This window comes from Temnothorax americanus, unplaced genomic scaffold, assembly GCF_048541705.1.
Source record: "Temnothorax americanus isolate GAGA-0224 unplaced genomic scaffold, ASM4854170v1 Scaffold62, whole genome shotgun sequence".
Lineage (NCBI taxonomy): Eukaryota > Metazoa > Arthropoda > Insecta > Hymenoptera > Formicidae > Temnothorax > Temnothorax americanus.
In genome coordinates, this window is record NW_027509769.1 from 400,001 (window position 1) to 884,406 (window position 484,406).

General features: G+C 35.6%; 6 protein-coding genes, 3 long non-coding RNA genes and 1 pseudogene across 19 annotated transcripts in view; 3 read left to right on the top strand and 7 right to left on the bottom strand.

Annotated features, from left to right (window-relative positions):
* The window catches only part of LOC143905497 (protein amalgam), a 91,472-nt gene extending 47,931 nt beyond the window's left edge, over positions 1-43,541 (top strand). The window contains exons 3-8 of the mRNA XM_077420943.1: positions 12,694-12,901; positions 27,118-27,273; positions 31,618-31,746; positions 33,107-33,244; positions 35,458-35,610; positions 40,207-43,541. Coding sequence (XP_077277069.1) covers positions 12,694-12,901; positions 27,118-27,273; positions 31,618-31,746; positions 33,107-33,244; positions 35,458-35,610; positions 40,207-40,460 — 1,038 coding nt within the window. The 3' untranslated portion in view covers positions 40,461-43,541. The remainder of the gene's footprint in view (positions 1-12,693; positions 12,902-27,117; positions 27,274-31,617; positions 31,747-33,106; positions 33,245-35,457; positions 35,611-40,206) is intronic.
* A 53,348-nt stretch (positions 43,542-96,889) lies between these two features.
* On the bottom strand, positions 96,890-99,152 carry LOC143905494 (uncharacterized). Its single transcript, XM_077420936.1, has 2 exons — positions 98,876-99,152; positions 96,890-97,778 (listed from the first exon to the last, which is right to left on the bottom strand). The coding sequence occupies exons 1-2, from the start codon at positions 99,057-99,059 to the stop codon at positions 97,651-97,653; spliced, it is 312 nt and encodes a 103-aa protein (XP_077277062.1). The 5' UTR covers positions 99,060-99,152; the 3' UTR covers positions 96,890-97,650.
* Positions 99,153-129,360: 30,208 nt separating this feature from the next.
* On the bottom strand, positions 129,361-304,586 carry LOC143905472 (neurotrimin). Of its 7 annotated transcripts, none has more exons than XM_077420913.1 (11): positions 304,409-304,586; positions 168,558-168,608; positions 157,833-157,936; positions 154,230-154,437; positions 153,830-153,985; positions 144,148-144,276; positions 139,301-139,438; positions 138,611-138,775; positions 137,724-137,792; positions 137,310-137,378; positions 129,361-131,802 (listed from the first exon to the last, which is right to left on the bottom strand). In XM_077420913.1, exons 1-11 carry the CDS (start codon positions 304,479-304,481, stop codon positions 131,654-131,656), a joined length of 1,311 nt encoding a protein of 436 aa, XP_077277039.1. In that variant the 5' UTR covers positions 304,482-304,586; the 3' UTR covers positions 129,361-131,653. The 7 variants fall into 7 exon arrangements, with proteins under 7 accessions (XP_077277039.1, XP_077277036.1, XP_077277038.1 ...); XM_077420910.1 differs by having other exon boundaries at positions 168,519-168,608; XM_077420912.1 differs by lacking the exon at positions 304,409-304,586 and adding an exon at positions 204,714-204,853.
* LOC143905474 (uncharacterized) lies at positions 257,147-377,485 on the top strand. Its single transcript, XR_013259205.1, has 3 exons — positions 257,147-257,187; positions 306,157-306,252; positions 377,362-377,485. It is a non-coding gene; the product is annotated as an uncharacterized LOC143905474 (long non-coding RNA).
* On the bottom strand, positions 324,768-331,450 carry LOC143905484 (uncharacterized). Its single transcript, XR_013259210.1, has 2 exons — positions 331,205-331,450; positions 324,768-325,452 (listed from the first exon to the last, which is right to left on the bottom strand). It is a non-coding gene; the product is annotated as an uncharacterized LOC143905484 (long non-coding RNA).
* A 31,141-nt stretch (positions 377,486-408,626) lies between the features above and the next one.
* LOC143905491 (uncharacterized) lies at positions 408,627-424,573 on the bottom strand. The gene is made up of 27 exons (XM_077420932.1): positions 423,739-424,573; positions 423,103-423,323; positions 421,572-421,867; positions 420,989-421,098; positions 420,600-420,693; positions 419,570-419,755; positions 419,175-419,268; positions 418,537-418,639; positions 418,249-418,354; positions 418,033-418,139; positions 417,433-417,501; positions 416,973-417,141; positions 416,331-416,510; positions 416,102-416,260; positions 414,950-415,059; positions 414,391-414,547; positions 413,926-414,035; positions 413,632-413,722; positions 412,823-413,008; positions 412,530-412,623; positions 411,014-411,116; positions 410,710-410,815; positions 410,435-410,541; positions 410,296-410,364; positions 409,830-409,998; positions 409,296-409,475; positions 408,627-409,194 (listed from the first exon to the last, which is right to left on the bottom strand). The coding sequence occupies exons 3-27, from the start codon at positions 421,723-421,725 to the stop codon at positions 409,031-409,033; spliced, it is 3,177 nt and encodes a 1,058-aa protein (XP_077277058.1). The 5' UTR covers positions 421,726-421,867; positions 423,103-423,323; positions 423,739-424,573; the 3' UTR covers positions 408,627-409,030.
* On the bottom strand, positions 424,569-425,592 carry LOC143905492 (cytochrome P450 4C1-like). The gene is made up of 3 exons (XM_077420933.1): positions 425,481-425,592; positions 424,809-424,988; positions 424,569-424,738 (listed from the first exon to the last, which is right to left on the bottom strand). Exons 1-3 carry the CDS (start codon positions 425,590-425,592, stop codon positions 424,569-424,571), a joined length of 462 nt encoding a protein of 153 aa, XP_077277059.1.
* A 255-nt stretch (positions 425,593-425,847) lies between these two features.
* Positions 425,848-431,028, bottom strand: LOC143905493 (cytochrome P450 4C1-like). The gene is made up of 10 exons (XM_077420935.1): positions 430,753-431,028; positions 429,704-429,941; positions 429,067-429,176; positions 428,690-428,783; positions 428,014-428,199; positions 427,070-427,163; positions 426,760-426,862; positions 426,426-426,525; positions 426,249-426,355; positions 425,848-425,961 (listed from the first exon to the last, which is right to left on the bottom strand). Exons 2-10 carry the CDS (start codon positions 429,855-429,857, stop codon positions 425,848-425,850), a joined length of 1,062 nt encoding a protein of 353 aa, XP_077277061.1. The 5' UTR covers positions 429,858-429,941; positions 430,753-431,028.
* A 2,444-nt stretch (positions 431,029-433,472) lies between these two features.
* On the bottom strand, positions 433,473-438,876 carry LOC143905488 (cytochrome P450 4C1-like; annotated as a pseudogene). The gene is made up of 3 exons (XR_013259215.1): positions 435,920-438,876; positions 435,311-435,490; positions 433,473-435,250 (listed from the first exon to the last, which is right to left on the bottom strand). The product of XR_013259215.1 is annotated as a cytochrome P450 4C1-like (transcript).
* An 11,959-nt stretch (positions 438,877-450,835) lies between these two features.
* Positions 450,836-462,215, top strand: LOC143905487 (uncharacterized). 4 transcript variants are annotated; one of them, XR_013259212.1, is made up of 6 exons: positions 450,836-450,976; positions 454,402-454,560; positions 455,189-457,203; positions 458,131-458,342; positions 460,028-460,600; positions 460,660-462,215. It is a non-coding gene; the product is annotated as an uncharacterized LOC143905487 (long non-coding RNA). The 4 variants fall into 4 exon arrangements; XR_013259214.1 differs by having other exon boundaries at positions 455,189-456,795; positions 457,015-457,203; positions 460,028-462,215; XR_013259211.1 differs by having other exon boundaries at positions 460,028-462,215.
* Positions 462,216-484,406: the final 22,191 nt, after the last annotated feature.

Below are 484,406 nucleotides of genomic sequence, written 5' to 3' on the forward strand. Positions count from 1 at the left end.
TTGCATACTTACCTTTTATACTTACTTTGCATACTTACCTTTCATATTTACCTTACCTTACATAATTACTTTTTATACTTACCTTGCATACTTACCTTTTATACTTACCTTGCATATTTACCTTTCATACTTATCTTACATACTTACCTTTTATAATTACCTTACCTTACGTACTTACTTTTCATACTTACGATATTTTATGAATTTTAGAGTAACATTCATGAAATAATCGTATGCAATATTTTTCTAGATTCGGGCTTTTGAACCTATATTTATATGATCTTTTTTCATTCTTACGATGAATAGAACGTGCTCTTAGAGTTTGACCACCTATTTCTAAAATACACCCTGTATACATGCTTATTACTGTGTGTACATAAAAATATTTAAACTTATATTATTTATTTACAGACAAAACTTCAGAATACCAACATACTCCGATCTTCTGAAATGTAATGAAAGAAAAGAAAAAGAATCTCGTGAAACAAGTAAAAGAGAAGAAGAAGAAGAAAGAGAAGAAGAAGAAGTAGTTAGTCCAACATGTATTCCAAATGAAATAGAAGTACAAGAGACTTTTGAAAGAAATAAAACAGAAGAAAAAGGAAAAAGGGAAGAGAAAGCTTGTAAAATAAATGTGCAAGACAAAAAGAAAGGCCACAATTATGCAATAAAACGAAACATGTATGTATGCGTTTAAGTTATGCTTATTTAGTATCAATATTTGTGTACTATTGTAATGACAATATAATATACTAAATAATATACTATTTTGTTTTTTAGAAACCAAGAAGTTGGTAATGACGAAACTGTTGTCACAAATACGTTATTGGAACTTCTAATGGATTCCGAAAAAAGAAATAAGGAACTTCTTAACGAAAATAAAGAATTAACGAAAATAAATCAACAGCTAAACATACAAGTAAAAGAATTACAAACAAATACAACGCAAAATGATCCTATCATTACAAAAATGGAAAAAAATATACAAGAGAAAGCTGAAGATATTGCTGTCAATGCTTTGCGAAAAATATTTACGCCAGGACAAATAAAAAGTTTAATGTCATCGCATAACGTCCGTGTTAAATGGTCATCGGAAGATATAATATCAGCTATTGGTTTGCGATCATTGAGCCCGAAAGCTTACACATATCTCAGAAATGTAAAACAGGTTCCATTACCTTGTGTATCAACATTGCGCAATTGGGTTGCATCTTTCAACATAGCACCTGGAATTTTAACAGATGTCCTCAAAATAATGATTGATAAAGGAAATAGTCTTTCCACAGCGGAAAAGTTAACAGTCATAACTTTTGATGAAATATACATATCTAATAAGTTGGACTTAGAAAGAAAAGAACAACGAATTTATGGTCCACACAAGACATGCCAATTTGTAATGGCCCGAGGATTGTTCAAAAAGTGGAAGCAACCAGTGTATTACATGTACGATCAGCCAATGTCACGCGAAATTCTATTTACTGTACTGCAACATCTGTATCAAGCTGGTTACATTGTCGTGGCCATTACATGTGATATGGGCCCGACAAATATGAAGTTATGGAGAGATTTAAACATTGGTATCAATACTAATAGTCATTGCAATAAAAGCAACGTAATAATTACAGAGAAGCAGTGTTTTATAACACATCCAGTCGACAAGTCTTTGAAAATATACTTTTATGCAGACGTACCTCATCTATTAAAGTTAGCGAGAAACAATTTATTTGATTCTGGTTTTTGCGTTGAAGGCAATATTGTGGATAAAAGATGCTTGGAAGAATTAGTAAAACTGAATGCAAATGATTTAAAAATTGCTCATAAATTGAGTAGAACACACCTCGATGCAAAAGGGACGAAACGTCAAAATGTGAAATTGGCAGCTCAAACATTATCTAATACAAATGCATTGGCTGTTCGATGGTGTGGGAGTAATAATCTTATACACTCCGTCAACTGGAAACATACCGCAGATGTTCTGAAATTGTTTAATGATTGGTTCGACGTATTCAATAGCTCATTGAAATATGGCCATCACCGTGGGTTACACGCTTACGGAATAAATTTAGAGGAGCAAAATCAAACAATTACTAAAATGAATACATTTATCGAAGAAATGCGAGTTGGACAAAAGACAACTCTGTTGCAATTTCAGAAAGGAATCTTAGTATGCAATAAATCCTTACAAGAAATGTTTACATACATTAAAAATAAGTATTCGACCGAAGCGTTCCAGATAGAATACATACTTACCAGGCGATTAAATCAAGATATAATAGAAAATTTTTTCTCATATTTGAGGTCCATGGGCGCAGGATATGATCATCCGACGCCCGTGGAGATACGAAATCGTTTAAAATGGTACATATTAGGGAAGCACTCAGGGCATGTACTTTCGTCAGGAGTTCATAACGAAGAGGATTGCAGCTCTTCAATGCTTGTCGACGTTGAAGACGTACGTTCCAATAACACTGCTGAATCTTCTTTAAATTGTCTGTGGGAAGATGAAAATATTTTCGAAGACGAAATATTCATGGATACATCAATAGTAAAAGATAATTCGATGACTCAAAGAAGGGAAGAAACAGAAGAACATGATATACAAGAAGAAAGTGGAGAAGGTATTAATACTTTTTTTACCAAAGCAATAATGTAATTACTCATAATAAACATTTTTGTTTTTCTTAGTGAGGAATCAACGAGCAGTATACTGTTTTTAATATTACATAAAGAGTATACTGTTGTTAATATTACATAACGATTATTTGTTACTTCACATACATTTTTCATCTTTCTAGTGTTAAATTTAAGTACTTATGAGCCTAGTCCTCAAGAAATGAAGTTGGTCGACGATTTTGAGCGAATAATAGCTACTGATATTATTGAAAGAAATGCACTATTGTACATTGCTGGATATGTTGCACATAGATATAGAAACGACTTTAGTGAATTAGGAATCCCTACCAAAGACCTTCCGAATCCACAACCTAATGATTGGCTTTGCATGTTTTCACGAGGAAATTGCATATATCCCTCTACAAGCTTCCAAGAAGCAGCTAATATAATGGAGCACGAATTTCATAAATTTCATGGCAATTTCTTTAATAAGCAGCCAAAAATTTTTGACACATTAACAGATATCATATGTACAAAAACTAATAATAAGTTTCCCAAACAAGTTATTGCCTGTCTAGTGCGTACTAGAACATACATCAGGTTAAGAAAAGTGAATAAAGATATAACACAAAACAATTTGATGAAGAAAAGAAACAGAAAGTTATATAAATTATGTAATAAAGAAAATCAAGACATTAATAAATATTGATAATAAATAAACAGAAACCATACATGCTGTAATTTGTCTTAGTTTATACACCTTATCTATACTTACCTTTCATACTTACCTTGCATACTTATCTTACATACTTACCTTTCATACTTACCTTATCTTACGTACTTATTTTTCATACTTACCTTTCATACTTATCTTACATACCTTTCATACTTACTTTACCTTTTTTTTTTAACGTGAGGAAATCTTCTACTACTGGGATCCCAGGCTTAGAGCCCAATTTACCCAGTAGCCCCAAAGGGGAAGACCCCCTCCCGCCCTCCGGCCAGAGGAACGGGGGGGAGTGTCGGATTCCATGCATGCACATCGCCCACGATACTGCATGCATGGCCTACCGACTAAAACCTCACGGTGTCTTTCGCTGCACTGTTATGGGGGGCGCCCGGGAACAGTTATTATGCATCCGGAACATATATATACTTACCTTACCTTTCGTACTTGCTTTTTATACTTACCTTGCAATTTATTGCATACTTACCTTTCATACTTATTTTACCTTATATACTTACTTTTCATACTTACCTTTCATACTTTTTTTTCTTACATGGGGAAATCTTCCAAAGACACCCTCATCCCTTGGGCGAGGGACGAGGGTAGTGTGGGAATCATTACCATGTGCATCCCAGGCTAAGGTACTGGTAGTGTATATTGGAACGCAATTTATGAAAGACATAATATAGTATTATAGTGTAATAAGATAGTGCATAAAATAGTACATAAATAATATAATATGTAATAGAATAATATTAATTAACGTAGATAATCATTTATAATTATCATTTTTTACTTATAACACAAGTTTTTATTAGTTTCCAAGTTTCTTGTATTTTACTCTTCCACATATTAATTTATTTGTATTTGTATTAACTGTATTACATATTTTCATTAATATCGTGTTTGAATTTCACGCCAATTTCGGGGCTAATTTCTTATTGGCTCTTCTTGTATTCAGCCGCCATTATGCGCAATGTTACACCTAGTATTCTTCCATCATGTTTATGTGTAGAATGTTTTTTGTCCGTCCATGGCTGACCAGTTAGCTTTTAATCGATAAATACGAGCAGATTGTTTTTTTTAATACAAGAAAAATAAAGCACACAAAAAACTGACAGCTTTAGATATAGCATGTCCAACAGTATCCGCGATATAATGACATTCTTAATTGTTTCTGCTTTGATAGCACAGGCTATTTTTTAATCATGTGCCATACGATCCTTTCTTTCTTATAAATGATGCAATCAAATAGACGAGTAGAAAATGTGCTGTCAATGTCTCTTTGCGATAACTTATAACTTATCAGCTTCGGAAGTAACAAGAATACGCCGTAGGCTATTGCTGACCTACTTAACTTAACGGCCAACAATATCGGAAGTACGTTTATTTTCGAAGCTGATAAGTTTCGATCGCTTTAGCGCAAAGTAATGCAATCTTCGATGAAAGGATTGTTTGTTTTGAATAATGAAGCAGTTTAGAATTTAGTACAGAACTACAAATTTGTTGCGAACAAGCGGAGGCTTTCGAGTTATAGGAGGATAACTTAAGTACTCAACTTATGATTACTTGGTTCAAGGTATCAAGCACTTTTAATAGATTGCGGTAAGTTAAACTAAATAGCATTCACAAAACGGGACATATGTATGTATATAAAATCCATTTAAACATAGAAAATCCTTGATATATTTTATATTTTTTATTTATCTTTAATACGTTAATATTTTTTGTATGTATCTACTTTTTTTACTATTAAATTTATCAAACAAATTCAGCAAAAAAAACTGTCGAAGCTGTTGTAACATGAAATCGTGGATGTTTTATTCATATTTATAAATATGATATGCCTAGTGACTCTTCTTCGTTATATACGTTATATGTTATATGCTTGATATTTAATACAATCAGATTAAAACACGCATTTCAATAATTTATTATCATTTTAAAAACATGCGTCCAATTTTTATGTCCTGCTTAATTCTATGAAGGCGCTCAACGATATATGTGCCATTTATTACACCGATTAATGTTTTGGTAATCAGCACGGCCGTTGACAGGAGGTGCACATTACAGCTTACACGTAAGTGGGAGGCACTTCTTATTGCACATAACTAGGTTAATGGTAATGCGCTAGACAAATAAGTCGTAGAACGCGGGTTTTAGGAATTACGTATCTCTCCGTCCACGGGAACACAAACGACCGGGGATAGCGTTATCTGTATTTGACATTCGTTACGATGATTGCCTTTGTAATTAGCGCGTCCGTGGTTGACGAGCGATTACAATTAACAAGGCATTCCTTGTTTAGGCAAAACAGGTTCAATCGGCTCTTGTTGGGCTCATTAATGCGATCGTGTGTTTTGTCAGTGGTTGGTGCGTTTGATGGTAGTTGTAAAACGTCGAACCAAAAAGAGTACGATGGGGGTAGAGTGATAGAGAGGTAGAGAAAGGTAGAAAGAGAGAAAGAGAGTGGGAGCGGAGCACTCCCGGAGGAAAGTGTGGGAGGGTAAGCCGCAGTGAACAATAATTATGCCGATTGTACCACTAGGGGCTAATTATCCGTCTGTACAACTTGCATCGAATTCACCGACTATTTCGTCGCTCTGTCCACGCAAACTTTGATGCTGCGGACAGATGCTTATCTTTGCGTTCTCTGATAACGTGCGATAGTACCATCTTGTAACCCGATCCCTTATTAGGTAGTCTTCCTGTTGTTCGAACGCTATGGCAACAAATCTGTTTAACAATCATGCGCAAAATATATTCTGCAAAGGTAAAATACTCTGTAACTTGGTGCATGGCGAGTTACGTTTAAAGTCGTTACACCTGGATGAGTTTACTGCGTGCATGTCATAAACATTGTTTCTGAAACAAAAGCAATTTAATGAATGACATTTTAATTAAATTAGTATAATTCCTTTTTCCATCAAGCCATATACATTATGCAACAAAACTAAATTTTTTTACAGCAAAAACTTAATAGTAAGTAGTCTGTCATTATTTTTCAGTTTTCAATTTTAAGTAATTGATTAATAATAAAATTAATATTCCAACTTTTTAAAATTAAATAAAAAAACAAAAATTTTTTACGTTAATTTACGTTAATTTTTGTCGTTAAAACTTTATTTGCTAAAATTTATTTTTTAATTGCTTATAGTTTCTGAGCTGTAATAGGGCAATTTGAAAACAATTGTAATTCAATATTATGCATATTTTCAGTCATTTTTAAATTAAAATACAAGTTATTTTAGGGCAATTCACATACAAGCCATATAATTTTAAATGCAGTTGAATATCAATACTTACATGATATATTTACGGAAAAATAAATTTTTAATTGTAACAGGCGAAACAAATTAAACGCTAATCGAATTTGGTTTTCGCGAATACGGTAATTATTAGCGGAAATATTAACGCAATCCTTTTTAACAGAACAAAGCTTATTCAGCGTAATAAAACATACTGAATATAACATGAATAAGCAGGTTTTATGTATTAAAATCTAAAAAGTATATAACACAATTCTGAAATTTATTAAACAACTAGAGCTCAGAAACTAGAAATTAGAACTAGAATAGGAATTTAAGTGTGCAAAAAAATCAACTATTTAATATATTGAAATAATGTGTGTATTATTGGAAATATTAAAATAACATATGTATATACCTGAATTTATTCTTAAATGTAATAAAAGCAACTGTGAGAGTATTTTTATTAAAACGTAAGAAAAAAATTGATACTGTCGCTATGAATTATGCACGCTTTAACGCATATTTTCTTTATCACGTATGTCATATTTTTAAATTTTTCAATGCGTCGACGTCATTACACAATGATCGAAGTGTGAATGACGTGCGTTAGACGTTTCAACCGCGAGCGCTATGCCGGCGTGATTATTACCATATCATGGCCGTTTAACCAGTATAACCGCTCTGCCACGGTTAGAATTTTCCAATATTTACACACCAGAATATTCAACGTTTTTCAGCATGCTGCTAGAAAACTTGAATAACCGATAGAACTTGTTTTGTTGCTGAGATAAGTTTAATATATTTGCCTTTAATAAACGCGAGCACGCGCGCAAGCTGGCCGATTTCCTTTTAATAACGCTTTGTTTTGCGAATTAGCAACACGACATACATTGTCGTGATATTACAAACAGCAGTAAATCACCCTCTCACGTTACGTACACGATAGTATATCACTTGCTTCAAAAAGGAAGCAAATGAGATTTTTTATTTTATTTGTTTTATGCGTTTTATATTGGGGGGAAAAAATGCTTTAATTACATTATTCGCAAATAATTGAAATTTGTTTATGGGAGTGCGTGAATAACATCTATAATCCACATTCAAATGTAAATATTTCATTTTAATACGTTGATTATATAATTTAAATTCATTTACCAAATTATATATATATATATATATTTCTCTCCTGATATTACTATCAATCGGCAAAATATTTCGAAGATGCAAATGAAGTATGTACAACAAAATCTTCATATCTTATTTAAATTGCAACAAATTTCATTTTAATTGATGTATCAGATGAAAGTAGATATTGCATTATCGTTAATCGATTAGCGCCATTAAATTAGATGAAAGCACAACGCTCGCCTATTAAGCCGCATCGAAAATTTCACGCGATATTCCTTCGAGGTCATAGTCGAAGCGGCGCGTCGAACACAGTTCCCTCTTCTGGATAAGTTATTATGTCGGAAAATCGCTTGGCCGCGCTCGTATCTTGTTAAAATATTTGAGCACCTTCGAGCTGCACTGGCGGGTAAATACGAATCACTGTCTTTTCGTTTTTCTTCGTAAGCCATCGGTCGTGAGCTACGAGTAATTACGCGCCGCTGTTGTAGGTACGGTAGTACACATTGCGCGTCGGCGGGGGAAAAAAACACTATTTTTTATTCATATCGCGCACGACGTTGCGCGCGTCTAAAGACCATCTCTTTAGGCGTAACGATATTCAGGCGATGTAATGTATCATATATAAGAGGCGCTCGTATATAACTCGTAATGCAGTTTTAATTTCTCACTGTGTGTCGTATTGCAGGTATATGTGTGTACGTGTGTAGCGTTACGCGCCACACGTTCATGGCGCTACTTCCCATCCACATTTTACCTTTTCTAAACGTTTTACGAACTCTAATCGCAAAAACAATGCCAGCAAGTAAAATTAACTCGTATATTTGGAAAGTCATAGCGTAATTTTAAATAATGCCCGCGTAAAGCGCGCACGAAACATTTTTGAGATACTATTTGTAGCTTTATGCGCTGTAGGATATTAACGCATGTGGATTTGTGTGTTACATACGTGTGTAATCTAATTATTTAAAAGCACTCGCGGTAACGCGCGCGCGTGCGCGGACACGATTCGCTGTACCATCCAATTAGTCAAATAAATTTACGTCAACTAGTGCTGTCACTGGAAGCGGTATACTTGACAATAATTAAGAGTACCGCTAAATCTTGTTAACCCGATATAGAATCCCAAGGAAATCATATAAATAATTATTCTCTCTAAAAATATCGCATATATCGAGATCTCGCCTTACTTGCCGACGTTGCTTCGATGTATTCATTGCGCAGCGTTCTCCACCGTTGCTTACATATCCGGCGACGATTGCACGAGCACACGCGAACGGAAGAGAAATCGAAGGAGAAAGGATGAGCGATCGTCCGAGGGCCACGACACGGTACACCCTCGAGGCGAACTTGCACCGAGTCATTTTTCACCGCGAGTCCGAGTCGCGAAAGCGGCCGTGCCTCTCGGGAAGATATTTCGCGAAATTAAAGAACTACTCGCGTATATAACTTCCATGCCTTGCCGCAACTAAAAGAGATGAGGCGGAGGGGGGGTGGTGTAACGGCCGCATCGAGCGCTTGACAAGGGGAGAGGAAGAGGCGGGGAACGCTGAGGAAAGAGTGTTAGTAAAAACAAGATAAAAATAGTGCAAATTAGAAATTTGCACTTGGCTTCCTCATAGAGGAAGTGATGTCTTAAAATCACCGTCTTACATACAGGTCTCTCAACTCTGATGTGTGTATGTGCCAAATTTACCGAAATTTCTATAACTCTAGAACTAATTAACCAAATCTTAACGAATTGTATATGAAATAGGGGTAGAATTTTCCGGGGAGTACTATTGAGTGTATAGTTTTTTGTTGCCGATTTTCTGGAAACCGTGTTTTTTTTATTTTTCTAATTCTTGAGTAAAAAGAACCCCTTGATTATTAGCAATTTTTATTAATTCTATATATTCTTCAGTTTTTTCTACCCCTATTTCATATATAATTCGTTAAGATTTGGTTGATTAGTTCTGGAGTTATAAAAATTTCGGTAAATTTGGCACATACATACACACATACCGACATTTTTTAAAATAGCGATTTTTCAACGTTTTAGAACATTCTGAACACATTGGCAAAAGCAACTAAAAAAAAATTTTTTTTACGAAAACAAAGCTTCCTCTATGAGGAAGCAAAAAAGGGTAGGTAGATAGGTATACACCAGGTATCGTCTCGTGCAATCGACTGACGTAAATGAAAATAAAGAGTTGCCGCCGAGTTCTGATTCCTCTCGCCCGCTTTGAACTGGCGAACCGGCTGGTCATGGCACGTCCAAGACAGGAAACACAACAGTGGCCGAAACGAAAAAAAAAACAACAACAAAAAACAAAAGTATAGATACGGATACGGAAGGGTTCCCGTCGTTGGCGGTTGTAGCGGTGGGATGGATGCGAGGAAAAGAAGAATAGAAGAAACGAGAGAATTCCCCGGCGTTTATTCAGACACGGGCCCGGTGAACGCGTACTGAGACGCGCGCGGCGAGATTACGCTGCGACAGGCGCAATTATATCATTACCGCAGAAACGGATCGTTCGTAAAAGCGAAACCTGCCGTTCCGCGACGCCTGTGCGCCGCTATACGCGCGTTCGCGGCACTTGCATTTCGGCCATATACCCGAGCTTGAGTAATTGCAGCCGACGGCTGCTCACGGGCGGGGTGAAGAAGAACGATGCGCTTCCATTACGCGCGCTCATAGAGCTCGTCATGCGTACGTAATAGGCGCGTATATGCACCGATACCACCCAGATACTCTCTCGGAGAGAGAAGGAAAAAGAGAAAACGGAATGTATATGCATATATGTGTATATAGGCACTCGCGCGCGCGCCCGCGCCCGCGCTGCACCACGTCTCTTCTATCAACCCCGAGAGCTCTTGCATCTTCCCCCCCTTCTTGAGCACACAATTTACAACCGTTCTGCCCTCTCTCCCTTCATCGTTCGCGCTTCACCGCTCGCTACACCCCGGCACCTTCTTTTCTCAGGTTTCTTTCTCGATGGACATAACCACCGCTTTTCTACTCTCGTCCTCGTCCTCGAATCGCGCTCTCTGGAAAACGTTCTTCTTTTTACTCGTTTTCGTCATTCTTCGTGACTAGAGCACCTATTACGCCTGTCCGGCACACACGGGGCACGTGGCGGATACGCGTTGTAGCGCGGCACACCTTGCCTACAGGCCGAGTGGATGTAGAAGAGCATATAGAGACGAATGTTGCGTGTTCTAAAACGGCGCCGAGGGTATTACGACTTTGGCGTTAACAATGAATTTTTTTTTTCGTTTTTCTCTTTCTGACACTCTTTTGCTGTATCTCTTTCTTTCTCTTTCTTTTTTTCTTCTCTTCTCTTCCTCTCTCTTTCTCCATCCCCATTTTCTTTACGTTACGAGCGTAGTTGGTAAGCTTCGAGTACATTGTCGGTAGCACTTGGGCGATGAGACGCGTTGACAGCTTCCGCAATGAGGACGGGAAAGACGATGGTTGAGGCGATGATGGTCGGGGACAGGGAAGGAGGAATGTGGCGCACGGAAAGCGGAAGACTTGCAACGGACATCCATAAGTAAAACCGTGTACGACATCATCCTAGAGAGATCATTGTTTCTCTCTTTTTTTCTACAAAGAATAAATACGAAGAATAAGAATACTATTTTTAACGAGATATCCTGGCTAGGTCGCGATGCGATCTGCAAAGCCATGCACAGATGCGTTTCATGGTGCTGTATTTCGCGAATATTGGATCAAATAAAAGAATTATGTGTGCTTTTGTCGGAAAATGCAAAAGACAGGTAAAGCGGTAACTAAGATCTCACACATTATTATTCCCGTTGATTTGGTTTCTCAACATGATAGTTAGCTTGACACTTGTAACTTTGACGTATTCTTGAATATTAAGCGGGAAATTTAACACATTGTTTCAATTGTAAAACCCAAATTTGGAAATATATGGCTATAGTTCTGTTTGAAATGCTCAGACATTCTCTTATTATTGCTTAATATATTGAAGTTTGAGTTATATTATTATAAAATAATATTGTAGAAATGTAAAAACTATCACAGTTATAAAACCATGACTGATATAAAATTATAGTAAAAATATATTTTGTGTTATCTTTTTTTAACAATCGCTAATTACTGCGTTTAACAAAATTAATTGAAGACTTTTCTCCAAACGCAATTTTCTTTTCTTGTCGGACGAAATTTGTAATGTAAATCTGTTTTACAACAATATGATAAAATATTAATTCCGCTAACGCAGCTTGCAACAGGCTAAAGTACCTACCTATATAGCGCGCGAAGCGTCTGTTATCACTCTGAATATGATAGTGCAGCGGGAAAGCTGGATATGGAATGTGCATCTCGACAATTTAATTTCGCCCATATGCTGAAGTGCGTGTCTCAAAATGCTTAGCGCAAATGTATATCATTATTTTTATTTCTAATTGAAGAAGTCGCGTCGTTAAATTTTAACCGACATTTTCTTATTTCAATATTATTTCTGTAATTTTAATTCCAGATAGGAATTAACAAAGCGTAATTCGAAATATCATTATTAATTAAGGTTATTATATTAAAAACGTGGAAGATGTATTTTGAGAATAAAAATATATCTATAGACATTTAAAAATAATTTCAAAAATATTGGTGTACGCATTGCTGGTAGAAGCCAATTAAAATGGAAACTCTATTATTGTAAAATAACATTCCTACTTTTGTATTTTTTTTTTCGATATTTTCCTTGTTTCATCTTTTGCAATCGTTCGTCTGTCAACACAAATTAATTTATCTACTACATGTATGTATATAATACATAACTTCCATTACGTAGCATTTTTAACATGGATTATAATTAAATTGAAATTCTCTCTCTGATGTATTATACATTTCCAAAAAACTCGATATATAAACAAGGCATTTGGACCGGCATAACGCGTACGGCGCTGTTTGCGAAATTTTATTTAAATGGATTATTTACTTGACCCATTATGTGATTTGTGTTGCAGGTAGCGTGGCTACGAGTCGATACGCAGACGATTCTGACGATAGCAGGTCACGTTATTACGAAGAATCATCGGATCTCTGTGACACATATTGGCCATCGTTTGTGGTCTTTGCACATAAAAGACACGCGCAAGACCGACAGCGGTTGGTACATGTGCCAGGTTAATACTGACCCGATGTCCAGCATCACTGGATTTCTCGAAGTCGTTGGTAAAGATCAAAATCTGATTCTCCTAATTCTAATTCTCCTTAAAAGAATTGCCTCTATTTACCCTATTATGTTTACATTTAAAAAATAAGCGTTACATCTATTAATTTAAGTAGAGGAATAATTAATATTATGAGCAACAAATAATAAACACAATGTATAAAATTTGCATAACGCAATACAAAGAGAAGCAATAGATTTGTAAAAATGTCTTAAATATATTTAGTATAATGTTATGTATTATAAATAGATACTGTGTAAATGTTGCTATAAAATATCCAAACAATTTATTTTTAATCAATTTATTGATAAATATAAATGCATATCTTCTTTTAAGTCAGATAAAATAATATACTGATTAAAAAATTATTAACTATTTAAATAATATTATACACGAGACACACATTACTGAATCAACTATTAATAAAGTATTATAAAAAGAAAAAAAAGAGCAAGAGTGAGAAAAAAAGAGATTTTCTGTAAAAAAAAACGTATATAATGCTTATCAGAGCAGACATATAGCTGCGTGCGCAAAAATTACATAAATTAAATTGAATTACATAACATTAATTTTTATTTGCATCGCCAAACCCAAACATTTTATTGTCACATTAAACAAATGACAAATCATAATTATTGCAAGTTTTGTTGAGCAGAACATTTCTATATCCGTCGCCGAAAATATCGTGTGTCACATACACTGAATGAATATTATACCACGCGCAACTTTATTATGGCCTGTTCGAAAAATTACAAATAATTTCCACTCTACAATCAATATAGATTAACATGTCACCCCTGACACATCCATCGTATCTCATTGCAGCTCGTTCAATCTCAGTGATGAGTGGCAATGAGATGCGAGGCTTTTTGAATGTACGAACTTTGTACAGTATATTTTATCTCAGTTTATTTTACCTGATAAAATTTCATTGCTAAAATTTTGATCACTTATTTGTAATTATTTAAACGTATTATTCTGATGTATGAAAAAGCATTATTCAAGTTTTTATTTACTTATTTATATTTGAAAATATTTATGAAATTTTAATTTCAATTATTAATTTTATAGATTGATTACAAAAAAATATCGGTGTGAAAGATTGAGTGTTAATTAAAGAAGATGCGATCTCAAATTAGTTTTGAAATACATATATTAACTTTTTTATTTTATAATGACGAGTATCTGTTTTTATGTAATTATAGGAATGCATAGTTTAAAATGACTTATTAGAACAATTACACTTGTCGCATTTAAATTTGCATAATCAACGTTTGATACATTTTCCATTATCTAATAATGGTATAAATATGTGAAAATATTTTTTAAATAATCATTAACACTTTTCGTGTATATGTATATGTATAAAAATTGAAATAAAACTGCCATATATATTGCGTATACATAATTAAAAACCGGCATTAAACTTATTACGAGCAATTTCCAGTTTTCATAACGCCTAAGAGGCGGAAAATTGAGTGGGGAATGAGAATCTCGGAATGATTTAAGGACCGTTGCCGACAAATATTTGCGAGCAAATCGTACGTTCGAGATTGCTCGTGAATTTGTAACCCGCGCCATCCAGAAAGTCCGGGATCCTTGACTAGTCCTTGCGAAACTCGACTAAGCACAAGCGGATTCAGCGTTTTCCATGTATACGTAACTCGCGATTGTCCCGCGGAACACGTCCTTTGCTGGCAGGGCGCATCCTTCTTCCCGTGACTATGCATCAACTGATCCTTCCTCGAAACTTTCTTGGCACTTGGTACCACCGTCCCTGTTACCGCCAACTTGTCAAACTTCGCCAACTACGGTCGTCTTAGCGGACACCCTAGTACCTCTAGAGAAAGCCGTGATTGCTACTACAAGACACCGATATTCAATTCTTGATTATTTTTGTTTCGCGGCTTCCCGGGGAACAACATAATACACTTAATGTCCGCAAGGTCGATCATCATTTTAATTAACCAATTTTTCATATGGAAATGCATTATCTTTTCTCAATTATTTTGCAAAAAGAACGTCGAAATTACGACTTAGCAATTAAATAATATGAATATTTTAATTATATTATTCTTATAGCAATTTCTTATTTTTACTTACATAGATAATAATTATACTATTTTTTTCATGAAATGCTTTTTAATAAAATATTAATTAATAACTGAATAATCGCTAAATAAAAAAAATGTTTCCTAATAAAATAGCAAAATTATTATTGTTTTATTTAATACGTTAAGATTTTTGTGTGAAATAATTGCACTTTTAAAGCTTCCGAAATTTTTTCATTCTTTCGCTTAATAGTTGGCCTTATTTTTATTAGATCGGGTGCTCGGGGCTTATCTTATTTTTGTTAAATTAATGAAAGTATCTTTTCCACCCTGCTATTAATTATCGGTTAACTTGACGAAGGTCTGACACAATTCTTGACTTTTAGAGATCATTGGTCGACTCTATCGCTCTCTGGCGCAATAGCATTTGAGAGATGAATATCGGACTGCCGGAAATTACCAAATAAATGCTGGCATTTTATACTCTTGCGGAAAGCTAATGCATCTCCATAAATACCTCAGCTAAGCTTACTGATTTATATCTCTTAACAAGCTCGCAGATAGTATCCCATTGATACATTGCAAAGCTCACGTTAAGTAAGACGAGCGAACATTCATGAACGGATGTACCAGCTAAGTACTCATTTTAAAGAGAAATCCTTTAATTCGTCTAGATAAATAAAAATTCCATGATAAAAAAATAATATATAATAGAAATTCTTGTATTAAGAAATTAATGTTTTTTTTTGGTAGATGTTACTAAAATCAATTTTAAATCACAGTTTATCTCGGACATCTCCCTATTATACACACGGAAAGAACGATTTTGCTGAAGTAGCTAAAAATTTAGCTAGATACAGATCTGAAAATAATTTTGTTGTGCACCATCAAAATAATTATAGTAGGTTGCTGAAGTATGATAATAATGGTGTAAAAAATTTTGACATTTTAGCACTCAGTTTGAGTGTTGTACATAATTATTTTGATGGTGCAATAAAATTATGTTCAAATCTGTATCCTAGCTAAATTTTTAGATACTTCAGCAAAATCGTTCTTTCTGTGTACGCATCCACGTACAAGCACGTTTGATATTTTTGTGTACTAGTAAATATAAAACAACATTGTATTTAAATAAAGATTTGATGGTTTAAAATAGTTTTGAATAATAAAAATATTTTATTTAAAAGATTAATTTAAGCTATAGTGGACAATATTTAAACATTGCAATTATACTTTTTTTAAATTGATGCACTATTTTATATATAGATGCCGTATTTTATAGAGATGTATCGATTGCGGTTTATCTTGATTGTTCTTCTACACACATAAATACACATACGCGCGCGTTTGCTATTTTTCTAGGAATAAAAATTTAAAACAACGTTGCGCGTTGAACTTTGCTGTGAAATTTGGAATAACGTTTTGTTGGACGAGAAAGCAGCTGAAGAGATTAAAGATTTCACACCTCAGCGAGCTCTTTCGGGTGGCTTGCCAAGATAGAGACGCCTCCCCGCGCAACCCGTCTCGCCCCTTCGCGATCGGCCGGATTTGTGGCGGCGGGATGCAAATGTATGTAAAGTACGTACCCCCGTGTGCCGAAACCTTCGAGGGCGATTGTACTCTTGGCGGGCTATTAGACACCTTCCCGGCAACTCGTGCTTCTCGTTCTAATAACCGGTCGGCCTCCTCACGCCGCAAACCGCCCACCCGCCGTGTCGTAGAACCCCGTATAAGCGTATAGTTTAACTTCACCGCAACCCCTCGTTAAGATTCTTCTTTATCGGCCTGTCCTATCGTTGACTATATTGCCAAGACTATAGGAGAGAAAAGAAAGGAGTCGACTATTTTGCTTTATCTCGCTTTATCGGATGACATGCGGACATTGCATTTCTCGGTAGTTTGCATCGCTCGAGCAGGAAGGAATGAAAAAAATGGCACAAATGACGCAAAATTATTATGATACAAGCGAGTTTTAGAGAACGTAATTACAATGTATTAATTAATTTTGCATCTTTTGTGTTTATTAATTTGTGAAACAATATGCCTTTGACATAGTTTTGAAGCATGTTTTGTAGTGATTGGAATATAATAGTGAATTATTGGCTCTCGTCTAATAATAATCGTTGCTGTTTTGGTCCAATGTAAAATAAATGTGCGAGAGAAGAAAAGCCAATTGTTTATCTTGCATTATCCAGCCGTCAATCGTGATTTATTCTAATTTGCATTTAAGAAAGGATAAAGTGGAAACAAAAAAATTATATTTGCCCGCGTTTATTACGATTCCTATTATGTATTCTTGAAACTCTTACAACTACGTTATTTGCTGAAACCGCGATATTGCTTCTTTGATGACGTGTGAGTGAGAAAAGTTTGTTATAATTATGCAAAAATTGTTTTCGATAAATAACTATGAGTGGGAAGTAAAAACTCGTAAAATTTATATACTAAGAAAAAGTAGCTCTACTCTATAACAGTAATAACCATAATTCTCTCTATATACGCGCACAAGCATGCAAATTGTAGTAAATATTGCTTCGTTTGTTATACACTTTTACGGTAATCAGCTTTGGGTAATCAAACTTGTTGATGAGAGAGTTCAATTTCCGAGTTTTTTTTAAAATATATAAAAATAGCGAAATGCTGAAATATGGAAATAGCAAATATTGCATATAGATTCGTTGCGCCGTTCAAAATATTGACTTGCAGAAATTTTATCATTCGGTTTGTTTTTTTTTTGTATTTTGCGCGAATTCGATTATTGAATGCGTATTGCAGTTGGCATGCGGGTCTTCGCTATATAGCAATGATGGCATGCGGGTCTTCGCTATATAGCAATGATATTTTTCTTATTATATTAATCGCAAACTCTCTTTCAAATTTATAATAGTTTGTGAATATTAATATGTCATACGTCGTAACCCCTCTTTTGCTTTTTCGATGTACGTAGGATGCATATATGCATATATACAAACCTAAAGCTCGAGCTTATCGTAACCAACCCTCACTAAATTTCCCGATGTTTATCATAATTAAATTACTGGCTTGGTCAACTTGCTTTGGTGTGATGTTACATGTTCCCCAACTTACGTGATCAATTGGTTGATTGTTCATTTTCCCCAATGTGAGCATACGCGATTGCGTAAGCGTAAAGCATTCGTAAGTGCAACACAAATATAACTGTTTGATTCGTATCAGAAGAATGATTGAATTGAAATAGAAATGAAGTAGAAATGGCATATAATAGTCAACTTTATTTTATATAGTAAATAAAATCTACTCTTTCTCTCTCTCTCTTTCCTGTCCAAATTTAAATAATATGTATGAATCGAAAAAATTTCTTTACGTACGATTTTTAAATAAGTATTAAAATTGTCAGGATGGATTCTTCACAGTGTGGAATTAATTCCACCCTATGACTTACGCGACCTGTATATTTTTATAATATATTTTTCTAAATAAATCATTATAATTTAGAAGAAAGATTTTTCGAACTTTGCGTAAAATATTGTACAGAAAAGATATCGATTGTGCTATTACGTAGTGTTGAGACGATTGCGATAGAAAGAGAAGATTTAATATCGCATTACTCGAAATTATCTCAGATGGCAAAGGGTTGGATAGTTTTTGCCGCACCTTTGCGTAACTCGACTATCGAAGATCGGCCCGTATGCATCAATTTAGTATCACGTTGGTTTAAACGTCGGCTCGCTCTCCGACCGATCGAACTTTTCAAACGTTATCGGAACGTCGCAAAATATAGCGGCCATTCAAAAAGACACTCGAAGATATCGGCGGTATGAAACGCGGTTGTGTGTATAGTCCACGCGAATAAAACGCGATCCGTAAAAGCAAACAAAAACAACTCGGGCGCGCGTCGGTCCGCGGGCACGCGTGAAATAATAAATTCGACCCAATTGTTTTCCCGTATCAATAAATATACTATCTGCGGATACGGCGCTTTTTTTCGCCCCGTTTGCGCCCGATGCAGTCGGGGCAAAGCGCGAAATGAATTGCGCACCGGACCCGGTGATATCTCTGTGACCTGTGACGGCGCGGGCGTACCGATGCCGGCGTGGAATTGCTTTTTGCTCGATGGCCGATGCCCGCTTAATTCTTTGGAAGAATTCGCTGCCGTACGGTTGCCCTCAGTATTTGACTGCTCTGCCGTGATCCTACTGTGTCGTCAGAGAACATCCTCATTTCAACCTCCTCTTTGTTGGACGGCACAAACATTATCAAGAGACACGGTAGTGTCTCGCGCCAAGTACACGCGGAGCGAGACCGACCGTGACTCTTTTACGCGACGCGACGGGTTGCGAGTACCCGAGATGTTGAGATCTCGATAACGAGTGAACGGATCAAGTTCTAAGTAGGCTTGATCGATAGCTTGGGGTCCAATTAGGGGGGGGTTTCTCTCATAATATTCCGCTACGTGCCTTACGAGCGGAGATATTGCGACGCAAAGTCCAAATGTGAAAATTTATTTTTAAGATACTCCTCCTCCTCCTCCTCCTCCTCCTCCTCCTCCTAACGCCGCGATCTATCAGAGAAACGTCACTTTCACTTTTTCGACGCTGGCGGCGCAGGTATCGCCAGCTTCGATATCGCGCGCGTATTTCGAAATTAGGTCGATAGACTTATCGGTCAGGAGGAAGATTTCTATATTTAGGTAAATTAGGTATATATATAATAAATATTGAGTCAACGGAAAAGAAGGTTCTCTATGCTTGGCAGAAAATGCCGCTAGGGAATTTTTAAGTCGATTCTTATGAATCAAGCTTGAATTTGATGTCTATGTATCCCAGGTTGCCGATGACGAGGTCCAGATAGTGCGCTTTATAGTTTTCGGTGTCCAGGTGTAATAATACGATGAATTCGATGTCTACGTGTCCCAGGTTGCCGATGACGAGGTCCACATAGTGCGCTCCGTAGTTTTCGGTGTCTACGTGTATTAATACCTTGAATTCGATGTCCACGTGTCCCAGGTTGCCGATGACGAGGTCCACATAGTGCGCTCCGTAGTTTTTGGTGTCTACGTGTATTAATATCTTAAATTCGATGTCCACGTGTCCCAGGTTGCCGATGACGGGATCCAGATAATGCGCTTCATAGATTTCGGTGTCCAGGTGTAATAATACGTTGAATTCGATGTCTACGTGTCCCAGGTTGCCGATGACGAGGTCCACATAGTGCGCTCCGTAGTTTTTGGTGTCTACGTGTATTAATATCTTGAATTCGATGTCCACGTGTCCCAGGTTGCCGATGACGGGATCCAGATAATGCGCTTCATAGTTTTCGGTGTCCAGGTATAATCGTACGTTGAATGCGATGTCTAGGTGTCCCAGGTTGCAGATGACAAGGTCCACATAGTGCGCTCCGTAGTTTTCGGTGTCTACGTGTATTAATACCTTGAATTCGATGTTCACGTGTCCCAGGTTGCCGATGACGGGATCCAGATAGTGCGCTTCATAGTTTTCGGTGTCCAGGTGTAATAATACGTTGAATGCGATGTCTACGTGTCCCAGGTTGCCGATGACGAGGTCCAAATAGTGCGCTCCGTAGTTTTCGGTGTCTACGTGTATTAATACCTTGAATTCGATGTTCACGTGTCCCAGGTTGCCGATGACGGGATCCAGATAGTGCGCTTCATAGTTTTCGGTGTCCAGGTGTAAACGTACGTTGAATTCGATGTCTAGGTGTCCCAGGTTGCCGATGACGAGGTCCACATAGTGCGCTTCGTAGTTTTCGGTGTCCAGGTGTAATAATACGTTGAATGCGATGTCTACGTGTCCCAGGTTGCCGATGACGAGATCCACACAGTGCGCTCCGTAGTTTTCGGTGTCTACGTGTATTAATACCTTGAATTCGATGTTCACGTATCCCAGGTTGCCGATGACAAGATCCAGATAATGCGCTTCATAGTTTTCAGTGTCCAGGTGTAATCGTACGTTGAATTCGATGTCTAGGTGTCCCAGGTTGCCGATGACAAGGTCCACATAGTGCGCTTCGTAGTTTTCGGTGTTCACGTATCCCAGGTTGCCGATGACGAGGTCCAGATACCGCGCTCCGTAGTTTTCGGTGTCTAGGTGTAATAATACCTCGAATTTGATGTTCACGTGTCCCAGGGTTGCCGATGACGAGATCCAGATAGTGCGCTTCATAGTTTTCGGTGTCCAGGTGTAATTGTACGTTGAATTTGATGTCTAGGTGTCCCAGGTTGCCGATGACAAGGTCCACATAGTGCGCTCCGTAGTTTTCGGTGTCTACGTGTATTAATACTTTGAAATTGATGTTTAGGTGTCCCAGGTTGCTGATGACGAGGTCCACATAGTGCGCTTCATAGTTTTTGGTGTCTAGGTGTATTAATAACTTTAAATCTGAATGGGTGCATTCAGCCGATACTCCGCTAGCTTAGCAATCGTGAGCAGTTGCTCGTTTTTGCTCGTTTCTTCTCTCTTTAATCCAGTAAGTCAAAAAAGAGGAAACGAGCGAAAACGAGCGACTGCTCACGATTGCTAGGCTAGCAAAGTATCGGCTGAACGCACCCAATGTAGGACACGTAGATATCGAATTCGAGGTATTAATACATGTAGACACCGAAAACTACGAAGCGCACTATGTGGACCTCGTCATCGGCAACTTGGAACACGTGGCCATCAAATTCAAGGTATTAATACACCTGGACACCAAAAACTATAGAGCGCACTATGTGGACCTTGTCATCGGCATCCTGGGACACCTAGACATTGAATTCAAGCTTGATTCATAAGAATCGACTTAAAATTTCCCTAGCGGCAGAATTAGAATTATGTCATGACATAATAAAAATCGCTAAATTAAAATTATGTCTAGACATAATAAAAATTGGACAAAAATTATGTCTAGGCATAATAAAAATTGGATGAATTAAAATTATGTCTGACGTAAAAATAATTATCAAAAATATCGATACCTGAAGATATCGGTACATATACAGTTGCGAACAACATTCAGTAAGACACGCAAATAAAAATAAATAAAGAATTTTACAGTTAACGACTTATTAACATTAATCATGCTTTATTGCGATTATGTTTTATGTTGAAATTGAAAAATATATACAAGGTGTACAACTAAAAGGGTTACAGATTATTATTTTTAAAAAACTGAGCAAAATATTAAATTGTTGTTTTCTTTAGAAATAATAGTCCGTAACACTTTTAGCTTCATACCTTGTATTATATACGGTTTATGAGATTATAAGATATATTGTTTATAAGATTAAGATGCGTAACACTACAAAAAGGCGTGATATCCGTACAAAATTACCTTTTTTAAAAAAAAGTAAAATGAGCGCCAAGTACACGCATAATAGTGTATATGTATTATGTTGTTACCCTGTTATGTTGTTACCTCGAAAAAAACAAAGTGGTAGTATTATACCTCCAAATAGCTTTATTCTGTACATACTGTTTATAAAATGCGTAATATACTACAAAAAGGCGTGATATCCGCACAAAATTACCTTTTTTAAAAAAAGGTAAAAAAGGGCGCCAAGTACACGTATAGTAGTGTATATGTTGTTACCAAAAAAAAAGTGGTAGTATTATACCTCGAAAAAACCTAAGTAACAAGTGGTAGATCTTTATATCTCGAAAAATCTCGAAAAAATCTAAGCAGTAGTATCTTTATTTCCGAAAAATTATAACCCAAGTGATACACGTCACAAAATTATGTTACCTTATCAAAAAGAAGAGTCGCGCTTCAAGTGATCTATTACAATTACAAAAAAGAAATGATATCTCTTTAAGTTAGAGCGCCAATTACAGAGAGAACATGCCTCAAAAAATAATTGTTGCACTACATTGAAAAATCTTTACATTGTGTCAATTAGAAAAGAATGTATAATAACAATTTTATAAGATTAAAAAATTTTATTTAAATTTAACAAGAGAATACAAGATATTTAAATACAAAGCTATTTACATGTGTATTTTTTAATGGCCACAAAGAATTACAGAAGTAACAGTACAAAATGAAAATATTTTATTAAAATACATAAATTTTTCTTGTAAAAAAACTTGGCGCTGCTAGACCTCAAAATTTTAAATAAATAAATAAACTTATTCTATACTTAATTATAAGCCGCATTATCCGCCGTCCGCGTAGTCACGCACACCCATATCATTCACTCCCACATCCACGCTGATAATCATTTAATATTACTCCCATTGTATTCTTCTCTGAATTATTTTTATTTATTGTTGTCCTTATTTATTTAAAAGGTCTAGCAGCGCCAAGTTTTTTTACAAGAAAAATTTATGTATTTTAATAAAATATTTTCATTTTGTACTGTTACTTCTGTAATTCTTTGTGGCCATTAAAAAATACACATGTAAATAGCTTTGTATTTAAATATCTTGTATTCTCTTGTTAAATTTAAATAAAATTTTTTAATCTTATAAAATTGTTATTATACATTCTTTTCTAATTGACACAATGTAAAGATTTTTCAATGTAGTGCAACAATTATTTTTTGAGGCATGTTCTCTCTGTAATTGGCGCTCTAACTTAAAGAGATATCATTTCTTTTTTGTAATTGTAATAGATCACTTGAAGCGCGACTCTTCTTTTTGATAAGGTAACATAATTTTGTGACGTGTATCACTTGGGTTATAATTTTTCGGAAATAAAGATACTACTGCTTAGATTTTTTCGAGATTTTTCGAGATATAAAGATCTACCACTTGTTACTTAGGTTTTTTCGAGGTATAATACTACCACTTTTTTTTTTGGTAACAACATATACACTACTATACGTGTACTTGGCGCCCTTTTTTACCTTTTTTTAAAAAAGGTAATTTTGTGCGGATATCACGCCTTTTTGTAGTATATTACGCATTTTATAAACAGTATGTACAGAATAAAGCTATTTGGAGGTATAATATTGTGAAAATACTTTGCACCGCAGACGATAACCTAACTATACAATCTTGCACATTGCCGATCTTTCTTTTATACTTTGAAATCGAAAATTATTGAATAATTCAAAATATAAAATTAATTTGATGAATTTATTTAACGATGAACTGAAACGTATATCAAAATATATATATTGTCCTTAAAAATGATGGGACATTATTCTGATTCACGTAATTGTCAAGAAAGCAACTGCTGTAGTTGGATAGTTAATTAAAGGCTCATTTATCGTAATTCAAAAAGATTATTTATCGATTATCAATTATCAATTACAGTAAAGAAAAGCTTTGTATTATTCCTAATGTGCTTCTCGGATTTGCACTGTTATGCAATCGCAGCTCTCAGTCCATCCTCGTCGTCTCGTTAGCACACGAAAGCACCATTCGCGCCGGTAGCTTTTTCGCATCCGCGAAAACTTCGTCCTGGAACCTCTTTGCCTTCCGAACACGTCTTTCGTAACTCACCAGGGGGACGCGACGTCGGTCTCTGAGAGAGGACTATTCACGAAGGTAGCCTTTTTCGTGACCGGGAAAGAACTTAGTCCGCGTAAGCCGTGGGAAACCAGCCGTCTTTCCGGTGTACAAGCTGCATGTGCGCCAGCCATATTCGGCTCTATTCCGTTTCGAAAGCAACTCGATAACGAAATTCTTCGCATTGTTGCCGCAAATAATGTATCGCGTCGATGGTCTCGCTCCATCCCGACACGCGCGGTAAAGATTATTTTCGCGAAGAGTATGCGGGTCGATTAACGTGAAATGCTGGCGGTATCTTGTAATAAACGTTGTTCTATACCCTACACTATTGAAAAGGCTGGTTCGGAGTGCACGCGCGAATAATCTTTGTGTTGCTGACGCCAGCGTAAAAAATTTTCGCAAGCTGTCAATCTACCTGAATAGGTCAGTGTAAAACAGATATGTTGATATAAAAGAATATAAAGGACTTCTTAGGTTTTTTGAAATTTTTTATAGTTTATAGTGTATGATGATAACAAAAGTTATCAAACATACATTTTATTTACATTTATATAAATTTAAAAAATCTTATTGCCAGTAACATCTTTAATTCATCTCGTTAGATAAATTAAAAACGACTAAAAGTTGCGCGTCCTAGTTTAAATAAATTGAGAAACTAAATAAACCAAGAAAAGTACATTTTTTGTTAAACTAAATTCAGTTTGTGCGATAACTGAACGAAAGACAATTTTATTAATTGCCTTTTATGTCAAGTAAATTTCAAGATTAAAGATAATTGTAGAATTTATATGCTTAAGATACTTGAGATAATTAATAGATATGCATTACTATAGATTGTAGATTTTACATTTACATGATTTACACTATAAAATTTGATTACGAAAAGACAGGACATAACTATTTTAATTAAAAGTTTGCTCTTAATTTATAATAATCTTCTATTCTTAAACTAGATGTATAATTCTGACAATTATATCTCTTCAATAATAACATCCTTTTCTAAAAGAGAGGAAGAGAAAATGTATGAGGAGATATATACTTAAATCATTGAATAAAAATTCAATTAATTATTCAAATCAATGCAGTCCGAGAATACAGTTTTCGCGTTACTAATTGTGTGATACGATAATCTCCACAGCAGATTAAGATATAATTAAAATCACATCCTTTCACGAAGCTCTCTTTGCTAAAGCGCACATTTTGAATACGCGATAATACAATGCTTCTATATTTCAACTCGTTTGACGCATTGGTTCCAAGACAGATGGATAAATAACGTTCGTTCAATCGTTTTACAAATACAAAACGTTCAACCGCAAGAGGAATGAGATTCCTACAAATTTTTGTCCTTATCGAGGTGAGCAGTTTCCCTCTGAAATATTTTGCCGCATCAAAGAAAGAGAGAAAATTTTACGGCCCCAGTCAGCTGCTTTATTTTTCAAATATATATTTTTCTACGTTTTATATCATCGTACGTATTTAAAAAAAAACATTTCAGTATAAAGTGATCAATATATTAAATTCAAATTGTTTGAAATAAAAACTGATCGACATAAAAATATTGGTAATGCAAGCGAGATAAAAGATAGATTAGATTAGCATTTAGTTTTGGTATTTTAGTTGATTTATTTACTCAGATTAGAAGGATAGACGGTGACTCTAAACTATGTCTAGTGTATCGCCTAAGCACAAAACAATCCGCCATGCCGCCACATGCAACTGTCATTTACTAAACTCGGATAAAGCGAGGTGATGGATTTACTTTGCATGATATATTGATTGCTTACGCAGTTCCTTTCGAGTAATCCACTTGCATCGTTCTCTTAGTCAGTTCAGATCCTCTTTGTATTATTCGCGTACATTAATTTATAGAACTGATAAATTGTATAACTTCTATACATTTCGTAAAATTTATAGAGGCAACATGTACATATAGCTGATTTATGTAAATGTGTTAAACACATGTGTGCGTAAATGAAAAAAAATCGTGCTTTAGAGCGTTCATAGCCTTTTGAGTTATGCTCTATAAATAATTATACATAAAGTTATTCCGTATGGTAATCTAGCTCGTGACAATTTTACATCTGCTTGGTAGGTAAGCTTTATCCAAATTTCATCTAGCAGCTTGCGTTCTCGCGTTCGAAGGCGTATATGTGCCGTAAAAAAAAAAAACAGATTCGCTCTAATGCCACGCGCCGTTGTACAACACCCCCGTCAAGCTTCCGGCTGTGATCTACGACAAAACCAACGTGGGTTACGAACCGTTAAAAATCACGCACCGTAACCGACGAGCCGAAGATCGCCTTAGCAAAAAAAAAAGCAGAAAGAAATCACTCCTTCAACGAAACAAAAAATATCTCCCGTACGGAAAAGCGGAAACGGGGGGGTGAACGCGAACCGGACGTGGTTTGGGACGCTGCGAAAATTTGAGCGAGATCGGCGGGGCGAATCGAGAATTTTACGAGCGAATCCACCATCCGCGAACGAATGGGGCGCGAACCCCAGGATGCATGTCGCGCGTGCTCTCCCCGCGGTATGTGCGGTGTGTGCACGCGGGATGTTGCACGACGGGCGGCGGTGGCGGAGCATGATCGGCCGCGTTGCGAGATAACCATCTATCTGGTCCGCGCGAATGGTCATCGCGCATAGTCGCCCACCGTTGATACGCGCGCGTGCTCGCGCGCTCACGCAAGCCTCTCTGGGACGTTCTCGTCGCAATGTGGTCATTGTTTCAGTGCCGCCGGATATCCTGGACTATCCCACCAGCACGGACATGGTGGTGCGGGAGGGTAGCAACGTGACGCTACGGTGCGCGGCGACAGGAACACCAGAGCCAACGGTCACGTGGCGTCGTGAAGAGGGCGGCACGATCAGCTTGTCGAACTGGCAGGGTACGTATCTTTGTATTGCTACTACTACTACTACTATATTCCTATACCACTACTACTACTACTACTACTTATCACGCTATGCAGCGCTTCGTTGGGCGCCGATTGTCGCGTATTCCATCGCGCAACGAATGCCGGTCGCTACTCCAGATATAGAGTCGCGTTTTTCTCACCCGATCTCCACGCCTCCTTTCAACCCCCCTCGCCGTCGTTGTCTCGCGTTGTTTCGCGTATATTGAACGTAACCCGCCGCTCGTAGAACAGCTCTGCTACGAGGCTTTTTCCCTTGCTCTCGCTCTAAAACAGAGTGACAGAATAAAGCTCGCCGTCTCGTTTCGCGCTGATTGAGCGAGACGTTTATTGTGCGCTCGGATCGTATCATTGAATGAGTTTTGATGGACGGCGACTGAACCGATACAGATGCGCCTTTTGTTGAATTCATTGTAAATTGAACACGTTTGATAATCGGATGAAAGGTCGCAAATGAAGCAGAAACAAAGCAAATTTCCTTCTTGAAACTCTAATGTACTATCTACTATCAAGTGCATTGATTTGATTCGGTTAAAGAACAAATTTTTCTTGTTTTTTATAAATCTATTTGTTCAATATACATTTTCATTTTTTATCATAAAACTTTTGCTTTTCAATTGATTTTATTCTTTTATTGACGATACAATACTTTCAACAGTAATTTTTACTTCCTTATTATCTTACCGCTTGCTACAGTCTCTTGCAATTGACGAGAAAATTTAACGATTCGTTACACAAAATGGTTTCTTTCCTGATGTAATTATCAGTAAAGTGCCGTCGGCGTAATGTCCATCGAAATAAAATTGCTGTGAATTTATAATATAAACTCATTTACTTAACCCATTCGGTGAGAAATTAATTTTGTTTACAATTCCGAACAAATTTCTGTCTTATACCGTCTTGAATAAAGTCTAGCAGGAACTAGTAATCAACATGTAATTTAATTTCTTAATTGTTGTAGAAGGAATGTTATACAAGTGTTCGCGAGAATATTTTAACGAGAACTTTTTATTAATACGTGATAATTCTTCGACGAAGATAGAGTTTGATTACTAATATTTGAAGAAATTATTATTACTAAAAAGACGTAAATAGATTCTACTTTTATAATTACAAGCATAAGCGAGTACATTTATATTTATATTTTTTTTTCTAATTTATATGCGCTGAACGGTTTTCCTGTACTTTCGACACATGTAAAACACATTCAAAAAAATTTCAATTAATTATTTAATTTTGTATAAAATTAAAGTGAAAGACGTTTAATATCCCGTAATTTAAATGAAATGTTTTTATATTCTCTATATAGAATCATATTTTGCAAGATTCGCCGTTCTCACAATCCAATCACTCACGTGCTGTTGGGTGTCGGCTTCATTCAATAGCATCCTCGTTTTACTCGTCGCTCGCATCAGGATTGTTTAGATCTTTTGCTGACTAATTACGCAAGCAAGTGTCGGGGACATTCTCAATTGTACATCAGACAGGTAGCTAAAGTGCCGCTTTAGTCTCTTCCTCTTATACGTTATAAGGCTTTAGAATCTTCCCTTCTTCTACAGGTTCGTCCCTTTCCCTTTCACCCTATTTCTGTTTGTCTAGTCCGTACTGAGTGCTTCAGAAAGACCAATGAGCCAATGTACAACACACTCGTAATGTATTTTCGTCCTTTCGTGCGAGATTATGTGCTCAGGGTCAGAAATGTGAAGAAATGAGAGGACATCTCGCTGTGATAAAATATCGATTGATGGGACCGACTTCCGATGATTTATTCACTGGACGAAACTTTCATCTTTCGGCGACGATTTTAGAGAATTACTTTAAGTATTTGTCGCATTTCGCTGTTCCCCTATTCGTTCCTTCGTCTCTCGTCGGTCTTGCGGAAAGATTCAGTCGCGATTCCATTAGACGATAAAGTACCGGAAAATAGAGTATTCGGCCGCGCGCTAATCGCTCTTACGATTTTTACAATCGAGATCCGCGCACTCCGTTTGACTTCCGATAATAGCATGGGCAAAGTATTTTGCGTTCTTTTATTTTTGTATGATAATTCATACTGAGAGAGATATTGCTTTTTGCAGATGGTAAAAGTTTGAAGTATGAATTTACTTAAAAAAATCACAACAAGGGCATGAATTGAAAACGCTTTTTAAGTTGTCGTTGAAATGTGCAGACAAGAGTTACGCACAAGTTTCGCACTATATATATAAATATACTAAATAAAATCAGTCAATAAAAATGGATCGAGCGAATCGAATAATTTATAGTCAATTATCAAATAGAGAGAGTAATTTATACTCTTAAATAAATATAATTGATAATAAACTAATGATTTTTATAAAATTATTAAAAAACGACAAATATATTTTACACATGCATAAATGTTTTATAGACCTTGTATAGTAATTAAAGATAATGTGTAATAATATTATTGGGAATTAGATTGTCTTATTTCGTCAAAAAGAGATTTTGACCGCATCTGATATTAAAACATTTTTATTACTATGTATATACTAGCATGCCCGCGTGCTTCCCTACGGTAACACACTTTTTACCCCTTTTCACCCCGTTAGGAGTCGAATTTCTAAAAATCTCTTCTTGGGTGCTTACGTCATGGAAGGAATATACCCTTCAAATTTTATGTTTCTAGGTTCAGAGGTTTGGGCTGGGCGTTGATGAGTCAGCCGTAACAAAGAATTTTATATATATATAGATTAGCTATGGAACAATTGTTCTGATAATAGTATAGTATACACTATACACAACGATAGGCCGTTGATCTGTAAAGAAACTATGTAAATTATATGTTAATCAATCTCGAAATGAATGTGCTAGATTGTCAATTTAACTTCGTTGCACACTCGCGACGCAAAACTAATTGTAATTTCAATGTACAAATCGATTAGCACGATTAATTATATAATATCGAAATTAAGGAAATACACATTTTAATTAAACTTGAAATCAATTGTTTCGCGATATTAAGCTAGTCGACCGTATTGCAACATGCGAATCAAGAATTATTGTTGGAAAATATCAGAGAGCAAATATTAATTTACAACATATGAAATTACAGTTGACATAATGAGTGCTACTTTATCCACTCTTGCGTATTAATATTTATGTTACGTTCCATTTAATGCAATGTGTAGTCTAACAAAATTATGTCATTTAATAATGAATCAATGTTCCATTTTTCTCGCTGTTGATATGTGTGTATTGCAAAATCTTTTAATTGCTTTTTCACACATGGAAGAGCACATTCAGTGTGCGCTATCTATGTTATAATTTACGCGTTTGAATATTTTACAAATGCAGGACATAAGATTACATATGTTTTACAATATTAAGCCACTTGCTTGTCATTTAATTATCGTACGTACGCTTGTTGATTACTCGATTCATGAAATGTGTACGTTATGAGAAGGTATATTAAGAAAATGAGAATTAAATACAAAATTAAACGTTATTAATTATTTGTAATAATTAGCAAAAATTGCAAATTGCATATTGTTTTATTTTGATATAACATAGCATGTTTTATATAACAAAGCTACATTTAATATTATTACTTATTAGTTTTATGTTTGCATTTATTAATAGCAGTACTTTTAAGCGTCAAATATGTACATGTAATCAAAAATAATAAATTCAAAGAGACTTTCTGGTTTTGGAAAAAGATTTTTGTCAAAAAATTTAAGTCAGCATGCATAAAAAAGCATTTTTTATGCATTCCCTATGCAACAAACAAATGCATTATGCATTTCGTTGCTTGATATAACGCTAACAAAAACTTGAAAATTTTTATTTTTCCATATATCCCACATAGATATAACCGTAATCCATTTATATTTTATATAATCTAAAATTTTTTAAACTTTATGTAATGTGTTTGAATATGCATACGTATTTTCCAAAGCTCAAATAAATATATATTTTTCCTCTCTTTTACATAATTTAAAAAAATGAGAAAAAATTAATATGCTTTTTCTACAATTCGTATTTTTCATCATTTCCTTGTCTATTATTTTATCTTAAAAATCATATTAAGGAAATTGAACGATTTATATTATTTTACCACCTTTTTCATGAAAGATGTTTACAAACTCGAATAAATAAATTTTTGATTTATAATCACAAAAATATGCTCGTAATTCGAGATGCTTAAAAATTAACGATGCGGCATCAACGTGTGCAATTGGTCAGATCGTGTCATAGATGCGTTTCACTGAACGATGAGCGAAGCGTACGTAATAATGCGTCATAATCCACGTCCATATGAATTTGTATGCCTGCATCTACATGTGTAAACTGTTGCAGCGGGGAGTATCGTGGGTCCGGAGTTGGAAATAATACGAATCACGCGTCTCCATATGGGACCATATCTCTGCATAGCGTACAACGGGGTGCCACCAACAGTCAGCAAGCGGATCCTGCTCACTGTTCACTGTATGTAATTTTGCTGCATGATCCTAGATTCCATTTTATAGAACAATGTTAAAAAACACTTTCATCCAAGCGATAGCGTATGACGAAATACGTAAAACGTTGCGTTAAATGGCTTTTTCATTGCAATTGAGAGAAATATTATATAATTAAATGCGTTTCCGTTTTGCGCAAGACGAGAAAAAATATTACGTAAAATTATTTAATCTTCCTGGAAATACGAGGATTAATCGAAATTTATTCATAATTGTGAATTAATCTTTCAGATTAAAAATGCTAGAGAATATAACGTGCACGACGTAATGCTGTTATTATAGAATTTTGGTTAAAAAATTTCAATTCAATCGAAACTCTGACTATTCCGGCGTTTTCGTCCTTTGCTTTTTACGCATGCATAATTGCGGAAATGCATGTGAATGATATTTTATGCAGTTCTGTCTGTTCTGGTAGCAGAAATTCTTTCTTATATATGCGCGCGCCGCGCGCTTGTCGCAAAATATAATTTAGATTGTCGTACTCGCGTGTGGTGTGAGCGATCTCGCGTAATGACGCCTCTCGGGGTAGGCATGGTGAATAGCTGATCCCGAGGGCCATTGTTCCTGAAAACGGAGTTAAATCTTTCCCGCCGCTGCAGGCTACGTAATTTTGCTACGCTATATAACAAGTCGCTTGCTACGCGGACAAGTGACGTTTCTAGATTGATTAAAAAATAAGAGAGCCCTATTTCAAGGGAACATGTTTTAAAAATGAGCGTTGAAGCTCTTTAGTAAGACTTTTATGTCAAACGCTAGATATTGTACCTTATGATGAGTTTGTAAAATTGGATTTGTTAAATTCTCTGCCGTGTTTCCACAGCTTTATAATTTTTAATATCAAATATATTGCCAACTAAACTTTGTTAAATTAATTAAAAATAATCAGTATAAAATTAATATGGTTGATCAGCGCCATATTGCATGACTTTTTGTCTCAAGGTAATAAAAAAATGCTATGATAATAGAGATGAGCCGTCTTTTATAAAATAAAAATAAGAGATGCTTTCTTTTATGTGATTAATACTACACTCAGAGAAATAAATAATCGGAAAATTCGTTCGAAAATTAACAAACGGGTAATCCGATGCTTTCAATCGGAATTATAAGAATTCGATCAAGATCAGAATAATGACCGATTAATGATATCCGGATATCATTGATAATTGGATATCATTGATTGGACATTTTTATAATTCTGATTGAAAGTATCGGATTAGCCGTTTGTTAATTTTCGAACGAATTGTTCGATTATTTAGACTTGGATTTTTCTCTTAATGTAATATTTATGTTTTAATGCATATTTTATTAAGATGTGTCATCTTGCACAGTTCAGCCAATGGTTTGGATCGAAAATCAGCTAGTGGGTGCTTACGAAGGGCAAACTCTTACGCTGGAATGCCGTAGCGAAGCCCATCCTAGTCCTATCACTTACTGGACGAGGCCATCGAATGAAACCATTGCCAATGGTGAGCAGATATTTCTGTTTGTCCAAATATGATATGCTTTTCATTCTCATCAACAATAATAAGAAATAATGCATAGAAAAAGATAATTACATTACATTGGCTTTTTGAAAAGACAATATTTCACATTATCTATTTTCTCCACATTATCTATTCTTATCAAAAGCTGACAAATATAACTCTTTATCATGATAAACAACTAATTTATGTATAAGTTTATTTGGAACGTATCGAATAAGACACATATGAAACACGACGACAATATACGAAACGATATCGTTATTTTTATATATGGATATTAAGACCACAATATATATTAATAATTCAATTCTTAAATATTTTACATTTATTGTGTGAGAAAAGATTATTTCTTTTTGTGTGTGTATGTGCGAAGTTATAATTACACAAACATTGACGTCTCATAAATTTGCTTCTTAAGATAATATTTATTATTGAAAAATCCGTGGACAATACTCATTGTCTGAAAAGAAGGAAAAATGAGAGAATTTTAATGAAACCGAGAGCGCGCTTTATTCCAATTTGTGAAATAATTGTTACAAGTCCTTTTCTTTTTCTTCTTTTTTTGCATGCGCACGCCGGGAGGTGCACGCACGAGCAGCTATAATGCAATTCGCCTTAATTACATCGCGCTAACGCGGTCGTTTCACTCTAATTGCTACCATGCACCTTTGCGATATGCAAGGGGTTAAGGGCAAGGGCAGCGGCATTAAAACTTAAGACGTGTGCGTGCTATCTCATGTCGGGTCGTTAATCCGTGACAGCACCCTCTGTACGGGCTAAAATTTTTCCATAATGTGTTATAATGAAAGATCTGCAAATCAATTAAGAGCGCGCGAAGTTGCTCTTATAGATAAAATTAATTTGAAATGTTTGCCGATCAGTTACGGAGAGGAAGCTATTATTAGTGTATATGGCTATAGCCAATATTTTTCAATTAAATATTTTATTTTGTATACGCGTTTTTATATTATATTTCTTTATTTCGTATTTTTTTAATTTTTGTATGTAATAGAAACGTTTTTTGCGAGTATCGTTACAACATCAATAAATGTTCTTCACTTCGTACATATGCGTACGCACGTTGATATAAATAATCTTATTTATTATTAGGTTATTAATTGCTACTTTTTGTTTTAGATTTTAGAATAATAGATCAGAGGAAGACATTAAATGTAATAAACATATATAAGATAATAAACGTAAAAAGAAAAGTAAATTATCTAAAATGACAATAAAAATTGATTTTCTTCTAAGTAAATTAATAATATCATAAATAGACAATCAATATATCATATTAAACTTTTCAATTTTATTACATTAATGCAATTTTTTGCATAAATTTTATTACATCCATTTTTGTTATCAGAAATATTCCGAAGAGATTTTCTTATGGTAAAAATATCAAATATGTCATATCTCACAGATTTTTTAATACATATTCATAAAATCGCGTATACAATCGGCGCGAATGCAGCGAGCAAGCTCTTGCAAAAGAGTACGATTTTTTATTGTTACGGATAACGCGACGTATACCGATATGAGCGCCGACAAACTTTCCTCTGAAATAACGTTTCTGCATCGACAGTGTCGTAGCCTGGAACTAATAACATGAAAATCGACATTCGCGTCGTCTTCCACGTGCCAGAACAAAAACGACATTTGCACGAATAACACGGCCCATTCCGTGCGTACTTTGCACGGTTCCATAATGTTTAAGCGGCTTGGAACGTAAATACGAAGTTTACTGCCGCATCGATCCGGAATTTTCTGTTATTCTCGGCTGCCATGGAAGCCTGTCTAGTTAGTGCTCCTCTATTCGCGGCAATGAACCGAATTAGCTTTTTAACGAGAGACAAATGCAATTGCATCAACGCGAAAAAGCTGGTTTTGTGCGTCATGCGTTTCCCGTTAACAACCTTCTGAATCATTGACTTTGATTAGGGGAATAAACGACCATATTTTTTTATTTAGGCGCCGAGTTACACAAACTCTTGTTTTGTTAATTGTTGTTAATTTTGTAAACATTTTGATATAACGAGTTGTTTCTTTATACATTATATGTAATGTTATATGCGTGCTATGATTGATCGCGTAAAATCTCCACGAAAATTAGCGTTTGCAATTCCGTTGTGTGTTTCGGCGTATATTTATCGCATTTATAATCTCTATACCGATATATTTTCAACACTTTTCAGACGAGAACTATAAGGTCGAAACAATTCCTAAAGGATTATACGAAATGACGATGAAGCTCGTCATAAAATCTGTACGAGCACAGGATTTCGGATCCTTTCGATGTGTGGCGACAAACTCCCTCGGAGAGACCGATGGGAAAATAAAAATTTACAGTGAGTAACATTTATGAACTTGTTAATCCGTATAAGTTGTACGTAATGTACTTTTGTTTCGATATACTATATAAGTACTACTTACTTTTGCATAAAGAATGTATGTTTAATCAGTTGTTATTTCAATCCGATTCCCAATTTCTTTATTTATTTTGCGCGCTACGTTCCATACGAAAAACTATACACGCACTAAATATCTCGTTTAATTTTCAAATGTATATTGTTACGCGCTCGGTTACGCGTATATTATCTGCATGTATGTTTTAATATTCATGTTGTAGTGATTATCTGACGTAATTACATATGATACAGATAATTTACTGATAATTTAATTTAATTTTGTAAATGTTGCACACACTCCTTTTGCTTCTCCGCTTCCTGTTTTTCATGCGTTGCACGTATCATGCGTGAAAAAAGGATTAGTTATTTGCATGCCCTACATTTCATGTATATAAATAATAGAAAATAATAAATATTATTAAATTACGCAAACTTGAAGCTTGCGTTTTTATTATTATCGTCAGTTTTGTATTATTTTTGATCGCGTCAACCGCAGGTACATAAATGGGATTTAAATCAGTTTCGCTTATTACTGGAAAACACGATACGGAGTATTTTGTAATCAAACATGTTTCATGAAAACGTATGGCTTAAACTCATTGTGGCGTAATGGCTTATGCAGCGAAACTAATGAAAAATCTGCGTGTATCCTGATACACATATAGTTATTTCGGGGGCAACGAAACATCTCCCGTCCCGGAATTAAACCAGCGGCGGGGCGATTCTTAAGCGGATAACTTATCGGTTTATCGCCGATCGATATTGCCGCCACTATTTTTTTGCGTACAAGAAGAAGAAAAGTCAAATGAAGGTGCAGCGAACAAAAACCCCCCGTAGGTTCCTAGGAGACATCGTTGCTGCGAATCAAACCGCATAAGGGATAAGGGATCGAGTCACGTAGTGTCACGTCGCATCGCATCGCATCGCATCGCGTCGCGTCATGTCATGTCAGCTCATCTTCGCGTCACTACGTCACGCGTCCATTCCGTTTGCCGTCATTATATTTCATTGGATCTCACGCGTGAGATTCAAGTGGCAAGCACACCAAATGCGTAAAGCACGACCCGTCCGTTCCGTTTGACCTCGCTGATGTTAATTGATCGTCTCTCCAATTAGAGTGTCAACGGGGGTGGGGAGGTGAGGAAAGGGAGACGGGCAGCGAGAAAGGACGGAAGCGTCCCGCTCAAAGGGAGAGGAAGAAAGCGACGGCTTTAACAAAAATCGTCGTTCATGATGATTGCACGGATAACGGAAAGGGAGAGAGAGTAACCGTAGGCCGCGCGCGGCACTTAATTACCGACAATTGCAAATAAAACGCTGCGGTCGAAGCGACGACGGGAAAGCCCGGGGACACGCCCGCACGCCCGCACGCCCCTGCACCGACCATCACGAATTTCCATTCTCGCGCGAATCACTTCTCCAATAATTAGCCCAGTAGTTTAATCCAGCGTCCCATTGAAATGTCGGTCGACTTGCATGCTATTATCGGGAGCTTTTTCCGGTGGCGGCGCAACGCGACATGCCGCACACATTTAACGATATTAGCAATAATTACCGAGAGGAGGGCACGCAGACTGTGCGGATTATACATGCTTCGCTGAAGTCGGTTAACTTCGATAGGTATCTCACTTAAGCTCGACTAAGAGGGTAGAGAAGTGAGAAAGGACGAATTTTATCGACGGACGCAGCATGGTTTGTGTGCGAAAAGGGGACGAGTCGCGAGGGGGATGCTTTAAGAGTGGCTAAGACTGCGAGGGAAACTTTGCGCTCGAGTCGCGCCACCGCGTCGCGTCGGCCGTTCCGAGTCTGTACAATGACGTGCACGCATGGCATGCAAAGTCTGTGCATGATGGCCTATATTCAAATTGCATTATATCGCTGGATGAGGGGAACGTGCGCGCGCGTATAGATGTGACCGATAAATGCGCCGTGGTAGCATTTGGTTGTGGTCGTTAGTTCACTTTTACTTCGCTCGCTGACAGAAGCGGATGTTCTTTGAGAAAGAATTAAGTCGCAACTGGCCCGGTAAATCTGATTTCGCAATACTAGCACACTAAGTAAAATAACTTCTACAAATTATTAACAATTATTGATTATTCTATCGTTATTTAGGTACTTAAAACATTATAACGCTTAAAGTAATTAAGTTGTGTATTTGACAAATTACCTAAATAATATTATAGAGACGCTAATGCCACGCATGGAATTATTAAATTACTTTCAATTTTCATGATTGTACAGAGTTCTACGAATAAAATAATTGCTCCTTCACCCTTTAACACTTTTACCTCTTCGAGACTGATGGCGCGGATGAAACTTCTAAGGTATATCCATAATTCTTCGCGTTATTCGTAATTCTTTGCGAAAAACGGATGAAAAGATAAATGGAAAGAAGACAAGTTGAATTATTTCACCTTCCACGGTTGATCATTGCTCACCTTCACGCGCTATAAAGCGCGTTATCGTGAACTGGCAGGCATCACTGGTAGTGAAGTGAACAGAATTACGAGTCTTACGGTAGAACACATTACTGGCTAATTGCAGTGAGGTGGAAAAGCTCTGAGCATCTTAAACCACAGTCGCAATATTCATTACCGCAGACACAGCCGGCATCAAAGACGATGATATAACATCATCAGCACGGGCTAATAAATGTAAATTCGCAATTTAAGGCATTCGAGACGAATAGCCGTTTCAACGGCTTTTCGGTATAACAGCGCGGTAACACGGGTCCGACCGCAATTCCGATATTCATTACTGGAACGTAGTGTCTGAGCGTATTAATTAATGTATTTATTAAATTGCGCTGTTACAGCGCAACTGTCAGAATCGCCGTGAGCACACATTCCGCATCTGTACTTCCGAATACGCCCGCGCCAGCCATACGCTTTCCGAGATTTGTAAACAGCTACTACGAGTAAACATAAACGCATTGACCTTGCAGAAGTGTAAACACAATTGTCGTTCGCGAATTGAAATCAACGTTGCATAAGCTTCTGCACATCGAACGAAAGTTGATTACTATTTCAACAATGTTTGACTCACGTCTGTTCGCAAAGGTAACTTTCAGAACTGAAATATGCAAGGAGATTTTAAAGGGTAACACATTGAAGTAAAAGTACATTTTGAAATTCGTTGTAAAAGTATACTTCTCTTTTCTCACAAAAATGACTCAATTTAAATTCAAGTGTATTTAAATATTAGATATATCAGCAAAAATATAATAGAGCTGGCAAATATATATTCTTTTGTTTCTTTCTTGAGCTCGCAATTCACCTACGCAAATCTTTGTTCGATATATATAAATTGAAAGAGAACTACATTTATACTTTCACGTTTATATCTGCAACATCATTCTTGGTTCGACATTAACTTTTGTCTCTCAATTGTTAGCGATTGTCACCTCAGTTATGTTATGCGGCCTGCGCGCTGTCATCCTGCGGATTAATTAGAAAAAGTCTACTTTCGTTTCGTGCGGGAATGTCGATGCACGCGCGAGAGAATTAATATCGCTTCCAAACTCTCGACATTTCGACGGAGTGTGCAAGTGACAAGAGCTCTCCGGGTTTGCGGGAATACCGTACGAACGACATTCCAATACGTCAAACCGGGGAGCATCGCGCGGAAAGTCCGACCGCCTGGCCGATTATTTTTCCGGTTATTACTCGCGGACAGGCTTTACCGATATCTCGATTCGCCATTTACGCCCGTTCGTTTCAAACGCGATTCGACGGTAAAACGGCTTTCTGCGTTGCATACTGCGACGGACGTTCAATCTCTATTCAGACAATCGGACCGATTTTGAAGCACCAACGTTTATCAATGATCCAGCAATTAGCTAATGTACTTTTTATTCGTTATCATTGACTTTTATCGACACCATGATTGTGAAAATCGCGATCATTTATATGTCGTTTCACAAATATTTCTATTTAAATGAAAGGTTTGTTTCATGGACGGACATCCGCGTAGGAAATGATTTTACGTTGAAACTGATTGGTAAAACCAATGCTAGTAAACAACGATAAGCACGGCTTAAACTAATGCACAGAAACACGAGCTTTTTTAGCTTTCATAATTAATTATATGAAATTGTGCTGTTTCTATTTTGTAGTAATGGATTGCACGTACATATTTAAATTCACGTGTTTAATCTCATTTGCTTCAATTAAGGAATTTGCTATTTTAATTCGCTTTCAAGCAATAATAGTGACCCATTTCTTATATAACTAGAAGAAAGAAATTCTTAAAATAGAAGTGAACGAATTAATAGTACTATATTCTTCAGTTAGTTTTAACATGACGCTGAGAAACGTTATAAAAGAGAATATTATGGAAAAAGATCGGTAAAGAAAGAACCTAACTCTCAGAAAAATCTGTATGAAAGAAAGTAGCAAGATACATATTAGTTTCCCAAATATCCTCAAAAAAAAAGACCCGTACTAGAAGCACGCTATGAAATATTTCGCTTCCTATCAAAAGCACACCATTACACTAATTTTGGTTATCGAATTTATTGTATCGCCATATTTTCAGGGATCGATAAGCCGCCAACAACGCGCAGACCAGGCATGAGGCGGGAGTCAAAGAAGACGTGGAAGATCGATCACAACCATGAGAAGAAGGCCGTCGGTATGAAAGACGACCCGATGCTAAAGAACGACGATGTTGGTGACGAGCAGATTGATTTTCAATCGTCGACGGCCTCATCGTCGTTTCATCGTCATTTATTTACGAATTTCGGGATAACTGCCATGACTGTGATACTGGCCGGTGGTTTATCCACGTAGGCCATCGTTGTGCATCTAGAAACTATTACCGAAGGAGATTAATGCAAAACGTTGTCCAGACACGAGACTAGGCATCGTATGCTGGCAAACGTTACAACGAAGGAATGTTGATAAGAATGATGCTGCGTAGAGATTGCTGCTCTCCGTAAAAGATATCTTCCTATTGTACATGAAATTTGCGTAAAGCGAAGCGCAAAGCGAAGAGTCATTATTACATGGAGTTTCGAAGTACCTGTGGCTGATCAGGCCAGAGTGACCAGGGTACTTCGTGAGAAGCGTATAATTAACACATTGCAAGCCGAACGTGTACTAATAGACTTTCCGCTCTAAAGACGTAGAAAGCCACCAATCTATTAAACCCCTTTGCGCTGAAGGTGCCAGAGTAGCTGGCTTTTACCGTTTCCATTCCAAGCGGTAACTCTGTTGACCTCGCCATCACTTGAAAAAAAGAAAGTCTGTAGGTCCAGTAACGACGAACATATATTATTTGCAATTGCATTTTCTGATTTGTAAAACAAATACTAATAACGACATGAAAATTATATTTCAATTTACTCACAAATTATACTTTATGCGAATACATTTTCTAACTTTACATTTAATATAATATAACAAAGCGTCTATTTATATTTGTTGAAAATTTAATTTAACAGTATATTATTCGTTTTACAAATACATGTAAATAATGACGTTGCTGCGAATATATGTTGTCATTATTTCAGTATTTCAAAATGTTAACTAAGCGTGCATATAGTTTGCAATTTGCTAATAGTATTTAAATGTACAAGGGCGCAAAGAATGAGAGTGATTGTATTATTATATGTAGCTGAATTTTAAATAATTTTAAATGTAAAAAAGTTATCTATTGTTTATTAGAATTTGTAGTCATTATTTTTGCCTGATTTCAAAATATATATATACACACAGACTTTAATAATCTTCAGCTCTTATTATAAGAAATGTAAATGTTAGAAAATGCTAAATTTAGTTACGTTTTATGTAGAAAGTATCAGTTAAGAATAAATAAATCCTCTTGTATATACTATACTATGTAGCAAGGATACTAAGAAATCTGAAATAATAAATTGAAATTTATTTATTAAGAAATTAAAATAAATAAAAGGGATAATTTAAATAATAAGTGCTTCATAATAATGCCATTTATATATTAAATTGCCATTGCTTCATGAATCATGTTTGCAACATGTTATTACGATTCGCTGATTTACTCTGCCTATTGTTTTTCGGATACTTAAATTATGTCGCTGAAACAAAAGAATGTGCCTCACAGGAAATATCCATCGAGAAAAAATTTTAACTTTTAGACAGAGAGAATTGCAAAACGGATTTACCGTATTACATTATAAAAGTTGCTATTCTAATGATCTCTATATAGTAGTATAAAGAGGACTACTCCATTTTATTCAAACTGGTAGTAGATGTGTTCTTTATTCTAGTCGCGGGTACGGATAATGTAATAATACTTTATAAAACCTGCCTATATTGCCTCGTAAGGGAGCCGATCGAATATCCCTTATTGATGGCGCATTAATTATTATAGCATCGAAGAGAAATAATAATTATGTAGTTAATTTTGCAGTTAATCCATCAAGTGGTTTAAATAATACAAGAGATTGTTAATAACAGCAAATAAAAATTTATAGCTCTATATAAAACATTATGTTGCGATATAAAATCGCATATAATTTTGCTTACTATAATCACGTTTTTATTTCTTGCAATTTGTTTTCAATTTTTGTAAAAATTTTTATAAGTTTATGTAAAAGTGTTAGTCTAATATAATCATTGCTTATGTTACAGGATGACAATAATTTTCTGAAGATTTCCATTATTCAACGGAATGATCAATAAAGTATTTTCAATTCAAAAACCTCGAGATCATACAAATATAATAATGTACAATAGATTTATTATACATAAACTGACTATATAGAAAGCATTATCAGTTTTCCATCCGTACGTTATAATTTAGTGATTAGTGTGTTCTAGATTAATAATGATTATACAGAGTACATACGTCAACGAATAGTGTTATCTTATATCTTAACATAGTGCTTTCTGAACTATAAATTATAAGCTATTAAAAAATCTACAAATTTCTTTTACTAATATCAAAGATTTTGTTAAGCGTTAATAAACATTTTTCAAGTTATTTTAGCAGTTTATAAAGTGTTATTTTAAATAATTAATATATATCTTTAGGTTTTAATATGTGTATGTGAAATGAACATATATGAAATATGGAAATGCTAAATTAAAAAAAAAATTAAGGTTAAAATTCAAAGCTTTTTTAATTTCCGGATATCTATATTTTCATTTTTTATCTGGGATCTTTAATTTCTTTTCAGGGTGTATTCAATGTAGGAAAAAAATAAATGTATAAATTTCTATATATTACAATTTTATTAATATTGCTCTTGCACAAAACATCGAGTGTGCAATATTTTCAGTCGTCAAAGTAAAATCTACTAGCGATTCATCAGTCGAGCTTTCAGTTTATTTTGCTAACAAATTTGTTATCAATTAATCACGTTTCGCTAGTCGATTGCAAATTGCAAGTTTGGCTTGAATTTTCCAAATAGACCCATCAATTTCGCGATATGCCGTTTGCGTATGTTTGTGATGACCCCAAATATGCTATGTACATATACGTAGGTGTGTGATACTCGGTAAATTATAATATACAAACGCCGCGTTTGTTGCAGTGCATAGAGATATTGGTATTGTATGATAATAGTGTGTGTACGATAATGTAGAATAAGCCTCAGGGACATGTATATATGCTAAGCTGTAAGTTATATTAGTTTTTGCATTTGTGGTCAATAACTCTTCCCTCCCGTGTAAATATAATGTATAACTTACTCGTGTACTTGGGCAATAAATGTTAGACAATCGTGATAATTCTTTGTGCGAATTGTTACGTTTGTGTTGTAGGTTACTCCATTTTTTTTTCATCGAGGACTTCTGATTTATGATGGAGCAAAATTTGTTAAATTATAGACCGAATGAAAGAAGACTGTATTTCAATAAAAAAGATATTATGCAGGTTGTTCCTGTTCATCAGATCTCTCATTTATGATATATTCAAGTTTAAGTCTTTAATTTCGAATAAGACTTTACTCAATGCTATATTGTTTTACAGCTTTCTGATATTATTTGTTATTAAATAGCTTCGTTGCTTTCTTCATTAAGTCAAAGATTCTTTGGAGTCACTTGTACTTAAATGTTCATAAAGATTAAAGTTTTACCATATTATACTAACACTAAAACTTATTTAACAAAGTATTTTATTTTATATTATATGTTATCTAAAGAATTTTATCAATAGTAGATAAAAAGAGGTATGATAAACTTTTATTTTTATTGAAGTTAGGTAAGTGGAATATGTATTAAAGGAGAATATCAAAAGCGTGAATAAATTATTTCATACTGTATTAAATCTAGTGAGTAAAAGAAGCTTTTAAATTTTATACATGTAGTAAATCTGATAGTTAATAAAAATTATAAGCAAGACTTTTTCTGTTTTCTCTTACGTATTACGTAGTAATTAAAAATGTAAAGTACCATTGAATATAAATTTCAAATAACAGGTACAAACATTTACATGTAATTCCTACTGTAACAATAACTGATATCTTTATAAACCAACAAGTGATAGCTTTGATAAAGTAAATTTCCTAGGGGTAAATGCGAAAATGTCGCTTGCGTATACTATCAGGTATACCGGTGGTAGCTGGAGCTTATAAACTTCCCTTACAGAGGGCAGATACAGTTTACTCCTCCAATCGATCGATTCCGAATTGGCTATATTCTTCCCAACAAAATATTTAAGAGATCAATAGACTATTTTAAGAGCTGACTAGACAGACAGGTATTCTTTGAGAGGAAATTTCTGACAAAAGCTTATTTAAACTACCAGCTTTTTGTTAAACTAATTTTCCTTTTCACCAACTAAATAATTTATTTATTAATGCACGCGTATTATTTCTTATAATATTTTGTCCACGATTAACTGATACTCTGTAAGCATAATATAAAATCGATATATGTCAGATTTTTAACTTAAATTTGATAAACTTGGACGAGTCAGATTCATCGAAGCAAAATTTAGTACAAAAATTTTATTTGTCAGAAAATTGATTTCTCACTGAAACATCGTTGTATCCAGTTTTCATATCTAGACCATTTAACTTTAAAGTATCAGATAATAAATGTGCAAGCTTTTGAGACATAATACAACTGACAATACTTAACATTGTTAAAAGTATATATATTTTATCAATGAATTCACAATCTTTCTTTTTCCTTCTACCTCACCATTTCATATAAAATATAAGTATCAACGAGTTATAATGGTAGAGAGAAACTATTTCTGTATGTGCGCGCGTAGTGCGCACTGGCACTTCAGCTCTCATTCCGCTTTGTTACGTTCTTCGGTTCATTCCGAAGCCACGTAAAATTCGGGAGATCGACTGTAACGAAGACCCGACGGTATAATAATGATATTCGGGAAAGAATTATTATGGAACTTGGCAGCGCACTTTGGAGTAACGAGGGGAAAAAAGGGCTTTTCTCCATAAGCCAGCTCGTACATCATCGGCACGAATCTCTTCGGACGGTTATAGAACGAAAGAGGCGGCGAGATAACAAAGGCGCCAACGTCGAGCGATACTATAGATGCTTTGTAAACAAACGAGTCTTCTAATATATTAGACCGTATAATAAAATATATATCTGAGTATCTATGACCTCACTTGCTATTTTATCGCAAGCCTATTATATATTTTAACGACCGGAGGATATCGGTTCTCGGGCTATATAACTTCTGTATATTTATAACTGTTATGGCTAATTTTATATAAATCATTATTTCAATCTAGTCTACCTAATCAAGTGTATCTCTTTTATTTCGTCGTTTTATTAACGGTGTCATTTGTATATGTGCTGAGAAAGAAATTAGTAACTTTTTCAATCCGTATGTTTCTTGTAGCAATTTTATGAAAATGCTCATTAAGTATTTTTCTGTATCCGTAAACAAAATCAATACCGTGTCGGCGATGATTATAATAAAGAAAAATTATGTGACTTCCTGGACAAGTGAAGCACAGATTTTAAAAGCAGATATGGAGAAATAGCGTTTTTAAATGTACATTTGAGTCTCTTTCATTAATTCTTTAAGTAGATAGTTAATCAAATTACTTTACAATACTATTAACGTTTTGTTTATTTTTGTACTTTGTTTATTTTGTACCTTTACTGTAATAAACAAGCTATATGTACAATAATATTTAAACAATCTTTGAATAATTAGAAAACGTAGAACATTATCGTATACCATTCTGTTCGTTCGTACTCTCTATTGCGATGTTATTGTAAGCAGTACCGTTTTATTCGGATTCGGATTGCCGTTAGTCTCGGTATCTAGCTTAACGCAGACATTTCAGTTATTCGCTGTTGCTTCAGGAAACATAGTCTAAATGCAAATGATAACAGGAAATGATAAGAATCTGTATCGCTCATCCACTGTTCCATCTAGTACATAGCAATTTCTCCACCCGCACAATTGTAAAGGGATATCCCTTAAACACGTTCGACGTGTTATTCTTCGATAGTATTATCGCAAAACTCGCACGCGCCCATCGTGTCCATATCGTCGTAAGTACACAGAACTATGGTATAAAGCGTTCGCGAAGGAGTAGACCCCTAACACAAATTGTTATTTTTATCGCCTATGGTGTGTTTTCATATTTCTCCCAAGGTTCACTAATTTCACCTCATACTCGCGTATTTTCTTCGACGCTCCCTTCTACCCTCCCCTCACCGCAACCACTTTTCAAAGAAGTTTTCTACGACTCTCTTTAAGATCAGTTAATTAGACGGTCCTCCTTTTTTTTGGTCTCTTGCGGAAAGAAAAATCATCAAAGTAGTTGGATTATGACAAACAGCTTCCAGAAACTTGTAACATTTCCTTTCTGTCCATAAGATAAAGGGATGTAAAAAGTTTTTAATTAAATGAAAGCAAATCTTTTATTATCATAACGAATACCAAGTAGTATTGGACTGTTTGTGAAATGGTGCATTTATACGGTGTTCTACTTGCATCAATTTAATGAAATATCTGAAAGAATAAGTATAAACATAATAATTAGATATAAACTTTATTCTTAAAAACTTATCTTTTTAATTTTCTTATATTAACTTGTCTCTTTTTGAAATATTTATACTTTATTTTCTGCCTTAACACTAATAGCCAATGTACAACTAATTGTAAGTCGCGATATGGGGAATAGCGATGTAAGTCAATAATGATAAAGGATATCGAGTTTTGGCACATAATTATTTTGGAACAAAATTTAAATTTTAATTATCCTCTCTACGTCAAATCTCAAATGTTAAAGTAGACTATAATTTTCCATTACAGATTTTCAATTATTTATTTAAATTAATGGATCAGATAAATTCTCTTCTATATCTGAAAGTGGAAAAAAATAATAATTTATGTACTTTTTATTCAACGCGATTGCTTTTACATTAAAACATCTATATAATTTACTTTTACAGATAATTAAATGCTGGGCATAAGATCATTAAAATTTTACTAAATTTAAATCAACACGTTTTTCAGCTTACGCTATTTTTCGTCGCTTTTACTTTCGTTAAGATAATCAATTACGAATATCGTAATAGCAAACACTATTGGCACGAGAATATGACATTGTGCACTATGTACATAGCGCTTCACAGAACAACCTTTTTGTCGTAACTGTTCCTCGCGGTACCCGAGGGATAAATTGCCCAGTTTTGTTCTTTTTCTCGTTGAAAACTGACCATGTTGTTAAACGTGAAATTGGTTCTCTTCCGCTCTCTTCCGATTCAGAATATACATTTACTCTCTCTTTGCTGAGGATAAAAACGTTCTTCTAATAAAGTCAATGAGTAGACATTAAAAATAACGAAAATAGTGACAGCCGTGTGAAATCTCTCGGAACATTATAATAGAATAAAAAAGAATAAATCACTATTATTTAGCATTATTTATTGTGATCTTAACGATTCAAACTTTCAGATATAATAATCTCTGGAAAACATAAAATGTTTCAACGAGACACATAAATTTAATCACTTGACATACTTGAATAATTAAAATGGTGTGTCCTTCTTCCTCTTCTATGCATAAGTTGGTTGAAAAATTAAAATAATCTCTCACATTTATACATTTACGCAAAAGTGCAGAAAAGTGATTAAAATTAAAAATTGCGCTGCAGCTTTATCACAGGCATTGCCTAACGGGCTTAGATACGAAGTCATTAAAAATATAAACGAGAAGGATGGTTTTAACGGTGGATCTGATGGAAGAGCGATATAGACCATGCAAAACTAAATTATTTCGTCGGTTAGCGGCCTCTGCTTACGAATAACAGTTTGTCAAAGTGCAATTTTGCAAAAGAAAAACTTTGATGTGATTATACGTTGTCATAGATGAGACACAGTAAACGCACAAAAAATTGAAGTAGATAAATAAAATGTCAATAATTGTTGTTGTTAACTTTTTAAAGTAAATAAAGAAGTATGACTTATTAAATATTATGACATAATTTAGAGATTTGTTTTCCGAAGATATTGTAAATTAGAAACGTTATAAAAATATATAAATATAAATATTTATTATAAATAATTAATTTAATAATGATATATATATATATGTATTATATTAAATATAGTAAAATAAAATTTACAATTAAGTTGATTAATAATGTAGGATATCATTAATTTTGTTATATTATAATTTAGTTTTGAGGATGTGAAATTTATCGTATAACTATTATACGAGTTTCGTAAGTTAAATTTGCAAATTGTTTATTGCATTGTATTATAAATCTAATTCAGTGGTTCCTTATTGTCGGACGTAAAATACGTGGATAATGACATCTAAAAAGCGAGGACACTATATATCTACATTCTATAATCCTTTTATATCCGCTTTTGATATAACTGCAACGGGTGTGTTAATTAACCGCTTATACTTTACACAAACTCATGCTTTCAGGTTTTTTTTTGCTGGACGAAAGGCTAGGTAAAGAGGGTTCTTAAACCGCTTTTCTTTTAAGAGGAGCGTAATGAAGCACACGCTGCGGAACGAAGAAAATAGCAAGTATTCTCTATATAAATCGAAAGCGGTAATTTTCGCCATTAAGCCAAGGCAACGGCATTCTCCTATACAGAAACGGTCAAGTAAGTGAAACTCATTCGATTTCCGTTATTCGTTCACTGATTAAAGTAAAATTTACCGTCTTTATAGAAAAATCACGCAGAATATATTATAATATCATAATAGATACGATGGAGAATTTCTTTGAAAAATAAAAAAATATTCTGATTCAATATTAGTTATTAAAATATAACAAATTTTGATGAAAAATTAATTCAATTCATAAACTTTTTCCATTAGCCAATTTGATTGCAAGCGGATTTATCATTGTTGCGAATAAATTGCTACATGAAAGAGAAAAATAATTCTTTTTTAATTTATCTGAAATGGTAATTTTAGCCTTTGTTTACGATAATATTATTCAATTGAAACATTTTTCATTATGAGTAATTGAAGTGAGCGATTCAAGACGATAAAAGTTCATGTCATTGCTATTTTTCTTTTATTAAGAATAAGCGTGAATAAAAAGTAATACACCTTATGTGTGTTGTACGATATATATAAAAATGATAAGATACAATATTTGTCTCTGTTTCGTTACGTTATCACTAATACGCTGAAGTGCATTTTCGAAAACCAATCCGAGGACGTAGCGCAAGCGATGTTTAGGTTACAAGGTGCTCGTAAACGGCGTAACAACAGCTACGGAAATGCACCCGCTCGCCTCTTAGTAGCATCTCTTCCCGTTTTACACGGGACAAGCGAGAAAGGGAAGAAAAGCGGGAATGCAGGTGGCAGAGCCGGACGGGAATTGCAGAAGACAAAGACGAGGGGAAACGAACGGAGACACGGGGAGAGCGAACTATGGCGTCTTAGATGGCAGATATAGCGGTTTTATGGAAATTCTTCGCGGTCGAGAGCATGCCTAATGCTCTGAATAATATTCCGCAACCTAGCTCGCGAGGTCGTATAAAATAGGCGGCTCCAGGACCCCACGTGGTAATTGATGATCTTTTTATTCTGCCTGCACGATGCACCTTATTACACCGGTGCGCCTCCTTCCGCCCCCTCCACCTCTACAGCCGCCTCCCGGCCTCGCTGCCTCCTCCAGCTCTCGTACCTTTCGGCTGGATTGCAGCAGCCTCAGCTTTATTTCTTCGTTGCTTATTTATCTCCCGCCCACCATTATTTTTCGCAGACCATCTTCGCTTGTATATTAGTAACGACAGTAGACGCTAGAGTAGGTCGTATCTTAAATTTTCTCGACGTCATATCTCCAGGATTTATATCTCAGTGTAAGTGGATTATTAAACACATCCCTTATTTTGTGGCATGATTAATACGCTCTGCAATGCTGCATAGTCAAACGAAAGTTATCATGCGAACCCAATAAAAAGTTCAAGGAATCAGAAAAGTTAGTAACAGTTAGTAATTTATTTTAATGTTAAGTATTAGCGCGATCTTAGAAATTATAAATAAATTATATATAAATTTAACGAGATTCTAAATATTTCACTGATTTATTATAGATAATTATTATAAAAATAAATCTATCAATATAAATTATCTAATAAAATAGCGATAGATTATATACTAATCGTATTAGAGTAATTCGATATCTCTCGTGAGACTCATTCCATATACATATATGAAGATACATAAAATCGTACGTACGTTGCGTTGATATCTTTAGACGCGTCAAATTCTTGTGCTCACTTTTACAAGATATCGCGATAATATCGCCAAATGTGCAGGCAGCAGTCAGATCGCAATTACAATTTATCGCGGATTGGATTTATTGCGAGCTCGAAGCGAATGTCATTTGATTTTAACTCGCCTTTTCTGGCGAACCGCCGCACTGCGCTTCGCGAAACAAGCGTCTCGAATCGTAGTACCCCCTCGCCGCGGGCATTCCTACCACTGTCGAGATCCGACGATTTTCCCCTCGTATTTGCTTGAACGTGTGTCTCCCTTGCTCTTGGCGTGCGCGAACGGTCCTCGAGAAAAGTTTTATTATTGCCCGGAGGGTATCACCGCCAGGCAGTAGACATAAAGGATCCTTTCTACATATCCGCGGTCGCGGTGAAAAGAGGGGGGGGGGATAAGATTTTGCTAATGCGCTTACTCGTCTGCGTTCAAGCTATCCGGAATGCGTTCCACGTATGCTCTAATCTGAAATTCTGTCGCTCTCAGCGAAGAGCACCCCGCTAAAAGCGTAATGAGACATGAAAGTAGAGGGAAACGTCGCTTCGATTTGCCTCGCATTTACGTTCGGGCTTTTATTGCTTAGACATATAAAAGACGTATGTCTTAGAGTTCAAGAAATATGAAAGTACAGTGCAGGAGATGAAGTATCCCAACTTCATCAATAATATAAACAATTTTAACAATATCGACTAGACTTCGCCCTTATTTTAAACGAGATGTTGACATAATGAAGTACATTTTATTCGATGGTAAATATCGATGCAATTTCGATGCTCCCTTTAGTCCCTTTGATAAGTATTATTATATTGGTAGCGCGATGCTCTGGATCGATACGATAACACTGCATCGAGATGATGTTACAGAGATTGGAAGACTCGACCGAATGTATATTGAACTGGAATTTTAGTTGTCAGTGAAATCGATGAAAGATAAAATTGTTACGTAGATTTATGCAGAACTGTGTATGAAATGTATCTTCAAACAATTGCTATATATATAATTTAATTTAACAATGTTTCCGCATATTCGTCACACATTTGAGTTTTTAATTCTTTGTCACATAGAACATCAAAATCGTAATAATCTCAATTTCCTATATAAATGGTAGCAATATGTATGCAATAGCATCATACACGTTATACAATCTTCACATGCATTTCTAAATAACGGGTTGAGTCAATTCACGTAATTGCAATTAACAGACTATATTTGCGCGATGCAGATGCGCGCATTTGCCATGCACTCCAAACCTACATCTTTTGCTGAAGAGCGAATAATCTTTGATATACTGACGTGAGAGGCTTATTTGCGTTCCTCAAATCAAATACGAGATAATTATTTTTTATCGATCTGACTCACGTCGAATGTTCCAGACTGCCGAAGAAAATGGAGGCGCAGTAGTTCCTGCTTGAAAATTTATGGGATACTACCTGATGGAGACTCATGTTTTATGAATGATCGGAACTTCGATGCAGCAGCGTCCGACATCATTGCTGATCGATAGAGAAAATTCGAGTCCTCGCGGGGACTCCCACAACATTGGCCCGCAAAGAAGATTGTTTGGCTATTTAAGATAATTTAATCAAAAACAAAAGGCAATGGCTTGGCTTTGAAGCGGTTGCCTTCCGTGGTTACCGTAATTTTCTTCCACGTACTGTATCGCTGATAGCTTGATCGTTGAAAGAAAAGCTCGAGTTAAATTTATGCGTTACCAGTAATATGCTCGTGTATGCAGCAGTGTACGTTTAAAATTAATTTCTGTTAGGTTTGATATTAATTTTCGGCATATTTTGCCTGCTCGTGCAACGAATTTGATGACATAGTATTTTAAGTTTTTGCCATATTTAGAACCGTTATTTAGAACCATAATATTTATGACATAAATATGCACATATTCCCGTGAACATAACAGATATAATGTATTTCTGCATATTATGTAACGTCTTGCAATATTATATGATCATGCGATACATCATGTTCTCTTTGAAATTTATTCGTAACATTGAGTAAATTTTCCTTATCTAAAAATGTTCTCAAAAACAATTAATTTCTCGTCGAAAGCCATACTTCAAAAACTTGGGTAAAACAAAAATCTATTATTTCTAATAGAGTATATTTTTTTAACGACCAATCGTTTCCAATGCTACAGTATATATGTAGCAATGCTCACATGCTTGTATTCTCATAAATAGGTATTCTCTGAGAGTGCCGTGCCCAATTTTCCGAAAAATCTGATATGGACGCGTATAATTTCGACGAAGGGAGACGAGTGCTTCACATGCGCGGTCTTTTGTGCTCTCCACGAGACACTGGGCGGTAAAAAGGTAGTTTCGCCCTAATCATATTCCGTCTTCCCCGCCGGTCGCCTTCTTCAGCCATTCAAATGTATTCTTCAGAGAAAATCGTTCTATTAAGCGAACGCCAGACTACCCGAAAGTATAGCAAGGGACATTCCTACCGAATTTGCTGCATTCACCCGTTATTCCAATACGTGATACAGAGGAAGGATTTTAATAAGATTCGTCGAGAACGACGACGATGCAAATATATATTCCGACATTCTCGTAGCTCTGGAAGACCGCGCTAACGTGCCCGAAAATACGCACGGCAGTCACCCGATTATCAAACGATGACACGAATGCAGCCTAGCTATTCTTGATATGCTGCCTCCTCGTGGCACGCGAGCGTTCTCGCATGTCACTGCGCGATGACGGAAGGAAATTCGCGAGAGTTGTAGATGCCTTACGTCAATTCGCACAAAGAGATCTGTATTAAAGTGAGGAATTATTTTTATCCCGTTCTATGGAATAAACGTCCTCGGTTATTTTTATTCTAATACTCTCGTAAGAAGTATTTGTAAAGATTTCCAATCCAAAAGTATCTATTTATAAAACGTGAATGAATGCAATGCAAGATCTTTTCTTTTTCTTCATTTCCTGCTACATAGCTTTGTTACCATGTGCTTGAATTCTTCATTTGAAATAAAATTAGGCAATACTGGAATAGTACAATCGGAGCACATCGCGATATTTCGATAATGCAAACATTCGGGTGAAAAGATACACAATTGTATATATATGTTTGTGATTATATCGTCAAGTTTAGACGCCAAATTGTATTTCATTCGCGTGTCACGTACAAAGATATCCTACGGGTGAACAGAGTGGATTTACAAAATTGAATATGCATTTGGCATATCGTATAGAGTGAGTTTGGGAACGAGAGATTTGTGACAAGCGGAGGACTGTCTTGGAACGAATCGTCTCTTCAAGAAAAATCTCAAGTGCGAAGGAAAGGGGTGCATCCCGTGCTGCCGCAAGTCGTCAGGAAAGAATATAAATTTTCATTAATGCAAAGCGATGAGAGAAGCTTAAAAAGGAAAATTGCTTATAGCAAATCACTTAATTTTGCGTAGGAAGTTTGGAATGTGAGTAACTCGTTTAAACCTGTGACATCGCTTAATTAGAAAAATGGTATATGCGAATTTTCAAAATTATATACGATATAATATTAAATAACATAGATTATACAGAGAAATAATGTTTATTTTAACATTGGAAATAAAAAATATTTTAAACTAAATATTTAATTACGAACCACGCATTCGCTAGCGTTCACCTGACGTGAGAGACAGCAATAAGGTTCTATCGCCGAGGCAGCGATCGCGATTAGGAACGTAGTAAGCGATATTCGCAATAGCCTTTCACAAATATTTATCAAAAGAAATTTAGGAAGTTAATTTAAAATTGAACTTAATTCGATCACTAGCATGAAATTTTTGGATTTTTGTTAAAAAAATATTATTAAACGTTATAAAAAATTGGCAATAATGTCAAAAGTAAATTAAAAAAAAAATTCCCGAATTTATTAATAATTTTTTGGTGTTAAAAGTTAAAGTCTCGAGTAGAAAATAAAAGAATATAAAATAAGAAAATTTAAATTAAAGCGTTTTAATTTAAGAAATTTTACTTTATACGCGCGCGATTCGATTTCGTGTAATTCAGTTTACACAAATTAGATTTATACATATACAAATTATATTTAATTAGATAATACAGTTACAATTTTTTATACAATTAAAAATTTTTGCGATAAAATATATTATTCATACATAATTCTTAACTTTATAAGTATTACTATATTTTTATACAATTAAATATCTTAAAATTATAAAGAAAATTAATTTCTTTTTCATTGTTAAATTACACCACCACTGTATTCTTATCCATATGCTTACATTGCTTATTTATTCGTTCCCTCTCTAAATTTTTTAAAATTATTAATTAAGTTTCCTTCTATTGTCGAAACTCACACCGCTATATCCCTAGCCGTACTTTTGCTTATTCGTCTTATTACCTAACCGATTTTTATCAAATTTTTACCCGTATTCCTATCTACCCGTATTTTTATCTAGTATACCTATCGATACAACCGCGATTACACGAAATCAGAAAAGCGTGCGTATATTTAGTTTTAAATCGGAACCGTTTAGAAGTTATATTGGGAGTTTAATTTAATTTACGCGAGATAGAGATTTCCAATTCGAGACGGCATCTTTTCCGTCTCTGATTATGTGTAGTAGACAAGATAACCTTACATACGAAAAAAAAGGAGTCGTAAAATGTGGACAACTAATATTTTTTTAGCTGCAAAAGGTATATTTTTAGCAATAGTAGCAAAACTTGTTACTATTGCTAAAAATATAGCTCTCGCAGCAAAAAAATGTTAGTTGTGCATATTTTACGACTAGATTGGCCACGGCAGCTAATTTTTTTCCGTGCAGGTTTACTTTTACCTGTTTTTTTTTAACTTTTATTGGTGTAGTACACCAACCTACCTTGATCTTCTTCGTCTTCTTTCTCCAGGCCGTATATATATTCTGGCTTTATATAACCAGAGACTGGCAGCAAAGAGAAATACTCCTGCTGCCGGCTAAGCATCGCTATAGCAATAAGCGATAAGATTTTACGCTTTTGCGTGATACGCGAAACACGAACGCGTCGCGAAAAAGCCATCACATTAATTAAATTAATTAAATACAAAATTAACAACAAACAATAACAATAATAATTTTATTAGTACGCGAATTAATTGCGCATTTATTCTTTATACGCGTTTATTCATAGCAAATAAAATATATTTCCAGTAATTAAAATACATAATCGAATTGGAAACAAACCGAATTTGAAAAAAATCTCTATGTCAACTTGTGTTTTGATTCGAAGAGATTTGATCACGGTTATGAAATTTATTATTATATATAAACTTTATAATATATAAATACAATAAAACTTTAATTTGAAAATAAGTGAAAATTGCTAGACGCGTTATCCAATAGAATCTAGAAGGCTTATATGCGTATCGATTCGAACGGTTTGTTGCTGAAGCTCATCTCAAAAGCATGCAGAGATGAGACATTCAGATGAATGACGTAAGATCATAAAGAGATAATAAATTTCACACACAATTAAAATTGATAAAAATTTTTCTTTGTAAATTTTGCAAATTATTAAAATTGTTTTTCATACAATATATCAATATAAAATTATTTTTAAATGATGTGAAATTGATTGATTCTAAAATGATTACTACAAGAAAATTACCTATTTTATAACAAAATATATATTGGATCTTACGTCATATTACTACTCTTTAACTGGGATAAAATCCAGTTATCAATTACTCTACGCATGAATAAGCTATAACAGTTTAGACTAAAGTCAATGCGTTAAAATAAATAATAATAATTAAAAATTGTAAGCTTGTTTTTATGAAAACAATCTATAAATTATATAAAATATGAAATATATACGCATGTTACCTAATACTAAAATATTTCTTATCATTTTATTATTATAATATGTATGTATACATATATGTATATAATCGTGATGCAAATATAAAACATGATGCAAATTAAAAGAATGTCTTACAATTAGAAAACAACATATATTATATATTTATATTATTTTTTTGCACTGACTTATATAAAGTTTGATCCTGGATACATTCTCGTTTGACTAAGTATATTCTTGTATGCACATTAAATTAATCAATAAATACACATTAAATGATATATTAAAGAGACGTCCAGGATTAAATTTATCCTGTTCTGTTATAACTGATCCATTTTAAGGCAACGGATGTATAGAATGCTACTTATGTGTAGACCTTTGTATTGTTATCAAATTATGTATATTTAATAAGTTGCCACACATCCGTTACTTCAATAAATATATTAATTCATCACTCACCGACACCGATGCGCAATAGCGGAATTATATCTGCCACGTAGCTACGTTGATTCTGTAACATACAAATATAAAATTTATATTAAAATGGTGTTTAAAAAACTCAATGTTTTAAAACATAATTCCTATGGCATCAAACCTTTTATTTATCAATCAGTTAGATATTTATTTAAATAATTATTTTCCTAAAATGATCTTTACAATAATGAGTTTTTATACAACTTCACCACTTTCTTTCTAATTATTATTTCTAAATTATTGTGAAATAAAGCGATTCAAGATTAAATAGAAAAAAAGTTGCTTTTACACAAATAAATAATATTTACCGCAAAGTTGTTCCGCTAGCGCCCGATGCCTCTCCCAGGCCTCCTCCTCCTTTCAGGCTGTCCTCTCGGGTTGTTAGCTCCCTCGATGCTCGACACAACTCCACCGGCATCACACGTATACGCGGATAACTATAATCGCGCAATATTTAATACGTCACTCCCGAAAACGTTACGTAACGACCGAGTTTGTTCGTGGAAAAATCGCCCGCGATAACCGCGTTATCTCGACGCGTTCAGAGCCGGACAACTGACTCGATTTGCCCGATTAAGGACTTAGCCCCGCGTGGCCAGTTGAATAGTGTTCGACAGAGAGAAGAGAGATCCTCGAAAAGTAGAAAGCGAGCTTTCTACAATGAGGATCATCTCCCCTCGCCACCGACACGTCATGGTAGCACCCTTCCACGCACAGTTAAGTCAAATTATCTGGGCAGTCCTTGTTATGCGATCCCGACACCTTTCCGCCAAGGACCACGCACGAGACAGCCGTCACGTCTGAGAACGTGGAAATTAACGCAGTTATATGCTAATTATTAAAAAAGAACGATGTTTTACGCGACGATCCCGAAACGCGAATTAACACCCGATTATTTCCGCGATAACCGTGTTATCTCGACGCGTTCAGAGCCGGACAACTGACTCGATTTGCCCGATTAAGGACTTAGCCCCGCGTGGCCAGTTGAATAGTGTTCGACAGAGAGAAAAGAGATCCTCGAAAAGTAGAAAGCGAGCTTTCTACAATGAGGATCATCTCCCCTCGCCACCGACACGTCATGGTAGCACCCTTCCACGCACAGTTAAGTCAAATTATCTGGGCAGTCCTTGTTATGCAATCCCGACACCTTTCCGCCAAGGACCACGCACGAGACAGCCGTCACGTCTGAGAACGTGGAAATTAACGCAGTTATATGCTAATTATTAAAAAAGAACGATGTTTTACGCGACGATCCCGAAACGCGAATTAACGCCCGATTATTTCCGCGATAACCGCGTTATCTCGACGCGTTCAGAGCCGGACAACTGACTCGATTTGCCCGATTAAGGACTTAGCCCCGCGTGGCCAGTTGAATAGTGTTCGACAGAGAGAAAAGAGATCCTCGAAAAGTAGAAAGCGAGCTTTCTACAATGAGGATCATCTCCCCTCGCCACCGACACGTCATGGTAGCACCCTTCCACGCACAGTTAAGTCAAATTATCTGGGCAGTCCTTGTTATGCAATCCCGACACCTTTCCGCCAAGGACCACGCACGAGACAGCCGTCACGTCTGAGAACGTGGAAATTAACGCAGTTATATGCTAATTATTAAAAAAGAACGATGTTTTACGCGACGATCCCGAAACGCGAATTAACACCCGATTATTTCCGCGATAACCGCGTTATCTCGACGCGTTCAGAGCCGGACAACTGACTCGATTTGCCCGATTAAGGACTTAGCCCCGCGTGGCCAGTTGAATAGTGTTCGACAGAGAGAAAAGAGATCCTCGAAAAGTAGAAAGCGAGCTTTCTACAATGAGGATCATCTCCCCTCGCCACCGACACGTCATGGTAGCACCCTTCCACGCACAGTTAAGTCAAATTATCTGGGCAGTCCTTGTTATGCAATCCCGACACCTTTCCGCCAAGGACCACGCACGAGACAGCCGTCACGTCTGAGAACGTGGAAATTAACGCAGTTATATGCTAATTATTAAAAAAGAACGATGTTTTACGCGACGATCCCGAAACGCGAATGTCGCGAATTAACGTTCGATTATTTCCGGTGAACTCGGACGGCAGAGAAACGACGGAATTCCGAATAATCCGACGACTTCGAACGACACTCGCGAAAGTGAAACGCAACGAACCGTTTATACAATCGGCGACGATTGAATTCAGTTTCCCCGTTGTTCGGTAAAAGCCTGTAAAAGATAAGATTACGCGTACGTTTAGGTCGGTGCACTTGGTTGAGATATATAAGAATACAAGTACGCGAGAATAGAAATATACGAGAATAATATATATATATATATATATATATATATATATATATATATATATATATATATATAATTAAAAAAAATGTATATAAAAATATATATATTATATATATATACATGAAATAATTATTATTTTTAGTATGTGCGCCGTAAAATTATTTTAAAAAAACAAATTGAAAAAACAAATTAGAGTAGAATATTACATGTTTTGTTTACATAATTTTAAGTGATTATTAACAAATTTTAAAATTTGTTCAAAACTATTCCTAAAGAAACTATTTCTTTAGGCGCTCATATTAGTGAGTACGGGAGTTAGTCTTTTCGAGATACCTAAACCAATGTCTAAAAATTAAATATTCTCTCATATCACACTAATTAATTTTATTACTCAATTTTTGAATCGAAGAAATAGCATGGGCGTTGTCGCCAACTTATGCCGAAATCATTGTTTTCGGAAATCCGAGTTTAATACATTAATTCTGGTTCTGCAATAGAGACCATTAATTTTTAAAGAGGCGGTAAGAATGACCCGTGTATGTACAAAGATCGTTACGATTCGTCGCCCAGCTATCGCTTCCAAAAACAAAAATAACATGGTATTCATTAAATATTGCACAAAAAAATTCAGCATTTAACAAATATCTAATAACATAGACGCAGAGAAAATTAGCGCAAGTTAGAAAATTATCCTTTAAATAATTTACTACCGTCGAACCAATTTATCAATGTGTATTTAAGTATAAGCGTATGTTTTTTTATTTATACTTTCAACCCAACATATTCTAATAGGCTGGAAATATAGATAAGTAAAGATAAATAGTTCCATAGATATCACAAAAAATTATAGAAACAGTTAATTCTTGGTTACATTGCTGAAATGATGAAAAAAGTATAAGAAAAATTAAAATCGTATTGAGAACAAAATATTGGCATGTTAAAAATATAAAGTTTTTCTACAGATTTCTTTTTCACAAAAAGAAAAACTAATACAGGATATTTATACATATATGCAAAATAGAAATAAAGAATTGTCTTAGGTAGGGAATAAGTTATTGAATGAATTAGGCATGTGTTTTCTTTAATCCTTGCTCCAAATATTCGTTCGAGATGAGATATTTTATACATTAGTGTAATCAAGCTACATGTATATCTATATGTATATAAAATAGAAGTATTATAATACTTTTATTTTATATACACATATTTAAAAATATATTTATATATATACGTGTAGCTTGATTGAACTAATTTACAAAATATTTAATCTCGGACAAATATATTTGGGGAAAGGATTAAAGGAAACACATGCCGAACTTATTTAATAACTTATTCCCTATCTAAAAACGATTCTTTATTTCTATTTTGCATGTATAAAAATGACCCCTGTATTAGTTTTTTTTCCAAGAAATCTGTAAAAAAGCTTTATATTTTTAAAATGCCATTATTTTGTTCTCAATACGATTTTAATTTTCCTCTACCTTCTTTACCATTTTAGCAATGTAACTAAGAATTAACTGTTTCTATAATTTTTTCTGATGTCTATGGAACTATATTTATCTTTAGTAAGATACAACTCTACATATAGATATAAATATTTCATTTTTGTTGTCTGAATTCTATTGTACAGGAAAAAAAACTTTACATTCTTTTAAGTTAAAAAACATTTAATATATTATTTTTAATAATATTTAAAATAAGTATAGTTTAATAACTTTAAAACGGGTCTTTATTTCAATTCTATTAATAAAAATATTAATAGAATTAGATTATCAGAAAAAATTATGGAAACGGTTAATTCTTGATTACATTGCTGAAATGATAAAAAAAGTATAAGAAAAATTAAAATCGTATTGAGAACAACATATTAATCAAATATGTCATTAGACTCGTAAAAATGTCAACAAATTAATAAACGACGATACGAGTCAGGCACGGTACGTGGTGCGTAAGTACAGAAATTAATAGTTACAGAAGTAACGAATTACAATGTATATAACATAATACATATATATTCCAACTTAATAAACTGCGCGCCGATTATTTGTCGGACTTGAAACACCGCTATTGTAACAGTAGACTACTGTTAGGTAAATCGCGCAGTTTATTAAGATGGAATATATATGTATATTATGTACATTGTAATTCGTTACTTCCGTAACTATTAATTTCTTTACTTACGCACCACGTACCGCGCCTGACTCGCGTATCGTCGTTTATTAATTTTTGACATTTTTACGGTAGCATATACATAAAATAAATCAGATGCAATATACTGCGTTACTGAAATATGTATTTCTTGTTTTCATAAGAAAGATAATGCTTCTATTTATATACACATGTTTGAAAAGTATTTATAAACATATACATATACATATATTGCTTGCATCAATTTATAAGATATTTATCTCGAACGAATATATATATTTGGGGAAGGGATTAAATAAAATACATGTCTAACTCATTTAATAACTTTTCTTTGTAAGACTATTCTTTATTTTTATTTCACACATACAACATGCTGTATTAATTCTTTTTGTAAAAAAAATGTATAGAAAAGCTTAATATTTTTTTAATGCCAACATTTTATTTTTAATACAACTTTATTTCTTTCTTATTCTTTTTTCATTTATTTCAGCAACTTTAACGTAACCAAGACCTATCTATTTTCATAATCTCTTTCTGATATCTATATAACTATTTATCTTTATGAATTGTAAGATACAACTCTAGATATTAGTATCTTCTTCTGATTTCTATTGTATGAGTTTTATATGGTCTAGGAAAGAAAAATTTCACTTTTACATTTTTTTAAGTCAACAGATTCAATTATTATCTTTAATGTATTTTAAACGAGTATAGTTTAATAATTTTTACACGTATTTGGTCCTCTCATTTCGATTCTATTTTTATAGTTAAATAAATAATTATTACTCTCTATTTATTTTTTTTCTGTATACCTGGGCGAGTGCAGCCTCAAGCACATCAGCACACCAAATTAATAAGTAACGCAAAACGAGTCCGAGATAAAATATCTGTCATAAACATTTATAGTTCATCCATTTTAAGATAATGAATCCATGAAGTTCTATATTTATTTTTAGTGTGCAATTATAATTATACGTAAATATAATCTCATACAATTTTCACAGATCCATTACCTCATTAATAATGTTTTTTATCACTCACCGATTGACAGTGGAGTTGTCAGCCACGTAGCTACGATGATTCTGTAATACAAATATGATTCAAATTAAAACGGCGCCGGCGCTCAAAATAATCAATGATTCAAAAAATAATTGTTACATGCATAGAATTTTGTAACGGCTTTTTTATTAAATATCTATATCGAAATAATTATAAACTTTTCAAAGGGATCTGTGTAAGAATAAATTTTTATAAAATTTCAGATTTCTTTTTTCTCTTAATTATCTTTAAATTATTATCTTTAAATCATTACAAAATAAAACTAATTTTACGCAAGTAAGCGATAATGCTTACCGCAAAGGTTGCTCCGCCGGCACATCGATAGTTCTCATAGGCCTTCTCATCCTCCTCTCGAGTTCTATCATCTAGACCTTCTTTTTTATTTGCATTACACAATAGACGAGATACAAGACTAATCTGTAACATACAAAAAAATTCAAATAAAAATAATGTCTAAAAAATATATGGAAGAATAACTTTACACTCAACTTTACACTATTACTTTATTCGTGTGTAATTTAAATAAATATTTAATAAAAGAATAAGATCTTGATAAAAATGTTTTTTAGATATCAATTACTTGTGTTTTTTTTTATATAATTTAAACTATTATAAATTTAAATTATTTAAAAATATTTTTTATATATTAACAATTAATATTTTATACATATTTATTAATATTAATTTTGTCCATAAGTAATTTATTAAACATTACAAAAAACTATGATCCAAGATATTTTATTTATTAAACAATGTATTAAACATACGATACACTATTATATTATACAGTAATCTAAAAACAATAGATACTGCGCAAATAAATATTTTTTTCTATCAGTAACAATTAATAGAAGATTATAGATTATGAAATGCTCACCTCGCTATTTGTTACATCTGGTCCTCGCTTTCTCGGCTCCGGGCTCTTCCCTTCTTTTCGCATTGTTATTTCTTCGGCACTCACATCTGTTTCCTGAAACAAACAAAGTATTTATTGCAATTAAACGCGATTAAAGTAATCACTGGAATACAATCATCGCGCAGGGCTTTGCCACACTTTGTGCGATACTCTCGACATTAATCAGACGCGACGCGTACTTAATTATATTGCGACAGCGGAGAAAAATAAAAGTAGAAGATCTCACTTTCGACATCAGCAATATTTATTCAAATAAAAATGCAACGAAACGTATTTTAGATGGCGGTAAATGCGGCAAATGGTTTCTCGCGCGATCGAATTCGCACACCCCAAGGCTACGTCCGGGTACACACGGGTGTATATACTCCCTTCTCCTTCTAACTCGCTAAGATAGAAAGAGAAGGGAGTATACTCGGGTGCACTCGGGTGACGTTTCCGAACGCAGCCCAAAAGCGACGGCGGCGTCGCTAGATTGATCAGCGCGATAGATCTTCGGCCAAATAACAAGGCTTTCGAAATACGCGTTCGAACGGATTATCATCAGTATCCGAGCGTCGAATCTATATACTTCGCGATAGACACTGCAATAAATGTTAAATGCATGTTACACTTACCAATTAAACGAGTCACGACGCCACTCGTCACGGAGTCTCGTTCAAGAGCCGATCCGTCTCGTGCCCGTTGCGTTCTGGAAATGGGAAGGGGAGCGGGGAGCAGGGGACGTAATACGTCATCAACATGGCGGAGGCGCTTCTCGCGCGGACAACTTCTCGCGCCAAAGAGTGTCATAGCGCGGCGCGAGCGTCGCTACGCGTCCGGGCCTGTCGTACCTGTCGTAAAAACGGTTTATGACAATCCTTGTGCTCTGGTCCGGCGCGGCGGCGTTCTAAACTTCGCGAGCATGTAATTTCCGTACTTCGAGTAGCAAGTACTGTATGCTCGCGCCTTAGTATGATTATCATTAGGTTCTAGCAAATAGGTATATTAATATTCTTGGTAGAGATATTCGCGATTGTCTGCGCGATGCACTTTCGAACGAGCAAGTAGGTACCGCGCGCGAAATACGTATTTTCAGGAATCATCGATATTCGAGCGCTGAATCTGTATTACGCGATAGATACTGCAGTAGGTATATAACAAGCGCGCAAGGTTAATGTATGTTATTATTACCAATTGAATGAGTCACTCGTTCCGCAGCCGATCCGTCCCGCATCCGCCGCGCTCTGGAAACGAAGGGTGGCCGCAATCAACATGGTGGAGGCGCTGCGCGCGTTCAGGGCTGTAATGCCAATTTCGAGATGCTGCCCGCTGCCAGGCGCGTGTAAAGGGAAGCGCACACGCCTCGCAGTTAGAGATGTGGAATTTTGCGATACATCGCACCGCGATTTTTTGAATTGCATTGCGATGTGCAATTGGATTTTTAATTACAAAATTGCAAACGATATAAAATTGCGCCTGCGCAAAAATTTTGTATTATGGAATGTGATATTTAATGTGGGATTTAATGTGGTAATTAATACACAATTTTTACGAACTAATTAAGAGAAACAAATTTCAAGTTAATACCATGTCTAGTATAGTGTTAAGTAGTGTTAAAAATAAGCATTTAATAATCGGAAACAAATGTGCATTCGTAACATTTATATCATTTTGTTTTACCATTTTCTTATACAAATATTTAATGAATAAATACTTCATTACAAGTGCAATTTTGAGCTGCGATTTAAAATCGCAGATCGAATACACAATTTTATATTGCATGCAATTTTGCGAATAAAAGTCCAATTGCATTTCGCATTGCGATTCAAGGAAAAGATCGTGGTGCTAGCGATATCGCCAAATCACGCATCTCTATTCGAAACTGGCCATCACGCAGCATCACTGGCTTTATAGCCATTCCTGCATTTATAACGCGGAACTAATAAAAAACGAAAAATGCAGCTGCATTTAATTACGATAAATTAATCCGCAATTGAAAATGTAAATTAAACGTGCGCACGCATACTCTCTGTGTTACGCTCAAAATTCCGTTCATTGTTATATCATAATAAAATATTCAGCGTGCTTATCCGATAGCTGTCTAAACTATTGTTAAACTCCCGGCGACATGGAGCGTGGTAAATTCACCAGGCAGACAAATAAGATCGTTTTAACGATCTACTATTAACGCAGTTTTAGCGCGACGGTATATATTTGTCTTTTTCATTATTGTCACGAAAGTGTGCGTCTCACGTCGTCAATCTAAGGTTCCTCGGCAACGGTAATAAATTATACATCTCTCTGACCTACAAGCTACGCGATCATTATCTAGTACTTTCTCTCTCTCTCATTCTCCGAACTGTCATCTGTATCCAGTGCAAAATGCTCTCCTTGTTGATTTCGGCCTTCATCGAGTAAGTGCCCGCAGCCGGCGCGTGGGTCCTGGCAACTACGACGATATATCAAATTTCTTTCTAATAACGGCATGGTGGCCCGCGCGCGCCACACCGGGCGCCCCGAAAGTATCCAATATGGTGACACCCCAAGAACGACACCTGAGAAACGAGGGGCGTCGCTAAGTTAAAGCGGCTGGTAATCCATGGGTTTACTGGGAGAAAACTCAGATTCAAGTTATCCCTCTTTCTTTTCCTCGTCTACCGCAGGCCTGAAGTAGTGGCACCGCCGCTACCGCCCCCCTTCCTTCGCCCTCCTCCGTCATCGTCGCTACCGCTACTACCACCAACACGCAGCCTCCGCATCAGCACTAGGATCGCCTTCAGTCTCCGTCAGCGAGCCTCGTTCTACTCTCCATTCTCTCCGACACCTTTTCCAACTATATTCTTGGCTCGCCGAGGTCAGCTTATGAGAAATCCCTCCTGCCGCGTGCTAACATTACGGTTCAGTTCTCGCTCGCCCGAGCAACTCCCTAGAGCTGTCTATTAAATACCTAATATCAACTCACGCTCGCTTCTCCCATCTTCCATCATTCCCGCCATATATCCGTTTTTCTCTTTCTCTTTTTACCCCCTCTCCCCCTTCCCTATCTTTTTTACCCACACACGCACTTGGCGCGTCACCTCCTCGCCATCCCTTCGCCCTCCTGGCTCTCTCTCTCTTTTCCACTATCACTCTCTCGTTTTCGCACGCGCGGCATCCCTCTTTCGCACGTGCATTTCACACCTACACAGTGTCAAAACGTTTCTTCGCTCATCCCCCACTCAATTGCCTCGCTTCCATCTTCTCCTTTCTCCCTCCCCCGCGGCGAATATCTCCTCTCGCTTTCTCTATCCCTCGCAGTCCCGCACTCGAAACCTAATCCAAAATGTGCCAAACGCTATCCACATTATCATTCTTGTAGCAGACAACGGAAAGTTTGTTTAGACCCGTTCATCCTCTTTCCCTCTCTTCGCTGCCGTCTCACTTCAATACGCGTCCTGGCAGCTCGCAACGAAGCGAGAGAAATCGAGGCGCGTCTCATCCAGCAGTGGTATTATACGAGTTTCGAGCACTTTACACGCTAATCTCTAGCATAGGGGCTGCGCTTGCCGCGTATGTGGGACAGAAACGTTGCGTACTATCTCCTTTATACGCGACGCGATCCAAGAACATTGGGGATCGATCTCGCATCTGCGAGCCTCTGGAAAGGCGTTGTCATTAAGCCGTCATCTATCGTGATAAGTTGTCGTGCCGTACAGTAATAAATCGCTTCGACCATCTAGCAGAATGTTTTTGCCGCCTTATAGATTATGCCTGAATTAAGCCACTACCGTCGGAGGACTGAATCCGATTAACTTTGTTTTATAAAATCGCTCGGCTGATGTATCGATAAGGTATAAGATTTATGTAAACACGGGATGTAATACAGCAACGCGGGAAAGGCTGCACGTACGAAGAAATTGACTCGAACTACTTATTTTTACGCGCTTGGCTAATTTACTTAATAACTTTGGGTGTGTACGCTCATAAATTACGACGGATGACTTAAATTCTGAGTTACAAAATTCACTTTCCAATTTTGTTCATCCACTCCCTCCCGCTATGTGCACATTATAACGTTATACCATCGTGTTTACGGTGTACCTTGCAACTTTTTAATCCGACATCTTTTCCATACACCTATCCATCATTCTATTCCAGCATGCTAATTCCCGTGAGCGCTGGTATACCGCAGGTATTAAATGAGAGAGAATAATAATTCCTAATTCTCTCTACCACCATACGGAAGCAAGCCTAGTCATCAATGCTCGACTGGGGATTTGTGGATGGAGATTGGCAAACGTATTACGTGTCGGCTGCGCGTGTAATAGTCCAGGATTATGGACATTGGAATAAGGAATTGGGAATCAATATTGCGGGTATTTACGAAAGGGCTCACCCGAGCATTGCTGTCTCACCTCTTCCACTGTCCGTGGCATTAATTGCGCATTTCTCTCCCTGTCCGTCTCTTTCCTCTCTCTCTCTCTCTCTCTCTCTTTCTCTCTCTCTCTCTCTCTCTCTCTCTCTCTCTCTCTCTCTCACACACTCCTGTGCACTCTCGCGATACGCTGCTCCTTTAATTAAATCGGTTTATTAAGCCTTCGAGTGGATGCGCCGCATCGTGAGTCCTCCGTTTTTCTCCCCTCTGATCGTTCCCCTTTTGTTTCCCCTGCGGCCGTTTCTTTTCTCTTCTCTTCTTCTTTTCGCTCGTTTCTGCGGGAAACGTATCGCGGTTATATCGCCGACGAGCACGTTCGGCTTTACGATTCGTGTTAATACCTCGTGGATAACCGCGTCAGGAAGAAAGCGATTCAACTTTGCTAAAAGTTTTTTCGGGGATTCACGTAGAGGCGAGGTTAAGCCAGGCTCGCTCTCATAAAGTAAAGACTGGCGTTTGAATTAAACATTAGTCTATGGTACATCGGCCGTCGTATACCACGCGCGCATCAAACTGTAACAATCACTTCACACGGTAATTAAGCGATGCGGCTGCCTCCATTGATGACCGGTATTTTAAATTGTAGCTGAAAATCCGGAAAAATTGATTTATTACTTTTTAAATAAATCCTTATCTATTCTGGGAATGTTGCAGAAGAGGTAAAAAAAATGAAGCTGGGATTTGATATATCGAATCTTTTGCGAATCAGTCAATAAAATCATTTTGCGTTAAGCATCTATGAATAGTGTACGTATAAAAATTGTTAAATACATTTATATCAGGTTTATACAATTCAATATAATGAGACTTTCATTGTGTGATCTATAAGCGACTGTATACATACAACAAATACATTTAAATATCATTTGTAACATTGTTCCGACATTGTTCCGAACAGCTGCATCTAATGCGGCATTAATTACCTTTATTTAACAAGTTACACGAATCTGCTCACGAACACAACTGCATGCGCTTAAGCCAGAGCTTAACTAAACTCGCTATAGACACACTACTCGCTATTGTTCAATCGTCAATTACACTTCAAGAAGTGTACATACAATAGCAATCCAAAGTTCCTGATGATTTAAGAAATAGAATTATTGCTTATGCAATATTTTTTTATAAATTGCATATGTTTTCAAGATTAAATAACTCAAGTTTATAAGTTACATTAATTTTATATCACTTCAAGACGGTACTTCAAGATCGGATAGTTATACTTTGACATAATTCAGATCTTTAATCTTAAGAGTCTGAAATATATCTTAATCTTGGATAGTGTGCAAGCACAGAAATATACAAGTGTAGAAATCATTTTTAAATATTTGTCGTATTTTATACTTATCAGATATTTGGTAAGTGAAATTACTTCCTAAGACCGAATATAACACACGTCGCGTCTGAATTCGACATGAGATTTGGCAGTGTAATTTAATGAAGCCCAGACATGGGTCTAACGAATCGCGATCTATAATTCATGTCTTTTTCCAATTTCATCGCATTTCATCCGTGACTGCGCGGGCGTCGTGAACCATAATCGATATACATACTTGGGAAATCTTCGTGATCTGACATCGCGATTGGATTCTTTCGATAGTTTCGATTTGTTTAACTGCAACCGGGCGCCGTTTAACTTCGCCGACAGATGCACCTTCGGAAGTACCATAAACAGCAGCCCGTCGTTCTTTTTAAACGAGCCGGAGAAATGAGAAAAGCTTCTTCTTCCACCTTCTTTCGCCTTATATTGCATTACGCGGGCATACATATTCTTATTCAGCGTACATAGACTTTCCATCGTAAAACGGTGCGCGACTATCGACGTATCTTCGCATCCGACGTGATACCTGGGACGTTTACGAAATCCGGGGATGGCATGCCCAAACGTTCCGCATATTTGACGCGTGGGCGACCGTCGTTTCCATCGCAGAAAACGCGAAAACGCTCCGGAATTGATTTATCGTAATTTTATGCTCATAAATTCATACGTAATATATTGTTCGGCGTAACTTTGTGTATGTGTGTGTGCGGACGCGCTTGCTGCAGGATTGACATTTTGCATGGATGCTTGCGATGAAAGAAATGCTTTTCAATTTTTCTAAATAAATCAACCGCGATCAACAATCCTTATATTAATACTCGTATGCATTTTGAAAGTTTTGTATTATAGAAATTTTGCTAAAAAGTTCGCACGTTTCTTTGATCATTTCAATCTTTAATTAATTTTTTTTATTTAATTTCGTCACAATTTTATTTCTACATTTTTGAGATATTTAACAAAAGTTTACGTAATCTATACATATGTTACATGTGATATGGAATCTTGATCGTATTTAGGTATAGATTTGCTTTATTGATATCAAGATTCTAATGGAATACCTCCAAACTAACTATGAGAGATCACGACTAAACGAGAGAAATTCGCTATTTTTAGTAAATCTCTAAGTATACTCGCGCGACGTTCTCTCGCATGAATCCGTCATTTGATTTATAAATATTTATCACGCAGCGTTTTTAGCTCCAAGGAAAATCTCGTGCACGTTAAAGCAGAGCGGATGCTTATAACGCTCGTGCCGAAAGAAAGAAGGGAGGAAAAAAGGGAGAGGCGGAAGAAGAATTTGGAAGAATCGACTGCGTAATGGTTGAGCGCGGTTCGGCGGATGCGATACGAGTTTCCGCGTGCGCGCGAGGCGAATCTGCGTCGCTCCAACGACGACGACGACTATTTATTTGCCGGAGCGCCGAACGCGGATGACTCGTTCGTCAAAGCGCGCGGCATCGCGACACAAAGGACAGCGACGTTGCTTGCGATAAGAAGGAGAAGACGGTGCCATGGAGCGCGTTGGCTCGTGGAAACGGTGGAAGCCGCCGGGAAGAGAGAAAAAAAAGGAAGGAACGAAAACTGTGAGAAAAAGACAGAGTGGAGGATGCCGGTGGAGCGACGGCGATAGCGAAAACGCACGAGCGAAAGGCTACGAGATGAAATTCTCAAGTCATCCATTCTGCGTGTCAGAGGGGATTCCCGTGCGGCAAGAGGTACCGTCGCGAAACCGAAGAAAAAGAAAAAAACTCGACTGGAGGAAGAGAAAGGGGGAAAGGACGAGATCGGCGAAGAAGGTGAGAGGAAGAGGGACGCTGGTGGAAATAGCGATATGGAGCGAGGCCGTACGGGGGTTGCGGGATATCGGACGCGGGAAGGTTTTCACGGCGGGGTGGTCGGTAGCAAGGAAAACTGTCAGCAGAGCTCAGATTGTATCGTCGTTCCCAAAGGAAAGGTACACCGTCCACTCGAAAACCTTTTGACAACATGGTAACCGCACACATTTGCCATTCACGCTTCTGTTTGCGCAATGAACCGTCCCTCATGCGGCAGAACAAAGAGGTGCATTTTCTAGCAATATGGAAAATTTCGAAGTAGAGAAAAAATATCTTTCTTTTGGGAATCGAGTTTAAAATAAAAATAAATTTGTTTTTTAATAGAATATTATGTAATAGTTTCACTGTCAAAGTTATGGCCAAAGTCGTCTGCATAATACACTTATACATATATGTTTTATCTAATAATACTCTAAAATCTATAAATTATGTGAAATTTTCGCGTTTACAGTGGAAATTAGAAGATTAGGACAATTTTGTATATACTATTATATATTTTTTATTTGTTAGAACAATAGTTATTTATTTGTTTGATTGTACGTTAATTTGTTTACTTAAATATTAATTTAGATGTTGACTAATTTATTCATTTATTTATAAGGTACTAATTAATTCATTTAGCACAATATTGATTTATTAACTACACATTAATTTATTGAATTTACTGAACTAACTGTAGAACAATACTTATGCTACAAATTAATTGCATCGAAAGAAAGCAGCTTTGATCTTATTTTAAAAGAATTTATACATATACAAGTTATATCATAAATTACTCATTTTCTTTTAGTAAAATAATGCGTTTAATTTGTTAATTAAATATCATCTTGAGTCGTATTTCTTCTAGAGTCAAGACTTCTTACTTCATCTCTTTTCAAATGTTATCCATTATTATTTGTTTCTGTTTAAATTATGGAATATGATTACTTTGTTGAAAAATCTAGCGTTCTATATTAATATTTTATGATCTAATTGAGATAAGTGCATCTTGAGAGAACAAAATGCACGTAGCAAAACATTAAAAAAACAAAGCACTTTATACAAAAATGCTGTTTTTGAATATGTAACTAGAAAATTTGTAATAATAATATATTGTAATAATAATATTATACCACTCATAAAAATTGTAAATTTATTTAAAAAATATGCTATCGTGTCGACTTGTCCAAGTTATCTCGAAATGATGTTACATTTTCTTTAATATAATTATGTAATAACATATAAAGAGTAAAATATACATAAATTTTGAATATTGTGTGTAACGCATGTAAAAACAAAGTCTGGAATAGAAGCTAACTACTAACTCAATTAAGAGAATTAATAAGCTGGAGAGAGATGCGCTTCTAGATTAGTCGGTTATTTTTCAGGAAAAGAAAAGACGTTGAACTAAATCTGCAAGTCGTTTCGAGGGAGAGTTAAAAACATTTGAGGGGGAAAGAATCTGTCCCCTCGCAAAATGTGATAAATGTGTTGTGAAGCGAAGAAGAGAGTGATTAATTTACGCGTTGAGATCCGCGGTTCGAGACGCGGTTGAAGAATTTCAGATAAGAGATTTTATTTAACGATGATGTTAATGAGAACCACGAGCTTTTCTTATGCATAATACAATACTGAACATTTACATCTAACAAGTAAAGGAATGTTTTTAAATAGACAACTTTTAATATAAAATCTATTTTACACACGAAAATTTTGATCTTTTTATATATTTCATTCCTTCAATTCTTTCAAACTTAACTGTGATAAAACAATGAAAAGACGGCAAACAAAATTAATAAATATAATCAAATTTTCTCTACGACAAACAGTCTGATGGAAATACGACGTTTAAAAATAGCTAGAAATTTTAATCGAACTACCGCTGCAATTTTTAACGCGCATAAAAAAATCATGCAACCTCCATTCCTTTCTTCGCCGCATAAGAATTGCTTATGAATTTATTATGGCAATTCGCGGCGAAAAGCACGGAGTGTTGAGCCGAGACTTCCGCGAATGTCTGGATCCACGATACGGAATCCTACAAGTTGCCCGACATCTCGGCACTCCTGAGAATTGCGGTGGAATCTTCCGTGGTCACCTCGGAAAGTTCGGTGTAAGTGACATTTTGTTGCCAGCTTCCGCTGCATCAACGGTTACGCAGGCTAACTGCAATCCCAAATGCACGACTGACAGTAAACTGACAGCACTCGTTTCGAGTATACATGTCAATAATAAATAACGCGGTTGGACTTTCGTGAATGATTAAACGCAAACGTTAAACTATTATAGCGCTGCGCTGAGAGAGAGAGAGAGAGAGAGAGAGAGAGAGAGAGAGAGAGAGAGAGAGCGCTACATTAGTTTGGCGCTATTAAGTAATGTCACACGTGCAATAAAGATATCCAAATATTTTGTAATATCATAATTTTTGTTGTAATAGCATGTAAAATTTATTTTTATATAAAAATACTTTGTAACTTTTAATGTATCAGTTGTTTATATCAGAATTTTTAGAACTTTATGAATTATATCGAGGTTCTAATAATCAAAATGTTAATTTCACAGAAAGCAATATACAGCAATAAATAATAATCATAATAACTCGGAATGTTTAAAAATCAATATTCTACAAGACATATTGCTTATAAATGTAAATTTACAATCTTCTAAGACATAGACATGTCATATGATTAAATATCTTTAAAAACATTTCTTATATTATTGAATAGTTAATATCTTCTCATTTCATTCATTTTTATACGAGAGCAAGGAGTTTCTTATATATTTTAGATGTCGCAAAATTATTAGATATCAATGAACTGTACGCTGAGACTAAATATACTTTGCAATAATCATAAATTATATATCGAGCGTGCAGTAGCAAATTATTGTGTGATTCCTGTCGTTATCAAAATTAGATGTATCAAGCGAATATATGTCATAATGATTTATATCGTTGATTTCATATTTTACACAATTAGACAGATTGGTCACGTTTCGCGCAGTTTGCAGAATATGCATTCGCATTCAACATTAATGTATTATTGGGCTTTATCAGTTATACATATGTGTATATATTTTCGTGCACTTTATATTTTATCACATACTTCACTTGCACGTGCACGCGCGATGAATCTATATTATATCTATAACAATAATGTCAACGATCGCCTGTCTAACCTCGTTTTTACTTCTATTTTATTTATGATAGCTTATTTTAATTATTCCTTTTCTTTTCAAGCTGCTCGTCATTATGTTTTTATAAAGCTTAACGAAAAAAAGTCAGCGTATTATATGAATGATTTATATGTCAGTGTCAGTGCAGCTAGAAGAAAGGATTGGAGCTTCGCTTATACTAAAATCAAGATATGCATCATCTATTTAGATTCGCTTATGACAGAGTCGTTAATGAGGTGGAATCACACGAGTGTATTCTCAGTATTCTATATATGACGTAGGAATATATGTAAATGTGTCACATAATTTTACGTTGGAAATATTACAGTGGTATTCGCTCGAGATACGTTGCATCGTTATATCGCAGCATGATTATTAGTCTCATTGGTACGATCGCAAATATGATGTGCACTGTAAACAAATGTCAGAATCAAATATTCTCGCTGTTAATTAAACGAGGAAACTGCGTATAGACCGGCTTATTTATCAATACGATGTTTACCCGAGGTTCGTGTGATTTGCACACATACTTTCTGAGATTAACTATACCGGCGCTGCTTCGTATTCTTCTGCAGGGTTTAATTTAGTGCTTTCTATATGGTGTGATTCTATAGATCCGTCACTGGCAAAACGAAATGCTAATAATGTTGCTAAAGAAGTATTGATATACGGCAAAGTTTAAGAATAGTAAAATGGATTAAGGGGGAGAAAATGAAAGAGATAACGGAGTGAGAGAAAGAGTCAGTTAGGAGCCGAGTATTCATTAAGACTGTAATGGGAAACGTTAAACAGGGAACATTAACGTCAGTGCTAAGCTTATAGCATCTTAAAAAGGAAGCGGCCATGGAGATACTCGAAGAAGTAAATGTTTACTATTAAGATTTAGAATAAATCACTGAAGTTTAAAAGAAGAATGATTTTGTTAGACAATATATCTATAACTTTATCACGCCACTTTTAAAGAATTTTTGTATAAGTGTAATACAACGATACATTGACTTGTGGCATAACATTCAGAAAAAGTTACAAACTTTTAGAATTTGAATCAGTGCAGTATTTATAATATTTATTTACTTTATGGATGTACCTCTTTTATAATAATAGGATCGTATGCAAGAAAAGCAATGTAAACGACATAGCTGTGAAAAGTAGACCTCTTATTGAACATCTCTGTCTGGTAATTCAGTAAGTCTTTTAGCGCCTATTTTAACCGTTGGATATCCCATAATTCACGACTGTAAGTTTAGCTGCAACTGGTACGAAATAATGTGCACATAAGGTTATTTATGTACACGACAGAGAACGTGATTTCGTAGCTTCGCTCAATCTCTCTGAGAACATAAAACGCATTCCGTATCGATATTCGCGTTATATTTCGGCAATGTATTCCGTGCCTGCTGAATATGTCTTTCGATCCTGCGATCGAAAGTGTCTCGGAGAATTTTGTTAAGAAACAGTGCGTTCAAAAATTCAGAATGGTCATCTTTTGTGAACCTCGAGTATTTTCCACTACTTGCAGATGAATTTTCAAGATATACGTATATTGAGCAAGATAGAATAATATTGTACTTCCAATATGAGAGTAATATTATCCATATTAAATAGATAAATTAATTTTTGAGGCAAAAAAGATAGTGCAAAAAATTTAATTAATGTGGCTTAGCTTTACTCGTTGATTACTTTCTTAATTAATGGATGGCTCTAAAACTTTCTTTACTGTACTGCAAATTTAATTCTACCGGTGTAACATTTTGCATCTCGTGATACATATTATACCTGCTCTATGTAATAAACTTTATACATAAGGTAATTTGAAACACAATCGCTAGCAGTCAGCAAGTAAGATAGTTTGATCGTGATGATTTGATCGCTCGAGACGGTTTGATTGCATTCGAGGGAAGAAAAAGAACGCCGTTATTATCGGTAGAAATAATGAAACGGTCCGATTAATCCTTCAAATATCACGGATATCGAAGAGGAATGTCGAAGTAATGGATTTTCATTCAGCTTTTTATGATCGCGTTCCAGACCTCGGAGATGGCTTGACATTCTCTCCAACACGCATCGCGGTGGAACTTTGTTATAGCGGGCAATCGCCGTAAAATCTGTGTGATGTGATCGCTGGATGCGTACACTTTATCAAGTTCTCTAAAGGTTAGGAAGACCTGAGACTCCTCATAATGTCAGTTCTTGTTTTACGGTAATCTTGGGTTCTCTTTATCGTTTGTCTTCCTCTCTCTCTCTTTCTCTCTTTCTCCCTTTCTTTCTCTCTTTTTCTCTTTTTGCTGTTCTCAAGCTTATATATATATATATATATATATATATATATATATATATATATATATATATATATATATATAAGCTTGAGAACATATATATATATATGTCTCCATTATTCTTTAATTTCCATTACTTTATTTCCAAATTAATTTTTATTGATACTAAGATTAACCCCAATAAACCTTTTAATAGAAAGATATACTATATAAATATAATTTTATTGAAAAAATTTACATTAAATTTATTAAATTTATCATATGATGGGGATGTTCTATAAACGATATCACAGATTTATAGATAGTACTAGCAGGACGACATTTCTATTAAAAATTAGGTTTAATTTCGACAAAATTGAATATCGTGTTCATCCATCTGCTAAAAATTTTACATTTTTGCAATAATTTCAGCTACAGGATAATTACATTTATAAACAGATCGTAGACACTAACAATATAACTTCAGTCATATGCATTCAAGATGAAGGAAATATTCTTGCAGTCCTGCGTCTATGCCGAAAGTATCAATGAATTATTCTTTTCGATTAAGCAGACAAATTATATTATAAACGTATTCTATGATTCATATAAATCTATCTCTTTAAAAATTCTGTTAAAATTTATATTCTGTAGACATAAAGTACGGTACGGATTATCCATTTTAATAATTTGCCTGTATGTGTGCATTTGAGCAACGGCACTGCCATTTTGTGTCTGTTGCGTAGTATTATACGTACGTCTCGCTTGCGTTTTACTCGGATCGTCGTCTCTGAAAGCTTTCGACCGAATTCGTGCGATTCGAGATTAAAGCGATTTGTTGAATGAGAACAAACTGGTTCTATGACGAGGGAAGCGCGCATTTTCCAGGAAATCTACAGAGGTTCGTATTATTTTGTAACCGGTTGGTTCGGTCGGCCATTGTATGGCATTATACGGATAAAAGCTTCGACCGTACCGGTATAACGGAGAGATTTATTACGGATCGATAACTTCAGTCCTTGTCACTACTCCGATGAAATGTTTGTTCCGCAACGCCAAAAATAAATCCCCTCTTACGCGGTGCGTGCAAAACTTGTGCTTCGATGCAGCGATATCTGCGATTTTTATATCTCGAATTGATTATTCGCGTCTATTCATGATGTTTAATAAACTTGCATTTCTTAATATAAAATAAAAACAATGCGGATTTTATATTTTATATATTTATCGCACATTCTCTGTGTACATTATCATCCTGTTATATGTTATCACGTATAACAGGCGCATCGATTTCTCGTAGATATTGTGCAAAACTGAAACTTATACGGAGAGATGTTCTTTAGTTCTTAAATTTTACGGCAATATAATTTCAGCGCAACGGGCGTGATTTATTGAGCCGTCTTTAAGTTCTATAGAAAGATCAATATTACATCCAAATTTATGACGGCGCACTTGAGCTTGCAAATTAATATCGCGTAAAAGCTTCAAGATTATAATCTCTAAGATATACTTGGAAGGAAATGTTTTCAAGTACATAACAATTGCGACGTCCAACTGCTTCATTTCTCAGCACAATTTTATGGAGCAATATCATAGCTTCATAACTATATACTTGAATGGAAAGGAGTAACAATCATAACGAAGCAGTTACATCTCATTTGTTATATAGTATACTTTAATAATTTAAATAATACATATTTGAATGAATACGTAAGATACATTCAGATATAATTAACGAAATTATTATAACACATATACATCCTGCGGTATTAACACGATTATACAACACATCTGTAAAATTCTCAAGAAATTATGAGAAAAAATAGAAATAAGATAATAAGAGATGAATGTCTCAACAAATTATTGAACATTCGATTATTCTGTTCTCTTTTCGCACTTTACCTATATATATACGATCAACCGACTGTAACAAAATTAGTAAAAAAGAAATTGATTTATTCGATGATGAATTGCCGTACCTCATCATGGGCTTAGCACATCCGCGAATACGCATATCGCAACAGTGGTCGGTTGGTGGCTGGGGGGTTTTGGGGAGAGGGGTCACGGATCGACCTTATCTACCCTACCTATTGTGCGCGTAGTTAAGGTAGTTAATCATTCCGAAGTTTACAAGGTGTTAGGTGGTTAGCATCGCGGGAATTAATTTGTCGTGCGCGACGTCGCGGTAAATTGTCGGCGCGGAGTTGTGCCACCACCGCACCGTAGAGAACTGCTATAGCATCGGATAGTCCTAGCCGGTTGGTAGCGGTGGCCCTTTAGAGTGTCCGAACGCGCATAAACTGGGGTGCACAATAGTTCGCCGTTATTTCGCGCAACGCATATATATACTATATATCTTTCACCTACGTGTCTTACGTGCCGCATTCTGCGGCGGCAGACTCCGCGCCGCAGGATCATCCCATCTCGACGGTAATCAGACGTGAGAATTTGCCCCACGTATATCGTGCAACGGAATATCAACGGTTTAAATTCCATTTTTGCGAATCGGTTTCCTTCTTACATATAATTGCGACTATTAATTTGATTCAACAGAACAGTGCTTTGTGCTACGTTATCGCGGCGCGATAGCGTTATGATGTTGCAACAGCAGTCAGTCTATTGGATATAATAACGCATTTGTCGTAGCAAAATCGCGTTGAAATTATTATCTCCCAGCCATCACGCATTCCCGCGTAATTTCCTTTTCATCGAGCCACCGTCCGTCATGTGGAAGATCGCCGACCGCATTCGAATATATATACGGACGAGCGCGCGGCTCTCTCGATAGGGAACGAATCGCTAACCGTCGGTCTTGCAAATATATCGCGGAATATCGTTTCTCTCGAATCTCTACTTGCCTCCTTTTTCCGGTCCTGCTTTTTTTTTACCTTCATTTCGCGATTGCGGGACTTGGACGCATCCAGACTGCGCCCGCGAACTTCTTGGCAATTCCGCTCGGCTAGGTGGACCGGCATAGAAAAGATGGAAAATGGGCACGGGGAGGAGGGAGGTGGATAAACGAGGACGCGTCTCGCTTTCGTGTAACTTTCCTGCAAAGCGTTACGTGATATGTATGTACGACGGATTTCGAGTGTGGAATTTTCGTCTCGGTTCCCTCTTTCGCGCGCGCGGAAAATCGCCGCAACGTGCGCAACACGCGCGCCATACATCGCGCGCTCATGTATAGGACCGCAGTTACTCCCCGACGGCGGCGAGTGCGGAGAGTAACGCCGGGGGGTGGGTCGGGTTAATCGCAGGTGCAGCATCTCTCTACGGAGTTTCCACGCTCGAATGAAAACTGGTTGCGGCGGTTTGCACGTGTTGTTAAGAGCGCCTGCGAGCAGTTGTAAAAGGCACGGTCGATGATTATAACGCCGCAGATATTGTCGTTCATTGCGATTTAATGCGGTACATTGCTAAGCTGCGTCTACCGGCGAAAGCCAATTAACATTGAAACATTTACAGAGTGATTTACGTCCCACTTTATCTTTCATTTATCATCTCTTAATTACAATCTCCATAAAAAAAATCTCCTTATTGTTATGAATAAATTAATTAAAATCAACAATTCGGTTTCTCTCTTTGTCAATGTTTGTACATATATATATATATATTTTTTTTTTTTTAATACTATATTATATATTTACACATTTTTATCCTATAGATACGTGGCATTTTGAAATATCTGCGAAAGAAACCACGTAGATTGCTGTGATGAATGTTTCGTTAAATCAGATTTCATGCGAATGAGTCGTGGAGTCACGTGCTATCAACTTTGCACCTGGCCGATGCGTTTCGCGGAGTGTTACCCTCCCCAGAGATTTAAAATCGATCGATAAATTATCGTTTAACGCGGCGTAAAAAGCATCACGTTTCGCGGAGCAGGCAAAAGTTGGAGAATTCCGGATGCGGAATGGTCGACTCGTTTCGTACACGGCAGCAATTAGGTTTCATCAAACTGAAATGTGTCGCTCACATCTGCGTGAGTTAACGCCACGTGCGACCCGTATACGTATTCACACTCGCTCACACTAACGGCGATTTTATCCACTAATAAATCATTTGGGGGGGGGGGAAGGCCGGGCTCGATTAACCGGCAATCTGCGTCCTGTATTCCTTCGATATTCGATATATTACCCGGGGATCAGCAGCGCGGATCATTTTACAGTGATCACTTCGGTTAACCGTGTATAGCGTCCATTCATCGATCGATGCATTGATTCCTATCTAACGAGAAGTAAACGTCCGGAGGATGTTATGTTTAAAGTCGCGCGCGGGACTTGCGGAATAATCTAGCAGTTCGCGCGACAGTGACACGACGAAATTGGTCGAGCGAACACGTGAACTTTCTGACAGTAATCAGCGTTCTCAAAATCGATTAACTCCCACGTGTTTATTATTCCGCACTGCGGCATTAAGTTTCGCCGTCCCTAAATGAGTTTGCGTGTCGACAGATTTATTATACGGTATCTAACGGCGGAGAGAGAGTTATGGTTTAACGTAAACACATGCGAAACGCTGATCCGCCACCATGGACAAGCGTTATTGCTCCTCGATCTTCAATAAGATGAACAATACCCTCATCTTACGGGAAAACCGAATCAAATTCGCGAGACGCGAGAGTCCGATGTAATAAATGTTTTGAAAGTTTCTTTCGGAATCTTTTTACGCTCGAGAGAGTCAAGTTGTAAGGGACTCCGGCACATGAGAAGTATATAGCGTGCTTTGTAGCGCACGATAAGGTTTATGTTCCAGCGATCTCTTTGCAGCGTGTAATGGGCGAAATATTACGTCCACTGGTTTTGAAGTTAATAATATACTCGCGGGTACACGTCATCGTTTCCTTTGTGCGAGTCGCATATGTACTCCCACACACGGGCGTGGACGTGATACACTTAGGTCGGACCAGGTCGGCGTGTAAGAGGGTTTCCGTGTATATCCACTTGTGCGCAGTGTGTAAACTTTTTGCCAATAGCGCGCGAAATCTATGCTTCTTCGAACGCGCGAGAACCGGGAATCTCGTGTTTGATACGTGTCGATAGCCGATAATCGATCGCGCCATTGTGATCTGAATTTATAAATCTGCTCAATATTTGCTTTAGTTGTTATAAATTACCCTAGCTTGCAAATGCATATAATTATACTTAATTTTGAATACGGTTATTATTAATGTATTATTTATAATTGAAAAGACGAAACACAGTGTTAAAGTTATTAAAATTTCTCGTTTTGTTTAATTTAAAATTTAATTTAAAATTATGTTATAAATTATGATTTATGTCGGACATAATGTTCTCTTTAATCTACGTTGGTACATTTATTTGATAGATATTTATTTGTAATATCCCAGATAAACTATATGACTATACTAAATTATATTAATTTTGTCTTTCAATAATCTCGAAGAAAATACTGAATTTTTCTAAAATTAAGTATAATCTTTTCTAAATATTTTAGAGATTTAGAAAGTTAAATATACTAATTAATTAACTAGTTGTAAATTACATTTAGCACTTGAGAGTCGTTTTTATCTATACCCTTAAAACTGTGAAATTAATGTTACAAAGATTGCGGTACTACCAAGTGCGAGAGAGAGTTTTATCTCCATAAAGAATACACGGCCGAAAACTGTAAAATTATCGAGAGTACAAAATATCGCCTTGCTATATAACTTATCGCACATAAGCCCGCGATATATGTTCCGTTGCAGTTCGAATCGATTTATTTCATTCCCGCAACGAATTTTAGGCGGGATCGATGCCAGACGGGATACACTCGTAAATGGCCTAGTCTGGACGTGACGAATTGTATGGGCCGCGTGTATCTATATGTCTCAGAAAGAGAGAATGTTCATTAAAATATAGATACGTTACACACATATACGCGCTCCGTTCAAATGTGCGTACGTCTGTACATGTTTGAAAATAGTGGATCACAAAAAAGAAGAGGAGACAGAGGGGAAGAAGAATCGTACGCCCCTTTCTACTGTTAGCACAGCATACCTATTTGCGACCAGTTGGGACGCTGCCAAAATTACTGATTCCCCGCGGCTATCGTAGTACCACTGTTCTACCTCTTTTACCCGAATACGTAAATCTATTGTGTCGCCGAGGACGGAGTGCATATACGCGTGCCAAATATCTCGGCCCTGTTCGCCGTTAGTCTGAGTTGTCGACGGGCTCGGCCTGGCATATGTGAAATATTTCAATTTTCCAAAAATTTCAACCTCCACCGCCATCCGCCGCTGGTCGACCAATCTGCCCCTGTTCGAGGAGCCGTACAAAATGAGCTGCGGAGCGGAGACGACGACGGCAACTAATGAGCTATGGTAGTAAAAAGCGAAGGGAGAACGTCGTAGCTGAGTCCGAGGCGGTTTGCCGCTCAATTCCAGACTCAGGTTGGAGATTATTATATATAGAGATAGCTAGTTCCTGATAAATACTACCGACAATAATACCGTGATTAGTAATTGTTTAGTAAACTAAAAAAAATATTTGATTTTGCGATAGTCATATCTTTATAATATGTAGTCTATACATTTTTTACGTAGATTTCTCCTGTAGATACTTTATGGCATGTAACCACTTTATGTGCTATAAACTGATATATGTAACTGCGAATCTAGAATTTATAGTTTATGTTCCAGTATATTGCTCCGTTACATAAATCATTTATTGTTGTAACAATAAATAATTAGAATTTACTATCTACTTTTATTAAATGTAAATCTGTAAATCCAAATTTAATTTTTAATTTACAAATGTTTAATATATATAAATGTCTTAAATTCTTCTTTAAAAATATTTAACCACATTAAATATAAAAATAATTCAAAATTTTATAATACCGAATAATGTTTTCAATATTATATGACTCAATATATGCATTTGTCTTTATCTCGTTTATTTCGGATTTTTTTTATTTTCTACATTTTTGAGTTATTTATTATTACTACTATTAAAATATAATTTTAATTATTTTAGTTGTATGCATGTTCATAACTATTACAAGAAATAAAAATGTATTTTAGTGTTTTGAATTATAATAAATATCTTGTTTATTTTTATTATTACATCTGTATTAGTTACATTTCAACCATAACTTAATTTTAAAAATATTAGATGTGTTTAGAGACATTTAATAACTTATTATTTAATTTTCGTTATTTGATTTTCTACGTTTTCAATCGTATGACATCTCTATTTCGAGATACTTAATTTCACTAGTATATATAATAAGTAGTAATTTGTTATTTTGAGACATATATTATACTGAGAATTTTTAATACAAAAGATGCCGAGTCAAATCTGTTTCGTGAACACTTGCAAATAAAGTTATTTTATTATAAAAAAAATACTAAGTTCTATAAAAAAATAGATCTATAAATATCTCTTATTATAACTCTTACTTCTAGAAATTCAACCATTTAAAAATGTATCAAACATATCACATTGTCTATGTTTTTCACATATATTTTTAATGTTTTATACAATGCATGATTTCTTATTATCAAATATAATAAATTATTAATTTATTTATTCTTTGTATATATATATATATATATATATATATAACAGAAGAGATTAATTATATACATTAAATTATACAAAAAATATTATTTGCCTATTTCATGTTCTCCATGTAGTATACGAATTAACTGAAAAGCAATACAAATTAATTGCGACTTATCTCTGAGCGAAACTCGATCCTAAAGATTCTCTCGGGGTGAAATCGTATCTTAATAACTCTCTGCTTCAAGGGTTAAACGTTGAGCTTGGATAATCCCGATTCAATTAATTTAGCTATTATCAGTAGGTTTAGGTATAATAACTAACTTCTCGCGCAGATGGTTTTCTGAATCTTATATCTTTCTTCTTTCTTACTTTTCGAAATTATTATGTGCGCTCTTTCTCTCTCTCTCTCTCTCTCTCTATCTCTTTCTTTCGTCGCAATTTTATGTATTCTGTTAAAAAATATAACGAATAAAAAATATGGTAATTATAACTTTAGATCTCAACTGAGGCATAATTTTGTGCATTCATTTTTTTCTCTATTCGTTCGTAACGTTGTTCTGCAGACCGTCTGTTGAACGCCAAGTTATGAATTGTTATGATTATAATTCTCATAATAATAATTATTATTATTATTATTATCCCCTTTTCTTTTTCTACATAGCGGACGAAAACTTTAAAAGTCGATGTCTGCACTGATTAGCATCCGCGGTAGAAATTTATCGGTTTCAGAGAACTGGAACACGTGAAATGAGTTTTCCTCCACTTACTTTTATTTTTTTTTTTACAGCTTTGAATTTGTACTTTTACGCAGGTAGTCACGAAAAGCATGTTCACACAGGCATTTGAAAAGTTAATTATACCTTTTGTAACTAACATACGAAGTACGGTCCATGTTTCTGTTTCAAAATGTAAACTACTCTTTTGCATATGTACATACATTAAAAATTACATTAGTCATTTTACAGACTGATCTAAGCAAAGAAGTTATTTAAAATGGTACACACTTTCTATTCTTATTAATGCAATGTAACAAAATGCTAATATTATACCATTATGTTTCATATATTCTTTCCAAAAGAAAAGAAAAATTGTTTTATCAAATATGTAATTTTGAATAAAACAATTTATTAATATTGTATAAGTTCATTATATTCAAACTATAATAAAATAGCTGTAAAATAGATAGAGTTCTATGTAGTTAGATTATTGCAACAAATTTGCGCATCAAAATAATATAATTATAATTATTTTTAATTAAAATTGTAAAAATTGAAATTAAAGAAAACATTATTTTATTATTATTATTACTTGCAAATAATAGTTTAAAGAAATACATATTGCACTAAACATAATTTTCTTTTGCCGATCTGTTTGTTACAGGGCCAGCAATGTTGTTAGTGAGATAAACTTCAATAAAGCGAGGTACTCATTGAAGGCAGGTATATCTAAATCTGCGCCGTGTATCGAGTATCGATTGCCGTACAAAGGTACTAAAATCCACGAGGAATTTCCTTTTTCGTGCAATGTCGTTTTCTGCACGTCTCCGACTTTGCACCCTCCTCGCATAAAATGGCAATGAAAATGACGGTAGCTACGCGATCGAAAGCGCAAAGGCTTCTTGATACGAGGGCGTCGCAAAAGCCACTCGATAAAAGGTCGTTCCGAAGATCTGGAGTGGGTACGTCCATTTTTATGAAGGCCAAGGACGAATAGCGCAGATAAGAGCAGGCTCGGCTCTATCAAACATTTCCCTTCCAAAGGAAAATTTTGAAACGTAAGATACGTTTTTAGTGCAGGGAAAAAAAGCGTGAAAAATGCGTGGCCGATTAATGACATAAAGGAGGACGCTTAATTAATAAATTTACTGTTGGAAAGTAGGGTGGACGGTGGCGGTATAAGGGGTGGCCCTCGTTTTTCGCGAAAATGCCGCGCAACAAGGCAGTCTCCTCCAGATGAATAGCCATCTCCGTTACGTTAGGAAAGTGGGGTAACTGAAGTAGCATGATTAATTAACGTATAATTAATGAATGGCTGAATATAATAAGAAGCTTGCGGTGTAATCACCTGGAAATTTATCATGCACGAAAATAAGCGGCCCCGTCTCGCCGTCACGGAAGGAAAAATTCCGCCAATTCTTCGTACTTTGCACTTTGCTACATTGTTTAATTCTCGCAAAGAATAAAGACTTCGGCTTCTGGCATCATGACCGTATAATCAAGATACGATGCTTTGTTCTCTCGTTTTATCTTGTTTCACGAAAAATGGTTTTAATATTATTTCATAATATTTGTACGCAGTACCCCTTAATGGAAATATATCGTTATATCCAAGTCTTTGTAATATTAACTCTATTGCAGTCTTCGAAAGATATAATATTATTTTAACTTTATCTAAAACGTTATAATAGATGTTCAGAAGAGCATGTTCGCACACTAATATATTTGTATATGATTGTAAAATTACAAAATTTACGCAAACATGAATATCTTCACAGCGAACATTATTTTGGATCTATTTTGCGTTACTACCAAGTGCGTTTCTTTTGCAGAAAATACTAAAAGCTTTATAAGGATGAATTAAATTAACCTGGTAGCCTTGTACGAAGATTTTTGAAACTCTCCACAGAAACTGCAATGTCAAGACACCATTCATTTAAGTAAATGTCATATAACTCATATATATACGTCTGAAGTTGCTAGTAGATGTTCTTTAAGATCTAACACGCCACGAGGTTACATGTATCCTCATCTACTAGCTTGATAAATGGGTCTCATTGGAAGATCTCGAATTCTCTTGTATAAATAGAATTTGCATTCTATCATGTTAGCATCAAATCGTTAACAACTTAACCAGTTCCAAAAATACATCGAGTGTCGTTGTCTTAAACAACATATGCGAGCAAAATCGGGATATATTATATTCTAAAATAAGAAATAAAATTGTTTATGACTTACAAATATTTCGTACAGATAAAAATAGAAAGTTTATTTGACCTTTTTTGTTTCCCTTTTATTATCTTTTTTGGAAATATCGCGTATACCATACAGCAACGCTATGCTGAAATGTGTTAAATTTTACACATATACCCAAACATTGCGGCATTGTTCACGTGTGCAACCTGTGTATTTTGATTGCAAATAGTTGCGATACATTCCAGATTTCAGGTACGCTTGGTCAGGAGTGTCTCCACATTTTACATTTATATCTACATTCAGATTAGTTTCAAACTTGTTGACCTGTACTATTGAAATTTATGATTTTTTTTGTTAAAAAGATATATCTACAGTGAAAAATATATTTGTAATGGAAAATAAGTTGTTTTCATATAAACTATGATATAAAAATAATATTTCTGCGTATCGTTTCTTCTACAAATATTAATTAAATGCAGATTAACCGGCAAACTTGTCGAATTTATGTTTTATTATTTATACATATTTTTTCATGTTATATTTTTGTTTCTTTCTCATTCACAATACAAAGTACATTTACTTGTCAATTCTCAGATTATAATCTTCGTTAATATGTAATAATTCGTGTGCATTAAGAAAAATAATTGACAATAAATCAAATCTCGTCGATGAAATGTACTTATAACGTTTCTATATAAAACAAAATGCAGAACATTCATTAAGATAATTATTTTATTATACGATAGTTATTTTATTACGCAAATCGATCCTCGGCTAATCCATTTCAAATATCTAAATAATCACGCAAGATCTTTTGCTTCGTGTACTGACTGCAGAAATCGTTTATCAACGAGCAATCTATCTCTATTCACCGTTCGAAGCTAAGTGAATATTTCTTTTTGATCTAAGAGTATTTCTTATCCGATCGCTCTCAATCGCTATTTCGTTCCTCCTTTGACAGTAACTACTTAATTGATTGCTCAGTGGTGAATACCAAATGTTCGGTATCACTGCACTTTACGCGATTAAGGCGCAACAAACGGAATCTATTTATTTATTATGGCGACGACGAATATGAAATATTAGACAAGGTGAAACGAATGGGCAGCCTACCCTAGAATTCATGTCCTTCCTGCATTTCTTTCCTGCCTGATTTTCCTTCGGCTAGTTGTAACGCACGGGGCGTTTCACATAGAGGTGAGTGCTCTCACCCTGGACCTTGAGAAGTGGTCTCGTGGAAAAGGGAGAGGAAGGGTAGAAGCAACATGAAACAGGAGAGGAGAGTCGACGGGGAAGGGAGGGAAGGGTGAATACAAGGAGATCCGCCATGGTTATCATGAAAGCTTCAACGAAACTCGAAACTCCTTCGCTTCTTATTTCTTCTCGCCCTCACGTACGTGGACTGCATCCTCACGTTGAAGATATCCTTAACTTAGAAACCTAGGACTCTGTCATATTTACCTCGTTAGGAATGCCCTATGTGCAAGTGCGAGAACGAGGGATGATGATAGGTTTCCGCAGAAATCCCGAATATCGATTCGATCTGATTGCCATAATTCTCGACGTCTACAGTCTACATCACGGTTGGGGCAAGTTTATTTATTAATCAATAAATGTTTTGGATGTTTTAATAAATATATGAAAGCTAAAAGAATACCTAAATACTATATATCAAGAAAAAAATAACAAAGATGTTTAGTTAAGTACACAGTTTATATTAAAAGTTGCGGATATAGATAATTAGATGTTAAAGAAAGATTCAATTGCGTTCATTTATATTTATTATTTTTAGCGTAAGTAAACGAAATAATTATCGCAAGAAAAGCAATATCTTCGGAAGTAACAACCATAACCGGAAGTTATTGTGATTGCATGAAGTATCGTGCGTATATATTACAGGAATATTGCAAAGTAATTTTTTAAAACGTATGGAAAACATACCGAATTGCTTATATTTGTAGAGATATCACAACTTCGCATTACTTTGCCACAAAAATATTACTTTACCGTATCTTCAATTATGTTACGTAAATTTGTTTGTAGATTTCAAAAGCGCAACGTGTTTAAATATTAAAAACTCGATCGCACGAAATAAAATATTGCGGCGCGTAAAGCCGAGGGGTCAGTCTTCGCATCGAATTTGTTTGCTGTCGAACGACGAAATGCCGGATGCCGGTGGAAATATGCAAATGCTTCTGCATAAACCCTGGACGAAAAATAAATGTCTCGTGGATACGCGCACGTTGAAATATCCGCTCCCGCCACCAGTGCCATTCGCCTTCCATAGGTAGGATAATGCCTTCCACAGATTTCCTTACGATGTCGTATCTCGCGGAACCCCGTCTCTCCCGATATAGACGTCGTCCTACGTCGTGGGTGGGTACACGATAACAATGCAAGCGGAGAAACCGATATCGACTCCCCCGGCCGAAGCAGGTTCGGATTGATGAGCTTCGCGGTCTACGTTGTAAACGTAGTCATCGAGAAGCTCACCGCGGTATTGGAGATTTGATTGATCCCGATGTATATGGGAATAGGGAGGACAGTATTGTGCCACTGGTGCTAATTCCCATTAGTGGGTGTACCTCGTATGCGACCGGTTCGGCATGGCAACGACGCCTATCTATGACCGTACACGGGCACGGGTACCTTGTCCATACATTCGTTATCACTAGGCTCGCCTTACATGGTAATGTAATATAATCAAGATATGTTCTCCCGGACATGAATCTTCCTTACGTTATGGCCATAAACCTTGTTAAAGCTTCGAACCCACCGGTCATTCTCGCATCGCACTTGTGCATGACGTATGTACGGTGTTATATGATTTTCATCATTGTTATTTATTATATAAATATGAGATACTAAATAAATCTGAGTAAACACACTGATATCGTTAGGTAATTATCATATTATAAGTAAGTGCTTGTTTCGCGCTTGCACTTTTTATGCTTTCGTTAATGCAATACAGAAAATATATTAATTAATATCAATATTTCTTGCGTTATGCGTGAATGGACATGATTAATTGTTTGTGATACAAATAAGTGTGTTCGGGGCACTCTATGAAATATTTTTAATATAAAAATTGCTTATTTAATAAATAATGCTCTCATTAAGAATTGGCATACGTAAATACACGCAAAATTCGATTATACATGTATTAAAATAATGCGAATTTTTAATGCTATTACTTAATTATCAAGATTATGCAACGTTGATTAATTTTGTTCCGGATTTCCTAGTTCATCGACCTGCGCTCCAATTTTTTCCCGAAGACGTTTCCATATCAACCGCGCGCTTTCACAGGACGCATGACGTATCACGTGATTTTTTTTATCGCTGTTTGTTTGTTGTACAAATATGAAATGCGAGAACATACTGACGGATATACCGTCATATTATTCTTATGTCCACGTTCAATATTTGCGCGGTGCGATTTCAATATTTTTGTTTTCCGTAGTTATCAATAGGCGAGATGCATTCCTGCAGATTTACACATTTTTCGCAACGCATGATGCGAAGAGTATGACAAAAGCTACTTTACATAATTCGGATTGGTTCAATTAAATATCTTCATAAGATACCCGATTGAGATCATTATTCAGCCATTCTCAGACGCGTTATCGAAATCGTCGATAAAATTGCTCGCCATTTCATGAAAAAATTTCGACTTAAATATTACATTCGGCCCGCTATTCCAGGATAGCGTGACTTATGACGACCTATCGATTTTTTTTCTAATATATAAATGCAGTGACGGGTGAACGAACTCGTATTAGCGCGTCATCCCCGTCATCGCTCGAATTAGACGCCGCAGGGACATTGATTGCAGCGTGTGCTCCGGTACACGCATGATTAGGACTGCATCGGTGTAATTGAGTGGGCGGATTTCCGATTTGCATTACCGTCGAAGATGTTGCTGCGCTGTAGGTTACTAATGGCACGGACACACATAAATGGCCGAGACTGCCTACCGATCCGTACGGCTAGGTCGGTATGTGTTCCGCGCCGGGCTAGTATCTACTACTCACGTGCAGGTATGTACCTGGATGGCGTTTCTCGGCGGAAACCTACAGGGGAGGATCGACGGCGAGAGGGAAAACTGGTGGGTCGCAACCGCAGCCTGTGAGTGATATACCCTCAATATCCACACTTTACTCTAAGATCTCACTAAATCTCCTTCTAGCTTGCCTACCCATCTCTCCAGCGCGTCCATAAGCCTGCATACACAGTGTTTCAGTTTATGAGCCGGTATACTTTCAGTAGTGCAGTATAAGGCGGGCGCGAAAGCACGCCGGGGATATGTCGGGCCTATAATGCCATATGACGACGCATGCCCCGCACATTACCGTTTTTGGCGTTTTTAATGTTGCGCGATAATTACCTAATTATCACGTTAATACGAAAGATATTTTAGTAGTAGTTTTTTTAGTAAAAAAAATTTTATATATATTTTTGTATTTTAAAACAATATCAAATAAGAATGAGCGCATAAAAGATAATAAATCTTGAAATAAAATTGATCGTTCCAAATCTTGAACTTTATTCTATCAAAAAATTCGGTATTAAGATAAAAATATCATTATAATTTTAATCTACTTAGTTTTTATAAATACTCATTTTAATATTAACATAATGCATATTGTATAAGAAAATGTTTATAATTTCTAATTTTGATGAATTGACAGTCGCTTTCGTACATATATATAGAAAATGTTTATTAAACAATAATAGTATAGAATCGAGTTATTTTAATTATAACTCTTTTGCTCTAGACAATTTATTTTCTACTAGAAAAAAAGACAGGGGAAAAGAGATGGGACGGCGATAGCGGAAAATTGATATGCCTTGTTTTTCTCAGACTGAAAAAGAAAAATAAACTCTCGCAACGGTCTCGTATTTCGTTGAAGAACTATGTCTTCGTTTTGGGCAGCTTTTCACAACAGCTGTTGCCAGCTGTCGAAGGACGTGAAAAAAGGTGTCGGAAGCACCGGCGTAAACGTGAACAGAATTTCATATCGGAAGAATCTCCACGCATTGGATATGTGTGATTTCTTCACAATGGAATTAAAAAATTATATAAGCGGCACTACATTCACCGAGCAACAGGCTATTTAAATAGCCCCAAATCGATGAGAAGTATTTTAAACTTATTGGACCTACGGATAAAGATTAGCGATTTTTTATAAACTTACAGTATAATTTTATTGCTACAAGATATATTTATGATTGTAGATACTTATTTTTCCTAAATATGACCAATTAAAAGTAATTATATTAATTTAATTAAAGAAATTTAACATAACTTTCATATAATTTCATTTATTATAATACATATAATTTTATCAAGTTTAAAAATAAATGTTTAATACAGAAGTTTGAATAATAAAAAATAGAAACTTATTTTTACATAAATTTATTATTAAATTCAATGTTATTAGAGAAAGAGAGAAATACCTTTGAAATGTAAATATTAAAGTATTTTTATGTTTGTGATTGAACAAGTGAATTAATTGAGTCGTCGGCGATTATAAAAACATTTAGAATCATTGTATAACTATTATGTCGCAATGCCGATGAGTTCACATACGATCCTTAAAGCAACAGGCGTTTTAACTGCCTATCAGGTAAGTGGATTCATTTACGAGTCGACAGAGGTGAATCAAGAGTGCTCAAGCTGTGGCTATACAGACTAGCTTTTCATATGCCAGCGACGTAAATGGCCACGGTACCTCGACACGTTAAATTAAGTTGCTGCATCCGCCAATCCCTCGCGATACGTTCCATGATTTCGCCGCATATGGTTCGATCCGTTCGCTGATTTTACATCATTGATGACGAGAACGTATCGAAGCACCGTCGTTAATGGATGTACATTTTACACTTTTATTTGCATTAATTATTGAAGTTTCAATTATTTTAAAGCACGCGCGATGCACGTAACCGTATTGCGTTAAGCTTTTCATTCGGCGGCTGCATGTTTTAGCATAAACATTTTACGCGGACGTTCCGATTCAACGGCTTATGCTATTCGAAGCTGTTTTGCAATTGTATTTTATATTATTTTGGTTAACAACAGCGGCGTTATACAATTTGTGGATGTCATACGTTAGTTAAGTGGTAATACATTGTTAATCGTATTGTAAACAATTTGATGTACACATTTTAATTTAATCAAGGATAAATAAATTGTTTGTACATCTTAAAACAGTTATTCTTGCACCATATCTTTTAATTTGTTTTCTAAATTGCAATATTTTATTTCAAATAATTACTTTTATGAAGATTTCTATATGAACAATAATTTAGTGATTTTCATCACAGATATAATTGAACAATTTTTCTAAAATTTTCTCTTTTCATCTCTCTGCATCTCTTTAAATATTTTTTTTATAAATGTATCTTATTGCTAAATTAAATATATATAATTTTAAAAGCTAATGTCTTAAATTTTATAAAATTTTAGGACTGCTCTGTCTTGTATTTAATAAATAAAAAAGTTTTCTCTTTCAATAACAAAAAGATATTCTGAATTATCTTAAGCATTTATATAAACTCTGACTGTTGTCGAATCGATTCTAGATTGTTTGAATTTTTGAAAAGTTGACACGATTCCAATTTGAAAACGGAAATGATAACCATCTCCAATTGTTGGCAGCGCAACTCGATCTGATACCAGATGTTTTAACGTAGAGATTGTTTTGACCGATTGACTGTTAGATAGATACCGAAGAAAAATATACTCACACACAGAGATATACACTTTCCGATTTTTGCACGACACATAAAAAGAGAGAAAAATATAGGAGGATTTTTTTATATCTCCAATCGATTTGTAGGATTTTTTTTTTTAATATTAATAAATATTTTTTAATTTTTAACTATTAACATTTTTATTATTTCTCTGTATATGAGTTAGTATACATATAATAGTACTTATTATAATCTTGTCACTTGTCATTATGCAACGCACATACAAAATTTCATTCAGAATAAGGAGAGAGCATTCCGATCGCGTTTTTATCATTTTAGAAAGAAAATTTTATAAAAACAATAAAATTTTCAAACACAATATGGACTCATATACCATAGTACGTTTAATAGGAAGGTAGCGTGAAAAGCAGAACGAATTATTACGGCGGGGCACGTTTTCAGCAATAGCCTCGGGCGATTTGCGGCGACTTCCTCGCTCCCGCGCCTGGCCAGCGTCCGATCCCCTGGCAGAACTTTCAGAAACATTTCAGAATGACTCGGCGTAATCGCTTAGGAGAAGCAATACGACACAAGGCGTGGCGCAGTTGTAGAAAGTTTTAACGCGCTCGGCGTGATCTTGCAAATAGCCGTCGTAAATCAATAGCAAAGGACGTCTGGCTTCGGTAGAGGGGGGACGTAAGCCGAAGAAGGGAGTACGGCGCTGGCACGACGGGGGTGTAGGGCGCACGGGTGGGCTCGCGGGTTGGGGTAACGAGAAATTGAAGGAGCCCGTCGTAAATGGATGTTCGCGATTACGAGAAAAATCGTATATAAATGGCTTGGTATGGGCGACGGTGTGAGAAACGGAGCGGAGGATGAAGTTTTATCTGTCGGGTGGCTGGGACGCTCGCGGAAAGAAGAAAGGGATGAAGGAAATGAAACGCGAGAGAGAGAGAAAGACGGACGGTGCGAAGAAACGAGTGCGGAAGGAACCGAACGGAGGCTGAAGAACGGAAGAATTTGTCCGTAAGTATGACGGTGCACGTTTCGCAACGAGGAAAGATTTTGAATCAAAGATCGATTACTACGAAGTTATGTGATTGAGGGAGCACCGACCTCGTGCATTTTTAACTTGACCCAATACATACTTGGCATCATGAATGCTTTAGGATATGAAGTTACAGCAATTTTTAATGTAGGGTAAATTCGGGTAAGATAGCCATACAGGAAAGATGGCCAACCCAAGTTTATTTGATGTTTCATGGCGAGCTAGATTGAAAAAACGTAGGTTGGCCATCTTTCCTGTATGACCATTTTACCCGAGTTTACTCTATTCACTGTATATGCATGTAGATATTCATATATCACGCACTGTTAAAAGTTAGAGGATGCAATTTAAACCAATACCACATGAGTTAGATTTATTTTGTTATTTTTAACTACCATATGCGTCAAAATTTATTAGTTTGAAACAAAATTGGATTATTTTAACTCCATTGGTTTAGTGAAATTAACTACATATTGAGTAGAAGCAGTGACGACCTATGGAATAGTTAAAAATTACTCAAAATTGAGTTTAATTTAACACCATGAATTTAGCATGACTGATGATTATCCGAGAAAATGAGAACGTTACAAAAAATGGTTTTAATAGCTTGACGGTTTTACGTTTGACATACATATATACACGTGTATGCGTGTATGCCGATAGAATTAAGGAAGTAGATAATGCAGTTAATAAAAAAGTTATCACATATTTTAAGATCAAATTCAATTTAATACTTATTTAGTTTAATGCTAATTTTGGATTTAAATTAAATTTTATTTAATGCTTATATTTATGCATTGCGCAAATCGCATAATTATAAGATAATATTAGTTAAACTAATATTTAATTATTAATGATCTTTCTAATGATTTCTCTTTATATATGTAAAAAGTACACAAGTTTTTTATATCTCAAATAGTTTTGTGGATATTTTTAATTTAGAATAAAGGAAATGCCTCGAAATTATTCAAGATATAAAAACTCTTTCATACCTCTTTTATTCAATTTTCTGTACAATCAAAAAATGTAATATCTGTGTGTGGATATATTTGTCCATATCTGTTTCATAGAATGTATCGATGGATAAAATCTGATTAAATAAAGAATTAGCTTTAAATAAAAAAAGGATTCGAATTTAATAAAAAAATTTAATTTAAATTTAAGATTAATTTTTGTTAATTGTATATATAATTTTTTTAACTATGAGTATATATTAAACGTAAAGCTGTTAATTTGACAGATCAGTTGCTTCATATTATTACCTCAAATTGTCAATAGCAAGTGCTTTCCATTTGCAGTAACACATATACGTTTCTTCAAATAAAAATATAACGTTCTTGTTCCCTCTCTCTCTCTCTCCCTCTCGTAGTTCCATTTATCATATGACTTAATCATGCGACGTGTGTATGCTTTCCGTCTATCGAATATGGTAACTTTATTGCGATGTTTAAATTTGCTGAGTTGGATTATATTTAGATTACAATACAGTGGAAGGTATTGGCAACAGAAGATCGGTAAAAACTGGAAAGGTGCACACACACACACACACACACACACATACACATATATCTAAATATAATCCAACACATATATAATATTGTGTAAATATTTTATATATGTATATAAATGTATATATTTATGTACATATATCCAACATTTACACAATTTACTTATACATAACATGTGTATTATATTGCTTACATTGTATAGTATTACTATATAATCGTATTACATACGAAACATTTCCTGCAACATCTGCAGCCATGGCTTACCTGATCTCATCGAATGACGCTATTCAAGCGGGATACACGTCGGTAATCGCCGCGTGCGAGGCAACACGGCACACGCTTGTTCGACACGATCAGAATCAATTAGGTTTCGGCGTACATAACAATTCATTGAATTGAACTTGTCAGCCTATATAGCGCACAAATGTGACTTTGTTCTAATATCATACATTTTCCTATTTTCTGCGTTAATTATTCTTATTCTGTGTTTAACGTTTTTGTATTGTAGCTCAATTATTAATTAAAATAGTAATACATTTTACTTAGTATTCTGTTGTGCTTAAGGCAGAAAAATATATAATATGAAAAAGTATATTATTATTATGATAATACATTATTTTCATACAAACTATATAAAGAATTTATGTAATCTTTTTTACAAAAATCATAGAAATTCCTAACACTTATATGTGTTAAATATGTATACGTACTATTATAAAACTTATCATGCAACGAAAAATGTAATTAAAATATACTGAAAATAAATATATTGGATTATAGACGATATCGGAAATATCGCTTTAATCCTCGGATAGTGCTCATATGTAAAAGGACAGCCTTTTAGGCTTTCGGACTTTTCTCTTTTATACTTTGAGAAATTATCTTAACATAATAGAACTCATTTTATTTTATCAGGCATTTACCTTAATTATTCCACGCGATATTAAAATTTGACATTAATAAAAATTCTAATAATGTAAAAGATAATATCTATCTTTACATTAAGAAAAATAATACGTACACAAGATTTTACGTAAAAAAAGATTGTTTACATTGCTTTTTAATGGCTTGCATAAGATTTAGAATATGTGCCTCAAAGAGTTAGTTAGTTTTTTCTCTTTTATCGAGGTTTTACACAGATAAGCAAAATCATAAATAATCTAAGAATCCCCAATAGATTTTGCCTATCTTCTTCCGTCCCTTTGGTATTTCCGGGAAATATACATTATAAAAAGGAAGTAGCGGTGTGTATTTCACAACTTTGCTGTTTACCGCCAAAGAGGTGAGCTGATTGGCTGTTCATATACAGACCGCGTATCTTTATCAGTACGATAGCAAATTCGATCACGGTAATCATAGGGATTACTTCGCGAGCGGTGGCGCGGGGCGGGAAGGTCGAGCATATCCTCGTCCCATAGACGCGGAAACGTAAAAACACCCGTCACCCGTCCGGCCTCATGACGGATCAGGCCGGCAAATAACCTTTTTGCGATCCTCTTTGGTAACCAAGCTTGTCTGTCTCAGTCGCCGAACGTGGCGAGAAGAGAAAGAGAATGATGCAACCGTTATGGCGTTGGCGATAAAAACTGGTATATAGCCGACGGCGTCCGCGAATGTAAGGATTTTGCAGTAAGCTGAGCAAAGAGTGAAAAAAGCGATTTCAAGACCGGTCCGGAAAAAGCGTTTTCCCGCGGCGGAATTAGTAGCTTCACCAATTAAATCAATTCTAGAATAAAAAAAGAACTACTAAGTCCAAATCGCTCCTCTTGCTCGACGATAAAACTCAATCTCGGCTGAAAATTTGTTTTTATATATGTTTGTTAATAAAACAAGTAAGCCAAGCCTGCTTATAAAATGATAAATTACGCTTTGCGATAGTCGTGGTGTTATGTAAGGGGCAATATTGCAAAATTTTTGATATATATAATCTTATTCTAGCTACCCCGTATGTACATAACTTATCCGTATTTCTTACTATCATCCATATTCTGGAAAAACTGGCACCATATGTCATTCATAAAATGCGATATAGCCATGCCACCGACACGAAGATGAGTGTTCAAAGTAAGCTTCTGTCGTTCCAAAAAAGACTATTTCACAGCACAATGAAGGAGAAGATGCTTTCGGATTTTGAGTACCTGAAAAATGGATAATAAAATCAGTTTTTAAGTAAAGAAGCGCTTTAATACTGAGTAAAATACTTTTCTAGATTTCGACTTATTATCTTTTATTTGTTTTATTTTGATCTAATGTAATTTGATTCTTAATACTCGCATTACATCTTGCAATTAAACTATGTGAACTGATGTTTGCACTTTTGTTCATGTTTTAAATTGGCAATTTTAATTAATTAGCCATACATTCTCTGTATTTTTTTATCTTCATTTAAATGTTTATCCTTATCGCAGAGGTCACTTATCGGCAGACGGAAACGTCAGTGTGAAATAATATCGAATAATAAATAATTTGCAAATCCGCCACAAGACAATGCAAATAATCTTCTCGATAAATGGCGCGTGCGCCTGCGGCGCGCTAAGCCTGGTCGGGACGGTGGACGGAAAAGGCTGCTTCGCTTAATAGAAATTTAATTGATCCTTCGGCTATGCGCGGTCGAGCGTAATGCAAATTGAAGTGCTCCAGTGAACGACCCCGCATATCAGAGAAAGAGGATCAGACCAAGAGCGGCTAGACTAACGGCGACGAGGAAGAAAGAGATGGAAACAGAGGGTGGGCCAGTGTCGGAGGAAAGTGGAATGCCACCAGGGTGAGCAAGAGAGAAAGAAAGAGAGAGAGAGAGAGAGAGAGAGAGAGAGAGAGAGAGAGAGAGAAAGAGGGAGGAAGAGAGAAGGAGAAAAGCGTGCGACAAGGAGAGATAACCCAGGCGAGAAGAGGAGATAGCATAGAGGATCCAACGCAGAGTCTATGATGGCTAGAGTTTCAGTGCACGAGTGTGGACAAGAGAACAACAGCGAACAGCACTCTTGTCCCACGCGGCTCAATTCTCTGCTACAACTGCATTCTCCCTATACGGTTGCCTCCGCTGATTTATTCCTTTCTGGCCTCACCCTGCATTCTCCTTCGCTGCCGGACACGGGACGGGAGTCGGCCGTATCTTTCAGTTTCAACACGACCGGCAGCGACGGCACGGCAGTTTCATCAAACCGGTTGCGTTATGCCTTCCATCTCCTTATCGCGCGTCCACCGTTCACTTATGCAACCCTTCTTAACCCCTTACCGCGCATAGTGGTACCGCAGTTAATCCTCTCCGTGCTCATGGAACTACACGCCGCATGCCGATGACCAGAGGCTACATTGCCGTCCCCACCGTGACCGTCACCCTCTGCCGCCATCCAGAGCGGCAACGACGCGAACGGCGATGAGGGCGAGCGAAGCTTTATAGGTGCATAAACCGAGAACATCCACGTTGATCTGTTAACAGGAAGGTGGATGCTTTACGCTTATTTGTCAGCTCGATGTTGGCGTTTATAAGTCGACGCGATAGTGGCTAGCGGTAGTGCCATGCTTTATGGTCATTCTCTCGTCCTCTCTTGGAAAGAATTCTCGGAATTGTCAGGAAATCAAAACCATTTATGTGAATTTATACCACAGGTATATATATTGGATCATTCCATAAATAGTGCGATATTTTAGAAATATTTTTGAAATAATACAAAAAATCTGACATTTTTATTTTAATCCAAATTATATTTTATATTATTGTTTACAACTTATTTCCACCTTAAAATTTTAATTCCCTGACGACAAAAGTCTTTCAGTTTTGAGCTAAAGAATAAATCAAGCTTACTTTTATACCGCATTATTTATGTGTGTGATGACTTAATATATACATGTACACATGTATATATATATATATATATATATATATATATATATATATATTAGGCCATCACATATATAAAATTGATGGTTGATATCGAGCGATTAAGTATCAAAAGAATTTATCACTTTGTTACCTGTTTCAGTCGATGCGGCGAGATAATTTCTCGAATTCTATAGGTATGCTGTAGTTATATGTATATAGAGAGAGCGAAAATTGCACGCTTTTCTCGATATCTCGATGTATATGTACGTACTATAAATGCCAGAGATTTTGCATTAATTCAGTTCTACAATGCGAAAACAACAGGTAAGCGTCCGTAATGAATCGCGAATTATTCTATTTATTTTTATATTTATTTAATTATATTATATTTATTCTTTATATTTATTTTTTGTGTCAAATAACGTTAGTTCAGACTGTGCAATTTTAAATATTCAATGCATATTACGCTTGTACGTAGTATAACTGATTAAACAATACATTTATAGTTAAAAAAAAATATAGATTTAGTTGCAACGAAAAAATTACACAATTACATAATTCATAATTAGTTTTTCTCTTGTTTCTATGAAAATGCCTCAAGCAATTTCTTTATTTTTTATACATGATAAAAATTACAGACATTTCTGACACATATGTATGCATTTTTTGGATGGCTGTAATATTACGTACTTAAACGGCTTATCACACAAGATTATATAATAAATAAAAATTTTTTATTGCTAAAATATACATGTATATACATATAATATAGTGAAGAAAATTTAAAGCACAAAAACTAAATTATCAATAAAAGTTAAACAATAAATTTTGTATGCTGTTTAGTGCTCGGTAGCGTGATGTTTGCAAAAGTTTATTTTTTACGCACAAGTGTGAAAAAATGTTTACTAATTCACACCCGCTCATTTATGTTAAACTTAACCGGGCGAGCTAACCCTTCTTTTATTGTCTCACATATATGCATGACGAAAAACATATTTCATTCATGAACATAAATTACACGACAATGAAAGCTCGTAACAAACAAGAAAGCAAAACGTTTCGTGTTCTTTTGAAAAGAGCATCATTTTGAAACATTAATGGTGACATATAAAAGCAAAAGTTATACTGTAAAATGTAAAGAATATATTATAAGAATACATATTAGTTATAAAATTTAAACAGGTAATTTTAAATTACATATTTTAAATATATTTTTAACTACAAAATTGAACATCTAATTGTGTAAATATATGAAGCAAACTTGCTTTAAAATCTTTAAATACTTCAAAGATATCTCAATTAGTATATCTAATAAGATATTTTAAAATATTTTATTGTATTAAATATCTTGATTTGTTTCTCGCAAAATTTTTTTTTCATAAAACATAAAAAGATAATATTTTTATATCTATACTAATATTATTTATTTATATGAAGCAGAATTTTTTTTTGCAATAAAAATTAAAGTTTTTTTTCTTTTCTTTTTTTTTTTAATTTAAGTAATTGTTATATTATATTAACTCGCTTTAATAGAATATTTGTACATATCTAGTAATGTGAATAAGTAAATTTCGATTTTGCAAATCTAATCGTGCAGTAAATCGCACACGGTACTTTCTCCCTAAAATGTATATCTCTCAAACTCAGTCGTTTTGACGCAAGAGAACACCTTGAGAAACGGTGAACCATTCTAATAACGAAACTAATTTTCATATTCCATTTTCATGTATCATGTCAAAGACATATTGCATAGCCTCGTGTGTCAGTGCTCAGGCTGAAGCACGCTTGCAAATCTGATACAAAATAGGTAAATTAGTAAAAGTATTTTAATAACACAAATGGACGGAGTCTTTCATCAGTAAATTATATGACTGTATCAGTAATATATTACAAGTTAAGTTACAAAAGCTTTTCTTCCTGAAAATTTTTGTGAAATTATTCTTGCGAAAAAGGAAAAGGGATAATGTGTAATATGGCTCTCTTCTATTGTCAAAATAGTGTAATAGTTATTCATATTTCATATTTCATGAAACTTTTTTTTGCTTAAACAATGAAAAACTTCTTAAACAGAATACTGACGTTTATAAAAGAATGATTCTCCAGATAGTTTAGATAAGTCGTTCTCTTACTTGACAGCTTAGATGTTTCTATTACCACATTACACTTTGTCAAATTACTTGGGTGAATAATATGTATTGCATAGTTTACATGGAAATTCACGCGAAAATTCATTCGTTATAATATTAATATTAATGAAACAAACGAGCTTTCAAATTTATCACGCATTTGCGAAATATATTTTATTTTTGTTTTGTCGGCCAATAGAACGGGTATGCATTCGTAGATAAACGATCCTTCTCCACGCTACTTCGCGTGAAGGATTAGTGAGAAGTACGTCATATATTTCATCCTGGATCCGCCCTCCACAGGTAATGAAAATCCAGATACTAGCTATAGAGAAACGCAGAAAAGATAAAACGGAAAACATGGATAAGAGTGCAACAAAGGAAACTAGGAAACTGAAATGTATCCGTAAAAAAAGCGCACACAGCGTACGCACTTGTATGCATTTTTGTATGCTTTATATACTTTTTACAAGAGGTAATCTAAAAACGAAATAACGCATATTATGGTTTTATACGTACTAGACATCACAGACGCGCGCTTCGCGCGCGCTATTTAGCTTTAACATTACACACAACTGTCAAAATATACGATGACAGCTACTCATGAAATAAGCGCAGCGAGAGAACCAATCAACATCGCTGAAAAGCGAAAAATAAACTTCTATAGATTCAAGAGTATCGACTTTACATATTATACCTTTTTTAGATATGATGAGATAATGATGATGATAATATTTATATACAACTCTCAAAAAAAGAAATATGTAAAAAATAAATTAACGTGTAAAAATGATATTATATAGGTCTGCAGTAGCAAAAGAGAGACGTAAATTTATAATATATAAAAACTTTTCTCATTAGATTTTCCAGTTTTTATTCAATCACTAAGTTTAATGAAAATGAACGACATAAAATAAAATACATGCTTTACCTTTAATTATATAGAATGGAAGACAGATATACTTTCATGTCGATAAATAACGGGCAACTAAATGAATGGCTTTTCGCAGAAATTCAAATGTTTAATTCTGAAAGCTAAAAGCAATTAACAAATTTCAGTGATATTATTTAAATATCATACAAATAAAAATAATATTTATTATAGTTATAATTAAATTATTTAAAAATATTATACAATTACTAAGAGTACTTGCGAGATTAAATGTTATACGCTGTTTTTAAGAATTCTCATTACTAGATAAAGTTTGACATTACATTATCAAATTTTTAAGAAATTCAGACAATTAGTGCTCATTTTTATAAAAAATTGTATAATTCTTTCTTTAATATTAAGGGTCAACATATGTACAATTATTACAAAGTAAATAATATGTCCTGGATGATATATAACGCAGGTGACAGCAGCATACATTGCATGATGAAGCATATATTGTTTAATGTCGCAACTGAGATAAATTTATTGCTATCGAAATAATTTGTAAACTATTTGTTATGTGAACAGAATCGCAGCGTGCAGTTGCATAATTCGTCAAATCATTGGTTATCTTGATCCAAATGCACGTGCGGTCGTTTTGGCCCCCGTGCAGCCACGTATGGAAGCGTATCGTGCTACCTAACTCGTAAAATAACTCTGAACAAGTTTTGATAAATTGTAGACGTCACAGCACGTGCAAAGCGTTCGCCATTAGTTACGGGCGTTTCCCACCCACAGAATGTGCCGCTGTCTTTTCTTGAAACACGTGCTGAGCGCGTTACTATCAGCTGTCAAAATTTCTGACGTATGTGTTAGAACTTATTACCTCAAAAATACGTTCAATACGAATATATTATCATACGCGTGCTGATCCTACACTTGTACATAACACATTTAATTAATGCATATAGAAATTAAACGATCTGTTTCTAAAATATTTTTCATACATGTATCTGTGGGGTAACGTATACGTATTTTTAACGCAATTAATACTGCACGAATTTCAATTAACTTCATGAGGATTTTACTATATTGCTTCATTTTACATTAAATAAATAAAATTTTGTAAATATTCCTATATTCCTCATCTCATCCAGCTTACTCCTTACTGATATCATACACAGTTCTTTTAAATACAGTCAATCGCATCTAATATGTGTATTAAATATCACAGCGCCCGTCATTTATGACCGATAAATATAATCGACGTGATAATGAATATCCTTCAATACTGAAATAATTGTTATGTCATAGAATAATAAATTATCTCTATTTATGTATATATTGTCGATTCTATCTCTCGTGTGTGGCGAGTTTACCTTCATACAATTTATTGTGATTTCCGCTGCTTTTGCAATATATCGTAATTTTAGTCGCTTGGCCCGAAAAGTTGGATGCATCGTATTTTCATCAATATAATCTGCTTAAAAATGATAACCGCCTTTGTACAGATTATATATATATATCCATTTCACACACACACAATATCGGATTGGATCGTAAATTTCGTTGGTCTTTTGCTTAAAAGCCGAAAACTGAATCATGCCCCGCTACGCAACTACAAAAAATTTAATTCAAGCTTCGATATTTCGACGAATATTTTATTTAGTGTACTTTTTACACTGATATTTCATGCGTACGTCCAAGCAAATATAAAAATAGTTTACTATGGTTAACAAAACATTCACCAATCAAAAAAATGTGGAGTTTAGTTCTTCCAAAGAATTTTTCTCGTCGAACATGTTATGGAATACCGTAAATGTTTATGTTACTGACAATGTTGTCATTTATGTTTTGCGAATTAAAAACTGCATGTTTTAAAAATTCAAGTTTATATTATTACGTTAACAATTTACCAAAAAAATTAGAACAATTGGAAGCTTAATATGTTATCAAACGCAGCTGACAAATTACTATCGTTAGAACTCATTAATAATTTATTAAATTTTAATATAACTTAAGAAAGAGACAAATGAAGCCAATATCTCAATAGCCGATGTTTTAGATTATATAATATAAAACCGATAGAATGTAAATGCATCTTTTATCGCATCAACCACAATGCGGAGACGTCATTTTTATCGAATCCGTAAGAAGAAAGAAAAATTATGCCAAGAAACACTGTCGGGGGTGAACGCTTGAGCTGAGCGCGGATTCGGTTCTTACCCCGGACACGAATCCGAACTGTGGAAAAGTCTGAGAAACGGCATAGATAACGCGTATAAAAGATAAAGAGAAGAAGACGAGGACACGCGCCGATTCGAGGCTGTTTAATCTTTCGGCGAACGTGCGCCGGTTGCGACGGCGCGGCGGCGTGGCGCGGCGAGACTTTCAGGACGACTTGTTGGTATCACCTGGCTCAACTTAAAGGTCTTGGGGCACAATGTAGCGGCAATTTAACTTTGTACCTGACTTACGTGCGTGGCGCATACAAATGGGGTCGAAGACTCGAGCGAAATGCATCAGTCAAAGGAGTCGTAGCTTTTGGGTAGGCGGTAGCGCGAAGGGAAGACAAGGCGAGCACGACTTTAAACCATTCGCGGAACAATACCGCACGTCAGGTCCGGAAACAACCAGTACGACCGCGCGGTGTTGCACCTGCAGTGTTCCCCCCTGTATCGCCGTATCACACCATACGTATACGTATATGTACGCTTCAAAACCCTCCGCATGGCCTTTCCGCATGGCGCGCAAGTTCTCGCTCCCTCGCGCAATGCAATTTCAAATTAATTATGCGTCGGGCTGCCCCTGGCGCGCAGTCGGACGTCGAATAATACTCCGGCAGTTCACGCCTCCGCGGCCGAAAGAGGCAGCTAATAAACCGGCATCAATTAGTCGACACGCAATACCCCTGCCGGCCCACCACGGCACCTACGGTGTCCGGAATTAGGCGTATTCCGCACACGTATAGAGTCGACGTCATATGAAATCACGTCTCGATACCGACATATTCTCCGAAATTGATGCCAATTAAATGACAAGCTTTCCACTGGGCAACGTTAATAATGGTCGTTGTAACGATCTCTAAAGCAGAAATTGGTTAGCGTGACCGTACGATCTTTTCGAGATTTAATGATTTAATGATTTAGCCAGACGTTTAATTAAGCTCTATGCTATTATTCTATTAAACTATATTTTAAAGATATACTATTTACATTTAGAATTTAGACTGTCGCTTTCTTTTGGAAAAAGATTTCAGAGACTTTTACTTCTCATCTTATGATATACACATATATACACGAACTTTGCCCCATTCATACAAAATCTATTCAGACGTGTCTATAAAAAAATACAAACAGGTTTTAAAAAAAAATGCTAAACACGCAGATATATATAGAAATCTGCACAGCTCGTCGGATCCAAATTTAAAGAAACGAACGGTCAGCAAATCAGGCCAAATCGATCTCGCGCTTTTCGTGCCGTGCGGGAACGGGAGTACAGAGGCGAGCGGAAACGGGCCTCCCTCTACTCCGGGCGCTACAATGCACGTCGGTCACGGTAACTGCATTTCGTAGATCGATTTCGTCGCGCGCGTTTGGTGTCGATCGCGCTGAATCGGGTCGCGTTGGTACAAATGGAAACGGCAGCGTCGAAAAAGAGGGAGGTGCGCGCGCGAAGAGAACGTCCCATCGCCAGGCGCGAAGGAGGGTGGAAGGGTCGAGAGGTAGAATTAGTTATAGGAACGGGAGGACGCGAGAAGAGAGAGCGCCGGACGCGGGGTATGCGAAAGTGGGAATACGGTCAAGCGGATTCCCGGTCGGTTTGGGGTGGAAGCTTAAATCAACTTGATTTAAATCGCTGAATCTGAATCGAACGAGCGTGTTCCCGCGTGCCACCCGCGTTCTCTCCGCGTGCGTGTGTGCGGTCGGGCGCTCCGAATAGCGGGGGTGACGATTATGGCGACGGCCGGTAGTAGTGGTGGTATGGTCCCGCTTCGTAGCCGACGGCTATTTGAACTGCCGGAAATTTTCTCCGCGTGCGGCGTTTTAAAAAGTCAACCTCCCCGGCTGTACACGCCATCGGGACAAGGGCGGGCGGGCTCGTACCTGTCGCGGCGGGGGCAGTTTTGTGTCGCGCAACGACGCCGAAAGCGTCGACCGAGTTTACCGCAATAAAACCGAGCGCCGCGCTCGTTGCGCTCACGTCCTGTTTTTAAAACGGCGACACGATGGAAGCGATTATTCGTCGTATTGCGGGATAAAGCGAACGATAAAAACGTTTCGCGCCTCGTCGATTATACACGACGACACGGCGAAACCGATTATTCGCCGTACGCGAAAATACCGAGCGGACGAAAAAACCCCCGATCGTTGCGTACGGTTCGGAAGAGCCTTTAATGCATGAAAGAAGAACACGACAGCTGTAAATTTTAAATAACTGAAGTATATCCATTTGTTCTCTTTATATTTCATTATAGGCGAGATAAATATTATTTCAGAGTTTAATTCGCAAATTTCAAAAGATAAGCTTTTGTGACATAAAAAGAACTAAAACGATTCAATTTAAGTCCTAAACTGTACGTTATGAAGAATTGATAAGAATAGGGTTACTGAAGTCTGTCTACCGAAACCCAGAAATATACCAACAATGTTGATTTTGCGTACGAAAAGAAAAATTCATATATGTATCACCATTAAAACGGCGGTAAACTACGCGAAGCACTTTGCTGAAACTTTCCTGGGTACATAGATTCTGACAGACCAACAATTGCCCCAGTTCTATAACGAGCTTTCGTAGTCGCGATGAGATAATTTGGTGCTATGCTACCGTAGACCAAAATCCTTTGTTGTGATGCCACAACTATCTTCCGCAAATAGCATCCTGTGTATTAGCTGTATTCTGAAAATGAGATTCAAACTGTATTTACTTGAAGTTAAAAAAAAAAATTGGTAATAAGAAGGAGAATTGCTGCGTTGCAAACTTAAACTAGAAAAAGTAAATTAATGCATAATAAATAATTTAGAAAATAAAAGCAAAAAAAGATTATGTAAAACTGGCAGTATATTAAAAAGCTGCTGTATAATATGTGTATACTGTATATATCAGTTATATCGCATAACATATTCGGTAAATATATAAAGCATTATACAAATCATTAATTTGCAATTAGATATCGATGGTATATCCGTTGAGAATCGTTGTTCTTTTCTGCCATCACCCAAGGTATTTACCAATACTTTCTCATTAATGATGCGGCTAATTATGAAACGTTAGTTCTTGCATGGTCGCCGGTTGCGTTTCGTTAGGTGCAGGGCCGCTAGTCGGTACGTAGAAGCGGCTCCAACTGTTAAGAAGAAACTTGGGTGAGAAACTTGGTCGCCGCGGCCGGAACTTTCCTGTTTTTCCACTCGTTGCTATTCATGACCGGACGGAAAAATCGTAGAGCTAGGGGATCGTCGAGACCGAGAAAGAGTGCGCCGAGGATCGGGAGAGGCCGGCAACTTCTGGGAAAGTATTATCCCGGGGGTTTTTCCGTTCGATGCCCGGTCGCACTTTTAAGTCAAAGCGAGCTGTTTCCAACGACGACGGCTATCGTCGCTGACGCCCGTCGCCGTCGCCGACGTCGTCGAAGCTGTTGGGGTCGCCGACGTAGTTGTCTTCGTGTCATCGAGGATCTCATTAAAAGCATAGCGAGTCACTCGATTACTTACTCTTCGTCCCCTCCCCCTCCTCCTTCGTCCCCCGCACCGTTTCTATCATTCGTTTTCAACGTTTCCATCCTTCTTCAAGTATAAGTACGGCATGCTGAATTAATGAGATGACTCTTTTAAAGAACCTCTTGTCAATGAAGTATCGTTAAAAAAACGCGGACGCGCAGAAAAGAGATAAATAAACTGCGGGAAATAAAATAAATGTGTTAATGCGAAAATATCTTATAGTCAACTATTTTTTAAAAAATTGCAACTTATTAAAGCACACGTCAAATGTAAATATCAAATCGCGAGTGGCATCTATAAATTTCAATTAGGATTACTGTAACCTTTTCGTTGAATCGAAAAGATCAATAATCTCAAGAGAGAGAGAGAGAGAGAGAGAGAGAGAGAGAGAGAGAGAGAGAGAGAGAGAGAGAGTCATGTAAAATTATACTTCTATAAATAGCATATCCAGATATATTTACAAATGAGATACATTGCCGTGCACGATCAACATTAGTATATTAAACGTAAGCGAAGACCTTACGCGACATCGTCAAATAAATATTTCCTCGAGCAAATAGACTCACCAACGTATTATTTCCTGTATTTCCTCTTCAGTGTTTACGCCCGATACCCTCTCTCAGAAAACCTTCGCGCCACGCTTACCCGATAGGGCATTGAAAATAAATTTAGCGGGAAATCGGCGTGTCATGGCGTGACTCGCCGGAGGTGGGACGCGCTTCGAACAGTTTCCTGCGGGGCTAAGTTTGACGTTGAATTGATTGGACTGCGCTCGTCGGTTTCTATGAGATAGCCAAAGGTTGTGTGGTGGTGGTTGGCGGCGTTAGTGGTAGTCGGCGACGGTGACTGCGACGACGGTATGTATACTTAGGTCACGCAACAGACCTCGATGTTTCTCGCCATCCCACCTCGCCGTTGCTCCCGGCGAAAAGTGAAACGAAGTACCGTCGAAATCCGTGTCGGAAAGTTTTTCCGAAATCCGGCGTATATACGCTATAGAATTTGATGTGTACGAATAACGGCGCTTACGTGTTCGACAGGTACCTGGAGGTTCCCGCTAGCTCGCGGAAAAAGGGACCAATGGAACAAGATCCCTCCGTTCTCGCTCACACCACCATCCACCGATATCCTCATCTTAGATAAGGAACAAACTTTTACGCGGTGTCGTTGGCTTGTGCCGATTCTTTCTCTCGCCCTAGCGCGAGGGAGCTTTTACCATCACAGGGTGGCCGTCTCCGACTATCCCCTTACCTCCCAAAAACTAAGTGAGAGGCAGTCGCGTATTCTACGAAGGACGCCGCTCGCTTTTTCCGCCGGAAGATTATCGCTGACAATAAAAGTCAGACCGCTGTGATTCCACGTCGATCGGCGGGAACGTTGCGCCGTTTCGGGGGTGGGTGAGTTGCGCGCCGTCGGGAAAGATATAAAAAAGAAAAGAGAGAAACAATGGGAGTGTGACGGAAACGTAAGGGACGTGAAGATGGGGGCGTGGGGGTGGGAAAGAGGAGGTTGAAGCGTAAGGGAGGAGAGAAGGATCGCCTGCCTGCCAGGGTTGTTCGGTGACGACTTTACTCCTTCCATTAATCAACCCTCCCCGCTTTTGTCGCTTCTACCGTTGCTGGCGCTGTGGCAGAGGATGGTATGGGGTGACTCGCCTTAACCCACGCTCTGTAGCCACGTTGTTCTATTGCTCTTAACGCTAATGCTACCCACCACCCGTCTACCGAAGAAAATGGAGGAAAGACCCTACTTCGAGGGCATCTATACCTATGGGACCTTACCGGCGTAGATCGATTGGTAATTCGCATTGAACTACCCCTTCCAACGAATATTGCGTACTCCCTCGCTTTTCTTTCTCTCTTTTTTTTTTGCAAAGCTTTCGTTGGATTAGTGGCAAGTAATAAATTGAGTAAAAGATTGTGTCTATTAAAATATACCCCGTATTGCTGCACTGTAAAAAATTTAACCCTTAAATGCCCCGTGGGGTCCAGCGGACCCCAGACCCTTTAGAATAAAATGTTTTCAAATGTTCTTGCCAAAAATGGAGCTCATGCTTCCATTGATAATAGTTGAGTGCGTGACCTACCCGTTTGTACACTTAGCAATACTTAGTTTACTTAATTTTTTAGACTATGTTGAAATTGAAATTTTAACAATATAAGCATTTTATTCTCTTTTCTAAGCCTTGAACAAAATTGAAAAAACTTTTCATAACTAAAAATAAAAAAATCAATGAGTAAGGATACATTTTTCATGCTGGGGTCTTTTAGACCCCTTATGTCATTTACGAGATTCTTGAGAGGTGTGGCATTTACGGGTTTATGTCAATGAAAGTCCACTCTAAATTTTGTGTTAAAATAACTCATTCATCGTGTTATTTCTTACATTTAGAAAATGTCGATATAACATTTCTAAATGTAAAAAATAACACGATGAATGAGTTATTTTAACACAAAATTTATATATAGAGTGGACTTTCATTGACATTAAATTTATTACTGTGTAAGTAGCATTAATTATTTGTATAAATACTTGTAAATATTTATGTCTAAATATTAGTAATATAATAATGTTATATTAAATTATAATAAATTTGAGTATAACAAAAACTAGATTGTAATATATATGACAATTGAACATTTATGAATATAATTTGGTAAATATTTGAAATAATAAAAATAATAAATACAATATATTAATAAAATTCAGAATGTGAATCACATACAATCTTTTCCCTCGTTACTAGTTATGTAATCAGATTTATTTGTATCAAAATAGAGCTAAATTGCATAAAATTGTAGCTTATATATAGATTTAATATAACATAATGGATTCTTGTAACTAAAATAATTGCTTTTACGCTTGAAGAATTCAGTCTAACAAATCTAGGTTAAATAATATGGGAGAAATATAGGAAAAATACACGCCACGGTTATATGATTTGAAAATATAGAAGAATTATTAAGTGAGTTCGATATTTTAAATAAAATGTGCAAAAACGTCATGTTAATTAGAATCTGACCGAGTTTTCTTTATGATGACATGCCAGCAGTTTAATTTCCAAGGAGAGGAATATTTTTCGTGAAAGAAACCTATTTATAACAGCGTGGTTTGCGCCGTAATTCACCAACCTAGCATAGAGCGGAGAGGAAAAATCAATCATTCCGGACTGCCTTCTTTTAATGTTAAATCTTTAATTATCTGAAATCTTTTGGAAGTGAAAATTAGCCGAGGATTAAATAGACGGTATTACGATCAATATACTTACATCCGAAGCTGTATTATTATTAGGAGGAGAATTAAAGGTGGAATAAATGAAAGTTTGAGCCGCGCGACAACTAAGTCAGACGGAAAGTTGCTAATAGCGTTCAAGAAAAAGAAATAATTAAGGAGGGAACATAATGAGATTGGAAAGGAGGGAGAAGGTGATTGAGGTAGGAAGGTGTGAGGCATACAAGAGTGAGAGAGAGAGAAAGAGAGAGTCTAGAGAGAGGTGGGAATTACTGAAATAAAGAATGAGAGTCGACAGACGGAAAATATAGAGGTAAATATTCTCTGCATCTGTCGCTGCCGAAATGAGAGAAAAATGTTATGCGCGAGATATGAATGTGTCAGGTAACCATTAAAGACTAATTGCTGGAGTAATGATTTTTTTTTAAAGAAATACACTTTGCGCGCATATGAATAAGAATAGAATCACAGTAATACTTTATTGTTTAAATACGGAAAAAACTTTTTACGTTTAAACATTTTTAACTTGACAGCATATTTCTGCTATATTGGTTTTTTAATATAATCTTGAATATTAGGATAAAATTACATTTTCTTAAAAGTATAAAAATTACATAATATCTACAATATTACGTACACAAATTAATAAAAAAAAATATATATAAATACCTGGCAAAATATTGTATCATTGCGTCACAATATATTAGCGCTTTCCCGTTAATTATGATGCTATCGCCATGGTCGAATTATTCTCTTCTCATCTATCTCAATCTCCAACATCTCATTCATTCGCATTACCAAACTTTCGTGAATAATATTTCTTCGCGAATATTTCTAGTGGTATTCTTTGTTTCTGTATCTAACGTAAGTTGTGTTTCTCATCTCGGGTCTCTCCCAACTCATCTCTACGAACCTTTACCCATCCCCTTCCCATTACCACTCAAGCTTCTTAGCGCTTTAGAAAATTTTCTTGTGCTTCTTAAACTTTCTACCTGAGCCAATTTGGTACACGTCCGCCTTGTCTTTTGTACATCTCCGCAACTTGTACCGTCTCGTTAGTTGGACATCGCTTGTACCATCGTAATTTCATTCTCAAATGTTCCATATTTTTTTTTAGTTGATGTGTGGGACATAGTTTCGAAGTTTCCAAAATTAATAACTTGTCACAGTACATTCTTTTTTTATTCAAACAAACATAAGAGATCCGTAATCGTAAATTTTTATTGAATTTGGTTTCGGTATTCCCTTTGTTATCAGTTTTAAATTTCTTCTACTTTTAACCCTCCCCTTACAATATTGTTTAAATATTGTACAGTGAGAGTTGGTTGTTTGTTGCCTCAGTCATTGTTTGACAGCTAGACGGAGACAATTGTCATTTGGAATCACTGTCTTTTAAGTGCATCATTGTCTCAATTGTAACGGCGTTCTCTACAAATTGTTTTTATTTCTTCTCGATGCTTTTTCTAATGCTCATTCTACAACAAGCTGTGATCATTAGCCAAGTTTCTCTTGGATTTCCCAACAGAGAATTATTATACTATTTTTAGACCAAATTTTGAAGTTACTCACTTATTTCTCGCCGGAGAACGTAAAGTCATTTTAATTTAATTGTTACAGCATCGCTGGAGACGGCTCAAAGCGGAGTTGAAACATCCAATTTGTAATTATGTATCCTGTTAGTTATTAAATGTTAATACATCATCAACCGTGTTGTACTCTCAAAGACCCTTTTTACTTGTCACGTGTTAAACACAAGAGACTCTTATATTTAACATTGTGCACAAATTTGTTCTTTTTATTATATTGTATTACCTTGTTTGCATATAAGCAACCCTCTCATAATTTTTCTGAAAATTCTTTATTCATGGATGAATGCGTCTAAAACAAATAACAGAGTATAAACCTAAATGACATTTTCACTAAAAATAATGAGGACGCGAACAATACTCCTAAGAACTTTAACGTCATTCCTCGAGAGAGTGACGTAAATATTTCTAATGGTACTCTCGGCGATCTTAAAAGCGTACACGGCGAATCGCATAAAATAACAACGCTGTGAATTTCATAATTTATATTTACTCCTTTTAACTTACTTAAAAGCAATTTAAAGAAGGATATACTGTAACAATAAAGCAGAAACTTGAAAGTTCTATATTACCTTTTGCACAATTTTGCATTTATATGAAAATTTCTATTATACGTATTTATCATTTTATATATTAAGATTAATATGCACAAATAATAGAATGATATAATAAGTCATTTTATAAAATCTTGGATTAACAAATAATTAAATCGATTCTTTTTACTCGCACATGTAAACACTCGTGAAAATAAGACTAACTCTGATTAAATAATTTTGCACAAATTGTTTTATGTAATGTTAAATCATCAAGTCTGTTATATATTAAAAGTAACTTTTCAATGTTTTTTACGTGAACAGCAAGGTTTAGATATCCCATATCAGCCATATCAGCCGTGAAGGCTAATGTTTTGATCGTCTGATCGGTCGACTGAATTTGTGATCTCTTACTACGGCAATACGGGATCTTCAGAGTTTAGCGATGCGGACGTAGTCCTCCGTTGGATATATAAGAGAACGCTCGAACGTTCTGCAATTCAAGCAAAAATAACGCTGATATCCGATCACAATAGGAGCACAATGGACACCGGGGACGATGACTACCCCGGGCTCCGGGCACTCAAAGAAATTGGCTGGTGGTTTCCTGACCCCGAACGCCCGGACCTTAACGGATAGTTGGAAACTCCGGGAGCAGGTGGCTATGGTGTCGTGCCCTGAACCGCTTCGGAAACCCCTTCCCGTTTATCTCACCTCTGCCCTTCCATCTTTGGTAGGGAAGGGACTCGGCCCGGCCCGGTCATTCTTTTCGCATCGCATCCGACAACGGAGTTACCGGGCGTTGAGAGTTCTTTTAAATCCCGAATGCTTTTCTCGTACCTCTTCCTCACTCACGAGCGTCCCCATCCCGTCCTTCCACTTTGATCGTCCGTCGCCGATCACCCTCTCTCTCTCGTAACTAATCCCCCACACGGTCGCTAAGTTTTCTCCTGGTATGCGTGATCTCGTGGAGTCACACATCCCGCTATCGAAAAGACGATCGGCTCTCTCAGACAGCGAACGCTCCTCCGAGCGTTTCGTAAGGACTGGGGGATTTCGTCACCGACAAGGACAATCGGCAGAATCGCACGCAATCGATGCGCAAAATGTCAATGGATGATTATTGCAGCTGATGGGCAGCTGCATTTTACATGCAAACGAATATGATTGTAATCCTATATCGCGTTGCTCGCTCACGCAATTAAATAACCATTAATGTGGCTCGCGCGCAGCGTGATTATACATTAAATCACGGTCTGATATTCAGGGCAAATAAATAGTCGCGAATTATGCGACGCGGGAAATCGTAACTACCCAGGCTGAACAAGCTGAGAGTGCATGTACAGCGCTTTCCTGATGCATTCGAGCGTGGCATTGGATTTCACAAAAAATAGAAGGTAGAGGGCTGTGACGGGCCCGTTGCGCCCTGCGAAGCGCGATTTCACGAGTTCCGAAAAAGAATTATGCCACGTCATAAATGGCGATTGTACGCAGAAGAGAATAATTGCTCGACTGTCCTAGCGGATGTATGTGTATAATTGTTTGCTGTATCTATGCGGCAGAGTTGATTAAATTTCCTGCATTTTACAATTGATATATAAAATGTCAGCTTATAATGAATAATTGTAAAACAACATGTACATTTTTCTATACACTGTTTAGCGTAAAATTAATTGTACTTTAAATACTTTCTAACTACCGTTTAACTGGAAACAATTGTTGTATACAAATACCTGAACTAAAATTCTAGAATTATATATTGAAAAATATATTTGACAAATTCCATTATATGGAGTTTATAGATGTATACAAATGTAAATATAAATTATAAATAAACGGTATTATTTGACCAAACTGACTATAATTATAATTATAAATAACTATAATTATAAATTTGACCAAACTAAATTATAAATGTTTTTAATTCTTAAAAATCTATTAATTTATTTACTTATATTAAATTATTAAATATTTTTATTTGATTGCAAATTTTATAAATCTAAGAATAAAAATATTTTATATATATACATACTTCAAATAATATAATAAGAAGTATCAATAAGAAGTATTTAATATCGAGAAATGGTATTGTCAAATATCGTGAATATTGAAACTATAGAGCTAATGAATTATGTAGATGTAAAATTATTTTATTTATTTTTATAAGTATATCTGTATTTATAAATTTTACTTTAAAAACTTTTTGTTTGTTGAAATTTTATGAATACTTGAATACTACTACTAACTAATTAAAATTTATATGTCAATTATTACGTCAAATAAATGCGGATTTTGTCAAATATACCCTCTCGTCCCGTTTATTTCGACTTCCATTAACGGTACATGTAATTCGCTAATTACAGTCGATTGCACGTTACATATATGTCAATTAGGTATGTCTGCGACTGTGTATATATGTATCATAGCGATGGCTATCGATCGTCAAAGCATTCAACGTATTAAAATTGATCAATCGACCAGTTTATATCTAATTAAAATTTACGTTTCCAAATTAAACTTATATCGCTTTCGAAACACATTTTAATCATTGTGACAAGTTATTCGTACCAACACTGTATTAAAATACGCTTCGTGCATTTGTATATGCATATATAAAAATGGCATGTGCGTATTACTTCAACAGCAAATTCACACAAAAGTACAAATTATTTAAAAGTACATTACATACTTCGTTTCTTGTGTATTACACATATTTTCAATTGCAGTCTAAATATCAATTCAATCTTATTTGTGTTAGACTTGTTAGAGTATTTGCCCGATAGTCATATAAGACGAGGGTATATATGTATATACCTAAACGTATATGTATATGTATCTAAATCTCACGGAAACTAAAGTTTAAATCAATCGTGTCAAGGAGAGTGCAATCATGAGTTTATAGCTTCTCGATAAAAATAAATGGTGGAACAAGTCCTGTCCGGCAATACTGAACGATCAAAGACACGAACTTGACGAACTATTGAGTACGCTTCGACCTGATTAATTCTCTCTAGCACGTGCATGAGCTCCAATTACCATAAAGTACTCTTTGTTCACTATTATTTATAAGTGAACATATTTGAACTGAAATTATATGAAATAAAGATTTAAGAAAATATTTTAATTGCTATGTGTTGAGCCAAAAATAATTATATGTTTACAATTCTCTTTGTATTAAATATAATTCGGTTTTAACATTTTTTTTATTAAGCGATATCCATAATTATAATGTAGAGAATCTAAACCAATTTTTAGTACTTTTTGAATTAAAAAAAAACCTAAATTTGAGAAAGTTATAGCTTGCTAAAGTTTCTTTGATGACGGCAACTTCAAAAGGTATGACGTTATTTCTTATATAAGGTATGACGTCACAGCACATTTACGTGTACTATATTTTCTTCAATTTTGAAGATATTGCAAAAATTCAAAAAGTTTACAAAGAAAGTATGCCGTGATAGACCGCTTAATAAAAAAAATTTATGTTAAAACCGAATTATATAATTTTTTTTCTATATCTTGATTTTTACATGTATAACTACACAATTGTAAATAATTATCATCTTGTCTCTTAAACAAATTAACGTATTAAAAAATTGACTATAAAGATGTATTGTAAAAAATGTATCTATATTTTAATATTAACAAATCAACTTGTACTTCCTCGATATATATTTTTAAGTCACTTTCTCTATTTTTGATGCTATAAATTCTGTATTATATTAAACAAAATTTATTTAAAAAATTTTAATCAAGTACTTTTAAAAATAATGTAATTAAACCTGAATTATAAATCAATTCCGCAAATCTATTTTAGTTATATAATTAACAATGTACAACACAAATCCATTTATCGGTCATTTTAAATTCAATGCACATACAAGTTCTTCGCGTTAAGTGATAAAGGTTTACATTAATCTTTATTAAAATGCACGTTCGTATTCTGCGGAAGATAAATAAGTCGTTAAATGGTCGCGATAGAGCAAATTTTCTTACTTCGTCGCGCTATAAATGTAGGAGATAAAACGGGCTTAAAAATTAAGACTTAGCCGTTGAGCTCATAGTATCATAGTATTATGTTATCCGCGTAATGAATATATATGCAAGAGATATGCAGCATAGATAACAAAGTAACCTTACGTAACAAGGTAACTATACCGTTTAACAAAAAAAAAAGAAAAAAACAAGCTTCCATTAATAATAACTCATAACTGCTGGCGCGTGCGTCCGCCGCGCGCGTATTCGCGTGTTTATCGAGAGCCCGACTTGCGATGCACAAGCGGATACACATGTTAGACTTCAACCAGATTTCGGTAATAAATCTGAGTTTACAAGGGGGAGAGAGATTCAACGTGCTGCCCAGGCCCGGCACGGAATTTATGTGCAGCCGTTCTCCTCTTTGCTATATGGTTATGCAGGTAGATGCACGGCAGCAACGTTTTTCTCCCTGATCCGCGTCTCGCGCACCGACCTTTGTAATGCATCGCGAGCGACAGACGCATCGTATCTCGATTACAATTGGAGTGCGGGAGTGCGCCTTTTGCCGGATGTTATAGCTGATCGACGCATTTGGGACGTTTCACGCGTTCACCGTGCGTGACATCGTTAAAACGAATTTACAGCGCGCTAAGCGCGATTTATGGAGCTGCCAAATTTCACGATACATTCTCCTGCAAGGTATACGCGGGCTCGCGAGAGAACAATACAGGAAGAAGACGTCAAAGTACACGGAGCATCGCGTTTTGAGCCATGCCGCGCGCCGGCCGTTTCAGCGGTGACAATTATGTGACTTATATGACTTACTATGCATACTATTATTATTACCTAACACAGTAATCAAAAGTAATAGGGTAATCAAAGAAGAAATCTTCGAAATGTAGAGTCGCGTTCTCACTTCTCTTGTAATAGCACGAAATCACAGTACCATTCTCGTCTAAGATAACAGGGCGCCGAGACCGTTTTGTCAGGATCCTCTTGACGTCGGGAACGTGAGATCGTTATTTCATTATGGTTAATTTGAGATTGAGTGCGCTCATGGGGAGGCCAACGAGATAACAGAGGGATTCCCGTCATTAGAGGGACGCATCTAGTGAAGATTAACGAGCTCTTTGCTGCACAATATCATGTGTGTGCCACGTGCTAAATATAATATTTATTTATGTTTATTCTTAACGCCTCTCCATGCGAGATGACAAAATGTTTTTTAGTATTTAGTCTTTTTCAAAGAAGGGACCAACGCGCTAAATATTATTGTCAACGATAACGTATCAGCTATGAATATTTTTTATTGACACAAGTAAACGAGAATTGCAAATTAATGTATCTCACTCTCTAATTTTATTGCGTAACTTTTAAAGATATGGCAAAAATAGCTTACTTTATTTTCTGATTTAAACATATTTTTATCCATATTTTTTTAATTCAAAGAATTGGCTAAGAGAGAAAACTACAATAAAATATGTTCTTATAAAAGTTCTAATAGCAGACATAAAAGAGAGATGAGAATATATATAGAAGAGAATCTCCTTCAGATTGTACATTATTATATTAATTTTGTAAAAATAAAATAAAAAATACAGGTTGTTAATTGTCGGATTATCGATCCACTGTCATTCCGTTACTCTTTGCACACCTGTGAATAAATAGATAAGTATAAAGCAGCAATATAACATGATTACGTTTATATAAAAAATGTATTATAACGTTAAATATAACGATAACTTGGGATTATTTTTTACTGTAATTTTACTGTAATATCGTTATGCGCCATGATTTATGTATCGTAAAATAGAGAGTACAGACAAATATGAGAAAGTTTTGTGTTATATAATATTGCACGACACAATAAGTAAAATATAAATAAGAATTCATACGTTAGCATCAATATCGGATTCCATGATTGGGCGAATTTAGCTGGAAAGGGATAGGGTTGTCGACGCAACGCCAATATTGGCTTGGAGGATTGGCTGATCAAGTCGTGTTCCTGCACGGAATCTTGTTTGCTTCACGTATAGCTTTTATATTGAATCGCTTGTATTTCGCGAAAATCCCATGTATTGGTTGCTAAATTAAATTAGACAGCATTCGATGGGACAGAATGCGTTTTGTTTCACAAGTTACAAGCTTTCAATCTATTGTCGTCTCGCGTCTTTCACGACGGCGTACAAATTCAAATTTGTAGTTATTTATTTATAACTTTGAAAGGATGATATATCGTATTAAGATGTTATTGTGCTATATTAATGCTAATATTAATTTAGTAATACAAGTATTAGTAATAATATCATTTTTCTATATTAACATATTCTTTTACAAAATATAAAATAGCATTTGAAGAAGTTATAATCATCGAAAAACAAAAAATTTAAAAGCTAAATTGTAAAATAAATTAAACGAACCATTTAACTTTAAAATATTAATTCCTTTCACCCGAAATCTCATAATCGATCGCACAGTATGATATGATGTTGATGATCCTAGGTAGAGATAGCACTGAGACATATCCTCACCAATAGTTACTTAGATTATATATGTACTTTCCTTCAAATGCTATCTACAATTGCCATAGTTCACAGACTATGTACTAGAATTTCAATCCCTGTCTAGTACAATATATATCTAAGAGTATATCTCAACTTCTTAATAGATTTAGAGGAATACTGGATAAACTTCATTGAACTTAGGCAGAGTACGTCGCGTTACTATTGGCATTACTCTATTATAATTTTTTAATTACGGAATTGATCGGGGCTGTATGCTCCGCGAATTTTATTGTTCCTAAATCTCTTTATACATACTTTTTCATATTGTTCTAAAACAATATTTAGAACATTCGCACCGTGAAACGAGTGGGAATATGTAAAAAAAGAAAAAAAACAGAAGAAGAAAGGGAAATCGCGGAAGGGCTCGGCCTCGTAAGATTTATGAGGCCCGACGAGGTCTTTGCTGTGGACTCCGTGTGTACTTACGACCCTAAGATATTGCGGTCGTTTCCCTTTGGTCAGGCAAGCCGAGAAAGTCAGTGGGCGCACCGTTCGTCCGGACTCCTTTTTGCCCCATGAACGATCGGGCCTCCTGTCCCCCCCCCTCTCACTCCCCATTCCTCCCATCAATTCATTGGATTTTTAGCAGCGAATGGTTATAACCGCCACTATCGCGTGAAATGTGCCCCCACCAAGTTAAAAATTGGCTTCTAATATGATATATGCCGGTCACCATATGGCCGAGAGAGTGCCGCAAAACGGACGATATTTTCAGTTTCTTCGAATACCGCTTATTTCTACCCTCTCTCGTTTCTCCAACCTACCCTTCTCTTTCCCATGTTCTCGTCCTACGTTCATTTTTACTTCCTCTCCTCCATCGCTCTTCTTTCGCAACAGTCTCTCTGTTCTCCCTTGTGCAATCCTCCCCCCCTCCACCCTCTTTTTCCGCCGTTCTCTAACGTATTATTGGAAAGCGATAGTATTTTCGTGCCGGCGGTTCTCTTATGGCGCGGTCATATTTCATGACCCTATTCTAGAGAGGCGAGAACACGAGCAATGGAGGTGAGGGTAGCAGACAGGGATAACGGGCAAGAATACGGGTGCATTTAATATGCAATTGCCGAGCACGCTATACTGGAGGATAAACCTCTTGAAGGATCGGCGTGAATCAGGGTCACGTGGAACCTTCGAGTCGCGCTTAAGACGCGATCTAGTCCTCGCGCGTGAGCGACGTTTAACTTTCAAGGTTCCTGAAACTTTACAACGGGACATACTTAAAATACCCTGATGCTTGGCTGAGCTTACTTATGAGTTAGCCACATTTGTAAAAAAAAATAAAATTCTCCTTTAATGTCTAAATTATAAATTGTGTCAGCACGCATATAACAGAGAATTTATTATCTTGCAACATGCACGTAGTTTGTCGCTTATCTGTGAAATATTTTTCCCGTAGTCAATTTGTCATTGTTTTCTAATTAATTTGGTCATAAAAATAAATATGTCTCATAGTAAAAGTCAATCAATTATAGCAACAATTTGTTCGTGAAATCACAGTATTGAAACTACGCAACTTTCTGAATTCTTATCAAACTAAGTACGAAGTTATACAAAGAGGAAAGAATCTTGGATCTAGCACATAGACAAAGAGAAAGGGAGAAATGAGGAGAACGAGCAGATCCCTTCGTAGTTGCCGACGATTCAGATTAAACGAGGCCGATTAATCGCATCTAATTGCACAACTCGGGACGAACTATTAATTCCCGTTTGAGAGAGTGGGATTACCAATCACTAAGTAGATCCAGTCGTCATCTAGTCAGATCTTTGTCTCTATTATAATCTTACATTTAATGTACAAGAAATGGTATACTTTAATGTAATCATCGTAAGCATCACAATTTGCAGTAATACAAAAATTAAATTTTAATGATACAGACAATTTTTTATTTTATTTTAGATAATTATATAAAGAAAATAGACAATTTCTAGAATCTTATTTTGCAAATTTGTAACAGACATTATAATAGTGAATTGAAGATATCATGGAAAGAAAAATATTATTTATATTCAAATTTTTCTGCACATGTGTATATAACTCATATTACTTATTTATTTTTCCAAAGCTCATTTCATTTATATTATTATATTTTTCTCGTAAATTATGTTCGACATTTTTGTAATTTTCTACAATTTTTGTACATTCTATATCTATAATTTATATTATATAACGCTTTATAATTATACAAATCAAATAAATATATTTTAAATAAGTTATATAGCCACTTGATTAACAAAGAATGTAATTATATAGAATTCAAATTGTGCAATAAATTTAATAAAACAATTAAATTTTTGATAGTTAATGTGATATACGGTTGAAATAAGACGGGTAAAATAAGATTGCGAGGATGAATGAACGAAGAGTGGAATACGTAGAGACATCGGAGAAATATAATTTATTTATGATAGCCAGCGCGGGGGGGGGGGGTGATAAAAGTCTTAGCAAACGAGACTGAAATTGAGCCAGACATTGTTCTTTATTACGGCGGAGACTGGTCGGTGTTCGAGTGGTTTGCATAATGCATTGCGGTTTGACGCCAGAATAATTAGAACCTTTATTTTACCTTTTTTCCATTTTATGATGGAGTTATCGATCACCAAGAGTAATCTATTTTTTTAAATAACGTACATCTGGTATAGTTTGTATAGAAAATTGTTTGAAAAATAATCTATTTAAAATAAATAAATTATTATATAATTTAAAATTTAAATGATACAATTATTAAATTATTTTAATAATATTGTAACAATTAAAGATTTTATATTATTTTTCGTTGCTAAAATATGTGAGATGACATAAATATAAATTTGTTTCTATTTGAATGTACAAGAATAAGAATTAAAATACATATATGTTTAAAAAAATTATTATTGGTCGCGTAAATGTCGCACTAAAACACAATTTAGATTTTTGTTTTTTTATAGCATTAATTTTCACGTCGTAGGCTTAGACGCCCCATTAAATATTTAAAAACAACAAGCATTTAGTTTTATTTAGTATATTACATGGGCCGATTACAGAACCCAATTAACACATTTATCTCTGATTTAAATATTTTGTTTATAGATCAACAATTTAATGTGTTAATAAGTATTCAACATTTTGCGCGTAAAACATGATAAAGGTTTTACTTTTTCAAGTTAAATCTCCAGATTATAGCGCGATCGATACCGCATTCCATGCGTAGCGTAATTTATACGATAACGTTCGCAGCTATCTAAAACTTAGCACGGATTCAGAATATCGCGCGCGGAAATGATCTCATCGTAAAGATTGCACAAGGATGGCACGCAGAGTCCTCCGCGTGAAGTGACCTCGTCAGATCGATTCAATTCCAGGCGATGAGCGACGTCGAGGAGAGAGCGAACAAAACTCGCCTGCCGATCTCTTCCATCTCGACGAGAGAGGATCAACGCCGGATAATAGGACTTTTTGACATGCGAGAGACTATTCCGGTTCTACTGGATGGGCCTAGAGAAAAAATCGTGCTTATTGCTGACTCCGCGGAAACGACTTACGCATCGCTGCGTGCAAAAATAATGTGACACGAGCTCCGGTATGTGATGTCAGCTGCTTCGCTTTACTTCATATTTCTGGTTACCATTGGCTCGTTCATATACGTGTTACATGCTAATCTCATTTTCATTTCTTCTTTACGCGTTGCTGCTTCATTCACTTCAATGAGTATATGAAGAAAAACGCGTTGTTTGTTTTTATTTAAAAAGTAATTAGCAATAAATATACCAGATACAAGTTGTGCATTATGGAACAAAATTTAATAAGTATAGTTATCCGAATTAAATTTAAAAAAAATGAAATATGCGAGATTTTGTATATATATATATATATATATATATATATATATATATATTCATTTCATATATATATATATATATATATATATACACAAAATCTCGCATATTCCATTTTTTTCCTATATATACATTTCATATATATATATATATATATATAGGAGATAATAAAGTTTTAAATATATAAACAACAGAAAAATGCTATTCAATCCTCAACTACATACACACATTATATAAATATAACAAGACTGACATCGAGATAAAGGCTGCGGTCCACTTGACGGTACAACGGCTTTGGAGCGTTCTTCTTCTCCTTCTTTCTTCATTGAAAGAAAAGAGAAGAGGAATGCTTCGGAGCATTTGTAGCGTCAAGTGGACCGCAGCCAAAGTTTAATTAAATAGTATTTATTATATCAAATATGTCTGTGTTTATAAAGGTTATTACATATTTCCATAAAGCATATTACATATTTTAATTCTTGTACCTTCAAAAATAGAAATAAATTTTACCTTGTGTATTTTGGCAATATAAATAACATAATAATATCTAATTATCGCGATATCAAATCTTTTATTATAATTTGATCAAATTAAATCATTTTTTATCAATAAAAAATTTGTTATAACTTAATTCATTTAGTTATAACAAATTTAATTAGCAACTAGATTGTTGTCAATAATGAAAAATAGATAAAATAAATCAGAATTGATTAATACCATTATTTATTGACATACTAACACGTTAGTATGGGAACATTGATCAAATTTATCTTAATAACGTTCAATTTTAATAAATAATTATTTAATTGTAATAGAGATTATTCTGATTGTAATAGTTAAATCGAATTTCGACATGACTTGTCAGGAGGAAGAGAGAAAAGTAAATGGAAGCTGAGAGATAGAATAAGATACTCTCATACTCACGTACATTCTCGTATAAGATCCGAATCGAAGTCTTTCCCGCAGGGCTACAGGAGACACTTTCGAGATTACTTTCCTACCTGTCCGAAGCGAATTGATCCAAAAACCATACGGCACTTTCTGTCTGTTGCATTATTTTCGCCGAATATCCAATCGTAGGGAGAGCCAATGAAAAATTGCTTTATGTAATTTTAGAAATTGATTCCGTTAGTCTCTGTATGTATTGTAATGTAGTTCTGTACATATCAATCTTCGATATTTGAGCGAATGCCAGTCACGTGATTTTTAACGTGGTATAGTCAATAACTGAAAAAGCTCCTAGGCAAAAGACATTTTATTCTTTCAGCGAGATGCAAAGATAGTTTTTTTGTAACAGAAACTTTTTATATTATTATATAATTACGTATATATTTATCTATTTAATAAAATGCGTCTTTCTTTTCGAGCAATCTTTCCGATTATAATTGTAATATCATCAGTCCTTTACTTTATCTATATGAATGTAATTTCTAATGTTTCTTTTATGTTTAGAGTGATTAATTACTTCATTTAAATACTATGGCGAAGAATATAAATATAACAACATTTATGTTTTGAGCAAAACATATAAAGATAATAATATTCTTATAAGTATTAATTTTTCAGCTGTATTTCTTACGAGCGGTTTACCGTATGTAACTCATTGTCAGACATATACTATCACAAGAATAAGCAGTGCGACTTGTAGAGCACTCGATCCACTAATTCAATTAAAGCCGGATAGAACATCAATTTTGATATTCGGGCTGTCAAGGAGTGTTCCGAACACGTTCGGTACGACCGGTAATGGCCGCTCAGGGGTGGAGAATAGGAGACTGTACTAACTTCCGCGAGTCGATAATGTCCCATAATTAGTAACTACCAAAATGTCGAGGTAAGGGAGGAACATAATATAGAGTTGGACAGCCATCGAGGGATCGCCGTATATCGAGAAGGTAATCATCGTGATGGTCGTCGTCGAATTATTTATTATTATTGTCGCTACCGTTCATTACGAACAGAACAACTGCAATAAGCATCAAAGTCTCCTAATGTCTCGCCCGGTTTGGTAGCACAATATAAATCTATCGTACCGTATTATAAATACGATTATACGTCACGATCGTCCAACTATATGGATTAGACGGTCGCGCTACGAATCGTTTCTTGACCATTCCGTCCCGTCGCTACTGTACCATCCAATTCCAAGGAGAGGGGAAAAAATAAATGGTACAGGAGCCAGGAGCTGATTGATCGTTCACCGTGCGTCCGTCTCGATTCGCTGACCCCGCTCTTTTTCCAACTACCTTTTTTAATCGCCAGTCATTTTCTCGCCGACTGCACCGATATGTACGCGCATGTAACCACGCTTGCCCGCAGCGGCAATCCTCAGTTGAATCACACAACGCGGGGCCAAATGCCGGATTTGCAAAATCGCATGGGCGTAAATAACCGCGAAATGGAACGCAGAGAACCTGTTTGCCAGAATCCTCCGTTGGGATCGATGCACTTTGTTTTTTTGCGGCGTGTCACTCGGGAAGAGCAAAACTTTAAATCACAAAAGCATACTTTCCTCGCAGAGTGAATTTTAAACTTGCTGAGAAATTCTGTTTTAATTAAAACATAATTTAATTTTCCAATTCACTTTCTCACGATACTTAATACAGAAGAATATGCAAGGTGCGGTACTGTCAGTACAAATTTTATCGAGAGACAATCGACTCTAAATTAATCACAAAATTAATTACTAAATAATAATACGTAGTTGTAAAACGTTCTGTGGATATGTTTCTCACATATCCTATATATTCATTAGTATATTCCATATACTAATGTATACGGTACTCTTAGTTTTACTTGTTAACACCTACGCTTTAATGCAGCCATAGCACGGTACGCAACAGCTCGTGACCACTTCGCATTCATTCGGCTTGCCTATCACGTGTGCCGAGCAGTGGGCGTATACCTTTGTTCAAAGCAAGGGTATCATTGTCCTTATCAACTAAGCATAACAGAACCCGAGTTGAATTCAGTGTAATTTCGTTACAATGTTTCATTATGCATCTAAAATTTTTCAATAAAGATAAATCTCATTGATTACAAACAAAAACTGTTTTTAAACTGATGCGATGTGTGTTCAAAATTTTATATTACTATAATCTATAAATCAAATTTAAAAATGCATAATTATATATATTTTCATTCATTTTAGATGGATTACATTTGAGTTCTTTCAAAGCTATCTCTTAATGCTCCAATTCATATTTAAGAATTATCGAGTTTCAAATTTTATATCAGTTCGAAATTAATCAAAATCTGATCTTTAATAAGCTATTCCTTTCTGCCAAACACTTGAAATTCATCAATCTTCTCTTTTTAATAGAAATAATCGTGATTATATAACAAAGAACTATTTACAAGAAGACCAATACAGATGAAAGAAAAGGTTTCGAAGATATATCGACAAGGCATAGAGACGTGTTGTACTCTTTTTCATGTCACTATGGAAAAAAGTTTGTGAACAAGGAACCGTGTAGCATTTGTCTCTTCTTAAGTTTGGCAAGAAGATCGATCGCTGCTACTGTTATAGAACGAAAAAGAGGTCAGAGTAGAAACTACTATTATGATATTTTATTTCTAACTATTAATTTCAAATTACGTTGAAAGCAAACTATTGTTTATTACGAGAATGTTATATCAATTAACACTAGATAAAGTTAATTATTAATAGAACAATAAATTTAAACCAGTCATGTTATATAAGGCATTTGCAATCGAGATCTTTGCAATGTAGCATTAACTCATTACAGATCGCACGAAAATCGTTTTATGGTATATTTATACAAGCAAACGCAATAATTTTAATTAAAATTTCAATGAACGCGCTCGTATTTAATGACATGTAACTGATTAAAGTTACCGATTCTATTATAATTACTGCGGTAATATTTACCTCTTCAGCTAAAATTAAATGGCAGACTAAAAGTTGTTGCCATACAATTAATTAGGAAATACACAACGTTAAATACTTAACACACACATTTGTGCGTACATATGTAATTAATGTATATTTATGATAGACGTTTAATACGTCCATATTTTAATTATGTAATATATATTAAAACTTAATTTGTCACAGATGGTGACTTTTCAAAGAGAAATGCTGGAATTATTTCCTCTTTTATTTCGCGCAACATGATGCATATTATCTGATATCAATGTACAGTACAGTCCTTTTAAACTTAACAATAGATGTGCGAATTTTTTAATTTAGTACATTGTCTACACCCATGGATCAATGCAAAGCATGAGTTACATGTTTAATGATAATAATTTAATAGTAATTTAATTGCACACGTCATATGTTATACACAGTATTCATGTTGTTAATTAATTATATCATTTAATATAACACAATCAAAATATGAACATAAAATCATTTCTAATATCATTAACATATGAAGTAAAATTATACACATGTATTATACGTATACCTGGTTAAACATATTTTAAACATTATTTTAAAGCTTTTTGACATGACGTATAAATTATTTAATATTTCATATATACATATAAAGACATATTGACTGTGTAACTTTTAAACTTATACACTTAATCAATCGACAAAAATTGCTATACAATATGTATGAAGATTTATGTATTATAAAAATTCTAGAAATATTAACTTACACGCGTACTCGTAAAATTATCTATAAAGACTGCAATAATACTGTAACACGCAGTGAAGTTTGCGAATATTTTTTCGAAGAAAGTATGAAACACATTTCATTTGACTTCATGAAATATGTCCCATGTAATGTACGTTATACTCTCAGTTAAAATAAACAATTAAATATTATTTGCTGTCGTAATACGTGAAACATGTTTATTATAATATGTCCTTATGATGCTAATTTATGATACATCAGTAGGTAAATTAATAAAATCGTTAAAAATGAAAATTAATAAATGTAATATATTTTCCACAGAAATTTATTATGATATTACTGATGCTCATATTAATTATAACTTAATTAAAATTAAATATATATAATTTATTATGAATATAATTTTTCAATAATTAAATTAAAAAATACTCGACATAAGAGAATTTATTAATCATCCATATTAACTGTAATTTTATGATGCGCGGCTATAAATTTAATAAATATTACTATTTAATAAGTATTCTAAATTTTACTAATATTTATAATATTTTCAAGATATTTAAATTTATTTTCTTTCAAATTGCAATAAAATTATTTATAAATCGAATTATGTATCAACTCACACATACACATGCATAAATAATTAATAATACTTACCTCTCTCTTTCTTTCCTCTTGCAAGAAAACTTTCTTTCCTTTCAATTTTTCGTTCTGAAGAAGATACGGGAATATACAACAAAAAAATAAAATCTGCAACGTAAATACAAACATATTATTAAAAACGTAGCAAAATTATTGCAAATGTGACACTGATTACGGGATAATTAAATATTCGGCTTATCCCAAGGATGTTTATTAATAAACAACGCGTGCATAATGGCAGTCATGTACTCGATTTATTAAGATATACAGGCCGACAGTTCCACTATCTATATCTAATCGTCGGTGCGCGTATCATTCGAGGCGATGCACCCAGTACATAAAAATCGTTTGACATAGTGAAATCGTCGGACATGATACATTAATAACGTTATATTATAACTTAATTTGAGATATAGCTACGATCGCTGCAGCCTCATTGGTATTCTACTAAACGACGTTATCGTATCGAATACCGCCGTATATCATCTCAAACAGTATATATATAATATTCACAACACTCGCCTTCTACACTCGGTTTAACAAGCGCAGCCTCGAGTCATCCTCTCAAAGACGACGATCCAGACTGATCACAGCACAACGTATCTACAATATTTACAGAATTAACAGGGAAAGGCGCATACAACGTGTCACATCCGTTTCGCCTGAGATCGAACGGTATGATGGCAATTTACGATATGATCAGGTACAACGTAAGAGGAGATTCAAAGTGGTTGAAGCGTCGCAGAGCATTCTCTTCGTACATGCCCATGATAGCCGCACCCTCGCGGTCACGCGATGGACAAAACGAGAAGTGAAAAATAGGAATTTGCGCGAATATGAAGTATCACTTTCGGAAATACCGTTGCCAATCAATTTTTCGACAATATAGCGATTCGAGAACGAGAGAGTGATATTTATATATATATATGTATATACGCCCTATATTCAGCATTAATTGTAACAAGAGTACGCGCTGCATCTTTTTCTGGATTGTTACACGTTTCTGATAACCGCGGTCGCGCGACCGCGCGATAGAAACCGTACTTACGCTCCATCGAAATGTCATAATCGCGCAAAAAGAAGCCACGAAGCTCTCTGCGTCACCGTCGTCGATGATTCGAGGCTACTTGATGTCTAGCGTTAATTCTTTCCCCAGGACACACATACTTGGGCGCGAACTTACAGATTTCCGTTTCGAACTCTGTTAGCAGTCGCGCCCCGCATAAACGCATGTAGGACCACGCGCTTGAATTATACTTGCACTCCTTATCAATCGAACAGCTAATTACGAGATTACCGAGCGATGCGTTTCGACATAACTATACGATCCGTACGTATGTGTATATATATATATATATATATATATATATATATATATATCTGTTTATTTATATTCTTTTTTACGGTTTTATGTATACGTATATGTATATTTACTGAATACAGTTCTCTCTTGTCTTTCTCGTGATATGGCGAAAATGCGTGCGTATAACACAAAAATGTCGATAAGAAAGTATACGAACCTATCCCTCAATTTTTCCAAAAAAAAAAACAATTAATTAGCGCCTAATGGTTATTGAATGGTTTAGCGAATTACAACAAATGTACATGACGTTTCGTTTCGCACGGAATCCGATGTATCGGAATCCGATGAATATGAGTGAAAAATATATCGGGGGGGGGGGGGGGTTATATAATTACGGATGATCGAGCAGCGTTCGGAGAATGTTACATTAATATGCGGCCAATCGTGAATTGCGATATTTTTGAAATCTGCGTGTTACGGGGGAAATATTATAGAGGTCATACTAGAATGAATCCGAGCAGATTCACGCGTTGTTGTGTTCCGAATTATCAAAAGCTTTTGCTAATCTAACATTCCGCATCGATTAAGTAGAAAAGATCAGAGGCGGACACACAAGTGCCCGGGCGGGGATTTTCAGTCCTCGAGATATCCCGAATTGCCAGCGAGAAGTCTCTGGTTTTCTCGCCACGGTTTAAGTATTCCCAATCCCCGAAGCTATTCAGCGCGGGATCACCCGGTGGAAGGACATCGCGGGTGACGGGTCGCTCTCAATGTATGCGCCGCGCAGCATTTCTCCTTGACGTTTCCGTTCAAGAGAGATCGTTGAGACGGTCGCGAAACGCGAGAAGCTTATCCGTGTATAGGAGTACCGAGTCGGGCTATTTTCACACGAGCGCCGATCAGTCGAGAAAGCCTAAATGTAACTTCGTACTCACCGCATATATATACTTCACAACATATTTTATATATTATATATTCATATATATTTTTTCATATATATATTATATATATATATATTCTTTGCGCTCTTTTTTTCTCTCTGTATAAGTTTACTTTTAGTACGAAAATAATTTTAAGCGCGGCCCGTTTCGTCGCACTCGTCCGTCATTTGCCCGGAGACGGCGCACCGGGAAACGGTAACCGCGCGCGCACCGGCAGTCTCCGGCCCGGTTACCGACCAATAAACACTAGAACTGGAAGCCCCGTTCCTGCGACGTGAGAATCACCTTCGGATGGCCGGTAGCAGCAGTGACAGAAGGCTCGAGGAGAGATGAAGAACGAGCCGCGCACGATGGTACACGCCCGGGCTCCGGACGTCCGGCACCTCACCCGGTGGCCTCATCGACGCCGGGCCGTAATCCCTATCGTAGTCTGGAAACAGACAAAACTACGCTGCGGTTGTTCCAGAAGCAGAACGGGAACACTTATTATATGGACATAATAAAGTAACCATTCATTTTCTCGAGTATAATTTCTAACTTGTTCCCAAAAAGAAGAGCTACGAGAAGAAAAGAAAGAGTTGAAAAAAAGACTGAAACATTAAGATATAAAATATTATGGCCAATATTCATAGTCAGATCTTATATCTAAAAAGATCGTCTTAGGTTTATCTTTAGATACTCCGTAGCCAATGAAACAAGCTGTTCAGCATCTAAGATAAACTTAAGACGATCTTAAATAGGTATAAGATCTGACTATATGAATATCAGCCTATATACTTTCGTTGATCAGTCCTGGGATATATTGATCAGAGTACACGCGGTCATAGATCTTTAGATGTGTTATAAATTTGAGCATTTACTATTATAAATAATTTTATAAGATCGAGATATAAGTACAAGTACTACTTTATGTACTTTAAAAGTTTATAAATATATCTGGGAAATCGAGAAAATATATTACACAAATCTCAATTCTATTTCTCTCTCATATTCCTTCGTTTTCTTCTACCGGGTTATAATTGATTTACTGTTCTTGATGAGGCCAATAATTCAATACAGATGAACATATAAAAACACCTAAAATATCTCTAAAGGTTATGCATTGTTCTCTGTAAAATGCGTTACCATAAAAGTTGTAAAATTGAAGAACAGGTAAAAGAGGTTTTCAACGAATTGCATGTGTTTAATGCATTTAGTGGACGTAATGGCTTCTATTTATATATGTGATGAAATTCATTTGCGTATCGGTCATAATAATATTATTTTTGTGACATAAATACATTACACAGCAGACTATCCAACTCTCGTTATACGACGGAACAAGCAGAAGATCGAACAAGAGAGAAACGCGAGTGTAGTAGTTATTTGCAAGTGTCTAGTTAGCTTATATAATCCAAGCTATACTAGATTATTTCTGTTGATTGGGTTAACAAGTTTTCAAAAATTTGATTGATTAATTCTATATAGTCAATTATAAATCGTTTTAGAATATTCGTCGTAAAAATTTCTTCGATATAATATACTTTGCTGCAGACTATGCGCTGGAAATGAACATTTAATCAATATATGCAACAATTAGAACCATTTTAAACCTGTCCATCAATTTCCATCAAATAACATGGACGCTGTGTCATCCAATTTTACTTATAACAGGAAGGAAACCGTTATTAAAATAAAATATTATTTTATTAAAAATACGAATTACTTATTCATAATAAATATATTATTTATATATTCTGAAATCGAGTTTTATTTGCTTTTCTCTTAACAAATATAAAATTTGTATATTCAAAAAATAAATTTTATTTCTCTTATAAGCGTGAATCCTGCGTAAATAATTTACATCCCTCTCAGTGCCAGTTGTGATATTTGTGACAGCAATCTGAAATTTGTATTTCTGTCACAAATATCATATAACTAGCACTTATATATAATAAAGAAAGCTCGAGTGTGCTGCTAATAGTAAAGGAGACAGTTTATTAATCAACCAAGAAATAATATTCTTTCGCGCCGGTCAATGGGGTTAGCCGCAAGACAGACGACCATCGGAATACCATTCCGCACTTTGTATCGCCAACCGCGAACACCACCGCCGCGCCGTCGACACCGCGTTTTGGACAAACTTCTTGGTTGTATTTTCACGTAACGTGGCCCGCGCTATCGCCGTTTGCCAGCTGCGCGGCGCCCGGAACAAATAGTTGGTAGCGCTTGAGAATACGCAAAAATCGTCCAGCTCGGCGGCTCATTTCCTCGGTGGCCTCATTCTCGGCGCGACCGTATACATGCACGTACGGTAACGGGCGGATACGGGAGATAAATACGAGGAGTTGTTGCGGATAATGCAAAACGAGGGGGGGGGGGACAAAGAGAGAAAAGGACGAGGAGGAGAGTCGTGAACCCCTCCCCCTGCTCGCGCGCGTCCAGGAATTAAATTCGAGCGAACTTTCAGTTCTACTGGAATTTCTGCGATGTTCAACTCGCGCAAATCCCTTTTTAACGAGATAAAACCCTCGGCGATGAGAAGCGGTCAGGCCCCCCTCCACTCCCCCAGAGAACGCAGGAAGGGTAAATACATCCGACGTCTGTTAAATCGGCTCTTATCAGTCGTTATCATCAAAGAAACCAGCCGGATGAAATGTTACTGGATTAATTGCGGCGCCGCAGTAATTCGCAGATGTGTCTTGCGAGCTTTTTCATTTGTTATGTGGCGAGAAGAGCGATGAGACACCGGTGAGATACGCTAGGAGCTGCTACGCGAAGCGTGTCATGATATATCGTGCTTCCGGTGTGCACAGCTACACTTAAAGTCCGTAAACTTTAATAAGGTTGTTTAAACAAATTTTTACGCTCCAGTACGCGAAAGAAAGTAATTTTCAACATAACTCTGCGAACGAAACAAAATTATATATGCTCTCTTATAACATTGTCTGATGATCATAACAATTAAAAATAAAAAGTCCTGATTCACATAGACCTACATCAAGCGTGAATTAACCTTTAAATAGATTTAATAATAAGTGTGTTAATAAAAGAGTTAAATTTACGCGTACGGTTAGTCTGAAGAGCGTATAAACAGTTATCGGTAAATTCTATAAATATCTACTGTATGAAGTAGATTGAATGGTATGCTGGCGTCAGAAACTTTAGAAAAAGCTCCATTTTTATCCGATTAAACTCACATCTGCCGACGGTAACTTTTATTGATTGTCCGAACTTTGATAAATGAATTGAAGTCGAATCAACATCGCCACCTGTGGCACTAATGTACAGTCAGTAATGTTATAGAAACGAATATATCAATGACGGTAGGCCATACATCAGAATGTACGATTATTGCGGCGATAAAACTTCATGACCCCGATTTACCTTAATGACTTCCACCCACGGCATTATCGAATAATCTAGGATCTATTCTCTTGTAACAAGTTGCATTTATTAACAGCGGTACTATCTGGATGAAACAAAACTTTTACTTGTTTTATTAGTTTCACTTTCAAACTGTTCCATTAAAATTTCAAAACTAGGTCATATTGACAATATCAATGTTATAATACCTTCATATATTTAACAAATTAAACAATATAACAGTCCTATAAAAAATATATTGTGCGTAGACTATGATATTCAAAATTTTATTTTCGATATTAATATTAATTAATAAGTAAATGATTTTTCAAGTTATTATTATCGTTATCCGTCTGGACTCTCTCTCTCTCTCTCTATCTATCTATCTATCTCTGATAAAGTTTAAACTTCAATTATTATTTTCTGAAAAATTTCTCTTATTTCTTAGCAAACAGATATTTAGGACGTTTAGAACGATATTATCAAAATTTGTTCTCTGCAAAAAGCTAGAATGTAACAACTTGAGAACAATGACCTTTTTTGCTTTTATCCTAGCACTGGCAGATAGTCGTCCCAAATGCAAGGCGTTTCTCGAGCGTAGTTCATCGTGCCCCTTGGCTTGCCCGCCAGAAACGGACGTCGAAACCGCACGTCCGTTCGGAAAAAGTTATTCCCACCTACCAGTAAAATCCACTGTACGTGACTTTCCGCATGGTCGGCGACAGACGAGCCATTTTCCAACACTTTAACAACATCTTTACTGGCGCTTTAGTCTGTACATTCTCTTACCATTGATTATATTTCAGTGGCTTCAAAATCGCTCCGAGGTATTCGAACTTCTGATTAGTTACAACGAACGCTAAAATCATTTGGCCACTTATCGAAAATACGTCAATAACTTTTTCCGACTGATTTGTGGCGCAACAAAAATCTTCTACTGTGCAAGTTCAATTTTAATCTATATTTACGAGTTTTTGTCTTTCATTGGTATAATCTATGTATATAATAAAATAACATAACAAAAGCTTACTCATTTGAACAAATTATTTTTTGTAAACTATTCTGTTGCAATCAAATTTCTTGAATTAGATTTAATCAAGTGTATGCTGTCAAAAATTACGATAAATGGCCTGTAAAAATCATTCTATGTAATTTGTAATTTAACTTCGTAGGTATTATAAAGTGAATATATATTAATTGTTTCTATAACAACAGATAAGAAGCGGTTGATTGTAAGAAATAGTCGAACAGTATAATCAATACAAAATACAATTGTACGCACACGAGGTAAGAAGGCAATCGATTTTTAGGGAAAGGAAGGAAAAGACATGAAGCGAGAAGAAAAAATAACGGAGGAGTTTGCCTCTCTCCATTTCCTTCTTTCCACTTCCTGATACCGGAGGCAGCAGACGGCCGCGGGTCAACGCAGCTCGTTTTTCATTAATTGAAAGTAAACTTCAGGAAGGGAAAGCTGGCCTGACGCTCGGGGAAATCTTTGAACAAAGTCATTCCAAGTGAGTTTTGAACTTGCATTCTGCCGCCAATCTCCGTCAGCTGGCTTGTATAATATAAGGATCTGTGAAGTGCTTCAAGTCGTTAACGCGCAAAGTCTACCTTTTGCAATAGAAATCGGAAAGCATCGCGAAAACAATCCGTTTAAACAGATTTAGACACTAAAACTCTTATATGCAATTTAACTATAACTATATTATTGTTTGGAAAATACACCAAATTCTCATAAAAAAAAACAATGACCCTCTGTGTTTGTCGAGGCATGAAATGTGATTGGATGCCTCGTGGAACATATCAACTGTTATTGCGGTTGAAATTCAGAATCTGAGGATAATAAACTTGTATGTAGGATTTACGCTAAAATGTTTCGAAGAACATCTTATAACCCCTTACAGCTTAAACCTGATCGATACAAGAGCATTTGTAATGGAACACAACACGGTATATACAATCATTATGTATATACAGAATTATAACAATAATACAAATGTAAATTTTTCATCAAAAAGATATTTATAAAAAAAAATAATTATTATACTCAAAATTTTTCAATAAAAAGATTAATTAAACTCAGTAGTAATAGAAACTTACATATCAGTCACTATTGTGTTTTTTAAGTTAATAATGTTGAGCAAAAGTTTTTGTCGGAACTTTTTAACTCTTCATCAGTTACTTCATTTACAGAGTGCGCTTTTATTTAAATTCGCAAAAAATTTCACATTTATCACATGATTATTGACTTTCGCTCAATGAGCTTAAGCAAATAGCCAGTTAACGTATATCCTCACATTGGATTTTACGACAGCGAAAGGAATGACCGCAGAATCCTTCCCGGTCAATAAAAGGGGCCGAGTAACGCGATAAAGTAATTCGCTCGCGGATAAAGTGGATCACCGAGCATTGCCAATTTAGTGGATTTTCTCTCTTAGGCTCTTTCTCCTCCCGCCCGATCGTACAGCATTGACGAGGTTTTAATTACGCTAATTACTCGAACGACACATGGCGGTCGGACGGAACGTGTATCGTCGTGGGAAATGCCTGAGCTCTGCGCGGAGCGTGTTAAAATAGATATTTACTGACCTGGATTTCGCCATTCCTCGACCTCGTAGTCGATAGGTCGTTGTCGTGATTTCTTGTTACTGTTTCTACCTAAAATGCATTACACAAAGGCGGTTTTACATTGGTGCTCTACGGTAGGCTGCTGGCGAACGGAGGAGTGGAAACGGATGGTTTTACTTAGGAATCGAGAAAATAAATAAATGCCGGATTTCTCTCTCAGAAGCTTCGCTCGATCCTGAGTTGAAAACGTTATTCTACCTAATTCGAGATCCACATTAGATGCTTCCGGCGGTTAAAGCATTACCTTACCGCTCAATTTAGATCACGATGTAATCTTTTCTACAGCTGTCCTACACATACACGTACTTATCGTATATATAACAAATACAGACATAAACTGAAAAACAATATCAATATTTAGATAACTTCAATTACCATTCTTGTGCGCTGATGTTGCGTAATATGGCGGCTGCGTCGTGGATGTTGTCGATGGAGCTGGAATTTCTGTGTTAAAAGTGGTATATTTTAATATTAAATTCGCGCGACAATGTTATAAAATTGCATTCTCCGATGATGCAGGCTGATAGATGTAAATGTTATTGAAGATGGACACAAATATGTTAAGTATCATTATACCGTAGAAGTTTGCTTAGATTTCATGATTACTCTTCACAAGTCCGCTTCACAAGTGCTGATGAGACACGTTGAAGCGGTCTACAATTGTTTTCGTGTAGGTCGTCGGTTAAACTAAACAAAACTTCCCTTTCTACACTCTACTATTAGCGTTGTCAAGAAAACAATACATTTCGGAGTTTCGCCATAAAACCTCACAAACTTCCACGCCCTATATCATATCTATTTACTCCGCTTTCGTGTATTATTCAGAATTGAGATTTTCGCAATTCGTGCTATATTCAAACCTGTATTTCATAACAATGTAAAATCCTTAACGGGGAAAAACCTTTGATAATTGCATTATGTCGAATAATTTTGTCCGATACAAATTTAATGAGCAATTTATGATTAATGCTCGTAAGAGAAGTATATTCAATCCCGTCTACTGCTCGTTAACGGCGAAGGCTCAAATATCTTTAAGCAACTGACTATTGGAAACCAATTATTTCATCATTAGCGCGCAAACGTCGATTTCGAATAATCGATCTTAAATAGACCGCAACGTGATATCACTTTGCTCGATATTCTTCAATGCGCGACGCTAAACGTTTTCACTTTGCGAGGATATATTTTTATCGAATTTTACTTTACTCATGTCGCATCAAATATTGTACAGATATCTTTATTATTATCGTTGCGCGACTTACCATCTAACTTGATGACACCATCCGTTCCGCCAAGAGAATTTTGTGCGACGCATTTATACGAACCGAAATCTTTCGGGCCGACGTTCCGTATCTTTAGCATCATGTATTTGTTGTAACCACTGTCGGTGGCTACCGCCTCGTACTTGTCGCCTGAAACCGAATTGCCTGTGCCAATAAAACCAGGTTCTCTGGCTTCCATTTAAAAATAAAATTGTGAAATTGTGATAAGACGAGAGATTTTAAATGTACGTATATCAAATGCACATGGCATTTTTTTATTTACATTTATACGTCGAAACCTTCTAATAATGACTTGTTTACATCTTTCACACTTCGAGTATAAAGTTTTCAGCGAGTAGTCAGAATTTTTAAATTTTCAATTTTCCACTTATTCTTAAAATAAAATTGATAATTAATATTTCATTATAAAAATCTATTACAATTTGTACAATTTTATAAACAAGTGACGACTAGAATACTCAAGAATATTATTACTATCAGTTTTGATATTCTTTCTCCACGTTGCATGATTATTTCCATATCAGACATGCAGTCAGATAAGTAATATTTAAAAAACAACTAAAACGCTATTTCTTTTTGCTTAATTATTATCTGAATTCTAAGTATATCAAATCGAATCAAACATGCAATGATTGTAAGAAATATGTGCATTCGGATTTTTAAAATTACCAGAGACTATCATGTCGCCGCGTTCGGTTGTCCAATAATTTATCGAGTTCGGATAAGCTTCGGTGTGACATTCAAGAGTAACGTCTTGTCCAATATACGCTCCTTCCAACTGATTTGGTATAGAGAGCATGGGTGGAACTGTAAAATAGAAATGATATTCACCATGAATTATGTATATATACTTTCCAGTTGCTAGGAACGATGGGACGCAATGAATAAATTTGCATTAATATATAAGACAAAATAGTAATTGCGGAAAATGTAATAATATTTCAGAGTTTTAAATTGATTGTAACAACTGAATCAACTAACGATATTCGTAAAGTCTTGCTGCGTGTACGTTTTATATAATTATATAGCTCGTATATTTATAAAATTTGTAGTATATAGAATATAGAATATTTGTAAAATACAAATGCAGCACACAATATTAACAAATGGAAATTATCTTGCTTGAGATCAGGCCAATCTAACAGTTTGAAGTTAAATGCTGAAGCAGCCTATATTAAATGCTAAGCGGCGAACTCATTAAAACAATGTAGAAAGCTTGTACAAATATGTATTCAGAATTCTCTTTTCCTCTCCAAGTTACAAGTCGTTTTTGACGTCCGAAAATTCAGCAGAACCTCGCAAAAAAGCGCGCAATATTGCATGCAACTATATATATATGTATGTAGTCTCTCATCTTTGGAGGTTGTCATGATTTAAAAGCACTATCCAAAAATAGACATGCCATTGCGTGCAATGTAGACTGCACATTGGCTTCATCAAGAAATTTTCTACTGGAAGAACAAAACAGGTTGCAACATAAAGAGTTTCTCCTTGGCTGTGTATTTATTCTAATTTTATTCATTCTTTTAATGAGAAAAAATGTTCCCATAAAATCTCTCATCAATCTGTTTTACGAATTTATAAGTATCTTTGCTACGGTACGTTTTTAAAAATATGTAAATTATATTTGACAAACACACATTCTAATAAAAGAGAAATTTTTAGTATACAATCTGATTGAATTCTTTATAAGTTCTCTTATAGTTAAATTCTGATTCTCGCAAGAAATATGTGTATTTTTTATTAAACTATTAGCTTATCATTTTGCTAAGTTAAGTTTTATGCTTATTATAAGTAAGTACTTTAAAGAAAATGTACCATTTTATATAAAAATTTAATTGATATTGGTGTATCGTGAATACGTGACTGTTCTTTTCTGATCAATATTGATTTTATGAAACTATTAGCTTATCATTTTGCTAGTTAAGTTTTATACTTATTATAGGCAAGTACTTTAAAGAAGCTGTACCATTTTATATAAAAATTCAATTGATATTGTTGTATCGTGAATATGTGATAGTTCTTTTCCGATCGATATTGATACCTCATCGATGTATGGATAGAGTCGTGTCATAGTTTCGTCTTTTACGGACGGACGTAAATCGCAATTTACTAGTAGAGAGTGCACTTTCAGCAGAGGATAGTTTTTCCACCTATCTCCCTTCCCAACCATCCTGCTGCTATCAATGAATTTTTCGACACTAAACGAGACTACAATTTCATAGCATATTATTTAATACGTAATTTAAAAATATAATTTTTATTTACTGAAACATTTATGCTGGCACGTCTAAAAATTTGATTTACGAGTCTGTAACGTTTATGTAAGTATTAAATCACTAATCCAGAAAAAGTTAAGTATATATTATATTTATATCTACATGTCTGAAATATAATTAGCTTCAGATTTTAATTTTTCCAGAAATAAAATCTTAAAAACTTTTTATTTCATAATCACAACTATCGCTGGAATAAACTCAATCTTTATTGTATTATAATTGCACACCATCCACCTCTAATGCACTAAAGATAAAGTCACTGAAAAAGTTGTTAGACGATATATTTCTGTGATACACGACCGGTATTAATTTACGCCATGAGTTAGTAATACTCGTGCGTTTATCATGCACCACGCACCGTCGGCAAGTCAACATCCGGGAGAATATAGCACAGTATGCCATATAATATTTCTGGAAAAATCTGAAAAAAATACTATGCCGCGTGGGTCGCGTGTAAGTGGCCAAATAGTTGACGCAATTCGTGACACTCGTACGAAATTGCCGTTCGAGCCTCAAATTTCTCGGACGATTATTAATATTTGTGCTCGCTTATGGGAAGAAAGAGGCGCAGAAGCGAGAAACTAATGTGCCAGAAAAGACGGCGCGGAGACGCGTTTCGCACCCCAAACTAAGTAGAACCCGAGAATTGTTGGGTAGATGGGCGACGGTTGAAATGACTGTGCGGAGAGACTGCATGGACGTATATCGACCATATCTGGGTCAAGTAGCCGCCCATAAATCGGTGGCTAAATGAGACGTTGAAAACCGACCTAATGCATGGCGCATCGCGCGAGAATGCTTCGGATGAAGAACAACCACTCTTCGTCGAGTTGCAGCGATGTTCGTTAAATATGATCAGTTCACTTATCCTGCTCCTACATATAAATGTATTTATCTTTATAATTATTGATATTTACTTTCAAATTTTTACAATGCAATGTAAAACACTACAATTTAAATTATATCACAGTATGTTAATGCGTGACTCAAATTTAGGTACAAATTTTCTAACGTATTATACCTATGATTATTTTGCAGTTTTGCACGAACGAATACTTATAATCAATGTTAAAAAACATGTATTTTTAGTCTAACAATAAAAGAAAATTGTCATTAAAAATATAATTTATATTTCATGAATAATATGTTGTGAATTGTAATATTTTGTCAAATCTATAGCACGATAGAACATAAAATACTACAAGATATTTATAATACTACAAGACTTGTTGGAAATTATGTACAACGTACGCAGAGTTGGCGTAATGTCGAGATATTAATAAAAACTAGTTCACGAGCAACGATATTAGCGTAGTTTATATATCAAAGAAAAGTAGTGGCTTTATTTCATTTCTAACGTTTATGAACCACGTCGAGTTCATTAAAAATATAATATATCCAACATCGTGCTTTACTACTTCCAGCGACCAGCATGCAAGTTACGCGCGCCTTCGCAATCGGGGAGGCATGATAAAAACGGGTTTCTCTCCATCATCCTTTCTTATCATCTTTTCTTGTACAGAAAAATACGCCGGTATCCTTACGCGACAATAGTCGCTTCTCTTCTCAATTTTTATCCCACTCTTATCATAATACCAAAGTGCATAGTATTACGATGACATCGTAGTTTTCGCTAATGGCATATAGATATACCGGAGGAATCAATAATGTCAGTGCAAAATCCAGTATTCAATAGTATGATATTGATGTGAAATCAATATAATCCATACTAAATAAATCCCTAAAAATATGTATATCCGATATTGAATTTACATTGTAAATATAATGCAATAAACAGAATTATGCGTGCATTATATATGTGTATATGTATTAGATATAATTGTTTTTCACAAACTGTAATTAATTTTAAAGATCAATAAAATAATTCTTCGCCAGTGATAAAAAAATAAAACACGAAAATTTGTCGGCCTAACTGGCAATAATTTTAATCAAAACGACGCATGTTTCGATTTCTACTTTGGGTCCTTACTGGAACAACACAAATTGCCGGTATTACACAGAAATTATTAAACAATGGTGCAAGTATAAATACAAAACTTACATTGAATTGCGCGTCAGATCTTGAATCTTATTATTATCGTTAAACTATGTGATCAGTAGGTGCAATTTGTGTTGTTCCAGCATTGCTAAATAACTTATAACTTGATAAGAACCCAAAGTAGAGGTCGAAACGTCGTTTTGATTAAAATTATTGTCACTTATATAGGCCGACGAATTTTCGTGTTTTATTTAATTTTAAAGAGTTAATAAGTTAAAAGAAAGTATATTATTATAACAATAATAAGTAAAATTGGACCGATATGATTCTCAATTTAGAGAAAAATGTTATCTTTGAGTTAAATTGATTAAATGATTTAAATACATATATTTATACTGTTCCAATGGAGAATTGTGTTTCAAGACCGACAAATAATCGGCGCGCAGTTTGTTGAACTGCAATTCATTTTTCCCATTTAAAAAAAAATATACAAAATGCATACAAAAATATTAGGTTATCAGAATCCAGCCCGGACATGGCACGAAAGTATTATTCTAAGTTTAATTTAAAAAATTCTTAGTTACAGATGACAGAGAGTGAGAGAGGTAGAGGGAGAGAGAGAGGAGAGAGTAGAGGAGATAGAGAGAGGTATTTTATTATTTATTTATTTCATACTGTATATCTATACACTGTATCTAGATATATATATATATATAATTAACAATTTAAATATATTAAAAAATACTATAAAAATATAAAACATTTAAAGTATAATATATACTCATTCAGATATTTTAATTTATGTTCGATCCGACATGATTTTGCGAAGTTTCGATTGGTTCAGTTTCGAGATACTCACGCTGGAAAATAATTCCCACAAACTTTTTCAATCAGAGAAATCAATATTAAAATCGCAGCTTTTGCGAACTATTGGTTTTATCTGAATTCGTTAGGTTAATGGCCATGGACGGGCACGGATCCGTCGCTTTACGAATATTTTGAAGTGTTTCTCCGATCGGTATTTATAAATAAATATTAAATGGTATGGAAAATCTTTCAATATTATTTTCTGCTTTTATTTCTTTTTATTAAAAATGTTATCACTGCGCGCAATTTCTGCCTTTTATTAAGAATTGCATCTATTATTCATATTACGTTTATGTGTGTACTAAATTTCAAGGAATGTTTACGGCGCGTGATGGAAATTCTTTGATAACGTGGCAAAATTAGTAACTTACATTGCACACGTAGCGAGACGCGTTTGCTCACCGATGGCGGAACGCCGTTTGAAGCTATGCATAAATAAGCTCCCATGTGAAGACGGCTTATCTTCACGATATGCAGCACTTCGCCATCCACAACATTCACTGGAACATAAAATGTTCACATATATTAGTACGTAAACTGCAAAAGGTTTAGGAAAATATATTTAATATACTCTTCTAACATTTTCAGTTTTTATTGCAGCATAAAATGTTTGCAAATACATTTCTATATGGAAAATACAGGTTGTAAACTCTGCTATGAAACCTATAAGCAATTAATTAATAATCGAATTTTGAATTAAACGATACTTTTTAATTAAAACGTGTTTTGCGTTGTAAATAGCAGAGCAGATCGCTGAAAAATCCTCATACCATATTCCGGACAAAGTAATTATTGTGTAACACATGTAATACAATTTGGCAGGCGTAGTTCGCCGCAGTTATAATTCTTCTCACGAATTAATAAGCGTGATAATATTAGCGTTATTTCGAAATGTATAGATATCGATAATGTCGACAAAGAAGATAGCATTCATCGAAGCGCGGGGAGCTGAAAGCGCGCGATGCGCATATGCGTCCAAACTTTTATTGCATGTCGTGCGACAAAGAGCACTTTGCGCCTTGCCGGAGAGCTATTTGCATCTACGCTGCATTCATTTCTGGCATGTTGGTTTGATATGCCTGGCGCAGATGACATAAAGCAGATAGGAGGTAGATTAAACTCTACGAAGATGAATTATGCCAGTACCTTGTCACGAGAGCTGCTTAGACATTAGACAATCCAGTACCGATAATCGCATTATTGCCACCGATTATTCTGTCCGATACAGATTTCAATGGCAATAATATATCCCACGCGTGAAAGCAAAGCAGATATGTAAATTAGATGCTGTTTGATAGCAAATGCTCAGAAAATCTTTGAAAAGTCAAATATTTTGTTCCGATCGACAGAAAAATTGAGCCTATAAGTATTTATTAGAGTAATGTGATTTGTGTGTGTGTGTGTGTGTGTGTGTGTGTGTGTGTGTGTGTGTGTGTGTGTGCCATTGTACTATTCTATGACAAAGTTAATGGCTTATTGTACCTTAACATATAAAAAGATGGCATAATTCTGATTATTCTCATAATGCATATCACAAACGATAATGCCATACGCATATAACCTCTGACCTATTTCTTTATTCTCATTTCGAGAGAGATTACACACATAACGCATTGCGTGTATGCGTATCGAATAACCAGGCCGGTATAAAGCGGATCGTCATATTAGCAGAGAAACTGCCATATTTGATAGAATATGATCTGTGCGCTATCGCTCGCTGTCGTTACTTAATATTGCACATGAGATACATATTTTATCTGGGTATAGAAATCACATATTCAACAAATGTTACGCATATTTCCGATATCATCGATCGAGTAATTTTCCATCGCACATATTATACAAGCAATATACACGTTACACCACACAATTTAAAATTGCAAATGATTCACGTAATAGGTAACAATTATTAGTCAAAAAAATTAGAACAAATATAGAACTGAATTTGATTGTAATGCTATTGATTTAACGATTTCACGAAGAAGTGCGCTTTCTTGAGCTGCAGCTATCGTTTATTATACATCTTTGTTAGTATGCCACTCATAAATATGTAAAATGGAACAATTTACGAAATGAAGTTGATATGCTTTTCCTCGTTACTTACTATGCAGTTTAAACCGACATTTTAAGAAAATGCAAAAGGAACAATATATGTATACAGCGATGGAAAACCTATTCAAGTTTTTTCTTGTAATAAAGTTGAAAGCATCGTGAGACGCGAGAAACTTTACGTCCATTTGACCGAACTGCGTAAGAGCAATAAGGTGTTATAAAAATACACAAGATGCTGCAAATTATGTGTGACGCTCTTATAAACGTATCACACATTTTTATCCACGTCTAAGAATACTTCGCGCTTTTTCATTCTTATATAATTTTATTATTATAGAATTTTATTTTTATACGTAATGTAAGGATATACTATGACACCAGGAATCGACGATGCTTTTAAAATCGATAAATACGATAATAATATTTAATATTTGTAATGCGCATATATTTTCGCGCGTATATATAGTTATCATCTTTACATATTTATGTGTTCCCACGCGTTTCAATTACAAAACTTACTACGGACAAAATAAAAATTGCATTTTATTAAATTTCACCGTATACAGCACAGCTGAAGATTTCGCTGCTGAAAGGAAACGCAACATATATATACACGTGATGCAGCAATGAAAGCGGTGAAAGAGATAAAGTTGTTACTCGGCCTGCAGTAGGATGCGAGAGGGTGCTGAATCCTTGGTAGCCAACCCCGTGCTACAAGCTGCGCGGCAAACCTATCTATTGTTCCATAAACAATGCAGAGTGCCGGGAGATTCTGCCCGGCGGGTCGCACTTTCAGGGGATTTTAATCAAGTAGTCCCGCAGGCCTTGTGTCGGAACTACTCGCTTACCGGTTTAACGGAAACCTTTAAAACTTTCGGTTTAATGGGAAACCGCAATATGGCCCGGTCGGGGCCAGAATTTCACGGCGGACACGCCGCGGTAGACGCAAACAAAGGAGAACGCGGACAATTATTATTTTCGGGCACGCCCAAATTTTATCGTTTCTCTCCACCCCGTGCGATCGAGGTGACTCAATTTAACTGCATCAGCGATCTGATTATTTCACGGCAGGGCAATCGATGCCAGTTAAGATTAGACTATGCGCTATTATCATATCGCGTGAGCTCAAACGTTGTCATGTCACATTACATTATGAATAACGCCATTAATGGAGTTATCATTGGCTTGTGGTTCTCTTCTAATTGTTTTCATATCATCCGTTCTATTCATGGATTTTTACATTTTTCATGTTCTCCTCTATATGCGTTATGTGTGTATATTTTAAATCTGCAATTTACCTATGTAGAATAAAAAAAAGAAGTTTAAAAATACAAAAAAATTGCTAGAAAAAACAAAATAAATTGAAATAAGCTTTTTATCGCCATGTGTATCAAAGATAAAATATTTGTCTAACGTTCGTATAATGTAGGATGCAAAGAGAGAGAGAGGAACGTATGCCGTGTACAGATATGTACATATTATGTGAATATTACGTTCATATATTAAAGTTATAGACATGTACTTGATGTACGTGTCTATAATACTACGCATGATATTACCTGCGTCGACCTAGAAAGATCAGCGTTCCATCTATAACGTTTATTAAACTTCGGCAAAATTAGGTTCCCAATCGTCGGACTTGATAATAAAGTTTCGCGTTGAGCGCGTATATACCGGCGAAAATGTTTCGAAATTTTCACGGGACATTACGCTTCTGCGAATGACGTGAAATCTTTCGGAGGCTCATCCCCGCCGTCGTCGTTTTAAACGGCGAATGTGCGTAGAGAAAGCGGCATGCGCGCACAAAAGCACCCTGAAATAAATTAGCGTCCATTCAAGTCGATGCCGGGGCGTGCTTTGCATAACGTTTCCCGCGGCGTATTCTCAGCGGCGTAAAAATAAGCGAACAGCTTTACTCGAAGACGAAGTGGAGGGTTGGCCACCTATTTGGGAATTAGTACGTGATGTATTCCGGCCCATAAGCGAAGGATGGGTCGCAGATATTTCATCCCATTCCCCTTTCTTGTAGCCTTAAGTGCCCTTTTTCGAGTTATAACCGTAGAGATAACCCAGGTACATTCATTTCCAAGCAAAATCCTCGGCCAACGATTATTGCTGCTAATGTATCCGCGAATGTTACACCAGACGTACGTAAGTGATTCTTATGCGTATTTATTGCGCCGGCCGCGAAAATGCCTTCACAAATGTGTGTTAATAGCGACGACTATGAAAAAAAAAAAAAAAAAAAATAGCGGAATTATATGAATTATATAAAATATTGAAAAAGCTAACGTGGCATTTTCAATATTTTTAAATCTACGTCTCTCGTAATCTATAAAATAATTAAAGCAAAATATATTTTTATCCTATCTGATTCACGTTTTTTCATGTAAAAAATAAAAAAGAAAGCTCACTCCATTTAAATACCTGGAATTTCCATTATATAAACGCAAATACTAGAATAGCTCACATGCTAACAATTTACCTACACATATAACACACGCATACACGTATGTACACCATGGCATGCGTGAAAGTTACAAATATTTGATTACATTTTTCAATAACTATTTGTTTTATGCGTAAAAGGACATAAATGTCCACAAGTTTTAGACAGATTGCGTGAATACTTGCGCAAGATGAAGAATGAAATGAAATGAAATCGCTCATTACCACGGGCACGGGCTCGGGGAACATCAGCGATCGATTGTCATGGACGCTTGACGTCACGAGGTTTGAAAGACAAATTACGTTTGCAGTGCAGCATTGCGTAAAGCGGATGAAAGACGGGACTATTATATTCCAGTTTCCAGCGAGAAATTTCTCAGATAATATTGACTTCGTGCTGAACGCTGACTTTACCGGCGGTTTGGAAGGCACAAAGGAACCTCAAACGGTAACGAGAAAACGTAACGTGCCTCTTCACCGCGAGCATTGGCGCACCACAGACACCGGGGCGTTCGATACCGGTTCGAGCCGTTATGTGTACGTGTGTTACTTCTCCCTGGCATAGAACTGAGCGAGAGCGATGGGAATGTGTGTGTGAGCGCGCGAAATGAGTGCGAGGGTATAGCCGACTTTGCGCCGTGCTTTATACCCGATGCACATCGACTCCTATTCTCCGGTACGTTCGTCTCACTGGCGCACCGGCAGGAAACTCAGCTCGTTGTCGGTTTCGATTTTCCAGTCGCGTCGCGTTATGTCGGCCTCGCGCCGACAAGCCCGTAGTCGCATTAACGGGGAGGTCTTGCCAGGACTCGTGAGAGTATCGGTGACGGAAATACTCAAGGTGTATGTGTCTCTTTCTCTTGCTTTCTACCTATCTATACCTTCGCTTCTTGGTAGATATAAACAGGTGGGCGAGGGAGAGGAGGCGAACGCGCGCATCCATGACTTCACGTGTATGTACATTTAACAGTCGGTGAACAGTACATATGTGCGAGGATTCATGTGTACACACATAATCACGGGCGCGCAGCTACATTGATCCGCGATAATCGTGTAGGTGTATATACGGTCGAGTGGATGGTTTGCGCGGTATCTACACGTCTGTCACACATACGCGCCCGAACGAGTTTAGAGTCGTTCCCGTATCGAGAGAAATGGACGGAGAAGGACCAGGGTCTGTCCACTCGGGCAACGCTGATGGAAATGAAGGAGCGCGGACACGATGGACAGGTAGCAACCAAGCGGACTCGTACGTCTCGAAAAGGCGGAAAGAACCCAATCGCGTTTCCTGGGCACGAAGCGAGCGAAACGGCATCGACGAGTGTCGATGTGTACGTATTTCCATAAGTATGGAAGCAAGGTGGATTTTCGCCATGTGCGCGCAGGTGAACGCCTGTATCGGAGTTGCCGGACGCGGATTGTTCCCTACTCCTCTGGCTCGGCCACTGTATCCGGTTCCAATTCACCTTCAGCCCCAATGTCCGTTGGACGACGTCGCTGAGTTGCGGCGCGTTATCGCTCTTATGAACGATCGTATTAAAGGCACGAGCGGCGCGACGATTCGTTTCCGCCATTTTCGTCGTTTATTTGCCCCTCATGGCCTTCTCCCCCGCACCCGTCGGCGCTCTAATTTCTCGCCCGCGTCTTCCTTTTATCTTTTCCCTCGTGTTCTCGCCATCGCCTTTCCGCACGATCAGTTCCGGTACCTGTCCGCCAGAGGTAAATCTTCCTTGTACCTGCAGGTGCCTCGCACCACCACCACCACCACCACCAGCACCACCGTCACGTCCAACGGCGGCACCACCTCGACGCGCGATAGTTTTGCTAAATTCGATTTGCTTTCTCATCTCTCTCAGCCATTCTTTTTCGGTTACTCGCCCCGAGGTTGGGCGAAAGGGCAGACTGCGCACGCGGATGGGGCTATACCTTCGGCCTGAGAAGAAGCAAGAAAAGCCGACAACCATCTATATTTTCTCGGAGGGTTGGTGGGTGTCTGGAGGCTATCAGGTGGGAAGTAATGGCGTTAGCCCATCCCCAGAGGCCAACACATCAGTTAGTAATGCGGTCGTACGGCTCGAACCCGGGCCATATTCACCACCGCGATATTTCGTCCAATTACGCGGATAATCTGACGCTTCTCTCGAATGACGAACCGCCGCGCCGGCTTACTAGTTAGCGTTTCTGTACGTAGATTGATATCGATCACGTATCGATACGTATATGCCTGGCAACTTTCCAGATATTATTAATGATAGATGGAATAGCAACTGATCTCTAAAGAATATACTGACAGAATCATAATTAAATTTTTATTTAATATAAAAACTTTATTATATATATATACTCTTTATATTTAATTTTACGGTAATATCATACATGACATAGTAATTGAGTAAAACACATTTTAGAAAGTACTCGAATCTGTAATTTTAAAAAATTATGTAAAAAATTGCAAAATTTTTAGAGGTTAATAAAAATATCAACAGTTTGGAAAGTTTTCAACGGGGGTTTAAAACACGATAACTTACTTCCATTCTCTCTCTCTCTCTGCAAGACTAAATACTAAATTTAAAAAAAAAAATAAAAGAGTCAAAAAAGATATAAATAAATTGGAGAAAAACAGTTTATGTAAATGGATAAAGTGTGTATATAATGGGTTCGATATATAAATAAAATATTCATAGCTTCTAAAAGGTGTTAAACCCTTCAACGCTCATGTGCTATACGCGACATAAAAGTTTATTTCCTCTTTACGCAGTAATGTTACGAAATGCCATCTTATAACGTCAGCTATCACTTTAAGTTCTTTGCAACATATATTTTCAAGGCAGTAAATATTTGTTACGAGTGCATTATCCTAATTTGAAATAATACATACGTATAATCAATGCAACGCTTACGTCGCCAACAACATTTTCTTTCTCTGCATTATTGGATTTTTCTAATACGTTCGCGTTTAATGACTAACTTCCATTTACGATGAAATTAACATGCATTTTCGAATGCATTACATAATAATGTTCGCACAACGCAAAAAGAGATGGAACTTTTTGCGATGTAATGCTCATTTGCATTTGCATATTAATAAACGATGCTTAGATATACGAGTTTCTATCACAACTAAAAATAGCAATTATTGTTACTCACAAAATAAATTTGAAAATAAATTAACAAAGAATGCTGTTTTAAAAACTTGTAAAACACAATTTTATTGATAATACTAAAACAATATTACGTTTATATTATTATATTATTATCTTTTTTCGGACGCATTTAAATAGATTTTGCGGAATTTATAGTAATGTATTTGCAACTGGAAAACTTTCAAGTAACAGTATCAAATTGGGTGTAACCACATATTCAAAAAAAAAAAAAATATTTAAAAAGAAAATCACTTCATGATATTCTGTTCACGTAAGAATTCTTTAAAATTATTATTTTAATTATCGTCGATCTTGTTTTACAAATTAATTGTAAGAACAAAACAAAATGACACGTGTATATGTATAAATAATTACTCTGTGAATAAGAATGGCGATAGGTAAAACAGCAAACAAAACAAAATAAATTATACGCATTTATTGCATATCCTAATTCAATTTTAATATAAGAACTCTCCAACTTATTTGTCTTATTAGCTCACAATAAATTGCGCATTACTTTGGAAACGGATAATCAGTAGATCACGCTACGTAATCGACTATTTTTCCATATCAGAACGCGCGACATCCATATTTATCAGTATCAATTTATACGGCCGGCTTAGTATAGAGTAGTGGTTTACGATCTGACGATCCTCTGAGCGTCGGCACTCGGCGTATGCCTGGAAAGCAATGAAAATTTAAATTAGCGAGCAGAAATTAAATCCGACCTTTATCCTTTATTGAGGAAACCCTCTGGAATCTGCAGACGGTTTGACGTCTCGCCTTCCCATGCATTTCCACTCCGACCGACAGACTGGCTTGTACTTTTTGGTCTCGTCATAATTAGTAATTAAGAGGGTAATTAGCATCAATCGAGACGCGATCGAGAAAGCAGACGTGTTCTTATGTCGTAGGGTTATTTTTATCATGTTGGAACGATAAGGATGCCACAGAGGCACCATCATCGATACATTATTTATATCGAAGTCTGATGATAATTATCAATTATCTATAATGGATACTAACATAATTCAATAAATGCTTTACTTATTTTTATCAAGTGCATCGTAAATTCAATTTAAATTAAAAATAATTTATTGCAGTACCTGCAACTACCTTAAAATCATATTTTTTATAGCATCACCATTGTAATATATAAAAATTGCTGAGCTATCGCTACAAGCACCTACGTTTTGCACTAAAATGTAAAGTAAGAATGAAAGACGTCCTGAGAAATTCAACGGGAAATAAGAGTTCTGCATGGTAACTTATTGCGCAGAAATCGAAGAAATTGTATATTGAGCAGCATTTATATCTATATCTCTATATATCAGCCTAAACTTCGAACTAGCAGTGAACTGCACAACTGCACTTTTAGACACATTACAGTACAGTTTGGCGATATGTATATAGTGGTTATACCGCGCATCTGAATAATTGCGTGCTGGCCACGGCTTACTCGACCGAATTTTGATGTTGGATTAGGAGAGGAATAATTAATCGTTAAAGCACAGCATCCGTTAGTGGGGTGGATGATACCGGTTTGGAGATGTAACTGTCCGTATCATATTTCCTCACGTAAATTGTATTATTTATAGAATGAAAAAAAAAACGTATTATCTTTTATAAAACTACTAATAATATGAGAGCTTTCTTTTCGTAAATACAAAGCATAAAAAGTGATTATGCCTAAAAACGGACTTAATTAGTGATAATCACTGATGTAAACATATAATACAGAAGAGGAGAAAGGAAAGAGAGTTGCGTTCACACAATATCGGAAAATTTATAAAATATTCCACAATACGTAGGCAATACATTTAATTATCATGTAAGCTAATGATCAACGTATTGTTTTGCTTTCGAGAGCTTCATATTGTGTCTATTATATGTGTGTGTGTGTGTGTGTGTGTGTGTGTGTGTGTGTGTGTGTGTGTGTGTATTTGTCTATTTATTACTAGAATAATTAAATTTTCAGATTTTAAATAAGTAATATACTTAGCAAAGACTAAAATTTCGTTATTTTTAAAATGTCTCGATTAGATATCAAGATATTGGGATATTATATTATTTATAAGTTGCATAAAATTAAAAAGACATCCTTAAATATTTTTAGTTTAACACTTGGTAAAATAATACTTCAACTAAATAATCGTCGTTGGTCGCAAATATAACCTTGTAACTAATCCACAAATATGACGCATATTTAAGCAAAAATACCAATCTAGGAGTGACCAATTTAGGGGGCAAGCATCATTTATCATCTGCATGCGATATGTGTTATTGAGCGGTACGTCTCTCGACGGCATTATGAAAGTTATAACTATCCTATCCGGTGTAGAGCTCCGAATATCATCGCCCTATTCGCTTGTCTACTCGCGAAAATTATGGTAAATTAATTATGACTCACCACTCTCGCCATTATAATTTATGTTCTTGCCATCCTCCCGTCGCCACATGACGTAAGGCTCCGGATATCCGGTCGCTTTGCACGTCAACGTCACATTGGAAGCTTCGCGGACCACCATGTCGGTGCTGGTCTCTTTGGTAATAATCGACGGTGGTACTGTAACACAAACATTAGAAAATTTTTACTTTCATAAATTTTTACTTTCACGATCGTTGTATTTACGCAAATTTGAATTCTTTATATGCTTGCTTGCAGACATGTACACATACATTTGTTCAAGTTATTGAATAATATATTGATAGAAACATAATTTTCTGGAAAACTCTAATGTACAAATAATTCTAAGTTTATAAGTAAGAAATATGTGTTTGAAAAAAATTTGATATCAAACATTGCTTACCTACAACTTGTACATAACCCTGACGACTCTTCATTGGATCCGTATTCACCTGGCACATGTACCATCCGCGATCGACTTCTTGAACTTCCTTTATATGAAGATACCACGACCGGTGATCATTGTACGATAATGTAATTCGGGGATTCTGAGTAATTACGTTCTGATGAATCGACAATATAGTTTGCGTGTCGACGCGCACCCATGCCACCTAAAACATACGATAAAACACATTCCTCTTAAACTCCTTAACTTTATACTCCCGCCTTGCCTGCTTAATTATCAAAACATCGCTCGATATACATATGTATAGCGATTCAATTTTATCTATCCTTATTCTACTTAATTGTAGCAATAAAAAGTAAGATTAATTGTGGTACATAATATTGAATAGTAAGTAGTTAAATCGATTTTATTAAACAAATTTACTTATTTGCAAATTAAACTAAGCTGACTATATTTAAAATTAGAAAGTATATTTATTTTTAATTTCTCTCTTTTAAAAAAGACAATGTACTTTATACAGATTATACGTTATTTAATGTTAGATTCATCTATAAAATGTCTTTTTTATGGGATTTCGAGGCGCACATAACATACGAGATACCTTTCTTATTTACGATAATTTTGAATATATATTCCAACGAGTTTATATATTTTACTAAAAAATATCGTATTCGCTTCGTTCTCTTAACCCAATAATCGAATAAAGTTGTACTCTCCATCCTTTACATAGATCTCGAGAAACTGACGGAGGCTTGGAACTACTCACTCTTCTTCCTACTACCGCCTGTCTCTCACACAATTTCGTCGTTGAATTTTCGATACGGGCAAGAGGTTTCTTGAGCATGCAAAACATGCCCGAAGTCTCGCAAATTCTACAGCAGTATAATTTCCACCGCAAGCGCAACTCAAGTATGTTTCGTGTTTCCAGTAGTACGTCTGGAGAGTATCGCTCGTAGAAAAGATCAGCTCACTCGCGAATATTTTAGCTCTCTACCCGTATATGTACTCGACTCATATGTATTTATACATGTAGGCGTGACTATGTTACGTGTTGTATATGCGTAGACACGTGAACGCACACTTATACGCTCGTACCGAGCGATGTTTCATGGTATTCGTTACAATATTGCTTTAATAACTCATCTTGACACAACTTCTGACATGCTTTCATCGACATAACGGATGAAGGTTCATCCCAAACTTGATATAGTTATGATCGTTAACAGTGGAAAAACGGGAAATTGAACTGATACTTATATAGAAAAAATAATCATCTAAGATTAAAACAAATCTAATATTTGAATTCAAAATATATAATAATTATAAAATAAAAACAAATCTAAATGCCACTTCTATCTTATTAAAGCAATATAAACGAAGAGCTAGCACATAAGATTTTATATAAAAATTTGATAACCATCTATATATTTTTAAAAAAATTTATATTATATTAGTACATTAATAATTTTACAACAAGCACTCGTTCTATTATGTAGATTAAAATTTTAAATTATTTTTATGAGAAAAAATTTATATTATAATCCATATATATTTTTGATGTAAAAACTTACAAACTCAAAATTTCACAGCTTTAACATAAAAAAGCATTTAACGCATTTTCATATAAAAACCTTTCGGTTAAAAAGATGAATAGATGGTTGAATCGAAATACCGCTGAAAGAAAATTTTTGAATGCGAAATATGCTTTCTCCTCGGAATGCGTAGCGAATACCGAGTGTACGAAAGTGTACGAAAGCTCGTCGAACGACGAGAACATAAATCTTTCATCTCTCATTAAATTTTCAAAAGATATGGGTGGCGGATACCTGGCAGATTATATTACATGTACCGAGGCACATTCCTGAAATGCGCTTAAAAGAAACGTATGAATTTAATTTACTCGCTTAATAAGATGTACTAAAATCCGTGACGAGTAGGGTTAGTTCGCGATACAAAATATACAATAATTTGTAAAGTTTTAGTAGTTTTACTTGATTCTGATCATTATCCCAGGGAAGAAGAAACGTATTATTAGCTTATGCCGAGCTGCATTATTTCTGGTAAGTGTTGTCGCTATATACCCGGCAAAATAAATTGTATCCTATTGTTACGTCATGTCAATTAACTGAAGGAAAATGAAGCAATTATGCGAAGTCTTTGATAACGGTACGTAAACTAGGACCGTCCAATTCGCAGTCTACGGACCATAAACGCCGTAGGGATTTCAGTATAGATACTATCTTCATTTAATTTGTGCAAGCGCTTCTTGGCACGGAGAAGCAAGAAAAGTTCGAATTTTGCTTAATAGCAATTTGCCATGTTGAAAACGTTTCAGCTCACTTTAGACTATTTATAATTCGTGTCAAAATTCAGAATAGTATTATGCGTCGTGTAATACAAGGAACCATTGAAAGATCAGAATACATGTATAAAATATGTAATAAAATCTAAAAAGAACTTTAGCCAAGTATATATTGCAGGATTCTCACTTATCATATTATAATATAATATATTAATTATATAAATGCTAATGTGCTTTTCACAAAAAGAATATTACATCCTCTTATAATATGTCTCATTGTATTAGCAGTATTAGTGCGTTCATTTCGCACAACGTGAATTGAGCAGAAAATAGTAATGCAGAGAAAAATGCTTACAGAAGAGAAAGAGAGAGAGAAAGAGAAAAAGAGAGAGAGAGAGAGAGAGAGAGAGGGAGGGAGAGACAAAGAAAGAGAGAGAGTGTCTGACATTTTCGACCATAATAGATATAGATACGCGACCTCAATTTTTCTAAATGTTTCAATCGATGGCACAAATTTGGCTTGGGGAGAACGCGAATAGTTATACGATAACAGTATTCCACATAAAATCTGACACGTGGAACAGAAACGGAAAAGAAATTTTATTTCAAGCATGTTATCTTGTAATATCAAAGATTGTCCCTTTGTTTGATTGTCCATTAAGGGGATCCTAAAGCCGTCTGTAATACCGGCTTTTTTTCTTAGCACTAATCTTTTACGTGGCTTTATAGAAATGCAAAATTCTTGTCTAGAATTAAAGTACGCATCAAAATCTAGGTCATGGTGGTCGACGTTATATCGAAAACGAGAAAAAATTAATATTTTTGTTAATTTTTGGTATACGTGACAATATTTGCTTTGTACAAAAATTCCACAATAAATATCCACAAAATTAGACCGGCATGACCTAGGGACAACATTTAAGAACAATATCGTGCAATTAGATCTAAGATTGAGAAAGCCTAGAAAAAAAGATTAGTTTAAATAAACTTTTATATGTGAAAAAGCACATTCAGGTTGACATTGCGTGTAGCGAGAGATGGCGCAGCACGCGAAACAAGGACAGATGCCTCTCGTTAGACAAGGACAGATATAGATATATGACACAGAAAACAGGATTAGAAATGTTGACATCACCGACGTCGAGGAAGTTCAGCCTTCACTTTAGGATCCCCTTAATGTTCCCAAACAATTTTAATTGATGGATTTAACGCAAAAATGATTCGAGTAGCTAGCCATGTTCTGCATGACATTTGACATACATACAGTAGTAATAAAGATATAGTTTAATTTAAAGTACCTTATAATGTCGTAAGTTATCCACCACGCAAGCCAACAGAGCATCACGTCCCACGCTTACTGTCACGTTTTGGATTTCCTCGGCGAATCGGGGCAATTCGGAGTCTGCAACAATAATGTAAATGTTTTAGAACAACAAAATAAAATAAATCATTAAAATACTATAAGAATTAGAACATGCCACTTATTTTTTAATGCATCAGTTTCTTTCCTAATATTTAACGTTATTACATTTAACAAAACGTAAACAGTTATAAATCCAGATGCTCAAATGTTCTTGCAGGAAATATGAAGATTTCCCCATAGAGGAAATTCAATTTAAGATCCCTAAGTTGCAACGGCCGTCTGAGCTAACTAAGTCTGATTAGTAATTTGTTGTCCTTTTCGAAATTACACCCCGTGGTATACATAGAGATAGAAAATATTGTAAACTGGAGAGTCAGCGTAGCTCTAGTTACATTAGTATAACCGGCACCTATTTATCATAATCTCTGTTAAATTACTGTTGTCTCGGCCATTACGAGCAGAAATTTTTCTCTAAAACAGACTATAGCGTAAATTAATTAAAAAATAAGCTTCTATTATTCATTCACATTTTTTATATCTTACATTGCGCGGAAACAATTAATACTCATTGCTGAGTAATGCGTAATTGTGAGATAAAGTAGTTATAAAAGATACAATATATGATATTATTATAATAAATAATCATTTTTCCCCTCAGAGTAGATTATTTTTCATAAAATTGAAATTATATTAATAGTAGAATTATTATTATGAATATTAGTCATTAATAATTTCCAATCACGTAAAATCCGAAACTCTGCTAAAAAATATTCATATAAATAATTTCATATTAATCCTGACGTGTATTATTTTACTCGTGTTATGGTGTAATTTAATTGAAAAAAATAAGAGATAAAAAAAATGTTTAAGTTCTCAAATGTAAGGAATGAAATAACATGGACGATTATTCGCTTTGGCATCACTCATGTTAATAAATGTTCCTTTCTGCCGCGCACTATGTATCTGATCAAGATAAACCTGTCACGAACTAAGTACTTGATTAATCACTTCGACTATTATTCACTTACAAACGTTTGACGCTGGCACGCCTGCACGCATGTCTAGACAATGCATCGTCCGACCTGATTGCAGAGTTATTATCGTTAAAGCAGTGTAACGAGTTCAAGATTCAAACCGGGTCTTCCTTAAAAGCTTTTACCTTCGTTAATGTCTTTACGTTCCGAGCATCTGAATTATTTATGGGCACAAAGAACTCGCGGAGAACGGGAAACAGAAAGATAGAAGAAAGGAAGCGGGATGGAGTGGAAAATATCGTTGAGGGAAGAGAGCGAAAAACAGAACGGAGGGACAAGCTTCGAGATAAGTTTGAGTTACTTTTAGATCTTTTAAGCGCGACAGCTCGGATACAGGACAGTGTTAATTATGCCCCCAAGTGCTTTATTATAAAACACTTCGCAGTGTTAATTGTCGCGCCTACGACGGCGAGACGGGGAATGAGGAAAAAACGAATAACGCGCTTGAAGCAACTTGAAATTCATTGCGATGGTAAAATGTCAGAGTAAATGATTTTGTAAGTCCAACTTTCTCAAAGTGTTATTGCGACGAGAGTTTTTATATTGTGCACATCAAGAAAATGAGACTGGAAACTTTTTATGTGGCCTAAAATTCTTACGTCTTGTACAATCATTATTGAAAAATGCGCTATTTCATGTTGATTCAATAAATATTTAAGCTCTCGGATTTCGTTTTAAATTTCTTTACGGCTATTTGAAGTTTCAGTCTGGGTAAATACGCTCGTTGTCTCAACTTGATTGGTGATACAGTGTATAGTACGTTAAATTTTATCCGCGCATCAACGAGACATGCCACTGTCATAATGGCCGTCAGAGTATTCAACGTGTTAATGATAATGGGAGTGAGAATCGAGTGAAACTGCTGGAATTCGCAAGCACGTCCTCGGAAAATCATTATCAAACTGATTAACAAGCTTTGATTAAGGTAAACCCATGTGTCGGTATAGCACGGTGTGCTTAATAATATGACTCGACTCCGCTCGAAAGACACAATACATTACATACTAGATATACCGTGAATTTCGTGCATAACAGTCCGCAGTTAATGAATATGAATTTCTGCCGTCACACGTACCTGCGAACAGTTTTGGAATGAGTATTCAACGTGAGCTCCCCCGTAGCTCGCGTATTATCTAAACGGAGATGACAATAACCGTGAAATGTGCGAGAGCTATTTGCTATATATTGTCTGATCTTAAAATAACTTGTCAGTTTAATCGCCATGTAAAGTACGAAAACGTTTAGTGAGATGAATTGTTAATTTATCTTGCTAAGAAATACATAGAAGATTAAATTTGAATATCTTAAACGCATCATGTGTTTTTGAAGAATGGAGAAATGCTAGACTACTGGCAAATTATATGGAATTCGAAATCTTATCATGTGACAACTGCGACAAAGAGAACATCACTTTTTATCTGCGACATTTATGTCTCATCTCGTTTGACATTATCGTACATACCGCCAGGGAAATCGCATTTTCGTATCTCAAGAGTTCTGACTCAAAGACGGCCTTATTTTCTCGTTAAAGAACGATTTAATGAGAAACGAAATTAAGGGTCACGCTTCTTGCCTTAGAGGCAACCGCTCCTGCGTCTGTCTATCCACGTTTCCACAGCCGCACTTCGGTGTTTTCTTAGCACACTTCATCACCTTCAACCGTGCCGGAAACCGTAATAGCGTTTGGCGGTGCCAAAGGTGATTCAATGGTTTCTCATTAAGTTCCCGCTTCACTTTGTCTACCTCTTTGCTTTTTGTTGCCATATTGCCGCCGCTTATACAATAATGATACAACTCTTTAATGATTAAAAACCACGGATTGCAAAATTCTCTCATATTACCTACACACATTGCCTAAAAGAAATTATGAATATAATATTAAACAGATTTTTCTTTTCAATTTGCATTGTGCTGAATATAACTTCTTTAGTATAATTAGAATGTAAAATATCGAGTAAAATATAGTTATTGTTACAATAAATATATACATATCGTGCTTGTATCGTAATATCAAGTAGCTGAGTTCAGAGTAAAACTTTAAATCTGTATATAATAAATTAATATAAGTAATATATAAATTATACAAAAAATTATATAACATTATTAAATTTTAAATAAAATAATTTCAGAAAACGATCCTTAAAACGTTAACAAAAATACTGCTTCTATTGTACAAACAAATTCTCAAAAACACGTATTGGTTTAATTTAATAAATTGGAATGGTATCTGCGATGGACTCAGAATTAAACACAGTTACACCGTTTACATTACATAATGCCGAATCCTGATTTGCGTTTATTATTCCATTGTATATTTTTATCCCACAGCATATATCGTATAGTATCCGATGTGTAGAGTGTAAAACGAATATTCCGTTATACTATATACGTTATACCGCGGTTCTATCATGGGATACGATTGCGCGTATAGCTACGGTAACTTTTATTGTGCAAACTATCATAAATTCCCGCGAAATTTCATTTCCCAACTGCGACCCGCTTTTCGACTGCCGGCTGTATCTGCATTTTGCAGCGAACTGCGGCGAAGGACGGCAGAGGCAAATCGCGAGCGAGACTATTTCGTCGAGGCGCACGGGAAGAAGTTAACAGTTGGACCGGCCATTTCCGCTAGGTATTTCGATCAAGCAAGATCTTACGCGAGATAACATTGCCGATTGTTCTATGCGCTATTGCAGACGTTTGTCAGGGGGAGGGAGAGAAAAGGGGAGAAGTTTCCCCTCGTCTGTTGAAAACGCGCGACATTCGAGAAACGGTTAAAGCTGCATGACGTCCATACGAAACCTATCCGGTGGAGAACTCTTCAATCAGGAATAATAAACTTTTACTGCAAACTATTTCAATGAAATTCACGCTGAATGTAGATTTTCAGCGACGAGAGACGCGATAATAGAATAAAACTATAACTATGTTCGGTCTGATCGCAACCTCATCACGATGAAATAATGAATGTTCGATCATCATCGATCGAAGCAACCATTCTCGAGAAAAAAATGAGTATAAAACATGGTCAGATGTAAAAATACATTATTAGATATAAAAAGATCTATTCCCGAAGATAACATCACATCGCGCCAAATTTCGGATCTGATTATATATAATCATATAAAATTACATGTTATTTAGATCTTTTCGTATCTAATAATGTATTTTTACATCTGACCATATTATACTAATTATTTTTCTCGAGTGATTATAACATATATTATTTTAAAATAAATCCTATACGCGTATACAATTGTATAAGATATCCCTCTCTTCATCCGCACTCTATAAATATGTAATATATAACGTAAAGTATATTTAAAAGAGAAAAAAATACTTGCATATGTAAAATATTATCTTTATGCTGCCACAATGTTTGAGTAGAAGTATAAATATTCGCATCAATACAGCCAGTCGATTTGTGCGCTTCGACAAGCCTTTCAGACAAGAAAATCTTCACCGATCGAATAGTTCGAACATGAAACTCGTAGGAATTTACCTGAAATAAAGTTAGAGTTTATTGGTTTACTGAAGTAAACGGAAAAGGACTTGTGCGAAACGTGCTCAATAATCTGTGCCACGAGATTATCCGAGTGCTGGCATCGTTTCTTTCGACGTGCTTCTACCTTCGCAGCTTCGCGCGGAAATCACGATGGAATTTTAACAAGTTGCAACCCGTGCTCGGGTAGCTCGCTCGGAAAACGCACAAAGACTTATGAAAGTCATGAGTTCCTTCTCTCAGAGTAAGCATTGTTGTTCTTCCGGCTCTTTCCATGACAAGTATTTATGTACCGAGCGGAAAACACGACGTGAACATTCCTATATTAAACACAAAGATCGGTGAAGATCTTACACCCAGATTGCTTTAACAAACTCACGCTCGAGAAATTCAGATAGGAAATAATTACTGTTTAATCATCAATACAGCGTTATATTGCAGAATTTCAAAATCCTTCAGATTTCTTTGCTTTCTCTCGGATAATAAACTCTCTTTTCTCTGACATTTGTAAGCTAAAGTACCGGCTGTAATTACAACGTTTCAAAAGAGAGGATGGAAATTGTGTAAACAAAGAGAAGATAAAAAGACTGGTGTACATAAGAAGAAAAACAACGTTATTAAATTTTGCCATCATATCTCTTAGCATGAAACCTAATGAAGGAAAGTGGGGTGAAGAGAGAGAAATTCGCGTTGAAATGTTAAAAAATTCTATAAAAATTAAGGGATTTTTTATCTCATCTCTATTTATCGCGTAAGAAAGTTTTGCAGATATCTTCGTTTCAACGGCATGCTATTAGTCATTTTTTTCGCAAAATTTACATTCTTGCAAAACTGTAAGCAGTCTCGGTTTCGAAGTCGTCATATTTCAGGATTTAATCCCACGGAAAATATATTAACACTGCAACGTCAAGCGATAAATCAGGCAATAAAGAAAAGCTCGACGAAGCAGGGAGGTCGGATAAAAAGAAAATAACAGGGCAGAGAAAGTGATCTTCATTATTTTTAAAAGCACTCCAGAGGCATGGCTGGGAACCACTAAGGGTGCCGTGTGACATATATACGTGAAACCCACCCCTCGGAGGCGTTGTGGAAGGGGTGACTCCGGCGAAAAATATACTTGGCCAATATATCTGATATTCCCGCCCCGATTCTGCCACCTCCGGTTGGCGCGCGTACAGATTCACTTTGCGCTCAAAGAATAAAAAAATAAAAAAAAAGAGAGAAAAAGAGAGGGAGAGAAAGAATGAAAAAACGACCATTCGCGATCTAGACGACGACCGAAGCTGGAAAGTTTTGCATGAAATTAACGTCGGAAAAATTACTGCTATTACCGGCGCGGCGGTCCCGTACGCGCGGTAAGTCGGACGGAAGTAGTAGAAGCGAGATAGCAAGACCCAGTGGTACGACCGTGGGTAGAGCGGTCGAGATGGGCGGCCAGGCTATAATTACAAGTGTAGCCCTGACTAATTCAATTTTCCCCATCTGGTAGCGATTTGTAGGCGGAATAACTGCGGGGGAACGAGACGGGAACGGGCGACACGCTAGATAATAGCCGCAGGAAGTGTCGTCTGGTACGGAAACGCGTGTAAGTATAGGTAAGAGAAAAGATGAGAAGGGGATGGGAGCGCGCACCGCGGCGCAGGAGTAACGCAGTCGGCTGAGTAAATAAAGTCCCGTTTAAATGTAATATCTTGTTGAATTGTGCCTCGGGGTTGCTGCTGCCGCGCCGCACCGCGCCGCCGCGCCGCCGCGCCGCCATCACCACCGTCGTCGTCGAAATCCGATACGCACACACTTGGCAGGTCGATACAGCGCCGGTTACTTAACGTTTACTAACTATTCACCACTCGTAGCGTATTCCCTCCTCTCTCCCGCGTCTCGTTTCCGCGTATATATATATCCCCCTCGCTTCCAGACCACCGTCGGAAATTTCGACAGACGGAATATCGCGCCGTAGAAACGCGAGAGAAACGTCGTTCGCCACGGCGATAAAGAAACGAGCTCGCGGATCTCTCGCGTCTCTCCTCTACGTTCATCACTCGTCGTACTTTATTCCCATGCTCTTCTTTCTCGCCTCCAGCGCATCTCCCAATGACGCCGTGTGCCTGCCTCGTGCATATTCCGCGGCAACGCGAAGCCGTGAGAGCTACGACGAAGGAAATTATTTTATTTCGCACTTCAGAATATCACCCCGCGGACTCATTCATATTCATGCCCGCGCCTGAGCACTTCGTCTCCGAAATGTGCCGGTATAGTCGTGCCGGTTAGTTTAAGATTCAAGCACGATCTTCTTATTCTCGGTCTAAACTCCGTCCCTTATATTCCCTTATCGCCTTTGATTTTGTCTCTTAACGAGAACAAATATTATTTGCAATACGGTGTGCCCGGTTTGCGAGGTTTTAGAGCTATTAAAATTTTGTGTCGCGCGCATTCATATACGTAATACAAATGTATGTTATTATTACGCGACCGTGATATAGATTAAGATGAAGATTATTGTATTTATATGTATATATATAGTCACGTTAATACGAACTCTCATTTGCATTATTGCGATATAATTTTGATAATCTGTATTCACCCAACGTGATCGACTTGAAACAGATCGCCTGCATGGCTCTGTTTGATATCAAACCAAAAAAAATGTTTGAGATAAGATTCAATTTTAAAGATCAAGTATTCCATTAATATTATAATTGATCTCATTTAACCTTATAAAAATATTAGGCTTAATTTTAATAATAAAAAATTATAAGAATAAAAATAATAATTAAAATTTAGTCTCTATAAACATTTACACATTTATACTTTATCAATATTGTTAATAATTATACATTGCTGGTTGATAGAAATTGTATCTGCAATGTTAGCTTTGTTTATTCGCCGGTTTATATCGTGTCATTCGCGCATGCACATCAGCGAGATGACAATCGGTTCATTTCCGCAAATTACAGCCGGATCTTATTCAGCTCTTATTCACGGCGCAAGGTCTAGTTACGAATCTGATTGTCTTACGACGAGTAAACTTCTCTCCAAATAATGCCATCTCCTTGGTTTATCTAAACAACCCCAACTTCCCACATTGCCCGCTTAACGCAGGCCAACTCGGTTGATTAGGGTGCAAACGAACCGTAAACATTAAATTATTCATCATCCGTCCGACAGTGGAGACAGTTAATTAACAGTCTAACTGGCGCATGATTAGTTTACGTTATTAATGCGATATGATTAAAACTTTTTTAGGTCATGCGCCGTAAAGTGAATTCGCTTCACCTCGGTATGAATCCGATAATGGCAACTACACGAAATTATCTCAGTGTCTCTCTGTCCTCATTATCATTCACGTCATAACAAAATGTTGAAATAAAATTTAATAAAATTCTAGTAATCAATCATAACGTTATGTCGAAAGAAACGTGCGCGCGCGCGAATTAGAATCTAAACAAAATATATGAAGAATCTACGTTCGCGATCTTATGCTCGCAGATTCTGCTCGTGCATGGATGTGCATACATTACCGTCATATACCGATGCACTGCTCTCTGTGTTTTTACCGCCGATGCAACGCAAAGAACATCTATAATATTAAAAATCTCGCGAGAAATCTATGTAAGCGAAACATCGCAAATTAACGTCGTAAATTAACGTCGCGAAAAAACGTCAATTCCGCCCGGAGCGTAAGAGTTGTCGTTCGTTTTCCCGGGGAATTGGTCAGATCGTAAGATTTCCCGAGTGCCCATGTTACCGATTAGTCTCGAGTCTCGGTGCGCACGACGACGGTGAGATCGCGTTTTGGGCGAAGGGGGAATTCTCTTCGTTGGGGAAACAGGTGGAGCGGGAAATCGGACGGGAAAGGGAGAAGGAAGGAGGAGAGGGGAAGAAAGGAAGGAAGGAAGGAAGGCAGGAAGGAAGGAAGGAAGGAAGGAAACGTCGAACGAGCGCGTACGAGCGTAGCGATAGACTTCTCTCCCTCGGAACGGGAGAAATTGCGGGGACAGCAAGGGAGGTGCAAGTCGAGCGGCAGCACGTCACCATTGTGACGAATGATTCGCGCGTGTTCCATGGAACACCGACGTGGCGACGTTGCGTCTTGCCGCGCGTTTCTGCTACCTTCCATCCCGCTTATACAAAAGCCGACAGCCGACAGCCGGCAGTCGGCTTTGAAATCACGGGTGTCGGTGATATCGATCGGCGCGGCGCGGAACGGGCAAATAGAAGAGACGGTAGGATGGCGACGGAAAGGCCGGGGAAGGGGCACTTAGAAAGCTACTGCATACCGAAACTTCTCTCCGCATGGAGGTTCCATCGCGGATTTTCGCGAACAAAAAACCAGGCTAGAATCCTGTGACGAGGAAGGCGAGAATGTGGAGAATCGAGGAGGGCGATAGCGGGTGATAGCGGGCAAAATGGGAGGGCGGGGAAGGGATAGATGAGTGAGAGATGTGGTGGAGCTGGGCGAGATTTCATCCGACTTTTGTGACGCGGCTGATATATATTTTTATCTGACGTTGAGATTTGACTGTTCGCGGAACCACCCCTACCCGGGTGCTTCTCTGATATCGAGCGGTGAGACACATGCAAATGGTCATTTAAGCTATACCGAGCGAGAACAGAAAAAATTACTTTTGATTTGCGAGAATCAATACTTTTAACATTTGTCAGTATTAATCGTAAAAATATGTGCATTGAGAATTTATGTTTAACGAGATAATCATATAAGTTTTCAACGTAAGACATGAAAAATACGTAGAAATGACATACTGTGTAGCCACAATATTAAATATTAGAAAATTAAATAATCATGCCAGATAAAGCGAGAAATAAAAATCTAATATTTAATAACCTTTACATATAGATATTCTCGCCATTCATTCGATATTCAAATTGTATTTGCAAAATAAGATCATGCTCTCCCATTTTTGTAATTACCAATAAAAGATACAATAATTGTAACAGAAGCCTTATAAGTTCAATAGCAGAAGTTCAATACTGAAACGGATTGCATTTTCACAAACGTATAATTATTATCGATGGCAATCGACCTCTTTTCAAAAATATGTTATTTATTTATTTTTTTGTTTAAAAAGCAAACGCGAAAAAAATCTCAGTAAATTCTAAAGCGCAAAATAGCCAAAATGGATTCGAATAGTGGCAGGTATTAATATTGCAGCTATTATACTGCATTTGGATTACATCATGTTAGATCGCAATATAAGCAGCTAAAATTCCTTCTCTGGTTCTATAAGAGCGTAAATCGGTCACGTTTTATATGTACAATGACAGAAAATTGCTTCGCTCTAAATGATTATGCATATGTCACTCTTTAATGTGCAATGACGAAACTCGTAAAATTGAAACGACTACATCGCTTTTTTATTTTACCAAACGTTTGACGTGCGCTGTCCATTGAATAACATATATAGCTTGTTGCTTGCATTATGCAGCCATCGTGCGATTTGACAAAAAATAACTTATTAGCGCTCACCGTTTCGTAAATGATCGATATGTGACACAAAAAACGGGCGGCATAAAAATACATTGCTATAGGTGACAGCATTCGCGCGCGTATATGCTATACGGGGAAAAAGGATTATTTTCAATAAAGATTATACATATAAAACAATCTGCTCACCCGATACGGCGATAAGCCCACCGTCGGTTTAACGTCGCGGTATAATATCGAAAAGAGCTTGAGGTCGGTGGTGCGGGAAAGAATTGAATCGCGTGGCAGGGAGGAGAGGGACAGTTATTTTACAAGCAAGCGGATATGCCGAGGCGCGAAATGGCCCATTTCACGAGGTGCCCGCGACTCCACGTACAATATCTGTCGACACACACGTGTGCGTCCCGTACACGTGCAGCAATCGTTAACGTAACGCGAAAGCGCTGGTGTTTCCTAGTTTATTTTGGCCTTTAACGCAAACAACAAGGACGATAATGCTTGGTCCCGGTTGACACTCGCAACGCGCAGCCACGCGAGTCCGATTTTCGACATCGAGTGCATTCCCACAACATCCCACGGGATCTAGCGGCTTTCGCTAGTGATTTCCAGTTGGATTGCGCTCGTCAACGTATGGTCACTCACTATTATTGTAACTGTCCGATAATGATGCATCCCGCGTACCGTGATGATGACCCGATGTTTGTCCCAGTAATAGATTCCTCGCTTGTCGTCCTGTAACACAAAAGAGTGCAAGAGACGTTATAGAGAATTCAAAGATTGACTATCGCAAAAATTTAAGATAGCAGTTGATAAAGAATTTTATTTCTTCATTTATTTCTTCTCATCCCGAATCTCTTGAGACTTATGCTGTTGCTATTCGGTTACTTTGGAAAATATTGGATTTAATTTATTTTTCAGATATCAACCAAAGTAAATTAATTTCTGAAAGCCCCGATTGTTTGCACGAGGTTGTCATAACAACGATATATCAACGGTGAAACAATATCAGAGATCGTAGAGCGTGCCAACGTGAAACATATCGAAAATCCGATTAGATCAAAAACGTTCGCGAATATCAGTTTAATCGAAATCCATTAAATCGAATCCGTGATTTTCGAGTACTCTGATATTACTCGTGAACTCGATTAACGGACGAATACTCTGGTACAGAGAATACCTACTCTATATACGCTAACAGCACCGCATTCAACCCGTATCTGTTCCAGAATATTTGTTTGTAAAATTGAAAAATACGGTTGAATCTTCTTTTATATTCTAAAAAAACAATACAGACAAAATATCATAATTTATAATATAAAACACTCTATTCGTGCGTCATTTCGTTATACAAACGTATGTGTGAAAGTAGAAGATATAAGTTCAAAAAATCTGCACTTATTGTTAAACGTAACGTTAATTTTAACACCCGAGAATGTAATTTAATATCCATCGATTTTCCATAAAAAAAATTGATAGTACTTCTCATAGTACCACTGTGAATTGCCACGCTGCAGAGATGAAACAACACATATTAGCGATATTTTGTCCGCAATATGTCATTTTGAAACAGTTTCATAGATTTATATGCGAGATGGTGCATCGAGGTGACACGTGACATGCGATGAACACGGGCATACGTCGCCAGGAACATGGTTTAAGCCGTTCACAAGTGACGCGCGTCACTTTGAAAGCACAACTTATGTGACTTATGAGAAATTTATCTTCCCTTATCGCATCAAAATGCGGATGATCATAAGAGTGCATTAATCTATTATCACATTAAAGGAGTTTTATCTATAGGAAAGAATTCTCGAATTCACGTGCACGATGAATCATGAATGTAAGGAAATTTAATTTTAAAAATTACATTAGTAATATTGATTGAAAATTTATAGAAATAGAGATTTGTCATGGTCAATAAAAGGACCTTAATGATTCGATTTGACTGCTAGTCGAAGTAATCTTGCAAAAAAATTTATAATACAGCGCAAAATTTATTGATCGGAGGGTTAAAAGTTACGAAACTCGATACGGCCTCGTCATTCATTTGATCGTCCTTCTACAATCGCTCGCTACACTATGCGAAAATAGGATTTCGAATGACTATGGTGGAGACTCTCGAGCCCAGCCCTGACTAGTGTAAAATTACAGCGCGTTGTGTTAAAATGCTTCTCTCCGGTTCTTTTTTATACGGTTAAAAAATAAATCTGACATTCTCTGGTTCGCCATATGGCCATTAAATCTAATCGATAATAAAAGCAAATCATAACACGCAAGTGCATCATAATCTGTGGTCGAATCAGAGCAAAGTTTTAAACTTATCTATAAAATGAATATATTTAGCCAACAATTATTATATTTGTTAACTTTTACACCAACTGTAATTTTTAACGTATCGTATGACGATAAAGCTTCTCATAATTCTTTTTTTTTTTTTTTGGAAGATAAATCTCTCTGAACAAAGATATAAGCTCTTCCATTAAAAGTTCTGTTTTCGCTATACTTTTTAAAAGCGTTTTATACTGGAAAAGATATATGGATGTTTTGTCAAAATGTTTTTGTTTATATAGTCTTTTGCATCTTACACTTGTAAAACTGATGTCAGCATAAAAAATAGATGCGATAAAAATTTCTCTGTAAAAAATTGTTGTTTTTTTATTCAATTTTTATCCATTTCTTTAGAATATTCGGAGCCATTAGCAAAATTTATATATTTTGTTCGGAATTAAATAGTTTATCTTAATTTAAAAAAATATATATAAAATACGCTACGTTGTATATATATATATATATATATATATATATATATATACACAATATTTGCAATATGTAGGTCAGTGCGTACGAATCGTTGCAAATTTTGTGGATGGTAACGCGTGATAACGTTATGATATTTTCCAGCGAATTCGAGGTGACGAAACTATCTAAACTTGGAGATTATGACAACCGTTTGTCGAGAGTTTAACGATGTTCAGTGACGGTGTTTCCCCAATAGTTATATAACTTCGTGCGTCTCATAAATGCGAGCTACGGAGCAACTTGAGGATAATTACATTCGCAGATGACAGAGAGTAAAATTACTTGCATTATGAGCACGAGAGTAGTAGATTACACGAGGGAAATGTAAATTTGTAAGAGCCAATATATACGCATGTTTTGTGTCTTTCGCGCACAAGTGAAAATTTGAAATTACAATTACGCACTGCGAATAATTGCGCGGCGCGTTGCAATAAATTAATAGCAAACATAAATCTGTCGAAAATGCTTTGTTTCATTTAACTTTAACTTTGCGCAAAAAATTTATAATTTCCACGAGATAACTTCACGATAAACGCGTTTAATTTTGAAATAAATCTATTAGAGAATTTACGGGAATTTATTTACGACATAGATATTTTGCAAGCGTTTACCGTCGAATTTATATGTGCCTTAAGCCACTAAAATACTATTTATTTTTATAATTTTTATACATAATATATCTGGAATACGTTCATAATACATCGCATATGAAATCTTTCCTAATTCAATATTAACTGCGCGAGAAAAATCACAGAAATATCAACAGTATTCTTTTATACTTTATGATACTTTTGTTAAAATTCTTTTCTTTGTGATTCTAGTGGGTTTTCAATTTTTTTGTTACATTCAAACTTGGATAACTGAATTCCATCCATTGACCACGACTGTTGTTCCATTCGCGAGCTTCGCTAACGGTGTACTGTTAAGGAAGGTTTCATTGTTGGAGTTCGCATACGAGCCATTCTGCCGTTGCTTTTTTCTTCTCTCTCTCTTTCTCTCTCTCTCTCTCTTTTTCTTGCGCGCGCGCTCTTTTTTCTCATTCGATACTGGCACAACCGCCACTATTATGCAATTGCACAACTGCATTTTCTGTACTATGGCGCCCGATACTTTGAGCGGCATTTATGTATATAGGACATAACCTCTTCATGAAACTGCGAAATCGCGTGCGTCCGTGGTAAGATTAATGGACCAATCTTGGCGCCGGGCGCGGTTACGCGCAATCAGGAGACAGCTTTTCGGAGCTTCAGCCTTTCATCGTGATAGCGACACAGCGACGTAGATACATACGTGCTAGCTAGCGGTATGCTACGCGCGGCTTACGCAGTTCAGACTATTCAAGTCTGCGGTATTTACTTTACGTTCCGCCACGTAAGCTCCGTGAAACGTAACCTGCGCTTTACGTGGCAATGTAATACAACCATAGGATTACATTGTATGCAAAGTGAGTGAAAAAAGTTGCGAGCATGCTGAAAAATTTTATATACAAAGTGACATCGTCGTTCCATATCGCGCAAAGTCTGAGCAACGATCGGTCGATCGTTCTGACCGACTTAAAAAACACAGGATTCGAGACAGTTAATATTGCACAGCTCTTTATTACGTTCAAAAAACGGAAGAAACGGAAAAACGCTGTAGACGGTTATCGAACGATGTAATATTTGTTACAGACGATCGGGTCACTGGGGAACGGAATCGATTTGTCTTTTCTCGTGAATTCACATCGAAAGGTCAAACTGCCAGGAACTATTTATCAAGAAACCGGAATACCAGAAGGAACGCTAAAAAAAAGGGAGGAAAGTCGCAAGAAAGAATAATGAACCCGGTTGAAAAATCGAGGCACCTCCACCAAATTATTGTTACTTTCTTCGCATTGTATTTCATTCGTAGCTCTTCTATAAAATATTGTTGTTTATCGGTCTTTGTAAAATCGTATGTGTTACATTGAACTTATTGTTAATAATCTTGTTATTTCTCTTATATTTCTATGTATAATACTTCTAATTGATATATGTAGAAGAGAAGTCTAAATATGTATATAAGTCAATCGAGAGAAAATCTGCTATCGCAAAATTTATATTAATTAATTGTAACATATTCACAAGTGCAATATGGATATAAAATAATTATCAGACTCTCTGGAAATATAATATTTTATTTGCAGAAGAGATTGTGTGTTTGTTTAATAATTTTTCCATCTAGATATAATTAATAGTTCTCCATTGTTTTGATTATCGAATTAAATAAATTGAAATATAAGACCATGAAAAGTGAAAGCAGATTACGTCTTTTTTTATCCAGCGATATTATTTTATGTGATAAGTATTAACTTCCCTCTTCCAACTATTCCAAGAGCGCTTTCAGTTGGATTAACTTCATTGTTCAAAATGCGTATGACAGTAATATTTCCACGGATGACAGTAATATTTCCCCACTTGCAGAACGCTGATTCTCCGCGGATAATGAAAGTCATGGTACACATAACATAATTTTGTGCACATTGATTATTCACTTTGTCCCGCTCAATGGTTCTCGACCGCATGTAAATCCCCGAAGGATCGCAAGTCTCCAAGCGACACTAGGAAGTTGCACGATGAAGTAAGATACGACGCCTAATACAGCTTTATACACCCAAAGGAGTGTTTTACCCAAGTTGGTTCGTTCCGGTCTGTCGCCACTTTTCCGATAGGCTCTTTAACTAATTCAAGCGGCGGGACCGTAACAACTGAGATAAAATTCAACAAAGGATTAAAAAGGCAAAGGTCGGAGAGGCAAAATACTCAACTCGCGCGTATCGCTCGCATATTAAATCAGAACATATCTACTCCGTTAAAATTCAAATTAATTAATTAATTAATAAAGATGGGGAACAAAACTTAAAAACTACAACCGTATTCATCTTTCATAGTTAACGTCCAAACTACTCGTAAAAGAATAAAGCAATTCCTCTTATTTTAATGATGCTTTTGCTTACAATTATAAACTCAAAATAATCTTCGATAATACCGCGCGCCTTATTGGAGTTCCGCTAATTGCACCTCGTATTCAGCTTTTAAATTTAATTAATATCTTCTTCAGTTATATATTGGAAAATACGTCAAAGTCGCGCGGATATTCGCAATGGCTACAAAGATATATACGAATCTCGAGAGGTTAAGGATATCACGGAAATCTGCAGAGGAATAAATTTAATTTTACACTCCAACCATGTTAATCCTTTTCTTTTTATACACTGCCTGGATCTTCCTCCTAGGTTGGAGAAGAGAGAGGTGCAAAGTTGCGAACAGAAGTAACGCGAAGACCGAGAGTGGAGGATGGCCAAGAAGGTGAAGAGGTGCAACGGGATCGGGAAAACGGTACAGTGAAAAGGGGAAAGATAAGATCTGCAGGAATAAAAGGTACTAACTCCGACGTACCGACAGGTTGAAAAACTAGGTAAAATTGGATCTCGGAGCTGTCTTCATTCGCGGAAGCGTAGAAGTGGCAATCGCGGAGCAAATTAAGCGGAGCCATCGTAAAGAAACGAAAATGGTTATGCCCTGTCCTAAACTTACCGCTCTTTCTTCCCTTTCTTTTTTCTAACTTTTTGCGCCCCCATTAAATAATAGATGAATCAAAGTAATGTGCCCTTATCCGCAACGGAGCATAGTTTGCTTCAGGCTAAGGGGCAAGTTTCTATAAAGGCCTCTCACAATCTCCCTACAATTCCGTAGTCATAGAATTTACAAAGTATCGACTTAGTACATTAGAAACTTCATTTTCGCGTCCGCAAATTTTGACTTAATAAAAAAATCCATATTTTATTTAACGCGTAAAAATATAGTTTATAAAAGAAAACATATGCATGGATAATATCTGTTAATATTATAATTAAAAACGCTTCTTTTATCGTCTGTTTAATTATAATTTATATAAACAGATTTACAGAAATCCATTTAGCAAACGGACATAAAATTAGAACGTGACAGAGATAAATGTAGAACGATATTGTAAAAGAATAACATTCTCGTTTTAAAAATATTAAAAAAGCAGAGGCAAATCACTGAGCAAAATAGCATATAAAATAATAATTTCTTAATGAAATGTATATAAAATAAAAACATAGATCAAAGTTTCTTGTTGATTTATATATATAAAGAACTTTATTCTACAGCTTAACAATTGAATACATTTTATTAAAGATGTAGAAAATATTAAAAATAATGTGCCATAAACACCACAAGTTATTATCGAGTTTTATGTTAGTTATTAATTAATAACTGTATATTCTGAATATGATATAAATTACTTCAAATATTAAAAATATTACACAAATATATATATTATATGAAGAATAAATTATAAAAACTAAGAATCTTATCTGGTAATTACCGTTCTCTATCGTCATTTTCATTTTATTTCAGTCATTTTGATTTCTTAACTGATATCTTATTATCGATGTTATTAATAGAAACTTTAACGCGAAGAGAATAGGAAAGAGGAAAAAATTATCTTCTAAAAGAGAAATTGGCTGACAGTGTAAATGACATGTTAATTGCTGCTCCTTCGGATTCAGTGAAATGCCCATTACGACTCTGTCTGACCCGTATTATCCGTACTTTCTTTCATAAACTGTATCTCGGTGCGCTAAATAAAATATGCGTCAAAGTATCGTCTAGAGCTCTCTTGCCCTCCGACCGGCATGACCGTTCAGTCCGGAGTCAGCATAAGTTTTCAACTTAGTGGTGAAGAAAGCTCCTTGCGGCAACTTGCGTACCCGCAGAATTTCGTGAACAGACTCAGCGCACGCCAACCTCGAGGAAGAGTAAGGCGGCGGAAGGTATTTCTTGGGTCGTGTGGCATACTCTTCTCTCATCCCGAACACGTAGCTACCAGCACACGCGTATCCCCCTTATCTAGAGCGGCGTGTATAGCCGGGCGCAAACCCCGTTTCTTCGTCAGATGAAATGTTAATAGCGACGAAGATGCGTGCAAGCTGCAAACGCGAACTTTTCGCGTAATACCCAGCACTGCCTGCCAGCCGCGCATTCTTTTTGCACGGTTCGCCGAATATTCCGCGTTCTTCCAAGCGCATGAAACGGAGTGTCTCGAATTCTCTCTCGGCCGTGTTAACAACGTGCGCGCTCTTCATTTTTTTTACTAACGAGAAGCTCGAGCGTTGGGTGATTCATGGAAATCCGTAAATCAACTTGACTACCTGCTCCTTAAGGGAATAATTTCGGTCTCTTTTTCACCAAGTGATTTATGAATTAATATATTTCTTAAGCCGTTATGTGGTATATATTCTGTGTATGTGTGAATGGTCAGTATATACATATGCGCCAAATTCTCATTGATTAATTTGTTTTTGATTCATTCTGTGCCTCCCATTCCTTTGTTCAAAATATGAAAAATTATTAATGCACGACAATTATTTAAGCAAGTTTGAAGCTCTATAAAAACTGCTGACATTTTATGCATTTTTGCACCGCGAATAATATTATAAAATGACACGAAAAAGAAAATAATTTAAATGTGTCAAATTTCACAATGTAATAATATCACGATGATTATAATACTTTTTAATATGTATAATGGACATTCCAATAACTTTACCAAGTGTCAACTATTAATAATCCGTTTGTATTTCCTATATGAGATTTCATTAATACCGTCAGAAATAATTAAAACCGGTATTTAATGTAGCTTTGTCCATTTGATCATATTTTGACGGATTATGCGAAAAATGTGGTTTATCATTCTCATATATTTTGATGGCAATATGTGTCGCATATTTTCCGATATCGAGTCCGGACTTTATTTATAATCATTATTTATGAAAAGCGCAACGTTCATTATCCTCGATATGATTAAAGGTCCTGCAACTGCATAAATAATGCTCGTATAACATATTTTTTTTTAACTTTTAGATGGTGAAATTATCGTGAATAATGTTTAACAATATTGCGCACTGGATAACTTTGTCATCAGCGCACAGCGTTAAATTATATTGCCTAATTGTGAGAAGACGATCTACGTAATGCGCCTAATACAGGCAACAGTTAACTTTGTTCCCACGGGGATGAGGTACAAATAGCTCGGGGCTTAGCAGCAGATTCGAAATATTCACATATCCCGACCTAAGCATCGCGTTACATCTGGAAGGCCATCAGCAAAATCGATACATTTAAACCGGATGCTACGCTCGATTTCATGACGCGCACGTGTATCAACCGACAAATACCACGCGCAAAAATCGGCAAAAAATTTCTGATGGGTTTCACAGCGAGGACCATTCGTCTGTGTTAAAAAGGGATTCGCTGTCAATATCGCTGCATACATCACACACGTGATCGATGATGGCGATTCTAGCGAATCGTTGCAACCGGTTATTTCATGCGCAGATTGAGAGAGGAACATTGTTTCGGCTTAAAGATAACGCTTTGTTTCCGGTGCTCCGCGGTGAACAATGCACGCACGAAAATCGAATAACGCTCATAAAGCTGTAGATAAGCGCCGCGGCTGGGTGGAAAAAAAGCGCGGCTCAAGCAGCTTTCATATTTCACGACTGCCACTTGCGCCATATTTTTCATTTTACTCTATTCTCGCCCTTTTTAATTACCGATAACGCGGGAAAAAAACCGCACAGCGCAGCTCGTGCGCGCGATTGCGGAGATTTGTTGCCGACATCGGTCTGCGAAATTAAGTTTTACAAATTTACAGTTTATTATTCCACCGGATGCATTATACGGATGGAACAGTTGACTAAATAATATGCAATAATATTATTTAAGATAAATACTTGCAAATCTCACCAATGTTTTACGTTCGCTCTCAGCAGCTGGACTCAAAGACAATGAAAAAGTCGCTCGAGAGGCCGCATGATAACGTTTATGGGAAAACTCAAACGCGTTTCGCCCGTCGATTGCGTTTAGGCAGGTTTTTAATTACCGTAATGCGCGTAAACGTTACGTGATTTTCTAGAAACGTATAGAGACGGGCGTGGGTGCGGCTAAATCGAGTTATCGATGCCGTCGCGCCTATCGAAAGGTCACAACGAAACGTGCCGACATACACTAATTCGCGATCTACAAATCTCCCACGCAGTAAAACGCCGCACGACACGGCGCGGCGCGGCGCGACGTAGCGCAACTGCGAATCGGCAGGGCCGCGGCGGGCGCGGCGGATCAATTGGAGCGTACTCTTCGACGTTTCGAGAGGAGCGTTCGCTGCCGAATCCCGCGTTCCCGATGGTCGTGAACGATCGATACGCGAAACAAAGTGTCGACCGTACACATTTCTATACGTTCCAATCCGAAGGGCAATTCAATTGCGGTGGACGTCCCATACGGGCATCTGCAATATTCTCCGCGAGCAATCGTCCTCCAGAGACCGTCAATGTATGCGCTCGCACGGCTCCCAATGACATTTACATTTATATTGACACGGCGCTCAATGGGATCTTGAACAACGGCGAATGCTTAAATGCATTTGCGACCCGTGGCTTAACGACCGGGCCCGAATTTTTCCGGTGCCGGATCGGCGCGTGGACGCGCGGGAAATGGTACGCGCGAGGACGCGCCGATAACGTCGACGCGTCCCGCAACGGATGCCGAAACGAGGATTCAATGCGATTAAGTTTTCACATTGCGGACACGCCGACATCGCGCACGTATAGCTCGCGATACAAGTGCGTTAACTCTTGTGCGCGCGCGCGCGTTGTGTTACCTTTTCGGCAAATTATATTTGACAAAAATTGACTTTTTTCTTTATTCGCATCTACCGCGCATTTTGTAAATTTGATTGTGAATGTAAATCTGTCTATTGACGTACAAGTACGCATTATAACGTGATGTGACTAATACTACGAGCTCCGGAAGTAAATGAAATACGTAATATCTTTATGAGAAAATAGATTTTTCCACAGAAAATTAATAGATAAAAGTATAGTAATAACTTTATTATACTATATAGTAATTACATCAGAACTATAAATGTAATTAATATAAACTAAACGTCAATAGTATCGTATTAAAATACTAAACCTGAGTATTGAATTAACGTCATTGATATTCAATAATATTTGATATTGAATAATATCCTAGTGATTAATACTTAACGATCCTCTGACCATTAATAGTCAAAATTATCCAAATATTATTTGCGTTAATGAAAGGTGTTTAATATACCAAAATAATAAACTTATATATTATAAATCGTAATCTATCTTATAGATTGAAGACATGTAAAATATTCATGACTTCCATAGCGAGCTGTTATTACAAAATTCTCTCTGTGCACATATCAAAAGACACAATACTCATGTAATTTTCATTCTCGTTATTGATACAACGACGAAGATGCAGCTAATAAAAGATAAGAATCTATGTCGGGTTTGTTTGGCTTTCACGTAATTCTTTTAATAGCTCGATTTATTAATATATTTAATATCAAAAAACTTCAGTCTGGAATAACGTACCGATACTATTCTATCCGTTATCGGGATAATATTTGTCAAGTTAGTAAAAATACAATACACGAATATCCATTCTAAATATAATTGAAATTAAACCTGGTACAATATACCAGTCAACGAAATAATCGATTGTCTTTATTATGACGATGCACGTACGTAACAAAGAAGTCTTTCTTTAGACTCTTTAATTCGAATAAAGTACATGCCGTGTACTTTTTCAAAAACAGTTTAATTTTGACCGCTCCTTCGAAGAATTGGTTTCGAACATTGGAAAGAAAAAAAATTACATCTCGATGGCTCGTTATACGGCCGATACCCCAGCGACTCGTGTACCTCTATGCGCTCTATGAGTACCTTCAGCCGCTATAAGAGCTGTAACCAAATTCGCCTCACGTATTTCCATGGCCCTTTAAGCGCGACTTCGTAGGCCACGACCTGCAATTTATCTGGAATGACGTTCTATTAAGATGGGATTCGGTTGCCTTCGCCGGATCCTTACCGCGCAACTTCCGAGGTGCACAAAAGCTGAGAGCCTTTTGCTTCACGGATAGCTGGACTGCGCGCGGGCTAATGAGTTTGTAACTTTTTAAACGGTCCTTCAGCGAGCGCGCGATTCTGTGTCAGTCTAAGATGTCGATAGTCGATACTCGACACGGTGATTTAAGACCTTCCTTCGAGAGCTACGGCAAGTTAATAATTGTAACCTGATAGCGTTTTAAATTTACTCGCCGGATATTGATTTACCGTGGTTACAAATAACATGATCCGCTGTCGTGAAAAATTCAATTATTTTTCAGACCAATCACGTTTATCTATCGATTAATTTCAAAAGTGAGATATCGTTTTAATCTGCGCTAACAATAATTTTCGATAATGACTATCCTGCTCATACAGTAAATCTCAAAGTGTAAACCAAGTATAAAATTTAAAAAAATTAAGTTAATTATCTTCAGAAAGTTAATATGTTATTCATATTCTTTAAAAAATGCAAAAGAAGAATAACGTTTTTAAATGGACACAAAGCGATTAAAAAGTTAACAATATTTCTTAAGTATAGAAGTTCATCTGTATACTAAAGTACATCTATATACGTATCTGTAACTATCTTCTTTTGCATCAGACAATTATATTAAGTATTGGGTAATATGCAAAGTGATTCTTACGAGAAATAAAGAATATCTCAGAGACAAAACAACTGTTAAAGACTTAATAAAGTAAATGTGTTAACGTATTTCTATTCCCCCTTGTTTGACGGCCATTATTTTTAAATTATGAAACACAAATACATTGTGCCGGATGAGTTTTCGCCGCGCAAGGACATTTTGTTCCGCGGCGACTATCAGGAGACCCGTTCCGTGTGTGAATTGCTCACGCGTCACGTATTATAGCATGCCCGCTCGTTGGGGCTGGGAGTGTGCGCCACGTATAAGCGTTTTCTCCATCTCGCCTCTCAAGTTTTCACAAAGTATACGGCGCGCGGACTGGAATTCTCACAAAAAAAAAACGTCTCGTATGTGCCCGGGGATTCGTCGAAATATTTCCGCCAGTTGCCTTTCTTATTCCTTCCTCTGTTTCTCACTGTTTCTGCCTCTCCTGCCCCGCGGACAAACGAGGTGGAGCGTATCGTCGTGTCGAGTCGCGTCCGACAAAACGAGTTGAAAGAAGAGGGAAGACACGGATTGCATGAACGATATGTATATATATGTATAGGCTCCTACTACGTTATGCCGAACAGCCGTATGAACACAAAGACCAACGCCCGCGCCGCGGGTCAGCCGCGCGGTTTCACAAAGGCCCCATTTGTATCTTTCATCAAAACGCTTCTCGTCGATTCCGATGGTTTCGTGAACAATAAGAAAATGACAGTATCAAACGGATTTCGTAATTGCGATACCAGCCGCTGGAATGTCGAATATACGCATTCCAGATAGCCGTGAGATAACCGTGGCATTGGAATCGGCCTCTTTAGCGTCAGCGACGAATGCACGATGCGCACATTGCATACGCGAATCATATGTATAATATGCGTGCAAATCGAACAATCGCATCTGGTCGGCAAATGATATTCCCACCCCAACGCGAAAGTTAGCTCGCTCAGGACTGCGACAGGACCATCCTTTCGATGGCAGAAACTTATTTCGTTTTACCAGCGAGCGTCGTTTTATTATTCCCGCACCGGAGAAGAAAACTTCTCATGGAAGACAGGCGAAATTCGTCAGGCCTCGTCGGAGTTCTTTCTCCACGCAGTGATTTAACGCTCTTGCAACGATGCTGCGTGAGGAGGGGTGCAGAGGAGAATAAGACGCTCAATCAAAATCATTGCACGCGGTCTAACGTGGAGGGATGCGCGAGAGAGGGTAATTTCGCGGAGTGTGTCGAGATTAGTGGTAGTCCGTTGTCAGTTTAGAGGAAAATAAGTGGGATAAGATGAGGATAAAATGACGGAGCGTACTTTATACAGAATAACCGCGCGGAATAGGAATGAGCACTGAATGCCGGCAGCATGCAGTATATATACGTAGATATTCACGCGTAGATCACATTGGAAATTGATTTGCTTGCTGCTTAACTAATTCCTTTTTACACATTGTAAAATTGTTACTGATTGTCTGTTGTTAGAGAGAAAAGGTTCTAATTAGCATATTAATCTTATCAAGAGATCAATAGTTTCTCTTATCTTTTTCGTGATTGCCATTTCCATTCAAATATACTTACATTGAATAAAAATTGGTCGAGTTATATATTACATTATTAATACAAAAAATTGTAATAGAACAATAATAAAATACGTTTTTTTTAAATATACCTTTATCATAATTGCTTCTCATAACCTTATAATTAATTAAACGGTCATTATTTCGTAAACCCATTATATATTGCTTCAATAATGCATCAATTAAATTATCGTTCAATTATAGCTCTATCCCAAATAGCAATCGTTTGAAAAGAATATTGCATTGTAAAATTTAATCGCATTTTTGCCAGTCGTAATTAATGTCGAAACGCTTCAATTCGAATTTTTTGCTTAAAAATTTTGTATATTGTACCGGTCACGGTCGAAATTGCACGTACGCCTCGATCGGCAAATGTTCGATGGTTTCATTATCAATCCATTGTAACGTAAAATCCGAATTCGCCAATCCATCCTCGTTCACAATTTCGTTTCGATATGACGAGCGTGATATCACCCGGATATTGATCCTGCCGTACGACATACACGCGCGTACGTGCAAAGAAGCGCGCGCGCGTGAGCAGCTCATCGAAAGCACCACGATTGCGCGACTGAATCGGTTACTCTGAAGCTTGATTTCAATTTGCCATAATTTCATAGAATTAATAATCAGCATTTCACATGTTTCTCCAACCGCGTCGCTATATAGGTGAATGATATAACTTTTACGAAGACGAGAAATGTACTGCAAATTATTATGTTGATAATATGCATTTACAACGTGAATACGGTGCTTCAAGTCGCGTATGAGATCGAGAACGAGACAGGAGAGAAAGATAGAAGCGAGAAATTAGATATTAACGCTGCAGAAGCTTGATGCCTTAAAATATGCATAAATGATCTAAATATCTCATAAGCTGATTTCACCATACCTTATTCATATTACGCAGTACGTGATTATTGCATCACATATAGAGAAAATAAAAATATATTTGTAAATCTCTCTCTCAGTTAATGTTTTATTTTAAAAATATTTTATATTATTATATATAAGATCTTGATATATTATAATGAAGATAATTTGTGTTATTTAAGATCTTAATATATTATTAAGATATTAATTTCCATTAAAATACACAAGTTCCCGTTAATAAATAGTATATAGAAAGAAAAATTATACTATATGACTAATCAGACGCAATATTATCAATTAGCATTGTGTGAATTTCAATCGTTTGAATGGCAGGCAAATTACAAATTAAACTATGCAAATTTTAGATTTTAAAACCTTACGTATAACGTTACATATAAAGTAGCTAACAAGGTAAAAGAAAAACGAAAAAAAGAAAGAGAAAAATTTCACGACGTTACGCATCAGAACTTCGAGTTCCAAATGCGACCTCGCGAGAATCGTTCGCGTCGCAAAATCTAACGAATTCCGCCGCAGCGTACGCCAAGTTATACCCGCATGGGTGAAAGTGCAAAGAAACGATACGAATGTATTCCTCCCTCCCTCCCTTCCACCCTCCCTCTCTCCCTCCCTCTCTCTCTCTCTCTCTCTCTCTCTCTCTCTCTCACAGCTTTACACTTGCTGTAAGTATTTATCTGGTTATACGAACGCGAGAATTTGAGGAAGAACTGGTATCCCGTGCAGAATAACGATGCGTTAATTCACGCCTTGTAAAGTTATATTTTCCTCGGTGTTTGACTTAAACTAAAAAAAATAAAAACAGACAATTTGTCGTTAAATTATAGAATTATGCATATCAGTTGAGTTCATATAGTTTTATCTCTAATAATACATTTAAGCCTATAATGTATAAAATATTAGCACGTTTGTTTTAGCTCATTTTTTATACAGTCTTCGAAAAAGTAATATACATATATAAAGATTGGTGAGTCGCTCGAAAATTAATATAAAATTATTAAGTAGAACCTAAATAAGATAGTAAACAATTTGAACAGAAATGTATCGTGAGAAACTCACTTAAAAATTATATATCATCTTTAATATAATAACGTATATATGTAATGCTAATAAACATTTCTATATATACTCTTTATTATTAAAAATTAGTATTCTTTGGTTAGAATTTTTTATTGGCCGTTATTTTTAACAATATACTTCTTGGTATACTTTGTAGACGAAGAGACAATTCAAGTCATAACGCAGGATTTTGCTTGCACAGTAAACGACAATCGCATTGTTTCATCTTTACCGAGTATGTCGGTCATTGAAAGGAAGGAATAACCCAGTACAGCGGTAGAATCAACGACGAATTGCCGTGAGATATATCGTTTTTATTATAGAGGACTCACAATAACCCTTACTCGATTTAGAGTCCAAGCAGTCCGCAAAGACTCAACGTTGGAAGGAAAGAAGAACGAGAAGAGGTAAAGTGGAGGTAGCTCGCGTGAGAGACAAAAAGTAGCAAATGTCCAACCGAAGGGTGAGATACGCGAGGTTTCTACGGGTTTGCGGTGGAAAGCCGTTAAAGGGAGAGCGCGCACCCGCTGACGAGGCTTTCCCTAGGTGCAATGGCTCCTAGTTGCTGGACCAAGCTATCAGAATGAATGGAAGGGGCATAGAGGGAGAGAGACGAAAGGACGGGAGTGACAAGAGGTACCCCGCGCCGGAACCGAAGAGGCAGAAACGGGACGAGGCGGAAGAGAAACGGGGGGATGAAATCGAGGGAGGACGAAGGAATTGAGGATCGGTGGAAGCGGAGAGCCGAGCTCAGCGCGAAATCGCCCGGCCGGAAAACGCGACACCACCGGAAGATTGCACTATTGCGCACCCACTTGTTTTCTATCCCCTCGTCGTGGCCTTTCGCCCCCGCGCCCGGCGCCGCCCTTCCCACCACTCCTCCCGGGACGTACCTCGCGTCTCGCCTTTCTCCTCTGCATGCACCAGCCAATTCTTCAATCCAACAGCGTATATACAAATCCGTTTCGTCAGTTTCCTTTGTTCTACCTGGGTCACCGGACCCAATTCTCTGGTGGCTCGAGTGGTACGCACGCTCGCTCGATTTTCTGTAAAACGTGCGATTCCTCGTCCAACGAAACTATCACATTTCTTCCGTCAAACGGAGGAAGCACCCAGCAAGTGAATTTCGAGCGGTAAAGAGCTGTAGTTTAGAGGATGAAGATGTTGCCGCTTAGGACTTTGCTTCGTAATACCGGGCTCCGTTTTACGAGACCAGCGTGCACGTACCGTTGATTAAAACTCGCTGCTTTCCACTTTGAGATTCTTTCACTCAAAGTCGACACCGCCACGTTCTTCCTCTGTGATACATACGTGTACGACGAGACGTCCACGTTTCGTTTGATTTCGCAGTCTTCGTTTCAAACGCGCTTAATTCTACTGGACATTTTTAATTAGTTATATTACCTTGGTTAAAAAACAACATTAAATAAAAGAAGACGATTATATAATATATACATTAATTGCATCAAATTTTTGCGTACAAATTTGATGTTATATTTAGAATAATTTGTATGTTTAAACAAGATGACATATAATTTCATCAAATGTCTTCTATTGATTTTAATCATCTAATTTTTCTTCAATAAAAATAGTAAATGCTTTAAATCTATAAGTAAATAAGTATATCCCATGGAATTACGATCTACAAAGACTTGTTCTAAAGAGATTACTGTTTAAAGATCTAGATTTTACAGATTGCGAAACAGCAGGTCGTTGCTATCAGCGAATAAAAATCACTCGAGGAGAAAACGTCGCGGTCTTTACGCGTAGTTAGTTCAACCTAAGTCCCACTCAGTTTAACTAAGACTTTGGAGTATACTAGCTTTGGTTTTACGAGATCTATGCGGCACCACCGGTTTCGTTGATTAAAACTTTTCACTTCTCTCAAATCGCCGGAACTCGTATGGGACGAAACGAAGATAAAGAGAAAGAGAGAAAGAGAGAGAGAGAGAGAGAGAGAGAGAGAGAGAGAGAGAGAGAGAGAAAAGGGGAAAAAGGAAAAAGACCCGCGCGCGGTGACTGGTCGAGGGAATGAAAGAAGGTGCGAAAGCCTCCTTATTCCGGAAATTGAAAAAAAGTAGGAATGGCCATAGCGGCAACGATGAAAGGGAAAGAGAGAGGGTGACAAATGTAAAAAGAAAGAAAGAGAGAAAAAATGTAATGAAGAAGTAAAAAAAAGAAAGGGAACGGAAGGGCCTGGTTAGAGAACGGAAACTGCACGCAGAGAGCGCGTTTCGCGAGAATGTACTTATGCATTGGAATTCCCTTCTCGAGAGCGCGACGACGGCGCTGGTAATAGGGACTGCGCCACTATAGCATCTTAGACGAAGTTGCGATTTTCCTTGCGGTGAGGAAAGAGGAAACATAAACTGCGGACGAAGACGAGCATTGCGAAAGCGGGCGCGCGCGTATGCGGGGGAAGAGAAGCAAAAAGAAAGCGACGCGGCCGAGAGACGAGAGATATAGTTCGATAAGTATGAGCGAGTGTGTCGTACAGGCCGAAACGAAGTTTGCCAGACTCGAGGTTGCCAAACGCGACTTCGGAGAACGAGCGCCGGTAGAGCGAGGCAGGAAGAACAAATATGTACCCGAGCCTGGTTCCGACGGATAAAGGATTTTCCTTGAACATGACGTAAGACTTTCCTAGGATAACACCCTTCTTATTTTCTTATTCTTTTTTACTCATAACCCAGTCATTTTTATCTGTAGCATTTACGTACGAAAATCGTGGTAACGATATACAATCAACGTAAGATTTGTCACGAACCTCGGCGGCGAAAATACGTGCTTCGATATCTCTCTCACTGACGTTTCGTACTAGATTATTGTGTTAGAAACAGTTGATTTCGGGACACGCTACGCTTCTCACGCGCGCGACTGTCCTACGATTGCTGTATACGAGAGTAGCCCTAAGGCACGGAATAAACTCGCGCTCCAAGATACTTGCGAGTGTTTGGCGCTACGTGTGCAACTCGCCGTAGCGAAGTTTGCATCGAGACTGCCAGCCGCAGGTCGTAAGGACAAATCTGTTTTCGAGTTTCGTTGGGTTACCGGCGAACAAGGAATTTCCTTGATCACCAATACGAATTTCGAATTAAGGTGACCTGCAATACACGTAGGCGCGTATATACGTAAGCAGATTATATATTGAACTGTATCGCCCACATCTGTATACGTATCTATATACATATATGTACATAAGTATCACATACACGCACGCATATATTATATATTATACGTATATTTCTTATGGGCAGAGTTAGTAATGCTACAAATCAATGGTGTCTAAAGTTTAGCGTAGCCCAAAGCATGTTATACGCGGCAGCGTGTAATTAACCCCTTAACCCGTAAGTCGACAACGACCTTATAACATCCTGAATGTACATTCGGTGATGTCAAGCCATTTATCCCAGTATCGCCAGAACAGATTTACTACCAGGAACGGCAGTATCAGACAAATCAGGCGTTTTTTGCACCAATCGCGTGTTCATGGTCCAGTTTGCGATAGAGCGATCGAAGCACAGATAAGTACAAATATCGATTCATCGTAAGGCGTAAGTAGCGAGCAATTTCCACCAATTGGCAATATTCCGCGCCGTTGGCGGCCGATCGGAGCCTTAGAGTAATTTCGGACGATTCGCTGGAATCTTATTCGACAATACGTTCCATCACTGAAATGCGTCATTTCGGAAATATACTCATTAATCGGATCGTATCGGCATCAACTTTGAAAAATTTCCGGTTTTATCGACTAATCCGATTATCATTATAATCGCAAGTGCAAGTCATTGACAGATTTATCCTAGCGTCACGCGCCACAGGAGAGATAATTGGTGACGTTCGTGGCGTTCCAGTGAGAATCGGTAAGTACGATCGATCGTTAAAACGCGATAGAAAGTTCGCTCCATGAAGTGTAAATTTTTAATCAAGTGGAAAAAGCGGGGACCCTCATGCTGCCAGTCCCGCTTTCATTCCCCGCATGAAAACGCAGAGTTACGGGAAAAGTTGGATCGCCGTTAGTTGGATGGAAAACTTGTGAGTTTTAACTTCTATTACACCTTGAGTTCAAAATTATGTACAGAATTGTCCACAGAAAGATTTATCCAATTTTTTAAATAAATTAAGCAATATTAAATTTAAAGTAATTGATCAGCTTTCTAATTTTTCGGAATTAATTAAATAATCTCGTAATAAATTTTAGTGACATATATTAGGTATAGATAAGAGTGTTTTAATCTTTAGATATATATATATATATATATATATATATATCTAATTATATATATATATATAATTTCAAGTAAATATTAATTTAATAAAACTTTTTGTTCAACCTGTATTTATAACTATGTAAGTTTCAAATAAAAATCGTAATAGTTTTCTAGAATATTATTTAACGCAATAAAATGGATTATATTCGCTATAATTTAACGAGCATTCAATATATTAAATTTTCAAGATCGTAAACGCCAGATTATCTTTTTTAAGAATTAAGTAACATAATATATATATGCGGAAAATTGCATAAGACTCCTACTTGCGCGTTACTAGGCAAATTCAGCAAAGTTTCAATCTCTCCACAACTTTGCTCTACCCAGATAGAGTTCCCGCGATTCTGCTAGGAATAACACGGTAAACGTATTCCTTAAACCGGAAGTTTATCAGGGAATCCCGGCTGTGGTCAAGCGGATTCCGCTACCCTTCACACAGCCGCACATATCACACACACACACACACACACACACACACACACCTATCTACCCTCTATTCTCCCGCACTTCAGGGGCGCAAAATATTCGAGCAATTTGGTGACACTGCCAAGCGTCCGTTGGGGTCCTTTTTACCCGTGGTGTTAGCCGGCTTAGTTTTATCGTGGACGCATTATCCTTCCTTCCCTTTCATCTCTTTTCTGTTCCTTGCTTCGCGCATGTTTCTTCTCTCTCTTCACCGTCTCTCTCAATACCACTGTGTCTTCCTCTCTCTTTCTCTTTCTCTCTCTCTCTCTCTCTCTCTCTCTCTCTCTCTCTCTCTCTCTCTCTCTCTCTCTCTCTCTCTCTCTCTCTCTCTCTCTCTCTCACCCTCACCCCATGATACCAACTACATTTCGGCTCTTACCTATTCTGGATTAATGCCAGTGGTCTTGCCATCCCCGAATCTCGTCTTAGCCGCTTCGAACGAATATCACCTTCCAACTCCTCTCCTCCCATCTCTTTTCATTCTTGTCTATCGTGTATATTCCCTCTCTCTATCTTTCTCTTATCTCTGTTTTCTGGCATACAACGCTTCGCCGGAGCAGTATAGATGTAAAGCTGGCAGTCGTAAACGAAGAATTACAAAGTCGAGCGTCGCTGCCGGCGGAGGGCATACTCGTGTATACTCGCTGTCGCGCTCAGTTTACCCTTCTAAGTCGAATCTTGGAGTTCAGATCTTGTCGCCTTTGCATCACTCGCAGCGGGTGTTAGAGGATGACGAGACTTGCACATCGCAGTGGAAAATGTCAGCTTCCTTATGATCGATCGTTCAGAAAATATGTTGTAATTTTCTTAACTTTTCATTTATATAATTATTCAAATATGATTAGATTTATTAATATAATACAATATGTGCAAATGTGATTCTAATTGTTCTAGTAAAAGATTAAATTGCAGATAAAATTGTGAAATTGTGATATCATATACTACAGCAAAATAGTTTGTGTAATATATTTTTCACATTGCATAAATTAATAATACAATGTATTTATGCCATTTTAATTCAATCTAAAATAATTTGTTTAGTTGTTATGTTCGTTGGATCATGTGTTAAAATTTCTTTATCTTGATCATTATCTCTATCAAGACAAAAAACATTATTATTTGTGTCACAAAATTATATCAATAGTAGAAAAAAATGTTAGTTCTTTTATTAACAAAGTACGCGGTAAATCTTTGAATGTATTAGATCATCCCAAAGAAACGTATTCAAATGTACTTAAATTGTTTTAGACTAAAAATTGCAGAGATATCGACTACTGTGGAAACAATAACACGTTTATTTATAAACTTTTTCAGCCATTTGCACTACTCAAACGATTATGGATTTCTAAGAAAAAATAATGACTTGAATTACTGACATCAAGCAAAGAATCTTCATCAAACTTGCAGTTCAAGACTGGAACGTTAATGTAATGCATATTTGATGGAAACTTAGCTATTTCTGGCTAGCTATTTAGCAAAGCAGTGTTAAAAAATGGATCGAAATGGATGGACACTTTTTAATGTTACACTCTATTTTTTATGCTCCACTGCAAAAATTGTTTGCTCGATGTCAAATTAGTAATTTTTTCTTCAAAATCCATAACCACTTGAATAGTGCAAATGACTGAAAAGATTTATAAACATACGTGCTATTTTGCCCAAAGCAGTCGTATTTGTTTGAGATGACCCAATATCCTAATACAATATTTGCTTGTAAAAACTATTATTTGCCATTTAGTATTTAGAAACGGTAATTTAATCAATTTATGTAACCATATATTTGATACAATAGAAAGCAATCGCGCATGTGAAATATATTTGGTAAAATGTATTGTGCAATGCTATAACTGCTATATGATATGCATTACGGCAACGTACGTATTGTACTAAAATAGGTTTAATATCAAAGAGATAATTCGCTAATTCTATCGTTAAATGGACCTCGCTCTACATGGCAACGGATCATATATTGCCTCGTTGACAATGTATATGTGTGAAAAAGAAAGAGTCAAATACATAGATATAGATAAATAGATAGACAAATAGATATATAGTTAAATAGAAAGACAGAAAAGAGAAAGAGAGAGAGAGAGAGAGAGAGAGAGAGAAGAGGAGTGAAGAAAAAAGAGAGGGAAAGTGAGAGAGCACGTTAGTTAGTATAACCTAAATATTATTTAGGTTATAACATTAAACAGTCATCTTATATCCACCGCAATCTATTTCAATTACGAACGCTAAAACAAACAGTTTCACGACACCCCGGGGAATCTGGTCTCGAATTTCGTGCTTCTCGGAACGATCGTCTTATCTTGACGTATCGTCGGTGCGCGTCGCCGTAGTTACGTCGAAGATGATTTAAGGAGATAGATTTGCGCGCCATCCCGGGTCTCGCCGGTTTGCTATAGATCCGGCGTGGAGACACCTTAATTGGTTTAGGTTTTCCTGTGATATCGGATTTTACAAGGCGACCCGCAAGGAATGAGGTCTTCCCTACGCTTAATATCATAAAAATAACTATCATGCATGCCTGAGAAATACCACGATACCACGTAATTTATCGAAAAAATAGAATTGCTATTCTTTTTATCAAAAGAGTCAGTCCATTACATATCCTATATATACGTGCATACATGGTCGAGCAACGAAAATTTCCGAGTGTAAATTGCGACAGCGGAATTTATTCTAAAGCAATGTATACATGATTTCGCGGGAAAATCCTAAAGGGATGGTACGTTTTTACCGCATAAGTTTTTTTACTACCCCGTGTACGTGTACGAGCATGCCGACAAGCGTTTTATTCCCCTGATTTGCTGCACTTTTCACGCACGTGACAAAGTAGGCCGACAGCAGCATTGTAATCGATACGCTGCGATGAGTTCCAACTGGGATGCAACGAAAATAATGATCATTTTATTTTAATGCTGCTTGCATTACTATAGAAAAATTTCAGCATAAAAAAAAATTTGCCAACATCCTAATTTTAGTTATATAATGAAGTGAAACGTATATATTTTTATACATATACGCACACATTACGCGGTAATTTTGGCAACAAATCGTTTTCAACGTGCACTCTTTTAAATTGCTTCAACAAATAAATCTTTTAATCCAATATCCCGTTAAAATAAAAAAATTTTTTAAAGTTTTGTTATTTATTTGTAGTTTTAAAAGTTAATTTACCTATATTTATTTAAAAAATTTTGGTTGAAAAATATTTACAAAGTTTAGTCTAAATATTGTAGAATCCGTATAAATATTTTAAAAATTAATTCTTGTTTTGTAATTGTAAATCAAAAGTTTATGATTTGTTTAAAAAGTTTATAATTACTTTATCTTTCTATACTCCTTCTTGAACTTTTTAGAAATAATTCTCTATATTAAAAAATAGTTCTTGACGTGTGTAAACTGACAACGCTCGTATCATGTAATTTGACACTTTCCTAACAAGATATAATACTTCTTACTATTTATTGTATTCTACTTCACTTAAATTTAAAGGTTAATAGAGCCGCCAATATACTCTTATAAAATAATTTCACATTTTATCTTAACATTTATAACTTAGGTATATCTTTTCTATTCAATTACATTTATGTCTCAATTCTTTTCATATATGATAATAAGCTAAAGAGATTACCGCTACGTCATATACATATCATGTAGCTTAAAGATTTTTATTAACATCTTCTCTTTCAGATCAGGTTTTTAAGTCTCTTTAACCTTTCGTAGGTGTAATTTCAGACCTGAGCTGCTCGTAAAAATTCATAACTCCCAACTAGCTGTACGCTATTAAATTTAATATTAACCCATACAAAAGTTCTCAGCTGGTTGATATGGCATATAATTTCAAGAAATTGTCGATAAAATTAATCCGATAAATATTACATCGCTAAACGATAATAATGCTAGCGACATTACCGCAAAAATTACACATGTCGTTATTACACACACACATGCCTACAATCGTATACCTTCTAATTACCGCGCCATTGTCGAATGGCGCCAAGTCATTGCGAACTACTTTTGCTTCCCATGCTTTTAACCACGTCGTAAATCCACGCTCGTGAAATATTCCAATTATAATTGGCTCTAACTTTTTTCATATGGGCTATAAGAGACTTACCAGCCGCGGTCGAAAAAATTATTCTCCATGGACCTGCGGGTTATGCAACTCGGCCAACCAAGAGACCGTACCGCGTGCGCGCTGGCCCACGTACGGTCATTACATAAGAACACGTGGAATTGGAAAATTCGCTGCTAGCACTGTCTCTCGTTGAACCTCGTACTCGGGGTTACGCGATTTGCCATGCGATTTCAAATATTCCTTTAGAAACGACGAGGCATTACTTTATACTCGGATAAGTCCTTTCAAAAGCATCGCTTCAAAGGATGTGTTAAAAGCCTTGGAAGTAATAATAGGATTTCGCTTTGTTCGCGAACGTGCCAGTCCGGTTACGCCTAGCTGCAATAAGTATTACAATAATTGACGTGACTCGGCGTACGGTGAATAAAGGGAGAGAAACCATACTTGCATTCATCGACTATACTGACGTTCATCACGGCACATAAAGCTACGACCATTCTATGATGTACGGCTAATGGACGTAATTACTGTGTTGGCAGTAATCGTTATTCGTGCAAATCATTATTATTAATGTGTGTACTATCTTCATTGTGTGCATACATACGTACGTGGTATATGCGCGGCGCGATACGTTTCCATAAATTTCATCTTAACAATCAATGTTCCTATACCTAGTTCGCAAATATTGGCTAAACCTATACAATGTACATCTAAAGATGTTTAAATAGTATTAAATTTGTAAAAAGTAAAAGACTTTTTTTTAGTCAATGCGGTCAAATTCTACATATTTCACAATTGTAATTAAAAATTTATTTAATGCACATCCACTTCTATCTCATTAAAAACTCACTTCTACGTAGACGGACTATTTCCGTTAGCGCATATATGATCGTGTAAAATTTTTATGCCGCAGAAATATCTACGCCTGTTACTAACAACGTATTACAGCAAGGAAAGCACTATTATCAACCTTCATACGCGGAATATTACGTTGTACGTGATGTCGGCACACTACAATGGGAACTCGGGTGCATGTATATTGCGTGTATATGTACGTGTGCGTATGCAACTCACGTTCTGCGCCTTTGTCATGAATTTTCATGCCAAATTTCATGGCATATACATTCATAAATACAAATCTCATATTTTTTAAGTAAAATGTTGGGTAGCTTTATATGACTGTGCTGAAAGATTTATTATCCGTAAAGCCGAGGATCTCCGAGAACATTACTAACCGCGTTATCTTTGTTGACGTATTTAAAATGTTCAACATTTAGATACATTATCATAATGCATTTTAAAGGTACCCATTGTATATTGCGCTTTAATAAAATATTACTTATGTAATTATGTGATATAATACAATTAAACATGTACAAATGTAAAAAAATTAATAGTAAAATTTATAATTTATTTTACTTAACCTGATTTATTTGTCTTTCAGAAGATGTTATTCACATAATTGATTACAATCTAAACTCTTGTATCAGATGATAATAGTATCAGATGATAATAATAGTTTGGTCGGTAATAATAAATTTTTTATTTTTTGCTTTATCGATTTTCGTTAATGTAAGAAATAAAACCTTTTTTCCATCATCATTTTATAAAACACTATAAAATACGCATTCTCAAACTCATGCAAATTGTGCATCCATCAATTTTATACTATACGATGCGACATGTCAGTCACGTAGCGAAGATTCTAGATACTTTTTCCATTTTACATGAAGCACCGACTTTTCACGAGAGGGAAGTAGAATCTCCAAGAAATGCCGATAATTTTACGATATATGATATACCATCTCAAATTTTCAGATCTTCCGTTTTATCTACAATAAAATTTTGTAATATTTAATTTTGTGAGTAATCTAAAACTTTAACAAAAACGCTCCACAAAAATGTCATGTTTGCTTCATATAATATTTTATCTTTTACACATTATAAATAACGCCCAAATTTAAATTTCGTTACAGTGAAGATTATTTTAAGTTAAATAAAAAGTTTTATTCAAGTTTTATTTACTTGCGTTTTCAAAGCTTTTTATTTGACATTCTTAAAATATTAATGTTTTGGTACTTTGATGTAAAAAAAAACTCGCTGACATTTATCAATAAAAATTATTTAAAAAATATTAAACAAAAGATATATTATACCTATGACAGTATACATTATTGAAATCATATAATACCTATATACATTTACGTCATATTTGAATAAAGCTTGGTCTGCCGATGGCTATTTTACGATTGAATCTTTCATCATAAATGTAACCAGGAAAAATGCATTCGACTGTCACTAATTTCATTATATTATATAAAGAACTGAAAAGAGAAAAAACAAGAGAGAAATAAGAGAGGAAGAGTCAAAGAGAGAGAATACGATATTTGAGAAAAAAATTTATCTACTATTTGGAACGTCGCAACGTGATTGAAGAGTTTCAGATTTTCAAATATAAAATATCGATGAAATAGAATATAGAGATTAACAAAAGCATGCCTATTAATGCGCGATAAATATTCCGGAGCAATAACGCTGCGCATGCAGAATATATACGCTTAATGCTTAATATTGGAAATATGAATATTAGAGAATATTTATAGAAAGTCCTTTAATTTTTGTAAGCATATAGGCAGTAAAAAATGCAAAATCTCTTCCATCAAAGCTATTTAGAGACGGTATATAATAAATTGATTCTTATATTAAAATTTCTTTATAAAAGCCATCATATAAACCTAAAGACTGCAATGTAGGGAAAAAAATAATGTATGTACATAATAAATATAAATAAAGCTTCCTCTATGAGAAAGCAATAAAAATTTATATATTAAATATAAATATGTTAATATATATATATATATATATATATATATATACAATTAAATTTTAAAATGGTACTATCAAAAAATCAATGTAAACATTTGTAATTGTAAATGCAAAAAACAATCACACTACACTTTAGAGAGAAGAATAATATTTCAAGTTTTTCACTCAGTTCATTCGTACAATTTGTAAAATATACATTTTCCTGCCTTGCAGAGTTGACTGGTGTAGTTGCTGATAATTAAACATTTCTCTTCTCTACTTAAAGAAATAACAAAAAAGCCAGCTATATACGAGCTACAATGTATGCATTTCGTCTATAATGTGAACCGTTTCCGCGCGTGAACATTGCTTGGAACGGTTCATGTCCGGAAGTAATTTAAGCCTGGGAACGGGTTAAATTTTCTTCCAGTTCGACGGGAAAGGTCAGTCGGGCGCGATATAATGTAATATCGATTACGCGGTCTGCGGCATTACCGAAATCGTTTTCCTGGCACTCGCTCACGTTGGCCCAAATTATTCCGTTTACTGCATCTAGATATTTTTATATGTAGTGTTCTTGTTATACGTACTCATACGATTCTTTTTTAGATATTGCTTCTTTACCGAGATCTTGTGTTTTATGCATGATATTCATATATATAACATGTTCGATTCTATTTAATTACAAAACATATTTTAATAATTACATAATAAAACGCAATCTTTGATAAAATTGCAATTAGTCTTCCTTGGCGACAATTAAATTAAAGAAAATAAAATATCATAATAAAAAAAAAAGAATTTAAAATACTTTATACAATATTAAGAAACAGAGAGATAGATAGATAGAGAGAGAGAGAGAGAGAGAGAAAGAGAGAGAGAGAGAGAAAGAGAGAAAGAGAGAAACGTCATGTTTTTATCGACATTTTTCCACGTACATTTGTGTGTGTGTGTGTGTGTGTGTGTGTGTGTGTGTGTTAAGTATTGATAATTTAAATTTAGTATAAATTTAAAAAATAAAAAATTTTTATAAGATTTTCGATTTGATTTTTAGTATCCCGATATAATTTGCCAAGAAAAATTTATCCCGATTTGATTGTGGAATAAGAGAGAAGAAAGAGAGAGAGACGCGGGTGATCCATTACATTTTGTACGAACAGGCCACTCCTTTCAGTTTTATTTTTTTACGTGGAACGAAATGTGTATTTCCGCGACGACCGAGAACAACGAGCGCGCATCTCCCGGCGGAATTCGCGCGTAATAGTGCCTGCGCGCACGCTCACTTGTTCATACAGATAAATTTCCATGGTGGCGAGGGGCATACGAGCGGCACGGCTTCGTTTTGCGAGGCGTAATTGCCGCTACCGAAATCGATGAATATTTCAGCGCGTACAGTGGCGCGCGAGTACGAATGGAGTCGCGTACTTGCGCCTGCACACCTCTCAACGTATCCGCCGCGCCGCACACGTACTCGCCCTTACCCACCATCCTCTCGCTTTCACTCATGGCACCCACCCTCTTATTCTCGCCCTCGTATCACAGTATCCGCCTCCCCTTGCCGCTCCCCAATGCTGGCAAACGACCGGCGAATATGTTTATTCATGCGGTTATTTATTAGTTCGGGCAATTAGCATTAATTAGCGCAATCTGGTACTCCGTTCTACCTCGCGCAGCGGCACGTCCGCAAGCTGCGAGCAGCGCGACAATGTGTGGCCGTAATGTTTTGGCGGTACACAACGAGGCTGGCAACGGGCTGCAAGTTACCGGCTACGATTGGGTTTGTAAACTCTGATAGCTTTCTTCCTAGATCTATTATAAGCAAGGAAAGATAATCTCAAACGTCTTCTATGTTAATATCTCTCTCTCTCTCTCTCTCTCTCTCTGAAAAAATTAATAACTAATCTTCTTATCGAGAATATAAACAAAATTATTCCGAAATTTTAATTTCTATAATTTTGCAAAATACTAAATTTTTTTAGATTTGTTTGTGATAGAATTTTTTGGTAATGTTTAGTAAAACTTATTAAATTCAATTTATTGTAGTACTTTCGTAGTAATATACGAAAGGCAATAAAATAAATAAAATAGACTTTGTACATTATTAGAAATTGTTTTATAAAGCTATTATTTGTTAACAAATTTTATTTTAGTTGTTTTATTGAAGCTTATTCAATATGATATCGTTTATCATACATACGTACAAAAAAAGTAGTGATAAACAAGTATAGATACAGCAAGTTATTATAAATAATATCAATATTGTTTCTTCCTATTCTTCGCGCTTTAGTTTTTTCTAGTTCGTTATTAATGTAAAACCAAGTTTTTGCTCTCGATTATTATAGTCATCATATCGACTAATACAAACTCTAAGTGCAAATAGATCGTGCGCAATAAATTTAATTGGTTGACACGACATCACGAACATAGTATTCCAACGAGGAGAGAAAAGCAGTTAAGTGAATGTTTCAGAGATAATAGCCTACTCTCTGGCGTAGAGATCACTTCGTTTTATGACCGAGTGCGATCAATTTGTCGCTTCATTCTGATACCTTTTTCATTGGTCAAACTCATATATAGTTACGAAGCAAGTTGCGGCTGGAATCTCCTCGTTTCTAAGTGTCATGTTAGGTATAAATCAAAGAAAACAAAATAAAAAGTTAGATGACTAAAGATAAAGAACGCGATGTGGTATTAATGTTAAACTGCCATTAGGCTACAAAAGAATTTGTTCCTTAAATATCTACATCTTATTAATTTTTACTTTTAAAATATTGTAACAAAGTGTATAAGAAAAAATGTTTGTAAACCAAAAATAATCTGATATCCAAAAGACATTAGATAAAATTTCTACTTAAACAGAATTCCTTTATCTAGTTCTTATTTTAATTCCATAATTTAATTAGAGAATTTCAAAAAACTGATATGTAAAATCGATTTAAATGACATTAATTTAAATCAATTAATGTGCGAGGAATTGAAAATCTATAACAAATGTGACGATTCGAGAAATTCTATATTCGTTAATTTTATTACAGAAAAGGTATATGGGTCAGTAGAGGTAAAAAATTTGAAAACCTGATTATTCGAAGATATTATAATATGATACTCTGATTTTCTGAATTGCGTCCGTCCGTGTTATTCACGCGATAATAGAACAGAAAGGATTGGCAAGATACTAGACAGGCCAGAGCATTAGCATAAATCCGATAGAGATTCTCGGTATTATGAGGATCCAAATTCCTGGCCGTTAGCCTGTCCTCTTTCCCCGCGTAACTATCCCTGGTGCTATCGTGAATACGGCGCGGCGCCCTGGTTCGTGCAGCATGCAGCGTTTGCGAAAAGACAATGGACTCCGATGGCGAGAGATGGAGGAGTAAGAGAGTTCATTAGTCGCTGCCGCGTCTCTTTGCATTAAGTATTGATAACGGAGAACTCTCGAAATAGCGAGCGCGAAAGGACCGCGACGGGACGCGGAAGTGGGGCATGGTCTTTGTCCGTAACTAATACTTCTTCGCCGGATTCTACGATCCATGGCGTGGAGAAAGTTAGGTGAGAGGTATCGTCTTGGCGATGTCACGATGACTACTTGCCCGCGGAATTCGCCTTTGCTATCGGGCGGAGTACAAGTAGAGACACATTGCAGATACATTGGTGGTAAAGGTACCACATCAAAGCCCACCCCAAGCCGACTTCGCGCACAAATCCCCAATTATCGTTGAGTGTGCCTGTAAAGTCGTTTCCTTGAGTCGCTGTCGTTGTCGCGCTCTAATCGGTTGTCAAGTAGCGGTTTCTACGTGTAATACGTTTCAGTTAACGACCTACCTTCCAGATCAATGAGCACACACAGCAAAGTTAAGTTCACGGTGACGTAATAATTTTGATATAATAAGTGAGAATCCTCGAAAAATGCTTACGCAAATAGTTATTCAAGCCTTTTTAAAAACTTTCAGTTTTGAAGATTACATTATTCAACAATTTTATTTTGCAAATAAGAACAGCACACGCAACTAAAATAGTAGAAAATAGATGCGTACCTATTTCTTTTCACGTATGTGAATAATGACATTAATGACATAGAACAAAGATCGCTAATCGAAAATTTGGAGATATATGAACGAGAATAACATCGCGCAAAAATAATTTTCATATAAATACGCAATCATTATTATAAAACAATGTTTTTTATTTATGGAAATAAGATAATGTGCTGTGTTCGAAAGACGCGGTATACATATTATACCAAATAAGCATGATTAATTGACCATGATTCAGCTTAACTCTTCTGTTTCTCCGGGCATATAAAGTAAGAGTAATTTCTGATAAATGATGCTTTGTTCAACGTCCAATTAGTAAATGTAGCATGTAATAACGGTAGCACAAAAATAAATTTCAAATTACAAAGTTGGTGCAAACTTCACGAGTTTAAGGACACTATACTATATACACCCTCAAAGTAAGAGTTATATTTTTTCTAATCTATTAATTTTAGTAAACGTAACAAAGTGTAACGTAATAATCCTTTGAATGTTACATCGTTAGAAGCATATTGAAAACATGCATTTTATCACGCATGTCGTGCTCTCCAAAGCTTGTTGGAAACCGCGGTAATGCTCACTGATGCAACTTTTCCCTCGAGTATTTGCCCTCTGCACCGCGCTTAATGCACAAATATATATCGTTTTCTACTGTTCTTTTATCTCGTTTAAAAATGGCAGTCCGAAGAGGTTCAGGCGCATGTATAGGTACGTAACCGGAAAGGTAATCGTTCGAACGTATCCTCCCAGTTCGGTCGGAGGTACACAGGGACGTTCCAAGTTTTATTATCCCTGTTTTTGTCAACCCCCGGAGGGGGTTCTTTCTCTTAGCAGTGATATTTCACTATGGCTGAGAGAAAGAGAGAAAGAGGGAAAGAGAGACGCTCGCCTCTTAAGCGTTTGAACCCATTCGAGCGAGCTAGGTCGAGAAATAAGGAGGGGGCAAAAGGGGATAGTTACCCGCACTGCAGAATTGCCATTTTCCGGCCTCTCCCTCGCTATTTTACTCCCCTAATCCCAACGCCATAAATTAGCCGGGACGGAAGTTCGATACGTTAGTCGCATTTGTCCACGGTATATCCGAAATAAAGAGGACCTCGTGAAATCATGAGTGCACGCGAGACGGCGCGGCGCGCGGAGGGAATTGTTCTCTTCGTGCAACACTATATATAGGCTCCTATCTCACGGTTAACGAAGGCCGGCCGTACGTCTGTCTTGACTACTTAAGATATCGATACCTGCACCTCTCTAATGAACAAAAATAGTGACAAATATTTACACCAATCTGTTCTCGCGTTATGTTACAATTCGTTCTATAAACTAAAATGCAACTGGTTGCTCGTTTACTTCATATCGATATTTTGTGCACATGTCCACAGATGTCATATTTCTTCCCTAAACATTCTGAAGCGCGTGGATCGATATGTTATACAAACAGTAAATATTTAGTTACCTTAGAGAATGTTCAATATAGCCAAATTTCTAATTAGATTTAGTTTAGGGATATTAATCATTATTAATTAGATATCATTGTTTGTTTGCTACGTTATTTTCGATTTGCAAAATCTAAATGTCGTGCATAAACACAGCGACACGAATACCTTTATTATGCACGCATGTACCATAATGACTCCTAACTTGTATGATAATTGCTTTTTAATTATTATTAAAGCAAACAATTGGAAATATATTCTTATTATTATTAATTAATATATTATTCGCTATTATACAAGATTAACATATTTATTAATTATTAAAAACCAAGAAGAATCTTAATGTTAATAATACTTGTATACATTTACAATTTATTAATGTACGATTTATATTAATAAAACAGTTATTTTCATTGTTTCTATACGCAACCATTTTTTTTATTAATTCTATTTAAAATTTATATGCCGTGTATATATATAATATACGAAAAATCAGGATACATATATATATATAAAATATATATCAAATTATACATTCGTCGTATCAAAATACACGGCGTATAAAATTATAAATAAAATTCTGTTTTAAAATCTAACGTAAATTGTAAATTGTTTAAAGTAGACTTGGAACTTAAAAAAACTAATTTTACTAATTTAACTAATGTTATTCTGCTCTTGTGCACATAGTATCGTCATCTTATCGCCATCTTATAGCAATTCGTTGAATCAATATCTCGGTAGAACTCTCATCTAATTTTCATCCTTGAATGGCGCCTTGTAGCGTTGTATATTAATGACCGCTCCGCACCATACAACATGCATACAATGGCATGCAGCGAACAATGGTGCGCATCGATTCGAATGAGTCTATCATGGCCAATCTAATTTGGGTATGCGTAAGGTCGAAGCACATGGAATGTGATTCATGGTCTGTGCAACGTTATTGACGGTAATTTCAACAATATCGGTGATAATTTTGATAAGGTGCCTCGAGATGACATTTCTAATATTTAAAGATTACAGCAGCTTGCCTGAATATAATCATTTCTATATGTGCTACACAGATTTTATAAAAAAAACTATTTTAGCATTACTTTCTCTTTGTCAGAACGAATTAGATAAATAATTTTTCTCTAATATTTAAAGTAGAGTCCAAAACTAGAGTCCAAAATTACTATTTTCTTAAGATTTAACATTGACTAAAAAATAATATTCCATTGTTCATTTGAAAAGAAAACTATTACACATTAAGTTTTTGAAATTTAATATGTAACAGTTTTCTTTTCAAATTGAAATTAAAGAAAAAAAAGAAAAAGAGATTTCTAAATTAAATTTATATATACATACATACATATATATATAATATTAAAATATATTTATATAAACACATTTTAATTAATTTCACTTAATTAATTAAAACTTAAAATAAATGTCAATTAATTCATTAACATTTTAATTAATATGTTTTGAGTTCTTTATTATTATTGTAAAATGCAATATAATAAATAAAAACATTTGTAAATTATTAAAAGTTCTGATACATCGCAAATCGATTGTTTATCAGAAATATTTCGATAATTTAATTGACTCTTTATATGTAATAATAATGATTAATGATTATAACGATACAATAATTATTAATCTTCTATTATTTGTTAAGTTCTCGAGATCGTGTCAACGATATTCAGGATTACGTAAAAAAAGTAATTTTTAATTCACAAACCGTCAGATATACGCATAAATTTTACAATCTACATTACAACGTTGCCTGATAATTTTGTTTATTCAACATATATATGGAAATGTGTGTTGCGCCGCGGTGAAATATACGTATAGAGAAACGTGAAACACAGTGATCCTCTAACTGAAGTGTAAATAGGAACGCCGTAAAACTAATCCGGGGATTTGTCTCGGATAGCGCTTTGTTATCCTTAAATTAAATGAGTGTCGTGCCGTTGCCAAGGCTTTTTGGCAGTCAATGTGGGAAGGCTTTCGGTAGGTGAAACGAGCTCGCCGAGAAAAGAAAACGAAGTGAGCGAAAAGAAAAAGGACGATGAGGAAGGTAGAAAAGCTTCACTCGCACTCGTTGTGTGTTTCGTCCGTTCGTTATTGTCGGCGGGTAAGGCTCGTGCCAGGGATTGAGAAAAAAATTCCCTGGTGGGGAAGGTTTCTCGTCTTTTTTCATGAAAACTCTGAGGTTTTATAGATGGGGATAAATAATGTATCAGGATATTGGGAGATTATCGCGCGCGGCAAGAAGAATCGAGGGCTCGGGCCAATCGGTGGGTAAGGTATCCACCACACCCCGATGTGTACATCGACTATAATCTTGAGTTTCGTTGAAAACGCGATCGTAGATAAATCAAGAAAAGTTTTTGCGTGTTCTTTGTGCTAGCGCTGACTTTACCTGCAGAATTTTATCTTGATTCCGAAAGCTGGAGTAAAAGTAGACTATGTAGAAACATGAAAGAGAAATTAAATTTCTCATGATAACGTTATCACAGACGTACAAGATACTTTTTGTCTGTATAAACCGACACACTGCTTGATAATTGTGTAATCTGCGTTGATAAAAAATTTAGCTTGATAGGCAATCTAATTCGTGGCAACTCGCAAATTTAACTTAAAATATGTAAAATATAGCAACTGCAGTACTTAATTAAAAGAAAAGGATTCATCGAACACAACGTTAGTTTTCATCAGATTAAAAAAAATATATTATTTAACATCAGAATGTTTGTAAGTCATTGATAAATTTAATTGGAATACACCTTTAATTTTTAACAGTTGGAAAACTTATAAGACACGCGTTGTTAAGTCGCTTCTTCTCTCTCTTGGCAGAAGCAGATTGTATAAATAAAATGAAAGTGTCGTGTACCTATCATGTACATCAGTTTATCGTGCATGACGCGTCGTTACTTTGCTCGCATCGCGGCGTACGTGTTATGGCATGTCATTAAATTAATGCTGAAATCCTGTAACACGCAAACTGCCAAAAGTTACCGGCCAACTCAAATCCCGGAATTATACAATCTCGACATCTGCACAAAACGATGCATGTGCCAATCTGTTTTCCAACCAATATTTGATGGTATTAAAAGAGAATATTAAGATATCCGTATGTGCGTTCAATAAAATATTTCGTTATGCTCTTAAAAATGTTATTCTCCTACAAATCGTTTATCTCATAATCATAGTATAAACTCGTAACATCACAAACGAGTCAAAATAATTATAGATGTAAGCGTATTTAAAAAAAAAAAAATTTGTTTTTTTTAAGTAAATTTTTAAATTTGAACCTAAATATTCGAAATATAATTATATAATATTCAATTATTAATATTTGTGTAATTTCTATTGCCTACATCTACATAAAGCGGCATAGTTTAATGTAGATGCACCGAGAATATGTTCCTGACTAAAGCAAGTATCCTATACGTTTACAGAACGAATCAAGTTCTAATGATAACTCACCCACCGCTTTTATTTGTTTCTTACATCTTTTGCACACGTTCGCGTTTATAACTTTAGGATAAACTTATGCCACCTACGTATAGGGAAATACATAATAAGAGCACTATAGGAATTGTAAATACGAAAAGACGGTATATTACAGCAAACATTGCAATATACCATGTGGCAATTTTACGATGTAATTAACATTAACTTCGCGGAGTGGCCGAAACAAACTTTGCGGAATTGATTCACAACGCTGTATAAACCTAAATAAGTCACGTAGAGCCCTATCCACGCACAGAACGTGCTCCTTTCAAATTTAAGCAGACAGCGATTATTCTCAATGTTAGCATACGACGAACTTCATCATCACTGACCTTCCACGAGGGATGGACGAGCGAGGAACACCTGCGCGACGACGTAAATCGCTGACACAATAATGCGGATCAGCGACATCCATCTAGAACTTGGCGTGACGCCGCGACGGGAAAAGACGATTCGCGCCGGAATCTCGGTGCGGACTGACACACGGGGTTTCCCCGGCTCGGTGGCGGCTGGAGTAAAAGAGAGGGTAAAAAAGAGCGGTAGGGAGAGATAAGGAGAGATGGAGAGATGGAGAGATGGAGAGAGAACGAGAGAGAGAGAGAGAGAGAGAGAGAGAGGAAGGGAGAGCGTGATCCTTTCTGGTCTGCCGTGAGCTTTAGGGTTGGTGGTTCGCATGCGCCCGTCGAGGTTCACGTGCCCTCCGCCATCACAAACCGTAAGACCCGCCTTCCTCGTACTGGAGACACGTTCTTAGGATAGCGAGAAACACACGTAGACACCAACGTCAGTTGCATGGTATCCGACCACCGGAGTCCCCTTAGGATAGATAAATGATCGAACGTCCCGCGTTAAACAAGTAGACGCCGGATTATGTTTCTGTTTATACAATCAGCGCCTGCTTTCTCAGAATGTCAAAATTTATTACAAATTACACGACTGCACTTTCGACTTCTTATCAATCCGACGTGGTGCTTAATGAGTATATAAGTATAGATATTATCATGTTATCGCATGGAAGTTATCTTAGCAAGAGCAGAAGTTGTCTTGTGTTTAAACATCACAATGTATCGTATCGTTTATATAATCGCGTTAAGTTGATTTTAGAAATAATTTTATTTTTGAGCTTATATTTGTGTTTAACTAAAAATAATATTGTATACATGTATGATACATATTGTATACACATATATAAATTTTCATGTGGCTAACATTTTTTAGAGGTGGAGTGGAGTGTCGCAATATACTTATTATATGCACACATATAATTATATAAATTGTTTCATATTATTTAAATTTTGTTTAAGATTTTCATTTAAGTAATTAAATTTAAATTTCATGATTATTACATATACAAATATGAATATGTATATACATGTAATACATGTAATAATTATGCAACGAGAGTTCGATTATTTAAATATATCTTAAACAAAATTTAAAAAAATATGAAGCATAATTTATATTAACTATATATTATGATATCAAAAATTTTTAAGTACATCTGATACAAAATCATGTTTATGCGTTCGTTATTGTAAGTAGTAAAACTTGTCATATAGTCAGCCATGAATTTCACGTCCATAAGGAAGTTTTTCCCCACTGAACTTGTTGTACAGAGTGAAATTACATGGTTCAATCGAAACGTTGCTTCTCAATCTGTGGCGAGTGAAAATAGCTTGAAATCGATCGTCAGTCCGACGGTGAAAAAGATTATCCACTTTTCCGTGTCAGATGATAAGATTTCGTGACCTGTGATTCACCGTATCAGGGCAACCTACACGTGCGGGGACTACTTTAACAGACTGTCGATCAATCAGTAGATATCCTCGTTTATCAATTCCTTTAGACGAAGGCTAGACCCCTAACGAGGTCGGAAAGCTCTACGTAAAGCTCCTATTTCGCTTGCACATGCTGTTTCAAGCTTAACGAAGTTGGACGCATCGTTGTTCGATCGTAACGAACGCGGTTTACGTTTTTCAGCGTCGTGGTCGCGTCTCGCGTCACGAGAACTGTCAAATCAAAAATTACGAAACAACGAGCGATATGCGCAAACGTTGAAATTGGTTCCAAGTCACGAACCGAGAAATCGTTAGCGCGATATACTACAACTAGAATGGAAATCGCCATCAAAAAGGTTGTAAGAGGAGTTTAAGCGTTTCACGTCTTTCGGTGGCATGCGAACGAGTAGTGCAAGTCATAAACCCAACCCACAGCTCTCGGGCCAGTATTCGTAACAGGCATTACACAGTACCTGTATCGCGCTATCCCCAAGGATGACTCTAAGTGCAAGTGTACCGAAACTTTCGTGGGTGCCCTCGTAAACCGGTAAGAGATGGCTTCAAGGTGACGGCAGGAAGCGAAACGTGTTTCTAACTCCCCTCCACTCCCTGTCTCTTTTCGTCGCGCTTCCCTTTCCGTTCTCTGTTCCCCTTTCTTCTTTCTGCAACATTCTCTACCTTTCACCCGCGGGTAAGGTAAAGCCGACAACATTTCTACTACACTTGCCTCGTCGCACATATTCTGGTACCGTTGTAGGTGCTTCTGTAGGTCTTTTAAGCGAAGTTTCGCACAATGGAGGCGCGAGTCTCCAAAAAGGAAACTATAGGTATTGTCCAAATTATATGTTCTAATTAAAGCTCCTCATTGTAAAGATTTTATCTAGTTATTTTATTAAAACGTCAGACAAAGCGATAAATAATCTCACTTCAACGTCAAACATTCGTATATATCGTGCACCATTTTCGGCTAATCAAAAATATTTGTTTACAATCGCGCCTCCATCACACATATTATTAATATAGAAATACGTGTATAGACTAATAGATTCACGATGTGGTTTGAATTGCAAAGAACACGATAACAAACAGAATACAATATATGTTTAATTATTTAAATAAGTAAATATTGAAAACAGGAATATATGTGAAAACGTAATGCGCGCAACTGATTATGATCCGGTTCTGTTTAGAATCATTTATATGTCGCTAAGCGTTTGCAATATTTAGTAGTGTTGAATGATATCAATGTAATAATGCAAATAACGCAACGTAAATAACAGAAAAATAACAGAAATTTAATTTTGCAAGATGTTTATTAAAATAATACGGGAAACTTGAAACACCTAAAATATACGATATTGTATCTTAATGTAATAACTCCAAAATTAGATTAATTCATTACTGTCATATCACGTATCGATTGTTCGGTACTTAGAGATTATTGTTCGTGTCTAAAAGATTGATATTACTAAAGCACAAAAATAAAAGTAATAGCATTGTCACAACTCACAACCACCACTAAATACTTATTAGAGACACGAGGAAAAAAAAGAAACAGTAATACTAACGCCATGTATTAAGTATATATTATTAAATAATGTATGTAATCTAATTACTACTTTTCATATAAAATGAAGTAAAGCATGTATATTTTAATAGTTTTAATTGTATGTAATTTCGTGAATTTTTTAAACGTCTCTTTTAGCGATTTAAAAAAATAATAAGAAAAATTGTAAATATAAATGAACGATATAAACAAGTAAATATAATAACCAGAGAGATTTCTCTATTAAATTCAGTGCACATGTGAACATCAATGTGATGTACGGGAATATACCCAGACTATATCTGTATTCGCAAATTGTTTTTAAATAAGGTTTATCCCGGCAATGTTTGTAGAATTGCGCCTAGTTTTAAAGCTGCAGAAGCCGGCTATAATCTACCACGTACAACTTTTAGCTTGCGGGCTGTCCGACGGTAAAGAAAAACGCTACGATCGTTTTGTTTTTAGATTCGCGTCCGCGATAAAATCAAATTACGCGGAGATCGGGCGAGACGTCGCGGAGGTCGTCCTAGACGTCGAAGCCGCTCCGGAAAATGCCCATTCCCAGTGAAGGACTGGATGCTCATTTCCTGCCGTCGGCGGGCCGCAAACGCGAAAGGAGTAATTCGATTTTCTGCAAAAGCGCTAAGAGGCGTCCAAAAGCTTCGACTGCGCCTCACTCCGTGGTACGGTTGCTGGGTCGAGAAAAGAATCGCACTGCCTCTTTATTCGCCTTGCCTCTAAGTACCAGGCTTTTATGCGCTCTAACGCGAGCGTACGCTGCGACTGCAGCACGAAGAAACACGAGAGCAAACGGGTAAACTTGAAAACTCTCTTAACAATGAACTCATTCTTTAATCTCGTATATGTACGCACTGGAATTCGCGAACTTAATTTTCTACTTCTTTCGCGTCTATATCATGCGTATGAAATTGTCAAACATTATAACCGCGTATGTATTTAATTCACAATCAGAACAGAATCATCATTCTAGACATGTTTCAAATTATTTTGTGCTACATTTTCTCTATCTAGATTTTATTTTTTAAACGTTATTTTTTTTATTCTCTCTCAATCAATCATTTTACGGTATTTAATCGTTAAATGTCAAGCTGTCGAACCAACAAAATCTACCCAAATTTACTCGGCCGAATCATATAATTGGCAACCAATTTAAACGGTGAATAAATAACAACAATACTTGCGTGATATCTAGCTTCCATGTTTTACAGATTGGGCTTTTTTACACGCATAGATTTATCCTTTATAAAAAAGATAAAAAACATAAAATATACTACAAGATAAAAAATTTATAAGATTCGTTTGTAATAAACCTAATTCTATTATTTGCAAATAACGTCGCTTTAAAAAAAACTATATATTTGCCAAATAATATATGTTACAATAAAATTATAGCATTTTTATGATATCTATATACTAATCAAAATTTTCAGAAAATTTTTAAAATTTTTATCTAAAGATTGAAAATGGAGGTAAAAAAATAAATAACTCCTGCTTTTTTATTAATAAATATTTAACTAATAAATAATTTCGCTCTTTTCAGTAGAATTTTTATTATAGAGATCACTCAAATAATAGGGTAAACTCGGGTAAGATGGCCATACATCAGGAAAGATGGCCAATAACCTATGTTCTTTTAATCTATATAGATCGCCATGAAACATCGAATGAACAGGGGTTGGCCATCTTCCCTGTATAACCATCTTACCCGATTTTATCCTAATTACATCGATTTATTCTACTAAAAAAAAAGTAGAAAAAATTATTTTTTACTTATTTTTTTATCTCTACTTTCAACTCACTCACTTTCCATTTTGTATCTTTCTTTTTCAGATATCCCATCCCATCACCGACTAGATTTTTGGGAAAGAGCAACTCCCTAAATACCAATTGCGGTTTAAAAACTTTGATTAGGACCCGAGTTACAAGGATTTAAAACAGAAAAGCACGTAGGGTCCTCCTAGGTCTTAATGGGTTAATCTATAGTATCCACATGCAAGAGCATATAAAGTTTTCTTCAGTGTTTAAACCATGTCTGATTTAAACCATATGTTCTAATCCTTAATCTTTTTACACATGCATATGTGCAGAATTTGCAAATTCAGGAAGATTTTTCCTGCACGTTTTCTCGTCTGTGTCGGAAATGGTATACTACGTTCACGAAAGAACCGCGACATTCAATGCGGTAATCATGTTACCCCGTTTTGCGATCTAACGTGCAAGAGCGCAATGCGAAGAAGCAAACGAACACAAACTTAGGAGAAAACTTAGGAACTTCGTTAATAATTAGACTGTTGTTTAGCCCGTTCACGCATATCTCGTCCACCCGCGAGCCCCGATCCAGGCACCAGGCGATCTTACTATAGACCTTAACGGCCGTCACGGGCGCGTTACAAACAGAGCGATAATATTATGCCGGTAATATAACGCGCACCGTGGAAGGGACCTCTGTTATATCCTGACAATATCAAGTTCGCGCGACGCGTCCTATTGCACGCGGCGCAATATTTCTAAATGCATCGTAAAATCTGTCTCGTAAGAAGTTATCGATTCTGAATCGTAGAGACAACGGCAAAAAGATTCTTCGCAAAATGGCGAAATCGAAAGCAGTATAAGAGATAGACGATTTGCACAGCTGTGCGTGTGTTGTGTGTATCTCACTCATAAGAACATGGAAAACCGGGCGTCCAATTTGCGTGCTGTTACCGCAACATGTATCTGCTATCATTTTCATATGAGAAAAACAAACTCATTTTCGCAACATCTCTTATTTCCACGTCTCGCAGAATAATAAATGTACATTTCTTATAGTTTAATGCTAAAATAAATAATGGAATAGTAATTCCAAATAAAAAAGTACCTTTAAATTATCTACAAAAATAATTCAATGTAATCAAGAATAATTGCGTTTCTAATAATTGATACTTACATTTAAAAAATTATCTTTTTACCAATAGATTATTGCTATTATACAAATGCTTGTCACATTCCAAAAATGATTAATGTCATTAATCACTTTATGTTCACAACGCAAGTTTACGAATGCGTAATATTTGTTGTACCAATATTCCAATGAGTTAATTATCTAGTTAATATGTAAATTAGTAAATTGTTTACGTCTCCCTCGCGTATATAAATAATTATTTATATATAAATAATGAACAAAAATAAATATAAAATATGATTGCATGACTGTAATAGTAATATTTGTGCATGCGTATAAGAGAAAATACCATCACACATTTGTATACCAAAAAATAAATTTTTTATCTTCCAAATTGAAAACTAATTTGCTTACACTTATTTCATTTAATCGTTAATGTAATTGACATAGTTAACAGGTAATTTGATATAACTCGAAGGAACATTGTAACGTCGATTAAATCTATTTAACTATGTCATAATGTTCTGAGGTGGATCACATGAAAGCATTACATTTGTCAAACTCATGCAAAGTCAATTTGCATGCAGGAATATAATCGATTATACGCGTATATTGCGGCACATCAGTTTAAATACATGGTTAAACTAATAAACATGCTTATACAGCATTCTTTCGGTTATGGATACACGTATTGTTTAATTGGGAAAATCCGCGGCGGATATATATGCGAATTTCAATGACACCCACTTAACCAGATTTGTATGCGGTTGCATAATAATTTATTCCCGCTCAAACGCGATACCCTCTGTATTTATTTATTGTCCGCTGTAATATTCACGTATCTAATAATCAGACTCTGGGCTGACTGGAAGAGCCACGTCAATCGGACGAACGTGACAGTCCCGCATTGAGCCCTTCAATTAATTCTCACCGGGTGGGAACGGTACCTGAATCCTACAACGTGTGCGTGCACCTTTGATAAACGAGTCGCATAAGGACGACTAATTAGGCAAGCACAGCGTGAGGCTGCTTGCGTGTACGTTTGGACCAGCTATGTGTAAGCGTGTACGTTCATAAGCGAGCATGCCCGTGCACGAAGCCGTGTTGTACGTTCGGTTGTTTTAGGGGTCGAAGGGGCTACGAGACGAAAAGCATTGGGACGTCATTGTCTAACCACAATCCGAACCACCGTACCATTATTCAGGCACAAGGCTTTGACGTTTGTCCGAGATAAATGGGCTCGCGCTATAAGCATTGAATAAACAGCATCAAGCAGCACCTCCTCTAATAATACAAGTGTTCCTGTAGTTAGAAAAGACGAAGCATCGCCGACATACGGTGATATATTTAAGTAAAAAAACATACATTTTTTTATTTCGCGGTATCTACGAAATTTCACGCTCGTATGTCATGCAGTAGTTAGCACGGTTAAATACTTCAGACGCTGACGCGTCCTATCAGTACCTTCTGCTCGAGTTGTGCGGTTTTGCTGTGCAGCAGTTTTTATCCACGTCTCGTCGAAATTCTGCTGAGTCGTTATAAATATCGATATTAATGACATCATCATCAATATTATTTTTAATGAGATACATTTATAATATGAAAATATTACGTAACTCTAACAATATACTCACTAAAAATCGATATAGTTGTTCAATTAATAGCAAGTCTCGTCATTCTTTAAGCTCTCTCTTCTCTTTTCAATCCAAAAACAACAATATATGTATATAGATATTTAACTTTTCTATAAACTAATTAATTTATTTTAAAAAGTAAGTATTCTTTTAGATTGCAACATTTAAAATTTACAATTTTAAATAAAATAAAGAATAAATTACATGTGATTATTTTTGACATATATGCTCAACAAGATGACTAAGGTGTGCTATGCTTTTTATTTATCAAATTCAAGTAACTGTTCAAATTTCAGATTTTCTCAAAATCCTAAGCAATTATAATAAAATTTTGTTTGTTAAAGATCAAACTAAGATATCAAACATTAAAAAAAAAAAAATAATAATATAAAAGAGATAAAATATTTTCAAATATTTTTTATGTTTTCTTTTGTGTGTGAACGCTTTTTATCCCTCTTACATTATTCTATATCATATAAAGCAAAGCAGAGTCTCTATTACTCTATAATAATACAGTTGATCACAGTTATATTAACTGTACATAATTCTTCCATTATTTTTTTATCGTATAACTCGTATGTCTGAGTACCCTTAAGAATAAAAATTGCAATCTATGCAAAACGTTTCTTTGTCGGTCTCGCGGCGCGGTATTCGCGAGTTGCGCGACTCTTTCATGCGTGTCGTTGCAGAAATGTAACACAATATATTCAGATACGTATTTCAGAAAACAGATTACTTCCCTCGCGCGTATATTTCACGTGCATCAAATGCATTTTCGCTTCAACCGCAAAACGTTAGTAATTTTAATATACGTGAGTTACAAGTGTGCAACAGTACGAAGGCGAAATTGCAGGCCGGAGAGCCGTTGTTTTTCCTCGCGCATATCCCGTAATGCGATATGACGGAAAATTGCATACGTTTTAAAGTTCGCTCGACAAACTGCAACACCAGGCGTACTCATGGTCGCAGCCATCACATATTCATAAACGTCCTACATATAGCCAAAGCGGTATGTGCGGTCACTTGCTTGTACGCAATTGCGGTGACTCCGTCATCGTAGAAAACACATTATCATCTCTTTCTTGCGAATTCCTATACTATACATTTCTTGCTATTAAGCGATGCAGTTTTATCAGAGAGCGCATAAACATCGCTATTATACAACGTAGATTTTACGCGGACTAACGCAAATCATTTTCCGAGGCCAATTATGTTAAACGTGAACTATTTGCCGGGAGCCGTCGCATTTGTACGATAAGCCCGTGAAAGTTCTTAAGGTTATTTCAACGAGGGCACGAATCTCTTCCTGAAAAAAACTCGAGATTACCGTGATTTCCCGGGGCGAGGGTGAACGCCTCGGAATGCGAAGACTGACTGGGTGTGGCTAGGTTCATTTTCCTTTTATTCAGTTCGCCGTCGGTGTAGCACGGGAATTTCAAACATGAAAGCGTCTCGTAGCTCCGTGTGAAATAATCCGAAACAATACTACTCGAAACAACGACGCTACCGTATAACGATACCGATGCCTGATGCATCTCTGTAGAATAACGCAACGACGTCTTTTTTAACACGCCACGCTTCCATAAATCGTATTATAAATCAGCAAACACGAAATTAAACAAGAGTAAATTTTGAGACTGTGAGATTTTAGTCTATACTTATACGTAGATAAGTATATGAAATAATGCGGCAGTTGTAAAAAATTCTACAACCACCAATTACTAAATTAAAAAAAAAATACGTGTTAATTCGAAAGTATTTAGTATATATAAATAATACAAGTATAATATATTATACATATTTAAGTTATTACTCATAAATTTTCGAATTAGAGATATGTATGTAGACCGTGTTAAAAATAGTATATACGCTATACTTTTCATAGATGCTAATTCTTTAAAAATCTATAATTAATTGTATCGTAATAAAAATTCAGTTGAAGGTTATCTTGTTTCACAACTTCTCAATTTTTAGCAAGTAAATATTTTAGTAACAGAGTAACTATAATCAAGTTTGTAAATGATAAATCACAAAATGTAGTAAATCTGATGCTATTTATCAATTTACGTTCCAATCAACGTATATTTTTAAAAAAGCTTAACTAGGTGATAAAACTGCAAATTTCTACAGCTTGCGCATTGTTCCAAATTTATCTAGTTCAAAGTAAGAGATTCTGTTAAGAAGTTCGTTTAAAATTAACTAAAGAAGATTTTATAATTTATTTAAATCCTTTCTACAGTTTTTATAATTCATAAAATTCTTCATTTATTACTGCAATCCTTTATTCTCTATTCCTTATAACTCAAAAGCTGCTGATATAACATTAGCGAGCAATGCTATTCTTTCGTTTTTAATGATTACGGGAGTGTTACTAGAAAGTATTTTTTTTGCAAATTTTGATTTCCTACATGTGTTTGTGTGTTTTAATTCTTATCTCATGGCCAAGGCCAGCACGTTTACTTGTAAGTCAATACGCGTACGTAATGCTTATCTTGGTTCAAACTTGGTAACGAGCAATAAGGTAACCTAAGGGTGCTTCTCCGAGTACTCTAAATAGTTCGCGTTAGAGGCTGATTTCACGGACAATGTTGCCAAGTTAACATAACTATTCGCTCGTAGTTGACGTAATTTCAATGCGATGACAAAGGTCTCGCTCATAACATATGACATTTCTTAGATTAAAGCTGCTGCGTTATTCCCCATTTGCCACTTTATATATTTATATATATATATATATATATATATATATATAATATTCATAATATTATATATAATATAATATTCATATATATATATATATATATATATATATATATATATATATATGAAAATAAGATATATGTTGAATGTCGATTTTCACATTGAAGATGTATATATATATCTAAAAATTCTTTATTAAACATATTTTAAGGTAAAAAGATCACAACTTGAAGAACAAAGCGCGTTAATTGAATATCAATAATACCGACTGTGTGCGACTGAAACGTTTATACATAGTTACATGCATTCTTACGTTCGAAGGAATATATAAAATCCTGGTTGCGAGGGTGGCAGCTCGTCCGGACCATCGAACAGAGTTATCGAACCGATAGGGAAGTTATCCGAAGCTCTGTCCCTCCGTAATCCCGCCTGCTCGAGCTATTATCCCGGAAAAGCCAGTCGAACATCCGATTAGGAAAACCGAACATACGTTATTTCCTTCGCGCAGGAAACGTTCGCCGGCTCACTCGCAGCAAAATGACATTTTATCGTTATTACGTTTATGATTTGAAACCGGCGCTCATCGATCCTCTTATAAGCGAATTTGTTGCGGTGGTCTTTATCAATCTCAGAATCCTGCATGCCATTGAATCGAGCCAAACCATAAAGAGCGATCAAAGCTTCTCTTAAAACGCGGATGATAAATTATACCGCGCGTATAAAAATAAATATCTATTTGATATAAAATATTTTCATATTTATTTGTTATTATAAAAGTACATATATACATATATAAACAAATTGCTATCTGTATATGAACGTATTAAAGATTTTCGAATCGTTAAATGACGACTTCTATATCGTCAAAAGATGTGCCAGAAAATTGATAACTGCGCACGATAATAAGCAACGGTTGAAGTTAACAAGATAACTGCATTACAAGGCGTCTGAAATCGCGTTAGACTTTGGAACGCGAGCATTCCTGTGCGTCCTTTGTCAGAGATTCCTGCTACTTCTGCACGCAAGGTAAAAGTCTCGTAAAAGCTTCGTGACGACTTAAGCGACAGCGAAATAGATGCAAGCAAGGGAGCGAAAATCCGGCATTGACAATGGAATTTTTCAACGTTATATTATCAGGTGCTCGCTGCTTGTAATTGATAAATGGCGTCTCGAAGAAGGAGAATGAGCGCGATGGATACAGAATACCTACGTCGCGCAACTGGAGAAGACAGGGATAGCGGTAGGAGTGTGGGTGGGGTGCAAAAGGGGTGGAAAGCGGATAGAAGAGAACAGAGAACTGCAGTTTCACCGCATACCGGAAGACGAAGGCACGGCCGGTCTTGAAGCGTTTCATGGCAAACCAAATATTCGCGGTATGCACCGGCGTTACACGCCGGAATTTCCAGCATGAAGTCGTTATACTGCGAGACCACTTATAATTAATTGCTCTAGTTTATAATCGCCTTGCGGCCATTGTGACGCGACCGCCCGAATAACGCGGATACCCGTATTGCATACTGCGTATCCGGATACACGCTTTTATTTTACTTCGCGCGCGGAGAGATTCGCATATTTCGCGAGAGATGCGCTCGCGCAGATTAATAACACCCCGCGCGCTTATCACTGGCCCCAGCACGACCCAAATCGCCTCTCATCGACGTGCATCTGCGGAGGACAAGCCGCCCTGATAAATTAGATAATACGCCACGCGTGTTTCCGCTTACTTGCCGCGCCTGCAATTAATGAAGCAATAACAAGCAAATGGCAAATAGCGCGTTTATTTCGCGACAATTGACTGGCACGTGACAGAGTGCAATAATTCGCGGAAACTTCATTAATGCTTATACGCTTTGGTGAGTACATTTTGGTTTCCATGTCAATTACAACGCATAGAGCATTTGATGCTAATTTCACGCGTCTCCACAGCAGATTTAATCAGAAATTTCCTATGCCGTCATGCATGTGATAATCAAAATTTATTGGTGACAGTTTTAATTTAAAACTATTATAAAACTCTCTGTAATAAATTACGTTCATCATATACGATTAATTTTCCTTACGCTGTAATACACTAGGTTCATGATCACGGTTTCTTTTTAAAAAATATTAAAATAAAACATGTTTTGATATAAGAATTTCGCATAAATCATAAATTTATTTTTAGTTTTAATTATGTTCACGAAATTTCAAGCGATAAGCATATTTTCTGTAATAATTCCGGTAGGTCAAATAAACTTTGAATTGTCGATATTAGAAATCTTGATTTGACAGCTATATGCATGAGACAGCTTTACAAATCACATGAAATTTTTTTCTAATAATTTAAAGAAACAAATATGTAAAAGATTCAGAGTATCGCAACAATAAATTTAAATTTATTAAGCTATGGAAGCATTTATCATGTTATTCTCGATTCTAGTATCATATTTTATTATAGAAAATAATTTGTTTCCTACGAAATGCAGAGTATTACGTGTTACGTGTTAGTGTTAGAACTATTAGTTCTTTAAATTATAAGATTATAAATATAAGACAATGTATTACTGTATGCCTGTATGGCATCCTGCTATTAGTTTAAAAATGAAATAATCAACGAATAAAAGATTAATATTCAGTATAATTTTGAAATATTTCTTTGTTTAATTATTATCCATTAATATTTTCATTTGACTTACGTTTAGTGAATTGTAATCGTTCTAATATGCAAACAATAAAATAAGACTACCATGCACGTGTATTTATTTGCGCGTACATTTTAAAACTCGTGTTTAGGCATTTGCGACATGGTGGGTCTTCAAAGATGAAATTTAAGCTCTCTGTGAATTTAAACACGAACTGTGTCTCTGATGCCTTCCGCCGATTAGATGCGACCGCGGTTGTTTGAGTTTACGGATTGCGCCTGCGGTATGTTAAAGCTACCTTAGCAAATTACTATCATATGTACATACGATTCAACACGATTTGATTTGTCAATCCATAACTTTAAAAAAAAAACATATGTAAAATGTCTAATAACCATTACGCAATACTTTAATAGTGAATTCTTTAGATTAGAGTAAGAAATCTTGACACAAAAATGTCGAGGTTGCAATAAGTTGCGACTATAAGAGAAAAAATTCATTAATTAAAAACTAAACGTATCAATTTGCCATCTATTATCGATTTTTATCTCTTATTAACCCTGATGAGATAATTATATAAAAAGATATTTCATTTTATAACAAAATACTACTTTATTAAATGTCACGTTATCTTGATTCGCATTTTAAGAAACGATATATTTAATCACCTGTTATATTTATTTATAATACTGTGTGGAGTGGAACTTGTAATTTGATAGATACATAGATCATTTACAAATATCTTATTTAAATTTTTACATATCTATTATCTTAAATTAAAATAAAATATAATTTATTACTCACAGATACAATGCGCGCAGTAGCAAAGTTTTAGCATAACGACATTTATCTGTAATATACAAATATATTTAAATTATATATAGCAATGCTCAAAAGAATTAGTATTTTGAGAAATAATTGTTGCTTTCATAAAATAATTAATTTTGCTACGTAATAAATAAAGTAATACATAATAAATCGCTCATCCCTAGATTACTCTGCTGTCGCCCGACGTCAATCCGGGCCACTCCTCCTCCTCTCAATTTCTCCTTGTTCCTTCGTAGCATTCACACAACACTAGCGAAAATAGAGTTAATTACGATCACGTGCGCAGTAATCACACCAGAATACGGTACTTCGCACGGCACTCCCGACGTTAATTGTATCCCGACGTGCACTTTATTACATTGTGACGAAAAAATAACGCGAGAAAACATACCAATCCCATGAGACTACGACCCGCTCGATACCGGCAAAGGTCTCACAAATTAACGCAATGGATAAACCAGGATCGATGGAAGATTTAATCAAAATATCGAGATGTATGGCATCATAAACTTTACACTCATATTGTGCGCGATACAATATAGTCGACAAACCTATGGTTAATTAAAACATGTAATGAACTGTCCAAAAATGTGCAATCAAAATTTGGTATACATTTCGATACACACAAATCCCATAAAATGCCCGACTTATTAATCATTAATATGATCAAATGGTTTTTTCGTTCCTTAAACGATTCGTATGTCACTTATTCGCGCTTTTATTTCGAAAGTAATAATAGATTCGATTAAGAATTCAGATGATGGTAATACAAAATTCAAACATTTGTAGAAAAATAATTATAACTCGTAAATATTGTTAAATAATGATTCATATTATTCATAATTTCTATCTCCTATCATCGTTTTTTTTACTTTAGGGGTTTTATAGATAAATAGATTACACGAAATACATATATATTTCGATAAGTAATCGTGGAAAGCTTACGATCTGGCCCTTAATCATGGAAGTTAATTAACTGCAAGAACTATTATTCGCTAATTATATATTCACAAGGATCGATCGCTTTCGGCGTCTCGTGGCACTTGTCGCGCCTACGTCGCGTGGAGTAAAGAGTAATGCGACAATACAAGGAGCGGCTCGAGCTCCTACCTGTCTATTTGACTCTCGAGGTCATACACAGCGACTTTGTATTTGTATACACGCCAGCGCGAGCGCGCTGTACGTTACAAAAAACAAGTATCAAGGCCGTGTGTCAGCTGAATTGTTGTTGTCTCGAAATACTTAATGTTCTGTAAAATAAATTTTCGCTAAATATCTTATTTTCTGTAATTAAAACAATGATTAAACTATTATCGTGTACTTTGCGCTTTATTTTATAAATCACCTAAGATAACTGAAATAATTTTTCTATTTTTCCATTATATTATTATTTTCTTAAAAATTGTAGTTATTATACATGCAAATTGTATAATTTTTTTTCAGGAAAATTTGTATTTAATAAATCCATTTAAAAAAATTATTTTTAATGTTTATTTGAAGAATAAACTTTACTTCGACCTGAACTCTTTTTAAAAAGCATTTCGTGTTTAACGTATTAATAATAACCAATAATGTACCTAGAATTTTGTAATTATTGACGTATAATAGTATATATATATACTATGCATAGTATACTATGCAGGAAAATTAGTCAAAATTCTGATCATCAATTATTGTATAATATAGACATTGCATATAAATATAAGATGCAAATACGATAAATTTTACTTAAAAATATGTTACTAAAATATTATTTAATATAATATTATTGTTTACACTTTGATAATCGTTTACACGTTGCTAATATTACCTGGAGATTAAAATGGGATTTTTGTGATATTTTACTTTCATATAGCGTCATCTGAAAGGGTTGAAGAACTAATTGCTGAAGTTTTCCCTCCAAGCAACAATTTACGGTGACTCGCGCAAGAACACGATGAAGCAATTCGTCCGAGCAAATCGAGGCAATTAATATTCAGCGGTATAGTAAATTTGTTTTTAAGCTCCTGACGTAGATTGATCGAGTGGACTTTTAATATAAATATTACGTCTCACAAGAATTGTGTCACTGTCAAATGCGCGCCACGCGATAAGACAATTTGCTGAACGCCTCGCGTAATAATTCACGTCGGTGATACGGATGCTCGCTTGCGATATCGATTTCGCTGAAACGACCAGAGCAATGCCTTCCCCCCCCCTTTCCCCCAGAATTTCCACTGAACTCCCAAACGAGATTCGCCAGCGAAAGAATTCAGACTATCGAGCGAATTTGCATCTGCATCTCGATCCTGAGCTGTCGCATCAAACATTTATCTGAACCATTAAATATTTAATGTCGCACCAGCTGCGAAAATCTCGTATTGGAATAGGATGACGTGCGTCCCATAGCGAAAAAGGGTTTTAACGAGAATAAAACGAGCGAGAGAGAAAGCAGGCAGGAAGTAGGTATATAATGTAAAAATAGAAAATCCGTTATTATGAGAATTTCGCGACAATCATGGAATAAAATCTGAGAAAACGTGGTTGATATTACAAACTCCGATAAGATCGAGGACAATATCCTCTTTAATATCCGTAAACACCGTAATTTCTTTGAAAATCGACAATTCTAATTAATTGAGCTTTAACATTGAAAAAAACATATAATTGTGTTAGCAGCAAATTGCTCATTGGTCATTACGCAATATTATGGCGAGACGTATTGGTCCTGTTCATACTTAATTTGCGTTCGTCGTCGCATTTATTTCAGTCAACGACTCCGACAAATCATGGTTTACTTGAACGAACGGAAATAACATGCTTCAAATTTGGATTTAGTCAAATCTTCTCGAATCCACTAATTCATTTTGCAAGTTATATTTTGCAGGTATATTTAACAAATTACGGACTTGGTTAGATGGCGCGTGTGTGAATGGTAGCGGTGAAAATGCGTTGTGCGATTTTAGCTTTGTTTCTAGGTTTAAAGATTAGTATGTGGCAAGTAGAGATAATGGAAAAATAGGGTGTAAAGTTGGAGATGCAATGAGAATGAAGGGAGGTAGTAGGATGCAAGTAGAGAAGTATAAAAGGATGCAAGTAAAGTAGTATAAAAGTGTTTAGAGAACGTGGTAGGATGAGGTTATGGTGACGAGTCAGTGTTAGGCGGCAAAGGCGGTAAAGTAAGGAAGGTTTTGATTGATGATTGTAAAGAAGATTGTATGATAAGTGCATGATTAGCTAAAAAGCCTTTGGTCGTAAATTAAGTATAGGTTAAGAAGATAGTTAAAGGGATGACAGATTGAACTCAAAACACAGGTAAATTTTAGATTGGGAAATATAGGATGAAGAATAAGAAGAGGAAGAAAAGAAAAAGGAAAGAAAACAGGAGAGGACAAGAGGTAGGTGAAAAAAGCGCTGTTATAGAAGAGGTTATACGAAACGAAAGAGGATTAAATGTGAAAAAAAAAAGAAAAAAGTAGTTGTAAAAACTCTCGAGTTCCGGGTTAATGGAAATGAAAAGAAGAAAGGTGAAATAAAGCTAGGACACAAGGATTGGCGGGTTCAGAAGTGTTCTAGGAAAGGAAAGTAAAAGAAGATAAGTAACTAAGAAAGGGTTATAAGCCATTGATGAAGAAGAGAGAAGATGAACAGAAGAAAGGTAAAGGAAAGCGATTGGCGTAATTCTGGAACAAGGATTAGCGAAACTTATCTGCGTTAAAGGAAAGGAAAAGTAAAAGAAGATGGAAATAGGAAAGGGAGTAAACGAGGACACAAGGCGTGGTGAGAAGAGGAGAGAAAGAAAAGGAAGGAAATGTGGAAGGAGGAAAAATAAGAGGTATGAACGTTACAGTTTAAGAAAGGACGCAGCAGTTTTCTGGAAATATTATAGAATCTTTGGATGGCACGGATGTGCGAATACAGGTATATTGATTATGGAACGGCAGATAGGAGGTACGGGAAGATAACCAGAGGACGCGCGCGCGCGCGCGGAGGAAATAAATGTTGCTTCGGAGGGAACGAGAGAAAAAGAGCTGGGAGACAATGAGTAGGAGAGAAAAGAAGCAGTGCTGAGGAATTTGGCAAATAAGGAAGAGGAAAGGAGCGATTCGAGGGCACAAAAGTTTTTTGAGTTAAATTAGGAATGAACTCAAAAAAATCAGGAAGATTAAGATTAGGAAAATAATATATTGGAAGAGAAAAGAAAAGAAGAGAAAGGAGGGGCATACAGGGAGGTGTGATGAGTTAGATAGGGGGACATAGGAAAGTATTAGTTAGGAAGCAGGAGATTTGTTATTAGTCGAGTTTATTATATGTAGATGTATGTAAATATTTGAGTGTAAGGGTTTTACAGTTAAATTGAGTATTGTAAGATGAGAAAGTTGCGTTAATATTTTAAGGTAAAGGTAAAAAATTATTAATATGTCAATATGTGGTTGAAAATAGGAAAATGGTTGTAATATTAAGGTAGAGGTAGGGATAAAGAAAAAGAGAGAGAATTATGTTTTGTAGTTTTAAGATTAGGCTTTGAGTTTCGCACGCAGAAGTTATGGAAGATATGAGTTTAAAGTACATGATAGATTCTGGAGTATAAGGTTTATAGAGAGAATGCATTAGAATTCAAGTTTTATAAGTTTTAGGATGGTTCTTCCTGGATTAAAGGAGACTTGAGAAGAATTTAGAAATATATGGAATATTAATATTAGTTGTTGCGCGTTGTTGTATGAAGGTATGTGTGTGTGTGTATAGGTGAATAATGTCCGTTTCTTGGCCTACTGCTGAAACGGACTAGGTTCAAATATTTTTTTAGTTTAGGTTGTGAAGTTTAACGTGCAAATAATGGATTAAGTCGTTTAGGGCTTAAGAAATAGTTTTTCTAAAAAAAATTTAAGAAAGTACGGAATAATGAATTAATAGTTGCACGCGTTAAGTTAAAAAAGTTGGTATGAGTGTGTATAAGGTATATTGTAAACCAAGTCCATTTCTTGGCTTTTTATAGCTGAAATTAAATAAATCTATTTCACAGATTACGTGTGCTAAAGTTGTATACCAATCAGTAGAATATTTATTATTAAAATGTAATCTCCAAATGTTTACGTCGTTAAGTTCTATTTTCTAACAAAAAAGGTAAATCAAAATCCGTTATTTATTCGACCTATCTATTATTATTTTACTATAACAGATTTTAGTTTTTCCTTACATAAAAATCTTAACTTCTTGATAAAAAAAAATCATAAATTCATGCAATACTATTTATTACTACAGTTTCCTTACGAAGAACACAAAATGTAATTGAAAAATTTTATATATTATAAACTTTAAATTTTATAATTATTGTTAAAAGTTAAAATTACAAGATTAATTAATAAAATATATTAATAACGTACATCTTGTAAATCGAATAACATTTCTGTTAAAGAATATCATATCATAATGGAAATTTATAACTTAACATATGTTATGTTGAACTTTGTGGTCTACGCATCTAGTCATTTGTGATAACTCTGCTAACTAAACCAACGGGCAATAACAAGTTACAGACTTCGTCACTGACGTCATTTTCACTAAGCTGTACAAATTTCAAAGCACATTTCAACACCGTAAATGTTTGTGTAAGCTATACTCAACTTTACGCTCGACTTTACGTGAACAATTTGTAAATGCGGTAACACGTTTTACTTTTGTAAATGTTTGTGCAAACAACTGCATAATTGCGTGTGGATGTATTCCTGCACATTTACACGAACGAGAAAGAGCTATAGGCTGATCGTTGCGCAGGTCGGCAATACAAGCGACATTTCGATTTAAGCTTCTTACCGGCATTGCAGCTCGCTCGATGCTCGGCTCCGTAACTGACGGAATAATACTGACTGTCAAAAATGACAGTGTTATCGGTGATAACATGGGCTTTCCGGACGACGGATTAACGAGTCACTCAGGATTTCGCGAACAGGACGCACGGTCGCGATAGAAAGACAGGGAATGGGACAATGATAACGGGTTCAGCCCTAATCTAGGTCCATTAGCTTGACAGATGTAACAGTAAACACGATGCCGTTCTGATATCGGCTTGCAAATTACAACGCTCCCACCTGGAGGACTATGATAGACAGGTCTGCGCCCGGCTGATTACGGGAATGGCGGCCTGGCGAATGGAGGTTTCGCAGAACGAAGATAATACGAGGGCAATTAGTTCTCGAGTAATACCGCGACGTCGTCAACATCTGGCCAGCTGGTGATGCGCGAGATTTTTCCCCGAGTCCCGCATCATCAACGACACGGCTACGTCTGTTCCACAGAACCATTTGCAACTGGTGTTTGGTTGGAAAATCGACGAGATTATACCTTTCGATCGAGCTTTCGATATTCGGCCGAAATTAATGTGAACAAAAAGAGATAAATGATAGTATGGACATAGACGTTTTAAATTAAATAATATGAGAATCACAGAATTTACTTTATTATTAGTTTACGAATAATCATTCTAACGATTATAATACAAAAAAATAAAAAAATTAATAGAATGTCCTAGATGTAAAATATACTCTAAATTTATTTTATACGTTTCATCTGCATATTTCGTAATCAATGGTTTTATATTTTCTAAGTAAAAAAAAAACAAATATCTAGAAGAAACTACATCAAAGTATGTTTTAGATTTTAGAAGAATATCGCCTGTGTACGTGTCACAATTGCTTTACACAAATATTACTTATTTCTCCAATTTTATATAAATTTATAAATATAATGTCTTTATAGAAAACTATGATTTTATTGTGTACGAAAGGGATCACAAATAGCGATGAACAATTAACGCTGCGCATAAGCATCAAAGTATGATAAAAACAATGTTTCAGTGATGCTATATAATAAGCAAGTTGTGCGATGGTGCGCATGAATGTACTATGCATGAAAATATTAGCATTTATATGTAATACTGTACAATAAGCTTCTCATGCAATGCATTTAATAAATAAACTTTTTCGTGCTTGTGCACGTATATACGTATTAAATTCACGCTTTAGTGGAATTTTTTAAATATTAAAAACACATTTTGTCTTTTAGATTGGTATCCTCAATGATACGAATAAATATAACCTCGCGTTCTACATTAAAGTAGAATAATAATCTATATAATATTTCTAAATAAAAAAGCTTTTTATAAGCATATTCATAGCCTTCTCAAAATTTCAAATTACAACATAAACAACGCAAAAGCCCAAAAGGGATGTTACATATATCGACTGAAAATTGAAATGGAAAAAGTTATGTTTTTATGTCTTCTAGGCCCTTTTGTGTTTCAAAAAAGATATCCATAAAACACTTTCTATGAAAATAAAAATTCCTAAAAAAAATTAAAATAAAACATTTCTTTTATTTCATCATATATTGCGTCTAAAATGATGTACCCATTTGGGTGATTATCCAAAATAAATTAAAAAATAAAAATGAACCAAGATTTTTTTTATCATTCTCAATGGGAACGATCAGTTTTGCGAAAGTAATATTTCTATGACTCATCTGGCATGAACATAAAAAGTGGAATGTGTAAAATCGCTATAAAATATAAAATCATGTCTAAAGGTCTTCAAAGCTTTATTACGTATCCGATCTCGTCTCCGCGCGCAGTAGTGTTTGAGGGTAGTAAGATATGCATTATTCACGAAGGCAACCGGAATATCGTCCCCTCTCTTAATACCGTCCCATGTAATTCTGGCTTTTGTACGTGCTGTACTCTGCCAGAAATGTATGAAACTTATCCCATTTCATCCGTTTAGTGATCTGTAAACTATAAAGCATGCTTTTCTATTTTGCCATCTCTATTTGACGTTTCCCGATATGCCCAAGTATGAGCATAAAAGAGTATCGTGTTCTTGCATTTCAATCATTATTCGTATCGAACCACAATCTAATAAATTTCACGATATCGCTCATCTCAAGAATTAAAACTTTCATCCCATTTATGTGTGCACGTGATAATTTCACGCAGGTTTGCAGGAATGTGTTAACCAACCAGCGATTATCCGAGTCGCAGATGCAAACGAAAATGGCGCGCCATTAAAACGTGTGTGCCAGATAAGTGGGGTCGGCTGCTCTTATCGCTTTTCCACAGACGCGTGCGTCGTGATACCATATTGGTAGCGGAGCTGCGTTGTCTATTTTCGGGCATTCTCGAATTTCGATGAGGCTTCGTAACGCCACGATTTCATGGCCCGCCCGATGAAATACAAGCTCGCGACTACATTCGATAGCGAGCGAGCGCGAACAAATGTATCCCCGGCACGGCCACGAAATCTCGCCGTGAAATTCCAACGCATTTCCCTCGGACACAGGAAAGGGAGAGATATACATGGCAACGTGCGCGCAAACCCCGACTTTTTTACTGCTTGTTTAGCTCGCGCGAATGACCCTTTTGAAGTTAATGCCCCATGAGCGTGCGCGCCCATATACTAAAGCAGTACGATTGTTACCGGCTGAAAAATTCATCGGGCGCGTGTGCACACGAAAATGGGGTCCTCGTCGACGGTGAAATCTAAATTCCGCTTGTACGTTGTTCGCGAAATGTGCCTAGCAACATTCTAGTCATATGACGATTTAGTTTCGCAAAGTGTTCAATTATTAGTCGAACAACGGCGGAAGCGCTATACCGATTTCAAACGCACAACCGTCGCGTTATTTTATAATTAATAACACACAGCGGATGGATAACTTCCTCCATTTTTAATTTTTCACGTACGATGGAATATTTATCCTGCACTTCGCCACATCGCGTAAATGTTCACATACGTATCAAATGTCATTTCCAATGCTCATAAATACGTGAATATTGTATTTATATATTTATAATTTATCATTTTAACGAAACGATCACAGCAGCACGCTAGCCGACTAGCATAAACATCCAAAGAGGCTATAATGTGGCAGTAAAAACTGATTATCATCTCGATATTCGTTAAATATCGTCAACATCGAATGCCCTACGGCAATTGGCAAAATGTAACGAGCGAATAAAAATCTCCCTCGATTGACATTGGAGCGAAGCGCGCGCGGCGAAATCTTCATACATATATATACTCGCATACATCGCGGAACATATCCGTTCGATCATCGCCACAGGGGCGGTTCAATTATTACCTATTTCGATGGCGCTTCGCTGCCGTGCCGTGCCGTGACATTATACGCGAGCCGCATGACACGTTTGTGCACCGCAGTCGCACCGACGAACGTTAATCTTTAATCTCCGCTTCTTTCGCATCCCGCGGGAAAGAAAAACCGTTCCAACAGCCGCTGTATTCCCAAGGCCGAGCCCCGTTCAGGAAATTGCGCGCGGGCTCTGCAAACCGGCTCGGATTTTCAAATTGCTTTACGACGCGATAATGCGGAGCCGGAACGCGTGTAAGCGTGTGCGTGTACGTGTGCGTGTGATGTAGGTGCTCGCGACGAATTGACCAGAAGAGGATTGACCGGCGGGCTTTTTTTTATCGCAGGCAGATTCCGCGGGCGTTACGGGCGGATTCCGGGCGAGCCCATTCGATAACTGACCGCATTAGCGGTTCTGAAACTTCGTTCTATATATCCCCCGTCCCATCCCAGCCGGAAGAAGAACGGGTTAAGCGGCGCCCGTACGTTCTCATCATCCTGAAATTTACGCGACGGCACTAAAGCAAATTACGCTCCGCGCCGAGTTCGCGGGTTGTCGTCGGGCTCGCATAAAGAGTTCCTTCCTATGCGCCACCCTCCCATGCCGCTCTCTCCCGCCGCGGGCTACATCGCCGGACTATCTCTCTCTGTCTCTCACCCCCGCGCTGTTTGGCGAGTTTTTAAAACCGTCGGATTATGTGCGTCCGGAACGGTAATTTGGCCACTTATTAAAACGTTGTGCAGTTACGTAAAGCTCGCTACGCGTTGCACTCCCTTTCCTGCCGCGTCGCGACGGAGAATAATTGCGTGCCAGAGAATAGCGCGCGGCACGGCGCGGCAAATAGAACGCGCGATTCACGCTTCCGACGTGGTCGTGTCCAACGAAGAATCAGCAGAGAATATTCATGGAGCGGAGAAGAAAAGACATAACGCATCTTTTTTCCTCTCCGTTTGTTTATAACAATTAATTAACTTGAGAATTCGTCGCGGCCTTGCCGTAACAAAAAAGGGGTATTCGAACAATCGCCCCTCCACTCGTAAACTTACTTATTACGAATAGATTTATTAGCTTGCAGTTATAGAAAATAAATAACGATCAAATATGACATCATATTAAAATAAACTTTTAAATATCCAATATACTTAGTCCTCTTGCGTCCTCTTGAGCTCTGATTCTGAAAAATTGCATTCTGTGCCTACTATCTTCCATTATAGTATTATACATTGGCACAGAGAGATGAAAATAAGGTAAAAAATGAAAAAAAAAGAGATATATTAAAAATGGCTTTTGCAGAGAGAAAAAATGGTACTCTTTACTTCCTTCGTTGTTCTATATTCTCCGTGAATAATTAAATTATTTTATAATTAACCCAAAAGTGTTTCTGCGTTAATGAAGCATGCAGTTATTTTTATCCTGTTAAGGGGATCCTAAAGTGAACTTCCTCGACGTCGGTAATGTCAACATTTCTAATCCTGTTTTCTATGTCATATATCTATATCTGTCCTTGTCTAACGAGAGGCCGCTGTCCTTGTTTCGCGTGCTGCGCCATCTCTCGCTACACGCAATGTCAACCTGAATGTGCTTTTGCACATATAAAAGTTTATTTAAACTAATCTTTTTTTCTAGGCTTTCAATCTTAGATCTAATTGCACGATATTGTTCTTAAACGTTTTCCCTAGGTCATGCCGGTCTAATTTTGTGGATATTTATTGTGGAGAATTTTTGTACAAAGCAAATATTGTCGTCACGTATACCAAAAATTAACAAAAATATTAATTTTTTATCGTTTTCGATATAACGTCGACCACCATGACCTAGATTTTGACGCGTACTTTAATTCTAGACAAGAATTTTGCATTTCTATAAAGCCACGTAAAAGATTAGTGCTAAGAAAAAAAGCCGGACTTTAGGATCCCCTTAATATTTAGGATTTTTATTTTCAAATCTATTAGTCCATACGTACACAAAAGTTATTAAAAGAATTTGAATATCGTATAGTTATATAAACAAGCTTAATATTAATAACGTCATTGAATTTTGCAAAACTATATGTTTAATACACGCGCAAGAATTTAATACGTATCTTGGATAAAATAATGTTTTCATATAGATATGTGATTTCTGTAACATTCTTCTATTCATTGTTCTCATATTCTTCTATTCATTGAACTCGTGCTTTGTATTTTTAAAACTCAAATTTGTCACTGTAAAATAAATTTTACAATATTATTATTGTAAACGCTATACGCACGTATATACTATACATTCTTTTAAATGCTGTAGCAAAATAAAATGTTTTTTTTTATGTGATGGCCATGGACGCGAATATCTCTTTTTTAATGAAAATAATCTTCTATTTAAAAATGTTCTTGCATTTATATATATATATATATATATATATATATATATATATATATAGATACATACATAATACATATATATATAATACATATATATATATATATATATATATATAGAACTTGCTAAATAATTAATTCATATAATTTATTTATCGTTATCTATACTAAAACTAAAATTCAATATATAACGTTATAAATATAAGATACATATTAATCAAATTTTAGAACAACTCAGTTTGGCGGTGGCAAATATGCGCGGAAGATTTGACATATTCGATGTTAAAAGTATTATAGTTCGGAAACGATAACATAAATAACGTTTCACAGAGATGATATGTCGTTTGCCATACGTCTTCCATCTGTGACGCCGAACATTGAATTCGAAATGAAACGGGCGAATCTCTCTCTCTCTCTCTCTCTCTCTCTCTCTCTCTCTCTCTCTCTCTCTCTCTCTTTCAAATCTAGCGGACAATTCAATCGTGTCGTGAATTGATAAAATTTGAAATATTCATCGATTTTTATCTCAATTCTACTCTCAATTAAGATCCGCTCGGACATTATGAATGAGATCGGCTTGTACGCAATCGGAGGACGAGTCTACTAAATTAAGAAGTGACATTTCAAAGTGAACTATATTTAATGCGAGCAAATGATATTTAATATGCGCGAACCTACGCGATCTGTAGCTTCTGACGTGATCACCACCTACTCATTTAGTTCGCGTTGCGGCATGCGAAGCGTAGTTGGCGAAAGATAAGGGGTCGTCTTCCCCCCGATACGGGGAGAGGCTCGTGCCACGTGCGGGACACGGATGAGCACGGGGTGGAGGAAGGGGGGGAGGTTCGCGCAGGAGGACCTAAATCAAGGAATTTGCGGAGGGTATATGCGGCGCGTGGATGAGTTGCTCGTATAGCGATCCGCCTAACCATCCTCGAAATAGGAGAGAGAGATCCGCATATTGCAGTTAAGTACCCCTATAGATTCCGAAGCTCCGACCTGAGACTCCTGAGAGCACGAAGCCGGGCGGAATTAACTATTGTTTTCGGTCTACGATTTTTGATAAGAGGCTGCAATTCGGTGGAAACTTGTCAATGGGGGGGGGGGAGACTACCAACAACGACGTTCGCGAATTTCGAAAGCTTATATAGCGCGAGCCGTGAGAAGGGAAGAAAGGGGGAAAAAAACGTCTTCGAGAATGCGACAACTCGACTCGAGTACAATCGGGGATATGTAAATCGTGGATGCCATTTAGGGGGAGGGGGGAGGGAACGAGGGAGGGACACGATCTAAACAGTCGCCGCAAACGGGTAGACATCGGTTTGTCGGCAAATAGATCTCGGCTAAATCCGGGAAGGTTGCGGAAATCGCGGTGGGATTGCCGGTAGAAGCTGAAGCTCCCTCGTAAATGAAATCCTCGGGAACGAGGCTCCGGCGGAAGAGTTTGATATCAGACCGGCGCGGCAGTACGTTAAGGGGAGAGAGGCTGCCGCCAGTCTCGCCAGGTAGATTCGCCGCGAATTTGCATTACAAAAAACGGCCGCGGCGCGCCCGAGGTTGAGGAGCGAGTCAAAGAACGCGCATATATAAATCCGGTGAATAGTCGGGCGGGGGGGGGGAGGTACGACACACTTACGCTCCGTGATGAAAGAGACACGCGTCTGGTTCTATTTACGTATATATATACGCAGCATGCTTTTTGCTTGGCGTAATGAATAACGCGGCGAGCGATAAGAATCGCTCCGAGACAACCGTGCTCGGAGACAAATTCCATTCGATCAGCTTTTTTAGCTCGCAAGCGTGGGACGGATTTTTTTTGTCATCGAATTCCGGAATTTTAGACGCTCCATTTAGCGAATCTGTTCTACTTGGTTCGGCTCGGAATACGAAAAACGCGCATTGCATTTCACGTGCCGTCGGGATACAGGAACGCGAACGTATACAAAACGCAACAATCCGTCGCGAGCCAGCGTCGAACTGTCTCGAACGTAAATAAACGGATAATTATCCTCGCCCGAAGATAACGATAATATTCACTCACTCACCATATTCGACGCTCTCCTTCCTCGATATACGCTTCGTCTCTCGATGCGCCTCCGTCTCGCGCGACGAGCTTCGTTGCCTCGAGCACTCATTGTCAGTCACATAGTCACTCGTACGCGACGGCGACGGACGGAAAAACCCGAAAAATGCGGCTGCTCGCGACGACGCGAATTAATTACCGATTCGACGCTCGCTCCGTCACTTTGCACGGTACTTACGATATTCCGCGATACCTCCCCCTCACTCGATGCCGACACCAGTGTTCCTCGTGAACGAGTCTCTCTCCTTTCTCGATGCGTCTCCAATGTCTCGATTTCGCGACGAACTTCATGTTGCCTCGAGCACTCACTCGTATACGCGACGGACGGAAAAACCCGAAAAATGCGGCTGCTCGCGACGGCGCGAATTAATTACCGATTCCGACGCTCGCTCGTCACTTTGCACGACACTTACGATATTCCGCGATACACTACGGACGGATAAAAATAACGCGAAACGCGGAGATCGCGCGTCGCCGTCGCCTCGAGAACTGTCCATTGTCCATGCCGTCCGCCGGCGTCCATTACACTGAGTCCGTTCGTTACTCCAGTTTGCGATCAACTTGAAGTGTGTGCCGATAGATGAGAGGTGCGTCGATTGGCTCGGTCAAATTAATCGCAGTCAAGATGGAGGATTCGCGAGCGCGAGACGCGAGTAAAATCGGAGCACATTCGGAGCGGCACGTATGTGAGCCAATCGTATATGTATTGTATAACAAATCACGCGAAACGCACAGCGCGACGGTTTTCTTCTGCGTATGATTTGAGATTCGAGATAATACGTGGCGACGGCACGTTAACGCGACAACCAACAACGCGTGAATCGTAACTGATCGAGAGCGACCACGGCGTACTCGGCAATACGAGCGGCGGGGATGTGAGAGCGGTAAAGTAACTAGGCACGTCGCGCGCGGTACCTATGCCGGCTATGCCTAAAGTCACCCTACCCCCACTCCGTCCTTATCGCTCGTGTTATCGAGACGCCGCGCCGCGGCCGCATGCCGATGTGGCGACGTCACCGAGTCTCCCCCTCCCCCCGCGTCGCGCGACACGACAATAACCCTGAACGAGCGCGAGCTTCGCGCGTTCCGAAAGTTTTTCCCGACGCTCCCTTCAGTGAAGTTATAAGTACCGTTACATTTATCTTTCGTGAACTTGCGTCTAACAAACGTACGTATAACCGTGCGTGCGAGGCAGCGTTCGCGATCTTCGCGACTTCGCGTTGATCCGCGACGTTCTATCCGAATCTTTCGTGGCGAGTGTGTCGTGTAGAAACGGAGCCATATCGGATCGCGGTATACGCGTTCGCGAACTGTGTTAATTTTTTTCGACGCGACGCGTGTGGTGTGTTCGAAGAAATGGAGTGAGAGTACATTGGTCAAGACAGGAAGTGACGGACCAATAACGAGCCTCGAGTGATCTTTCGCGAACCTGCGTCACCAGTAACCGCGAGTGCGAGGCAGCGTTCGCGCTCTCCGTGTTTCAAACCGTCCGAGTCTTTTTCGTTTCGAGTGTGTCGTGCAAAAGGGAGCATCCGGATCGCGGTAACGCGTTCGCGAACCATGTTTTTTCGACGCGACGCGTGCGGTGTGCGTTCGAAAAAATGGAGTAAAGGTTGGATTGACATGTAGACCGTGCGGGTGCATGTCTTTCCGTGTCCCGTGTGCAGAAGCCTTTAAGGTTACCTCTCTCCTCTCCCCCTCGGGGAGCCGTAACGGCGCGGCGTCAAGACGAAGTGTGACGGACCGACAGCGAGCATCGAGAGTGATCTTTATTCTTTCGTAAACTTGCGTCTGACAAATATGTTGGTAACCGTGTTGCGTGCGAGAGGCCAGAGGCAGCGTTCGCGCGATCTCTGTGTTTCGAAGTTTCGAGGCGTCCCATTCGAATCTTTCGTTGCGAGTGTGTCGTGCAATAACGCGTTCGCGGTGGTCGGTCGTATTTTTTCAACGCGACGCGTGTGTCCGAAGAAATGGAGTGAGAGTAACGGCGTCGAAACGGGAATAAGCGACGGGCCGACGGCGAGCATCGGAGAGGCGCCGTACGAGGTGGCGGGTGATTATCGCCCCGCATTATTTCGACGTTCGAAACAATGAAGCGGCCGACGACGTGACAATGACGGTGCGTCGACCGGTGAGTGAATTCATTTGTTACATTCGCGCGACTAATTATACATTTATTTGGCATTGCTGTCCGTGCGAATTAGAAATTCGATAATAGCGGTAATTATGTCAAGCGCGCGGGGACGCAAGAATAACGTGATGTCGAGGAGAAGACGTGACGCGAGGTACTGCGTTGCGAGCATCGGCAAAAAATCAGTTTTTATAACAACATATTTAAGAAGGATCACATAATTGATACAATATCTGGAAAAATACATATTATATTTAATGTAAACTCTGCATATATCTGATTGTGTCAAAAAGGTTAACGATATTTTACGATTATGCACGTCGAAGAAACTGAGTGATTAGTCTATGAATTATAAACAGTTTAATATGAGAAATTTTGTATGAGTGAATCTTCAGAGATGCAAATGAGATAGATATAATATAGCGCTTTACACACACCTTAATGATTAAAGTAATTAAATTAACTTAAAATCAGATAGAACAGATTTTATTCAATTCGGATCGGGAAGAATTACCTGCCTCGACATCTTTCCTAAAAATACATATATATTATCAATCTGAAATTTAATCGTTTTATATGGAGGATTCACATTGCGTCCGATGTTCGACGTACGCGACGATCCGACATCCGATAACAGAATTTATTATTAGAGACAAAAATGTCTTATTGGATGTCGGATCGTCGTGTACGTCGAACATCGGACGCAGTGTGAAGTGAATCCTCCATTTTACTTCATGTCGTTATACTGTCGGAAAATCGGACGTAAATAGTCGCCCTCTGAGCCAAGTCGAAGAATTAACGAGCGGTATATCGCTACCTGCAATAGATCGAATAGCGTTAACTTCCGTTTGTGTGCAGTATCTCGTGTATCGTGTATCGTCTCACATGCGGAAACGTCGAGGACAGGTTGCGCTCTTACGAGAGCAAGTAAGACGGTGTCTATAGAGGCGACCACATTTGCGAACGTTACCGCGGCTGTAAATCTCCTCGCCGCGCATCGGAGAGCTCGCAAGTAGATCATTATGCACGCTGCAGCCGTAATTTTGTCTTTCCCTTCCGTTCTCCGCTCCGGGAGCGCATTTCGTGCTTCGGCGTGCTGCAGGAGAAACTCGCGGCATACATCGGCGCGGCGGCGGGTTCCCTGGAGTGCCACTACTGCGTATATACATTCGACTGTGCCACCGAACTACCCAACGGAATATCGAGCCCGAAGTCGAACGTTATTCCCCAGTCTGTTGATTTATCGCCATTATTAATACTAGGATAATATTACGCGATACGGACCGTTAAAACCGGCGTTAAAATCCGCTTCCAATATTGCCGCTTAAGGCAGATACAGGTGCGCGCGATGATCGATGGCCGTAATCCCATTGCGAAATCCTTTAAATCCCGACCGTCGGTGTTAAAAACACCGATGAGTTTTCGTACATGCTAACGACCGGATTGCTCGTAATAAAACTATTTTCCGCATACGACGCGATTCTCGGCTATTTCGGCTATTCGCCGACGGGAGTTGGGTACGCAACGTGAAACGATTTTATAACGCTCTGAAGATTCCTGGAACTTCATTTGATTGTTGGTCTTATTCGTGCCCAAAATGGAAATACGCGGCGCGAATCGAGTTATATGCGCTCTCGAATGTCTTTTCGCCCGAATAACTTCTGAAATTGAAATGTTATCAGATGTTGAAATCGTCAAACTCTCGAATTATATCTCATTCTGCTGTAAGAGTGCAGGTATAAATGAAATAAGACATTAGATACATTATTTTAGCGACTCGACTTTAATATTATAGTAAATATTATTTTAACATTTTTTGATATATGAGTGAGTTTTTCCTGAAAAAGAACTGTTTACTTAAATGAAAGCAATTTCTCATAAGAGAAAATTTAATTCTTTGTAAATGTAATTTTATATATAATTACAATTAGATTTAAAAATAATATTTAATATACGCAATCGACTCGCTTTCGTTGATTTAGCCATAAGTAAACGTTGCTCTGAGAAAGTTCGGAAACGAAAGTAATATTTTAAGAAAATAGTGACGTGAGGAAATTAAGAAATAGTGGAAAGTCTGAGTTGTTTATTAATTGGTTTGTTATGAAAGAAATACGTATTATTATTTAAATTATGACAACAAAATATATCGTTTAGTTGGATTTCGCTTAGTCTATTAGATTTCATTTCAGAAATTTGTCGAATCGTTGTGACACCATAAATAGGAGTAAGGATTTCTTTTATTTGGGACGCGAGAGAGAAAAATCATTAAAATGAAACTTTCAAGTCCCGCAAAATCTTTCTATGGTTAAATTGTCTCGGCGCAAAGATTATTTCGTTCGAGAGACGCGGTTGACGAGAGAGAAACTCAGGAAACTTCTCGTTATGTTCTCCTGGGTTCACTCCTGTCCGTTGCGTAGAGAGAGCATCGATATCGACGACGCGACGCGACGGTGACAAAGTAAAGCGCACCGAATACTCCGATTTCGTTCCCATACACATAAAGCATTTTAAACGTATACATGCGTATCGTATGTACGTACATATGTATCAAAATACACGTATATCCATTCACCTTTCGACCTCTATCTGTCGAAGCTAGAAATACATCTACCGCATCTCTTTTCTGCCTTTTGACTGAAGGAGGATAAAATCAGTGCAGTGATGTGAAACGCAAATGTCGTCGCGAAATCATTCAAAAGATTTAAGAGAATGTCATGTTTTAGCGTAAGAACACGGAGAAGGAATTAATTTAATTAATGGTTTAAAAACGAGTAAAAACATCGGTTAGTTAAATTCAATTGAAGAAAGATTTATTTTCTATTTGTTGTCACATAATCTCTATCGCGGATCTTTTTCAACACTAAAATATGAGGCAAACGTGCAACAGAGTTTCGAACAAATTTAGTATACAAATAGAAGAACGTATATAAATTCATTTAATGTTAATCTCTTATTCGTCCCGATTCTAATGAGAAATAAAATCACGATCTTATATACAATTAGTGGAGATATTAGCATGGGAGAAATGACATTTGTTCGCGTGCAGATTGGTGTCTGCTTATTTCAGCGTTTATTCGTGCAGGGGAAGACGAGAGTGTAAATTTATATTACGAACGGCGCGAACCGCGTGTGTACGACCCAGGATAAGCTAGGAAGGATGATAAGCCACTGATATTGCCCATCGAAGCGTGATGCTTAGATTGGACTCGTTCCTTCCCATATCCATTCCACGTAATCACCGCGGGCATCGAGACTATACTCTTCTCCCCGCCGGCAATTGCGATAATCTTCTGGCGAAGAGATAGCGATACGGCGGGAAGGGGATGCTGGCGCGAAAATCGGCGGGCGAATTTCCACATCCTTACGATCGGATCAATTTGATTTGTTTTTTGCTTTGTTCGCTCTTGTCGCTGCTGATGCCACCGCTGGCTGCTGCCGTAGCCAAAAAGTGATACTGTCGCGGTCGTTTAGCTGAATCGATTTTCTAATAATACGCGCTGCTATAGGCGCGTTAGGTGCGCGCGTGGGTTGGGCTTTAATTAGTTTTTATTTCTGCGGAAATTGTATGCTAATTGCGGGTGTCGCTTGCAAATGCGTTTGCGTCTCATGGAAGCTTAATGGAGCCAATAACTTTCTCTCGAAATTTATGTTTGCCTTTATTTGCGTTTGATTTAATATGCGGATATGAATTGCCCATTCTCTATGTAGTTTTGAAAATAGAAAGTATTGCTAATATTTTACATTTATTATACGATGATGATAATTAATTATTATGTAGATTAATTAAATGAAAATTATCTCTGTGACTGCGTTAATGTGATTTTCGTTTTAATTAGTATCTGCGATGTATGGTGATCTAATACGGCTTCAAAATAATGAATATGAAGTAATCGCGCGCGTTACATAATAATATATAAATACATATTCATATTATTAAACATGATTTATGCGTTTGCACCGCGTACGTTTGCACTACTACAAACTTGACTATGCCATGGAATTAAGCCAAATCCAAGCTTTATCGCTAAATCAAAAGCACGAAGCACATTATGTGCAAAGAAAAAATCACGTTTAATACTGAATAAATAAAATACAATAACTTATTTTTAATTCAATTATTTATTACAAAAGTATAAATAAACATGAGTTTACAATTATACATTATTGAAGATATTAATTGATAGGTATAAGATTTTGCATAACTTGCATATTATATATGTACAAATAAATAACATTAATATTAGTTACCGTCAGAGCTCATATTAAGCATAATTAATATATCCAGAAATTCAGTTGTTTGGTCTTTCTAGTAAATATTTTAAGCATGATACATATTTTGCAAATTAAACAGAACCATTTTATGGTAAAACTTATCTATAAAACTTTTTACTTTTGATGTGCTATATATATAGAGAGATATTCTTTGTACAATACATGAGATATCACTGCAAAACAAAAATTGATGGAATATTAATAATAATAAGTACTTGCATTTTATACTAATTATTAATTAAAGTCACATTAAATTTGTAATTAGACCGATGTTGCGTTAAAAAAAAACGAAGGATGGAAGTTTGCTGAGAATTATATCTGAAAGTTAAAGACCCGTATGATCCGTAATTCGTAAAGCGCGACGTTTAAAGTCTAGAAGCCAATGAGAACTTTTCTACAAAGTACAATTTGATGGTCCGGTTAATTTCTTCGAGTTTATCGCCGTTCGAGTCTCGTGAAGATCCGGTAAACGACGTGAATCGGTTCAAAAAGAATGAAACGCAAAACTTTGAACAAACTGGTGTTAAACCGACATGCATGTGGCTTGAAAAATTTAACAGGAAAAGAAATTTTTCAAACTGAATGTTGTTAAATGTCTAATTTAAAGATATAAAAACTGTCGTACGCGTGGTTTGAGACGGTAATAAAGAAACTTTAAACAATTTTATGTAAAACGTCATATAAAATTAAAGATTTATTTTTTTTGGACAAAGAAACATGATATAATTACGAGGAAAAATTTGTAACTTAAACAAATAAAAATTTTGATAGAACAAAATTTAATTTTAATTATTATACAATATTTTAATTTTTTATATAAATATTTTGGTAATTAGATATTGTTAATGTCGATTAGTGATAATTTCTATAGGTATTAAATAATAATCCATTCAAAAACTCCTGAAAAATTATGTAAATTTTAAAATTACGTAAAAGTAACGCGTGTGAAAAACACAATTTTTATTTAACAAATAACCATTTAATTCCGAGAGGGGTAAGCGGAACACGAGTATTTTCGGAGGCTAATCGGGATTTGACCGTGCCGTCGTCCAACATTATTTGCGCATCGATTTGCGCCAACTGATTTTTCTATTGTCTCTCGCCGATGAAACGCCTGTTCGATCGGACACCGTGCCGAATGCTAATTCGCGCGGTTCAAATAGTTTTTCTACGTGACTTAAATTCCTCGAACGTGGGAGCCATTAACTGTCCGGGCCAGCGGCCGCTGCGCGTACCGATTGATCCCTTTTTGCATAGTAACAGAATGCAACGGTTCGCATTAACGAATTCGTCTGAATAGGCTCGCGTACACTCTATATCGATATCCCGTGGGATTTATGTTAAGGATCGGCCAGCGCTGTTTCGTTAGAGCAACCGAGCTTTCACGAAACATACATCACTGAATGGAACCGAGTTGTGGCACAGCTAACCGAACGTGCCGAAATGGTACTTGCGTAGTTAAAAATAACGAGGTTGCAATGCTGAATTAGTATGTTCTTTGCGAGAATAAAAATTTAGAAGAATTGAGGTAAATCTTTTCGTTCTCGCTCAAGGTACAAAGAGGAAACTAAAATCTTACATATTTTTTTAAATGTTTTCAACGTATTGTCATATATATGTATTAGAATTACGACGTGTAACACAGCTTAAGATCTTTAGACGGTAGATAGATAAATTTTAAAAAATTGATACAAAAATATATTTGCTAAAAAAGCAATGAATTTTTAAGTTTCAAAATCAGGAACTAATTTTAAAATTGCTAGAACATTTTTTATAAGCAAATACTTCTTTTCATATATGCATATAGATATATTACGTTCAGTTCTTATGAAAAAGACAAAGAAAATTAAACAAACAATAAATTATTCACCCTGTATCAAGTTATAAATATATCGAGGCGTCAATCGATCAAATAATGAAACCCGTTCGAACGGATTTATTAATACATTAGGTTGCATTAGAAGAAGTTTTCATAGGCATTCAGATAGACGTCCCACTGCGTTGGATATCATCCGCGAATGATTGCTTTTTGAATCACTTGAACATCGCTGCCTTTATTTTATCATCTGTGCGGAATCTATGCCCCTTTAGAATTTTCTTAAACGATCCGAACAAGTAAAAGTTACATGGTGATCGGAGCTGTAAGCTATATAGGTGGACACAAGAACCTCCCACCTTTTCCTCACAAATACATTCAAAATATTTGACAATATGCGGGTGTGCATTGTCGTGAAGAATAGGTATATAATCACTTCAAACGAAAGCATTCCGACAAGCATTCCGAGTATTTGGATTTTAACTGGTCGATACCCTTCCACTGTTAAAAATTGAATTACCACTCCCTAGTCAACTTTGGGCGAATTCTGAATAACATCAGCCATGTTTACAGGCGTATGAAACCTACGTACATCCTGTGAATATATCCAACCTGTGCTCGATTGTTCTACGCAATGCAACTACCATGCCACATACCACACAATCACATTTCACATACAGCAGTCTATAATGTAACGTGGGGCGAACGGGTTTTATTTGATCACGCCTCATAATTAATATTTATTTTGTTATATATTTGTATTCAATTAAATAACTAAATAAGATAGCTGACTCTGCAAGGATAGTCTTGAAATATAAATAAATCTAGAAATTATAAAAGAAGTAGTTGAATAAACTAAAATCACAACTTTTGTTGGTTTATATCGATTAATTTGATACTCATCTTGTCGGTATTAGATTGTAGATTGATTAATTTTATTATAAAACAAAAATTTTTTATCCAAAACCTAATTCACATATAAAGCTTAAATGATGTCTTAATCCGCACAAAACAAAAATAACATTTTTTTTTTAAACTAAACCTAAACGTCAAGCATGAAAATAATAACATTACTTTTATTCTAACATTTACTAGCCCTAGTTACGCACAAAGTTATGCACGAAACAAATACGATTCTTTGATAAATATTAGTTATAGCAATATTCCCCTTGTATATACAGGCACACGTGTCACGTTTGTGTTTACTGTGCGCTTTACATTACTGCGCTTGACATCAGTCACGAAAGCTCCCCTTTTTACCTCGACGAGGTATCTCCATGCACGAGAGCGCGTACATAAGCACGCGCAATCTTGCGAACAGGTAGAAATGGCGCCTGTGCATGGCGGTGTAACACAGCTCAAGGGGCACTCGAGCTACGACGACAACGATATTTACGTTAAGGCATAAATCACGGGCAATGCGAAGGTACACCGAGGCAGACCACAGAGGGAAGAGAGAAAGAGAGAGAGAGAAAGAGAACGCGGGTCAGATGGAGGAATTGGCATGCATGAGAATACCCTGGCATTCGATTTAATGCGGGTAAAGAGGTAAGATGCCGTGAGACGTATCTATCCTGTCTTATCGGATCTCGAAGATGTATATCGTCGGGCAACGAATACAAGAGCGCAGCTTCTACCCAACTCTCTTTCCTCCTCCTCCCCTTCCCCCACATTCCAAAGCGTTTCATCGTTCTTTCTTTCTCGATCCAGCTTTAGGCAGAGTGAAAATTCCCTTTCGATAGTAAAGCCTCCTTTCGCAACTTACAATCGGCCTTCTCTTCCTGGCCACCTGACGTATCGCCTTTGCCTTTTCTCCTCCGACGTTCTTCGCTATCTGTCCGTACATCCGTTTCGGCTGAACCGGACTTTCTTCGTTCTATCAGCTCTATCAATGGCGTGCTTTCTACATTGTTACATTTGCCGTATTTTGCCCGTCATTTTCGAAATATCATCGGTTTCCAATAATCGGCGCCGAACGGAAACAACTGTGGCGAGTGCTCATCACGTATTCCATCTCGCAGCAGCCGGTGTGACGGATCAAGCCTAGATCGGACAGTGGAGGAGTAGGACGGTGGACAGAAAAAAATACTGGGGACCTGTCATTTGCCAGGCGGCTTCCGCTCTACCGGCATTCGCCAGCCACGGAACGGTGCCACCGTGTCGGTCTGGGGTCGATCGCGAGGATGGAATGGCACTGAGGGTCGGGGAAAACAACGGGCATTTCGACTTTCGAATTGTCGATGGAAATAGAAAGTCGTGTTAAGATCGAACTGTGTTTGAATATTCGAATATCCATTTGCAACTATATCTGTAAAATGAACATCGATGCAGACGTTTATATGGAAGGCTTTTAAATCTCTTTTTGAATTTTTATTTTTAAAGAAGATATTTAGAATCTCAGATTCAAACATGAAGACTGTTATTACAATTTTTTATGCATCTACCTGAACTATACTTGAATATTTTAAAACGAATGGCGTATATACTGTTGGATATAACCAGGATTATCCCGGTCGCATACACGCGAATTTGTTTGACAGTGTAAATACGATCCGACGTAATTTTTCATAACGCCCGGCAGAAGTACATCGCTTTGTGCGAATATCGGGTAACGCTTGTTTCGCATATTCCATTCCACTGTAGCGGAGAAACATTTATTCACGGGACGAATGAAAAATGAGACTACGCCATTATACGTATTGCGGGCGAAACGCGTACATCCATGGCGTTTGTCACGATAACATTGCATTTTACATGTTTTTACCGACCAAAATTGATCGTGTCTGTTTCGATATGGTGATCAGAATCACATGACAATGGCGCGCGCGCGCTGTGATCTCTGCAAGCTCGAGAAACCGGATATGCGAAGCAAATGAAACGCCACTTCTCCCGACGCGAAACTCCGGTGTGAAAAGCCGACTTTATCGCCGGAAGCAGCGAACGCTCTACAAGTGTTTCTGCTTAACTGAGAGGGTCGATCGGTCGATGCCCTTTCATTTCTAACACTTAATCTTTTCGTAACACTTAATCTTTTCGTAGTGGAATCGTATCACTTAACCTTTTCGTACATAAGTAGATAATTCGAAATGTCGGAACAGACGTTTCATTGGATACGTGATTAATTATTTTCCTCGCGGTGCTCGAAACCAGCGTCATACCGAAATAATTGCATTTTACGGCTTTTATCTCCGCATGCCGTATCTTACTGTCATGTTTCGATTATTAAAATAGCAAATCTATACATTTCAAAGAGCAAATAATGTTAAATATTTTTATTGCTATAGTAACTTCACAAGTTGTATCTATATTTCTTTGAAAGTTGTAGCTTTCAAGTATGTATTGTTATAACGACTTTATTTTTTACTTAATTTCTAGTGGTTTTTCTGTTCCACATAACACTTATCAAATTACTATCGAAATACGATGCTCGAAAAATCATACAAAAATTTAACTATTGCTCTAAATTTCATCGTGTGTTGACATTATGAAAATCGGAATGCATCAATAACGGTTAATGTGAACAGCAGCTTGTAATGACAGCTGGTCAATATGCACGCAACAAAGTTCGATAGCTTTCGGCTAAAATCGTCCACTATCCGTTATATGAAAGTAGAAATGATGGTTAGCGCATCGACAAGTGGAAGCCTGATTAATCGCCGCGAGTGGTTCAATATATATGAGCGACGTCTGTCTTGCTCGCAAACTGATCACCGATTATAGAAATTATCCTCTCATTATAAGAGAATAGAATGCTCTGGGTACGCAAGTATCCAGCATCCATTGTCGTCTACGAGTTGCGGAAGACAGCAGGTGGCGGGCACAAATTAAGATGACGACGACGAACGAGACGGGGGAGGACGACGACGGTGACGACGCCGACGCAAATCAAATATGTCATTTATATCTGATGAGCACCGTAATGAAGTCGTTATTTGCCTGCGAGCTGAAATGCTGAAAATGCTGAAAATGCAAATTGAGAGATGGGCGTTCGCGTCGCGACGCGCAATGCTCTATAGCTTCTTCTTTTCTTTGTCATTATATTTTCTTTGAAGCATGAGCACGCCGGGCGAGGGATGGCACCCCCTCCGTCGCGTTCTTGGTTAGCCATAATCTCACGTAACGGCACTGACACAGCGTTTTCCGCGTTGCCCGTTACATTGCACAGTAAATTTCAGAAGAAGCTACTTTTATAGGAATAGAGTAATTAAAGTTATTGCGCGATAATTTTTAGATACAATCAGCTAATCGATAACGTATAGTTACTTGGATGAAAATGATTTTGCGAAGCGACATATATTGAATTAAACACATTACAAGCCAGATCTGTACAAGTGCCGTCGTTAGTACCGGCAATTATTACCTCGACTAAACGCCACTGCAGTTAACACCCATCTACCGCCATCCCGATCGTGATTCTGTTATTGCACAACGTGTTCTAAAGTCATTTCCCGTGTTTCAACTCCTGACTCTCGACTCCCGACGCGTTCCTTGCCAATTATCGACGTTGGCCAACGGTGCGCCGCGCCCGCAGCACGTACCCGCGCGCGCGGCGCGTCCCGCGTGAATTTCGAAAGTTGGCCGTACTTTAAGTTTTGACGAGAGAACGAAGCGCGCACGCATCACCTGAGCCTGCCCATCTGTAAACAAGATTTATCAGCGGAAACGTTTTAGCGAAACTTTTTCTCCCACGAGTAAAACCGGCGCCTGACCGAACGCCGCCTGCCTCAAACCCCCGCCGGCGGGGATGCTTCTCGATAGGAAATATTTCACTTCGACGAACACTGGGGGATATACGTAATTCCCAATGCATTTTATCCTCGCATTCGCTGTACCAGCGAGAGGTCACGTTCGCGTTTCTGTGCTGGCTGGGCCGATGGGGGATTCAGATTTGTGGCGAAAGAATAGGTGGGAAGGGTAGCGAGGGTAATGAATGGAGGGCAGAACAGCGTAGAGATTTCGGGTTAAGAGCGCCCTGTATATATCTTTGCCGTGGCAATAATCCTTTTTTTTCCCGCGGTGGTCATAAGAATTATTATCAGCGTGATATACGATCTGCGCGCGGCGGCTGATACAATACAGTGCAAAGATCAGAATACCATATGCGTGATATGGGGACTCGGGACGAAGTAATATACGGCTGCGTTTAATCACGATATTTCGGAATGGTTTTGTGCTGATCTTGGTTGAAATTAATTTCCGCGTTTTCTCGCACGAAAAACTTACTTTGTACTACAAACTTCAGTGGTTGCCGAGACTACACAGCAAAAATTTATTCGCGAATTAAAGTAGTAGCGGATATATTTTCCGCATCTCGTAATGCAGTCCGTATTATTGTCGAGCACAATGGTCGCTTCTCTCGCGATAAGCCGCGCGCCGAGTATTCGCCTGCGAAAAACTGCAATAGTCACTACAGTTCGTGAAGAGATTGAAGCAGGAAAAAGCGACGATCGTTCGTGTGTACTCAGTCTTACTATCTCGCTTAGATCGGTTAACCGGTTTAAAGTCTTTATTTGTGTTCTTGACAAGCCGGAGGAAGGTAGAGCGCCGGAGGGAGCTCACGGCTCTTTGGAAGTTGAGGTATTTACGATCGTGTACCGGGCGCATACAGAGTCACGAGGAAGCGGGAACGGAAGGATTTGCGAGTAATTAGTAGAATGCAATTAGTTAATGGTCATGAGGGGGATGGGCGGCGGGGCGATGGTTTTAGACCCTATAATCCTTCCGCTTTCCCATCTCTGTTTTGCACCCCTAGGGCAGGGAAGTCGGAAATTTGAACCGAGCGATGGTAATTATGATTTCGCGTATAAGCACGTTGAAGTTATTACGATATGCGTTATGAAAGATTGAAAGTATAACAAATATATAGTTGTTCTACCCAAAAGAGCTTGATGTAATTTCGATATTCTGCGATACATTTGTTGTTTTTTTGTTTTTCCCAAAGCAATTGTAATTTTCATACGTTCATGCACGCACTAAGTTACAACCGAGGTAATATTCTAAAGGGCATATATATCCTAGCTTAGTTTTCACGATCTCTTTTTATGCAAAAGTTATTAAATAAACGCTACGTCCACATAATATGTCATTTTATCATTTACCACCGGTATTCGCGCGAACGGGATAATCTAGCAATTCAGTTCAAAACACATTTGCTTTTATGCAAGATATCGTACCGTACCGCGGCACCGCTCACGTCTATGGATAATCTCGAACACGTGTAGTATAATCGTGCTAAAAATAAAGTTTATAACAACAACGCTGCAAATGATCAAACTATTCAATAAATACAAGCGCGATATAAAAGACGCGCGTAATAAAGATCTAGAAACGATTTGGTGACTTCGTTTTAAGACACCATCTATAGATATTCGGAATTTCAACGATATTTTGCCTTCAATCTTCTGGCCGTTTTATGTTCCAAGTATATATATCAGCCTATAAAAATCTTGTGAAGGAGGGATTATACGCGATCAGCTTACCCCGATCCTATATATTCTTCCTCAGTAATAATTCCCGATTTTCAGCAATGTTTTTCAGACTGCCGTTTTCGGTAATGCCATCGCTAATGGAGCGTGCAATTAAAGCGCCGAGACGCGCAAAACATTGGACATTCTCGAACCAAAAATGAAGACCCACAATATGTCGGTTCTGATGTACGCGGGCGACGGTAGTGATAAAGTTATAACAGCCTTTTTCGACGGTGACGCCACAGAGATGCGAGCAACAACCTCCGTCCGCTATAAAGTTTAACGCGTCGCTCTCATTTTATTGCGCTCGCCGGATGTAGTATATATACGTATATATCGTATATATATATATATATATATATCCGTATATATACTAGCTGCAGAGATAGAAAATGGTCGCCTTTTGTAAGTTCGCGCGGGAAGGCGAGTGTTAAAATACTCCGACGAAGAAGCTTCCAATCTGGAATTATGGCAACATCATGAAACAAACCGAGTCGCTAGATTATGACTTAGACTGTGTACATCATCATCGTCTCGGTATGTTTATTCCTAAAATGAAGTTAGTCGACAGTGACGATTAGGGGCTTCGTATTTTTTTTAAATTTAAACTGGTATTATAGAAATACTAGAGATATAGATTACAAAATAGGACGGCATCACCCAAATTAATTATAAGCGCGCCGCGATAAGCGTTTAACAACAGATATTAAGTATTTATTATTATCCAATTTTGCTTGAAGCTGGTAGAGTCAAATTAGGTAATTAGGTAGGATAATTAGATGCATCTATTAGATATATAGATAAACGCAATAAATTTACAATGGCAAAATATGGATAATTACTATGTGTTAACGATTTCTTATTGTCATAATTCTATTAGAGTGGATATAATTAGTTTTTAATCATTTTATAATAGTCATTAATCTCTCTATCAAAATAATATATGATTTTGGTCGTCCTACGATTTTAATTCTTGAGGCTTATAACTAGTATAATATCAATAGTATAATAGTTATCTCGATATGTTTGCAATTTAGAGTATATTAATATTTTCTTACATCTAGTTAATATGAGTTATCGATTCTTCCAATATGCATAAAATATTGAAATTTTAAGCAAAATGATCGAAATTAGTATAATCGTTTGACGGAGAAATTAAAGTTCTGCTTTAATTAAACGCTCTCCATTTGATAGACGTTTTTTCGGAAAGTGCATCTACTATTGTGCAATGAGAGATCGTACGAAGAGCATAATAAGACCGACTTTGTCCGGGAATTGACGTAAGAGCTTGAGAAGTCGCAAAGAGATTTTGACACAATCGAGGTACCTGTATGTACTGCAAACACGGCAGCTACGAACGCGCACGAATGGCGACGTTGAACAGCCAATAATTGAATGGAGGACAACGTGGACGAAATCGCCACGCCAACGACTTGGTAGCCCTCGAAAATCGTACTGAGATAACTACTTGAGATATAAGAGATTAACTCTGATATTCTATTTAATATACTCATTTTTGTAAAAAGGAAAAAGAATGAAGATAATCTGTCCATATTCAGAAAAGATACTTCCCTCGAATCAAATTAAACTCGAATTAAAAAAGTTTGAAATTAGGGAATTAAAATAAATTGTTCCTTATAGTGTCATATGTCTAAATATTGAAAAAAATATAATTATTTTTAAAAATTAGATTTTGAGTAGCAAATATACTAGAAAAATATTTAGAAAATATATTAATCTTGATGATAATTTTGTACGACTTTGCAAAGAGCATTCGTCAAGTATTATTTTTGCTAATGAGGCTCGATATTCAGAAATAAATTATGACACAATTACTCGCGAAATATCGGAGTGTTTGAACAAGTTTCATCAATTCTTGAAACTTCATAAATTACGTATAACTCGCAACTCCGTTTGTAGCCCCAACAAAACCAGGTTGAAGCCGATCTAACGGAGCACGACTAGATGAGAGATTCTCCTACCTGGTTGGGAAATTGGCGTTGACCCGTAACCTCATTAAAGCTCGTCTGGTACTAGCGCGGGAAGATATCCGCGCTTAGAATTTCTTTCGGCTGTGAGAAGACCATGAAATCCACCTACTTTTGTTTTGTTTTTGTTTCTCTTTTCGTTGTACACACTTTTCCCCTTCGGCCATTCTCCCTCGCTCGCCCGACCACCTCTTCCGCTCTTTCTAGAGCGAGACTCCAAAGAAAGATCCGGTTATGCGGGCGAAACATCCTCGTTTTGCGAGGCTGAGAGCCCCGAGGAGGAAGCCATCGAGATAAGTAAACGGTCGCGACCGCGTGGTGCAATTCTTTAAACGTTGCAGCTGCGGTACCGGGCCAGGAGGATATTTCTCATGAATGTTTCAAACGAAATTGCGGATCTAACCCCACGGCGGGGCTAAATCATTTGAAGGCCTTCGCGCCACTTCTCTTCGACCATCCCGCCTTTTCTTGCTCGCTTTGCCGCGCGCGCGGCTTCCACCGCTTCCACCTCACCCCTCACTTTCATTCTCTCTCTCTCTGTCTCTCTCTCTCTCTCTCTCTCTCTCTCTCTCTCTCTCTCTTTCTCTCTTCTTTTTCTATCTATTTACCCTCGCGTTCGTTCTTGCTCCGTTTTTCTCATGCACTTGCTCCAGTTGCTCCGGTTTACCATATCGTTCCTCTTTCTTTCGCCTAGCGCAGCTTCACCGTTCTTCGATCTCGTTTTCTTCGGTTTGGTTCGCAGCTCTTCTTGTCTTTCCCTCTTTCAGGACACGTCAGAATCTCGATTCTCCTCCGCAGGTAAGGACCACCGAACAACGTAGTTACGGACTTCGCGTCGGCGGTTCAGATGGATATCTATAATGCATGGTTTGCTTTATTCGAGATTTTTGATCTCCAACGAGGCTTAGCTTTTGCGTTAGGTAAACCGGGTATATAGGCGAAGGAATAATGAATTCTTAAATATTCGCTTAGTTCGCACGTATATAAGCGCACCGGCTGCTGGCGTTCAATCTACTGCGAAAATTGCGTTTCTATCTTCGTTTTTACCTCATGATACGACGGTCGTGCCGAATGTAGCAATTCTTACACTTCTGTGCGCGCACTTCGGGCACACAAAGGCGAGCAGTTATTTCCATGAGTAGCTACAGTGATTTTATTGTCAACGCAGTGAATTTTAATAAAGCCGCGCTGATCGTACGGTTAACGTTGCATAATATGCCGATAAATTAATAGACGACCATGCACACTGCATTAACGAGCGATGATGCGTAATACATCGTCATTGTAACAGTATATATATATTATATGTTGCGTTGCGGGACTTTTGAATGGAGTGTAACTGCTCATTAAATGGAAATGCTATGAACACAATGACATTCTGGATATTATTAAATTTGCGAACTATTAAAAAATTAGGATATGCTCAGTTTTCCTTTGAAAACTTAAAACTCAGATGATAAATTGTGCATATGTTAAATTTTAATAAAAAAGGAATAGATAAGCTTGATGAATACATTTTATTTCAATAAAATTAAAATTCTTTATAGGAAAATATTAATATACTATTCTTGTAATCCTCATAATTGTTTATTTGGTAAATAATTCATAATAAATTGAGTTTATTCTATACGTTCTCTATATTAATATGAAGAATATTAATAAATTAATCAATCATACTGTCATGATAAACTAGTAGTCGATCGACGGGTTTCCAATTCTTGTTTTAGAGCAATGTTTGTTGTATTAATTTTATATTCGTGTTTAATGGACATTAATTTAATAAGACAACGCCGTTTACTTTGGAGGTTATTGATTAAATTCATTAAAGGTAACACATGCAATAACCTACTACAATTCATATGCATGTGGTTTGTAAAATTATAACGCAGATTAATTTGCTTATATATAATATGTTATTACACACACACAAATACATATATACATATATATAGATATGTGTATTGATTTAATGGGCTTGAATAATATAGAATTAAAGCATTTGCTAGTTAAGGGCGACACTACTTCTTTTTTTGAAAGTGTCAAATTCAATTTCGCTGGAAGCGATACTCAATCGCTTTTACTTCGATGCCACAATATATCGATAGCATATATGCATTACACTATTCTCTTTATCAACTAATATCAAAACCAAAACGAAACGATGCACGTTTACGATGCTCTGGTGAAGTTAAACAGGCGCGATGCGTTAATTAGAAACAAGTCGATTAAATAACGCAGACTAGCACGACCAAAATGACGGATTAAATTCAGGCCGCCGCTAACGAGGCGAACCGTCGTTCAGCGTTGCGGGGCACAGTCCGAAATACGTATTACTATATAAGCATACCTGATGAATATATATACGAAATGGTATTGCACAGAATGAAACCCTCGCGCGCGTCCACAACGCAGAGTGAAACGTAAACACGATCGAGAGAAACGAAGTCCATCTTACCCCTCCTCCCGCATCCTCCTACCATCGGACACACGAAAAAGAGAAACCGGTGACATTTTCCAGCAGTTCAAGAGCGGCAGCTGCTCCCTTAACGAACGTTAAGCTAAGTAAGAGCGTTAACCCCCGCGTCGCGGTAAAAACCGCGTGCGAACCGTCCGCAGCTGCGGCAGGGTCGCGGTACTTTAGATAACTTTTCCGCTAATGCTCATCCACGGGCAAAAGAAACTGCCGCCATGGCGTGCGCGCCAACCCGTAAGAGAAATGACCGGCCGAAGAATTTCATTAAAATACATTAGATCCTGGGCACGCGTTCTGTACTTCGGCACAATCTCTAATGGAGTTTCTATCCAAATAACTCGTTGTTATACCTCTTCCTTTTCACTAAAAATGTAATCAATGTATAATATAATGTTCCATCACTTTTCAAATATTGCAATATTGAATCGCTAACGTTTTTAGATTATAATTAAAATATATATAGTCGTATATCTTTTTATATTTTTCACAAACAGAGATATTAAATTAAATATGAAATGTATTAGCGAAAGATGTGTTTACCTTGTAAACATTTGAAACTTGTTACATTGAATAAGAAGACAAAGGAAAATTTTATTTTATTGACATTTAAGAAAACAATTTTAAGAAAACATGCGCGTTTATTGATCTTAAAAAGAAAAGTGTATAAATCTATAATATATAAGAACTTCTGTGACAATTTTAACGTTAAAGAGAAGATAAAGATGTACAAGACTCAATTCGATTTTTGCCATTGTAGATGCGCGAGATTGCAACAAGAATCCACAAGATTAGATCGGCTCGATGATTGTATTTCCGCGAACGTGACTATTGTAGCAGTCTTACGAGTAGAGTTTGTGTACGTGCGACAAGGATTGGAAACTCACTGTACCGTTCCGACGAGGTCCTATACGATCGTGTTAAACAACTTGCGCTCAATTTGCACATGCAACCCTAGGAGTTTACACTAGGTGAACCCTTGACGATAATGCGCTTCTACGGTGTTAGCTTCGAAGGGAACGGACAGTAGCCGACTACGGGATTTTTCGCACAGTACCTATTATACTCGAGGACAGGGGAAATCGATAATAGCTATGTATATGCATCCGCTATACGTTATTCAAGCGAGATAAGACATTTACAAAAAAGTGGATATATCATCAAAATTTTTGCGGTTTGTACTTTTGTCTCCGTAAAATGCACACATGTAATAGTATCTGCATGCAACATTTGTGACAATGATAAATTAATAAGCGTTCAGCATATTGCAGAGTTTAACGTGAAATTCGCGTAAGAAGGAACATTCCGAAAAGACGTAAAGAATTTAAAGTATTTAGAATCAGCGCGAGTCTAAAGTTTGTTTGCTCACGACACGTGATAAAATTGTGAGTAAAATAAGTAAAAAAAATATTACAAGATATAGATATAAACGGATGGTAATTCTTCAGAATAGGGCCTTTTCCGAATTTTGATATTTTCTTGCGGTTTTCTTGGTAAAAACCTTTGTTGTGACTCCGACAGTGATAATCAATCGGGGGAGCCCGAAAAATATGCACCCTACCTATTTTTTTAACCTATTTTTACTTTATTTTTGATAAATATCTAGATTAAGGGCGCGTACACTTTCCACGCGAACCGAGGTTCACGCACACGTATGTGTATGCCCTGCTTTATAGAAGTTGTGATTTTCGTTAAAGCAGGGCATACACACGTATGTGTGTGCTCTGCTTTATAGAAGTTGTGATTTTCGTTAAAGCAGGGCATACACACGTATGTGTGTGCCCTGCTTTATAGAAGTTGTGATTTTCGTTAAAGCAGGGCATATCACACCTATGTAGGTTAGTGATGCGCTTTAAACAATTAAATACTTTTAGTTATTTTGAGCAAAAACGCTTTAATTGAGCCTTATTTCATCGAAATCGGAGAGGAGTGAGCTTTCCTTCAGATTTACTAAAATAGGAAAAAAAATAGGTAGGGTGCATATTTTTCGGGGTCCCCCGATTGATTATCACTGTCGGAGTCACAACAAAGGTTTTTACCAAGAAAACCGCAAGAAAATATCAAAATTCGGAAAAGGCCCTATTCTGAAGAATTACCTTTTTTTATCTTCAAAATTTTGATAAAATATAATAATTCGGTTCTCATAGTTAACAATTACGACGTCCGCACGCAGGCCATATACGACGCATTTTCCAAGTCAGATTCGTTTAGCACAAGCAATCTCGGAAGTTTACATTACGCAAAGTACCTTCAATGACGCGAATTTTCGAAACTTTCCAATCTTTCTTTTAGCGAGAGCGACAAACTTTATTCCATTACCGGAGACGGGAAGTGCGCGTAAAGTTACTTCGAAGATCGCGCGTAATGAAATGCGTTTGAGGACAAACACGCACGAATTGGAATAAACACACGCTTTACGCGCGCGATATCACGAAAATCATTCTCTAGTGAATATTTCCAGCAAAAAAATACATACACTTGCACATGTGAATAATTACTACGCGTTAACGCATTGATAGAAATAAAAATGCAGTAAAAAGAATATAGCAATCTTATGTAAAGCGCGGAAACGCAAGGTTTTACCATATAGCTCACATCGGCGATATAATTATGATGAATTACGGGTTGTTAAACGCAGCGCGGAGTATTGAGCAATTAATCACGAGCGTTGTGACGCGTCTGGCATGCCGAAAACGTGACGCATACTAGTTTTCATATGCGAGCGTGATGGTTTAACGATCTATTATCCGGTCTACGCAATACCGAAACCAAGATTTATAAGACGATATCATAAAACACGATTTCGTGTGTAATTCTTTGTAATATCACGCCGCGGAAATTCAACCATCGGGGAATAACGGCAACGGCACGAAAGATTTCTTTCGAGGATCCCTCGCGCAGATTAAATCGGCGCACCAATCGTGTTTGCGCGGACGTGACTGTGGATCGTCAGTTAACCTTCCTGCGGCCAAACTTCTGGCTGCTCAATCGATACCCCTCTAAATAAATAGAAAGGTTTGGGTCACGGCCATTAAACGAATTAGCTACGTTTGATTTTATTGACTCGACTCTCTTCCATTCCGCCCGCGCCGCCGATGCTGCTTTCTAACTCGTTCCTTTTCCAAGTTGTAGACAAATCTATAAGCGAGAGATGAAACACCGATTGATATCATTTTTATGTGATATTTATTGTTAGCGCGATCATTAGCAGCTTGAAAGATGGCTTTAATGTAAAGTATCCGTTACAAATATTTTGACAGCGTGATGCGCGCTTCTTTTATTATCTTTTTATTCTTTCGGAACACGAACGTTCGACCCAATTTCGGTTTTTCGTGTTTCGAGTGCGAGATTCCGTAAACGGCCATTCATAAATTAAGAGCTGTTTGCAAAACGTCAAAAGCAGCATCGTCATATGATTGATTTAAGAGACGCGATAAATATAGATCTTGCTGACGACGGCTTTTGTAGTACGCGCATAAACGGATTATGAAGGTTTTCAATCGACCGTCCGTAGTACCTCGGCTCGTCATTCGTTCGCGCGAACACAATTTCAGAAAATCACAGACCGGCGATATCTTTCTCTCGCCCCAAATCACACGGCGGTTGGCAGACTCGACGTCCTTTTCGTTGCTTCTCGCAGGACATGCCACGATCGCAGTAACATCGAACTCGTGAGGCGTAAAAATTCGATTTATCGATAAACGGATTTACAAACAACCCGCAGTTTGTCGAATTACCTATAGCTTGATCCTGATAAAAAGCGACAGCTTTTTAAAGCTTTTGAGCTATAACGAGACTTTTTCAATTGTATAAAGACTTTCTACCTCGGCGTTAAAAATAAACGTTATCGATCGTTTTACTAATACTTGCACGTACTTTGCAGAGAGAAAGAGAAAGAGAGAGAGAGAGAGAGAGAGAGAGAGAGAGAGAGAGAGAACAATTTTTATTGGTTAAAAATAAGTATAAAAGATTCACGAATAATGAAATTTTCCTCTACGACGGAAATGTAATTGTCTAGTTTGCTTTATAGCGGATAGTTATTCATTTATTTATGTTGTCTTATAACCATTGTGTAATATTTTAATAGCATATTTCGAAGATTAATTAAAATCAAAATCTTAAATGTCGAGATTACAATAGTTTCCGAGTTAATTTTTGAAGAAACGTACTTATCGATTTGTTACCTGTTATTCATTTTCACACACAACCAGTTCTGTGTGTATGCCTTTCGACTTCTAATAAAAATTATAAACATTATAGCAGTCAATTGATATTTATAAATTGATTAGTAATAGGAAAATTTTTATATGACATATAAATTATTTCAGAATTATACATCAATTTTATATATTCGTTAAAAAGACGTTAAATAAACGTTATATTCAAGATGCGAGAAAATCCTATTTATCAGAATTAAGCTAAAACGCAAGGAATGAAATATTTAATATATATTTAGAGTGTAAATATTTTATTAAATATTTTTTAGCGGTAACGTATCGGTTGACGCGCAACATTGGAATTTTTCAAGGCGATGTGTGTATGTACACGCACCGGTATATCGGACACACGCATACGCACGAAGCGTGTATCGTACGTGTGACTTGAAGCGCGGAGCAGAGCGAGCTAGGGAGAGGAAAAGTATAGGTGACACTTCGATTTTGTCTTTAGCGCAAATCGGACAATTATGTATGCGTGTGTCCTAACACGTATATACTGATGCGAGACATCATTCCTGCCGGTGCGTGTACACGCCGCGTGTAAGCGCCGCACTATATATTATTCGAACTTCGTGATTCAACAGACAGAGTTAGAGACTTGCACTGCTCCGTGTATCATCGCTTTATTTCTCGAGACGCGGTCATGACATTAAGAAAAAATATAATTATTTTATTATGAATATTGAATAATGAAATACTTCGCGTTTTAATTAATTATTTATAACGTATAGTATCATAGCTATTTATCGAAGCAATTATTTCGCGCGATTTATATGTTTAAGATAAAAATCCAAAGTATAAGGAAATATAAATTATAATTATAATTTTATAATATGTGAGAGCAATAATTATTGCTTTAACGACGCTCAGATTCAAATATACATACCTCGTGTCGGACTTTTCAAATTTAAAGCGTTAGAAGTGATATATATGAATTGTCGGATAGGATGATTTGAGTAACAGTAAGCAAAAATCTAGAAAAGCAAAATATTTGGCATGTACATATGTACTTATTTTACACTGTATATAAATATTTTTTATAGCGGCTATAAAATATTTATAATATATGGTCGGCGCGCGGTCTTGGTATTTTGTTTTCGTAACGTACAGCGCGACGTGTTTACACATTTACAAGGTTCGCCGCGCTAAGTATCATTTTATCTGTGAACTTCGAATAGGCAGATAGTGTGACACCGGTCGCTCCGTTATTATCTTCCGAAACGCGTTCGTAGCAAGTAATAAAAGACAATAAATGCGATAATTCCCTATAAATATGAGCAGCTATTAGCAGCTTATGTGACTGATTAACTTCTACAATTACGGGATAGCTCAATACCTTATTTGAAATGGACACTTTGCGTGATTGAAATTATTTAAAGTAGAAATTTTTTGTCGTTTGTTACGCTAATTAACTAATTTGGTAATTTGTAGGTATCAAATATGGAGATCATATGTTTATCATTTATTCACGTTGTTCTTTCGTCGTGACGTAATAAATCGCGCGTTTCATGCAGTTAATGTCGAGAGTACCGTGAAATGTATTGTATTTTGGTGTGATTATTGTAAACGTGATTGTAATTAACCGTATTTATATTTTTTCCAGTGTTGTGTGAGTGCCACGAAAAGAACAAAAAGGAACTGAGAGGAGGAGGAGGAGCGGCCTGGGCTGGCGTCGGGCAACGGCGGAGCAATCGTAGAGTGAGTATTTATTATTTTATTTATTACTTTTATTAGTAGAGTTAATGGTTTCTAATTATTTTATAAAAGCGATAATTATTTTATGGAATTTAAATAACATAGGGCATTGCTGTAACTTCAATATATTTGTATGTTACAGATCGACATAGATGTGCTACAACTCCGCTGCGCATCGTGTCCGTGAGTAATAAATCATATTTTATTTTAATGCGAGATAATGGATCTGTGAAAACTATATCAGATATACATAAAGTGTATATATAAATGCATGTACGTGTGAAATTAAAAAAGCGTAAAAATATTATAAATAAATATATTATTTCACAGATCCATTAAAATATCTTAAAATGGATGGGCTGAAAATGTGATTTATTTTTTTATATTTAATCCTGGAACATATTTAACCATCCGTCGATTTATTGTATACAAAAGCACATAAATATGCGCATGTGCCTACGAACAAAGCTTGCAGAGAATTTTTCTTAATTATCGCAGAATTGATTTTACTTGTCAACTATAGATTAATGTGGAATATTTTCAAATATTTTATGCTGAAAAAAATATATGTACATATATTTACGTCCGCATTTTTTTTAAATAAAACAAAAGAGGCAAGAAAGTTTTTAATAAGATTTTTTGACAAATAATTTCATTAAATTTTTTAAAATTAATAAAAAATTAAAAAGATAATTATGTTGTAAATCCATCGTGAATGGCACTTATCTAAAAAGCGATAATTAAACTACAAATATCATAATTGAAACTTTCGTTGAAGAATTACTATATACACATGAATAACTTAAATTGTTCGAAATTTATATTAAACCGAAAATTAAAATTGATATTTCTATAGTATAAGAAATCGCCTATTATATAGAGATAAGGAGAAGTCAGACGTCTCACTTACGAAGAGCTACTCGATTGAGCTTAACAGTACTATCTTTTATTCATTGTGGTTGCTCGCTGTGTAGCTTGACGACTGCGTGAGCGGAGTTTATACACGCTCTAGTTAAAGTTCTAACAGCCTGCGGTCTGCGAATCGATCTGTTGAATCTTCTCCCTCGACTGGCCGCACGCGCGAAAAGAAGCTGCCCTTTGTTAACGGCGACGTCGTTACTCTTGTTGCGGCCAGAACTAGCCTCGAGTCAAGTTAAGACAGTTTCGTGAAGGCGAGACGAAGTTATTAAATACTCGCGCTATGAAATTTTCCCGCATTGTATATAAAAAAAACCATTTTGTTTAAATTGGTCATACGAGCCAAGCCACGCGCTACATTTCAAAATGAAATCGATATAGATAGATTGAAAAAAAAATAGAGAAAAATATTGAATATGTAGGTAAGGAATAAATATTGAAAAATATTTAAAATCTTCTTTGTTAGAACATACTTTTTGTAGTATGATTTTTATTGGGCGCAGATAATATATCTACAGTTACAGATAATATGTTACGAGAAAAATGTAATGTTTCGAATATAAATTAATTATCAATTGATTAAGGTAATATTACATTTTATTTAAATATTCTTAATTTATTGAGTTATGAATAACTGCGAGAAAAAGATATTTATCAGCATTTAATCAGATTTATCTAGAAATACTCGAAATATTAGAAATCGTTAAAAGTCTTTCTTTTGAATTACGTAAAAAAGATGTCGGTGGCTTTTAGCGATCATTTTTCTCATTTCTCAAGATATGAAAATCCATCTCGTACTTACAACGTTGTCTTTTACAGAGATTACTTTAAGTTAACTTACGAGATCGAGTCTTCTTAATCTGAATATTGTATACCGTTTGCAGAGAAAGTCTCCGATTTTTTTTTTATTATTTCTTAAAATATTAAAAAGAAGTAGAAGTGTACGGATACACCGCGGTATTGCATCGGGTAAATTTAAATTTATCGACGTAAGTTTAAATTTACCCGTTTTATAGATTCACACAAAACGCAATCCTGATTGCATCGACTAATGCAATTGCGTATGTCGATTGTGATTTGTAATATTAAAACGGGCTTTTCATTTAAATATGGAATTATATTATAATACCGTAGAAATTTAATAAGAATGAAATCAATACATGTAACAGAATATTTCATTAATAATTCACTGATTATGACTGATTAATAATCTCAGCTGAGTTCACTAATTCATATTATTAACGAATGGTATTTTTATGCGCATATCATCTTACGTAAGCTTAATAAATGTAATTATGATGTTGAAATAAAATGATATTATTTGATCGAAGGAAAATGTCCGCGTCAGATGTAAAGACACGAATTCACTTTCGTCGCGGATCGTCCAAGATTTACAAAAAAGCGCACACGCTTCGGTGATTCGACAGAACTGCAAGAATCCGCGGCGTTGATGCAAATTACGCTGTAATAAATGCAGATCGATGTTTCCGTTAGCAAGAAGGGAAAAGAGTCCGGGTATAAGTGTACGCTTAAGTCGTGCCGCGCCTTGATCGTTTCTGATGATAAACCACGGTAACTGTGGGAGAATCTAATTGTGTAGGAGAGAAAAAAGAAATGTCGTCCGCGGTCGCTGTTTCTATATATCCGCGGAATAGAAATATCAGGTACATCTGTACGCGAACGCGGGTATACAGTTATCCATGTAGATATCACCCGTGCTTACGAATACTACCGTGCTCATCGTGAGACCGCGCGCATTCTTTAGCTTACCTCCTTCAAAATTGCGTGCATCGCCGTAATAACCGCTCCGGTGGTCACGCCGACAACATAAATATTGGGGGATAAACGCGTCGGTTGACAAGTCACGGCTAGCGGTTGCTGGTTAAGGCAAGAGGAAAGTCTTCCCCCGGGCTATTGACTCGGCTTTCTTCTTCGAGGGTCGTCGCGATCTCTCCTCCGTCGGTATTGCAAGGAGGACGGCCGCCGGCGCAGTCACGCTACTCATGTTATCGTACCGCTTTGAGCCACCCTCCATTGAAACATTTCGCATTTGCATCGCGAGCAGATACGTGCCGCGTACGGGCAATCGCACCCTTAAGATGTTTGTAAGCGAACGCCAACAGACGCGAGGAAAGAAATTTGGCCGGACGGATTGGTTCAATTGGTTGCATGCGGGGTAGGCGAAGAGACGTCTGATTATACGTCATTGCAATTTCCAACGTATTTCTTAGGTAAGGTCGCGATTTTCAAAGTTGTTTTTTTTTTGAATTTCTACCGTGTTTGTTTTGAGCTGGTATATGTACAATTGGTAATAATCCGTGATCGTCTCGCGATACGAAAAAAGAAATAAAGAGTACATAAGACGACACATCTTATCCTATTGTAGATTTACTGTACATATACATTTAAGAAACAATGTTCTAGCGACAAGTGGTAAGAATCTTTTATAAAGACAGAAAAGTAGGTTATCGTAGCACATGTGCAAAGTATATTTATAATGTAGAATACACGAGAATAACTCTACTTGATATGTGAATGTGTTTTTTTCGGAATAATTTAGCTGCTTTTTGTAAAAATGTAAAATAAATGAGTTTAATATAGAGAAAAAGAGAATAGCCTGAACTGTCTTTCATTCAGCACATTAATTGGATAAAGTATAGTGTATATGAAAACGTAACATAATTTAATTCAAAATATAATTTATAATACTAGACACTACAGACGCGCGCTTCGCGCGCGCTATTTAGCTTTAACATTATGCTATTACTATTAGACTATTAACCCCATGATACACACAACTGTCAAAATATACAATGACAGCTGCAAATGAAGTAAGCGCAGCAAGAGAACCAATCGGCATCGATTGAAAACGATTTTTCACGTTTTCGATTTGAAAACGCAGTAACTCGCAATTTAATCCGGCAAACGATTTTATACAAAATTACTTTTACTATAAGGATTACTTAAGTTTTAAATTTATTACTTAAAGTATTACCTAATTTTAAGTGTATTACTTAAGTTTTAAGTTTGAATAAAATTGCCCGCATTATCGATCAAAACAGCTTTAAATTATTAAATCATATTCCAAAGCACATTCCGCTGTTTTCATGCTAGATTTATCTTAAAAATAGCGAGTTATCTTATTTTTTAAATCATATGAGAGAAACGGCGGGAATAATCAAATTATAATATAATGTTATATTAAGATGTTTAATTGATGTCATACAAATAAGAAGATTAATCGAGAAACGTGAACAAACTTAAAATGATTTTGTTCTGCAAATATATAAAAGATATACATATATTATATGGATTATATTTTGAACTAAATATATTATGATTTTAACATGCACTATACAATTAGTTTACTTAAATAAGAGATGGCTCAATTTTTAGCAGACAATTTTCTTCTTTTCATATTAAATTGATTTTTTATGCAAATAACTGAATTTTTCTGAAAAAAAATGCATTTATTATATTATTATATCTACATTCGATTTCTATAACATTTATTTTTCTCATAAATTCTCTTTTACTTTATACTAATTCCAACAGTAAAAAAAGTTCTCTTTTATTTTATTAATTCAAAAAGTAAATTGAATTGTGTCTGATCAAATTTACTAAGATATTCGTGGAATAATATAAAATTAATCTGATCTATGTGTAAATTGAGTAATGTTTCCATCGTCCATGTTTCTACTTTCACTTCATCCATTGCTAGCAAAGATAAAATGAAAAAGGAAATTTAATAACTGATCCGAATAATATGACGCGCGTGAAGGATTACGTGAAAGAAAATGCGCCCTAATATGAATCCATTACTTTCGTCGTGATGAAGCTGATAAATGTATCTTGAAGACAAAGCGATTCTCAACATGAATCAGAGTTATATGACAATCGAATTTCCTCATTTCGCGACAGTCGTTGGCAAATCTAAGTAACATTCAAATTTACTTAGTTGTAATAAAATGCAGGAGGAATAATGCGGCAATATTCAGAAGGGCTAAGGGAATGTTAAAAACTCATTCTTTCTACTTATTGTTAGTCACGTAATGCATTAATAGACAGTATATTGATATATTATTTTATCTAATAATATGTTACACTATTCTTTTTTTTCTTATTCTCTCTCATCATTTTACTCGCATTTTATTTGACGTCGACGCGTGGACTTTTACCCAAAATTACGCTTCCCTGTCTCCCTGCCTGCCATTTAAATCAAATCTATGGCAAACTGAACGCTGTCCGCTGAAAATTGAGTAATGTTCACGCCTGCAAACGAATGGCGCGCGCAATTTCGTTTCTCGGCAACACCCTTGCGTGAATTTCTGCTTTTGATTAGTTAAACGTTGCACCAGTTAGTGCTTCTCGCACACATACGCACACATATGCTTCTAATTAAAATTCTCTAATACGATTGCAAAAATAAAAAAAAATTTAATAAAATTATCTCATCTAAAGCCGTTTGCTCGTGCTATTAGCGTCGAGAAAGGATCAACTATATCGGAGCGGAAATGCTCTTTTCGCTATATGAACCAAGTTAAATAAATTTTATTAGAAAGAGAGAGATACTCCATTCACTTGTATCACTTCTATGGTTCTCGAGCGTACAACACTTTTCGGGTAGGATATGTGTGTGTAATATGTCTTTAGTTCTCTCGAAAAAAGAAATATCCAGATATCCTTGCGCTCGACCGCGTGCAGTACGTTGGAATCAGCCGTTATATTTCGCACGATTCTTTGTTGCGGATAAACAGTGTATTTTTCACATATTCGACCCTCCTCGGCGTGAACGGTGCTCTCAACAGCTCACTGCGTATATCGTGCCCGATGTGCATCTCTCTGAATCGCTATGCAAACATACAACGCACGCTGTGTAAACGAGGCATGGATTCTCCAATTGCAAGAGCGAGATTCCTTTTGCATTGTCGTGTTGAGTGAGTTTTCGTGTTATACCGTTTCTTTTAATTTTATAACATTTGCATACGTTGCTTCCATTTAACTGCAAGCTTTCGGAGAAATTTGAGCGAAAAAAATTTTGAAGTATATATTGCGTTTCAGACATATGCATATGTATCGCAAAGAGGTAGATATATATTGCAATAAGAAGTCAAATTGTGATTTCTTACTTAACAGTAGTAGTATATGGGAAAGTAAAGAATTATGACACAAAAGAATGCATAAGTAAAATATATTAATTGAGAAAGTTGATTACTATATTAAAATAAAATACGAAATGTAATTTTTATTTTATAAATACTTATTTTTATAATCTACAAAACGTATAATAAAAAGATTATAGTAAGATGTCTAATATTGGTACGGTGTCGATTTATTATTTATAATAAACATTAATAATGGGTTTTGAGAGTTCAACGTGGTTAATGCGTAAGTTAACGTTATATCGATCCTTAATTACTATTAAAATATACATAATTATAAATTGGACGTTTCCGCTTTGATTCATCTTCAACAATTAAAATAATCTCACGTTTTCCGGCGAGAAATAAGTGAGTATAAGGGTGAGTTATAGCTTCAAATTTAGTGATTTAAAAATAGTCTAATTTTCTGTGACAAAATTTAAGTAAAACTTGGTTAATGATTATAGTTTATTATATAATTAAATCAAAATGACCGTTATAACTTGAGCAAAACGAGAAGTTAAGTTATTTACCCATCAGCTCAGAGAAACGCGAGAATAAGACCTGTGGACCTATTCTGTAACTCTTAACGACAGTTTTGTTATCATTATATTATTGTTGTTGCGCAGCTTTTTTACCATGCATATATATAATAACTACGCAACGTTGTTCAGAATAGAAATTACATCAGAATAGACTCACTGAAATCGCGATAAAAAACATACAATTTTTAGTAGTTCCAAAGTAACACAATATATAAATAGAGGACGCCGTTACAATTGAGACAATGATATGCACTTAAAAGACAGTCCTGATTCCAAATAACAGCCATCTCTTTCGGCTGTCAAATGGTAACTGAATAATAAAGAAACATTCGGTTACATATATTTCTAGTACATTTGATGCAAAACATAGACTACACAAATGGAACCCAAAGATGTCATGTTTTACACTAGGGCGAAATTCCATCCATCAATGTGTATTCGAAATTAAAATTTTTTTTATCTCGCGTTGTCAGATATCTGTCAGACAGATTTTTTCAACATGATTGCCGAAGGAAAGCTAGTAAAAATGCAATTTACATTAAATAACTATTATGTTTGTTACCTATATCTGTTATGCAGCTTATAGACGTTATTAGGTAAAGTAATATTACTCAGCATAACATTGCTGAACTCATCGATCAGTCTATTTTACGTCGCAACGACATTAAGTTGACAAACACGATGAACTACTTTAATATTACCTGTCTCGCGTGCGCATGATGGGCATCGCGAAGGCGATCACTTTATCTAATGTGAACCAATCAAGAAATACTTGGAATAATAATAGATATTTCCCCGGAGATGCAACCAAAAGTGTTGCATATCTCCGATTACGTGAACATAATTGATATATCTATATACATATATTAGTGAAGCCGAAAAGTATACTTTATCACGATAATCCAACAGAAAATTAATTTATTAGTTTATTGTAAAACTTGGAAATTATTAAATCAGCTCATATAACGTTGTTTATATAACAAATTTAGAGTTAAAGTATGAATTACATATGAACAAAACAGATGCACCTTTAGGAGAAGGTTGAAAAGGATTTTAAATTTTTTATATCAAATTTTTATAATAAAAATAATTAAATATATAGATTATTTTATTGATAGTTATGCCTGTTAAAATAGAAAGAATTGATTTTATTTTTTTCAGTATATTGTATATTTTAGAATTTTTTTCACATATTAATAGAATATAAATTTCAATATTGAACCAAATAAAAAACTGCGAGTAGATATTTATTAAAGCATTATATATATAAATATAGGTATTGGGTGACCGAATAAGTGAGAAATCTGGTAATCCTATCAAGGGTTGCAGTCTTTATTATTAGAACTATCCCAAAAGTGAACACGTCATCGTTCGTCCACATTGTATGTATTATTCATCGTGGCACTCGTGTACGAGCGAGTGGCCCGGTCTGGTCACGAGCAGCGTCTGCTCTCATCGCGGTAACCGAATCTCACGCCACCGAGAGTGGATTATAATCGGACGTCGATATTTCCTTGTCTCATGCGGATGTTCCCGTGGTCCCGCATATGCATACATATTTATAACGAGACCCGGTCGCGTTTAAATAGCAGCACATTCGTAGCGCGCATTCTTTGATCCGCGCACGTATCCCGCGTTACAGGCCGCACCGCGCTGTCCAATCAGCGACGACAGATATATAATATTTTGCACGCTTCGGGCATTTTGCGGGAAAGAGAGAGAGAGAGAGAGAGAGAGAGAGAGAGAGAGAGAGAGAGAGAGAGAAGGTGACATCTCTCTGTCTCTCGTCGCTCCGCACCACTTTTTTCCTCCGCGAAAAACGCCGACGCAACGAAGTCACGTACGTGGCTTAACGAACGCACCGTATTCCGGTGCATGCGGTGCGCTTATATATATATTGTATATACATATATGTATGTATGTATATATATATATATGTAGGTCTGGAAGTATGTTCCGGGACTTTTATTTTTGATATCGGTATATTCCGGGACATTTGGCAGTTTCCAGGACTGTCCTGGAAAAAATTGATGTCCTACGGCAATTTTCGGGACAGTTTTTTGAATCTGATTACATATATATGCGTTATATTCCAGGACTGTACATTTCAAAAAACGTAAACAGTTCCGGAACATACCTCTGGACCTACATATATATATATATATATATATATATATATTTGCCTGCTCGGTTATTTCCCTTTCTCAAATCAAATTGTGTAACTCGCGATGTATCTTTCATCCCTTTACTCTGTGCGCGCATTACGTGCACAATCTGCGCGCGAGCCGACAACACGCTGATCGCGTTTGAAAATTATTGGTTTGATTTCGCGAAGCGGATTGTAGAGCGATTCTCGTTTCCGGTATATCTTACTGATAACCATTTGCAATAACGCGCATACGCCGAATTGTTATCGATCGGTCCGCGAGATTACTCACGTGGGGCATGAAAGCCGATTTGAGCGACAAAAAGATAGAAAAAAAAGTTACAGGCGAAAAGGGAAGAGTCAGGGAGGAGCGGAGTCCTCCAGTCCGATGTTGTAGTGAAAGGTGTCGTTATGGTTATAACGACTTCATGAAAACCCCACGACGAATGTTTTGACCCTCTCGTATTCTTGTTATACCACTGTCTTCCCTGTCGGCGAGTGGTTTGCTGCACGTTTCCTCTCCAAGTCGTCGCTTCCACGAGAAAGGACCTGACCCGTGAGGGGAAGAAAAGATACGTGACCGAAGGAAGCATGACCGGTCGGGTGTATGAAGAAAGACGGAAAAGGAAAGGGACGAAGGAGTGGTCGAGGAAAACTCGGTAGAAAAGAGCCCCCAATAGACGACCTCGATGGGTCAGCCGGCGTGGAGAGCGAGGACAAACGACATCAGAGATAAGCTATCTCGTGCAGCGCTTTATCGTATCGGGGAGACGGTTAATGAGGGTCCACTGATAGATGAACATTTTTCGAACGCGTATACTTGCGATCAGGGGAGTTGCGTTTAAACCGATTTTCTTGAGAATAGTTCTCTCGCGCTCACGTAACAAGATCGTATAAGGGATTGGAAAAAAAACCTGCTCGGATTTAAAAAAATATATTGGCGAGATGAATATACATACAATATTTCTATATATATCGTAAAAGAGAAAAATACGTCTAGCGCTTTGTAAAATAAATGCTTATCGTTTATTACTTATTACAAAAAAAAATACCGCAAAGCGAAAATTAAATTTCACGGTATATTTTATTTCTCTCGTAATTGTGAAATAAATGCATGATTTGTCATAATTGTTGCTATATATAGCTATGTTAAATATGAGATATCGCGTGCACCCCATCAGACTAAAGCTTTGCAGAAATTGCAGAATTAGTATTTCGTGCGTAAGCGAGAGATGGATAAATTATTATGGTATTCCGTTGAGGCGTACTTACATCCAAGAGTGAAAAATCTTTTAAAGCTATACCAGCAGGCCGGGCTAATTTTTCGCGTCGTGCTTGAAACATGGTGCACACAGCGGCGGTTACATTATTAATTCCTGCACGGCGTTACATGCAACACGCACCACGCTGCTTCCAGTTGGATTCGGGTTGCAACCGCCGGGTTATATTCCAGCATAACGTAAAAGCCATGTTTGTGATTTAGGTTGGCGGTATCGAATGTGGTAATTATTAAAATAAAGCCAGGGGCTCCTGGAAATTTCCATGCCGCGCAAAAGCGACATCATAATAAAGCTCAAAGTGACATAGTTATTGTATTTTGTTCCACATTGAAGTGATCCAATTTTGCAGAACTGCTTCCACGACGGTATTATTATACATAAAAAATGATTTTAAATTATTTTTAATAGTCCGCGCGGCGCTACGTTTTTAATTTTGAAAGTTTTTTAAAGCGAGAATGGTTTCGCCTAATTTAATTATATATCAATACTAAGGAAAGAAAGAAAGACTAATGTAATTGTAGATCCCCTCTAATGTAATTATTATTTTTAAACTCATTTAGTAATTTTTTTATGAAAGAAAAAAATTTCTAAACAATGCATACCTATGATATAAAATAATTTAAATTTTTAAATCTTTTAAAATTTTAGAAAATTTTATGTATTATATAAAATAAAAAAATATCACAAAACTTTCTTAACTCTAATTTCTATATAATCTCTAATAGCAATAAAAGAGTCAATATAATTGTCGTTTCTGTAACATCATAATTTCTTTGAAACTATTCAATTTCATTGTGAATTATAAAATTTAAATTTCGTTTAAATTTAAAAATGTTAGAAAGCTTTTTCCAATTTTGTTTAAAATATTTAGATCGTTTATTGCGGAAAGTTTGAATTAAGATATGCACATCGCGATCGAATGTCTTTACGATACACGCACTCATGCCATAATCATGAACGTAACAATTTGAGGGTAATCCAAACTTTTGCCAGTGTATAATCCCGCGGTCGCTTTTCTTTTACTGAGAATTGAAAAGTTTACGAAGAAAAAACAACGAACTTGTCGTTTCGATATAAGAGTTCGACAGCAGAATAACTGCGCATTCCAGAAAGTTCCAGCAGCTTCGTGTATGTCTGTTATCAAATTCTAAAGTCGTTCGAATTGTCAGAATTGTCTTGCTCGTGCAGCAATATTGTGCGACCTCCTTTTGAACGTGTCGACGTGTAAACCGTGTGTCTGTATTTATCACATTTACTAATAAATAATATTTCGTAATACTTACTAAAAAATTATATAAAAATTATAAAAAGAAAGTAAGACAATGTTAGTATGGATTATATTTCTGAATTTTGTATTTGATTTTTATCATTGTTATATAAATTATTAAAATGTGTTATATTCTGTCACTTTTCCGATAGTGAGAATTTCGAAACTTTATGAGAGCAATTTATCGAGACGCAATCATGCGCGAGAAAAACGCACGGTCGTAAACTCTTCCCTCGGCACTTTCGTAAGGTTGAAGATGATGGAGGGAACAAGGGTGTAATATATCCTCATTATTGGACCTGCAATTCACGCGAGTCACGACGCCATTTGGGGGTTAGCCAGTGCAAAACCTTAGTCTCGTGCAAAACCTTCTTAAAGAGTTACACAGTATTTTCGCTTAAATTTTAAGACCCTGATTAGAAAGAATCGCATTTACGTATCCTGAAAAAATTTAATATCAGCAAAATAAATTAAAATAAATTTGGAAATCCAAACTATGATGAATGCATGGGCAGAATAAATTTTGAATAAGTATTTGCATACAATAACTAGACAGGCATTTTTTTTAATTCTTATATTAGAATCTTGTTCTATCTAATTATATAATGCTAGTACTTCTTAAAAAGTAATATACATTTTTCTTTTTGACAACACGGACAATTTTTTGCGATTATGGTGATTGTAATAAGGTAAAAAATGAAAATTACAATTGACAGTTTATTTAGATAAAAAAATGAGGAAAATATATTTAATCTTAAAGTAAAAGTTTTACATATCGGGTAAAGCTTTATTAGCTCAGTCATTGTTCCGATTAGCGAAAAAGCGCTCAAATTGCAGGTCATTGATGAAGGAAGTCGTGCTAATAACTTAAGAAATTCCACATTTCGTCGCGGAATTCAACATAATTACCAGGGCGCGAGACATGCGGTCGCGAATTCCGCATAAATATAATCCGGCACTTCCGGAATTCGGCGAGACATAAATCATGCAAATGAACCGTTCGGATGTGATAAATATTGCGTCCTTGTAATCCGCTCGTTCCTCCTGCCACACGATTGATTACTGACAGATAAATCCAGGCCGCACATTAAGCCAGAACCACACGATGCGGCGGCGGCACCGCGCTACCGATGGCGGAGCTCGAGGCGGACTTTGTACGAGTAATAAAAGCGTTGGGGTCTTATAGGTGGGCGAGAACGACGACGAGCGCTTTTTCAAACTTCCCCGCTCATCTATCTGAAGCGGGAAAGTTGCCGCGCAAACGACGGCGCTACGACGATTTTGCGGCTACCCCTTCCTTCCCGACGTCGCATCATTCTGCGGTCCAACTCTTCTACCTGTTACCTCTATCTATCTAACTCTGGCGCGCATATCAGACGTGATGACTTCAAAAGAAAACTCGACGTGAAAAAAATTCCGTCTTCCTCCCGCGATATCTCGCGCGCAAAGCCAGTTAAACGAGACAGCCGAAGTCTGCGGGTAAAACCGACTGACGTTCGTTCACCACGCGAGAGCTGATGCTATTGAATTCATCATCCCGGTTCAATTAAGCGAAGATTCTTACCTCGGCCAACTACGAATTGTGGTGATTGAATTATTCGTCGATCATAATCTATTAAAAGTTTGCATAACTTATTCCATCGCATTAATCTGATTGGTGCGATATGATTTTTTTAAATTGTGTGCTAAAAATTTAGTCGCAGTATTAAAAAAAGATTTAATACAGATTTTTCACTGACGCATTGCAGTTTATCAAGAGAAATCAAACGCAATAAATAAATTAGATATATATATAGTGGATCTAGAGGAAATGTCAAAGATATGTAGAGAAATGCATTTTGAATAATACAAAACATTGTATGAACGTACAATTTCACTCCATCTTGTTTATTAATTGACATATAGGGTATTTTAGAAGCACGCCACGAGCAACTAGAACTGAATTTACGATGATATATGGTAAGTTATATTGATGACACAGTTTGGAACTTACAATTACATACAATTGCGTTGTGTAGCATCATGATGTTGTTCAACTGCCTGTGCAACAACTTATAAGGGAAAATGCATTTGAATTAGAAGAGAGATGCAAATTTTTATCAACTAGTTATAGTACATAGACGTAGAAATTATAATTTGTAATTGTATATATATATATATATATATATATATATATATATATACAATTACAAATTATAATGTGTATATATATATATATATATATATATATATATATATTATATATAAAAACTAGATTTTTTTAAATATATTTAATAAAAATCTTTAATTTGTGAGATTATTAAACGTTTATGCCTTAATAAAATAGCAGTTTTGCACAACATCTCGTGTTTATCAAGGACATTGGCTGTAGCTCATATACAGCATTTTTTATAATAAACTATTCTACACGTTTTTTCAAAAATTTCTCATAGCTGCGTACTCTTGAATTATTTTGTATTATATTGTAGAGTTTAAGTATTAAATTGTTTTGCATACATATCGTTGATTATAAATAGTACAGATTTACTAATAATCGCAATGAAATAAAGGCATTAATTTTTTACCTAAATTCTAAAACTTCTTTAAGCTTCTTACGCCGCGGTAATATCTGACTTTAGTTAAACTTTGCATCTTATCTTATAGTACATAATCCTACTTAGCATACCACCGCTAGACGATTCAATTTAGGCAATCTCTGATTATTGAGATTATTGTATCAAGGGATTAATATCTATTTTCTGCCTACTTGCAATTCGTGAAAACAACATACAAATGTATTTTAACAATAAATGATTTTTTCCCTCTCTCTCTTTTGCACAAAATATTAATAAAATATAAAAAATATTTAGAATGTCATCCAAGACTGCTGTATGACGATATATTTTTTCTGCAATTTAAATATAAATTATTTGAATTCACACAAATTATCGTAATGATAATTCCAATATTATGTGTGAATTTGCTGTTTGTTTCAAATAGAATGTATATTCGCTAAATGATATTTAGCGAATAAGATTTATATTCAATGTGCATGGTAAAATCAGAGCATTTCCATTTGATGAAAACTCCTTGGCTTTCATGGCGCGATTTATTACGTCACGACTACACGCACGTTACAATTGTTATTCTAGTGGATTTATTTCCCTCCGTTTTACATGTCATAGCCGCGTAAAACGTGACCGTTAAACATTACTCATGTTTCGTTGCGCCAGAAACGCATCAAGGGATTATCTTTCTTGAAACACAAGTGAAGTTCGGTTCTTTCAGAAAACAGCTTGCAGTGAAAATAGCTAATTTCGATAGATTGTAAATATATTTTAACAGATTACGTATTATATTTTAAATTTAAATAAAAAATTATTTATATAACAGTGATTAAAAACTAAAAAGAGATTGCTTAACCATACCGTAATTGTTCAAGCCAGCTTGTGCGGCCCGGACCGTCTTATTACATAATGAATATATTGTGCGAAGTGGATGCCGCGCGAATTCCGTTTGAAGTTAAATTCATGAAGCGAGAAAATTATAATGGCCTTACGGGTATATCCATACACACAGTGGCGTGTGCCGTGTGCCATCAGGGAACATGATGAATCGCGTCTTTATCACCGTCGCGTTCCCTTTACAAGCCCCCGAGCGCGTGTCAATAATAGCCTTTATTCGCAATTTACCCAGTTACTCTTATAATTTCCTCATTTCCATTTCACGGAGATGGTCGCTCCTTTTGCTAAGAAGCTTCTGAGTACCTCGGCCGCGGGCATTAATATTCAACGGTTTCAGTTATGAAAGTAAAGTGAAAAAGTAACGTCCGCTCGTCTTCTCGCGGGTACCCGCCATGCTTCCTCTTCCCCGTCGCTCTTCTTCTCACCTCTGACGGTCCATAGCGAAACGGCATATTTAAGTCAATTATACTATTTAGCATTGTAGTCAGATAATGGCATCAGTTGACTCAATTATTTCGTTGAGGAATTTAACGATGCGCCGCACGTTATTCCGACGGAAGACGGAAGACATGCGCATGCATGGAATGAAACGTTTTACTAAGTGAAAGTACATATGTGTCGTCGCAGAATCGCGCGATTTCTTCCACTGAAACCGTTCTTATATAGATTTCTTTACAAGAATTATTTCAAAAATATATATGGCATAATTATCTCGCATTATAGCATTAGAAACATTTTAATATGTCTCAACTAACTTCTTAACCAGAAAGAATTATTAAAATAATTTTACGTTGCTTTTTAGATTTGAAAAGAATGCATAAAAATGCTCGTAATTATCCTTTTTCATGAACACGTTATGTTACATGCAGAATTTTTTAGTCTCTTTCTATCTTTTTCTTCTTTTTTCTTCAAAAGTTAATAAGCAGGAAATAATTACTAGTTCTGTTATACATTGTCTTTTATATTTATCAAGTAAATCATAAATATTATTTTTCACAGTGGCAAAGAACTGACAGTTTCTGAAACTGAACAATCCAAAATAATGAATGACTTAAAAAAAAAAGAAAAAACGATTTATTAAAATAGGTAAAAGCTTATGTTTAATTATTACAATATCAACTTTACATCCGAATATGTATAATATTTGATCAAAATTAATAATACTCGTGTTTTCTCGTGTCGGTTAGTTTAATAAAATTAGAAATGCGTTGCCATGTTTCTCTTAAAAATATGCAATCTCTTACTGTTATTTTAATGGAAATATGCGCTTCGTGTCCAAATCGTTCTCTCTCTCTCTCTCTCTCTCTCTCTCTCTCTCTCTCTCTCTCTCTCTCTCTCTCTCTCTCTCTCTCTCTCTCGCTCTCTCGTTCTCTCTCTGTCAAGTTTTTTTACCCTCGATTTTTCCCGTTCACGATAATTTTATTATGAAAAGTATACCAGGCAAATGAAGATATATGTTGGTGAACACGAATACTCGGAATAGTTCTGGTCATGAAAGCGACATTCGGTTCGAGCTGGTACAGTGCTGTGTACTCAAGCTAGCATTGAGCTTTATGAACTCGTCGGCGGTCATAAAAATAAGCTCGGTCAAGTTGCTACGTCGTTGAAAAGATATATAAAATCTACGCGATTTTATTAGACAGAATTGCACCGATATAAGAATAATATCTACCGTGTACGCTTAACGAGTTCTCGATCGATACACTTAATATTTATTATCATCAATACCGCTCTTTTAATATTAATTAGTTCATGACCTATTGTCAAAATTAACGTTCACTATATATGTTGAAGCTATAAGAAACTTATTTTTCGCTCGTTTGAAGCAAAGGCTATAATGAGAAGTAAGACTATTACACGAGCATTAATAGATGTTACGGAAAATTCATATCGAATTTTTATATGTATAACACAGTGAATAGTTGGAATATATATGTGTTACAATAATAATACATATAAAAATTCGATATGAATTTTCCGTAACATTTATTAATGCTCGTGTATAATGGTGTCTTACTTCTCATGTTGAAGCTATTTTGTGATATTCTGATTTTCATACGAGTTGCCTCCATGAAGTTCATTGTCGCGGTGTCGCGATTGACATCGCGGCAGCGTGTTATTTTCAAGTTGTTTGTAAACCATTCCTGCGTTTTATGTTGACTATAAAATTTATGTGGCATGCTACGGGTACCATGAAATTTATGTTGAATCATTTATACGGTGCTGTCTGTCGCCCCACGATCAACGCAGCGTTTGGCAATTATCAAAATAAAAATTATATTATGCCGTAATAATAGTGCAATATCACGAGAATCGTGATATACACAGTTCGATCGGTGCCTGGTCTATTATACATGTTTATTATATTAAGTTATGTTAATAAGCATCAATGTTTGCATGTGAATTTTATGTGATATAATCTGGCGTATATAATTTATTCAACAGATTCAGATAATATATAAAAGAAAAAGAGTACAGAAATATTTTTATAGCTTTTTTATTATTGATTTCTTCCGCGATGCATATATGCACATGCATAAACAATAATTACAATAATAATTTGTTAATAAATAATGAAGCAAGCAAACTTGTTTATTTGCGATAATCAGTCTGACAATTATCAATAAGTGAATTTTTGCATTTTTTAAATTTTGATTACCATATACATATTTCCTCGACTTTTATCAATCTCTCTCTCTCTCTCTCTCTCTCTCTCTCTCTCTCTCTCTCTCTCTCTCTCTCTCTTTTTATCGGAGATGCGATGGTGCATAAAAAGCTTGAAAGGGAAATTGTTTTGATAGAGTTTGGATTTTTATTTTACCAGGAAATAAAAATCTGGAAAAAAGCGATACGCTATGTTGTTCAGAACAATCAAAAATGTTTACAAAAATCCTCAAGCCTTCGTATTCATCCGGTGCAGATAACAGAATAGCTTTTACTGCATTCAAAAAATTGACTCGGGATTTGTCCATCAGTACTGCTGTTTTGACTTTTGACCTATATTGCCGTCGAACGAGAAGACGACAAGACGAGTGTTATGATATTTAATAAACTGTGCGATACTTTTGGCCTGCAGAGAAATTGTAGTATTTCCTAAGCGCGAACAAAAAACAAGTTTATTTACGCTAGGTTTATCCACATCGCAGGAGTTTCTAATTAAGATAAATTAGTATACTTTGGAAACATTTCGTAAACCAAGTGAAAAATTAAAATTAATTGACAAATAAACGGAGTTCAATAACGGAGTTATTTGCATCATAAAACATGTTTTGTAAAGCAATTAGTAATTCAATTTACACAGTTAATTTACAAGGTTTGAACTCACAAAAGTCATACTAATTCGTTTGTAGAATCTAAAATGTTTTATCAATGGTATCGATCTACGCGTAACGATACCATAAACATGTACCCACTGCGAAAGTACAAAGTGATGTAATATGTGAAGCATAATGATCGTCATCACGTGGCTTTCAACGCGAGCAACAAATCGATGACGGGTGTGCGGTTACGTAACGGAATGGTAGAAACGTTCATGAAATCGGATAACGATCGAATTGTTGCCACGTCGGGGGCTCGAATTTCAATCGACAAAACCGAATTATCCCGATCGCGTGTACCCAAATCGCGGTGCCAATTTTGTCCCCCGTCCGAACTTGACGCCGACACCTAACCTTTCCGCTTTTAGCTTTTTCCCCTTTTTTTTTCGTGCAAAACACATTTTCACACGCGACTGCTTCTAGAAATGGTGCAATTGATAGCCGTTTTCATTATGTTGCTCAGCTTTATTTTCCGGCACTACCGACAAATTTGAAATTTATATAATTGTCTGGAAGAAATGATCGCGACTCGCTATTCTTTCAGGAATTTCGCATTGTCCATATTTACGGAAATCTCAAATAATGCGAAGGTTATTTTGTAGGAAAAATTCTGAGAGAGAAATAGAAAGAGAGAAAATTAATTTTATATACCCATTATCTTTGATTCGGGTTTGATTATCAAATCAGTAATAATATGATATCTTTAGCAAGATTGAAAATTAAACTGTTGAGAAAAACTATATCAATAATTAATATTTTTTGTAAAAATGAAAATGTCAGTTTCTTTGATATATTTTTTGTATTTTGTGAAAAATTAATGTGATGAGTCACATTGTCTCTTGAAAATAAGTCAATTATAACTCCAATTATAAATTAATGTGTTATCTCATTCAAGAGGACAGACAACAGCGGTGACGTAGCCATAATTTCGGATTTAGTATGCACGTGTAAAGTCTGTCGCGAAACCCGTTACGGAAGCGACAACGAGGAGGTAATAGATAAATTCGGTTTCAGACTGCGTGTCCTTCCGTGAATAACAATCAAGAGCACGTTACGCACGTAACGGCAAATGAGAGTAATAAAGCCGACGGTAGGGTGAGATTAACACGCTCGTAAAGCGGCGAACAATGACGAAAGGGGTCGGTTTTGTTGCAGGCGAGGCTCGTTGCGCGAACTCTTTAATCTTTGCTTCGTAACTTCGCGAAACGATTTCCTCGCACATTAAATGCGAAAACGAAGGAAGTGTCAGAAAATTTTGAAACTTTAATGACGCTATTAACGAAAAACAAATTGCGTTAGAGAAATTCATCAGGAATTACCTATTGTCATAGCTTTTCACGTTCCATACGGTAAGCGCAAATGTTCTTATTTTCTCTCAACGCGCGATTTATATGTACATATACTATATGCGTGACATCCGTCTTTTCCTCTTCTCCTTGATATCCGAATTATTGTCGTATTTAAAGTTAAATTGTGAAAGTTATATTTTCATGGTGCCTTGCTTTGGTAAATGAATTAAGATGAAGAAGCACAAAGCAGAGTATACTCTTGAAATATATTGTTGCAGCTGCGTCAGTTAATACACTAAGTATTTTTATCCTCACGACGGAGAAAAAAGTAAATTATTATTTATTAGACAACAGAACGATTCAGAAAAAAGAAAAAATAATTGATGCAGAGATTTCAAATGGCGTGAATAAATTATTATTGATTTTTATAATCCGCACCTCTACGCTTGGCGATTATAATAATCTTTTCTTTTTTAACATCCTGTTAAAAGAAGAAGTTAAAAGAGAAGTTATTATTAAAAATAGATTTCGTTAAATACGTATAAAAAGGTTGACATATTGGTTAAAAAAATAAAATATCTAATGTAGCAAGCCGCTTATAAAGACATATATAATTATGGAAAAAGAATTAAGATAACCTCATGCCATAGAAAATAATTAATAATTGGAAATTGTTGCTAAAAGATAATTAGTACCAAAACTCGAATACATATAAGTATATAGTTTTTTAATATTTAACATTACATTTTAACGTAGACTTAAGAAACCTAATACTAACACAAACATGCAGGAGTGTAATATTACGTTACCCATTAAGAGACATATATGGTATTTATTTTCTGTATATTTAAAGAGAATTATTGATCTGCTCTTTCCAAATAATACAAAGAATTGATAGCATCATATACCATTTACCGTGCCATCTGTCGTCAATTTAATTAAATATTTTGTTAATATTCATGCCCCAAGTAGAAATTCAATATTCCGCGGGTCTACATTAAAGCAGAATGAATAGAATTCGTTTACGATTGACATTGTGATTGTGAACTGATTTGACAGAAACGGGTCGGCACCGTTCACATAGCTTTCTATAAACCAAACAGCGAGTCACGGTGTCACAGAAAGATTTGCGTGTGACACCCCTTTGGTTCGTGGCCGGCGTGAAAACTCGCGCTCGTCATCCTTCAAATTTTTGCTTTTTCTCTCTTTTCTTTTCTCCCAAAATATTTTCGAGATACTTTTAGTTCGATTCCTACATAGCAATTGCACAGATCTTTTCGTTTCTTATTCCTTATGCCGACTCGTTGGACCCTCTCGTATTAACTCTCTCGTTGGCGGTATATGCTGGCGACGCGACGGATCGAAACCGTATATATGTATATAGGTCAGAATTTAATAAAAAGGTTATTTGTGCCGCAACGGGATCTAGATAATTGGAATCCATATACGTTCCGCCATAATGAGGTTATATATTGATAAGGGAGGGAGAGAGAGAGAGACTCGGCGAGGGCGAAAGGCAATGCAGGGTGGAGGTGAGACCGCATACACATATGGGCCGGAAGGGGTTATCGAGCTCGACGCGGTGATCCAATCATCCCAAGACGCTGTCATGAAATTGCCTCCGAGCTCTATTCTATCCGCGTGGCACGGCCAATTGCCCGCCGCTTTAGAACTCTCGAAGAAACTTCGCTGCATTTCGGATTAAGTCGGCCGGGCTTAAACCTCTTCCACCGCGATCGGCGGCAGAGCGTAACCGCGGCGTCGCAGGCGACGCGGCGCGGCGCGGCGACGGCGACGGTGACGACCGGCAGGGAGAGGCGATGGGGCTGAAAGAATTGTTCTTTCCGCCGAATTACGTCCATTAAGTCCGAGGAGCCATGCCGCGCCGCGCATGAATAGAGTAGCGACGAATAAAAAGCGATTATAACGAGCGTTTTCTAATAGAGGCGAAATATCCCGGCGAGATGTCGATTAATAACTTTCTCGGGCAAAAGTTAGCAGACGTTCCGCCGTTAAGGATAATCAGGCCAAGTGCCGGGGAGAGGCGGCGAGTCGGAAATATTGTTTCCTACATTGGATCGCGCGCTATTAACTTCAGAAATTGGAGCGCTCGCGTATGAACCAGAGAGTGCGCAAAAGGAAGATGGGAAACACACTGTGACGTTACACTTGTCGATCAAGGTGGTGGTTAATGAATAGGCCCGGCTGCGTCGTAAGCAAGGTACGAACGGTTTAATAATAAGCGGTTAGCATATTACCGTTTGCATACACCGTTAATTATTTGCGAATAGTCAAAGTACTAACAATCTATTATTTTTTTACGCAAATTGTAGCAATTTTTAATTAATTAAACAGTACAAGAGTGCGTTTAAATAAATTATTACTTTATTTTTTATAAAACTACAACGTTTTACAACGATGGTTATAACACGTACAAGCGAGTTATATATTTAAAAATATTTTTTTTATTTATACACATTTTTTATATAATATTTATCATAACACACTAAGATGCACATGCAAATTGCAACCGTAAATGTTTTATAAAAGAAGGAACGTGTCATGTGAAATGCGATAAGGAATATTTTTAGATAGTTTCAAATATGGGTTTATAGAAAAGTGATACTAGAGCACGAAGCTATCGTAAAATCAGCCAAAAACTAATGTGAAATTTTCAGTCTGGTGACTTTAGTGCTTGAAATAGATGAAGCTCTGACGCGCGCGCGCGCGCGGCGCGTTTCATCGTAAGAGCTTCACTATCACAAAAAGAAAAGAATGATGAGATTATTCGAAAAAAAATGGAGATTTTTATCTAAACTCCTTTAATTTTGCATTTTTTATATTTACCAAATCTCGCATTTTTGTTTGTCAGTCTTCAATATTGATGTAAACAAAAACATATTTTTATCTTTGTTGGTAATTTTTTAATCGATTATTACGGTTCAACATTTAATGTATTATTTTTTATTTAATTATTTTTTGTTCTGTTTTTTTATAAAAATATTTTTTTATATAAAAATGTTTTGGAAAAATATATAATAATAATAATTTATGTCTTATAAAATAACAATATATAATTATCCTTTATTAATTAAACATAAAACCTAAACATTTGAAGTATTAGAAAGAGAAATAACATATAATAACGTCATATCTTGTAATATCTTGTAATCTCGACTTTAAAAGTTGGTAGAAAATATGTTTTGAAGAATGTTCTTGATATCATCCACTTTGTTCTTGTCTCTTTGAGAAAGGATATGACCCAATTACGCCCACAAAAGGGGATAACGCATATCGCGTATATAATGTTTCATAAATAGCACATGGACGAGATTACTCTCTACCCTGTTCTCTTCGAGTGCAGGAAGCTGCATACATTCTTAGCCTGTTTTATTTAGATAGTCGAGCGAAATACTCCCGTTTGTTGTTTCGTCCTTATTGCGTCGCATGCATTTTTAAACACGATTCCTTCGAGATAGCGTATAGGGGGTGATGTACGATGCAGTCGATATCGCGCAATGTCATAAGAGGTTGACGCTCTAATTCCACGGGAGTGTATGCCGACACACCCTAGAATGGCATGTCGATGCATTTTCTCGAGATGGATATGTCGAATTAATATACGCGAAATGAAATTTATCGACACGCGTTATTCACGCATTATTCACGTGCGTGTCGCCAAACCGAAAGAATATGTTGCTAACCAAAAATATATGTATATGTATATGTATAATTTTAAAATATGCAGAGAACACAATTTTTTATTGCGATCCGCGCGTTGCGCCATGTGCAACGTGAGTCTATGAGCGTGAGTATAATAATGTCATATAATGCATTATTCGATTCACATATCTCGCTTGTAAATCGCAGGCATTGTATGCTGATATGAGGAGGACAATTATGCAGCATGTTACATCTGGCGAATATTATATGTCAGAATTACTGAAGTGTGCATGCATTTGAATGCTCCAATTCCGTTAATTCAATTCGCTAAGTGTCAGCATACGCACGATATTACAACGTGTCTCACAGTAATTCGATCGTTTCTTAATAATTACTCGATGCACGGTACTGGCGTGCTCCTTAAACGACACTGCTTGTTATTTGCTTTTATTACTCTACTTCTTATTTATACTTAATATATAAACTTACGTCTTTATCTCTACAGAGATATCGTTTTCTGAGTAGATGTGCGAAAATATATTGACAAGATAGAGATATAATATACGACTACCCCATAGAGACTTTTTTATACATCTATATAAAACTGAGCATTATAAAACATTTTAAAGAACAGTTTATGTGCCTCGTGCATCAAGAGACTTTCCACAAAGTAGCGAGTCTATAGATTATTTGAAATAACGCGCATACCGCGCATCATTATGTCAGAATATACCGCAGGAATGCAGGAATGACTAATGAAAAACAGAACGCCGCATCATTCTAAAGCGGCACGAACGTATACTGCTTCATATTCTGTTCTCAGTGCAGTTCTTGGAGCGACGTAGAAATCTGGGAAGGCAGTCGCGGGTGAAAGCGGCGCGAGAAAAAAAGGGGCGGGTGGAAAGAGTGACGGAAAGAGAATGGCCGGTACCGGTTTTTTAACTACTCGCGCAAGAACGAGGGATTGCGCGTTGCCTTCTTTTCTCTCGAGCGTGTTTAATTTAGCCCCTCGAGCGAAAATCGAGCGAGTCACGGTAAACCGACGAACGAATAGATGGTGCACTTACAGGGAGATAAGTGGCAGCGGTGCCGGCTCCTTTTGGTTTGCTAATCTAGAAGAGCACCCCGGGATCATCTGTTGCAAGCTGTTGCGGCGAGGAGCGATCGCTAATGGTGTTAGATCCACGCTTCTCACTCGCCACCCCTGCCCATATCACCCCCGTCCGCGTGCGGATACGCGCGTACACGCACACGAGCCCCTACCGTCCTCTCTTTGCATACTCCGTGGAGCCGGGTAGGTAATCGATCACCGGCACTCAAACGGAATACCGTACGATAGCTTTCTACGCGTGCTGATCGGTCCGACCGATCCTTTAAACCCGAATAATAAATGCGAGAAAAATCAACGGCCGCAACGATCATGGAAGCGACGATGAAAGATGTATCTTAAGGTATTCCTTTCATGACACCAAAGTCTTAAGAATTAACTGATTTTTTGGTACGAGAAAGTTAAAATGCATATCTTTACGCCAGAAAAAAATTAAACCACATTACCGAACATATAAAGAAAAATTATTACTTTGAAAATTTGATATTTTATATGTGACGTTATCGAAAAAGTCTATTTTCCACATTTCAATGTAATAATTTATTTATCAAATATGTTAAGATATTAAATATTAACTGCGCTACATATTCGCTAAACTCTATAAAAATACAGAGTCACCGAATATTTAAACAAAATATTTATGTTAAAAGTTGACTTGAAATGTGGTTTATATATAGATGAATATTTTTAATGGCGACTTTCAAGGACGTATTTGGCAACGCTGCAAGCTGTGCGCTCATGTCACACTTCAGTTCATCACGTACGGGTTATTATCAACTTTTATTTTCACAAATTGTCCCTTATTTTTGCCCACATTACTCCTTACTTTATGTTTCTTATCACTCATTATTATTATAAAATCTCTCTTTGATAAAAAGAAAATGTCACAATATTCCTTGATTAATGAAATTGACACTTACATTGACACTTTTGTTATCAACTTCACATTTACAATCGGCGCCCTGAAAAGCGCAGCGTTGCCATATTGTTCCGACAGTAAAATTTACCGAAAAATAAAAAATTTCTAAATACACATAATTTTTTCACTTTTTTCTTATAATTAAACATAATAATCAATTATAACTTTATTTTATATAAGTTTAATGCAATATACAAGAGTTTGCTGACGCCCTGCTTAAGCGCCTACAAAATACGCTCCTCCGTGAAAGGAATACCTTAACAGTCTTATATGAAAAGATGTACTCTCTGAAGGAAATTCTGTTGCTACGTACTCCAAAGTGTGCATGCCGAAATGATGGCATATTGATAACCGCAAAAACGCACTGAAAAGTAAACCATAAATATAGTAAATCTTATAGAGGCGAGCAGAATAGAATTTACGTAGAAATTACGAAATATTGCAATTTAAATAAATTACGTATATTGGTCTCCCATATAGGAGTTGCCAGACGTTACAATGAAACCAACACTTGGCCAATGTTTTGAATTGCGATATGTTGTATAATAACCACATATACGTCTTTTATATCTTTATGTACATACAACCTTATTTTATTTTAATAGCAGGATTTATTAATAAGTTTCTATCGAAGGAACGGCTGTAAGGTAAAAGATATTTTTATCTTAAGGCAACACAGGATAACTCTGCCCTTTCCGCTTATCAAATATCACTCGAGAGAGGTCAATAATTCTTATACATAATACAAATTTGCGATCTTTCTTCAAACGTGTCCGTGTAGAATACGAGTGCTCCAGTGCAATCGCAATTATCCCCTAATTTAATGTAAGTTCTTACACAAATGAAAGCAGAATTTCAATCTTAAAGTTTTCCCCGTGGTTCATTACTCCATACCGTGGCACAAAAGCTACGGAATTACATCGAATATTAACATTGGATTCAGTATGGCCACTTATATCCCCGGGATACATCGGAAACTACTGAGAGGTCAGTAACAAGGTAAAAAAGTTTATGTCGACGTAAAGAAATTATAAAGTTCAAAATCTCATTGCGTTTAATGAGAAAGTAGCCCAGCAGTAGCAGCTCCTCTCCATCCTGCTCCTCCACCGCCGGCAGTTGCCGAAGCGGTTGTGCGCCCATGAAAAGAAGACGCGAGAAGATATAGGCGATGAATGCAATATGTTTCTTAACGGCATGGAAATTTATTTCCAATTCTCTCAATGGCGTATCCTTCTTATCTCGTTTTGATATCTATTTATCGGGAATCCATTCGTAGCGAACGCCGGATTCTGGATGCAGGATGGGCTCGCGAAATTTCTTTATCCTTCCCTAGAGAGCCATTTATCCCGTTGCCGGACGGGCCACTCGTCAGGGCATTTCGTGGGCCACTTTTGAATTCATAAATTTCAGTTTTCTGTACGAGTTTTACGGTCAGCTAGAAACAATAGTCGGAATTAAATGGATGAATACGTAATACTGTTATTTGCTGTTGCAAAATAATATTATTCGGATAATTCGACATTCCAAGATCGTGAATTCGTATAATCAAAATGCGGATTATAAGTTTTGTAGTGCAAGGCAATTATAGGAGCTTCTTGTTCTTTGAGATGATAGTACTTGCTCTATTCCGCCCTAACCTCATCTGTAGATATAGTTTGTGAGAATCGGCTTATAAACTATTAGAATCTTTTCATACTTCTCTTTAAATTCAAATATATACAAACTTAAAGAATAGCTTAATATGCTGCAAATTTATATTAATATTTTAATAACAAAAACTTAAACTTTATATCAAAACGTATTTTTAATGTTTAATTTATTTGCAAAGTATTTATGTGCTAACGGCAAAAAGAAGAAGAGGGGAAGATCTCGCATTACATTTTGCTTACATTTACATCGCGTATCGCGTATCGCGTATCTAGTTTGCACGCAAGATACAAACGCAGATCCGTGCTGTGCAACGTCCTCTTGTCAAGATACGCGGCGAGCGCGGTTGCATTTTCATCTGTGCACGTGAAAAGGATTTTAGGCGACAGCTCGTCGAGGGACGCCATACAGGTGCCTCGTGTACCGAAAAGAGGGAAGGGCCCAGAGTGGGAGGAACGGAGCGCTCGAAGCCCCGTAAATCGTGCGCTCTATGTAACGATCGGGCATAGTAATGAGGACAAATGAAGTGGCTGAATTATACGCGAATGTCCCTATGGGAAGCAGGTACCCGCTGCTCATGAGTTATTCATGGGAGTCTATCATAGCCACTCCATCCAGATTGCGAGATTAATCGAGCGCGCGCACTCCTTTGCTCGTCCACCGAGCGCTACCCCTTTACGTCTGAATGTCTCCCAGGCTTCTTCGCACCTCATCGGAACGAGGCATCTCTGTTTTCTCAATCTTCGACAAACGAGTTTCCGCATCGAATCATTGGACTCGTATTTCTGCGTAAACAGATCGCGTCGCACCGGTGAATATAACGTTAGATGTCTCGAAAGGCACGAATAATATTTTACGGATACAAATACAAAGTAAAATTTTTCTGAACAAAATATCGAGAGAATCCGACATTTATTATAAATTTTTACATTATAAAACTACAGATATTAGCAACAAAATTTTAAATTAAAATTCTGTGATTTTAAACAATCGTAAAATAACAATTCTAAAAAATATGCATATAAAGATTTTGTGAAATAAAAATAGCATACTACGTTGATGACAAAATAAATATGTTCTAAGTTTTTTAAAATTGAATGTTAAAAGGCATCTTATATAGATATTTTAGAAAACTCTTCTACTGCAGAAAATGTTCTCAATATGTTAACTTATTGGATATTCAACTAAATGAACTAATTGTCATTCAATCGTATACAGATGAACAAACTATTTGCAAATTACTAATGTGAAAAGACTTAACGAGTAGTCAGTCATGCGTAGGGTCAATTGCATCGAATGCAAATGCAACTCGCCGCTTGCTGATAACATTCTAATCGACCTCTTTATAAACTCGCATTCCACGCTACTAGTGTATTCGCACTATTAAATCATCTTGATTTAAGCACTAATTCGGTTTTCATTCTCATTATGACTCAACGATTATTCTCGTTTGTTGTAAAGATCGTAGCAATGATCATTAAGGTAATGATCATTAAGTCATATTTCGATTGATAATGCAACTCGAGTTTTAGAAATTATTTTTTTCATACATGAAAATAAGTAAAAAGTCTCATAAAAAGAATTTTAAATTGAAATAATGATTTAAAATTTTTACTTCACATTACATGAATTAAATGAAATGACCTAATTTCTCATTTTCATTAATTGATAAATAAATCGATCTCAAATAGCTCGACTTATTTTTACTGCATGTTGGCACTTATGCAAAATTCTATAAATTATACATTGATATCACTGCATCCACTTGACACATATTTCGATAGCTCATCATTATAATAAAGCATAATAATGATCATTCCGCTGTAATATTGGCAAACTAATTTTCAACATTTATTTCGATCTCATGAAATATAAAAAGGTGAAAAAACTCCGAAATTCACCGTCGATCATAAAATTCTAGGTTTTAAACAAGTGATTGCAATAACTCAATTTATTACGTACTGATCAATTTCTTTTGCAGTATTCCGGTTGAAATACTCGCCGTTGCGTCGCGTTATTATTGCAGCCCAAACGCAATCTTCATGCTATGATTACGGTGCATTAACTTTTAACTATTATTCCCGTGCATGGATCGTCCATTGTATTTATCGCGCACGCTTTTACTTTTTGCCCGGAGTAGAAGTTTATCTGAGGTCCGCAATCTACCTTGTTTTCTCAGAGATATATATACGGGACATTGTTACAATCGGAGCAAGGAACTTGGATTCAACGAACAATTTTCGATTCAATTGTAAATTCCGCGGTGACATAAAAGCGTGCCCGTAATTGCTGGTATCGCTTGAACCAATTAAAGCTTAAACTCATATAAAACCGTTAAAGCGAACTTTTCCGCACCGTCCACAATATGGCACGCGCACGGTGCAATATCGCAGAAACGGATTTATATCGCTCTCGATATATGTTATTATTGTACATTATTGTCACGATTGCAAATTAGGATTAGATACAGCTTAAACGTGGCAAAAATAAATCTAAACTTATCTGAGATCTCTTAAGGATGTATGTCAGAGTCGTAGCGTCACAACGTTGTATATTTGAGACGTTTCTCTTTAACCGATGACAAATTGATGAATTTATCGGAGAATCTCTTGGTAAACTTTGGATACTGTAACATGTTTTGATCCAACGTAATTTTTTCTCTTGGACCCTGCGAAACTACACTTTACTCTCGCCGGTATACACGTAATTTGATCGACCTCGCACCGCAATACGTCATTTCTTCCGGCGCACGCTCCATTCTTACACCCTTCTGCTCGCGATCCTATACTTTTTCGGTCCTTCGGTGCAAGATGACGTTTATCCGTTCGAGAAGCGAGATTTTATTGCCCGTGTAAATCTTGGCTTTCATCGCAATCGACGTACGGCAGCGTGCATTTAGATTTATTATCGACAACAAAATTATAGCGAGCCCGACAACGCTAATGCCGGACGGTGCAGTGCCAGATTACGTTGTAGAAATCGAAAATAAATCAAGATTAATGTCAGAGCTCCGAGATAATGGTATGACGACGAGACGAATAGTCTCGCGGAAGAAAAGTTCAAAATTCACGATGACGTATAAACTTTTCAAACGACAGGGGTGGGACAGTAATCCGGCAACAAGTGAATATACGCTTGAAATTGAAGTCTGCGCTGCTTGGGAAATTCCCGGAGTCAGGTCGATTTAGAGCTTGTTCAATCAGGAGGTAAAGCCTCTTTGCTGACGACCGAAAGTCTCTGCAAGGGCTGACGACGATATCAGTAATGTCGACAGTAGCATCGACGATAATGGCGGCGGAGTGAAATGATTTGTCCTTGGCCATTATTGCTGCAGAGAAACTAGCGGTCGTTGTCGGATAGGCAGTCGGCGGCAGGGGTTAAATCGAGTAAAAGCACCGTGAGAGAGCTCGGCAACGTGAAAGGGTTTCTCTCACGTACGTGGTACGTGTATGTCGATACTGCCTGTCGAACGGTAAAATAATAATGGAGAGAAGCGAAGACGTAGAACGCGAGAGCCGATTTCTACGGAACCTTGCGCCCGCTCCGTTTTTAGATGTCGAATATTTTTCCAAGGCGACGGCCGGCCAGAAACTATACAGTAGTGTTCTCCCTTAGAGCGTTCCCGAATCGCGTTTTATGATTGTCGAGAGTTAACGAAACGCTGCCGCGGGAACATGCGCGTCTTTGAATTAGAATGACGATCTAAGCATTTGTTCTGTATCCTCCGCACGTTTTTCTCCCATGGCGAAAATTAGTCCCGTAAGACGACCATCTACCGCGCGCGCATTGAGACTTAACGGTCCTCGACAAGGACGAGAATCTTGTCTATAGATCGAGTGTAAATCCCATTAATAGGTATGTGGCCTAACCTTCGTATATGGTGAGAAGGATGTCTTATACAATTTTGAAAAAGTTGACGCGTGTGAGCTATAAGTGGATTAATACGATGAGAAAAAAGTAGAGAATAATTAATATTGTAGAATAACGTTTGAGTAAATTCAAAACAATGATAATTACTATAAAGGGAAGCGTTTATATATATATCGCGAGATTGATATGTGTAGCTGACCTAACCGGAGCGACATGCATGTTGGAACAAAAGAAAGGAAGAAATGGGGAGATGTAATTTAACGTGTCTCGCCGGAACAGGGCAGTAGTGGCAGTGTATGCTACCCGAGACAAATTTCTTCTATCGAATAATTCTTCCCGCTGGAATGTGGATGTACCGGGAACCAGTCGCGCCGGAATAAAATATTACAAGACCGTGCAGTAAAGAAGATGTCGATTGCACGAAACCAGTGGCGTAAAATGTGGAACCGGGGCAGCTTAAGAGCAACGTCGACGCATTAACGTCGTTCGACTAAGCACTTGGTTTCTCGCAAGAGTCATTGACATTCGTTGCGTTATTCTCTGTACCAAGACGGAAACGTTACGTTGCTGTCGAGACTGGATGGTAGCCAACGATTAAAAGTATCTATACGTACGACTTTTCTTCTTCGACGTGTATAGGATAGTCATCGTGCTTCTAGTAGGTATATCTTGAAAATCGCGTTGAAAAGAATAGCAGTAATATTTTATTAACTGTTGCATAACGCGGGACTTTAGTTGATTAAGCTTCCACAGGATTATCCTTCCGTTAATTTTAAGAAGATCAGAGTTTAACAAAGTTTTAAATTCAGATTTAGCAAGAGTTTGTTAAAAATTTAAAAATTATCAAGTTGTGAGAAAATTGAAACAAAGAATAAAATAAATTTTTTTTTAGATAACATTTGAACAACCTCAAGAAGTATATATGTAATTATGAAAAAATGCATGACTTTATCGTGACATTTAATATATATGATATAACCGTATCTGAATGGTATTATAATTGAATCCGCAAAGTGGTGGAGCGTTAAATGAGAGATCATAAATTTAACGAAGACTTGTCAGGAGATTGAGGAAGTGACGTAGGCAAAGAACAGAGGAAAGTGAAGATCCTTCGATATGAAGACTCGTGCTTCGTGCTACACCACGAAAACCATTCCCCTCAGGATCCCGACATCGGAACGGCTCGGAGCATCAATTTTCCTCGGCTCCATCGTGCGACTACGTTCGACAACCGTGCACAGCGTTTCCGGCTGTACCAACATCCGCCAGTTCCTGCAGGACGCCATGTACAACGAGCGGGAAAGGGATTGGGGAAGTTCTGTGCTTGGGCACTTTGAATACACTTTGCTTGAAACGACGTAGCCCCGTAGACAGATCGAATTCCTGTTCTCCCTCGTCTCCGTCTCTTTTCCTCTGTTACTCTTCCTTCGCGGAGTCTAAAATACGTGTCGTTTTATCGTTTTTTCGATGCATGCTTTTATTGCCCGTTCATTGAAGATATCGGTATACGAAAATGTGCATCTGAACTAGACGAAACGAGAAAATTTTAAAAAGAAGTTTACGCAGAAAAAGAAAGTTTTATTCCGCCATAAAAATATATAAATCTACAAAAATAATAGATATTTTTTAAATAAAGGAAGATATTGTTTGTGTCCAAAAGAGAATTGAACGCTCAACTCCTCTCGATAGGAATTCAATTAAACGCTTTTACATCGAGTTCCAGAAATGGTTACGGATTGTATGTATAACAGGTTTGTATAATATACAGTACAATGTACTGAAATAACTGCGATACGTTCTATCTAGACGCAATATACACTCTGTGTTTAGTGGTTATAACAAAACGTTAAACCAAACGCTGCCTGCCCACATAGCTATTAACATGGCTCTATCGTTATGAATTTAACATTATTTGCCGCAGTGCGCTTAGTGCCATGCCGACATTATGTTTATCGCATAGGTTCGCGTATAAATAACCCCTTCCCTCCTCCTGTTAAACTCTGATTTTGTTAAAAATGCTGCTTGCATCATTGAGCTAAAGGCCATTGCACGTAACAAAGTTTTAGTCGTAATCGTAAGGCCATAAGAAAATAAACCAATCACACTCGATTATTCTTCGAGCGCGAAAAGAATAATCGACTGTGATTGGTTTATTTTCTTACGGCCTTACGATTACGGCTAAATCTTTGTTACGTGCAATGGCCTTAAGAATATTAGAATACGGTTCATATACGATGCTTCGAAAAAAATTCGTTACTGCAATATAAAACGTTGAAGTCTTCTCGTCGGCGGTTAAGCTCTCTACATTCGCATGACATAGCCGAGCCTGACTAGCAGTGTTTTAAGCAAATTTTCTCCATTTTGCCTCAATGCAGTTTTAGATATGGCGAAACGTCCACGATAAGCGCGCTGATTTGGCTCGAATATGCGGATAATCCATATGAGCCGTATATGCGATCGCGCTTTATATACATCGTAAATAACACGACTTTCTCGGACTTCCGCGTTTACGTTCGGAAAACTCTATAACTGCGTTCGTATCTACGAATCATTGTAACCGTTCCGGGTGTCTCGTCGCCCGGATCGATATCGTGTCGTCTTATCCAGCGATGCGAGAGTATCTTCGTGCGCGTCTTCAATCCGACCTGAAAGACCTTCGTGCTTCAGAGATACGTCTGTAATACGGCGATATACTCATTGTCGAGACTGAGAACGCGTTGTATTCGTGACGAATACGGGATAGCTGTTTGAAGAGTCGTGACACTACGCTTGTAACGCGATGTAATTGCAACTGCTCGAATGCCCAGGAACAATCAAAGGTTCCCTTTGCGAGGAGCATCAGAGATTACTCTCTTGATTGTACTGAAGGATGCGAAGACTGCGGAGTAAGTCGCGATGGGTCTGAATTTTTTAATTAAATCGGACTATTAGGAGAATGTAACAAAGTATGTTCACCCAATATTGTAACTCTTTTAAATACTATTTTCGGAAAAATAAAATTGACGTATGAAATTCTGGATAAATAATATAGAAATATCATGAATATCTATAATTTATATAATAATATTAAGATTAACTTATAATATACACATATTTAATAAACAAAGGCTTTGTCTATAAAATTATTCAAATTATTAGTCAATATGGAGAGGTTTTATGTAATAATAATGTGTAATTGTGATATAAATTTTTTTCGTTCGGCTACGTCAGGAAATAGCGATTTCAATTCTCGTTCAAAAAATGCTCCATCATCAGATATAACGTACTTCTTACGCTGGCTGATATATTTCACAGTCATATGCAACAGGCCGTTTTTCGATGTTACCTCAGTATGGTTGCATTGTAAAGGAATTCTAGAGGTGAGCCCTGGTTTCTGCAGAATAGCTAAATCGCATGTTGCATACGTAACGTAAGACATATCGCCTTCCGGAAGTACGTAACACATTTTCTGAGAAAACGTAGATGATAGTCATAGCAGAGTAAAATTATGATGATTGCGTCGCGTCGGTGCGCATTTCAACAAGTATTTCCAAGGTCAAAGGAATATAGCAACTATTTGTAATTACAGAAATAATAATTTGAAACGAATACTATTTATAAAATCATTACCGATATTTGTCGAAGATATACGGGCAAACAATGCATCAATGTATTACAAACAATCTTTCTTATATAATTATACTTTAATGATGAAAGAAAATCCGGTTACAAATTCGTCAAAGAATATAATCAGAGCCGCGAAGTTGCAAACTTTATGAAACATCCGATATACTGCATAAACAACCGTAGCAGCTGATACGTTCCCTGGTATCTCAGCTATTCACGTGTGACGACACTAGTAAATGCTGATGCTGAAAAGTTATAAGAGCAAGGGAAGCTTCTTCAGCGGCTTGGATGAGGCAGGATAAACGCCGTATACAAAACGTACGAGACGTTCTTAACTTGAAACTGCCTCCGACACCCCGAAGGCATAAGACGAGAGCCCGCTTACAATTCAAGGCATACACCCGCGTGGCACGGACGGTAAGGGGAAACTGGTCCACAGTAGATTCTCACGCGGCAAACGAATTAGGGGTTGATTTCTCGGGTAGGTAGCCACCTATCCACTCTTCTCGAGCACCAACGACCATCCTCCAGCATGCCGTATCGTTCTTCCTTCCGCGGTTATCTATCGTAACTCTCGCCACGAATCGAGGTAAAGGGTTAGGTATACCGTCGGGCAGCGAGCCCGGCGTGAGTGCCGTGGCACAAGAGATAAAACCAATCACATGGCACTATACACACAGAAATTTATTGCCGCAGATTATCTGGCGAGAGTCCAAACACAAACACATTTCTTCCTTTGACCACTCGTGAGACGGGTCGTTTAGGAGGGCGAACGGAAAAGGGGAAGTATGAGCGAAGAGAGTCGTTGAGGGTGAGAGAGAGAGAGAGAGAGAGAGAGAGAGAGAGAGAGAGAGTTTGGTATAAGAAGAAACACAAGATAGGAACGCGACTCGAGAAGTGGGATGAGGGGGGAGATGCAGTGAGCGAGAAAGCGGAAAGCTTCGACGATGGGCGCGGGTCGTCGAGCTTTCTGCTTGTTCCTTACCCCTATGCTCGCCCCCGCCCACGCGTTCGGGGTTCTCCCCCCCGTTTGAACGTCGCGGAAGCGAGGGGCTTTCTCCGGCAAAGACGTGCATCGCTTTTTATTGTCGGATAGACTGTTTGAACAACAGCCAACGTGGCAATCCGAGTCCTGCTACGCATAGCGCTGTCTGCGCCTTCTCTCTTCTTGCCCCCTTTTCTCACTTTTCCTCCGTTTCCTTCTGCATTACAACGCCCGCGTTTTTAACATACGTGATCCGATCGGTCTTGTTCCTTTTGCTGTCCCGTAATGCGCAATTTATATATGCGGTCGCTAGAGAAAATGGACCACGACTAATCGGACTAAAATAATGCAAGAGCTAGCTGCTGGTTGACGAATGTACAAAGTAATCCCTAAGTAATAAATGTTTAGCCGCTAAAATTTAGATGTAATGTTTAATCTAAATTTATGTACGTTACTTCAGGTATATTACAAACACCACTGACTTATTAATAGATTTAGTACGTCAATAATTTCTTATTTGGTTAATTTTCGTAAGAAATATGTCAAAAATTACATTTGGGGCATTAATGAATTTAAAAGAAAAGAATGAAAAACCTCACAAAATTATTTATTATACATTTACTTTATTTATTTTATAATTTTAAAAGTATCTCTATAAAAGTTGAACACTATTTGTCGGATGATTTGTTAATTGGATATATCACGATAACAAGCGGTTTTATTATGTGCTAAAACAATGCTTCACAAATGAGGAAACGAAGATCCATAGGGAAGAATAAGACGTAGTACGTATGCGCATTTGCCAAGAATATTCCGATATCCAAGAGCTGATATCTGCTTCTGTATCCTGGCCAATAATCTATCTTCGAAAGTAACTTAACGGGAAATCGACGTCCAACGCGGAGAAGCCGAACAGAAGCAGGCTACGCAATGGATCGGAGTATTTCCAACGGCAGGAACAACATTTTCCTCAGGGATGGGGCAAAGTGAAGAAGTTTTCTTATCGTTCGCGTCCGATATTTGCATAGCGAGATCAATACCAAGTATTGGTAGATCGAGGGTATTGGAGAAATGGTAACTACTGCGTCTCGCGCGAAATAATACTCGTCACAGATCTAATTTATCATATTTAAGACTAATGCGGTTTTTTCATCCTATGAGATAATGCGGTGATAATGAAATTATCGACAAAAGTGATATTTGACACTGATTAGGTATTTTTTTGAATTACTTTTAAATAATTAATATCTGTAGACAACTTTTTCAGCATAGCTAAAACATCTAGTTTAATTTTTATTTAATGAGAAATATAAAAAATTTATTCCTATTATATCTACGTTAAATCTAAGATAATAATCCTGTAACAGAAGAATTTAATTAAATCACTATCATTAATCGAATTTAATTGTTTTACAATACGTAACTTTAAAATACTTATATATATATTCCTTAAAAATAAATTATTTAACGTCGTATAGAAAATGCGGCTGACTAGTCTTCACTCAGCGTTCCCGAATGTCATTCAGAGCAGATTTGAGAGAAAAGCGACTTTTGTCTTCTTCTAGGTAGCCCATTCATAGTCGTGGACGATGAAGCAATCGTTTCAAATCGGTCGTTAGCAAGAAAGTCGTTCGGAGGATCTTTCGACTCAAAAAGAAGAGAAAGATACCTCGAGAAAGTTCCTACCTATAATCGTCGTGCGGTCTTTAATCTAAAATCGCGTGAAATCTGAATCCTTCCATTCTATCTCTTCACTTTAATCGAAAATTACAGATTTCAGAAAAAAAATCATTTTTGAAGGCAATAATGTAATAGCAATTATTACATCGTATAATATACGACTGATTTTGTTAAAAGTGTTATTAATTAATTTCGAGAACGCGTATCAAATATGTAAATGCGAGTTAAGTTAACTTAATTATTATTAATTTCTCAGCTCTAATCGCGGTGCAGTTTAAGTACACAATTATTGGTAAAGTACTGTGTTTTGAAACAGCGTGGTATTACGTAAAACAGTGCAAACAAGCAATTATACGCTAATAATTAGTCGGCTGTGTACGCAATAATACAAGTTTCTATGCATGTAAAATTTCTTGTGCATGGAGCATATGTCGTAAACATACTTAATAACATAACCGCGTTAATTAACGGTAACGATTTGTCTTTCCGCTAATGTTTCCTAATATCTAATAATGATCCGATAAACATAGACCAATATACCTTTGTTTGCCATTACTAAACAGTTCGCTCATTTTAGTTGATTCAGTATCCCATTGCTTCTCGCAAATCAAGCTTATTCAGCGTTGCAATGGTATACGGCCTTTAATTTGCGCAACAATGCTTTTCACGCGTTATGCGCCGCGCGGTCGGGTTCGAACCACCGTTACACGTTCCGTTTGTGCGATATAGAGTTCCATTACATATTATCGTGACATTAGGATTGCCAGTAAACTTCGGGGATATCTGCCGTAGGTAGAGGGAGTGGGAAAAGTTCACCGAGATGTCAAACAGTTTCTACCCGCGGAAACCGACAGACCGTGAAACTTCGGGACGATGTGCCCGCTGTTGCTGAATGCGATACTTCTTGGCATTCCCGCCATGGCAGTCTCGCATATTTTATTAAAGAGTTCGTCCGAGGCCTCGGAAAGGTTAACGTGGATTACAGCAATGGAGTTTTTTTTCGAATACTCCTAATTCCCCGCGCCCGCAACTTTCCGCTCTCCTCTACGCCTCGCCTTCTTCAAGCGCTTCGTGCTCCGAAAGGTGCCAAGGATACCGAATCGATCACGATACCCTACTCGCAACGGTAGAACGGACCGTGTAAATTTCCACCTCCACATCGTCGACGTTTCTCATTAATCGCTGATCGATCTGCTTGCTGGGTGATTAACGTCTCGTACGGCGATAGGCGAAAGAGTAACGGCAGCGGTGTCAAGGGGAGATCGAGACCGGAAGAAGAGAATAATCAAACGGAAAGAGGAGGAAAGGGGAGAGAGATTGGTCAACAGACAATTGACGGATCCCTAAATGTGAAGGGCGAAGCGCGAAGAGGGCATCCCTAAAAGTGAGGTTGAATGTTCTCCAAAAAGCGTGTGGCGATACGCTCGAAATAGACACGAGATACTATAGATGATACGGTTGCGAGCGAGATCGTAACTGTTAATTCATTGTAACGCCGTAACGGTAACAGCTATTCGTCTTCATACGTCACGTATATAAGTATGCGCTGGCACTCGTTGAGGTATTGGGCGTAAGGAGACACAAGGCATAATTTCCTCTCGCCCCACTCTCTTCACGATGAAGCGCATAATGAATACGCGCACTATGGTTGCATAGCTGTGTCACGTGTCACGAGGAAAACTTTGAGCCCTCGTCATCATGAAATAGCAGTCGCACACATTACACGATGTTGTTACACGGCATTTGAACGGCGATGACGATGAGAACGCATATCTCACGACTCAGGAAAAGAAGCCGGAAAGTTTATTACATGATAATACCGCTTTTAGCAACAAAAAGCGTAATCTGATATACGGCGCATTATCATTCAAGATGCAAAATTCGATAACTTATTACTGCAATCTCTTCGGCAAAAGTTCTATTAAGATATCCCTTAGTTTATGTTTCTTTCGTAAAAGTAGCTTGTAATGCGCATGCAACTAATCTTTTCCGTTATTCTTATAAAACTTGCATATAAATGATTTCTAATGAGTATAAAAACATTTCTTACTTGAAAGACATACATATTTGTATATATATATATATATATATATATATATATATATATATATATATATATATAATTTGATATTTTTAAATAATTTTGATGTTAGCCGATAAGAGAAAAATTACCAGAAAAAGATATTCATAATTAGATTCTACTCATTGTAGTATATAAGCTAGACGTTAGACGAACAACGAAATGGTTATCGTTATACTTGGTTGCATCGTATTCTGCTAATAAAAGAGTAAAAAAATCTACTTTTAAGAAGATAGATTTTCTTGCGAGAAAGCTGGAGTAATAGCTTAAATTTCGCGCCAGACTCTCGCTGTTACTTATCGAGAATCACGCCATTTCCTTTTCAAGACGTACTACGTGCGTTCCTCTAAGAAATAGATCTTTTTTTATTACACTACTATGCAAACACAATTCAACACCGACACAACTGACACGAATAATCACAAGTCCATAGATATCCGATAAGAAGCCGCGTTGATTTTCTGACACTCTTCTCTATAATGTTAAAGATTAAAAGTATGATGCGCACGACATATTTAGAGTCCGAGTTATGTTGTAACACTTGATTAAAAAAAAGATTAAAAACTTAACTTCTATGACAAGTTAATAACCGACCCTACGAAGATCCGACAAGCTTCGGAAACTTCAGACGATGATCCTCAAGAAGCTGAAAACCTGGAAGAGTGGACCTCTTCCACATCAATATTTTATATAACACACTGGACGTAAGACACTTCAAAATAGATTCTGTGTGATTATATATTAAACAATAATAATAAATCTATAATAAAAAATAAGTATCATTAGCATATTTTTAAATAAAATCGAGAGACACTAAAAATAAGTGTAAAAATAAAAGTAAAAATTATTGTATATACTCTAGTAATCTAATAGGAAACAATTATCTCATCAACAAGTATCTCGTAGGAGAAACAATTGTAGATATTTTATAAAGAATGATTGTAGATTAGCCTTCTATCCTCTCGCGTTATTTTAGAATGAAAAATTATTCGATAATAGAAATTCAATTCTCCTCAAATAACTTAATAAAACAGCTTTTTATTGCGGATATGTTCTGATCCTGAGTTCTTTACATAGTTATTGCAATGCCAATTGTAAGAGATATAGAAAAAAATCCTACGTGCATCGCAATAGTGTAATATATGTAGGTATATATTGCAGATATATAAGTTAACAGTTCTCGCTTAATGTTAAAATCTCGCATTTCGTTTTTGCTGAATATATCCGAAATTCGTATTACGAGAAAAGCTTGATTCACCACGTACAATGTGTGTGTGTTTGTGCGTTCCCTTTCGTGCTAAGAACAATGGCTCGGAGAGTAACCCGACCAAAGAGTTTCCGTTTCCGTAGTCACTAAAGATTCAGCCTTCTTCGAGCTTAGTCGTTCATTTGTATGTATGCGTTGATGCGTGTTGATGTGTAATTTATAGGAAGGAAGTCATATATATTCTATTAATAGATAAAATGTTCGTCGAATATTATTACATAGAGTTGAAATTTTGATTAATTAGGAAATTATTAAATTTGATAGCTATATATTAAAGACGAATCAATTTTTACATCAAAATAAGAATTATTCTCTATATAGTATATAAGATGATATAATTATTTAATTACTAGTACTGCATGATTTTTCATACAAACCGCAAAATTTTTTATAAAAACTGGACCATTGGTTTTTTAAATAGAAAGGCAACCATATAGATATTCCTCGTTTTTTTTTTTTTTTTTTAATAATTTAAACATGTACATATATATCTTGCAAAGAATTGAGACGTTGTATAGCAATCTTGAAAAAAATTATTAAACTCAACGTATTTGTGAATCGATTCATCTCATTAATTTCAATTTTTTTCATACGATATACGCGAAGGAAATGTCTCTACTCTTTGTAGGCCTTTAAAAGCGGTACAAGTATCGGTGCATGAAAACGCACTAGAGACAGAATCGGTGTCGGCGATTGCGGCCGTGTCGGCAATCTGGACGCGCGCAAAACAGCACTTGCAGCTGACGTTTTACACTTTGCGGTGGCTGATGCTAGCCAGATAGGTTTCTCGAATTGTCCTCTTTCCCGTGCGCAATCATCCTTGTCGCTTCAGCCTGGCAAAGTTCGCACAACTCGTCCTCAGGACTGACCTCAGAATTTTCATAAAAATTCAGATCTATCGCGAAAACAATCGCTTTTCTCACCTCCCGACCTCCGCTTAAAAGTATTCCACAATTGGAAACCAATATGTTTGCACTTGATGCTTTTATACATATACTTTTTTCTAAATAAAAGATGTGCCAGTGTTGAATGGAAAGATGATTAAAAAATATTTCTATTGTCAAAATAATTATTTTCTGCGGATAATTAAGTGACTTCAATTATAAGAATAGAACATTTTTCTTTTAGCTGATACGGCTTCTATATATTATTCAAATTTGTTGACTTTTCGAGAGACGAAACTGTTACGAAGTTGTTAAAAAATACTGTGCGCATGCGAGATGTCTCTTCTAGCATTTTCTCACAAATTTATGCAACGTATAAGAATATTTAGCACGGATATAGATAATATACTAAAATGAGACTAAAAATTAATTAAACGTATGGTTTTTATTAATAATAGATATTATGTAATGTCGATTATTACGTAATTTTGAAAACAATGTCCAAGGCAGAAATGGAGGTTCTATGCTGTACGAGGAACAGGAGCCGATTGGCGATTGGACGGGCAACCGCGTGGAAATTAATTAGCGAGCCAATTTAACTTTAACGACCGTTCGATTCCATAGAGTTTCCGGCGAGGTGTGTACATTGATAATAATTTCCCCGAATGCGCACCACTACTTTAACCATTGGAAAAGTTTTCAAAGTTAATTTTCTGATTGCGCCTGTTGATTTCACCGCTAAACAAGCTCATCAGAAGATATTTCTCATAATTCTCTGTAATGTTTGTTTCCTATATAATTTCGCTAAAATATTATACAAGCATACAATGTACTTTGAAAGTAACAAACAATCGTGAATACATCTATTAAACATGCAATTGCAATAAAAAAATATTATTTGTCATATACGTAATGTATAATATAATTGAAAAGAGAGACTATAATTAAAAGAGAAAATATTACTGTATGAATAGTTATTGATCGTATGTATGCATGCACACACGTATTAAACGTAATTCCTTCAAAGCAAATATACGATCTTTTGCAACAAGATTTTATTTCCGTAAGAGGATCCGAAACTTTCGATTACAGCTTGGACGTATCTATGCGTCGTGAGTCGTGACCCCTCATTCAATCGATCGCCTTGAAATTTTTATGACGTAACAAATCCGCTACTGCATGCGCAACTCAAAAGTTTCGAAATCGCACCATCGCGAATTATTTCAAAATAACTGGATTCTACTGAATAAGGGCGCATTGTAAAATTCATTAGTAAAATTTATAAAAATTTAATCACGAGTTTTGATATGAGAATTTACATCCGTATTTTTGTTATATATAAATTTTTTTACTAGACCTATTATATAAACTAATAATGATTAGATATATATCTCTACATTATATATAATAAATCTAATAAGAAAATTTGAATATATGATTCGATATACGAGATATATATTGTATTTTTATTTAATCACATAGTATATGTGTATTATCTTTATAAACATATTCAAGCTCGTGGCAGAATATATGATTTTTATAATAAATTGCCATTATTCTGATGGTTTATGAAAATGTATTAAACCGCTATTGATGTTTACATATACATTATAAACAACATAAACTGTAATGTGCATATTGTGAAACAAAATCTCTTTCTCTCTCCTTCTGTCTCTAATTAACTACTTTAAGTTTATAAATTCATTTTTGAAAATAATTTAATGTATGTATATGTAAAAGATCAATGCATATCTACAAATCTCTATAGTGCGTCATCAGTTAAAAGGTATAAACTGTAATCCTATTATAAAATTGCTAAAAAAATACGCATAAGCTTACAAACTGACTTAATACGGCATTAATAAACTGACCAAATATTTAATGTTGTATCACGCGTCGTCTGTAAGCTCAGCTTTGTTCAGGAATGAGCCGTTGTCCATCGGGATTTCATCGGATATTCAACGAGACGGACCGACGAGAAAAAAAGGACGCCGCACGTCGGCGCAACTGCGCGTCCTGACGATACGTTCGCGTCAACTCGCTAAGTTAAATTTTCAACGATGTTCAGAAGCGCCCAAGCACCGAACATCACATAAGAGATCGCCCGCTCAGACACGCGTCTCTATTTGCATAACAGAGGCGCGTTGCATAATGGAAATTGGCCCGCGTTGTATAACATTGCGTGCTTGCATCGTGTGCACACGCTGCCCACCGAGAAAGAGAAAGGAATTTCTCTTATTCGCGTGCTAGGGAATAATTAGCAGGCCTGCCCGTGACATGAAGTTTGAAGCTGTTGCTGACTGGATATGCACAGCTGCCTTACATTTTCCGCATTCCTTAGGCAGATTGGGGTCACTAAATAAGAAATTACTTAGCACGAATGCAGCCCGCGAGTTTTTTGATTACATGGAAGTAAATTTTTTTTCACAATACAACACGAATATTTCATTAATCTCTGCCTGGTTTTGTTGCGATAAAGCGATAACTATATGAGAAGACCTTAATTAACTACTACTCTCTCATAATTCAATACATGCATATATAAACATTTAAGCGTTATACTTCTATATTATTATCATTTTATTATTGATTTTAGCTCCAATTGTATTTTCCGTGTTAATTCATCTGTATAATTGGTTTTGGCAGCAATGTTTTGTTCTCTTGACTAGAATTCTTGAACGGAATCCTTTCTTCAGTTTTATCTGTGAAATATCTCTTATATATTTATAATATTAGCGTATTATTATCTAACTTTTGTAACAAATAAGTTATCTTTGTATCCGTTAAACACGAATTAGAAGAGAATTAAATTTATGGGAAATATTAAAAATTTTTTTAGTATAACTTCTTTTAGTTTTTTTTATAGTTTGATATAAATAGGATATTTTATGCTGCAATGTTTTCTTATCGACAATACGGTTCCTTATTTTCTCATTTGTTTCTATTTTTACCAGTAACCTCGGGTAATTACACGTTCATGTCGCTTCGTGAAGCGGAAAGTAGAAGATTGATTACAGATGCAATGCGGCTGATAATGAAAACGCATAAGCTCCAATCATTTATTATGTGTGTGTGTGTGTGTGTGTGTGTTTTGAAATTATTGGTACACGAACATTCCAATCCTAAGTGTTGATCCATTATATGCACATGAAAACCGACAATCGACGATCGACAATGATACAGCATCTCGAGATAAGACGATTAGGGTTACACGCTTTAGCAGTTACAATTAATGATTGCTATGTAGCGCGTTTGACACACTAGAAACATATAAATTGATCACGTTTGTATGCAATTCAATTTATAAGTAGTCAGTTATTCTTTTATCTACCTGAATGCAAACGTGCAGCATTTTAATAGATATCCTAATGGAAATTATGACATAAAATATCACGCTGCCATTTATATTTCCTTCCGTCCGGACACGGTTATCGGGAAATAATTGCATATCACGTAATCACTCTACGGTGTAGACTGCAAAACATTAAATTCGCGATTTATTTCACGTTCAATTTTGCTTCCATTTATTATGGCATTGCAAAATCATATATCACGCAAATATTACTTTAAAGCATACTATATTTAGTACAATATACGCTCATCGCTTAAATAATAATGCACGGCTGTAATGTATCCTGTTTTCAAATTGATATTATTCTAAAGAACTCCAGTAATTAATAAATAGGTATGTATGTTTCTATCAATTTCAATGTGTTGTTGCATCAGCAATGCATACAATCAAGATACTATACACAAATATTATGCATAAAAGGTATCTCACAGATATAGATAAAACTGAAAGAATATTATTAAGCAATAGAATTAGGAAACTTTTGTTAGAAACAATTACAGATAGATTAAAAATAACAATTTGTATTAATTTCCGTATGTATATATGATACTGGAAGCAAATAAGGCCTACTTTATTTTAAAATGAATTATTTTAGTCAATTAATAAATTATAATAAAAAGGCCGTGTATTGGGCCGATTGTAAAATCCTATATGGGTATCTACTTACTCGCGCGACAATCGCGGCGCCGCGCGCCGCGCCGTTGGCGATATAAGGCGCAGAAAGCGCATTAGCTATAAGCGCGGCGTTGTCAACTTATGTTTATTCTTTACGTATGTATAAAATTTTAATGCGTTTGCACCATTCTAATGAAATTGACAAGTTGGGCTTTATTACATTCTGGGCCTTATTTACCTCAGGCTTAATATAGCATATTTGATTTATCATTTACCATTTTATACATTGAGTTTACGTCGTTCCTGCGTGCTGTATGCTTTGAGAGCCTTCCAGCATTACTATATATCTTGGCAATTCGTCGACCGCGTGTCACTAATTCTCTAGAGAATTTTCCCAAGAGAAATTGAAGCAATGATAAGAATCAGACATTAATCTTTCTCTTTCTCTTTTCCCTCCTGTCTCTCTTTCTCTCGCTCTTTTCAAACCTTAATTTTTACTCTCCTAAGTCACCGGATATAATGAGATAAAATCACGATTGTTATACGTTTGATTGAAATTCTGGATTTACTATACTGACATATCAATAGAAAGAGATTTTATGATGACTATTCGCTTAATTTCATTTTTTATGCTACTTATACTTCTTCGTAAAATTACAGATATATTGTTTGTATTTCGTTTTTAAGAAGATAAGAATATTACCTATTTTATTCACACATTGGTATCTGCATATATAGATTGTTGCTGGAGCAATCATTAATATACAACTTAACGATTTATATAATCAAATAATTACTATTATAAAACCCTATAATATATTGTAGTATATATAATGATATTAGGATAATTATTATTTACTCTAATGATCAATCAATAATTTTCCAAATTCTATAATTCTCTAGAAAAATAAGAAAAATTTTAGAAGTCAATAATAACATAATAATTAATTATCTTGAAAGAACTTGTAATATTTTAAATTTATTGGTATCCGACATATTATTAGAAATTTATTATCTCTTACCATTTACGAGAATAAAAAATTCTAGATTTTTATTCACTTTAGCGTATGACAGAATTAATGTAAACCAACCAACATATGGTTCGTGCATCTTAAATTCACTGCTTCGTACCGTCTGGTACCTGTGTGCAGTATATACACAATATTGATCCAGGCTATTCACGATTTATTTGTTCTTTTCATTCGCGTTGTTCTTGTTACCATCTTTAAAAATGTAAAATGGCCAATAGTCATGCCCATCCAATCTTTCATTCGATAAATCATCGATTTAGCTTTATTCCTACCATCTTTCCATGTCATTTTATAGCGACTTTCATTATTGGCGCTCCGGTACCTCTAACAATACCAATTAGCACTTCCATAAATTTAAGGCTTTTTCCGTTTTCCTGCGGATAATACTTCTATGTCACGCCACCATGTGCACTCCACAAATTTTCATTTAACCATGTACGCGGTTTTATCGTTATTTAAGTCCTTGTTTTTGTATGCTAGGAAATTTACTAAAGTACCCGAGTTTTCGATAATTCCGCTTGTGTGACTTTTAATTTATCTTTTGCATAGTTTTTTTAAGTGAACGTTTTTTTTCACACGTATGGATAAATTTGTTTTAAGGTATTTTATCGAGGGTTTATATCCTCAAATATATCCACAAATAAAAAATATCTGTCAATAACATAAACTCGTAATTTTTTCAGTTATATTAAATACGTAATTATGACGTAATGTGTGATACGTAAATATACATCTTTTAATGCATCTTAAATGCAAAGATATTTTTTTTCCACTAATTTTATAATATACACGCGTGCTAGTGTAAAGTTTAATTATGTTGGCCAAGAACAATGATAACTGCGAGAAAAACTGCATACACTCCAATATCTTCTACAATATTACGAAACTAGAGCAACACAATAAAAAGTATTAAAAAATACTGAAATGGTGGCATGACTTTATGAAGAAAGTGTCGCAAAATGGCATGTCGAGTTAAGTCAGATTTATGGTATAACCATAATGGATAGTATATATACGAAGAGCTTGCATTTGGATATTGTGGTTCTCTTATGCATTTCATCGAGTGGACTTCTCACGTTATTTTTTCCACATATCGCAAAGTTCAACACACTTCAATTTTCGTTGATGTCAAGTAGTGTTTGCTGAGACGTAACATAATTTGATAAATACGTTTGAGATCATAATACCTTATTTATTAACGTTTGAGATCCTTTCCTTTAACTGTTAAATGATCTTAACAGTTTTTTTAATAAGACGATTTAGACACAATTTTTACGATAATTATTGCCTTAGGCGCGTAACTAAGAAATTGTCTTCATATACTGCGACAAAAAATACGGTGAGCACTTACCTTCGGATGAATGCACCAATGTGACGAAGATCCACACGGTCCATGGGACGAAGACAGCAGTGATTATTGTCATATTTATTAGTCTCGTGAAATTCCTTTAATTCTCGTTCAATTTTCGTCACGTACACGCACTGGTACAAAACCCACGCGAGCCGGAGTCTAGATGCAGACTGACTTGTCCTACGGAGTCCAGCAGGAGCAACACGACACGCATGCGTCCTGGCTTCCACGTGCCTGTCTCTTTCGTATCTTTACTAGTCACAGGAACAATTGTGATTTCCCGGACATCCTCATTCTATCTCATTGCGTAGGAGGATTGAAGGTACCTTCAAACGTGTTGTGCGAATGTATTATATTATTTCGTTTATCGTCCCTCGTATGTCATTCTCTTGCGTCGAGTTTAGAGAATGTACGCGGTCTTACACAGTGCATTTAGTGTGCGCGATTCATTTATCCAGCACCGTTTCGAGCCTTTTACAATGCAAGAGGATTTGCGTCACTGCACACGTGTTCATATTATAAAATGCAGACATTTCACGTTCAAACCGATGATAAAAATTGAATACAGCGGAAGAGACATTTGTACAAAAGAAATATCTCTAACAATTGATGAAACTTACATGCACAAGTTTTCCACGTAGTTGCCTTTTTCGTATTTTTACTAGTCACAGAGAGACAATTGTAATTTGCCGTATATCTTCGTTCTATCTCATTGAGCAGGAAATCCAAAGATACCTTCGGTATCAAACGGTTTGTATGTGTGAGACGTTATTTCTTTTATAGTCTCTTTTATACATCTTGTACGTTTTTTTTATTCAAGATCAGTTTACGGTTTGTAAAAAGTAAGAAAAGAAACTCTTTGAATTAAAAGCGATAATAAACAAGAATTTGAATTAAGACATATTCTAAAAAGAAGTATATATACTACATAAAAATATGTATTTGATTAAAAAATTGGATATATTATTTAATAATTTTTTGTTGTCATTTGCTTGTACATTTGCTCCACTTGTATTATTTTACAACTGCTGTTTTCTCGATCTGATATCCGCTCGTTTTTAACAAATAGAGCATAAACAATATATGTAAAAACTTTTCAAGATTATTTATTTAGACTTGGTAGAAACGAATTTAATAATAGTAATTATCGAATTTAATAGTCGATTTTAATAATGGAACTTTTGATCGTATATATATCATATATCGTTAGCCGAATCTGTTGTAAAGGACAAAATAAAAAAGCCCGCGATTCCTTCAAAATCCCGTTGCTCTTGCTCTGCTTACCGGAAAAGAGTGCATTAGGCACGCTCATTGTTTCTGAAATTAATACCGGAAACCGCAGCTTCGCCTTTACAAACGGCGCCGCAGCGCGTACACGCTTTGATAACGCTAGATGCAGGGGAATAGGGAAACGGAATGGAAATAATTCGCCAAGCTGTTGAGGCAGCCTGGGATTAGTGTAAGCCGTTAGAGGTACGTCCTCGCCTCTCGAGCATGTATGCAGTAACATTTCTTCTCTAAGAGTATTGAGGATAAAAGAAGAAAGGCAGAGAGAGGCAAGAGTAAAGCGGTAGGGATGATCGAGAAGAAAGAGAAGGCGGGCAAAGGCAAAAAGGGGAGAGATAAAAGGAAGGATGCGAGAACGACGCAGCGGAAGTGAGCAAACATATTCCGCCGAACGGGCGTCGTTAGCGCGTGATTCCAGCATTCGACTTTTCGCGTTTGATATGAATTTTTCTTCTTTACAGGGGTGGCATTAGAGCGCGCGTTTTTCGTTCAGCGGATGTCCGACTGCGAGTCGTGCACGACGGTGGCCTACGAGGCGAAGTCGCCGTTCGAAACGGGTAAGTCAAACGAGAAAACTTCGCGGATTAAGCGCAATCAAGTACCGATAATTCCCTTGTGAATCGCGTCTCCTGTCCCTTCTTTTTCTCCCTTTTTCTCCCTTGCTTTCTCTATCCGAGCGTAGAATAGAAGGGGGACGGATGGGTTAGAGAGGACCTTCGCGTGTCCCAGCTCGAAGGAAAACCGAATTGTTCGGATTGGATGCCTCCGTGTTCGCGGCAATGCTATCTCTTTCTTCCGACATCGACCCCTGCGAAAGCCCCCGCGGGGCGTTATCTACCGAATTAATCGGGAAGTTTCTCGCCTTTAACTGTATAACATTAATTTTAATATCAATTCGACGACTCGTGGTTTATTCTCTTGATGGTATTCGCGGTTCTCGAATGCTCACCGATGCGAATTAAGGCAGCGCGACGTCTCGCATAAGTCAGGGAATTAATTAAAAATCGTCGTTTGCTCGGTACCTGAGAAATTTTCCAAAAGTAAAAACCGAAAGTAATTTGTTAAATTAAAAAATTGCATCAATTTTTTTATTTAATTATTAATATAATTCTTTTTTTATAGCGTTTTTAAAGAAAAATATCAAAACACTTCTTTAATTTTTAATAAAAAAAAATTTAAGCTGTAAGGCAAATGCTTTACGCTTTAAGAATTTCTATAGAAATTACGCCTCTAATTGTATTTTTAAGATCAAAGAGTAATTTCACGCAATATCAGCCTGGTTACTAAATCAGTCTATTATCAAATTTTTTATGCATACATATAAACGGTTATAACTTTTATATTAACTTAAACTTAAGTTGTTACAAAAAAGCTCTAAGAAAAATGCAATGATATTTGTATTTTTTGCTTAAAGTTTCAAATATTTAGAAAATAATGTCAATCATATTATCAAAAATTTGTGTAAAGAGATAAGAGAGAGAGAAAGAGAACGTTAAATATGCGACTAAATATATACCATCTAATGCAAGTGAACTCACCGAGTATTATAGCGTTAGCTCAACGCGTCGCGCAACCACCATCAATCGTCATTATTTTCCAGATATGGCATTTATGGTTGAAAATCCTGAAAAATAACGTACGTGTCATTCTAGATACACACCATGTATCCTGTATCTCACTCTCAGTATATTGGTGTCAGTAAAATCGATCGCAATGCAAAAAAGTCATATACCAAATACACTTTAACTTATATAAATTATAATTTATATATCTGCGTATAGTGGACAATTAGAATTTGATACAATCAACACAAAATATTACTTAAGGAATATTTACATTGGTAATTTTGGTTAATTAAATTAAGTTATATTATTGTACATATGAATGGTATCTCACTGCGTCATGCGAATGCAATGTCTAATATATATGCACACATATATATATATATATATATATATATATATATATATATATACGTAGATATATACGGATCTCCTATAATTAACTCAATATCGATGCAAAGCAACATATCTTATTAAAAATAAGAGAATTTAAACCAAATGACTTTTAATATACATATAAGAACATTTATTTTTATTATTACAAAATTCATGCGTTTTAAAATGTGAGTATGAGAGTATAAGACTTTATATATACATATAAGATTATATATATATTATGTATACAATTGCATATTTTTACGAATAAGAGAATTTTATTACAAATGCGGAAAATGCAGCAAAAATCGTTACGTTATTTTATCCTTATATGGATTAAAAGACGATATATAATATGACATACTGAACATTTTTAGTATTCACATAAATGCACTTGGATATCGAAAACTAGCATAGTATTCGTATAATAACTCATCAATTTATTTCCAGATCAGTTTTATATTCATATCGTGATTTATATCTATTATTTTTTTGCAAATTATTTTATACCATTAAAGTATAATCTTATTCACAATATCAGTTATGTGGAACATTCACATAGAATATATTATAATAAAAGATACACTACAATCTATATTTAATTATCTATATATAATCTCTATAGTTAAATAAATATAATGTTCCATTTTGTAATTAAATAATAAAAGGAGTAAAATATAGGAAGTAAGAGATAAGAATCGCTAATTGAAACAATATAAATAATCAATAGAAACTAATGTACCCCAACCTACCTCTTCTATTTTCGAAGCACTTCTATTTTCAGTATACTGTGACAGCAGGGCAGATTTTGCCGTTTGGCGAAACCTGTAAACTATACTATAATGAGACTAATAATTCGCGCGCGGAAGCTTCTCACGTTCTATGTAATTCACTACTCTGAGTACAAATGGCTCGTAACACTCGTGCCGTTAATGTTAATATACAACGTAGTCGCACACATGGAGCATCAGATTTCTAATTCTAATAAATCCTGGGCGGGGCGTGCCTACTTAGATTGCGCCCGTGAAATACCGGCAAATGGACCCTGTAATTCTTAAACGAACAACCCGTACGTGAACGCGGGCAAAAGTTAGCCGCGAACTTCTACTCGTTCGGCGTAACCACGAGCGGATGTTTTAAAATAGGACATTTAAAATACAGAATCGAGTGTCATGAAAGAACAATCGATTAAAACAATGTAAAACGAACGCTAAATTATTAAATAATATGGTTTATTTAAAAGAGATAATTTAAATATGCAAAATGTAACGAAATTAAAAATTTATCGAGAATGCCTATCTCTGATCTTCTATTTTTAGTGCTTGATAAACAATGTCAATATTCTGTATACGGGAAATTAATTTTATACATTTCGAAAAAAATTCTGCTTTCAATATACTACTAAATAATGTTCGAGAGACTTTAATATCGAATGTGCGGCTTATTCGGAAATAAATTCAATTTTGTGTTTATTTATTTCACAAAAAAATGTAATGTAGAGCTTCAGAGAAATTATGTTAGAGAAACATTTCTCTATTTGCATTAGGCTTTGCATAATCTTGCAAGCACGTGTCATTGTTTTCGCACGAAACAGTGCATCATGCTTGCGAGCAATATATCGAGAAGCTGTATACGGCATGCAGTCGCGTAGACGTAGATTCAGACAGCAATAAAACTGTATCAGGGTAGAAGACACGAAGCTTCGGTACGATTCTGTTGCACGTACTGGCGGCTGACGGCTCCGAAAGGACGACGTTATCTCACGATTTCCTGCGCCCCGTAATCTGGCATTTATGCACGCGTGTACGCTGCATACAGTTCGCCAGGTCTTCAAATGCCAAGTACGAATTCTCGAATTTCCGTTGCTTACACGTGCGAACGTGGAAGTCTTCCTATGTCACGTTCGGCTCGCGTTTCTGCCACTTTTAATCCTTCTCGAACATAATTGCTGATTATCCAAGTTTACTAAAAAGAATCTATACCAAATTGATCAAACTATTTTATAACGTAGGATATTATGAAAATTTACATATACATATTCGATAAACGGATAAATTGAAAAAGCATAAAGAATACTATGTATACGTATAAAAGAACACTATATACCTAAATCTTAATAATCTTTAGATCTCAGAGACGTTATCTTGATAAACAATTTATAAATTTAATTCGAAAATTTATGAGCTATGCGAACTCGACATCAACATTACTTATTGCTCTTAACTTACGCTAGTAACTACGAGTTTCATTGCTCTATAGAATATATTATACTAGACATCACAGACGCGCGCTCTTCGCGCGCGCTATTTAGCTTTAATATTACACACAACTGTCAAAATATGCTATGACAGCCGCTCACGAAGTTAGCGCAGCAACAGAATCAATCAGCATCGCGGAAAAGAGCCAACAAAGCAATTCGAGACTTTCGAGAAGACCTCGAGAGATGCGAGTATCGATTTAACATGCCTTTTTTTAGAAAGGATTACTTTTTCATTTCTTCCAAGTATGGCGAGTAATGAATTTAAGATAATACGTTCCACATAATATTTTAAGAGCGTTGGATTAAAGGACCAAAAGTTTCTCTTTTGAAATCGAAACGTCTGAGACATTTCATGGCAATTCCGCGCGCTGTCGTATTTCCATGAAGCGTGTCACTTAACGGTGAGAGCGCCTTAAAGTTTTAAGACGGTAACAAGTCGACGGAGGAAATTAAAGCACTTTTCAGAGAGTCTGCCACACGGTCTGCGTAGAAGTAGTTAACGAAACAAGTGGTTAATGAATTATTGAAAGAGCTGTCTGCGTGAGCTTAATTCTTAGTTCTTTTCACTAAAAATCTATCTCTATCTCTCTCTCATTTTCTCTCTTTCTCTCTCTTTCTTTCTTTCTCTCTCTTTCTCTCTCTCTCTCTCTCTCTCTCTCTCTCTCTCTCTCTCTCTCTCTCTCTCTCTCTCTCTTTCTCTCTCTCTGCGAGATCGTATAATTTTATAACATAACCCATTTCAAGGAAAGGAATATTGTTTTATATTTACCATAAACCATAAGATATTACGAAGTACTGTGTGCAGCATTATTGAACTCATATAGGTAATATAAATAGAAGATGACGTATCGATTTCCTCAAATTCTCCTTATACATTTTAAAATGCGACACAGTTTCTGTCTCTAAATTTTAATTACAAATTTGTTACACATTGAACCAAAGAATGATGTAATATTATCAGTTATAATCTGTACTGACAGTGATACACAAATAAAACCAAGATACAATTTCCTACAGTTATAAGATCACTCAAAACATATTAATTACATTAACTGCATCATTAATAGTATGGTAAAATGGTATATACAACATGGTATTATGATAACAATTAGGTATACCCACTTAATTAATAAATTTGGATAAACTAAGGAGCATGAACACTGTTAGAAGATAGAAATTATATATTAATCTTCTAGCCTCTAATCTAGTGGATTACAATTCCGTAAATGTAAAATAATCAAGCGAAACAGTATCACGACTAATATAGCTACGTAAATTCTTTTGATAACGAATAACGCTCGTTCAATACTACACAGTACATCACGTAGATTCGAATTTATTAAATTGCGTGCATAAGCGTATATCGAAAAAATGCAATGCAAAAATTTTGTTTAACTACATGGCATTGGTATACAAAGTCTTTAATCTGGAAAATTTCAATTGCATCTACACAAACAATGCGTGTCCTTTCGTGCGTTGCCTATCAGTCAGCCGAATCAATACTTCGAAAATATAAATTTAATATAACACGAAGCTCCGTCAAAAAACACGGGACTCTGCTCCAAAAAATGCAGCTGTGTGGCACACGGCACGGCGCGAACGTGCGGAAGCGTGCTTTAGCCCCATGCTAGGCGCGCGAAACGCACGCCTTGCTCACTGTTTGATTAAATCAGTTGCCACTGTAAACAAGAGCGGCCCGGAAACCGCCGTTAAACATTCACACACAAAATTCAGATGCATAAAAATTACGATACGAGACGTGCCTCCTCGTCACCCATATGTGCGCGCGTGCGTGCGCCTCATTTCTGTCGGTGATATATCGATGCACTTTGCAACCGCGACGAAAAAAATATCCGAACGATTCATAAATAGAGAGCTCCGGATTCATTTGATCAGCCGGTGACAATCCCGCGGAAAGCGCAGGCATAAATATATAAACCGTTTCCTCTTCGGAAACGTGCGCGCGCGCGCACAAATACACACACACAATCAATCACCGCTGCATACACTTGAATGACTCGTGCTACTTGTCAAATACAGGATTCGAGCGAATTAAACTTTGTGTAGATGAAATATGTCTCATGCTCGGATGAGATACATTGTGCATCGCGCCGTTTTCCCGTGAGTCATTCGTTTCCTGTGTCAATCCGTATTTCGTTGCAATCGCTATTATTCGCGCGTTTTATTTAACATGTTTAACAAACTTGTAATAGATAAAAGAGTCGTTAACCCCGTCATTGCCGTATCAACGCTGTAAATTTCATTGCCTCTCCAATAGCAATTCCATCATTTCATTCAATTGGCCATGTACATACGCTGTGACATCGCAAGACGAGACAGGAATTGTGGCAATTTACAGGGAAAGCATGTCACATCTTGTAATGCGGTCCAATGATAACATAAATATCAGTCTTTTGAAGAGGAAAGAGCTCGTCGCGTAGCCACAACGTGCGGAGGCAAGTAACACAAAAGGGTGGTCGTGCAAATTCAGGAAGTTGCCGGAACAAATGCGGCATATACATATATACACACATTCTTTCCCTCGTTCGCCATCCTTTTCCGAAGCATTACCCGCCGCTCTACACAGAGACCAGGCAGCTAGTGGATCCTCGACAGTATTTCAGTGAAGTATCTAAGAAGTGAAATGAAATGTAGAGGGCCGGAGGCGTGACTCGAACTCGTATGAGTCGCGCCAGATGTTACAATATTTACTGCGAGGAAAGCACATCTCCCCCTTACCCACCACCCTCCGCACACGTCTTCGATGGTCCCTTACATCCTCGCGCGGATATTCGCGATATATATGCTGCTTAATAATATTAATATCCCCGGCGTAATGACGAATGAGAAAGCACCGGTACGGGGGAAGCCCATTTTCTCTCTACTTGAATTTCTGTCAAGCTAGATCTCGATAAACCGCTCGGGAGTCGCTAGTTTGATACAATTGATACATACCTCCAGATGTGTCTGCTAGGAAAGTTTTATTTTTTTCTAAAAGACATGATTATGCGATCATAACAGCATGATTGCATAATAGCCTGATCAAATCAGGTTCAAAACGAGATGATTCTTTTTATATCTCATTACATTAAACAGAATAAACCATTTGCCTAACAAAACTTCTCTATTATAACAAAGAAGAAATATTGAAATTCGAACTCGGACAAAAATATTTTTATTCTGAATTATACAAAATTGAAAATCAGAGGAATTGGATTGAGTTTCAAAGATGCCGAAAACAATCGAATAGAACTGGCGATTTAATTAAATATCTAGACATTTAATGATAAAAAAAACTAAGATGCCAGAACAAAGTTTGTTTAGGAAAAGTCCTCAATTTCTCTAAAGAATCTGCAGTCGAGAGAAAATGCACAACTTCTATTGCACTATTACAGAACAGTGAAATTTGTGAGTGTACTTATTGCACATAGCTAAAGCAAAGTACGAAAGTTTAGAAGAGTTTTGTAACTGTGGAAAATTTATACATCTAGATAAAGTTGTTATAATCGTCAAAATTTATCTTAAATTGCATAACCACGGTTATTTCTTATGATTAAATGGTTATAAGACCAAGAAAATAAATTAATGGTGTCTATATATTCTCTGCTATACATAATCTATTATATATCATACAAATTAATCTGTAGAATACAACGTTTCTCGGTTTAATTTTTTCTTAGATTTCTTCGAATAAATAAATTCAGATAAATTGAAAGATTAGCCGTCAGTAAATATTGCATTATTAATTCCACCAATAAAATATTACTTTTGCAATTCGTAACTTGCTGCTGCAAGAAAGTCAACCCTTGTGACGACACCGCGATTGTGTATTCCCGCAGCTATACGTTACATTTGAAACATATCCAATCGAAAATACCTGAAATAACATTCATCCTTCAGAACGCGTTGTGTGTCCCGTTCCGCGAACATTTCAATCTGAAAATTGTATACAACGATCGGCGTGCAATCGGTGAAAAAGCTGGCACAAAATAGTTTCCCATCTTCTCGGCGGGTAGCGTTGATCGAACCGTTGCGTCAAGTGCGAAACTGGGTTAATTGACTACACTGGAAGAGAGTATATTCCCGAAGGATACCAGCAAGCCTCTGACCGTCCCTTCATCCTTGTACCCTATCGTTTCCACTTCGTACATCGTCTCTGGATAACGCGACGCCGCATTAATGTGTAATTGGTGGCGAGCCGGGAAGGTGACACGATACCACGCCGCCAAGAGGGACTAGAGTCGTGTGATGTAGTGGTGGCAAAGCCTGCCGGCGGCATAGACATTTTACTCGCGGAAGACGCATGGTCCCTGCTAATATGACATTTGAAATATGGCGCAACTCACGGTCGAAGATACGGGCGCGGGCGGCAGAGATGACGGAAGGGGAAAGAGCGGATAACGTATGCGAGAGAGAGGCGCAGCCGGTTAACGGAAGTCGTGAAACGATTGAACGGAAGGGAAATATTTCGGAGGGATATCAAATAGAATATCTGTTGCGTTATACCGATTATAAGCGAGTTTTCAGTCGCTTCCACACGATGATTAGATGCGATAAAGTGGAACACGACGGAGGAACGGTATGTTTATATCTTTTTACATTCGTAACTCATCGACACATCTCTTTAATGTCATGATACGTATTGCGATAATAATTGATGCAAATCAATGATCATGTGTGTGGTGTGGGTGTGTGTGTGGGGTGTGTGTGGTGTGTGATCAAAACTCGCGAGAAGATAATTGACAGCATGATATTTCTGGAATTATAAACTAAACGGTTTCTTATATATAAACTAAACGGAATATTATAAAAAATGAATAATTATATTACAAATTTAAAAACGTTTTTTACAATAGAATATCTTTATATCTTTATAAAATAATTTTAGTTACAAATTACTATGTTAGGTATAGGCTGCATTCCGATTTTCACCGTCAGTACTGAAGATCTATATTTTTCTATATTTTACGTCATGTATACTATAGATTTTCAATACTGACAGTTGCTGACAGTAAATATTGGAATGCAGCCATAATAATATAAAGTAAAGACGTTGCTTTATTTAAGAAAAAAGGAAATCAAGTTTAATGACAAATTATATACACCGACAGAAGCTTTTTAGATTGTAGATGCAACGGAATGAAGAAGTCGAGAAGTTGATGTTTACCTTTTACTTCGTAATTCCAAGATTACGGTCAAAGTTATATAGACGTAACCTCTTTAAAGAAAAGAGATTGTGTCAATTTCCCCTTCGAAGAAAATACAGTATAATGCGTAAGCGCGTTAGTAGTATAAGAGAGAGACACAAAGTTTGCTGAATTTGAAACATCGAATGGTAGTTACTCTCTAAATTATCATGTTTTTAGCATTAATTTATTTATTTTAAAATATTGCAGATAAATCGCCCTAAAAACACGTTAATTCATCATTTTTATTTATTATCTCTTAGACAATGTCAAATATATAATATTATAATAACATTGCACGTAATAACATGACATAATAACATGACATTCTTTCCATATTGTTCTAATTGATGGATTCTAATTAATATCTTATTTTTCATATTTATATAGAGATAGAAATTCATTTTTCTCTAAATTTATGCGGCTAACCAATTAAAAATGCAAAATTGTAGGAATTTACAGTTTTAATACGTATATCTTAAGTTTTCAAAGTAGATCTCCATATTTAATTGTTTTCTAACGTAACATACGTTCAACCAAATTTCCAAATAAATCCGAAAGCAAGTTTATAAGTTTTAATCGTAGCAGAATTTATCATTTTCTTTGCTGGCAGACATTGAATATAGCTGGAGTTTCGTTCAGAACTGATGCATCTCGCAGATAAGTCCGAAGAAACTTTCGAAACAGTCGTATCTTTTGCGGTATCTGCATCTGCCAAGTGCTCTGAGTTACTGTCGACATATTTATTAACATTTATTTCATTATCGTACAATATAATCGTTAGCATATTCTCACTTTCCCTTCCTCTCCCCCCCTCTCTAATAACAGCGTTGCGTTTCTGCCTAATTATCTCCACGACCACCAGCAAACTGAGTGTTTCCGCTCGTATTAGTGCTAGCTGTTCGATCAATGCCAACGTCATCGTCGCCGCGTGTGCGTGGCCGTGCACGCACGAGGGCGAAACGGTGTGCGCAGAATGATGGCTAAATAATAGATCATTGCCCGTTACACGCTTGCTCAATGATCGAAATGTCGCGCGGATTGGCGATCCATTACCAAACCGCGGGCGATGAGCAGCGATGTCACTGGAATACGTCGGTCACCGATGAAAATGTTAGCAAGATGGAACGTGCGTTAAATAGCGCTCGTATGTGGGTATATATAGTATGCGTCTAACGATCATATTTGACGTGTAAAAGAGCTCTCGCAGAGAACGCACTGAAATGTAAAATATATATATGTATAGGATGTTTTCCAAGCAAAATTGAGGAGAGAGAGAATTTGTTTAAAATATTAAATAATTGTAATATATAAAAAAGTTATTAACGACATTTTAGACTTGCAGTTTATGTGATTTTTAAAACAATTTTTAGTTTCAAAGGAACTCGAATTGTGATGTTATTTACCAAAATCGCGAATGTTTTATCGGATTACAAAGTCATTCGGTGCAAAATGTAAAAGTTAGTACTCAACGGCAAAGGCAATTGTTCGGCAGATATACAAACGCTGCGGATTAGATATTCGTGTTCTTTTTAAGAAATATGAATCTTTTATTGATACGCGATGCCAAATTTTTTCCTGCAACGTTTTCGGAAACGGAGGGATCAAGTCGATCCGGATTACGGAACGCGGATCTTCAGGGGGTTAGAGAGAGAGTCTGAGTCAAAGTAGACTCCGTTATAGTCGAGCGGTGCGCACTCCACGCCGCGCCGTGCCGATTTATTCGAAAATCCAAGAAAGTGGCACGTTTCACCCGTTGTAAGGCGCCTCGCTACCCTTTACGCCCCGCGGCGATGTCTCTCTCCCTCACACCACCTCTTACGCCGTCGCACTACTCTCGCGCGATCTCTCCTCTTCCCTCGGGCGTCTAACGCGTCCTTCGACCGTCTTACCCTCCCCATGAGGTTTAGGTATTCCCGTAGCAAGCTTCCCGTAGCCTCCCGGAGCCAGTTTAGCGTCCTCTCTCGCGCCCCTATCTGATTTCAATGTGGTTCGGTTACGTGCCTCAAATCAAAAACACGAACGTTATTTCTGCACGTGGTCTCCACTTTTCTCGTTTTCCCTCCTCCCCCCTCGCGTTTTTTTTTCTTTCTTGTCGCCAACATTTCTCCCGTTTCCCACCACCAATCTTTCTGCCGTTCTATCCGCTATCCCACCGACATTTCTGCTTTCCGCGTCCTCGTTGAGAGTGGTATGTATCCACGCTCGAGTCCCACCTACATATGTACACGTGCGCGTTAGCTTATAAACTTTTATTTTTGGAAAACTTGAAGAGAGGGTTACGGGAAGGGAAGGGAAGGCGAGGGAGAGGTTGAGGATGAGCGTACGGGAGTGAGAAGAGAATAGGTGCAGGGACGAAACGATTCGAGCGGGAAAGAGCGTATGTTCTGTCAAGCTGTCGCTGAGAGGGAGCTCGCCTGCCAACTTATGGGACACGTACAATGCGAGCCAAGAATATTGCAGCGTCTGTCGCCCTTTCTCGTCGCTCTTCCACCGCTCCCTTCTTGTCTCATCCACTGCTGACGCTTTCGCGAAAGTATACGTAAGACATACGTAGAAGTTACCTTCTAACTGAATATTGAAATGATTTAAGAAAAGAAGGCGTATACGTGTGTGTGACATGGCCGATTATTCTTACTGATACTAAAGTGTGTCAATTCGTGAATTTATACATTTTGTAATATATACAAGGGCGATAGCCAATATACTTACGAAAAAATAAAAAAAACAAAGTAAAATTTTGAGAGATTAAAATTTAGAAGTAAAGTTGTAAAAGCAGGAAGTATTACATATATTCACAGTATATTATGTGAAAACTGAATTACAATACAACATATACGATAAAAGCTACTATTAAAAAACTGAAAAATGCTGATAATTTTGCAGTTTTTAATTATAATTATTTAGTATTTTTTATTGACAGCATTGTAATAAGAAAAGAGATAGAGAAAGAGAGAAACAGGGAAGAGAGAGAGAGAGAGAGAAAGAATGAACCAGGTCGCAATATCAGCGCAGTTTTTCTAGCTGATACAACGAACTACTTGACACATTGTGGCTGCACTCTGAAAATCGCTTTGTTTTTGCTGCATTTATGTTTTATGTACGGTTTCCACATGTCATTTTTGTAATGAACTTTTCATGAGAAAGTTTTAATAATATAATGCTTTTATTTGATATTTCCTCGAGCATAGTTGCCGGTTATTATTTATAGAAACCTGACACAAAAACCGAAGTGATTTTTTAAAATCTCTAAAGCAAGACTATTATTGTGTAAATATCTAAAAAATAAATGTATATAAATTTGTATTGCACAAATCTGGTCATACTGAATATCCTGCATTAATTCTTCTTTCTTTTGGCTTTATTTTTTAATGCATTTTAAAAAGAACCTTAATATTAATGCAATTCTTTCTACGTTACTCTTAATTTATGTAAAATTTTGTATATGGTGAATGTATTTTATCATTTTTTTCAATTATACACGTATAATATAATTAAGATCAATTTACACAACAAAAACGATTATATTTTTTAGACGTAATTATATTATTTGTACATCAATTGAGTAATGTTGCATAATAACATTAAGGCCAATCAATTCATCGATTTACGTGGTTGTCATAGGAACGGGATTCCGTTGTATTTGATCGAATTATCTACCTGTCGCGAGACATCGCCATGTTGTGAATTACGAATTGTAATTTTGATATAACGCATCTAAATGAAAGGCAGACACGATGTGTCTAGTATGTGTCTTTTACTTATGACTTTAATAACACAAATTTAGGATTGAACGAATTTCTTAAAAATGGTCATCAATAATTTTTTGATTATAAATAACTAAAGATAAATATGTAGAGCGTACTAAAATTCAAAGCAACTAACTGATTGCCAGATTTTATTTGTTAAATTATATGAAACAAAAATCAATTTTTAATTAAATATTTTAATTTATTTACAAGAATCTATTTAAAAAAACAGATTCGGATTTTTCAACTTTAAGCTGAAATTTTAAGTTAAATACAGATTATAACATATTATTTCTTTAATTGACAAAATATTTTATTAAAGAAGAAATGTATAGCAAAAAATATTTATTTTTACACATATCATCAGCCTGCGGAGAATTGATTACTTTAGTTATAAATATCCTATTTGTTACGAAAGAATCACAACCATTTTATCTAGAAAGTATCCCAATCGGAAGTATATTCATCTGACTTTAGCCATATGCTGACTCACGTCTCCTTTCAGAGACGTCTTACAAATGCAAAGCTCGAATGCAAAGGCCGACGTGCCGATGTGTCACTCTCAATCCATACCTCAAATCTAGGTATATCCTCGCATCCACGATGCTTAAGACGCTGTAACGGTTTGCAAGGGAGAAGGAAACCGCTCGCCCGCGACTGCGATCGTTTGTCACGACGGCAGTCGTCGAGCCGCTTTTTACGTTCCAACGACGACGACGACGACGAGACGCAAGACTCGCGGGGATTTGGGTTAACGGCGGAAACTCAGTCGCCGATTCCTCGTTTTCGCGACAAGAAACTACCATAAGGTGTTTTCTGTGGTGTTGAGGAAGGAGATGGTATGAGGAAAATAAGGATATGATATAAAGATATCTATAAGGATGTGTGTGTGTGTGTGTGTGTGTGTGTGTGTGTGTGTGTGTGTGTGTGTGTGTGTGTGTGTGTGTGTGTGTGTGTGTGTGTGTGTGTGTGTGTGTGTGTGTGTGTGTGTGTGTGTGTGTGTGTGTGTGTGTGTGTGTATGTGTGATGTGTGTGTGCAAGGTGGACGGATGATCTTTTCCCTCAACCTTCATTCTCTTCTTATCTGCTCGTATCTCTATCTCTTCAGCCATCATCCATTTTCGTACCCTATAAGCACCGATACGTTCGGACACGACGAGATATCTCGCATTTCTGCGGACGGGAGTGCGATACCGCTCGACAACGGCAGAATTTAATTATCGTTGGACGTTCTTAGCGGCGCTCGCGCGTGTCAAGATTCTCACGGATTGGCAGATTTTAATAACCTTCTTTAATATTATTAGAGAAGAGGTAGAATAACGACTAACTGCTTCTGCTCGGCGTATAATAAATGCTTTACCTTTTGCATTTCTTGCACTGCTGACTTTACACAATGTTGCAATTTTCAATCGCGAGTGATAATTATGTAACAAGGGTTTTTTGTGAATTTATTACATTTATTACATTGCGACAGCTTTCCACTGTTACGCATAATTTTATATATGCTAAATAGAAATAGAATAAATGTAATAAATGTAATAAACTTAATCGATTTAATAATGCTAATAGAAATTAAGAATACTTCTTCTTTTCTCTCTCTCTCTCTCTCTTTTCTGTAGAAGACATCGAAGCGGTATTTAAATGACCATTATACACAACGTTTAAACTTACATCATTCTTAACAAGCTTCATATAAATGTTAATCTAAATTGGATATGGATAAAGTGACATTAATAGATGCAAATTCGGTATCGAAGTCCTTAGACTACCCTTTAAAGAATATATATACCCCTCGTTTTACCTTGGTTCTTAACCCGACAGTTCTGGTAACCGAGTAACAAATCCCGTTCTGGAATACTGCAAAAGTTGGAAGTTCCAGGAATAAAGTTGGAATTATGGATACGGGAACTATAGGCATGAGAAAGTTAAAATTGTCCCTTGGGCAGACACCTCTTCTCCGTCGATTGTTAGTGTAACCTTCGTTGAGAGTTTACATATCGGACAACACTTAAGAATTAAAAAAGTAAACTAAAGTATTGTCGTATACGGTATAGTTTTGTACAAAGTACAAAATCGAATTACATTTTCTTAAGAAAAACTCAGCCAACGACGATGTAGTTTCCATTTACAAAATTAAAAAAATGTTCGCTACTTGTATGTTACATTTTATTATGAAGGTTATCGATTAAAGTAAAAAGTACAATTTTAGTTAAGTATAATCTTGAATATAACAAGATATTTCTTTTTCTTTACTTATAATTCGGAACTTTATACAAGAAGTACACCAAAAATAAATAAAATCAGCTAAATGGTTTTCGGGAACATTAGCTTTTCCTTATACCTTTGTATTAAGTTCGATGATCATACTGTAAATCGTAAATAGTAGCTCGTTACAATCGCATCGCCGAGCGATTAACTGCTTCAGAGAAACGATTAGACGGACTTAAGCATTATAGTCCATGGTCTAAGGCACGTATTCAGGCCGCGATATTAGCGTTGTTAACCCTCTTATGGAGTTTACTTGGAATATACATTTAAGCCGTTCACATCCAAGAGACCTGGCGTTTCGTGAGACACCATTTATCGTACATACGATGGCATAGCGTTGAATTTCCATTGTATTTATCTTCCGTAACTATCTCATTCTAGATACATTTAGAGAGATTGTTTAAACCTCAATAACGTCATTTTAAAGTGAAATTAAACCATCATGTGTTGACACAAGATGGGGAACATCTTTTGTAGATAAAATCCCTCAAAACTCCATAATTATAATCATTTTTTTACTTACACCGGCGAATATGATTTTATGTTACGCTCTTTTTTAATATTTATTTCATGTCCAACGATAATCCATGCAAAATACAAAATGATAACAAGCACAATGCTCAACTTGCCACAACATATAGTTCGTGTTGAACACGATATATAATTGTCGTGGAATTTAAAGCGAAATATGAAAAGCAAATTGCGACACGTAACTCGAGGCTGATAAAAATTTTAATCCACGCTTGCGCGGCCCAGATACTTTTCCTGTTAATTTAATTTTAAACGTTGTCACTCGCGAATGTAGCTCACGGATCGCGGTAGCCCTGGGACCGAATATTGCGACGCCGCTTCGTCCGTCGGATTTAAAAGTCGAAGTGGCGAAATTGCAATGACGAATTGCGGGCGAATGAGGGAAAGGAAGTGGAAGTCGCGTAACACGAGCGCGACCGACAAACTCGCTTCTCCGCAAGCTATTACACCTTGACCGTTCGTAGTTCGCGCAGGACTGCAGATTTATTTCCGCTCGAGGCGGGGCGATGTATCCGCGCTCGATTTTACTCGTGGTCGGGCAAATCTCCCGTGCGAAACTTAGAGCTGGCGGGAATAAAATTGAGATGATGAATACGGCAACGCGAGCACGAACGGAAAGGGATTGGAATTGCGGCACTGAGTCTTAATCGTTCTACTTCGTAATAGCATGGCGCCTGGGGTATTTTCTTCCGCGCAGAGGGAAATCTGTTATAAGTATAAAAAAGGCGGACGTGGTAAAATTAAAACGACGGAGAACAATGTGCCGGGGCACGGAAATTGAATTACATTACATATCGTCGAAACTTTAAGTCGGTATTGAGTAAAAAAAAAATCTCTTTTCGCGCGAGATATAATACTTACATTTTCTCGAATTAACTAATACGTTTGTGCTCGTTAAATTATATATAAAGTATAATTTTTTACAGGACGTACAAATGAGAAAAATAACTTTAATAAGATGTGATATCATTGTATCTGAGGTTATAAATGGATTACGTGTATTTTATGATTTTGACAAATTTTACGCTACGTTACTTTCACATAAAATATTACACTCGAGTAGCTAAGAGAAAAAGATTCAATATAAAATGGACCTAATTAGTCAGCCATTATTTAATTTAATGATTGATGATTTTGCATGCTATATAATTTTATTTACGTAACTTTACATTTTTCAAGGGAGATAAAAATTATAATAAAGCAGTAATAATATAAGAGTTAAAATAATGTTACACATATTTATCAAATTTGAATACGCTTTGGCTCATTGCGGGATATTATAAAAGAATTTACATTCTTCGCTGCATTATATGATGCACCCGATATGAAATACCTGTATTTCTAAATTAAATTCTATCGCGAAAATAATGATTATTCCGTGCTAAAGCTTCATGATATTTCTTATCGCGAATTTTCTCTTATTTTAGCTATATATCGCCGCGCCGGTTCGCAGATGTTGAAATTACGAGTGTGACTGATAATGGAGATAATATTATAGATCATACCATTAAGAAGTTCAACCTTTCTATATTCCTTGGGCAGAATTCTAGTACGGAGTGAATAGGGAGGGGGGGGAGGGTGAAGGAAAACCCGATCATGACCTGTTTGCGCGCCTACCGAGGAATAAAGATGGAGAACGCGACGAGGCTATCGGGCCTTCCATCCGATAGTAAAAAACGACAGTCATTCTTAAAATGAGGTTAATCGAAAACATCTCGCGACGTTTGTTACCCTGCGCACGTATCAAGTACGTAGAGTGGTAAGAGGGAAGGTATAGGGTGGGCCGCGCGAGATATCTGGAAACGACCGCGCCATGGCCAGCATTCGTAGCTCCAAATCATTCCTCGTCTCTCCATATTGTCAATCGCCATATCAAATTGAGAATCGATGTCACATTGGACCCTGAGATATTGCATGGGAACGAGCAGAAAACCCCCCCCTCCCGGCCGAAGATAACAAGGTATGAGGGTCATCCTATCCATTTCCTCGAATATCAGTTACGAATATAAGTTACGATCTGTTAATAAATACTAGCAGCATAGTTCGATGAGTGTTCATGGTCCACCCGGTGGCTACATTTATTTTCAGCAATTGCCATTTCATTTTATCTGTAACTGATATGGATACGTAGTAGCATTATAGACGCACGTTTGACATTTGAATTAAGTTTTATTTCTTTTTTCTTTCCTATCCATTTTTACGTTATTAGTTACAATAATGATAACACAAATGTTACCAAAAAGTACAACTCTTATACTAATATTTAAAAGTAGCTCTTACACTTATTGTTATAGTACATGAACACGATAAGTATAAAATAATAGAAACGTTGCATTAAAATTATTTCTTTAGTATTTAATCTTTAATTTTTAAGTACAAATAAAAAATACAAATTGGTAAAGTAATTTTCGTGAGATAACGCTGATAATATACGAAACAAAACTGCTTACAAACTAACGTCTTTTTATTTTCACACAAAAACATGCATCACTCTAATAATATATATTAGTAATCCTAAATTTCATCTACTTATAATTATCTTTTAATAATATAGATAATCAGTAAAAATAGACTTACGTATATACATACTAAAGTTTAACACAACAAAAATATAATGTTAAGCAAGATGTAAAGAAATTTAATTTCTATCAGATCTTATATACTTATATACAATAAGTTAAAGCGTATCAGTTTTAAATAACACAAGCATGTAAAACTAAATATCTAAAAACAACTACATACAAAAAAGCTCAGCATAATAATTATAAATGTATATATAAATATGTATATAGAGGAAAGTCCCCTATTATGAGATAGGCAACCTAATATGAGATGGCGAGGTTTTTTCATGGTGGGATCAACAGATGGGGCCTATATAGGGCCTTTTAGCTTAACATATCTCATATTAGGATCCTGTCTCATAATAGGGGACTTTCCTCTATAAATATAAATTAAGGCAAGATTTATTTCAAGTAAATGCATTTATATCATTTATATCATAAGTCTAGCAAAAGATAAATGTGGCACTATATTAGCGTCACTTTATCATTATGGCATACGTTAAATGAGTTCCTACATCCCTGAGCAAGAATTAAAGCATTTCGAACTAATTATCTCACTAATTTTTTATTTGAGCTTCTCTTTCGAAATCTATTTTTAAATTACACATTTGTGCCTAGGAAAAGCGTAAATTTCCTTATAGTACAAACGCAGCAATCTACCTCTTTATACATATTACCGTAACATTATTTTCATGAAATGCAACTGCTTGCATTGGATACATATAGTCAGGTAGAATAGTATTTATACTTGCGGTATGGAAATTTTTACGCGTTTCACTTGAACAAATATTTTTGTCTGCAGATAGAGTTGAGCACGACGTTTTTCTTCCCCCAAACACTTGTCCCGGGAAATTTACGGTCGCTACCGTCATCTATCGTGCATCAAATCGCGTACATAGTAAGCTCCACATCGCCAACAGTTGATTATGTTCCTTTCTGTACGAAAATCGTTAAAATATGAGGTCTTTACAGTACGGTTTCAGTAACCGACGGTCGAATACCAGTACCCGACCGACGTTACAGGGACCTTGCTCGCCTTCCTTGTAGCACCGACGAGTTCCTGGCCACAGTATCATGTTATCTTTACACTTGGTAGCAAGTTTGATGTAGTCCGTTTGGTCAGGGAAATACACGGAATCAAAATCGACAATTTCTGTGATGCCGACCGCCGAGTGTGCGAGGGCGCACGTTACGATAAGGATAAGCAATGCCGATAGATGCATTTTGATGTACCAAGCGTTCTTTGCGCAAAATCAATGGGAAATCTGAAAACGATACATTTATTATGTAGATTTTGAAATAACACAATCTTACACTAGCTTGTGTTAATCGGAAATAATAAAATAAATATCAAAATAAACCAACATTTATTGATTTCGATAAAGCATAGTACAAGTATCATTTACTTCGGCAGTTCTTTGTGAGAGAGATTTAGTTTTTGTTGATTTAATTTTATTGATTTTTAAAAATTATACTGTATTAATTTGATATACCCTGTGCAATACATAATATGAGAAGTATTTAAATAATAGAGACTGTTGAATATATGTATAATATATATAAAAACGGAGAGTATATATAAATTTTATATAATAAATATTATGCGACATATTTTTTTTTTTTTTTTTTTTTTACGCACGCGTACATAGGACAAAATTTAAAAAGTCCTAAAAATATTTTTCATGTCTCGTACATTTTACACAATTCAATCGCTGGTCATACTTAAATAAACAAAAATTAACTAAAGTGGTATTATGGTACGCTGCTAAAACATTTATATCGCATGATCAGATCTCGAAACGTGAAAAATAAATGAAGGAAGTTTTTATAATAAATTTAATAATGCAATCCTAAACGCATACATGCTATCTGCATAAAAATTCGCTATTCGCATCAAAAATAAATATTTGAAGTATAATATCTGAAAAAATTGTATCTAATAATTTGAATCACATATATAGAAAAAATGAAAAATACAGATTCTTTCAATAACTAAATGAATAGTATCTAATAATAAATTTCGTAATAATAAGTATGCTCAATGAATGATTCCACGTAGTCTGATACTGCTAATTATTTAATTCGAAACTATGTGTGTTTTTAATCTTTTCAAGAGTTTCCATTTCTCGAGCGAAATTGTTCCGCGTCTTGTATTTCCTATAATGATATATCAGTGCGGCTCGGGTTATGCGGCATTATTTCACGTGGAAACATCTTCGGCATATCTGAGTGCATTGAAATTTGACATCAACTCGATTAAAGTCTTGAGATAGATCAATCTTTTTATGATAATGTTATTTTGCCACATTCGTGATTTTGCGAATCTGTCGCAGCAAGGAAAAGCGAAGCGATATCTTGATTTGCTGAAGAATGTACAATAAATATAGGAAAAATAATAGGGTAAACTCGGGTAAGATGGACATACAGGAAAGATGGCCATTTATCCTATATGTATCATGATACCGCATGCAATATGGATAATACAAATAGTAAAGAAGAAAGTACCCGATTTAGATACCGCATTACATAAAATATTTATTTTATTTTTTTTACATTTTTTCTTTATCTCTCTTATTTGCTTTCCAAGAAAATGCATATAGAAATCGTTGCATTATAAGATACAGAAAGATGTTATAACAAAAAGTATCAAAACTATGTGTTCGTAGCATAGCTTATAGCAGGATATCTAACGGGAAGTCCCGATATGCGTACATATAGCTTTTAGAGAAAACAAGCAGAGAAAGCAACTCCGCGAGTGTGGTAAACTTGCCTTCACAGAAAGTGAGACAAGTACAAGGAAAGAAGATTATATAGAGTTTCGGCAAAATGCCGGCTCGTGAACGGTGATAGTGCTCGCGCGAGCGTGTTTATTTCCACGTTATCGCGTTTCGCGAAAATTTTCGTGCGCTGCCGGCAAATTGCGGTCCGCGGTTTACCCGTTCATAGAAAGTTTCAAACTAATTTTCCAGCTGGACAAACGGTGCATTAGTGATTGTACAGAACAATTTTTGACAATATTATATCGTCTTGAACAAAGATTTTTATACTCTCTATACTTTAAACACTCTATAATATTATACTTAAATAAGATTCCTTAATTTTTCTGAACATGTTTTGTAACATATGAAGATTTAAATAAAAATGATATATGATGAAAATATTAAAAGTACTTAAAATGACGAGTTTTATGTTTAATTATTCTTATATAACATTGGTTAATTATTGATTTGTTTAAGTAGAGTTTATTGTTTATAGATGATGGTGCGGTATACGTTTCAATCGATTGCGTTTTAGCTCGGAGCAGTGTCATCCCGCACGATGCCACCTCGGAATGTGGTTATTTTACGAAGGTCGTAGCATTGATGATAAAAATTATGTCTGACGCCACGATCTGCGCGACAGCCAGTTTAAAGAATGCCGTAAAATCCTGACCGTAATAGGCAGGCAGTTTTTTCAGACAACGTAAACTTTTATGGATGATGATGCACAGTGGACGGAGAAATATTTTCTTTCTAAAGACCTCGCGGCTATGAAAAATCGTGTTAAACGCTTTATTATGAGCCTCTACTAACAAATGAAAATTTTCTGCACATTACATACATTGAGTTGTTTCTAGCAGAAATAGCGACGTTTGCATTGAAGCGATCAAAATGCTTACTTTAAATTTTGTAAACTTTATACTTTATGTTCGATTCTTCTCGAAATTGTTATTACGAGCAAGATAAGAACTGAAAATATATGAAAAATGCAACTTAAACATTATATTAAAACTAAACGCTGTTATTAAACTTTTTTTATTCAAAAAGAAAGAAGTTTCACACACACGCACGTGTAACTTCTGCATCAAGATGTAAAGGCAATTGATGAATAATTTATAAAGTATATGCGTCTCGTATCCAAGTTTTGTTGTACATAAATTTTAATGATATTTCAACAAACACTTCCACTTTCATACATGTTGATGTGTGCATAATGTTTGAATATATAAATTTTATCTGATACGCGCGATTGATTATTTGTTATTATTTCAAATTCTTGTTTTAACATTAATAATATTAAATTGTCCATTTACAATTGTTTGTCATTATTTTAAATGTTTGTTGAAATATTGAATTGTACAATTGATAGCTATATAAAATACTATCATAAATTTGAAATCAATTCTAGAATATACCAAATTGCACGATAGAAATTGATTCTAAAAATATTTTCTAAGACTGCATCAATAGCAATGCATTTTCTAATATGTAATATCACGAATAAACGCATTCGCAATAATGCTTAATTGTGGGGAAGTACGCGATACTTATTTTGTCATTTTCTCGTTGCGTCGCATCCGCACTTAAGTATCAATTAACGTCGTCTCAGGTTATCTAAATCGATACGAACAGAAATTAACTTCCGTAAACGGAAGGTGGGTGAACGCTCGCAATAATTGTAAAGTATCCCTAAGCAACGCGCTTAGTAAAGACGGCACGCAACGTCGTCATCAAGATAAGCCAACATCGCCTTAGGCAATTAAAGCTATTGATACTACTTATGTGTGTGGGCTTTAGTCGTAATGTCTAACTTAAGCAATTCTAGATGCACGCGTAACTACAAGCGTCGTGCGCAAGCAAATGTACATCAAATGACGCACATTCTTGCGGGAATTCTTAATCGATTCTCGATTGATTTCTCCCGCTAGACATGAAGACTTAAGTAACAAATTTTGAAAGAGAGCACAAGCTTGTAATAAAAGTTATCGAGATAACAACGCGCGCCACTTGTCGTGATTAAAGACGAGTTAACTTTGGCCCGGAATAATAAATTGCGCTATCTCCATCTGAATGCTTAAATTCCAAGCATGAAACAGAACACAATGGGCGGGTATATCTGGCTCCTTCGGGTGAAATACTCGCGATAATTCTAGACTTTCTAGAGGAAAGTTTCAACATTACTCCGCGATACGGTGACCGGTCCTTTACACTAAGTTGTTGCTCCGACAGTCTGGGTTAAGTAACCCTTGGTTAGCGCTTCGCTGCTCCTTTCTGGATTGTCGTGATATAGACGCCGCGGAGAAATTAAATTCGTTACAATCGACTGCTAAAAAGACAGGCATAGACGTGGCGAACTTGTCTCTTCAATTGCTTGCTTCTCCGCGGATGTGCGATTTATATATGCTGATAAGTGAGATTCTCATTGTAAATTTTTTAGAAATATGAGCCGGCATTTATATTCGGAGCTCTCCTATCTTTTGTCTCCACTTTTTTTATCTTTATCTCTCACAGAGCGGAAGGATTATGGAGCATTCGCGAGACCATATACGCGGATATATCCATTATAAATGCGCAACGGGTTTTAAAACAATTTATCGTTTATATATATAGTCTTGTCGGGTTGTCACGCGACGGCCGATATATATGGTGCGTCGTAATTTTTAAAAATAGGTCCATTGCACCGTAATCTGCAATCGTTAGAAATGAAATACACGACACATGGAGTATACCCGCGCTGTCTCCTTTTCTGATTTTCATTTATTTATTTATTTTTTGTTTTCCGTAATTTCTCCCGACGCATTACTGCGGGAAAATACAAATCGCAAGGATTACACGTGCACCGACTGACTCCCGAGCGGTTGACGAGAACGATTAATTTTTGCCTGTCTCTCTCTCTGATGCCCGTCAACGTGGATGCTTCGGTAACCGAAGTCGGCTAATTTTATCTCTCGCACACGAAAAATTCGGAGATTAATTTCCGTTCACAAACAAAGAATACCTATTTGCCTCAGTACCATTTACATATCTACGTTCGCATAAAAAAACAACGTTCCACAATGCGAATAATTTCATCGCAGGTTTTAAATAAAATAAAGGAATTCGTTATTTCTTGACTAACCTATTTTATTTCTTGTCTACTCCGCGTGCCACTAATAATTCCAATAAATTACGCATAATTATTAGTGGTAAAATTATTACTTTAAATTTTATATTTTTCCGCAGTAATGCACTGGAAGAAATTACAGGAAACAAAAATAAATAAAAATTATAATTAGATCCGACAACAAGTATCAAGCATTAAACAAAAATTAAGCTGCTAGAAAAACATTGTTTTGATGGAAAATAAATCTCTTTCTTGTACTTTTACTCATTTTTCATAATAAATTTAAATGAAGAATCGTATTGTTTCTACAGCCAAACTTACGCGATAAATCTAAAAGAAACGTGGAAATAAAAGTTCGATTTACGGGAGAAACAAGGGTAGATAATATATAAAGATAATATATAAAGAAAATGAATGATTTTCTAAAGAATACGTAGCGCCAGAGATACTAGATTGGTTTCAAAATTTTTGCTGGGACACTTTAGTGCGGTATATAAACGTTTCTCGGAGGCAAACGCGGTCCTGGGCTGTGTGTATGTGTAAACGATTTCCCAAGTTACTATGGAATCACGACCGCTGCGAGATCGAGCATAAAACTGTGCTTAGTTTGCTTTGCGAATACAAAGGAAGCAGTGGGTCCTAAAGCACCCACTTGGTGCGAGATGCAAATCATTTTGCATAATTTACGTTACTAGACACTACAGACGCGCGCTTCGCGCGCGCTATTTAGCTTTAACATTATGCTATTACTATTAGACTATTAACCCCATGATACACACAACTGTCAAAATATACAATGACAGCTGCAAATGAAGTAAGCGCAGCAAGAGAACCAATCGGCATCGCGGAAAAGTGACAACAATACCTATGACATGCCCTTTTTAGAAGAGGACTAGACACTACAGACGCGCGCTTCGCGCGCGCTATTTAGCTTTAACATTATGCTATTACTATTAGACTATTAACCCCATGATACACACAACTGTCAAAATATACAATGACAGCTGCAAATGAAGTAAGCGCAGCAAGAGAACCAATCGGCATCGCGGAAAAGTGACAACAATACCTATGACATGCCCTTTTTAGAAGAGGAAACTTACGCGGTACCCTCAGCAATTTCACGGCCAACAAGATTAACGATTACTTTACACTCACATTCGTTCGTTCTTGTCTTTGCGCGGCTCACTTTGTTTCCCTCTTTCTCTTCGTTCCACGTATATACCGTGATCCCTTCACCCGTAATATCTTCACCTCGGGTTACCGGTCAAATTACGCTTTATACGAGCAATTCGCGACGCTAATACAAATTTAATAATAATCAGCGACAGGAAAACGTGTTACGCCGCACACGTACAAATCGGCGCTAGCACAGAGACTGAAGACGCGTATCAAAAGTTAATATGTGAGAGACTCCATAAGTACTCGGCAGATTGGTGGTGGAAGGAGAATGGTAGGAGAGAGAAGCTATCCACGCTGCCTCGAGACGTGTCATCGTTTTTAGCTGTTTCTGAGAAAAAGATAAGATAGAGGAAAAAGAAGGATAAGGGATAGATTAATCCACAAGGCAAGAGGTGATTGTCTCTACCAGAATAGGTCCGATCGTGAGAGGACTACCTCTCCGTTAGCGGTATCTTCCGCTAAGCTCTTGGAAGTCTTTCTCCCCGGGGAAATGAAAGAATATATTTTATATTTCCAATGTAGCATCCGCCGGGACGGCCGGTTATTCAATGAATTATATGCCCCACTGCGCGAATAAATAAAGAACTTGCTATATCGGACTACATCTACTAGATGATTCGATTTGTTTTACATCGCTTTGCGTATTTATTAAATGACATGAATAATTTATAAGGAGACCCTTCTAGCACGTTAATCTGGATTATGATGTATTGTTCTCCTCAGTTGACCATTGCAGGACAATATTTGATGGATGAAACAATTTTTGACAATGTGTATTTTTTTTCAAAATTTAAAATGATGGTACATTGTAAACTTTTTGCTAAAAAAAAGGGAATTTAATTGTTTTTAATTAATATTTGATTTACATATGATATAGAATAGTACAATAGATGTAGTAGATAGAGCAAGATTAAAGTAGTAGTAGATAAACTATAATAATATAGTTACACTGAGAAAAAAATACTAAAAAATTTATTTGAGGAATATAAGGTTTATTTTACAGAAATAAATTTTATTCTACAAATATGTTTCACAAATAAATTTTTAAGTATTTTTTTGTCTCAATGTGGTTTTCCACGCCATAAAAAATACAGACATATAACTTTTGTTTTAAAGAACATAAAGAATGTTAACAAATACATTTTTCTTTTACTCTTTCGCAGCATCAAAAATTTAGTAAACAAGAAAAAGTTCAGGAAACTTTGCAACATTCTATTCCAATAAGAGATGCATGCATTAAAAATTAGTCATCGCGCTGGCGTATGCGTGACTCCGTGTTGCGCTCGGCCATAACCTTCACACTTATAAATGTTTCTGAACAGGTTGAATCGTCACAAGCACGTCATAAGAGACAAGGTAGGGATTTTTCAAGGACGGCGTAAAGCGATTCTTCATCGCAAAATAATCGCCGAATAAGTATAAAATTACAAAACACGTTAATCGATATCTCAAAGTAATATGGAATTATTTTCTGTATTTTCCAATGTTCGATAAAAGTGGAGTTCCTTAAGACGTTGATTTTATTTAGTAATTTTAGTCAAAATTGTTAATTACAATATATAATAGAGACAGTTTTTACTAAAGCAAAATTAAGATGGCAATTGATATTTCAACTTTGGTTTAATGAAAACCGTCAGGTTTGATTAATTAATGATTGATAAAATACTTCCTTTAACTGTGACGTCAATTGAGCTCTTTTACCTGTTAATTTTTAATTGATTTTCTTTGGAATTTGAAATCGCGGTTGCCAAACGGATATTTTTGTTGCAAACTATACCATGTGACTCATCGCTAATATGAATTCTTGACGTAACGCAAAGGGGAATCCGCTTATTTACGACATGCTACAAACAGAAAATTGCTTTTCCGCTTATTCGAGTCAGCGATTAGACAAAATTGCGATTTAATTATAAATCAGGAGTATCCGCGACTAATGGCGCATGCATTCCGGAAAAGAAGTATCGTCCGTTATGATTGCATATTGTTGTTCACGAGAAAAGTCGTGCATTTAATTTCCTCGTACTGATATCGTATATGACTAAAAAGGAGAAATATATCACTAACGGAAAAGAAGGTCAATTCAATGCATGTTGACTGCTTTAAGCGGTTTTTCCCAACGTAATTTCTCCTTTTCGTCACGATAAATGAAACATCGATTGAATCATTATTTAATCGTATCGCGTACTGATGATTATAGTAATACTTCACAGTATAGCGTTATTTCCAAGTAGATATACGGTGTTAATTGCAAGTAAATTACGTAACATCCAAATAGCTCTCCGAAATGTATGTACGTATCTAACATGTAATAGCAACAAGTTCAATGATATATATATTCAAAGAGAGAATTTCGATGAGACGTGGCGTACCTTCTACAGCTGAGAGGAAAACTTAGAGCAAGCACAAAATTATATCATATATATATATATATATATATATATATATATATATATATGATATAATTTTGTGCTTATATATATATATATATATCTTGTAGCAAATATTCAATATAAATAACAGACTTGCTTGCTCGGACATAAAGATTTTGTGTGGGTGTACATCTGTATTACCTACGATTGCAATATATTGAATTACCGAGAAACTATTCCCGGGATATCGAAACCGAATAAATATCTTCGACAGTTCTATTTAATATCCGTTTCTATTGTCCTTACGCAGAGAGTAATTATTACATCAATACTTTCTTGCGAATCTTTTTAAAATTATTTATATTAAAAATCTGTAAAATTTTTTTTTTTTTAAATAAGAAAAGAACATATAAAATTACAAACGTACAAGTTACACAAATTCTCACATAATGCAAAAGATCTTAAAGTTAAAAAAGCGGTATAACATGATCAGTGATTTATATATGTATAAACAATGTGTTATCGCGAGATAACAGTTTTAATGGTACGCGTTTCCAACATCATTATGCTGGTTAAGTAATAAAATTATAGCGGATATTTTACACTTACTTAATGGATAATGATAATATTAATGTATTACGATTATATCGCAACTAATTGCTGAACTTCAATATTACACGCGTAAACTTGTTATCTGCTATTAAAAAAGATACTTAATTATTAAACTAAATCGTTATACGCGCCCGCGCTAATAGATGAGGCAACTGCAAAATGTTTCAACGACGCTTGTACATCATATAATACAAGTAACAGTCGCGAAATCTGATGCAACTATTAGTCATACTGTCAACGAATTCTATTCTCTCTCTCTCTCTCTCTCTCTCTCTCTCTCTCTCTCTCTCTCTGCTGTATGTTAAAATAATACTTTGCGCAAAATATGTTACATCAACGGTTAAATCTCTAGAGAATTTCATAAGCATTGTCTCCCGTGCATGGGTATTAAATTTTCCATTCGCGTGGAGTTTACTTTCTACATATAAATTTTAATCCTACAATATATGTACGTTTAACTAGCAGGACTAATGGGCATAATAAGTACACATCAACAAATTCTTGTGTGAATTTTTTCTTAATTTCCCTACTTTTTTTTAACTGTCATTTAAAACATTTCAAGTGTGATTTGTATAAATATAGAAGTATTTCTATCGACGTCATTTGTCTTAATAATCTCTCGACTTAAAGCCTCAATTAATCACCCATTGAAATCATGAATAATTTATTCGAGGAGAAAGAGATCGTACTTCCGAAAATGTCTTGCTTTAGCCGATCTTAATTCGTGCCGCCAAGACGAACCATTTGCCTCAGCCACTTTCATCGCCAGGCGACCGTTTTTTCTTTTTAATTACGTTTCAGTCCATTTCATTTAGAATTAATAACGGACGAACTTATCGCGTTCAACGCTCCGTAATAAGAGTATTAAATATTACTGCGGTTGCAATGGACATATGCTGCACGGTACAGTAACAAATTTGAAAACTGAAACCTGAAAAGCGTATGCGATTATGCGAAAAATTATGTCTTGAGAAGAAATTTGTTCTCAAAGGAGTATTCTTTTATGTTCCACTCTCTATCTTCTTTCACTCTTCTTCCGTTTGTGAAATATGCTTAATTGAAACGCAAACTTCTAATTACAAATAAATTATGTGTATTCATATTTTCTATTAATTGCAAAATTTCTGAAAAACAAGCTCTTTAAATGTATGTTACAAAAAACTTTTATTATTTTACTCATTTATTATGGATACTTTGTGAACATATCTATATTTGTATAATTTTGGATTAAATATTTATTGCAAACATAAATAAATTTTGTATTTAAAATTTGATGTATATTTTTGCGAGAATAATATTTTATTCCAATATATGTGTAAATTTTTATTTAGTTCGATTTTTTCACGACTAGATAGATGTTTTATTAAAATGTTATAGCATTTAATTAAGTTAAACAAATTTATTATAGGTCATGGGGAAGGATTGAACTATAAAATGAACACATAAAATAAAAAATGGAAATTCAGCGCACCGATAAACATCATGTGCAATGAAGTGATTGTTTGCATGTAAAAGCATGTGTACCAAGAATATATAAAAAGTGTGTGCTAAAAATATATAAAAAGTGTATAGAAACAAGCTTTTTATAACAAAAATCATTTTTATACGTAATGCAATCGAATAGAATTGGATTAGAATTATGGCTTATTGTTAGACAAACAAATCTGGCGACATCAAAAATATTCTATTGCATGGTTATCATATAAAAGCGTTGTATAAAATAACTATGATATAATGATATGAACATTTTCTTTTGATTTCAGATTTTTCATTAAATTTAAATTAATTCTTTTTTATAAGATATAAAACAAATTTAAAAAGACGTTAAAAAGCTGTAAAAATTGAATACTTTTTTTCACATTTGTGAAATATTTAATGTTAATTTAATATTAATTTGTTTAACTGACACTTAAGTTAACATTCTGAAGATGAAAAGACTTTAATGTATAGACTTCAATCTGTAATAATTGATAGAGAGTCTTGGTTTATGTGTCAATATGTGTGTGTAGCATATATATAAAATTTATATTTACAGGAAAAAAGAGTATGCAATGAAAATAAAAGCTTATATTAAAGATACTAATAGGATATCCATTAGTATAATTAAAATAGCAACATGTACGAAATAAAATGGAAAAAGAGTTATGCATGTAGATAATTTGCAGCGCTATTACTAATGTTAATACCATTCATCTATACTCATCATATAAGTAACCCCAAGCGCGTATGTTCTATTCAAAGTATAATTCAAGCAAAGTTCTCATTTATTTGATTCTTTCAATGCACAACTAACCGAATGAGAATTATTAATTACAGAAAGTATTAATTAAAACATTAATTTAACAATACGTAATCATTTACTTACCTTAAAATTCTTGAAATTTTAGTATTATATTAGTTATGTTAGTATTTTGCTTCCTCATAGAGGAAGCTTTGTTTTCGTGAATTTCGTATATGAACCTTTGATTGCGTATAAAGTTGGGTCTAATCAACCAAATTTAAATGATTTATATATGAAATAGGGGTAGAAGAAACCAACGAAGAGATTGGTTTTTAAGTTTTTTCTGCCAATATGTTCAGATCGTTGTAAAACGTTGAAATATCGCCTAAAAAAAAATGTCTGTGTGTGTGTGTGTATGTCAGATTTAATGTCCGTGGTTGTTCTAACTTCCGCAAATATTGAGATATTGGGCTGTTTTTTTTTATCGATAGAGTATCATTCAAGGAAGGTTGGTATTGAATTTGGCGATGATCGGCAAAGGGGTTCTTTTTTAAAAAAAATTTTGAATTTTTTTAGAAATGTCAGTGGTTGCTCTAACTTCCGCAAACATTGAGATATCGATCAATTTCTTATTTTATTATATTTTTCAGTTTTTTCTACCTCTATATATTTCACATATAATTTTTCAAGATTTGGTTGATTAGATTCAGTTTTATACGCGATCAAAGGTCTATAATTTTGCTCGCATATAAAGCTAGAGCATATAAAGCTCGCATATAAAACTAATCAACCGTTGTTTTTCGAGTTTTTGATGCCAATGTGTATTAGACATCACTTCCTCTATGAGGAAGCCAAGTGCAAATTTCTAATTTGCACAATTTTTTTGCTTGTTATTATTTTATTATTTATAATATTTTTACGCGATATATATATATATATATATATATATATATATATATTGATCAACTTATTACTCAATAATTTAAAGAGAGAAAATGCTGTGAAAAGTTTAATAACGATTAAAGAAATAATTAAAGGATACAATAACATTGTAAAGACCATATTATGAAGGAAAGTTTGTTTTTTATGAGGGATTTCTCTATTATTAAAGTATAAAAATTTTTATACAAAAAATTTTTTTACAAACAAAACAAAGAAAGATATAGAATTCGTGCTTTATAACTAAAATTCTTCAAATTATTATCCTTGAAGTCGGTAAGGTATGTCATAAGGTAGATCATATTTTTTGATATTTACTCGTCAACATTAGTACGATGATATAACTGCAATATTGCATTTTCTTACTGACAACCTACATCAAGAATAGCATTAAAACGTGATACAAGTATGCTTATGAAAAATTCTAAAATAAACATCTTGTTTAATGGCTCAATTTATAATATTATAAGTATTTATAATATCACAGCAGTATAACAAAATATTTCAACATATAATATTAAATTTATTATGTTAAAAAGCGGATCTAATTTCAAGATTTATTTATGTTAGCACTTCTCTATCTGAAAATCTAACATAATGGAATGATTGAACGAAGAAAAAGCAAGTGCACAGAAAATTATTTTATTTCCCGGTACTTTCGGGCTAAATCTTACCGCTAATAGCCGAGAATGACGTTTATGCATTTAGCTATGAATTACAACTGACATCCATTACGGAATGTCGGCGCGGTATTGGTGCATGTATTATACACACGAGCGTGTATGTATGCGCACTCACATTTGGTATATGCGAGTCCTTATTAGCGCCCACTGCATATACCGCGCTACTCGCATGGCATCGATTATTACTTATGGCTTGCACTAAATTACCCACAAAGCGGCGCCGCAGCCGCCGCCACGGCAACTTCGAAAGACAATCTCGATAATTTCGCTGACTTATCGCCGGCTCCCCGCAGCCCTGTCTAGCATATATAGACGACTCCTGCACGATATCTCTGCGGTTTGCCGATTGACTTACAAGTTACGGGACATGCTGACTTACAGCTCGATTGACGCAAGTTTCCTTCCGATTCGAAGCGCATTCCGCGATCAGCGAGAAAATTTGATTAATATGAAATTGGGGCCAGGTTGTCTCAAACGTTATTGAGCATGTTATAGAACTGCAAGCTAAGGAGTAAACTTTATTAGAGGAAAGTGAATAGAAGACTATAGCAATAGTGGAAAAAATGTGTCATTTAGTAATTTAAAGTATTTACAACAATATAAAAGTCGCAAAACATTCTAAAATATATTTACTGTGTATCGTAGCACATTATAAATTTTTACTTTAGAAAATAAAGATTTTATTTTACAATTACTTGATAAATTTAGAGAATATCTTTGAGTCATATATGAAATTTCAAAGAGATTAATACGATTGCATAATAAGCGAGCAAGCCCGCGCTTAACTGAGATACCACAAATATTTATAAATTAATAAATTGTGTTATAAAGGCCGATAAACATTCAATAAGTGTATATACAAACTTTGTTCGCGACAGATTTTTTTTTAAAAGCTTCTGACAGTTATACAGAATAAAATATCCTACATTTAACGGAAGATTTAACAAAGTGCACATTATGACATGCGGGTTCAGCAGAGTTGAACAGCGCGCGTACCATTTTCATGTTATGCATTATGCAAAAATTTCGATGCATTATACTGTACGCAATTGCATCAGCCGCAGCGGACACCGCTCGTCAATGCATCTCGCAAAACGACTCTGATTCGTTCATTAAATTCATTAACAAATTGTGCGCCGTAATTAATATCGGAAAAATTGCTAATGATGCGCGACTGCCCGATTTCAAAATTTACTCATTATTTGTGATCCAGTGAAATATTTGTCATGACACGGAGTGTCCCGGGACTAATGGCCATCGCGCAAAAGCTTCCTCCGTTTTTTATTCTTTGTTTGCCTTCCCAAGTCGAGAATGCGTCCAACTTAAACACACGTACCTACCGCAAAGCCTAATGATGTTAGGAACGAGCGCTCAGCAACGCCAGCAAATCGTTTTGTCTACAACAAAGCTTGAGAGAGGAGTATGTTGAACTTGCTTAACCGCCGGCCGCCGCCTGGTCGCAGGAATGAATACCTCGCGCTTTTAATGACATGCTTTACTCGGTCTTCATTCGGTTAAGCGAAAACACTCGCAAGGATAAAGCGATGGACGGTCGACCACCGCCGCGCGCCGGCATGAAAATTATATAGGATACCCGATATATAGATAGCGAAGCCGCGAAATGTGTGGCGAACGTGGATGGTACACGCTGGGGAAAAGCGGGGGCGTTTAGATGAGAGAAAGGGACGGAGACAAAGAGAGAGAGAGAGAGAGAAGTCGGTCGACGGAGGTTGGAGGGTGTCGAGTGGAGAACCCGTTCTGGGAGCACGGATGGTAGCGGAGAGTCCCGAGCGAGCTGTTTGCAGTTCCTTCCACAAGCCTCCAGTTTGCATTAGTTTGCATACGTGAGTGAAAGTTTAAAGTTTAGTAATTTAAACAGCCGCGCGGGCCTGTCCCTTTTCCGAAACGCTGCTGGATATATACGAGTGTATATGTATATACGCGTATATTATATACGCATATATAGTGGTGTGGTACGCGTATGAACTTGCACGGAATGCATGAAAATGCGTCTACGAATTTCCGTCTACGAATATTCAAGAATGTCCGTTTCCATTGGGATTCACGTTGGGATCCCATCCACTCGCTGTTCTTTTGCTCTCGCATCTTTTCTCCACCCGTCCTCTCCCTTTTCTCTCTCTCTCTCTCTCTCTCTCTCTCTCTCTCTCTCTCTCTCTCTTTCTTTCTCTCTCTTTATCAGTGAAGTAACAAAAATTTATCGCTCTCTTCGTGACTGGGCTAGTCCCCTGACCGATTACTTGAGCCTCGGATCAGGAATGTATACGGTTACAGGAATAATGTTCTTTTTAGCTGGAAACTTATTATTGATGATAATAATTATGATCATCTTTATGCTAATAGAACTTCGGTAATACCACGCTAAGTTACTATCTTAGAGGAAATTTGGTAGCAACTAGAGAAGCTTATTATTAATGAGATAAGTAATTTTCTCTATAGCGTTTGAAATTATTTCTTAATTAACCAGTAACCCTGTCTTAAGAGGGGAAAAAAGTAAGAAAAAAAGAGATAGCGAGCTTATAATAGCTTTGAAACGAATGCAAGAAGTTTTAATTACAACCATAATAAAATTTGTAAATATGAGTGTATAGATTAAGCATCTTATATTTGATCCATATATATATAGTTACGATCATATTAACGATCTTTTCGGCATATTATCTAATATGTTATTAAAACTTTTCATTTAGTAATAATTCTTTGCGTGAAAAATATATATGTGTTTGCCAAAGTTGCAAAATTTTCGCGGTCTAAGCATATTTAAATATAGATATTAACATCTTTGTTTTTTGAGATCAGTAACTAGATGAATTATATACTATACATTTGTGTATATGTAATCATCTTTTCTCTGCGTGAGACAATGCCGTATACCGTGTAATAAGAGACGGATGACATCGTGTATAAGAATTTCGGCTAATAATACTCGCGTTTGTCTCTTCGCGGTTCGCAAGCACGGTCTCCGCGAAAAACAGAAACTTGCTCGCTCAACGCTCCCTGCACATAGGACCCTCCCTCCTTAGCTCGACGACTTTTTCCCGGTCGTCTTCTCTTTTGCCTCACGCACACGCGAGCGGATCGCACACGGACGTACAGAGAAACGTACAAATATCGTCCTTTTGCTCGCGACTTCACCACGATACCATGGCACTTTCAAGCTCGTATAGTCGCTCATCCTCCGATCGTTCGTTCCTCCGTCCCACGCCGCACACATCATCTCCTATACCTCTCGTTTCTCCCTCGACGCATATCTACGACGTGGTTATTTTTCGATGGAGGATTCGACATCGATACGTTATACCCTCGCGAATACATTACCGGGTTGCCGAGCAATACGCACACGAATGCATTACGCCCACCCACAATCCGCCGGGCTCGACGGGCTATACACGCGATTGTGATTTACGATATCGCAAACTACTTTCAAAAGTGCGTCCGAAAACGCGCGGTGGTTGCATTAAATTTCTAAACAGCGGCATGACCGCGACTCGTCGACGCTGTCTGCCGTCGTTGCTGTAGACGCGCGGCTGCATGAAGCGAAACCCTCCGAGCGACTTACCCGGCAAACAAGTTATTTACGTAAAATGCGGCAAAGTGGATTTTATCCTCGCCAAATGCAAAGAAGAATGACATTTGCGCGCGATTTTCCGTCGATAAATCGAGATTTTCGTGAGTGTGTTAAGTGCAAGGTGACACATTTATGTATCTCATATATAGGAAATAATATCTAGAACGTCATTAAATCATACATAAAATATCAGTCAAGTTTTATTTTTATAAGATATACAGTCTTATAAATAGAATTTATAAGTTAAACTTTAGACGCATATATCCTTTAATAATTTAGACGATAAATAAAAGTTTTTACCTGAACACAGTCTTAGATTTATAATACAATTGTTTTTCTTATGAATATAAATCTAATCTCTGTTTCTTAAATTGTACCTATTTATAACATTTGTAACGGCATGAGCGTAAATTACATAATCAGGAAACTGTTTGCTCAGTTTGGAAGTGTAGAGATGAAAGTAGGGATGAGATGCCAGTTGAAAATTATTTATGTGAAGAAAATCTTGAGAGCGAGGAGGTGCATTCCTCAAGGGAGGTATTTCACGAACACCGGGATCTTAGGTGTAAATTGAAGGAGGGGAAAGCACGCCTTGGCACGCTCGCTATTCGGAGAGGCTTGTTGCGATTAGATTTTCATCGTACCGTATCTTTTTTTCGTTATAAAAAAACCAGATATATGCGCAGCGTCATTAATTCAAATCAAACGAGATTATATCTTAACTATTACAGATAGTTAAGAATAAATTATGTGACAAAAAAAGGAGATATAAAAATGCACATTTTTAATTATAATTATTAAAGAAAAATTTATTAATTTTTTCAAAGACAGTACAAGATATAGAAACGCGCTATTGTATCAGATATATTTTTATAGAGCCGGCATATATTGCTATTTTTTAAGAAAATATAAAGTTGAACAAACACGATTTTGCAAATTATTATAATATTAAAGTTAAAAGCTTCTACACGAAACTTTATATTATTTTTTTTCTGAATTTTATTATTTATACAGTTCCTATACTTTCTGAAGTATTTCATATTATAGATACTATCACCTTAGAAACCACTTACATAATGCAAACATATTATCATGCAAAGTATGGTGCAAGAAACTTCATATGTGTCTATGTGTGCTGCTTTGCAACATACATACACTCGCGCATCGAATATGCATCGAAATAGAGTAACAGCGCGTAATTTATTTTACACAATAGTACAAAAATTAATTTATCATTAATAGAAAACATAATATTAGTAATTTAATTTAAACAATAATTAATAATTTACAATGATAAACTTTTAATTTAGTATTATCAACTCTATAGTTGCATGCAATCTCAAAAGAGTGATCACAGTGCGTATAAGAAACAAATAACGAATGGATCGTTTCTCGTAGTAATCTATACGAATTGATAAATTACGCAGCAATTGTTTTTATTTGATCTTTTCCTAGCTCTGTTTGCATTTAATTTTACGATTTTCTCAAGGATATACACTATTCGCTCCGATTTCCAACGGCGTTGGAAAAGCGCACCGAATGCACGGCTGTTACGGGTACGTGCGCATCAACCGGGTACCACGCCGTCCATTTCCGGTGTCTAGATAGCTTTGCGTTTGTAGCTTAGCTAGAGCCCGCCCTACTAACGACGTCGTCTCGTTGTCGTCCTTTCGCCACTTCGAGGACTTCGACCCAGCATCCCGTTGCATTTACCGCTGATCCTGGATAGTTCCAGATTCCAAGGGACTTCGTCTCTACCAGCAGACAATTCCACTCTAGCCAAAATTGCTCTCAGCCTCCCAATCTCCAGCTAATTTCATAGAAATGCGCATCAAAGTCTGACAAATTAACAGCCTGTGCTTATTACCTGTCACAGCGTAATTACTCATATAAGGATTAGGCGGACAGAATAGACATTCGTCGCTCGTCGGGTCGCGTCGCATAGTGTCTTGCGTCAAGATTTGCCCGGCGTACTTATACGATAGTAATAACACTAAAAATAATAATAACTTTTATTACGTCGTGAAAGGACGTGGATCCCACCAACAAAATTCCATTTTTCGCTATTTTCGCGAATAATGATAATAACGATAACGCCAGTAACTGCTTTTACCGCTTCGTGAGAAATGTGTATTGGCATATTAAGGCTCTACTATCGTTATTCACATAAATAACAGAAATAATGAAAGATAATTTATATATATTTGTGGTAGGGAATATATAAGAGAAAGAAAAGATTCTTTATATTATATATATATTATATATATATATATACTAGCTAGAGTTACCCGGGCTTCGCCCGGGAGTCGTTTTTCTCGAAACGACTTCATTTGTGTTTCAATATCCTTATTGTGGACAAACATAAGGAGTGTGTCGGGTAGTAGATTTAAAGACGGTAGTTTAACTTTTCTATTCTAGGTGTTTAAGTTTTAAACTTTTTTACTTGACAATGATCACATATATTGCATCCATTTTCCCAATTATTACACTCGGATGAAATTGATATTCGTAATTTGAATCATAACTAAATGCTTGTATAAATTCAAATCGGACCGCATAAATGTTTCCTTGGATTAAACATGTCGTAACCGGTCTTTTTCTACTCGAGTTTCACACTCTATTGAGTCATTTCCGCTTTTCCGATATTTCACTTATCGATCAGCGACATCATCACTTGGTTTACCCAGACGTTTTTTCGGGAATTTTGAGATTGCTCGCTCGCGATGTATACAGAACCTCGATTTTTCAAATTAAAAAACCAAGAAATGAAATCAGTAATTACCGATTCTCGCCAAATTCAATATAATAATATTCTATCCATAAAAAAATTAGCTTATCTCAAAATTTGCAGAAATCAGACCAATTACGTAGATTTTTTTAGACCGAAATCGATAACCCTTTTATTAGAAAATTCTACCCTTGTTTTAATATACAATTCTTTAAAATTCAGTCAATTATTTCTTGAAAAATTGAAGAAATTAGAAAAACCGGTTTTCCGAAGATCGGTAACGAAAAACTATACACCCTATAGCACTCCCCGAGAAATTCTACCCCTACTTTATATACAATACTTTCAAAATCGGTCCAATAGTTTCTAAGATTACCCCGAACAACAGTACAAACTTTTCCCTTTTATATAATAGTAGATATATATATATATATATAAAGAAATAATTGCTTAACTAGTATTTCGCAATAATTTTCTTATATTATACAGTAGAAAAGTAGAGAGTAACATGGTGATACATAAAATTGCCACGTACACCAATAAGAATGGCATTTACACGGTTTGGCTTGTATCTATCGTTTTCCGATCACTTTTCATTCGGTAGTCGTTAGTCTCTGTACGACTTGAGCTATTTTTTTCGAACTGGTTTCAACGTCAAAAACATTCCCGATCGAGTTTGGTTGGATCGGTCGGCGATGCCAAACCAACCAGGACATTTCTGTGGTCGACGAGGATAACGAGTTAAAGTTCAGCAAGCTGTTTCTGGCCGTGTGAAGTAAGGTCTGATTAGAATGCGGATGAGGTCGATCGGTTCGTAGCGGTGGACATGTATATTCAACGCGGTTTCCACGAGAGGCATCGGAAAATCGATTTCGCACCTTAAAGCTTTACTTCTCGAAGGGCAATGTTGAATAAAAGCAAACTAATTTTAAAGTGTCGTTAAAGCATTTTAAAGGAGCGTGGATAAGATCGTCACATATAATTTACGAACAAAATTTTAGTAAATATTTTGCAGAAGGTGTAATTTCCGATTTATTGTCAAACACCACGGGCATTTTATTCAGTTAGATAAATTAATTGATTATATTCCACGATAGAAATTTTATTACTTGACTAATACAGTTAAAACAAAAAATTAATTTAGATTGCAAAAACATCTATAGACATGCACATTAAAATCACTAAAATCAATATTTGAAACATCTTAATCCTAATTATACGACTTAAATAGTAATAATACAGATAGAGATTTAAATAACAATAGAAATGATACAATCACACTCGATAATATGAATACATTTTGAAATAGTTATTTGATGCATTCTTACGAATAATTAATTATTTTTAATGTTATTATTATCAAGACACATATATTTTGAATAATCCCAAATAAAGTGTGAAATTATCGTATAGATTTGTTGTAAAATCTATGATCACATAATTTTGCTTCATTGCCACATGCAATTAATAATCTGGATATAATTTCTTTTATATGATGCAGGAGGTAGACGTTTTTGTGTCTAAGGTTATCGCGTGTCGAGACATGACATTTTTGGTGTACTTGAGAGAGCGACTCGAAACTGAATAAATACCTGCCAGACCGTCTTCTTGGACTGCTCGACTTTTATCGCTGTTATCGAACGTATATACTTTATAGATTGTATCCAGGCACAATGTCGAGATATATCTCGGCAGAATGTCGTTACTTTTCGCCATACGAGAGTGAGGTTTCCATTTACGCCTTTCAACGAATTCTGTAGCGGAGTATTTTACGCTTGCTGCGTTTTTCTTTAGATGTTCGGTCGATCTTTATTCTCTTCCTAGAGTACTAGTCAAAAGTCTTCCAGTATCAAGCGTGTGCATTCACAAAGTGCATAGAAATCGCGATTGACGCAAGTCTCCACTTTACGGAAAAACTTTTACGCTATCGTGATAGTTGATAATCGGTCCCATTCAACCGTAATATCTAAAATTATTCTCGCGAAAAGTCAGAGCAACAGCATTTGGATATAATTTGTCTTAAATTTTATTTAAAGAGAAAAAGGATAAAGAATTTTACTTTATATACCCCAAGGGGCCTTAAAGGGCGTTTTGAAGGGACGTACCCAACTCTAACCTCCAATTCATCCACACTACCTTACTATTTCCTCCTTTGGACCAACGGTTTAACGTCTCGGAGCCCAGTTTTCTCCGCATCTTGCACGGAAGGGCGCGGTTTTTTCGGAAAAAACTTTTCCATGATTCATGGCTCTAGTGGACTCGAACCTGTTTCCTCAGATTACGAGTCTGGCGCTCTACCACTAGACCACACCGCCGCCCTGCCTTAAATTTTATTTAATTTGCTTATTTTATTAAAACAATAATATATTATAAATTATAAAAAATTGTTTTAATATATTTATTTTTCATGTTATGTCGTGTTACTTAATCTTGAAATACATATGACTATGTAATGGGGCATAATATTAAGACAATTAATAAAACACCAGTTTCCGCTTGAAAACTGTCTGTAATAAACATTAAAAAATCTGAAATAACATAAAATATATAGAAATTTACTTGTTAGTGTTTCAGTGTTGTTAATATCGCGAGATTCGTAATCTTAAATATTACTCTTATGATACTTATTATAATATATTTAAAATTTTAGAAATTATAAAGTTTGCTCGGAAAAAGAGAGTAAAAATAAAAAGCGAGAAGAAAAGATTCTCTGCGTGACGCATGGGGATAGTGCGTGGAAACAATGAGAAGAAAGACGGGCGGAGGGATTAGAGAGATTATAATGTCGGAAAGCGCTTATTACGCGTTGTGACACGGTATTCTCTCAAGCGCTTAATATTATAAGTAAAATCTAACAATTTTAATAACTTGACAAGATTATTAATAACAATAATAACAGTTTTGACGATAAAAATCGCGAGAGTTACTTTCAAGCGTAAACTGGCGTGCAAAACAAATTAAACTGAGAGTCAAGATTAGGATTACATAATGACGTAGATAAAGTTGCACAGCACAAGACACAGCCGACGGTAAAATGGAGGCAATTAAGGGGAAAAAGTCCGTGGATAAATATCGTTTGTGTGGACGGCGCGCGCACGCGCGCAAACACACATATACACCCAGCGTCCGAGAGAAGTTATTGCGTGATTACCGTGCGACCCGTTTGTTAAGCGATCGGGAACAAGTATACTGAAACTATCCGACGGAGCTCCCGCCACAGCTACATTTCCTTAATCGCCCGCGCGCGGCAGCTACAAAATAATCTTCCCCCTTAGTATTTTTCCCGCGAATTACCATTCCTGGCCCACATTCAACGATCTCATATCGGTAGCAATATCGGCGGCGCCCTCGCATTATTCGTACCCGCTCTCCTGCATTCGAATTTTGTATATACGATCACGCAAATCGTCGAATTATTCCTCGACCGAGCACTGTCGGCTCCGTCGGACTTTACTATTACGTATATATATATATATATATATATATATATATATATATATATATACTCGGCGCGCTCCTTTAAGTTCTCTTCTCTCTTTATTCGATTTTAAAGCCCGAGTTGTACCATCGTTCCCGGCGAAGCGTGACTCTCTCATTTGCCGACTCTCATCCTGTCGCCATTGCGTTTACGATATTTTATCGGCAGTCACAAATAGGTCTAGAATCTAACCGTGATATATCCGAAGTATCTTGAGCCCTCAAAGGGCTTCTCAGGGCGCAGGTTAGCTGAAATTTGCACCTATTAGCTTTCGTGGCGATAAAACTGCTTTCTCGCTGACGACCCGACCTCCTCCACCCACGGAACGTTAAGAGGAGTTTTAAAAGCTCGAGCGTCACTTCTGAAAGAAGCCGTGGATTCAGATTTTTCTTACGCTGGCTGGTAGAAGATTGGTCTCCAAAGCGCGTCTAAAGAGTCCGCGAACAAGATAAACGCGTAAATTGCTTCAACCCAATTGCTATAATTTACGTAAAATGATCTTGAAATGTTCATCAAACTCGTTAATGATGTCCGTTTTAAATAAATTAATTGCAATTTCGATTACGAGACTTGTATTTATAAAACGCATCATTAATGTGTATATTTAATGATGTAGGCCATCAAAATTAATGAAATAATATTAATTTAGTCTCTTTCTGGAATAACATTATTATGTTGATAATAACGCATATTTAAGACATTACCAATATATTGTATATATATATATATATATATATATATATATATATATGCGCACAGTAGTATTTAAATAATATAAGAAAAACAGTCGATATATACATTCGAAATAACTCTTTTGCTAAAGATTAATTCAATATGCACAAGGGGTTGAGAATTAATAACAAAGCCAGAGAGAGTGCTTGGTGATTCGGCGACCTGCACCGTGTTTTACAGGCACCACGTCGTCAGTTAAGGGGTTAAGCGAATTACTGCGCTACACCAACTTCGTTTCATCTGTGTTAAGCGCACTCGACCGAAAGCATCCACGAGAGGTATAAATCTGCATTGTATTTCTCGCAAGGTGAAGCACAATGAGTACGAACAAGTGAAAACGAGCGTCGCAAAGAGAATGATAGAATGGTAGAATGACCTCTTGAACGAAAGTGCAACCAGCGGCACATGCAAATATTTTGTTTGTATTATTTTATCTTCAAGTCTATTATTTGATTTTATTAACATTTTATTTCTCCCAGACTGTCGATTCAAATTTCCATTAATTTGTTACTCAATTGATTAATTATATTTACTTAAAAAGAAAAAGTGTTATTTCAAAATTAATTATTTTCAAAATAATGTTACGTTCTTTAAAAATAATGCCTGTATAAATAAAGTGCAACATGAAGTATTTTTTATATTTTTTCCAAAAAAGAGTCAAACATCTACTAGAGCATATTAAATTAAATAACTTGCTATAACATAATTAGGTATACTATTAGAAATTTACATTCAAATTAGTGACTCAGGATTTTTGTTCGAAATGTTATTATACAAATTGAAATGAAAGAAGATTAGAAGCAAAAATGATTTTTATTCTAAACATTTTTTGCTCCTGAAGTGTGATGATGTTAATTTGATGCGCTTTATGCGCCTCACTCTAAGGGAATAAACGAAATTCGGTCTATTACGGCCGATAATCCCGTCGGAGTATAACTCCGACCTTGCAATAACACCGACCGGGTAGATTGCATCACGTGCACGAGCGTCAAGAGTGAGTACGAGTGGGTCCGTGCAAGCAATTAAATAAACGTGTTTACCTACTTGGCAAGGCGACATAGTGCGAGTGAACGTTAGTAATAATTGTATTCCGTCGTAAACACGCAGTAAAATATCGTGTAGCAAGACCGTCCGACCTGGGAGAGTCGTGGGAGCGTTGCAAACCAAGTGGAAGGCAAGGGGGGCTGCCCCGGGGTGGTAATGGGGCTGGTAATAAAATGCCGACGGGTCTAAAGAACGGGAGAGGCGCAAGAGTGAGAAGCGCTTGGGAGCGACTCCAGTTGCTTGAAGAGATGAGGCACGGGGGATGAAACATGCGTGGGGAAAGAGGGGAAGAGAAAAAGAGTGACGAGGGGTTAGGACGAAAGAAAACGATAGAAAGTCTCGGATGAAGAGGAGAGGGAGCTCGGGCTGACCGGGTCGACGCTGACGCCGCGCTGTGAGAAAAAGAAAAGATGGTCCTGTGGCAGAACGGGGTGCTCGACGTAGCATTGAGGGGGTAAAGAAGGAGAGTACAAGGTGTAAAAGTGTACAACAGCGGCGAACGGCAACTATACGAGACTACAGCGAGTTGTAAGTGAACCGATATGAAGGACACTCACGATCCCCTCGTAAAATATTATACGGCTACGTGTCGTTCGGCGACGAGGGACGTTTTTTTGCGTGATAACTTTACCGCTCATCCGCTGTGACCCATCAGGGTCGCATCCTTGCCTGGTGCCATCCACCCCGACGTACATTCGGCGCGAACAGCGTACGACACAGGCTATCTCGCCAATTTTGGAGACGGTTTCGATGTTGATACAGAACCGTCCTGTCTCGAACCACCATAGGATGCTTCACCCTTTCTACCGTGCAATGTCGATACATACGTGTATGTGCGATCGTGCAAAAGATCTATGTCTACTACGCAACAAGAAGTACAGTGACGAATTCAATCAGGCAAGAAGAAGGTCTTTTGCGAGATTTTTCCCTCGGATCGGTCAGTGTGCGCTATCACGTGCTCGCCGTTCTTGTCGAATTCGTTTTATAGTTCTTTCATAGCAAATGCGATGCCGCAAGACGAGAACTTGGGACATATATATACTCGTATACCTATATAGAATACCATGACTAAATTGCTGTCTGTTTGAACCACATAATTATGATTTACAGAAAAAAATATCAAATATGAATATAAAACGTACGTATTGTAGATTATATGCATTTTTATATTATATGCAAATCGATATGAAATGATATAAACCGTAACAGTGTTATAAATAAATTTATGTAACGTCAATTTTTTATTTTACATGACACATAAATTACTAAGAGAAACAAGTAATAACAAATGTTTCTCGAGAAAGTTATTCGTTAAAACAGAATTTATATTTAAGAATTAATTTTTGATGTATTGTCGCGTTAATATTTAATTTTCAACATTTTTTTCAAGAAGAACAATAAAACAAACTTGAGATTTAAATATGAACGTTGAATTGGACAGAGATTTAAATGATTAATAAGAACGTAATGTACTTGACTGACGTGATTGCATCGGACCTTTTTTACATATCACTAAATCATTGCAAGAGCCGTGGTATAAACGTCGCAGCTCGGATAGAAGCAACGTTTATAGCGCTCGGAACTTCTGTAATTACACCCATCAAATGCAGAATGGGTCTACTACCTAGCTGTTAGCTTAACGACAAAAAACGGAATCGCTATAGGAAAACGCGTGCCGCAAAAAGAAAACCGCTTAGATTATAATTAAATGTCATAAGGCAGCTTTATCTTTGCAGACAAAAGAAATTGATCTGTTGATTTGTTTAAGATTGCATAACGTAATATATTATTTAAAGAGACTTAATAAGCAATTAGTGAACAACATCGCGTGCAATTGCAATGCAATAAAGTAATAAAATCAATCAAGTCCTTTACTTCTTCCTAATAACAATTTTTTAATATATAATATGCACATATTTTTAGCCTTAAAAAAGTTAAAAGTTCGGATTTTAATAACTCCATTTACCAGCGGAAACTGAAATGGAATTATGCCACCCCGTTTACTTTTTCTTTTACTCTGCGCACTCTGTTCGTTGAGCGCCGCTGATAACGCGTTTATTTATCTCTGCATTTGCAGAGATTGCCAAATATTACGTAACTGCGATGTGCTTCCGTTATTCGCACATCCAAACACGATTTTTAGTTGACACTCACTATAATAATACGTTTCTTGCCGAGCTAGTAATTGATCTCGGCATTGAACGGCGCCGGATCGTTTCACAAAAACGTTGCAGCGAGAACCCAATGCAATAACGAGGGCTTGTGGAAAATAATGCAATTCGTTACTGCACAAATTGATCTAGCATTCCGATTCTAGAACATTTATTTGGCTGTTTATTTTTTTCCACGAATACCTATGGACTTTGGTGCGTTAACCTTGCATTTGCAGTAACAAAAAAATGTATGAATTCCCGGCAAGACGCTTAAGAAATATACATGATCGTATGCATCACGCGTTATGAGACAGCCATATGTACATATGTATGTGTGCGCTTGTCGTGTTATCTTTTAATGCGCGCGATAATATAACGTAAAGAATTAAAAGATAAAAAAATAAATAACAATAAAAAATATATATATATATATTAAAAAGAATAAATGAAATTAAAGAATATACACTTATCAGATGTTATGCATTATAATGAAAATATCGGATTTTATAATGCAGATAATATATGCTACAAAATGATGGCGAAAAAATAGTATAATAATGAATGGATCATAATTTGAGTATATCTGCCATGTTTTCAGAAATGCGTAAAATTGTAGATCGCAAACGAAACATCTGCAGTAATTGCGATTGTAATTTGTAGTATATAAAACACGAAAAGCATATAACGCGATATAATTATAATATGCATCGAAAATGATCACTGTCTCCATCATAAAAAACGAAAACTACTTTAGCAGGGATTAAAATTTAAATGGATAATTGGTTGCCGATAAAATGGAATTAAATTCTTAATTTGTTTTTTACAGTACGTTCAATATATCAATAGTTGTTAAAGTCATTTAATGAAACTTACAATTATTCAATGAGATTCATCATTCAATGAAGATAATTTGTTTTGACGTAAAATGAATCCAGCGAGAGAGAGAGAGAGAGAGAGAGAGAGAGAGAGAGAGAGAGAGATGCAGAGCAAAATAGAAATAAATTATTTACATTTTATAATAATATTTAGCTTGAATAATGCAAAAACAAACGCATAATTGAAAGATAACATCTGTTTTTGAAAATAATATAGTATTTTAATGAGATTTAACAATTTGATGTGTCTGTTATAATAATACCTAAATCTAAATATATAAATAATAAAACACTCGTTTTTATATTTTTTAAATTAAGTTGAAGTAAAAAATTATTAAAATTTAATTTAAATATATTATTCATTAAAATACTAAATATTTTAAGTTAAGAAGATAATGTTCTGATTAAATATTACATATCGCTTATTGACTTTCCTAATTTCCAAAATATAATTATGAACAAACTATCAATTTATTCATATATCTTGGAAGCAGAATTGTGCTATTATATACATACGTAAATGTATGTAGGTATATACATTCAGTCGTCTTCTGACATACCGGAAAGGATATATCGCGTATGTATGTAATTTGATAAAATTATATATATATATATATATATATATATATATATATATATGTATATATATATTTCTGACTGTTATATTACATACAATAAAGGAGTTGATCCGTTCCGCTTTTTTGCGATCGATCATGTATGTTACAATACATATAGCAGCCGTATAGTGACTACAGATTCTCGCCGTTATTCAAAACGGATATACGAATAAGTCATAGACGAATAAACGTTGCGCACAAACGATTGAATTAATCGACTAGATTTGTTTCGCTTGATTGCGTTATCTGCATCGAGTACCTATAATAAAGCGTTACAATATTATTGTTTGGCTGATCGGGCAATAGACGAGATGAATATTTATAGCGGAGAAAAAGATTTATTTGTAATTTTTATACAAGATTTGTCCAATGAAGCTTTATCTACACGAGAAAAGGACAACTAATTTAATGGAGTTGGAATCATTAAGTGGAATCAATTTGCATTAACGTGGCTTTATTTCAAATTTATATTTGCCAAAATTTGCGTTCTAATTATTTCTTTTTAAATCTTTCTTTTTTTCTTTTTTTATTCTTTTTAACAATGCTAAATTTTAGAACATAAAACTTCTAATATTAGAGTTGTTAAATATACTGCAGGAAATACTACAAAAAAGAATCTCAACATCGCTAGACTTTGTCGCAGAACGAGCAGAACTATTCGCTTTTCTACACAATTTGCCGTTTCGTTCCTTCCTACTTTTTAGCAGTTTTGCACTTTTCCATCGGACAACGAGTTTGCGATGCACTCTATTCTACGAAATCGTTCAGGTCTGAGTACGTAATTGCCAAAAGCTCGCGCGGAAACGTCGGGCGATCTAAATTTAAGCTTTCGTGATCCCTCTAATAAACTTACGCTCACATTCGTCGCCGTACAAATGCATGCCTCTCACCGATGCGGTTACAGTATTACCATAAGGATGGGAGAGCGGGGTATTTGTCTACGATGTGTAAACTGTGGATCGCGGTATGTGTTCAATGATCAACCGCCCTTCTGAAAGTCTAATAGCTTGTCGCGCAATCTAGAGATGGTTGCCATAGGCAACCCAGGCGGGAGGAAGCGTTTCGCTAGAGTTACTCTCCGCACTGCTTACAACTCAGCTCTACCGACTGGCGGAGATTGTCAGGCTGCATCTGGTTTACTACGAGATTTCCGGCGGCTCTGATGGCGTTGCTGGAAACTATCAACTTTGAATTTCCTGCTAATTTCGCATACAGTCCTGCCTTTTTCACTGCCAACGATTGCCAACGTTTACGCGTTTGCTATCAACGCCATATAGTTGAGTTTTATCCGATATAACGTATATATCTTGCAAACTCTACGGAGTTATGGTAGTTTTTATTGTGCCGTTACATATTCATTAAGCCATCCGTTACAAGAATTTCAAATTGAGTTATCTTCAAAAATTCAAGAAACGTAGCTAAAAATACATGTACGTAACCGCGTTACTGACGCATCACACATTTTAACGAGATTGTTAAGTAAATAAAATTTAATACAAGAAATGTAAAAAAAAAACCAATTCTACAGCGCATTGTTGGATAGTTATTTCTGCAAATAATTTTGTAATAATTTTAAACACTATTATGCGATTTATTTCATAACTCAATAAATCATGACGTGGGAAAAAGTAAATTGAAATCATAACGTCAAGCGGTGCAGGTGCGCAAATATCATTAGGCTTAACGCTAAATCAACTTGCGGCATTGTTTATGCACCATAGAGTGTTGCATATGGTGCTTCGAGCTGCGTATTGGTAAATGAAGTTCGTGAAACTTCCACGTACATACGTAAACAAATATTATTAACGTGACTCGTGCGTCAACCGTTTCGACGACAATGTGTACAATCGTTCCTGTACACATAATATATGTAATTAAATCCGCCACATTGTCCTGGAAAATGAAAATTTAAAGCTGACATAAATTGAAACGCCTTTGCATTTTTTTTAATCGGCGAATTTTTGCAATTCGTTTAGCGTGCCGCTTTCAATATTTTCCTGCATTATGCCTCATATATAAGCACTGTGATTGCAACCGTACTTATTCTCACTTCTATTATGCGTCGAAATCAAATGTTCGCCGAGACATAGTTCGGAATAATGGTGACCGAATTATAACGTTAATGCGAATTGATTGATAATTACCTATTTCTTATAGACCAAACAATATTTCACTGTCGGGCGAAGCTAAAATATTAATTATCTGAATCGGACGTTGATCCTCTTCGTTAGCACTTTTGCTGACATGCAACTAAAATTTGAAACATATGACATAATACTGCATAACTAGCGTTATTCGAAGCCTGTGAGTTTCATTAAATCAGCCAACTAGAAATTTTGATGATAGAACAATGCTAATAATTTAGCAAACGCTTCATAAATGATTAAATATCTGAATTCAAATATGCAATAATCAGAAAAGCATAAAGTTTTTTAATTCTTTATTTATATAAATATATATAAATCTATTTATGTAAATTTACATAGATATAAGAATATTGTTAGATATAAAGTTATTACATATAGGTTGCATATCTAAATAAGCTCGATTTATATTTGTTTCTTTTCATTATTAATTAGGAATGATTAATAGACTTTCATGAGTCTTCTAATTATTCTCACAATTGTTTCAAATAAGTCTATAATACAATTTAAAAACGTCGAAAGTTAATCGCTTAAAAAAGTTGAATCGATAGTGTCCATGCCGAACACATAAATGCGGCAAAAGCGGAATCGATATTTTCCAATGCTCGTAAAGCAGAATATTCTGGTGATAAAATTGCGGTTTATTGCGGATTCGTTTATAGTCGGTGAAAAGCCGCTCGGTTTGTAGGTACGTTAGGAAGGAGGTTTTGCGCGAGTCAAGTTTTACAGCATTAATTAGAATTGTGTATAGGCTTTTTGAATCTCCTGAGTGATTCACCTAATTTAATTTCTCCACAAGTTCCGTTCCAGCATTTCCGCGGTGCTTTCTTGAAATTCAGATAAAGTATGAACATTTGCGTGTCTCATGGAATAAAAGCTGCATGTTTATTTCTGAATGATTTGCGCGGGACGGTGAATGCATCAGCCGTTTCGCGTAAAGTATGGAGAAAAAAAATTGAATAGTGAATATAGAAAGATGGTTGTGTGTGAATGAAAAGAATGGTGATAATTGCTTGAATGAACTTAAACGCACAGAATATCTGCTATTCCGATTATGATGCATTGAAAAAAATGATGCTTTTTATTGATGTTCCGATGACGATTATTCGCTACTGATTGTTAAGCATATAAAAGCGAATTAGCATTTGAAACTAGCACTCAGTAATATGAAAAAAGCATTGAGCTATAAATCAAACCGACAAGCAAATCGAAATTATCTGCGTCAGGAATGCAAAATTAAAGACATCATTATTTTTAAATACGGGAATTAATAAAATCATTAATAAAATCTAAAATCAATATATGTATATAGTATATAGAATATTTATAAAATCCACGAATAACTTGTATAATTAATGTAAAAATTCCAATACGCGTCACAGTTGTATCTTTGATCGTATACGAAAGGAATGATCTATATACGATCTAAATGAATCTCTTGTGCGTTGTTACATATAGTCGGATAAAATTTCTATTTAAAGCGTCTGTTTTCCCATTACAAGTTACAAGCGTTTATCGAATACGGTGCGATACAGCTTTGTCGAATATATATTGCCTATTATAAAAAGGAATGAAACGCGCGATTGGGATATTCGAGACGTACAATGCGCGTACATATCTCTTATCTATATTCAAATTACATTCTTCCATAAGTGCTTCTGCAGTGCGTATTCGCCGCTGATCGAATGTTAACTATCATGAACGGATACGAATTACGGCATTCCTCTTCTCGTTTCGTCTATCAAACACGAACTCGGCTTGTATCACGTATGACGCATAAAATTCAATGCCTCAGATGGTTCGTAATACGTCGTCTGTAATTTGCTGTTGCAAATCACGCGAAGCAGCCGATTCACGTCGCTTATCGTCGTTGGATTAATTACTGTGGCGTAATTTCGCAGCAGTCGTCGTCGTCACGCCGCAAATAAACTCGCACCGGAATTCATCCTTCTCCTTTCCCTTCCCGACTTGTTCCCCGGTGAATTAAAGAGCGTCTGACATCTTAATTGAATCTCTATTAAGCGGATCCTGTTTTCCAGAATCATTATCGGAGAACTTCTGCTACCAACATTCAGAAGCGAGAGAAATATAGAGAGAGATAGAGAAAGAAAAAGAGATTCACTCGAGTTCTGTATAATATCGGCCATAAAACGATTGTCGTCAATGATAACGATTCGTTGGAAGTATTCGAGTAAGTGGTGGATGGACGAGCACCTTGCACAAAGAGCGCCTCCTTGATTACTCGACAAAAGTTAGCTCCGCGATCTTTCCAAGAACACCGCTGCACTTCGGCCCTCTCTCACCCCCAGGCTTGTTCAATCCCTTTCCAACCTCTGCCCTCTGTAGTTTCTCCGCCACTCTCTACTGCTATTAATTGCAAAAGTTCCTCTGATCGGAGACATTGAACGCTGTGCTAAAAGCAACACAAGACCGATCGTAATCTAGCTATCAACACTGAGATATAAAGAAGCGCATTTTAGCACCATTATTGATAAATAACGGAAAAAAAATTTTCTGACGTTATACCATCGGATCTTTTCTGTGAAATAAATAATAGACAAACATTTTTTAAATTATAGTCTTTAAATACGATTTCTACGTCTAAGAGGATTAATTAATAACAAATTTACGATAAAGAAGAAGAAAAACCCTTTCAGATTCATAAAACTTATAACGATGAAATGTATCGTTATGTATACTTATGTACTAAAAGAAGAAAATTATTTAGTATGACGTAACACGAGGTATATAATAATTGAGAAAGGAGTATAAAACCGGCTGCTCTCTTATGCAGGAATACCCATGTTTCATAGTTTCGCGAATAATCGTCTTTCTGCCCCCCTTTTTTTCGTTAAACCGTCAGACTACTCAAATACTATACTACTCAAATAATGCGCATCAGTCTCGTGCGCCTAGATGTGAAATAACGCAGACATCGATCAATGTCAAAATAAAACAAGAAATTGTACACGGCTATAAGATGACGGACGAACGTTTAATATAACTTTAATTTTTTTTTTTTTTTTTTTTTTTTTTTTAGTAAAATTTTTTATTAGAACCAACCGAAGACGTGATAAATAACATCACAATTAAGCTCTGGCTCGGTTTCTCGGTACAATAATTCCTTTAACAGAAAAGTGAAATATATCGACCTTCTAAATTCGTATCGCATTTGTGCGATATGAATTTAATACTTTAATGGGTTCTATAAAAAAAATGCAAAGTTTTTGCACAATCTACTTGAAGCAACTCACCGATACAGTTAATGTCAGAAAAGCTTTGTTTTCTTTATATGTATGTTTTTTATCTAACAAAATGGAATTTTAAACGAAATATATAAAACTTTCTCAATAAATTGATGAAATTATAATTCAATCTGATCAAGCTTGTATCAGAGCATAAAAAGAATTATTTCTGTTAACAAGATAATCGCGATTAAATCACGATACATTTATCAAAAACTGATTTTTACGTTTCATAAATTTTTTGCGTAATATTCGTTTTTATTTAATTTAATACAATATACGTTGCTCCCATTTGTCGAAATGCTTTATGCAGAATAATCGATTTAGGCAAAACAACGCGGTAAGTCTGCGCGAACAATCAATACGAACGAATCTATATATCGTATTACTCTTTTATTAACCTGATATCACACTACACAGTCGGATAATCTCTTCATCGCATTCACTGAATCAATAAGTTTTGGCAGGTTTTAATGTGCGTTGTTGGCGTTTTGTGCGTATTAAAAACGAACAAGCGAATCGACAAACGAATCACCAATGTGTTGTTCGTTTAATCATCCAATTCATACGTCGGAAAAGAACTCCCACGAGAAATGAATAGCGTAATACAACCAGAATCATGCATGCTTAAAACGACGAAGCCGGAACAACGCTCAGTAAAGTATAAATTATGACTGCTAAATTTGTCATTAACTTGAAAGAAGGAAGAGTATTTAATTTTACACTGGATTAACATGGAAATCCAATCTCACGGGGTTTACTCTTCAAAATTAAATAAAGAGTATTAACTGACAAAATTTTTTTCTTTAGTATTGAAGATAATATATTACAAAGACTTAATGTTTAACTTATTAGATTACTAATTGCAAGTAATAGCAATATTACGTTATCAAATAATAATTTTTCCGTTAAAAAAGCGTTAGAAAAAGAAACATTAATTGAACACAATATGATAAAAATATATCTAGCTGTTAGATGTCAAAAACTGTTTTTGCAAACTTATTGCAATTACGGATTTATAAACAGTACTAATAACAAGGATAATAAAATTGTTGGTAAATACGTGTCGTAATGTGTATGTAATGAAACAAAAATCAAAACATTTTATTCACATATACATACTCGCCGAAATTTTATAAAATTGTCCCGCGTGTAACAATATCTTAATTACATATAAGCAGCTTTTATACAGGGTAAAAAGTACGTATATTTTTGAATCTGAAACGGTTTATAATAAAATTCGCTGAAAATTTGCATACCAAACATACAGGTGTAATACATACAAAGCATTATATTTTGTTCTCTGCGACATACCGATTATTGTATTTTTCATATAACACGTGTTATTGATAAAAATTGAATAGTATAACTTGAACAAGTTTTAACTTTAGTAAGTTATTTTTCAATAATTAAAGGAAAGACAAATATCTCTCTTTCATCTATAATATCGATAAAGCTTGTAATTTTTGAGATTTACTTTTAGTAGATCTCGAAATAGTAGACTCTCAGTCTTAACTTTTTTCTGTACTGAATTTTTCAATTTGCTAAATAGACAATTTCTAAGAATAAAATAGACTGCTGCGTGCAACAGCAATGGACAGAGAAATAGAATTTAGATGCCTTAGCCCGTATCTTAGATTTCTCCAAGTCCAGTGAGGTTCTTCCTTTATGTACATATATACGCTTATACATATACTCGCTGATATCGTACATTACTGGCTTAGAACAGAGATGCGTACACTGCACGTGCATACGTGCGTGCGTATAGTTAGCGCGTATGGACGATCGTCATAGCTCATGGACAGAGGTGCGACGAAACTGCCGGCATGTGATGCCGCGGATACGCTGGGAGCGCAGAGACGTGCTTCGAAGGGTTTCCATCGCATAACGCTATCGCGAAATTTCGCCGTCGTTCCGTGCATCCGTATCGTTCGCGCGCCATTAATTTCATTCCCGCGCTCAAGGATATCCCGTCGACGCCGACAATCACGTCGACGATTTGCCACGTATCTCGCGAATAGCGAGCAAGCGTACGCCTCTGTACGTACAGAGTGCTTGCCCGATCGTTTCGAAGACGCAATAGGCCCGTAAGGAATTGGGGTAAGCGCTGAAATAGAATTTTGCAAATGCTATACCGGTTGTGTGTGTGTGCGTGCATTCGTTCGGCGCGGTCCACATATAAGCGTTAGCAATGATTATAACATATATTTATAATGAATTTATATAATGAATGAAAAGCAGATATGTCTCTCTCTATTATTCGTCTGACGTTTTAATATTATTTTAATATTAATATTACCAGAACTTAATACTGGCAGTAAATAAACGAAAGTAAATGCATCTTTCATTATAAATTTATAGTTTGTAATCATATTGATAATGCAGAGTAATTTCTCTTTATCTATAATAAAAATGATTTATTATTTTAGTAATTAGATTCTATTTAAAAAAATATTTTAAAATAATGAATTTTTAATGATCAAACATTTCAATAATTTTATTTATTCAATACTTTATTCTTGCTTTTTTTTTATTTTGATTTCACTTTGTATAGTTTTAATCCAAATATACTTATACCTATACATATCTATAACATTAATATAATGTAATTACAGGGATTAGTTGGGGTTAATTAATAAACAGCAAAGCAAACAATTAATTATAGCTTATTTGAATCAATGGATCAATGATTACTCCAACTAATAAACAATTTTAAACTATGAACAGCAAGTAGTGATAGATTCAAATAGCTATTTGTGAAATATGAATGCAAGAGGCTCACAATCAGAAACAATTGCAGGGTACTGATTAATTACCTTGTTACAGATTTGAAATAATGCACGTTCCCAATTGTGAACACTATCCATACATAATGCAGTTATTTATACTAAATACATACGAAAAGAGATCAAAGTAACATTGAAGAAATAAACATCCATTTTCCGCAGCAAAGGTTTTTCGGCAAAAACAGACCAAATTGGCATTAATTCAAGTAAATATTGCTATTAAAATGTAACATACACCCACCATTTGCTACGATGTCAAGATAAAAAGTTTGGCAAAATCATGATATGTATACTTTAACGTTACACGTATTTCGTTTCCCAGTGCATTTAGTTTGTTATAAAATATGTACGATCGAAGCGACCAATCTTTACCATTTGCCTCATCTCTGTAGCTTGTTTTATAAGCCATTTTTAAATTATTTTTTTAATTTACAATGACAGTTGAGTACTGTACGTTTATTTGCATTGCTTCAATCTTTAATCCATAGATATACTGATTTATAATGAAATAAACGTGCAAATATACCTTATTAGACGGAAAGAAATATTTCTTTTACTTTCATTATGATTAAATGATTTAAGTCGGAATCGCGAAGCTTAATAAAGTGCAAATAAAAAAATGGTGTGATTCTGCAGCACTGTGTTTGTAAAACTCAAGTAATCTTTGCAGAAACTGTATCATATACTTAAAATATATTATATTTAAGAGGGTCTTCTTCATCTTTATGCTTTTTTAATTAGACAATTCGTATATTATTTTTTAAGACTAGAATACATTTAGAGCTATATTCTTGTAAACGAAACGTAAAAGAAGAATGATTAAACAATTTCACTATGTAGTAAAAATAAGCATATATCAAACGGCACGATATACATTTAAATCGGTTGTGTCTATACGCACCAACACCATCAGTGTTATTCTCCGGAGAGGTATCATAAACTAATATATACATAATAGCATATACACTTAGCGGTATGTTCGTGCGAGCATTATTAGTAAGCCACCCATATTATGATGCTTTACCATATCGAACGTGCCGCATTGTTCGTATGTACTACACCGTGTTCCAAGGAAGACGTGCCTTATCGCCGTGGCGCGCCTGGCGCGAGCTTCTTACAGTTCGACCTCATCATCGAACTGACCCGGAAGCTCTATATCACGGACGATCGACCGTCGAAGAGATATATGCAGTCCGCCAAGATTATATTATTGAAATTGTATGCCTACTCAACTAGAAACGGCATATCTGGATCCTTTCTTCATCGGCAACATGACTCCAATATATCCGAGGACGGCCTGACGTTGTCGACGCCGATGTGTATCGCCCGTAATCTCGATATATATCGTACCATGTGTACCTACGTATCAGTATCGGATTCCCTTGCAAGATGCAAGCTGTGAGGACCGGCTACAGCGATACGGTTTCAGTTTTAATAATTTCATGCGGAAACATACAGATACCTCTCACGAACAAACGTATACTTTTTTTTCTACTCGCTCGTATTTATGTAGGAAATATAGGAGATCTTTCACTTGTATTTCTGATGGGCAGCGTATCGATTAGCGTATAGCTGCACGTGTATTTTCACGATAAACTGATTAATTCATGATTAATTGTCAACTCAATGAGGTATTACGATCGCGTGGTTTAAGATCAGTGTATCTATGACAGTAATTTGCCTCTCTATATGCGAGACATTTCATAAGCCGCAGAATAATTAACATTATGCGCTTCAGAGAGTGGCAAACACATTTTTTTTTCCCGATCAAACATTTTATCCGCGACCTCACAGTAAGAATTGATTAATATTCAAATTGGAAGCTATAAACCAATCACAAGGCCCGAGTATCTGCATTAAAGAAATATGAGCTAGTTAGTCGAGATTCTGGAACTTACGCAAGAGACAGGGGATATATCGCTCATTTTAATAACTCCTTCAATCATCGGTACTATGGCTTTTCTTCGCTCTCGTTCGCTCTCTCTATCGATCACGAAATTAATACGGCGTGCCGAGGGTTTCTGCGCGACAAAGGGATGAACAGAAACGAAAGAACGACGGGATTGATATCTGTCGCACAGGTGCGAAATTCAAAGGGATTTTACGCTACTTTCAAATGAAGCGACAGGTGCGCAACTATTGACGAGAAACTGGCGCCGCGATGGCCTCTCCAATTTGCGGGTAGTTTTTTTTCGATCATTGATATTCTTTGAAATATATGTTATCTTTTGAATATGCAACTGTGGATTATGACAAAGTAATCAAACATTTTAATAAAGCAAAAAAAAAGCATTATTTTATTATTTATTTATAAAAAAAAGATAAAAAATACCTCAAAAGAATATGTATTAGTACACATCAGTGAATATATTTTGTACATTATTAAATATATTTTTTGAGATATATGATTTTTGTTCTTCTAACATATGATTTATTCTTATCTAGAAGATCTTCGTAAACATCACAGCGCATCAAGCGTCATAAAGACTCTCTATTATAAATTATCTGAAGATAAATAGCACACTCTCATTAAAAAGAAATTATAGAACACACAAAACGTTACAACCACGTAGCGCACTGAACAACAATGAAGAAAATCAATTCCCCGTCTAGATCTTTATCATCCTTCTAACCACCGAGAGATCTCGAGAAATGCCGTCGGGTCCGACATCGTATTTTTCAGCGCGTCAAAAACAGGCTGGCACATTTATCCAGCGGGCAGTACGTGTTTGAAAAATTACAGTTACTGGAAAAATAAATAACCGGCCGCCACATCGCCGGCCCGCCTACAAACGTATATTTTACAGAAGGCCGCGTGATAGTGTTGTGAGAGGGAAGGGGTATAGGGTGTGAGAGTCGGTGGGATGACAGAGGGTGGCAGAGGAGAGACTGAAAGGGTGTGGCATGTATGCGAAATAATTGCGGGATGATAAAGCATAGTCGGCACGAACATGCGGCACGATGGAGAGTGGTGCCGAAGACGCGGGGAATGGAAAAGCGAGGAAAAGGAAGCAAGAAAGATTGACATGCGAGAGAAGGAAAAGAAGTAAACGAAAGGAAGCTGGCAGAGAAGGGGATATATATATATATATATATATATATAAACGCCGAGTAGCCGCGAAGACCGCGTATAAACGCAAATAGCACTGACTCCAGTGCTCGTTTCTGCATTCGTCTCCGCTCTTTCTGTTTTACGTTCTTCGACTTCTTCTCTTTCGTTTTTCTTTCTCCATCTATCCCCCTTTCACGTCGTGTCCCGTCTTAACTGATTTCCGTGTGTGTGCCGCAATACCTTTATTTCGCTCAGTGAAATCTTTCTATTTTCTCAACGATGAAAACCCCCGCGTATATCTTTAACTCACGATGGACGCGGATGTGCCTTTAGAAACTGGAATCGCGAAACGTGACTAAATCAAGTATCGAAACATTATTGTATATCGGCGAGTAACGCCTGGTAAGAGGGTGGAGAGAGAAAGAGAGTTAGGACTCTCGAAAAATAGGATTCTGCCTGAATCTTTTACTACCATGCAGTACGTGATACGTGCGAGCCTTTACCGGTAAAAGGATATATCGGTTACAAGATGAAATACCAATAGTTGTAAGGAAAAACAGCGCAGTACCAAATCTCACGAGCGTTTCTAACTCGTTGTCAATAGCCATCCATTTTCCGATCGTTCGTTACTTCGTATAATAGAATGATCTTTTTCCGGAAGTGGGACGCGAGGGACCATTTTCATAAAAGCTATTTCGTTGCGCCAGATGATACCGGATACGTCGTTGATTCAATGGTACCCGGTTAAGAAAGATGGGGCACGGGGCAACGCCCGTGATATTCGTCGCTGTCGGAAAACGCGAGAACGAAACCCAGTATCGTTGAAAGCTTACCGAAGCGGAAAGCATGATTCAGTATGGCCAAATTTAACGCAGATTTCCAAATAACATTTGCGCGGACACGAAATGCTGGGCGGGGTGAATAACCATCAATATACAAACATATAATATGTATTCAGGTATGTATATATGTATAGGTATGTATTTCGCATTGCTTTTGTAATTCCGAGTGCATGCTGCAATCCAAAATATCGATGTATTGCCACTTGGTGTAGAAGCACGATTTTCGACAATTGCTATACGACTGATATAGAATCGAAGAGAGAGAGAGAGAGAGAGAGAGAGAGAGAGAGAGAGAGAGAGAGAGGAGGGAAAATACAGTAAATGCACAATTTTACGTACATAAGATTTTATGGGGATTGTAAAGATAATGTTAAATATGACAATAACAACTAATATATATTTATTAACTCCGTTAATATATATACAACATTGTGATTATTATATACATGTCAATCATACATTATTTACAGTTACACAAATTAATTACAACCAAAATCAAATTACATGCCAAAAAGGTTAAATGAAGTACGAATTGATATTTATAGAATTTTGATTAATTTTAATCTAGAATTCATATATAATTTTAGATATACCTACATTTTGTCATTTTATTTTATTCAAATTTATGCTTAATTATATATAAATCTATTTTATTATGAGAGAGAAAGAGAGAGAGATTAATAATGTCATTAATTCATGACATTAATTTATATTTAAGTTCCGAAGCGTATGTAAATGTTAATTTATATAATTTTATCACAAAACTGTTATTGTAATAAATTTTAATTAATTTTGTTTAATTTGAAGAAACAATTTCTTTTTTCCAATGTAAAGAAAAATAAATTTGTATAACTTTTAATCTTGTCTTGTCATTCTTCACAATAAAGAATACATTATTACATATTTGCATATTTGTATAAATTTACAGAAGAACTTAAAAGTTAGAGCTTGAGACTTACATTATTAGGTATAATTAAGACAATTCGTCGACATTTCTTTGAATCGCGATAGTCCACTAGAGATTCGGAGAAATTAGCAATTTATCCGTTTTTTCAAGTACTATTTAACCTTCCCATTATCTCGAGTTTACGATCTCAATCTGCGATCAGAATTGGGAAGCTGAAGCCAGTGAGTAACCGGTTTAAATTTCCAATTGAAAGTTCGCGCGATAGTTCGTTTCGATTGCCCCATAAAGGGAGAAAGATAGGGCGAAACCGTGCCAACTGAGAGCGAACAGCTACTGATTTAATAAAAAAACGGATTTTCCAGCAGGAGTTTTTGTGCAATCCCTACCACGCGGTGCGGTTATGCAAATGCGTCACGTGCACCCACGCATGGGCGTGCGAACGGTAGGCGATAACTGCGCACCGTCGATGATCAGTAATTACTCTTGCCTAAACTCAGGTAACAGTCTAATATCGGCGTAATATCCAATTTTCCATAATCAATTCCGGATCAACGTGTATCGGTTCTGACAAACTTTGATGCATCCGACGCCCTGGTAAGAGCATTTTCCTCGTTGAAGCCGTATAATGAGGGACGCATGACAAGCAGTTACTGAGCAGATAAACATCAAGATTTCTAGTGAAATAATAAATAGATAATACAGAACTTATACCGTGCGAATTTATAAGTTAGATTCCATTAAACCTGAAAATTATTTTCTTAAACATCAATATACATATGCAATCTCTAAATGTGTGTAGGAATCGTATTTCAAAAAATTGTTTTACAAAATAATTTAGAAATCAATTCAAATAGAAATCTGACTGTATTCGCGCATCGTGTCGCAGCTATTTATTCATCATATGTCGAAGGAGTAGGACCTATATTAACGATGGAATAAGACCTATATTAACAGAATGATCAGAGGAGGGACAATCTCTAAACTGTAATGTCGTGCCAACAAATCGAGCGAAATGAACTGTGATGCGAGACGCAGTCGCGCGATAGAGTGGTTAACGATGCAATTTAGGCTGAGATCGACTTACACGGGTCAAGCAACACCTGGGCATCTGACAGCAACATTAGTGCGGCAGCAGATTGCACGTCTTTCATCACGTCTGGTACGACGTGCATGTATCAAGAACGTCTGAAGTTAATACACCGCCGTGGAACGTGGCTAATGACCGTAGAGCGCAAATTAATAGCCCTGTATTAAAGGGCAATAACGCGTACTACTTGCATAATTTTCCCGCGAGAAAACGGTGAATGCACGCGGCCTTTCTTGCCTAGCGCATTCTTCGTAACGTTGAATACAACAAAAAATTCTATTACGTACAAATCTAAGTTTAGGTAACGCATTGAATATATGATGCGCTGAGATAATGACGTAATTTCTTTTATAGAAACAATTTTTTTATTTTTTTTACAAAACAACACACCTCACAAGCACATTGATTTTATATAATTTTTTTATTGTAGAATCAATAAAATGTAGAATCGAGACTAATGAGAGGTAAGATAAGCGCTAAGTGTATAAAATACTGTAAACTTTCCTTAAAATCTTTCCTCAGAGAGTATCGAAGAACAGGATATCCCGGAGACTATGGTTAATGGATGTGTTGTCTTTTAACCCGGGATCTACTTAAGCTTTGCCTATTAATTATGTCTTGGAAAATGGGTGGGTTCCCAAGAGTAATGCATTCAACACTCAACACATTCGACATATCCTATATTGAATTCAATCCATGATGTAGCTCGTGTTGAGAACCATAAAAAATTACTATATACCTATAAAAATTTAATGACTAATTAAGAGAATGCTTCATAAATTCGCCATTAAGGGCAGCTTTATACTATATCGTGTATACTGCAGGTGATTATGATCTGGAAAGCAATTTTTTTATGAAACAAAAATACTTTCGCGCATTTGCTGACAAAATAATTGTATTAGTACGAGTGAATTCTCAAGTATCAACTCAAAACTTATCTGTTACAGAACACGCATTGTTTTAAATTAGTATAACAGTATATATATAGAAAATAATATAATTGCGCTCTTATATTTATCAATTCTTATTTTATCATCATTCTTATTATCATTCTTATTTTTGCTCTCTGTATTTTTCAAACATTTATTATACAGAAGTGAAAATAAAGATAAGTAAAACGTATATTGTCGTGACTGTCACGTAAGAAAGAAATCCTTTTCAGTCTCAAATTTTCACGTATAGAGATTAGAGACATGTTTTGTAAGCAAAAACCAAACGCAAGAATAAAATATCACATTACTCTCTGTCTCAAAATTTCAGTGACATTTACGGAGCATTCCAATAGTATTGATCCGATGCAGCGTTTCATGTGTGTGTAACCGTCTGTACGAAATCTATGACTTTTCTCAGGAAGGCAGTAGTTTTACGCGAGTGTATCTCTCGTACACTTCATGACCTCATTACGGCGGTGCGCTATTAAATTGCTAGGAATACAGTATGTATAAAGATGCGGATTGTAAAGAAGACCGCAGCGGCATTGATAATAACTTTCACGATTCTGCTCGTCATGCAAAGTTTCAAACCCATCATAACTTATACGTGTGACGTAAACACAATATTTCACAATTGTTAGATGCAGGTAATGGAAGACTGATCGTGAAAATACATTATCGAATTCAACTGGAATTTACTAATGATATTGATTTAATAACTAATTTTTTTTCTGACATTTGTATTTTTTTAAAATAACACGTTTATATATATATTCCTTGATTTATTATATCTATCTATTAATACATTTTTCGATAACATTTTTTTAGCAGAGTTCAAAAATTATTTCAGTACAACTTTATTTAGTTTGTAATTCGATAAACAGAATTCTTATCAATATAACAAAACTCTATATATATATATATATGATAGAAAAATATATTTTTTACTTCGTATAATAAAATTGAAATAACTATTAAATTCTAAAATACGCACTATGTGCATATCAAAATTGATATTTTTCTTTTAGCACAAACATTATTTTTACATACCATCCTTGCAACTCCTTTGCAACGTGTTTTCACCGCTCACGTATTTATGGAATAGTAGCTATGGTCTATATCTGAAGTTTTCTTTTGCTTCGCCAGACGATATCGAATTTTCTATAACGTTTCCGAGTAATTCCGCGTTTGCGTACGTGGAAGTTAAAAGGTGACAAGGTTTAGCCAAGGCCGTGCTGGCTCTTATCGAATTTCCGTACTTGACTCTCTGACGCTTAATATTCTTTTGTAAATTTACACGCGAATTCTGGCTATTATAACACCCCGGGCGTAGCGTAGAATGATTTAAAAAAGTATCAACTATAACCGACTCTCTCTTGAAAGTGAAATATTCGCGCGGAATGTTCTCTAGAAAATCAGAAGCTAAACATTTAAACAGCCGAATCCGTGCTTCGCGCGCGAATTTGCTCGGACATAGTATTGTTCCGCTTCCGCTTTTGTTGCAAACGCACTTATCTAATTGTATGAACGATATATATACGTGAGTGACACAGAACGCGACGGTGCACATCGGTGTAGATATTCAAATCACTGCTTGTTAATTCACACACCTTCGTTTGCACGGAGAGCGAGAAAGCGAAATGTGTACATATCGCGCACGACAGTACGTAGCTTGATAAATTAACAATAGTCCACAGTGCGATCGCGCGCGTGTGTCCCGCTTGGGCGTTGTATCTCGATTTTCTTCGTAAAATATCCGCCGATATCCCCCCGTTGCGAGAAACAAATCTGTAATAATTCATCGTACAATTTCGCATACTGAAGAAATATGTGCCGTAAAAAAATCAAAGATTGAAACCACAGATTTTGGATGTGTTTGAACGAATGAATTGATAAAATATTGTCAAATATTTGCTAAAAGGTATTTAATAATCATTTAAAGCAAATAAAAATCTACATATATAAACATCTGAAAAAGATAAAAACGATATATTTTCTCTATTTTGCATTTTTTTATGTACATATATACACACACATATATAAATAATTATATAACAAAAATGGGATCTCTTTTGGATAAATATGGACTAACGCAATGATTATATTTAATGATAAAGCTAGCATTCTCTTTTAAATGCCAAGATTGCCGGTTGATATAATCACCAATAGCTTATACTAATTAGCATAATCAAATTGCATAAGTATGACAAATATTCGTTTATATAATTATAACTAAATCATTAAAAACGAGAGCTATATAATTTTGTTAAATTAACGTATCATCCCATTTAGTTATCTCATTCAAACTTCAATTTTGCTTTATGTGTTAGTCTGTTTCTTATTGTTTTAAATTATATTGTTTTAAACTATTTTAGATTATATTAATGCGATTTATATCGTACATATATAAAATTTATGATTTACATATAAAATTGTACAAATGATCTCGAAGCGATTACATAAAACCATACAATCACATCAAGGTTGCAAGGTTGTCTGAAAATCACAGCTGCATCGCATTTTCTCTCTCACGGTAACTTCCGTCGTACGACTCCTCAGACACAGATCACCTATCTCTCGATGCTGCCGAATTGACCCAGGTCCGTTGCATTATTCACGATATTGGACGGAAGCTACAAGGAGAGTGTACATACTGTCCAGCATCTATTCATCGCGGGAAATCTTTTGGAAAGAAATTTCAATGCTTAGGGTGAAACTTTTGTATCGTCAATTTTGTGAACGTTGTCTTAAAACGACAATCTGTATTACGAGGTGCGAGAAATAAGCTTTAATTGCACAACTTTAACTTTTAATCCATAAAAATCGACGTGTGCGATGCTTTGCGTTGATCGTACGGTTTGTTTTATACATGCATACTGTATAATAATAAAAACGTGTCGGAAAACTGCTAATCTAAAATAAAATTGAAACATGATAATACCGGAGATCTTCTTGGACTACTCAAAAGCAATGCAAAAATTAAATGAGTAAATTGCACGTACATACGTGATAGCAGACATTATATTAACGTCAGTGCGTACTAAAAGATATGCATATTTTAGCCTATTTAATAAAATATTAAATTGCTTATCTTACACTTCATTATATAAAAAAACGTGAAAAAGAAATTTTAAGTTGAACGTTATATAAAAATTATTTCTTTTATTTTATTTTTATTTAAAGATATAAAAAACATTGTGAAAGTTTGAAAGATTTTATAAAAAATATATTTCTCACAATGTTATATACATTACTAAATTACACACAATTGTTGAGTCGTTAATATATCATTTACCACAACTAAATCGCATTACAGGTCATTTTCACGGAGTCCTCGTAACATTGTAAAGTGCCGGCCATCAAAACAGGGTGCCTCGAATCTTGCGTCGGTCTTCGCAGACGACAATTCACGTTAGAAGTCTTAACGAGGACCCATAAAAACGCGCTCAGTGAATGTCAATCCCGCAGCCCCGCCACCTCCGCGCTTTCATCTAGCTATTTGACCGTCTCGCTTCCTCCCTCCGACACTTCGTATCTCCGTTGATAGTTGTCCTCCTCCATCCAGCCACTACCACGCAAACAGAAATTAATTAGAAGTAGTAGAACGTTTGCTCTCCTTACGACTCGCAGCAGTTCGCCGGCGAGTCTGAAACAAGATTACCGGATTTGCTGTTTTTGTTCGGCCGCGCAACGTAATTCGCTTGCAGGCACTCGAATCGCCCTCGTTCTCCTCGTCGCCGTCGTCGTCGTCGGTGTCGGCATCGTCTTCGTCGTCTTCGTCGTCCTTGGCGTCATCGTCGTCGTCGTCGTCGTCGTCGTCGTCGTCGTCGTCGTTGTTGTTGCCGACGTCGACGCCGTCCTCTACAACGACGACGTCCGTCGACGACGCTCGAATGTCGACAGTACCCTATCTCGCCCCCGCAAGATAGTATTCTTCTTTCTGCCACGCTGTACGAACGCCGCGCATCGCGGGGCAAAATGCCGGATTACGATTTGGCGAAAGAAGCATCGCGGGAGTTAAGTTTCAGATTTTCCGCGAAACTTGCAACCGGTTAATTGGTTTACTTCCGGCGAATACCAGCGGCCAAGGAACTTCCATCCCGGCTTGTTTTGCTCGGCGAAAGCTGTAAATCGTCGGCCTGTCTGTCTCCCTCTTCGTACCATCCCTTTTTCTCGTGCCCAAGTCGCTGTGCCACGCATTAATTGGAAAATAAACGTCATCAAAGATAACTCATTAAAAAAAATCTATCTTTATCATACATTTGATATTGACTGTAAGAAATTAAAAGAAAAAGATTTGTTTTGCGAAACAAAATCAATATAGAAAGATATTAATATTATTTGTTCTCTTTATAAACGTACAGATTTTAATTTTCGTCTATTATAAAAATGTTATTTCAGTCCAAAAGAGAAATAAGTACTGCAAAATATAATTAATGTTAATTCAGAAATTATGTCTAAAAAAGAACTTGTAACTTGCATTTTGTAATTTGCATGTTGGAAGCTTACGCAAAAAATTTCGTGCGTATAAACATGTAAAGTAATATTTATTACCTGTGCAACTTTTACAAGTGCTGCTTACAAGAAATTTAACATGATTGCATCCTCAATTTGAAGTTCAAGCAAATGCAATATTTTTGTTGCAATTTTCGACTCGCATAGAAAGGAAAAAATTCTAATTTTTCACAATTATTTTTTAGTATATAATATAACATTATTTTATTCAATTGTTTCCATTATTTAAATGTGTGTATCTACAAATATCGTTAAGTTGTAATGCTCAATTTGTGAATGACTTTCAGATGAGAGCAAGATTGCTTTGAAATTGAAATTGATTCTTATCTGCAATTGTTATATTAAATTATGGAATTAGATAACAATATATTGATTTATGTTTATGCAGATGTAATATATTATTAAATGATATAATAATTGCTGCAAAATATTGCATTTGCTCTAGATCTCCTCTGTAGGGAGATTTTACGATTAACTTATATAATAATGCGTGCAATAATATCCATATAATAAAGCATATAATAACATCACTAATAATAATCTTCCGCCAAAAATACGAGCGCTAGTATGTGTAGTCGGGCAGAGTAAATAGTGCGCCACAATGTGAAGCGTTCATCTCTATGACGAAACACCTCCAGGAAAATTCAATTACGTCATGTATAATGCCGCAGGATTTTTGTTTAGTCTCCACTGTGATACTTTTGAAAGCCCATTCCCTTTGAGGAAATTTACCGCGAGCGGCCGGGAGTGAATGGCTGAAATGAGGAGAAAATCAATATCTCCGAAGAAATAACATTCCAGGTATAAGGGAAAAAGCCGCGCCATCTAAAAATATTGATACTTTAACTAAGGAGGAAAGTTTGGCCGCTTACTGCCGCGCAGTGCCGAGCGGAACAACATAGGCGGCTCGGCATCTGCGGCGGCTGGTATTGACGGGTCTCCAATTCTATCAGGCTCCGGGAAAATATATATGTATTGGATGGCACATTATCGCATATTAGTCATAAAACTTTTTTTTCCCTCGGTATGAGAGTTGAACGAAATAAATTCCGCACGCGTGTCAGACGTCCGCGTGGATTATCGCGTTGAGCGGAGAAACGGCCATCTTAAGTCGTATTAATCACGCTCCGGCCGTTATATCTGCTGAAAAAGAACAGCGAGATTAACTTTATGCTCTACTAATTTCTGTGCGGTAACAAGTCTCGCGATTTATTTCTTAGATGTTATTGCGCTTATATATTATTCGCACGATCGATCGAGCGGCTGCGATTATCATTCCGACTAAATTTAAATACTTAAAGAGAATAATTAAATGGCAATAGCTATAATTAAATAACTTAGATTATTGCGTAATAAATTATAATGAAATAAATTATATCAATATATCATGTTTGTTATATTAATTATATTTCGATACATATATATATGCTGATGTCTGTTTTGCAATTATTTCGCACAATAAATATAGTTTTATGGTTTCTGATTATATATTGGAAATTGTAATAAATATATTTATAATTATATTAAATTGGGATTAACAAGTGTGACCTTATTAAATTTATAATTAATGAAAAGTAGTTGAATGACGAAATCGTACAATAATATCTCACACGAAATAAAATTATTATGTTATTATAACAATCACGTACGAAATATTGCATTAAAATTGTTCGACAATTAATATAGCTTTTGAAAATATAAACTAAATTTAATTTTAAAATAAGCATATATTATTAGTCGCAGGTATTTTTTCCGTATTTCTCAGGCGGACTAATTTGCAGCATATACTACTTACGCGATCCGCGATTTATCTCTGCTTTTTTATATTATCTCTGTAAATATGACTGAATGCTACCATTTTGTTTATTTATATTAAACCTAACATTAAGTAAAGCTAAAAAAAATACAAAAACTAAAAAAATATAAAAATAAAAAGTTACATACAATTATAGATCTCAATAAACAAAATTATTCCCTATGAAAATTATTCCCGAATACAGCCCCTTTGCTGTACGTCGAGTGTAAAGGCATGACAGTAGCAGGATAAGGGGTACCGGAGCATGTACTGTATGGGATAATGATTGACAGGTATCGACAGTCGGCGCTAACTGGTCGACGCAAACCTGTCAATGGTTGACGGCGATCACTTGTCCCGCTGTTACGGAGTTCATCGCAGCGATGAGTCGCGTGACGATGCAAGATGTCACACTATCGTACGTGTCGATGCGATTCCTACAGATATACATATAATGGGGCATAACACCGCGAAGATAACACTATTACGATATTAATATTAATATATCACACGCGCATCAATAACCGCCGTTAGCTATAACGCGCGCGATAGGTGCGTATAGGCGAAACGAAATCCGTAATTTGCATAAATTATTGCAACAACAAATATCGAGCATTAAGCGAGAAAATGAATGCGCCAAATGACATGTATCCGGGATATCTCCATCGCGAAATGCGACGGTGTATCAGAAATTATGGGGAGCTATAATCTCCGCGTGCATTATCGGCGAAAGCGTGATTCAAAACGTAAAACGATTAATACGATTTCTGCGATACAAATAATTTTATTGTTTTCGTTGGAATGCACGTGGAGTGATTTAATAAATTAAAACGAATGAGAAATAATTGCGTAATATGCACATTATACAATTACACACGTTAGAATACTGTGTAATTGTTGTCGTATCATGGGAGGAATGTTTCGAGATGTATTGTATCATGCAGATTTGAAAATTGCTCAAAAAAATAATCAGTTTCTTATGACTTTTTTTGGCGAAATTTCGGCGAAATACGTATCCGCATTATAAGGAGAATTGTAAGATCGTTAACTAAAATCCGCTCTTATACGGAACGGGACAATTCACTGTTTGTTAGCGCATCGCTGAAGCCGGTTGCCAATAAATTCTCCGTTCCTCCGCCTTGCCGTCCAAGTTCGATCTTTGAGCATCTCGAAGAGAGAAGGGAGAGATGAGAGGTCGGGGTATATCGTTCGGTCTGTTATCCACAGCCACGAAAACTGTATTTCACTGCATGAACTGCACGACACTCGAAGGGATGCGTCATAAATCATCCCGGCCGCGACGTGTGGGACATCGGATTGCATTTACAGAGCAAATAAATCTTTAAGACGGGTAACTATGCGGGTCAACGGTATCGGCGCTTCGTGCATGTCCGCGCAACGCAAATCGCAAGTTAACACAATGTCTACCTAACCGTGCATAATACTATTCTTTTATGATTGAATATTATGAACAATACAATGCGCGTATCAACGTAAGCTTGACTTCTGTACAAGTGACATTTTAGTCTATTATTTTCTTGTTTTCCGTGCAGGCTTAAGTCTGTAGTTGTATGCTTCGAAAGAATAGCCTTCATTATACTAATCAGTAAATACTTGAATAACATATTAATATTTGCCACTATTCAGACAATATCTGCTTTTATAATAGTTGTGCACGCGATCACAGTATCGTGGATATTCAAACGCTAAATGCAAGAGACCGTATTTAACACGCAATTATTTCAATGTAACAATCATGACCGTAATAATTTGACTAATGTTTAGCTAATTTTGTTCATCATTACTCGAACTTTGTCAACATTTCGGCATTATATTCTTTTCTCATAAACGTGCATAATTAATAACCGGTTAATGATACCGTTACATTTAACAGTGTGGCAAATCGTTTTACGCGAAACGTATTTAATGACGTAACGATTCTGTTTCAGTAAATATAGTTTATCGATAACATCTTCCGTTCCCAAATATTCTCTCTACATTTCAGATAAATAGAAAACAAAGCTACGATTTAATGATATAACAATACTGCGTTTTACTCGAGAATTATGTGTATTTGTTTTTGGGATGTGTTGACTTAGCACCCTTCCCTCTTCCCACGATTTTCCGACATATTGTGCATCCCATCGTGCTCGTATAATCACAATATCAATGTAATCATGCATTCAGATATTAATCTCATATCCGAGGCATTATAAACGTCCAAGTGATTAATTAAGCAACAAATAACATTCGTAAATTAATTCACCGGAGGCGGCTTAATTAATTTATCGATATATTGCCAATTGTATAATCGTATTTTAATCATTATTTGATTATTATTAAATGTTTTATATATATATATACTGAAGCAACTATATATATAAATTAAGTACAGGTAACTAATACTCACAGTGTGAATTTTCTACTATAGATTCTACATATTAGGAACATGGATTTTTTAAATAAATGCTATATACAAATATAAAATCAGGTGATTATATTTGATTACAAATATAACAATCAAATGTTGTATATTTTTAATTTACCTAAAATAGTTATATATGTATACATGATATTGAGAATATATCTTCTTATACGAAATATATGCAAATAGTCATCTGTGCATTCACTTAAATTGAAATGACTTTTCTTCGTTCAGTTTCAACTTGATTCTTTTATGCGGCTACGTACAAATAGCAAGCGTAATGTTGCCACGAACATGAGTTGTCATCAACATAAAGTCAAACGAAAGAAGACAGAAGCTCTTAATCGTGACTTAAAATTGTAACAGGTCTTGATCGTTTTCGGACAGATGGCGTTCAAGCGTTTCGATGTCACTTTACCGCATCCAATCAGGAATGTCAACGTTGAAACAGCTGATCTAGCACGCTACAACGATTGCCAGTACGTGAGGTCGCGTTGGTATGTATACACGTATACCGTCGGTGCTCGCTTGAGTTTGTAATATCTTTCTCTCCAGTTCACTCCACGTTTCTCACTCTTTCTTTTTTGCCTCTGTTCCACGCTCGTCTCCCTCCCTCTCTCTCTTTCTCTACTTTTTTTCTCTTACACTTACTCAAAATCTTAACTTGATTTCTAGTCTCTCTTCTCTTCGCCACATGTAGCCGGCAGGCTTCTCGTTTCTCCAAACTTCCACGATTTTCACTTTTCGTGGATATATATATTTGTTCGCTTAAACGATGTAGAATCAAAATTGTCAAATATCCGAGCCAACGGGGCGAGAAAGCCGCACGAGTGCGTGCACTCTCTCTCCTCCATCTCCGCCACCACCTTTTCCAGCTTCGCAGCCTTTGTTGTTCATAGAACCGCCATTGAATACAGCACCGTGCATTATGCTTTTATTCAATCCTCTCGCTTAAAATCGGTCGCAAAACTACGCGGTAATGGTTTCTGCACAATGCTATTAACGTTGAACTAACGAAGGCTGTCTACTGTGCTGGCTCGATGTTAAGATGGAAAAGTCGTTGGGGGTGCCACGGGGTTTGCGTCGTATACAAGATACAATGCGAATTCCCGGTAAAATAATTGAGTTTCTCATTTCCCAACGCTATCCTTCACCGTCGCCAAACTAAAATCCAAATTAATTGAGATGGTTGAAACGGAAGTAATCTTGGGCGAGAAACAAGAGAAAGTTCTTTAAATTCGATATTTTCGAGCTTTCTGTGAGCTCTTTATTTTTTACAGTACTTTTTCTTGTACCCACCTTTTACCTTTATTATATACGCAAAGTCGCGTATTATTAATAAACTGTTATCATTCTTCGCGTAGCACGCGCGAAAGAAGTGTGAATATTTTCTTCTATTATCTTTCAAGTACATACAAAATGGTAATATTATTGAAATTGTGTTATTAAATTTCTAACGATTAATTTACTGCAGCTATGACGTAATTTCAATGTGAAAATATATTCTCCGTCTATAATAACCGTCTTCAGAAAAAGAAACATCCCGGCTTAAGAAAGTGACTTAAGAAATGTAGTATACGCTACAAGCGATATCATTTAGCCATTTATTCCGCCAGATATCGTAATCCGACCGCACAGAAATCCCCCCGGGCTTTGCCTAGCGCCAAAAACGAGCTGTTCCCATCTGTTGAATATCCGCGAAAAATACCGCAGTTTTAGCGGAAACGTGCCGGAGAAAGCATAAACGCTGAGATTTTGTACACACTCTCCGCTCCCAGGCTCACGTCAAGGGATCAACCCCTGACCGCCGGTTAGCAAACAATACGTGATGTCGGTCCTGTGCAAAGAGCACGGGAAATCCTGAAAAAGAGCTTTATCTCTTAGAGCGAAGGAGAACCGCGCGGCCGTGGAACGTGGAACTCGATGCAGAGACAACTCCTGCAACCCCGAAAGGGAAGAGACGCGAGAATGGTAGCGGAGGTTTCGCGGTCGGCGTCGAGTCTCGCCTCGTTTCCATATCGAGCGACTTTCGAGAGGGGTATAGCGGTGACATCGTAACTCAATTTTCGCCCTCGCGCTATGGGGATGCGAAAAGGGGAGGGGGCACGAAAGTTTCCTGAAGGGGAAACGCCGTGAAATGGCGAATCAATCGAACGCTCGTCGATGCTCGATAACATTTCGCGCCTCCGTGCTTTTTTTCCCCCCTGATGCTCTTCGTGCGGGTGCTTCACCTCTTCGGCGGCTTATCCCATCTCCGGAAAGTCCATTAGTTCTCAGATCATCGTTACCTGTAATTCAATTCCGGCGGGCATTCCAGGTGAGGCAAGGTGAGACGGCAAAAGTTAGGTAAAGGCGGGCGAAGCAAGAGGTGCAAAATAAAACGCGCCAAGACGAGCGAAAGCACGAGGTAGAAAAGTATTTGAGCACATTTAGAAGGTTTTCTTAGTACTTCGATATATATTACGGTCTACCGGGATAGGAACGAGAGGAAGAGAAGGATTTTACAAATTTTCTCAGCGATGCTAGATAATGTAACTGCTATTATGACTTGTAATTTTTCTATTGTATCCTCTGGGTATAATTGACAAGAATACAAATGTGCAGTTATTTGATTACTAATTATAAGCTCTCTCGCGTAAGCATTAATGTGCCGTTTTCTTAAAATTGTTACAAATCCTAGTATCGGCCATGAACAAATTGAGTTAGCTAACGGAACATCCTACGATTTTCTCGCAATCTCTTGAAGCGTTTGTGGTATGCATACTTTTCGTGATTCTTTTTCTAGAAAGGTATTTTTTAATCATACTTTATACTTTTAGAGAAAAATTGGACGGTGTTTACGTGAAAGTCTACTAGAAGTAGCTTTATTTTTAAAAATTACATAATAATATTTTTAAGACAATCTTGGTTTAAAAATATTTCTCTTTGCAAAAAAGAATTAATCTCTTTACAGATGTTTCTTTAGAAGACGCAATTTCTTAATGTCAATCACAAAATTTACACAAATAATTAAATAAAAGTGTCCGTTTTGGTAAACTTTACTTTTAATACGAGAAAAGCGTGGCGGTTTGAGTAAGTCAAGATGGAAATCCTAATGGCATAAATTACCAAAAGTAAATTAAAACGGGGCAATCTGTCGGGGAATAGGATACACGTTGACGACAAATTTAGATATGTGTTGCAAATTTGTTACCATATGAAATGAAGGGTAAACTACGCACCGTCGACCATTCGCGATATAACACGATAATGATTGCCGGAACTTCTATCCTATCGCAAAATTAGATCGGGTCATATCAGATTCTAACTTTGTTGCCCAGCCGTAAGCTTTCCTCCCACCGTCCCGCCGTCGCCACATACCCGGGCCATAGTTTACGCTCTGTGCCCGTGATATCTCCTTCTACCAACACCCGCAAAGCCCGTCCTTCGTACTGCACGCAGCGCAGCACCGCACGGCGCTATGCCGGCGCCGTAGAATTAGCTTAATAGTTTCTGGCCAGCACGCCATTACGAAGAAAATCTAATTGTTTTGCGGCCCCACAGCCGGCTGAGCGCCCTCCGACCGTTGCGCCGGTGTCTTAATGCGGCGCTCGCCCAGATCCCGCATGCGGGACACGAGCGTGTCGAGAAGATTTTACGACGACACGACGATAGATCGGTACCCTCGTCTCTTCGCACCGGCAGTACTTCGTTCGTGTCGTTCTTCGTCTGTGTCGTATGTAGTGTATCGCGATACCTCTATCTGCTTTTCGCGAGCGCGATGAACTTTATACGTGTTGTTTTGCGTCCGGCGCGTAAAACGATCCTAATAACACGAACGGCACTGTTTCGGCCGGATGTGTTACGAGAGCTTGAAGTAGATACAACGAGTATACTTCTCTCTCACGGCCCTAAACTGGAAACGAGCCCATAAATGTTACTCTGTTCGATCTCTAAATTGTTCCTGTAGCTATGCAACCATGGAAAATATACGAGAAGGCTTGTTACATATTTACTGCCAATGCGAATCTGATGTGCAACATTTTTTATCTTTTTATGTTATTAGATTTCTTTACATCTCATATTCACACTAGCTGCTTTTATCTTTATTTACTATAGATTTAGCGACGCCCCATAAATCCTCCATACTTATGAATTACTAAATAAAAGATTACAATAAAATTATTATTTGATACATAATTCTTCTCAAGTTAAATATAAAATATAAAACATATTTTTTATACAAAGATATAAAAATATTTATTGATTTTCTTTTTTAATTCTTTTAGATATCTTTTTCATTCATCTTTACTGATGTGTTTAACATCTCAAAGCATTTTGCTCAAGCATTATTCTTCCATGTGCATACGTACCAAATTCTTTATATATATAAATATGCGTACATTTGAAGCTTATATAATCATAATCCTTTAAAATTAAAATATCATTTGTAATCACAAATTTTTTTTATATCTCAGCTTTGAAAATGTTACGTTTCTTTTAATTTCTCTGATATTTGTAACGACGATAAATCTGTATGCGTTATTAATAAATCGGAGATAGGAATGAACATGGACACGCAAGATTTGTTCCATTGCAAATTTAAATGCATTGCCAAGGCATCACCAGCGTATAACTTTATCTCATAGCCGATGCACTAGTTACAATTTTATCAAGTGCTGCGTCGCACCCGTGTTACAAATATGGCAGTTGGATAGTGATTACAGTGCGAGCAACAGAACAAGAACGAAGTAAAAAAGGGCTCGCGGTGATGATATAGGGTGACAGAACTAGTGAGAGAAAGAGACGGAGAGAATGGAAATGTCAGAGTTCATTTATTATTGTCCGGCCAATGTGGCGCGCGAAACGCGAGAATTGTCGGCAATGAAATCATAATTTGCGTCGCAAGCCAGAGGCGCTCTTGAGTAAGTTGTTCCATGGTGTACAACGACAGGAAATTTCGGAATAAGTTCGGGAGAAGCGCATAACGTGCTAACGAGCCGTTAATAAATATCTCGAACAAACAAGTTCAAAACTGAGTTCTGCAACCAAAAACAGGATTTGCGCGAACATCCGTTTGACGGTGAACAGCAAAATTCACTAGAACAATCTTCCATTGGATGAATATTCCATAAATAAGAACAGAGAGAATATTTTGATAATAAAAAAATGCTTTCATTATGCCTCAAATAATTCGTCTTTATATGTATACAGTAACGGGATTGTTATACATACAATTGTAAAGGATAATGAAACCCTTCTATATGAAATTACTTTTTACAAAAATTTAATCTTAAATTTGCGTAAATTTTTTTTTATTCGCTTGTTATAAAAATGTTCGTCTAGGTTCTTTAAACTTATAAGTATAGATTATATTTACATATTTATTTTTATTTATTCACCGTTTGATCTATTCTAGAACGGTCCTTATACTTTTTAGACGTCTTTTGACCTTGACAGATGCCAGGAATCCAATAGCGTTTTTTCTTGGCTGCACTATCGCCCTGCACTGCCCTGCACTACCCAATAGCGTTGCACTAATGTTGCACTAGTGTTGCACTAGTGGGCAATAGTGCAGCCAAGAAAAAACGCTACAAGTCGATTAACATCACGCGGTTTCCCTCGCATTTTTTAAAAGAAACAGTATCTCACGTAAAAGTATTCTCGAAACCTGCAGGGCGCGTCAAGATCATCTCGAGTGGCTGATGCACCTCCTATCCGCCTATGCTATGATATCACGATACAACGAAGTGCGGTTCTTTAGTACCACCTTTGACACATACCGTTATACTCTCGTAATAAAGTACTCTCTCCGCGAACAGGCTGAACTCGTCTCGAAAAATATCATGCTATATATTACATTACTTAAGAGATATTCGATAATAGAGGACTTGATATATAGTATCAGCTGTTCAAGAATGTGAGTGACGCCTTTCACGCGGCACATTATTAACGAGAGCAATCTATTGAAAGAACTATTTTAGACGCTTTCGATACATTAATTAATATTCTTGCCTTTTTACATTATAGGTAAATAAATTTATACTTTTACATATAACAAAAATAAAGATTAAATCTTATAATTAAAATAGATCTCTTTTTTATGTAAAATAGTATTGGCAGTGCGTCAGGCCGAATTCTGATGGCTCCATATACGCATCAATGAATATTAATTGATCAATAAATCAACGAATTGTTAACATTAACATACAGCAATCGTTTCCATTAAGAAATAATCGATAAGATTAATAGCCCGCAGACTTTAATTTTATCTACTATATAATCAGACCTGATTAACAATTTTCGGCAATTACCTTAAATTAGTTGATTAACTCCTGTACTGTTCCATGGCATAAACGTGCACGAGTATTTGTTAAACATATATAAACATACATACATGCATACATACGTACATACATACATCAATATATACATGCACACAAACATATACATTATCAATTATCTATACGTATTTCACTACGGTTAAACGCATCATAGATGTAATTACGTAGTCACGCACGATAATAAGATCAAAACGATTATTACTGACGTACGCAATTACAACAAATTATTTCTATACATTTACGGTTTTAATTAGTGTAATCATTTTCACCTCTTTCCCAGTGTTTTGCATTTAAAAAATGTGCTTTATGCAATGTTACGTGAGTAATCATGCATTGACTTCATTAAATTATTTATCGTTAAAATTTAATAAAAGAAAAAGAAGACAGCTGTCATTATCGGAATAATTGTATTTGAAAACATATACATTACTCATAAGAAAAATTTAATTTTTTGGTTTAAAAAGATTAAATTAAAATTCATAATTACAAAAAAACAACAGTTATAACACACACGTTAATTAACGATATTTAATATATAAAAACTTTGTGAAAAGTACCTATGTCATATAAGAAATATTTTGTGATAACTTTTCCATTGTTTTTTTTCGCTATAAATACATAAACGGAACGCATTGCCAATTTGCCTCTTGTGCCAACGAGCTCCGGTCTCCCCTAATATGTTGCAAACGAGATATGTGTCTATAAATGCGTGTTATTAATACCTACTTCACCTAATATGCTGATTAATGTGATTTAATAACGAATTCATTGTCTGGTATGCAAATATTTGATAATGACACGGCTAGTTGGTTCGCCATTAAAACTGCGACGGACCATTGTCAAAGCTACATGCCGAGAGAATACTCATCTCGGGGATACATAGCGCGATCATAACATTAATTTGTATGTTATACGTAATATGATACAGGATATCATATTACATCGGAAAGATCACGTCACATTGATTGACATGTATTGTTATATATTCACGCAGAAATTCACCGATAAAACCACAATTTTATTAATAAAACAGCGCACTTGCCACATATACTTGTTATGAATGTCGATTGATCTGTGCAAGTGATGATATTAGATTAAACAAAAAGTAGGCCTGTTTCCAAATTTTATAGAACTCGATACTCGAATGTCTACAGCCAGACTGATCAAATTTCCATATCACAGCAGAGTTAATTAATACTCTTCAAGCAAATTCTATAAAATTCATCGAACCGACCGCAAAGAATACAAAGTATGTACATATTATACGAGATCCGTGACATGATATCGATTTACACGCATGAGCGCGTGAAGTAAGACCGTTGGGGAAGCTACGTGTTAATTTCATAATTGAACTTTTTTACAGAAACAATAGCGTATCAGAAAATTCGCGGTTAATATCGATGCTTGGCCTATCCATAAGTCTTGCGGTATTCAGCCGTCTTTTTCCCCACAGATCACTGCACTCTTTTATTCAATGAATCGCACTTATATTTTTCCAATCTTTAATCCTTGATAGCAGAAATGAACGGCTAGATCTGAGTGGACATGAATGCAGGGATATTCTATTCGTCTTATCCAAAAGGATAAGACGAATTAGATCACTCACTCTTTAAACATATATCTATATCGGAGCATTTCCACGAGATGTATATATTTTTATTTCGCAACCAGCCAAAGCGCACCTAAAACTTAATTCATCCCTTTGAGATATGCTTTTACTTTCAGATATTCGTACGTCACATACTTGCTACCATTTTCGTTCTCTAGTGGGCTTATCTCCGGGTAAACCGGAACGGTTATCTTTAAACTTTGTATTTTATCCAGCTGCGCATAGCTGGGATAAGAAAAGTGGAAGATTTTCTCTATTGCATTTTCCCCGTTACGCAGAACCTATAAAACCACGAGGTAGACTATGAGGTCGATTCGAATAAAACGGAACAAATACAGTCAAATTCTTTCAATTGTTATATCGAATATATAATAGCTGGAATAAAATACGTGTGCAAAACTGATGCAAGAACTCTCAATATAGAAACAAAAAAAACTATATTATTGTCGGTTGTAAATACTGTTTTTTCAAGACCTAGCTACGCGTTCTATACTCTTGAGCAAATAGAATTCTGTTTTACTAAAATTTCTCTCTATTTGAACAGAAACTATGAGCAGAAACTGTGATAAAGTCTCACTAAAAAATGTATTGTATTTGTTCTTTTTAAATATCTAATTTGAGTTTTTATCATTTTTATTCTCATGACGTATAATACGGCACATACTGTAGACGTTGATGTTAAAAGGGATAATCACATCGTTAATAGTATCAGCTTTCCTTCCCCTGTATACACATCCCAATCCCTATATACTCATATATACCTATACATAATTGAGAAAGGATATATGATTACACGTATACGTCTTTGTTAATAGATAATACACTCTCAAAGAAATCTAATTTTATCAATACTTTGGCAGAATTCGTAATCGTACAGGTTATCATCCTCATAAATCAGTCACCGAGAGAATGGTATAAGTGCATCTCTTGCGAAACGGCGACGCGTATGAGTTTCCTCTATAGTTGCTCTCGAAGAAGTTTCAAGATATTCGAGGATCCAAAGGCGCCCGAGAGCTACGAAAACACAAACGCATCGGGTATACCGCTCTTCCTTTCCGAGGAAGTTTCTGTTGCAAGAATTTTCAGTGTTCAATATTTGAGCGTTTCCTACATAGCTCGAGGATGTCCTTTTCGTATACGAATTGGCGAATCTTCGCAAAACAGCAAATACACGATTACGTCAGACGCAGGTTTTATTGCGGCAGCGGCGGCGGCGGCGGCGGCTTTCATCTTCGGTCTGTAATATTGCGATGTGTTTTATGGGTTATTTTCACAAAACCAGATCTTCCGTAACAATCTAATATTTCTTCTATTCACAAAACCGTGTGCTATATTTTACATCGACATTTTACATCCGGTTTCGTTGCAGCGAGACACAAAGTAAAATTAAAATTGTCGTAGATTATTCATAGATAGCAAACAGATTTGTTTTATTTTTGTGATGATATAGTTTACATAAATATATATATTATTTTACATAAATATATATCATGTAATTTCTTCAATTTAAATAATATACAAAATATATATAGTATCCGCGTCGTGCAGTCGGAACGATGGATTTGTCATTTTGTGGGAGACAGCGTCGATTACACGAAAAGGCAATGGCCACAAATTTCAAATAATAGCATTGCGATCGATCCTCCACTAACTGCGACAAATAACTGCAGTCGGCATATCCATATATTCCTATATCGTTGTTAGTCTCTTCGATCACAAACATTTTGGTAAAACAGACATGTGATAGATGTACAATTTAACGTATAATGTTACTTATTAAACCGCTTATATATTTAATTTGACTTCATTTTTTAATTGTTAATATAACATATATGCTTTTTTTGCACTATGTTTTTCATAATTTATTTAGCGTATTATATCATTAACTATGTTTCTATATGGCATATTGTGAAAAAAAATTTTTAAGGAGTCAGGGAAAAAGGCAGATTGGAAACTTGCCTAAAACAATAAAACGTTTTTTCTGAAACATAAGCGCATTATGATTATTTAATTGTATTTGTTTTATGGGCTTTGATCTGAAGTTGATCTTATATGCTCTTATATGCACAAATTCTTTGATAAACAAGCCATACCGTAATACGTGATCCACATTAAAAAGCAGATCGCGTCGCATTGTTAGAGATATACTCGAAGCTCTGAAATATGCACACCATGTCCTGTCGTTCGTTTGCTCGGCATGTGCCGAGTGTCCTCGGGCTGATATCGATTTTTATCGCCAGGTAGTCCTATCGGAAAAATTCACGAATGTATAGTAATAATTTCGCTCTTCCTCTTCGTCAAGCAGCCGTACTCTTACCAAATGAGAGCGTTTGCTCTAACGTAACACCAAAATTCATCCGCTTTATCTTTTTCGGAAGATTACCAAGAGAATAAAGTGCTAATGCCACAAAGTTTAAAGATTAATGATTTTTCATGACATGTTGCAATCTTTAAATTAGATACGTATACTATTATTATTGTAATAAAAATATTATAATAAAAGTAATACATATCTTAGAATAGTAAAACATTTTCTTCGTAAAAGACGCTTCATAAATATAAGAAAAAGATTATAATGTTATAAATATGTATCTAATATCGTCAGATATTATAAGAATTTTATTTTCTTTCTTTTTTTGATTTTTGTTGTTTAATATTTTATTAAATATATTTTTATTTATTCATTTTATTCATATTTTATATATTAAATATATATTTTATTTATAAATCGTGTTATGCTTAATATATACAGAAGTACATATTTATGTAGGAGAAGAGAATACAGCCAAACTCCAGTATTATTGTAAAATATTTGTAATGCATACATATCGCTAGAAAAATAAAATATTTTCTACTGCCTGTTTACGAACCTTTCGGTAAACTTCAACGAGTCTCGCTTTGCTTGAACGTCGCTTTGCGACCTGACAGCGGAAATTGCTATTTAAATTGCTTTTTAATGGATACCGTACATTTATTATTTCACTCTCAGAAAAGACGATATTTTCTAAATTTGACATAACCTTCATACGCTGTAAATCGATTTACAAGCAGTCAATTTCATATGTGAAGCTAACTATAATATAATAATACCCATTCAGCTATTTCAAGAATTATCTCCGAACTGACGTATGAATTTTGCTATTACGTATTAATTATCTATCAAATTATTCATTTATTGAGAGCACAGTTTAAGAAAGATCGCATTTCCTTTCTCATACCATTCATCTTTCGCAATGTATCAGAAAACGAAATTCGAAAAACGCATCCGTTGCCAATGCACCTTCTTTTCGTCGCATGCAGTCGAACGTAAAAAAAACGTTAATCGCGACTAATGTATCGTGCCCGGTTGCAAACGTGGTGTATGTGCGTGCACAATTAAAAAAAATATATATGTTCATCCTCTGTGTGAGAAACACGACGAATATCAAATCGATACAGTGACTCACGTTGCGCGCGCATCTGATAGTCACGTACACTTCGCCAGCTGCACTTAGCGTATTGGTAAATACAGAAAATGCGGTATGTACGATAAATTATCTGAGAGTTCGAGAAGTTATTGGTAAATATATCTGATAACGAATCAGCCTCTCTCCGGGGATACGCCTGTTGTCCGCATATTACGTGTGCATCAGCGAGTTCTTCGCATTCACCAGAACCATTCATCGTTGCCTTCTCGCGATTGTTGTTACTCTCCCGTTTCTTTAATTTATGTTTTAGAGATTTATTTTGAGATTATTACCTTAACGGACGCTGTTGTATTTATGACGATATATTATACTTACGAAGTTCACGCAAGAATTTGAGTAGAAAAAGTCATTTTTCATAGTAAATATAAACTTGATACAAAAATATGTCTCGCAATTTAATAAAATTTATAGAGCATAGTCACATTTTTCAATCTGTGCGAACTCTTTGGAAAATTATGATAGAATATACATGTACGTACATATAATCCGGCAAAAAGTAATTTGCAAAATTTGAAAATCTATCGAGCGTAAACGTTTTTATTTTTATCGATCTTTGTTAGTGGAAACAACGAAAAATTACTTACTTTATTCATAAACAACAAAATTAATGTTTGTAAAAGTACATATGCAGTTATAAATATGTCTTGACCCATGGATTTGACATATGATGGCCAACAGTTTTAATATTACTGAAAAAAAGAGCGAAAGAGAAGAAAGAAAGAAAGAAAGAGATGCGACCCAGTAGAACGTAATAGCAGAAATTATTCAGATTAGTGTATAAATAACTAAGGACTGCTCGATAATGAAATTAGGAAGGAAAGTAAAAGGTGGACTTTGAGAGTACAACGCGATTAACAGTGGCCAGTGCGTAAGTCATTGTTACGCAGAAAGTTTTATTACGCGAAGATATAAATATTACATCGATTCTTATTACCGTAGGGATGACGGGGTAGAACATTCTTATTGCAGACTTTTAGCAAAATTGTCGGTGCTTGCACGTCGTCAGCATAAATTAACGTAAACGCAGAGCGTACGAATCGCGGGTGTCCAATTCTTATAATTTATACGCCAAACAATCCTTTGTGTACTCATAATGCCGAGCCGCTTAATTTAGTGAGATATACCTGGCTGTTCAAACACCAGCCTCGCGTACATTCTCACCCGTTTCTCCGCTTCTATATAAAAGCGGCATATACACAATTAAGCAGAATGTCACGCGCGGGGACGATCCTTAATAAAACGTGCTGAAATGTTCTAAAATAATTGCTAATTCGCTTTTGATGATATCGTGAATGAAAAAAATTTTCAGCGACGACGCGCGATCGCTCGTGACTATCATTATCACGCTCTGGAAGATCAGAGCCGCGCACACACGTCACGGCGCACAAAACGGGGAACGTCGTCGCTGTCATCGGCGCGTCTGTCGAATGTGCAGCGACGCGTGGGCCTATCGATCGGCTTTTTGAGATGCAGATTTTACGCCTATTCTCGTATATTCTGTCGTGTTTTGCGATATTATAAACCACTGCATCGTGCACGCACCCATGCAGGCTCGCGGGACCGGCCGGCGTGCCGCGAATTTACCGGTCAATGGTGACGACTGCGAACGAACGCGTGTGCCTATCGGGTTGGCCTCCATCGAACATAAATCCCTTTTTTTCGTGACGAAAAAGAGAGAAAAAAAAGTGCCACCCCTAAAGGGTATATTCTGGTGGGACAGCCAGAAAGTTTTCCAATTAAAGTACTCGCTATCTGGAACAATCGGGTGGGATACAACACCGATCTGCCCGGTCTCATTAACGCTTTTCCAAGGTGGATACAGCGCGCGGCCGGAGTAAGGAGAGCAAGGGGACGGATAAAGAGACTGGATCGGCCAGCTATTTTTCTTGGCTCCGGCCATAACGTTCCGGCTGGAATGACAACGCGCCCCTCGAGATAGGTAACGAAACGTTTCGATTCCCATCAGCAATCGAGCGCTACGCCGCCGATGTGCAAGCGGTGTATCGCGAAACCGGTACGCGGGTTTAAAGGAACGGGACGAATATAGACCGCACACTCTCCGGGGCCGGGCAATTTTATTTGAAATCGTCCGAGTGTTAAACTATGCCCGATTGAAAATCGATATTTCATTCCGGTCGAACTGCCGACACACTGCGAGAGAGTAGCCCGGCAGATTTTATATGTCGAGTGGACGGCTCGCGACGGACGCGCATACCAGGCGCTGCGCGCTGCTGCTGCCGCAAAAATTCTGTTGCGCCGAATAGTTTTGCTGTCTGCTCGAGATTAACCACGCTCAAGACGCGGCATGGTATTTCTATGTACGTGTAACCACGTATAGAACTGGCTGAATAGTTCCCCTGATCGATAGATAATGGAATATCGACAACCGGCGAAAGCAAAAAAAGAGAATGTAGGAGAAATATCGAATCATCATAAAAGTCATAACGCGCCCTTTTACAGACAATGCCTTAATACAACAATTTGTACTTATAGATAACTGTAAGTTAAATATGTTTTCAATATTCTCTTTACGTTCAACAAATTTATAAAATTTTTATAGGATAATTAATCTTCAGCTTTGAGATACAATAGGGTGTATAAATATTTTATATAATATGGCAATATATATAAAACAAAATATACATTTATAGACTATAACGGGCAGTAACCGCTGGATTGTAATTAGTAATTATCAAATTTTGTAATCTAATTTTATTTCATTTTAATTACATAATAAATTTACAGTAAAGTTATACGCAAATTGCTAAATAGTGTAGCATCGTAATATCCATTAAAAAATTAAGATACAGATTCAGATAAATATCGAATTAGGCACACGTAATTTAAATTATGTAACATCGAGAGCACGCAGCTCACTTTGTCAGCGTCGCGCTTGTAGTGTCTAATGCTCGCGCGACCTTGTACATATCGCTAACGTGGCAGTAAACGACTCTCTAGTGCAAGTACTAAAACGAAGTAATAAAACGTGTTACAACAGGGGCTGTTTCGCCGTTCCGTCCGGCGATAGTTAGCTTTCGCAAGATTTACAACTTCTACGGAGAATGATTCTTCATTTTCTCGCGCCTCGAACTCTCTCGAATACTTCTCGTTTATCTCTAAAAAGATGAAGGATGAAGACGTACGGCGGAACGGACGAGATTTATGTTGATATTTAATGCCGGCAAAACATTACCGGCTACATTACGAACATCCAAACAATGAATAGCTTAAACATGTAGCATAAAACATTTTGCATTTTTATTCCCTTAAACTTGGACGCAGTTAAGAAAGCATTCCTAACAGTAAATAGTATTTTAATAGAGAGAACGAAAAGAGAGAGAGAGAGAGAGAGAGAGAGAGAGAGAGAGAGAAAACTTTGAAATATTTACTATCTTTTTAGATATTATAAAGTTTATATCAACAATATTTATAGCACATTATTATGCAAATAAAGTTTTAAAATATTGATAGCAAAATGGATGGAAAATGTTAGCGATAAACAAATCGCTAACTCTTATTGCGTGTTACCATTATTTCATTTTTCTTTCTCGCTGACCTATTCCTATGTGTATATCCAAAAACGTAAATTATATTTTATCATGAAAATATTTTCGTTGGTCACAAGTAATTTTACTGTGTATAGTTTAAAATATATCGCATGCAAAATATATCAGGGGTTTCCCGCTTCATCAAACAAAATTACTCTCTGTCGCGCGATCTTTTCTGATCATGATAAATTCTTCGCGCTTACGAATGGTACTGCTGTTACTTATTGCATGCCGCGAGTGTCACTGTGCCGTAAATCGGCTGGACTCGCACAGAGCGGATGCAATTACGGATCTTCTATCCTATGCAGTGCATCGTAAGATATTAACAGCCGCGCGCGCGTTGTAATTTTTGTTCCGACGTGTTTTATCCAGACGCGTATTATTGTCTTGCTCGTGAGCAAAGTAAAAAAATAAAATAAAAAAAATAGAGTAAATAAGGAAAGCGATGCTGACATTGAAAAATTTACGTCGGCTTGTTTGTCGCGTAAAGTGTAATTTTCTTAATTTCGTGCTTAATGTATGTACCTCGCGCTTCCATAATAGCTAGATATAATGTTTTAGAGTTTTAACTATTTTTTTACATAATGAGTAAGTAATTAATTTTCTTTGTTTCTCCTTATATTCAATTGCGATCATTTATTTATAAAAATTGTAAAAATGGCTGACTTATGTAGTGTACAAAAAACAAAAAAATTAAATTATTAAAATTTATTAAAATATAATAAAAACACATATTTGTAGTAAAACGTATAAAGTATCTGTTAGTTATAAAAAATTAGGTTATTATAGTTATTACTATATATTAATATTAGTTAGGTTTAATATATTTATTTTGCATTAATTTTTATTTCGTAAGACGCAGTGCCTAGACAAGTCGATAAATAACTAATATATTATTAAATGTTTATGATTTTAGTATAAGATTTTTAAACTGTAAAATTTTGGAAACTTTTTTATATTTGTATTTTTAATACAGAACTAAGATAGTATATTTCCGATTCTGAAAAAAAAAGTTTGTTTCTTTTACTAATCTTTTACTAATTTCATTTATACGTATCTAAAAACAAAAAAATATTTATATGATCATATTTCAAAATCGAGTTTCTTGTAGATGGCAGTAAAATACGATTTTTAATTTAGAGAGATATATTCTACCGAAGGTATATTGTGCAAAGGCGTGTACTTGAATCACCAGCAAAGTGCGCCTGACGTGTGTGTTTGTTCTTTTGAAATACGCAAAACGAAATACCGGGGATATCTGTCGCTGTGTAAAAGGCCTTGGCTTTCTAATGAATGCAAGAAAACCAGCGTAAAGCACAATCACACATTTCACACTTTTAGAATCAGAGAAAATAATTAAAGAGATAATTTACTGTAACCAAATTAAAAAAGGGCACTAATGAATAATTAAGTTAATGATAATACTTTAAACCCCACCGACTTGCGAGCCGCTGCGGGATAACAAACGAACTCTTGCATTAAATTCTGACCTGTCGACCTGGTATGACTTCGCAAGAATAAAAGCTTTTGAGAGTGGTGCTAGATAAATCTGAACGCTAGAGAAATTACTTTATAATGTTACTAATTGCACTTTTGCCGGAGATTTAAATCAAGCATATGATTGATAGAGGTCGAGCCGGTGCGGCAACAGAGAGACATACAGCTTCGTGGGATTCCAGCGGTTATCGCTCCCGCACCGGTATCGAACCACAACGTCACGCAGTGATTGACAAAGGGAAGGAGAGAAAGGAAGAGAGTAATTAGTCGCTCTCAACGAAAATTATCTGTTCGCGTACGCGTGACTAATTGATTACACACCAGGTTTGTCTTCGTAACACCTCTTCCAGAGAAATGTAGGCTGCAAACATACGAATTTATTAATAATTCTCGCTCATCGAGTTGTACTGTTGTAGAAGCGCAGAATGCATATTATTTGTCCATCGTTATCTACACAATTTAACAAAATATACAACCTTCCTTTTAATTCTTAATAGTTAAATAATTACAAATTTTTAATTGCATGATACCATGGAAAAAATATACTGTTATTTCTCGTGCAGTTAAAAGAAGAATACGTTTGCAGTTTAATTAAGTCCTCGCTTGAACTTATTTTAACTCGCCGTGAATAAATAGGGAATCCTTCCCACGATGGGCTCACCTCTGTAGATTAAAGTCCCGCTAAGAGAACGTCGCTGGTAGCAGGAAATGTTAACGTAACGAGGACGTTCTCCTTCAGCATGAGAGCTTGATCCGTTCAACCCACTATTCTTGATCATACCAATCACTGACCAAAAGCAGAACGGCGCGAGTATATCGCTCTCCTTCTCTCAACTGCCCAAAGAGCCATTACGTCACACTGTCAGCTAAATTGAACGCATCGTATAATCAGCGCATTGTATAGTGAAGTCGGTATCCTTCGAAATATACATCCTTCAAAATATACATAAGAAAGATGGAAGCAATTACAAATTATAAACTTAATTGTATAATATGTAAGGCGCCGGAACATTATATACGCGAGCGCGCGCTTTAAGTATTTTCTATGACAATTCTGGAAAAATTAGTTTTATAACAGTACCCTTTTAGCGATCGCTGTGATGGTAAGCGCGGACTTCTTGCAACTTGGGGCAAATGCGATAATGCAAACTAGAGCGGAGAGAAAATAGCGCTGTAAAATACCTCCGCCTCACCGACGACGGGCCGCGGAAAATGACCTTCAGTAAAGAGTAAAGAGCCTTTTTCTTCACCGCACTAACGTTAAATTGCGTTCTAATTGCGAGCACGCGGCGTGCCTTGGATGCCGACAGAATTATGAAAATACGTTTTCTGATTCTTCCTTTGGGTTTTATTACGAGCCGTTGATTCTCGGTATATACGTTGCAATCCGCCACGTCTACGTCAAACGGATAAACGCATTATGCGCAAGAAAATATCGCGGTTCGTCGACCCGTGCGCTGCGCACGCTGGCTTGGTTGTGCGACATTTAATTATATTTTCACAATTCGCCGAGCGCTTTCGAACTACTACGTAAGTATACAATATCTGGATTGTGCCGTAGCTGCACACGGGGCTGCATTGCGGGAGTTTTGACACTTTTGGCGCTGGTTTATCCCACTATCTTTCTCTCTCCTTCTCCGTTTCATCACTTTTATCCCTCTCGACGACACGGAGCGTTTGGAACAAAGGCTCACATTTTCCGCATTTTCGCTATACATTTGGCGCTAAATGTGACCGTCCGAGCTTTTCCTCATGTTGACACACGTTAAATCTTCATATTAGACGAAGAATTATACGGTCATATTCAGCGGTACAATAACACTCTAAGTAGAGATAAAGTTCTAAAAACGCATGAGTGATCGTCAAACGGAGTTTAAAAAAATATCTATTGTTGTGTATTAAAAAATTCAACAATAAACATTTTAACTTGGCAATTTTTAAAATAAAATCGCGTTTTATTTATCAAAAATTAGTGTATTAAGCGCAGCATTTTTAATACATACAAATTATAAGGATGAAAATTTCCTCTTATAAATTACAAAAATACTACTATATAAAAATAAAATTTTATTGTAAATCTCAGTGCGAACCAAATTGTTTTTACACATCAGAAGTTAATATATTAAGCTACAAAGCGTTACAAATAAATGATAAAACTACATGTATTCCTTTATTCTTATAATTTTTGAATTTAAGTAAATTTTATTTTAACACATTTGTATAGTTTGAGAATTACGTTTGAAGATAACGGAACTGAAAAGAATTGAAATTGTGTAAAATACTAATACTGTACTCTCGTTGATGGAAAATTGCCTTCAAGCTCTTTAAAAGTTTGAGCTACAGCGCAATAGTAATATAACCGCATGTCATAAGCGCAATTAGTAGATTTGCTCAGTCAGACTCTAAGTAGAAATTTCAGAGTTTAGCCTGGCACGTGGCATAGACTTTGGAGCGTACGTGCCCGGAACTCCTTATGAGCGAGCGCGGTCGGCTCGATTACGGAACATCCGAAGGGGTAAAGAGCGCAGTCACCCTTAAATTGCCTCGATGAAACGGCAAATCGCCGGTGATACCGTCTAAGGGGGAGACAAACGAGCCGGCCATTTCGTCGGGATCGGCTCTTGCACGGAGCATCATCGTAATACGGCGTCGTCGCTCTATTATCTATTTGATCAATGCAGTAAATCGAAAGCAGACGCGGCCCGTTCCGTGGGATCGAAAACGGGTCGCGGAAGAAATGCTTAATTTCCTATTCATATGTCCCGACGCGCGTCGATCTATACAACGGAAATGTAACCGTCCATGAGCGCCCTGCTCTGCGCCGCAGGTTGTGAAAGGGATAAGCGACCCGGTGTTGGTGGATACTATTGGCGAGTCCATCGGTGGAATTTAACGTTGCCGGGCCACGCATCCGTTCCGATGTCGGCACTCGGCGGAAAGCAAACGATGTACTCGGACGGGGACAGACACGCCGAGCCATTCATGTTTATGGAAGCCGGTCCATTTGCCGGGATCACCAGTGGAAACCATCCGGCATAAGCTTTAACCCCGTTGAAACGCTGTCGAGCTGCCGCGGTGGTGCTCTGCACGATGGTACGTTCATATTTCGCTAGCACAGACGCGCATCCGACTCTAAGAACTGAGAATTGCACTACTCGTGCATATTTAGTATATAGTTATAGCAGAACAGTTTTTTCCCACCACGCTAATACTTTGACCCTTGTCTTCGAAGCATACCTGTTTAGCACTAAATGCATGCATGACATTCACGAAGAAATGTTACAAAAATATTTGAAAAAATAATCAATTTAAATAAAAAATTTATCACATTTAAACGAGATATAAACATCAATTTTCATTATATTCGACATTAGACATTTTGAATATTCTTTTTATTATAGGTTTTACATGTAGGTTGATACATTAAAAGCGTGCATACGAGTATGGAAATATAGAGAGAAGCATAAATATTGTATAGATATTTGATCAAGGATATTGCATCATGAAATATTAAAAACAAAATCGACAATTATTTATTTTATTTTATTATTGCTCCGCCATCCGCGTCAACTAATCGATAATCAATTAATTGATATCTCTTGCCAGAACACTATAATTAACATTATTAAATGTTACGATGCGACAATCGCAAATACGGCACGAATACCGATCAATTTAACGGCATCATCGTCTAAGTGTGAATTATCGAGCAGTAGCTTACCTAAGAATCGATTCACCGAGCTATTATAGCTACAATTACAAAGCTATCTAAACTCTCATGAGTGGAAGTTGATTTGGCTCGCGGCAACAGTGCGGTCATAGGTCGTCCGCTTGCTGTCTCGACAGTCTAATTAACGAGACTAATTGACAAAGTTCCCTATGAGAATCGTCTTGCCGATCTGGCGCTCATAATTGGAAATACATTTCGCGACCAAGTCGACAGCAAACGGCTACAGTATTGAGTACTGATCCGTTTATCATTCGATGAAATAATGCCATTTGTAACAATATGCCTTCATATACCTGTATCACGTATCTCTTTAACTGCAGTGTACCAAAGTGTACGTATTTTCCATATAGCAGTCCTATATCCAAATTCTCTACGTATATATTATACAATTCTGCAATATATACTGGAGTCATGGTAAATCAGATTAAATTGCTCGAATCTATTTGTTTTCAAAACACGCGGGAAAAAAAATAAAAACTATTTGTTATACAAACAAATTGGACTATTTTACGATAGCGTTGAGTGACTTTGGGGTATTCGTTTTCTATTCGCATGACTTATCAACCGAAAAATCTTTAAATGAACTCAGTCGGCCGTGAATTCTATCATTTTCGCTTTTCTGGAATCACACGCGATGATCCTTCATGTCCAGTAGTCCATCGTTCGAAAACCATTTATCCTTCAACCGTCTACCTTGAAGCAAAACCTAAAGGCTATAGAGGAGTATCGAAGGTGGCATCGAGCAGTCTCGGAGAAAACTTCCGACGATTTTGCTGTCAGTCGACTTATTCGCCGGGACGTGCGGCAACGAAGTATGAAAATTGCTCGGCCACTTTGTCTCCGCGCCGAGAAGTGGCTACGACGGCGCAGACTGTGAGGGGACACGACCCGTTTCTCACGTCAAAACGGCTATAACATATGGACACGAAGCGCGGAATAGTGTGCAGAAGTCTCGCAGAAAATAATAAGAACCCCCTCACGTGCTGGGGGGAGGGGGGGAGCGAGTCGAGAGGCATTTGGATTCGCGCCACGCCACGCTGAAAGAATAAAGCTGTTCACTTTTGATACGTACACGAAATCCATTGTAGAGGTGAGCGCTATTGACAAAATGAATGATGGTTATATGGCGCCGAACGTCCCGCCGGCCCCTTACCGAAGCCATAAATCGTCTCTTGCAGAACCGGCCATTTTCAATGTGGCGGATACGCTGCGTGTTGCTCCGGCTTTCTTCGTTTTCCCCTTTTGCGTTATCATCCAAGCATGGAGATCGCCAAGATAAAATCGTGCCGGTTCGGCAGATTCGAGAAAACGGTGGTCTATAAACCAGCTAAAGCTATAGATACTTCTCTTTTATCGAATCTGATATACATTGACACATTCTTGGAACATAATTTCAACAAGTAACTTTACAATTTTTGTGTGTGTGTACACTTGTGTAATACAGTTTATTAAATATATATATATATATATTATTTTAAGCGCAACGTGTGCGCGGGCATGATTTGCTCTTTATCTAAACCGAGAACTTGCCGCATGCCGTTCTACCTTATTAGCATGACACGCACGATCCGCATATGTGTTAATATATAGAATTAGATGCGACCAACCGCAAGTACAGGCATTATATGAGCTGCATACCGAAACTGCCGCAACGTTAAACAAGTGTAACCGTTGGAATTAATTGTCATTATTTCGGTAATTACATTTATGACAAATAACTGCATTTGCATACCGGCGCGCGCGCGGGCGCGCCGTCAGCCGACCGACTTAAAATCTCGTAAAGAGAGACTGTGGATTGTTCGAAAATTGGAAACGGACTATTTGCTAACCACTTCGAATCTCTGTGCTAAGAGCACAGCCATTTCCTGTTGCGACGTCTCGAAACGTAAGCGAAACAACGCGAACGAGGGAGAGACAGAGAGCGCGCCGAGCGCGATACGATCGATGTATCGGTCCTCAAACACATCTCGGATCGTTTTACGATCGCCGTTTACATTTTAACGCTATAGATAACGCCCGCCGTGAAGTTATCAAAGTTATTAACGTCAGATAACAAGCTTCACACGCTTAGACGCGTTCGTACATCAGGTGCATGGCGACGAACCGATCGATATATACACATAGTGGGAAACAGCCAGTGCAAATAACAATCCCGGTAGGACTCTGAAACGTAGCCGCGCAACGTCTGTCACCTATATTTGCCGTGCGGTAATCCTATGTGCGTATATCTGCGTTCATATATCATTCCAAAAATTACTGCTACTAAGACGAATGTTCTTGTTCTTGCGCATCGATCTCGTTATCGACTTATATTTTAAGTGTTTTTCTGTTATGCCCCTCCGTTATTCTTTCACACTATTTTCTCTTCAATCTGTCCATTCGCGTCATTCTTTTTTTAGCTTCACGCTACACTGAGAAAAAAAATATTTGCAAATTTATTTGTGGAATATATATATAAGGTTTATTTCACAGAAATAAACTTTATATTCCACAAATGAATTTTTAAGTATTTTTTACTCAGTCTATATAAATAATATGTCGCAATACTCACCTGCAGAAGTGATCGCACTTTGCAAGACGCGCGTCTACAGGATGAAAATAATATTTTGCGTACCGTATATTAAAAATTCCACATGTGTATTAACAAAATAGTGCGATAGATATTGATACGGTTTTATAAACTTGTGATATATGGAAGTACGTATGGTACAGAATAAACTATCAACAATTCGGCGCGCCGTAAATATATGTGTGGTAAGAGGTCATATATCTGTATATTGGGAATATATTGAAATCCAATTTATACTTTTGCAACCATTCAACGAGGTGAAAATTATTATTTATCGTACATATAAATATATTTACACGACTGGTGTTATAAATGCATATAGTGACCCAGAAATCAAAAGCACGTTCTCTGAATCATGAATAATAGAAAGGCATAGCGTTTTATTCAGATATTAATAACCTATGTAAAATTGGAAAAGTGAAGAACTTTATCAGATAAACTATTAATAAAAAGTAATTCCGTCTCATTGTCAATTTTGAATTTATTATTGCATCCGATGCAATATCATCGCACATGTTTTATATATAGATTATGCGCAAATAATACACCCATACTTTCATAGAATATATGAAACGCTATAGTTGAAATTAAATCATATCTTTATTTGCACAATTACGGGTTACAAAAGGTTACAAATCTCAAAGCTTGTCGCAACAGAACCACACGAAGCGAGAGTTCAGCTCCAATTCTTTATTTATAATCTGTCGACTCGTTGTCACAGCATTCAATCTTCCTTTGTCGTTATTAATTTTCTCACGGCATTGATTTTTTCCCGTACAACTAACTTGTCATATAACAGGCCTTTAAATACGGATTAAAAGAATGTAACGTACGTTATTTTAGCAATTATTTAATCTTATTAAAATAATTAAAATAGCAAGAATATTTAAAAGAATATTCTTTTTCTCTCTCGTAAGGAAATTTTATTGTTAATATAGGACTGATAATAGTTTAGAAAAGCAGAAAACAAATTTATACAAGCAAAAAGCACACTTAATAGTCGATTTAAACGTTTTAATATTAATGGCGAAAATATATTTAAATATCAAGAACTAAAGTTTTTACCATCCGCGATATCAGCTGAGGAAAATTTAATTACAAATCTACTAGTAAATTTGAAAGCAAGCACGAATATAAGTATTTCTGAGATGTCGAATGACGTTAAATTTGTCACTATACAGTAAATCTCGCTCGTTTGAATACTGCAAGCACGTAAATAGGGAAAATGAAACGAAGAGTGATAATGTCGAAGGGAGGAATAACTGATTATTTGTCCGCCGTAAATATCATCATTGGGTGTACTGTTGAAGGGGACATTACTATATGTAATTCCATGCAATCGTTAAATTTTCAGCGGACGCGAATGGCAAATATTTATACGAATTTCCGATTTCAAACGGTACAAAAGTGTTGCGGCACGATGCGTCAATCGAGAACAAGAATCGCAGTAACGTGGAAAATGCGGGGAACTTCAAAGCAAGTGACAGCGACGCTCGTTTTATTATCTACGGCATGTGTGCTCTGCACTAATTTCATTTCATTTAATATAATTACGAGGGGGGACTTATGTACGAGCACCATACACACACACACAAAGCCATCGTGCCTCACTTGCCTAAGGGTACGTTACGTACAAACGCGTTTTATTGTGCCAGCCTAATTTGCAATCACGTGATTTTATACGTGTTGTACGCGAAAGGTAGGGCGAATTAATATATATATATATATATATATATATATATATATATATATATATATATATATATATATATATATATATATATATAAAATATATATAATATGTTGTCATTCTCTCTTCTGTTATTATATCAACTGAAAGGCAAAAGAAACAGCATCGCATGAATAAGAATAATTTCTAAGCTATAATAAATAGTCATTTATTTCATTATATAAATATGATAACTACAAATCGACATAATAATAAATAATAAATATATAGCAAAAAAATAAATTTATACGTCAGATACAAATATTATTTGCTTCGGGAGAAATCCCTGGTTTTGCGAGGATTTTTTGTTTACAATAAACAATATCATTCTTTCGGAAGCAATATTATCCGAAACACAGAAATGTATGATTCAAATTAATAATCGCACAAAATAGGTAAAAATTTTGTTATAAAATCCACTTTTTTAGTTTGTTTTTTTTAAGGTTTTCTTCATTTAATTCGAAAGTATTTCGTATATCCTTCTAAATTTGACCTAAAAGAATAGATATTATCTACACTATTCAAAAGAACTTTCTGAAACGAAATCTATGAACTATAAAGGTCTGGCGCGTATGAAATATTCGCGTATTGCATCGTATTTGTTTGAGAATGCGCAGCGTTTTGATGTGTCGAAATATAAAAGATTGTATACGCATAAACAGAGCCGCATATGCCGCGACGAGAGTGCATATAAAAAAAAAGATAACGGGATGCGAGACTATATATACCGCAAGAAAATATGCGGAGAGTTGTTGGGGACAAATGTTGTATGTATAATACTTAAGGGTGAATTTTGTCTCGCGTCTTCTTTTTCTCTCTTCCTCTTTCCCATTTACATTTTTGGCCGGTATAGACTTGGTATAGAAGGGTACTCGCATTTCACATCGTCCTTATTTTCTGCGCAACGTTCAGTGCAAAAATTATATTCTCCTGACTATCCTCTTATAAAAGATCCTCCCATCAAAGATGCGGACCGTCATAGTGTTATTCTTAAAAATAAAGATTATTAATAATGAATGATTCCAATATATGAAGTTTCTATTGTCGAGCACAATCAATAGCGATGGAAAAAATAAGCAACACGATTTCATAAACGATGCTGAAGTATACAGATCTCGCCAAGGCTATAATTCTCCATTTTTCTTGCAAAGAAAAAAGAAAAATATATCTGAATATTTTATATCTGTTCTCATGAACTCGTGAAATGACGTATTATCTCGGGATTAAGAAACAAGAATCGATCAATGGAGAATGCTGTCCAGTCGTAAAGAAAAAATGTTGCTAGTCGTTGCCGCTTTAAGATATCTTAAGGATAGAACGCTTTTGCTGTAGAAACATATTTCATGCAGGGTCTGGCAGGGAAGAATAACGGGTCCAATCACCAATTGTATGGAGGCTATCCGAGTTAGAATATCTTGTTATCTAGAGAGGAGGAAAGGGAGGGATCGAAGGAGCTCTCGCCGTCGACTACGCGCTGACGCAAACTGAAAGTATCTCGATATATCAATATCAGGCGTGCCAAAAACTTTGAATACACCGCCCACCTTGACGACGTGCTACGTGCGGCGGAAGTTTTCTTCACTTTCAGAGAGCCGATATCCGCGGGAAGGTATTCTCGCTAAACTTCTTCCTCGAGTGAGATAAAGCGATAGCAAAGTCGATAAGCTGATTTGATCGCAACAATAGAACTCTGCCTTACAACGTACATATTGTGTGATAACCGGGAGTTCCTACACAGTTCCGGCATATCGATTCAGGAGAAACGCTACAAGATGAAGTATACGCTTGGGACCCAGGACGACTACGTTTATATAAATATGCAAACACATGCGGTCAATAAAGTGGCTGAGAAATCTTTTGTGCTGCAAGAAATCTAGTTTGAGGGATATCTTAACTTATTCTATACTTGCAATGTGAAAATCAGAAATTATATGTGTTATATTTTACTTATCTGCAATATAAAACAATGAAACGATGTATGTATTATTCAAATCATACTGATTAGAGAAAAGTTTGCACAAAATAATTGTCAAAATTTTATTAATTATTATTACATTGTACAAAATTAAACTAAAAAATGTTGAAAGCCATTAAAAGAGTAACATAATGTAAATGTATCGCCGAAAAAGAGCAGTATATAATATATATCGATATAAATAAAGATAAAATAGACATATGAGTGTTGAAAAAGGAACGATAATCCGACTTCCGCTCGGAATATCGAAACACACCGAATTAACGGTCGATTTTTCTTAACGTACGACGCGCTTTTATCCCGTCAATATTCAACGATATAACCCGGCATAGTCTACGTTATTAACATCGTAAATGCAGTGCTGCGTGCTACGGTTGGCTGGCAGAAGCCTCGCAATTTGCGTAAAGTTTGCGCAGCGAGGGATGTAGGCTCGTGGGTGGGTGGAGAACTCTCTCGGGTTTGAGGTGCTTGGATCTGGTCTCTCGATCGTCTTGCTCGCCTGGTACAGGCGCGAAACCGCTGGATCGTGAATGTTCCGGCGATGTCGCTGGTTTAACGGCGCACCGTATCCAGCGACGGCTGTGTAATTTAATGAGCATAAAAGCCAGAGGTACGATTAATACGCGCGCTAAAACGAGGACGACGTTGTCGACAAGACACACGACTATACGTGCTGCGCCGATTTGAGAGATAGGTATGTGACACCGACGTAGGATTACAGAAAGTTGTGACTCTTTGTGCGGAGCTCGGTATGTTTTTTAATTTATTTTTTGAAGCACCCGCACGCATATTTTCGTGATATTAATGAGAGGAAAAAACGCGCAAAAAAAATAATTATTTTATACAAGTTAAAATGGGAAGCGCAATTAAAGATCGTATATAACTTTCCTTTCTTAAGGATGAGGGAAAGAAAGAAGGATGATGACAAAACATAATATTATTTCTGAAAAGAGTGTACCACAATTTTTAATTAACATCAAAAACACTTGTTAATCTTCTTGATGTAAAAAAGTTGGTAATTAAATATGTTTTTACACACGACTTTTACTTTCTAAAAAAGACGAAAATACAGTTATAGTTTAATATAGTTGTTTATTGTAGCTTATAGTGTGTTATTATAGATCTAAAAGAAGAGACAGTGACATATATATTTCGTAGTAGGTCACTGAAAGCTTGGACATACATTATCGCTCGACATGGGAAACGAAAAAAAAAAACGAGCAATATACATCTTCCAACATCACAAGTGCGCGATTCTCGTAGGTTACTGCACGCGAGTGAAATGATGTCGCCCCCCGACTTGCAAGTTTGCGCGACTGGCCGGCCGGTATAGGGGTGGAGAAGTTTAACTTCAGAATTTACGGGCTGACGCGAGGAAAAAAGTTTCGGCACACATCTGGATGCGGCCGACCGATAATCGATATGTGCGGCCATTCTTGCCGTGTGTCACCCACACATCACTCTGAAATCAAGATTTTTCGGCTAATTTGGCCTCTAGTGCCTTTCCGACCCATTTGAGAATGCTGTGAGAGTGGAAAAGTTGTTGCACACGAAGGGGGGGATATTCATTTATAATGCTTACATTGAACTTTGTATTGCTTTACGTTTTATTTTTTTTGTTACACTTGTGATTGAGATAAGCATCATTAACTCTTTTACTATCAAAAGTTTTTATTGGTCTCCGTAACCAACGAAAGCAATATACGTATAGCAGTCACTATTATTCTTTTTGTCTCTTTTGTGGAAGTTTAATAAATCATATCTATATATATTAAATTTGTAAATCGAATTAAATGCAAAATCTATAAATCAAATTAAACATAAAATATTTTAAATATTTTTGCTAAACAAGTAAATACAACTTTCAATTAAACATTTTACTGATACGCACACATATAAATATAATTTTTAGCACAAAAGCAAACAATTTTTAGTCTTAACAAAATATTTATGTGCGTATATATTAATTCTAACAAAATTATATACATGTGGTATAGGTATAATGTGTGTATGTATATATAACTAATATTTGATATAAAATATACATGTAAGTATTATCTTTTTGTTAATATGCATACAAGTTTTTTTTAACTTCTGCTATTAAAACAAAAATTGAGTCTTTCTATTTTAATGTCATATAAGTTAAGTGTACATACAATGTGCAAAATGCGTTAATAAAAGTTGATTGTGTAAAAAAAACATTGATTTTAAGTCCTCTTCATAAATTTGTGTGGTTTCTTGTTATTGTAATCAGGGACATTAACAATCATAAATAAATTATATGTCTTATAAGCATATGCTTGGATGTACTAACTGTCAATAAAAATCCACTGAGCTTCCAGGAAAGCACCAGACTCTTTTTCGTATATACTATCTTTCGTACGCTTTCTTATACTCGTCGAATGCTCCTCGTCAGACACTTTCGTTCGAGCGTGAAACACGCCGCATCTGTAATTTCCGTGCAGGAACTCCGCAATTCTACCAGGCCGTATCTTTCGCCGATTCGCGCGTCTTTCTCTTAGTCTCCCATGTCCGTCGTCTTCCCTTCGTTTTCTCTTCTCTTCACTTTGCGTCGTCCGTACATTCGAAAAACTCGCCTGCGAATATGTTCTCTTATTTCGCTTATCGTAAAAACGGATCGATCGGATCGGAAAAAGAGTATACACTGAGACCTGAAAAACAGTCAGTTTTAGTCTTTCTTACAGTAATTACGTACTACTATAGAATAAACATTCTCCCAGCAACCAGTGCGGATTTCGCAATAACTATTACGGATTCTATTATACTGTACAGATCGACTGTAAAGGCTTATTTCGTAATCCAGTATTGGATTAGTATTATCGTTTCATAACCATTATACGATAAAAACCTGCAGTAATGATTCCGGTGAAATATTTTAACGGAAATAAAAAGAATTTTTTTATTTTCAAGTAGTTATTATTTCTTTCTAATATTTTTATAGTTTAATCTGTATTTATGTTTTTGTGTATATTCTATTTTATTAATTATAATTACGCATTGTGTTACAATTTTTGAAAGTGTATTGACTGTGATGCAAACAATCTATTCTACAATGACTATTCTGAATTTCGTATCTCTCTGACCTCGCGTGATAGAACGAATACTGAAAGCCAATAATAGTTAATAGTAATAGTCAGAATCGCACATGATTGAATAATGAAACATCAGTAATTATTTATTCTTTCAGACAATATCGCTTACTACTTTAGTCTTTAGATATTACTGTATTTTTCAGCAGACATTGCTCTTTTTTAGTAAAGCCCCTTACATAATGATAAGCGATAGCGATAACGATAACGATAGCGATAGTGACAGCGATAGCGATAGCGACAAATATACAGCATTGATGCACAACTTCCGATAGGTTGAAAATGTTGTCACTATCGCTATCGCTATCGCCTAGCATTGTGCAAAGGGCTTAAGGTAACTCCGGTATTTACGCCGCGCGGGGTTTTACGCCGCAGATGTAAAAAAAAATGGAATAAAGGTACTTGCTCGCAATTATTCTGTTATGTGCCTTTATGCCATATTAGTATTGTGTTGTAATTTCAGTTCTTTACTGTTAATATTAACGAAACTGTCGTGAGTTGAATCGATTTCTCACCGTAGTAAGAAGCGCGATCTTGTGTTACGACCTACGTAAAATGATTACTGTAGGGAATGTAAAAGGTTTAATGGTTATTTTATGATACATAAGTGTGGAGGGATAGTAAATGATGGAATACAGCAAAATACAAGTGCATAGCTCTTGTATTTTCTGTTTAACTTAATATCTTGTATATTCCTTCTGTTTAGGACATACGCCAAGTTAGCATGCGGGATTTATGCTATAGTACAGACATTTTGTAAAACTCGAAATCTTTTGTTTTTTTTCCTTCTTTTTTTGGATCGTATAACAATAATCTTTAATGCATCTCTCTCTCTCTCTTTCTCTCTCTATCGCTCTTCTATTTTCTTTTTAAAATTTTTCAGTTTTATATAACTTGTTTATTATTCTTACATCTTAATAAACTTCTTACACACATTTTATAACTTATTATGACACTTTATTTCCTTATTTATAAACATTATTTGTAATTTTTTATAAGGCGTATATTTCACCCATGAATGTCATATAACCGCCCTCTGGGATATATGACAAAAATGCAAGAGTTTCTAAAGGTTCTTTTTGTTAAATACAAAGAAAGAATATTTTATATTTCTATTTTTTTTATAGTAGTAGACAGCATAAAGTTTTTATTGGTATAATTTATTTCCTTTAAAAACATAGTAAATAGTACTCGATAAATTAAGTTTCCATTAGCTGCGGCGTATATACCGGAGTTACCCTAAGCTTGTTAAGATTAAAAGTTGAGAATGAACGAAAATTCAGAGACTACTACTGTTTTTCGATTCTCAGTGTAATGGACGACAGCGGCGAGCTGTCTCGAGATCGTGCGCGTGAAATACGCAGGTACGTCACGCACGTCCCGTCGTCTGTAAATCAGTCGCGAGTGCTGGGGTTCTCGCGAAATATTTAACGACGATTCCTATCCTCGTTCCGCAGTTGCGCCAACCCTTCAGCCTGCCTGCTAAATTTATTGCATAATTTCAAAACGGTTCGGCATTTTCGTGCAGACCTGTGACTCGTCGCGAATTGCGCGGCTTTCGCAAACGCAAACGATAAATTAAAAGTTGCGACGTAATGTTCTCAAATTGCTGCTTATTTGATCTATAATTCCGAATAAATGACTGTCATGAGATAATTATAGGCGAAAATACATCGCGCGCTGAAATTTTCCCGCGAATATATAACAAAAACGATTAGGGAAATGAATAGAAGAAAACGCATTCAATATTAGAATTGCATTAGTAATCGCATTGCCGCAATGAGCACGTTATTTAAACGGCGATTATAATATTATGCAATATAAATGGCGAAGAAAATAATTTAATATCAGTTATTACACAAAATTATGATATCTGTAAATCGATTTGCGATAAAAGTCTTAATTTTCCATAACTTTTTGCTGAATTTTATAACACGTTATTAATTATTACAAAAATCAAAAAGCCAACAAAGATATATATGTTATCCGATACAATTGTTGAACGTCTGATTATGCGATTAAATTTTTATTTTTGACAAGAAGAGCATAAAGAAATTATTATGTATTAAAACAGTTGATCATAAATATAACTTTTTATAAAATCTTTTTTTATAAAACAATAAATACTTATGTTATATATTGTTCAAGCTTTTGAACGAATATAAAATACTTCCACGACATTTCGCTGACATGGAAGAGCAATAACGGAAGACAATTGATAAAGCTATGACACAACTACATCTTTGTTGCGCATCATGTTATAATCAATTAATTATATCATTAGAAAAAAATTATAACATGTATTATATGTATAGTAAGCACAATATTTTTTCTATTTTTCTATTTACTTTTTACGGCTTTTATGATTATATATAATATACGTACAATATTTTCTCTCTATATATTTAATATATTTATATACGATGTTTGAATTTACAACATTTATTTAATCTTAGTATTTTCTTCAAATGCTTACATTCATTTGTAAATGGGGACAAATTTTACACGAACTGGATGAGCTGGGCGAAGTACTATATCAGCATGTATTTGAAGTTCTTTCAAACAATCAACGGACTCCAAATAGAAATCATGTATCAAAGGAGCTACCATCGCTTTCATTTCCAGTAGAGCATATCGTTGACCTACAAATTGATGTGTATCACATTATATATATATATATATATATATATATATATATATATATATATTCGTATAAAAGGATTTAAAAAATATAATATCTTACCAATACAGTTACGTGGTCCAGCACTAAATGGTATGTACGAGTAAGGATGACGATTTTTGATATTTTCAGGCAAAAATCTATCTGGATCAAATACCTCTGGATTTGGCCAAAAATTAGGATCTCTATGGACTCCTTGAATATTAAGGTGCACAATAGTTCCAGCAGGTACTAAATATGATTCTAAAGAACATGAAATATATAATATAATTTATATATATACGCAATATATATAAATAATAATGGCAAGTTTCAAATTAAATTAAAAAATTTAGTTAAAATATAATTAAATTTTTAAAATTAAATGTCTTTAATATGACAAGTAATATCTCATATAGTTGCGTAGAAAACGTATAATAATGTAATAATTATATTAAATCTAGTAAGTAATATTATTTTTGAAAACATTATATGTTGTATTATTAACGTTATTTATAAGTATGAAGAAATTTTCTGAAATAAAGATATTATGTCCTGTATATATTTAGCTTTTGATACTTAAAAATGCATATAACAAGAGATTAGTTAAATACGTACGTAATTTTACATCTTCCGCAGCGACACGTGATATGAAAAATACACTGGGATATAAACGTAACGCTTCCTTTATACATCTGTCTAAGTATGGTAGATTTTGTAATGATTTTATAGTAAATTTTATTCCACTTTCTTGAATAACAGTATCAACTTCGCTTCTGACACGATCCTGTAAGAATGTAATTAAAAAGATGTTTCTTATTAGTCTGATGTTTTTACACGTACATTAATAAATTCCGAAATTCAAGAATGTTCGTTTTAGAGATACGTCAATTTATTTAAAATATATGTACGTAAAATATGTATAGTATTTGTCGTATGAAAAAAAGCAAATTGTTCACTGCGCACACACACACACTTATTTAAAAAAAATTTTATAATTTTACAGCTTTAACAAATAACTTCTTAAATTACTGGAATTAATTAATTTTTCTCCTAAGGGTTGCGCTCCTTTAATGATAAATACCTGAATATCCTTATGCTCAGCTAATAGTGCTAACAGAAAGCTTAGACCCATCGCTGTAGTATCATGACCCTATATCACAAAATATATATCAATATACCAAATAATCCATAAAAAACCAAGAGAAATTACAAACGCATACCTCAAACATAAAAGTATCAACTTCTTCCCTGATATCTAAATCAGTCAGAAACCCTTTTTGAGATGCTACTATTAGGAGGTCCAACATTGCGAGTCGCTTTTTTCTTACTAAATCGAAGTGTATAAGCATGTTATTATCAAAATGTTATAGCACAATTCTTGTTTCATTATACATCATTCATTATATTTATAATTTATATATGATATTACTTTTAAATTGTAAAGAGTAATGCTTGAATATATATTTAAGATACAGATGTTGATTACATTACTTACTTCCAATTGTGTCTGCATCATCTGTCTCTATCGATGTGTCATTATCGAAGTTTTTCAAATATCGACCATTGGTGCGTTCATGATACAGTTTTCTTTCTGCAATAATCTATGCGTATACAAAATTAATACTTTTTTAATTTACAAGAATGCAAATACCTTATCAACATATTACCGATACTTATGAATTATATTATAATGTTTTTATGCAAAAGTTATATGAAATCTTTATTCTAATTTTTCAAAATAAGTAATGTTTAGATATACAAATTATCAATATTAAATAATATTGTTTTTAATACCGTACTTGATCAGTAAATCCGTGTAATATCTTCAGAGTTTTTGCTTGCTCTCTGCCTTTTGGCGTTAATGAATATATCCAATTGTTTTGCAACCATTGCCTCAGTAATCTAAATTATTGAAATCATTAATAATTATAGTTATTAAATGATAGATAGTTTGAGAAAATCATAGCATTATTTTGTAAAAACTTCAACTTTTCTATAAATTCTTATAATTAGCAATATTTAAGTATAAAAAGAAAATACTAATAATAAGAATTATATATTTAAAAAGGTCTTTAAGATCTTATATACATATAAACATATACATATATACATTATATACATATAAATCTATACTTTTTTTAATTATTTTATAAATCTTTAAATCAAAGGTGTTCCATTTTTAGATTTGACACATATTGATTTTTCACAATATTTTAATACATATATAATATGACAAAAATTGCAAATAATTATTTTTAGATGTAAGATTTAGATTTAAATATACTTAACAAACTACATTCAATGTATAGATTGCTAATTACCGACATAAATAACATTTTACATTAAGGTTTATTTATCTTAATATAATTATATAGGGAAAACCGGGACACCATGAGCCACGGGGTACCATGAGTCATTGACTGTTTAGAGTAATCCAGAATGTTTAGGTTGATTCAACTAATATCATGTGACAGTTATTTTGTTGCCTATACTTTGTATCTAGGTGGTAGTCATCAAAGTCTGTAGTCTCGAGACGCACGTGACATAAATGATTTTTGTGATGCATAAATAACTTTTTAACCGTTTAGAAATATTTTAATATTGTTTTTGTAGTAAAATATACACGTACTAAAAATTAGGTGTAACTTTCTAGCATCTTTTGTCATTTTATTACACTACAGATAATCATATATCATTTTTTTTTTTTTTTTTTTTACGTTTTACCGTTTTCTATATTAAGTGCATTCGGGGCACCATGGGTCACACACGCCACCAAGATTGATGATAGATAGATAGGTTGATGATATATGTTATTTTTGATTGAAGAAAGCATGTCGGAAATTAGTTTTTCTAAAAAAAAAATGATATTCGGGTAGTGGCTTCTGATATCTTTGTTTGTCCTGCTCAATCCTGAACAGTGTCCTAGAAAAACGTATAAAATAGGCAACATTTTTTTTCAACTTTTGTAACTTTTCGTTATTTCTTGAATAAATAAGCTTAGTTTTTGTGTGTAACTCATACTCCTAGAGCTCCAGTGACAGACCCGGGTATGGAGCACCTTGGGTCAGTTCTCAAAAAATGTGTTTTAATTTTTTTCTCAAAACTAATCAATATTTGCCAAATACACTAAATAAATTTTAAAATATACGTAGTACTTTAATTATTTAAAAAAAAATGAGACAAAAAATCTTATACTTAAAAGTACTTTTCAGAGTTTGAATTTTTGTGGCTCATGGTGCCCCGGTCTCCTCTAATATTAATTTATATCTTAAATGTACACATATATTACATTTATATATAGTATTTGTAAATTACCTATAAACAAGAAGTTCGCCCATCCGATGAACTGCATTTCGATACTTTAGCTGAAACGTACCGAGACCATGTAGAGAAGTGCCCATGGCAGTTTCTGTAAATGCATTTGTTAAAGTGTATCACGATAATATTTTTATATACATATACATATTCCAAGAACATTATGACTGTAAAAATTATATATTGTTGATTATTAGTGTATCGTAATATTAATATTATGAATAAATGAATTCTTTTATATTATTCGGCCATTTGGAATATAATTCTATATAGTTATGGACAGAATACAATACCGCATATTGCATTTAGCGTATGTTCACTAACAAACGGCACTAAATCTTTTACAACTGTGCCTTCTGCATTTTTCAAACACCTTGTCATGTATTCGCCTTCCCCAATCAAAATCTCTACAAACTGCTGCAGTATATTAAAATGAAATGTGGGGGTTAATATCTTTCGCCGCGTATGCCACTTGGAACCTAAAATCAATATAACCGTAGGATGACGCTTTTAAACAAACGTTATTGCAAGATCACTTAAGCTTCCTGATTTAATCTTTCATCTGCTTTTTAATTATTATTAATTATTTCAAATTTATTTCTTCATTACGTATTCAGGCAAACCTTATTGCTTCTCGATAAAATCTACTAATCAGCAAAGTTTTTCACAATGCTTTTAATATTTTTCTCATAATACTAACATCCATAAAGAGTTACAGTCATTTGTCTAAATCTAATTATTATTGATATTAGTATTCGTTATAATAAAAAAAAAAAAAACCAAAATTGATTAAAAGTATTTTATATAATAAACTATGGATATATATATTCCAAAATTGTCGAGACTATGTACGGTAACATAAATATTTATCAAAATAACTGTATATGTATTTGCATTTATATTATTTTTCTATACTCATGGCTTTATATGGAAAATAAAATTACAAATTTATCATTTTCCATGCTTAATATCTACATTTAATGACATAATTTTGTTTTATTATTAATGTAATGAAAATTTGGTAGTTAAAACTTAATAATAAAGAAAATATACTCTTTTACACACACACACACACATATATACATATATTTAATTACATTACCTCCACTGGTGAGAAGACCAGTGCCGAACCAAGGATGTAAAATGTTATAAATACCACTCTTATCGATGTGCTTTGTACTACTTAATATTGTCTAAAAGAAATTATAAAATATTTCTTAATTAGATCGTAATATTACATCAATAATCAATTATTGTCAATAATTAACTGCATTGTTTATAAAATTATCTTAAATGTTCCATCTTTTGCGGATCTTTTACAAATATTTTTGAAAAAAATAAACAAGAAATACCTAAATTGCGAAAGCAGAAGTAAATGTCTTTTATATCTTATTACCTCTAAATCATCTGGGTGACGGATGGATACAATGGGAGTAAAAAAACACCATATTTTAAGAATGGGGTAATACTTGTCAGATATGGTAATCAGAAGCTTCGATTGTTCCTCTAAAATATATATATGTAATTAATGTAATAAATAAATTACATGAATGTATAGAATTATTGTAAATATTGATAAAAATTATGTTATAAACTATTATATTTAATGATAAATTTTAATAAAATTATATTAATTAAATTCTACCATTTCTTATATAAGTTCAATAATATAATTAATCAAATGAATGTTATTATAAGAAATAAAGGTTATTAAAAATAATCAACATGCAATAAAATTGATAGTTACATATTTTAAAGTGGAAAATTTTTAAATATCACTTTTGTTTACGCACACTACTTTTCCTTAATACAAAATTGAAAATTAATTTACGCAAATAATGTGTAAGAAATTTTAACTTGCCTCGAGAACACATATAATCTAATACATTTCCAGAAATCGGGTAACCTACTGGTCCTGGTATAAGATTGATAAGTTTCCCATTTCTCCCATGATGTACGTAATAATTGTATACCAATACAATAAAGATAAGTAGTAACAATATAGCAATAATCATTGTTTATTGCTGTAACTAACCAGTTTAATCAGTTCAGTTTCTATCAATTTTCTGTTCTTTTGATTATTGGATTCCACGAATCACCGCATATGTAATATTTGCTTCAGGACAAAACACATTACCGTCTTAATAACCTAAATGTGTTTGATAAATAAAAAGTACATTAAAATACGTTTATTGTCCTTCAACATCAAAAATTTTAATAAATAAGAATTTCTATTAACATGACTTTATTCTATCGCTGCATACAGAACTTATTGTCAAATATTTATTTATTATATAATAAACAAGGTTCAATGTCTCACCTTCATGGAACTTGACAACATCCAAATTTACAATTTCAATATTCGTAACGAGTGCGTGCACGATCGAACAATGAATTTTCTATAACTAAATAGATTTTACACCAACAGCAAGAAGTTCATGGTGGAACCAACAAATAGAACCTATTAGTTTAGCAGAAACTCCGCTATCGCATATTACACTGAGCAAACCATTAGTTGAATCAACTAAATCTAAAACATTTGCAATATAATTATAAATTTTAAAGAAGTATATGCTTACCACGATAAATATCCGCAAACTGAGTATTGTTATTTTGAAACTCGTATTTATACTGTTATTCAGATTTCAGTTCGAGAATATAATCTTTAAGAATATAAAGTCTCAAGATAATAAATGTTTTCAACACACTTCAAAAACAAGTAATTACGCAACACATTATTTAAAAAAATTATATATATATATATATATATATATATATATATATCATAAAAGGAAGCTCTTTAAATTAATATTATATAATATTATAATATTATATATATATATAATATTAATTTAAAGAGCTTCCTTTTATGATATAATATTAAGAGATACGATAGAATTTCTCTCGCGTGCATGCACGAGCTACTGATATACTATCAGCAAAATCGTTTTGTATCGTTTTAATCTAAGATCAATTAATGCGAGTTTAATTTGACCTTTGATTTAAACTTATTGTTAGATCTATGATGTACAAATAAAGCAAATGATAAAAACGTGAGAAAATAAAAAACAAGTGACATGCTTATAACGTTCATATGATGATAACGATTATGTTTTTATGTCATATTGTAGCTTTCTGCATGTCATTTCAATCGTGTTTTGCGACTGTCAAATTAATAGAACAGAAAATTAATACATGTGCAAAGCAACGCGAAATTTATTTTTATCTGACATCAGACGTATATAATAGACTGAATTGCTATTGGAAAGCTGTATGGAAGATCTAAAGGACAGAGATGTGCTTGCTAAAGACGCTTTCCTTTTAATTGTGTAGTTGAAAAGAAAAAAAGATGAAGAAACAAAAAAAACATCCCAGTAAGCACATATATCTCAATAATGCTGCAGCATTTTTCAACAAAAGTGTAAATACAGTATATACGTAACAATACATAATAATTCCTTAAAGAATTTTTATTTAAAAATTTCTTTATTGATAGGTCTTTTATTGATAAGACAGAGGTGATTCTTTCCTTCTTGCCAAACAAAATTATGTATTAACTTTAGATTGCAATTATTCGATTGGGACAAATCGTACACGAATTGGATGTGTAACACGGCTCACTATATCCATCATGAACTGAAGATCCTTCAAATAATCGACGGGTTCCAGATAAAAGTTATCTATCAACGACGCTATTATAGCTTTCAGTTCCAACATGGCAAATCGTTGTCCTATTATTCGTAAATACATTAATTAAAATTTGTTTATATGACAAGAAATTAGTAGATATCCGATTATTACCTATACAATTTCGTGGTCCTGCGCTAAACGGTAAATAAGAATAAGGATGACGATTTTGTATTCTTTCAGGCAAAAATCTATCTGGGTCAAATGCATCTGGATTTGGCCAGAAATTGGGATCTCGATGAATGTCGTAGATATGAATCTGCATTACTGCTCCAGAAGGTACCAGATATGACTCTGAAAATATGTAACAAATTATAATTTTTGAAGAATGAAGATTTGAGGAGTACAAAACATATTTAAAGATAGAAATTAAAAATATATAAATATATAAATTATTTTATTTAAATAACAATTGTGTTTTCATACTAAAGCGAGTTAATTATCTTACTAATTAAAATAAATTTATTATATACTTAAGGAATAAACACTAATATAAAAATACTTAGAATTGAAAACTTTTGTTCTGTCAATATATTGTTTAAAAATTGTAAAAATTTAAAAATTGTGTAGCAATGCCACAGAAAAAGAGAAAGAGAGAAAGAAGACTATAATAAATAAATTTTGGAAAAAATAATTTATTATAACTTAATATTTAAGAGTATTAGACAATCAGAGTTTATATGCTAATATATTACAACTCTTCTCTCCCATTCTATGATAAAAAGAAACATATATAATAGTTTATTAATTACTCACGCATTTTTATATCTTCCGATAAGACTCGCGATATTAAAGGAACGCTGGGATATAATCTTAACGACTCTTTTAGACATCTTTCTAGGTATTGCAAATTGTTTAATGCTGTTATGGTAAGCTTTCCTTTGTTTTCATGCATTACTGTTCTAACTTCACTTCTAACACGCTCCTAAATCATTAAATAAATTGTAAAAAAAATTATGTTTATTTCATTATTAATTAAATCAGAAGCTAATAAAGTATTGATATCTGTTTTATATGTATAAGTACATGCAGTATGTATACATTTTAATTTTATTTAACTATCATTAAAGGCAAGAAGAAAAAATTACATATATTTTTATAATAAATTAATATTCTTAATAATTTGTTTAACACTTATTTACAGGAAAAATGAAAAATATTAATTAGTTTAATTAATTGCATGTGATAATTTAATGATTTATGAAAAAAGAGATACCTGGACATCCTTGTGCTCAGCTAACACTAATATAGCGTACGTCAAACCCATTGCTACAGTATCATGTCCCTGTATTGTATAATAGAAGATATTTTTTTTCTATATTATAATACAGGTATGCGTTTCATGTTTTAAAATACAATTTAGAGAAAATAGATATTTTAAAAAAACCAATAATTATATTTATTGTTTATAATACATAAATATCAAAAATTTTTTAAAGTATAACTTAAAAAAATTACTTAAAAGTATATAATATTGTATTAATAATCTTTTGCATCTTAACCCTCAATTAGCACACCTCGGTTGGGCCACCTCAAATGCCACACTAGTGCGATTTGAGATTTTGACAACTTTTAACTGTCGTATCTCAGTCATTTTAAATAAAAATTTATGTAAAATTTTCCTGGCAATCGAGTAGTGCACTTTATTTTAGGAAAAAGAAATGATTTTTATATGTAAAATTGAAATATATAAAGTGCTGAACAAAAAAGAAGTGGTGCAAATTAGCACATGTGTGTTAATTGAGGGTTAATTCATAGTTCGGATATTGATAATCCTGATTTTCAAAGAATATTAATGAAAAATGCAAACACTTACTTCGAACATGAAGGTATCGACTTCTTCTCTAATGTCAGAATCATTTATCTCGTTATTGCGAGCTGCTGCTATCAGAAGATCCAACATAGCAAGTCGTTTCTTCTTAACTTAAATAAATAGATAAAACGGATTAGAAATTAATTTAGTTTATATATTATGAGTATTAATTTGAGAACATATAGAATGTCATAGATATTGAATATTTTATATCTATACTTCCTATTATTTTCTCATCGTCTGTTTCTATCATGTCTGTGTCTTGTAAAAATTTTAAGTATCGACCGCCAGTATTTTCATGATATTGTCTTCTTTCTGCAATAATCTACGGGGCATATATATTTATTTACAATTTATATTATACTGCTATTACATATGTTACTAACATTAAATTTTTCATATAAGTTATATTAGATTTATCATAATTTTACTTTACAGTAGAAAGATAATTTCACAATTCTAAATAACAAGATTTTTACTTACAATTTTAAATAACATTTTACTTACTTCTTCGGTAAATCTATGCAATATTTTTAAATTTTTAGCATGCTTTCTACCCATTGGCGTCAGCGAAAATATCACATCAGGATGATACCATGGTCTCATTATTCTGAACATAATTATAAAAGATATATTTTAAAGCGATTGTTGTATTATTTGTTTGATGAACCTAAATTTATGTTTATAGACTTTTAGAATTATACTTTTTTTTAATATTACAATTTTTTTTTTTTTTAATACTCAATTAGAATACAATAATGTAATGTGCTATGTATGTCATGCTTGCTGATCTCAATCCATTATTTTATAAAATTTTTAAAAAGAGATTATTATATTGCATATCTTTTATGTTAAAGTATCGATCAAAATATTAATTGTATGTGTCTGTAGTAGTTTTTATATGTTTAAATAAATCTTTAAACTGCATAAAAAAATATATATGTCAACTTCTAACAAACTTTGCCAAATTACGAAAATAACCAATTTTCACAATTCAAATAGTTACTCATAGCACAAATTAAATATAATGTACAGGAAGAAAATCATACTGCATCACAAACGATAAAGCGACATAACAATGAAGAAAGCACGTATCGACATTTTTTTAAAAGTAGAATAATGTGAATAATGTATAATGTATTTACCTATAAGTCAAAATATTACCCATCTCGTGGATTGCTTGACGATATCGTTGTTGAAATTCATCCATATTTTGCAAAAAAGTTCCCATTGCAGTTTCTGTAAGCATATTTGTTAAACTTGCATAAATGCTTATAAGCTTAATGTATCGTATTTATTTAATCTTAAAATTTTGAAAATTATAATACAAAGCATCCTTTTAGAAGCTTTAAAAAATCTTTTTTTTATATTATATATAAAAATTTTTGCAAAGATTTTGAGTATGATTAATAGAAATTATATTAATATTATATAATTACATAATTATTATTATGTAATTGTTATTCTGTAAACCAATACTCAATCAATTAAACGTTTATGTTAGAACAAATTTTCCTATCTCGTGGATATATGTATTTACCGCATATTGCATTCAATGTATGTTGACTAATAAAGTTCGCCAAATCATTGATATTTGAACTGTTGCTATCTTTCAAAAATTTTGTCATGCGATTTCCTTCTTCTATGAAGACATCAACAAATTGTTTTAATATAGTAAAATGAAACGCAGGCGTTAATATCTTTCGCCTTTTTCGCCATTTGGATCCTGTAACATAAATACAATTTTTTATTTCTAAATGTATTTTATGGTATCATATCCGCCATATAAACTTTGTTGAAATTTTGTATACCTTAAATTTTTTGCAGTAATATATTAATTAAGCCTGATTTATAAGTATTATTTTTTATATCACATATTTTTTAATGTAGTAATAATAATTGTAGTTAGCTAAATAATTTAAATCGGCCAAATTTGAGCAAATATCAGAGATGTTAGGAATATATTTAATAAATTCAATAACAGTATACAGTCGTATTTACGTTTCGAGCCTTACTTGGCCTTCTTCAGAACATTAAAAAGCTATAAATGTGTAGTTTTTTGTTACCGATTTTCTGGAAACCAATTTTTCTAATTTTTCGGGAAATAATTGACCGAATCTTAAAGAATTATATATGAAACAAGGGTAGAATTTTCCGGGGAATGCTTTTACATTAATCTACCGATTTATTGATTTAGTTAAAACTGGTTTAAAAATGTTATTAATTTTTTTAGGATGGGTTTAATTGCCACGATGTATTATTTTTCGATAATAATTTATTTTTTTTTAAACCGGTTCAAAAATTTAATTAATTTTTTGATGATATAAAGGATTCTTTGCAAACGAATATAAAGGATTCTTTGCAATTGCCTGATAAGCCATTGCCTTATAAAGGCATTTTTTTTACTAAGGATATTGAAACACAAATGAAGTCGTTTGAAGAAAAACGACTCCCGGGCGAAGCCCGGGTAACCAGCTAGTATTATATAAATACCAAAGAACACAATGAACAGAAAAATGCTGCCTTTTATGTTCCGCATGTTAGGATTGAAAATTTTGTCAAGTTCATACCTTCGCTGGTGAGTAAACCAGTTCCCAACCAAGGATTAAGAAAACTGTACAAATAGCCCTTTCCAAGATTTTGTGTTGTACTGCTTAATATTTTCTAAAACCACATACAAGACGAATTTAAATAACATAACTTTCATCAAATAATAAAAGGAAAAAATGGAAACTCATTGCTCCTTACAGCAAATATTTTGCAATGTTAGTTTTTAGCAAAAATGATAAAAACCTCCATTTGTGAACATTGGAAAATATATGTATATGTATACATATTCTAAAAACAAACTGTGAATAGCTATAAAATTTTGATCACCATTAATAAAGATATTACATCACAAATTAATAAGACAAATCGATGAAAGATTGGTTTATCTTAATTATGATATTTTCTTTACCTCTATATCATCTGGATGATGAACGCTAATAAAAGCAATCGGACCGCACCAAAATGAAAAAATTGGATAATAATTCTTAGAGGCTGAACGTTGAAGATTCCAAAGTTTTTCTAAAGTATAAAATTTAAAAATATATTTGAGATCATCCAGTGCAATTGGTTTTTGTGTGCATTATCAATTAAATTTAATCAAAATTTAATATTTTATTAATTGTTTTATTAGAGAGAGTGGAATTCATCTATTTAAATACTTTTTATGATTATTTGAATGATAGGACTCACTGCAAAACTTTTGCAATCTTCACGTTCTAATCATAATATTTATTTTTTGAAATTTAAACACATTAAATATAATGCTAACAATAAATAAAATTAATTACTTTTATTGCAAGAAGAACAAAAATAAACTAGATTAAAAACAATTCTTGTATATATTAGTTCGAAGTATCGCGGTTGCACTGCATAATTCAATTGTCACTTCTTACTACTTATTTTTTTTAATAATAATGTCGCTAATTAGCATCTCTCATAAATAAATTAAATGTTTATTATTAAAACAATAATATTAAAAAAATTTTACTTGCCCTGCGAATACACACAAAATTCTAAAGCATTGCCAATAAATGGCAGTCCCGGCTTACATGGAATTTTACTAACAAGTCGTCTAAATCTTTCATGATAAAGAATGTAATATAGTAATATAATAAAGAAACATGATAGTAGTAAGATAATAATCATTATTTCTTATATATATATATATATATATATATAAACAATTAAAACTTTAAATAACTTAAAATTTTCCTCAAATTTCTGTTGTTCCTTTTTTCACTTGATTGAATATCCACACGAGTTACATATTACAATCAATTATAATGCACTGTAACAAAAAATAACAATTAACACTTTTATATTACATTAATATTTATAATAGGAAAATTACAATAAATTGCACAAACGACATCTCTAAAGTTCCGTATGTGTGTTCATAAAAAAATCTAAAATAAATAATATTTTACATGTTATATATATATAATCTATGGGGGGCCGGTATTCAACATAGTCCGTTCTTATTTCAAAACCGTCTTAAGTAATATTTTAAGATGCTAATACGGTCATTTCATTGGTTGGATGGAGTCTAAGGACTGCCTTTGACTTAAGACGAGCTTAAATATAAGATCTGAATGTGAATACCGGTCTATAACTTCAAGAAATAGATATGAATAACTTAATATTTAATGATTATTTTACAATGTTTTTTATATTACAGCATTTTTATTAATATTAAATTTTAAAAAATATAAACTTAAAATATGAAATCTAAACAATATAGTAATAATAATTTATTATACGAAAATTATAACGAATTATAAATTAGAATTATAATCCATTTGTATTATAACGATTTACACATTTTTACCAACGGTCAATAAAATTCGAAATTATTGATCGTTATTAATGCCATTATTTTGCGATTATTAGAAATAATTAAATGTCAGTCGTATGTCTGAAATTACGTCTGTTTTCTTTATTAAATCGATTTATATAAAAAAATAAGAATACTTTTGCAAAACGTTTTTATAAAAATATAATATTTTAATAAATTACGCTAAATCTTTAAAAAAAGATTTTATCATATTTTATTTAATTTTACATATATTTATAAAAGTCATATTATTCGTGGAATTAAAATTGATTTTAAAAAAATTATTAATTCTAATTATTATTACTGTAATTATTAAAATAAATTTAAAATTTCTCTATGACAAATATTCTAATAAGATATAGCACAAATAATAACATAATTCACCTTATTAACAGATCCTTTTCCAAGTTATTTTTACTTTGTATCATTTTTATTTAAATATCTTATTTCCATAGAAAATTTCACAAATGCTTACATTTTATATGCACTTTTAAATTATTTTCTTGAAATTAATTACAGAAGTGGTGGTTTTGATGATTGTAATTGAGAGAAACTAATAATAATTGATATACAATTATAATCAAGAAACTCAAACGACCGTTGTTACAGTATTTCTACATCAACGTTTCTGATATATTCCGCAGGCACGAAAAAGAATCTTATGTAAATGGTAGATAACAACTACTCACGTAACATGCATATAAATCTTTATTCATGAGTGAATGCTTTCATATTGTTGCGCCCGTGCTGGACACCCGTTTGTAGGCTGAACTTGGCTCCGCTGACCGTTCCGCGGAAGCTTCGTGCTGAAGCGCGTCCCTTGACTACGGAATATTGATTTTCTTGTTTACTGTCAGATTTACGGAGAGACTCAAAACGTTCGGACGAGTTCTCTTCCAGAAACGCATTCCTGTACAAAGATCTTAAATAAACCCGAGTTCCTTTTGTAAACGAGAGTTGTCTTTCTTACGCGAGTCCGGGAGTGCGCGGCGCGAACGCGAGTGACTAGTGATTGCGGAGCGCAGCGCCAACAATATCTTAAATGAATACTGACCCTGATAACCTTTACTTCTTTTTATTTTAATATCGAGAGTCCTCATACTACTTTATTAAATGAGTAAATGCGCAACAAAAAAGATAAATATATTTATAAATTATGACATTAAGTGTGTGCAAAAATATGTGCCTTATATTATCAATTGCGGTAAAAATGTAAGTAAATAACTATAGAAAGAACCGTACCATTTATTTGAATTTGTTATACTCAGAACACAATTAAATATAGTATTTATATATACATATATAATACGTATTTTTTTACTTACACCAATATTATCAGATCATGTAACACGCACATATATTGATTTCTTATTACACATAATGAATTTTCACAACATATTGTTGTGCCGCTCCGGGCACGGAGATTCGTCGATCCGCAAGGGGTCACAAGAAATCATAACCACAATTATTTTAGTCAAGAAATTTAATAAACGCTTTTAATTCGAATCGTACAACGGAGTTTTAAATCTTCGCGCAGACTGACCGCTGTTAACTTTCTACGCGTTTCTTCTGAAGACTGCGCCCACTCCTCGTACGTTCTCTCTTCCGTATTAATTGGCAGGCTCGACGTATTGTCGCTGTTTCAGGGTCGAATTGTTTCAGGGTTATTTCTTAATCAGCGTTTTTCGTATTGTAACTGGTTTGCACCGATTGGATTTTGGGTATTGATCACGCAACTGTGTTGTGCTGACTCGTCTTATTTGTTATTTCGTTATTACTAAATTTCGCTCGCTATTTGTTGTTACATCTGTTATTACTACTTGCGATCGCTTACAACATCTTAATCAAATAATCGGGTCATCAGGTAATCAGATCGCAACAACTTGTTAATTTTGTTATCAAAAATCCTTAATTATTTATCCACTCATTAAAATAGATGCACATGCGATACGATCACACTAAAGATCATATATTAAAATATATCTAAATATTATTAAGAAGAGATACAACGATCATACATCAACATAGTAAATATGTATAGAGTATATAAAAGTATATAACTACCTATGTATAACAAGAACATAACAACCCTGTGACCAATTCTTACCCAAAAATTGTTTATTTCTACTTATTAAACTATATCACTTTAGATGAATCAGACGGCACGATCGATTGGCACAAATCGTGTACGGATCGGATGTGTAACACGGGTTACCAAATCTGACATAAACCGAAGATCCTTCAAATAATCGACGGGTTCTAGATAAAAGTTGTGTACCAACGACGCTATTATGGCTTTCAGTTCCAACATGGCAAATCGTTGTCCTATTATTCGTAAATACATTAATTAAGATTTGTTTATATGACAAGAAATTAGTAGATATCCGATTATTACCTATACAATTTCGTGGTCCTGCGCTAAACGGTAAATAAGAATAAGGATGACGATTTTGTATTCTTTCAGGCAAAAATCTATCTGGGTCAAATGCATCTGGATTTGGCCAGAAATTGGGATCTCTATGTATATCGTAGATATTTATATGCATTACTGATCCAGTAGGTATCAAATATGATTCTGAAAATAGCATGTAACAAAATATAATTTTTGAACAATATTTTAGTGAAAACACACATATATGCAAATACTCATATTATGTAAATTATTTTACTTGAGGTACAATTTTTTTTACTATATATAGTAAATACTTAAGTATAGTAAATACTTAGTACACTATATAAGTTAATGATTTTATGAATTGAAAAATTCATTGCACGTTAAACCAACTGTATACAAGTGTTTAGAATTAACAAGTTCTATTTTGACAACATTATGTATTTGAAATTGGAAATATTATGTAATATAGGAAATAAAGAGAGAAAGAGAGAGAGAGAGAGAGAGAGAGAGAGAAAATTTATAAATAGTTATTATAAAAATTTTTGTATAAATTGATATTAAAATATCAGACAATCAAGGTTTATATATTGTACTTCGGCGTATAACACTTTGTTCACAATTCTTTGGCAAAAATACATATATGATATATAATAGTTTATTATAATTACTTACTTGTTTTTACGTCTGCTGATAAGACTCGCGATATGAAAGGAACACTAGGATATAATCTCAATGATTCTTTCAAACATCTTTCCAAGTATGGCATATTATTTAACGCTGACATGGTAAGTTTTCCATCATTTGCTTGTATGACTGCACTAACTTCATTTCTTGCACATTCCTAGCAGAAAACAAGGTTTTGTATATTTGATGACTTATGTTTCTTTAATTATTAATTGAAAATGTGGCAGTACTTATATTTTTATATATAATTTTTTTTAACTGTAAATAAAAACAAAAAGATATTTATGTACTTTGTAAATCAATATTTCTAACGTTTGTTTCAAAACTATTTCTTATAAATAAAAAATTAACAGAATTAATCGATTGTGTTACTGGTTGAATAAATTATTATTAAAAATACCTGGACATCTTTGTGTTCAGCTAGCAATAATATTGCAAAAGTCAAACCCATTGCTGTAGTATCGTGCCCCTGCAATAGGAAAACTTTTAAAAATGTTTTTCTGCGTTATATGCGAACTACGTATAATTCAATAAGAAAAAAATTAAAAATATTTTTATGTTTGATCGGTTTTTCCCTTTGCGCTTATTTTATATATGCTTTAATATTATTTTTGATCACAAAAATATAATATTTAAGTTATGATTTAATATGTATGATTTAACTATTAGTTAGTTTGCCAACAAGTTGGGACAACCGACCCTTAGATTTGCAGTGTATTAATTTCTATAGCATATCAATGAAATACCAACGCTTACCGCGAACATGAAAGTATCGACTTCTTCTCTGATGTCTAAATCATTCATTTCATTATTAAGAGCTTCCAACAGCATAAGATCCAACATAGCGAGCCGCTTTTTCTTAACTAAAGTAAATAAAATGGTTTAAACATTAATTCGATATAAATGGATTTTAGGTGTACTGTACATACATACTTCCTATCACTTCCTTATCATCTTCTACTTCGTCTTTAAAAAGTTTTGTCAAGTATCGTCCATCAGTGCTTTCATGATATTGTTTTCTTTCCGCAATAATCTATAAAAACAGCATACTTATAGGTACATATATCTTTAATATTTATATTATCATGTGTTGCTAAAACTCATTGCTAATATATTAAATTACACAGAAAGATTTTATTTAAATTTAACGTACTTACTCTCTAAATATGATCAGATTAGTAGAGTAACTTTTTTTTTCCTTTTTTTTTTTTTTTTTTTTTTTTTAGAAAAAGTTCTCACAAATTTATGTAACACAATTTTTACTCACTTTTTCGGTGAAACCATGCAATATTTTTAGATTTTTGGCTTGCTTTCTACCCATTGACGTTAATGCAAATATCATATCGGGATTTAACCACGGTCTCATTGTTCTGTGTGTTATTATACCACATTATATTTTAATATAATTGTCTTTTATAAGAAATGTGAATTTAGATGTTATATAATTTTTAGCTTTATAAGTTATATAATTTTTGGTGTATACATCAATTACAACAGATTTACTTCTCTGAATTAATATTAAAAATAGCTATAATTATATAATATATCCGATCCGATTTGCTACCTATGTAATTTACCTGTAAATTATGATCTTTCCCATTTCGTGGACTGCCTCGCGATACTGCTGTTGGAATTCGCCCATATCTTGCAAAGAAGTGCCCATAGCGGTTTCTGCAAATACATTTACTAACGTAAGTAGCTACTTGGTTAATTCTGCTATTTTAACAGATCTTAATAATTTAAATAAAAATTTATTGATTGAAAAAACTATACCTTTTTTTTCTAATATTGTAGAACTTGTATAAGTTTAAGATTAGATATATATATATATAGTTTATAATGAATAAAAATTAAGTGTGCAAATAGAAACTTGCACATTGCTTCTTCATAGTTTTTAAGTGGGCAAGTAGAAACTTGCACATTGCTTCCTCATAGTTTTTAACTGTGCAAATTATAAATTTGAACATTATTTCCTCACAATTTTCAAGTATGCAAATTATAAATTTACACGTTGCTTAACCCTAGAGAACACATATGAATTTTCTCATACATGAAAGCCCAAGCGGGGTAATAAATTACCCCAAACTTATACCGCGTGTATAATGTTTCTATTTGTTGTTAAAGAACTTTGTAATAGATAATTTTATTTGCTCTTTAATAGAGAAGATGAGAGTATCATCAGTTTCTGGTAGTAAAAAAAAACAGTAAAAAAATTTTGTAAAACAAAACAAAAGACCAAAAATTTGGCTGAAATTACTTTTTTTTATAAAAAATGCTGTATTTTTCATGAAATTCATTAGTTTTAAAAATCCTAATGGATGTGATTTCTCGACATTTCGGAACATTCTAAACCTATTTCCATCAAAATTTCGAAAAAAAATTTTTCCACCATCACAAAGCTTCTTCTATGAGGAAGCAATTGTTAAATAATGTACAAATATAAACCGATATTTACTTGATAGAAAATCTGTGCTAAGACAAAGCCTGTTTCATAAATTATACATGTATTATATCAATTTACCACATATTGCATTCAATGTATGATGACTGACAAAAAGCATTAAGTCATCAATAGTCGATTCTTTTCTATCTTTCAAAGATTTCGTCATACGGTTTCCTTCTTCAATCAGAGTCTCAACAAATTGTTTTAATATATTAAAATGAAACGTAGATGTTAGTATCTTTCGTCTTCTGTGCCATTTGCTCCCTGTAACAAAAATAAAATAATTGAATTACTATAAATTTGTAATATCAAAATTTACTTCAAAAACTTTGTCCAGTTCTGTATTGTTTACTTAACTTGATACAACCGAGATAACGTATCAATTAACTGTGATTAAAAATTACACCTTATTTGAATCACGTATTTTTAAAAACTTAATATTTACATATATTTGCTTCTTTATTTAGAAATAATGTTATTTAATTCGTCCGTTCTTTTAAATTCTTATTTTATTTAAGATCAAGTTTTATATTTCACATTACTATATAGTAATAATTTTGATATTTTGTATTTATTTATATAAATATTAATAATATTAAATACATAGTTTATATTTTTGTTATATTATTTATTAATAATAACATTTTAACACACAAAGCATTTAAAGCTGTACATAGTCTTTTATATAAACTTTATTTTTAACTATATCTATAGAATTCTAGAATTAAGAACTTTGTTAAATTCTTTGCAATACCTTCGCTAGTAAGTAATCCAGTTCCTAACCAAGGATATAAAGTAGTATATATATAGCCTTTTGAAAGATGTTCCTTTGGACTGCTTAGTATTTTCTAAAATCAGCACCGAGATTAAATTAAATAATGATATTTTTTTACTTATAGTAAAATGGAAAATTTTGAATATAGTACTTGTATGAACTTGCGGTAAAAATATCACAAAATTATGTTTGAGCAACTATGAAATTGTTATTGTTCAAACGTAAAACAATCTCTCGTTCATAGATCTGACAATAATCTGCATTGTGCTATGAATATCCGTGAAACTTATCTTTGAAATGTTATATGATAAATTGACAAAATCAAAGATTAACTTATCTTTTAATATTTTTTTTACCTCTAAATCATCTGGATGATGAACGCTGACAAAAGCAATCGGACCGCACCAAAGTTTATAAATTGGATAATAACTTTTACAAAGTGCACGCTGAAGCTTCCAAAGATCCTCTAAAATGTAGGAAATATAAAAATTAAAAATATATATATTAAATGTGAAATAAATTCAATGTATATTTAATGATATTATTTTCGTATAATTATTTTTGCGTGCGTTGTTAATTAAAACTAAATAATTTCATTTTATATATTGTATATATTTTGTTACATATATATATTTTTAAGAAGATTGAGCTATTTAAATGCATCTTAGATTACTTCGAGTGAAAGACATAGTAAAATCTCATCAATCTCTGCGCTTTAATCTAAAGTTAACTATTTGGTATTTAAATATATTGAATAGAGAATATTAATTCAAAATTGAAATTAATAAATACTGTTACATGAAAATAAAAAATCGATTTAATTAATAATCATAAATGCTCCTAACATATATTCTTCGTATCATGTTTTCAGCCAAACATGCGATACTATCCAATTGCAACATTTATTTATTAATAAACTTGTTAATAAATATTTTTTATAAATAAAGCAAATGCTAATTATTAAAATAAAGAACTTCAAAAAGTTTTACTTGCCTTGTGAACATAGCCATAAATCTCTAGTATGGCCGAGCACTGGAAGTGCCGGCATACTTGGTATTTTATTAATTAAACGCACGAATTTTTTATAACGAAGAAAGTAATATAGTAATAGAGTAAAAGCACATAAGAGGAGTAAAGTGATAATCATTGTTGACAATTTAAAGGTCTTTAACTTTGTTTTGTCTCCTCTTTCAGTTTTTATCAACACTATGTATAATCGTTGCGTAATATGCTGAAATAAGATTATTTTATCAGTATCAACAACAATAAAAATGAGTTACATAAAGAGTGAGATAAAATTATATATTATTTTTTTAAACTGCTTATTTATAACTTATATTTATATTTATATTTATATTTAATTGGTTGTAGGAACTAAAATTTGTATGTGTTGATCTAATGGTTGATTCAACAATTATTAAGTTGCACTAAAAAAGGTATAGTTTATTAATATTAACCATCAACATTTTTAAATAAAAAATTAGTTAATTCAACGTTTAGTTGAATGTTTAGTTGAACGTATCGGACTAAATATTTTAGTTGGATGAAACATCTTTTGCGTTTTTCAACAAATTTTTTTTTCTCAGTGTGTGTGTGTGTGTGTGTGTGTGTGTGTGTGTGTGTGTGTGTGTGTGTGTATGTGTGTGTGTATGTATGTGTGTGTGTGTGTGTGTGTGTGTGTGTGTGTGTGTGTGTGTGTGTGTGTGTGTGTGTGTGTGTGTGTGTGTGTGTGTGTGTGTGTGTGTGTGTGTGTGTGTGTGTGTGTGTGTGTGTGTGTGTGTGTATTATATTTATAATGTTACATACCATATATTTATACTCCAAAAAAATTGTGTTTAAAAAATTTTATTAAAATAAATAAGCATCGTACAGTTTCTAAAATTTATGTTTTCTGCAAGAAACACTTATATCTATAAAATGTAATTTGCGAAACTTGGTCTACGCTTATTAAATTAAATCATAATTTAAAAAAGTTTATACTATATATTTTTTTTCTTTAACGACATGCTCATACTCTAATACAATAAAGTATAAGAACTTACCTTACACAAAATATTTCCAAGTTAGTATTATGGGTAATTTTATTTTAACACTTTTGTATTTATAAACACTTATATCACACATCAACTTTTAAAAGCCAATTTTATAGATAATTTTAATTAACTATACTCGTACTATAACTAAACTCGTACTAAAATTTGTAAAATTTGTAAAATTATATAATTGGTAAGATTATAACTGAGGAAATTTTATAACACAACTTCTACCAGCAATAATAACATCAGTATCGCTGCATGCTATTACATGTTTGACTTAAACATTCAAGGTAACGTCTTATAAATTCAACGCGACTGGAGTGATTATGACGTAATGTCTGAGTAGATTCTCGCTCACGAATGAGATATCTCCACGTCACGGAGATCTTCGTCGAGGTGGGAGAGGAATAAAAATGTAGCACAAATCCTATATATGCATTTGCCTTTCGTATACAGGGTGTCCATGCGGAGGCTCAGCGTCACGCATTGCGTCACGCATAGCCGTTATTTATAGAGCGCTCAATGCGTCGTAGCGTGCGTAGCGATTGTAAGAAATGCTGGACTGGTCTCGGCGAATTGCGCGAACGCATGCTGATTCGTAGATTTTTATTGATTAATTTCTTATTATTTATTGCTATAGTCACAAAATGCAGAATTTTCCTATTCAGTTTGATCCAATTTACCTTCACACTTCAGCTTTGTAAAAAATTATCGGACACTATATAGGTGTCTTTCTTACATCATACGCTGTGATACGCTTATCATACTATTAAGTAATCTTACTATACAATGTAATAGTATTAGTAAGAAATATCTCAAGGGTACAATGTTCAGCATTTAATGAATTCATGAAGATAAACCAGTACTAAAGTTTAATAAATATCTAAGGTTTTAATCAATTCAATTAACTACTTAATTATCAGTTTTTGCTCAAGCAAGTTTTTCCTCACGCAAATTTTTATTTATGCAAGTTTTTACTCAGAAATAAAATATTTCCACGTTAGTTAAAAAATTATCTGTAGATACCTTGTATATTCCCATTTGAATACAATATTCACGTACGCAATATATGTATATTTTATAATGTGTATATTTAATACACAATTATAATACGCATAACAATTTTTCTATATTATTAATGCCTTTTACACTCTACAAGTTCATATTCACTTTAAATGGTAGAATGCGTTTTGGTGACTGATTCAGTACTCATATGCATAATGATTTTTTTTCGTAAATTTTTTGTTTGTCTTATATAGCATCCATTAAATCTATATTTGCTTTAAATGATGTATTTATATATCAGCCATGCGGGAACAAATCTTACACGAAACGAATGAATAGGACGAATCATTAAATCACTTGTATCGGCAGCTCTGTTAAATAAACGACAGGCTCAAAATAGAAATTGTGTATACCAAATGGACTATTATAGCATTCATATCTAGTAAAGCAAATCGTTAATCTACAATTTGATATATATCACTATCTGCTTGTAAAAAATGTAAAAAGAGGTACAGCATACCGTTGCAGTTATGTGGTCCAGCACTGAATGGTATAAAATACAAGTAAAGATAACGATTTCGGATTTTCTCATAAGCAAAAATCTATCTAGATCAAATATCTCAAGATTTGGCCAAAAAATCGAGATGTCTATAGACTCCGTAAATATTAGGGTGTAGAATTATTTCAGTAGGTTTTAAATATGATTCTCAAAAATACATTAAAAAACGAAATGCAATTTACAAATAATATTTGAAAGCTTTATTAAAATTTGAAAAATAAATATTTATTTGATTCAACACGGAATATGTATAATTTGCATAAAAGAAAAGTTGATAGAACAATTGTAGTTTATTGGAAGTGTTATATATTTAAATAAAATTGCATTATACTAATGTACAATTATAAACTTAAACAGTTAATTTTGGAAATATTACTTAAAAAATTTATCTTATTTATTGAAACAAGATAAGTATAATTTATAGAATTAAGGATGTTTTACGTATAGCTATATGTAGTATAATTTTGTTTTCTTGATTAAACAGTGTAAAGATAGTTTCAGAAATTATTCATAAACAACATGTTATTATTGGGACAGAAAAAGCGTAAAAATCGCAATTTTGTCCCATTTTTGTACTTGATATTGTTTAAATAAATCATTAAAAAATTGAAAAAATATATTAACAGAAAAACTTAAAAAATCTTAATTGCAATTCTCGATGTCATAGAAGTGTACCATAAAAATTTCATTCATTTTTACTGTACAGGAGCAGAGATACATATTATGATATTTGCCAAAAGTAAATGTATTGCCAAAAGAAGGCATATATTATTACTTTGCTTTACATTCACAAAAAAACAGGTTCTTATGAGTTCTATATTTATCTTAAGAACAATTCGATGAACTTGTTCCAAATACAGGTATGTAAATAATACATTTAAAATACAAGTTTAATTTATACAGGGTGAGGCAATACCACCTTAAATATATTCGAATCTATAAGGCCCAGAGAAAAATTAGTATAACCAAAATTGTACGGTACGAAGGGGGCTATCATATAGCGATAATAATTTTTGTCTAGGTGGAGGCGCTTCGGAGATATCAAGGTCATCTTCATTTTTTTTAATTGATTCGGTACATTTTTTTTCCATAATATGATAGAGAAGCTGAAAACAAGTTCAGAACTCATGACACAAGATCATTGAACAAGATTTAAAGTGAAGAAAAAACGATTAAAAAATACATTTTTGTATTAAATGAAATTTTCGTTTAAAAGCTAAAAGCTAAAAAAAAGCTACGCTAATTTTCTTGAGCATACACTTAAAAATATGTATGCATTTTCTATATACTAAATTAAAAAATGCATTATGTAGGAACACATGCATACATGCATACAAACGTAAGCAACAATAAAATAAATAATTATTTTAATAAATAACTTGTTAAATTAATGGAATTAATTAAAGTTATTTCTTTCTCCTAATCAACGGTTATTTAACAAATAGTACCTGATTGTCTCTGCTCAGCCAATAGTGATAAGAAAAAGCATGTATTCATCGCTGTAGTATCATGACTGTGTAATAACGCATGCATGGCATGCAGTAATATATGTATAAACGAAAAATGTCAATACAAAGTTGCAACAATTTTATCTTATATTTTATATAAATAATAATAATTTATTTTTTTGTTACATGATAATATATAATTGCAATTTAAATATTAGAATAGAGTCGCAAATCTCATGGAAATAAGTACATATATGTATATGTCAGTAGAAACAAACTAACAATATATTTTTGAGTTTTGTAATTATATATAACTGTATCGTATTTTTCAAAAATATATGACGTTACATGCGAGAATGTGCATATTTTAAGATGTTGACAGTTTATTAGTTGATTAATAATTAATTGTCTAGACTAATTGTAAGACGCAGGACAATTAAAACTTAAAATTTAGATCTTATATAATTCAACAGCAAGTAGTACCAAAATTCCATAAAAAATATATACTGTAATTATATTTGTATTAATAATATAAATTCTAATATTGGAGAAGTTTACCATAAATCTGAAGAGAGTCATACTATGCGCAGCTTATTATTGTATTTTAGTATAAAGAGCAAAAATTAATTGTTGTTTAAAAGGTATTTCTAAAATACTGATATGAATTTTCTTTCTTTAAATACTTTTTTTCATTTGATACATATAAGATATAATGTTAAGATATTTGTGTCTAAACTCAAGTTGTTCTTTTGGCACAGTACTACAAATTTTCATGTTATCAACTATTACTATTATCAAATAGATAAGATAAATATTAAAATATTTGTACAAGAACTGACCATGAACCACAATTATCTCTATGAAATATATCAAACTTTCTTATAATAAGTAGTACAAAAGTCAAAATTGTCGTGATGTAACAACATAGTCAGCATACAAATATTTCATATTTACTTAACAAATTATCTTATTATTAACGTGTGAGGGCGTAGAGGATTCACCGATTCTCAATTTCTCGTGCAAAATAAAAATCGTTAAATTTTAATTACATGGAGAATTAATCAGAAAAATCAAATGTATATCGATTAGTTTTGTCCTTACAAAAAATTACGACAGATCAAGCAATGGCAAACAAAATATCTTTTAATGAAGACAAATCAGACTTATAGCCTAAAATGTATTCTCAACCATTTGTAATATTTACAGATATTTTGTATTTTTACTGTTTATGTATGTTTACGAACGTATAGTATGCATAATAATTTTTTTTTTGTTTTTGCAACATATTTATTAGGTTCTTGAAATTTGAATTATCTTTAAATGCATTTTGTGACGATTGGGATAAATCTTACCCGATGTGGATGAGCAGGTTGCATCACCAAATCACTTTTTATCGTAAAGATCCTTTAAAAGTAATCAACAGGTTTTAAATAGAAATTGTGTATTAGATAGGATATCATCGCCTTCATCTCCAGCAAAGCAAATCGTTGGCCTACAATTTGATTGGATATCGCAAACTAATCATATAAAATAACATCGAGAAATAGCTTACCGATGCAATTACGTGGTCCAGCACTAAATGGTATGTACGAGTAAGGATGACGATTTCGAATCTTTTTAGGCAAAAATCTATCTGGATCAAATACCTCTGGATTTGGCCAAAAATTGGGATCTCTGTGAGCTCCATAGATATTCAGATACACTTCTGTTCTAGCAGGTATTAAATATGATTCTGAAAAATATTTTATAAAAACACAATGTACAAATAATAATCAAAAGATTTATTAAAATTTGAAAAATAAATATCTATTTTTGATGCAACATAGAACAAATACGTATAATTAGCATAACAGAAAAGTTAATGCAATAATCTCAATTCATTCAGATCATGAAAGAAAATATTAATGTTTTTTTTTTTAATTTTTGTATTATAATAGAATTTAATTAACTTAAACAATTAATTTCAGGAATGTTGTTTCACAAAATCTTGTCTTATTTATTAAAATAAAAAAATAAGTTTACCTACTTTAAAATTTGAAAAATATAATATTTTATCTTATAAATGTAGATATGTATAATGTTTGATGAGAAACGTTTCACACTAATAGGTACTTATTTAATAATATGCACATCAACAAGAAAAGACTAATCAGTTACATACTTAATTGTACATCTTCCAAGGTAACTCGTGAAATGAAAAAGACACTGGGATGTAAAGCTTCTTTAAAATGTTTCTCTAAATATTGTAAATTTTGCAGCGATTTCATAAACGTCAATTTCAAACAAATAAATGACGCTGCTTTAATTAATATCTTGTATTTTAAACTAGGTTTCACTTGAGTAATCGGCTTGCTTTTCAAACAACAATTTCAATTAATCTTTAATTAAAATATAACTATTTTGATTGGATGGAAACATCTGCGTCTCACTGGAGACGTTCTTCAGATAAAAACATTTTTTCTTCATACCTCGGTCGAAAGTACGTACTTTCGTCCCTAATAGCAGGGACGAAAGTTTAACATTTACTCCCTGTAAAAAGTACACGCGCGCTCTCTATAACTTTAAACCTTAACGCTCTTTAACCTTAAAAATAGTCATCAATATTGTTCTGTCAATATGTCATCTGATGAATCCGTAGACGAGGAAGAAGTTATACGAAATTTCGATGCAGAAGCGCGATTGATAATAAATACAGATACGTTGCCAAAGAAGTCTGTTGATCGATACAATCTTGTTTACGACACGTATAAAAAGTGGCAGATAGAACACAAAACTTCACTGTCAAACTGTGAAGAAAATAATTTGGTTGTGTATTTTAAGGACCTATCTAAAAAATTAAAGCCGTCAACTTTATGGAGTGTTTGGTCAATTTTGAAAAGCACATTAAATTCAAGAGACAATGTTAACATAGGTAATTTTCTTAACTTGAAAGCTAATAGAATTAATTTATTTTTACAAAATATGACAAGACTTGACTCTTGGAATGTATTTGATGCCTGCCCCCCCCCCCCCGACCAGCAGCACTCGCTTCGCTCGTGCCGCAAATGTCGGGGGCAGGCATCAAAAACATGCTTATTAACATTTAAAGTTAAAAAAAGTAAAATTAATAACGTACTTTCGACCGGCTATGAAGAAAAATCGTATACACTACGCGGGCCAAAAGTTAAAATCTCGGTCCTGCTCGTCATGATGCCCTCGGCTTCGCCTCGGGGCATCATGACGCGCAGGGCCGAAAATTCAACTTTCGGCCCTTGTAGTGTAATATACTATTCTTTATAAATCGACCCTAGCTATCGATCAAGCCTACTTAGAACTTGATCTATTCACTCGTTATTGAGATCTCAACATCTCGAGTACTCGCAACTCGTCGCGTCGCGTAAAAGCGTCACGATGCGGTCTCGCTTCGCGTATACTTGGCGCGAGATTCTACCGTGTCTCTTGATAAGATTCAAACAATGATTATAAATACGAGTTTTTAGACTAGGGGAAAATACTATAAATAAAATAAACCTTTAAACTATTTCGTGAAAAATAAAAACTTATACTTCAGTAATGTCAGTGTGAGATGGAATTACATGAATGGATTAAAATTTTTTATGTGTTTTATGTTAAGATATTTCAATGTTTTGATGGTAAAAAGTTTATTCAGTAAATTCATAAATATTTTTATTATAAATAATAATAATTACTTTCTAATATTACGTGGTCAGCTTGATGTTGAAGATATTTTTACAACACCATTTTTGATAATAATTAATTATTACATATAATCTCTTAATTGTAAAATTTTTATAAATTATTTTCGCTGCGCAAGTCCAAACAAAAAGCAACAATACGGGCTGCCAATATCATGCACTCGCTGTGACATGTTCTTATCGTATTATCATATATGTATAGATATTTATTTATCATTTATTTTATTTGAATCGTAGTTAAAAATCGATAAATACATTACTGCATTATATATACGTATATTATTCGAATGTTATGCCATGAACGATTATAGTCGGCGCCGACAGTATCCATGTATCATTTTGCGAAAATAATTAAAATTGGTGATACAAGCAAAAAGGTGAACATTTGTTTGAAATTATAATTATTCTATCACTTTCTTCTTTTCTTGTTCACATAAATTTTACATAAACTTCTTATTATATACACATCATACAATTATTGATTGTTTAAGAACATGTCTTACTATTTTTTTAATAAGTCAATCGCCAAACATTTTCACAGAAATATTGATATTAAATATTGATATTAAATATTAATATTATAAACTTTCCTTTTTTTAAATAGTTCTCTTTTAATATAATATATGATATATTTTCTAACTCGTGTTTAAATTCGGATCCATAAATAGAAATAACAAGGTGAGAATACATACAATACGGGCAGTATATTATACTCATACGATGATAACGATAATATACTTCTGCACCATATTACATTTCTCCGTATTATAGTATCACCGTAGTATTTTACGGCAGTCAAATCGACGGGATGAATATTGATACATTTTCACGTGGCCCAAGGCAACGTGCAATTCTCTCTAGTCGTGAGATGTATGACGGTCTTTAAACATGTCAACGGGGCAGTCTATACACAGGCCCACTCCTCTTCTCTGTACGGCACTCCGTCGTATTCTCTGAAGTCCGACGAAATCGTTAAACCGAACGACGTGGCCGTGCGGCAATTGGAATTCCTCCAGCCGTATTACTCTGTCTAATGCACCAGTTCCTATAATGTGGCGCGGGTACAAAAGGATTCCCCGAAGGCGTGTATGTACAAGCACATCTCTGTGGATTGTGTGTACACGAAAAACGATAAGAGATTTTCTACTTTTATGGACGAAAATTCGTCTCGTTTCTCTCTTTTTTTTCTCTCTTTCTTTTCAATTCTCCACTTCCAACGCCTTGAGCACGTCCTAGAAGCTTCCCAGGATCTTTAGAACAATGGCTTAATCGATATCAGTAACGTCGGAGCCTTCGATATGTGATATATCCGATAACACGCACCTCACAACTCCGCGCGAACTGCAGCGAAGTTCTAAAGCCTGTTCGACGTATCGTAAAAGATACACTGTCCCATCTCAGGTTTCCGCCATTCTATAGCGGTATTCTCAAAGATCACTGCAAGTGTTAGGTATTGTAATCAACTGTCGTAAAGCAAGATTGATACATCTCGAAAATATTCTACTGCATAATCACATGTTGCTATAAGCACAAGATAAATATTTATAATGTAATAATGTAAAAATACTCAGTGATATACATAAGTAGCGTTAATATTAATATTAAAAATTATAAGAAAAGCTATATTAAGCTTATTCTTTGTCAAAAAGTCAATCCTTACTTACTTTTCACAGATAAAATGATAGAGTGTTTCAAGGAAATCAACTTCTATTCTATTATTAAGTTCCGTGTTTACATATTATTGCATAAACGCATATAATTATGACGCGCGATTAAATCTAAAATTCAACGATCAACGACGCGCTAGAATAAATGCGGAATTTACGGAATTATTATCTTTACGGATACAATGCAATGCCTTTAGGTTTTTAAAACTTAATAACAAAAAGCTTGCCCGGTCAGATGCGAGTGCTGGTGAGAGAGCGTTTTAACGCAGTTAGTCATACTTCGGCGCGTAGTCTTGCCACGGATAAAAGGTAGTGATGTTCAGTATCCTGGATGATGCGTAACAATGACGAGGAAGAAATACGCGGCTGTCGGGCAAGATAAAAGGGCTGAAAGTTACTGTTTTGCAAGGGATTTAACGATGGGGAATGGGCAGAGCACGCGACTTACGACGAGGTTAATGGCAAAGTACAAATAAGCATTGGACTAGCGGATAACAAAGAGAACGGAAGGAGAGGAGGTCAAATGACGAAGAAAGAGAAAGAAAAAGAGAAGAGCGGCAAGCAAAAGAATAACTGCTGGCGAGGGGAGGAAGAAGTAAACGCGACGGACGGATGCAGAAGAATGAAAAAGAAGAATGAGGTCATAGTTCCTCGGTGGGGATTTTGTATCTGCATTTTAGCGCGATGTATAATCTGGTGAACTGCGCCTCGTTTCCCAGTGACTCAATGTAATAAAAGTCGTGTTTCTCTCCCCTGCTTGTATAGGTCGCGAACAGAGCGCTACCATCCACTTCTTCGGCCCCTTCGTCGCATAATCTTTTGCTCCTTTTCATCCGAGCGTGATACATCTCTCTCTTTCTCTTGTTTCTTGTACTTTTTATTTCTTCTTTTTTTTCCACCCCTCCTCTAACACAATCTCTGTCCAGAAAACACCGAAATCGGCGATGTGGCGACCACGCCTTGCCTCGGGTTCAATAGTCCTTTCCGTTGGAGATTTCAAAGTGTCTCCTTCAATGCTCGATATGGAAAGTTAGCATGGAGTACCCTGTAAAAGGATCAAAACTTAAATGAAGTTAGCGGCGGGATAGACAACTCCCGCTTGCCTAGCGTGGCGAGGGACGTAACGGGTGGAAACGGTAGCCGCGCGGATATATTCTCGCTACCTACGTCTCACCCCTATTCCTTTCGCCCGATTCGTTGTTACCTCTTGCACGCTCCGTCGTCCTTTCACCGTTGCTTTGAATAATATTTTGCACAACAGTTGAGAGAGAGAGAGAGAGAGAGAGAGAGAGAGAGAGAGAGAGAGAGAGAGAGAGAGAGAGAGAGAGAGAGAGAGAGAGAAGAGTTCCATGAGGCGAGTTTCGAGGCGCGCTCACCAGCATCGTCGTCCGATGCTCCAGCAGCGTTTTACTTAACCCACCTTTCCTTCTTCCGCGTAACTCCGCTGCCTTTCTAAGAGTCCATTAAGACTGTTTCATCTTTCCATACAATTTGTTTTCCCGTCCCTTTTCGAATGCCGCTTTCGAGATTTCACAGAACGTGGAAATGCCGCGGAATAAAATAATCACTCGAGCCATGATCAAGTTCAGGTCCTCGAAAGGATTTCGAAAGGACCTGATTCATAGAACAAAAAGTCCATTTCGGGTTATAGAAAATTTTCTTTCTACGCGTAATAATGCGAGAACCCAGGACTCCCTTGTCATATATCACAGTTATCACGTTACCAGTTTCAGGTTACCACGAAATTGTGACAGATTTATCATAACTTGATTGTATCACATTAATAACCTATGAAAAACTATATAAAAAGAAAAATTACTTTCTCGTTCTCTTAGCGTCAAAAATTTTTTCTTTACAAAAAAAAACTATCGCGATAATGCGAAATACCGTTCCATCTATTTGCTATAAACTGTACAATTGTTAAGCACTTTTTTATGACTAATTAGCAGCTGTCTGTATAATTAATTTATCTTTAAACTAAAGATTTATTATTGGAAAATATATTTATATATTGATGGAATATATATTAAAAACATTTCGTAGTAATATTCGAATTTTAATGTCACAATTACTCTAAATGACTGAATGTCAAGTGTAGGTAAAACATTTTTAGTTATAATATACTAATTCCTTTAGGACCCTTATTTCTCGTAAACAATTTACCATACAGTTAATCTTCCATCCAATTGTCGGCATTAATTATTCCAGCAGTTTTCATGTCCATTATTCTCTAACAGAGAAACGGAGAATACGCGTTTGCTGAGAAAGAGGAACTGTAACAGAAAATTAATGATGGAAGAAGAAGAGAGAAAAGCATAGCTATTACTTTCCGGGGAGCGTAGCACGTGTTTGAATGGCGAATCTTCACTACCCTACGTTCTAATATAGCCAGTATACTGCGATCAGAAGGACAAGCGCTTCCCTAAGATCTGTGACATATATCTTTGCCAAGTTTATTTGCGTTTCGCCCCTCCGGCTCGACTAGACTGTACTTATTAATATCCTTTCAATTACGCGCAAGCAAGAAGAACGTGTTAAAGCAACTAGGATTGCTTGAGATCCTTTTAGCAAAAGGGATCGCACGCTGAATATTGTCTTGAAATTATGAGTTTTGCATAGCTTGTTTAAATGGAGAATAAGGAAGTAGGATGTAGTAAACTAAATCAAAATCATCTTTAGATGGGATTCGGAATAAGCGATGACAATTAGCGCGCTAAAATTCTGTTGAATTTATCTGATTAAAAATGGAAAAAAATAAATTAAGATATTTTCTATAATAATCTATTACGACAAATGTATTATAGGTATTGCTATGATAAACAAAAAGATTGTACTATAAAATACGTATTTTTTTTAAATTAATTTAATATTTTAATTACTATATAGTATTAGATTATTATTATCATTAATTATTACTGATTAATAAAATCAATAATATCCTAACGATTTACCTTTACATAGTAAAATCGAATAATGCCATATCTATCACTTCAAAAATAAAATATAATGACAATTATGAATGGTATCTCCTTCTGCCAATGGAATCGGATTAAAAGAACTCCACTCCTTGAGCGAAACACTTTTTCGCGTTGATACAGATAGCCTCTTGACAATAACCCGATAAAAGTATTAGGGATTATCCTTCGACTTAAGAACGTCGCCAAAGTTGTTCGTAACGTGCGAGCATATTGACCACGACGTGTGAGAATAATCACATGGGGGTAAAAACCAGAGAAAATCTATCGTTTTCTTAGATTTATTGCAACTGGTTAATTTCTATATCGTGAGTCACGCTAACCATGCACAATATAAAGCAACAAACGCTACAGAGTTGGAATAGAATATAAAGCAAGAATATGAGCCATATCAGAGAATCATATGAAATATTTCGAGAGGAGAACAAAGAGGAAGATTGAAAATAAGAAAAGGATAAAAAGAGAAGGTTTATATTACGATGTAAGAAAATATATATACACACAATGTACATATGTAAAATGTGCGTGAGATTCGGTATAACTATACGACAATATTTTTAGACGTTTGCATGGAGATTACACCAAGGGAGAACGGAGGAAGTACAAAGACACACCTCGTCTTCTTGCATCGCCCACGTAGACGTAATAAGATACTGCCTTCTTATACGCGGCGCGACATCACATAAGTAACGCTACGGGGAACACGTATCTGCCGTGCGACGTTAAACGTGATAACCGTACTTTGTAACAATACTTCGTCGTATAGGGATAATGGCGCTACGGTACCGTACAAAGTTGTCTCGATTCTATGAGACGCAATCCTAGCTCGTTCGAACAATCTCGCGAGAATCTGTGCGACGCATTATCCAGTGGCGGCGCGGTTACGGCGATGCTTTATTCCCATAAAGAGAGTTTCATGCGTTCTTATTATTTATTTATATTCATATCGTTGTATCGCTACTACGCAAAATAGAAAAAAAAACGAATAATATCGCAAGAATAATCTCACGGATCTAAAACAAAACAAAAACATGACATTCATGCAATATATAGAGAATGAAGATAGTGATGAACTATTTTTCAAAGCCACATTCGGTGTTTTACAACTTAATAGCATGCATATGGAATAGCATGCATGTGCAACTATATTACTTTTTTTCTTCTCTGTTTGAGATGTTGAAACAACAGATACGTATATACAAGTAAACTAAAAATCATACATTAATTTATAAAATATGAAAGAAGGCAGTACTTATTGTTAGTTTTATAATATTTTATAATGGAAAATTAAATATCTGCAACATTAATTTATAGATATTAAATGTGTTTAATAGTACATTTGTTATAAATAACAAATAATTATGATTGATGATTTATTTTATATGTTTACTTGTTCCATTTATCTAAAATAAATGATCACGTCAAATATACATTATCAATTAATAGCAATTAACAAATATTAAATGTATATATATTTGTGGTTAAAAACTAACGTAGAATTCCGTCCGAAGTTCATAAAAAGCGTAAAATATTGATGAAGAATATAAAGCTGTTGTTTATCTTCCCTATTATAGCGAACGTTGGTGGAAAGTAACGGTCTAGCAAGAGCGTCGCCGTGTATGCATATATTATTGTGAATATATAAACTATAAACAAAAGTTGTACGTGTGCGCGTGTGCGGTAGAATATTTGGAGCTCTTTGCGCTAGGAAATGGAACGTTTCCTTCCCTTGAACGTTATGTTGCGAATTTTACATGAAAACGTATAATGTACCGCCAATTTAAGACGATGCCGTTTATTCTAAGTACAAAATCCCACTCGCTTGAAACATCACATCAATCGCGCTACCATATCACACTCTATGTACAAGATGCGCGTAGATTTATTTCTAAATTATTTGATATATATATATATATATATATATATATATATATATTAGAAATAAATTTAAATAAATAATAATTTGTATTTTATACTTTTTAATTGAATATTATTACTACTTTTATTAAGAATTTTTTAAAGATAGCGTTTTGATGTTTGTTCCTTTTGTTTGAAGAGTATATATAATATTGATAAAACATATTCGTGCAAAATATTATATAAGCACAATGTGTTTATATAATATTTTGCACTATAATTATTATTTTTCATAATGAACTTTATTCACAAAATGCAAAACGTGATTTAATAGATATACAATCAAGAGTCAACGAGTCAACAAGTTCACGACTTTTATCAAACATGAGATATCTTATTAATGCTGCTATATCTCTCTGTATCCAATTACGCGAACCATAACAATGTGAAGTAGGTTAAAAACTTTTCCGTCACAGTTCAAATGTGATCGACGCAGTAAGATTTCTTGCAGATTATTTAGGAACGACTCCTTGAAAGGGGAATACACACGAATGGCTTTTTCCATAATGATAGCACTTATTTGTGCGTTGTTGGCAAGCGACAGGATGAAATGTGCGAGTTTGCAAGGTCCTGGTACGGCGACCGTATTGCGGAAACGCTGTCGCCGAAAAACGATTGTGTTAGCACTCAAAGCAGAGGAGAGAACGAACGTTTATCACGAGCTATGACGTGTGAAGATTAGAATCCGGGTTGTCGAAGACATTTTTATTCCCAATTTCAACGTAAGAGGAGAGGATGCTGAAAGAATGTGGTTCAGAAACATTGTAAGAGTAGTGTTACAATCAAATTTTAGTAGCTGAATATAATAAAATTGATGGCAATGAATATATGTGTATGATAAAATATCGTTGCAATTAATTTGTTTAAAAAATCGAATAATATTAATGAACAAAAATCATCATCATTATACTTAGAATGATTTACGTTTTGACTTGGAGCTTACAATATGTACGTGGAAATATATTTTATAATGCAATATACGTTTACCGCGAACTGAGTAATTAGTTGTCGAGTTAATTACAGTAAAGCATCAGCTCTTGAGGCACAAACTTCGAGACAAAGTTCTAAAGGAGTCACGGGAGGTCGACAGGACAAGTTAGGGAACTATTCATCGCAACCGTTTAACCACGCGCGTGGAGGAACCGCGTCATAAATAATTATCAGCTTATTTAGCTATGCGAAAGCGCGAGAGAAAACATTGTTCCCAGCATTGTGCGATCGCGTCGACGTATAGGCACAAACGGTGTAACCTACTTGAAAAGTTTCCGCGGTATAAGCAGGACCATTTTTCAAGTTTCTCACTGGGAGGGGTATGCGCGAGCCGTAACATTTTGCAACTCGCGACTCGTGTGTAGCTCTTCAACTGTGAGTGAGATGGAGCGAGTAGGTGGCATCCCGGGATGAACGAAACGCGTCGAGGCGTGAACGAGGAAATCGATGCGAGAGGTGAAAGCCGAGGAATCGAAGCAGAGAAAAGTTTAAAGAACGCCGCGACGAAAGGCATTGGTCCAGGTAGCGATTCGGAATAAGGGGCCGAATCCCAATAAGGAGAAATGATTTCACGTGCCAACACGCGAGGATGAAGTTCCGAGCACTTAGAACGAAGTTCCTCGTGGAAATCAAACTTAATTGATGGAGTGTAATGCTCTGTAAATGACTTGAGAGTACTCAATTTCATGTATACCCTCGGCAAAAGTCGATGCAAAAGTGCTATCCAAGACGTTTCTGATTATTAACCAGATTTTTTTTTACGCAAAGTTTCATAAGGGATTTATTAACTTCCGAACTTGCGGACTTCCCCGCTGTCTGAAAGACGTCGTCGAAAAGTGAATTTGAAGAGACAGTAACAAAATCCCAGCACGTTGATTTCGGGGACTTGCCGTGCTAAAATCATGCCTCGCTGGTCCTGGAAATAAAGCCAGAATGGAAAGCGACATGATGGCACTAAATTGAACGAAAATAAGGTGCGCTGCGACGATAGTGTCTCAAACGATGACGGGCGACAGCGTTACAACATCGCGGCGCATCCAGATAGGTATCGGAAAATGTCTTGAGTGATGTCCCCGACGGTACCATACGTCATTTGAGACAATCTGCCGTAGCGAGGTTTCCTCATCCGTTACCTTCGATCCTGATTAGTTTTCAGCCTCTCGCGAGTATCGTCGTTGATCTACGTCGGTGCGGGCTTTGAACGGCGCTACGCGGACTGAGATAGGTAGATCGCGTTCTATCCGCCGCAGTCAATAAATTATGGCCGTTCCAGAGATACGTCCTTGTCCTTCGGGCGTATATTGAATGGACTAGGCATAAGCTGTCGGTTCGTGAAGCTGAATCGTAATCCGTAAGAACCGAAGGTACTACTTTATTTCCACAAAGAGATCCCTTGGATTAACTTAGATATCTTAAAAAATTTAAGCTTCTTATTATATAATTGATTAAAAAACATCATAACATTTTTAATCATAACTTTTACTAGTTTATTTGTAAATTCTTTCTTATGTTATGCATTTTAAAAATAAAACAAATTTTTTTAAGTAAAGTAGTTTAAGCAAAGTAGTTTTAAGGAACCTCAAATATGAAGACATATACATACAAAAATATATTAAGTTGTATAAAAAATAATATTTAAAAATTGTGAACTTACATATATATATATTAGCACAATTTATAAGGCTCTTATAAGTATAATGTAAATATATTATGTTACTAACTCATTATCATTGCTTAAATACTGTTGCAAAAAGAAAAGATATATTCGATCATTATATAATGATACGAACTATGCCACTTCTTTAACAGTGCTTGAAATTTTAATAGATAATGCTTGATGATATATGCGACCGTGTTTGCTAGCTTTCCCTCTCCGTCGTTAAACTCAAAGCTCAGCTTGCTAAATGTCACGCATTACATTTTCATTATTAAAACGTCGTCTCGCAAAAATAAATTGTACGTTGCGTGTGTTCCGGAGACTGCGTTGAGTGTTGCTCTCAACCAAAATATCCGGGACGGACATTCAGGAAATGAATAAACGCACAATAGCTTGTCGGCGCAAAAAAGACGCGATCTGATTTATCGCGCGGCGCCGGCGGTCCATTTTAAGCGCGTCCAGCGATATACCGACGTCATTTAACATTTTGATTAATGCATAACGTTACATCTTTTTATCATTTACGGGACGCACGCGAAAACGGCGACGTCATTTTATTTCGTGCGCTACCGAATGAAAACGTCAATCGGCACTGTTCGTCGCGAATGGAGTTTTCGATAAAATTGCTCCGAGCACGCGTGAGAAATTTATATTCCAGTTTCAACGATACGCATCGACGAGTACGGCAAGAAGCGAGAGGAACGTTATGCTAATTGCGCGCGGTAATTGGTTGAAACGAGATAATAACTAAGCCTGGCGCATACATTAACATCAATAATAACGAATACTTTCACTTTATACACGAACCGCAGGTGCGTATAAAATTATAACCGCGTACAGGTGCAAGTAAAAACACATTTCGGGACGTGCAATACAATAAACTGCGACTGTCAACGATTGATTTGTTTACAATCAATGTGAGCCTCTCGATTCTGGATGGTTTAGAATACACGGACCGTGCAAATTTTATATGGTTTCAATTTATTTTCGTCATTTTATACAGCCGTGTATCTAGCGACGAAACGTACTCCGCGTTGTAAATGGAAATATATACAATAGGCATCTGCTATTTGTTTCACTCAAACGAATGTCATTGAGATCTCCACTGACACATTAACTATACACGGTAAACCGCTGATAAATAAATGTTTATTGTACATGTTAACTCCGAACTGGTTGCATGACTAATATAGATGTACTTGAAACAGGTGTGACACGAAACTATTTAATTACTACACAGACGACAGTGACGCAAAGAGAGAGAATTTAGAATTAACCGAATAATTCGTGAGTGATATATGTTACGGTTTATTTTAAATAAACAATTAAGTTGTTAAGTTGTTATTCAAGGTCCATATCACAGTCTACGGCGAGAAATATCTTCATAGCTATCAGATATTTTTTACACAATTGCGTATACATTTTTAGACACTGTCAATATGTGTATTATTTATATTAAATTTAGATAAGCAAATGTATTTTATTGCTATTTATAAATAAAAAGATCTTACTTCTAGATTTAAGTGTTAAATCAATTGCGTAACTAAATAAGATTTATGCTCAACGTACGTTGCGTAATGCGTGCAACGATGGTCGCAAGAACTCGTGCGACCTTGCTGTTAGCTAGCATGCAACTGCGTAATTTATTATTATAAGTATACGTAATACTTGTTATGCATTAATAATTGAAACTTTTAATGGAAACTTACAAGGCAACAGAAAAAGAATTTACTTATAAATTCTACATGTTCTACTTTATTCTACTTTACAAAAGTAGAAAATTACACGAATTTTTTTGTTAATAAAATTTGATTTATCTAAAAAGAACGGAAATGAAAAGACAAAATTATTGACAAAGAGAATTCAGTGGCGCATTAAATATTATCCTTTCTAGTAAAATGATTGCAAATTCTGTATAAAATATCATTCACTGAATATCGATAGTCTCATAGAATAATAGCATCAAATTTTCCTCACAGAGGTGAAAAAATGGTTGAGGAGAATATGTCAATGGCAAGAAGATCCGCGAAAATTAAGCCGCGCGCCAACAATTAGCGAGTCCACTGTGGTTTCGGTTATGTTCTGCAAGAGTTTCTGTATTGGGTCGTAAAAGACCCCAATGTAAACTGAGATAATGGGCCGACTTGGTCCACTCAAGGTGTCGGAACTTAAACGCGTTTGTGGGCAAGTAGTACGGCACGGCTCGTAACATTTGCAGTCGAAAGGTTCGAGACCTAATTTACACATATGCGTGTATCATATTACTGTCGATGCGGTGGTATGATTGGATAGCCGGTAACGCAACCAGGACTATACATATATTTTGTGACTCGTTATGTTAAATAATGGATGATTCATCAGTTGGGCATTCACCGGCGTGTTATCCGTGACATATTGCCCAAAGAATTTTTTGTTGACAACAGTTTAAGACTAAAGTTGTCGCATTAACATTTACAATGTTGTTTTTACAGAATTCTTTATTTTCCGGTTCGTTTATGACTTATAAATAGCTATGTTAAATACACGTGTGTAATAACGTAGTAAATAACTTTTTATGATTTTTTTTATGAAGTAAGAAAATTAATGCTCTCTTGCAAAAAAAACGATATATCTTTAAAGCTTTCATAGCTTAACAATAGCAATAATCTCTAGTAACAATCTTAGTAAAGTGAGTAAAACAATTATAACTGTATAATATTAAAAATGCAGCATATTATTTATAATAAATCCGTACATTTTTTATAATGATTAGACAAACACATCGCGGCAGAAGTTTGCATGGAAATAAAAATTTGACCATTTGAAAATCGGTAACGAGTGACATTTTGGCAGAAAAAGCTACGAAAATGCGAATGCAATTGTTGGCGCGTGTCCATTTTTATCGAAGTAGGATACTGGAGCCAAAGATGGTGTAAGAAATCCCAGTTGCATCAGCAGAATTCAAAAACGAAAGTGGATGATTGCTTCCGAAACATCGCACTATTTTCTGAGATCTTTCTTCTTGCACTCCAGTCTCTCGGAGTCTAGCTTAGTAACGCAAATTGTTTTCTTACTGAAATTTATGTTATTGGACATCATAACTGCATGTCATTCCTCTTAATTCTGTACATATACAGAATATCTGATAATAGGTACAACTGAATAGAAAAGTTCTGTATCGTTTTGCGATGGCAATAAATAATGAGGAATTTATTACTAAAGATCCGTGAATCACAGGTTGTCAGGCGCGCGGCGTGACATTAGAAGAAATGCTCTGTAAACAATAACAACTATGCAGGAATGACGCATAACAATCATAACTCCTGAGCTGTCTCATTTTGTTAAATCACGTTGGATGTACGCTGTTTCGCGGATATTTAATAATTAATTTCTTATTATTTATTGCGAAAATTTCGAAACGGTATAGGATTTTTCTATTCAGTTTAACTCTCTCTATATCTACCTACTGCGGGTGTTACTGTGTTACATTATTATCAGACACCCGGTATATACACAAAAGAGGAAAAAAATTTCTCAAAGACATAAAATATTTTCCGATTAAACTTTTTATCAAAGAGCATGCAATAACACGAATGAATGCAATATCAGATCGTCTGTAGAAAAGTTTTTTATGGTATAGAAACTACATCTAATTTTCCGTAGAATTTTGTAGAAAAACAAATCGACAAAATCCAAATCATGTTTCATCGCAATTAAATTCATTTATGTTTCGTAATCATGTGGAAGAAATTTCTTTGCAAGAATAAACTGCTAAACTATATAGCATTATTTAAAGTTATTAAATTTTGAAAATCTACAGTTTAATTGTAATTTAATGGCTCTAACATTTTCATAAGATCTATTAGATTATTTTATGCCGAAACACGATAGTGCATAACGGTTGCGCGTGGCACACAAAAGCGCACTGCATCGCATAAAGGGAGTCCCCGTCACCGCTCTTCGTCGAAAATACGCAATGTCTTTTATTCTTAAGTTTTCACGATCGTGAAAGTTGCGCGAGAAACAGTCGAGTCTGCCAAAATTTAAAGTGGTTCCAAAACGCGGTACAGTACAAAACACAACGGGGCAATTCGCTTCCGCATGGGACCGACCGACTGTCTGCGACGCTAAAAAGAATATAGTCCGCGATTCAGCCGATTCGCCTAGACGTAGAAAGTCGATGCGCGCTTTTTGCCAGTGAGAAACTTCTCTTCGTAAGTACTCGTTTTCTGAGTGATACGCAGAACGTACGTATATCTAACGAGTGACAGTTTCGGTGCCGTCTGTGCCCGCACTATAGAGTTCTTCTCTCTTCTCACGTCTTCCTTTGGAATGCGAGTAAGTTTATATCGGTGAAAAAGGAAAAATGAAAAAGGCCGAATTTCAAAAAACATCCGAGACTGCTGCTATTTTTTACCAGATCAGAGAACAGCATAAATAGCATGAATCAGGACTAATCTTAATTTATATGAACATAATTCGTTATCGGTGCTTTGATTATCGGGGGGAATCTTGTTTCGACCATATCTCTCTCCAAGATTTATAACGACGATTTTTAACAATATGATCAGGTATTTGCGATCAACAGCCGCATAACAACCTGTCACAAAGCGGAAAGTAAAAATTAAACGTAATAACAGGATTATAAAGTTATCTGTCATCTCGAAAATTACGAAAACAATCAGCTATAATACACAAACAGAAAAGATAAACAGAATAATACGTTTTTTTTTCTGAACTGGTTGGCTTTCGGGGCATTGCTTTTCCTAACCGCAGTTAGAGTTAATTTCCTCATCCACCTCGTCCGGCAATTACAATTCCATCTAGTTATTTTTCAGAGCCAGACGTCGCGCTGCTCCGCACGTTTGGGATCGCTTCGGGTACGACTTTAATTTGTCCGTTACATGGATAATTAGCAAAGGCAACGCGCCATGACCGGGCCGAGTCAGGAATTTTGCAAACGTAATTATTTTAGTTAATGCCCCGGGTATTTTTTAAACGGCGACGCGGTTCCTAATATCGAGTACATTAAGCCGTATATCTCGAAGAGAGGCGAAAAGCACCGCGAAAAATACATCAATTTGTCTAGCGGAATTTCGTGGTTGGCATATCCCGTGAAAAGCATAAAACTGCACCGGCGCTCACACAGTGGCAGCAGGAAGACGGCTGCTCCTCACGTTCCTAATAATAATAAGAGAGCCGGGGCGAACGAGACGAATAAAAGTGCCAGAGGAAACGCGACCTACGTGGCACGCTGATGCTCGACCGTTACTTATGCTCGGCATTTTGCCAGTAGCAATGAAAAACATCTCGGAATAATGTAACATGCATCTAAGGAAAATGACGAGGCGTGGATATGTGCGCTATACGAATCGCTATTGTGACTTATAAGTTATTCATGCACGCGTCAACTGGCACGTAGTTTGATCGATCGTTGACCCTGATTACGCATATCCGTAGACGTCATTGTGCTCCCCTATTGATTACCCAAATCGATTGAGATTACTCGTTCGTTGATGTGGCCCAACTTTTCGTACGAGTGAATCGATTCGCGTATTATCGGCCAATGAACGTTCCCCGTACGTCGGAAACCGCGCGTTGGACGTCGCCTGCCAAGTTGCAGATTCATTTGCGTTAGCAAAAAATCCGCGGAAATATTTTTCTCTCTCCTTGTCTATTCATATGCCACATTTGGACGCGGGCTGAATAAATCTGGTTTCTTTTTCGAGCAAACGATTTTTCAACCGAACCGAACAATACGGGATCGCGATGGAAAAATAAACTGCCGCGCGCAAGTGCGTAGCAATGAATTTCCGATTTATTGCTCTGTTATTTTGATCTTTACACCACGGCTTACATTGTAATTTACGTTGGAATACATTAACATTCCTGACAGAACATTACGTATGCAAATATACCAGAAATAGCTGACGCATACTAGAAATCTATATATCAAAGCAACGTTTGTCTCTCGCGTCACATTCAGAAAAATAAAATTGATAATTCCCGCGAAAGTCGCGACACAAACACCGAGTAGGTTAATGCCAATTTTACGATTTCCATACAAAAGACACGAATGTTTCATTGTGGCGGAAAGAGAATCGCGCACCTAGCACGGGGGATATGAACAGCCGAACGACCAACATCACCGTCAGAGAAACATAAAACTCAGCTACGATGTCACTCGTTTAATGAGTTGGGGCGAGGTCGGAATTTCGTGGGTGGTGAGCATCCGTCGCCGTTTGCGGCCGCCGCAGAATCGATGCACATATACGGTACCTTTTTTTTTCGATGGGTCGTAAAAGCTTGGATATCACATAGCCGACCAACTGACCCGGATGTCCGGATAGTGTTGTAAAGGGATGTCACGTCCCGTTCGTAATACGTGTCTTTTCCACGATTTTTAGACGTCAAATTCTACAATGTAGCGTCATTCTTAATTCTTACAATATCTATATACTTGAAATCTGATACTTTCCAATGCAAAACGTGTTCTTATGAGCATTTTGCGATAAATACATGCGAAAATAATGTTAAACTGTTATAAGGATGTTTCCGCTAGATAGATACATCGGCTTTAAATTTTTCCATGAAATGCACGCATCACTTACCGCGTAATTAGTGCTTCCTCCAATTTTATAAATGCATAAAATAATTAGTTACAAGCAAACTTCATCATCTAATTTCAAAAGTTAAGCATTAATTTCATTATCGACGTGATGGCTCAACGATGCTAATGATTAATTCGTTGCGCTATATTATATATATTCGCGCGATTTTTCTGTATTTCTAAAATGCATAAAACAGATTTCGTTAAACGGAGATTTTACGAAACGCGGTGTACTTTCAACCTACGGCGAAACTAAGCTAATAATATTTTCCGATGTTAAATTCAAACGGAATCGTGGAGCGTCAAGCTCGTAAATAATTGTTTTCTACCGGTATAATTTACGTCTCGTCAAACATACAGCTGCGCGCTCTACAGTTATTTGTATTATGCGAAACGTCAAATAGAATTTCTGTTTTAATTAATATCCCGTATACAAACAAAGAATTAATTACAAAATATTATGCAATGACCGGCATAAATAAAATATCTCTAATGCAATTAACTTTTGTAATTATTATAATGGATTGATAACACTCAATTAAAAAAATTAAAAGTTTTATCTCAATAGAACCCTAACTTGACAATTTACCTAAGCAAAAGATAGCAATTATGTAGCAATTTATAAATCAAAATGTAGCAGAAAAAGTAAGAGGATCGGTCAAACACTAAGACAAGAAAGAAGTGTCTTTTTAAACTACAATAAAATTATAATGTTACTCAATTTGCTTTTAAATCAGGTAAATGAAGAACAAAATAATTAAATAACATTGTACGAGTAACGAGTAGGTGACATACACGCATATCGAACCATGTAGTAATTTTTTCTCGCTCAAAAATTCTTTATTATGACAACTTATTAATATATATTACAGAATGTGACTGTTCTTTTTTTTTTTTAGAAATTAAGGTATTTATTAAAAATCTGCATACCTTATCTTACGCACAAAAATCTAATGCTCCTAATTGTAAGACATTACTAAATGAAAGTAGCATATCTTTCAATTATCTTTATGTTACGATATGTCAATATCTCGGTGTCCTGGATCTCGAGGACACCGTTGCGACTAAAATTCTCTTTTGGGTCGAGACTGCACCCGCTGAAATTCTGTGTTACGCAAGCGACATCCATTAATGAAAATCGATTACCCATCAGGACTGGTGCTTACACCAACGCGCGTCAAAAGCGCGTGTACACACACAATCTCATCGCGCTAGCCGGCCTGTTTGACGATGCTTGTAGGTTGCTCAGCTTATATACCTTGATTCCGGGGATTCAAGGGAACACATTAGCTCAACTGAAAGACGTGTGTTTGTACGTATCTCTAGATAAGTGTGACCCGGTGTAATGACCACTCGTGTAATTACAATGACATTAATAATAGATGAGCATATACACATATCGATTTGGAATTAACGAGCAATGATAACGGATGCTCCGACGGATTAACCAGCATTTTAATCGTACGCTCATTATAAACGAATTATTATCAAGTATATTTGCTTTATTTCGGCAAATAAAGCCTCCAGTATAATCATGACGGTCCGTTTACTAATTAAACCTATTATTAAATAATGATAATATACTATATAAAGTTAGTAATCTTGATTTTTGTGGCCTATAAACGCACTTCTCTTGTAAATGCACGATATAAAAAGAATAAATACAACATGAAAGTTTATGAACGTTATTTGTATCCAACACTTATAATCGATGTATATACAAAATCTATTTTTTTTTTTTTTTTTACAAAAAAAAGAATAGAAAATTACAATTGAAATGGGAGATTAAATAAGAAAATTTTTGTATGAAATAAAACAGTATATGCCATATGTAGTATGTACGTTATGTGTACAAGGATATGCTTTTTTATATATAAGTTATAACAAGTTTGCAGAAGAAGGTAGCGTTTTTACTCAGTTGGCTAAATTCTTATTGGCAGGGTGAGTTTTCCCAGAAGGGGTACACGGTACGAAGGCGCGCTGAGCGGCAAGTTTCACATTGAGCTATAAAATTCTCTAGAACGGCGCAAGGGTGAGGGCGGAAAAATCAATTAGACTGCCTTCGACAGCCACGTCGCCATGATTCAGGAAACCGATAAATCTCAGCTCAGCGACATCAGCACCTCGACTGAAGTCTCGAGTATCTCGCGCCATTTCCACGTTCTTTTCCTTATCCTTTTCCTTCTCAACATTGATTCTCAAGTGCAACGAGCGTCTAACGAAGGTAAAAGCGAGATGCTTTATTGATGCTTCATAATTTTCAAATAAAAGGTAAACCAAAATTTATTCGAAACATTTTGAATCGAATAAAGGATACGAATAAAAAGAAATTCATATAAGGTACATTATACGATAAACAAATATTTCGGTAGGGATAACCTGGTACGAAATAATTTTAATGCAAACTATTAAATTTTTACTACTTGGCGTATTAATAAAATGCAAAAAAAAGTTTCTTTTGTTAAAATTTAAATAAATACCTATATTAATATATGGAATATAACATTCAAGATTATTATGAATGTAAAAATCTGCTTCGTAAAGAAATAATTCTTAACAGCAGTAGAAAATCTCTTATCGTTTCGAAAATAGAAGATTTTACAAATCTTTTAATAGATTTTTTAATGGGACTAATTCAGAATTATAATTTTAATAGATGCCACCAATATATATTTAAAAACCGTTTACAATTGTGTGTGTATAATACCATTATGTTTGTCACAATCGATATATTCTAGTCCATAGATCATTGTCAATAGTAGTTTATAAATATGCCTGGTGTAGTGAATAATTTTGAACGACCTCAGAATCAAATCGATTCGATCAGAATCTGTATAAATCGCAATCACAATGACGGCGGCGACTTTACCTTTACGTAGATATCGTTGGTGCACGACGTAGTAGGTGCAGATAAGAAATTACTACCATATACCGAATTGAAAAGGTCTCCCATGTTCCCCGAATGGATTCTTACCAGGAATATGTCACCATATTTCTCATTCTCTGAACGGTACCACGTGAAAACGGATAGATGCATTATAACGATTATATGAGTTCAATTTACAAACTATAGATTTTTGCGAAGCTTAATTTTTTACTATAAAAAAACTTATCTATATATTCTGCTGCGTACGAGTATATTTTATAGTCTTGTTTTATATATCAAAAATGTTTTCTTATTCGATAAAAAATGATAGTTCGCGTTAATGTCGACAGCTGTGTTAAAAAAAAAGAGACATTAATTATGTTCATATATTATCACCTTACTTTTGATTCTACAATACTAAAAATATATCCAAATGCTTTACATGCTTTACACATCAATGATACTCAATATCACTTTTTATGAAGATTTTATCTTCTATGAAGAAAAGTAGGGAAATCAGAAAACTATAGAGTGCTAATTGGAACACGATTGTGGAGCACTTCGACTTTTTGGCCCGCCTAGTATGATGCAACTCCGTTGTAAGTCACAAACTCAGATAAAGGTAAAGAAATATACCAAGGCGTTGGAATTGCATCTTATGGAAACTTGTGAGAACATGAGGTGAATTTTATGCCAAGAAAAGCAATCTTCCTCTTTGTTATATATAAATTAGAATGACTTCCAAGATAGAGCTTATACATATATATATTTTTCTAGATAAAATATATCCTTGTTGTGTACGTGTAATAAATAGTAAATTTAATGAAATTTTGCAAATTATTTTATTTTAAGTTAAGGTATATGTTCCAATTTCAATAAATATAGATTGTTCTGTAATAGCACCGGACAAAAGAAAACTGGTTGCGAACAAAGTTCCTATCGAGTTCAAGAACGAAAATATAGCGGGTGTCCAGTGAACTTCCTACTTCATCTTTAGGGACTTTGTTTCGAGGATTAAAGAGAAGAAGGGAAAGCTAAAGTGGAGGGCCGATTAAACCAATATACCAGAAGTCCATGTTGTGTGCTCGAGTATGTTCTTCGTTTCCTTCATTTTCGTCGCTTTCACCTTTCCCCATAGCTCTCTCGAGAAAAGAGGCTAACGATTAATTGCACAACTTTGTTTTCACTGCAGAAGATACCTCTTTCTGTTGATGTCTAGTTTGTAACTTTATCGCTTTCTTCTACGAAAATCTGTAATAAAATCATTGCTGCACATATAATTTGCCTGTCTATATAGCGGTGCCATTGTCTGAAAACAGTTCTAATTATTCTGGATTATATAAATATGATAAATTATTGCAATTATCACAATAATTAATTTTACGTTCATTAAAAACAGATTTAATTCAAGCTGTGTTAGATAAAAAAAATTTAATAAATATTACCTATTTTACAAAAGTCTATATGTTATTTCATATTTTTTACATAAATATTTAATAAAGTAGTGCATGTATTGGATGTAAATATATATACGGTTTTTTATACATATGCACTTCTATCGCGGCCTGATGAAATGTAACTTGGGCCACTCTTTGGATATCTATTATAATATATTTATGATCGTCCACTCTTAGACATTGTTTGATATTCAATGTTAACGAATCTGTAATTGATCGTAGATACAAGTCACTGTTGCTTTTTTACGATTGCACATAATCGCAAGCGCTTTTACAATGCGGTTGTTATTCTTAGCCTGTTTGATGAAGTCCAACCGATTACAATTGTGAGAAATGGAGCATTGATTATTAACTAAATGTTTAATAGATATCAATTTAAGATATGGCCTCTGAAAAATTTAAATATAAAAAGATCGAGATGTTATCATTAATCAGAAAAAGTGTTTTCTTTGTCGCAAACATATGTGTATAATGTTATGTGTATAAAATATTTTCTCTTCTTCTCTTTTCCCTTTTTTTCTTCATTTATACATTTCTCATTTTAATAAATTTCGTGTAGATTTCTCTGCGTTGAACGGTAGTTACGATTACTTCATTCCGTGTGTGGAGGATTACACTCAATATCGGAATAAGCTCAACCCACCGCCTACTCTCACGCATGAATCGGCAGCTAATAGTTTAATGCTTCCACGATTTCGCGCTCCATCGTGCCTGTCTACCAGAGAGAAACCTAATGGTAACTAAGGAAGCCTGGCGAAATTTACGTTGCAGGTAAACGTTATGAAAAATCCTGCTTTCAAAAAATGCTTGAGCAGATAATTTTGTCTTTTATTCTCAAATTGTTGAAGTAACGAGCAAAGAAAAAATTGCTCTTAAAACATACCGAGTACTAATAACTAATACGTCATAAGGCAAGGTAAAATAATGTAAAATAAAGTATCTAAATAATAAGTCAAATTAATTAAGTATTAATAAACTGATTACTTTCATCGCTGCTTACCTGTATTTGACACTCGTATATACCTACAGAATTTTAATCTAAAAATGAAAAAAAAAACAATAAACGTATTGCACTCATAAAACATAAGCCAGCCAAATTTGTCAGATACAATTTTCCAATTTGCTTCAATAATGCAATTATTCTCTATACACACATCGCATTTATGCGGGAATTTACGCGAGAATGCTATAGTTTGATCCCTTTAAAAGTAAAAAAAATGTCTAGCATTACAATAGTATACGCGTCGTAGCGGCATGCATATCTCGCTTTTTTTCGCCGCAAATAAATTTTCACGCACAGTCACCAAGTTTCGCGTTAAGCATTTTTCTATTGTGGAGACCAAATGAAATAAAATACGCGCAGCTTCATACAATAACATGTGGTTGTGCCGACTTACTGTGGCGCTATCTCGCGCGCTGGCTATTTGCAAGTCAGAAATACATTCGCGATATTCAGGTAGACTTTAAAAGAGGTCATCTAGCAGTAAAAGAGAAAAAAAATCATATAATAGTGATTTTATAAAACTCGTTTTTACAATTAACTTTCATAACCGATATCGAGGGTCGCGCGACAAAGGCTGTCGGTTATTGTATAAATTACATACTATACAAAGACGCATAAAGTTATATATAAAGCGGTTTATTCTCCAATAAACTAGATAAACTGTTACATTTCTAACAATATACACGTTTTAATATGCTGAGGTTTAACATTCACCAACAAATATTAGGCTCTAATTTATCACGTATTAAAAGCTCGTCCGTGTTCCTGAAGTTAATTAAACTACGAAAATATTCAATTGTGTCAATTTTCTCGATGCGACAAACAAAAGAATGCGATTTCAAAGTTGGAAGAGCCATTTAATTAACTAATGCGGGAAGATACGCGCAATCGCACGTTGAAATCAGATGATAGCGAAGGCACGAAACGGAAAAAGATGCGAATAAATTCGTTTCGGAGTAAGAGCGGTGTGACAAATTTAGAACCACTGAACGCACATTCATCATTCTATGCGATCGCTTCGATTATCCCGACATTCGTTAACAAAAACCGATATACATTCATAACTCTATTCATTTTTACCCGCAAAACTAAACAACGAGGTGCTTTGAATTTCAGTTACCATATTTCGTAACTCTTTTAATCACATGCATCGCAACACATTTCCTTCTTCTTTCTTTCTCTCTTTCTCTCTTATCCTTGTTGCTTTATAATTTCAGAAATTATAAAAATGATTATTTGTTATCTTTAACAGCATAGAGCAAGATTTAAAAAAAAGAAAAGGAAATGCAAGAACTTGACTAATGCTTGACTAATCTTATTTTTATTTCTTTTATTGAATGTGTATAGCATTAAAAATATCTCGTTAAATATAACAAAAATATAATAAAAACTTAATGTACGTATTTTCAATGTATACTACAAAATCTTTTATAAAAAGACATAAAATTTGTAGATGGTCTTAAACTTGAAAAATGTAGCGCGTACTATTAAATTATAATAATTTACTGCGTAAGGACTTTATCCAAAGAAAACTGTAAGTATTATCATAAAATATCGGCGTCTGCTTTCGACCCGCCCTTGTCTGTGGTAATAGGGTATAATATGCTCATCCCTCTTTGCATCGGCAATAAATCTGACCACCATATTTAATGACCCTCGTAATTTAATATATCTATCTAATTCCACGGGAGATCTACCAATTACCCAAGGACAATACTCTACTTGGACGCATAAATCTCATCGATAATGCTAAAGGATAAGACTTATCTGGCGATAACTCACTTCGTATTGTATTACGTTTCACGACGTATTCACATTAATGTAATATCGCTATAGCGTCGCCATATCAGTATCCTTTCAATGCTCGAATGTCCAATGTTTTCCAGGAATTTCTGAATCTTCGAAATTAATTGAATTATTATCATCCGGTCTCAATTGAACCAGGAGTCTTGCCTACTGATCCTCGCGAAGTCGATGAAACTATCGCTTCCAAACTCCAGGCAGCAGCAAGCCAAACTGGAAGGCGGTGAGTCGAATTGAAAGAGAAATGGGAAGTAGAAGCTCCATAATAATTAGTCGCTCCAGACAGAAGTCACGTTTAGCGAGGCCGTGCCGTTCTCACGTCTTCAGCAATCGCCCGTGTTGCGAGGAACCAAGGGCCGCAACAAAAGATGGAATTAATTAGGATAGTACGATCGGTTCGGTGAAATCCCGCTGGCAACGGTTCAGTAAACAAGTAGGTATTGATTCAAATGGCGGGAAGGGGAGGGGGTACGAGAAAGGGGGCACGTAACCGGCGCGGGCGGAAGGGTGCGGAGAATCAAGGGTGGAACTCGGCTCGCATTAACCAGCTGTCGTGCGTACTTATCCGTAAATTTATATCTTCGCGCATATGTGCCGCCATTTAAACACAGTGGCCGCAGCGCGATGAAAGTTGAACGCGTGAAATACAACGGATGCGCCTCGCAATGTGTCAATTAGTATTCAATTTATGACTACCGCCGAGAGCAACGGGGCGCGCGCGGATTCACCATCCCGTTGCCACTCCCGGTATTGCTGTCCGTTTTGTCGACACTACGCCCGCAACCTGGGCCCTTCCGAAATAACGATAGACCAGAACAGTTACGCTTGAAATGAATATCGGCGGGCGAACGCGATGAAAGGTAAATGCAAGGATTCGGCATGGCCTGTGTATCCTCAGTGTATACGTGTACTTGTCAGTGGCCCAGTGTATACGTCAATCCGAATGAACGATATATCAATAATGCGAATTCGACGCGCGTGAGCTCGCATATGATATTCCGTGTGATGTCCCTTTTCAAAGCGGCGTTAAACACTCTTTTTATTTTATTATCTTTATAATCTTTTTTTTATAAGAAACGATGCGAGAGTACGATTTATATCTCCGTGTTTGTGTGCAATCGATTTATTTCAAAAATATGATTATTATACGAAAACGTAAAACAAACAAAATTATATATGTAAAAATTTGAGATCGACAATACTGCATATGTATTTTTACGAAGTAGCAAGCGGGATAACATCTGAACCATGATGTTCCATTTTCTACTTTGAAAGTCGATCTTGTAGCGACTGTGTACCGGCAGTATTCTACGTTTTCAAACTTTCGCGCACTACGTGCGAAAGTACGCCATAACGGTGCAAATTCTGACTGTAATCGTCTAGAAAACTGTCCCTACCTCGTTACAATAGAGATAAAAGCGATCGAGTTTTATTATATAGGAATGTGTAAAATGTTCTTTCTCATTCAACGAAAGCAAAGATTGCAGGGCAATATAAAGATAACGTCAACTTTATTTCATTTTATTTCAGAAACTATTTGTACTGAATTTCTATTTAAGAATTAAATCTTATAAATCAGTTAACAAATTAATTTAAGAATGCACAGGAAGAAAAGTTTTAAAAGTAAAAAGTTTTACATTTAAAAATAATTACAGAGAATATAATTAGAAAAGTTATAAATATTTTACACAATTAGTCTATATGTAATAATAAAATGTCAATATTATATCATTAAAAATGTATAAAACGTCAAAAATTAATAATTTGAAAAATAAATAATTTGGAAAATGAATTCTTTTCTCAGTTGCATATGTTTTAAAATTAAATTATCTTTATTATCTGTATATCTTCTTGTCCAAAAACAAATAGATATATAAGAGTAGCGAAGTAAAGTAGCACATAAATGCATAAGAATAGCACATACTAAAATTATCTCTCTCTCTCTCTCTCTCTCTCTCTCTCTCTCTCTCTCTCTCTCTCTCTCTCTCTCTTTCTCTCTCTCTCTCTCTCTCAGCAATTTTTCTTTTACAAATCCATTTAAAAAATCAGTTAAATTATATAACTTACTCACTGTCAAAATTAAGCTTACTACGTGTGCTCTATATCGCAAGATCCATCTCTTCAATGCCGTTAAAAGCGCGCGTTTAGAAAAAGTCGTAGGTCACGCATCTCCACAGGATTTTCTCCTACTACCGAAAAAGCATTTTTTTTTCGTAGCGCCCGGAATTGCAGTGCGATGCGAGCTCGTCCTGTACGGCATCTTTTTATTTCCATCCTCTCTCCGTCCTGGAGGCTTCTCTTCCTCCCTGTGGATACTCCGAGGACAATGTTACCGATGTTAGTTCGTTTAAAAGAGTTTCACGAGTTTACGGGACCGGGGCTCGCAACGCTATACAAGCCGCGCTAAATTTCTCCAATGGCTCGCGACGTACGCGCTACGTCTGCTCCGTATTTTCTGAAATTTTCTTCCTTTTAGCGACTTGGACTCTGACCAAACTTCGTTCTCGTAGTCAGGAGAGCACCAGCCTAACTTCCGGCTCAGGGAGACGAATGATCCCGGCCTCGTTCCTACCGTTTCTGCCTCGCCACGATCAACTCATCCTCCCCCCCTCCCGCTATATACACGAGCGACTCCTCTTCTACCATTTCCAGTCCGAGTCTCGACTTCCGCCCTTCTGCTTTTTCACCCTTGGTCGGGTGACCCGCCGTCGTTTCTCTGTCCTCATACCTCTCCTTATCGAACCCCACTACCCCCGGTCGAAGTTACTTATAAGTTATGTTTTCGAGGGAACTTTGCTGGCACCGCGGAATTTCGAAACTTTGATATTCAATAACTCTGCCTCCGCGCACGGAATCCTCATTTTTCGCTCTTTCAACGGAAAAAGGCCACGTCCGTTCGTACTGGCGTTCCCATCTTATTCCTTCATTCTACCCCCTACGTTCGCACAAGTCCCCCCGTTCGGTCCGATTCTCACGGCTTCCACGACCGCCGCTGCCTTCCCCGCCGTTCCTGACGTTAAGGCTGGATATCCAATCCTTGCGAGACGTTCTATCGCGCTTTCTCGGACACGAGCTGGCGAAAAAATTAAATTTTCGTCGGAGTGTAATTCCATCCAGTCGAACGCGCCCGTTGCCGGGCATTGTGACTCGCTCTCGCTCTTCGTCAACATGGCGCTCCGTCCACAATAGTTCGTCAGCATTCGCGGGCGTCGGGAGACCGCGGCAAAAGACATTTTCTTTCTCCTTCCGTAAGCGAAGTAAGAAGTCCCACAATCGCGCGATATTAGCGATGTAAAAGGTCCCGGTTCGCCCCCGCGGAGCTTTCTATCGGACTGGCAAGAACGTTTCGCGTCGCATTCATGATCAGTCGTAAACGCGAGAGAGCGAACGCTAGAGGGGGATGGTGCGGTGGTACGTGATAACGTACGGATCTTCGGCGTGACTGTTATACTTTATCGATCCTTCCCTCCACCCCCATCCCCTTCCCGCCCTCATCCTCGAAACACACGTCTTCCACTTCCGTTTACGTGACCCTTTCTTCCGTTATTGCGTATACATCCGGTCGGTTTCATCAACTTCTGCTACACTTGATGAACGGCACTGAAAGAAAGTTCCGAAGGACAGCGAGATCATTTTTGACGCAGCCAGTGCAACGCGGCTCTCCTTTTATCTTCCTTCAATAATTTTGTCAGCACTGGCCAAAGACTCGGTTGAAGAATAATTGCTTTACCTGCGGCAAAGTGACTAATGGTATGTAAGAGTGATCGACCTCTCGAACGTTAATGAGTCTGAAACTTGCGGTGCTATTACTTAGCGGAAAGGTACTTACAAGGTTGCTGAGAACTGCAATCTATCTTAAACTAATAGCTTGATTTATCTTCATTTCTTATTTTTTCCCGTATCTTCAAGACATATAAGCGATAATAAATTTATACTAGCAATAGGCCAAATTGCTTCTATCCGCTATCACCTTTTAACTTTTCCGATATAGGTATGTATAGGTATGTATACTTTCTTTGATAGCTTTCAATTTTTTTAACCGCTTCTATTTCGCGGTCGCTGCGAGACTCGATGGACGAATTAGCTACTCGACTTGCCAATAAGGATCAAAGGAGACCAATGGCGCGCACCCCTCGCGAAACGACGAGGATCCATAATCAGCAGGGCAGAAGGAGATGGGCTGAGGTCGAAGTAGAATGGAATGTGAGAAAAGAGTAGGTAGATTGAGACCCCAATTATCCATGTAATCTCGACCAGCAAGACAGTATATACCTCCGAGATATAAGTCGGTTTCCTTTTTGCTCGATGAGACAGAGTTAAATATAAGGAGGTCGTAGCCCGCTCGTCTCGTGGGATGTTCCAAAAGAGAGCTGTATTAATGTTAAGTCTTATCGAATCGCGCTGCCTTTCCCCTTTTTATTCATTGTACCTCTTCCGCTCCTCTTTCTCTCGCTCTCTTCTTCATTTCTCCTTTTCTCGCGCCCTACTGTAACTTTTAGTATAGCAGATCCCCAGATCCCCACCAGAGAATTACCCATTCTTCTCGCGACGAGACAAATCCGAGCTTTATCGATTTTTCGCTCTTGAACATAATTCAATGTTAATTATCATAATGACTGTAATTAAAGCTAAGGAGCTAATAATGCATTTGAATAATGTGCCTTTAAGTCATACGTGGGGAGAGAACCAAGAATTATTATAAATTCCAATATGATTAATTATGCTGAAATAAAAAAAGTTCTTTTAATATACATTTTAACACAAAAATAAAAATAAGAAGTAATTGTAAGTTCATGAAAGCCCATTGAAAATATAATTAAAAATATTTATTTACACATATCTGCTAATATTAAATTTATCACATTTAATTAATGTTATAACGCAATAAATTGTCGCAATAACTATCTTTCAATTCAAATAAATTATTAATTAACTAATTATTAATAGAATAGAAATTTTATCAACAGATACTTTAATAATAAACTTACATCGACTGCATCAATTTTTAATATTATAAAAATATCTTTTTAATATTAAATATTTAATTATATTTGTTATTAAATACTTTTAATTAAAATTTGATTTCAAAAATGCGAGGGCATGATTTGTAATATCCGTTCACGCTTGTAAAATTTTATTTACAAAAAATTATTTAAACTAATTATTATAATTAACAAAAGACTCTCGATATTAAAATTAACGAGTAACAGAGAAAAGTGGGCTTTAAAAGTCAAACGCGGTTAATTGTGCGTGAGTTATGTGTAGAACATATAATTAATAATTTAATTCAAATTATAAATCATACGTTTCGGCTCTACTTTGTCAAAGTAACTATTGATAAAATCTCTGTTCTGTTCACGTTAGTGTACCGTATATATATATATATATATATATATATATATATATATATATATACAATATGTAGATACGGTAGATAGGTATACGTTTCGGCTCTACTTTGAGTATAATTTATAATTTGTATTAAATTATTAATTAAATGTACATTAACGCACGCTTCACTAACCACGTTTGATTCTCAGGCTCACTTTCCTTGTTATCTCTTAATTGCATGATTATTACATGCTTAAACGCCTATGCTCCTATTTTGATTACTATGGACAGCATATAGCACCAAATGATCAAATATCTTATTAATTAATTACGTAAATAACCTTTTACGCAATAGTAAAATATATTAAAATTGCTTGCTATTACTAATATAATGCAACAGAACTGTATATATTAGTCAAATTAATTTAAAATAGAATGCAGCTAGGAGTACACTATATAAACATTGTGTATATCCTTTATATAAATCATAGTTAATATGAGCAACGTTTGTTGTTATTACGTTCCAAGCTTTTCATTAATTTGTAAAATTAGTCATATAATAGCACCGTTTCATTATCACAGTTTATGCCCCAGTTTATGTAATATAATGCAGTGTAATACATGTATATATGCGTTTGTATACAGATTTTCCGGATTAACCACGTTTCCTTTAACTTATACATTTTTTTATTAATTCTATTTACATTGAGTATAAAACAAAACTTCTTATGATATCAGCCTTTTATAACAAGAAACTATATAATAAATGTTTATCTTTTTATTATTATTTTTGTAATAAAACCGTATTACATTCGGAGATTATGGAGATTTTGCAAGCGTAAGAAGAACTATGTATGACAGCGCAAACGAGAATAACGTTTTATAATATAACTACACTTGAACGAATGTGACAGTAAACACAAATGTAGAATACAGAATTATGCAGCTGTGTCTTCTAAGGACGTGAAGAAGGTAGATGACATTCATTAAAGATTAAAAAAGATGGCCGTCAGAGGGAGCAGAGATTAAACCATGTAACTCTTCAAAGACTCCAAGTTACTTTAGCCTCATGATTTTAATTGCACGCGGAAATGAGAAACGAAGAAGAATTGGACAGAGCGGACGGTATTGTAACTCATTGTGAGAAAGAGAGACGACCGAGAAAAGTACCTTTATTTATTGCACTTAAGAGAGAAAGAATAGTCAAGTAAGTAAACAAGCGGAAAAAACAGAATTAGTTAGTTATAACAGAAAAGCACAAAATGCAAGAAATAGTATACATATATCAAAGTAAGATTTTATTATTGCCTAAAAACATTGTTGTGTAATAATCTATACTATAACTAAAAAATTCAATTATTGTAATATCGTTAAGTACCTATTATATGGATACAAAAATGTTACAAATGATTGTAACCAAGTTATTAATTATTATATGTTTCACAACACGTTTCTCACACAATATTGATAGAAATATAATAAAATAAATCTATAAAAATTAATGATAGGATCTCAATAATAATGGAGATATCCGTCGATAATAAATATTTCTTCTAAGATCTTTCCTAAATATATGTATTATTGTACAGTGCTAAGTATTATGCTCCAGTGAAATATTAAATTCTGTATTTACAAGATCTATGAGATCTATGAGATCAATTCCAACTTGCACCAAGCAATTCACAATACGTTCTAGAACACCATTTCTCTTACACGAAGCATTCATTCAAATAATAGCGAGTTGCCGCGCCATAAACTCTTGCCGCGATGCGTTTCGTTACATCTCGTCGCGTCTCGTCGTTCATCACCGAGCGTATGCCTATCCCTCCCAAACATGGGAAGAAATTTCCCACGTACACGCACGTGCAAAATTAACTTCCGCTAGGTCGACCTGGAATTAGTCAGCCGCAACGACAACGATTGGACTGTTGTATCTGACGAAAGTCATAATTAAGCTTTTCACTGGAAAGACAAACACCGTATTGGTGGTCTCGATGCGCTTAAAGCATCGATGTTCCAATATCGACGAAGAAAACGGCCACAAGAACGATGCAAAAAGGTTCTTAAACGCGATTACCTTATAGCGAGACAAGCGATTGAATGAATTTGATCGTACCAAATTAATTAAATGGACGAACGGAACAGAAAGCAAACATTATTGCTACTTAAACACAAATAGATGAACGCGCGTGTATATACGCGGCAAGGAAAATAGGAGACGGCAGAGGAAACAGAAGAAAAAAGAAGATAGACATTCTTTCTCACGCGATGTGGGCTCGTCAAAGTGCCAAATCCCCGCGGGTAGAGAGACCAAAGTCCCGTATACGCTGCGAATGGAATCGATCAATTGGGAACAACGCGTCGCGTTCGCCGACGACTTCGACGACGTGATCGAGCCCTCCTTGGCGCACTCCGTTTCCCTGCCTTCATGTCCTCTCGAAATCGGCTGTCGCCTTGCGATCGACGATGGCGGAAAGCAACCTCTCTCTTGACTTGCATATCCGCAGACTATCTATACGACTTTATACTACTCCCGTGTCAATATACATATACCTCTGCAGTTCTGCGACAATGTCGCTACTGACATATCTAATTTAAATTCAATATGCGCAAAGTGCTGCCGCGCTTTAAATTTTTATAAATAAGTAATGATTACGTTATAGAAATCGGTAAAGTGATAATCGCGCGCGCGCGCAATTGATAATACATTTATACTTCGAAATTCGTTCAATTCAAACCAATCATTTCGAACATCCGATTTCATAGAATTTAATTTAATAAAATCTTACTATAAATATAAGAACGTAAAAATGTGGCCTCTCACGTATTAATTACATTAATTGTCCCCAAATTCTTCAATTAATTACTTCTACAGATTGATTGATTACTCCTATAGATTCTCATACAAATCAAACATCAAGCAATGAATGATCTAAGATTTTGATTGATCAGTGATCAATTATATCAATCATGAAAGTACTCGTTATACTCCATTTGTCCTCCCATTGAATGATGTCTGCTACGTCGACCAAAACATTGACAAAGCGCACGTTTCTTTGCTTTCAGACGACTTCAAAAGAGCACTGTGCTTCAGACAGTTTCGGTAGTCTTTGAATCGTGCTTTCCAGTGATATAGAGCTGACGAAGGAACGTGTTCTGAGACTAATGTGCTCGATATCTTGTGATATATATCGTGCCATCAGATTCCAATCATGCTATTTAACGATCAATAACGAAACGCTTAAAGATATATAAAAACGCTATGCATGCGGGATAGTCTTTTCTATATTTATTTCTTCATACAATACGTTGTATTTTCATTCATGCTACAGTCATTATGTTCCTTTCCGCAATGTTTCTCGGTATTCCTCCTTCTTGCTTTATGATACCGTGGCATATTTCCCTTTCTCGAGACATTGTTCCCCTATCTAAGAAAGCGACTTCGTTATTGCGTCTAAGACCGGTGAAGGACGTTGAGTACGCGAAACGTAATTCCCCGAGAAAATGGGGGAGAAAAGTGCCGAAAGTGAGACGAAAGACGCGCGGAGAATTTCCAGATTGTAGCATTTACGTACCTTACTTATATATCTCGTCTTCGACAATACGGTTTAGGAATTTGAGTGCACTCCGCACTAAAACTCACCACTCATGAATGTCTGTGGGTACAACTAAAGGGAATGCAAATTGTTATGTAAAACACAATTTTCAGAGAACCCTCGTTCACATTGCGTTTTACATTAACTCGAGAGTGGCTTTGAAAAACTTTTGCTACTGTTAAAAAAACGAATTACGAGAATATTTAGCATAGTATTATTATATGCCTATGTGCCCTGCTTTTATATTATATTTAAAAAAGAAAAGAGAGAGAGAAAATGCGAACATCCGATATTTAGAGAATTATATTGATAAATAAATATGTCTTGCACATACCATATGAGTAATGATTCGTACTAATCTTATACCGTTTTGTCTGAATTAACTTTATTGCTTTGTTTGAGAAACATCACTTTGAAGAAACGTATCATTACATACATTAGTTTGAATAAATTTGTTTATTGTTAAATAATTTTTATCTTGTTGTCAAATTAATTAAAATTTAATATTATAATTTATGATTTGGTATTACTAACAAAATATTTGTACATATTATTTCAAAATTATTTTGGGTATTATGTTTATTAATCTGTAAGATCAGTCGAGAATAATAAAATCTATATTGAATCCCAATTAATCTATAGTCGGATATTGTTAATACTTATAATGATAATGTTAATTTATATTACGATGTATTACGAATATATTACGAAATGCAAGTTATATTTGTTATATTATTTGATACGCATATTGATATATCTACATATATTACAATTAACAGAAAAATTAATACGGCAAAAGATAACATCTATTCGAATCCAGATAAAGAATAATAAATAATTAAATGATTAATTTTAGGATAGATGAGCAAAATTTATACAAAAATTACTATAATTTTCTTAATATAGCATAAAATTTATAATAAACAAAAAAACATATGTAATTTAAATAAGTATACCTCACGTTAATAAATTGACATATAAATGTATATTATATAGAAACTGAAAGTGTGTGAATTAAATGCAATTAAAAACACACATATAAAAAAATTATTGTACTATATACTTTTGTTAAAATAAAATATTAAAATCTTAAATATTGGAATTTTGAACAGAAACTGCCCGTCAATGTTGAATCGTAATTACAATTTTAATTGGATTCCACCTAGTCACGAGCAAGATGCTCTCTCAAGAAGAAGAAAGTTGACATAAATTCGTCGTGCCACTGATACATAAATATAATGGACTTCAAGTACGATGAGATGCACTCTGTAATATTGGAAACAGTAGAACTTTGGAGAGCTACGTGACAATCCTTATATTTATACATTACTTCGTAGTACGCAATATAGACAGTATGCAGACGGAATAAGAAACAGTATATCTAATTTACTAAGTAAATCAGATCAATATATCTTTTCACCTTACATTTGATAGACTACTGTACAAAGCCGATATTTTTTATATACCTACACTAAACTTGAAAAAGAACATAGGAATATAAAAAATAAAAATAACAATCGCACACAGATATTCAAATCATGAAATCGTCCTTTACAACTTTTCTTTCTCTAAATTCTTATCTACAGATATCTTCTTTTAATATATATATATATTACACATCACTTTTTTCTGTCGTATTATAAATAAGTTCACTTTATACTTTCGTCTCTCGCGTCCAATTAACTGGCGCAGATTAAGAAAACACGTGACCACATAGCAGTCGCGCGGACTCGATGTCTTGGAAAAATCGTCTTTCGAGAGAAATAACGATGCACACCCGTGGCAGTAGATGCACATAGCAAAGTGGCCGTACCGTTCCTCGCGAGAGGAAAGCTCACTCTCTTGGCTCAGACGGCTCAGAGGGCTCACCGGACCATTGTAAGAGCAACGAACCGACCAAACCGGGGGTGAAGACGCCAGGCGCCTACTTGCTACTGCGATCCCACCAATCATTTGTGCATTCAAGCAGCTACCCGGAAACCCAGTGGTTCCCCGTCGGTCCGCACGACCGATCTAATTCACCCGGTAGAGCAATCGAGCGATATTATTATTTCGGTGCCGTCGCCGGAACATCGGGTCGACGCTTCAAGGAATGTAATCATTGGCTTGGGTGCTTTCTGCTTAAGACGAGAATGCGTGCCTTCAGCAAACAGGAAACTTCGATGCGCCGAGTTAGCATTTTAGTCTTGCACGAACATCGACGAGCTGGCTCCGAATTTCAGAAAATTGAGAAGATCAGTGAGAAAAAAACTCCAGAATCTCTTATGAACAGAGCGTGTCCAGCGCGAAAAAAAATGTAAGTGGGAGATACTATTAAACACAGATAATTAGCTTTGCGCTACTCCGAAGTACTATAAACATCTTAAAGCGAGAACTTATTATTTATAAAAAGTAATAGATATATTATTTTAGCGTGCGTATTACAATACACATATGTATATAAAACATTGATTTTACAACCGACAGTCGTATTATTTTAGCAATATTCATGAGAAAACAAAAAAGTGGAAATCAGAGAATTTGACTTGTTATATGTATACGATCATGTGTATACTCGCTTTTGAATGTTTATTTTAATTATTTCACATGTTTCATAGTTGCGCGCATATGCACCACGCGGAATAAAATTCGCAAAAGCATAAAACACGAAGCTCGGTTGAGCTTTGTGTTAAATTATATTTGCGAGAAATTGACGAAAAACTTTGTCTCATTAATAGCTTTTTTTATTCAAAAATTGTAACATATAACGTGTTTAAGGGGCAACTTGTTTAATTTTCTTGCAATTATTCATCAAAAATATTTCGACGTATCTTGGCGTTATGTTTTGTAACAAATTTCCTGCTACAACGCTGCTCGTGCTAAGTCACAAGTTACAAGAATACACGAACATATGACACTTGAACCTGACATATACATACGCGCATAACTAGACTCATACAATCCTATGACGTGCTGTGTGCAATGTGCACAATGCACGTGAAGAGAAAGGCCAAGATGACGAATGAGGCGAGGTGAAGAATTGCAATCTTTCAGCAAGTAATGCATCACGCTGTAATAATTCATCGGAATAGCACTTACAAGCAAGATGCGGTGCAACCTCTCATCGCTTTAATGCTAGACAACGCAATGTTATTCACTGATCAGTTACTGCTATCATTACCTGGAAAACTTCGCCATGGGAATGATTATATATATCCGACTTGAGATAATTTGAAATTTTTATGCACACAATTTTTCTTAGTTTAATATTTTAAAAATAATTGAACAAATATATATATGAATCAATTAATACCGCGTTACTTTGTCATTGCTATAAGTAATATAAATATATCACTTAGCAAAAGAGAATAAACAAAAACAACATTATTTTTTAAACTAAACATATTTAAAAAGTCTAGAAGCATGCAGGCATTTACTGCTGTCAGTTTAGAATAATTTCTTATAATAATCATTCCGATATGAAAATAATTAGAAATAAAACTTCTTAATCATAACATTTTTTTCATCGTCACTCGCAATAATTTCGTGTTACGGAAAAATGATTGCTCACTGTGTTTCGCATTCATTTATTTCCGTAAACCGGCCTCTCGCCATATATTTTTATCGCAACATTTTCCATTTGCTTTCATTCGTTCTTCGCGTAATTAAAACCGCGTTCAAGCGCGTCGATCATGCAGCGCCGTTTGCGAGAGACGGCAAACATATCCAGACGCCGAAGCGTTCCAACGATTCCAGGCGTCCCGATTGCACGCCAGGCGCGTATGAATTAGATCGACGCGAATTCCCGGCTTCATTCTCGCGACGAATCCACTTCGCATCGCCATCGCCCCCTCGCCGCTGGAAAGTGGAGCGGGGACTTTATTTTAATAATTGAGAGCGAACTGTCTATCGCTCGCCCCAACTTCTCGGCGCCCAAGCTCGCCGACTTTACGACCTCTTCATCGTGCTGGATTGTGGACGAGGACGAAAGCCCAGCCGAGGGGCAACCACACGGATCGATCCACTCGATCGATCCGTCGACTCTGGATCAACCGACGTAACGCTGACAAATGTTGTCGCGCGATCGCGCGAAAGTATTACCGGTGAATAGTGATAAATTTCCGCAAGTGCCGTCGGCGCTCAAAAGGCTGAGACTTCATTACGAAAGTTTAAACATTAAAAGTTGGACCGACTAGCTTAGCCGCGCGATGATTTCCGTCGCAAGCACTTTATGTCATCATTATGCACGGATTTATTTGACAAATTTGTCGTACTGTCGTTTACGTCGGCGAATGTATAAGCTCTTTAAAAAGCATCAACACCAAGATAAAGCTAAAGCGGAGACGTGCGCTCTCTCCCCGTATATGCGTCTGCAAAGAAAATATCTTATTAAAAAGTATTAGTATGTGATAAACAAAATACCAAAACTATTCACGGGCGCGACACACCCAAATTTTTCCAATCACCGGTTTTTACAACGAGCTGCTATACCTCCGATCGTTAACTCAGAACTTGCGCGGCAGAGTTTCGCCGTAAACGCGGCGTTGCTTTACTGCCAGCGTAAAATTTCGATTGTTCCGGAAATTTACAATACCGCGGGAGAAGAGGTAATACACGTGTACAATTCTTTTAAAAGCTATTGTTTAATCTGCGAAATTGTAAAATCGTTACGTAGCTCGGGGTTATAAAATGGCAGAATTGTTCGTACAGGACGATAATTTAGCATTGCTACTCGATCTATTGTGTCTAGGACAAAAATTGCATAATCGTAAAAAAAAGCAGGAAAATATTAAAAAATGACAGATTGTATATATCTTAAATATTATATATTTATCAATTCGAAAAATATTTTCGTATTGATATATAAAATTTTAAAACTGTTTTCGATTTTCTTCTATTTATATATACATTGAAAAAAGGTTTTGGTTATAATAACCAAGGCTTGGTGAAATAGCTTCAACTAAAAAGTTTAGTGATTATTTCGTCATAATTATTATAACTAAAACCTTTTTTCAGTGTATTCTTTTGTTTGTATAAATAAATGGTTATTCGTTAATGGTTAAAAACTCGATTGAGCCATTTCCAAATAAAATTGTAAAGAAAGTTAACATCAAAGGGTGTGGCATAGTGTAGGCAAATTTACGCAAATGAACGCAAATAACTATGCAATCCAATAAACTGGATAAAGAAATATATATAGTGCAACCGATACAAGTCGATTTAATCGTATTGATTTTTATGAGATCGTATCATTTCAAAGATATTAACTGTTTAATGTAACCAAACAATGTTAATGTATTCAAAATGAATCATTATAATGATACAATAAATACATTCACTCGTTTTGACCCACAATAACCAAATTATGATATTTCTAAGCCGATGGCTGAGTCTACTTCGCGTTGTAATTAACGAAAAATAACCGCTTTTTATATACTTTTATATGCTTTGTTCATTATATATTATATGGCGCACGAATATATACGAACGTACACATATACGTTGACAATACAAATTTCCGAATCGATTCTTCTACCGTCGAGTTTTCGTGGATTTGTAGGATCTTTTCAATCACTCCTGGTACACCATAATGTTAGCAGTATCCGTGAAATGGTCAGATACATACGTGCAATTCGTGCAACAGGGTCAGAGTCGTTTAAATCGAGGATGGACAACAGACTCGGATAAGTCGTGCCTTCGCTCGGTATTACAACCGTATACTGTTCAATGGACAATGCCGTGTTTCCACTGGTCAGCATATGGATTCGCGGAATATCGTATAATCGGTATAATTAACATTCGACCGCGTCATTAAGCCCAGGCCGAGTCCCGTTTTAACAACCGCGAAGCGCTAAAGCGATGCTTTACGTTTACGACAGGCGTTGCGCGTGTCGCCACGTGAAAGTTAACGACCTAACACATGATATTGAATGATCGGCTTATCGTAGTTTGGATAAAGATAATCATGCAAAATAGCATGAGAAAATAAAGTTTTTTAATGTGTTTATTCATCCATATTATTTTTACCTTTGCAAAGCATTGAACGCAACGCAAAAAATGTATACAATAAATGTAAGCTCCTCTTTTTAAACTGTATATGCATCATACCCGCATGAAATCAAATTTCGCTAAATAATATATCCTAAAGTTGTATGTTGCAATGAATGTAATTGATACATTCTTATAACATTCCTTCATGGAAACCAAAATTAATTAATCCTGATTGTTTCTGATCGTTTCGAAAATGGCCATTTAATACATTGTAATACATTTTCGGGTTTTACGAAGTGGCTACACAATTCATTCATTATATCCACCCGCCCCGAAAATATGCGTTTGCATATTTCCACGAGCTAATACCCGAAGGCCGTTTTACCAAATTAAATTATATCACGATCGTCCGTGGAATCGAAAAAAAAGAGGAGGGAGACAGGGCCGGGGGAGGGGGGGAAATCAGTTATTGGTCGCAAAACGTGCAATCTCGAGGTTAGACTGTAAATCTGTCGGAAAGTTTCGAAATTGAAAGCTTATCGATTTTGCATGGCATTGCCAGAAATTACACCGATGGAATCGCTTCGACGCGACGGGGGCGGCCCTAATGCACGCCCGTGGCACACCGACAGCGGGTTTTCGTGTCGCTTGCGTATTGTTATCGCGCCGCATATAAAACGGCTACGCGCGACTACTATATATATACTCGTCACCGCTCGGATCCCCGGACTGACAAATGGGCCGCGAGTCGTGCGGAATGACAAATCGAAGCTCCCGATTCCAGCGGATGAGGCGAAATTACGCGCCGACCGACAGCTCCTTCCGGAACCACGGCGCAATACTTCTCCGTCGATCGTCGGAGTGAGCCGTTTGGGCAGACGCGAAATTACCGCTATGAAATTTGTCTTATCCATTTTATGCATATATACGTTGTTTTCCCACGGCGTGTTATGCGAACGCCGTGAACCGATCGACGAATTCGTGCAATGTTCCGTAAAGAAGAACGTGCGCAGGCATTACTTATGCTGAAGTTACCGCAGTGTAATAATTTTCATACGAAATGTTTGCTTTTTACATGACCGTCTGCAATTGTTTACATATGGTATACACTGTATATACAAAAAAATGACATTTATTGTTTAAAATTTTATGCACGATTCCGTTTCCTATTTCCAAAACATGCCTTCTCTAAAAATGCGCATTTTTTAGGTCAGCGGGAAAAAAAGTAAAATGCTCCAAAATGGAATTTTTAAATTTATTATTCATATATTCGCCACATATTTTTTATTCGCACAATTTGATTTATCTCGAAAACACAGTGTTGTTGAATTATTTATATTAAAATATAAGAAATACACTTATCATTGTTGATAAAAATTAAATACAGAAATATAATAATACATAAAAGCCATTACAAAAAACGGAAATTTATAGAATTAAAGTGTAAATCAGGAAAAACTGTCTATTTTCTGAAAGCAGTTTCCAAAAATGGAGAATAATAAATACTTTTATTCGAGTATTTAATTTCTGAAAATTATTTCTTTGGGAAAACTTGCACACGAAATTACATTGGTGGAATTGCCGGAAAGATCGGCGCGAATAATTAAAATATCTGCAATTTTTCCAATCTTTGTTTCAAAAATTGCATCCGTTCCGTCAATAACCATTGTATGTGCTGGCACACACTAAAAGCATATCTTTTCATCCGTGTTCATAATCCGTTCTTATCGGCTTTAACGGTATTTGGTTCCATCCACAACATCAGGCAATATTATATTTTATACTTAGAGTGTGCGTGGATGCGGTTATTTATTATTTGTCGTTATCGAACCCGTAGAATTTGTATCGATTCCTTCTAAATTTATATATGACGTACCTAACATGTATAGAATGAATAATTTGCCTACTCATTTGCTATGGCTATATTGTGGGGGAATTATCGATTCCCATTTTCTTAAAAAAGTGAAGCCCGTTTCCTCCGCCATAAATATCATTCCCGTGTCTTTGCTGCTTAACAACGCGTTAAAAATAAAACACGGAAATGCTCTCTGTTGTCGTCGTAATTCGTTGCCATACATAAAACCTACGGAACGTCGGCTTCCGTTGCCGGGCCCTCGGTTTTACCTCCTTACGCAATGAATCTTGGTTATAGGCTTAGGTTTTAAAGGGGTGAACCGGAGGTGCCGAGAATCACGGTGGTCGCCGCCGCGGTAAGCCGCGTCCACCGAGAAAGAGAAGACCGTTCGCGTCGCGGAGAAGAAGAAGGAAGGAGGATTGGAGAACAGCGGCCTGTGAGAGCTTGCGAGAGAGCGGTGGGAAGGAAAGGGGCAAAGCAGCCTCAAAACGTGTCCTTCTCGGCTTCCGCTCGGATAGAGTCTCGGAACTCGGCAAGTAAGGTAGGTGGCCGAAGTAACTTATCGCCTAATAAATTCCAGCCATTAGACTGCGGGTAGTAATGGATGTACCATTTGCACCCTCCAGTACGCCTCGCGGTAGAGTAGGTAACGACGCGCGCGCGGGAGGAGAAGCAAGCGGACCCGCCGCTGCCACTGCTGCGCGCATCATGCGCGCCGTGCGCGCGAGCTGTGTGTCGCTTCGGCTGCTGGTAGACGCGAATCCGACGGAATATCGATTTAAAGTTCGGAGTTACTCGAGCACGGTGAAAACGAGGTTTGGGCCGAGGACTCGATTAAGGACCGCCGCTTACTTAATCCCCGCGTCATCCGGAATCTGATCGGAGATGATGACGGTAGAGTGTGCATGCTCATTCGCGTGATAAGAGCGGCGACTTGAGAACATTTCCAGAAATTGTCGGAGACAACGATGAGAGTCAATCGCGTCCTAGCTCTCGCCCTGCAGAGGCCCTTGTAGGCCTATTCTGTAACTCTTAACGACAGTTTCGTTATCGTTATATTTGCGTAGATATTACATATAGTAAAAAAAAAGCTGCGCAACGACAGTGTAACGATAACGAAACTGTCGTTAAGAGTTACAGAATAGGCCCAATGGTTCGTATAGCGCGATGATGAGCGATGAGTCGATTATGAACGATGTCATCGACGTGGCACGCAATAGGTAACGCCAAGCACGAGAGATCGATTATTTGCTCGGACAGCACTGGTAAAAAATATCATCTTGGTCTTATCAAGTTTGAAGGACACTCATCGATGTCGTCATAGGTCCCGATCGCAACTATGTATGAAAGGCTCTTGAAAAAGTTGCGCCACGGACGATCTTCGTAAAGTATGATATAGAAACTTCTTAGCTAATGATGCGATCTTCTCGGAATCCAGGTTGGAATAAGAAGTGGAAAGTAGACAAGAGTATATTCGGCTGCGAACTTCGCGAATGATTTAATCGAGAATTCGCTAACTTCCCAATGGATAGCGATGGTTGTTAATTGCTGTGCTTAATACGTGCTAAGTATACTTTGAATTTCCAAATATATTAATCTGAAATTAATTTGTGGATTTAAATTCAGGTTGACTTGATCAATATTGATGCTATATTTATATTTTCTAACTTATAGAGCCTAATATGTTTCCTTTTCATCTTATCTCGTCAGCTTTGCACTTTTAAAAAAGTATTTTCTTTTTGAAGAACAATTATTATAGAAAGAGTCAAACATTTTATTCCGAAATTACAATAAGAATTTATATATAACTAGGAATTATTATTTAGCCATGAGAAATCTATATTTCTTTCTACTCCTCTTTTTTCTCTTTAGAAAGTATCGTGAGACAATTATTATCTCATACATCTTTCAAATAATATAATCATACAAATCAGCACAGTTCATTAAAATGGTAAATCGTTAAAGTGTAATGTAAATGCTGCAGCTTACAGAACAGTTTTAACAATCCGCATAATAACTACGATACCATGCAATTAGCTTGATTAAAATAAAGTCCTTTTGAAGGAAACGGTCTTCTTGATAGAACATTACCAATCGGAACAATAGAAATATAATAATGAGCGTAACACTTTGACAAGAACCGCGCAATTTCATATTCGTAAATGAGCTAGCGTTTAATAGTTGGCGTGTAATCGCAAATGATGACAAACGTGTAGTGGTAAATGATACCCCGACGATCACAAAAAGACGACGTCTTCCCTCGTCCGACTGGCAGGCACGTTTGAGGCGACCTATCGAAATGGCCGGGCAATGGCTCGTTGAAATAATAGAAAAGAGCGAAAGGAAAAAGAAATTTCCAACGACAAGCGTCCCCACGAAACGTTTTACGTTCATTTCTATGGACTCCAGTTTTATGGGATTCTCGGTTCTTCGAAACGATCGTACGAAGAAATTTCCATGATATCAGCATTGAAATTTATGTATCCACGTATGTATATGCTGACTGATTTAATATAATTGTTCCTAATGAAAAAGCAAATTGCTTAGAATAATCTTTAATAGCGATAAAATATCAAAAAATGTGAAAAAATCTTTACTTTGGTACTTTATATCGATAAGATATAAAGTACCAAATATCAAATATCAAAACTCCGGATTTTTAAAAAATCGTGTAAATGACCCAAGCTTCTAACTTATTTGCAAATATGCACGTGTGACAGTGTGATGGTCATTTGATTAGACAGTGATCTATGTGTCAAACTTTTAGGCCATGTTAATCATGTTAGTCATGTTTTATTATATATCATATGTCACTGATATGGACCATACAACATTCCATCAATCCATCCAGGCAACAGACAGCCTACAATCGTTCATTCGTAACGCCTAAAATATAACTGGCGAATATTCTGTGGAGTCTTATCGTTTTTTTTATAATCCGCGTGATTTTATAACAATATGTAAAAGTTTGCTAGCTTGAAAAACCTATAAAAATTAATTTCCTTATTCAGAAATAAACATTTACCGTGTAATGTTCAAATTCCTTATATTATTATAATCATGACAATATATTGATATTAATCATTTTCTCAGTCAATCGAATTTAAGATTTAAACAATACATAAAATTCGTGTGTTGCGTATGTCGTTATGATCCCATTTACTAAATTGAAAGTCTACAATATACCATTAGGTTTCAACAATGATTTTGTCTTCGGAATCCTTCATATGACAATATCCACGCAATCCATGCATTATTGCGACATTTAATCAACTAGCGCTGTGTGACAAATACAAATAGCAACTACTGTACTCGGTACAACGGACAGTAGTTATGACGCATTGGCGGTCCGATTCGGTTGTTTGTTTACTGCCGCGCAAGTCTACTACAATACAGAGTCGAAATATAGCGCGCGTGATACTTTAAAGGACTATACGATACACGTGTATAGAGACTGTCACGTTAGGCTCTTCTCGATAGTATTTTCTCGTCGTACGTGCCAATAGCTGAACACGTATGTGGGTGTGCCGATCGTCAGGTATGCGTGTGTGTACGACGGGGATAACGTACATATATGTATATATAACGTCGAGCCGGATTTTACGGCATGGGTTTTACGGTTATATTTATTGCGCCGGGCTTCTACGGGCTCGCGGAACGCTTTCCCCGGGAGCGATCGCGACGTAAGTAGTCGATAAAGCAATTCTCAATGAGCGCGGGGAAACCCGTGCCGCGCGCGTACAGCGGCGGTTATATATCCGCGCCTACCGACGCGCAAAGCTCCTAGGGAAAGCCGGGGCCGGAAACAGGCACGAGCTGCACCGGCACCGGCACCGGCACCGCTACTGGAAGCACAGCGAGTAATTCCATTATGTCGTCGCGGCGGCGGCGACGACGACGTCGACGACAACGACGGTAGCGGTATAAGCCTCTTCTTCTCAATTTGTCGCGCGCGACGTTAAGGAGAACGTCGCGCGTCGCCCGCACTCCGCGGACTATCGCAAATCGTATCAGTGTCGATCGATTGCCTACTATGCCGCGCGCCGCGCGCGGATTCCCGAACGCCCTGCTTCCCGGAGCATTCTGAGCGAATATTCTACACGGTCCCTGAGGGTTCCCCCGATGAGTTGTATTATAGCTCCGCCGCATTTCGAGAAAGGCCAACCGAGTTCCACTTCTAGCGCAACATCACGTTTCCTTTGTACCAGTGGCGGGTGCCGACACTGCCGACGATCTGAACAACAATAGTCTATACGCGAGGAGTATCTAAATTGTCACTTTGTACATACGTGACCGCGACGTAGACACGCAATAAAACGTAATCGCGCGCGCGCGCGCGCGCGCTGCCGTATAGTTCGCTGTATACGTGTGGACGGACTATACGCACACACGGAGTATATTCTGAGCTATATATCGCTTGATCCCTGTGCGAACATTTTGTTCACTTTTTGAAATTGTTAAATCCACTTTTTGTGAAGAACGAAGTTTTACGATATATATCTGCTAGTGTTCCTTCATATTTTGCTTTGTTATAAATTGTTCAGACGCGTATCCAGCGTGCACTCCAAATTATAAGGACAGATGCGTTTCAGATTGTTTTAGTGTTGGCCTATAGTACGCTCTTTATCGACGAGGGAGAGACCGCGAAATAATTGGGGTATCGCACGGGCTAATAAAAGCAATTTCCGACGCCCTTTATCTCGGGTACTTGCCGATGGTCCTCATTCATTGGAATGTAGGGCGATCGTTAGAATTTATAGTTGCGTAAATCACTAAGCGGTTTATCCGAAGAAACGGACGTTCGCGATCCACACAGACGCGGCGGTATGCCGTTACGAAAAATTTGAAATATCTCGGACACTACAGATACTTCTCTCACTCTCTTTTTTTCCCTCCGTTATCCTGGGCACTGATGTATCACAATTTATATATAACGTACTTCATTTTGTACTTCATTTTTATATCGGATTCTAACGTTTCGATCTATATATGCATAGTTACGTCGCTAAAAAATCATAAATGTGTGCAGTAAAATTAAATCTTGAACTTTCAATCAATCTTTTGACTATTTGCATGTTTTTTTATATCAATTAACGTAATTTTCAACCTGACGTGTTACAATCTCTTACTTAATTTCTATTTGACCAAAATTATATGTATGTTCTCTCTCGCAAAATTCATAGTTTTTAATATTAATTTATTCTGTAACTTTGTCTCGAGTTTAATTTGACAAAAAAAGAAGTTATTTACTAGCCTTATATCATGTTTTCTATAATACATCCAAAATACTACCGAAATTGAATGAACTTCTTGTTTAGTAACAAGTTAATGTAAGTGTGACATTACATTCAGATACATATATCGCTGTGTTTCCTTACAGTATATATCCTCTTCTTGCATATCATTCAAATTGAAACTATATCAGCGTGTAAAATCTGGTTCAAATTTTATCGTCGGTGCGAATAGCGGATGTGGATGCGGCAGCACGGTAATTCGCTACCAAGTATCTCGTAGCAGTAGTTGGGCTGATACAGCGGTAATTTCGTAATTTGTACGCCTCTCGTGTGAGCCGCGCGCGTGTTCGCTTCGAAAATCAAGGGAAACCACCATCAGGGATCACCTGTGTGTCCCAGTTTCTATTCTCTCGGTCCGGTAAGCTCTCTGAGGCTCCACCACAGAGTTCCTGAAAGCGCAGGCACCTCGAAGACTCGCCGCCCCTCCGAGCTGGATAAGTGGGTATTAGGCGAGTCGAGGGGCGAACAATAACGCGGATCGGTTAACTTAATAATGGACATTAGGGCGTTATACCGGGGGACGAGGGAACGGGGGTTGAAACTTGCCTGCCGTGATGTGGGTGATTTGCTTCGAAGATTTTCCCGAAAGCACTTCGAGAAGTCGAGCTTCCTCAAGACCACGAAGACCTAACGACTCCCACAGGTATAGTAAACCACTTGCGACTATCTCCAAATTTACTGAACACTTGACAAAGAACTGCCATCTCCCTCTATATGTGAATATCACTGTATGAATAATTGGATGGAAGATGGAAATTTTTTTTCGTAAGATGAAACAATCGTAAAAACATTAACAATTTTACTGTGCTTTTGTTAATTTTAATTCTAAGCAAAAACATTAACAATTCGTATATAGCTATCTTATTTATAAATGAATCGATCATGCTGGCTTTTTTTAGCTTGAAAATTATTCTTTTAGATAATGAAAATTTTTCGATAGAAATATATAATATAGATATATATTAGATAAATGAATAAATACTTTGATTATGATAATTAAGACAATTAGTTATATTTATTTCATTTAAGGTACTTTATTTGAGAAGTATACTGTTATTTTATTGTAATAAATGGTATATTTTTAAACAAAATTATTTTGTTGAGTAAATATTGTTCCAAGTATGCGCAGTGCAAATTTGTACTTGACATTTTGCATGGAGTGAAAACCATTTCAGTGTACTCAATGATGACTAGGTATACAGTCATTACTGGATTATTTCGTAAATTTGGCGAATTTCATTGTGAATATAAATGCATGTGCAAAATATGTTCTATTATTTTTATTAAATAATTGCTTTACCATAATTTTTTACTTTAAATGAACTAATTTTTGTTGCGCAGAGTTGAAAAACGTTAATTAAACTTTTTAATAATACTTTCTTAAATTTTACAACCATTGATATACAATCAAGTAAATTATTTGTAAAAAAGATAATTGTTTTTAAATCCGATAAAGCAAAAATATTCTTTATTCCGTAAGCAGTGCTATATCTTTTCTTTAGAACGGTCTTTTTCACACCAAAGACAAAAATTCGTTTATGTCGCCCAGTATAATTCACTCTATAATTATATAGAATAACACGTAACACGAGCCGAAGGATCGTAGTTTATTACATGCAAGCAATATATAATTGTTACGCGATAAACAGAGGATCGGTTTACGTGGTGAGTGGTAAAATCAGCGGGATACGTCGAAGCACGTATGTATATGCACGCGTGCTCCCGCGATCCGCGAGATAAAGCCAGCATAATTAACGCGGCGTCGACGCGTCGGTAATAACACAATCCGCGGTGCCCATTGACGGAGCGGAACAGGTCGGTGGCGGTGGAAGGAACGCAATCAGCTTAATTCAAGTTTCATTAATATAATGCGTGCAGGCTCGCATCAGGCCTCTTAATGAGGTAAGTGCGCGTTGCGGCAGTCACGCGACACACGAGTCGCCCCGTATTCGTTGTACATTTGGTGCGGACAGGGAACCGTCC

Bases quoted from the DNA above. Each gene is read 5' to 3' on its own strand.
- LOC143905494 (XM_077420936.1), bottom strand. From the start codon at position 99,059: ATGTTCTCGGTTTATGCACCTATAAAGCTTCGCTCGCCCTCATCGCCG. The intron at 97,779-98,875 runs GTAAGGGGTTAA...TCCATTTTTCAG, and splicing joins CTGCGGTACCACTATGCGCG to GTACTCAAAATCCGAAAGCA.
- LOC143905492 (XM_077420933.1), bottom strand. From the start codon at position 425,592: ATGTCAGCGTTAAATAATATGCCATACTTGGAAAGATGTTTGAAAGAA. The intron at 424,989-425,480 runs GTAAGTAATTAT...TGCTATTTTCAG, and splicing joins ATCAGCAGACGTAAAAACAA to AATCATATTTGATACCTACT. The intron at 424,739-424,808 runs GTAATAATCGGA...TACGAATAATAG, and splicing joins AGGACCACGAAATTGTATAG to GACAACGATTTGCCATGTTG.
- LOC143905491 (XM_077420932.1), bottom strand. From the start codon at position 421,725: ATGATTATTATCTTACTACTATCATGTTTCTTTATTATATTACTATAT. The intron at 419,756-420,599 runs GTATGAACTTGA...TTTATGTTACAG, and splicing joins TGGTTTACTCACCAGCGAAG to GATCCAAATGGCGAAAAAGG. The intron at 415,060-416,101 runs AATTGCAATCTA...CAAATGTTTTAG, and splicing joins ACGATTTGTCCCAATCGAAT to ATTTAGTTGATTCAACTAAT.
- LOC143905472 (XM_077420909.1), bottom strand. From the start codon at position 204,792: ATGTCGCTGATCCGCATTATTGTGTCAGCGATTTACGTCGTCGCGCAG. The intron at 168,609-204,713 runs GTCAGTGATGAT...TTTGTGTTACAG, and splicing joins TCGTCCATCCCTCGTGGAAG to GACGACAAGCGAGGAATCTA. The intron at 153,986-154,229 runs GTAAGCAATGTT...TTTGTGTTACAG, and splicing joins GGGTTATGTACAAGTTGTAG to TACCACCGTCGATTATTACC.
- LOC143905493 (XM_077420935.1), bottom strand. From the start codon at position 429,857: ATGATTATCACTTTACTCCTCTTATGTGCTTTTACTCTATTACTATAT. The intron at 426,356-426,425 runs GTATGTATGTAC...TATTTACTTTAG, and splicing joins TGATAAGGAAGTGATAGGAA to TTAAGAAAAAGCGGCTCGCT. The intron at 425,962-426,248 runs GTAAGCGTTGGT...TTCCTATTGCAG, and splicing joins TCGATACTTTCATGTTCGCG to GGGCACGATACTACAGCAAT.